The following is a 576,716-nucleotide window of genomic DNA, read 5'->3' as shown; positions in this document are numbered from 1 at the left end:
GGTCTTAGGGTTAAGCATTGGTAGAGGGAGGTCTTAGGGTTAGACAGTGGTAGAGGGAGGTCTTAGGTTTAGGCAACGGTAGAGGGAGGTCTTAGGGCTAGGCATTGGTAGAGGTCTGGTCTTAGTGTTAGGCAACGATAGCGGGAAACTTATAGTTAGGCATTGGTAGAGGGAGGTCTTAGTGTTAGGCATCGATAGAGGAAGAACTTGATCTTAGGCATTGGTAGAGGGAGGTCTTAGGGTTAGGCATCGGTAGAGGGAGGGTTTTGTGTGAGTAGGGTTAGGTTAAGACATAGTGAAATATCGGTAAACATTACCAATATATTACTCTTGGAACTAAGTAGTAGAATATTGGTAATATAACTGATATTTTAATAGCGGCAATCCCTGCAAGCTACAGTGAATAATGGCGCACAGCGCCTATGCATAAAAATGGCGCCGCATTAAAAAGATACGCTTATCGCTATTTACCGTTAGTACTGCATAATAATGGCGCACAGGGAAAAAAGAAGAAAAACGGCACACACTAACGTTATTTATCAATAGTGCCGTTCATTTGCCAAACAGCAGACGTTATTGCCCACAGTAACATTATTTATCAATAGCGCCCTACATAAGCCCAACTGCAGACGTTATTTAACTGCAAAACGGTGAATGGATTTAATGTAACACTGTCAAGGTTAGGGTTAGGCACCACCAGGGGAGATTTCGGGTTAGGCACCATCAGGGGGTGGTTAGGGTTAGGATCCATCAGGGGGGTCTTAGGGTTAGGCACCATCAGGGGGGTCTTAGGGTTAGGCACCACCAGGGGGGTGGTTAGGGTTAGGCACCACCAGGGGGGTGGTTAGGATTAGGCACCACCAGGGGGGTGGTTAGGATTAGGCACCACCAGGGGGGTGGTTAGGGTTAGGCACCACCAGGGGGGTGGTTAGGGTTAGGCACCACCAGGGGGGGTGGTTAGGGTTAGGCACCACCAGGGGGGTCTTAGGGTTAGACACCACCAGGGGGGTCTTAGGGTTAGGCACCACCAGGGGGATCTTAGGATTAGGCACCACCAGGGGGGTCTTAGGTTTAGGCTCCACCAGGTGGGGCTTTAGGGGTTAGGGATAGGTACAGAGATGGTTCTGTGTGTTAACGCTAAATAGCGATAAGGCTTTAACGCTAAATAACAATAAGGCTTTAACGTTAAATAACAATAAGGCTTTAAAGTTTAATAGCGATAAGCGGCAAACGGATTAGCGGCAACACCGTGCGCCATTATTTGCAGGCGCCATTTTCAGATGGATCCGTCGCGTACACACATGTACGCGACTCCCATGTGATCACCCCTAACTCTCCATTATTGATGACTCATGCTGTCTACATGGAAAGAAGACAGCATGAGTAGGGAGGGGTGAGGAGTGTTCGTGTGGGAGTTTCTAAGCAGGTTTGATTCACCTGCAGATATTTTCGTATCGCTGAATGAGACAGCAGGAATTATGTGTATGTTGCTTGTGTAATGTGCATTACTGTCTTACTGATGCTGACCAAGTCTAGACTGCCAGTAATGTATGTTATACAAGCAATATTCCACATAAAGGCAAGTTACATTATTTATGCAGCATGCGTTACGTAGCTTGTGTAACTTCAGATAACTTTACATGGGTTGTGTGAGTGTTACCAGTGTTCTGTGGTGGAAGTGCAGGCTAGTGCCACAATGCAGCCAGCAGCATCTGTTTTAAACAGAGGAGAGACACAGACATATGGCTCAGATGATGTCCAACTTTAAAGAGAATCAGAGATGAACATTTCACACAAAATAATTGATAGCTTGTAAAGAATAAATGCTCTACCTGATAATTTTGCCGCTCTGGTGTGCCTTTTTGAGTGTTTTTTATCCATTATTGCTCCAGGAAAAATCCAATATGGCCGCCGGCCATATTGACTCCAGTCAGGAAGTGAACTCTTTTAATCGGAAAAGAATAAATACAAATGTATTTATTCTTAAAAATGCTCACACAATCGATGCACAAAGCGATTTTGTGAGTGTTTGGCGTTTTCCTTTACCTTCCATTGAGGCGGAATCGTCTAAAAAATGGCCCATACAGCGCTTTTCTGAGCGGATCGGAAACTAACCGTTCAGATGTGAACTTTAGAGAATCAAGCGCTTTCAGGGCGATTTTGAAAATCACCAGCACTTACAAAATGTCAAAAACGCCCCTAGTTTGAATGAGCACTTATTGTGGATAGTGTGGAAGAATCTGACAGAAGAGAGATGAAGTTAGTGAATGTATAGGAGCAGCAAAATGGAAGGTTAGTAATAGGCAGAAGGGGGGGGGGAGGTTTAGGGTTTGCTGCAGGGCTTAGGCTAATGGTAGAGTCAGGCTAGATGAAGCGTCCGGGAGGAGAAGTGGTGGCACTACATGTCTGTGTACTATGAACCCCTTGTACCCAGTGAAAACATACATGTGCACACAAGACCAACAATTATCAGTATTCTGGAGAAAGTGAAAGGCTTGATACATGCAAACCAAGACATTAAGGTAAATGAAAGGATTGATTGTAGAGTAGTGCACCTTCCGTAGAAATAGCACCACCAGGGAAGACGAGGTGGCACAGAGCGGAAATACAAAGTGCTCTATAAAAACTCTGTGATGATGATGGACAGATTCGGCCTGTTAGCGGCCGGGATTAGGAGAAATTCACTAACAGAAGAGGAAGTGTTGGTGCAGGAAGAGGTCACCCATACGGCTCTATTTATACAGCTTTCAGGAGAAATCTAAAAATATTACTGAGATCCGAAGATAATAAATTCTACTGAACTCCAAGCAGAAAAGAAATAATTCACAAGAGTCAGCCTGGAAAATGTCCTCTCTCCCCTCACTATCCAGGTGGACCGAACACATTTTCCTCTTTAATATGCCCCGAGAGAGAGGGCAGAGGAGGGACTTTCTATTAAGAAGCTGAGATGTTAAGAGATACAGATGAAACCAGAAGTTTCCATACACTTATGTCTACACCCCTGACCCAGTTACATTGGTTCCGCCTGGAGGAATTAGCCACAATTCCAGCAACTTATTGTAAGAAGCTTGTCAGACGTTACCCAAAATGTTTAGCTCAAGTTATTCAATTTACAGGTAATGCCCAGGGCCAGACCTGATTGAGCAATCATCTCAATACACAGATAACACCAGAAAGTTGGAGGGTATGCATCTGCAATGTGTGGCAGAAGGCAGAGGAGCACCCCCACGGCCCACCATGTGTATTGTGTGTCAGAAGGCAGATGAGTGCCCCCCCCATGTGTATTGTGTGGCAGAAGGCAGAGGAGTGCCCCCCCATGTGTATTGTGTGGCAGAAGGCAGAGGAGTGCCCCCACCATGTGTATTGTGTGCTAGAAGGCAGAGGAGTGCCCCCACCATGTGTAATGTGTGCCAGGAGGAAGAGGAGTGCCCCCACCATGTGTAATGTGTGTTAGAAGGCAGAGGAGTGCCCCCACCATGTGTATTGTGTGGCAGAAGGCAGAGGAATGCCCCCACAATGCGTATTGTATGTCAGAATGCAGAGGAGTGCCCCCACAATGCGTATTGTATGTCAGAAGGCAGAGGAGTGCCCCACCATGTGTAATGTGCGTCAGAAGGCAGAGGAGTGCCCCCACCATGTGTATTGTGTGGCAGAAGGCAGAGGAGTTCCCCCACAATGCGTATTGTATGTCAGAAGGCAGAGGAGTGCCCCCACAATGCGTATTGTATGTCAGAAGGCCGAGGAGTGCCCCACCATGTGTAATGTGTGGCAGAAGGCAGAGGAGTAAACCACCATGTGTAATGTGTGTCAGAAGGCAGAGGAGTGCCCCCACCATGTGTATTGTGTGGCAGAAGGCAGAGGAGTACCCCACCATGTGTAATATGTGCCAGAAGGCAGAGGAGTGCCCCCACTATGCGTATTGTGTGCCAGAAGGCAGAGGAGTGCCCCCACTATGCGTATTGTGTGCCAGAAGGCAGAGGAGTGCCCCCACCATGCGTATTGTGTGTCAGAAGGCAGAGTGGCCCCACCATGTGTAATGTGTGCCAGAAGGCAGAGGAGTCCCCCCACCATGTGTAATGTGTGCCAGAAGGCAGATGAGTGCCCCCATCATGTGTAATGTGTGCCAGAAGGCAGAGGGGCATGCCCACCATGTGTAATGTGTGCCAGAAGGCGGAGGAGTTCCCCCACCATGTGTAAAGTGTGCTAGAAGGCAGAGGAGTGCCCCACCATGTGTAATATATGCCAGAAGGCAGAGGAGTCCCCCCACCATGTGTAAAGTGTGCCAGAAGGCAGAGGAGTGCCCCCACCATGTGTCATGTGTGCCAGAAGGCAGAGGAGTGCCCCCACCATGTGTAATGTGTGCAAGAAGAATAGGAGTTCCCCACTATGTGTAATGTGTACTAGAAGGCAGAGGAGTGCCCCCACCATGTGTAATGTGCACCAGAAGGCAGAGGAGTGCCCCCACCATGTGTAATGTGTGCCAGAAGGCAGAGGAGTCCCCACACCATGTGTAATGTGTGCCAGAAGGCAGAGGAGTGCCCCCACCATGTGTAGTGTGTGTCAGAAGGCAGAGGAGTCCCCCACCATGTGTAGTGTGTGTCAGAAGGCAGAGAAGTGCCCCCACCATGTGTATTGTGTGCTAGAAGGCAGAGGAGTGTCCCACCATGTGTAATGTGTGCCAGAAGACAGAGGAGTCCCCCCACCATGTGTATTGTGTGCCAGAAGGCAGATGAGTGCCCCCACCATGTGTATTGTGTGCTAGAAGGCAGAGGAGTGCCCCCACCATGTGTATTGTGTGCCAGAAGGCAGAGGAGTGCCCCCACCATGTGTATTGTGTGTGTGCTAGAAGGCAGAGGAGTGCCCCCACCATGCGTATTGTGTGTCAGAAGGCAGAGGAGTCCCCCCACCATGTGTAATGTGTGCCAGAAGGCAGAGGAGTGCCCCTACCATGTGTAATGTGTGCTAGAACAGTGTTTCTCAACATTTTATTGGTTAGTACCCCTTTTAAAACCCTGTACTCACCAAGTACCCCCTGGCATAGTAAACATTATCTCAAGTAGAGGAGTGCCCCACCATGTGTAATGTGTGCCAGAAGGCAGAGGAGTCCCCCCACCATGTGTAATGTGTGCCAGAAGAATAGGAGTGCCCCACTATGTGTAATGTGTACCAGAAGGCAGAGGAGTACCCCCACCATGTGTAATGTGTGCCAGAAGGCAGAGGAGTCCCCCCACCATATGTAAAGTGTGCCAGAAGGCAGAGGAGTCCCCCCACCATGTGTAAAGTGTGCTAGAAGGCAGAGAGGCACGCCCACCATGTGTAATGTGTGCCAGAAGAATAGGAAAGCCCCACTATGTGTAATGTGTACCAGAAGACAGAGGAGCATATTTCTGGCATACAATATACATGGTGGAGGTACTACTCTGCTGCCTTCTTGCACACATCACATTTTTACCACATCAACTTTTGGCTGCAGATGAATGGGTCCCCTGCTAATTCCATCCCCCCCCCATAGGTGATCTCGGCACACCACACTGTGTTTCCACTGCTAATGCTAGGTACACGCCATGGTTCAATAGATAATATCCAACATGTCCGATCTTATTTTCGATTTTCTTCTGATCGATTTCTCATAGAAATAAATGGAAATAAATAAGAAAAGATAACAGAACAGAATTGGAAATCGATCGGAAATTGATTGGACGGAAAATCGACCTAAAAAAACGCATAGTGTGTACCCAGCATAAGTCCCCCCATAGCTGATGCCCATCACACTGTGTCCAACTGCTAAGTCCCTTATAGCTGATTTCTTAGTCCTGTGTATTTCCTGCATGAGAGCTGCCATCTTGCTGGTGATGTCAGCACTATGTAGAGAACAAGGAGAATTCCAAAACATGTTTTATCCTGCTGAAGACAATCATTGTAGCCTATGGTCCTCAACAGTTGCATGGTTGCAATTCATCATTAGTTGTTTAATGTTGCACAGGAGCTTGCCTACTGTTAATTTGGACAACAAGGCATACCTCCCAACTTTTTAAGATAAGAAAGAGGGACATTTTAAGACATGCCCCTGCTACTCCTCTAACCACGCCCCTGCCACACCCCTCTCCATGCATATCACAAAAAAATTCAGAATCAAAAGACGTGGTTTTATTTATAAAGCCACACTAGTCCTTTCTATCATCATTCGTTTTTTTTTTTTTCATTTTAAAACATTTAAATATATATATATATATATTTCAACTTAAATGATAGAAATAATATTTAGAGTCTATTAAACACAATCTTCAGTAGAAAAACAGATACTGTATATACTCTAGTAAAAGCCTAATTTTTGGGCCAATAAAGTGGGGGCCTCGGTTAATACTTGAGTTACTACTCTTTGAGTAACTCCCACAGTGCCCCCACTATATGCACGGTGGTGCATCATCTGAGGGAGACCACACACTTGACATTTCCATGGGAGGTCCCAGCTAACCTCATCTCGAGTTGTAGCCTTGGAAGGCTACAGGGACAGTGTCTACTGAGTGGTCCTTGCATTCCTATATCAAGTTTCAGATACACAACTATGTGGCTATAAAGCATTCCTTGTTTTATCCTTATGCCAACTTAACCACTTATGTACCAGCGCTCTCTGCCCCCTTAAGGACCAGAGACCGCTGGTACAATAACAACAGAATTCTGATGAATCGCCACGCAAACCCATTGCAACCATCGTCACCGCCGCACGTTGGGATCCTCAGGACATAGACTCTGCCATCTCTATGACGGCAGAGACATGTGAACCAGTCAGGAGCCTCTTTCATTGGCTCCTGACCGTGTCTATCAATGTAAGCCAATGGGAGTTGCTTACATTGATAGACACGGCCAGGAGCCAATGAAATCGGCTCCAGACTGGCTCACCGGGCTCTGCCGTCATAGAGACAGGCAGAGCAAGTGAGCTGCAATGGGACATGGCGGGGATTCAAGGGCAAGATCGTCAGGAGCGACGAAAACGGCGGATGCGCGCTGCGGAGGTGATTGAAATCTAGGCCCTGCCAGCCAGGTAACCACCAAAACAGGGCGTAGATTTCAATCACCTCAGTCCTTAAAGGACTTACGAGGTGAAAATAAACTTCTGAGAAAAACAATTATATCTATCCCACTTCTCCTAAAAATTACTTTTTTAGATATCCCACAGTTTTATTTTATATCTAAATCTAGTTTTTAAGTTTTTACTGTTTCATTATCTTTGCTCAAAGACACCTTCATTGAGTATGCCAGAGCTCAAATCTATGAATTATTTACCCTTTTTATCTCTTTTCTGCACTTAAAAGCCATTTACTGACAGAAAAATGTTTTATGGCTGTAATTACTTATCAGTGAGGGTTATGCTATAGTCTGACCCAGTCCGACCCGGTCCCGACCCAGACAGAAATTGATACTTGCATACCTGATGTTTAACTTTTTCAGGCAGAGATAGAAAAAAAGGAACACAGCATAGTTATTTGTGTGCTAGGCACTGTACATACACATGTCTATCTCATCATGTCACATGTCACCTCGTAAGTCCTTTAAGTAGTTAAACTTTGCAACAGGAGTTCTTTGCATGTCCATCTCCATTGTAGGCCTATTATGTTCTGGCTTATTACTGCAATCTGCTGAATTTATGCTTGTTTTCTAACATATGGTTGTGGCCGACCATGGCTTTGAGTGGTGTTATGGTTGTGGCATTTGCCATCCCCGGCTTATACTTGGGTCAACATTTTTTCTAGTTTTTGGTTGTTGTTTTTTACAGTAAAAGTGGTGGTGGTGGGGGGGGGGGGGGGGGGGGGAGGGGGGGTCAGGTCATACTCGAGTATATATGGTATATTATCACAGGTCTGTACATCAGTCCTGAAAGAGGGACAAGTACGGAAGAAAGAGGGACAGAGGGACTTGGTTTCCAAATAGGGCCTGTCCCTCTAAAAGGGGGACAGTTGGGACAAGGTGACATGACAAGGTATTCAACCTGGTAATATTGTACCTAAAAACATATTTTCAGAAAAAATTTGCACTATAATATTTTAATTAATGACCCCATTGATATTAATATAGCCTCATCCAGCTCCCCTCCAGAAACCTTCAGATGTGTTTGTTATTCCAATGGAGTCGCCCGTTCCCTCTCTGTACTCACGTGGTTTATGCATTATTGTGATGTGCTGTTTCTACAGGAGCACTGTTTGGGAGTTTATTCTGTTTATTCACTTGTAACCAATCCAAATTGGATCCTATTCCCCATGTAGCAGGCTGGGAGAGAAGGCTGACAAACAGCGGCGCTGCTCTACCTGTGACTGTGCCGCTCTCCGTGCAGAAGAATAATCTGCGAATTAATGTGATTTCCAAGTCAAGCGAAACAGATCTGGAGCTTCCTAGTCCAAGTGAATTGCTTCAATAGACTGCCGTTTCAGCGCTGTGAAAAGTCACCATTTAACCTTCCTGGCGGTAAGCCCAAACTGAGTTCGGGCTATGCCGCCGGAAGGCACCGCTCAGGCCCCGCTGGGCCGATTTGCATAATTTTTTTTTTGCTGCACGCAGCTAGCACTTTGCTAGCTGCGTGCAGTGCCCGATCGCCGCCGCTACCCGCCGATCCGCCGCAATTCCTCTCGCCGCGGCCGCCCCCCCCCCCAGACCCCGTGCGCTGCCTGGCCAATCAGTGCCAGGCAGCGCTATGGGGCAGATCGGAGTCCCCTCTGACGTCACGACGTCGATGACGTCGGTGACGTCATCCCGCCCGTCGCCATGGCGACGGGGGAAGCCCTCCAGGAGATCCCGTTCTTTCAACGGGATCTCCGGATCTCCGATCGCCGGCGGCGATCGGAGGGGCTGGGGGGATGCCGCTGAGCAGCGGCTATCATGTAGCGAGACTTTGTCTCGCTACATGAAAAAAAAAAAAAAAATTTAAAAAAAAAGATTTGCTGCCCCCTGGCGATTTTTTTGCAAACCGCCAGGAGGGTTAAAGGGAGGAGGTGAAAACAAGTATATTATGCCTCTGAGTGCTGGCATTTAACTTGCTGTGGTTTGTTTTCCATTGCCACTAACCTCTCTAGCTAATGGACTTTTCTTCACCCACATTGTAGGGGGTTAAGTGCCTCTAGCAATGTAAACTGCTGACAGTAATGTTATCACTCCCAGCCCTGGGCAAAGCATGGCACAAGCATAGCTCTCAACTGTCCTTCTTTTGGAGAGACAGTCCCTATTTAGTAACCAAATCCCTCTGCCCCTCTTTCTTTCTCATTTGTCCCTCTTTCAGGACTTATGTACAGATCTGTGTAAATATATGCATTTTTCTACTGAAAAAAAGTGTCTTATTGAGTATAAACTTTATTCCTATCCTTTAAATTGTTGTATTTATTATTTTTAAATGTTAAAATGAAGAATATGAACCAGGATAAAAGGGACCAGTGGTTTGAATTAAAGAACAACATAATTTTCTTATGGAATCTTTATGGTATGTGCGACTAGGGGTGTGTCATGGGTGTGATTAGGGGTGTGGCTTAAAGAGAAACCATAACCAAGAATTGAACTTCATCCCAATCAGTAGCTGATACCCCCTTTCCTATGAGAAATCTTTACTTTTTCACAAACAGATCATCAGGGGGCGCTGTAAGGCCGATATTGTGGTGAAACCCCTCCCACAGTGTGATGTCAGGACCATGGTCCAGACAGTTTCCCGTCTGTGAACCTCATTGCATTGTGGAAAATAGTGGTTTACAGCTGTTTCCAACTGCCAAAAAAGCAAGCAGCATCTCCTTCCACTGACATCACCTACCAGCAGTAAAAATGTCACCATGTGATAAATGTCAGAATGTAAATCAGGAAAAGGAAAGATTTTGGGCAAACATTGACTAAATCATTTATACATAATTATTGTAAAAATGAAGCACGTTTTTATTACATTATTTTAACTGGAGTCCCTCTTTAAGTGTCCCTCTTTATTATGTTAAAAAGTTGGGTGGTATGCACAAGCTTAAGCCCTGCCACTCTGTTGAGCAATGAAGTTCTGTGGATAGTAAATAGTAGCAAAAAAAGTTTCTGTACCATGTTAGTCTAACAAATGATATACTGTAGGTAGAAAAAACAAAGTTTTGTAAAAGTAGTACCTTTTAATGGTTAGGGCTCTTTTACATTAGGGCAGATTTTCTGCGTTTCAACGCAAAGGGTAAAGTTTGCGTTACCCAAGGTGAAATGAAAGTCCATAGACTTTCATTTTAGCTTTCACATATAACGCAGCCTTTTTGTGCGTTGCGTTACACTGCACCCAGGCGCAGTTTTTCGGCCAACGCTAGCTTTATGCGTTACAATGTTAGTCAAAGTAAAACGCACACTATGCGCGTTTTTAATCCGTTAACGCAGACAATCAGTCCCAGAATGCAACAGAGGAACAATGTAGAAAGTTGAAAACTAAAAGTAAAAAAAAATTACCTGCGTTTTTCTATGTGCTGTAAAGCATTAAAAACGCACACTCACTGCAGTGCAACGCATATTAAAACGCATACAACAAAACGTATGCTTAGAGCGTTCTCCAACGCAAGCTCTGATGTGAAAGAGCCCTAACTGATAAAGTTAAATGATGCAAGCTTTCTGGGATCTAGTCCCCTTCTTCAGGCAGATTTCTAGATGAGCTAAAAGGAAACAGAGCTATTTTTAATGTGTTGCCGCTATTTGTAGCTGATATTTTCTATGTACAGCCTCTATAGCAGCTACAATTGTAGCCGCTATTTGTAGCTGCAGAGATTAAGGGTTAGGCACCGAGGAGAAGAAGTTAGTTCATAGTCAAATATTGGTAAATATTACAGCTATCTTACTATATTAATGTAGTAGAATATCGTTAACACTACCAATATCCTGCGCATTTTTAAACTTGTTGCTTTTTTCAATGTATGTTCCCCCCACACTCATGCACTATTCCCTCCAAATATGACCAAGGTGACCCCGGCACATGCCCTGCTCTGTGGATTATTATTATTTAGTATTTATATAGCGCTGACATCTTCTGCAGCGCTGTACAGAGTATATAGTCTTGTCACTTAACTGTCCCTCAGAGGGGCTCACAATGTAATCCCCACCATAGTCTTATGTCTATGTATGTATCGGGTAGTGTAGGTATCGTAGTCTAGGGCCAATTTAGGGGGAAACCAATTAACTTATCTGTATGTTTTTGGGATGTGGGTGGAAACCGGAGTGCCCGGAGGAAACCCACACAGACACGGGGAGAACATACAAACTGTTCACCTGGCTGTGATTTGAACCGGGGACTTGGCGTTGCAAGGCAAAAGCGCTAAACTCTACGCCACCGTGCTGCCCTGTGTATATCTGACTGGCAGGGTTAGGTATCACAATCTACCATGTGGAATATACTTTTATTGATAGCAGGGCCGGATTTAAGCCAAGGCAACATAGGCCATGGCCTAGGGCACCTCAGGATCAAGGGCGGGTGGGCAGCAGGCTATACTAGGAAAAGAGGAGAGGGTCACCTGGCTACCTATTTTAAAGGGAGGGAGGTTCATCAGGCTTTCTACATAGAAGGGGGGGGGGCATCTGGCTTCTTATACTAAAGGGAAGGGGGAGTCATCAATAGGTGGGGATCATCAGGCTATTTAAACTGGAGGAGGAGGGAAGGGTCACCTGGCTACTTATTACTGGAGGGGGTGGGGAGACATCTGGATACATATACTGAAGGGGGCGGCTGCTGACAGTGGCCTTGGGCGGTAAAGTGTACAAACCTGGCCCTGATTGATAGTAGATACCAGGAAATATTAGAGTGTTGATGATTTTGCATTGTTCTCATGGTTTTTCTATAAACAAGCAGAGCTGCTTCCTGTGTACAATATTCGCCCACATCACATATGAAAAATGTACAGCATAATGGTAATAAAAGCATCAAAGGCCAGAATATGGCGCGTATGTGGCCATAACAAACACCAGCTAAACGAAAATTCCTACAAGAGAAATGAAGACTCGTAGACAATGAGGGCGTATTCCTCTCTGCCAGCTCTGCAGGTGAAGACTGCAGCGCCATATGAAATGGAGGAGAGACACCTGCTGGCAGTCAGTGATAAAACACTTTGTGCTCTTCTTCAGTAGTAGGTACACATTGCAGGCAATCCTTCTTCCTGCCTGACAGGCAGCGTCCATAACCCCGGGCGTGTTTCTTTTTAAGTTTCAAACAAATTAGGTCTCTATTAGAGCGGAATACGGAGCCATTTACGCAGTATGCTGGCAATATTTCACTCCCAGCGAGCTGCTTATCATGCAACAACGAGCTGCAAGAGGTGAGAGAACGTTTAAGAATCTGTCACTCCCAAGTCAGCAAATAAGCAAATGCGGGAAATTCTTCATTTCTCCTCCCTCTTCTCTAGACAGATGACTTCCACATTATATGCATCTGTTGTCATCCGTTTCACTGTTTCCTCCCAATACTCTTCTTCTACGTAGCGGAAGAGTATTAGACAGCACCCAACCATCCAAGAGCGATGCGCTATGGTCGTTGTCCCTCTGTCCCAGAAATAGCAGTAAGGATACAAAGAGAAGGGACCCAGCACCATCTGGGTTAGTGGGTCCCTTCTCTTTGTACTCTTCAATCCCTTCACTGTCTCCTCTCCTCCCACCACTTCTCATCTACTGCTCCTCTCAACCAATCCCTTCACTGTCTCCTCCCAATACTCTTCTTCTGCTGCTCCTCTCTGCCAATCCCTTCACTGTCTCCTCCCACCACTTCTCATCTACTGCTCCTCTCAACCAATCCCTTCACTGTCTCATCCCATGACTCTTCTTCTGCTGCTCTTCTCTGCCAATCCCTTCAATGTCTCCTCCCACCACTTCTCATCTACTGCTCTTCTCAGCCATTACCTTCACCATCATCTCCCACCACTCCTCATCTACTGCTCCTCTCAACCAATCCCTTCACTGTCTCCTCTCCTCCCACCACTTCTCATCTACTGCTCCTCTCAACCAATCCCTTCACTGTCTCCTCTCCTCCCACCACTTCTCATCTACTGCTCCTCTCAACCAATCCCTTCACTGTCTCCTGAAAATACTCTTCTTCTGCTGCTCCTCTCTGCCAATCCCTTCACTGTCTCCTCCCACCACTTATCCTCTACTGCTCCTCTCAACCAATCCCTTCACTGTCTCCTCCCAATACTCTTCTTCTGCTGCTCCTCTCTGCCAATCCCTTCACTGTCTCCTCCCACCACTTCTCCTCTACTGCTCCTCTCAGCCATTACCTTCACCATCATCTCCCACCACTCCTCATCTACTGCACCTCTCTGCCAATCCCTTCACTATCTCCTCCCAATACTCTTCTTCTGCTGCTCCTCTCTGCCAATCCCTTCACTGTCTCCTCTCCTCCCACCACTTCTCATCTACTGCTCCTCTCAACCAATTCCTTCACTGTCTCCTCCCAATACTCTTCTTCTGCTGCTACTCTCTGCCAATCCCTTCACTGTCTCCTCTCCTCCCACCACTTCTCATCTACTGCTCCTCTCAACCAATCCCTTCACTGTCTCCTCCCAATACTCTTCTTCTACTGCTCCTCTCTGCCAATCCCTTCACTGTCTCCTCCCACCACTTATCCTCTACTGCTCCTCTCAACCAATCCCTTCACTGTCTCCTCCCAATACTCTTCTTCTGCTGCTCTTCTCTGCCAATCCCTTCACTGTCTCCTCCCATTAGTCCTCATCTACTGCGCCTCTCTGCCAATCCCTTCAATGTCTCCTCCAACCACTTCTCATCTACTGCTCTTCTCAGCCATTACCTTCACCATCATCTCTCACCACTCCTCATCTACTGCTCCTCTCTGCCAATCCCTTCACTGTCTCCTCCCATTACGCCTCATCTACTGCTCCTCTCTGCCAATCCCTTCACTATCTCCTCCTGCCACTCCTCATCTACTGCACCTCTCTGCCAATCCCTTCCCTGTCTCCTCCCAATACTCTTCTTCTGCTGCACCTCTCTGTCAATCCCTTCACTGTCTCCTCCCACCACTCCTCGTCTACTGCTCCAACCAATCCCTGCACTCTCTCCTCCTCCAATCCTAATCTACTGCACCTCTCTGCCAATACCTTCACTGTCTCCTCCCATCACTCCTAATCTACTGCACCTCTCTGCCAATCCCTTCACTGTCTCCTCCCATCACTCCTCATCTACTGCACCTCTCTGCCAATCCCTTCACTGTCTCCTCCCATCATTACTCATCTACTACTCCTCTCTGCCAATCCCTTCACTGTCTCCTCCCATCATTCCTCATCTACTGCTCCTCTCTGCTAATCCCTTCCCTGTCTCCTCCCACCACCCTCATCTACTGCACCTCTCTGCCAATCCCTTCACTGTCTCCTCCCACCACTCCTTATCTACTGCTCCTCTCTGCCAATCCCTTCACTGTCTCCTCCCATCACTCCTCATCTACTGCACCTCTCTGCCAATCCCTTCACTGTCTCCTCCCATCATTACTCATCTACTGCTCCTCTCTGCCAATCCCTTCACTGTCTCCTCCCATCATTACTCATCTACTGCTCCTCTCTGCTAATCCCTTCACAGTCTCCTCCCATCACTCCTCATCTACTGCTCCTCTCTGCCAATCCCTTCACAGTCTCCTCCCATCATTCTTCATCTACTGCTCCTCTCTGCCAATCCCTTCACTGTCTCCTCCCATCATTACTCATCTACTGCTCCTCTCTGCTAATCCCTTCACAGTCTCCTCCCATCATTACTTCCATCACTCCTCATCCACAGCTTCTTTCTTCCAATCCCTTCACTGTCTCCTCCCACCACCCTCATCTACTGCTCCTCTCTGCCAATCCCTTCACTGCCTCCTCCCATCACTCCTCATCCACAGCTTCTTTCTTCCAATCCCTTCACAGTCTCCTCCCATCACTCCTCATCCACAGCTTCTTTCTGCCAAACCCTTCACTGTCTCCTCCCATCACTCCTCATCCACAGCTTCTTTCTGACAATCCCTTCACTGTCTCCTCCCATCACTCCTCATCCACAGCTTCTTTCTGCCAAACCCTTCACTGTCTCCTCCCATCACTCCTCATCCACAGCTTCTTTCTGCCAAACCCTTCACTGACTATTCCCATCACTCCTCATCCACAGTTTCTTTCTGCCAAACCCTTCACTAACTCTTCCCACCACGCCTTCTCTGCTGCTCCTCTCTGCCAATCCTTACACTGTTTTCTCCAACAACTCCTCATATGCTGCTCCACTCTGCCGGTCCTTTTATTGTGTCCATTCACCACTCCTTGTCTACTCTCACCTCTCACCATTCCTCATCTACTCCTCTCTGCTAATCCCTTCAATGTCTCCTCCCACCACTCCTCATCTGCTGCTCCTCTTTGCAAATCCCTTCATTAGCTCCTCCCACCACTCCTCATCTGCTGCTCCTCTCTGCTAATCTCTTTCACAGTCTCCCCCTCATCACTTTTCATCTGCTGCTGCTCTCTGCTAATCCTGTCACTGTCTCCTCTTGCCACTCCTCATCTGCTGCTCCTCTCTGCTAATCCCTTTCACAGTTCCCTTTACCACTCCTCATGTGCTGCTCCTCTCTGCTAATCCCTTCACTGTTGCCTCTAACCACTATTCATCTGCTGCTTCTGTATACAAATCCCTTCACTGACTCCTCCCACCACTCCTCATTTGCTGCTCCTCTCTGACAATCCCTTCATTGTCTCCTCCCACCATTCATCTATTGCTCCTCTCTGCCAATCCCTACACTGTCTCCTCCCATCACGCTTCATCTACTGCTCCTTTTTGCCAATTCCTTCACTGTCTCATACCCCCCTCCTTATCTATTGACCCTTCCTGACAATTACACCTCTGACTACCCCCCCCCCCCCCCCCCATTTTGCAAACAGATCAAACATTCTCTGATCTAAATCTTTTTAGAAAAGGATTGAATTCCCCCCATACACTGCACATAGATTTTCAATAGATTTCACTCTGAAATATATTGAAAATATATTGAACAGCAGCATTGCACTGTTGGATACAATGCAATGCTATGGGCCATCAACCTGCCGCCCCCACTACATCCCATCGGGCAAAATTTTTGATCTTGTACAACCATAATTTCAATCGATTTTTGCTGTGAATTGACCAAAATTGCAATCATTGTGGTTCGTTGCATTACAGATTTCCATCAGAATCAAACAGAACCAGATAATGTAGTGGGTAAAATGGTAGGGTTTGAGCAAAATAAAAAAAGAAAACTCTTGTGCTGACTCTGTGTTGTAATGCAAGGTATCCAGGAAGATGTGGCCAAAATTGGGACAAAGTCCTCCAGCACCCAAGGCTGAGACACCAAAGTGCGCCCCTCCATCCCTCCCACCCCAGCCATCACACACTGATTGCTATTAGATTAAGAGGCGCCCCGGGACCCCTACAACCCCCCAACATCTTAATCTTGAGTTATCTGGCTTGCCATGTACCCCCTTTTCTTATTTCTCTCTGCTTCAAACACAATAGAGGAATGATAGTTGAATGAGCTGTGCGCCCCCTCCTACACTGCGCCCTGAGGCTGGAGCCTCTCTCGCCTTTGCCTCGGCCAGGCCCTGGACGTGGCTTATGGAATCATGTTGCTATGGAGAAGTCATCCTGCTCTTCTGCACTTGGGATTCTGAATGTAGGTGGGCAGATTCCAGCCAATGGAAATGAAGAGACTGCCTTAAAAGAACATTCTAGGAGATGGGTGCCAGTTTAAAGATCTTAGAGTAGAAAAAGCATCTTTTCCTCGTATTGCTACAGATTATACTGTATATTGGAGGGTTGGTTGTCCACCCAGATGCGTTGACTCAAGTATCAGAATTGTCAATTTTGATGTTTGAACTTATTATTTAATGAAGATGACTATGGTTAATTCATGATTATTTGGTTGGATTTATTCAATATTAATATGGTTTTGGATTCAATACAGTTATGGCTTGATACAAACTTTAAAAACTACAGTAAAGATGTGTATGGACTCAGAATAGCAATTTTACTTAAAATGCATCTTCTTGCTTTATCTTAGAGTTCGAGTGCTGGGGGTTGCAGGGGGCTGTGCAATATCATGAGTTTTTCCTTTAAACCACTCCTTGACACCTCTTAGCGATCTCCTTTCCATCATTTCCATATATACCCATAGCGACCGTCTACACTCTTCCAGTGATCTACTGATCTGAACAACTGCAGAAGCCTCACCAGCCTCAGGAGCAGGAAGATTTATCCAGTACACTGCTGCCCTCTGCTGGCCTTTATACTGGAGGAGGCTACCCTGCATTTGATATATGGGGTATATGATGCATCTGTTACTTGGGGGGAATTACAGCTGCACTGGTTATGTCGAGGATTAGCTGCACTTCTTATAAGAAGCACAAAAAATAGGGGCGCATGATAGTAGCACATGTACATAGGCAGGGATCCAGAGAGACTTACCTCCAAACATTTTAACTACTTTACAACCGCTCCACACCCATGGGTGTGGCTGCGGCTAACGCCAATTGGTGTCAAGTCCTGGGGCTCTGTTTTGCAGGAGATCGCGCGCATCTCCTGCTCGGGGGGGGGTGATTGCCGCTCGGGAGACTGTTAGACGGCGACACCGCTGTCTTTACATATAGTACAGTGCTGCGATCAGCAGCAGCGCTGTACTGGGGACAGCTGTGTGACACGGCTGTCCCCCTTGGGCACTAGAGAGCGGCAGAGTGGGGGGAGGGAGGGGTTTGTTAAAAAAAAGACACAAAAACACACAAATAAATATTTATTTAAAAAAAATAAACAACTGGGGGGCGATCAGACCCCACCAACAGAAAGCTCTGTTGGTGGGTGGAAAAGGGGGGGGGGGTCACTTGTGTGCTGTGTTGTGGGGCCCTGCCGCTTGACCTTAAAGCTGCAGTGGCCATTTTAGTAAAAAATGTGCCTGGTCTTTAGCAGGGTTTACCACTGTCGATCTCACGTGGTTAATGTGTAGTCTAAGTTGAATAGGTTGTGTCCAAGTTGAAGTGAAGCATGGCCTATAGGAATGGAGTATCGCAATAGGTCAGCCTATACATATCTTCCAAATAACAGTTAAGCAACTTATCCCCCAAAATGATGTAACCAGGCAACAGAATGTCCCACAGATGAAAACTAGAACCTGTATGGAGAACACCAAAGATGCTACGCAGCAGCGCCCCCCAGTAAGCAGCACCATTGGCACATGCCATTCCTGCACCCCTGTGGATACGCCTCAGCCTGAATTCAGTAAGAAGGGTGACAATGAGGTATGCTGTGTGAATGCAGTGACAACACCTCTGACACCATAAACCCGCTCAGTTGCTGTCTTGTTATGGGTGTATTTTTGGTGAGGGGGACGTTAAGTGCTCATCAGCCAAAGCATGGACATAACAGCCAGAGAGCTTGTATCGTGTACAAGGATGGCAGGTTCCCTTCTCTGCAGGTGTCCTTGTAGTACAGTGAGATAGCAGGACGCAGGACTGCGTGTTTGATGCGGCGGTCTCCTCTGGGACAGGTTTAAAGCTGTTATGTGTGCACCGTATCATTCTTTGTAGAAAACCTGATTTTTCTCTTGCTGTTAACTCCCTGGATGATCCTCAGCCATGCTGAATGCTCTCTGCTTTCCCAGCAAAGCTCAGGACATATATTTCCCATTTTATGAGTCGCTACGGCAGGTCTAACTGGATCCATTCCATAATATATATACGTATACAATTCAGGCGTGCAAGACTTCTTAATCCTATTTAAAAACCTAATTTTCCACAAGTAAGTAAGCGCAGTGAGTGAATACCTAATGAGCCATTTCATCTTCAGAGCTGGCTGCCTGGGGCACACACATAAAGATAGTGTAAAGGCTCGGAAGGGGGATAAAATGCTGCCATGCAGAAGTCTGTGCAGAAAAGTGCGGCACACACACAAGTGGACAAAGAGATAAACACTTCCTCCAGTTCCGGAAGATCTCCCATTCCCGACACGTATTTCTTTTTATCTACAGAAGAAGAAAAAAACTCCCCAATGGCCAACCTGGTGGAATATTAGATTACCAGCGCTATGTGATTTGCCTCTCAATCACCGCGTTTTAAGCGAGATCTGCTGGATTATGAAATATTAATATGGCACCTCTAGCCTAAAGAAATAGTCACAAAGTATCCGCCCAATGAGTTCCGCAATCATCTCAGGCTTCATTTCACAGTCGAATGTTCAGAATAAAATAATCGGTGCCGGGATCAGTTGATTGGTTGTTGTGTGGAAGGTGGGTTTTTGATTTCTCTTAAGCTCAACACACACCATACAATCTTGGTTGTACAGATTTACCAAATCTATGTAGTACAAGGGCCAACAGATTGAAAATACCTTGGATGATAGATTGTATAAGCTCATATACTACATGAAAGTGGTAAGATTGAACAACCTAGATTGTATGGTGTGTGTTGAGCCTAATGGTGCCCATACATGGTACAATTTTTTAAATCCAATCTTACCATTTCTATGTAATATAAGGGAACTGCTTACATTATCCTTTCAGGATATTCACTTAATTTACCCTTACACTCCATAGAAATGGTAAGATTGGATGAAAAAAACTTGTACCATGTGTGGGCACCATAACTTTTCCAACTCTGGGTGGAACAATTGAAGGCAAGAAGTGCAGATCTCAGAGGTGGAAACTGTCCTTTGCAAACATACAGTGTGATAAAACGACACCTATTGAGTTGATTAAAACAGCTGTTCCCAATTAATAAGGGTAATTAGGATGCTTTAGAACAGCTTGGACTATTTGGAATGGTATAGAACTTTGGATTTTCCCACATGCTGTGACAGTTTGTGAAGGGTATGAATCATTTTGGACTGGACACGTTTTACTCAAATGTAAATAAAAGCTGAGAAATGATTTTTTTCCCCCACAATAATGCCTCTTGTACATCGTCTTAATATCTTTTAGGAGACACCTATGTCATTTCCCGTCAAAAAATTATGCTGGTTGAATAAAAGTAACTTTAAAGAGACTCTGTAACAAAATTTTCAGCCTTATTTCTTCTATCCTATAAGTTCCTATACCTGTTCTAATGTGCTCTGGCTTACTGCAGCCTTTTCTAGTTGCACAGTGGCTGTGTTATCTCTGTTATATAATCTAATCTCCTTTCCTCTGTCGGCTCTGTCTGGCTCAGGCACTCAGGCTGGAATGTGCAGGACTGCTTGTGATAGGATAGAAGCTATACATACCCTCTCCAGGCCGACTCCAAGCTCTGTATGACTCACACACACTGAGCTACTCTCAGCCTATCACATGCTGTTAGCAGCCATGTCTTTTGTTTGTAAACACTGCCTAAACCTGGCAATTACAAGCCAGGATTGCAGCAGGGAGTGGCAGAAACAGCACAGAGGGGCCCAGGAGAACATAATGAATAGAATGGTATGCTTTTTATTGTAAGAATTTTAGAGTACAGATTCTCTTTAAGTTAAAATTTGCCAGGGGTATGAATACTTATGGGCAGCACTGTATAGAAAAGATCTAATCTAAAGTAAGACTTTCCTGATTCCAATAGCCTTAAAGGACCATTATCACGAAAGACTGGAACATTTAAACTACATGTAAACACATACAAATAAGAAGTATGTTACTTCCAAAGTAAAACGAGACATAAATTACTTTTCTCCTATGTTGCTGCCTGTCACTTATGACAGAATCAACAGGTTTTTGACTAGTCCATTTCTCCATCCTTTTGAAGGATCTATACAAAGATGCAGACCACCCTCCCTACCTGTACACTATTCTGGCAGGTGGACTGAGCAACTGCCATTCACTAAGTTCTTTTGAAAGTAAAGAAAACTCTGAGAATACCCCATGAGGAGATGGGCTAATCCAAAACCTGCCAGATATGTCAGATTTCTACTACCTACTGTAAGTGACAGTAACGTAGGAGAGAAGTAATTTATAGCAAATTTTACTCTGGGAGAAATGTACATTTTATTAATGAGTTTTCATGTATTTTAAATTTTAATTTTTTTTGTGATAGTGGTCTAGTAATGCATATGTAAAAGTTAGTAGTGATGAACTCAAGTTTCAGGTAGTAACATTTTACTGTGAAATGAAGTTTTATGATGCAAAATTGTAATGAAAAATTTCACACTACGGCAAAATAAGCTTTGCCTGTCATTATAATTATGAATCATAATTATGCATTGCGCAATGAAGGGTAATTTTGTGAAAATATAACTTTATTCGTTATGCACATAGGATTTAATGCAATTCTGCTAAAATGTGGTTTTCATATGCAAACCTGTGTTTCCTTATGCCCCATAGACTTCAATGCATTAATGCAAAAATCAGTTTTCTCGCAAGCGAAAATTTGTTTCCTTATGCCCCATAGACTTCAATGTATTTGTGCGAAAATGTGTTTTCTCGTTTGCTGAAAAAAGATTAAAGAAAAAGTTCTGTGTTCACAAATCCCAGACTATACAGGTGGCTTTTCAGTTTGGATTTAAACACCTCCAAGACTGGAGCTGTCTTCTTCTTCATTGAGTGTGGCAAGGAGACCCAAAAGCACACATTTATTTTTGGAGTAGAAAGTATTGCATCAGGTTTGAATTATACATAGCTGGGTGTCATCATCATAGCAGTGGTGCATCAGATTATATTTTAGGAATATTTTTCCAAGTGGGAGCATGTATAAGTTGAACAACAAAGGGTTAGGATTGAGCCCTGGGGCGCACTGTATTTTAGTGTTACAAGGTTTGTCAGGAAAGGTCATAAGGATACTCTTTGTGTTATGCCAACCAAGAAGGATTTGAGTCACTGGAGAACCAAGTTATTGATACCGTAGTACTCCTGAAACCTGCTAAGAAAAATGTAATGGCTCGTTGCATGAAAAGCCACTGAAATAGCCAATAGAGTCAGGATGGAAACACTCGCCTCAGTTTGTCATGCATGGATCATTGCAGATCTGGATGAGGGCTATTTCCCAGCTGTAATGTTTCTTGAAGCCAGATTGTAGAGGGTCGGAGATATTACTTCCAGAGCACAGGGCTTCAAGTTGGAGCTAGACAGCCTTTTCAGTAATTTTACCCAGAAGGAGGAAGTTGGAGACAGGCCTGTAACTGCTTGTAGCACTGGGGTTGACCTGATGATTGCTTCCTTCAAACAAGAGGTAAAGCTCCCTGTCTATAAGGAACAGCTAACCATTTTCATAAATGCTGGTCTTAAAAGGTCAGGGCAGTTTAACATGAACCGTATTGGACCAGGGACCAGGTTGCAGGTAGCAGGAAGATTTAGAGATATTTTCTTCAGTAATTGCCTTCAGGTCTGATCACGGTTAGTGTTGATCGAACACCCAGATATTCGGGTTCGGGTCGGCTGGGCCGAACATGGTCCAGATGTTTGGGATATTCGGCCGAACACTGAGCCTAATGGAAGTCAATGGGGACATGAGCATGCCTGCTTTGCAGGCCTGGAAAAACTTGCAAAATGAGGGAAACTTCTGCAAAATGGGTTGGAAATAGTGGGGGGGGACATTTACACATAGATCTTAGGCTCAGAATAAAAGCAGGGACTTATGTTTGCAGAGCAGTGCGCCAATTATACTTGACTGCCAATAAAACAAATAAAACTAAAAAAAAAGGCATACGTGACGTGTATGGGGAAAACTGCACACTTAACTGTTCCCAGCTGGCACTGAAAGTACTGCTTTTTTGGCAACAATAAGCAACAGTAAAATGCAATAAACTGTGTTTTTTATGGACACAACTGTTCCCAGCTGGCACTGAAAGTACTGTTTTTTTTTTCAACAATAAGCAACAGTAGAATTCAATAAACTGTGTTTTTATGGGCACAACTGTTCCCAGCTGGCACTGAAAGTACTGAAAGCACAGTGGCTGCTGGCAGTGGTGAGGCAGTGGCACTGTGGCTGCTGCCAGTGGTGAAGCTGGGGCACTGTGGCTGCTGCCAAATGCCAATGCCTGGCAGTGGTGAGGCAGGGGCTCTGTGGCGTCAGAGAGGTATAAGCAGGGGAGGAGCACAGCCAAGTACAGCTGCGGTGTCAGAGAGGTGTGAGCAGGGGAGGAGCACAGCCAAGTACAGCTGCGGTGTCAGAGAGGTGTGAGCAGGGGAGGAGCACAGCCAAGGACAGCTGCAGTGTCAGAGAGGTATGAGCAGGGGAGGAGCACAGCCAAGCACAGCCGCAGTGTCAGAGAGGTGTGAGCAGGGCAGGGAAACAGCCAAAGACAGCCGCAGTGTTAGAGAGGTGTAAGCAGGGGAGGAGCACAGCCAAGGACAGCCGCAGTGTCAGAGAAATGTAAGCAGGGAAGGAGCAGTGTCAGAGAGGTGTAAGCAGGGGAGGGGAACATCCAAGCACAGCTGCTGTGTCAGAGAGGAGTAAGCAGGGAAGGGGCACAGCCCAGGACAGCCGCAGGGTCAGAGAGGTGTCAGCAGGGGAAGGGATCAGCCAAGGACAGCTGCAGCGTCAGAGAGGTGTAAACTGGGGAAAAGAACAGCCCAGGATAGCCATGGTGTCAAAGAGGTATAAGTTGGGTTGGTTTGAAAAGTGGTGGGCATGGGGTTGTGGGTATGGTTGGATGTTGTTGGAGATGTGATGGGGGTGTGGAAAGGGTGTGGTTAGAGGTGCTATGGAGGCATGTCCTTTGACCACTTATGTTTGCTCTAAAAGGTGCCCCTCTTTTTTGACTTAGACAGTTGGGAGATATGGAGCTGTGGTAATGGGCAGGGCAACCCTGTCAGCTAACACAAGCCTTTTGCTCGATATAAGAGGGAGGAGTGGCCTGGGGAACAGATGCTGTGTTCAGGCTGCTAGAAATTAGTGAATCGATGGCTGGGTGGTGGGGGCCATCTCTCTCGTGTGTGTGTGTGTGTGTGTGTGTGTGTGTGTGTGTGTGTGTGTGTGTGTGTGTGTGTGTGTGTGTGTGTGTGTGTGTGTGTGTGTGTGTGTGTGTGGTGTGGTGTGTGTGTGTGTGTGTGTGTGTGTGTGTGTGTGTGTGTGTGTGTGTGTGTGTGTGTGTGTGTGTGTGTGTGTGTGTGTGTGTGTGTGTAAGAAGTAAATAAACAGATGCATTCAAACTGTAAGCTTTAAACTCTCTGCACTATATACAATGCTGAACAGAAAACAGGAGGGAGAGGCATTATTATGTTTCTCAATAGAGGTTTTTCATGTTCGCTAACCTGTGTCTTTTTTTCCGCAAGAAAATCGTTGCTAGGCTCTGGGTAAAGAGAAGGTATTGACCAGAGCGCACTTGGGCATTATTAATATAGATTTTAGAAGGTTGTGTGCTTCTGTCAGCTGTTAGAGTGTGTCAGGAATGTCTAGCAGCAGATATTGGATAATCCAGAGTGTCTTTATCACACTACAAGGTCTTTGTGTGTCACATGCATGAGTGGCAGCGGCAGGCCGGATCCCATGTCACCTCACGAATGACAAACATCTCTGCTCTATCCAACAAGTCTTACTTACAACTGCCCTTAGTGCCCTATTTCACTGCCAAACTCTTGCCTGACCAAAGTGCACCTGTCATTTCCTGACATGCCGGAATAAATACCCCTCAGTGGGGCTCACAATCTAATCCCTACCATAGTCATATGTCTATGTATGTATCCTGTAGTGTATGTATCATAGTCTAGGACCAATTTAGGGGAAAGCAAATTAATTTATCTGTATATTTTTGGGATGTGGGAGAAAACCAAAGTGCCCGGAGGAAACCCATGCCAACCACTACATCACCATTCTGCCACAGTATGACATTGCCCTGTTTTTTAAATGAGTTTTCTCATTTACATTTTAAAATTGATTTGCTAAGACTATAAGGTCTTTTCAAAAAAATGTTTTTACATATTCCCTAGGTCAGCCTTGATATACATACCAAAAGTGGTGTCAATATCAAGTATGGGGGCTTTGCAATCAACTGTGACAACACGCCCGGAGGACAAGCAGAGGCCGCGGACAGGAAATGTATAACTTGCACTGTGCACCGCCGCGACATTTCACATTATGGGGGACAGCTCCGGAGTTTTGTCACATTCGTTGACCGTCCCGAAATCGCACGCTGTTACTGCTGCGTACCCGATCAAGCAAGTCGGCCCAACATCTTGCAGCATGTGTGATCGACTTAGGCAACCAATTTCGCCCCAAAATTGGTTGCATTGTCGGTCGGGCATGCACTTGGCGGTACCGATTTTCACCCGATTCGATTACAATAATCGGATCGGATCAATCGGCCATCAAGTCGTGTTTATGGCTACCTTAACTTGTGTCCACAATTATGATTGGATGCCAGACTGCGGTAAGTACAGTGTGTATGCAGCGTGAGTGATATAAAGGTCGCGGTAATAACACGCTGTTCTCACACCATGCCGCCCCCCCCCTCCCTGTTACGCTCGCTCCCAATCATAGCCGGCGGCCGCATCATTTTTTCACTGAGTTAATTTAGCTTTGCTGCCTTTGTCAGAATAATTACAGTCTTTACAGAGCTGGTGAGAGCGTTTTCTCTGGGAAAATAGACAATTTTACTTATTAAATGAATAGAAGAGCTTTGCTTGATTGCCTGGGTGGTGGTGTTACCCAGGCTGGGAATATTCTGCATTACTGAAGTCAGGCGGAGGACGCTTCACAGTTTGCTGAGATCTGAAAGGTTGTAAAGCCCGACAGATGTTTTCCTTCAAAGCTTTGTTCAGTTTATAAGCAAGCATCTGATTGGACAACACCACTGTCACTAGTTTTGGTACTAATGCTATTGGTACAGTGCAGGGTAGTGTGATATCTACTAAAACTAGCAATTAATTTTAACCTCCCCCTCCTGCCTCCCATTCCTCCTGCATGATATACAGTAGCTGTGCCACCAACAATTATTACCCTAAATGTAATCTATCTACAACACCCAATTAGTAAAATGCTATTCCCTGGTCATATTATCTATAGCATTGGCATGACTGGTGTGGTATGGGAGTGACTTGAGGTGCGGTGAGGTAGTGACTGGGGGTGTGGTATGGGAGTGACTGAAGGTGTGGTGAGGGAGTGATTAGAGGTGTGGTATGGGAGTGATCGGAGGTGTAGTATGGGAGTGACTGGAGGTGTGGTATGGGTGTGACTGGAAGTATGGTGTGGGAGTGTCACGGTCAGTTACCTGGGCAAGTGCGGCGGCTGGAACGCACGGGTGTCCGTGGGCGTTTTAGAGCTTGCCATCGGGTTGCCAGTGATGGTGGTCCGGTGGTTGGTGTTCGTGGGTGATGTGCGTGCACGTCCAATCCATTTAGCGGGAAGGTGTAGTGGTGGACGTGTCGCACGCGCGCACGTGTACATCAAAAATTACTTGTTTGTACGCATGTGCGTGCGTATGCGGACGTCATTACGCATGATGTCAATTCTGCGCCAAACGGCCTATTTAAGCTTGCTGAGGGATTAGCTTGGTGCTGTAGTATTGCAGCTAGTTTCCTCCCGTGACCTGACTTTTGTCTGCCTGTTTCCTTGCTCTTGTCGATGCTGACCCTGGCCCGTCTGATTACCCGTTCCGGCTTTGACCTCTGCTATGTCCGACTACCCGCTCTGTTACCGACCTCTGCCTGTCCGAGAACCCGCTCTGTTACCGACCTCTGCTTGTCCGAGAACCCGCTCTGTTACCGACCTCTGCCTGTCCGAGAACTCGATCTGTTACCAACCTCTGCTTGTCCGAGAACCCGCTCTGTTACCGACCTCTGCCTGTCCGAGAACGCGCTCTGTTGCCGACCTTCTGTTATCCAAGTGCACCATGAGATCAACCAGTGATTCATCTGCTATCCTGCCTGGTTTACGGGTCATTGCAGTACCAGACCCGTCTCGTGGGAGTCTCCAGTTCCTACCGGCTCACACTGTTGGATCTGCGAGCACTCCTGCCCCTTGTTCAGCCGAGATCCCTGTTTCCAGTCCAGAGACTCTGGTTGATAAGCTGCAAGAGCTGCAGCCCTCACAAAACGGTATTCATACAGCCAGGTATGTTACAGGGAGTGACTGGAGCTGTTCCATGGGCATGACTGGAGGTGTATTGGAGGTGTGATTGGGGGTGTGGTAAGGGAGTAACTGGAGGTATGGTAGTGACTGGAGGTTACATAGTTATATAGTTAGTTTGGCTGAAAAAGACATTTGTCCCTCATCAGGTGCGGTGAGGGAGTGATTGGAGGTGTGGTAAAGTTGTAACTACGGGTGTGGTAAAGTTGTGACCGGAGGTGTGGTATGGGAGTGATTAGAGATGATTTATGGGTGTGACTGGAGGTATGATATAGGTGTGACTGGAGGTGTGGTATGGGAGTGATTAGAGATGTGGCATGGGTGTGACTGGAGGTATGATATAGGGCTGATTGGAGGTGTGGTATGGGTGTGACTGGAGGTGTGGTGAGGGAGTGACTGGAGGTGTGGTGAGGGAGTGACTGGAGATGTGGTATGGAAGTGACTGGAGGTGTGGTGAGGGAGTGACTGGAGGTGTGATGATGGATAACTAGAGGTGTGGCATGGGAGTGACTGGAGGTGAGGCATGGGAGTGACTGGAGGTGTGGCATGGGAGTGGCTGGAGGTGTGGCATGGGAGTGACTGGAGGTGTGGCATGGGAGTGACTGGAGGTGTGATGATGGATAACTAGAGGTGTGGCATGGGAGTGACTGGAGGTGTGGTGAGGAAGTGACTGGAGGTGAGGCATGGGAGTGACTGGAGGTGTGGCATGGGAGTGGCTGGAGGTGTGGCATGGGAGTGACTGGAGGTGTGGTATGGGACTGACTGGAGGTGTGTTTCTGAGATTGGAGGTGGCATAATGGTTATAGAATTGGAGGTATTATTGCTCTGTGATGGGGAATTAGATTCTTAGTGGTGGTGTGACTGGAGGTGTGTTGGAGAGATGACTGGAACTGTGGTGGGGTGTAGCTGGAGGTTTCATATCGAGCATGTGTTTTGCCTAAAAATTCCCATGCTTAAATATATTCCTCTTACCTATTTCAGGAAGTTGTGATAAGAGCAAACCTCTCCTGTGTCAGCTGTCACTGAAATGTGAACCACAGGTGAATTTGTTCCTGATCCCAGTGACAAATGCTACACATTTTTGGGATTTCTGGGGTAAATCACACCCCTGCACAGGAGAGGGCCTGTTTAGCCACAACTCTCAGTATGGCAACTGGGCAAGGGAAAGCAACATGCGCACCATCTCTCCGGCCCTCCCTCACTCAGAAGAGAGAAGACCTTGTGCCCCTGGCTAGTACTGCTCTACCAGGTCTGACTCATCAGCAGTGCAGCTGAACAAGAAAAAAACAAATAATCAACATTTCAAGTGGACATGATTCTGAACACTAATGAAGCCAATGGTGACAAAAAGTATCATGTGCCAGTGTAGCAAGAGATAATGCTTCCTATCTGATAGCTCTCCTGGTGCTTGATTCACGAAAGGGGCCCATACACTTAACATTTTCCCCGCCAATATACAGCAGATTTGATCACTGTGATCGAATATGCTATGAAATTGTTGCGCAAATGCTGACCGAACGATCGATTTCCGGCCCAAATCGATCGTTCCCGTTGATCTGTCCGCGCGGAAGATTTTGCTTGATCGCCGGTGGGTTGGGAGTGCGTCGATAGCGACGTTCGAATGTCCGACGACCGACGCTAGCAGTAATACATTACCTGTTCCGCCGGCGCGTGTCCCCGCTGTCCCTTCTCCGCGCCGGGCTTCGGCTGGCTTCACTTACTTCCTGTCCCGACAGGAAGTTTAAACAGTTGAGCGCCCTCTACAGTTTAAACTTCCTCCAACAGGAAGTACAGTGAAGCTGGAGCCCTGGAGCCCAGAGCAGAGCAGAGACAGCGGAGACAGGGGGACTCGCGCCGGCCGAATGTATGAAGGGGGGGCGTCAGCAGCGGCAGCTCCGCAGATTGTGAATCGGATTCATTGTGAAATCGATTCAAAATCTGTTTGCAGTGTAGGCAGCCAATAGATTCCTCTTTGATCAGATTCGATCACAGAGGGATCTATCTGCTGGTCGATCGACCAGTGTATAACAGCCTTAAGACAAATAGCATGTCTTATCCAAGTTAATATGCCTTATCAGAGATAAACTAAGATAACGAGCTCTAAAGTATTGATAACACATGGTTCTCCATTACAGGGATATAGCTAAACACTATATATCAAACAGAAAAGTATCCCCTATTCGTGGAGTCCAAAAGTGAAAAAATGATTCAATGATTCATATGCACATGTCAGTAAAATAAATGCTTTTATTATAGCTCCACAATCACAAACATTAAAATCCATAAAATACCCCCATATAAGTCCTACAAATATGTGGACCGCCAGTCCAAAATGAATATCCACAATAGATAAGTATTCACATCAAAAATCCACTATATAGTCACAGATCCACAGGTGCTGACCATTAACAAAAGTGCTAAGTGCAAAACATCAAGGTATATCTCAAATATACTAGTTATGGTCGTGGACTGTGAAACACACCTGAAATCAGGATATGCATCACAGACCACCACTCTAATAAGGTGCCAAAGTGGTTACATAAAAAATTCCTCTGTTTACTATGCAAACATACAAACATATACATACATATATTGTGCAATAAGTAAAGTGCTTCAAATAGTCAGAACTCTGGGTACTACCTGTGTGTAAAGGATACTGGCGTGGGGGATTGCTGCCTTACGCGCTCGCTGGACCTCCGTCCGCTTCAATCGCCTCGATTGAAGCGGACGGAGGTCCAGCGAGCGCGTAAGGCAGCAATCCCCCACGCCAGTATCCTTTACACACAGGTAGTACCCAGAGTTCTGACTATTTGAAGCACTTTACTTATTGCACAATATATGTATGTATATGTTTGTATGTTTGCATAGTAAACAGAGGAATTTTTTATGTAACCACTTTGGCACCTTATTAGAGTGGTGGTCTGTGATGCATATCCTGATTTCAGGTGTGTTTCACAGTCCACGACCATAACTAGTATATTTGAGATATACCTTGATGTTTTGCACTTAGCACTTTTGTTAATGGTCAGCACCTGTGGATCTGTGACTATATAGTGGATTTTTGATGTGAATACTTATCTATTGTGGATATTCATTTTGGACTGGCGGTCCACATATTTGTAGGACTTATATGGGGGTATTTTATGGATTTTAATGTTTGTGATTGTGGAGCTATAATAAAAGCATTTATTTTACTGACATGTGCATATGAATCATTGAATCATTTTTTCACTTTTGGACTCCACGAATAGGGGATACTTTTCTGTTTGATATATATTATCAGAGATAACTCGCCTTATCCGAGTTAACACGCCTTATCAGAGATAACACCCCTTATCAGAGTTAGCATGCCTTATCAGAGTAGCATAGCAAGCGCTACAAACTTATACCTGCTAATTGGCAATGACGAGAACTCAACTCGTCTTGCCCTGAGCCCATGCGGGTTCGTAGCACTCGCTATGCTACTCTGATCAGGCATGTTAATAACTTTGATTAGGTGTGTTAACTCGGATAAGGTGTGTCAACTCAGATAAGGCGTGTTATCTCTGGTATGGCGTGTTAATTCGGATAAAGCATGCTATTCGTCTTAGTGAATCAAGCCTCTGGGGTGCAATGTCCACTATCCAAGAGAACATAGAACCAGAGTAAAAATGTGCCTGAGTGTCAGAGCAGGCAACAGGACATTGATCCAACTTATGTCACTGGTGCGCAATTTCAGAGTTTAGAGTTAATTTAGAGCATTATTTGATATTACACCATGTTACATGCCACGTTTATGATAATTATCTCCACAAGTATTGTATGCCGTCATACGTGTCACATGTCTGACCATGCTACCTGCAGGTACTGTGTATATTTATTACATTAATATTATTATTATATTAAAATGTAAACACAGCAAGGAAAGATCACACACCTAACATGAAAATGTATGTGTAGATTCATTGGGGTGACAGGAAGAACAGAGATCACAGGAATGAGAAAGACCAGCCCAACATGCATGTATGAACACAAGAATAATGCACACTCTAGTGGCTATTTTGAGACATTACACTAAGTTCAGTTAAACCGGACATGACATATTGTTAACATCCTGTGTTTACAAATTAGCTGCTCTGCTGTGGCAGCCAGCTGACTCAGCTGAGATCAAATGTCAACTTGTGCTTAGTCACAGATGAGGGGGATTTAGGGATTTAAGCTAAACTCTCTTAATACATACAGGGTGCATTTCTCTATGATTTCCTTCTGTGCTGTGCAAGAGTTCAGGTCCACTTCAAAATCGCATACATACCTCTTTAGGTAAGTATTATTACTACTATTATTATTATTATTGATTTATAAAGCGCCATCATATTCTGTGGCGCTGTACAAAGTAGGAAAACAAACAAAGGGTACATAATGATACAGACAATGAAATACATCAAATATGGACACTGTACAAAATACTGAACTGGTGGTTACAATGACAGATGTAGCATGATGAATAAAATGTATAAGGCCTCATCCACACCTAAAAATGAAAATGCAAGCGTTCTGTGTTTTTGTGCGCTGTTTTTTCCCCCCTCCCGGCGCTCCACTGCGTGCTGCGTTTTTTGAAAAAGCACTTTTCTGAACGTTTTTTCAGAGCGGTTTTGTAATTCACTCCCTGACGCAGGTCAGGAAGTGAACTCTTTCAACCGGAAAAGAATACATACAATGCTGCACAAAGCGATTTTGTGAGCGTTTTGCATTAAGCCTATACGTTCCAATATAGCAAAAACGCCGCAAAAATGGTACAGGCAGCGTTTTGCTGAGCACAGGGTCGGACTTGGACACTAAGGGCCCACCAAGGAAGTTTCAGCCTGGGGCTCACCCCCTCTCCTCCTCCTCCCCCCCATTTTGGGCTCACATACACATGTACTCTACAAATTTTGCATGACTTTAGGGAATAGATTATGAGCACTTCTGAGGACAGTCTCCAATAGGAATATGTCCACAGCAAAAATAAATGGGTGTCACTACGCACTGGAACATCGGCGTGGTCATGATCAATCATGGGCAGACTTGGTGGCAGATACCCCCACAAAATGCAATCAGGTTGGCGGCAGATACCCTCACAAAATGCAATCAGATTGGTGGCAGATACCCCCACAAAATGCAATCAGGTTGGCGGCAGATACCCCCACAAAATGCAATCAGGTTGGCGGCAGATACCCCCACAAAATGCAATCAGGTTGGTGGCAGATACACCCACAAAATGCAATCAGGTTGATGGCAGATACCCCCACAAAATGCAATCAGATTGGTGGCAGATACCCCCACAAAATGCAATCAGGTTGGCGGCAGATACCCCCACAAAATGCAATCAGGTTGGCGGCAGATACCCTCACAAAATGCAAGTTCGCCCCAGCTTGGAAGGGGGGCAGCGGGCACAGATCGTTGGGGAAGCCCCCCCCCCTCACCTAGGGCCCCCCCCCAGTTAGGTAGGCAGCCGTAGGTCTCAGCCCCCCATGCTGGAAAGGGGGGGCAGTGGGCACAGAGCGGTGGGGAGGGGGGAAGCCTCCCCCCCTCCCTCACCTAGGGTCCCCCTTTTCCACGCTCCCCCCTGTCCAAAATAGCAGCCTGCAGCGGCAGCGTGCGCAGGAATCACTTACCATCCGAGAGTCAGATCAATAGCTCTGCGTACCGCTGCTGGTCTGGCCTCCTGCACTGCACTGTCCAATCACGCTCTCACAGGAAGTACTGTGAGAGCGTGATTGGACAGTCAGTGCAGAAGCCAAACCAGCCAGCGGCACGCAGAGCTATCGATCTGACTCTCGGTCGGTAAGCTATTCCCCGCTGCTGCCGCTGGCTGGCAGCAATTTTGGAGGGAGGGGGAGCACGGAAGGAGGGCCCCTAGGTGAGGGGGGGCAGGCTTCCCCCCCTCCCCGCCGCTCTGTTCCCACTTTCCCCCCTTGCGCTTAGCCCCCTCCTTTTAAGCATTGGGGCCCCCAGGAGGCGGGGCAGCCGGGGCCCACCGATGGGACCATCGGTACTTCGGCGGCTTAGTACGAGCCTGGCTGAGTGGATCGGAAATGAACCGCTCAGATGTGAACTCTCTCATAGCGAATCATTGCACAATTGTTTTTAGGGCGATTTTGAAAATCGCCTGCGCTTGAAAAAATGGGGAAAACACCCCTCATGAGAACGGGCCCTTACAGGGTGTGAGCTATGAAATGACCAACAAAATCCAAAACACATAAGGGTGAGAGAGCCTTGCCCTAGGGAGCTTACAATCTAAAGTATCTGATGTTGTGTAGCCGTGCTTCAGTACAGGTACTCTTTAAAGAATAAATGTTGCAGCATCTATTTCAGCGGCGGTACCCCGACCTTTTCCCAGCCTCCAGTGAGGTCGGCGGTGTCATTTAGTTTTCTGTTAGTTCCCGGGGGGCAGAGAGCATCCATGTGTAGTTATTGCTGTATACACACTTCTCTGTATCGCTGCTCAGTATCTGGATAATAATGTCAGTGTACGGTATGACGAGATCCGCGTCTGGCGTCTATCCGCACACAATTGTGTCTGAGAATAGTAAATCCCTTCGGCCGGTCAGGGGTTAATCATATTTCACATGCTGTGCTGTCCAGATAACAGAAGCTGCCATTTCATTTACTTTTATCTGTATCAAGTCTTTCCTCCTGTCACTCCTCGCTTAACTATTTCCTGATATTTAAAGAGGTAATCTGTTGTTTGTCGGCTGCCCCCGAAGACCTCTTTGAAAATGAGATTTTTCATGTTAAGGGTTCTCAGAGATCACGTCTCAACCTTTCCAGAAGATCTATAATATCAGCGGCGGGATGGTGTACGAGAGCAGGCGGAGCAGGAGAACGCTGTGCTTCACCCGTGTACAGATAACATAGCCCAGACATGAAGTGTCACAGAAGAGGTGTCATTTCCTGCTGACAACAGACTAGAGGAACCCTGTGTGACTCTCCTGTGATGCCAGAAGCTTGTGTATGGCCAGTATGAGGTAGCCACTGACGACTGCCGTACCACACAAACGGACTCTCAATGGAAGCGATGCCACACTACTGCTACAAATGTACACTAACTGTGGTTTTCCTTCTTAACTACATAACGACTGGGTCACGCCCATGGGCATGACCGCGGCGGCAGCCCCAGGACCGCCTAACGCCAATTGGTTTCAAGTCCTGGGGCTGCAGTTTGCAGGAGATTGCGCGCAGGCTGCATGCGCATCTCCTGCTCGGGGGGGGGGGGTGCTCAGCGATCGCCGCTCGGGAGACTGTTAGACGGCGAAACCGGCATCTTTTCTGTTAGTACAGTGCTGCAGACCAACTTGTGACACCTCCACGGCTTGCAGGCAGGTCTCCCGCCACCTCCTCTCCTCCTGCTACATCCTCTTCGATGTCGTCGTCCTCCTCCTCCTTGGCTGAGTGGCAGTTCAACTCTACTGGTGCTGCGATCTCCTCTCCAGCTACACGGACCCATCTCTCCAGGTCCCCTATATCAGAGGAAGAGAATTTTAGTAGTTCCCCCCCTGCAAGCATGCCCCCCTCTAGTTACTGCCCCCTGCCATAGACCCTGAACAAGTATGCCGGATAGATGCTTCAGACTGAAGTCTGACTGTATTAGCCCCATGCTTGTTTCAGGTGTGCGATCCAGATACTACTGCAACCAATGAGTTCAGCAGGACTGCCAGGCAACAGTTATTGCTTAAAAGGAAATAAACATGGCAGCCTCCATATGCCTCTCAGTTCAGATGTACTTCAAGGAGAATAATGGGTGCACCGGGGTAAAAAAATAAATAAATAAAAAATACCTTGGAGTTTTTGAGAAAATCGATTTTAATGTTGCGATAGAAAGAATGTTTCTAAATGCAGTATAATGACAGAAAATGTCTCTATCAGTATTAAAAATGTGCATATATCCATAGGACATTTTGAGAGGATATTGGCATGTGATCAATAATTAAAGGTAAGTATTTATGGTTAATTAAGAATATTAAAGGACTTTAGTACTTGTGGTTGTGTTTTTATTTCATTTTTAATCCTTTGTGGAAATGGGTAAGAGGTGCAATAGTATCCCTATACCCATTTCAATTGCAGGGACCCCCAGATTCCACCATGAACCGCCCATCAGGGCCCCCACCTCCCCCTGGGAACTGGGGCGGTGAAGAACCCAGTTTCCATGGATTGGACACAGGTTTTAAGGTAGGCTTTGCCATACCTCTCTTCTGGAGCCCCCCAAATCATGGACAATGTGTGCTGGCATAGCTCAGGGTGGGGAGCCTCATTCACTCTGTACTCCAATTTATGGCTATAACAGCCTGCATGGGTGGCAACCGGTAAAAAAGGCTTTGGAGGGGGGACCCCACATCATTTTTTTAATGCAAAAAATACCTATCGTATATACTCGAATACAAGTTGACCTCATATATAAGTCGACTTCAATGGTCAACCCTCTTAAGTTGGAATTTTTATTGACTCAAGTATAAGTCTACCCAGCAAATTTAATGGCTGCACTTGGGGACTAGGAGGGGTTAATAAATGAACTTCATACAGTATTGCAGCCATTAACAACTCCACTTAAGTGCAGCCAATACCTTCTCCAGGCCCCCAAGTGCTGCAATTATTCACTCCTATTTATACAGCCCAGTATTCCCCCTCCCTGCCCCTTTCTTTGTTAATTGTTGTGGCCAGGACTTTCAGACCTGTGTATTCTTGACATTTCCTTTCCTTAAAGTGTCACTTACCACAGGATACATTGCTGCAAATGGGAATGTCACTAATAGTACACACATTACTCAGTGTGCTCAGTGTTGCCAATGAGTCGTGTATAAGTCGACCCCTGAACTTTTATTAAGTGAGCCAGACCTAAATTTCTAGACTTATGCTGACCAGAAAGCGTTGCAGCTTTTCAAGTTTCCTACATGTTTCATACCACAGGAGCTTCATATGGGGAGACCGCAGTGAAAGTGCTGAGTGCAAAAATGCTGGTTGCAAGGTGCTGAAGTTTCAAGGTATGATATAGAATGTAATATGTTACAAATTAAATATAATGAATTTATGGACATAAATTATAGTAAGCTCATGATTGGTGATGAGTCGATATTTTGCATTTTTGTAACGAAATTAGCAAGCAAGTATGACATGAAAATTTAATTTGTAATTATCAGAAAATTTGTAATTTCAGAATATGTAATTTTGTGTTGTAATTTCGCGGTAAATTGTAATTTTGTGTTGCTCATAATTTGTTGTAAAACATGAAAATTACACGAAATTATGAAATTATGGGTAACACAAACTCTTATTTTTGTGTTTTACATGAGGATTCAATCAGAGAAACACTCATAATTTCGAACATTTTAGTACTAACAAAAATGTCAACACGAAAACGATAGGAATTACAAAAAAATTGTGTATGGTTGTAATTATGATTCTTCCATTGTGATCATAATCATAATAATGAAAATCACACGAAATTTAGCAAAATCGTAATTTGCTCATTACAATCCCTACTCATGATATTTTAGATATACTGTATTAGTATATCTGGACACCTCAAAATGCTAATAGTGATTTTGCAACTTAAAACAAGTGATTCCAGAGTGTTTAGAGGAAAATTATTTTGGACCATCACTTTTCCTCTATTTGATCACTCCAAAAATGCTACAGGAATAGTGCAGGACCTACAATTGTGATTTCAAGCACATTGCAATCGCTCCATTGGCTCCGCCCCATTCATTTTAATTAGCCTAGCACTTTTTGAATTGCCGGCGATTCCAAAGTGTGGCTAAAAGTGCTGTGGTGGGCAATAGCCCTTAGAGAGGACTGGACAGAATGAAATACAGATTTGTTTTTAGTTTGCAAAGAACATGAGAGTGTCTGGACAGTTTTGCAATGATTTAGTTTATAAATTAAACTGCCTGATGAAGTAGCATCAGTGGCGTAACAATAGGGGGTGCAGAGGTTGCGACCGCACCAGGGCCCTTGGGCCAGAGAGGCCCTCAGGGTCCACCCTCAACAGCAGTATTAACTCTTTATTGGCCCCAGTGGCGGCACCAGGGGGGTGCTGAAGCACCCCCTACATTTTTCCAAGCATCCTAATAGCACCCCCAGCATGAACTGACTTTCGGCGTCTAATAGACGCCGCGTCAGTTCACCGGCAGCAGCCCACAGCTCCGGCAGAGCAAGGCTATGGTAAAATGGCGTCCGAAGCCCTGCTCTGGAGACTTCGAATCTGCAGTGCAGGGCTTTGGGCGCCACTTTCCCGTAGCCCTGCTCTCAGCGCGGGAGTTTCAGTTGCTGGCTGGCAGAGGATCGTGGAAGCTGCGCGCCTGACGGAGGCCGGGACAGGAGGTCTGCTGCAGGTGAGTAAATGGTTTTTTTTTATTAGCAGGTGTATTTGCTGGGAAAGTCTGCCACATGATTGAAGTGTTTTCTGGGCAAGTCTGCCACATGACTGAAGGTGTTTTCTGGTCAGGTCTGCCACATGATTGAAGTGTTTTCTGGGCAAGTCTGCCACATGATTGAAGTGTTTTCTGATCAAGTCTGCCACATGATTGAAGTGTTTTCTGATCAAGTCTGCCACATGATTGAAGTGTTTTCTGGTCAAGTCTGCCACATGATTGAAGTGTTTTCTGATTAAGTCTGCCACATGATTGAAGTGTTTTCTGGTCAGGTCTGCCACATGATTGTGTTTTCTGGTCAAATCTGCCACATGACTGAACGTATTCTCTGGTCAAGTCTGCCACATGATTGCACGTATTTTGTGGTCAAATCTGCCGACATGATTGCATGTATTTTCTGGTCAAATCTGCCACATGATTGCACATATTTTCTGATCAAATCTGCCAACATGATTGCACGTATTTTCTGGTCAAATCTGCCAACATGATTGAAGTGTTTTCTGGTCAAATCTGCCACATGATTTAATGTATTTTCTGGTCAAGTCTGCCACATGATTGCACGTATTTTCTGGTCAAATCTGCCACATGATTGCACGTATTTTCAGGTCAAATCTGCCAACATGATTGAAGGGTTTTCTGGTCAAATCTGCTGCATGATTGAACGTATTTTCTGGTCAAGTCTGCCACATGATTGCATGTATTTTCTGGTCAAATCTGCTGACATGATTAAACGTATTTTCTGGTCAAATCTGCCACATGATGGAACGTGATTTTTGGTCAAATCTGCCGACATGATTGAACATATTTTCTGGGCAAATCTGCTCACATTACGTGTATTTTCTTGAGAAAACCTGCACAATTATGTGAATTTTCTTGGGAAAGGGTCACCAAAATTTGGGCCCACTGTCTTTGTGTTGCACTTTTAAAGGGAACCTGAGGTGAGAATAATATTGAGGCTGCCATATTTATCTCCTTTTAAGCAATACCAGTTGCATGGCTGCAGTGCTGGTCCTCTGCCTCTAATTCTTTCAACCATAGACCCTGAACAAGCATGCAGCAGGTCAGGGGTTTCTGACAATATTGTCAGAACTGACAAGATTAGCTGCATGCTTGTTTCTGGTGTAATTCAGTTCACTACTGCAACCAAATAGATCAGCAGGGCTGCCAGGCAACAAGTATTGTTTAAAAGGAAATCAATATGGCAGCCTTCATATAACTCTTACCTCGGGTTTACTTTAAATTACAGTTAGCTCCACCCTCATCCGGATTTTTCCCATGGGTAGTCAGCTACCCCAGAAGTTGGTCCAGCATCTGCATAGCACCCCCCCCCCCCCCATAAAAATCCTGGAGCCGCCACTGATTTGCCCTGTGCTTGTAATTATCACTTCTATAGATACTTTTAAAAAAACCTGAACTGAAAATTAAAAGTTAAAATAAACCTACACAAGTCATACTTACCTTCCATGTAGACTACTCCTCAGTGTCTTTCTCCTGTCCCGCGTCCTGTATGTCCACTGTGATCAATGGAATTCTCCGTCCTCCATTTTGAAAATAGCCATTACCCCATAACAGCTTTCTGGTCAGCACACTGTTAAACTGTAACATCGTCCACGTGAGCCATAGGGAAACATGGACACATCAGTTCTCCTCACAGCTGTAACTGACAGCAACTGATATATTTCAGTGGACTGGAAGGGATTATTGTCAGAAGAAAATGGTGAGCTTCTGAGAGGAACTGATGGCAAGGTAACTATGTAATGTTCATTTGAAGTTACCTCATGTGTTTATTTTAAATATTTTTACTCAGTACAGGTTCTCTTTAAATAATAGTAATCCTTAACAAGCTGTCCCCATCCCCTTCTTGCACCTCTGACCAAAGTCGTACGCAACTGTGCATGCACGGCCCATCCGAGCACCATCCGAGCATCACTGTAAGCCTCCTGCGCATGCGTAGTTCAGCCTTTCGAGAACAACGCATGCGTAGAAGGCTTACAGCGAATGAGTTCAAATGACTTCAGCCGAAGTTGCTGCTCTAACGGGGCTGCCAGCAGGACCACGAAAGGGACCCGGAGGATGATCAGGGACCTCTCGGGTGGGCTAAGGGGGGCTAGAGGAAGCCCTAGGTAAGTGTCAATTTTCATTTTAATGTTCTGCTCAGGGTAGCTTTAAATCTCAAAAAAATGTCAGCTTTGTTGCCTATTTACAGCAGATTTAGTACACAGTGGAATGTGACTTTAAGAGACAGTGGAAGCGAGTTGGCATGAGGTTTGTGAGATCCATACGTTTCCCAGCTCTGTAATGTCATGGACATGCATGAGCTGCCACTTCACGGCTTCTTCTGACAACTTCCTCCTGAGGCATTTTAATTTAAATTAATCTCCAGTCGTTTTTTCTCTTCCCGGGCAATCAGCATAACAACCCTGTCATCCGCAGAAGTCCCCCGAGAGGTGCAGCCGCCATACGCTGTACGGCTTGCTTTGTTTGTTATGGGGAGCTGCATCTGCAGAGATGTGTTGTCAGCAATCTCCATGTTCCCCTTCTTCTGAAGAGACGGCCTGCCCCGTGGCCACTTGTCACGGGTCCTGATGAGCGGTGGGGCACCGTAATCTGTGCCAGCACGACCTCCTGATTTCATTGTGGTCTCTCAGCCAGTCTTCCATTTGTAATAACCTGGGCAGAAACTAATTACCGTTCTTTTATATTAAGCAAAATGTAAATTAAAACCACAATTATTATAGGGGAGGTTGCTTGAGGCAGGAAAGAAAAACTGGAACTTTCCACAGGTGAACCTGACCTCCAGGAAACCATCGGAAATACTCCTGTGGGGAGAAAAGTGACATTCCCATCCTCAGCTAAGTGCTCAGCATTATAGTGAGATTGGGGGTGGATTTTATTGGCAGGACTTCTACCCACTTACCAGTAACATCATAGCTCCCAACTGTCCCTCTTTTGGAGCCCTGTCCCTCTGTCCCTCTTTTCTCCTCATTTGTCCCTCTTTCAGGACTTTGTCCCTCTTTCTATGTAAATATATATATTTCTCGACAAAAAATGTGTTTGATTGACTCTAAACTTTATTCCCATCCTTTAAATGTATATATTACAAATTGTTAATATGAAGGGAAAATGAACCAGGGTAGAAAGGACCGGTGTGGTTTGAATTATAAAACAACATTATTTTTTTTAATGAAATCTTTATGGTATGCGCGACTAGGGGTGTGATCCCCTGATGTGGCAGGGGTGTGGCAGGGGCGTGGCTTAAGTGTCCCTCTTTCTCATCTCAAAAAGTTGGGTATGGTAACATGGTTAGATGAAGCTGGAGAGAGGAACATAGTCGAATGGAGACACTGACCAATTATTTCACTACTCTTATGTTGAGAGGGATGCACTGTGTTACAGAAAACCTGAAGTGTTTTTGAAATTTAAAAAAAACACATACTTACCTAAGGAGAGAGAAGGTTCTGGGTCCTATAGAACCTTCCCTCTCCTCTCCCATTGCCCTCGTTCTGGCGATGTCTCCCCCGTTCAAATCCCCCACCACGGGAGGCTGCGGAAGTCTTCGGGAGCTAGATTGCTCCCAAAGATTGGCGGCTCCGTACTGCGCATGCGCGAGTGTGCGAGAAAACTATGGAGTCGCCCATCTTCAGGAGCAATATGGCTCCTGAAGACTTTCTAACCCTCCTGCACTGAAAGAAAGCAGTCTCCGACCCACCGGTCAGAGGCTGCTAACGGAGATGAGATCGCTGGAACAAGGGGACCAGGGAAGGCTCTATAGGCCTTCCCTCTCCATAGGTGAGATTCTGTTTTTGTTTTTATTTTAAATTTGCTTCAAGCTCAATTAAGCAGAATGACATGCAAAAAGTAGAGTAGAGCAGAACACAATACATTGCATGCAATACATTACGGTGTACTCAACGACTTCATGTACATTATTCTGCTTAATTCAGCTAACTTACGGTCTTCTGTGGTATCTGGCAGGCATTAGCAGAAGATCCTTAATGTTCTCTACCATCAGGAAATACTGCGCTACGAACAGTTATGGGTCCTGGTTATAGATGGGGCCCCCCAAGTACTCTATACATAACAATTAATACATAGTTATTTGGGTTGAAAAAAGACATACATCCATCGAGTTCAACGTGCTGCAAAACCTGTAATGGACAACCACAGTGTCAGAAGTGCAAGAAGGGGATGGGGACAGCTTGTTAATGATTACTACTATTTAAATAATCTATAAAAGTGAATATTACCAGCCCAGGGCCAATAGAGAGCTAATTCTCTGGCTGAGGGAGTGTCCTCTTGGGGCCCCGATGCGGTCGCAACCTTGGCACCCCCTATTGCTACGCCACTGGCTACGAACTGTTGTACAGCCCATGATCTGCAGGATTCTTGATGATACATCCCAAAATAATGTCCACATGCACTGAAATAAAGTGTGAATCTATGTTATCTATTGGGCCGGTATATATGCTGATTGACTGTGAAGAAGCGCGGAAGAGCCGCCGCCATGAGTCAACAGGAGGCGGCTCTTTCCGCGCACAGTATGCTGGACACGGAGAGGCAGCCGCCTCCTCTCAGTGTGAGGCGGCTGTCTCCGTGCAGGGCATGGCGGAGCGCGGAGAAACCGCCGCGTTAGCGCGCACTCTAGGTTTAGAGTAACGCGCGCGCACTCAGGCAGGGATTATATGACAGCCAGAAGTGAGTCAGCTGACCAGGCTGGTCAGCTGACTCTGGCTCCACTCCTCATTGGTCCAGCACTTAGGGAGGTGCTGGAGAGATCTCTGTGTATATATACTACTAGCTGCTCAGTTGCTGGTTGTCTGGCGATGCGATCACAAACATGGGAGCACTCAGACCTTTAGTCAGATCCTTAAGTGTGCCGGGACCAGCTGGAGCTGTAATCCTATACGCTAGATTCTGTTGATAGCTTAAAGTACTAGTTTGATTGTGATTATCTGTTATGACCCTTTGCCTGCCTGACTATCCTCCTGAACTCTGATCTTGTACCTTGCCATTCTGATACTCTGTTGCCGAACCCCGGCTCGTCCTTAGACTCTGCTTCTGCCTCCTGATCTTGTACCTCGATATTTCTGATACCCTGCTGCCGAACCCTGCCTGTACCTAGACTCCGCCTCTGCCTTCTGAATCTGTACTTTATCTGTCCGTGTGTTTACGACCTGGCTTGTCTGACCTCGAGAACCGTCCTCACTATTGGAGGCGGTTCCCCGTCCTGTTAGTGACACTTCCTCCTGAGTGTCACTTTCAGAGAATCCTTCCTACTCTCGACCTGACTCCTCCCGCCTTGGAGAGTTCAGGTCTTCGGAAGGAATCTGTGCACTGCACTGAGGCCTTGTCCTCTAAGTGTTACTGTTACACCGAACACTACACTCTACCCAGGTGAACTCGAGGTTAGCTGTTATATCGGATTATCGGTGATACTGCAGATCACTTATAATCTGATATATATCTGTATTCCCAGTGATACTGCAGATCACCGGTAATCAGATCCTCTCTGTGCTTCACCGATCATTACATTGACACAATGAAAGTTTACTTCTAGGAGCATTAGAGCTTTTATTTATTGGTAGTTTGGTGTATATGGAAATGGGCTATATCCATTTTTACTAGTGCTTCCAATGAGAATGGGACATGAAAAAATATCAAAAACCAACCCTAGGCCCCTCCCAATCAATCTCCCTTGCTGTCCTTTGTCAAAATGCAAGCTACAACGGACAACAAATACAATAACAGTATTATGTCGGGCACAGCAGACCTATTAAAAATGTATATCCGACCCACTGTGACCATAGATATTGCCAATCTGGCATAGTATGGACCTAGCCTTAAGGAGCGCAAATACAATTATTTTCACCCATAGAGTGGGACTCAATCCCTCAGGTGATAGTTTTGGGCTGAGTTTTATACAGACACGTCACTAGCAAAGTGATTTTTGCTATGGAGGCAGGAGGAGTGTGTGTGGAGTTAGAAGGAGAAAAAGAGGGTCAACCTGGTAATACGGCAATCCTGATCTCTTTCCAAGGCATCGAGGGCCGCCATACACATCTTGGATTCCCGGCAGAGGCAGCACCAACTGGCCACCTTTGCCAGGAACCATCTAGTACAAGGCTTCAGAGTCTAGGTAGTTTTTTTCTTGACATCATCTAAACTAAAGGCATCACATATATCAGTGAGGACATCTTGTAGAGGAAGTGGGAGGGGCCAAGCAGCAGAATAGGATTAAGCAGCCAAGGCAAATATGTATAGCAGGTAAGTATGAATTTTATCATGTAGACATTGTCACTTCCTGCAAAAATATCCAGTTCTGGAGCTGATTATCTACTGTAGACAATGTAAGTCCCATTCCATTTTTAGACGGCATTGTATGGCCCCCTTGTGTACAGCATGTAGTAGAAGAGCCATAAGCACTTGGCTCTTCTGCTCACCTTTTATGCTGCTGCTCCGTTTTATTGTTTGATGAAGCGGGATCAAACCACTACCTCCTCTTTTTAAACTGATTTTAGTCATTTTTATACTACTTTGGAGCCTATGTTAGACATCTCAGTCTATTCTCATACGCTCTGTGGCCATCTCAGCTGGAGAGGCCAGAGGCTGCTGGAGATTGCAGATAACTAGCCAGCAGAATGTGTAGATCTGTCTGTAAGGAGGACCAGAAACAAGCTCCTCTTTCCAGATCACAGCCCCCAGCATGATGACCTCAGAGGTGCCTGGCTCTTCTACTGACCACATATGCTATTGCTCCGTTGTTATTGCCTGATGAAGCGGGATCAAACCCGCGAAACGCGTTGCACATTTGGAGTTCATAAATAAAATATATTGACTGTCTTTACTACAATCGTTGTGTGTCTACTTGGAGGAGGTAAGTCCACCGCTACCCGCCTCTATTTACCAAGAATTTGGTTTTTAAGCTCATTTAGCGTCCTTTTATCCTTTTGGCGCCTCTGTTCTCCTGCATAATATCACTGCAATCCTATACCACTGAATAGCAGATGATAATCAATGACTCTAGTCCAGGGATCACCTGTATTGCCCTCACTGGGGCTATTTGGGGATCTCTGCAGATACTTCAGTACATTTGGATCACCACCTTTCATCTGTGCATTTAGCTGGTTACTTTCCATAAGATCTGTATTCCTCGGCAGCCCAGGCTTCGCCCCTCCATCTGTCCCACCTGTCAGCTGTGACTTGTTCTCGGTAATTGAGGTTGAGAAATTTCAGTGGATGGAGGACAATGAGCGAGTAAATAGCACAACTCTTTCATCTTTCCTCTTACAAAATAATAAAACAGATATCGTGTTTAGCAAGTGTGCCGCGCTCTCTAATGCAACTTCAAAAAGGCAATCCCCTTTCATATTTAACCTTGGCACAGCGTTTTCCCCATTATTTAATTATTCACGGAATCGTCTGTTATTTTAAGAGAGGTTATTAGCATGAAAGTCAAAGTTTGCTTTCATCTCACTAAATTGTCTGGTGTCAGCACATTAATGCTTGCCTATGGCTGGAGGGCTGCGGAGAGCGGACAAGAGAGGGGAGCCGGGGACTACACGCAGCCAGCACCACTAATTCAAGCAGCTGTGGCCTTTTCACAACTTCATTCTAACTTCCTCCACTGACACAGGATCCGTCTCCAGTCCATTACTGTCCGCAGGATTGATTCTGAGAGTCAGAAGAGACTCTGCTGGAGGCTGTGCACCATTATTTCATCAGGTAATGATGGAGATTCTCTGGGTCCTAATGCTGAATGTAATTTTACCTTCTTTAGACAGAAGGGGGTTGATTCACTATAACAAATAGCGTGCCTTATCAGAGTTAGCATGCCTTATCAGAGTAGCATAGCGAGCGCTACGAACTTATGCCTGCTAATTAGCAATGACGAGAGCTCCACTCGTCCTGCCCTGAGCCCGTGCGGGTCCAATCACTTTAAAGGACATTATCCGCGCACTTTGATTGGCCCAACAGGCTGCCTGTCACTTGACAGGAAACTTGACAGGCAGCCTATTGGGCCAATCAAAGTGCGGGGATAATCTCCTTTAAAGTGATTGGACCCGCAGGGGCTCAGGGCAGGACGAGTGGAGCTCTCGTCATTGCCAATTAGCAGGCATAAGTTTGTAGCGCTCGCTATGCTACTCTGATAAGGCATGTTAACTCTGATAAGGCATGTTACATTTGATATGGTGTGTTAACTCTGATAAGGCGTGTTAACTCTGATAAGGCACTCTATTTGTAGAGTGAATCAACCCCAAGGTAGTTGTGATAATTCAGCTTTAAAGTAAACCTTATAGAGACTCTGAAACAAAAAAAACACCTCTTGAGAGATACTTACCTTGGGAGGGGTAAGCCTCAGGATCCTAACAAGGTTTCCCCCCATCCGCCTAACCCTCAGGGATCCAGCGCTGGCTCCCCCAAAAACACAGCTGACAAGGATGTCGGCTGTGGTGTAGTAGCGCCTGCAATATTTATTTACCTCTATGTCCATCTGATCTCGCTCCCTGAGGAAACCGGATGCCGGCAAAACTGTGGTAGGGAGCCATTCTTCCACATGGAATGCCACACTAAAGCTGGCCACTAACGGTCCAATTTCTAGCGAAAAATCGTTCGAGCGATCAGAAATTCTGATCGGACGAAAAATCGTTCACTACACCATCAACTAACCAATCATTGCTTCCTATCTATCACGACCACCAAGAAAATCCAAATTTTCGTTTGACGAAAATTCATTCGGGCGACATTTTTTTCACTCGTTCATGATCGATTGTGTCCACCAATTGAGATTATTTACAACCAATCGGATCAGAATTTCTGATCGCTCGAATGATTTTTCGCTAGAAATTGGACCGTTAGTGGCCAGCTTAAGAGACCAGCATGGCACGGAGATGTAAAAGGGTCCTTTGCCATCTATACCTGGCATGCCGCTCAGGTGCACCTGAGCCGCCACTGCATATCTCTGTGTCCCCCCAGTTCCACACGCTGATGCAATACAGATTGTTACCATCTGGCACTGAGTTGAACAGTCCCAATACAGTGTCTGTCACACTGATCCTTTGATGACCTCAGACTGTTGCAGACATCCACTGATCGCTACCAGGAGTGGGTGAGACCGCTATTCCTGGTATCAGCAGACTATATCTTGATGCACCCTGCTTATATTGGAACTGCTTTGCATGGCATGATATACAGGGAGATCCTGTTTCTGCTTTGGCTTAATGGCTTGTGCTAATGTTTAAACATTGCTGGGGCTTTTGCTGCTTGCTACCCATAGTGATCATCAGCCTCTATGCACAGACGGAGGAACCAATATTTATCTATATCTGATTGCGAACTGCTTCCATCCTTGGGAATTATCTGTTTATACAGTTAACCCGACGTGTGCGTCAGTGTGGTGCACCTGCGTGTGGTGTGTTCACTGGGTGTATGGCGGGGTGGCCATCCCATGTGTTTTTAATTCATTTGTAAGATTTTGCTATGCTTAAAAAATTACACTTTTTGGAATCCGCAGTAACATCTGTTTTGTTCATGACACATATGCCAGCCTGTTTCTTTTTATCCACTTCATACCTGTTTTATATAGGTTACTGCAGGATTGCGGCAGATAAATATTTACCTCACCGGTGTTCGGGGGCTGCCAGCACTGGATCCCGGAGGGTGAAGAGGAGGGTGACAGCGCTGGAACGAGGGGACCGTGAGAGGAACAGAAAGGCACTATAGGACTCCTTCCCTCTCCTCAGGTAAGTATCTGTTTTGTTTTTCAAATGACATTAACTTTAAAGGAATACTGGTTGGGGGGGGGGGGGGGGGGGTGACGGGGAAAAAAAAGTTGAACTTACCTGGGGCTTCTAACGGTCCCCCGCAGACGTCCTGTGTCCGCTCAGCAACTCACCGATGCTCCTGTCTCTGCCCCCTGTTCACTTCCGGAATTTCCAGCTTTAAAGTCAGAAAAAAACTGCACCTGCGTGGTCGCGTCATGCTCCCCCTGACGTCACCGGGAGTGTATGGCGCAGGGTCAGCACGGTCTGCGCCTGCACAGTATGCTCCCGTTGATGTCAGGAGGAAAGAGGATGCGGCCGCACAGACGCAGTTGTTGTCCGACTTAAAGTCGTAAATTCCAGAAATGAACAGGAGGTGGGGACTGGAGCATCGGTGAGTAGCTGAGCGGCCACAGGACGTCTGCGGGGGGCCGTTGGAAGCCCCGGGTAAGTTCAACTCTTTTTCCCCCGACCCCCATACAGTACTCCTTTAAAATGGCAAAAATTACATTTAGAATTTATTTTTAAAAGGGGTTTTTTTTGTCTCTTGCAGCCCTTTATACTTTCCTAATGATTCTGGGTCACCATAAGCTATCTGGGTATTCCTTGGTCATATTGCTGAGAGAGGAAAAGGAAGTCAAGTGTGCCTCATGAGGTAGTTATAAAGTATATCCTCATACACAAACAATAAATGAGTAAAACAAATAAATAAAAAATGCAGCAGGTGAGCTGATGTGCTCTACTGAAGTAAGGTGGCCATACATCATGCGACTTGGCGGACGATCAACCATCCAATTCGATTATTATGATCGAATTGGAAGAAGATCGGTGCCGCCAAGTGCAACCATACCGACAAGGTGACCAATTTCAGGCCAGAAATTGGTTGCTTTGTCTATCGCGCATGCTGCAAGATGTCGGGTCAAAGTTGCTTGGTCATGTGCGCGGCGGTACGGCGGAGATTTCTAGAACAAGTGACGGGGCGATGAAACCCCCACCGCAATGTAAAGATGTCCCCACCATGTGCATTTATATGTTACCTGTCCTGTTGCATCCTCCGACGATATACGCTGACGTCAGACGCTATGCGGCAGTAGTGTGTACGGAGAGCCGCCCGGAGGTTACGGGACACCTTCGCGGAGCCTGCAACAGGACAGGTAACGTATAAATGCACACGGGGGGCACATTTATACATTAGGGGGAGAGCGGCAGTGCGGACGCGGAAGGCTCAGCCAATTCCCTGAAGATTTCATGCTAAAATCGGACGGGAATCGGCCTGAAGTATATGGGGAGAATCGACAAGAGACAAATATATCTCTAATCAGATTCGATTAGAGATGAATTCGTTTCTTTGTTAATTCTGCCTATAATCGTCAGGTGTATGGCTACCTTAATAGTTATCAGCAGTAACCAGAGGGGAGGCGAGCAGCCCCTGTGACTGCAGGGGGCCCAGAGGTGTGGAGGCCCCCCACCTACTAACCTTCTGTTCCTCCGATACAGGGGACTACACATCAGATCAGGTGTTTTGTGGCCACACTTGTTATGGGTGTGAAGATCCTGCGCCCACACTTGTTTTATGACCCTTGTAGATGGGCCTCCAGGTTTTGAGGGTCACCCAGAAGAGGCAAAGGAATGGTTGTGAACATTAAAGGGCCCAAGTTTTTTTTACGTTTTTCTGGGGGGCCCAATGATTTGTAGTTGCGCCCCTGGTTACCAGTAACCAGAAACGTTTCAGTGTAGTTATTGCTACACAAGGGAATTCCACCAAATACTGACAGTACCATCATTTACTTTTGACACACACAGCTATGTTGCTGGATGATTTTTACGTGACTAAATCTATCAATTTCTGTTTCATTTGTTTAACTCGATTTACTTCATCAACTTTTGGAATTTATTTAGAAATGACAAGATATTTTAAGTCGTATTCCTATAAAAGTACAGAACACTTTGAAGAGTTCACAAACTTTCATTCACTGCTGTACCCACTTAACCACTTAAGGACCACAAGCTTTACCCCCCTCCTCTCTCCCCCCCCCCCCCCCCCCCCCCCCAGTGACCAGGCTATTTTTTACAAATTAGGCCACTGCAGCTTTAAAGCAGTAGGATCAGCCATACTATGCCAGGGGGAAAAAACACATATATAAGTAGATAAATACTTGATCTACTTATATAACACATGTATTATACTGTCCACGTTTTGATTTCAGTGAATGTTATATAGTAAATGACGAGAATTCTGTTCCTGGTGGGGGCCTTGTCTTTTGCCCACAGTAAAGGCTAACTCGTGATTAGAGTTGGGCCGAACGGTTCGCCGGCGAACGTGGTTCGCGCGAACTTAGGTGGTTCGCGTGCGGGTGTCGCACGCGAACGTTTTGCGGCAAAAGTTCGCAAAAAATCGGTTCGCCCCATAATGCACCTGAGGGTCAACTTTGACCCTCTACATCACAGTCAGCAGGCCCAGTGTAGCCAATTAGGCTACACTAGCCCCTGGAGCCCCACCCCCCCTTATATAAGGCAGGCAGCGGCGGCCGTTATGGCCACTCGTGTGCCTGCATTAGTGAGAGTAGGGCGAGCTGCTGCAGTCTCTCATAGGGAAAGATTAGTTAGGCTTAACTTCTTCCTGGCTGCATACCTGTTCTGTTCAGTGAGCCCTCAGCCCACTGCATACCTGTACTGTAATCCTGCCACTGCATACCTGTTCATTGATCCTGCCACTGCATACCTGTTCAGTGATCCTGCCACTGCATACCTGTTCAGTGATCCTGCCAGTGCATACATGTTCATTGATCCTGCCACTGCATACCTGTTCATTGATCCTGCCACTGCATACCTGTTCAGTGATCCTGCCAGTGCATACCTGTTCATTGATCCTGCCACTGCATACCTGTTCATTGATCCTGCCACTGCATACCTGTTCATTGATCCTGCCACTGCATACCTGTTCAGTGATCCTGCCACTGCATACCTGTTCAGTGATCCTGCCACTGCATACCTGTTCAGTGATCCTGCCACTGCATACCTGTTCAGTGATCCTGCCACTGCGTACCTGTTCATTGATCCTGCCACTGCATACCTGTTCATTGATCCTGCCACTGCATACCTGTTCAGTGAACCCGCCACTGCATACCTGTTCTGTTCAGTGAACAGTTTGGTGTGTCAGTGTGAAGCAGTACCTTAATTACACTACCTGATTGATGTATACACATGCAAGATGTTTTAAAGCACTTTAGGCCTGTCATTTAGCATTCAATGTGATTTCTGCCCTTAAAACGCTGCTTTGCATCAAATCCAGATTTTTCCCGGGGACTTTTGGCATCTATCCCACTCCGCTATGCCCCCCTCCAGGTGTTAGACCCCTTGAAACATCTTTTCCATCACTTTTGTGGCCAGCATAATTTTTTTTTTTTCAAAGTTCGCATCCCCATTGAAGTCTATTGAGGTTCGCGAACTTTAACGCGAACCGAACCTTCCGCGAAAGTTCGCGAACCCGGTTCGCGAACCTAAAATCGGAGGTTCGGCCCAACTCTACTCGTGATGTCATTTCAGCCCTTTACTTTTTTTCTTGTCTCCTCCAATCACTGAGTCGCCTCAACCTTGCTTGTAAACACAAGTGAGTAGGGGATTAGGTTTCAGATAAGCAGCTAGCAGGGAAATAAAGGGAAGAGGATGAATAGATTATAGATAAAAAGAACCCCCAGCATGCAATTCTTTGGCACCGACTACTAAAGGGCCAGTGCTCCTTAAGTGTGTGATAACTCCAAATCATAACAGCTGAAAAAGTTTTGAAAGTTTTGAATGCAGGATTAGCATCTTTATCACTTAATACACTCAGACCAGTTGCTGTTGAAATTTGATTTTTATGGTGACGATACCGCTTTAAGGGCATGCTGCAGGGCCATACAACTCACCATGCAAGTGATTCCCCCCTCCCCCTTTTCTGTTGGTGGGCTCTGATCACTGCTGCCCGGTTTCTTTGTTTGTTTCTTATTTATTTGTATTTTTTATAGAAAATTTTGATATATATATATATATATATATATATATGTATATATATATATATTTTTTTTTTTTAAAGTAGTACAGAGCTGCCGTAGATCGCATCGCTGTACCATGTAAATAGACAGTGGTTTCTTCATCTAACAGTCTTCCAACAGCGATCTCCTGCAAAACCCCGCCCCAGGATTTCATGCCAATTGGCGTTGAGCAGTCCTGGGGCTACCGCCGCGTTCACGCCAATTGGCATGAATCGGTCAGCAAGAAGTTAATTTCATGTTCGAAAGGATTCTCTTATTTTAAGTGTATTGTCTCCAATACAATTCATCTTCTAAAACCTACTTAGCCCTTACATTCTTTTTTTCATTTCTGTTTTTCCTCATCTCTCATCATCTCTCGTCATGGCATCAGTCCCAGTTATGGATTGCATCCTCTGGAATAGAAGGTTATGTCTGTCATAAAAGTGTTAATATCTTCAGAGAGACCCAGAATGGATAAAATAAACTTGGTTTGTTCAGGAAATTCAGCTTACAACAAATCACTAATATTTTCGGATAGATACTTCTCTCCTGGTTATCACGCCACTTTCTCTTTGAACAAGACTTGCGAATGTTCATTCTCTTCCACCCCTCAATTATCTATTAGTAGAAAATTCACACCTCCACACCCGTGTGTCAGTCCAGGGCTCCTGAAGCTGAGTACCGGTGCTGGTCTCTCACAGGTACACCACTCCTGTGTTAAGCAATTGCAAGGAAACACACACACAGACCGCGCTCAGAAAGCTAATCAATCACTGTATTGAAAAAATCAGAGCGAACAGAGGAACACAATGTTTTGGGCGTAGCACCTGAGGAAGGGCTACGCCCGAAACGTTGTGTGCCTCTGTTCGCTCTGATTTTTTCAATACAGTGATTGATTAGCTTTCTGAGTGTGGTCTCTGTGTGTGTTTCCTCTCAATTATCTATTAGGCAGAATATCAGATTATAGCACAATTACAGCAGATGCCTGTTCCTGAGAGGGGTAATTGATACAAATATGGAGAAACTATACCCAATGTGTAATCCCGAACATGAAACTGAGGAGAGAAGAGAGATAGATGAGAGGAGCAACCTCTGAGGATAGAAGTTAATAATAATCCAAACATTTACATAGTGCTTTTCTCCTGTCAGACTCAAAGCGTTTAAGAGCTTCAGCCACTGGGACACACTTAAGAGGCCATCCTGCAGTGTTAGAAAGTCTTGCCTTGAACTCCCTACTGAATAGGTACTGACCCTAGCCAGGATTCGAACCCTGGTCTCCCATGTCAAAGGCAGAGCCCTTACCAGTACACTATCCAGGCACTACTAGAAGAGAAATTAATGAAAGAAAAACATCTGAAGGGAGAAGAGAGGTGGATGATAGGAGAAGCATCTGAGAAAAGAAGAGCAGTGGATGAGATGGGAAGCATCTGAGGAGTGAAGAGAGATGGACCAGAGGAGACGCATCTGAAGAGAGAATAGAGATGGAGGAGAGGAGCAGAATCTGAGGAAAAAGGAAAAGTAGAAGAGAGGAGCCACATCTGAGGAGAGACGTGGAAGAGAGGAGCAGCATCTGAGGAGAGAAGTGGAAGAGAAGAGCAGCATCTGAGGAGGGAAGAGAAGTGAATAAGAGGAGCAGTATCTGAGGAGAGAAGTGAGATGGATAAGAGGACCAGCGTCAGAGGCGAGACGAAAGAGAGATGGATGAAAGGACCAGCATCAAAGGAGAGAACAGAGATTGATAAGAGGAGCAGCATCAGAGGAGAGGAGAGAAGACCAGTGTCAGCAGAGAGAAGTGAGATGGATGAGAGAAAGAGCATCTGCGGAAAGAAAGACAGATGAGAGAAGCTGTGTCAGAGGTGAGAAGAGAGGTGGATGAGAGGGGCAGGATCTGAACAGAAAAGAGAGATGGATGAGAGGAGCAGCATCTGAGGAGAAAAGATAGGTGGATGGAAGGAGTAGCATCCGAGGAGAGAAAAGTGGTGGAGGAGAGGAATAGCATCTGAGGAAAAAAGAAAGTTGGATGGCAGGAGCAGCATCAGAGTAGAGAAGAGAGGTGGGTGAGAGGATAAGCATCTGAGGAGGGAAGAGAGATAGAGGAGCAACATCAGATGATAGAAGAGAGGTAGAGGAGATTCTTCTGAGGAAAGAAGAGGGGTGGATGAAAGGAGCAGCTTCAAATGAGAGAAAAAAGGTGAATGAGAGGAGCAGCATCAGAGGAGAGAAGAGAGGTGAAGTAGTATACTTTAAAGAGAACCAGAGACAAAGCACACTCATGTATTTTATTACATTTATCAGTGGGAACATGACAGTAAACACCTACCCTGCTTTTAGTTTCATTCTTATCTGCTTAATTAGTCTATTATCAGCTGTGATAAGAATCCCCGACTGGCTCAGTCTAGGTTTGACCTGGAATCATTATAGCTGAGTCACTCTTCTGTGGAGTCTTTTCAAGCCCAAGCCTGCCACCTCCTGGCTCAGATTTCCTGCTTTGCATACTAAGAGCTGTGATGACATGAGAGGGGCTGCTCCTGCTGAGAGAGAATCTCTGAAACAGACAAGTGTGGCTGCAATATGATCTATGTGCTCTGTGTGCATTCTGCATAGATAATGATGATGACTGCAGTTTCATTCTCATGAGAGACACTTCCTACAGGCAGCTGCACGTCATACCAAAATGAAATCACACAGATGAAAGGCTGCAGCAGCCTAGTCTCATATAGCCTAGATAGCACATCCAGAACAACTCATAACCCGGAAGCAGAAGGGATATGAGCCGGCGGCCATATTTGATTTTTCCTGGAGCAATAATGGATAAAAAACACTAAAAAAGGCACACCAGAGTGGCAAAATTATCAGGTAGAGCATTTATTCTTTACAAGCTATCGACTGATATGTTTATTTTGTGTGAAACGTTCATCTCTGGTTTCCTTTAAACAACAAGCCTTAAGGACATGAGTTCCAAAGGAGAGAACAGTGGTGGGGTAGCATACTTTAAAGAAAACCTAAACTGAAAATTTAAAGTCAAAATAAGCATACACAAGTCATACTTACCTCCCATGTAATCTACTCCTCAGTGTCTTTCTCCTGTCCCGCGTCCTGTTTGTTCACTGTGATCAATGGAATTTTCCATCCTCCATTTTGAAAAGGGCCATTACCCATAACAGCTTTCTGGTCAGCACACAGTTAAACTGTAACATCGCCCACTTGAGCCATAGGGAAACATGGACATTACCTGGTACATCAGTTTTCCTCTCAGCTATAACTGACAGCAACTGATATTTTACTGACAGCAACTGATATATTTCAGATCTGACAAAATATTGTCAGAACTGGAAGGGATGACTGTCAGAAGAAAATGGTGAGCTTCTGAGAGGAACTGATGGCAAGGTAGCTATGTAATGTTCATTTGAAGTTACCTCTTGTGTTTATTTTAAATATTTTTACTCAGTACAGGTTCTCTTTAAGCAACAGGCCTTAGGAACAGAAGTTACAAGAGATACAGACCCATGTATGGCCACTTTCAACAACGGCCTAAAGGACAGAAGTTACAGGAGATACAGACCAATGTATGGCAATTTTAAACAATGGGCCTAAGGGACTACAGTTATCAGTGTGTAGGCCACACACCAATAACTACAGTTTCTTAGGCCCATTGTTTAAAATTCCCATACATTGGTCTGTATCTCCTGTAACTTCTGTCCCTTACTCCCATTTCTTAACATGGCTATACAGTGGCTTGCAAAAGTATTCGGCCCCCTTGAAGTTTTTCACATTTTGTCACATTACTGCCACAAACATTAATCAATTTTATTGGAATTCCACATGAAAGATACAAAGTGGTGTACACGTGAGAAGTGGAACGAAAATCATACATGATGCCAAACATTTTTTTTACAAATAAATAACTGCAAAGTGGGGTGTGCGTAATTATTCGGCCCCCTGAGTCAATACTTTGTAGAACCACTTTTTGCTGCAATTACAGCTGCCAGTCTTTTAGGGTATGTCTCTACCAGCTTTGCACATCTCGAGACTGAAATCCTTGCCCATTATTCTTTGCAAAACAGCTCCAGCTCAGTCAGATTAGATGGACAGCGTTTGTGAACAGCAGTTTTCAGATCTTGCCACAGATTCTCGATTGGATTTAGATCTGGACTTTGACTGGGCCATTCTAACACATGGATATGTTTTGTTTTAAACCATTCCATTGTTGCCCTGGCTTTATGTTTAGGGTTGTTGTCCTGCTGGAAGGTGAACCTCCACCCCAGTCTCAAGGCTTTTGCAGACTCCAAGAGGTTTTCTTCCAAGATTGCCCTGTATTTGGCTCCATTCATCTTCCCATCAAATCTGACCAGCTTCCCTGTCCCTGCTGAAGAGAAGCACCCCCAGAGCATGATGCTGCCACCACCATATTTGACAGTGGGGATGGTGTGTTCAGAGTGATGTGCAGTGTTAGTTTTCAGCCACACATAGCGTTTTGCATTTTAGCCAAAAAGTTCCATTTTGGTCTCATCTGACCAGAGCACCTTCTTCCACATGTTTGCTGTGTCCCCCACATGGCTTGTGGCAAACTGCAAACGGGAGTTCTTATGCTTTTCTGTTAACAATGGCTTTCTTCTGGCCACTCTTCCATAAAGGCCAACTTTGTGCAGTGCATGACTAATAGTTGTCCTATGGACAGATTCCCCCACCTTAGCTGTAGATCTCTGCAGCTCGTCCAGAGTCACCATGGGCCTCTTGGCTGCATTTCTGATCAGCGCTCTCCTTGTTCGGCCTGTGAGTTTAGGTGGACGGCCTTGTCTTGGTAGGTTTACAGTTGTGCCATACTCCTTCCATTTCTGAATGATCGCTTCAACAGTGCTCCGTGGGATGTTCAAGGCTTTGGAAATCTTTTTGTAGCCTTAGCGTGCTTTACATTTCTCAATAACCTTATCCCTGACTTGTCTGGTGTGTTCTTTGGACTTCATGGTGTTGTTGCTCCCAATATTCTCTTAGACAACCTCTGAGGTCGTCACAGAGCAGCTGTATTTGTACTGACATTAGATTACACACAGGTGCACTCTATTTAGTCATTAGCACTCATCAGGCAAAGTCTATGGGCAACTGACTGCGCTCAGATCAAAGGGGGCTAAATAATTACGCACACCCCACTTTGCAGTTATTGATTTGTAAAAAATGTTTGGAATCATGTATGATTTTCGTTCCACTTCTCACGTGTACACCACTTTGTATTGGTCTTTCACATGGAATTCCAATAAAATGTATACATGTTTGTGGCAGTAATGTGACAAAATATGAAAAACTTCAAGGGGGCCGAATACTTTTGCAAGCCATTGTATATAGTCTGTTGGTCCAAAGTATCCATCTGCACAATCAATGCTCATCTATACTATAAATATAAAATATATATTTTGTGGGTTTAGTGGCTCATTATGTACATATGCTCTTAATTTTTTCACATTGGCTTCAATTCACTGAGCATGAAGCAGAAAACAGCTGATTTTTACATTATTAGATGCCAATTCACTAAATGTATTACCTCACTGAAATATTATAGACTAGTGAGGTAAATTACTGACTTGTGCAGTAAATACCTCAATAAATTGCAATTCACAAAGATTAAAGCATTCAGTAAATCAAATTAAAGTGTTTGATATCTATATTCAGCTCTGACCAGTCGGTAAGTTACAATTTCCATGCAGTGAAGCTGACAGATGTAGTAGACAGCCAATACTGAGAGCCACACAGCCCTGCTCCTCACTCCCATTTCATCCGATGCACTGGTGGGCGGGACTTCAGAACGGCAGTGTAGGAAAAGGAGACATTTATAACAGCGTTTCTGCATGTTTGTATACTGATACACAGGAATGGGCTCACGAGTAGTTATGAGTCCCTGAGGACTCAAATTCGTGATTTAAATGAAGCTTAATTGCCTCAGGTGTGCGGCTGGATCTGAAGGGGTTAGTCACCAATAAGTCCGTCATCCTCCCTGCGCTCCAAACAGCTTGCACTTCCTCCTTCAAGCTGGAAGGAGGAAGTGCGCAGTGGTGAGGCTTGCAACACGTCCAACAAGACACGTGCAAGCTGTTTGGAGCGCAGGGAGGATGACGGACTTATGGGTAACTAACCCCTTCAGATCCAGCTGCACACCTGAGGCAATTAAGCCTCATTTAAAGGGAAGGTTCAGGGACAGTTGGAAAAAAATAAAAATCCGAATCCACTTACCTGGGGCTTCCTCCAGCCCGTGGCAGGCAGGAGGTGCCCTCGGCGCCGCTCCGCAGGCTCCCGGTGGTCTCCGGTGGCCGACCCGACCTGGCCAGGCCGGCGGCCAGGTCGGGCCTCTTCTGCGCTCCATTGTGCGTTCCACGCCGGCGCGCTGACGTCATCGGACGTCCTCTGGGCTGTACTGCGCAGGCTCAGAACTACTGAGCCTGCGCAGTACAGCCCGGAGGACGTCCGATGACGTCAGCGCGCCGGCGTGGAACGCACAATGGAGCGCAGAAGAGGCCCGACCTGGCCACCGGCCTGGCCAGGTCGGGTCGGCCACCGGAGACCACCGGGAGCCTGCGGAGCGGCGCCGAGGGCACCTCCTGCCTGCCACGGGCTGGAGGAAGCCCCAGGTAAGTGGATTCGGATTTTTATTTTTTTCTAACTGTCCCTGAACCTTCCCTTTAAATCACGAATTCGAGTCCTTAGGGACTCGTAAATACTCGTGAGCCCATGCCTGCTGATACACAGAAGAGCTCCCTCTATGGGCTGCAGCACATCTTAAGGGATGCCAGAAATGCACAGGACTGAAAAACCCAGACTCATTCACACCACTTGTGGGAAGACTCACAACTTCCTGCCTGACCTGCTCTACAGCTGGTGAGACTTAAGGTGGCCACACACGATACAATCAAATGATCCGATTTTACAAGCTTTGAAAGCTTTTTTTCATTCAACTGAAAAATCTGATCGGATTTCCCGTTTTCTTCGATTTTTATCGATCCTGAATGCCAGATATTTTTCTTCAATCTTTCTAAGGATTGTATGGTGTGTGTTAGATTGTCAACTTATTAATATACACACCCTAGCAATTTTGTCAGAGTTTTCAATCATTTTTATCATAATTGGGGAAAAATTTAACATACGTGTGTGGTACATTGGTTGTATTTTTGAAATGTTACTATCAGTCAGAAAAATGTATTGCAATTCTTAAATTGAACAGATATTTAAAAAAATGTATGGTGTGTGGCCACCTTTACAGAGCAAGGCTGAGGGCCCGTTTCCACTATCGCGAATCCGCATGCGTTGCCCGCATGCGGATTCGCACAGTCAGTACAAGTGGATGGGACTGTTTCCACTTGTGCGTTTCCCCGCACGTTTTTCTGTGCAGAAAAAATCTGCATGGTAGGGCCCTCAGAATTCGCCTGCGTGTGGAATGCAGGCGAATCGCACGCAATGTATTTAATAGGGAAAGCGCATGCGTTTTCCCCATGCGTTTTTTGCCGCGAATTCGCATGCGATTTCGCATAGGTATTAATGTTAATTTACACAGGCAGTGACATGGTTAAATTCGCATACAGCCTTACCTATGCGAAATCACATGCGAAATCGCGGCAAAAAACGCATGCGGAATCTCACCCGCATGCGATTTGCCTGCGGTGATTCGCCGGCAATTCCGCAACGCTATAGTGGAAACGGGCCCTAAGTGAATTCAAGCATGTTTTTTTTTCAGTATATTACCGAACTTCTACTGCATGTGTGGAAGTCTTAAGGGGCCCATACACCTAACGATTTTCCCGCCGATATACGGCCGATTCGATCACAGTGATCGGCTGTGAAATCGCTGCGCACACCACTGACAGAACGATCGATTTCCGTCCGAAATCGATCGTTCCCGTCGATTCCCATCGATCCGTCCGTGCGGAAGATTTTTCTCGATCGCCGGCGGGTCGGGAGTGCGTCGATAGCGGCGTTCGAATGCCGACGACCGACACAGTACAGCGGGTATACATTACCTGTTCCGCCCGGCGCGAGTCCCCTGGTCCCCGCTGTCTTCTTTCCGCGCTGGGTTCCGGACCGGCTGCAACTACACAGAACTTCTTGTCCCGGCAGGAAGTTTAAACAGTAGAGTACCCTCTACTGTTTAAACTTCCCCTGGAAAGGAAGTTCAGTAGCTGCAGGAACGGTCTGGAGCCCGGAGCGGAGAAGAAGACAGCGGTCACAGCGGGGACTCCCGCCAGCCGGATCAGGTAATGTATGCAGAGGGAGGGAAGCAGCAGCGGCAGATCCATAGATTGTGATCGGTTTCAGGCTGAAATCGATTTACAATCTGTTTGCAGTAAAGGTGGCCATACGATTCCTCTCTGATCAGATTCGATCAGAGAGGGATCTATCTGTTGGTCGAATCTGATGGCAAATCGACCAGTGTATGGCTACCTTTAGTGAATTTGGAAAAATTATTGTAAAATAACAAGGGCTTGATTCACGAAGACAAATAGCATGCCTTATCAGAGTTAACACACCTTATCGGCCCAATAGGCTACCTGTCAAGTTTCCTGTCAAGTGACAGGTAGCCCACTGGGCCAATCAAAGTGCAGGGAAAATGTCTTTTAAAGTGATTGGACCCGCAGGGGCTCAGGGCAGGATGAGGGGAGCTCTCGTCATTGCCAATTTGCAGGCATAAGTTTGTAGCGCTCGTTGTGCTACTCTGATAAGGCATGTTAACTCTGATAAGGCATGTTAAGTCTGACAAGGCGTGTTAACTCTGATAAGGCAGGCGATTTGTCTTAGTGAATCAAGCCCAAAATGTATTTTACTGACCTAAATTTTTTTTACCAAAGTGCCCTAAATGAATTGAAGCTATTATCTGATGTTGACTCTGGAGCAGCTGTGCATATTGCAGTTTAGTGGTGCTGATTTGAAAAAGTATTTCAGCTTTCCAGCAGATCCTTATGTAATCTCCTCTTACAAGCTCCCTATAACTGCTGTCAGCAGATAATACCGCTCCCTGTGTGTCACTGCCATGGCACTGACATCCATCATAGAGATTTGCTCTCTGCAGAACACTCCCTCCTACACTTCTGTTCAGAGCAAGCCCTCATGTTATCTGAACTAAAACATCACTGTGAAAAGTGGGAGACGGAAGATTATATACAGTATAAGGTGTATATAACAAAAGGAGGCAAAACATCAATTGTCATTGGATAAGTTCCTTGTTAAAGCCACATAAAAAGAAAAAGATTGGGGTGGTGAGCCAACAGCAATAGTTATAGTGACAGTCTTCCTACACAAAAGTAAAACCTTGAATTGCAAGTAACTTGGATTTCAAGCGCTTATTTGCCGGCGTCACATCATCAAAACTGAGCCCATGGCATTGCTCCTTGACACTGCAGGGTTGTATTTAATCTGAGTGTAGTGACTGTACAATGTCACAAAGGAGCCAAAAGAAACTTCATTGCACTCAAAACTCACTTCTTCAAGGAGGCCTACCTTACCTTGACGCTGCCCTAACTCTCTCTGCCGAGAACTTCTTGATGCACCCAGAGCCGGCGCTACCATAGAGGCAAAGGGGACAATTTCCCCAGGGCCCCAGAGTGTTCCTGGGCCACGGGGTCTCCCCCCAACTTGTGCTCCCTGGGGAAGCCCTGCACTATTTTTGCAGCATAGAAACTTGCCTGTCCTGGCGCGTCCTGTCCATGCTACCCCTCTTCATTCCTACTGGCTGCCTCTTGTCTATGAACTGTCACATGTCATAATGGATAACATGCGGAAAAGACCCCCCCTCCTGTGAGTTTGGAGATGAGAGCACAAACTAATGGAGAAGCGAGATGGGACAGGTGAGTTGCTATCCTGCTAAAAAATGTGGGAGGAGTTTGGGAGGTTGGGCAGCTGGCTTGGGGGCTCTGGGGGGAGAATTTGCTGCAGGTGGAGTTGTGTTCAGGGGGGGCCCAGATTACTTTTGCCCCAGGGCCCCTTTGTGGCTTGAACCGGCCCTGGATACACCCCCCTCCTTTTGTGTCACCACCCCCTCCCTCTAGATTGTAAGTCTTTGGCAGGGTCCTCTCCCCTTATTTATCATACTTGATTGTACACCCTACCCAGAATATGTAAGCCTGTATTATTACCACTACCACTCCAGTGTATGATCTGGCATTATACTACCTGTATTGTATTGTGTATCTTATTGCTTTGTATTACCTGTATTGTTGTACCTATTGCCTATTACCTGTATTGTGCCGCACCCCTGTTATCATTGTCTGTAATCTTATGTATTGTACAACGCTGCGTAATATGTTGGCGCTATATAAATCCAATAATAATAATAATTGGATAAGTTCCTTTTTAAAGTGATTCTGAAGCGAAAAAACAAAAACACAAACAGATACTCACCTAAGAAGAGGGAAGGCTCAGGGTCCTATGGTGCCTTCCTGTTTCTCCTACGGTCCCTTAGTTCTAACGTTGTGTCCCTCGTTAGTAGTCTCAGATCGATGGGTCAGAGACTGCTCTCTGCCGCTGCTTTGGAAGTCTTTGGTAGCCCGTGCCACTACATACTGCACGCGCACGAGCACGCATTTTTTGCACACGCCGAGAGATTTGAACAGTTGTGCCAGCTCTGGAACGAGCGTACCATGAGAAGAACGGGTAGGCTCCATAGGACCTAGAGCCTTCCCTCTCCTTAGATAAGTATCTTTAAGTGTAACTGTCAGGAATAAAATCAAAAATCAATGTTTTATTTTTATTTGGTTAACAAGTAATAGGGATGCTAACTAGGCAATCCAAAAGTTAAAAATCAATCTGATTTTTCTTCTCCATAAAACATAATTCCCAAGTTTCCCTGGCGTTTGCGTTCCCTCTGACGTCTGCACCTAATGACATGTAAATATTGCACCCAGCCAGCAGCTGACATTCAGAAGGACACTTGTCTGAAAAAACCTGGCCATGGGCATTGTTAAAGAGACACTGAAGCGAAAAAAAAATGATGATATTATGATTTGTATGTGTAGTACAGCTAAGAAAAAAAACATTAAGATCAGATCCATCAGTCTAATTGTTTCCAGTACAGGAAGAGTTGAGAAACTCCAGTTGTTATCTCTATGCAAAAAAGCTATTAAGCTCTCCGACTAACTTAGTCGTGGAGAGGGCTGTTATCTGACTTTTATTATCTCAACTGTTCCTGGACTATTTACTTTTCCTCTGCTAGAGGAGAGTTCATCACTTCACAGACTACTCTGAAAGACTCATTTTGAATGCTGAGTGTTGTGTAATCTGCACATATTATAGAATGATGCAATGTTAGAAAAAACACTATATACCTGAAAATAAAAATATGAGAATATTTTCTTTGCTGCTAATCTTCTAGTAATTATTCATAGTACACAACCAATTCATTATATCATATATTTTTTTTCGCTTCAGTGTCTCTTTAAGCTAAGGTCAATGCAAAGACTTAATTGTCACATGTAAATACCTTGACTGTTTTTGGTATCTCAGAGGCTACAAAGAGAGGATGCAGGAAGGAAACTGTGATATTTGCATGTGAAAGCAAGCTTGGATGTACCAGAGATCCTGGCACCAGTGTTTATAATTTTGGCTTAGAAGTGGGTAGCCCAAGGTTACACGTTCCCCTATAAAAAACAGCTATCAGAGCCAGTAAGTGTCTTCTCCTGAAGGTAGCGCTGAGCTAGAGAGGTCCCTGATTCTTGATGAGAACCCCCCGTGACTTCCACGACAAAGTTGGCCCTTGGCTCTGGTAAAAGTTTAGTTTCTGTTTTCATTCCCTTTTTGTTTGATAAGCAACTTGTCTTGTTGTGTGTCTTTGTACTTTTTACTATGTTTTTTGTAAATATCTTTATATATATTTCTTTCTGCACGGTTCCACTTTTGGAATATTAAATCTTTATTTCATAAGCGAGTCTTCTGAGTACTAACCAGAGCTTTACATCTCCTAGAGAGAGAGTGCAGTGTAATTGTGTGACAAGCAGTGGTGCTCATCAGGATTCCAGATATCCGTGTAACCCGGATATCCAAACATTTTTACGCTAGCTGATTCGGGTTCGGATTCCGGATTTTTTTTTAAAATCCGGCTAGCTATCTGCGGATATCCGCGGATATTGTGGATATCCGGATCCGAAATACTGTAACTAAGGAGATGACGTCCTGGAGCCAATCAGAGGGCTCCCAGCAGAAGCCCTAGCAACCAATCACAGAGGGGAACCCCGGCCAGCCCCAGCTGACCTCATTGAGCCAATCAGAGGGCTCCCAGCCTAAACCCTGGCACCCAATCACAGAAAGGAACACGGGCCAGCCCCCCTGTATAATAAGGAGGGCTGCCATGATGAGACATATCCTCTTAGCTTGCTGAATGCTCACTGAGAGACATGCTCCATTGCTGATGGCCTAGCAAGGGCTGTACACAGTTATAAACCTAAAGCTGTTCAGTGATTAACCCCTTCACTACTATCACTACACTATTGTTAAATCGTTAATTAGCTTGATTGATGTCACAGTGTGACAGTCAGAGTGTGTGCTCCAGTGTTGCTGGCCTAGCAGTGATAAACTGAAAGCTGTTCAGTGATTAACCCCTTCACTATCACTACACTATTGTTAAATCATTAATTAGCTTGATGCCATTTATGTGACAGTCAGAGTGTGTGCTGCAGGCAGCTGCTATGTGTCTGTGTGTGCTGTTCACAGACCAAGCCAGCTGCTGCCTGCTGGCCAGCTATTAGCCTTAGGTATAGGTTAGGTTATGGATTAGGCGATAGAATTACTGTGTTATTGTGTAGTTAGTACTGTAGTACTGCAGTCAGTGCTAGTAGTTGTTAGAGTAGTAGTACTACAGTGTTAGCTTTCTACAGAACTGCTGCGCTGTGAGCAGTGGCAGTGTGACAGTTAGTGTGCACTAGTGTCTTCTCTTCTGCTGTTTGACTGTCACTCGGCACGTGTCACGTGTCACGTGCCAAGTGCCACGTGACATGTGCCAATGTGATGTCGATTTCCCACGGATCTGCTGTAAGGCCTTGTTCATATCATGAATCACAATCGCTGATGGCAGCTTTTTGCGATTTTGTGTGAAGTGCTTTTCTAAGCGCTTTTGCAGAGCAATTCATTTTTTCACTTCCTGATGTCAGTCAGGGAGTGAGCTCTCTAACCCGGAAATGAATAAATACAATGTATTTATTCATGAAAGCGCTGGGGAAATCGCTATACAAAGCGCTTTTTCAAGCACTGTGCGATTTCCCTATACCTTCCATTGAGGCAAATCACCCTGAAAATGGTACAGGCATCGCTTTTGGTAAGCGGATCGGAATTGAGCCGCTCATATGTGAATACTCTCATAGGGAATCATTGCACAAGCGCTTTTAGGGCGCGATTTGCAAAATTGGCGGTGCCTAAAAAAACCCGAAATGCCCTTAGTGTAAACATCAAGTGCTAAAGAAGTAGATAAAAAAACACACGGACACCGGGAGCCCCTTCTGGTGTAATTTCATCTGGTAATTGCCAAACAGTATATGGTGCTAGTTATACTTGAAAAGGGTTGGTTGCTAAAAGAAGCAACCACTCGTCTTGGCAAGTGGGGAAGTACCGTCCCCACTCATCCTTTTTCAGAAGATGTGATAGGTCGCTGCTCCTTAAAAAATTGTCCCTTCTACCGATAGTGTGTAGTGGGCACACCCCACTCGGTGGGGTTATAAACGATTAGAAGCTGTTTAGGAGGCGCCCCAGGGTATCGTTGGTGTTAGTATCACACAGAAAAGGTAAACGTTTCTCGCCTACCTTGAGTAAGGAGACTTGCGTGGGTATATGGTTTAAAGATGAGTTTATTAGCACTGTAAGTACTTCAGACAACGCGTTTCGTGGCTTAAACCGCTCCCTCAAGTCAAATACAATGGGTGCCCAGGAAAACTACTTGCATCTGAAAGCATTGTATTTGACCTGAGGAAGTGGTTTAAGCCACGAAACGCGTTGTCTGAAGTGCTTACAGTCCTAATAAACTCATTTTTAAACCATATACCCACGCAAGTCTCCTTACTCAAGGTAGGCGAGAAACTTTTACCTTTTCTGTGTGATACTAGCACCAACGATACCCTGGGGCGCCTCCTAAACAGTTTGTAATCTTAGTGTGAACAAACCCTTAAAGTGAGCAGATCAGCCAGTGTGACCTCTGTTGGACATGGAGACTGGATAGGGGCTGCTGGTTTTTCGCCTGTGCAGCATATTGGTTGTGACTTCATCATTACACAGCAATTCAGCTGTTCAGCTCTGCAGATGGTTTCCCACAACAAGCTCCATCTACAGCTGGGAGACGCTCACATCCCTTTCATCTGCAGGCAAAAAAAGCTAATTAATCAAGGAAATTTCACGATAAAACTGGGACACACATAATGGGGAACATTAAACGTGTGAACGTCCATTCTCTTTCTTACTGTTCCAGCCAGGCTTGTTAGCTTCAGTAGTTCATGTTGCTACAAAATAAGAAATAAAACAGTGTTTTTTCTTCTTCCTTTGCCTTTTTGTCTGGGCTCTCTTTTTCTAATGCTAATTCACACAAATAGAGCACATCTAAGGCAATTTCAGACTTGCAAAGTAGACAGTTTTGCAGAGAATCCAATAAATTAGCTACTGATCTTAGTTTTAACTTTATTTAAAAGAGCTTCTGGCACTGGAGAGAAGTCAATGCGGGTGCTGGGAGGAGTCCGAGTATTCCGGTGCTGAGAGGAGTCCGAGTATTCCGGTGCTGAGAGGAGTCCGAGTATTCCGGCGCTGAGAGGAGTCAGAGTATTCCGGTGCTGAGAGGAGTCAGAGTATTCCGGTGCTGAGAGGAGTCAGAGTATTCCGGTGCTGAGAGGAGTCTGAGTATTCCGGTGCTGAGAGGAGTCCGAGTATTCCGGTGCTGAGAGGAGTCCGAGTATTCCGGTGCTGAGAGGAGTCAGAGTATTCCGGTGCTGAGAGGAGTCCGAGTATTCCGGTGCTGAGAGGAGTCCGAGTATTCCGGTGCTGAGAGGAGACAGAGTATTCCGGTGCTGAGAGGAGTCCGAGTATTCCGGTGCTGAGAGGAGTCCGAGTATTCCGGTGCTGAGAGGAGTCCGAGTATTCCGGTGCTGAGAGGAGTCCAAGTATTCCGGTGCTGAGAGGAGTCCGAGTATTCCGGTGCTGAGAGGAGTCCAAGTATTCCGGTGCTGAGAGGAGTCAGAGTATTCCGGTGCTGAGAGGAGTCCGAGTATTCCGGCGCTGAGAGGAGTCCGAGTATTCCGGCGCTGAGAGGAGTCAGAGTATTCCGGTGCTGAGAGGAGTCCGAGTATTCCGGTGCTGAGAGGAGTCAGAGTATTCCGGTACTGAGAGGAGTCAGAGTATTCCGGTACTGAGAGGAGTCCGAGTATTCCGGCGCTGAGAGGAGTCAGAGTATTCCGGTGCTGAGAGGAGTCCGAGTATTCCGGTGGGGAGAGGAGTCCGAGTATTCCGGTGCTGAGAGGAGTCCGAGTATTCCGGTGCTGAGAGGAGTCCGAGTATTCCGGTGCTGAGAGGAGTCCGAGTATTCCGGTGCTGAGAGGAGTCCGAGTATTCCGGTGCTGAGAGGAGTCCGAGTATTCCGGTGCTGAGAGGAGTCCGAGTATTCCGGTGCTGAGAGGAGTCCGAGTATTCCGGTGCTGAGAGGAGTCCGAGTATTCCGGTGCTGAGAGGAGTCCGAGTATTCCGGCGCTGAGAGGAGTCAGAGTATTCCGGTGCTGAGAGGAGTCAGAGTATTCCGGTGCTGAGAGGAGTCCGAGTATTCCGGTGCTGAGAGGAGTCTGAGTATTCCGGTGCTGAGAGGAGTCCGAGTATTCCGGTGCTGAGAGGAGTCCGAGTATTCCGGTGCTGAGAGGAGTCAGAGTATTCCGGTGCTGAGAGGAGTCCGAGTATTCCGGTGCTGAGAGGAGTCCGAGTATTCCGGTGCTGAGAGGAGACAGAGTATTCCGGTGCTGAGAGGAGTCCGAGTATTCCGGTGCTGAGAGGAGTCCGAGTATTCCGGTGCTGAGAGGAGTCCGAGTATTCCGGTGCTGAGAGGAGTCCAAGTATTCCGGTGCTGAGAGGAGTCCGAGTATTCCGGTGCTGAGAGGAGTCCAAGTATTCCGGTGCTGAGAGGAGTCAGAGTATTCCGGTGCTGAGAGGAGTCCGAGTATTCCGGCGCTGAGAGGAGTCCGAGTATTCCGGCGCTGAGAGGAGTCAGAGTATTCCGGTGCTGAGAGGAGTCCGAGTATTCCGGTGCTGAGAGGAGTCAGAGTATTCCGGTACTGAGAGGAGTCAGAGTATTCCGGTACTGAGAGGAGTCCGAGTATTCCGGCGCTGAGAGGAGTCAGAGTATTCCGGTGCTGAGAGGAGTCCGAGTATTCCGGTGGGGAGAGGAGTCCGAGTATTCCGGTGCTGAGAGGAGTCCGAGTATTCCGGTGCTGAGAGGAGTCCGAGTATTCCGGTGCTGAGAGGAGTCCGAGTATTCCGGTGCTGAGAGGAGTCCGAGTATTCCGGTGCTGAGAGGAGTCCGAGTATTCCGGTGCTGAGAGGAGTCCGAGTATTCCGGTGCTGAGAGGAGTCCGAGTATTCCGGTGCTGAGAGGAGTCCGAGTATTCCGGTGCTGAGAGGAGTCCGAGTATTCCGGTGCTGAGAAGAGTCAGAGTATTCCGGTGCTGAGAGGAGACAGAGTATTCCGGTGCTGAGAGGAGTCCGAGTATTCCGGTGCTGAGAGGAGTCCGAGTATTCCGGTGCTGAGAGGAGACAGAGTACTCCGGTGCTGAGAGGAGTCCGAGTATTCCGGTGCTGAGAGGAGTCAGAGTATTCCGGTGCTGAGAAGAGTCAGAGTATTCCGGTGCTGAGAGGAGACAGAGTATTCCGGTGCTGAGAGGAGTCCGAGTATTCCGGTGCTGAAAGGAGTCCGAGTATTCCGGTGCTGAGAGGAGTCCGAGTATTCCGGTGCTGAGAAGAGTCAGAGTATTCCGGTGCTGAGAGAAGACAGAGTATTCCGGTGCTGAGAGGAGTCCGAGTATTCCGGTGCTGAGAGGAGTCAGAGTATTCCGGTGCTGAGAGGAGACAGAGTATTCCGGTGCTGAGAGGAGTCAGAGTATTCCGGTGCTGAGAAGAGTCAGAGTATTCCGGTGCTGAGAGGAGTCAGAGTATTCCGGTGCCGAGAGGAGACAGAGTATTCCGGTGCCGAGAGGAGTCCGAGTATTCCGGTGCTGAGAGGAGTCAGAGTATTCCGGTGCTGAGAGGAGTCAGAGTATTCCGGTGCTGAGAGGAGTCAGAGTATTCCGGTGCTGAGAGGAGTCAGAGTATTCCGGTACTGAGAGGAGTCCGAGTATTCCGGTGCTGAGAGGAGTCCGAGTATTCCGGTGCTGAGAGGAGTCAGAGTATTCCGGTGCTGAGAGGAGTCAGAGTATTCCGGTGCTGAGAGGAGTCAGAGTATTCCGGTGCTGAGAGGAGTCCGAGTATTCCGGTGCTGAGAGGAGTCCGAGTATTCCGGTGCTGAGAGAAGTCCGAGTATTCCAGTGCTGAGAGGAGTCCGAGTATTCCGGTGCTGAGAGGAGTCAGAGTATTCCGGTGCTGAGAAGAGTCAGAGTATTCCGGTGCTGAGAGGAGTCAGAGTATTCCGGTGCTGAGAAGAGTCAGAGTATTCCGGTGCTGAGAAGAGTCAGAGTATTCCGGTGCTGAGAGGAGACAGAGTATTCCGGTGCTGAGAGGACTCCGAGTATTCCGGTGCTGAGAGGAGTCCGAGTATTCCGGTGCTGAGAGGAGACAGAGTATTCCGGTGCTGAGAGGAGTCCGAGTATTCCGGTGCTGAGAGGAGTCCGAGTATTCCGGTGCTGAGAAGAGTCAGAGTATTCCGGTGCTGAGAGGAGACAGAGTATTCCGGTGCTGAGAGGAGTCCGAGTATTCCGGTGCTGAGAGGAGTCAGAGTATTCCGGTGCTGAGAGGAGACAGAGTATTCCGGTGCTGAGAGGAGTCAGAGTATTCCGGTACTGAGAAGAGTCAGAGTATTCCGGTGCTGAGAGGAGTCAGAGTATTCCGGTGCTGAGAGGAGTCCGAGTATTCCGGTGCTGAGAGGAGTCCGAGTATTCCGGTGCTGAGAGGAGTCAGAGTATTCCGGTGCTGAGAGGAGTCCGAGTATTCCGGTGCTGAGAGGAGTCCGAGTATTCCGGCGCTGAGAGGAGTCAGAGTATTCCGGTGCTGAGAGGAGTCCGAGTATTCCGGTGCTGAGAGGAGTCAGAGTATTCCGGTACTGAGAGGAGTCAGAGTATTCCGGTACTGAGAGGAGTCAGAGTATTCCGGCGCTGAGAGGAGTCAGAGTATTCCGGTGCTGAGAGGAGTCCGAGTATTCCGGTGGGGAGAGGAGTCTGAGTATTCCGGTGCTGAGAGGAGTCCGAGTATTCCGGTGCTGAGAGGAGTCAGAGTATTCCGGTGCTGAGAGGAGTCCGAGTATTCCGGTGCTGAGAGGAGTCCGAGTATTCCGGTGCTGAGAGGAGTCCGAGTATTCCGGTGCTGAGAGGAGTCCGAGTATTCCGGTGCTGAGAGGAGTCCGAGTATTCCGGTGCTGAGAGGAGTCCGAGTATTCCGGTGCTGAGAGGAGTCCGAGTATTCCGGTGCTGAGAGGAGTCCGAGTATTCCGGTGCTGAGAGGAGTCCGAGTATTCCGGTGCTGAGAAGAGTCAGAGTATTCCGGTGCTGAGAGGAGACAGAGTATTCCGGTGCTGAGAGGAGTCCGAGTATTCCGGTGCTGAGAGGAGTCCGAGTATTCCGGTGCTGAGAGGAGTCAGAGTATTCCGGTGCTGAGAGGAGTCAGAGTATTCCGGTGCTGAGAGGAGTCCGAGTATTCCGGTGCTGAGAGGAGTCAGAGTATTCCGGTGCTGAGAAGAGTCAGAGTATTCCGGTGCTGAGAGGAGACAGAGTATTCCGGTGCTGAGAGGAGTCCGAGTATTCCGGTGCTGAAAGGAGTCCGAGTATTCCGGTGCTGAGAGGAGTCCGAGTATTCCGGTGCTGAGAAGAGTCAGAGTATTCCGGTGCTGAGAGGAGACAGAGTATTCCGGTGCTGAGAGGAGTCCGAGTATTCCGGTGCTGAGAGGAGTCAGAGTATTCCGGTGCTGAGAGGAGACAGAGTATTCCGGTGCTGAGAGGAGTCAGAGTATTCCGGTGCTGAGAAGAGTCAGAGTATTCCGGTGCTGAGAGGAGTCAGAGTATTCCGGTGCCGAGAGGAGACAGAGTATTCCGGTGCTGAGAGGAGTCCGAGTATTCCGGTGCTGAGAGGAGTCAGAGTATTCCGGTGCTGAGAGGAGTCAGAGTATTCCGGTGCTGAGAGGAGTCAGAGTATTCCGGTGCTGAGAGGAGTCAGAGTATTCCGGTACTGAGAGGAGTCAGAGTATTCCGGTGCTGAGAGGAGTCCGAGTATTCCGGTGCTGAGAGGAGTCAGAGTATTCCGGTGCTGAGAGGAGTCAGAGTATTCCGGTGCTGAGAGGAGTCAGAGTATTCCGGTGCTGAGAGGAGTCCGAGTATTCCGGTGCTGAGAGGAGTCCGAGTATTCCGGTGCTGAGAGGAGTCCGAGTATTCCGGTGCTGAGAGGAGTCCGAGTATTCCGGTGCTGAGAGGAGTCCGAGTATTCCGGTGCTGAGAGAAGTCCGAGTATTCCAGTGCTGAGAGGAGTCCGAGTATTCCGGTGCTGAGAGGAGTCAGAGTATTCCGGTGCTGAGAAGAGTCAGAGTATTCCGGTGCTGAGAAGAGTCAGAGTATTCCGGTGCTGAGAGGAGACAGAGTATTCCGGTGCTGAGAGGACTCCGAGTATTCCGGTGCTGAGAGGAGTCCGAGTATTCCGGTGCTGAGAGGAGACAGAGTATTCCGGTGCTGAGAGGAGTCCGAGTATTCCGGTGCTGAGAGGAGTCCGAGTATTCCGGTGCTGAGAAGAGTCAGAGTATTCCGGTGCTGAGAGGAGACAGAGTATTCCGGTGCTGAGAGGAGTCCGAGTATTCCGGTGCTGAGAGGAGTCAGAGTATTCCGGTGCTGAGAGGAGACAGAGTATTCCGGTGCTGAGAGGAGTCAGAGTATTCCGGTGCTGAGAAGAGTCAGAGTATTCCGGTGCTGAGAGGAGTCAGAGTATTCCGGTGCTGAGAGGAGACAGAGTATTCCGGTGCTGAGAGGAGTCCGAGTATTCCGGTGCTGAGAGGAGTCCGAGTACTCCGGTGCTGAGAGGAGTCCGAGTATTCCGGTGCTGAGAGGAGTCAGAGTATTCCGGTGCTGAGAGGAGTCAGAGTATTCCGGTGCTGAGAAGAGTCAGAGTATTCCGGTGCTGAGAAGAGTCAGAGTATTCCGGTGCTGAGAGGAGACAGAGTATTCCGGTGCTGAGAGTAGTCCGAGTATTCCGGTGCTGAGAGGAGTTAGAGTATTCCGGTGCTGAGAAGAGTCCGAGTATTCCGGTGCTGAGAAGAGTCAGAGTATTCCGGTGCTGAGAAGAGTCCGAGTATTCCGGTGCTGAGAGGAGTCCGAGTATTCCGGTGCTGAGAGGAGTCCGAGTATTCCGGTGCTGAGAGGAGTCCGAGTATTCCGGTGCTGAGAGGAGTCAGAGTATTCCGGTGCTGAGAGGAGTCCGAGTATTTCGGTGCTGAGAGGAGTCCGAGTATTCCGGTGCTGAGAAGAGTCAGAGTATTCCGGTGCTGAGAGGAGACAGAGTATTCCGGTGCTGAGAGGAGTCAGAGTATTCCGGTGCTGAGAAGAGTCAGAGTATTCCGGTGCTGAGAGGAGACAGAGTATTCCGGTGCTGAGAGGAGTCCGAGTATTCCGGTGCTGAAAGGAGTCCGAGTATTCCGGTGCTGAGAGGAGTCCGAGTATTCCGGTGCTGAGAAGAGTCAGAGTATTCCGGTGCTGAGAGGAGACAGAGTATTCCGGTGCTGAGAGGAGTCCGAGTATTCCGGTGCTGAGAGGAGTCAGAGTATTCCGGTGCTGAGAGGAGACAGAGTATTCCGGTGCTGAGAGGAGTCAGAGTATTCCGGTGCTGAGAAGAGTCAGAGTATTCCGGTGCTGAGAGGAGTCAGAGTATTCCGGTGCCGAGAGGAGACAGAGTATTCCGGTGCTGAGAGGAGTCCGAGTATTCCGGTGCTGAGAGGAGTCAGAGTATTCCGGTGCTGAGAGGAGTCAGAGTATTCCGGTGCTGAGAGGAGTCAGAGTATTCCGGTGCTGAGAGGAGTCAGAGTATTCCGGTACTGAGAGGAGTCAGAGTATTCCGGTGCTGAGAGGAGTCCGAGTATTCCGGTGCTGAGAGGAGTCAGAGTATTCCGGTGCTGAGAGGAGTCAGAGTATTCCGGTGCTGAGAGGAGTCAGAGTATTCCGGTGCTGAGAGGAGTCCGAGTATTCCGGTGCTGAGAGGAGTCCGAGTATTCCGGTGCTGAGAGGAGTCCGAGTATTCCGGTGCTGAGAGGAGTCCGAGTATTCCGGTGCTGAGAGGAGTCCGAGTATTCCGGTGCTGAGAGAAGTCCGAGTATTCCAGTGCTGAGAGGAGTCCGAGTATTCCGGTGCTGAGAGGAGTCAGAGTATTCCGGTGCTGAGAAGAGTCAGAGTATTCCGGTGCTGAGAAGAGTCAGAGTATTCCGGTGCTGAGAGGAGACAGAGTATTCCGGTGCTGAGAGGACTCCGAGTATTCCGGTGCTGAGAGGAGTCCGAGTATTCCGGTGCTGAGAGGAGACAGAGTATTCCGGTGCTGAGAGGAGTCCGAGTATTCCGGTGCTGAGAGGAGTCCGAGTATTCCGGTGCTGAGAAGAGTCAGAGTATTCCGGTGCTGAGAGGAGACAGAGTATTCCGGTGCTGAGAGGAGTCCGAGTATTCCGGTGCTGAGAGGAGTCAGAGTATTCCGGTGCTGAGAGGAGACAGAGTATTCCGGTGCTGAGAGGAGTCAGAGTATTCCGGTGCTGAGAAGAGTCAGAGTATTCCGGTGCTGAGAGGAGTCAGAGTATTCCGGTGCTGAGAGGAGACAGAGTATTCCGGTGCTGAGAGGAGTCCGAGTATTCCGGTGCTGAGAGGAGTCCGAGTACTCCGGTGCTGAGAGGAGTCCGAGTATTCCGGTGCTGAGAGGAGTCAGAGTATTCCGGTGCTGAGAGGAGTCAGAGTATTCCGGTGCTGAGAAGAGTCAGAGTATTCCGGTGCTGAGAAGAGTCAGAGTATTCCGGTGCTGAGAGGAGACAGAGTATTCCGGTGCTGAGAGTAGTCCGAGTATTCCGGTGCTGAGAGGAGTTAGAGTATTCCGGTGCTGAGAAGAGTCCGAGTATTCCGGTGCTGAGAAGAGTCAGAGTATTCCGGTGCTGAGAAGAGTCCGAGTATTCCGGTGCTGAGAGGAGTCCGAGTATTCCAGTGCTGAGAAGAGTCAGAGTATTCGGCAGCAGAAGGACAGTCCCGGTACAGCGGTGATATTACATGACCACACTCATCTGGAGATCAATGGCTTAATCTCTAATAACCATTTGCTGCTTTAAGATGACGATATGGTACCGGCAAAGTAATAGGGTATAATTTCCCCAATGACCCTGCTGTCACCACAATCTGAGTAACACAACTACCGGTATCTGCTAATTGCGTACCTGCTAGTCAATGAAATGCTGATATTTTCATGTTGATGCTATTTTTTTTATGTAGGTCAGAAAACACCTAGAGCTGTTTAAAGAGGAGCTGTTAGGTAGTGTTGGGCGAACAGTGTTCGCCACTGTTCGGGTTCTGCAGAACATCACCCTGTTCGGGTGATGTTCGAGTTCGGCCGAACACCTGACGGTGCTCGGCCAAACCGTTCGGCCATATGGCCGAACTAAGAGCGCATGGCCGAACGTTCCCCGAACGTTCGGCTAGCGCTGTGATTGGCCGAACGGGTCACGTGGTTCGGACCCGAACGCGCTCTGATTGGCCGAACTGTCACGTGGTTCGGGTAAATAAATACCCGAACCACGTCATATCTCCGCCATTTGTCTGTGGGTTTAGCTTTGGGTAGGCAGGCAGGGTAGTTCGCGCTCCAGCCACGCTAGCCAGGGTCCCCCCCAGTCATTGTGTGTCGCTGCTGGGAATAGTAGTACACCGCTCGCTCAGCATTCTGTTTACTGCCACTCTGTGTACCTCGCTCAGCCACACTATATAGCATTCTGTTTACTGCCACTCTGTGTCTGCTGGGAATAGTAGTACACCGCTTGCACAGCCACACTATATAGCATTCTGTTTACTGCCACTCTGTGTACCTCGCTCAGCCACACTATATAGCATTCTGTTTACTGCCACTCTGTGTCTGCTGGGAATAGTGGTACACCGCTCGCTCAGCCACACTATATAGCATTCTGTTCACTGTTCTGTGTCTGCTTGGAATAGTGGTACACCGCTCGTTCAGCCACACTATATAGCATTCTGTGTACTGTTCTGTGTCTGCTGGGAACAGTAGTACACCGCTCGTTCAGCCACACTATATAGCATTCTGTGTACTGTTCTGTGTCTGCTGGGAACAGTAGTACACCGCTCGCTCAGCCACACTATATAGCATTCTGTTCACTGTTCTGTGTCTGCTGGGAATAGTGGTACACCGCTCGCTCAGCCACACTATATAGCATTCTGTTCACTGTTCTGTGTCTGCTGGGAATAGTGGTACACCGCTCGCTCAGCCACACTATATAGCATTCTGTTTACTGTTCTGTGTCTGCTGGGAATAGTGGTACACCGCTCGCTCATCCACACTATATAGCATTCTGTTCACTGTTCTGTGTCTGCTGGGAATAGTGGTACACCGCTCGCTCAGCCACACTATATAGCATTCTGTTCACTGTTCTGTGTCTGCTGGGAATAGTGGTACACCGCTCGCTCAGCCACACTATATAGCATTCTGTTTACTGCCACTCTGTGTACCTCGCTCAGCCACACTATATAGCATTCTGTTTACTGCCACTCTGTGTCTGCTGGGAATAGTGGTACACCGCTCGCTCAGCCACACTATATAGCATTCTGTTCACTGTTCTGTGTCTGCTTGGAATAGTGGTACACCGCTCGCTCAGCCACACTATATAGCATTCTGTTTACTGTTCTGTGTCTGCTGGGAATAGTGGTACACCGCTCGCTCAGCCACACTATATAGCATTCTGTTCACTGTTCTGTGTCTGCTGGGAATAGTGGTACACCGCTCGCTCAGCCACACTATATAGCATTCTGTTTACTGTTCTGTGTCTGCTGGGAACAGTAGTACACCGCTCGCTCAGCCAGAGTATATAGCATTGTGTTTACTGCCACTCTGTGTACACCGCTCAGCCAGACTATATACCATTGTTTACTGACACTCTGTGTACACCACTCAGCCACACTATATACCATTGTTTACTGACACTCTGTGTACACCGCTCAGCCAGACTATATACCATTGTTTACTGCCACTCTGATTCTGCTGGGAACAGTAGTACACCGCTCGCTCAGCCAGACTATATACCATTGTTTACTGACACTCTATGTACACCGCTCAGCCAGACTATATACCATTGTTTACTGCCACTCTGATTCTGCTGGGAACAGTAGTACACCGCTCGCTCAGCCAGACTATATAGCATTGTGTTTACTGCCACTCTGTGTACACCGCTCAGCCACACTATATAGCATTGCGTACTCTGCCAGTCAGTGTGTATATTGCTGGGATCAGTAATACTCCACTCACCGTCAACCACTATATGAGCTCAACATGAGTTCCCCAGAGACCTCCGCTGTGAGCAGCACTCCCAACAACAGCAACAGCCAACGCCCCACGCAAGCTATAACATCCACCCCAGCAGCCAGTGGTCAGCAGCAGCCCTCCCCGGAGGAGAACGTTGTGTCCATCAGTCCGTCGCCAGAGCGATTAATGAGGGCTGCCATTGAGGAGATGATGGGGCCTGATGTGGAGGAGGAGGTCTGGCTCAGGCCAGCATCCCAAGTTAATGTTGAGGACGATGAGGGGTCTGTGTCTGGGGATGTTGGGGTGGCAGAGGTGGTGGGTGGGTCAGACTCAGGAGAAGAGTTGTATGATGAGGATGATGATCGGGACCATCTGTATGTGCCTCAGAGTCCGACCCCGGAAAACATGTTGTATCGTGTGTTTAGGTACTAAAATCTGCGTTCCCTCCCAGTAGTGTTGGGCGAACAGTGTTTGCCACTGTTCGGGTTCTGCAGAACATCACCCTGTTCGGGGTGACTATATAGCAGACTATATAGCATTGTGTTTAATGCCACTCTGTGTACACGGCTCAGCCACACTATATAGCATTGTGTTTACTTCCACTCTGTGTCTGCTGGGAACAGTAGTACACCGCTCACCCGCCACTGTATAGCATTGTGCTCTGTGTCACTGCTGACAATAGTGGTACACCGCTCACCCACCACTGTATAGCATTTCTGTACTGCCACTGTACTGCTGCCAGTCAGCGTGTACTTTAAGGATAAGTGAAATGAGGAAGAAATCCGGTGAAAGAGGGAGGGGCAAGGGAAGAGGTGTTTCCCCTGACGGTTCACGTACAGGCCACAGGGGAGCACCCAAGAAAACCCACTCAATACTGCCCATGTTGTCCAGGACAACAACCCTCACAGATCCAAAAGAACAGGACCAGATAATTACTTGGATGACCTCTCAAGCGTCCAGCAGTGGGTTAAGCAGCACCAGCACATCACGCACGAGGTCCGAGTCCTCAGCCAGTTAAAGTCTGGGCTTTCTTTGAAGACTGCACTGAGGATGTTACCATGGCGATTTGCAAGGTGTGCAAGACCCGCCTGAGCAGGGGGAAAAGTATTAACAACCTCTCCACCACCAGCATGAGCCGCCACATTCTATCCAAACATCCCACTCTGTGGGCAAACGCGGCAGGACAGGGTACCACCAGCAACACTGCCTCCCTTGGGTTCACCAGACTCACCACCAGACCCGCCTCAGCAGCAGCAGTAGCCCAGCCATTGCGTGGTTCACAACATTCACAAACATCAGACGATGCTGACACTGTCACTTTCCGGACTAGTGCTCTTGAGGTCTCCCAGTGTTCATCAAACACAACAACCAACAGCCCTTCGGTGTGCAGCGCTACGGTTGAGTTGTCTGTTTCTGAGATGTTTGAGCACAAGAGGAAATTGCCAGCAAATGACCCCCGGGCCGTGGCAGTAACAGCCAGCCAGCATAGCCAAGCTTCTGGCCTGCGAAATGCTGCCATATCGAGTGGTGGAGACAAACAGCTTCAAGGGCATGATGTCAGTGGCCATCCCACGTTACGTGGTTCCCAGCCGCTACCACTTTGCGCGCTCTGCAGTGCCTGAGTTGCATGAGCACGTGGTCAGCTAAATAACCCGAAGCTTGAAGAATGCCGTTGCCTGCAAGGTTCACCTCACCACTGACACCTGGACGAGTGCGTTCGGCCAGGGTCGATACATCTCCCTTACCGCGCACTGGGTGAACCTTGTGGAGCCTGGCAGCGATTCCTCACCTGCTACGGCGCGGGTGTTGCCCACGCCGCAAACAGCTGGATAACAACAGCAGCACCTACCTCTCTGACTCCTTCTCCTCCAACGCATCTCAAAGCTGTACCTCATCCGGAAATGCTAACCCAGCACCAGCAGCAGTAGGATCGTGGAAGCAGTGCAGCACAGCTGTTGGCATGCGTCAGCAAGCGTTGCTGAAGCTGATCTGCCTTGGGGATAAGCAGCACACAGGGGAGGAAATTTGGAGGGGAATAAAGGAACAGACGGATTTGTGGCTGGCACCGCTGGACCTGAAACCGGGCATGAAGCTAGACACCTGGCACGAACTGGCAATGTACGCAATAGAGGTGCTGGCTTGCCCGGCAGCCAGCGTTATGTCGGAACGCTGTTTCAGTGCTGCCGGAGGCATCATCACAGATCGGCGTATCCGCCTCTCCACAGAAAATGCAGACCGTCTGACTCAAATTAAAATGAATCAATCCTGGATTGGAAACGACTACGCAACACTCCTGGACCCCAACCAAGTAACATGACCGATGAACATCTGGGATGGTTTAGCGTTTCCGGTCCCTGTTTATTGAACCTCTCATCTGTATTACATTTATGACTGCATGGCGGCAAAAAGCATTGCTGCTATATCCGCACGCTTTTTGTCCTCATGCAAGGCCTGGGTTGTTGTGTCTCACAAAGCGTGGCCTTCTCCTCCTGCGCCTCCTCCTGTTCCATCACGTGTGCTGCTGCTGCTGCTGGGTTACCGTTGCCGCGTGGTCCCTGTTTATTGAACCTCTTATCTTTATTACATTTATGACTACATGGCGGTACAAAGCATGCTATCCGCACGCTTTTTGTCCTCATGCAAGGCCTGGGTTGTTGTGTCTCACAAAGCGTGGCCTTCTCCTCCTGCGCCTCCTCCTGTTCCATCACGTGTGCTGCTGCTGCTGCTGCTGCTGGGTTAGCGTTGCCGCGTGGTCCCTGTTTATTGAACCTCTTATCTTTATTACATTTATGACTACATGGCGGTACAAAGCATGCTATCCGCACGCTTTTTGTCCTCATGCAAGGCCTGGGTTGTTGTGTCTCACAAAGCGTGGCCTTCTCCTCCTGCGCCTCCTCCTGTTCCATCACGTGTGCTGCTGCTGGGTTAGCGTTGCCGCGTGGTCCCTGTTTATTGAACCACTTATCTTTATTACATTTATGACTGCATGGTGGTACAAAGCATGCTATCCGCACGCTTCTTGTCCTCATGCAAGGCCTGGGTTGTTGTGTCTCAAAGCGTGGCCTTCTCCTCCTGCGCCACCCTCCTCCTGTTCCATCACGTGTGCTGCTGCTGGGTTAGCATTACCGGTCCCTTTTCCTGGAACCTCTTATATGTATTACATTTATGACTGCATGCCGACAAAAAGCATGTTACCTGTGCAAAGAAAACAGACATTTCCCGCATTTAAAAGACAGTTTTCCCTTTGAAACTTTAAAATCGATTTTCTCAAAAACTATAAGCTCTTTTTGCTAAATTTTTTTTTCCTCTTGTACCCACTCCCAAGGTGCACATACCCTGTAAATTTGGGGTATGTAGCATATAAGGAGGCTTTACAAAGCACAAAAGTTCGGGTCCCCATTGACTTCCATTATGTTCGGAGTTCGGGTCGAACACCCGAACATCGCGGCCATGTTCGGCCTGTTCGGCCCGAACCCGAACATCTAGATGTTCGCCCAACACTACTGTTAGGTATAAAGTTTTAGAGAAAAAAAAACAGCACATATATCAGTAGCTAAATATTGGCTATACTTACATTACATATGCATTTCACTGTCCACGTTTGGATTTCACTGAATTTTTATATAGTATTTGCAGAGATTGATGCTCCTGACAGTTCATGGCAGGTCCCATCTTTGACTGTCTTGTTTGAAGCCAATTGTGATGTAATATTCTCCCTTATCCTGCTTCCTGATTGATTATTCTTTAGCCCTCCCAAGTCCCAGCCCCCAGACACTCCCACCAGTCTCTGGTCTAGCATGGGCATATTGTCTGGCACTCAGCGGGGTGGAGCGATCATGTCAGGGGTGGGGGGGGGGGGGGGGTTGCGTGCGATCTCGCTGTCATTTGGGGGGTGGGGGCTGGGGGCGCGGACGATCACGTTGTTAGTCTGCGGGGGGGGGGGGGTTTGAGGGTGATCGCGCTGTCAGTTTGGGTGGGGGTTGTGCGGGCGATCGTGATGTCATTCGCGGGGGGAAGGAATGGGTGCGGGCGATCATGATGTAATTCGCGGGGAGGGGGTTGGGTGCGGGCGATCGCTATGTCATTCGCGGTGGGGGGGTTGTGCGGGCGATCGCGATGTCATCCGCAGGGGGGGATGGGTTGCGAGCGATTGTGATGTAATTCACGGGGGGGGCATGCGGGCGATCATGATGTAATTCGCGGGGGGGGGGGGAGGGTGTGGTGGTGCAGGCGATCTTGATGTAATATGCGGGGGGTGGGGTATGGGGCGATCGCGATGTCATTTGCGGGGGGGGTGGTGGTTGGGGATGAACGCGATGTCATTAGGGGGGAGTGCGGGCGATCGTGATGTCATTCGCGGGGGGGGGGGGCCTCTGCGGGCGATCGCTATGTCATTCGTGGGGGGGGGGGATTTGTGCGACCGTGATCACATTCGCGGGGGGGGGGGCAGATAAAAACAATTGCGTGGATGGGGAAGGAGGGAGAGGGGAAGCAGTAAATAATTAGGGCGGGATAGGGAAATGAAGGGAAGGACCAGTGAGGGCAGTAGGGAGAAGAAGCAGCCTCAGCATGCTTTGCACCTTCTGTTATGTGGCCTGTCGGCCTCCTTAGCAGCCTGGGGATGAAGAGGATTGCTATTCAGCCAACAACAAAGTAAGAGAGATTTTTAACTTCAGTATTGCCTTTTTGGCTTCCTTCTAAACTGTTTAACACAGGAGAATAGAGGTTTAAATTAGCTTTTTTAGCCTAACAGTTACTCTTTAAAGAGACCACAGCACTGAAACTGCCCTCATCCAAATATGCAACCACCTGCTCATGGCAAGAGACAGAGGAGAGTGTTCCATCCTCATACTGCTAGACCTTTCTGCAGCCTTTGACACAGTTGACCATGACATCTTGATAAACAGGCTACAGGAATACTGCGGCATTGATGGCATAGTTCTTCAGTGGTTCAAATCCTTCTTGAGTGGCAGAACCCAAAACGTGTCTATGGGGCCCTTCCTGTCCACCCCTATACCACTTAAGTATGGGGTGCCCTAGGGCTCAATCCTCTCTCCCCTGCTTTTCACGATTTACATGTTACCGCTTGGAAAACGAATCCAAAAACATGGCCTGATATACCACTGCTATGCGGACGACACCCAACTATATCTTTCCTTCAAGCCTGGTGTGACAGACCCAACTCCAACTATAAACGCCTGCTTACGTGAACTACAGCAATGGATGAATGACAACTGGCTGAAACTAAATGCAGACAAAACTGAAGTCCTTCTGATCGGAGGGCAGTGCATGACAACAAAACAACTTAACTTGCAGTCTTCACCACTGGGAATAGGAGGCACGGATCTACGCAGCTCTAATCATGTGCGTAGCCTGGGAGTTCTAATTAATCGGGATTTAAACTTCAGAACTCACATCTCTGCTGTGGTGAAATCCTCCTATTTTCACCTTAAGAACATCGCAAAAATCAAGCACCTCATCCCCCCAGAAGATCTACCAACTTTAGTTCATGCCTTCATTACCTCCCGACTGGACTACTGCAATGCTCTCTACACTGGCCTTCCAAAAAAGGACTTGTACCGCCTACAGCTGATACAGAACACTGCTGCCAGACTGCTTACCAACCCCGTCACTGCCACATAACACCAGTCCTGCACTCCCTTCACTGGCTACCTATAGAATGGAGGGTTCTATTCAAGATCAGTCTACTGACATTTAAATCACTGAATAATCTGGGCCCTGGATACATGAAAGAAATGTTGCAGCTGCGTAGCAATCCCCGCATTCTCAGATCCACAGGTTCTAATAATCTAGTCATACCCAGAGTCCACTTGGAAACTGTTGGTCCCAGAGTCTTCTGTCATGCTGCCCCTACGTTTTGAAACTCCTTACCTCAACAGATCAGGACAGCTCCATCTCTAGAGGTGTTTAAATCTAGATTGAAAACCCACCTGTTCAGTTTGGCATTTGCAGAATTATAACTTTTGTTGTGTGAATACTTCATCCTACTACCAACTACTGAATCTGAGAGAGCCTAAGCGCTTTGAGTCCTATTGGAGAAAAGCGCTATAGAAATGTTATTGTATAATTGTAATTATGATATAATGAATTGGTTGTGTAGTACGGATAGATAATAGAACATTAGTAGCAAAGAAAACATTCTCATATTTTTATTTTCAGGTATATAGTGTTATTATAACATATAGTGTTAGTTATAACATTGCATCATTCTCTAATATTTGCAGTTTACACCCAGTCAGCATTCTAAATGATTTAACAGAGCAGGCTAGTAAACTTTTGATCTGTCCTCTGCAGAAAAAAAAAACAATACAGTGCCAGACACTTGAGATAACAAGCTTCAGAAGACAAAGCTCTCTGTGACTTTGAAAGTCGTGGAGCTCTTTTGCATAGATAACAACTGGAGTTTCTTTTTTTTTTAAATCTTTATTTGGTGTACAGTATTACAAAAATTACAATAATTTATTCATGAAGAGATCTATTATTAGATTTGGAAGAAGATATAGTTTGGATTAAGCGAATATAGAATGGAAAAATGTTTAGAGGAAAAAAATAAAAAAAAATAAAAAATGGTCTTGTTATAGATTAGAAAATAGCATGATTAAATAGGTGACGTTAATATATAAATAAGCCATGCTAAGCTATTGTATTAAGGAAAATCGTTTGTCTTTGTGAACTGGAGTTTCTTTACTCTTCCTGTACTGGAAACAATATTAGAATCATGTCTCTGCTACTAATGTTTTATTTCTTAGCTGTACTACACATACAAATCATTATATCATAATTTATTTTTTTTGCTTCAGTGTCTCTTTAAGGGCCGGGTCCCACTAGCAGCACATTCGGTGCGCATGCTTGGCAAAGAGCTAGGACAGTGAAACCCATTGGGGGTGATAACTCTACTGAATTGCGTTAAATCACACATTCTTTTAAGAAAGGGACAAATAGTGTCAGGAACTGGACCTGCGGCACACCAGCAGAGACAACCAAATTGAGAGGAGGAGCAATCTTATTTTGGATAAACAAGGCTGTCACCCTCAACGCCGAGTTGCAAGACTTAGCCACCCACTAGCAGTTGTCTATAAACGTATTTGCTACACCCCATGCACACACAGATTCCTGGACTGCAAGGAGTTCTGTCCTTGTCTATGGCAATTACAACAATTTCATACACTGCTGCCAAGCTGCATGCACTCAGGCTGGCATTCACATATCTTAGCTTAGCCACAGACTTTAGACCAACACAAAATACAATCTCACACGGGTAGCAATGAAATAACCGAGCAGGGGCGTAACAATAGACCCTGCAAGAGGTGCATGTGCAGGAGAGCCCGTGGGGGGTAAAGCCTGATAAGGGGCCCACCCAGGGACATTTTAAGGATCTCCCTCACCTCAGGCCCCCCTTTAGCGCTTCCAGCTCTCGCCTCCAGAAATGTTAGCAGCGGGTGGGGAATTTACCTCTTCCGAGTTTCAGGTGGCAAGGGGGGCCCCACCCACCCAAAGTTTCGCAGGAGGGCCCAGTGATTTCTAGTTATGCCCTGCAACCAAGTATACAATACCGGCACTGATATGTAACACAATACTCTGTAGTCTCTCTCTAGTAAATGTAATTTCTTTGCTGAGTACACAGAAGACTAAGGCCCGGTTCCCATTAGAAATATTGAGCCAAACGGATCCAGTGAGTGGATCGGGTCTCCGCTTCACCGGATCCGGATGGCTCTGTGCACACTGGCAAACGGATTGTGAAAACTGATCTGATCACCGATGGATCGGATCAGTTTTTTACTCCGTTTGCCAGCAAATACATACCTTACGGTAGCGGCAGAGGCTTCCTCTTCTAAGACGGAAGCCTCTACCGCTGCCCTTTAGGTATGTATTTCGGCCCTGTTCACCCTCACTCACCCACCCGCCCGGCTGCTGCACCCTCCCTCACCCTCCCGTCGCTCAGGTTCGCGTCCCCACATCCCCCATCCCCCGTGGAACGGTCCATTTTGTGAAGAAACATTCTGTTTTCCATTGCCCCAATGCAGCAGCATTTTTTGTCGGGTTCCGTTCCACTGGGCAGAACGGTCAGGAAAATTAGGGCCTGCTGCATTTTTTTGGTCCGGAGAACAGAACATATGGAACGTAGTTACGTATCCCTACCAACGAATGGTCCAATAGGTTAATATTGATACTTTCACATCCGTTCCGTTTGTACAGTATATGTTTCGGTTACGTTCCATAAAAAAACGCAGATGTGAGCCGGGCCTAACTTATTAAATCAATATTTAATATTTCAAAAAGGTGAAACAGTGCAGAAAGCATACATACATAATAATATTTACAAATACAAAAGTAAAAAATGACAATGACACACAAGACATTTACTTATCATAATAAAAGGGAATAAAACAGAAATAGAACTTTACCCTTGCGTAAGGTGTAATTCCTTCTGCCTGAGAACGCAATTCTGATTTAGATCAGGGTAACCCTTGCTGAGTAGCAATCTCCAGAGAATTACACTTACTGGATTTAGAGTGGACCATTTATAGCAGGGATCCCCAAATGTTTTGGGTCAAAGGCCGGGTCAACATACTTCAGACTGCTGGCGGTCCGGAACATACATAAAATTATGTAGAAGTCTTTGTGGGCCAGACAGTAAAGCATACCCAGGTGACACGCTGCAGTCCAATTTAACAGCAGTGCCATCTGATGATTGGAAACCAGTGAATTACTGCTTTCTGGCTTCCATGTGGATGGGTGGTGCCAGCACTACCATTCAATATGCGGACAACCAATATTTAAAGGTGTAGCTGACTGCATCTATAAGTAATGCATTTTGTGTGTGTGGGGGGGGGGGGGCGGTAAAAAAGCCTTAGGGGGCCACATTTGGCCCGTGGGCCTTAGCTTGAGGACCACTGATTTATAGGCTGAAATGTACCTCCAGGTTATGCAAGCAATTTCCTGAGGAAATTATTTTAATTTCCCGCTTTCTCTTAATGGGCTGACATCCCACCTTACGTGTAATCACACGTCAAGACATATAGGCTGCCCAAATACATAACTATTTATTTTCCTCAGACAGTTTCCTTTTTTGACAATAACTTGAATACACTTCACTATACACATTTTCAGTCTCTATACACATCAGCTGTCTGGTCTTCTCATTTATTTCATATATGGGGCTGCTGGCTAGGTGTTATTCAAATATCATTACAGCACTCTTCAAAGGAAATGAAATGCAAATGTATAAGATTTACATATAATGTTTTTTCGGACACAGCAGACAGAAGATGGATTCCACATAAGATCTAGTTAGCTAAGATGGCTACCATATCCTGTATATATCACAAATAGGGATGAGCACAGATATGCAAATTGTTCTGAGTTGATGCAAATTTATGCAAATGTTTATGCAAATGTATGCAGTTTGAAAATGGACCAATCAATTTAAACCCAGGTTTAAATTGATTGGTCCTTTTTCAAGCTGCATATATTTCCTTAAAAAATGCATAATTTTGGAACTATTTGCATTTCATTGATCATCTTTAATCACAAATAGCAATTGCAAACACTTAGGGTTTGTGATTAGCAATTGCTAGTGAAAGCTGGGCCTAAGTGGGGTCTTTACAAACTCAGCTTGGCCCCAACCTCGGTCATTAAGCTATGACCCGCATCAAACCCTGGAGGACATATATGAACTATTGACCTTTTTCTATCTCTCCCCTGCCCTCGGATGTTGTATTCTGTGAGGAGAACTTTTATGGCTTTAATTTGCTTATCAGTGATGTTTACTTTATCTGGACAAGGAACCAAGACAGGAGCTTTCACTTCCATGCCTGAAAATTACCTCTTTTATGCAGCAAAATAATTTTTTAAAAAAGCGTGGTTATTAACCATTTCACCTCCCCCGGGACGAGTAACTACGCCCCTGCAAAATGCCACAACTCTGTGCAGGGGCGTAGGTACTACATCCCTCCCGCCGCGCCCCCCGCGCTCGGTACCACCACTCATTACCGCCGATCGTCAGCTGCTAAATCAATGAATGGAAAAACAAATCCCATTCATTGATCTAAGTTCCCCTGTAATTGGCTGCAGCCATCTATTCAGAAGGCTTTGCCATTCATGAATCCCGTGTACGTAGTGCTTCCGTTTCTGTACTAATAGTACAGAGCTGAAGTCACCACTGAGGACATCTTGTGGCCAAACTGTAATATTACATCCCCTGTTTTTTTTTCCCAGTTAATCATCCCAAGTTACCTTTTTTTTTTTTTATTAACCCCTGACCTCCCACACTCCCCTAAAGTTACAATTTTTTATTTTTAATTAAAAAAAATTACAAATAAAAAAAATACATAAATAGTTACCATAGGGACTGAACTTTTTAATATGTGTTCAAAAACGGTATACTACAATTACTTTATAAATTATGGGCTTGTAATTAGGGATAGACGCAAAACTGAAAAATGCAGCTTTATTTCCAAATAAAATATTGGCGCCATACATGGCACTAGGGAAACATTTTAAACGTTGCAATAACCAATACAAATGGGCAAATAAAATGTGTGGGTTTTAATTACGGTAGCATGTATTATTTTGAAACTATAATGGTCGAAAACTGAGAAATAATGAATTTTTCCAATTTTTTTCTTATTATTCCCATTAAAACTGAGTTAGAATAAAATAATTCTTAACAAAAAGTACCCCCCAAAGAAAGCCTAATCAGTGGCGAAAAAAACAAGATATAGATTGTTTCGTTGTGATAAGTAGTAATAAAGTTATAGGTGAATGGATGGAAGGAGCGCTGACGGGTGAAAATTGCTCTGGTTTTTGAAGAGGAAAAACCCTTCGAGGTGAAGAGGTTAATATGTTTTGCACATCGCATACACAGTTTATCGCATCATATCACATGTCGCCTCAGGGACACTTTAAAGCAAGCTTGAAGTGAAAATAAATTAATGGGAAGTCTTATATTCTTATTTTCAATGGCAGAGTGGAAGTGTAAACAGCAGCCATGTGAGTGTGACCTAAAATCTGCTTCATTTAGCTCCCACACAGACAAATAATAGCCTATTGGACTTTTCATGACTATCCTGCTATTTTCATTGTTTTCACAGCCACACAGAGCTTCTATGGCTAGTCACTAATAGAGATGGCCCAGCCTTGGAGAACTCATGGAGAAGCATGTGAACAGTCTGATCAGCTGATAGATTTGTAAGCCTCTGATTTGCTGTGATGACTTCCTGGTTTAACACATGATCATGACCAGCAAATCAGAACCTTACAAATCTATCAGCTTCTCCATGAGTTCACCAAGGCTGGGCCATCCCTAGTCACTAACCCTTGCAATATAAAGAACAAAAAAGCAGTAGGAATCAGACTACATGTAGCCACATGCCATAAGAACTTCTATAAAGAAACAATTATTTTCAAAATAGTTACTGAAAAAATCAATAGACTGTTTCACTTTGCTCAGAAGATTATCAGTTTTGTGCTGCTGCAACACAGCTTTCCCCATTGTTTTTTTTTCTATGAATAATTTGCTAATAGTGAGCAAACACAGCAGAGAGTGAGGATACAGTATTTGGAGGATTAAGTGTGACTGCAAGGAGAGAAAAGAAAGTTTTTACAATGACAATTCCCAGCTGTGCTGTATTCTGTACTGGGTGGAATTGTTGTAATTTCTACACAAGTAAATCAGGGTAAGTGTACAGGGAGTAAAGAGTAGGGCAACAGATTTGTATTGAATGTTATGCCACACTATTATTACTAGCGATGAAATCGTAATTCATAATTTTTTGTCATAATTTCATGTTAATTCATTATGTTGTGTTTCGTTCATATTTCCATAATTTCGCGCAATTACAAAAAATTACGGGTAACATGAAATTGTAATTTCATGTTTTACGCAAAACTTTGTCCCGAAAAATACCTTTAATTACGACAATTTTTGTAATTAGGAGAATTTAATCATAAAAACTATTGTAATTACGATAACAATCGCAATGACAAAAATGTTGTGTATGGCCGTAATTACGCAAAATTTCGCTTCATTTTTTGTGATTATGATTTTTCTATTATGATCGTCATTACAAACAATTACATGAAATTACTCTAAATCGTAATTAGCACATAACGATCTTCCCTGATTATTACGCTTTGGGTTCAATGTGCTTGTTGGATAAGAAAGGAATGGATTGCAATAGCGCACACAGCAATCGGTGCAAGGTCAGTGTACAGTTGTTTAGGGTCAGTGTATGGTCAAGTGTAATGCCTGGTACACACCATGCAACTTCCAAACACATCAATGGGATTTGACCAATTGATAATTTTCGACAGGTCCGATCGATTATATATTTCTTGATTGTGCACAGAAGTGTATGTATCAGATTGTACCTGTTGTAAATTATCTATTCAACCTGGGAAAATTGCATTGACGGAAATTGCATGGTGTGTAACAGGCAGTGGTTGTATGTTTGGTGTACAATTTCCTCTTGACTAAAGTCCTTTTCATTGTACCCTCAATATCAATCACTTAGAGCTTGTTCACACTAAGAGCGCTTTCGGGTTTTTTAAGTGCCAGCGATTTTCAAAATCACCCTATCACCCAATCAAAGCGCTTGTGCAATGATTCCCTATGAGAGTGTTCATTGAAAAAGCGCTTTGTATAGTGATTTCTCCAGCCTTTTCATGAATAAATACATTGTATTTATTCATTTCCGGTTGAAACGAATTGCTCTGCAAAAGCGCTTAGAAAAGTGCTTAGAAAATCGCGTTTCTAAGTGTAAATCGCACAGAAAAGCGCTGAAATAAATCGCAATAAATCGCTCAACGCTTGCGATAGCGCTGGCGATTTATGATGTGAACAAGGCCTTATGGCTTCTTATCCAATTTAAAAATAAATAACTGATTTGCTGTTTATTCAATAAAAAAGATGATTTGCAATCGAATCAATGAACAAGGCCCCAGATTTATACTTTTTGTGCCCCTAAGCTGGTATGTTGTGGCTTAGCAGCGGCCCTCCCATTCCATGTGCAGCCACCTCTTCTATGTGTAACATCCATGCACAGCAGCTCCCTCCCTTTCCATGTGCAGCCCCCTCTTCTATGTGTACAATCCATGCACAACAGCCCCTCCCATTCCATGTGCAGCAGGGGAGGACTGGCCCAGGGGGATGGGGGGCAATTGCCCCCCGGGCCGCCCGAATCTTAAGTAATTAGGGCCAGCCACTGCTATACGCAGCGGCCGCAGACATACCACAGGTGACAGGTTCGCAGTGGGGATCGCAACCTCGCGCGATATTTCCCGGCAAGTTGAAGTATCCAATCAGAGAAGGGGCTGAGGCGGCCGGCCGTGGTGTGCCCTTGTGCGTGGCTGCGCCTACGGTGGATGTGAGCGGCACAAGGACACAAATAGCTTAGGTCCTCTCCGGCCCGGTGGGTTGACCCTGCTTGACTCCGCCCCCTGCCTGGAGCCATTGCCGCCCGCAACGTGCTGCTGTGCCTGCGGTGTCATCGGAGTGAGCTGTCTCACTCTTCAGCTTTCTGTGCTGGGGGGGGGGGGGGGGGCTGGGGGCCTGGAGCTGCGGCTACTAGTGGCTGGCTGGAGGAGTCGGACACAGTCCTCCCCTGTGCTGCTGTGCCTGCGGTGTCATCGGAGTGAGCTGTCTCACTCTTCAGCTTTCTGTGCTGGGGAGGCTGGGGGCCTGGAGCTGTGGCTACTAGTGGCTGGCTGGAGGAGTCGGACACAGTCCTCCCCTGTGCTGCTGTGCCTGAGGTGTCGTCGGAGTGAGCTGTCTCACTCTTCAGCTTTCTGTGCTGGGGGGGCTGGGGGCCTGGAGCTGCGGCTACGAGTGGCTGGCTGGCTGTCCTGGCTGGAGGAGTTGGACACTCTGGGGGCTGGGAGTCGTAGATGCCACCAATAGCTGCTTGCTGCTGTGGAGGAGGAGGAGGTGTAGGACTGAGGAGACAGGAGGATAGAGGAGGTCGGGTCCAGGTCGCCAGAGGAGAAGGTGGTTTTTATAAATTTTGTTTCTGTACTTCTTCTCCCTTCTTGTCACTGAGTTACTCACACTTTGCTGCCTGCCTGCTACTGCTGTCAAATTCAATTCTCTGCCCAGGCCAGTGCCCTCTGAGTTTGTTTTTGTGTGATAATCATCCCCATTCTGACCCTGGCCTGAGGGGGAACTTTTTTTCTTCTTGTGGTGTGATTGGCTGCAGGGGAGGGGGGAGGCAGGCAGTTAGGCACTGTCAAACAGGTAGTTGGAGGGGGGGGGGGGGGGGTAGGTGTCAGACAAGTAGTTTGTATGGTGGGTGGGCAGGAGTGGGGATAGGCATCACCAGGTAGGTAGGTTTGTGTGTGTGTGTGGGGGGGGGGGTTGTTTAAAGGAGTTATCAGGTATTTTTAATGAAATAAGTGCTACTTACCCGGGGCTTCCTCCAGCCCCATGCTCCCAGCATGTCCCTCGCCGCAGCTCTGCAGTCAGCCATTCGCTGCCGCTGCCTCCCAGTCCCCGGCAATGGCACCAGTCCGACCTGGATGTCAGCCTGTACTGCGCCTGTGCGAGCAGCACTGTCAATCACCGCCACGTGGACCGGAGTGTACTGCGCAGGCGCAGTAGTTCTGCGTCTGCACAGTACGCTCTGGTCCATGTGGCGGTGATTGACAGCGCCGCTGACGTCATCGCCGGGGGCTGGGAGGCAGCGGCAGCGAACAGCTGACTGCAGAGCTGCGGCAGGGGACATGCTGGGAGCTTGGGGCTGAACGAGCTATGGGTAAGTAGCACTTATTTTCATTAAAAAAAAAAAAAAAGCCTGATAACTCTTTTAAGGTTAGGCATCAGACACAGACAGGTAAGTTGTGCGGAGAAATGGGGTTAGGCATCAGGTACAGTGTGTGGTGTGTGGTGTGTGTGTGTGTGTGTGTGTGTGTGTGTGGTGTGTGGTGTGTGGTGTGTGGTGTGTGGTGTGTGGTGTGTGGTGTGTGTGTGTGTGTGTGTGTGTGTGTGTGTGTGTGTGGTGTGTGGTGTGTGGTGTGTGGTGTGTGGTGTGTGTGTGTGTGTGTGTGTGTAAGTCATCACATCACAATTTGAAGATTTGCACACAAGAAAGATATGGCTTTGGGCTGGGGATGCCGTGAAACGGGCCTCTAGTTTGTGTTGTCCCCCCAGGCCAAAAGGTCCCAGTCCTCCCCTGATGTGCAGCCCCCTCTTCTATGAGTGAAATCCTTGCACAACAGCGCCTCCCATTCCATGTGCAGCCCCCTCTTCTATATGTACAATCCATGCACAACAGCCCCTCCCATTCCATGTGCAGCCCTCTCTTCTATGTGTACAATCCATGCACAGCAGCCCCTCCCTTTCCATGTGCAGCCCCCTCTTCTATGTGTGCAATCCTTGCACAACAGACCCTCCCATTCCATGTGCAGCCCCCTCTTCTATGTGTACAATCCATGCACAACAGCCCCTCCCATTCCATGTGCAGCCCTCTCTTCTATGTGTACAATCCATGCACAGCAGCCCCTCCCTTTCCATGTGCAGCCCCCTCTTCTATGTGTACAATCCATGCACAGCAGCCCCTCCCATTCCACGTGTATCCCCCTCTTCTATGTGTATCATCCATGCACAACAGCCCCTCCCATTCCATGTGCAGCCCCCTCTTCTATGTGTACAATCCTTGCACAACAGCCCCTCCCATTCCATGTGCAGCCTCCTCTTCTATGTGTACAATCCTTGCACAGCAGCCCCTCTCATTCCATGTGTATCCCCTCTTCTATGTGTATCATCCATGCACAACAGCCCCTCCCATTCCATGTGCAGCCCCCTCTTCTATGTGTACAATCCTTGCACAACAGCCCCTCCCATTCCATGTGCAGCCTCCTCTTCTATGTGTACAATCCTTGCACAACAGCCCCTCCCATTCCATGTGCAGCCTCCTCTTCTATGTGTACAATCCTTGCACAACAGCCCCTCCCATTCCTTGTGCAGCCCCTTCTTCCATGTGTATCATCCATGCACAACAGCCCCTCCCATTTCATGTTCAGCCCCCTCTTCTATGTGTACAATCCATGCTCAACAGCCCTTTTCTTTCATGTACAGCTCCCTTGAGCATCAATTTCCCTTTATGTGTTGCTCCCCATTTTTAGCCTTGTCTTTCATGTGTCGCAGCCCCTATTTCACATCCAGGCGCCCCCGTCGGGCTGCAGCTGCTCAAGGCCTGGGACTTTGTGTTCTTTGCAGAAATCCCGCCCTATCAATGAAAGAACCATTTGTAAAAATGCTCTTGTGTACACCAGACTTTAGTTTCCCTCATATTTTTGCTGTATCCTCGATTCTTGATGCTGCACCAAAGGCAATGCTTTGCACTGAATACCTTACTTTCCAGCTTCTTATTTTCAAAGCTGGGAATTATCTATTCACGAGGAGCGACATAATGTTCAATTTTCGTTTTTATGCCAAACATAAACTTTTTTTTTTTGTTTTTCCGATACACGAGTTTGACATAAAAATTCACTGATTTACATTCCAGAGGGGGGAAAAATGTAAAAAGGGTCTATTTCAAAGTGACAAATGAAGAAGAAACGTTTCCACCTTCATCAGGAGATATTGCCAGAGGGAAAGTTACTCATTTAGATTTTGTATTTACACAGAACGCTGAGCGGAGGAGGGGAGGGGGAGGCAGTTTGAAGTTGCACAAGATCTCTGTATGGTGGTCCCCAGAGGGAGGATGAAACACATTAATACGCAGTATTAATCAGCAGACAGATCATATTTAGAGCCCATTAATCATTGTTCTATGAGGTGCCCTGTGACGGCTCATCCCCTGGAACTGGAAGAGAGTTGCTACCTCATTAGGCTCCCCCGGGGTCCTCTGAACATCCTCCAGCCTCCTTGCTACAGTAATAAACACTCTTATCTCCACCTCAAGCACAGTCCACTTCCATCCAGGAGAGATGGGATAATGGATGTATAACGCTGGGATAATCCAGGAATATTGTGTGCTCTGAGGCTGTGCAGATAATGTGGGCCGCTAAGTGGCTGCACTGACCGTTCCTAGGCAGGCAGAGATACTGGGAGTGGTTATTAGACTATGTACCTCCTACTGTATACTGAGGCATTACAACAGGCATGTCCAAAGTCTGGCCGGTCCGGCCCAAGTATGGCCCCCGAGCCTTTTCATGTAGGCCCCAAAGCTCTCTAGTTGTTAATTCTTTGCAGCACGCAGGCCGTAGCTGCAGTGCCACATGCAAAGGCCACCTTGTGTCGCTGCTATGTCTCCTTCTTTGCTCACCTGTGTAGGTTATCAGCCATCACTGTAACAGCCACTGATTAGCAGCCACCACTATGCCAGCAGCAGTAACAGCCACTGATTAGCAGCCACCACTGTGCCAGCAGCAGTAAGAGCCACTGATTAGCAGCCACCACTATGCCAGCAGCAGTAAGAGCCACTGATTAGCAGCCACCACTATGCCAGCAGCAGTAAGAGCCACTGATTAGCAGCCACCACTATGCCAGCAGCAGTAAGAGCCACTGATTAGCAGCCACCACTATGCCAGCAGCAGTAAGAGCCACTGATTAGCAGCCACCACTATGCCAGCAGCAGAGACAGCCACTAATTAGAAGCTGCCAATGTGCAAGCAGCAGTAACAGCCACTGATTAGCAGCTGTCACTACTGATTAGCAGCTGCCACTGTGCCAGGCCCAGCAGCAGTAACAGCCACTGATTAGCAGCTGCCACTATGCCAGCAGCAGTAACAGCCACTGATTAGCAGCCACCACTGTGCCAGCAGCAGTAACATCCACTGATTAGCAGCCACCACTATGCCAGCAGCAGAGACAGCCACTGATTAGAAGCTGCCAATGTGCAAGCAGCAGTAAAAGCCACTGATTAGCAGCTGTCACTACTGATTAGCAGCTGCCACTGTGCCAGGCCCAGCAGCAGTAACAGCCACTGATTAGCAGCTGCCACTGTGCCAGCAGCAGTAACAGCCACTGATTAGCAGCCACCACTGTGCCAGCAGCAGTAACAGCCACTGATTAGCAGCTGCCACTACTGATTAGCAGCTGCCACTGTGCCAGCAGCAGTAACAGCCACTGATTAGCAGATGTCACTGTGCCAGCAGCAGTAAAAGCCACTGATTAGCAGCTGCTCCTGTGCCAGAAGCAGCAACAGCCACTGATTACCAGATGCTACTGTGCCAACAGCAGTAAAAGCCACTGATTAGCAGCTTCCAATTTTCCAGCAGCAGTAACAGCCACTGATTAGCAGCTGCCACTACGTCAGCAGCAGTAACAGCCACTGATTAGCAGCAACCACTGTGCCGACAGCATTAACAGCCACTGATTAGCAGCCGCCACTGTGCCAACAGCAGTAACAGCCACTGATTAGCACCCGCCACTGTGCCAGCAGCAGTAACAGCCACTGACTAGCAGCCACCACTGTGCCAGCAGCAGTAACAGCCACTGATTAGCAGCTGCCACTGTGATGGCAGCAGTAACCCACAGCACCCACACTGACCTCTACTTCTCGCAACATCCACCAACACCCCTTCAACCAAAGCTGGCACCCAGAACTCACACTCACATGACACAAGTACCTGCTTCCAGGCCTGACATTGCACCCAGTACTCATACCTGCACACAGCCTCCACATGGCACTCACTATATGTTCCAAGCACCCACTTAACCAGTACCCACATCCAAAGTATTTAAAACCCGCATGACACCCAATTCCCACCCATATCCAGCACCCGATAAAGGCATGGGACCAAGTATTCGCACTGTCACACCCAGTACCTGCAGCCAGCACCCAGATGACATCCAGTACACGCGCCCAGTACCTCTCACATGGCACTAAGTACCTGCAATCAACACCCGCATGACACTCGATGCCCACCCATAGCCAGAACCCATTTGACACCCTGTACCTGCACCCAGAACCCACATGGCAGCCAGCATCTGCATTCAGCAACCATATGACAACCAGTACCCCCTAGCCAGAAACAAGGAGGGGGCACCGTGTGGTCACTGGTCCGACTGGTTCCCCACCATTGAATGCAGCCAGCGCTTCTGTAAATGAATGTACGTGACAAGTGGAGGGGCTCAGGGGGACGGTTTGGGGCAGCTGGAGAGCTGGCGGGGGGGGGGGGGGGGGGAGGGGTGAAGGTCACAAGTCATTGCAGGGCAAGGGGGCTGGAGGGAAGGCCCCCCCACTACTTGTAGGTACTACTGAGCATTTTGGGGGGGGGGGGGGGGGGCAAGACCGCTTTTTTAAATTTGAGCATCCCCCACTTAGGGACCCTCTTTACGGCCCTGCATTAGACTATGACTATGGAAGGGATTAGATTGTGAGCTCCGCTGGGTTCAGTGAGTGGCGTGACTTTTTACTCTGAAATGTGCTGCAGAAGATGTCAGTGCTACATAAATGCATAATAATAATAATAAGGTAGGACATTAGATTATGACTATGGTTGGATTAGATTATGAGCTCCTCTGAGGACAGTCAGTGACATGACTATGTACTCTGTAATGTGCTGCAGAAGATGTCAGTGCTATATAAATTATGAATAATAATAATAATAAGCTGCTTTGTCAGCTAATTACAGTGAGATTTGGATTATTTCACACTTGCACTTTAAATGTCATAAAATGAAAGCTTATGCCTTCTTGCAACTATCAGCATTGTATTTAGTGGCATCTCACTGACACAACACTTTTTTTTGTTCTTAAATTGAAATGCTGTAAATTGCTGGTAGCTGATTCCAGAAGCTGACTCTAGAGCATTCAGATCTCAGACATCAGCGGATATGTACAAGGAGCCTTCCTTGGTACAAAGTATTATCCCGCAATCAATACTGCTCTTTATAAGCAACTGATCAAAGGAACAGCATCTGCCTGAGATCCAAGCATAGACATCACTGACTAGATGAAGTTCTCAGTGATGAAAGATGGGGGTAATCTATTGTTGCTGCCTTGTGCATTAAAACTGACTCTCTGAATCTCCTTTCTATTCCAGCTTGTGTTTGTTCTCAGGCGGACTGTCCCGAGAATACTGAGTTGGGCCAGGTAGCATATATATAACTTCAGAATTGTCCTGATGTCATTGAGGCATCAGGAGCCCTGCTGTCATGGTGACCCAAGTAGCCTTGCTGTCCCGATGCCATGGTAACAAAAGGAGCCCTGCTGTCTTGATGCCATGGTGACATGAGCAGTGCTGTCCTGATGCCATGGTGACATGAGCACGGCTGTTCTGATGCCATGGTGACACAAGGAACAGGGATGATCACTGGATGAAATGCGAATAGATTTTATTCGGATTTCATGCTGCTAATTAAATCACCTGTGCAGGTTTGATGGTTCCCGAGCATGGACAGCTCTCTTTAACTCACACCACAGATTTTCAATTATATTCAGGTCTGGGGACTGAGATGTCCATTCCAGAACGTTGTACTTGTTCCTCTGCATGAATGCCTTAGTGGATTTTGAGCAGTGTTTAGGGTCGTTGTCTTATTGAAAAGTCCAGCCCCGGCACAGCTTCAGCTTTGTCACTGATTCCTGGACATTGGTCTCCAGAATCTGCTGATACTGAGTGGAATCCATGCGTCCCTCAACTTTGACAAGATTCCCAGTCCCTGCACTGGCCACACAGCCCCACAGCATGATGGAACCACCACCATATTTTACTGCAGGTAGCAGGTGCTTGCTTGGGGTTTAAAGCATTTTTCTTGAAATGCTGTGTTCTTTTTCCTCCATGCATAACGCCCCTTGTTATGCCCAAATATCCAATAATCTTCATTTCATTTATCAAATATCACTGTGTGTGTCTCCTATATGATATATTTAATTGACTTTATCGTAAAAACCATCAACTTATACAGGAAAATCATGACGATTAACAACGTTGCCCAAACTTTCGCATCCCATTGTAGTTCCTGATGGCTGTTCCTCAGTGTTCATTAGCACCATTTTCAAATTTGACACAGCCAATCCAAGGAATTGCCCTTTGAAATAGTCACATGACCCAGAGTTCTGAGCACAAAAGTACAGAGCTACCAGGAGGCTGGGAGTTTTTTCCTCTGCACAGCATTCTTATCTGACTCCACCCACTTTGGTTTCTGGCTGGCTATTGGCTGACTATTATCACACACCATCATTCCTCTGTATGTAGCATAATTATGGGCTGTGCTTAGCAGTCCTGTAGTAATCACTAGAGATGGGATGGATCAGATATTGAGTAATCCCTCCGATACATGACATCACCATGGTAAACCGGAATCCATATTTTAAAAAAAAAGTGTATCGTCGTTGGCAGGCCTTATAAATTATATTTATTAGAACAATCTACCAGTATTCCAACTTTTCGGGGACCACAAAGGGACACTGTCAATAACACAATATTGATATCACACTAGTGCAATGAAGCAGCCACCAGAAATATTTATAGCACTGACATCTTCTGCAGCACTTTACAGAGTACATAGTCATGTCACTGACAGTTCTCAGAGGAGCTCACACTCTAATCCTGCGATAGTCTAATGTACTACCATATTATTATTATTATTATGTATTTATACTGTATAGCACTGACATCTTCTGCAGTACTTTAAAGAGTACATAGTCATGTCACTGACTATCCTCAGAGGAGCTCACAATCTAATCCTACCATATTACTATTATGTATTTATATAGCACTGACATCTTCTGCAGCGCTGTACATGTTACTAACTGTGCAGAGGAGTTTACAGTCTAATCCAACCATAGTCATAGTCTTATGTCCTACCATATTATTATGTATTTGTATAGCACTGACTTCTGCTGAACTTCAAGAGTACACACAGTCATGTCACTGACAGTTCTCAGAGGGGCTCACAATCTAATCCTACTATAGTCTAATGTACTACCATATTATTATGTATTTATATAGCACTGACATCTTCTTTACAAAGTACATACTCATGTCACTGACTGCCCTCAAAGGGAGGGTTTTTTCATGGTTTTTGGTGTATAGATATCATCAAAATGAATGTTTTACCAAGATTGGTGTTTTGTATGTCCATGATTCCAGTTTGTGTGCCTGCAGCTTTTTTTTAGGTCCTTGAAATCAATTCTTATTAGATTTGTTTGGCAGAGAAGGTCCCCGAGGCTAGCGTATGGGACTTTGATTCACCCTAAAGAGAAAATGGGGCTGGGGCTTCCTGATCTACGAATACATTATGGAGCTTGTGTTTTGGTTAGACTTTTTGATTGGACATATGGGGGAGGTGAGAAAAGTTGGGAGAAAATTGAAAATGATTTGGTAGGAATTGATTTGGCAAAGGTTTTTTGGCTTCCAGGGATATTTAGAGACTTACCAAAATGGACTCAGTCTGGGTTTAGGATTCTGTTCAAGGTTTGAGATTTGATTAAAGGGGAACTTCAGCCTAAACAAACATACTGTCATCAAGTTACATTAGTTATGTTAATTAGAATGGATAGGTAATATAATCTCTTACCCACCCTGTTTTAAAAGAACAGGCAAATGTTTGTGATTCATGGGGGCTGCCATCTTTGTCATGGGGGCAGCCATCTTTTTGGTTGAAAGGAGGTGACAAGGAGCAGGAGACACAGTTCCAACTATCCTGTGTCCTGATTACCCCTTCCAGCTGCACACGCTAGGCTTCAAATGTCAAATTCAAAATGTAAAAAAAAAAAAATTGCACCAAAACAGCAGAACGAGAACAACAAAATCAGAAATCCCATCATGCTTTGCACAGCATCAGGGGAAAAAAGCCCGGGCAGTTTTCTTCTGTGCAGCTAAAAATGAGGCTTCTATAAGAGAAACAAAGTTCTGATGCTGTGAAACTGTTAAAGAAACACAAAGCCTTTTCAGTGCTGCTGAGTCGATTTTTAGTCCGGAGGTTCACTTTAACCTCCTTGCCGGTTATCCCGAGCTCAGCTCGGGGTAACCTGCGTAGGAGGATTTCTAAAGCCCCGCTGGGCCGATTTTCAATTTTTTTTTCTTCCTGCACGCAGCTAGCACTTTGCTAGCTGCGTTCAGTTTCCGATCGCCGCTGATTCGCCGCTACCCGCTGCGGCGCGCCGCACCACCCCCCCCCCTTCAGACCCCTTGCGCAGCCTGGCCAATCAGTGCCAGGCAGCGCTGATGGGTGGATCGGGATTCCCAGCAGAAAATCCCGTTCTGAACGGGATTTCCTGCTTACTCTGATCGCCGAACCCAGAGGTTTACCATATCAGAGTGTACTAGAATGAGATTCTACTGTATACGTAGCTTAAAGTGAACCTCCAGACTAAAAATCTACGCAGCAGCACTGAAAAGGCTTGGTGTTTCTATAACCACTGTAACCACCACTACAGTATATCTACGTCCTCTGTGACTTCATCTAAGCCTCGAGGATGTAGATATACGTCTTGTAGAAGAAGCAGTACTGTGCAGGATTGGGCTTGCTCCTGTGCACATTTCTGGCACTATCTGATGCAGCACTAATTGGTGAACGCGAATATATGTTCCCTGAGCTAATGAGATTGATTTTTACCTTTAAAAATACTTTTCTTTTCTCAGTTCATAGTGAAAAATACACTCTGTAGCATTATTCCAGAATCAAATATCTTCACCATAAATTGTGACAGGAACATAATCTAAGTTTTGAAACAAAATGAAAGAATAGCCAAACACAATTTGTGGTTTTTATCTACAGTACTACTTTTTATTTTTAAACTGGAATTGGTAAAACTGGAAATAATGTGTTTTTTTCTATTTTTTTCCCTTGTTTTCCCATTAAGATTCATAGAAAACAATAGTTTGAGGGCAAAAATTAGTTTGTCTTGAAAAAAATATATATATTTAATTTCTGTGTCATAAGTAGGGATTAAGTTATTGCTGATTAAATAAGGACATATCTAAACTGTCAAAACTGCTCTGGTCCATAAGTGGGAAACAAGGTCTGGATGCAAAGTGGTTAACAGTTTCACAGCATCAGAACTTTGTTTTTCTGCACCAAGCCTCATTTTTAGCGGCACAGAAGCTAAGCTCCGCCCCATCAAATAAATCTGCCTAGGCATTTTTCCCCTGATGCTGTGCAAAGCACGATGGGATTTCTGATGTTGTTGTTCTCGTTCTGCTGTTTTGGCGCAAAAGTAGTACAGAGGCGCCAGGCTATGTACCGGACCGCATTGGTGATATGCTCCTATTTATTGCCTGAGGAAGTGGGATATACCCGCAAAACGCGTTGCACCTTTTTCGGAGTATGTAAATAAACTGATTTTTGCTTAAAACAGCAATTTTTGTGTCTGTTTTGGAGGGGTAAGTCCACCGCTACCTACTTCATTTTATCCATTTTAAAGAAATATTATTTTTACCCTGTTGGCGCCTCTGTACTACTTTTGCAGTTGTTTCCACCCCTGGTGGAGGGGAATTCTTCTTTTTTCCCGATCTACAGAGAGCGACTTCTTAATCCTGAGTGGGGACAGGTCTAATCTCCTCACCTGCCTTCATAGTGGTTACCTGGACGGTAACCCTTGTTTGTGAGTATAATCTACCTATACTTACCTTCCATACCCAATTTACAGTACATACTACATTATACTGGGCTCTTGGCGTCTTCCCTTACAAACATTTGCCTGTTCTTTTAAAACAGGGTGGGTAAGAGATTATATTACCTACCTATTTTAGCTAACATAACTAATGTAACTTAATGACAGCATGTTTGTTTAGGCTGAAGTTCTTCTTTAAGACCAATTTTGAAATAAAACAAGTGAACTTCATGCAGGTAGTGCCCTGGCTGAGACTGGATCCTGGGACACCGCAGTTCTATCCATCGCATGTCTCTGTCAACATTTGTCACCATGCTTTCCCAGGATACAGCTGCTCCTGTTTCTATTGCCTGAGGAAGGGAGCTGTGACCTACGAAACGCATTGAAACTTTTTGGGATAATGAGTAAACATTTTTGAGGACAACATCTGTCTAACTCTTCAATGGGAAGGTAAGTGCTTCTTCCCCTTGTTCTTATAATTTCAAAGCTATACAAGTCTGGCCACTTCGGGTTCTGGCCGTCTCACTGCGGCCAATATCAGAAGTGAATGAAGATTTCCAGATTTGGCGGCAATGTGGGAGAAATGAAGCTGGGTCCTCGGCTCTAGCTCCTCCCGCTTCCCACCTCCTATTCAGGTCTGGCAGCCAGGGACGTGCGTGTCTCCTAGAGTCGTTTGTAGCGGCAGGGATTCCTGCTGTTCGTTCCTGCAGAACGGTGCAGGCAGAAGCATTTTCTGCAGCCTTCCCGCTCTGCTTCCCGGCCGCTACAAACGACTCTGGGGGAATGCGTGTGTCCCCGTCAGCCAGACCTGAATAGGAGGGGGGCAGCGGGTGGGGCCGGAGCCAGCTTCATTTCTCTCACATTCCCGCCGGGAATCCAGAAATCTTCATTCATTTCTGATATTGGCCGCAGTGAGACTCTTCTAGTTTTGACCGGCCAGACTTCAGGTTCTGGCCATACCTAACTAACACACGCACGCACTCACGCACACACACACCCCTTTTGGCGCCTCTGTTCCTGTGGTAGACTTTAGTTCACTGGCTTTTCCGTTTTCAGAGCCCAGACGTGATGAAATTCCTGCGTTAAGGCACTAAAGACCTATAAGGGTTTGCTTTAAAAACATTTACCCAAAAACAAAACTCAGACTCGAGTAAATATTTTTCACTGAATGCGTTTATTGCTGTATTCTCTTCTTTTTTGGCATTTCCACATAAATGAGAGCTGTCCCTTTGTGGAATACTCTTCTGTTCATAAATAATCGGTTTAATTCATATTTTACAAAACAAAGTACCAAAGTGCTATGATAAACAACTGTGAGAAAACTGGTATGGCACGCAGTATCAGGACTGTCTGCCCCTCACTCTTCCTGCATCTCTGTCACTCTGCTCCTTGGCACCCGGCAATTTGCTCCCTCTGCCCCTAGTTTCTTGCTTACCCAGCACCTCGCTCCCTCTGCTGCTCGACTTCCTTCCCACCTAGTTCACCATGCACCTCGCTCCCCCCGCATCTCAATCCCTCTGCATGTCATTCTTCCTTGCATCTCGCTCTTCTTGCGCTTCACTCCCCCTCCACCTTTCTCCCCCTCAATCTTGCACCCCCCATTTCTATTCCCCTGCACCTACTCCCCCTCAACATCACACCCCCCTGCATCTCAACCTTTCTGCATCCCACTCCCTCTCAATATCACACTCTCTGCACGTCAATCCCTCATCCCCTCCCTTCCCCTCAACCTCACACCCCTGCTTCTCAATCCCCCTCAACCTCACACTCCCTGCATCTCAATTCCCCTCAACCTCACACTCCCTGCATCTCAATCCCCCTCAACCTCACACTCCCTGCATCTCAATCCCCTCAACCTCACACTCCCTGCATCTCAATCCCCTCTCAACCTCACACTCCCTGCATCTCAATCCCCTCTCAACCTCACACTCCCTGCATCTCAATCCCCTCTCAACCTCACACTCCCTGCATCTCAATCCCCTCTCAACCTCACACTCCCTGCATCTCAATCCCCTCTCAACCTCACACTCCCTGCATCTCAATCCCCCTCAACCTCACACCCCCTGTATCTCAATCCCTCTACATCTCAATCCTCCTCAACCTGACACCCCCTGCATCTCAATCCCCCAGTCCCTCCCTTCCCCTCAACCTCACACTCCCTGCATCTCAATCCCCCTCAAAAGCATGTTGAAATGGCAGCCAATAGGAGTAGAGTAGGTGTATAGCTGCCAATAAGAGAGAGGAGGTGGGGAGTATGTTAGGATGCGGTGGTACGCTTGCGCGATGACGGTGCTAGAGGGCGTGGCCAGAATGGGGGGGTTAATGCGATGACGGCACTAGAGGGCGTGGCTAGAACGGAGGGTAACAGCGTGCGGTGACCAATTGGAAAGCCACGAAAGATAGTGACGTCAGGAAGAGAAAAAAAAATCCCTCTGCAAAAGCGCTTAAAAAAAGGGAAAGGCGATTTTAAAAATAAAAAAAAAAAATTGCTCAGCACTTGAAAAAGTGCTGGTGATTTATGATGCAAATATGGCCAAAGATCTGAAAGTGGGGTTGGAAACTTCTATCAAATTTTGTAAGCAATTTTATGTGGCTTAAAAAAAATGCACCAATCTAATTCCAAGGTGAAATCTGATTGGTCCAATTTTGCATAAATTTGGAAGCAAACGTGACCTCATCCTGCATTAACTCAGAATTATTTGCATCTCATTGAACATCCCTATTTAGAATTTCTCAGCCGCTATGAAGTTGGAGATCCAGGAAAGGAGAGGTGATGTAGGGTCTGTGTAATGCTGCACACAAGATGGCAGGCATCTGTGGCATCATACAGGAAGCAGGCATTGTAACGGCCGAACCGATCCACAGAAAGAGGAACTCCGACTGCGTCAGCCAGCAGCAGACGGTCTGTTAATTGGCAGCTGGAAGCTTTGATTGGCTCAGCTTAATTCCCTTCCAACAGGGGCATAACTACAGGGGGGCAGGCAGGATGGCCCCCAGCTGTACGGGGCCCCAAATAAGCTCACCTTCCTCCAATAAAGGGGCCAATCTTTCAGATCTGGTGTTTTTGTGGCTAAGCTTGTTCTGAGTGTGAAATTATGAGAGCCACACTTGTTTTTTGACCATCACAAGACGAGCCCCCAGGCTGTAAGAGTCACCAGGGGAGGCAAGGGAAAAGGTGTTAACACACATTGGGGAGCCCCATCAAAGTTTTGCTGGGGGCCCCTTGATTTGTAGTTATGTCCCTGCCTTCCAGCAAGGGAGGTCAAACAGATGCAGTGAGAGAGCGTCAAACACAGCTGCAGCGCAGGGGGCTTCTGGCCAATCCAGATCCACCTTGCTAAACCGCCACTGCTTACAATGTTACATGTCCTGTTCCTGTACACGCTCTGTATCATGATCAGCTGCATACAATCCTGCACACGATATAGGCACCGCCTCTTCCACTAAGAGAACATAAGGAACACCAGGGATGCTCATCGAGGTTAATCACGACAAATAAGGGTTAATTGCTGCAGGTGTGGAGCTGGATGCGGCGGGGTTAATTACCCTTAATGCCTCCGTCCGCCCGGTGCATCAACGAGATTGCAAACATCCTATTAGTCGCGTTGCAAGCCTCGCTATGGCGCACTTCCGGCTAGAAGGAGAAAGTGTGCCATAGCGAGGCGCCCCACACCCCTCCATCCCTCCCACCCCAGCCATCACACTGATTGCTATTAGACTAAGAGGTGCTCTAAAGCCCCCAACACCTCAATCTCTAGTTATCTGGCTTGCAGTCACTGCCATGTATCCCCTTTTCTGATTTCTCTCTGCTTCAAACACAATAGGGTAATGATAGCTGAGTGAGTTGTGCTCTCCCTCCTATACTGCGCCCTGAGGCTGGAGCCTCTCTCGCCTCTGCCCGACCCTGATCCCATACATAACTGTCATAACACCATCCAGCTGGACAGTGCATGGAGCCAAACCTCTACCAGGTGCTAGGCTCGGAGTGCTTTGTACTGACCCCCCTGATTATCCACCAGGCTGCATTCCTACAACTACTGTATTACAGATTTCTGTTTAGCAGACAGTGCTGTGCCTGTCATAGGACCTGATCTGAGCCTCCTCGCACTCTGCCACACCCACAGGCATCACAATGTCCCTCTACAGGGAATTTCCAGAAACTACGCTTCTCATTTACACATAATCATCTCCTTGTTGTCAGCAATAAGACCTGTGAATAGAGTTCAGATTCCATCTGTAGTCAGAAGTAAGGCTAAGCCCCTTTCACACTGAGACTTTGCATTGCGTTGCGTTACCCTTTTTTTTTTTTACAGAAGGGTAACGCTAAAGCAGTGAAAACCTATGGGGCATGTCCTACCTGCCGCAGTGCGATGCGTCGGAAGTATCCGTTTTGGTGCAGTGACAACGTGTCATCGGCGAACAACCACAGCGCCCGGAAGTCATGTAAGTCAATGGCACCACAGATATTTTAAACTGTTTCGAGTTTCAGTTGCACATGCGTATTTTGTCAGTACACTTCCGTGCTCTTTGTATTTCCGCCACAGGAGGTCTGCGCTCGAGAGCCTCACTTGCAGCTGGAAGTGAGATTACCGCGCATTGCCGCCATAATCTACAAAGTTTATTTTTAATGCTGCAGCACGATCCTCCAACCGCACCGCACCTACACTGCTAGTTTCAGCTTGGCTGACACATACAAAGAGACACCTAATACTTGGCTGACACATACAAAGAGAACAATGGACTCCGCCCAGGAGAATTTGCTTATGTATGATAGTCAGACAATTTACACTGAAGCCAAGACACAAACTTTTTAAGCAGATTATAAACAAGAAGGAAACTATGTTTGTACATAAACTGTAATAAGTGATAAAACTTGGGGGATAATTGTATTTCTCACTTTGCAGACTTCTATTCTAATATAATGTTAAGTATTTATAAATAACGTGTAAGTGATTGGATGTTTTATAGGCATGTTGCGATGTTGGCCAGCTTATTATATATTGTATAACTTATGTTACAATGCATCCATTTAGAAATACTGAAGTGGAAGATAGGCACACAGGTTGAGGCAGAGGCACAGGTTTGTACTCTGTAGAATGGATTAGTCTAGGACAGTAATATCCAAAGTCTGGCCCCATTTGTGCCCTCCGATGGTTTTTGAAGTATTTAATCGCAAGTGACCCCTCCCACTGCCTGAAATAGCTCCGCCGCCAATCCATGTGGCAGCATGTTGCCACTGGGGTTGATGGGTATATGGTTTCATACAACAAGTCAGAGAGATTCCAGTTTCACGTTTCTCCACTCTGAACACACATAAGGGTGCTCAGCATCACGTGACGGCTTCTGATCTTTCACACCCACCACAATTGTTCTCAGAAGTTCCAGGAAACAATCGGATGCTGCGAGCAACTTCCTTGGGGTGATCAATCAGGCAGGCTGGAGCTCTGTGATAGTTTGTGTTACATTTCGCTCGCAGTTGGGAGCCTCCTTCCCTCTCCTGGACAGGAGGTTGCCGAACATATCACCTGAAAAGTTGATACTGCATGTGATAATATCGGGTGACCAGGTCTGTTCAGCCCTTTAGCTTGCTAGCTGGACTGTGAATAGTAGCTGAATGAGCGTATTCTACTCCAGTAGGAATAGAAGAATTATGGACTTGCTTACTACACTGCTTGTCCCTCTCTGCCAAGTCTCAGGTGTTCCTGTGCTGGACATTACAGGAGGCAGATTCAACTATACACCACCTCTACATAACAATGCTATTGGACTTCATTTATTAACTAAAAATTAGATAAAAGGCAGCTTTTTTATATATATTATCATCTACCTGTAGGGGTCCAACAGTGACATTCTATGAAACTAGTAGACCTAAGCCCATTAATATAACAGGCTCTAGGTCTGTGTAACAACCCTACTCCCCTCCTGCCCCTGTGACCGCCACCACTGCCGCACAGTCAGCACGCATGCGCGCTCCCGTGCACGCGTCCGCCCGTGCACACACCCGCCTGGCCCCCTGCTACCCCTGTCCCAACAGCTGTCCGTGCTGCACATGTACAATAGCGCAAACGCATGGACACAGGGACAGGGGACGCAACAACACTTAAGTATTATTATACAGGATAGTGGATCATGGGAAGACATGGAGACCATGAAAAGAAAATTACATTACAAACATCCTGCAGTACATCAGATGTGATCTGGACAACCCAGGTCTGAGGAAGAAGGCATCATGCAGAAGTTATAGTAGACAAATGATTAGGTCAGGTTAAGCATTGTCTAACGAATATGACATCATACAGAAGCTGTGGTAGACAGATGATGAAATCTGTTCCGACCAGTCTAAAATAGATGACATCAAATAGCAGTAGTGGTAGATTGGTGATGAGATCTGACCAACTAGAGTCTGAGGAAGATGACATCACACAGAAGCTGCTGTAGACAAATGAAGGAGGTCTGGCTGACCAATATCTGAAGAACATGGCATCACATAGCTGCTACAGCAGACAAATGAGGAGGTCTGGCTGATACATGTCTGAGAAAAAGGACATCACACACAATTCATTGTAGAAAAATGTTTTCCGGGAGATTCCATCAGAACCAGACCACAGCAACCAGATATGGCCTAATGAGCCAATGTCTAGGGCAGAAGACATCACGTGCACTGTAGAGTGATCATATTTGGCTGACCAGTGTCCACTACAGTAAGAGAAGACCTAGTCCCCCATGCTGTGGCATCATACCACTCACCTAGTCTGCTACTGTACAGGGATGTTAAACATCGCTCCAAACAGATAAAATCTTGCAATGTACTAAACTATTGATGACATTCAACACTGTGGAAGGCGTACATTCAACACGGTGGAGGGTGAGGCCTGCCCAGCCTATGTCTGTGGATCACAGCAGCACAGATCAGATTGTGCAAACTCTTGCCTAAAATTTTCTGGTTCCATTTACAGTTTACTGTTCTTTTTGAACTGAGACACCAAGTTAAGCACTTGTTCAGAGGCCTCAATGTGTTTTGTCTGCAGATAGCTGGAGCTGTTTGCGCTGGTCTTGTCCAGGAAGTAGCGATAGTTGGCCATGATCCCACAGGAAGATGCTGCTCCCCGGGGACTCGTATCGGCCATCCAGTTCAGTCTCCAAAACACGGCCCCATTCTGGAGATGAAAGTTTGCTACGGGGTTCAAAGCAAACCCGCGGTGCTTTTCACCATACAAGTACCAGGCGCACAGCCTCATCAGAGGAGCCTCCAGAGACTTGACCAGTCTTTCCGACCTCATCCATTCATTGCTGGTGAAGAGTCGTTTTAAGGCCTCCGTTGCGGACGTTTCAGTGATGTCAGAGAGCTCTTTACATTCTGCTTCCAAGAGGAGATCAAGCTTGCCAGATTCCTTTGTTTGTGAATTCAGAGTCCCAAGAAGCCACTTAGTAAATCCGGGTATTGGTGATAAGCTGGAGAATTCCGAAATTTGTGGAAATTCAGCCTGAGAAGAAGAAAAAAAAAACACGTGATATAATTACTTTCCTGCAATTTTTGTTAGAAAAATGTAATTTAGAAGCTCCAGTTATTTTACTTAGGCTGCTTTAGCAGTCTGTTTTAATACTATAGACAAGTACAGGTAGTCCCTGGTTAACGACTGAGATAGGGACTGTTGGTTCGTTCTTAACCTGAATCTGTTCTTAAGTCGAAACACTGTCCCCTGTACCTCCTCTGTGCCCCCCCCCCCCCTCCCCTGTGACTCCAGTGTACCCCTCTGTGTCACCTTTGCTCTTTCTACCTGCTTATATAAGTTTAAAAGCCATTTTTTCTTTGAATTTTTTAAAATCAATTTTCTCAAAAACTACAAGTCCAACTTTTTCCAAAATGTTTGGCTTGTTCCCATGGAAACACAGAATCCATGCCGTTCGTATCAGCGGGACGTTCGTAAGTTGGGGACTACCTGTACTCATTACGAGGAACTATCGCAAAAATCTTAACATTTAAAACACATACAGATAAGAAGTACATTTTTTCCAGAGTAAAATGAGCCATAAATTTATTTTCTCCTCTGTTGATGTCACTTACAGCAGGTAGTAGAAATTTGACATTACCGACAGGTTTTTGGTTAGTTCATCTCTTCATGGGGGATTCTCAGCATGGCCTTTATGCTTTATAAAGACATTCCCTGAAAAACATTTATACAAAGATGCTGGCCAGCCTCCCTGCTCACTGCACACTTTTTTGGCAGTTGGACAGAGCAACTGCCATTCACAAAGTGCTTTTAAAAATAAAGAAAACCCTGAGAACCCCCCATGAGAAGATGGGCTAGTCCAAAATCTGTCGGTAATGTCAAATTTGTACGACTTACTGTAAGGGACAGCAACATAGGAGAAAAGTAATTTATGGCTCATTTTACTTTGGAAGAAACGTACTTCTTATTTTTATATATTTACATATTTTACATTTTAAGATTTTCGCGACAGAGGCCCTTTAGAAGATAGATTGAGGAATCTGGGACAACGACGTGGTGGACAATACTTCCCCAATCCATCTGTCAAGTCATGTAGCGCGGAAATGAGCGAAAGCACATGAACAATTGTGATAATTTGCGCAAAATATACAGGCCATCTGAATGATTGATCTTCAATACAAACGTCCTTCCTGGGTAGTCATACATTAAATATTGTTTAAGGAATTTTCGTTAAACAATGATATGCGATAGCGTGAAAACTATTATTCATCACGAAAACGTCACCTGAAAAATTGTGTCGTGGGTATGGACCTTAAGGGTGGAAAACACCCGAAAACAAAACCACCAGTTCCTTCCATTATCTGTGAAAACCCTAAAATCCTGTAGATGTTCAAGTATTTCTGGATAAACAATTGTCACGATTTTGTTGAATGCAGCTGGCAACCCTGTGACAGTTACACCCGCCAGGTTCAGGAAAGTCACTTGTACCGGGAGGGAGGAGGAGCGTAAAGCTCCGCCCAGGGAGGGAGGAGGAGCATAAAGCTCCACCAGCCTTCCGAAATAATAGTTTTGCCCACCAAAGGCTTTCTGTCTGAATCTATATCTGCTCCAGTTTCTGATACTGACACACTCCATGCCAACATATTAACCAAGTGACTACTAAAAGTGTGTCTGTGTTGGGGGGGGGGGGGGGGGAAGGGAGGGGGGGGGGGGGAGAGTCTACCTGCTGTAATCACATGCTTTCGACCAACTATTGTAAGAAGAAGCCAGGGCCGTGGAGTTAGTCTTGACTTAATTATTCGCTATCTGGAGTTGGAGTTACCAGAAGTGTACCAACTTAGGCTCCTTATACATGTACACTGTAATGGAAAGGTACATTTTCTGATATTGTTGGTTTGAGATCTGTCCTCTAATTTGTGTATGGAACAATGCTTCACATAATCTTAAACTGGGTACACACATCAGATAAAAGCCTTTTGCAGGCGAAGAATCAATCTGTCACATTAGTTTGTCACAGAAGTTCTAAAGATGCTGAACAGCTGCAAAAGATTATGGTAGTTCATGAAAAAGACCAGAGAAAAGCTTTTTGTAGTGTCTTTACTTTTTTCACACATGTACTTTGCACATAATAGTGCAATAGTGTAAACTATTAAAGATTGATAAGACAACAGTGCTGGGTCTTCTTTACACTGAGGACAAATATTGTCTCCTCTGGGCTAAGAGGTACTGAGCAGCAGCGCATAATTCACCTTTACTATTTGGGGTGATGGAAGGCTACAATTTATATATACAGACAACCCCCACCAACATATCCTGCAGGAGGTCCCGATCCACTTTTGTTACAACCTCTGTCTGGAGATCTCTCACCTTGTTTAACGAACAATTGTCTGCAGATCAAAGCCAAAGATATTTACCAGTGGTTCTGATCTTTGGAGGTCTCTTGTAATTTTTTTTTTTGTTTTTTTTTTTTTCACAAAAATTATCCGCCAACTGGTCTTTGATCTTTTGTTTTCCAAAGCCTCTTCTCACATGTGTACACAGCTTTAGTTTGAGATCTGTCCTCTAATTTGTGTATGGCATGATGCTTCAGAGGGTGGCTGGGTTCATCCGCCTGGCCTCCTCCCCGTGGTCTGAACGGTTTCCATTAAATCACTAATAACTGCGAGTAGCAGGGAAACATGTTTTTATTAGAGACTCCATTAATCAGACCCCGGGCGGAAACTAATAGGAATGGCAGATCACAGTTAACTTTTTATTTCCCTCTAACAGTTGCCATGGAAACAATCTACCTTTTAAATGCATCCTACCAGCTGAACGTGGATTTTTCAATTAAATAAACTCTCACAAAGAGGCTGCTGACATTTCTCATTGTGGAATTGCTAGGAAATTTACATCAACGGTTGGAGCTAATGGTGAAGAATGAAGCCTTCCTGGACTTGGTGAGAAGTTTATAATAGTTAGGAAAAAACTAAAGCCTTGTAACACACTTAATTATAATTGTCCAATCACTGACCAATTTCACCGTCTCCATGTAGTATGAGAGCGTACCTACACATTCTATTCATAGTATTCAAGATCTGTTGACTGTCATACTACATGGAGGTGGTAAAATTGGTCAGTGATTGGTCAATCCTAATTGAAAGTGCGTCCCATGCTTCCCCAGCCATCTTTGGAGAATGGGCTGTACTTCATCAATTCAAAAGGTGACCACCGATAACAGTGACTACTGGCCACAACTTCAGGAGAAAAAATGGCTGCTCTCTGGTCAAAAGTTGGCTTGCTCAATAGGAGGACCGAGGAACACAGACCATTTTTACATGATCCTACCTTCCATTTTGTCTTGAAGGCAACAGAGGACTTTGTCAACAAAGACATTGGCCAGGGACAGTAAAAATAGAGATTATGCGGTTTAAGAAAATGGGCTGACTTGCTTCATTATCCTCCCTTCCGTCATTTAGACAGTTTAATGCAAAAATGTACAGCTTTGTCCGCTTACATCACCCGTCGGACGACTTGTGAAAGCAAAATTTCACACATAGAGAGACATTGAAGTGGAGGTCACAAGATGGACTAGCGACGGCTGTTTCACGTCACACTGTCCGCTTGCATAGTTGGGCTCCTCCTATCTACCTACATTTGGAGCAAACGTTTGGTCAGCTACACTAAGGGAAGACTACAAGTATGCGGTGAGAGGTTTCTATTTTATAACTTTTTGGATGACAACTAACACGTGCATGAGAATGCCGCATCCGCCCTTTTTTTTACCCCATTTGTTGTTGCCATTATTATCCTACCTTCCTCTCCTCTTAACCACCAGTCGGTATCTGTCAAAATGTAAATGATGCAGCTATTTTTCTTGCCTTTACCTTGAAGTTACATTTGACTCAGCACTCTTCTGTCAGGCCACACCCAGAACATGTCATCTAGGCCCCCCTCATCTATCTTTACAGAGTCTCCAAAACACATCCATTCCTAGATCGAGAGAACACCAAACTTCTCACACAAGCTCTTACAGTGTTTTTTCTAAACCACTACAGTAGCTTCACATCTGTTGTTCCACATAAAAGAACATCTCTACTATCCATCAGGGATGCTACATTTATACTTGTCTTAATTTTCTCCGCAGATCTCCACATTTGTTGTTAGTTCACCTAAATCAAATTCAAACCTCTATGCTTTGCTTTCTAATCTCTTCACAGATCCCCCCCCCCCCAACCAATATTTATGGCCTCATTCAAAGGTAAACTCGTAACAGCCTCCTCAACGCCTTAAGTGTTCTGCTAATGTCCTCCTCACTCATAAATGCTTCTCATCAGTGATCCAAAAGCCCTCTAGGCCTTTCTTACTCTATAGTACTAGTTGCACAGCAAGAAAGATGTATGAGTGTAGAGTTGAAGACGTTGGGGTTGGGTCAGTTTAAAAAAAAAAAAGATCAAAAACACTGGGAGCTCAAATGGTGCAGAAATGGTAATGTTTTGAAATCAGGTATTGTAATTGAAAAGATAAAAAACTCTCAGGCCTCTTTTACAGTAGGACATTGCATTTTGATGCAACGTTAAAGTCGCAATGCAAATTACAAAGCAATGCCCCCAAAAAGTTGCAACGCAACTTCATGCCCCGTTATCATTGCATACAGTAGAGCATACAGGCAATGAAAAGTATGCTTCCAAGTCATTACTGAGCATGTGCAAACAGTCCAACGCAGCTAATAACGTGTATAACGCACAGCATGCAGCACTTTCTAATAATGCTACACGTTACACACAAACGCAACTAGTGCACTGTGAATGTCGCACAGTCTTAGTATTGCTGGGCGTTAGTCTGCGTTGAAACATTTTCTAACATGCGACTTCAACGTCGCACTGTGAAAGAGACCTCAATCACAAACAAGAGTTGCTGGGAACAGCAGCCACATTGTGTGGGTGTGATGGACACGTCTGAAGGGCGCTCAAAACCTATTAGATATCTCCAATGGCACTGTGTACTGAGGAAGTGAAACCAATACGGTGTGCCTTCATTGAGAGGTAGGTTGCATTTCCCTATTCCATTTTGATTATTTTTACTTATTTTATCACATCTGGGTGCCTCTTCCTTCCCCCATGGAGCTGAAGAGTTTAGTAGAAGCAGAGTGGAGAAGAGAAGGAGTAGCAGGAAGTAGCTGGTAAGAAATATGAAGGTAGAGACCCAACTCCAACTATAAACGCCTGCTTAGGCGATCTACAGTAATGGATGAGTAACAACTGGCTGAAACTAAATGCAGACAAAACTGAAGTCCTTCTGATCGGAGGGCAGCACATGACAACCAAAACACCTTAACTTGCAGTCTTCACCACTGAGAATAGGAGGCACGGCTCTACGCAGCTCTGATCATGTGCGTAGCCTGGGGAGTTATAATTGATGGGGATTTAAACTTCAGAACTCACATCTCTGTTGTGGTGAAATCATCCTATTTTCACCTGAAGAACATCTCAAAAATCAAGCACCTCATCCCCCCAGAAGATGTGCCAACCTTAGTCCATGCCTTCATCACATCCCGACTGGACTACTGTAATGCTCTCTACACTGGCCTTCCAAAAAAGGACTTGTACCACCTAGAGTTGATACAGAATACTGCAGCCAGACTGTTAACCAACCAACCCCGTCACTGCCACATAACGCCAGTCCTGCACTCCCTTCACTGGCTACCTATAAAATGGAGGGTCCTATTCAAGATCGGCCTACTGACCTTTAAATCACTAAATAATCTGGACCCTGGATACATGAAAGAAATGTTACAGCTGCGTAGTAATCCCTGCAATCTCAGATCCACAGGTTCTAATAATCTAGTCATACCCAGAGTCCACTTGGAAACCTTTGGTCCCAGAGCCTTCTGTCATGCTGTTCCTACGTTTTGGAACTCCTTACTTCAGCAGATCAGGACAGCTCCATCCCTGGACATGTTTAAATCCAGACTGAAAACCCACCTGTTCAGTTTGGCATTTGCAGAAATATAACTTTTATTGTGTGAGATTTGCCTCATCCTTCTACCAACTACTGAATCTGAGAGAGCCTAAGCGCTTTGAGTCCTATGGGAGAAAAGCGCTATAGAAATGTTATTGTATTGTATATAGAGTGTTTAGCAGGAGCAGAGTGGATCCGGACAGCAGCAGCAGAGCAGGAAGTGGCTGGGAAAACATAAGTGTGGAGTTGGGGTATCAGCTGGAGTAGAATGGAGCAGTGATAGAGCACAGAGTGGCTGGAAAGACATGAAGATAGAGTAGGTGTTTAGGAGGACCAGAGTGGAGCAGGACAGCAGCAGAGCAGGAAGGGGCTGGGAAGATATATGCAGTTGGAGTTGGGGTGTTTAGCAGGAGCACAGAGGAGCAGAGCAGCAGTAGCGGAAGTGACTGAAGAGCCATGTGAAGGTGGAACTGTAATTTTAAGCAGGACCAGAACAGCAACAGCAAAGCAGGAACTGGCTGTAAATATATATTAAGGTGGAGTTCGTGTATTTAGCAGGAGCAGTAGCAGAGCAGGAAGTGACTGGGATGACATATGGAGGTGGAGTTGAGGTGTTTAGCAGGAGCAGAGTGGAGCAGTGATAGCACAGCAGGCAGTGGCTGGGAAGACATATAAAAGGTGGAGTTGGTGTGTAGCAGGAGCAGAGTGGAGCAGGACAGTAGCAGAACAGAAAGTGGCTGGGAAGACACATAAAAATGGAGTTGGAGTGCTTAGCAGGAGCAGAGTGGAGCAGTAGTATAGCAGGCAGTGGTTGGGAAGACAGATAAAAGGTGGAGATGGAGTGTTTAGCAGTAGAATGGAGCAGTAGTATAGCAGGCAGTGGCTGGTAGACATATGAAGATGGAGTTGGAGAGCTTAGCATTTCCCTTGCTGTCATCAATGCAGTTGCACTTTAAAACTAAGTACATCATGTTTTGGACAGTAATGCAAATAGTGTACTTAAAGCTAAACATGGCCGTTCATGACATTTTACTCTCCTGCCCAATTATCAATTGTGCTCCAGGTTCTTGAAAGAAACACTACAGTGTGGAGTAACACCCCTACTTTATAGAGCCGTATTTCCCAGGAAGGCCAGCAGCGTGTCTGTTAAAAAAACAGCTGCCAAAACGACTTATACACATCGTTTTGGGTGACACATATTTAAAGTGTGCCCAGACCTTCAGGAGAAATAAACAAGCAGACAAAAATGTACAATATGAACAATAAGCATAGAAAACACATGACTTTTTAAGAACACGGCCCCGGTGGGCTTGTTTCGTCTTCTATACAAGTCCAGGCTCCGTAGCAATTAGTAATATCTAATGTTTAAACAATGTAGCCGCTGCTCTCCCTATCCGAGCTCAAGATGCAAATTAATTAGGCCTAACAACTTGGGAGCGGAGGTAATTACATAAACACGCAGCACGCTGCTGCATCTACGGGAAGAAAGCAAAGCTGTGTTCAGAGATGCTATTTCATCAGAAAGAAGGATACGCGTTACAGGAAACCAGCCCGACTCAGTGCCCCGTCCCCCGGACCCTCTGCCAAGGCCTTTACGAGCTTATGCTGCCGGAACAGGTGCTGCCATTAAACGGGACATTGAGAGGCTCGTCCTACATTACTGGCTACATAAATGTTTGCATTAAAAACGTACGAGGAGTGCTTATTTACGCAATGTCTGAACCGAGAGGCACAGATGCAATCGGTTCTATTCATGTAAATTCCGCTACAGTCAAGCAATCAAGCTCTTCCTCTGGGGAAGCGACTACAGGCAGCATCAGCTAATAATGAAAAGGAAAATTGATAAAAAATTTAGTTCAAAACAAAAAATGGCAAGAGGACAAAATGCTAATATAGTATGAATGGCAGCCTCGGCTCTTGGCTTTCAGGCATCATCTCCCCTCCTTCCAGAACCTGTATGAGCCAAAACCAATTCCGGGTACAACCCCCCGTTTGTACTTGTCAAAATAAATGATTCCGCTTCTAATAGGAAATTGTAAGAGGACAGAGAGGTTGACATATTGGCTTGTTCAAAAAGGCTGTGCTGGAATTTAGTATAGAAGGTTAAAGAAACCACAAAATAGAATTTATATATCCATTCATAATTGGTATTGCCTTCCTGGGACAACGGTTTGTTCTCTTATTTCATTGTGCCCACTTAGTAAAGGTGGAAATCAATCTCAGCTCTGGCAAAAATGTTGTCAATTCCACAACTGGAACCAAACATGGTGAATTCTCAAAGCAATGAAGTTTATAACGTACTTGTTATGGGGTCCCAGCAGTGATCAGGGCCAGGGAAGGCCTTTGGACAGTGGAAGGAAACATGCAATGACTATAAGGCGAATCCCTATCACCTGCCGCCACCCTTGGGAGAAGTGCCCTTAGACCTCCCAGCCCCTTCAATTAAAGACATAACTTTCAACGAAGTACACGCAGCCTTATCACTATCCAAGGGGAGGAACGTGGACGCAGAGGGGAAGGCGTTAGAAACAGCGCTCTACAGCCAACCCGGTGGCCAACGTTTGGGGTGGAGCCCACAAAAACTCTATACGAAAATACCCTGGATATGTCTGTAAGTGTGCAATCTTTTTATTAATAAAACTTTTATACAATTTTACGCTATGGGAGCTCTGGTATATGTCTTTTGAGGTGAAAGAGCCAGCAACTGATACAGAAAGTGGTGAGGAAGTGACCTTCTCTCCAAGCGGCAGGGGGCGGCCAGATGACCCCACAAGCGCTGTGGACCCATCTAACTGAGGGTCTTTTCTAACGGTGAGTGGCCACTGCTTGGGGTGTGGAGGTGGTGTCTCACTGAAGTGGACTAATCGGCCTGACCCTGATTAGGAGGAGTAACGCATACCACTTGGAGTGTGGAACGCAGTTTGCTAGTGTTTTTGTGCGCAGCCATTGTTTTGAGATTCATGCTATACGGAGTTGATGGTTCAACTGGTTCTTCTTCAGTTACCTGTTTACGATAGTTGACTAGTAGTTGCTATATAAATTGATCTTACCCTTCTCCTACTGTGGGGTGGTTACCTTACAAAGGTGCAGGGATTACCTGATGACGCTAGATTGCAAAACTGGTCTGAAAGAAGACAGGCAGCACTTTTAATGTCTTATTGGCTGTGAACCAGCTTACGTGCGCAAGTTTTTATTAGGGGTTCCCAGTTCCTGGGCCCCGTATGCAAGTTATTGTTTTCATCTTTTTTTTTGCGGTCTATACCAATTGTTTGTACAATAAACTGTTTATACTGAGAGTTGTCGTTTTTTGTTGCGTTTATATATTGGCCTTCCTGGATACCATACCATATATCGGAGTGAGGGAGTGGTGGAAGTTTGGATCCATATCTGCTTGAGATTCATTAGGATTACCACTGAATGCGAGACATACAACCTTATAAAGTGGGTTGTTGGCAGCTGGTAAGCCCCTCTTACTCTTTTCTGGTGATGGTTGGCCATGAGACCATGGCCCATATGCAATTCACTTTTTCACCTGTGTTTTCTCCTAGGTGATATTTTAAAACTTGTCAATAAAATGCCTTTTAAGCCCCCAGAAGGCAAGAAAATGATTAAAGTAATTTTGATAGTACTTTTTCACCAACTTTTTGGTACTTTTTTAGGTGAAAAGTGCTGGAAAGTTATTTAAAATCAAAGATGAAAAATTATCTCCTAGGTGAAAACTCAGGTGAAAAAGAGAATTGCATATGGCCCCATGTGAGGTTGGAATATCACCATAGTGAAGTTTTATTGACTGTATTTATTCCTCTTTGATCTGCGCTGGCTTCTTAATACTGTACAATGTTGTACTGCTGTTTACTACATTTGATATGACTTTCGTAGCTCACCACCTTTCATTTGCGTGAAAACTTCAATAAAAATATTTTCCGTAAGGCAATGTGTACATTTTTTGCCCCATTTACAGCACTACAACCAGAAGAGGGGACAACAAACAGTCTGTGGAGGGGTGGGGGCAGCAAGAAGTGTTCAGCAAGGCTGGCCTTGTCTACCCTTACTGCCAAAAAATGCTAAATAATTACCCTGCATGGTATTTAAACAAATTCATTGTTGCTCCATTTATAGTTTCCAAATAAAAGGGGGGAAAAAAATAAAAAAAGGAAAAAAATTGAAAACATCAATTTAAAAACAAATAAACCAAATACATTGTACAAATTTGAATTTAAGTTATAAAAGAAATGTATACAATACATTTCTGAATTTTTTATTTCTGTGGATAAAAATTATTGTTTTATACCGTAATTCTGCTCAAATCTGACGGAGAGTGACCAATGAGGGGAGGGGGAATTCCCTCACAGTGTATCTGTTAATCCTGTGTGTGTGAGAAAGCTCTCAGCAGCTAACTGTCTCTGACTGAATTGGCTGCAGAAAGCAGAGGAAATATAACTTGTTATAAACATTTGTAATTGTCTGTGACACCCCAGCTTTTCATACTTTTTTTTTTGCTTTCAGAGAAAAATACTCTGTAGTCTGATATGTAAAAAAAAAAACAACAACACTGGCTGTGCATTGAAGCAGACGCCCCTTTTGAGAATGATTTGTTCCAATAGATAAATCCTACACACAATGGATTAAAGCTTTTGGCTCTGATATTTAACATGAAAAGTAGGAATATATTGACATAGCTACTTAGACATTATTTGTACTAGGCCTGAACGATTTTAGGAAAAAATTGAATTGAGCGATTTCTGTCCGAAACCACGATTTCAATACTATTCACAATTTTCTTCCCCCCCTGTGCCTCTGTCCCACTCTCTTTGTGCCCCCTCTTGTCTCTCTCTCTCTCTGTCCCCTTTTTGTCTCTCTTTGTGCCCCCTTTGCCTGTGTCTCTATTTGCCTCCTCTGTGCCCCTCTCTGCCCGCTTTGTGTCTCTCTCTGTGCCCACTCTGTGTCTCTCTCTCTCCGCCCCTCTCCATCTTCTCTGTCTCTCTGCACCCCCTCTGTTCCTGTTCTGCGTCCTCTCTGTCCCCCAAGCTGCGGCAGTGCTGGACATACGTTCCAGCACAAGCCCAGCGATGCCCACCTATCCACTTCTCCTCCTACAGACTCCGATGCATGGCATTCTTCCTGTATGTCATGTGACATACAGGAACCAGGAAGTATGCCGTGCACAAGAGCGGATAGAGGATGGACAGCGTTGAACTCGTGCGGAAGGTATAGTATGTCCAACACTGCCGATGCAGCAAGCTGCACGCGACAGGACTTGGGGGAAGTTTGAAGCAGCTTCTCCAAATTTCCCCCATGGGGAAATTACTTAATTGCAGAAATCGCCACTTTGACTATTTTGAAATTGTGATCTTGGCGATTGCGATTTCGGTTTAAATTCAATTTATCTTTCAGGCCTGATTTGGACATTGTCATTTAAGAACACTTGGTTGGATTGTGTTCCTTTAAGGGGAATTGGCAATAGCGGTGTCAGTATTTGCTGCCAGTAAATGAAATGGTGCAGTTGATTTGTGTTTCCCTAAACTATATTTATGGCAGATATCGTCAGAACAATCGTATTTCTCTTTATCGAGGCGTTTCTCTACGGTTGAAAAAATTTCAAGAGAAATTCTGCCGTGAGGTCTGTCTGCGTCCATAGAAGCCATATTGTGCCATAATCTTCCTACCAAAAACCCAAATAAAGTAAAGATTGAAAAGGAAAACCGTTCTAATAATCGCCATGCCTTTGCAATAGATTGACCCTGAGATTGTGTAAACTCCCCCCCAGGGGAGGAGAAACGTTCACATCCTGATAATTGCTCCTTCTGACACCAGTGTGTAAAAATACAGCTATGTGAGTCTTACTGCCACTTGTAGGACTGTCAGCTCAGTGAAATGTCAATCATGCCCTGCTATTCCATTTATCACACCTGGACGCTCATCACATTATAAAGGCCTCGTCGAGCCTGTCACATCGCTTAATGTAACACAGCTGTTAGCCAGAGATAGACATTGTTCAACGGTATTTAAAGGCCTTTTCCCCAAGACCTGCTATGGTTTCATTCTTCTCTGGAAACCCTTTTCTGTCCTTCCTTATAAAAAAAAAAAAAAAAAAAAAAAAAAAAAAAAAAAAAAAAAGAGAAAAATCAGCACAAAAGCCTTCTGCAGATCCAAGACAGTTACAGGACCGAACAAAAGACCAGAACATCACACACTCACACTAAATAACTTATCCAGCCCACAAAGAAATGACAGTAGAAACAGCCTTTGATGTACAAGTGGTGCTGACAAGCGCAAATGTCAGAGCAAGATTACTTTTTACTACTGGCAAACTCTAAAGAAAAAGTGCTGTAACTCTTTCACTGACTGCCTGCTGTCTGCGGCGCTGACAATGCTCAGAGACAGGAGAGAATAACCAGATTCTACCGGAACACGGGATGCGTACAGTACATGCAAAAACTGCACCAGGAAATTTTGGTGCAGGTTGAAGCTGAAAAACGGCTCACCCTAGTATTGCAAAAGTCCCAGCGGTGTTAATTACTATTCCCCCTACAGGCTGCCATGGGTTTTTTAAAGTAATTTAGGCTCATTCTTTTGACGACGCCCAAATTACTGCCTGAGTACCGCTATAGCAGTAATTCACATTACGGCTTATGACGGCACAAGGTGCACCTAAATTTCCCGGCACGGCTTTGCTGTATCGGCACAGGACTTATGTGCTAGTAGTTCAACTCTTGCAGTTTACAGTATGGATTTATTATTCATTCAGCACTTTATGTCACTAGCAGCACCTTATATATCCCCTTTGAGGACCCCCTGTGACATATTATTGCATTGGTTGATATCTTTGGACCAATATACCCTACCCTTTGAACATTTGTTTTTATTTAATTTTTTTATATTTTTGGTTAATAAAGATTACTACCGGTATTTTGTCTACATCAGTTTGGCACGGTATTTTTAAGGTATACTTTGCTTTGTTGATCTTCTGTGTCCCACATACCGTACTGCACATACTGGTGATAGGTTAGGCATTTTGCTACATATATGATTTTTCAGCGTGCTTATTAGCATTGTTATGACGGTGCTGTCCCACCTTTTGTGTGATCATTGGATCTGGTATTATCTCACATTTGTGGTGAGTGCTCATGATCGGATTACCCATCTATACATGTTAAAGTTATTCACTTATAAAAAAAAAAAAAATCACAACAATGTAAATTGAAATGGAAACAAATATTAATAGTGTTCCATGTTTTGGGAAAATGTTATCATTCTCTTTTTATCGAAAGCAACACAGTATTTTAATTATAGGAGATGCATGAGGTCACAGACTTTGGAAAATAAAAATAAAAATGCAGTGACCGTGAATGTAACAAAATGAATTTCATAAAAGAAAAAAAAAATGTCATTGAAAATAGAGGAGTTCTTCATAGGTGATTTGGGAAGGCGCCTGTCCTGGATGGAGGAGATAAGCGTTTAAGGGAATAAAGAAAAGATTTCTATGTCCCGCTGAAAGCTTCTTATCAAGCAGAACATTTATGGTGAGAAACCCTCGGCGCTGATCGGATGACTGGCCACGGAGTAGGAGATCGCGCCGCCGCCACAATGTGCCCAGAAAGCCTCTTACAGGAGAGGAGCTGAATTCCCTCCAAGTCATATTTCTTTCTCTATAAATAAACCTCTTTGCAGGCTGTTCAGTAATTCCACATACTGTACAAATGACACAAAAGATGAAGACGGCCCGGTGACAGGTCTATACAAAAGCACAGAACATTAACCATGTGCATGCCACAATTATATCACAGGACCCACTCAACTCCATCAGTATAAACCAATGCCAGGAAAAATGTATGCATTTAGTATTAGAGTGGAGTGTACATCGGTTTTTATTTGTTTACTCCGTTGTATATATTTTGTTAATTCTCCTACACTGATGGCAATCTCAGGCTCTCCTGCTCTTCACTCAAAGTCAGTGCTATGTTTGCAGCCAACTGCCCAGGCCCTGCATCTGCTTCAGGCTGGGAGAGGGGCGGGCTTTACAGGTCTTCCCAGTCTGCCGCTACAGCTATACTCTTCAGAGCTCAATTATAAAAAAAAAAAAAAAATACCCTACTATCTTCCAAGTATTCAGCTCCTAGAATGTTCTGCAGTAAGCTTGACACAACTGTTGTAATGTCAGCAGCACTCATTTATGTGATTTGTGTTACAGCCATTGGCCTGTACATTTTCAAATGTAAGTAAACAAGTATGAGAAAAGATGGCAAATTTGGAAGATCGAAAAGGTAGCTTCAGTCTCAAATTGGTTTCCAGCCTTACTGGAGGATGAGGCTTCCCCTCCACCTTCTGGTCAAGATGCAGCTGATGAGGAGGAGAAAATAATGTTTCTTCCTTCATCCACATGAAAAGAGAGGAAGTGTTGGATTTGAGAATGAGGTCGTAAGCATACTCTACCTCAACAGTCCTCATGGCAGTTCCTCCCACATGGCCAGTATGTGTTCAGCTTGAAGTACAGCCATATATTTGTTGGGACAACTTGAGGTTGATATTTTATGGTTGGGAGAAGTCCGGCTTTGCAGCTGATATATCTGTACTGTTACACAAGAGTGGAAGTATAATCTATCTTTATGACCACTTGCAACTAAGCATTATGGTGAGGCGGCAATACTTTTTAACTTTGATATAGTGACCTTCTGGCAGACTGGTGAGGTGGAGATGGGGAGGTGCCTGGTCATGGAAGTCTTTGTGATAGGGCCGAACCTCAGGCTGATTATTACAGGGATCAGGGCTTTCCTTTTACATCCAAGTATGTAGTCTACAATAAGGACTTTTCTAAAGTTAAAGGGAATCTGAAGTGAAAATAAACTTCTTATCAATTATCTTTCTGAGCAAAAAAAAAAAAAAAAAAAAAAAAAAAAAAAAAAAGTTTCCCGTCCTCACTCTTGTTCCTGGAAGTGAGATCGATCGCTTCCAGGACTTTTTGACTGCGGCCATCTTGTGGCCAAATAGTAAAACTACACCCACATCCATTTTTTATTAAATAAATACATTATTTTACATTTAAAATTAACGGTTTACTTCCCACACCAAAAATTACCCAAATAAAAATTTTAATTAAAAAAATTACAAATTTAAAAAAAGAAACCATAAATAGTTACCTATGGGTCTGAATTTTTTAAATATGCATGTCAAAGGAGTATATGAATATAATTTTTTTTTAATTATAGGCTTGTAAATAGTGATGGATGCAAATTGAAAAAAATGCACCTTTATTTCCAAATAAAAGATCGGCGCCATACATTGTGATAGGGACATAATTTAAATGGTGTAATAAGAGGGACAAATGGGCAAATAAAATACATGGGATTTAATTACAGTAGCATGTATTAATTTCAAACTATAATGGCCAAAGAAATAATCAATTTTTTTCATTTCTTTCTTAATATTCCTGTTAAAATTGATTTAGAATAAAATAATTCTTAGCAAAATGTACCACCCAAAGAAAGCCTAATTGGTGGTGGTGGAAAAAAAAACAAGATATAGATCAATTCATTGTGATGAGTAGTAATAAAGGTATTGGCAAATGAATGGGAGGTGAAAGTTGCTCAGATGCAAAAAATGAACAACCCTGTTGGCTGAAGTGGTTAAAGAGGGGAAATTTACTCATATTCTATTGGATAAAACATGACCTGGATCATTTAGAACCTGCACAAACAAGTGACTGGTTATTATTGAGTAGGTCGTGTTTAAGCCGATTACCAAGTTAGCAGCAGTGTGGTGCTCTCCAAGGTCCTGAACACATTTCCAGGGATTCCAGAGAGGTCAGAAGCCAGAGCTACTGAGGAAAAGGGGAGAAGCACCATGTCCCCTTCCATACTACCCTGTGGCAGAGCACGCCAACAGCATTGTATGCATAGTGATGCCCCCCCCCCAGTGGCCTGCTTCCTGCTGGACAGGAAATACATCACTTGATTACTGTTCTGGGCATGTGCACCACCACTGCATTCACTTACCGTGTCGCCATGCTTCACAAGAGACTTGCCTTGCTGCAAAATCTGTGCGGTAGGCACGGATCATGTAACGCATTGCAGAGATTGCGGCAGGCTTGCAAAGATTTTGCTACTACCTTCACACCACATCACAATAGTGTGCAAGTCTCCAATGACTTACATTGTCCTCACAGCAAGCTGAGGCAGGGAGAGTACTGTGTCAGTAAGTGTGACAGTAGCCTCAAGCAAGTGGAGCTCTCTGTTCCAATTTGGGGGCCTAGTTCTATCCAGTATCAGCAGAACATGCAACCAAGCCTGGGTCTCTGTAGCTACAATTGTGGTTTTCCATGTAAGTTGTCTACATCACCACCTGGATTTAAAACAAACCTGAAGTGAGAAAAGCCACTTCAGTATTTAAAAAAAAAATGTTTTATTAATTTTCAAAAACATAATGCCGCACATTCCATATACTAGCAAGATATAGAATAATAATAGTGAAACAAGCACCAAATACAAGTAATGTGGTAAGCCTTGAACTCCCCCCCCCCCCCCCCCACACACACACACTGATCTATCTAGTCAAAATAGCCTAAATTGTCTTAGTCGAAGCTCTCGAACGAGGGGGTACTCAGATGTCTCATAGAACTCATACCCCAAAGTCTAGAGGGCCCAGTGTATTAGCAATATGCTCCTTGAGGTACCATGTAGTATATTTAAAAGGAGTAACCATGGCACTTAGCTCCGCCTCAGTCATAGTGTCCAACATGAACGGTTTGTCACTTCAGTTTTGATGCCTACGTAGCAGTGGGAAGGCTCTGAATAGTCCATTATTCCAGCGCCGTCCTCCTGTGTAGCTTTTTGGCCTAATAGCCCTTTGGAACCACTCACGTCTGAGGAATTCCTAGGTCCCATGCATCCCTACTTCGTTGGCATGGACCGGACTGCTCATGTGCAGTAGGTATGCGCTCATATGAAAACTAGTTGCCTGACAGTTGATTATAGTAAATAAGCAATGGGGAATCTCTGGAACATCCTCAGATAGTCTAGTCCTCCTGCACACTGTGAAGCCTGCAGAGACCCTGAGCTCAATATTGTAGGTCCATGCACACTGGACCCTTTTGCCAGTGTGCATGGACCCACAATGTGAGTTTGTGTTTTATTTTAATAATTTTGAGTTGTTGCAATAAAGTGTACCCACCTGTGTTTGAACTTAGCCCTGACTTCTGCATATATGTTTTTTTGGGTGACGGTCACTTTCTCCATTATTGTGCACAGGGTGTCTGTAGGCTTCACAGTGTGCGAGAGTGCAATGGAGAGCGCCGAGTAGGGCTGCACGGTTTTTCAGTTCAAAACCGAAACCGCGGTTCGTGCCCAGACGATCTGGTGATCGTCAGTATCCTCGGTTTTTACTGAGTGCCCGCCCGCTGCCTGCACGCTTGTCTGGCCCGCCTTCCGCTGTGCGCCGATTGGCCAGAGCCACCAGAAGCAGTGAATATGTATTGTGGTTAATGAGCGGGGGGCGGGTCCACTCGAGCGAGCGGCACACAGCTTTACCAATCGCTGGATAGCGATGCAATGACGGCAGCGGTAGGCGGAGCTGTACACTCTGTACAGCTCCGCCTACCACTGCTGTCATTCCATCGCTACCCAGCGATTGGTATAGCTGTGTGTGCCGCTCTCTCGAATGGAACCGCCCCCCGCTCATTAACCACAATACATATACACTGCTGGCCAATCGGCGCACAGCGGTGCAGCCAGTCAAGCGTGCGGGCAGCGGGCGGGCACTCTGAAAACTGCAGATAGTGACGATAACTATATCGTCTTCACGTGAACCGCCCCCCGCTGCCCTCACATGAACCGCCCCTGCTGCCCGGCTCTTAAAAAGGAACACCAGTGAACACTGCTGACAGTAGCTGCTGCATGGTTTTTGACAGTTGGTAACAGCTATTTCCCACAATGCAGCAAGGTTTACAGACAGCAAACTGCCAAGAGTACGTTCTTTTCTTGTTCTTGTGGGAGGGGTTTCACCACAATATCAGCCATATAGAGCCCCCTGATGATCCATTTGTGATGGGGTATCAGCTACTGATTGGGATAAAGTTCAAGAGTCGGAGTTTCTCTTAAAGCAATCATCCGCCCGCAGTATCTGGCTAAACTATACTGGGGGCATAGTGAATTTAGTGCCAAAGCTCGATTTGAAAAAAAATCGTGAAAAAAATTGAAATCGCAATTTTTGAGAGAAAAATCGCAATTTCAATTTTTACCTAAAATCGTGCAGCCCTAGCGCTGAGGATTATTGTTAATCTTTGACATACTATTCCATGGTGGATTGGAAAACCTCCGTCTGCTGATTGATTATATCAATATACTGCCCTTATATTACATCTACATACTCCTCGGTAGTCTACTCCTGACTGACAGAAATATCACTAGACCAGCCAGAAATGTCCAGCTTACTGCTGGCTGCAATGTGTGAACAATTATTAAAGAGGAGCTGTTAGGTATAAGGTCTCAGAGAAAATAAACACATATATCAGTAGCTAAATATAGGCTGTACTTACATTACATATGCATTTCACTGTCCACGTTTGGATTTCACAGGATTTTTATATAGTATTTGCAGAGAATGATGCTCCTGACAGCTCATGGCAGGTTCCATGTTTGTCTCCTATGAAGCCAAATGTGTCGTCATGTCCTGCCTGCTTCCCGATCACAGAAAAGCTTGTACTGAATAACACTAGTGTGCAGTGAATATTAATTAGCCATGTGGCTAGGAACAATAGCGGACTCCTGCAGTGTACTCTGCAGGGAGATTTATCAGTGCTGTGTGCTGGACTGAGTTACATGCTATTGTTACTTGACCCTGTAACTTCTCATTAGCAGCAGAGGGGAGAGCCCCAGAATGCTTTGCAGTATGGTATGCGGCTTGCGTCTTCTTAACAGCTTGGGAATAACAGCTTTGCTGATAAGCACACATCAAATGTAAGAGAGATTTTTATCTTCAGTAATGCCTTTTTGGCTTCCTTCTAAACTGTTTAACACAGGAGAATAGAGGTTTAAATTAGCTTTTGTAGCCTGACAGTTACTCTTTAAAAGGGTTTACAATGACTGACATTATTTCAGTATTCTCAGAAGCTATGCTAGGAGTCAGTACCCAGGCTTCACCATTGGTATCTGCATCAGTGTTTTTAGGTGGGTACCCAGGCTTCACCGCTGGTTTCCACAGAACTGTGTGGTCAGGACAGCCAAGTCCTGTATGCAGTCACTTGCAGCTCCCTGTTGGAGGAAGAATCGTTATCTCCCTTATGCAGACACTGACAGAAAATATGCACTTCTTTGTAGGAAGTGGGGTAGCACGATGGTTGGCTGGTGGGGCCCATTTATGTGTTTAAAAATTGATGTTTGTATGAAGAGCTTTAGATGTTTTTTCCTTAACTCAGGTGATAAAATTACGGCTTACTAGTTCAGCAATTATATGAACCAAATGCAAACATTGCAAACAGAACTCAGAGTCTTTTGAGCAGAGTAGATTGCCCTAATGGTGGCGTTATTACTGGAGAAAAGTTACCTCCAGATTTACTTGGCTAGTTTGCTTGCACGTTTTAACCCTTACTTGCTATACAAGCTGCTCTTGTGATTCTAAACTTCCTGACTGTAACACAAACTCTAGTTTGCCAGAAGGCCGCAATAGCAGCATAGGCGAGGGCACCGATCAGCTGCAGGGGGCTGAGGAAAGCCCCAGGTGAGTTAAAGGGATACTTAAAGGGAAGGTCCAAGCAAAAAAAAAAAAATGAGTTTCACTTACCTGGGGCTTCTACCAGCCCCATGTAGCCATCCTGTGCCCTCGTAGTCACTCACTGCTGCTCCAGTCCCCCGCTGGCAGCTTTCTGACCTCGGAGGTCAGGGCCGCATTGCGTACATTTTTACGCATTCCCGCTAGTGCAGGAACATTAACATATACATTTTTACGCGTTAGTGGTGCAACGCATACATTTTTGTTCCTGCACTAGCTGGAATGCGTAAAAATGTATGCAATGCGGCCCTGACCTCCGAGGTCAGAAAGCTGCCAGCGGGGGACTGGAGCAGCAGTGAGTGACTACGAGGGCACAGGATGGCTACATGGGGCTGGTAGAAGCCCCAGGTAAGTGAAACTCATTTTTTTTTTTTTGCTTGGACCTTCCCTTTAAGTCAAGGGGGGGAAATGAGTTTAACTCACCTGGGGCTTTCCTCAGCCCCCTGCAGCTGATCGGTGCCCTCGCCTATGCTGCTATTGCGGCCTTCTGGCAATAGCAGCATAGGGGGTGCTATTGTGGCTGGGAACGCGAAGAATCACTCGCGTTCCCATGCCTGTCGCCCGGTGACGGCGAAACCGGAAGTCGCCGCCGGCAGGTCCAGGAGCGTCGGAGCGGGGCTGCGAGGGCACCGATCAGCTGCAGGGGGCTGAGGAAAGCCCCATGTGAGTTAAACTCATTTTCCCCCCTTGACTTAAGTATCTCTTTAACGCCTGACATGGAGAGTATTTTACAGACCCTATCCTGTTCATTGTACATAGCTGGTGCCTGGAAACCGTTAACTGTATGTTACTGAGCAAGGGGGGCACATTGATTCCCGGGGGGCCAAGTGCCCAAGCGTGCCCCAGTTTAGCACCGCCCATGAGGAGAAATATACCTGTAATGGATTAAACCATGCTGCTATGCACAGTGCTGACATCAACAGCAAGATGGCCACTCCCACACAGGACAGGAACATAAGCTGCCCTGAGATTAGGGTCAGCATATCTGTTACTGCAACATGCAGTCTCGTTTCCTGGAACAGGTGTGAAGGAAAGAGAACATATGTGACTAACCTGGAGCTCCTTCACAACACGCTTGATAAGGTAATTGCCTAGCTCCACCCCCTGCAGGCCTTGCTGAGTGGAGCTGATGGAGTAGAAAATAGCAGATTTGATCTTGTTTCCATCCTCAGTTTCCAGTGGTGGGATCTCTTTCACTATTGCCTGGAAGCACAACATAAAAGGTTTAAAAATACAAATATATCAGTGTGAAATATGCTACCTACCAAAACTGCACAACTCCACCCTCCACCTAAAATGTATCTCACTTTAGGCTTGACAGCGACAAGTTTCTTATATCTGGTGTAGGGTGCAAGAATTGCTCTACTCCTTACACACGTGTATCAGCCATGTGCCTGCAACTTATATGAATAGCTCCCCTCTACTCCCACACACCTGCGTAGCTCTATTCTCATACATACATGTAGCTCTACTCCAACACATGTGTAGCTGTACTCCTACATACATGAAGCTCTACCCCCACACATGTAGCTCTACTCCCATACATGTAGCTCTACTCATAGACACACTCTATACATACACACACACACACACCTCTACTCCCACATACGTGTAGCTCTAATCCCACACACATACAGGGGTTAAGAAGCGCCCAATGGTAAATAAAACGGAGTAAAAAAAAATAAAAATAGGGAAAAGGTGCCTTACTTCAGTAACGACAATGTCAAGAAGTTCAAATAAATTTGAATTTTAATACGCACAGGAAACGTGTTTTGGGGGTATGCACCCACTTCCTCAGGCCAAATATAGTGCTAAAGGTGTATATTGAGCCAAGTACGGAGCACCTTTGAGAGAGGTAGCTACACACACACACACACACACACACACACACACACACACGTGCATAGCTCTACTCCCACACGTGTAACAATAATGGAAGGGCTAGAAAGGTCCGGGCACCACACCACAGGATATCCACAAATCCCCTTTATCCCAGCCTCATACAAGCAGACACTGTGTGAGGGCTATACCCGCTTCATCAGATGCCTGGTGCCCAAAATGTTCTAGTCTTTCTATTGTGGTTATTAATGAATGCTCTGTGCAATCCGGAGGCACAGTCCTTCACCTGATACCCTCATCCATTGGACCCAGTGCATTTAGTGCCGACCCCTTCTGTCTTCTATACTCTGCATATGTGTAGCGGTATTGTGGTCAAGCTTGGAGAATGACCTCTGTAGATCACTTCATTGTAACAGCTAGAAGAATTATCTGATGTGATTCAGCTACAGGAGTATCTTTTTCCAGCCCGCTTCTTTTCTCCAGAGATCAGAGTTCTTATTCTGATGAGCTGTGTGTGGCTCCTTCTGTCCTTTCCCCTCAGCGGGAGACACACGGCGTGCCAAAGTCTGACTCACTCCACCTTCCATGGACATCTGAATGCAAGACTTCAGCTCAGCGAACTAGCTGCCTTTTCTCCTCATAATAAAGCCAATGCTTTATTCTTACACAATTGCACCTAGCTGACACCAGCTGCATGGAGCTGCAATGCCTCCGTGCAGGTAGTGTCAGTCAGGTGCAGCTTGGTTTAGATGCGCGGCCATGTACGCTGTAAATGAACACCAAAGTTCAGAAGCATTCTAGGAGAGAGGCCCTTCAATAATGGAGGAACAGGACCACATCAACGATTGGCTGCGGCCCTTCAAGGACTGGTTCTATGGCTGCCTTGCATGACCAAGGAAGTCTGACACCATGTGTCTATATGTAGAGGCGGGACTTCAAGGGCAAGCGGATGTAAGGCCTCATTCTGCTAACAGGAAATTGGCCAAGTAGAACAGGTCTCAAAGCAAACATCAACAATTAACGAGGTGCCTCGAGCAAAAGACCAGGCAACAAAAGCAGTCGCTTGGGGCCCCATTCAGAGTCAAAGGGGCCCCATCAGCACATAAACCAGCCCTCGCCATCCTGTCAGCGGTGGCTGGATGGTATAATGGTGAAAGGGACTCTGAGCAATGCAGTAACTATGGAAAGATGCATATCATTTTAAAGCTCTCTTTCTCCTCTTTCCAATGATATATAAACCGCTGCCTTTTAGTTTTCGCTATTTTCGCGAACGAAATCGCGGCCGCGGCAATTTCGATTGCGAAAATTGTGAAAACTAAAAGGCGTAGGGTGACAGTTTATCTATCATTGGAAAGAGAGGAGAAAGAGAGCTTCAAAATGATATGCATCTTTCCATAGTTACATTGTATTACACAAAAAGACTTTTCTCCAAAGTCGGCAGCTCGATTCAGCACAATGCAATGAAATATAAGGAACCCAGGGGGATATAATTATAAACATCATGCTGGTAGGTGTGAGGATGTAATTAATTAGTTGTGGGTATGCTTAAAGGCATACTCACAGGCACTGCTCGGAGTCCCTTTAAGGCAGGGGTCTCGAACTCAATTTACCTGGGGGCCGCAGGAGGCAAAGTCAGGATGAGGCTGGGCCGCATAAGGGATTTCACAATCCGCAACTGACCCCCCCCCCCCCCCCCACGCAATGATTTTTATTTCAAAATCAAATTCACACTGAAGCGAACTATTTTGCCTATTTTACCTTATAGTTGGCTTCAATGCTCCCATTACAAGTAATCCGCCGTGTCCCCGCCGCAAAACGAGGGCTGCAAAGCCCCCAAATCACCCAAGGGGCAATCCGCCGGCATTTCCTGGAAGGGGCAGAGCTTTCAGCTTCAGCTCTGCCCCTCCTGACGTCAATCGTGGCGCATCGCCGCCTCTGCCCGCCCCTCTCACTCTTCCTTCACAGAGAGGGGTGGGGAGAGGCGGTGATCCGTGCGGCGATTGATGTTAGGAGGGGCAGAGCTGAAGCTGAAAGTTCTGCCCCTTCCATGAAATGCCGGCGGATTGCCCCCCGAGCGATTTGGGGGCTCTGCAGCCCTTGTTTAGCGGCGGGGATGCATCGGATTACTTGGGAGCACTGAAGCGAACTATAAGGCAGCTTTTGCCGGCGCGGGCCACAAAATATTGTATCGAGGGCCGCAAATGGCCCGCGGGCCGCGAGTTTGAGACCCCTGCTTTAAGGGCTCTGCCTCTGACACAGGAGACCAGGGTTCGAATCTCGTCTCTGCCTGTTCAGTAAGCCGGCACTTATTCAGTAGGAGACCTTAGGCAAATCTCTCTAACACTGCTACTGCCTATAGGGCGCGTCCTAGTGGCTGCAGCTCTGGCGCTTTGAGTCCGCCAGGAGAAAAGCGCGATATAAATGTTTGTATGTAGAACAGAGGCGCCAGCAGGATAAAATTTGATAAAAACTTTAAAAAAGCTTGGAGGAAGTGGTGGGCTTGCCTCCCAAAAGCAGACACGAAATCCTGTCTTCATATGAATCAATACATTTATTAAATGGTACCCCAAACAATAGTGCAACGCGTTTCGCAGGTCAAGCCCGCTTCATCAAGCAAACAAAATGGGGACAACAAAATTCCTGTAGTACAAGGTTTAGCGCCTCAGTATATAAATGTTATTTGTCTTGTCTTGTCAAATGATGCCATGTGCTGCTGATTGTCTTCAGAGCCAGGCTCTCCTCCTAGGTCCCCCTCCTGCTACTGTGCGCTCTACCGCTGCCCACTCCGCCCTCCCTTCCCACAGAGAACCACAGCTGCAGCAAGAATGATAGCAGCAGATGGCAAACGCTCACTCACCTATCCATGATCCAAGCGATAGAGATCCCATCATCTGAAACCCATTTGTCTCTTCTACAATGCAGCCACTCGCTCTGAACCTCCTGATTCTCAGATCAGACAGGAAGTAGGAAGTAGTAATAGTAGTAGTAACAGAGCGGCAGCACTCTAGAGGAGACAGATGGGCTCCGGATGACGGGACCTCTATTGCTTGGATCGCAATAGGTGAATGTGAGTCATCTGGTGCTGTCATTCTCCCCCGCTGCAGCTGCCTTCTCTGCTGGACTATCGTATTCACTGGGATGGAGGCTGCATGGTGGCTGTCTAGTTTGGGAGGAAAGCGGTTGTTTGGTGGTGGAGGTGGTTATGTAATTCTGTCTGGGGAACTGCTTCCGGTTTGGCGGTGTCCAGAGCTTTCTGCTATTGCCAGGCTGGAGATGCAGGGGGAAAGTGCTGCTGCTGTGATATCTGGCTCCCTCTTCGCAGGGGTATCCCAGCCCTGAGTGCAAATGTCCCCGCCATTCATCTATCACTCTGCATTTTGCCGCTGCTATTCCCTGCATTGTGCACCCACAGAGGAAAGCGGGCTGTTGCCCATAGCAACCAGTAGCTCGGCTGCCCCAGTGTGTGCAGCATGTTGCTGTGCAGCTACATCTTCTGATTCTATTACGACATGATGGGGGGGCCCAAATCTGTTACTTTGCTTAGGGCCCCATTTAGCCTTAATCCGGCTCTGGACGGAGGCGCCTGGCACACTCGCACCACAGTGGAGACAGTCGTATTTTTTGCCTTATGATCTTCCCATGAAATACGTCCTAACCTGTTTTGAGTATCACTTAGGCCACACTAAGGCTTGGTTCACACATAAGAGGTGTACATTTGCAGTCCAGTCAAGTCATGTCACTTTTATATGCGTTTCTGTAGCTGTGTTCACACATAAAAGGTGTACAGTTCCGATCCAGTCAGGTAAAACTGATAAAAAACTGACAGGACTGGAAATGTGCAGATTTGTGCATGAACTAAACCATACCTCCCATTTTAAACTGTTTTAAACCTTGTTGGTGCCTCCGTTCTACTGATCTTATTCAATAGCCACTCTTAGTGAGGGGATATTACTTCTTAATCAGAGTCAGGATGGGTTTCATTTCTTCATCTATTGGTGGTCACTTGTGGTTACTCCAACATTCACAAGATACTACACTGAACTGGCTCTGGTTTCATTGGCCTTAATTCACTAAGATCATGCTGGAGATAATAAGACAAGAGAAAATGTACCTCCACACAGTGAGAGAGTTATCTTATCTCTTCATTCCTTAAGTTACCTCCCCTGTAGTTAATTTACCTCCTCTGTAGTTATTTTCATACGCAGTTAATAAACAGCCTGTCTTTAACTGTGGAGTTATTTTAAGGATTGAAGAGTTAACTTAAAGACAGAAGTGTTAACTTTAGGTTTGCCTGAGGTAAAATGTTTCCTGAATACTACATGCCTTATCACCATGGTAACAACTCTAGAAGAGTTATTATAGACAGGAGATAAGCTTAGTGAATTGAGGCCATTGTGTTTGTTTTTCTGATGACTGAAAATACATTTATGAGATGATGGTTTGTGTAGTACTAATGGTAAATACAACATCAGTAGCAGTTTAACTTAAAGAACTCAATTGAAAATAATGTAATTAAAAAGTGCTTCATTTTTACAATAATTATGTACAAATGATTTAGTCAGTGTTTGCCCATTGTAAAAGCTTTCCTCTCCCTGATTTACATTCTGACATAAATCACATGGTGACATTTTTACTGCTGACAGGTGATGTCACTGGAAGGAGATGCTGCTTGCTTTTTTGGCAGCCGTAAACAGTTGTTATTTCCCACAATTCATCAAGGCTCCCACAGTGTGATGTCAGTACCTCAGGGCTGTAAGGCGCTGACATCACACTGTGGGAGGGGTTTCACCACAAAATCAGCCATGCAGCGCCCCCTGATGGTCTGTTTGTGAAAAGGAATACATTTCTCATGTAAAAAGGGGGTATCCGCTACTGAGTGGGATGAAGTTCAATTCTTGCTTATGGTTTCTCTTTAATTTTTAAGACTGCATTCTAAACAGCAGCCATAGTGTAAAGTCTGTTTTATTCAGCTGCAAATCAGACCGAAGTAACAACACTATAAACATTCCAGCAGTGTCTCCTCAGCCAAACAAGAGAGTGTTTTGCCTTTTAATTTTGATGAACATCAGGCTGAACATTGGTAGTACTATACACATTCCCTGCAGTATGGGGAGGGGAGGGTTAGCATTATTCCTGAAGGTTGGTACCAGAGATTTGATGTGATGTCTCAGTGAAGCAGAAGTGATTGCACTCTATGCAGAAGGATGGGAGGTGATGATGAGGGGAGTAGTATTACACCCGGATGTAAAGCAGAAGTGGTTGGATTATATGCAGCAAGATGCTGCAGCCTGCGTCTCCTATACACACATGTAGACATTACTCTATGCAGATATTGGGTGGTCTTGTCGCAAGGAAAGATGGGATTGCCCATTGTACAGAGCGGTCCCATGTAAACAGTCTCACCTGGATGCTTCCTGTAATATGTTGCATCAGAGCTACATGGAGAACAATCAGCGGCTCCCCAGGCATAGCGCTGTGGGTAAAAGTGAAGCATCTCCTGTAGGGTCCGACCCTCCGCTTCATGTCTGTCCAGTTCCTGACCGGATGCACGGCCTCGTACCTGCAAACACAGCCACGTTACTGCAGTGCTCAGGATACCTCTGTACCTTATGTGACAGCACAGGACTTTGGGGCGGAATTGTGGAGCATCTAGATGGCGCAGGACGACGGTGAGGGAGCGACCAGCCTGGAGGGGGCTGGAGGAAGCCACAGGTATGTATAATTTTTATTTGAATTCCCCTACCCCCCCCCCCCCCCCCCCCCCATCAGAGGTGTATTCTATCACCCATAAACCTGGTGCAGATTGTGCATGAAGAATGTGTGATAGAGGAAGAATCTCCTCATTCCCCCACAGAGTATCTGCACATCACTCTTGTGCCCACAAGTTAGATTGCCTATGGGCGAATCAACGTTCTTTGTTCCTGTCTGCACCCTCTACAAGTACTCTTCCCAAGGACTGGTTTTGATTTCTGTTTCACAGCTACTCTACAGCTACTGTATATCCTAAGTTTAGTTAAAAATACTTCTCTGGTGTACATAACCCCCCCCCCCCCCCCCCCCAAAAAAAAAAAAGACAGAGGTACGTTAATGCTTAAAAGTTAGAATGTCCCGACACATTGGCCTCAATTCACGGAGCATTATCAAACACTTTATCAAACGTTTGATAATTTACCTCATGGGTAAAATCTCATTTTGAATTCACTAAGGTGTTATATATTTGTTGAACGTTTTATCGGTAAAACATTTGACAAATATATAACACCTTAGTGAATTTAAAATGAGATTTTACCCATGAGGTAAATTATCAAACGTTTGGTAAAGTGTTTGATAATGCTCCGTGAATTGAGGCCACTGTCTGTTTACTAAGATTCACTGGAACCCAGAATCAGCTGGGTTCCGCTGCATAGATCATCATCTGCCCCCTTGCAGAAAACGGCCCTTGCCTTTTCTCTACCATATACAGAAAAGGTAAAGGCCTTTTTCTGCAAGGTTGCAGGGCTACACGCTGAAACACAGCTGATATGGGCCTCCAGTGAATCTTATTATACAGATTACATGCTGTGGAATTCATGTTGGCAGTGACAGGCCAGGGGAGGCTGGCAGGCTAAAGTGACAGCTTCCTGGCCAGGAGCTTTTTTTTGTTCCAAAAAGTAGATGCCATCTTAATAAAGCTTAAAAATTCCTAAGATTTGAGCACTGATGAAATGCCTCCTACGTTACATACTTTCAATTAACAAGATAGTTATATGCAGATTAGAGCAATTAATGGAATCAAACTGTGAAGTCGAGAAAATTTTGGTACCCACTCCACAGCCCTACACACTACAAATAGTTTACTATGAGTACAGGCACAGACAAACAGCTTATACTGCAACACCCACTATGCCAGCAGAATCCACTATCGGCACCACCCACTACGCCAGCAACACCAGAGCCCACTATGAGGCTGTATTATGATCAGGGCTGTAGTATAAATGAAGCACAAGTCCATCCGAGGTGAAAATAAATGGATGAGAAAAACAAATGCATCTATCTTCATTCTCCTAAAAATGACTTTTTTAGATATTTTTAATTTTATATTTAAATCTAGTTTTTACGTTTTTACTGTTTCATTGTCTCTGCTCAATGACAGCTTCATTGCAGTATGCCAGAGCTTAAATCTATGAATCATTGACCCTTTTTATCTCTTTCCTGCTCTCAGAAGCCATTTACTGACAGGAAAGCGTTTTATGGCTGTAACTAGTGACCTTAGCCCATTTAATAACGGGCTCTAGGTCTGTCATCACTGCACGCGCACACGGCCGGCCCCCTTGCCCGTCCTGCTCCTGTCCCAACGGCTGTCCGTGCGGCACATGCGCAGTAGCGCAAATGCACGGACACACACACAGGGACAGGACGCAGAGACGCTTAGGTTTTATTAGGTTGGATTACTCATCAGTGAGGGTTATGCTAAAGTCTGACCCGGTCCCGACCCGGACAGAAACTGTCACTTGCATACCTGATATTTAACTTTTTTCAGGCAGGGAAAGAAAGAAAGGAACACAGCCTAGTTATTTGTGTGCATCATATCACATGTCACCTCGGTTGTCCTTTAAATTGGTATCAGAGTAAGTTGGGAGGGGGGGGGGGGGGGGTCATGTGATTGGGTATTTGCGGAGAACTTACTCGCTGATCTTCTGCAGCACTTCGCAGGGGGACTGCCAGGTTATTCTCTCCAGATGGAGGAATCCGGTAGAGAACCACTCGGAGAGCATGCTTTTCAGCACCCCGCTCATCTCCTGCGGACGTACAAGAAGAGATATATAAACCTGCTTCACATCTACTAATGCAAACAGCACTTTACATGCAATAAACAATGTCATACAATATGTAAATATTCCCCATAGCTTCTAATAAGAGCAACTGCCTCTGGATCAGTTACAGCCATTGTCGGGAGTCTGAGACAACTAAAACTGTTCTGCAGATAACCGTGTTCTCCCCAGGCTCTTTTAGCCGGGTGCTCCCCCCGACTAGTTTTGGTGAGCTCCCGGCTGTTATCAGCTCACCTCCTGCTCCTATGATGTAAGCAGAGTTGCACACAGAAGCACCAGCCCTGCATTGTCTCATCTTGCCCCACCCGGCTAATTTTTCCTGCCATTCGGCTGGAAAAAAATTCTGGGGAGAACACTGGATAATCTAATAAATACAAAGGAGGCACTCCAATCTCTCATCAAACTTGCATTTTATAAAGAGATCAGCATATACACCAGGGCTGTGGAGTCGGTACAAAAATCTTCTGACTAACTACTACTACAGAACCTAAACTGAGAAGGATATGGATGTTTCCTGTTAAACAATACTAGTTGCTTGGCCTCCTGCTGATCTCTTTGGCTGCAGTAGTGGCTGAATCACACACCTGAAACAAGCATGCAGCTAATCCAGTCTGATTTCAGTCAGAGCACCTGATCCGCATGCTTGTTCAGGGGCTGTGGCAAAAAGTATTAGAGACACAGAATCAGCAGGAGAGTCAGGCAACTGGTATTATTTTAAAAGGAAAAATCCATATCCTTCTCAGTTTAGGTTCCCTTTAAGAAAACCTCAAAGCCAAATCTACGTTTATGCTTTTTCTGCTGTCCAAGTGATCTACTGCAGTATTTTTTGAATTGGTAAAAAGGGATTTGATCAGGTGGAGAAACTAACAACCTGAAAACCACACAAGAAGCCAGCCAATGGCATTGAGGAAGGAATGTGACAACATTCAACACATCATAATAAAAAATAAGTGACAAAAATGGGGGGGGGGGGGGGGGGGGGGGGGGCCTGGATGTGGTCTTAAAGTCAGTTGTGTAACAGCTTTAGAAGACAGAAAAAGAGGTGCGAGATACCAAGAGAATCAAGGGTAACAAGAAGAGGAGTAGTAAGTGCACTCAGCAGACCACAATCATGCAAAACAGTCAGCGTAGCTGTTTAAGCATGTTGGTTAATGGGTGGTAAGGCAATAACACTTTTGGGAATAAGAAGGTTCAATACATACAAATGTGTGCAGTTATGATCTATGTTCAAGTTGTTTATACCCGATAATACGTTGAAATAAGGTTGTTTACCTGATTGATCAGCAATATGCTTTGTGTAACAGAGGAGTGATCTGTGGCTAGACTCGTAATGTGTGGTATGGATATTATGGTGTGTATTGGATAACACAGGTTTGCTTTAGGCTAGTTTCACAGTGGGACGTTACAGGCGCACGTTAGAGCAGCCTATAACGCACCCCACCGCACAGCAATGAAAAATCAATGGGCTGTTCACAGTGCCCACGTTGCGTTACAGTGTAACGCTGCGCCATAATATAACGTACTGCATGCAGTACAGACTGCTTGCACATGCTCAGTAACGTTGGGGAGGAGCGGAGAGCGGCCAGGCACATGGCTAATTAATATTCACTGCACTCAGTGACGTGCAGTGTTTACTTCCTGGAGCGGCCGCTCTGTGCAGCGATTGGCCGGCGAGACCACGTGATGCTGCATGCGTCCAAGAGTGCGCATCAAGGCATCACGGACGCCAGAGTGAGCTGCACAACGCGGCTCCCTCTGACGTCCACATCAGAGAGCACCAGGCGTTGCATTAGGGGCACGTTGTGCGACCATAACGTCCCCTAAAACGCAACGTCCTGGTGTGAAACCAGCCTTAAAGTGAACCTCCGGACTAAAAATCTACTCCGCAGCACTGAAAAGGCTTGGTGTTTCTTTAACATGTTCACAGCATCAGAACTTTGTTTTTCTTACCAAAGCATCATTTTTAGCTGCATTTTTATTTAAGCTCCACCCATCAAAGAAAAAAAGCCCGGGCTTTTTTTCCCTGATGCTGTGCAGAGAATGATAGGATTTCCTATGTTGTTATTCACGTTGCCTAGCAACTGGGAGAGGTGCTCAGGACACAGGACAGTTGGAACTCATGCTCCCGTCACCTCCTTTCAACCAAAAAGATGGCTGCCATCATGAAATCAAACATTTGCCTGTTCTTTTAAAACAGTGTGGGTAAGAGATTATATTACCTATCTATTTTAATTAACATAACTAATGTAACTTAATGACAGTATGTTTGTTTTGGCTGGAGTTCCTCTTTAAAGAACAAGTGACACCCATGCTAATCTAGAAATAAAAAAACACATATACAAGTAGATAAATACTAGTTCTACTTACATAACAGATGTATTGCACTGTCCACATTATAATTCCTGTGAATTTTATAAAGAAAAAGCAGAGAATGCTATTCTGGGCAGTTTCCATCTTTGTTACCTTTGACCTCCTGACATCATTTCCTCCCTCACTCTTGCTAATTGTGTATTCGTTACCCGCCCTCCTCCCAGAGTCTTCAGATGCTCCCACTGAGGTCTATACTAGGAAGTGCCTTATGTCATTAGAAGGAGGGGGAACTAAAGGGAAGAGGAGAAATATATTATAGATAAAAAGACCCCCAGCATGCAACTGTTTGGCAATGGCTATTAACCTCTTGACGACCAGCTAACGCCGATTGGCGTAAACTGGTCGTCTGCGGGTTACCATGGAAACAACGGCCGCTCGATCGAGCGGCCTTTCCATGTCAGTTCACGGAGGGTGTCTCCGTGAACAGCCGGAGAGCGGCCGATCGCGGCTCGCCGGCAAAATGTAAACAGGCGGGGAAGAAATCCCCGCTGTTTACATCATACGCCGCTGCGCAGCAGCAGCGCCGTAAGGCAGATCGGCGATCCCCGGCCTCTGATTGGCCGGGGATCGCCGGCATATGATAGGCTGAAGCCTATCCTTCAATGCGCAGGACGGAAATCCGTCCTGCGCAGCTCACAGGGGAAGGGAGAGGGAGGGAGCGGGAGAGACGGCGGAGGACGCTGCGGAGGGGGGCTTTGAAGAGCCCCCCCCCCCCCCCGCTAAGCAACTGCAGCCGGCGGCGATCAGACCCCCCCAGCAGGACATCCCCCTAGTGGGGAAAAAAGGGGGGTAGTCTGATCACCCTGCTGCACTCCTGATCGGTGCTGCGGGCTGTAGAGCCCACGCAGCACCGATCAGTGCAGAAAGCCCTGGTTGGCAAGTGGTTAAAGGGCCAGTGCACCTAAGGTATGTGATAACTCCAAACCATAACAGTAGAAAATGTTTTGAAAGTTTTGAATGCAGCATTAGCATCTTTATCACTTAATACTTTTATGGTGAGGATCCCGCTTTAAGTCTGGCAACCTCCTGTGACGAGGTGTTTCTGTACTGCGTGTTCATATGAGGGATAATGGGGAGAATAATAGGTGGTATTGTTGTACCCGCTATAGAACCATCTCCATCCGGTGACACAGGAAGACAGTAATGTCACCCTCTGTATTCCTCTCACAGCAGAACAGGCTTCTGTTCACTGCTTTTTCCTGGGAAGATTAAACCTCTCTTTAAGGGAAACACACATTCTACTGCATTATGTACACCGAGGTGAATATTAAGGGGAGTCACACTGTGACCAGCCACTTAAAAATTGTCCCTTAATGGCGCATTTTTCCACAACCTCAACGCAATAACTGTTATAAATGTCCATAAAATATGAAACAGTGGGAGCACAACACACAAAACGGCTCTAATTGGGGTAATTAAAGACTTCTATATATACCACATATATCTCCTTTGAGCAGAAAATTTGTTTAACCGTTGCAGATGTCAGCAGCCATTCGCTAAAAGCCAATCCCTCCAGTGAGCAGCAGATGTACGGCTCATAAGATGCCCACACAGCCCACAAAGGGCACACTTCCAGCCAAGACGTGGTTAGTATTTATACAGCTATTGTCAGGTCCACATTAAAGAGCGAATTCAATCTAAATGTAACATTGTATGGATCATCTTCTTATATGGAGTTATAGTTACTTGACTGGTGTTTTCCTTCTGAAAAACTCCTGGAGCCCTTTCCCCCCACCAGGAAAGCGCCAAGTCACTTCTTCTTTCTACAGATAATTGTATCTATCCCCCTACTCCTTAAAGCGGATCCGAGATGAAAAACTAACTATAACAAGTAACTTGTCTATATATCTTATGTAAAGTTTAGATGGTTTACACAGCAAATCTAGCTGCAAACAGTTTTTAACCGCGTACGTTAAAAAGGGGCGCTGGGAAAAAAAGGGCGCCGGGTTTTTAACGATAAGCATGGATAACGTTTAAAAAAATATTGTACTGTTTTTCATTTAAAATTAATGGTTTTTAAAGTTATAAATCATTAAATAATGTGCATTAAATCGGCAATTGTAAAAACGTTAATCTTTCGTTTAAATAGTGAACCGTATAATAACGTTTAAAAAAAAAAATTACTAAGTAACCCTCCCTGTACCTACCCCTAACCCCTAGACCCCCCTGTTGATGCCTAAACCTAAGACCCCCCCTGTTGGTGCCTAAGTAACCCTCCCTGTACCTACCCCTACCCCTAACCCCTAGACCCCCCTGTTAGTGCCTAAACCTAAGACCCCCCTGTTGGTGCCTAAACCTAAGACCCCCCTGTTAGTGCCTAAACCTAAGACCCCCTGTTGGTGCCTAAACCTAAGACCCCCCTGTTGGTGCCTAAACTTAAGACCCCCCTGTTGGTTTTTTCGTTTAAAAATAATGTTATAAAAAAATGTACTGTTTTTCGTTTAAAAATAATATTTGAAAAAAATATTGTACTGTTTTTCGTTTAAAAATAAAATTTAAAAATGTATAAATCATTAAATAATGTGTAATCATGAGAAACAGTAATAAAACATTAAGTCTCCGGGCGCCGCTTTTAAAACGTTAATTTTCTCCGGCGCCCTTTTTTCCTATCGGGCGCCCATTAAACGATATTTATTATAGGAGTGAATGGCGGCGCCCGATTTGTCCACTAGCCTCAGGCGCCCGAATTTACTGTTTCCGTTTTGACCACCCTGGCGTTCTATTAAGATCGCCAGGGCGGCTGCGGGAGGGTTTTTTTTTAAATAAAAAAAAAACTATTTCATGCAGCCAACTGAAAGTTGGCTGCATGAAAGCCCACTAGATGGCGCTCCGGAGGCGTTCTTCCGATCGCCTCCGGCAGCCAGAAGTAACACGGAAGGCCGCAATGAGCAGCCTTCCGTGTTTGGCTTCTCCTGTCGCCATGGCGACGAGCGGAGTGACGTCATGGACGTCAGCCGACGTCCTGACGTCAGACGCCTCCGATCCAGCCCTTAGCGCTGGCCGGAACTATTTGTTCCGGCTGCGCAGGGCTCAGGCGGCTGGGGGGACCCTCTTTCGCCGCTGCTCGCGGCGGATCGCCGCAGAGCGGCGGCGATCGGGCAGCACACGCGGCTGGCAAAGTGCCGGCTGCGTGTGCTGCTCTTTATTTCAGCAAAATCGGCCCAGCAGGGCCTGAGCGGCAGCCATCGGCGGTGATGGACGAGCTGAGCTCGTCCATACCGCTAAGATGGTTAATAGAATATGATTATTTCTTCCTGTGATACAATGACAGCGGCCATGTTGTTTGTAAACATTACACAGAGGCAGGCTTATCTGCATCTTGAGCTATCAGCCTAATCTCCTCTCCTCCTCCCTCCTCCCCTCTGCCTCTGAAACCAATGGCTAGTAACACCTCCCCCTCCTCCTGCCCAGACTGAGCTCCCATGAGCCCTTGCTACTGCCTTGGCTCTCTGAAAACCTGTGGGCGTGGCTTTTTTAGTTTATAGGAAATTAAGAGTATTAAAAAAAAAAAAAAAAAGTATTTGGCTTGAGGAATGCCCTATAAACAATAGGAAAGGAACACAATTATGCAATGAGTAAAAGTTCACCTCGGATCCACTTTAATAAGATTTAGAAATGTACAGCACCTCTGCCTGTTTGATCTCAATCTTTCTCAATGCTCTCAAAATGAGGTTGAACAGGAAGAAAGTATATAGCAGCCCCTCTGGTCAAAAGACTGTCAGGGTGTCTAATCAGTCTGTTAAAGAGGAAGGATCCAGAGAACAAAAATCTTCCCCCTTGGTGTTTTCTAGGGTGGCGAACAGGTCGATTACTGGATTCCCCAACTTGGCTACAATTTCCTCTAAGACTTCCTGACTGGGCATCATTTGTTGGGATCTGGGTATTGAGTTTACTATATCAGAGTTAACTAGAACGAGATTCTACTGTAATGCTTCCCAATGCACAATCGCAGTACAGTGGGAGCATTGTGCGGTTTTCCGCAGAAGGGCAAAAAAAGCCAACAATGTTGCTCTTTATTGCACAATGCGGCAGCCGGCCAAGAATGAGTTTCAGCCACGGGAAAATGCTGCAAGTGTGAACCTTCCCCCTCAGGGCTCACGTGATGGAACAGGAGGAGGGTGGCGCAGGAGGAGAAGGCCACGCTTTGAGACACAACACAACAACCCAGGCCTTGCATGAGGACAAGAAGCGTGCGGATAGCAATTTGCATTTTGTCGCCATGCAGTCATAAATGTAATACAGATGAGAGGTTCAATAAACAGGGACCGGAAACGCTAACCCATCACAGATGTTCATTGTTCATGTTACTTGGTTGGGGTCCGGGAGTGTTGCGTAGTCGTTTCCAATCCAGGATTGATTCATTTTAATTTGAGTCAGACGGTCTGCATTTTCTGTGGAGAGGCGGATACGCCGCCGATCTGTGACGATGCCTCCGGCAGCACTGAAACAGCGTTCCGACATAACGCTGGCTGCCGGGCAAGCCAGCACCTCTATTGCGTACATTGCCAGTTTGTGCCAGGTGTCTAGCTTCGATACCCAATAGTTGAAGGGTGCAGATGGATTGTTCAACACAGCTACGCCATCTGACATGTAGTCCTTGACCATCTTCTCCAGGCGATCGGTGTTGGAGGTGGATCTGCACGCTTGCTGTTCTGTGTGCTGCTGCATGGGTGTCAGAAAATTTTCCCACTCCAAGGACACTGCCGATACCATTCCCTTTTGGGCACTAGCTGCGGCTTGTGTTGTTTGCTGCCCTCTTGGTCGTCCTGGGTTTGCGGAAGTCAGTCTGTCGGCGTACAACTGGCTAGAGGAGGGGGAGGATGTCAATCTCCTCTCTAAAGTCTCCACAAGGGCCTGCTGGTATTCTTCCATTTTGACCTGTCTGGCTCTTTCTTCAAGCAGTTTTGGAACATTGTGTTTGTACCGTGGATCCAGAAGGGTATAAACCCAGTAATTGGTGTTGTCCAGAATGCGCACAATGCGTGGGTCGCGTTCAATGCAGTCCTAGGCCGAAGAGGTCATAGCCTAGGGTCACAAAACCTGTTTATTTGGGCAATTTCAATGGTGGCGAGTCTGACGTACATAAATCGCAGCAATGGCCGTTAGCAACGTCTGAATCTCACGAAATGTCTCATGCAGGTAGAAGACATATTGTTAGACTTGGGCTCCAAAGATGGATTCCCTACATCTCTGCAAACCAGAGTTACAGGGCTCCAAATTTGGTAAAATCCCCCATAGGCTTTCATTGGGCCTCCTATTTACAGTTCCAAAATCTCACATCTTTTCAAAGGGCAATTACTCAGCAGTGGCAAATTTTCTAGCATTGTAGGGACCCTTAGGGGGAACATGACTGGTGAGTTTCGGGCCCCTAGGCCGAAGAGGTCATAGCCTAGGGTCACAAAAACCTGTTTATTTGGGCTATTTCAATGGTAGTGATGGTGACGTACATAAATCGCAGCAATGGCCGTTAGCAAAGTCTGAATCTCACGAAATGTCTCATGCAGGTAGAAGACATATTGTTAGACTTGGATTCCAAAGATGGGGTCCCTACATCTCTGCAAACCAGAGTTACAGGGGTCCAAAATTGGTAAAATCCCCCATAGGCTTTCATTGCCTCCCTATTTTACTTTCCAAAATCTCACATCTTTTCAAAGGGCAATGGCTCAGCAGTACCAGAAAATACTAGAAAATTTGGTACTGCTGAGCCATTGCCCTTTGAAAAGATGTGAGATTTTGGAACTGTAAATAGGAGGCCCAATGAAAGCCTATGGGGGATTTTACCAAATTTGGAGCCCTGTAACTCTGGTTTGCAGAGATGTAGGGAACCCATCTTTGGAGCCCAAGTCTAACAATATGTCTTCTACCTGCATGAGACATTTCGTGAGATTCAGACGTTGCTAACGGCCATTGCTGCGATTTATGTACGTCAGACTCGCCACCATTGAAATTGCCCAAATAAACAGGTTTTGTGACCCTAGGCTATGACCTCTTCGGCCTAGGACTGCATTGAACGCGACCCACGCATTGTGCGCATTCTGGACAACACCAATTACTGGGTTTATACCCTTCTGGATCCACGGTACAAACACAATGTTCCAAAACTGCTTGAAGAAAGAGCCAGACAGGTCAAAATGGAAGAATACCAGCAGGCCCTTGTGGAGACTTTAGAGAGGAGATTGACATCCTCCCCCTCCTCTAGCCAGTTGTACGCCGACAGACTGACTTCCGCAAACCCAGGACGACCAGGAGGGCAGCAAACAACACAAGCCGCAGCTAGTGCCCAAAAGGGAATGGTATCGGCAGTGTCCTTGGAGTGGGAAAATTTTCTGACACCCATGCAGCAGCACACAGAACAGCAAGCGTGCAGATCCACCTCCAACACCGATCGCCTGGAGAAGATGGTCAAGGACTACATGTCAGATGGCGTAGCTGTGTTGAACAATCCATCTGCACCCTTCAACTATTGGGTATCGAAGCTAGACACCTGGCACAAACTGGCAATGTACGCAATAGAGGTGCTGGCTTGCCCGGCAGCCAGCGTTATGTCGGAACGCTGTTTCAGTGCTGCCGGAGGCATCGTCACAGATCGGCGGCGTATCCGCCTCTCCACAGAAAATGCAGACCGTCTGACTCAAATTAAAATGAATCAATCCTGGATTGGAAACGACTACGCAACACTCCCGGACCCCAACCAAGTAACATGAACAATGAACATCTGTGATGGGTTAGCGTTTCCGGTCCCTGTTTATTGAACCTCTCATCTGTATTACATTTATGACTGCATGGCGACAAAATGCAAATTGCTATCCGCACGCTTCTTGTCCTCATGCAAGGCCTGGGTTGTTGTGTCTCAAAGCGTGGCCTTCTCCTCCTGCGCCACCCTCCTCCTGTTCCATCACGTGTGCTGCTGCTGGGTTAGCGTTACCGGTCCCTTTTCCTGGAACCTCTTATATGTATTACATTTATGACTGCATGCCGACAAAAAGCATGTTACCTGTGCAAAGAAAACAGACATTTCCCGCATTTAAAAGACAGTTTTCCCTTTAAAACTTTAAAATCGATTTTCTCAAAAACTATAAGCTCTTTTTGCTAAATTTTTTTTCCTTTTGTACCCACTCCCAAGGTGCACATACCCTGTAAATTTGGGGTATGTAGCATATAAGGAGGCTTTACAAAGCACGAAAGTTCGGGTCCCCATTGACTTCCATTATGTTCGGAGTTCGGCCATGTTCGGCCCGAACCCGAACATCTAGATGTTCGCCCAACACTACACGTGACCCGTTCGGCCAATCACAGCGCTAGCCGAACGTTCGGGTAACGTTCGGCCATGCGCTCTTAGTTCGGCCATATGGCCGAACCCGAACATCACCCGAACAGGGTGATGTTCTGCAGAACCCGAACAGTGGCGAACACTGTTCGCCCAACACTACTGCCAGACCACTATTTCTGTTGATGGCAGTTCAATAACGCCTGCCCTCCAGACTCGCTGCCTAGGTGTAATACTGGACTCTAGTATCTCATTCAAATCAATCATTGACAATCTATCCTCCTCTTGCCGCCTCCACCTAGAAAACATCTCCCGCGTCCACCAGTTTCTCACACAGGACACTACCAAACATCTGGTGCATGCTCCGATTATTTCACGACCAGACTATGGCAACTTTCTGCTCTGCGGCCTCCCTGCCAGCCTTTTAGCCCCGCTACAGTACATTATGAACTCTGCTGTTCGACTCATCCACCTCCCCTCTTGCTTCTCCAGCTCTATCCCCATCTGTCAGTCCCTTCACACCTCATCACCCTCTCCTCTGGCTTCTCCAGCCCTACCCCCCTCTGTCACTCCGTTCACTGGCTGACAATCCCACCTCATACACCTCTCCTTCCACTTCTCCAGCTCTATCCCCCTCTCACGCCCTTCACTGGCTGCCAATCGCACCTCATCCACCTCTCCTCCCACTTCTCCAGCCCTGTCCCCCTCTGTCACTCCCTTAGCTGACTGCCAATCACACCTCATCCACCTCTCCTCCCACTTCTCCAGCCCTGTCCCCCTCTGTCACTCCCTTAGCTGACTGCCAATCACACCTCATCCACCTCTCCTCCCACTTCTCTAGTCCTGTCCCCCTCTGTCACTCCCTTAGCTGACTGCCAATCACTCCTCATCCACCTCTCCTCCCACTTCTCTAGTCCTGTCCCCCTCTGTCACTCCCTTAGCTGACTGCCAATCACACCTCATCCACCTCTACTCCCGCATCTCCAGCCCTGTCTGGTAGATTTACCTGAAAGATCGATTATTTCCAACATGTCCTATCTGAATTTCGATCGATTTCTCAATTGCTTTTTTTAAATATTTTTTTTTTTTATTTTATTTTTTTTTATGGATTTTCAGAGAACTGAACGAAAATCAATTGAAAAAACAAACTATAAAAAAAAAAAAAAGAGCGGAAAATTGATCAAAATTCAAATCGGACATGTTGGAAATAATGGACCTGGCAGGTAAACCTGCCAGAAAATTGTATGGTGAGTACCTAGCATTACTCTCGCCTACAAAGTTCTTGAATCGGAAATCGATCGGACGGAAAATCAATGGATAAAAAAAAAAAAAAAGTATTGTGTGTACCCAGCATTAGGACTGTAAGGCCTCTTGGCCAGGCCCCTCGTCCCCTTTTGTCTCACAATGCTGTGTAATGTGTGCATACCTCCCACCCTATGTGAAAATCTGTCTTGGATGTTCACAGCATCAGCAGTAATCCACCATTGTCTTGTATTAAATGTTGTATTGCATATTTTGTTTTGTTATACCCTGTATGCTGTTGTACAGCGCCATGGAAAACGCTGGCACTATACAAATCACTAATAATATGCTTTACATGTTACCTTAGCCACATGGTACACAACATGCTCCTTGTAAAAAAGCATCATGCCAAGTTACTTCTGCGTTTTATACAAAATTAAAAAAAAAATAGATAAACCAAATGTTACAAAATATTGCAGGGTCTGCACTTCCGTTTCAATCGTATAAATAATGTTCAAATGATTATAAACGAAGTATAGAATAAAAAGTGCAGTGATTTTGGCTAGTGGACTGCAAATCACAAAGAGAGAGGTGTAAGCTTCACATTAGGCAACTGGCCTTCATAACTCATAGGGTGAGGTTAGGATTAGGAAAGTGGCCTCCATGACTCACAAGGCAAGGGGTGAGGTTAGGCTAGTGGCCTCCATAACTCAAAGGGTAAGGTTAGGGTTAGGCTAGTGGCCTCCATATCACACGGGTCGAGGGGTGAGGTAGGGTTAGTCTAGTGGCCTCCATAATTCACAAGGCGAAGGGTGAAGTTAGGGTTAGGCTAGTGGCCTCCATATCACACAGGGTGAGGGGAGAGGTTAGGGTTAGGCTAGTTGCCTCCATAACTCACAGGGCGAGGTTAGGGTTAGCCTAGTGGCCTCCATAACTCACAGGGCGAGGGGAGAGGTTAGGGTTAGGCTAGTAAACTCCATATCAGACAGGGCAAGAGGTTAGGCTAACTATTAGACAAGGCACCTGGCCCGGATGGCATGCATCCTCGGGTCCTAAGAGAATTAAGTTCAGTTATAGCTAAGCCCCTTTATCTTATCTTTTGTGACTCTCTTGCAACTAGCAGAGTCCCAGTGGATTGGCGTACAGCCCACGTTTTCCCATTATTTAAGAAGGGCAAAAAATCTGATCCAGGAAATTATAGACCTGTAAGCTTAACATCAGTTGTATGCAAACTATTTGAGGGGTTACTAAGAGATACTATACATGACTTCATAGTAGAAAATAATCTTATTTCTCAGCATCAACATGGGTTTACTAAAGACAGGTCCTGTTTGACTAACATGCTCAGCTTTTATGAGGTAGTGAATGCTAATATGGATATTGGGAATGCTGTAGATGTGATATACTTGGACTTTGCAAAGGCCTTCGACACTGTTCCGGTGGTGGTGGCTGGTGTAATGGTTAAGGGCTCTGCCTCTGACACGGGAGACCAGGGTTCGAATCTCGGCTCTGCCTGTTCAGTAAGCCAGCACCTAATTCAGTAGGAGACCTTTGGCAAGTCTCCCTAACACTGCTACTGCACTGCCTATAGAGCGCGCCCTAGTGGCTGCTGCTCTGGCACTTTGAGTCCACCAGGAGAAAAGCGCGATATCTATGTTATTTGTCTTGTCTTGTCTTGTTCCCCACAGAAGTCTGGTGCAAAAGTTGAGGATGCAAGGACTGGGGAAGAGTTTGTGTGCATGGATAGGGAACTGGCTAATGGACAGAAAACAAAGAGTTGTGGTCAATGGATCGTACTCAAAATGGGAGACTGTTAGCAGTGGGGTCCCACAGGGGTCTGTACTGGGTCCAGTGCTCTTCAATTTATTTATTAATGACCTAGTAGATGCAGTAGTGAGCAATGTTGCTATTTTTGCAGATGATACAAAATTGTGCAGAATCATCAACTCTCAGGAAGATAGTGTCATATTGCAACAGGATCTGAATAGGATGGCTATATGGGCACATACATGGCAGATGAAATTCAATGTTGACAAATGTAAAGTCATGCATTTTGGTCGTACCAATTGTCTAGCACCATACAAAATAAATGGGATACAGTTGGGAACATCAAACTTGGAGAAGGACTTAGGAGTACTCATCGACAACAAGTTAAATAATCATACTCAATGCCAAGCAGCTGCAGCTAAAGCGAACAAAATTTTGGGATGCATTAAAAGGGAAATAAAAACTCGAGATGCTAGCATAATATTGCCCCTGTTTAACTCTCTAGTAAGGCCACATCTGGAATATGGAATTCAGTTCTGGGCACCACATTACAAAAAAGATATTGCAGTTTTAGAGCAGGTGCAGAGACGAGCTACAAAATTGATACGTGGGATGGAAGGTCTCGCTTACCAAGAAAGGTTAGATAAACTGGGTTTATTTAGTCTAGAGAAAAGACGCCTTAGAGGAGATCTAATTAACATGTATAAATACATCAGAGGGCAATATAATAGCTTGGCGGATGAGCTTTTTGTCCCTAGGCCTTCTCAAAGGACTAGAGGACATGAGATGCGCATGGAGGAAAAACGTTTTAGCCATTTATTTAGGAAAGGGTTCTTTACAGTAAGAGTGATTAAGATGTGGAATGCATTGCCACAGGAAGTCGTTATGGCAAACTCTATACCTGCATTTAAAGGGGGCTTAGATGCTTTCCTTGCGTTGAAAGACATCCATGGCTACAATTACTAGGTTATGCCTAATGATGTTGATCCAGGGATTTTATCTGATTGCCATCTGGAGTCAGGAAGGAATTTTCCCTTTTGGGGCTAATTGGACCATGCCTTGTGGGGTTTTTTTTTGCCTTCCTCTGGATCAACAGGGGTATGTGGGGGACGGGCTGTAGTTGTACTTTGTACTGGTTGAACTCGATGGACGTATGTCTTTTTTCAACCAAATTAACTATGTAACTATATATTTCCATATTACACAAGATAAGGGGTGAGGTTAGAGTTATGCTGGGCATACACAGCACTTTCTTTCCTTATCAATCGAGCCGGTGATGGGCTCGATTGATAATATCCGACAGGTCCGATGACCTGCCAGATAGATTTCCCGCGGCTGATAAGGAGCGCCGGCGGGGACGGGCGGGAATCGATCTGCACGGCTTCGAGCCAGCGGCTCGATCCGGCGCATAATTGCATCCAGAAAGAGATGAGGTTATCCTTAAAAAAGAGTGATACCACACAGAACTGGCTTCATCATTAGTTCTATATGTACACCCAACGCACAAACACAAAAATCTGACACATTGTAACAAGTGAGGTTCTCAATTCTGACTTAGCAGTTTTTCTTGCTTTTCAATAAACATTTACTCTTCTGGGCTGATCCAGACCTTTGCACTGTAGCAACCAGACTTGGAAGGATAATGATTTAAGAATAGGTTTACACTAAGAACATATTTGCTTCAATGCATGCATTTTTAACCTATGAGCTTTAACATGTGTGTTTTCATACACAAAAAATGCATGCAGCGGGATGTTGTGAAAAAGCTTTCAGCTAAAACACACTTATGTAAACAAACCCATAGGGACATTCACTTCATGTGCCCTGCACATAGGTCCTGCATTGCACTATAGCTTGTGGCAACACTAAGAAGCTAATTTACGCCATTTCACGTTTGTGGGAATCTGTGGCCACCTCCCATTTCAACCAGGGAGGATGAGAACACTCAACTAATAGACAAATCCTGGCTAGAGGTCTCAGATTCTACATGTATGTAGCACTTCACCCGTGCTGGAAAATAGAGTTTCATAGCAGTTGAAGCAAGCAGCCACAGTGCATCATTACATCCATAGTCTGGGTCCAATTACTGCAGAAAATAAACCATGGAAGGTGAGAAGAAACTGGAAGACAAACGCAGAGAGAACATACAAACTTCGGCCTAGTGCACACCGATCGTTTTTTGGAGCGATCCGCCGGCCGCATCCGCCTGGAAAAACGCTTGGCTAATGTATTGCAATGGGATGGTGCACACCGGCGGTTTGAGGTTTTTGCCAAGCCGCAAACGCGCCTCCTGCTGCGCGTTTGCAGGTTTTGTCCTCAATGTAAAGTATAGGAAAAACGCAAACCGCTCTGAAAAACGCTACTTCAGAGCGGTTTGCCAGGCATTTTTGTTACAGAAGCTGTTCAGTAACAGCTTTTACTGTAACAATATGTGTAATCTGCTACACAAAAACGCACCCAAAACCGCTAGGTATGTTTAGAAAACCTCTCTAAACATACCTAGAATCGCTCTGAAATCAGCTCCCAAAACCGCTAGCGTATTGCGGATCTGCTAGCGGTTTTGGTGTGCACTGGGCCTTCATTAGATAGAATCCTGGCTTTCCACTAAACCCAAGACTTTATGGCTGCAAATCAAGAGTGCTGTCCACTACATCACCATGTCAACACATCAAGTTAATAGTTAACTAAACTGTCAGCTCCCAGATGTGATTAGCCCCAATTGTGGATATCAACTTGACCCATTGTCAGTCCTGTGTTCACTAATGATAACATGAGTAGGGAGGAGCTCTACATTGGAGAAAGCAGAGTTCCTGAGCAGCAGATAAACTTGGTTTCACCCTATGTGACAATTGACCCAGAGGACCAATGTTCTCAAATAAACTTGGGGTGGGTGAAGCTACAAAATTCCTGAGCAGAAGATGAGATGATTTCACCCTGAGGTAAGAGCTTTCCAAAATTGTTCTGGTTTAGCTTGGTTTAGAGTACTCTACTGATAGCATGGATAGAACAAATCTCTACATCGGAGATAGCACAGCTCCTGAGAAGCAGATGGATGAGCCTGGTCTGGAAGATAAGTGTGTAACCTAAACTAGGCCTAGAGTCTCTGCCTTCTTTAAAAATACCCTGGGTTGAGTGGAATAGAGCTCCTGAGCAGCCAACAACCTTATTCTAAGGTGGGGAACAGCTATTCATTGCCTGAGCTCTCGATAAGGTTTCCCCAGAATACCAGTGTACTCTATTGAGAACCTGGAATAGTTGGTGTTGAACTCCTGAGCAACAGATAACCTCACCCTGAGATGAGGGCTATTCCCTGGCTTGGCCCCTTGGCTTTGAATAAGTTCGACCTGGGGGTCCTGTGTTTGTTAATAATAGTCTGAGTTGAGCATAAAAGAGCTCCCGAGCAACAGATTAACTTATTCTGAAATGAGGGCATTCCCCTGGCGTAGCTGCATGGTTCTGGAACAGGCCAGCTCAGAGGTCTAGTGATAACCTGAGTTGAGTGAAGCAGAGTTCCTGAGCAGCGGATGCCTTACTCTGAGGTAAGGGCTGTACTCTGGCTTGGCCCCCTGACTCTGGATGAGATCAGTCCAAAGGACTAGTGTTCTCTTTTGGCAGCCTGGATTAGGTGGGGCAGTGGATGACTTTACACTGAGGTAAGGGTCATCCCCTGGCTTGGCCATCTGGTTTTAGTTGAGGTCTGCCTGGAGGACAAGTGTTTTGTAATGTTAACTTCTGTTGCGTGGGGGAGAACTAAGGAGCAGATGATCTTTCTCTGTGATGAGGGCCAAACCTCAGTTTGGATATATGGCTCTGGAAGAGTCTGTCCATGAAACCCTGTGTTCTACAATTATAACCTAGGTTGAGTGGAGCAGCAGATGACTTTAGCTTGAGGTAAGGTTGTCTCTCAGCTTGGCCGCTTGACTGTGGATGAGTTAAGACTGGAGGTCTAATGATAACCTGGACTGAGTGGACTAGTGAATGACCTTACCCCGAGCTGAGGCCGTCTCCCAGCTTGGCGGTCTGGCTCCGGATGAGGACAGCATAGATATGTAATAACCTGGACTGGGTGCAGCAGTGGAGGACCAAACCCTGAGGTGAGGGTCAACGCTCGGCTTGGCTACCTGGCTCTGGATGATGATAGCATGAAGGTGTAATGATAACCTAGACTGGGTGGAGCAGTGGATGACCTAACTCTGAGCTGAAGGCCATCTTCCGGCTTGGCTCTGGATGGTTATAGCACGGATCTATAACAGTAACTTGGGTTGAGTTGAGCATTAGAGGACCTTACACTGAGGCAAGGACCAGGGCTATGGATGGTGACATCATGGAGGGCTAATGATAACCTGGGTTTGGTGGAGCTTCTTACCCTGAGGTGAGGGCCATTTCCTGACTTGGCTGCCTGGCTCTGGATGAGGACAGTATAAAGGTGTAATCACAATTCACAACCTGGACTGGGCGCAGCGGCGGAGGACCTTACCCTGAGGTGAGGGCCATCTCCCGCCTTGGCCGTCTGGCCCTGGATGAGGTCAGCGCGGAGGTCCACCAGGAACTTCAGCCCCCCGTCCAATTTGCTGATGTGGGTGAAGAGACCCTTGTATTGGGGGGTGAGGTAGTAGCGCAGACGATCCTCCACCTGTAGCAGCGTGCCCGCTTCCCTGCGGTGCTGGTCCTGCAGTAACTTCCCACACAGCTCAGCCACCTGCCCGTGGTCCACCCCATGCTCAGTGGCCAGCCGCCCCAACACAGCCAACCTCTGCGCTGCCTCAAGCCTGCGATACTGCTGCATGAAGTGTAAGCTCTGGGGCTCAGGTGGAGGGGGGCTCTTGTCTTTAGTCTCATAGGGGGGCAGAGGTGGCACACACTGGCACAGCACAGCCTCCATGGAGCTCATCCGTTTGCAGGACAGCAGGGGGTTCCTCAGGCGAGAAGAGAGCGCTGCCAGCCGCTGCCACACACACACTGGCATCCTATCAGCTCACCCGAGCTCCTAGTACTACCCAGTAACCTGAGCCTCTTCCGCCTGTGACGTCACCGCGCACCGAGCGGCGTGCCCGGGCTGCCATATTGCGTGTGGCGGAGGAGAAATGCCCGCCTGTCCTCTGTGCTCGGAGATTACGCGTACGTTACAGAGTGCTGAATTGTTATCTCGGCTTTATACGCATGCGCATACAACTGACTGCCATAGCAACTCTCCGTAACTGGTTGCCAGGAGAAACTCTCTGCCATAGCAACTCTCCGTAACTGGTTGCCAGGCAGGTGCAACTCTCCGTAACTGACTGCCAAAGCAATTCTCTGTAACTGGTTGCCAGGAGCATTAAAACCGGCTAGCAACTCTGTAACTAGTTGCCAGGAGCAACGCTCTGTAACTGGCTGCCATAGCAACCCTCTGTAACTGGTTGGCTGGAACAACACCGTGCAAGTGACTGCCATAGCAGCTCTCTGATTGCAAGAGGTTGCTTGGTGAGTGCAACACTCTGTAACTGGTTGCTATGCAGTTACTGCAACTGGTTGCTATAGAAACACTAGCTGGTTGCCAGGAGCATCACTGTTACTGGTTAGCAGGAGACTCTCCAAACAATAGTACTGTATATTCTGTAATAGGTAAAGATTGACCATAAATTCCCACCACAGAGCAGGGAGCCACTGATATGTATTAACTGCACTAAGGGCCCTTTTCCATTAGCAATCGCAAAAGAAAATCACAAACACAAGTGATTGCGATTTTTCATCAATTTTGTTATGCGATTTTGCCTTTAACATTGAAGCTCAATCACAAAAAAAAGAGATTGCGATGTACAGAAAATCAAATCGCTAAAGTGGAGAATTCTTTACAGGATTCCTTTGTTAAAGTAGCAACCCTAGTAATCTTAAAATCACTACCATTTGGTGATTTTAAAGGGTACCAGAGTTGGAAATACTAGGAAAGGGGGGGGGGGGAATATAATGTCACCTGTACCAATGCCTACCGCTCCCCCGTTCTCCTCTCTGCCCTCGCAATTATCTTATCGCACCTTTTTGTAAGTTGTTGGAGTCGGGCTTCTGCGCAGGCGCTGGCCGGGCTGCCCATTGCCAGGAGCGCACTGGCCTTCCTGTTTTTAAAGCTTACCGTTCTGGAACAACATCCTACAGACAAATGAGACCAAGATCAACTTGTACCAGAGTGATGGGAACAGAAGAGTATGGAGAAGGAAAATAACTGCTCATGATCCTAAGCGATCGGCAGCACCAGAACGAGCGGGAGGGAGCACGGCGGCATCATCTGAGAATGATCACTGCTTTTGAACAAAAACGCATAATTCTGGCCGGACAAGCATGGATTGGCTCAGGGGACTTCTGTCCCCTGCCACTGATTTTAAATCCCACCCCCCCCCCCCCCCCGGGCGCCAGGACCATCGCGATTGAGGGCTTCCGCCCGCATGAACTCGTGCGCAGCCTCGCAAACTGCATGGACGTGAGTGTCACGTGCTTGCAGCTGTACAACTGAATTAGTTAAAGAAAACCTGTACCTTTAAAATCCTCCCCTGGGGTAGGGGGGTACTCACCTCGGGAGGGGGATGCCTCCGGATCCTATTGAGGCTGCCCCCGTCCTCCTTGTTCCCACGGCGGCGGGGATAAAGCTCCCCGAACAGCGAGATGTAAATACGCTCCAGCGCTGGCGCAGTATCGGCTCTCCGCCTCGGAGATAGGCAGAAATAGCCGATCGCTCTCGGGCCGCTGTACTGCGCAGGGGCAAGTCACCTGCGCAGTAGAGTGGACCCGAGGGAGATCGGCTATTTTTGCCTATCTCCATGCGGAGAGCTGCAACAGCGCCCCTGCTGGCGCCAGGAAAGGTACATAAATCAGCACTTATTATGCTTGTCGAGGGAGGATTCCAGGACACTTCAGGGGAACCAGCGCTGGACTGCCTGCAGCTACAGGGGTGGGGGAAGCCTCATTGGGACTCTGAGGCTTCCTCCTCCTGAGGTGAGTACCCCCCAGGGAAACTTTTTTTCGTTACAGAGTCTCTTTAAGTGGGAGGGTTGGGCACCGAGGAGCATGTAAAGAGTTCAAGAAACTCACTGGTGTGGGAAATAAAGTGTCTCTGTGCCTTTATGTTCTGGTGGGGATGGCCCGGAACCTCCGACCCGATGGGAGCCATTGGAAGAACCAATGGCCCAGGTGTGACGGATCATTGGCAATCCTTGTTGCTCTCTAACACATCCTGGCATCATGAATGAGCTCCAGCGGGGGAAGGGGTTTCCCATTTACTTTCTCCGCTGTTCTGATGACCCTCTGAATTTTGTATCTGTCGCTGGCAGTGGCGCCAGTATACCAGACAAGGTTGGAAGAGCAGAGGACAGACTTAACCACTTCACAAGTGAGGGGTTTTACCCCTTCAGCATCCAAGCAATTTTCACCTTTCAGCTCCTTCCATTCATTTGCCAATAACTTTATCTCTACTTATCAGAATGAAATGTGTTAAATGTGGTTTTTTTTATCACTAATTAGGCTTACTTTGGGTGGTACATTATGCCAAGAATTATTTTATTCTAAATGTTTTTTAATGGAAAAATAAGAAAAAAATTGGAAAAAAATCCTTATTTTTCAGTTTTCGGCCATTATAATTTTTAAATAATGCATGCTACCATAATTAAAATCCACGTAATTTATGTGCCCATTTGTACCGGTTATTACACCATTTAAATGATGTCCCTATCACAATGTCTGGCGCCAATATTTTATTAGGAAATAAAGATGCATTTTTTTCAGTTTTGCATCCATCATTAATAAAAAGCCCATAATTTATAAAGTAACAGTATTATACCGTCTTGACATACATATTAAAATCGTTCAGTCCCTAAGAAAACTATTTATGCATTTTTTATAATTGTAAATTTATTTCATTGTATTCTTTTACAAAAAAATAAATGTTGGTAACTATTTGGGAGTGTGGGAGGTAAGGGGTTAATTTAAAATGTAAAAACAGGTCTTTGCATTTAAAAAAAATACTTTTAGATGTAGTTTTACTATTTGGCCACAAGATGGCCTCAGTCTTTTTTTTTTTTATACGTCCTGTAAGCAAAATATGTATGCTTACAGGAAGTGTACTGAAGATGGGAAACTTTTATTTCTTAGAATGATCATGCAGCTTCTCATAAAAGGCGCCGACAATTGCTACGGGGACTTAGATCAATGATTAGGAATTGCTTTCCCATTCATTGATCTCCTGGTGGGCAGATGGCAACATGAACGAGTGCACAAATAAGCGGGAGCCCTTACAGCAGTGGTAGCAGCGGGAGTACGTATATTTACTCCCCTGGGCGGTTAGATGAAGTCTGCAGGGGAGTAGATATACTGTACTGGAGCTGTGAAATGGCGGAGTAAAAGGACTTTAGAAGTACAGGGTGGGCCATTTATATGGATACACCTTAATAAAATGGGAATGGTTGGTGATGTTAACTTCCTGTTTGTGGCACATTAGTATATGTGGGGGTGGGGGGGGGGCTTTTCAAGATGGGTGGTGACCATGGTGGCCATTTTGAATCCAACTTTTGTTTTTTCAATAGGAAGAGTTCCATGAGTTTTTCCAGCAAGATGGTGCACCACCACATTATTGGTGTCAGGTCCAAGCATTCCTAGATGAACAGTTTCCTGGAAAGTGGATTGGTCGTCGTGGGCCAGTTGAAAGGTCTTCTGATCTCACCCCCTTAGACTTTTATCTTTGGGGTCATCTGAAGGCAATTGTCTATGCTGTGAAGATACGAGATGTGCAGCACCTGAAACTACGGATACTGGAAGCCTGTGCTAGCATTTCTCCTGCGGTGTTGCAATCAGTGTGTGAAGGTTGGGAGAAGAGGGTTGCATTGACAATCCAACACAATGGGCAGCACATTGAAGACGTTTTATAATTTGTCAGAAACTTGTAAATAACTCATGAAAGGATAAGGTTACGTTAACCAAGCACGCCATTGTTTTTCTTGTGAAATTCCCAATAAGTTTGATGTCACATGACTCTCTTCCTATTGAAAAAACAAAAGTTGTATTCAAAATGGCTGACTTAGAAATGGCGCCATGGTCAACACCCATCTTGAAAAGTTTCCCCCCCTCACATATACTAATGTGCCACAAACAGGAAGTTAATGTCACCGACCATTCCCATTTTATTAAGGTGTATCCATATAAATGGCCCACCCTGTACTTGGGCCATGCCGAACTTCTTTAACCACCTCGGCGTTCTAATTCCCCAGGATTTCCGTGCAAAAAGTGGTACAATTAATTTTCAGAACCTTTTTTCCTGTAGCTTACCAAAATGAGCCAAGCAATAGTTTAGTATACTGTACATTATGAGTATAATAAAAGTGTCAAACACAAATTCTTGTTAAAAATAAAATGTATTAATGACAAACAGAAATAGCTTGCATTTTTAATCAATGCAGAAATATCAAGAAAATGCAGAAATGAATATTTAAGGCAGAAAAAAAAAATACAGTACAGAGGTTTGCTCCTAAAACACCTCCTTTGTATGGTACACTTTGAAACATGGTATTGCACAATGTGCCACATCGCAGTCCGGGCAATAGACACGGGTCTCCTTGTGCATCTTTTTGCCGTCTTTGCCCTTTTTTGCGCAGCAGACCACACACCTTGTAGGGTTTTGTTTCAGTGCGGTCGGTGGCAAGTGTTCTGCAAAGTGGCGTCCAGAAAGTTGTGCCGGGTTCACGACGTATGATGCCCTGCGCCCCAGTCTAGCTGCTGACTCTGGTGGGGGATGTTTCACACATATGGCTTCCGTAAGCTGCCAGACAAAGTCGTGGTGGGGTACAGGCCTTTCGCAGTTTTCTTTATACAGCACATAGGCATTCCACAAACACTGTTCCAGCAGGTGGCGGATTTTTTTTTTGTAATACTTCCGCTGCTTTTGCGGACAGCCAGATAAAGTCATTGCTCCATCAGCCCTGTCCACACCCCCCATCGTACGGTTATAGTCCAACACCACTTTGGGCTTGTCCAACTCCTGTCTACTTCTCGTAGTGGTGCGGACAGTCTCTGCATTGTGCACCGTGCTGAGGATGCACACGTCCCACTTGTCCCTCCACCTCAGAGCCATAATTTTGCCCTTCTGCCAGTCAACAACCTCTCCCTTCTTCAACTTCCTGGCAATAAAGGCCGGTGGCATATGGCGACGGTTAGCCCTCATCGTACCATATGTGTCTGTCTTTTGCTGGATCAGGTGGTCAAACAGTTCCGGGGAGCTATAAAAATTGTCTGTCGTAAGACAGTACCCCTGATCCAGCAATGGCTCAATAAGTGTGAGTACAGAGGAGGTAGCACACCCAAACTCTCTGTACTGAGGTGCAAATGTGGTGCCTTTGCCTGTATAAATAAGAGAGTTCCAGATGTACCCGGACTTGGCCTCACAGAGCATAAACGACTTCACCCCAAAGCGTGCCCTTTTGGATGCAATGAATTGCACCCAGCTGAGTCCCCCCTTGTATGCCATCAGGCTTTCGTCCACCGTGATGTCTCGCTCCGGAACGTAGACCCCCTTGAAATTGGCAACGATATGCTGTTAGATCTCCCAAATCTTCTTCAGCTTGGGAGTGGGATGGGTGGCCTCATCAAAGTCCTCATTGTTGCCGAAGTGCAGGTACTTCATGATGAGGATGAAGCGGGGCTCGGACATAACGGATCCAAATAAAGGCATACTGAGGATCCTGTTAATGGTCCATTACCACTTCTGCAGCGGCTTACCGACAACTCCCTGGAGGATGATGAGGCCCAGGAACACCCAGATGTCATTGCAGGCGACAGGTTCCCATTTCCTGCTCCGAGAGAACCTGGGTAGAGGAGCACCCTGCTGCTGCTGCACTGCATACCGATTGGTCTCCTCGACGATCTTCTGGATGACCTCATCAGTAAGAAATAGTTCCAAGTAGGACAGCGGGCTGTGGTCACATGCGATCTTCTGCCCAGGTGCCACTGTGAAAGGGAACCTGCGTGGCGGAGCTCGAGTGGGGCTCTCCAGCTCACACCAAGTGTGTGCGACACTCACTGGCTCCTTGGTTTCACCATCACTGCTCTCCGACTCAGAAGACAGGTCACTGTGAACCCCGCTGTCCGTAGAACCCTCAACAAGCTCCTCCTCACTGTCGCTTCCCTCCAGGACATCCAGCAGCTCCTGCTCACACAGACGCCTCCGGGAGGACGAGGCCATGACCCCAAACTGGATACGGGGTCAAAGGTCAGCTTCAGGGAAAAAAAATATCCAGCAAAAGCAAGCACACAGAGATCACAGCGTCTTTACAAAGACTAGCAAAACTGCAATATGTATGTAGCAAAGGCTGGAAAAGTCAGGAGATTACTCAAAGCACAGAAATCACAAAAGCAGAGCTGACAAGCAGACTAAGCTATTGGACACTGGGATTCTGAAGAGAGAGAATCTGTAACGGTTCTGCCCTTTTATAATGTGTACAGGTGTTTGCAAACAACTTTGATTTGCTACAGAATGATTGGATTACATTAGTTTTGTGTACTGATGTAATCCAATGATGCATTTGATGTGACAGCCAGCGGGGGACGCATGATCAGCGTCAGAGGAAGTGGCTGGGCAGCGCCATCTTCCCTGCACAGCCAATCAGCCCGGGGGAGAGGGAAGGGGAGACCGGGAGGGAGAAGCCTGTAGCTCGCAGAGCAGGCTGGAGGCGCCGCAGACGGCAGCGGTGAGTGGGGGAACTGCTGGACTAGCTGAGCTCGTCCAAAACATTTATAGGAAGTTTAGTCTGGACGAGTTCAGCTCGTCCGTAACGCTAGGCAGGTTAATTGACGCAGGAAGAAATGTCTCTGATGGGCCTTCTTTTGGGTTGAGATTGTGTTGGCTTTCCAGTTCAGGTCATTGGAGATGGTTGTGCCCTGTAGGCAGACGCTGGGAACTCTTTCAAATTTGCACCCATCCACATGGATTGGACAAGGGATGGTGCTTTGCCTTCTGAAGTCAATGACATCTCAACGATTTTGGGGGTATTGAGCACCAGCTTGTTCTCTGCACCAGTGGCAGATTATTTTCACCTCCTGGTGGTAGGCCTGTTCATCATTCTTACTTACAAGGCCAACAATGGTGGTATCGTCAGCGAATTTGATGACCCTAAGGGAGGTAACTTTGGATGTGCAGTTGTTTGTATAGCAGTTGGCTGATGGTGTAATGGTTAAAGGCTCTGCCTCTGACACAGGAGACAAGGGTTCGAATCTCGGCTCTGCCTGTTCAGTAAGCCAGCACTAATTCAGTAGGAGACCTTTGGCAAGTCTTCCTTACACTGCTACTGCCAATAGAGCGCGCCCTAGTGGCTGCTGCTCTGCTCTGGCGCTTTGAGTCCGCAAGGAGAAAAGCGCAATATAAATGTTATTTGTCTTATTTTGTCTATAGAACGAAAACAGGAAAGGTAACAAGACACATCCTGTTGGGTTCCAGTGTTGGTTATTCTTGGTCTGGAGTAGATGTCGCCCAGCTTCACAATTTTGGACCTGTCCGCAAGGAAGTCCGTGATCCAGCAGCGGAGGGTGGGGTGAACACCAAGTTCCACGAGATTGTCATGAGGTATACGTGGGCAGATAATGTTGAAGGCCGAATTGAAGTCCAAGAGGAGCATTCTGGCATATGAGTCTGGTCTGTCCAGGTGGTCTGTGATGTATTCCAAGCGGATATTGACAGCGTCGTCAGTGGACCTATTCACTCTGTATGTGAAGTGGAACAGATCCAGATGGTGCAGAGTGGAGTGCTTAAGAAAGGCTAGGACCACTTTTTCAAAGGTTTTCATGACAACAGAAGTGAGGACCACTGGTCTGAAGTTGTTAAGGTCTGAGACTCCTTGTTTTTTTTGGAACAGGGATAATGGTGGACTTTTTAAAGCATGTAGGGACCTTGCCTTCACTTAGGAACTTGGAGTATTTGGAAGTGAGGATGAGGGTCAGCTTCCGTGAGCAGGTTTTCAGCCAGGCTAAGGACACACCATCAGTGCCGAGGCTTTCCTAGCGTTCAGTGTGGACAGGTGATGCAAGACCTCAGCCTCGCTCAATGCTGGAGGGGGAGAGCTTGGGCTTGTGGAGAAGGGGGTGGAGGTTGCTGGGAGCCTCTGCGAGTCAGTCAGGTCCTTGAACCTGCAGTAAAAACTGCTGAGGTTCTCAGCTAGCTCAGCGCATGGTGAGGGGGAGGCTTGTAATTTGTGGCCGTCTTGAGCCCCTTCCAAATGACCCATGGATTGTTTGAGCTTAGGTTCTTTCTCATCTTTTTCACATACTTCCTTTTTGCGTCTCTCAGCTCCTTATTGAAGGCAGCTTCTTTTGCGCTTCCGCAGCTGTCATAGCTTGTTGGAAAACCACGGTTTGCAGTTTGGGTAGATTTTAAAGGACTTTGAGGGAATGCAGGATTCCTTGCAGAATCTTATGTAGGATGTGACAGTGTCCGCCCACACATCCAGGTTAGGTGATTCCAGAGCCTTCCAGTCCGTGCAGTTGAAACAGACCTGGAGTTGTTTTTTCGCCTTGTTTGACCAAACGTTTGCGGTCTTTAGGATGAGTTTTGCTGATTCCAGTTGTCTCCTGTAGGTGGGGACCTGGTGGATAAGGTTATTGTCAGATAAACCCAGTGCTGCCCATGGGGTGGCCTTGTAGGCGTCTTTCAGGACCGTGTAGCAGTGGTCCAGTCTGCCAGCATTCCTGGTGGGCAGTGTTGCTTTGATACCCCCGATCACAAATTTGAGTAAATCCGGCTACGGCAGTATCGAAATCCGGATACACCATGATCGTGATCCGGATTTGAAATGGAATTCCGAATTCGACTCGGATTTTAGCCTTGGTTGCATGTAGAATTTAGAACGGATTTGACTTTAATGTTAATAGCAAAGCCCCCATACATGCTGCAATCACCAAAATTGCATGGATTATAAAGGTGAGAAGTGGCTACAACATAAAAAAAAAATTCAAAAAGAACTTTTAGTTTTTGAGAAAATCGATTTTAAAGTTTTAAATAAAAAAAGTATTCATGATTCAAAACCCGCCAACTTTAGCGGTTAATAGCACAGCCCCCTTACATGCTAGTAACACCAAATTTGCCAGACATGTTAAGAAGAACAGTGGGAACAAGAAGGTAAACATTTTTCAAAAAGACTTTATAGTTTTTGAGAAAAACGATTTTAAAGTTTCAAAGGAGAAACGTATACTGTACATGTAAATGCGGTAAATACGTTAACTCTCATGTACCGCATTGAAATGTATATTTTTTTCCTTTAAAAGTGAAACTTTAAAATCGATTTTCTCCACAACTATAACTATTAACTATATTTTTTCCCCTTGTTCCCACTGTTCTACTTAACATATCCTGCAAATTTGGTGTTTCTAGCCTGTAAGGGGGCTTTGCTATTAACCGCTAAAGTCAGTGGGTTTTCAGGTAATAATCATGGCACGTGATCACAGCTAAATCCGTGACCACGAGTCGGATTTGAACCACGATCACAGGTGCCTTTGGAAATGATTCCGTGATCGAGAGGTGATCACGAATTTGAAATCCGACCTCGTGATCAGAAAAAACGGGTAACCCGTAATCACGAGCTCGGTGGGGCAGGTAACAACAACACTACTGGTGGGGCAGGTAACATGCTGATGGAAACATTGCAGCTCCCGGCGGAGGTTAGCGCTGTTGAAATTGCCCATAACGATGAACAAGGAATCTGGAAGGGTCCTCTCCCACTGTGTGATGATATCGCTAGGGTCACGTTCGGCGAGTTTGACGCCGGCATGAGGCGGGATGTATACGCCTACGAGGACGTAGGAGGAGAACTTTCTGGGTGAGTAGATCGGCCTACAGTTTAAGTAAGAGTTCAAGATCGGGGTACACTTTCTGGCTAATAGTGACATATTCAGACACCATGAGCAGCTGATGTAAAAGCAGACCCCACCACCTTTCCTTTTCCCTGAGAGAGTATGGTCGCGGTCCACCTGGAAGAGGTTGAAGCCCAGGAGCAGTAGTGCATTGTCAGTATTGTCCTCATGTAGCCAGGTCTCTGTGAAGCAGAGGACAGGGGTGTTGCTGCCGATCTCCCACATGCCGCTGAGGAGTCGAAGTTTGTCTAGCTTATTGGGGAGGGAGCAGACATTTGCCAGGATGGCTGAGGGTCAGTAATTTGCTGGATGTGACTTCAGACAGAGTTGAGTAGGAATCTGTCCTTTGGCTTGGGGGCCCTGCAATGTTCCCACCGGATGAGTTGTGTCCTGGTATATACAATGCGTAAAGCGTGGGGTGGCATGGTGGTTTCTGTGATTGCAGACATGGTGGGGTTCTTGGAGGGAGTAGGCATGGAAAATTGAACAGTCTGCAATACATCCTATCCATCAAGTTGGGCAGTCCGTGAGTTGGGCGGTCCGTGACGGTATAGCAAATCAAATTGAAGTGGGTCAAGTACAGTACCATAGTAAGCAGCAAAAACAAGTTGTTCGGACCCAGATGGTACAGTGTCAGTTTGTTCAGCGAATAGGCACATGAACCATGAACAGATTACGGTGAACATATCAGTTTGTTTGTGACACTGCAGGCAGAACAGCAAGTCGGTTTTTCAATCATAAACGGACCTTGTCAGGCATCAAGCATAGCAGCCTGGTCAGAGCGTAAGAGTTTGAATGGTACATGTCGCAATCAGAGAGCAGGTCAGCACTCAGGGAGACGGCAGGCGGACAGGCAGACTGTCAAATAACACCATTTGCCATTTCCAAAGCATGTGCAGGGGCAGCGGGCAAGTAACACAAAGCAGCGGGGCAAAGTGCAGGGTAGACATCGTTAGTAGCTGCGGGGCCCAGTGGCTGGACAAGGTACTGTGGTATGTGTAGTGTTGTCGTACCTCGGGGTCTTGCCTTGCCGCGGTTAAGGTGGGCATCAGTATCCTTGGACGGATTGAGCAGGTCCCGTCCAAGTGGGCAAAGGAGATAATCCTCTGGGTGCCTGGGCTGTCTAATGTTGAGAGCGGGCGGGCCGGATGGCAGGATGTGAGAGCATTGACAGATCCGCCGGAACACGTGCGGGGAAGATGGCAGCGGCACAGCTTAGGCCCGCCAAGGTCCAGGGCTGGAGCACCGTTTGGAGCCGCGCCAGCAGCAATGGAGGCAGGCGTACTGCAGGGGTAGTTGAGAAGAGAAGGAGGTGGGCATCCAGTGGTAGTGGCTAGCTATAGCAGGAGCGGTGGAGTCGGGCACCCTGGCTCTGGCAGTGAATTGCGGCGCTCGGATCCGGCAGGAGCAGTATATTTCAGCACTTCAGTTCCTCGTCTAATGCCGGCAGTTGGTGAGTCCACTGAATGTGACCTGAGAAGCAGCGTGCAGAAGCTGCTTCCCAGCGGAGGTGCTGCTTGGGGCTGCCAGCAAGTACAGCTGCATGAGCCTTCCAGGCCTCTCCATGTGGTGGCCACGCGGGTCGTAATCTGCTGGGGTGCTGGAGGTCTTTCTGCTGACACAACCTGTAGCGCTGCTTCAATCTCTCTTGCTAAAACTAAAATTTTAACTAAGAAACAAGAAAAAAAAAGTAACAGAAATGAAGAAAAAAAGTGCTTTTGGAGCCTATGTGCTGGGGCAGCTGACCTTGGCGCCATTTTGATACTTAGAGGTGACAGAATCATGCTGTGGTGATGTTTTTCAGCGACTGGAACTGGGAAACTAGTCAGGATAAAGGAAAAGATGACTGCAGTCATGTACAGAAGCATTCTGCATGAAAACCTGCTCCAGAACGCTCTTGAACTCAGATTAGGGCAATGGTTCATCTTTCAGCAGGACAACGACCCGAAGCACACAGCCAAGATTTCAAAGGAGTGGCTTGTGGACAACTCAGTGGATGTCCTTGAGTGGCCCAGCCAGAGTCCAGACTTGAATCCGATTGAACATCTCTAAAGAGATCTTAAAATGGCTGTACACTGACACTTCCTATCCAACCTCATGGAGCTTGAGAGTAGAGATGGCCCGAACCGTTCGCCGGGCAAATCTCTCTGTGCTATGTACTACTTCCGGGTCGCTACGACCCGGAGTAGTACGCCTGCGCTGGCCCAGCGGTGCCCGTCCTAGATCGCGCTCCTGTTGCTGGGCACTTTCTGCGCATGAGCGTGACGTTACCCGTCTCCGGTTCACTTCTAGAATTTCCGGCTTTAAAGTCGGAAAATCACTGCGCCTGCGTTGCCGTGTCCTCACTCCCACTGATGTCACCAGGAGCATACTGCGCAGGCACAGACCATACTGGGTCTGTGCAGTACACTCCTGGTGGCGCCAGCAGGAACGAGGGCGCGGCTGTGCAGGCGCAGAGGTTTTCCGACTTTAAAGACGGAAATTACAGAAGTGAACCGGAGGCGGGGCCGGAGCATCAGTGAGTGGCTGCGCGGACACAGGGCGTCTGCAGGGGACCATTAGAAGCTCCAGGTAAGTTCAACTCTTTTACCCCTACCTACAGTACTCCTTTAAGTCCCATACACAGGCTAGATGAAATTCAGACGAGGTGGCCAATAACGTCCACCTCTCCCGAGGATCCAGAGTGTGTACAGCAGCCTCTGATCTCCCTCTGTTAGGGTTCTGCCTAGTGGATGGGTTTGGCCGAGTGACAACCAATAGCATTGTTCTCCCCACTCACATGGCTCCTGCGCCGCTCTGTTTTCTCTCCACCACCGCATATCATCAACACATTGTTAGCCTGTAGTCTAGCAACACCTCTGTACAGACTTGGCCCTGCAATGTCATCCAAAGGATCGGTTTCCGATTCCCCCCACCCCCGTGACTTGTAGCCAGGTGTCAGGCTTTGTGCTGGGTACACACGATACGTTTTTCCACTCGATTTTCCACCCAATCGTTTTTTTCCGTTCGATTCTCTTCTGCTCATTTTTTTCTCATCTTTTTCCATTCACTTCTATGAGAAATCGAGTGTAGAATCGTTCGGAAGGAATATCGGACATGTCGGAAATTATCTATCGAATCCATCTATCGAGAGGAAAAACTTATGGTGTGTACCCAGCATGAGAGTCACCCAGAAAGACAATAAAAAGGTGGATAGAATATCTGATTTGCTCCAGGGGACAGAGGAACCTCCCAAAGAGAAAATTTGCTGGTTTGCTAATGTAACAAATAGTGATTTGTGGCAATGAAAAGGGGTGTTTCCATTTGTTTTCTTTTGTCAGATGCTGTAGTTTTTGTTTGTGTGCTGGTGGGTTATTGGGCTGCTGTGACAAGTCGTGTCTCTGTTACCTTTCCCCTACTTGGCAGTCTGTAGCAGTGGAGCAAAGGTGAAGCGTATGACTAGCGTGAACTAATGTTATTCCTAGACTGTTATTTATACCGGGAGAGCATCAGCAGATTTTGTCTTCTCACTTCCAAAGTGTCCCTAATTAGGAAAAATATGTAAAGCTGATATTGTAGGTGTCAAGATATGGCATGAGGGTAGTCCAGACATGGAATTCAATGTGTGGTGCTTTAAAGCATACCTGAACTGAAAATTAAAAATATGCACACGTCATACTTACCTCCTGCGTAGTCTTCTCCTTAATCTCTTTCTCCTCTCCCGCATCCTGTTTGTCCACTGTGATTGATGAAATTCTCAGTCCTCTATTTTAAAAATGGCAATGACCAGGGGCATAACTAGAAATCACCGGGCCCCCTGCAAAAGTTTGGATGCCGTTTTAGGGGCCAGAGGGGTCGCAGCATGAGGGGAGAGATTGGCCACACATCGGTGAGGAGGGGGGACAGTCCCCCTCTTGCCTCGGGCTCTCCCCTCCAGCATCTATCAGCGGCAGCAGAGCAGGCAGGAACACATACCTCCATCCACCGCGGAGGTCCAATCTCTAAGTGCCTCACGCTACTTCCTGTTTAAACAGGAAGTAGTGTCAGAAACTTAGAGAGAGGAACCCCCGGCGTGGAACGCATGATATGGCAGGTATGTGTTCCTGCCTGCTGCCGCTGATAGATGCTGGAGGGGAGCGCTGAGGTGAGAGCCCGACTTGAGGGAGGGGGGGTACTGCCCCCCCTCCCCGACGATGTGTGGTACGGGGACCATACGTCCCGCTTTACCCGGGACAGGTCCCGCCTTCGGGGGGCACTGTCCCAGGCTGCATGAGGTCCCGGGAAACGTCCCGCTTTTAGCAGCGGGACGTCTCGGGATTCTGGCCACCGTATCTGTATGAACTGGCTGCGGCGTCTATAGACGCCGTGCCAGTTAATTGCCCGCAGTCCCGCTCCAGCCTGCATAGTCTCCGGCAGGCAGAGCAGGGCTACGGCAAGATGGCTGCCAAAGCCCTGTACTGGAGACAATTTGTGTCTCCAGTACAGGGCTTCGGGCGCCATCTTGCCGTAGCCCTGCTCTGCCTGTCAGCGCGGGAGACTGAAGGAGGAGGAAGATGGTCCCGGGAGCAGCGCGCCAGAGGCCAGCCAGGAGCGAGTGGCGACTTCTGCCAAGTGAGTAAATGCTTATTTTCCCCAGGTGAAATGCTGCCCAATTTGTGTTTATTTTGTGCTGACATGTTTCTCACATTTGCTTATTTTGTGCTGACATGTTTCTCACATTGCGCGTATTTTGTGCTGACATGTTTCTCACATTGCGTTTATTTTGTGCTGACATGTTTCTCACATTGCGCTTATTTTGTGCTGACATGTTTCTCACATTGCGCTTATTTTGTGCTGACATGTTTCTCACATTGCGTTTATTTTGTGCTGACATGTTTCTCACATTGCGCTTATTTTGTGCTGACATGTTTCTCACATTGCGCGTATTTTGTGCTGACATGTTTCTCACATTGTGTTTATTTTGTGCTGACATGTTTATCACATTGCGCTTATTTTGTGCTGACATGTTTCTCACATTGCGCGTATTTTGTGCTGACATGTTTCTTACATTGCGTTTATTTTGTGCTGACATGTTTCTCATATTGCTTTTATTTTGTGCTGAAATGTTTCCAACATTGCGTTTATTTTGTGCTTAAATGTTGCTCACATTGCGTTTACTTTGTGCTGACATGTTTCTCACATTGCGTTTATTTTGTGCTGAAATGTTTCCAACATTGCGTTTATTTTGTGCTTAAATGTTGCTCACATTGCGTTTACTTTGTGCTGACATGTTTCTCACATTGCGTTTATTTTGTGCTGACATGTTTCTCACATTGCGTTTATTTTGTGCTGAAATGTTGCTCATATTGCGTTTATTTTGTGCTGACATGTTGTCCACAATGCATTTACTTTGTGCTGACATGTTGCCCACATTGCGTTTATTTTCTGGTGTCTTGGGTAACTGTTACTGCATTTATTATTCAATGGTCATAGTTGGCTGTTTGCTGCTTTGGGGTTACGGTATACTATTAAATAGCATCACACAATTTCTGCACACCCATGATGCGAATCCTCCATGGCGTAAACACTGCTTTCTTATGCCTCGCTGCTACATCATTATGCTAGCTCTGCCCATACAATGTAATGGCCACGCCCATTTTCCACCACCCCCATTTTTGGCTCACCCCCATTTTTTGTCGCCGCCCCGTAGATGGTCTAGTGACAGTAAAAAGTGGTTGCAGTGGCGGTAGTAACCAGCAGGGGTGATTCTTCCATGAAGCAACCCGAATCACTTGCTTCTGGGCGGCAACAATTAAAAGGCAGCAAGAGGCGGCTCCCCTCCCTAAATGTCCCCCTCCTCATCTCCCCCTCTCTAGATGCGCATTGCCGCTTTACTCACCTGCTCTCACTGTTCCAGAGTTGGGATCTCCATCTACCTATCCAGTATCCATGGCTAAAGCAGTACCTCATGTGACCTGTTACATGCTGCCAGGCCACATGAGTCGTCGCTGTAGTTGGAGAGGAAGCAGGACTTCATGTGTGGCTGAAGATCCCATCGCTAATCTGCTGAGAGTGGGTAAGTGATGCGGCGCTGGTGCAGCATATACCCGGCGTCCTGGGGTGCAGGCCAGCAGGGAGGAGATGCTGTCTTGGAGGAAGCAGAGGGAGGTGACCATAGTGCCAGTTGCTGTTATGCACAGCCTGATGTGTCTCTCCTCTCCGGTTCGGATTTGTACACACATCAGTAATAAAGGGGGGTGCAGGGCAGCCTCACAATGTATTGCTTTAGGTAGCAAAAAGTCTAGAACCGGCACTGGTAAGCAGTAGTTTGGTCTGGTGGTATGAGAGGTAGTTGGGTCGGGGGTAGTGAGAGCTGGCTTGTTAGGGCTGGTTCAGACGGGCGTCTGCAAAGCGTTTAGCGCCAGCGTTCGGGACTTGGGGTTAATCGCTCCCATTCAAGTGAATGGGAGCGTTTGTACCAGGCTTTAACCTGCGTTTACGGGAACGGTGCATTTGGGTCCCTTGGACCTTGGACGGTACATGTAGCGTCCTGGGGCAGTTAACCGCCACGGGTAATGTTCCCCTAGGGGAAAAAAACGCAGACCGCATCCGAAAGCTACGTGAAGGCTGCTTAATGCCCGAACGCGTCGCCGCCGCCGCAACGCCACCAAACGCGACGCCACAGAAAGCCGGGCAGATGTCCGTGTGAACCAGCCCTTAGCAGTAGTATGTCTGCATTAATATGAGAATCTGACACAGTGGTTAACATATAAAAATACTTTCAGCCTTTCCATAGGAATTGTCAGTCCTTTGTATTTTCTCCTCATGATGCTATGTTTGAAGGTTAGAATGTTTTTTTTTTCTTCCTAATATTCGTTCAGCCTAATTATGTGCTCTAATTCTTGCTGTAATTCCCAATGTAGAGAGCAGCGTGTCGTCGCTCACATTAGTCCTTATGTTTGTAGGAAGCGATAGTGTTAGCAGCATCCTGTAACACTGGCAATTCAGGCAAGCGTTGTCTCTCACTCAAACAACAGTCATTTTCCCAAATGAGTCTTATTACATGTATCTGTGAAATGTGGTACCTGCGCACCTCCGGAGCTGGTTACATCTTGTGTGCGATGCTTTTTCTCCTCTCCACGGTGACTTCTCTTGTCCCAGATGTACAATTGGATTCATGGCAAACAGAGAAATGAATCCACAGAGATCAGTTTGCATTCTATCAAAAGATAATTTGGCATTGTGTGAAAACAATGCCTTGTGTTTGGAGTAAATTGAGAGAGGTGCGAGGATTAGGAATGGGAGTGCAACAGAACACGACCAGTAATGACAGACGGCACCTCCGACTTTTTACAACTTCAAGTATAGGAAAATGATTTATTATCAGTGCCGGATTTACCATAAGGCACTGTAGGCAAGTGCCTACAGGCGCCTGATGATGGAAAGGCAGCTAGCTCCCCTCCCCTAGCGCCTCCCTCCCTCCTCCTATGCAGAGTCCCGCGCAGTGTGTAAATTAGAGGTTACTCACCTGGGTCTCGGCATTCCACTGACTATATCTCCCCTCAGTCGGGGGCACCTCTAGCTACTTAATACTGAAGGTTCCTCTGGATACCTAATGCAAAGGGACACCTGTAGGTATGATAGGCAAGGGAAGTAAGGGAGAAGTGACACCTGGGCCAGCCAGCACACCTGTGATACGATTCAGAGAGGGTTTGTAGGTACATAGAGGGCAAAGTCTAGGGTGCCTACACATCTGTGCCTATTGGCTCCTGTGATGTAAATCCAGGCCTGTTTATTATTATATTATTTTATACTACAGAACATAGTTTAGAACCTGTTTTAAATCTCCCTCACTTCTTATCCTACTAGGGCCAGCCTTTGCCCTGAGTGATCGCTCAGGGCACCATACTATTTATCCTTAAAAGGGGTGCTGGGACCTCCTTAAAACTCCACCCCCAGACCACCACAGAGCTCTTTCCCCAGACTGCGCTGAAGCTCCTCCCCTGATCTCCATAAAGCCAGTGGCTGGATTTGGGCACAGACCCCATAGGCCAGTGCCTAGGGTGCCTGGAAAACTGGGGCATTGCTGGTTTTCCAGCTCTTGGTGAGAAAAGGTGCATATAAATTGTCTGTGTGTGCTCACACATGGGTGTGGGATGGGGGGGGGGGGGGGGAGAAGAGGAATGCTATTGGGTAGCTGGTGATAGAGGGCCTTGGGCAGTAAAAATCCAGCCCTGAGTGTAGCCATTGATTCTCCCCCTGTCCCATCACATCATTGGCTACCAAAGCATATAGCAGGGGTTGAGGATCCAGATGAATGGATGGCTGCAGCAGCTTATGCCCCGCCACTGACAGACAAGCAGGGCAGGATATTTGAGAGGCAAGTTGCTCTCTCCTCACTGTGTCACTGTCCTCCATCAATCAGCCCAATCTGTACTCCCCTCTCACTGTCAATAGTATCTTCTTTCTACCCCCAAACCCTCAGTAAGCTCCTCTCTTTCCCCATCCACTACCCAGCATCCTTAATGGCCTACTCTCCCCCCCCTCCTTCCCCGACCCTCAGTAAACCCACCTCTCTACCCAACCACCCCCAGCTTCCATAACAAATATATTCCTCCTCCACCAGCCCAAACAGACACTTCTTGGGGTCAGAGGGGTCTGGTAGGACTTGTTACAGGTGGCCTCACACATGATATGACAGTAGTGTGACTGGATAGTGTACTGGTTAAGGGCTCTGCCTCTGACACGGGAGACCAGGGTTCAAATCTTGACTCTGCCTGATCAGTAAGCCAGCATCGATTCAGCAGGAGACCTTAGGCAAGTCTCCCTAACACTGCTACTGCCTATAGAGAGCGTCCTAGTGGCTGCAGCTCTGGCGCTTTGAGTCCGCCAGGAGAAAAGCACGATATAAGTGTTTGTCTTAGTGTAAAGCCTCAACCAGGCACCTGATCTAAAATGATGCCTCAGCTTCACCCCCCTCCCTGAGTCCCCCCAGCACACCATCCACATGTGGCTCCTTAGCCCATTCCCTCATCCATAAGGCTTGTCATCTGGGCCCACCATCCATGTGACTGCTCAGCTGGGTACCTCATCTATGTATCAGCCAGGCACCTAATATGAGTGTCTCCTCAGCCAGGTACCTCATTCAAGTGGTTTCTCAGCTGGGGATTTCATCTATGTGTCTCCTCATTTGGACACCTCATCCATGTGTGGCTCCCCAGCAATGCAACTTATCCATGTGACTCCTTAGCCAGGCCCCTCATCCGCAGAGCTATTCATTCAGGCCCCTGATTTATGCGAATCCCCAGCTGTCTAAATCAGAATCCCCACTCCTCAGAGGTGGGACCCTCATGTCTTTCCTACCCATTCAGATGGGGGTGGATGAGGTGACATGTGGTTCACCAAGTGATTATCCGTCACAAAATACCAGCATGGAGTCGGCCCTCCAGGCCAGGACTTTAACAACCCTGGTCTAGGTGCATTTGGTACAAAGATAGGGACACCAAGAGCCAAATATAGTGTAGTATGTACTGGTAATATGGGATGAAGTTGGTAGAGTAAATACAAATATACTCACAAAGCAGGGTTCCCTCAAAGGCAACCACTGTAATAGCAGGGGGGGACTTTAGACCTGACCCCACTCAGGATTACAAAGTCACTCTCCGTATATCAGGAAGGGGATGACACCCCTCCACCAAGGGTGGACTTAGAACAATGTAACAGGGATACAGAGGCAGTGGTGATCTTACCTCCTCCAAACAGACACAAGATATGCCAACAAAGTTTAGTAGATCAAATTTATTTACATATTCCAGGTGACAATGCAACGCGTTTCGCAGGTATGACTCCGTTTCTTCAGGCAATAGGTAGGAGTAGTTTTAAATATCATAGTTTTTATTAGGTCAGAATTAATTACATACACCATTAATATATAGAAAAGTAAAAAAACAAAACAAAAAACACTGTGCTTCCACCTTAGAACTAATACAAAGGAAAATCCTCAGCTAATCAGAAATCCCAGTAGGCCTGAAAGATAAATCGAATTTAAACCGAAATCGTGATCACCAAGATCACAATTTCAGAATCGTCAAAGCGGCACTTATCGCGATCATGTCATTTCCACATGGGGAAGTTTGAAGAAGTGGCTTCAAACTTGCCCAAAGTCCTGGCGTGTGCGGCCCGCAACGTTGGGCATACCTTCCACACGAGTCGAAACGCTGTCCGTCCTCTATCGTCGCCTGCCGGCTCTTGTGCTTGGCAAAACTCTGGGTTCCTGTATGTCACATGACATACAGGAAGTATGCCGTGCGTTAGAGCCTGCAGGAGGCGAAGTGGATAGACGGGCATCGCTGGACTCATGCTTGAAGCTATGTCCAGAACTGATGCCGCTTGGGGGACAAAGTGGGCACAGAGACACAAAGGGGGCAAGAGAGACCCAGGGGAGGCATAAAGAGGCAAAAGGGGCACAAAGAGACAGGGGGACAGAGGGGGGAACAAACGGGCAAAGAGGGGGAACAAAGCTTGATTTGAAGGAAATCGTGCATCGAATCGAAATTGCAATTTCAGACAGAAATCGCTCAATTCCATTTTTTCCTAAAATCGTTCAGGCCTAAATCCCAGGGCTATTTACATCCCTCTCCCCTCTGCCCCTCTGCCTCAGCCAGTTCTACTGCCCCCAAATTGGCATCCACCTTCCAATTTTTAGCTATCAAATACCTGACTGAGGACATCAGGTGACCCAGAATAGATCCTTTCACATGTTTCACTGAGCCCGGAAAAATGGAAAGTAATGCAATTTCCAGGGAATGGGCTATTTGGTATAGGCTCATTTTCTCAAACCACTCAAATGCGAGCCTCCATAAATGGGCAATACTGTCACATCCCCACCACATATTTAAATAATCCCTGGGCTCCTTCCCGCATCTCCAACGGGCCTCCGAAACACCCTCTCGCCATCCAGAGATCTGAGCTGGGGTCCGGAACCACTGGGTCAAAAGCCTGTAGTTCCTTACCTGCACTTTACTTGACCTTGAGGACCCATGCTTCAGGGCCAGAGCCTTTCTCCAGTCACTAGATGAAAACTGTTTACCTAAGTCCTTTTCCCATTGTAAACAGATATGATTAAGCTGGTTAGGGGAGACATCCACAAGAATCTTATAGATTTTCGATAAAACATGCTCAGGGCGATGTTTACTGACGCATAGCTTCACAAAGGCCGTGCAACACCTCATTATCTGAGACGAGGGTATAGTTAGGAGGGAATAGGTAGGAGTGCAGGTCTGTAGCTGGGCCTAGTGCCCTGTTACATAGATGCATTAAAGGGTCACTTAAGGCTAAAAAAAAATGAATTTTACTCACCTGGGGCTTCTACCAACCCCCTGCAGCTGTCTCTCTCGGATCCTCCTGTCCCCGCCGGTAGCTACTTCCGGTTTCGGCGACAGGCCTAACAGGCCTGGGAACGCGAGTGATTCTTCGTCTCTGATGAAGCAAGGTTAATCCTTGCGAAACAGCTGTCAGACAACTTTCCTCCCCCCACTGCTGTAACCTGTGTGTCGACCCGGTCACAATAAAGGGTATTTTTATGCAGCAGTGCCCTTCTCTCTTCCTTGATTGACTTGGACTTTGCACTGCTTGGGAGCACGCTGCAGGTAAGCCCAGTGTGACCTGGCATCCATCCCTGCCGCATTTAGTGCCAGTTTTTGTTCTTCTTTCATTTGAATTGTCTGTGTTGTCACACTGTGCACAAATGCAACAAGCTGAAGCAGAGGGCCCAGGAACTTCGGGCACTCAGGAAGCAACAGCCAACGTTTGCAACACCCGCTTGTTGGCAGGTAGATCGGATTGGGTCACTTTTTTCACTGACACAGCAAGCTCCTCTGATGCCAGCAAAGCAGTGGGGGTGAAGGTTTTGAAAGGTCTCTGATGAAGCAAGGTTAATCCTTGCGAAACAGCTGTCAGACAACTTTCCTCCCCCCACTGCTGTAACCTGTGTGTCGACCCGGTCACAATAAAGGGTATTTTTATGCAGCAGTGCCCTTCTCTCTTCCTTGATTGACTTTGATTCTTCGTGTTCCTGGCGCAATAGCGTCCTCTATACTGCTATTGCGGCCAGGAACGCGAAGAACCACTTGCGTTCCCAGGCCTGTCGCCGAAACCGGAAGTAGCTGCCGGCGGGGACAGGAGAATCCCAGCCCTCTGCTGGTAGAAGCCCCAGGGGAGTAAAACTCATTTTTTTGAAGTCTTAAATGTCCCTTTAAGTTCTTCAAGCAATGACTTTTCTTGAGTTGTTAAAGCTAATGGGATCCCATATTTAAATAAAAAAAAGTCAGATATTCACCTAAGGAGAGGGAAGGCTCGGTCCTAATGTGCCTTCCCTCTCCTCTCCCAGTGCCTCCGGTGCTGCGCTGGCTCCCCCGTTCACATCCCCCGCCGAAGGGGACTTCGGAAGTCTTCGGGAGCCGAGTCCTCCCGAAGACAGGCGGCTCCATAATGCGCACGTGCGAGTGTGTCATAGTGGGCGCTCGCGCGTGCGCAGTTTAGAGCGGCCCGTCTTCAGGAGCACTCAGGCTCCCGAAGACTTCCGAATTCCCCTCGGCGGGGAAACAGCGGTATTTGACTGAAATGGTCGAATACCGCTACGGGGGAGCCAGCGCAACAGCGGGGACCGGGAGAGGAGAGGAGATGCTCTATGGGACCTAGAGCCTCCCTCTCCTTAGGTGAGTATCTGACTTTTTTTATTTAAATATGGGTTCCCATTCACTTTAAAGAGACTAACGTCTCTAAAAAATCATCTTTTTATCGTAAAATCCTGTGTAATATGACAGCCCTACCTAAACCGCTGTATCCCTGCCGCTCTAATCTAACTAAATCCCCCCAAACTCCCCGGGGGGCAATCCGGGCAGCGCTTCCGTGAGAGGCAGAGCTATGAGCCGCAGCTCTGCCTCTCAGCGTGTCTGTCAGCACGGATCTCCGCCTCTCCCCCGCCCCTCTCAGTCTTCCTTCACTGAGAGGGGCGGGGGAGAGGCGGAGATCCGCCACTGGCAGACTTGTGTGAGGCAGGGCTGCAGCTCATAGCTTTGCCTCACACAGAAGAGTAGAGGGCAGCAAAATCCATGACCAAGAAAGTCGTGGATTGTGCGGGGGAGAGGGAGGGGGGATTTAGATTTCAGGTGGCGGTTTAGGTAGGGCTATCATATTACACAGGATTTTATAATAAAAAGATGATTTCTAAGAGACTTCAGTGTCTCTTTAAACATCTCACTGTATCCTGGTCATCAAGCAAATTTCCCTGAACACAGTCATTGCTTAATTACAAATTATAACTGTTATTAGAGAAGCAAAAATGATTAAAACAGCGATCCATTAGCAGAGCGCCATATCTTCATTTTATTAATCTGTTTAATTTGCAGAAGATTAGCTTCTCACTCGATTTACATTATAATGTGCACTGCAATCATCCTAAACCAGAAAGAAATGCAATTATATTTTACATTGCTCCCAAATATAGGAGGAGCGCAGCTCTGTGCTAATTCCTACCAACGGTTTGTGAAATAAAAGAATATATGAAGGTCTATAGACTTCTAGGGATGAGCGAGAGATACACTTGTAAGTTCGATCTCGTGGTTAATCTGACTTTTCTCACTTACCGAAGTATCCTGCGAGAAAGGCCCAGCTATGTGGTCAGTATGGCGCCAAAATTCTGCTGGGAAGCACGGAATGGGTATCTACTGAGCAAATTAACGTATACAAAACGCATATGGGTTTTGCATATGTTTTGCATGCTTTTTTAATGCGTTTTATGCAAATCACTGCAAATGCAAATTGCAAGTCAACAGGAAGCATACATCATCAAACTAGGTTTTTTTTTTTGTTTTTGTTTTTTAACCACTTCCGGATTCTCGGTGCGTATATATACGCCCCTGAATCCTGAAGTTTATTCCGGCCGTTCCATGTCAATTCACGGAGGGTGTCTCCGTGAACACCCTGCGAGCCGATCGGCGGCTCGCAGGGTAAATGTAAAACACACGGGGAAGATCTTCCCCGGTGTTTACATGTGTACGGCGCTGCTGCGCAGCAGCGCCGTAGAGGAGATCGGCGATCCCCGGCCTCTGATTGGCCGGGGATCATCGGCATCTGATAGGCTAAAGCCTATCCCATCAGGCGCAGGACGGAAATCCGTCCTGCGCCGCTCACAGGGGGAGGGAGAGGGAGGGAAGGGGAAGGAGGCCAGAAAGCGCAGCGGAGGGGGGCTTTGAAGAGCCCCCCCCGCAAGCGCAAGCAGCCGGCGGCGATCAGACCCCCCCAGCAGGACATCCCCCTAGTGGGGAAAAAAGGGGGGAAGTCTGATCGGCCTGGCTGCTAGCTGATCGGTGCTGCGGGCTGGAGAGCCCACGCAGCACCGATCAGCAGTGGCGTACCTAGGGCATTTGACACCCGGTGCTGGGTATTAAAAAGACACCCCCCCCCCCCCCATAAAAAAACCAAAAAACAGCAAATGTGGCATGCTAAACGTGACACGGCGGGTAATGCCAGGTGTAGGCTCGCTCCCCCCCCTAAAGTTGTCCTTAGTATAGTATAGTGGCACCAGTATAGCTAACAAAAAATGGGTGCGGCTATAACATGCGGCGCGCATTGCGCGCCGCGGCGAAAAATGGGCGTGGCCATGACCGGATGAGGGCAGAGCTAACTAATTTAAAGTGAACCCGGGATAAGAGTGATATGGAGGCTGCCATATTCATTTCCTTTTAAACAATAGGCAGCCCTGCTGATCTATTTGGCTGCAGTAGTGAACTGAATTACACCAGAAACAAGCCATGCAGCTAATCTTGTCAGTTCTGACAATATTGTCAGAAACCCCTGACCTGCTGCATGCTTATTCAGGGTCTATGGTTGAAAGAATTAGATGCAGAGGACCAGCACAGCAGCCAGGCAGCTGGTATTGCTTAAAAGGAGATAAATATTGCAGCCCAATATTATTCTCACCTCGGGTTCCCCTTAAAAGTGCAACACAAAGACAGTGGGCCTTTCCCCAGAAAATTCACATAATTGTTCAGGTTTTCTCAAGAAAATACACGTAATGTGAACAGATTTGACCAGAAAATAGTTCAATCATGTCGGCAGATTTGCCCAAAAAACACGTTCAATCATGTCGGCAGATTTGCCCAAAAAACACGTTCAATCATGTCGGCAGATTTGCCCAAAAAACACGTTCAATCATGTCGGCAGATTTGCCCAAAAAACACGTTCCATCATGTCGGCAGATTTGCCCAGAAAATACATGCAATCATGTCGGCAGATTTGCCCAGAAAATACATGCAATCATGTCGGCAGATTTGCCCAGAAAATACATGCAATCATGTCGGCAGATTTGCCCTGAAAATACATGCAATCATGTCGGCAGATTTGCCCAGAAAATACATGCAATCATGTCGGCAGATTTGCCCAGAAAATACATGCAATCATGTCGGCAGATTTGCCCAGAAAATACATGCAATCATGTCGGCAGATTTGCCCAGAAAATACATGCAATCATGTCGGCAGATTTGCCCAGAAAATACATGCAATCATGTTGGCAGATTTGCCCAGAAAATATATGCAATCATGTGGCCAACCTGGCCAGAAAACACTTCAATCATGTAGCAGACCTGGCCAGAACAGTCGATACACCTGCTAATATAAATTAAATAAAAGTTTACTCACCTGAAGCAGCAGCAGACCTCCTGTCCCGGCCTCCGTCCGGCGCGCAGCTCTCACGATCCTCTGCAGCCAGCCAGCAACTGAAACTCCCGCGCTGAGAGCAGGGCTACGGGAAAATGGCGCTCGAAGCCCTGCATTGCAGACTCCGTCTCCAGAGCAGGGCTTCGGACGCCATTTTACTGTAGCCCTGCTCTGCCGCTGTTGGAGCTGCGGGCTGCTGCTGTCAGTGAACTGACACAGCGTCTATTAGACGCCGAATAGCAGTTCACGCTGGGGGTGCTTCAGCACCCAAACCACCCCCCTGGCACCGCCACTGCCCCAGTATAGCTAGTATAGTTGCCCCAGTATAGCATAGTGGCCCCAGTATAGTTTAGTGTAGCATAGTGGCCCCAGTGTAGCATAGTGGCCCCAGTGTAGCATAGGTGCCCCCAGTGTAGCATAGGTGCCCCCAGTGTAGCATAGGTGCCCCCAGTGTAGCATAGGTGCCCCCAGTGTAGCATAGTGGCCCCCAGTGTAGCATAGTGGCCCCCAGTGTAGCATAGTGGCCCCCAGTGTAGCATAGGTGCCCCCAGTGTAGCATAGTGGCCCCCATTGTAGCATAGTGGCCCCCAGTGTAGCATAGTGGCCCCCAGTGTAGCATAGTGGCCCCCAGTGTAGCATAGTGGCCCCCAGTGTAGCATAGTGGCCCCCAGTGTAGCATAGTGGCCCCCAGTGTAGCATAGTGACCCCCAGTGGAGCATAGTGGCCCCCAGTGTAGCATAGTGGCCCCCAGTGTAGCATAGTGGCCCCCAGTGTAGCATAGTGGCCCCCAGTGTAGCATAGTGGCCCCCGGTGTAGCATAGTGGCCCCCGGTGTACACATAGTGGCCCCCGGTGTAGCATAGTGGCCCCCGGTGTAGCATAGGTGCCCCCGGTGTAGCATAGGTGCCCCCCGGTGTAGCATAGTGGCCCCCGGTGTAGCATAGTGGCCCCCGGTGTAGCCAAGGTGCCCCCGGTATGAGGGAAGCTTGGAAGGTGGGGTGGCGGGGTCCCCTCCTTCCGGCGCTTCCCCCTCCTAATTAGCAGCAGCCAGCAGCTTAGCGAAGCGGGCGGGGAGGACTTACTCACCTGCTCCAGGCGATGGCGCATAACGTTATCCTCACGTGACGCTGGTCTCTCTGTCGCTCACTGTGCTTCCGCAAATCAGGAAGCACAGTGGGCGGTGGAGAAGGTGGAGACCAGCGTCAGGTGACGATGACGCTATGCGCCATCGCCTGGAACGCAGGAAGTAGGTGAGTAAGGCCCGCTCCTGCCCGCTCATCAAGCTGCTGCTAATTAGGAGGGGGAAGCGCCAGAAGGAGGGGACCCAGGTGAGGGAGGTGGGGGGTCCGGCCCCCCTCCCCGCCGCTTTCCCCGCCACCCCTCCTTTCCGGGTTGCTTCCCCCTCCTGTCCTGCCTGCATAGTGCCCAGGCCTCTGTGGGAGGCCTTGGTGACACCCCCTGGGGCACCCGACACCCGGTGCGGGGCGCCCCATGCCGCCCTATGGTAGGAACGCCACTGCCGATCAGCACAAAATGTCTTGGTATAGAAGTGGTTAAAGCATAAAATATGCACTAAGGCCTGGGGCACACCAAAAAACGCTAGTAGATCCGCAAAATGCTAGCAGATTTTGAAACACTTTTTGTTATTTTTCTGTAGCGTTTCAGCTAGCATGTTGCGGTTTTGTGAAGCGTTTTTGGTGTAGTAGATTTCATGTATTGTTACAGTAAAGCTGTTACTGAACAGCTACTGTAACAAAAACCGCATGGCAAACCGCTCTGAAGTGCCGTTTTTCAGAGCAGTTTGCGTTTTTCCTATACTCAACATTGAGGCAGAAATGCCTCCGCAATCCAAAATCTGCAGCAGCCCGGGAGTATGCGTTTCTGCAAAACGCCTTCCGCTCTGGTGTGCACCAGCCCATTGAAATACATTACCCAAGCGGATCGCAAACCGCAGCAGAACCGCTCTGGTGTGCACTAGGCCTTAGGCCTGGTTTTCACATTTGCGTGTTTTGTCAGATTTTTCTCTCAGAAAACTGGCATTGATTTTGCAACTAATGGTAGTGAATGGGGCTGTTTCCATTCAATGCGAATTTTCGTACGCATTTGTAAGCGTGAAAAAAATATGAGGTCCTGTATAATGTCTTCGAACATCGCATTCGATGCACTTCGAATAGGCAATGCGCATTTTTGCATTATTTGCCAGAGAATTTGCATTAGATCCATCGTTACAGGAAGTTGTCAGCAGTCATGAATAAACTGTTACTAGGCAGACTATGTTATAATTAATGAATGCGTAAAAATTTACATGCACATTTTCACCAATCAGAAAAATCTTATACGATTTTTTTGCAGGCGATAAATGTCACGCTACAGTGGAAACGTAGCCTAAAATGCAATACCTCTGCGTCACCAGTGACTTTCATTATGTGCGTTTTAAATGCTTTTTTAGAAAACTATGCAGCAAGACCAGTGTTTTTAAAAACGTGTATTGCATTTTTTCATGCGGCCCATCGTCTTGCATTATACGTGTTCATGCATTTTACGCAACGCTAGCGTTTCTGCCTAGTGTGTTCCTACCCTGAAACTGGTGCAATCAAATTCCACCTCGGCAGGATCTGATTTGTCAATTTTCAAGCTGCATATGTTTGCATAATTCAGCATCAGATCAGACTTAAGGCTCATACACACATCAGACCATAGTCTTTGGAAAATGAAAGATCACAGACCAATTTTACACTCTTCCATGTAGTACGAGAGCCATTCCTACACAGTCTATTCTATGGAGCTGAACTCCCCATCAGATAGAAATCTTTGCAAGATGTTGCACACAAAGATGCTGTACACATGCAACAGGTCAGTATCTGCAAAATATCTGTTCCTGCAAAATGCATTCATAGTCTATGATATCTGCAGATCCTCATACACACCTTGTTTAACTGACATTCATCTGCATATCAGATCCACCAGGATGGATCTTCAGATCTGCAGATGATTGTCTGATCTGCAGATGAATGTCTGTTAAACAAGGTGTGTGGCCTGGTGCACACCAAAAGCCGCTAGCAGATCCGCAAAATGCTAGCAGATTTTGAAACGCTTTTTCTTCTTTTTCTGCAGCGTTTCAGCTAGCGTTTTGCGGTTTTGTAAAGCGTTTTTGGTGTAGTAGATTTCATGTATTGTTACAGTAAAGCTGTTACTGAACAGCTACTGTAACAAAAACGCCTGCCAAACCGCTCTGAAGTGCCGTTTTTCAGAGCGGTTTGCGTTTTTCCTATACTTAACATTGAGGCAGAAACGCCTCCGCAATCCAAAATCTGCAGCAGCCCGGGAGTATGCGTTTCTGCAAAACGCCTCCCGCTCTGGTGTGCACCAGCCCATTGAAATACATTACCCAAGCGGATCGCAAACCGCAGCAGAACCGCTCTGGTGTGCACTAGGCCTGTATGATGATCTGCAGATCTCATAGACTATGAATGCAATTTGCAGGAATGGATTTTTTGCAGGAACTGATCTTTTGCAGATACTAATCTGTGGCATGTGTACAGCATCTGTGTGTGCAGCATCTTTGTGTGCAGCATCTTTGTGTGCAGCATCTTGCAAAGATTTTTATCTAATGGGGAGTTCAGATCCATAGAATAGACTGTGAAGGTATGGCTCTCATACTAAATGAAGGGGGTAAGATTGGTCTGTAATCTTTCATTTTCAAAAGACTATAGTCTGATGTGTGTATGTGGCCTTATCTGCATGTGATTGACCCTCTGTGGTGTATAGGAGTAGGGGTGATCAATGTGATGTAAATATTTCCAAGTTTATATAAAGGCCACATACACACATCAGACTATAGTCTTTTGAAAATGAAAGATCACAGACCAATTTTACCCCCTTCCATGTAGTATGAGAGCCATACCTACACAGTCTATTCTATGGAGCTGAACTCCCCATCAGAAAAAACATCTTTACAAGATGCTGCACACACAGATGCTGTACAGACACAAAAGATCAGTATCTGCAAAAGATCTGTTCCTGCCAAAGATCCGTTCCTGCAAATTGCATTCATAGTTTATGAGATCTGCAGATCATCATACACACCTTGTTTAACCATCTGAGCGATACAATTACATCGCCCAGGAGGGGGCGCAGCACTTTTAAAAAAAAAATAATTATTTTTTAAATCATGTAGCGAGCCCTGGGCTCGCTACATGATAGCTGCTGCGCAGCGGCATCCCCCCACCCACTCCAATCGCCTTCGGCGATCAGAGTAGGCAGGAAATCCCGTTCAGAACGGGATTTCCTGCTGGGCTTCCCCGGTCGCCATGGCGACGGGGCGGGACGACGTCACCGACGTCATGACATCAGAGGGAGTCCCGATCCACCCCTCAGCGCTGCCTGGCACTGATTGGCCAAGCTGCGCAAGGGGTCGGGGAGGGGGGGGCTGCGCGGCACGGCGGGTAGCGGCGGCGAGGGGCGGCGATCAGAAGTTACACGCAGCTAGCAAAGTGCTAGCTGCGTGGAACGAAAAAAAAATTATGCAAATCGGCCCACCAGGGCCTGAGAACTCCACCTGCCCGATATACCCCGAGCTCAGCTCGGGATTATCGCCCAGGAGGTTAACTGACATTCATCTGCAGATCAGAAAATCCATCCTGGTGGATCTGATCTGCAGATGAATGTCAGTAAAGCCTCATCTACACGCGTAGATGAGGCTGCGATCCGGCGGCTCAATTAGCCGCCGGATCACATCTTACGTGTACCCGCTGCGTCCCCGCTCGCCGCGCGTGCGCCGCATTCGATTCGTCCCCACCGCGTCCCCGCTCGTCCCCGCCGGCGCCGCTTATCTTCCACTCGATTCCCTGCCATTGTCCCCTCGCGGGGAGCGAGCAGGGAATCGGCGGAAGCAAGATACGTCCTGTTGGATCTTATCAATCGAGCCGCATCAGCGGCTCGATTGATAAGGAGCATCACGGCCGCATCTACGTGTGTAGATGCGGCTTTAAACAAGGTGTGTATGAGGATCTGCAGATCTCATAGACAATGAATGCAATTTGCAGGAACGGATCTTTTGCATATACTGATCTTTTGTGTCTGTACAGCATCTTTGTGTGCAGCATCTTGCAAAGATTTCTGTCTGATGGGGAGTGCAGCTCCATAGAATAGACTGTGAAGGTATGGCTCTCATACTACATGGAAGGGGGTAAAACTGGTCTATGATCTTTCATTTTCATGTGTGTATGAGCCTTAACTTTATGTCAACCTTTATGCAAATATATGCAGCTTGAAAACAGACCAATCAAGTCCCACCCGGGTTTAAATTGATTGGTCCATTTTCAAGCTGCATATATTTACACAAAAATGTACATGCATTTGCATAAACTCTGAAATATTTGCATCTCATTGATCGGCATCACTAGTAGGAGGTGATAATAGGATCCCTCCCCCACCTGCCGTCCAGCTAGAGACATTAGCAGGTCCAGGCGTGGCAGGTCAGTACAAGCGCCTGCTGTGGAATGGTTACACTGCATCACCCACTAATGCTGGTACACAAATCCAATTTCACCACCTCCATGAAGTATGAGAGCGCGCCTGTCCATTCTGTTTATAGTATTCAACATTTGTTGGCCCTCATACTATATGGTGGTTGTAAAATTGCACAATCAAAATTGCATGTGTGTATGCACGCTAATGTTGGCCATACACACGCACCCATCTCATTTGGATCTGATAAGCAATGAATCATGTAGTAGTAGTAGTAATTGGTTTTATCCCCTCAGCCACTGCACATGGATCAGATTCCTGCAGAAGCATTTGTGTTTTTCTTCTCTGTATATGTAAAAGCGCTATGGCAATGCAAATCAATGGTAGTGTTCACACTGTAGCGATCGCCAGCAATTAGTTGCAGTTACAAACCTGGTGCATGCAGCATATTTAGCATTCTTAGAGCGACTGCATTTCAGTGTTAAAGATTCACAAAATGCAATCACTCCAAAATCGCTTTCCTGTACAGTGAAGGGAAAATCGCTTTGCAAAACACTAGTGATTATGCTAGTGTTTTGCGATTCCCAGTGTGAATGGGGCCTATGATTGGGAGTCTCTGAGCAGTCTGTACACCCCACACCTTTGGTCACATCTAAAATCGAAATCGTTGATGGCCGCTTTTTGTGAGATTTTAAATGACTTCCACACCGTCCCCCCCCCCCCCCTCGCTTACCTGCGTACTACGAATTTGTGTAAAGCGCTTTTCAAAGCGAAGTCAGGAAGTGAACTCTTTGACCCGGAAAAGAACAAATACAATGGGCTCTATTCTCAATCACACATGCGGTAAGATATTTTTTACCGTTATATTACCGCATGTGATAAATTCCGCATTTTTTCCACATTCACTAAAAATGTTCCGCATGTTTCCCACATGCGGGAACAGGGGCGTTACTAGGCCCCACCGGGCCCCCCTGCAGAATTTCAGAGCGGGCCCCCTCCTCTCTCCCTGGGGCCCGCTGGGGGCCTTTTTGTGGGGGCTGGAGGGGTGGCAGCATGAGGGGAAAGCCTTGGCCACAGTCGGCGGGGAGGGGGGAAGTCCCCCCCCCCCTCTCCCTCACCTTGGGGCTCTCCCCTCTGTGCTCCCCTCCAGCTTAAGTTAGTGTGTGGGCAGCGGCGGGCACATGCATACCTTCCGTGCGTGTCACCGCATACTCCTCGCTCTAGCGGCTGACGTCACTTCCGGAAGTGACAACAGACAATACAGCGAGGAGTATTCGGTGGAACGCACGGAAGGTATGTATCTTGCCGCCGCTGCCCACACAGTAACTTAAGCTGGAGGGGAGCACACAGGGGAGAGCCCCGAGGTGAGGGAGAGGGGGGGAGAACTTCCTCTCTCCCTGCTGACTGTGGCCAAGGCTTTCCCCTCATGCTGCCACCCCTCCAGCCCCCACAAAACTGCCCCCAACGGGTCCCAGGGGGGGGGCCGGGCAGGGGCTGCAGGCCCTACTGTTACGTTAGTGTGCGGGAACAATGCGTAAAAAAAATTGGGAAACATGCGCAATTACATAGTAAACATGCGGAAACCATGCGGAAAAAAAGTTGCATGAAGAAACTTGTCCAAAAAAAAAAAAAATTAAAGTCCAGCAAATACAGCGCTCAAGGCTCCAGACTCCATTTAAGTCAATGGGAAGCGAAATATATCACCAAGTACTAGTAGGTGATAAAAATTCGGTAGTTAAGTCAGAAATAAGGTGCCTCTTTTTTTTTGTGAATTTAGATTTTTTGCGGAAACTACCGACTTTTGCTGACTTTTACCGCATTTTTTACGCATGCGGGTAATTAATGCGTAAAATTTTACGCATGTGGTAAATTTTATGCATAAACATTTGTGAATGTCAAAATGGTTTTTTTTCAGTCGGGAATTTACCGCAAGTGCATTTCCGCATGCGGAAAATCATTGAGAATAGAGCCCAATGTATTTATTCTTAAAAGCGCAAATGCAATCCCCGCACAAAACAAGTTTGTGAGCGTTTTGCGTTTTTCCTATACCTTCCATTGAGGCAAAATCGCCCTAAAAATGGTACAGGCAGCGCTTTGCTGAGTGGATCGGAAACGAACCGCAAGTCAGATGGGAACTCTCTCATAGGGAATCATTGCACAAGCGCTTTAAGGGCGATTTTGAAAGTCGCCGGCGCTTAAAAAAAAAAAAAAAAAAAAAAAGCAAAACGCCGTAGGTGTGAACAAGCCCTAACAGTTTAATGTTAGTGATTTTTGGGAATAAATGGCCGTCTACGGCTTGAAACGGAAAGAGACGTTTTAGTCGCATTAGATTGCAGAGAGTTTTGTGTTGCTCAGAGAAGTGTTTATAGTCATTCTGCAGGAGCGGAATATAGCGGCGGTGGATTTCCTGTTTATAGACTTTCTGCATTATGCTGCACAGGAGGTTTTAGGCTAATTTCACACCAGGACGTTGCGTTAGAGGGGGCGTTAAGGTCGCATAACGTCCCCCTAACGGAACGCCTGGTGGTACTAGATCTGGACGTCAGAGTGAGCCGCGTTGTGCAGCTCACTCTGGCGTCAGTGATGCCGTGATGCGCACTCTTGTGCGCATGCGGCATCACGTGGTCCCGCCGGCCAATCGCCGCACAGAGCGGCTGCTCCAGGAAGTAAACACTGCACGTCATAACGTGCAGTGCATATTAATTAGCCATGTGCCTGGCCGCTCTCCGCTCCTCCCCAACATTTCTGAGCATGTGCAAGCAGTCTAACGCGGCTCAGCCGCGTCCAAAGTACTGCATGCAGTACGTTGTCTTGTGACGCAGCGTTACAATGTAACGCAACGTCCGCACTGTGAACAGCCCCATTGATTTTTCATTACTGTGCGGTGGGCTGCGTTACAGGCTGCTCTAACGTGCGCCTGTAACGTCCCACTGTGAAACCAGCCTTAATGCTGTGGTGACTGTGAGAAAAACCCAGTGCTGTGGAGTCGGAGTCGTGGAGTCGGAGTCGGGCAATTTTGGGTGCCTGGAGTCGGGAAAAAATGCACCGACTCCTAATGAATTTGTGACTGTAATTAAAATAGAAAATATGATAAAATGTTCTATTTCTCAGATAATAGTCATTAAAAATAATGTATATATACAGTAATAGCTGTGCTTAGTCCACAAAAATGAAATAAACCAATCAAAATTAGTTACTTGTGCTGCTTCAATAAAGCAGTCCCCGTATTTTTAAGGTAAGATATACATATCTGATTGTGACTGTATATATGATGTGTACACAGGAATCTCTTATATATACTAAATAACATCTATGCTGTAAGAATAAAGCCTGATGTGTAGCCGTGTCACTAATAGAGATGGTCAATGAGATAGAAATAATTCTGCACTGATGCTGATTTATGCAAATGTATGCACTCCCTTTGCTCATGAAATCAAATAATTTGATATGTTGTTAAAATTTGGTTTGGTGACTACAAATTAAAGGGTACCTGAGACGGATGAAAAGTAAAGTTTTATACATACCTGGAGCTTCCTCCAGCCCCCTTCAGGCTAATCAGTCCCTCGCTGTCCTCCACCACCCGGATCTTCTGCTATGAGTCCTGGTAATTCAGCCAGTCAGCGCTGTCCGGCCGCATGCCGCTCCCACAGCCAGGAACATTCTGCACCTGCGCAATAGTGCTGCACAGGTGTAGTACGCTCCTGGCGGCGGAGTATGTGCATGCGCACTACGCCCGACTGGCTCAAGTACCTGGACTCATAGCAGAAGATCCAGGTGGTGGAGGAGGACAACGAGGGACTGATTATCCTGAAGGCGGCTGGAGGAAGCCCCAGGTCTGTATAAAACTTTAATTTCATCTGTCTCAGGTTTACTTTGTTACACAGTAGTACTATACTCTACATATGCACTCCCCACAGAGCTGCAGGGAATCCACTGAGAATGCTGTGCACATTGAACACAGAGGTGTTGTCTGTCACCCATAAACCTTGTTCAGATTGTGCATGAAGAATGTGTAATAGAGGAAGAATCTACTCATTCCCCTGCAGAGTACCTGCACATCATTCTTACATGTACCCACACTTACATTGCCTAGGGCCTGATAGATGTTCTTTGTTCCGGTTTGTACCTTTTACAAGTACTCTTACCAAGGACTAGTTTTAGTCTATGACTAAAGGGAATAAATATAGTAGTCTACATATCCTTCTCACTTCAGTTGTCTTGTAAAATTCCTAAGCGTTGGCAGTTAAGAGACGAATTTCACGTTACATACAGTTAATCAACAAGATTGTAATATGCAAATTAGAGGAGGAGGAGGAGGAGTCGGTGGAATCCTAAACTGAGGAGTCGGTGGATTTTTGGACCGACTCCACAGCCCTGGAAAAACCTGCTCACCTTTTCAACCAAGGACAGATTTAATGGGTAAATAGAGTTTCTGGATATTCCGAGTAATGAGGCAGCAGGAAGTGTGCGCTTTAGAAGATTGCTGCAGAGTAATATGGCCTCCTCACAATGCTATCTGTGTTATGGCTCAGATATCCAGGATCATTCCACGGAAAAGCTCTCTGTGATTGGTGCCACTTACTGACATAAACACCAATTCTACAGAGCAGTCCCATTTTCTGTAAACTTCTGTACTAGCGGTGTGCGTCTATTAACGTCTTATCTGCGGAGGACAGCGAGGCACTCTGACGTCTTTGGGGCTTATGATACAATGACTTGTGTACTTCGGGTATTTCTATCGGGGGGGGGGGGGGGGGTGTAACTGTTCTAAGAGACTATGGACTCTATTCACAAAGCATTCGGTAATGCTCAAAACAGCTGATTTTACCGATCACCTTCCCATATTACAATTCACTAAACCTATCACCGCACAGAAAAATTACAGTTCCCGACTAGCGAGGTAAATTACCGACTTGTGCGGTAATTACCTTAGGAAATGTCAATTCACAAAGATTTCCACATGTCATTGACCGGCCAAAAGTGTTCTGTAACTTTCTCCAGCTCACAGCAGCCGATAACTGGCTCTCCCCCTGCTGTCTCTGTGCAGTAGATTTGACAGCCTTTGGGGAGAGCCAGGAAGCCAATAGGGAGAGCCACACAGCCTGCTTCTCAGTCATCGGATGCAACAGGGATGCCGGTAGGTTTTTCAGTGTATCAAAGCAGAAAAAACTCACAATCTGTGGGCATCCCTGCATCCCTTTAGATGTGCATATTCCTATTGTAGCACACAGAAGAGCTCCCCCTGGTGGTTGCAGCACATCTAAGGGCCCATTTCCACGATCGCGAATTCGCATGCGGTTTTTGCATGCAAATTCGCATAGCAATACAAGTGAATGGGACTGTTTCCACTTGTCAGGATTCCTGTGCAGAAAAAATTCGCATGGCAGAGCCATCAGAATTCGCATACCGCATACCGCTATGCGAATCACATACAATGTATTTAATAGGAAATTCGCATGAGGTTTGGGTATGCGAATTTTCATGCGAATTCGCATAGAAACAATGGAAAAGCACGCCAGCACTGCCATGGTTAAATTCGCATACATCGTTATCCATGCGCATCCGCATGCGAATTTTTACCGCGGCGATTCGCACCGCATAAGTGGGAATGCAGCCTAAAGGCATGACCGTATGCACAGTCCAGAAAACCTCTGAGTCACACACACAGCTCCCTGCCTTCTGCCCTGCTAGAAGGCTGCTAAGTGACCCTTACCGACCAGGGCTCAGTGAATTGAGTCATGTTTTGTTTGGAAAATTACCGAACTTCTGCCTCATGGGGGAAAACTTTTGTGAATTTGGTAAAAAAAAGTATAAGATACCGCATGAGGTATTTTACATCCAAAGTGATTTTACCAAACTGCTTATTGTGAATAGAGCCCTATGAGCTATATTCACAAAGCATTACTGCATTCAGTAATGCAGAAAACAGCTGATTTTACTGATCACCTTCCCAAATTACAATTCACTAAACCTATTACTGCACAGAAAATCAGAGTTCCCGACTAGTGAGATAAATTACCGACTTATGCCGTAATTACGCCAGGAAATGGCAAGAAATGTCAATTCACAAAGATTTGCGCACTTCATTTACCGGCCAAAAGAATTTAATTTTCTCCAGCCCACAGCAGCAGATACATCACAATGGTTGTGGGCAGAGGCGTGTCTGGGTAATATGGCGCCTATGCCAAACACTATAATTGGACCCCCCACCCCCTTCATACGTACATTTGTTATTGCTTTCTGTTGGTTTTTTGTCACTAAATACTGCTGGTTACTTTTTTGGATATACCTATAGTATATTATAATAATGGCAGTATTTGTATAGCGCCTTTCTCCTGTCGGACTCAAAGCGCTTGCGAGGCAGCCACTAGAGGGCACTCAGTAGGCAGTAGCAGTGTTAGGGAGTCTTGCCCAATGAACTCCTTACTGAATTACTGGCTTACTGAACAGGCAGAGCCGAGATTCGAACCCAGGTCTCCCATGTCAGAGGCAGAGCCCTTAACCAGTACACCATCCAGCCACAATTAAGTATCAATGCCCCTCAAAATTAAAGACATAAATAGTCACTTGCTTCCAGATAACATGATAAAATAGTTTCATGCCTCCACATAAAAGAATCAAGTAGTCACTCACATGCCACACAACAAAAATATAAAATACTAAATGTAATAAGCATCCAGACCAGATAAAATAATTACGTTACAGATAATTATTACAGATTAAATTACCCCCATAAGTATAACGTACACAGGCCCACCAATTCCAATAGGTAGCCAGGTGTGAACCCCCCCAGTATTATGTAGCCAGAGGTGTCCCCAGTATAGGTACCCCCTCAGTTTAGGTAGAGGCACTGACAGGTGCCTCCCCGGTCAGGTAATGACAGGGCGTAGTGGGAAAAATTGCATAGTGGGCAGGGGCATTGCTAGCCTCAATGATCAGTGGCACGTGCCCCAGATCTATTCTGGGGCACCCCTGATGTCCCCCAGGCAGAGTCAGGCAGTACTCATCTCTGCATGCTTGGTCTCCAGATTCTGCAGACATCTCTTCTGGGCTTCTCCCCCCTAGTGTCTGAGAAGGAATCAAAAGCTAGAGCTCCTAGTGTCTGATTCTCTGATGCTAGGGGGAGATTTTCCAGCTAGAGGATCTCTCTCCAGACTTGGAGAGCGGATGGAGGAGATGAGTAGTTCCTCCCCGCTGTGCTACTCTGCTGGGAAGGGCAGAGGGGAGGAACAGTGAGGACACACAACGATGCATGCTCTCTATGAAGGCACCACAGCTTTCAGCATGTCACAACAACACAGGGCACCCCAGCACCCAGTATGCCCCATAGAGACACCACAGTACCCAACATAGCACCACACACACCCAGCATGCAATTTTTTTTGTATTAGTGGGGAGGGGAGCTTCATGTAACATTTTGCTGGGCAGTCCTACTTAGACCTACTAAGACCACTATTAAGTTCATGTAGATTTGGCTCCACCCACATTCTGTTGTGTGGCCACACCCAATTTTTTTTTTGGGCTGGAGTGCCAAAAAGTGCCCCGGATCTCCTAGGATCCTAGCAACGCCCCTGCCACCGGGCACGGGCATTGAGCTCTAGATCTATTGAAAAATATACTTGATAATGGGCAAGGCCTAGTACGCTTCCAGGACAACTTCAAAATTACCCATATTGACAATACTCTTTTACCCTACAATAAAAAACACGGACTTCTTAGCTTAGTTTGATAAATGGGCCAAAGCAGCCCTTTTATTAAAAATAACCAAATGTAACAATTTTGGTAAAAAAACAATAACATTGAGGTGAGGGATCCGGAGGCCTACCATTTAACACCATAATGCAGTTATTTTCTTGGCATGCAGCCTATCCGGCCCCCAGCCGTGGTCACTGGCTCAGGGACAGCTGCATGCCCCGACACCTTCTGCAACCGCAGACCATTTCTTTAAAACCCTGGGTGATTTGCCCCGCGGCAAAACCCTCACCAAAGACCACCAATAACCTGACCTCCGGAGACCTCACCCCACTGAGCTGCAATGACAATACAACTGTCAACTAACCTAACGTTTAATGTCCTCCATTATGACATACTAGACATTAACTTAAATAAAAGGGGAGGGAGGGTGGGGCTTTCTCACTCACTACACGCTGGCTGCCCGAGTGAACACTCCCCCCCCCCCCCCCGTCGAGTTACCACAATGCCTCACTCCTACTCCCTGGCCAATCCCCTTTCCCCTTGGCTACACAAACCCCAGCCCCGTCACTTTCGCCCACCCAGAGGCTTAACCCCGTGCTTCCCGGCTAGCCTGCTCCCATCATGCAGGGATTCCCTATGCCTGCCCCGTCCATCCCTCACTTTACATGCATAAAACCTGAGCATGTCACGGTCAGGATTCATCTAATGCTTGAGAACCCAGTGCAGAGGTCCAGCCAGGGTTAAGCTCCACACACATCTGGGGTCTGCTAACTCCCTTCATCTTCTACAACCAGAGGAGGTTTTACCTCCATCATTTTACTACATAAAATAGAGAGTGATTTAGAGCGAATATTAGCTTGGGGGAATCTGTTGTTTTTCGTTCTACATACATTTTGAACTTGGAGTTTCTCAGAAAAGTGGAGCTTCAGAATGAAGGCTGATTCGCACTGCAAGAGCTTTTTAAATGCCAGTGATTGGAAAAGCTCTTGCTAATGCAATGCTATGGGGAATTTTTACAAAATCACATCCCTCCAGTGCACACAACACACACATAGCATTACATAAGCAAGAGCTTCTAAAATCACAAAGCGCTCAGAAAAAGCTCTTGCAGTGTGAACCACAGCCCTAAGATGGAAGGTCAGGTTGGAATGGTGAGTTCTGATATCTGCTCAGCGCTTCCCATCGCCGCCACCCACAGATTACCTCCACCATCTGGACAATAAAAAACCTTCGACACACTTTTTTTGTTGTTAAAGGATACTGTAGCTGAACCATACAGTAAAAATGGTGGGAGCAGACATGTATCAGAATCAGAAGAGATTTATTCACCAAGTGCACGATGTTGTATAAGGAATTGTTTTTGGCACATTATTATTTTTTATTTATATAGCACCAACATCTTCCGTAGCGCTGTACATTGTACAAAACAAATAGGGAACAAATATACATAGAAAATACAAGACACTGTACAGTCATGACATTGAATAGTAGAAATACAAATACTGTACATACATAGTTGATGTGTAGTTGGTATATGTGCATACTGTATGTTAAAATTACAGCAGTATGAGAAACACTAGGAGGAGGTCACTGCCCTTGCGAGCTTACAATCTAGAGGGTGGTGGGGAGGAAACAAAAGGGAAGGAAACGCAAGGGTTAGTAGGTAAGGCAGTGTGCCTTCAGTGCTGCCTATAGCAAATCATAGGCTTGTCTGAACAGGTGTTTTCAGAGTATGTTTGAAGGTTTCCAGACTCGTGGCATGATGAATCGGCTGAGGGAGAGAGCTCCAAAGGAAAGGGACAGCCCGTGAGAAGTCCTGTATGCGAGAGTGAAAGGCAGTGACTAGGCATTTACAGCACAGAGGGAGTACATGGGCAGGTAAAGAAAACAAGCAAGCATACAGCAGTACGCGTAACACAGTGTAGTAGTCCTCATGCCCACTGCTCCCATTCTCCTCCATCAGCCTCCTTTTTGTCTGCAAATGCCCCCCGCAGCAGTTTGATTGGCTGGGTTGGGAATTAGTGCGCTGGCCTTGCTTTCCTTGATCCCGCGTGCAGGAGCACTCTGCGCATGACATGACAACTATGTTGTGCGCATGCGCTGAGTGCAGATGGCTGGCACGCTAATGCCTGACCCAGCCGACCAGGAAGTGTCTGTGGGGGGCATTTGCAGGTGAAAGGAGGCTGACAGGCGTTTTTACTGTATGGTTCAGCTCTGGTAACCTTAGAGGAACTCCAGTGAAAAAAATTAATAAAGTGCTCAATTTTTACAATAATTATGTATAAATGATTTAGTCAGTGTTTGCCCATTGCAAAATCTTACCTCTCCCTGATTTACATTCTGACATTTATCACATGGTGACATTTTTACTGCTGGCAGGGGATGTCACTGGAAGGAGATGCTGCTTGCTTTTTTTGGCAGTTGGAAACAGCTGTTATTTTCCACAATGCAACAAGGCTCCCACAGTGTGATGTCAGTACAAAATCAGCCATACAGAGCCCCCTGATGATCCGTTTGAGAAAAGGAATAGATTTCTCATGGGAAAGGGGGCATCAGCTACTGATTGGGATGAAGTTCAATTCTTGGTTACGGTTTCTCTGTAAGGAAGGGGGCACACTTAGCAGAATCGCATGCGTTTTTCGCTAGTGTGTTCCCTGCCTTAAATGATAGTCATTTAGAGGAGTTAAAAAAGAAAAATCCATTACACAGAAAATGTATAAATCTCTTTTTTTCCCAATAGCTCTGTTCTACGTTGGTATTTTATCCTGGATCTCACAATCAAGCAGTGTGTGGATTTTATATGGAATATGCTATTTCTGTAGTTTCTAACTTGTAATTAGCTGAAATTGGTGCGGTTGTTCTCGCTTGTGCAAGTTGAAGTAAAAGCGGTGCTTTGTTATCTCAGGCTGGGAAATGACTCCTGTGTATTCTCAACACCAATCCTGCCAGGACTCAAAAGCTGTTAATGGAATGTTGATCTGTGAATATAGAAAATGGATTTCCTTTTAACATTCATTTATGTAACTGAAAGGGAGCAAAAGACACTGGAGAGATTATAGTCAGGCCCGTACGTCATTCTGCAGCCATTTCTCTTATAGCTTTTATATGCAGAACAAAGATCTGATTGTCAGGAGAACAAATGGATCCTCACATCCGGAGATTCAAGTTGTAGTTCTGTGATTTGTAATTAGAGATTGCCCGAACGGTTTGCCGGCGAACGTTTCCCGGCGAACTTTAGTCATTCGCGGAGAACTGCAAACTTTTCAGGAAGTTCAGTTCGCCCCCATAGTGCATCATGAGGGTCAACTTTGACCCTCTACATCACAGTCAGAAGGCACATTGTAGCCAATCAGGCTACACTCCCTCCTGGAGCCCCCCCCCCCCCCCCGTTTATAAAAGGCAGGCAGCGTCAGGCTTTTCACTCACTCCTGTGCCTGCAGTAATTAGAGAAGGGAGAGCTGCTGTGCAGAGAGAGCTATAGGGAAAGCTCAGTTAGGCTCTTGTAGGCTTCTTAGCTTGCTCCTTGCTGATTCTTATTGCTAAAAAAAACCACCCCTCAACAGCTCTTTTGAGAGCTAATCTTGTTCTTGTGTTCTATTTTTTTTTTTTTTTTTTTGTGTGTGGCCCACTTGCATTTTATACAGCCCTGTCAGTCGCAGCTGGCCTTTGCCCCCTTGATGGTATAATTACTATTGTGCCAGGTGCACATTGTAATACCCATCACTGCATATACCTACCTGTTGTTCACAGTGCACCCACCTACCCACGTGAGCGCACGCAGTGTTACTGTGCCTGTCCGGTACCTGTCTGTGTGTGACAGGTGCACATTATAATACCCATCACTGCATATATCTACCTTTTTGTGTTCAGTGCACCCACCTACCTACGTAAGTGCACGCAGTGTGATATTTAATACCACCAGTCACTGTACCTGTTCACGGTACGTGTGTGTGACAGGTGCACATTTGTAATACCCATCACTACATATACCTACCTGTTGTGCTCAGTGCACCCACCTACCTACGTGAGTGCACGCAGTGTCATATACCACTCCGTGCATACCTGTTAACTGCACCTGTGTGACTGCACATTGTATTAGTCAAGTCAGTGCATACCTTTCACTTCCTCCCCCCCCCCCCCCCCCCAATATGGACAAAACAAAAGGCAGAGGCAGGCCACCTGGCAGGTCTGTTCGTGGTCGCGCTGTCGTGATTTCGTGCGGCCCTCATCCAAAGTACAGTGTTCAGAAGAAGGCACGTGCCATCAACCCCCAATATTGTCAGGACGTAGTTGACTATTTAACACAGAACACCTCGCACGGAAGCGTGACATATCTTCCTCCTCCTGCTCTGATTCTGGCACCCCACTTAACACTCAGTCGGCCGCCGCCACCAAAGTGCCATCACCCCAGGGCTCAGCGGTGTGGAAATTTCTTTTGTGTGTCTGCCTCAGATGAGAGCAATGCCATCTGTACTCTCTGCCACCGAAAATTGAGCCGTGGAAAGACCAAGACCCGCGTAGGGACAACTACCTTATGAAGGCACATGATTACAAAGCACAAACTGCAATGGGATGACCACCTGAGGTAAAGCAGCACACAAAAGCAAAGCCACACACCGCAGTGGAAGATGCTAGGCCGCAATTTTTTCTCAAAGGCGATACCTAAACTGTACTGTGATGTTGACTGGCAAGTGGTGACATCTCTGGCACACAGCGTTGGGTCAAGGGTCCATCTGACCACGGATGCCTGGTCTGCAAAGCACGCTCAGTCCTGCCCGAAGACTAAGTCAGTCCCCACACACAGGATCTCTGCCTGCACGCCTTGTGACTGCCTGCCCCAAGACTAAGTCGCTCCCCACACAGCATCTCTCCCCGTAGGCCGGTTGACTGCCTTCTCCGCCACCACCAACAGGGTCCAGGACTCCAGGTGGATTCCTGAATTTTTAAGGCCGCTGCAATAATTTTTCTGGTGCGTGTACATGCCTGCCTAATTTTTCTGGCTGCAACAACAAAACAAAAGGCATGTACATGTGTCAATTCCCCTTCGTGATCGTTACCTTCCCGCAGTGAAGGGGCTTGCGTATCACAATGAAGCAATGACCGCCGGCTATATGAGTTTCTCAGGGGGGGGGGGGGCGCACACCCACGATAATAAGGTCGTTGCTTCATTGTGGACAGATCAAATTTGATCAGCTGGACAGCCACTGTTCTGTCATTACGCTACCTCAGCCCGGCGACCATATGGGCTGGAAAGCCGCCAGCACCTGCACTCTCGTCATGATGCGCACCAGTCCAGCACTACACAAATGGCTGTTTGCAGTCACTGCATACCTTTCACTGCATCTGTGACTGCACATTGCATTATACCTGGCAGTCAGTGCATACCTTTCACTTGAATGGATGGCAGACTTGCCCTCCATAACAGATTATCGTTAAAGGTATTAAAGTTGATTAATCTCATATACAGCAGGGCAGGGGCGCCGCGAGGCATAAAGCAGACCACGCGGCCGCTTGGGGCCTCTGCGGCTCCGTGACGTCGGCGTGACGTCACTGTTTTCCCGCAGCCCCGCGGGGCTGGCAGAGCAGAGCAGGGCTACAGGAAGATGGCCGCCGCCAAAGCCCTGCTCTGGAGACTATTTATGTCTCCAGTACAGGTCTTCGGGTGGCCATCTTCCCGTAGCCCTGCAGTGCATTCAATCAGCGCGGGAGATTGGAGGAGGGAGGGAGCTCCGTGGGAACTGCGCGACTGAGGAGCCGGCCGGGAGACAGGGAGAGAAGACTTCTGCCAGTGCCAGCCTGCCAGGTGAGTAAATTATTTTCTTTTTGCAGCCCTAATTGCGTTTATCTGCTGAAAATGTGCCCTAATTGCGTTTGATATCTGCTGAAAATGTGCCCTAATTGTGTTTGATTTCTGCTGAAAATGTGGCCCTAATTGCATTTGATTTCTGCTGAAAATGTGGCCCTAATTGCGTTTGATTTCTGCTGAAAATGTGCCCTAATTGCGTTTGATTTCTGCTGAACTGTGCCCTAATTGCGTTTGATTCCTGCTGAAAATGTGGCACTAATTGTGTTTGATTTCTGCTGAACTGTGCCCTAATTGCGTTTGATTTCTGCTGAAAATGTGCCCTAATTGCGTTTGATTTCTGCTGAAAATGTGCCCTAATTGCGTTTGATTTCTGCTGAACTCTGCCCTAATTGCGTTTGATTTCTGCTGAAAATGTGGCCCTAATTATGTTTGATTTCTGCTGAACTGTGCCCTAATTGCGTTTGATTTCTGCTGAAAATGTGCCCTAATTGCGTTTGATTTCTGCTGAAATGTGGCCCTAATTATGTTTGATTTCTGCTGAACTGTGCCCTAATTGCGTTTGATTTCTGCTGAAAATGTGCCCTAATTGCGTTTGATTTCTGCTGAAAATGTGGCCCTAATTATGTTTGATTTCTGCTGAACTGTGCCCTAATTGCGTTTGATTTCTGCTGAAAATGTGCCCTAATTGCGTTTGATTTCTGCTGAAATGTGGCCCTAATTATGTTTGATTTCTGCTGAACTGTGCCCTAATTGCGTTTGATTTCTGCTGAAAATGTGCCCTAATTGCGTTTGATTTCTGCTGAAATGTGGCCCAAATTGCGTTTGATTTCTGCTGAAATGTGGCCCAAATTGCGTTTGATTTCTGCTGAAATGTGGCCCAAATTGCGTTTGATTTCTGCTGAAATGTGGCCCAAATTGCGTTTGATTTCTGCTGAAATGTGGCCCAAATTGCGTTTGATTTCTGCTGAAATGTGGCCCAAATTGCGTTTGATTTCTGCTGAAATGTGGCCCAAATTGCGTTTGATTTCTGCTGAAATGTGGCCCAAATTGCGTTTGATTTCTGCTGAAATGTGGCCCAAATTGCGTTTGATTTCTGCTGAAATGTGGCCCAAATTGCGTTTGATTTCTGCTGAAATGTTGCACAAATTGCGTTTTTATTTTCTGGTGTCTGGGGTAACTGTTGATGCATTTATTATTTAATGGTCATAGTTGGCTATATTTGCTGTGCTACGGTTAAGCTCCGCCCATACAATGTCATGGTTATGCCCATCATTCGGCGCGGCGCGCTGTGCGCGCCTCAATCACCCCCACATCCATTTTTCCCCGCAAACAGCCCCGCCCCAATCCGCCCTCCCGCTCCACCCACGTCATGGCCACGCCCACTTATGTAGGACAGCCACACCCATTTTTCGCCGCTTAGGGCCACTTACTACAGTCCGCTTGGGGCCACAAAAACCTTAGCTGCACCCCTGCAGCAGGGCCTCGAAAATCCTCCTGTATTGTTGTTTTTTGTCACTACCTCGGGACTTGCATGCCGTGCCATGCCTGCTGCCTTCCTTGGATGTGTGGTGGTGGTAGCCGTTTCTTAGGCTCCCACTCCGGACCAGAATCGAACCAGGATTACCCGTGGGCACCATGCTACTGAGAAGGTACCATCGAAAGTTTCACACAGTTGAATGAACGGCAGACTTGCCCTCTATAACAGATTCTCGTTGAAGGCAAGTGGTGTCATCTCTGGCACACAGTGTTGGGTCAAGGGTCCATCTGACCACATGATTTTGTGCGCAATTTTTTTTTGTACCTTCCAGCACTTACCTGCACTCTGCACTTTTTTTGTAAAGCGCTTTTCTAACCGCTTTTGCAGAGTGATTTGTTCATTCACTTCCTATGCCGAACACTCACCTCACCAACTTATGTGTAAGGTGTAGCTGAGACAACATTGCAGCATTTATGCTTACTTGGGGCTTCGTCCAGCCCCATGCATGCCGTTGCCTTTCTCGCTGTCCTAGGCTGCTCTGTTTGTCCTCCAAGAAGGTGCGGTAATAACTGACTGCACCTGCCCCTGTTGCACTGCCATGCTCATGAGGAGGGGCTGTGGCCGTTTTGGTTGATGTTTGTGTATGTTTATAGTTTGGTAATAGTTTAGTGATTGATTTATCAGTTTCAGGAATGGACTGGCAAATGGCCTCCTTTGTTCCTTTATGCAAATGCTGCCATATTTGTATTTTGTGTTTTTCACTTTTCTATAAAACTGTTGTAAAACTTTATTTATTTGTATCTCCTTTAGGGCCCATTCACACTTGCTAAACGCAAAACGCTAGCGCTTTTTTGCATTGAACGTGAAAAAATCCCCATTCACACTTGGTGATTTTTTTTTTTTTTAGCGATCGCGTTTAGCGCTGCTATAGCACTGAAACCCGATCGCCAGGAAATCGCCTGAAAATGGTGCAGGCTACACCTTTGCGTTTGCCGATTTGCGTTAATCGCCGGCAATTAACGCAAATCGCCTAAATGAGAATGGGCCCATAGGGTATTATTGTACTAGCGCTTTAAAAAGCGCTAGCGCTTGAGCGTTTTGCCGAAATTGCCGGCAAAACGCTCTAGAGGGAATGGGCCCTTAAGTTGCAGCCTCTTGGACAACACTTTTATTTGGCTTAAAGAGACTCTGTAACAAAATTTTAAGCCTTATTTCTTCTATCCTATAAGTTCCTATTACTGTTCTAATGTGGCCTGTCTTACTGCAGCCTTTCCTACTTGCACTGTCTCTGTAATAAATCTTATCTCCTTTCCTCTGTCCTGTCTGTCGGGCAGAGGCTGGAATGTGTGGAATGTGCAGCACTGCTTGTCATTGGCAGAAGCTTTACACACCCCCTCCAAGCTCTGCATGAGTCACACAGTAAGCTAGTTCTCAGCCTATGATACTGTGGTTAGAAGCCAGTCTTTTGTTTGTAAACACTGCCTAAAACTGTTCATTACAAACCAGGATTGCAGCAGGGAGTGGCAGAAACAGCACAGAGGGGCACAGGAGAGAATAAGGAATAGAATGGTATGTGTTTTATTGTAAGAATATTAGAGTACATATTCTCTTTAAGTCCAGAACATAGGAGTGAGTTACGTAGATTTCCTCTTATAGCGCTGGATCGCCAGTTCCAATTTGAGCTAGGTCAATATCTGCATGCATGGAGTTTGTTTGATCTCCCTGTGTTTGCATGGGTTTCCTCAGTCTCACAACCCATAATCCCATAAACCTACATGGATAGGTTTATTGTTCAGGTTCGTTATAAAATCTGTTGGCCTTCATAGCATGTGAAAGTGGTAAAATTGGGTGTGCCGATGCACTCTAGACTGCAATAAGAATGTAAGACAATGATCGACTATGGTAGGGATTACATTAAAGGTGGCCACTGACGGTTCAATTTCTAGCAAAAAATCGCTTGAGCGATCAGAAATTCTGATCGGAAGTGAAATATTGTAATACATCGTTCACTACACCATCAACGAACCAATCTTTGCTTCCCATCTATCACAACCAATGAGAAAATCCAAATTTTGGTTCGAACGAAAATTCATTCGGGCGACATTTTTTTTCACTCGTTCATAATAGATTGTGTCCACCAATGGAGATTATTTACAACCAATTCGATCAGAATTTCTGATTGCTCAAATGATTTTTTGATAGAAATTGGACCGTTAATGGCCACCTTAAGAGCAGTTCTGGACAAGGGTCCAAAATGTCAGGCCCCAGCCGCTTCGTTCATACACCTACTCTGGAAGTGCCCCCTATTCATGAATACCGGCGACAAGTTGTAAGGTTTCTCCCCGATAAAATGGGATTCCCTGTGTCAGTGAACCTGCTTCAGTGTATTTTGGGAGTCTTTACTGATGAGTATCCCAGTCAATACTAAAAAAACTAATGACTGAAACGCTGTTTGCTGCTCGACAGGAAGTGGCACTGAAATGGTTTAACCCCAGTGCTCCTTCCAGGGCAGAATGGATTAAACGAGTAGACAGAAGCTTACCTTACAAAAAATTGGTATAGAAGCGCTTTAGCTAAATGTGGTAAGATTTGGGATAAGTGGCGAGACCATTAATATAAGACAAGATTAGGGACCTACCCAGCACTTCAGATATAATGACTTTTTAGGTGTTCGTATCGTCCCATTGCCTTCAGCCTGGTTCAGCCACTATAACTTCACATTCCTAGCATTGCCTGTGGAAACTCGATTTGCACAATGACACTGGAACTTCTGTACTTTTACTGCCATAATACTTTACTACGCTGCTCTGTTCTTATGACATATGACTACTCATAATAATACTCTACTGTATTTTGAAGTACTTATGATAATGTTCTATTATTACTCTTCATTGGGTAAGCCATTGTTTTTCTACATGTAATTTGTACATGTAGATTTGATACATGTAATTTGTACGAATTTGTTGGTATAAATGTGTGAAGTACTTCAATAAACTCCTTTTTGTTTAAAAAAAAAAAAAAAAAAAAAAGAGCTCCTCTGAGGACAGTCAGTGACATGACTATATGGACTATGAAAAGTGCTGCAGATGTCAGCACTATATAAATACATAATAATAATAATAATATGGTAGGACATTAGACTGACTAGGGTAGGATTGTGAGTACCTCTGAGGGCGGTCAGTGACATGGCTATATACTCTGTAAAGTGCTGCAGAAGATGTTAGTGCTATATAATTCCTTTTTTTGTATAGCGCTTTTCTCCTGTTGGACTCAAAGCGCTTGCGAGGCAGCCACTAGAGCGCACTCAGTAGGCAGTAGCAGTGTTAGGGAGTCTTGCCCAAAGAGCTCCTTACTGAATTACTGGCTTACTGAACAGGAAGAGCCGAGATTTGAACCCTGGTCTCCTGTGTCAGAGCCCTTAACCATTACACCATCCAGCCAGATACATAATAATAATAATAATATGGTAGGAGATTAGACTATGACTATGGTAGGATTAGATTGTGAGCTCCTCTGAGGACAGTCAGTGACATGACTATGTACTCCGTAAAGTGCTGCAGAAGATGTTAGTGAATAATAATTCTCCTGTCTGTTACATCCTTACAGTGATGACACACGAGGTTTCCACTGCAGAGGAAGAGGTCTTCCAGGCGATGTCGGCGAACATCACAGAGAAGAAACATCAATCTGTAAGGAAGTCAGAAGGGAAGGCAGCCAAAGAGAAGCCAAAGGAGAGAAAATCTTCAGACAATCATGAGAAACAAAAAGGCAAGAGAGGGAATAAAGAGGAAGAAAGACCAGGAAAGAAAGAAAAGGCCCAAAAATTGACAAAAAAAAACAAGGTATACCCTCCTGCCCCCCCCCCCCCCCCCCCCCACCCCCCCTTTCCAGCAGTAACAGTATCCTTGCTTGCTCTCTCTGTGTTCTGTGGTGATGCATTTGGTATCTGGCTTTCTGAAAGTGAAACATGCTATTTTTTTCCACTCCGATGACAACAGAGGATTGCAGAAAAGGGAAAATCCTGGGAGTTTTGTTTCCATATAACTTAATAATCATTTTCTAGTCCTTGATTACAACTGGTCATTAATGGGGATTAGCAAAATTGTCGCTGCCAGGTTTGCAAGGAATTTTATCGAACTTCTGATTGGTTCGCACAAATCTTGCAAGTTCGTTTTGCAAAACTGGTATCATAAATTGTCCTGATGTGTTTTCAGTGTGATCACACTGTACTACGTGTGTTCAATACTGTTATACCCATGACTGTGTATTCACATATCGCTGATATCTTGCACAGTACTTTAACACAGTATATACAATAATTTGTCACTGTGTTACGAGGAGCTCCCAATCTAATCTATACCATAGTCAGTCTAATGTCCAGTCATATTTTTATGTGTGTGCATAGCACTATCATCTTCTGCAGCACTTTACACAGTACATAGTCATGTCACTGACTATCCTCAGAGGAGCTCACAATCTAATCCTGTCATATTCTAATGTCCTACATTATTATTATTATTATTATTATTATTATTATTATTATGTATTTATGTAGCACTGACATATTCTGCAGCATTTTACAGAGTACATAGTTATGTCCCTGACTGTCCTCAGAGGAGATTAATACTACCAAAGTCCTAGTCTATTGTACTACCATATTATGCACAGAGTTTGTCTCCCCTTGTCTGTGATGGTTTCCTCCAGGCACTCCAGTTTCCTCCCACATCCCAAAAATATACAGATAGGTTAATTGTCTTCCCCCTAACTTGGCCCTAGATTACAAATGACATATGATTATGTTAAGGATTACATTGTGACTTCCTCTAAGGGACAGTTAGAACCTCTCTGTAAAGTGCTGTACAGAGTACATAGTCATGTCACTGACTGTCCTCAGAGGAGCTCACAATCTAATCCTACCATAGTCAGTCTAATGTCCTACTATATTGTTGTTGTTGTTGTTATTATGAATTTATATAGCACTGACATCTTCTGCAGCACTTTACAGAGTACATAGTCATGTCTTACAATATCACAATATAATCCTACTATGGTCTGTTATTGTTCTGTATTCCTATTGTAGTGTAAAGCCATTTGTTCGGAGTTGGGGTGTGAACCAGCTCACCTATTGGTATATGTTTATGGGATTTGGGACTAAACTAGAGTACTTGGAGGCAACCCATGCAAACAGAAAGAATATGTAAAGTCTGCATATAGTGTAAGGGAAGCACAACTCACTTTTTCCCTCACCCCTTCAAAAATTGGATGTTGCATTATAGGCACATGCATGTTATTACTAGTTTGCCCCACTGTGACATAAATGCCAGCAAACATTTTTTTAAACAAACTAGCAGATTGATAGGATTCATGCAGCATCTGGAGGTGTGCTGGGTGTGGCATCAAATGCCTGGGTTAAAATTAACCAGAAGCAAATTAAAAGTGCAAAAAAGGGTTACTTACTTTGGTAGTAGGAAGTCTTTGCATGGTCCAGATCTGGTTTTTGTCTTTTTTTTTTTTTTTTTACTCCGGACATGCCCAATATGGATGCACTCGTACACGGATGGGAGCCCTGCCACATGAAGAAAGCAGGTCCAGGACAGCAGTGGTGGGATCAAACAGGATCTGGGAATTCTCTGGACCTTTAAAAGGCTTTCCACTACTTGGAGAGGTATTTAAATTTGAACCCCATCCTGGTCACAGGTTTGCTTTAAGTGTACCTGAGACAAACTGTCACAGGTTTTATACTTGCCTGGGGCATCCTCCAGCCCCCTTGAGGCAACTTGGTCCCTCGCTTCCCCCACTCTTGGGCCGCTCCTGTCCCCCGCAGGACGACCTAGTATATTCTGCTCGAGTCTGCTCAATGGTGCATGTTGGGTTGATGTGGGTCTGTAAATTTTATACGCTGTGGGCTTGCTGATTTATCGCAAATTCCTTCTGTTTTAAGAAGATAAATTACGCTGAGCCATGCATTTTAGTAGGAGGGTTTTTCGGTCTCTTTTAGTTCCCTATACTTTTCTTGTGGTTTTGGGTCACCCCGAGCTGCTTGGGTGTTCTGTTGATTCTTTGTTAAATTATTTGCCTCTTTAATGCAAAACAGTTTTTTTGTTTTTGTTTTTTTGCAAAATGTACTTACAATACCCTAAAACTATAGCAGATACATACAGTAATGGGTACAGTTGGTGATGAAAAGACAGTCACTGTGACGTCAGTCATGTTTGGGCCCATAACAGCCGCACAATTCGGGTCCACCTCTGAGTGACGGCTTCACCATTGCCATGGCAATGTGTCACTACAAGGGAAGAGAAGGGGGGGGAGTAAGCGTATAACCAAAAGATAGCTTCCTTCCAATCGACTCCAATCAAGAGCTTATGAAGGCACTGCAGGGACACACAGGTAATTCTATACATTTATATATATGTATTGAAAAAAAGGAGTCTAGGGAACTATGTTAAACTAATACTCTTAAACACAAGAGTTTTCAAACTTCAGTTTCACCCCACATTAACCTCCTTGGCGGTAATGACGAGCTTAGCTCGTCCATTACCACCGGAGGGCGCCGCTCAGGCCGATTTTCATAATTTTTTTTAGCACTTTGCTAGCTGCTTGTCTAACCTGATTGCCGCCGATGCGCCGCTACCCGCCGCGTTAGAGGCCCCCCCGAGACCCCGTGCGCAGCCTGGCCAATTAGTGCCAGGCAGTGCTGAGGGGTGGATCGGGACTCGATGTCGTCATCACGGCTAGCTACATGACAGGAAAAAAATTTTTTAAAAAATAGTGCTGCGCATCCAACCTGGCGCATTTAATAGAATGCCAGCGTGGTTAAGCAATGTAGGCAGTGGCATAACAATAGGGGCTGCAGCCCCTGCACCCTGGGGCCCGCCCAAGGCCATTTTGGGGGACAGGAGGGGTCCCAGCATGAGGGGAGAGCACTGGTCACCTACATCGGTGGGGAGGGTCCCCTCAGCGCGCCCTCCAGCATCAATGGCAGCAGCGGTGGGCTGGAACACATACCTCCATGCGTCAGCTATGTAGCAGACGATGCACTGTGTAGCTATGCAGGGGGATGATGGAGGGGCGACAAGCGGCTCTTGCGTGGAGGCGGCGTGAACAATGGAATCAACGTCGGTGAGGGCGAGTAGAGCAGCCTAGTGGATTGCTTGCGGGTTGGGGGTCGCCGGCTGCCGTACACATGCCTGATTATCAGTTGAGGTGGTTGTTATCGGCTGACAAGTCAGGCGTGTGCTCGGACTTTTAGGATTGGTTGCTGGGTCACATCTTTTCAAGGATACCTGGGCATTTCCCAAGTTTCCTTCCTGACCACCATTCTCGTCTAAGGTGTCTACAAGTCAAGCTTTTATGGCAAGTTCAAGAGAATCTGGCTAAGCGATACTGGGGCAGAATCATTGTAAGATAAAGTTCAGCATTCTTGAGCGCTCATTTCTAGTCACTAATCACAGCAGCTGGCTGCCACCTTCTATCTATACACAGCTGCAATCTCCGGTCTCTCCATCCTCAGACTCTGCCTGATCTCTCAAAGTTCTGAGCCCACCTGTGAAATACATTTCAGGGACTGAACATTTAACGCTCACATTGAACATTGAACACTCACTGCACTGGCTACCAGTAAAATGGAGAATACTCTTCAAGATTGGAGTGCTGACATTCAAATCGCTGCACAAATTGGACCCTGGATACATAAAGGACTTGCTGAAGCTGCACCACACCTCTCACAAGCAGGCTCCATCAACTTGGTCACTCCCAGAGTGCACCTCAAAACCCTTGGAGACAGAGCTTTCTGTCATGCTGCCCCTAATCTTTGGAACTCCCTACCATACCCAGTAAAGACAGCCCCCTCCCTGGAGTTATGCAAATCTGAACTGAAAAGCCACCTGTTTAGCCTGACATTTCTGGACTTATAGAATTCTTCCTCTGTACCACGATTTACCAATCAACCAATTATTGGTCTGAGCCATGCTTATGCGCTTTGAGTCCTATGGGAGAAAAGCGCTTTACTGTTATTTGTTGTTGTTTTGCAAGAGCTATGGAGTTTTCTGCAAAGCCTTTTATACAATATTGGGTGAAAATCTTTATAGTGTAAATAACTGCCTGGAGAGAGGCTGGGAATAATGGTGATGAATGTATCTGTCCTGGTGAGAAGTGTGAATTTATGGTTATTATATATATTTTGTGTTTACTCTGTACAGCGCCATGGAATCTGTTGGTGCTTTATAAATCAATAATGTTGTTTCAGGGAGCTCATTGCTATACAGAACTCACACATTGCATAGCATGAGGAAGTTCTGCCTGCTGTCTCCATAAACTCTCATAACACTATTTCCTGGATGTTTCTGCTTAATTCTCCAGGTAAAGAAGAAGCTGAAATCTCCAACCCAATCCCTGGAAGATCTCCCGAGGTAAACTCAATGCGCTGACTGCGTATTGTGCACACTGTCCGCTGCCACCACCATAAAGGGAAAGGGGCTAATTACACTCTCCCCTGGTGAATGCACTCGCCGGCACGTTACTTGTTTCACAGCATGTAAAAATCTTTGCAAGCAGAAATCACTCCTCCAGGCTTGACTCCATTAAGATTTATTAAAGGACAACCGAGGTGACATGATGATGAGATAGACATGTGTATGTACAGTGCCAAGCACACAAATATAACTAGGCTGTGTTCCTTTTTTTTTCTTTCTCTGCCTGAAAGAGTTAAACATCAGGTATACAAGTGACAGGTTCGGTCTGGGCCGGACTGGGTCAGAAAATAGCATTACCCACGATAAGTAATTAAAGCCATGAAACATTTTCCTGTCAGTAAATGGCTTCTGAGAGCAGGAAAGAGATAAAAAGGGTCTATAATTCGTAGACTTGAGCTCTGGCATACTTCAATGAATGCGTCATTGAGCAGAGACAATACAACAGGAAAAATCTCATCAGTTTATTTTTACCTCGGATGTCCTTTAAACACAGGCAACCCCCATAACAGACTAGCGGCCAGGACAGCCCATCTCGGCAGGTTCACCATCTTCCGTACATGGCATGCGCTTACCTCCAGGCTCCTCCCTACTTGGGAGGCAGGGCTTGGCTTAGCACAGCTTCAGTGTTTTAAGCACGTGTCACTTTAGCGAACCTCCAGCCCTTGAATGGGTCAAGTTGCGATGAAACACGTGAGGAGGAGCCTGGCGGTACGCTGATGCCGTGCAAGGAACAGGGTGAACCAGTCACATCGGGTGCACTTTTAATGACCCCATGCTAATATCCTCTGGACCTTGATTAACGTTTTCCACACACCAGCCTCACATGTCGCTCCCCACCTGCTGGCACATGCTATGCTAAACTACAGCTGCCCGTCGCTTACCTGTGGGAACCCCGGCAAATGCATCTTTGTATTTGTTGCCGGGTTCTTCAATTGGTTATTACCCTAATGGGATCCCTCCAATGGGACTCCCCCTGTGTTCTGCACGTCCCCCGACATCTGCCAGCTATAGTCATCCTCTGGTTGCTCTGTGGATCTGCATATCCGCCTGCTTCAGTCAGTTTTTCATGTGAAGCAAGAACGCAACTCCTCTGGTGATGCTCACATTCTGGGCGCAGAACTACACTTCCCATGATTACTAGCGGTGACTGCTAGTTGCTCATACCCAGTTAATCACACTGAATCTGATGGCCAATGTCAGTGTGTAATTCTGCCACCTGTTCTGTGACAATGTGAGGCCTACCTTCACTACAGCCAACTTCTTCCTGTTGTCATCTCAATACAGCATAGCTCCCAACTGTACCTCTGTCCCCCTTTCCTTCTCATGTGTCCCTCTTTCAGGACTTTGTCCCTCTTTCTATGTAAATATATATTTCTCTACTAGAAAATGTTTGACTCTAAACTTTATTCCCATCCTTTAAATTGATATATTGCTAATTTAAAAATGTTAACATGAAGGAAAATGAACCAGGATAGAAAGGACCAGTGTGGTTTGAATTATAAAACCTATTTTTCTTATGAAATCTCTTTGGTATGCGTGACTAGGGGTGTGGCGGGCGTGATCAGGGGTGTGGCAGGGGCATGGCTTAAGTGTCCCTCTTTCTCATCTCAAAAAGTTGGAAGGTATGATGCAGTGAGTGCCGCCATAATGATTTTTTTTCCCCCACTTCATCTGAGGGAAACCTTGGCTAAGTAAAGATGTCACAGTATGCTTCTTTATCTGCCTTGTATGTGGGTAGCTCGTCTTTTCAACTGATGGTTCCTATATACCTTTTTTTTTATTTTAGTAGCCTTGGTATAAAAGAGGAGGTTGAAGATGCAGACTTTGTGACTCTGGAGAGAACTGATAAACGAGGGAAGAAGAGAGACAGACAGGATGACGATGATCACGATGCATTCAAGTAGGTGATTTCCTGTCGAGTGACATTCCCTCTCCAGGGAAAAGCAGTGCTGGGAACACACGTTTCATTTTCCAGCTCAATAGATGCGTTCGATTGATTCCATCATGTCCGATATGCCTCTCGATTTACTGCTCGAGTGGAAGATAAGAGAATCGAGCAGAGAATCGAACGTGGAAAACGTATTGTGTGTTCCCAGCATAAGGCTCCCACTCTGGTTTTGTGTAACTGGATCCAGAGTTGTTCCCATATTTCTAATATTTCAAAAGTGCCGTCCCTCCTATTGGCTGTGTCCCACCACTTTTAACTAAGTTGAAACAAAACAAATCCCAATGTAAACCACCTAAAATAATATAAAAATATCAAGCATCGCAAACATAAACAATTCAGGGGAAAATGAAGGGAGGGCCTCCAAAGGTCACCAATACTAAAGAAGCACGGTCCGGAAACGGCCCTCAGCTGCAATGTGCATTGTTATTTAAACAGTCCTATATTCAGTCCTATTGAATCTATTGAAAATCGATTTAAAGGCATTACTGCACCATTAGATCCAATGCAACTCTATGGGCCATCGATCTGCTGCCAGCAGCAGATCAACCTACAGGGTGGGCCATTTATATGGATACACCTTAATAAAATGGGAATGGTTAGTTATATTAACTTCCTGTTTGTGGCACATTGGTATATGTGACAGGGGAACCTTTTCAAGATGGGTGGTGACCATGGTGGCCATTTTCAAGTCGGCCATTTTGAATACAATTTTTGTTTTTTCAATAGGAAGAGGGTCATGTGACACATCAAACTTATTGGGAATTTCACAAGAATTACAACGGTGTGCTTGGTTTTAACGTAACTTTATTCTTTCATGAGTATTTACAAGTTTCTGACCACATATAAAATGTGTTCAATGTGCTGCCCATTGTGTTGGATTGTCAATGCAACCCTCTTCTCCCACTCTTCACACACTGATAGCAACACCACAGGAGAAATGCTAGCACAGGCTTCCAGTATCCGTAGTTTCAGGAGTTCTGTAAGCTTTAACAAGAATGTGTTTTACAAGTTATTATACTGTTGCTTATATTTTAGAGCAGAGAGAAAGTTCAGGTCCTCTTTAAGTTTAGTTTTGCTCTTTGAAGCATTTAGATTCACGTCTGCCTGTTGAGTTCCCCTATGTTTCTGTCGAGAATACAAAGCTTTGCTGCAAGTGAGTTCAATAACTCAAAGCAAAAACAACCACCCAAACAAGACTGCCTCCCAATGGCAAAATCTAATCACATCAGACAGATAGAGAAAGGAGACGCGTATCGCTGTACAATACACAGTCAATCGTTTGTAATTTAACTTGGGAGATGTGTATATTGGGGAGATTCTGTTGTCAGACATGAGGAGACTGTGATTGCCAATCATTCAATACATTCATCATATTACTGTGTTTATCCATTCCTCTCACTCTGCTGAGGTCTTACCCGGCAGAAGGGAATATTTCTGGCTGAGGAATTTCACATATTACATTTCTATCCTCAGATCGAAGAAGAAGAAAATAAAGACTGAAGAGGATAAAGAAGAGGCAGCAAAAGAAGGGAAAAGGAAGGAGGACGGGAAAAGGGAGGAGGACAAAAGGAAGGAGAAGGTGAGAGTTGCGCTCATAATTACAATGCATCACATGGGATATAATAATGCTGGCACTCAGTGGCAGAACCCGATGTTGGCTCTATGTGCAGAAGGCAAGGCCGAGGCAGAGGCGAGAGAGGCTCCAGCCTCAGGGCGCAGTGTTGGAGGGAGGGGGCGCACAACTCACTCAGCTATCATTCCCCTATTGTGTTTGAAGCAGAGAGAAATAAGAAAAGGGCAGTAACTGCATGCCATATTAACTAGAGATTAAGGTGTTAGGGGCCCTGGGGCCCCTCTTAGTCTAATAGCAATCAGTGTGTGATGGCTGCGGTTGGAAGGATGGAGGGGCAGACTTTGGTGTCTCAGCCTTCGGTGCTGGAGGACTTTGTCCCGGCTCTGGCAGAAGGCCCATGATTTCCTATAGGTCCGTTTTCTAGTCTCTGGTCAGGAAGCCCTTTACCAGTCACTTCCTGTAAGAGACAGACTCTCGTTGCTGTGGTCTGCTGTTTTTTCATAGATCAGTCTGTGTAATCTGTACCTCAGTGTGGACAGCGTAGTGACGCAAAGCAAGCACCAGCCGCAAAGCCGGCTTTTAACACATTCGAAGCTGCTGCTTCAGGCATTAACATTTTCAGGTATGACTTTATGTGCATAATTCTCTTATCATACACACAGGGCAGCCTCTGAGCCCCACACTTACCAGCAGTGGCATAAAATGCCTTCCAGGCCCCCAAGCAACATTATCATAGGGGGGCGGGGCCATCTGGGGCTCCCCTTGTTAAGTCTTTTATTTGAAAAATGTATGACTTGTTTCCACTATTCCTTAACGCACCCAGCATGCTTGGTGGTGATACCATGTATGGGGGCTCTTGTGTTAACCACCAAAGTCGCAATATTGATTTCAATGTAAATGGTTAAATTCAGCTTGGTAATTACGAATGGATTACACAAAATCAATTCAATTTCAAAATCATAATTTACATGGAATTGTTACATTTAATGCAGAATTTTGCTTAAGCAGGGGCATATTTTATTTATTTAAGTATTTATATAGTGCTGAAATATTACGCAGCGCTGTACAGAGTATATTGTCTTATCACTAACGGTCCTCAGCGGGGCTCCCAATTTAGTCTTTACCATTGTCATGTGTCTAGGTATGTATCGTGTAGTGTATGTATCATAGTCTAGGCAGTGGCGTAGCTAAGGAGCTGTGGGCCCTGGTGCAGGTTTTACATGGGGCCCCCCCAAGAACTTTATACATAGCAATTGATACAACGCACCAAAACTTGCCAAGGACAACCACAGTGTCAGAGGTGCAAGAAGGGGATTGGGAACAGTGTGTTAAGGATTACTACTATTCAAAGCATCTATAGAAGTGATTATTACCAGCACAGGACCAATAAAGAGCTAATACTGTGATAGAGGGTGGACCCTTCGGGGCCCCTCTGGCCCAAGGGCCCCGGTGCGGTCGCTACCTCTGCACCCCCTATTGCTACGCCCCTGAGTCTAGGGCCAATTTAGGGGGAAACCAATTAACTTATCTATGTTTTTGGGATGTGGGAGGAAACCAGAGTGACAGGAGGAAACCCACGCAGACACGGAGAGAACATACAAACTCCTTGCAGATGTTGACCTGGCTGGGATTCGAACCAGGGACCCAGCGTTGCAATGCAAGACCGCTGCTAACCACTGCGGCATTGGTAAATATCATAGGGCCCCATGGCAAAAATTTTGGTGGGAACCCTCCAAACATTAAGGCACCGCTGTGGCACCTCACCCTGCACACCAGTTTTAGGTAGCCATGGGTACCCCCCAGTATTAGGTAGTATCCCAGTATTGGTAACCAGAGGTATCCACCAGTGTTGGATACCCCCAGAAGTGTCCCCCCCCCCCCCCCGTATAGTCAGGAGTGGCCTCCAGTATCCGCATCCAGAGGTAACCCCCCTCCCTCTATAAGGCTTTGGGCAATCAGAGGGGCCCCAGAATTGGGTACATAGATAGCAGCCCCCTTTAAAACATTTCTTTGGCTTTGGTTTTTGTACAGAAATGGGTTTCATTTCATTTACAGCTACCCAATGAGACTTTAGATGTGTATGTTGGAAGAAAATGGAACAAGCAGGTTGCAGGTGGGATTTGAGTCCGGAGGCGCTTGTGGGTCGGGTGCAGGTATCAGATAAACCAGAAAGCGGGTTGCTGGTCAGGTTCGGGTATCAGATACACTGGAAAGCGTGTCGCAGGTCGTGTGCAAGTATAAGATTCACTGAAAAGCGGGTTGCAGGCAGTGCTGGTCGTAATGGAGAAAGCTACGCTTACGGATCATTACGCGTAATTTTACGCTATTACGCATTACGAAATTACACTTACGGCATAGACATTCAATTTCGGTACAGGTCTGTAATTACGCATAGCACTTACGCAATTACGCGTAAGTATACCGTAATTCAGGTTATTACATTATAGGCTTACGCGTAAAATCCTACTAGCAATTAATGCGTAAGGTCATGCTGCCAAGCGGAAAAGTTGACGCATGCATCAATGTTAGGTAGCCGCCGACTTTAAGGGTTAATAGCAAAGCCCCCTTAAGTGCTAAGAGCCTCAAATTTGGAGAATATATTAAGGAGATCAGAAGGAATAAGAGGAAAAAAAAATTTTCAAAAAGACCTTATAGTTTTTGAGAAAATCGATGTTAAAGTTTCAAAGGAAAAATATATACATTTAAAAACCCGCCGACTTTAACGGTTAATAGCAAAGCCTGCTTAAAATTTAGGAACACCAAATTCACAGGGTATATTAAGGGGATCAGTGGGAATAAGAGGAAAAATTTTTTTTTCAAAAAGACCTTATAGTTTTTGAGAAAATCGATTTTTAAGTTGCAAGGGCGAAAATGTCTTTTAAATGCGGAAAATGTCAGTTTTTTTTTGCACAGGTAACAATAGTGTTTTCATAGATTCCCCCAAGTGGGAAGTGTTTTACTTACTTCGTTCTGAGTGTGGGAAATATAAAAAAAAAACGACGTGGGGTCCCCCCTCCCAGACCTCTTTAACCCCTTGTCCCCCATGCAGACTGGGATAGCCAGAATGCGGAGCACCGGCCGCGTGGGGCTCCGCACCCTGACTATACCAGCCCGCATGGTCCATGGATTGGGGGGTCTCGGAAGGGGAGGGGCAGCCAAGCTTTCCCCTCCCCCTCCGAGCCCTTGTCCAATCCAAGGACAAGGGGCTCTTCTCCACCTCCGATGGGCGGTGGAGGTGGAGGCCGCGATTTCCTGGGGAGGGGTTCATGGTGGCATCTGGGAGTCCCCTTTAAAAAGGGGTCCCCCAGATGCCCACCCCCCTCCCAGGAGAAATGAGTATAGAGGTACTTGTAGTACCCCTTACCCATTTCCTTTAAGAGTTAAAAGTAAATAAACACACAAACACATAGAAAAAGTATTTTAATTGAACAAAAAACATAACCACGAAAAAAGTCCTTTTATATTCTTAATTAACCATTAATACTTACCTGTCCCTTTAAAAGCCAGTTCCCACGCAATATCCTCGGAAATATACTAATCAGTTACAATGTAACAAAGTTATTACAATGTAACAACTTTGTTACTTTGTAACACCACCGCACCCGACGTCACTCGCCGCTCACCCGCCGGCCGCTGCATACACGCTAGTCCCCGCCGGCTCCCGCCGTCCACTCCGCCCACACCTGTCACCCATATACATGCTGGCACCCATGGGTGCCAGCATGTATATAGGTGACATGTGGGAGAGGCGGGGAGGGCAGCGGAGCCGGCGGGGACTTAGCGTCCCTTCACCCGACAGAGCTCTGAGCTATATTAGCTCAGAGCTCTCGAAAGCATCTTTGTATTTGGGCTCCAAGGAGCCCCATTGGGCCTTAGCAGACCAATGGGGTTCCTTCTGATTTTGAAGGAACCCCATTGGTCTGCTAAGGACCAATGGGGCTCCTTGGAGCCCAAATACAAAGATGCTTTCGAGAGCTCTGAGCTAATATAGCTCAGAGCTCTGTCGGGTGAAGGGACGCTAAGTCCCCGCCGGCTCCGCTGCCCTCCCCGCCTCTCCCACATGTCACCTATATACATGCTGGCACCCATGGGTGCCAGCATGTATATGGGTGACAGGTGTGGGCGGAGTGGACGGCGGGAGCCGGCGGGGACTAGCGTGTATGCGGCGGCCGGCGGGTGAGCGGCGAGTGACGTCGGGTGCGGTGGTGTTACAAAGTAACAAAGTTGTTACATTGTAATAACTTTGTTACATTGTAACTGATTAGTATATTTCCGAGGATATTGCGTGGGAACTGGCTTTTAAAGGGACAGGTAAGTATTAATGGTTAATTAAGAATATAAAAGGACTTTTTTCGTGGTTATGTTTTTTGTTCAATTAAAATACTTTTTCTATGTGTTTGTGTGTTTATTTACTTTTAACTCTTAAAGGAAATGGGTAAGGGGTACAAGTACCTCTATACTCATTTCTCCTGGGAGGGGGGTGGGCATCTGGGGGACCCCTTTTTAAAGGGGACTCCCAGATGCCACCATGAACCCCTCCCCAGGAAATCGCGGCCTCCACCGCCCATCGGAGGTGGAAAAGAGCCCCTTGTCCTTGGATTGGACAAGGGCTCGGAGGGGGAGGGGAAAGCTTGGCTGCCCCTCCCCTTCCGAGACCCCCCAATCCATGGACCATGCGGGCTGGTATAGTCAGGGTGCGGAGCCCCACGCGGCCGGTGCTCCACATTCTGGCTATCCCAGTCTGCATGGGGGACAAGGGGTTAAAGAGGTCTGGGAGGGGGGACCCCACGTCGTTTTTTTTTTTTTATATTTCCCACATTAAGAACGAAGTAAGTAAAACTCTTCCCACTTGGGGGAATCTATGAAAATAAAACACTATTGTTACCTGTGCAAAAAAAACTGACATTTTCCGCATTTAAAAGACATTTTCGCCCTTGAAACTTAAAAATCGATTTTCTCAAAAACTATAAGGTTTTTTTGAAAAAAAAAATTTCCTCTTATTCCCACTGATCCCCTTAATATACCCTGTGAATTTGGTGTTCCTAAATTTTAAGCAGGCTTTGCTATTAACCGTTAAAGTCGGCGGGTTTTTAAATGTATATATTTTTCCTTTGAAACTTTAACATCGATTTTCTCAAAAACTATAAGGTCTTTTTGAAAAAAAAAATTTTCCTCTTATTCCTTCTGATCTCCTTAATATATTCTCCAAATTTGAGGCTCTTAGCACTTAAGGGGGCTTTGCTATTAACCCTTAAAGTCGGCGGCTTTTTTATATTATACGGGAGCGTAATATTACGCGATTACGGCAGACTGTGTAATTTCAATGGGAGTTTACTGTCTTACGCGTAATTTGTTACGCGTAAAACGTAACCTTACGGTCTACGCGTAATTACGCGTAATACCGTAACCTTACACGTAACGCTTACGGTGCATTTTTAGTGAATTACGATGCGTAATTACGCTAATGCGTAATTTCGGCCCAGCACTGGTTGCAGGTCAGGTGCGGATATCAGATACACCTGAAAGCAGGTTGTTGGTCCTGTGTGGGAATCGGATACACCAAAAAGTGGGTTGTGGGTCGGGTGCAGGTATAAGATTCATTAGAAAGTGGGTTGGGTGTGGGTATCGGATACACCGGAAAGTGGGTTGTGGATCAGGTGCAGGTCCCAGATACACCAGAAACCGGGTTGAAACATAGCAGTGGCTGAGATATGTAATCACATGGTCACTTGTGGTGGATTTCATTGTAAATGGGACTTTCTCCTATATTGGCAGGATTACTGCTCATTACAGGTTTAGTAAGTCTAAAGCCCCGGCATATGTAAAATACCACACAGGCTCAGAGAAGTTTGTTTTTGTTTTTCCTGAGGGAGAGGTGCCGTTACTCATCAGTTGTTGCCGGTGTAAAAGCACTTCATGTAAAAGCGTAATTGCCAAGTTGTGGAGCAGAAAGTGTTCCAGAATATTAGGTGAAATTGCTCAGCCTAAATAGCACATAAGCAGCCATTGTGTACAGAAGAGGCAAGCATTGAAAGCTGCCGCTTAATGAAGCTGAACAAGAGGGAAAACAGCCTCAGTTCGGATACAATTGCTGGACACAGCCATGCAGAACAAAGGAACACCGAGATCTCCGACACCGTCATCACTTTTCCAATTTCATTGCTAGTTTATAAGCGGCACAGAAGAGGGGACTTCATGTTTTCCCATTCATGGGGAAGAAGAGTGAATTTACTTGCCGAGCCGTCAGCGGCTCAGCCCTCCGTGTAATGGCAGCCGGCCTGCCACCACAAAGGCGTTAATGTCTTACCATCAGCCTAAAGAGCGTAAATGGATGCCAGTTAATGTTCAACACCCAAAAGGTCACAAGTAATGAGTTTTGAAAGCTTGCTCACAATGCTGTAATTGGTCCTCATTTTAAATTCACTGCAAATATGTCTTCTACTCGCGTTCCCTTCGAACCAAATTGTTTTTCACTTTTTTTTTTTTTTTAAACAATCGTGCTCGCCTATGGTTGCAGAGGTCAATGGTTGGACGTAATGTCCGCGGCGAGCGGCTTTCCGATATTAAGGGGGAGGGAGGCGGGCTCGGCTGGCCGCTGTGTACTCTATATACAGGGACAAATATTGCCGCAATAATAAAAAACCAACAAACTGTTTATACAACTTAATGGAAAGAAAAGTCTGTGTTTTGGGACTGGAAGCTTCTTCTAATGGCTTTTAATACAATGACTTCAGCTAACTTGTTTACAAGGAGCAGCTGTGCAATAAAGCAGAACTTTTTTCATTAGAACTTTGTGCTTTTGCGTTATCTGGTTTTGATTTGTGTATATTTTTATTTATTTTTTTGTCTTTTAGATATTAAACGATAAGAGGGCTTTCAACGGCAAAATCAATTCCACGTTGCCCCAGCAAAATAATAAAATCATCCACCACTTAGGCGAAGATTACATTTATTCACAGAACGAAAATTCACATGAAAAAACAAACATGCTAATGATGGCCATTGGGCTAGTTTTCCATGCAATGCAATTTTCAGTCCATGATTGTAGCGTGACCAAATCGCACAGTTTGCTGCATTTTTTCGCATTTTCTTCTTAATTGTGAAAAGTCACGCGTTTTAAATAGAAAGCAATGGAGGAGATATTGGCCTCAATTCACTAAGATCATGCTGGAGATAAGGCAAGAGATAACTTGCCACCACACAGTGAGAGAGTTATCTTATCTCCTCATTCCTTATGGTGCCTACTACCATCGGACACTCCCACTGGGCGGACGTTCAGCCGACAGTAGTGCGTGTGAACGCGCTGTCGGCGGTCGTTCAGAAACAGCCTTATCAGTCCACCGACTGTCGGCTAAACTTCCGCCCAGCGGGAGGGTCCGGCGTCGTTGCCGCCGGTAGTGCGTGTGTACGCACCTTTAAGTTACCTCCTCTGTAGTTATTTTCACACGCAGTTAACAGCCTGTCTTTAACTTTAGAATTCTGGAGTTATTTTAAGGATTGAAGATTTAAGAGATCTCACCTTAAAGGAGAGGTCCAAGGTGAAATTAAAATCAAAATCCATTTACCTGGGGCTTCCTCCAGCCCCTGGCAGCTGTCCTGTGCCCTCGCCGCAGCTCCTCTCACTGTTTCCTCCGCTTAGGAAGCCGACCTCGCCAGGTCGGCTTCATGTGCGCTCCACGGGGCGCGTCACTTGGTGTAGCCGATGTCATCAGGTCTCTACTGCGCTGGCGCAGTAGACACAGGACAGCTGCCAGGGGCTGGAGGAAGCCCCAGGTAAGTGGATTTTGATTTTTATTTCACCTTGGATGCATCCGTTAACTTAGACAGAAGAGTTAACTTTAAGCCCAATCTACATGATATGATTCTTTATACGATTCGATTACGATTCTAATTACGATACGATTAAATCCAACATGTCCAATCGGGATTCGATTCGATTTGCCATTGCAAAACAATGGCAAATTGAATTGAATTGAATCCCGATTGGACATGCTGGATTTAATCGTATCGTAATTAGAATCGTAATCGATTCGTATAAAGAATCGTATCGTGTAGATTGGGCTTTAGGTGTGTCTGAGGTAAAATGTTTCCTGAATACTACATGCCTTATCACCATGGTGATAACTCTAGAAACGTTATTAAAGACATGAGATAAGGTTAGTGAATTGAGGCCATTGTCCCATATGCTACAGCTTGCACATTAAATTTACACCAAAAAAATTGCAATTTGTTTTCTTCTGTGTGAGAATTGTCATGTAAAATCTCACACATGTAACACAAGTATGTAGTGGAAATTCAGCTCAACAATTGCTGTGACGTCTGTTATCTCAGTTTTGATGGATGATCTCCATTTCCAATTACAGGACAGCTTGTGTGGGCTTTTATATATGTTAATTGTTTTCTTGATGGGAAGTGGGTTTTCTTAGCGGTGCTTGAGTTTTGCTATGGCTTCTGCTTTCCCTGCAATACTGCAGTCTTTCTGCAATACGCGGCTGTCGGTCTCCCTTGCATGTGTCAAAGCCTCTCTTCTCTGAGGAGGAAGATTGACGCCTCTGCAGTAGCAGAGATCCCTCGTTCTTACCGTCACCTTCAATTTTCCACTTGTCTGAGATAAGGCCAGTGCTGTCTTCTCCTATATTCCCCCCATGAACAATTCATATGCAGGGAAAGCAGAAAAATGAGCCATTAGCCTTCATCAGATCACTTTACTGGGGCTTCTTCTCCAGGAAGCAGATCTGGGGATAGAGCTATTGAACAATAAAAAGAGTAAGCTAACAATCCAGCCGATATAAGGTGTGTGTGTAGGCTGTCATAATCCCCCGCTGTCTAGAACCATAACATAACTAAAGCAGCTTTCAGAATAAGTTTATGGGGGCTAAAAGCAAGCAAGGAAGGTTGCATTAGGTGAATGTGGTGTCCTACTAGATTTGGGCCTACCAGAAGAATCCGCCGGGCGGATCGTTCAGGAACAGCCTTATCAGTCCGCCGACGGTGCGTACACACGCACTACAGTCTGCTGAAAGTCCGCCCAGCAGGAGGGTCCAACGGACCCGTCGTTTGCTTCTGTAGTGCGTGTGTACGTACCTTAACAATGCCAATCAATATGCAGCTTCTAAAGCTGGGAAGAATCCGTCCCGCAGTAAGACTGACACCCCCCCCCCTCCTTACAGAGATGGTTCCAGGAGATATTTACTTTTTTTTACTGGATGTTACTGTACTGTAGGTTGTCAATAGTAAAATGAAGAGCTTTGCATGCTCCTGCTTTGCATGCTCCTGGCACGGACTTGCTGCTTGATGCTGCTGCACCACTCTAGTGTAAACTCACTTCTCTAAGGGAAGCTTATTCCACTAATAGTGATCCAGGGATTTTATCTGCTGATGGGAGTTTGGAGGGGATTTCTTTTCTGCCTTTTTAAGTAAAACTGAACCATCTTTTCAGTAATTTTACGTCTGCACTGGGGAGATCTTCTGACCTACATGGACCTGAAGAGTTTGGACATGAACCCTGGAAGTTCCATGTGCAGGAAATGAACGGCATTAAGAACTTGGAGGGTCTAATTCTCCCCGTTTTACAGTATCTACAAATCTAATTTCCTGATTGTCACTGGTAGAGAGATTTACTTCCTCCCTGTCAGGGCAGGAAGCTAAACTCCAATATGAGGATGCAGATTGGGACGAAAACCCAAATTCTGTAACTTTGTTTTCTTTCTGAAATTGGGTTTTAAATTTAACTTTCAGGCTTCTAATCTCACTTTTTGTGGTATTTATTCATATTTTCTGGATTGGTTTGTAGAAAAGGGAAAAGAAGGAAATAAAAGAAGAGCAAGTGGATAAACCAAAGAAGAAGCTGAAAGAGGAGAAGGATGCAGCCGCAGCTATAAAGGCGAAAAAGAAAGAAGAGGAGGAGGCAGCTCGATGGAGATGGTGAGGACTTCTATTGGTACAAAACTATTACTGGCCAATCAGGGACTGAGGACCGAGTTTACTGTATCCAGAGGTTTACTATATCAGAGCTTCCTATAACGAGATTCTACTGTACTTTTAAGCCCCATCTACATGATACAATTTTTTGTGCGATTCGATTTGACTGAAATGATTGATCGATTAAATCCGGCATGTCCGATCGGCATTCGATCGATCGTGTGATCAATTTGCCATTGTTTTGCAATGACATCCGACCACACAATCGAATCCCAATCGGACATGTCGGATTTGATCGATCAATCAAATTCGATCGAATCGCACAAAAAATTGTTTTGTGTAGATGGGGCTTTAGCCATAGCCCCTGAACAAGCATGCAGCATATCAGGTGTTTCTGACATTGTCAGATCTGACAAGATTAGCTGCATGCTTGTTTCTGGTGTGATTCAAGCACTACTGCAGCCAAATAGATCAGCAGGGCTGCCAGGCCTGGTATTGTTTAACAGGAAATAAATATGGCAGCCTTCATATACCTCTGAATTCAGTTGTCCTTTAAAACTCTGTACAGTACATAGTAGAATATTGTTCTTGTCCTCCTTTTAGATTAGCTGATGTGATATCACATGTAAATGACCTGGTCAGGAGCCCATAAACAAGATTGTGCTGTTTGCTGCAGCCATCTTAAGGTGACCACTAATCATCCAATTTCTACTGAAAAATCGTTCGAGCGATCAGATAATTCTGATCGGAAGTGAAACATTGTAAAACATTGTTCACTTCACCAGCAACTAACCAATCTTTGCTTCCTAGCTCTCACAACCGACAAGAAAATCCAAATCTTGGTTAGACGAAAATCCAATCGGACGACTGTTTTTATAATCGTTTGTGATCGATGGCGCCCATCAATGGAAATTATTTACAACCAACCTGATCAGAATTATCTGATCGTTCAAGCGAATTTTTGCTAGAAATTAGACCATTAGGGGCCACCTTTAGTCAATCTGTGCCCCCAGCAGGATGATGCAATCCAGGCAACAGTTGAAGTCACGACCATGAAACCTGTAACAAAGCATTTCTAATTCCCTGCTTTTGGTCACGTGACTATTTCATAAGTCAAGTTTCCCTTCCATCCGATGCCTCCAATGTAGCTGGGTGGGGTTTTGCTGTTCAGGTTCTGTGGGAGGCGGAGCTTAGTCATGTTGCCATTTTAGGGATTTATGGGTGTGGAAGTTAGCACATGTGCACACCAGACAGTCTTACTTCATGAGCTGCACTCCTGTCAGAAGACCCTCGCTATCCTAGGGGGGCAGGAAAGCGATTTTTGTCCAGCCAGGCTCTCTGTGACGTGAAATGCGGCCAGGAAGGTCCTCTGGCCTGTGAAGAGTTAATCCATCCCAGAGACGAGCAGCGAATAATTCTCCTGACAGAAGCTGCTGCACTTTGCCTCATATCTTTGAAGCATCCCTCCATTGTTTCTGGCACACAAAGCAGAGGTATTATCTCTCCACTGCTTTATGGCCGGGCTGAGCCAAAGATAAAAGACTTTTCCTCACATCCAATATCAAACCTGACAGGGTGGAATCAGGTGGACATCACACAGATTGAGGAGGATGTTTCAACTTTAAATGGATTTTCTAATAGGTACAAAGACTGATCCGTCAGTTCGGTGGTGGTGGTGTGTGTGTGTGTGTGTGTGGGGGGGGGGGGGGGGGAAGGGTGATAGGAAAGCAGTGGCCAGACATTTATTTATTCTAACAGGCTTGTAGTGAAGTTCTAGAATAGCTGAGACCAGGGCTGTTTCTAGGCTTAATTGCACCCAGGGCGAGGGTGTAAAAATTGCACCCGCTTTCCCTCCCCCCCCCACCCCACCCCCATGGCCTCATGGGCCCTTACTCTTTAGGGACAGTCACACAGCCACAGGTCACAAGTAGATCTGCCTACTTACTAGTGGCCAGCCGCTCATGCAGGAGAAAGCAGGGACCAGGAAAACACACAGGTGAGGAGAGCATGGAAAGCCGACTCCTCCATGGGCGCCACGCACTGACAGCTTGCAGTACCGCTACTGGACTTCAGGGGTCATCATGCAGTGGTGACGTGATGACTTGATGTCTGACGCAGGCAGCCCAGGAGGAGTCAAGGAAGGTGATCGCGCTGGTAATCTTCTTTCTTCTTCCATTTGGCTGCACCACGCGTCACCAGCTCCCTAGCGGTCATGTCCTTCATGTGGAGCAAATGGTTGGAGCCTTCAATCATTAAACAAAGCATTGCCCACCTCAGATTATCACACACAGCCGGTACATAAAAATAAAGGTGCCCAGACATCTTTTGATCTATGGGCGGTGTCACAGACCGCATGGCCGGGTCAATCAATCAGCGTCAGAAATTCTCTCACACGGTCATGTTGCTTATCACGAAGGGTAACCAGACTTCGCAATTTGATGAACTGACTCGCGGAGGGAGGGTTCGGATGCCAACGGATTCACCACACACATACAATTCAAAGATCTGCCACCAAACGGGTTACACAGCCCGCTACTGTAATTATACTAGGACTTCGAGAACGCTCTATTAACCCTTAGCAGTATGCAGGAACCTGGGTCAGATCGTTCTATCTGGGCCGGGTTCTCGCATACGGGTTATAAAGGCACAAAGGAGAATAGGTACGATTGTGTATATTGAGAACAGATTGTAACCATAACGATTTTTAAACGTTTTTATAACAAAGTTGCATTACATACATTTACACAGATTAACACATAGACGAAGCTTAAAAATAAAGGGATAAAATTAGAAAGTTCTTACTTAGTATGCTGAGCAGTCCATTTGAAGAATGAAGAAACGGAGTCAAGTTTAAAAGTAGGCATTAATGTTAATAGTCCTGGAACACAGCATGCGTCGGTTCTTTTTGAACGCATGCCTGGACTTTCCTGGTCGATGGAATTTGGAGAACTGGGTGGGTTTGATCCCGCCCCACTTCTATAGGACCTGAGTTTTGGGCTGTCACTACCTGGAAAGTAGGTGTGTTTAAGGCGGGGTTACCTCCTAATCAGCAGGTTGCCTCAGACTCAGAGCAAAAAATGTAACATTTATGAATTCTCTGTGTGACTCCGCCCCAGATTGGCGCATCGCAAATCCGAGGCTATATTCATAAGCGGCCTGCGACCCTGTATCAAACGAGGCTATACATGCCTATTCTATCGCATTTGCTCTACGCAGGCCGGATAAAGCCGTTTCTCTACTGATTCCTGATAGTTAGAAAATTGTAATTCAGGTGAATGTTCAAACTGATTTCTAGGTATCAGAAAATGTGTTTTTTGTCTTTCTACGACAAGGCTATTTTGAATGACAAATACATAAAAGTTCTTTGTTTGTTTGTATGATTTTGGAGGGAATCTCTTATCTCTGCCAGTTCGAGCTGGTTTCTTGGGAGAGAGCTGAAGCTACTTCATGGTCACCATTTGGTCCTAGCGTGTAACACCTATGTGTCACCAGCTACGTGTGAAAAGCTGGAGGAGGTGTAGGGGGTGAGGGGCTCTTTTTTTAAGAGAAGAGAGGGAAAAATACATCTATTGTACATTTACACAGGACTGACAGTAATTGTGCAGGACCATACGAAAATCGTTGGCGATTGCGCACGACTTTCCGTAATGTTCGCCACAGGCGAATCGACTCAGAGACATATCTCTCTCTCTTATTGAGTCTGATCAGAGAGTGATCTGTTGGCTGCCTATACACCACAAGCCGATTCTTGATCGAGTTTAGCATGAAATCTTTCGGGAATTGGCTATGTGTCGCCATCCCCGGCATTTTTAGTTGTCTACCCCCCGATGCCTGTGCATGAAAATACTTATCTGTCCGCTGCCGCCGAGTGTCCGCTGTGATTCTGCATTTGTTCCCCATTCTTCATATTTTCATGAACAGGCACCGAGGGGCACATATAACATTTGGGGGGGGCGGCGGCCTCGGGGTTCTGTCAAGTTTGTTGGTCATGATATCACACATTGTTGCCACCATGCACCCGATCAACTATGTCTGCCCAAGATTTTCCAGCTAAACTGTCTATAAAAATTTATTAGGCTGTTTTGTTTTATTTTGCTGCCTGAAAGAGTTAATATTTCTAGACATGGAAGTGACAGCTTCTGTCTTGTTGGTACCTTGTCAGGAATATTAGTAAACATCACTGATGAGCAAATTACAGCCATGAAAGTCTGAGGGCAGAGGGAGGTGAGATACATGAATAACTGGCCTTTTTCTAACTCCGGGACGGGTGCATGAAAAAAGGGCGCGGCTGGATAATGTAATCTCAATAGCGACAAACATTAATAAAATTCGTTAACGATAAATACCGTTTTAAAAGAGATGGGAGATGAAAACAAAAAATATTACCAGTATTAAAAATTGTTACGTAATTAAACGATACTGCTTAACCTACCCCTACACTCACACAGAACCCTCCCCCAGTGGTGCCTAACCCTAATCACTCCTCCAGTGGTCTCTAACCCTAACCACACCCCCTCCCCCTGGTGTTGCCTAACCCTAAAGGCCCCGTGGGTGGTGCCTAAGCCTAACCACTCCCCCTGCACAAGCACCCTTACACACACAGAAACAATAATATATTTTGTAACATAAAATCTGTACATACAAACAAAATAAGAAAAACTATAATGTTGCAAGCTTCTACATATTTAAAAAATGTTAATGTTGTAATCTTAACTATATTTATCGGGCGCCCTTTTTTCTGCTTTGGGACCGTATTAATGATAAATGCATTAGTCTATGGCGGTGCCCTTTTTGTCCACTAGCAGCTGGCGCCATTTTTTTCCTGCTTCCTCCGGGACACTTAATAGGCTGCCACTGATTAGAGACAGTAAAACGTTCAACCTACTTTGTAAATGTTTAAATATAAAAGAAAACCATGGGATACTTAGTCATTTTTAGGAGGAGGATAAATATAATTGTTTCTCATCAGTTTATTTTCACCTTCGGTTCACTTTAAAGTGAAGTAGTTGCAACTAAATAACACAAGAAATACATAAATATAACCACATAAAGGTTAGTGTATAAATTACATAATATGTAGGTTATTTGGTGATGTAGAAATATAGCCAATTCCCATCCTGATGATTTATGCAAGTCTATTAAACAAGCAGACTGCTGAATAGATCTGCATTATTACCCTGATAAACCCATTAACCACTTGCCGACCGCTCACTACCTATGGGCATTGGCAAAGGGGCACCCCCAGGACCGCGTAACGCCGATCGGCAGCGGTACCTGGGGGACTGAATAGCCGGGGATCACGTACATAGATGCGCGCGCACATGCCGGCATTAGGCTCCGCCCACCCGCGACGTCAATCCGCCGGCCAATTAGCCACACCGGCGGGTTGTTAACCCCCAATCTGCCGCGTTCAAAGCATATAATACGCTTTGTAATGTATACAAAGCGTATTATACAGGCTGCCTCCTACGCTGGTGGTCCCAGTGATCAAGGGACCACCAGGGGAGGTTGCAGCTGTGACTGTAATGACAAACAGACTGATCCTGCCCCCCCTAATCGCCCACAGCACCCAATCACCCGTCCACACCCTCAGATCACCCTCAGACCCCCCCGATCACCTCGCCAGTGCATTGCTTGCATTCTCCCCTCTAATCACACCCTGATCACCTATCAATCACTCCGTCACCCCCTGTCACCACCTGTCACTGCTACCCATCAGATCAGACCCTAATCTGCCCCTTGCGGGCACCCAATTACTCGCCCACACCCTCAGATTGCCCTCAGACACCCCCTTCCCCCATCACCTACCCAGTGCATAATTTACATCTGTTCTCCCCTCTAATCACACCCTGAGACACCCATCAATCACCTCCTGTCACCACCTATCACCCCCTAGCACACCTACCCATCAGATCAGGCCCTAATTTTCCCCCGTGTGGGCTCCTGATCACTCGGCCAAACCCTCAGATCCCCCTCAAATCCCCTTCCGATCACCTCCCCAGTGCATTGATTGCATCTATTCTCCCCTCTAATCACCCCCTGAGACACCCATAAATCACCTCCTGTCACCCACTAGCACTACTCTCCATCAGATCAGGCCCTAATCTGCCCCCTGCGGGTTTCTGATCACCCGGCCAAACCCTCACCCGCCCCACTGCAGTGACAGAATTTTTTTTCTGATCACTGCTGGTCTCTACGACTTAGGCTGAGACCAACCGTTATGCCACACAATACGCAACCGCCAATCCAAGAAGCTACCATGCCCTGCCTTTTCGGTTGAAAGCACTCCAAGTTTCCGAACGTAACATTGTTTGGGGCCTTCTCCTTAACATTGGTCTAGTCAAAAAGAATGTATTGTGGTCTTCTTGGTCTACGCACCCAATACATCACATGCCCATGTTCATGGGCGTCCGCAGAAAATTTTCCAGGGGGGGGGGGCAAAAAGTGGGGAGCAAAAAGCGGGGCGGCGCTGGTGTTGTGTGGCGCGCTAAGAATGGAGCTACGTCATGCCGAAAAATGGGTGTGGTCATGAACCAGAATGTGGGTGTGGTCGTGGGTGGAGACAAGTTTACATGAACTAAGCAATGGTGGGACATTAGATTAGGACAGTGGTGGCGAACCTTTTGGAGGTCGAGTGTCCAAACTGCAAAGTCACTTTACTATCACAAAGTGCCAACAGCAATTTAAACTAAATACAAACGTTTTAACTCATACATGAACATTATGGAAAATTAAGTTGAAAATAAACTGTGAAGATAAACAATTTCATCCATCGTACTCCTGAAAAAAATTATTCTTTTTTTTTTAGAACCTCCTAGTTTCATTTTCTGTTTTAAAAAGCGGAAAAAGTAGGTTTAATGCTATTGTCTCATATGATGATGATTCAGCTTTTTCCATAGTCTCGCAGTTAGCAATCATGTGACCCCCAACAAGACAAATTCAGCAATCATGAGGCCCCCCCCCATCAAGACAAATTCAGCAATCATGAGGCCCCCAACATGACCAACTCAGCAATCATGAGGCCCCCAACAAGACAAATTCAGCAATCTTGAGGCCCCCAACAAATCATGAGGCCCCCAACAAGACAAAGTCAGTAACCATGAGGCCTGCAACAAGACAAATTCAGCAGTCATGAGGCACATAGACAGCTTTTCACATAAATAGGCAGAATGCCCCCTTAATATGTAGACACCTCTCACCTGGCAGCAGTTCCCCAAAATACACTCAATCTGACAGCAGTGGTTCCCCAAAAATAGGTAGCCCCAGGTCTATAGGTGTCCCCAGAATAGGTGGCCAGCGGTATAGATGACCCCAGAACTGGTAGCCAGGGGTAGAGATGTCCCCAGAACAGGTAGCCAGGGGTATATGTGCCCAGTATATGTAGGCAGGGGTATATGTCCCAGTATATGTAGGCAGGGGGTATATGTCCCAGTATATGTAGCCAGGGGTATATGTCCCAGTATATGTAGGCAGGGGTATATGTCCCAGTATATGTAGGCAGGGGGATATGTCCCAGTATATGTAGGCAGGGGGTATATGTCCCAGTATATGTAGGCAGGTGTATATGTCCCAGTATATGTAGGCAGGGGTATATGTCCCAGTATATGTAGGCAGGTGTATATGTCCCAGTATATGTAGGCAGGGGTATATGTCCCAGTATATGTAGGCAGGGGTATATGTCCCAGTATATGTAGGCAGGGGTATATGTCCCAGTATATGTAGGCAGGGGTATATGTCCCAGTATATGTAGGCAGGGGGTATATGTCCCAGTATATGTAGGCAGGGGTATATGTCCCAGTATATGTAGGCAGGGGTATATGTCCCAGTATATGTAGGCAGGGGTATATGTCCCAGTATATGTAGGCAGGTGTATATGTCCCAGTATATGTAGGCAGGGGTATATGTCCCAGTATATGTAGGCAGGGGTATATGTCCCAGTATATGTAGGCAGGGGTATATGTCCCAGTATATGTAGGCAGGGGTTTATGTCCCAGTATATGTAGGCAGGGGTTTATGTCCCAGTATATGTAGGCAGGGGTTTATGTCCCAGTATATGTAGGCAGGGGTTTATGTCCCAGTATATGTAGGCAGGGGTTTATGTCCCAGTATATGTAGGCAGGGGTATATGTCCCAGTATATGTAGCCAGGGGTATATGTCCCCAGAAAAAATGGCCATGTGTGCAGGAGGAGGGGAGCAGCGGAGAGAAGAGGGAGAGCTATGGGCACTCACCTTAGGGGGCTCTCCCTCCCTCTCTCGCTCTTAGAGCCCCCTAAGGTGAGGGAAGGGGGGGGAGACGTCCGCCCTTCCCCACTGTGCCCATAGCTCTCTCTCTTCTCTGCTCTGTTCCCTCCTGCTGGCTGCACGGGCACGTGGCCAGGGGGGGGCAGCGGGCGGCCAGGCTCGGGCAGATGCCCGGTTTTGCCATATGTGCGGACGCCCATGCCCATGTTCTCTGCTGCCATTTCCAGGTCACAATTTGAGAACATCATGCGCTTCCTGCACTTCAGTGCCAATACAAACTGTCACCTAAGAGGCCACCCTGCTTATAACCGGTTACACAAAATTCGGCCCCTCATAGACCACCTGTCATCAAAATTTGCAGATGCTTATACCCCTTATACCCCTTAACAGTCATTTTGAGGCATTTGGTTTCCAGTTTACTCCTCACAGTTTAGGGCCCCTAAAATGCCAGGGCAGTATGGGAACCCCACAAGTGACCACATTTTAGAAAGAAGACACCCCAAGGTATTCCGTTAGGTGTATGGTGAGTTCATAGAAGATTTTATTTTTTGTCACAAGTTAGTGGAAAATGACACTTTGTGGAAAAAAAACAATAAAAATCAATTTCCGCTAACTTGTGACAAAAAATAAAATCTTCTATGAACTCACCATGCCTCTAAGTGAATACTTTGGGATGTCTTCTTTCCAAAATAGGGTCATTTGGGGGGTATTTATACTATCCTGGATTTCTAGCCCCTCATGAAACATGACAGGTGCTCAGAAAAGTCAGAGATGCTTCAAAATGGGAAAATTCACTTTTTGCACCATAGTTTGTAAACGCTATAACTTTTACCCAAACCATTAAATATACTCTTATTGGATTTTTTTATCAGACATGTAGCACAATAAATTTGGAGAAATGTTTATATAGAATTTTTACTTTATTTGAAAAATGTCAGCACAGAAAGTTAAAAAATCATTTTTTTTGACAAAATTCATGTCTTTTTTGATGAATATAATAAAAACTAAAAATCACAGCAGCAATCAAATAGCACCAAAAGAAAGCTTTATTATTGACAAGAAAAATTCATTTAGATAGTAGGTTGTATGACCGAGCAATACACCGTGAAAGCTGCAGTGGTCTGAATGGAAAAAAAGTGTCTAGTCCTTAAAGCGTAATATAACCCTGCAATTCAACGTTGCTCTAAAACATTATTTACAGTATATTATATGCAACCAGCATTTTTTTTTTTTACTAGACCAGCATTGGAAGGGTTACACACAGCTTTAAAGTTCCTTTAGATTTCTGCAGACGCATCCGAAGCTGACATAGATACATTTAGTTTACATAAATGTATGTAAGTGTGGAATGTGACTCACTCTCTGACTGAGGAGCTGGAGTGTGTAACATTTATAACTTGTTACATTATATTTAGTTAAAATGTATCTATCTGAACTTCTGCATATCTCTCCACGGAACTTTAAACCTCTGTGTTTAACCCTTCCAATGCTGGTCTAGTAAAAAAAAAAATGCTGGTTGCATATAATATGCTGTAAATAATGGTTTAGAGCGAAGTTGAAATGCAGGGTTATATTCCGCTTTAAGGGGGTTTTAACCACTTTACCACCATGGTACGTGTATCTACGCTATGAGAAGCAGCGCAATCATTGTGCAAAAAAAAAGTTTCCCAGCCTCGTTGTACTTCCTACGCTTACAGGACGCATTTACAAAAAATTACTGTGGCCGTCTTGTGGCCAAATAGTAAAACTACACCCAAAAACATTTTTCATATACAAATACATAGTTTTACATTATAAATTAACTCATTACCTCCCACACTACCCAATTATTATTTATTTATTTTTTGTAATAAGAAAAAAAATTACAATAAAAAAAATACATAGTTACCTTAGGGACTGAACTCTTTAAAGAGACTCTGAAGCGAGAATAAATCTCGCTTCAGAGCTCAAAGTTAGCAGGGGCATGTGTGCCCCTGCTAAACCGCCGCTATCGCCCCACTAAACGGGGGTCCCTTCACCCCCAAATCCCCCCCGCACTACTTGGTCGTACATTTGGTCGCTCCTGGAGGCAGGGCTAACCGCTGCAGCCCTGCCTCCAGTCGCGTCTATCAGCGGCGCATTGCCGCCTCTCCCCCGCCCCTCTCAGTGAAGGAAGACTGAGAGGGGCGGGGGAGAGGCAGAGATACGCGCTGACAGACGCGCGTGGGGCAGGACTGCGGCGGTTAGCCCTGCCTCAACCAGCAAGCGCTCCCCTGCTGCACCGAGGGGATTTGTGGGATCAGGGACCCCCGTTAAGCAGCGGGATAGCGGCATTTTAGCAGGGGCACGCATGCCCCTGCTATTTATGAGGTCTGAAGCGAAATTTATTCTCGCTTCAGACTCTCTTTAAATATTTATGTCAAGAGGGTATAACACTGTTACTTTATAAACTATGGGCTTGTAATTAGGGATGGACGCAAAACTGGAAAAAATGCACCTTTTTTTCCAAATAAAATATTGGCGCCAAACATTGTGATAGGGACATAATTTTAATGGTGTAATAACCGGGACAAATTGGTAAATTTCATGGATTTTAATTACAGTAGCATGCATTATTTAAAAACTATAATGGCCGAAAACTGAAAAATGATTTTTTTCACCACATTTTGTCCTATTTTCCCATTAAAACACATTTAGGCTCCCTGCACACTGCAAATCCGTTTTCCGATTCCGATTCCGATTCCGTTTCCGATTCCGATTCCGATTCCGTTTCCGATTTTCCTTGAATACATTCAACAGAAAAACGGATCAAAAAACGCAGCATGCAGTTAAGATTAAAAATCTGAATCGGAATCGGATGTAAAAACAGATTAAAAAGCGGAATCGGAATCTGAAATGCATGCAGTGTGCAAGAGGCCTAAGAATAAAATAATTATTGGCATAATGTCCCACCTAAAAAAAGCCTAATTGGTGGTAAAAAAAAAAACAAGATTTAGTTCATTTCATTGTGATAAGTAATGATAAAGTTATAGACGAATGAATGGAAGGAGCGCTGAAAGGTGAAAATTGCTCTGGTGCTCCAGGGGTAAAACCCCTCAGTTGGGAAGTGGTTAAGACGGCAGTCCTGAAGTCGTTAAACCGGCAGATAGGAATAGTGAGACACAATAAGTTATGGCTAAGAAATTACTCCTTATATTCTAAAATGTAAATGTGAAATAAGAGCTTATTTGTATGTCTGCAGGGAGCTCTTCCTGGGTGTTTTCAGTATTAAAGAAAAATTTAACTAACGCTTTCCTGCTGAGAGTTTGGGCCTTATTGAATATGGTGTCGCTATAGTGAATTTTCCCATTAGGATTCATATTCACTGCATTTTGACAGGAAAATAAACTTTAGTACACTGGATTGATACCCAGGGCAAGAGAGCAGTGGCGTGTGCCCTCACTGCTCAGGCCAAGCAGCACCTTTGTTTTTGGGACTGGGAAAATAATCTTCTCCATGGGCTTCAACTACCACCTGTATGCCAATGACACCCAGACATACCTCCACACCCGGATCTCTCCTCCTCCATCATGGACAAGGTCTCCTTCTGCCTAGCATTCATTTCCTCCTGGGTGGCCCCCAGGTTCCTGAAGCTTAGTCTAGACAAGACTGAGCTTTTGATATTTCCTCCCTGCACAGCTGCACTCCTCCCAGATATGCATACCAGGAACAACATCACTACCATCCACTACCAGTTTATACTCTCAAGATTAGGTTGCCGTCCTGCAACCACTATATGCGCATGCAAGAATAAACAGTCTCCGCTCGGTATCCCAGATCCTTCTGGAACTGGGCATTCTGTAAACCACCTAAATAGATTGACATCTAGTGCAGTCGTGGTAGTGGAGGTGGGTGGCGGGCACTGCAGGGGAGCATGCTGCTTAATTTAAAGAGGAACTGCAGTGAAAATAATGTAATAAAAAAAGTGCTTCATTTTTACAATAATTATGTACAAATGATTTAGTCAGTGTTTGCCCATTGTAAAATATTTTAAATCCCTGATTTATATTCTGATATTTTTCACATGGTGACATTTTTACTGCTGGCAGGTGATGTAGCTGCTGCTTGCTGTTTTGGCAGTTGGAAACAGCTGTAAACAGCTATTTCCCACAATGCAACAGGGTTCACAGACTGGAAACTGCCAAGAGTATGTACTCAGAATTTTTGTGGGCGGGGTTTCACCACAATATCAGCCATACTGATGGTCTGTTTGTGAAAAGGAATAGATTTCTCATGTAAAAGGGGGTATCAGCTACTGATTGGGATAAAGTTCAATTCTTGGTCGGAGTTTCTCTTTAAGGGAGTGCAGTACCAACTATTTCCTTGGCTGTTTTAACTCTAACTTCAGGTAGTAAGTGTCTGGGATTTTGGCACATGACTGACAAGTTTTTGTTTACTTTTCTTTTTAGAGAGTAGGTATGTTTGGTGCTGTTCTGTCCTTCCCTACCCTACCCATCTGTGTCCCGTCCTTCCTCTGCCCATCTGTGTCCCGTCCTTCCTCTGCCCATCTGTGTCCCGTCCTTCCTCTGCCCATCTGTGTCCCGTCCTTCCTCTGCCCATCTGTATTCTGTCCTTCCTCTGCCCATCTGTATTCTGTCCTTCCTCTGCCCATCTGTATTCTGTCCTTCCTCTGCCCATCTGTGTCCCGTCCTTCCTCTGCCCATCTGTGTCCCGTCCTTCCTCTGCCCATCTGTGTCCCGTCCTTCCTCTGCCCATCTGTGTCCCGTCCTTCCTCTGCCCATCTGTGTCCCGTCCTTCCTCTGCCCATCTGTATTCTGTCCTTCCTCTGCCCATCTGTATTCTGTCCTTCCTCTGCCCATCTGTATTCTGTCCTTCCTCTGCCCATCTGTGTCCCGTCCTTCCTCTGCCCATCTGTGTCCCGTCCTTCCTCTGCCCATCTGTGTCCCGTCCTTCCTCTGCCCATCTTTGTCCTGTCCTTCCTCTGCCCATCTGTATTCTGTCCTTCCTCTGCCCATCTGTATTCTGTCCTTCCTCTGCCCATCTGTGTCCCGTCCTTCCTCTGCCCATCTGTGTCCCGTCCTTCCTCTGCCCATCTGTGTCCCGTCCTTCCTCTGCCCATCTGTGTCCCGTCCTTCCTCTGCCCATCTGTGTCCCGTCCTTCCTCTGCCCATCTGTGCCCCGTCCTTCCTCTGCCCATCTGTGCCCCGTCCTTCCTCTGCCCATCTGTGCCCTGTCCTTCCTCTGCCCATCTGTGCCCTGTCCTTCCTCTGCCCATCTGTGCCCTGTCCTTCCTCTGCCCATCTGTGCCCTGTCCTTCCTCTGCCCATCTGTGCCCTGTCCTTTCTCTGCCCATCTGTGCCCTGTCCTTCCTCTGCCCATCTGTGCCCTGTCCTTCCTCTGCCCATCTGTGCCCTGTCCTTCCTCTGCCCATCTGTGCCCTGTCCTTCCTCTGCCCATCTGTGCCCTGTCCTTCCTCTGCCCATCTGTGCCCTGTCCTTTCTCTGCCCATCTGTGCCCTGTCCTTCCTCTGGATGAGGTCCCTTTTGCACAAATTTGCACTTTCTCTCAACCTAATGTTTTGTTTTGTTGTTTAGGTGGGAAGAAGAGAAATATGAAGATGGCATTAAATGGAAATTTCTGGAACACAAGGGCCCAGTGTTTGCTCCACCCTACGATCCTCTGCCACTAGATGTAAAGTTTTATTATGATGGTAAGATTAATTTGTCTGTTTTACTGTGCATTTACTTTGACGGCAGCTGTAGGGAGGTATTGTGCTGTGACAGCGGCTGCCGGGAGGTATTGTATTGTGACAGCGGCTGCCGGGAAGTGTTGTACTGTGACAGCGGCTGCCGGGAGGTGTTATACTGTGACAGCGGCTGCCCGGAGGTGTTGTACTGTGACAGCAGCTGCCCGGAGGTGTTGTACTGTGACAGCGGCTGCCCGGAGGTGTTGTACTGTGACAGCGGCTGCCCGGAGGTGTTGTTCTGTGACAGCGACTGCCGGGAAGTGTTGTTCTGTGACAGCGACTGCCGGGAAGTGTTGTTCTGTGACAGCCGCTGCCCAGAGGTGTTGTTCTGTGACAGCGGCTGCCCAGAGGTGTTGTTCTGTGACAGCGGCTGCCCAGAGGTGTTGTTCTGTGACAGCGGCTGCCCAGAGGTGTTGCTCTGTGACAGCTGCTGCCGGGAGGTGTTGTGTTGTACTGTGATGGCGGCTGGCGGGAGGTTTTGTACTGTAATGGTGGTTGCCGGAAGTTTTTGTACTGTGACGGCCGCTGCCAGGAGGTGTTGTACTGTGATGGCCGCTGCTGGAGGTGGTGTTCGATGGTGTACTGTGACGGCGGCTGCCGGGAGGTTTTGTACTGTGATGGTGGTTGCCGGGAGTTGTTGTACTGTGACAGCCGCTGCCAGGAAGTGTTGTACTGTGACAGCCGCTGCCAGGAAGTGTTGTACTGTGACAGCCGCTGCCGGGAGTTGTTGTACTGTGACTGCGGCTGCCGGGAGGTATTGTACTGTGATGGCCGCTGCCGGGAGGTGGTGTTCGGTGATGTATGGTGATGGGCTGCCGGGAGGTGTTGTACTGTGATGGCCGCTGCTGGGAGGTGGTGTATGGTGATGGGCTGCCGGGAGGTGTTGTACTTTGATGGCCGCTGCCGGGAGGTGGTTTTCGGTGGTGTATGGTGATGGGCTGCTGGGAGGTGTTGTACTGTGACTGCCCGGGAGGTGTAGTACTGTGACTGCGGCTGCCGGGAGGTGTAGTACTGTGACTGTGGCTGCCGGGAGGTGTTGTACTGTGACAGCAGCTGCCAGGGGGATGTAGTACTGTGACAGTGGCTGCCAGAAGGCGGTGTACTGTGACGGCCACTGGCAGAAAGTGTTGTACTGTGACAGTGGCTGCCGGGAGGTGGTGTACCGTGACAGCGGCTGCCGGGAGGTGGTGTACTGAGACAGCGACTGCCGGGAGGTGGTGTACTGTGACAGCGGCTGCCGTGAGGTGTTGCACTGTGACAGTGGCTGCCAAGAGGTGTTGTACTGTGACAGCGGCTGTCGGGAGGTGTTGTACTGTGACGCCCGCTGCCGGGAGGTGGTGTTCGGTGGTGGACTGTGACGGCTGCTGCCGGGAGGTGTTTTGTTGTACTGTGATGGTGGCTGCCGGGAGGTTTTGTACTGTAATGGTGGTTGCTGGAAGTTTTTGTACTGTGATGGCCGCTGCTGGAGGTGGTGTTCGATGGTGTACTGTGACAGCGGCTGCTGGGAGGTTTTGTACTGTGATGGTGGTTGCCGGGAGTTGTTGTACTGTGACAGCCGCTGCCAGGAGGTGTTGTACTGTGACTGCAGCTGCCGGGAGGTGTTGTACTGTGATGGCCGCTGCCGGGAGGTGGTGCCGGTGGTGTATGGTGATGGGCTCCCGGGAGGTGTTGTACTGTGATGGCCGCTGCCGGGAGGTGGTGTATGGTAATGGACTGCCGGGAGGTGTTGTACTGTGATGGCCGCTGCCGGGAGGTGGTGTTCGGTGGTGTATGGTGATGGGCTGCTGGGAGGTGTTGTACTGTGATGGCCGCTGCCAGCAGGTGGTGTATAGTGATGGGCTGCCGGGAGGTGTTGTACTGTGACAGCAGCTGCCAGGGGGGTGTAGTACTGCAACAGTGGCTGCCAGAAGGCGGTGTACTGTGATGGCCACTGGCAGAAAGTGTTGCACTGTGACAGCAGCTGCCGAGAGGTGTTGTACTGTGACAGCGGCTGCCGGAGGTGTTGTACTGTGACAGTAAAGAGATAAAAACAGGGAACACCAAGAGCCCCAATAGTGTAATTCGTACTGGACAAGGTGGCAATACGTTTGTATTGCTAAATACTCACAAGTCAGGGTCACCAGCAGGCAACCACTGTAAAGGCAGGTGGGGAGATTGTCCTGACCCCACTCAGGATTAAGAAGTCGCTCTCTGTAGACCGGAAGAAAGGGTAGCAACCCTCCACCAAGGGTGGACTCAAAATTGTATACTATGAACAGAGGCACCAATAGTATAAGATTAGATTAAATGAGCTTAAAAACCAACTTAAATGGCAAAATTGAAGGAGGAAGTGGTGGTCTTACCTCCCTCAAGCAGACACGACAACGACTGCGATTCAGACAGTCAAACACATTTATTAGGAACTCCAAAAAGAAATGCAACGCGTTTCGCAGGTTCAACCCCGCTTCATCAGGCAATATAGGGAGGAGTATCAAACAATCTGCACAAGGATTCAAATTAAGCGCCTCTGTGAATTTGAATCCTTGAGCAGCCGCTGTCACAGTACACCACCTCCCGGCAGCCGCTGTCACAGTACACCACCTCCCGGCAGCCGCTGTCACAGTACACCACCTCCCGGCTGTCGCTGTCACAGTACAGTTGTAGTGTGACAGTGGCTGCCGGGAGGTGGTGTAGTGTGACAGCGGCTGCCGGGAGGTGGTGTAGTGTGACAGCGGCTGCCGGGAGGTGGTGTAGTGTGACAGCGGCTGCCGGGAGGTGGTGTAGTGTGACAGCGGCTGCCGGGAGGTGGTGTAGTGTGACAGCGGCTGCCGGGAGGTGGTGTAGTGTGACAGCGGCTGCCGGGAGGTGGTGTAGTGTGACAGCGGCTGCCGGGAGGTGGTGTAGTGTGACAGCGGCTGCCGGGAGGTGGTGTAGTGTGACAGCGGCTGCCGGGAGGTGGTGTAGTGTGACAGCGGCTGCCGGGAGGTGGTGTACTGTGACAGCGGCTGCCGGGAGGTGGTGTACTGTGACAGCGGCTGCCGGGAGGTGGTGTACTGTCGCAGTGGTTGCCTGGAGTTGTTGTACTGTGACTGCAGCTGCCGGGAGGTGTTGTACTGTGACAGCGGCTGCCGGGAGGTGGTGTACTGTGACAGCGACAGCCGGGAGGTGGTGTACTGTCGCAGTGGTTGCCGGGAGTTGTTGTACTGTGACTGCAGCTGCCGGGAGGTGTTGTACTGTGACTGCAGCTGCCGGGAGGTGTTGTACTGTGACTGCAGCTGCCGGGAGGTGTTGTACTGTGACAGCGGCTGCCGGGAGGTGGTGTACTGTGACAGCGACAGCCGGGAGGTGGTGTACTGTGACAGCGGCTGCCGGGAGGTGGTGTACTGTGACAGCGGCTGCCGGGAGGTGGTGTACTGTGACAGCGGCTGCTCAAGGATTCAAATTCACAGAGGCGCTTAATTTGAATCCTTGTGCAGATTGTTTGATACTCCTCCCTATATTGCCTGATGAAGCGGGGTTGAACCTGCGAAACGCGTTGCATTTCTTTTTGGAGTTCCTAATAAATGTGTTTGACTGTCTGAATCGCAGTCGTTGTCGTGTCTGCTTGAGGGAGGTAAGACCACCACTTCCTCCTTCAATTTTGCCATTTAAGTTGGTTTTTAAGCTCATTTAATCTAATCTTATACTTTTGGCGCCTCTGTTCATTGTGTACTGTGACAGTGGCTGCCGGGAGGTGTTGTACTGCGACAGTGGCTGCCGGGAGGTGTTGTAGTGTGACAGCGGCTGCCGGGAGGTGGTGTAGTGTGACAGCGGCTGCCGGGAGGTGGTGTAGTGTGACAGCGGCTGCCGGGAGGTGGTGTAGTGTGACAGCGGCTGCCGGGAGGTGGTGTAGTGTGACAGCGGCTGCCGGGAGGTGGTGTAGTGTGACAGCGGCTGCCGGGAGGTGGTGTAGTGTGACAGCGGCTGCCGGGAGGTGGTGTAGTGTGACAGCGGCTGCCGGGAGGTGGTGTAGTGTGACAGCGGCTGCCGGGAGGTGGTGTAGTGTGACAGCGGCTGCCGGGAGGTGGTGTAGTGTGACAGCGGCTGCCGGGAGGTGGTGTAGTGTGACAGCGGCTGCCGGGAGGTGGTGTACTGTGACAGCGGCTGCCGGGAGGTGGTGTACTGTGACAGCGGCTGCCGGGAGGTGGTGTACTGTGACAGCGGCTGCCGGGAGGTGGTGTACTGTGACAGCGGCTGCCGGGAGGTGGTGTACTGTCGCAGTGGTTGCCTGGAGTTGTTGTACTGTGACTGCAGCTGCCGGGAGGTGTTGTACTGTGACAGCGGCAGCCGGGAGGTGGTGTACTGTCGCAGTGGTTGCCGGGAGTTGTTGTACTGTGACTGCAGCTGCCGGGAGGTGTTGTACTGTGACTGCAGCTGCCGGGAGGTGTTGTACTGTGACAGCGGCTGCCGGGAGGTGGTGTACTGTGACAGCGACAGCCGGGAGGTGGTGTACTGTGACAGCGACAGCCGGGAGGTGGTGTACTGTGACAGCGGCTGCCGGGAGGGGGTGTACTGTGACAGCGGCTGCCGGGAGGTGGTGTACTGTGACAGCGGCTGCCGGGAGGTGGTGTACTGTGACAGCGGCTGCCGGGAGGTGGTGTACTGTGACAGCGGCTGCCGGGAGGTGGTGTACTGTGACAGCGGCTGCCGGGAGGTGGTGTACTGTGACAGCGGCTGCCGGGAGGTATTGTACTGTGACAGCGGCTGCCGGGAAGTGTTGTACTGTGACAGCGGCTGCCGGGAGGTGGTGTACTGTGACAGCGACAGCCGGGAGGTGGTGTACTGTCGCAGTGGTTGCCGGGAGTTGTTGTACTGTGAGTGCAGCTGCCGGGAGGTGTTGTACTGTGACTGCAGCTGCCGGGAGGTGTTGTACTGTGACAGCGGCTGCCGGGAGGTGGTGTACTGTGACAGCGACAGCCGGGAGGTGGTGTACTGTGACAGCGGCTGCCGGGAGGTGGTGTACTGTGACAGCGGCTGCCGGGAGGTGGTGTACTGTGACAGCGGCTGCCGGGAGGTGGTGTACTGTGACAGCGGCTGCCGGGAGGTGGTGTACTGTGACAGCGGCTGCCGGGAGGTGGTGTACTGTGACAGCGGCTGCCGGGAGGTGGTGTACTGTGACAGCGGCTGCCGGGAGGTATTGTACTGTGACAGCGGCTGCCGGGAAGTGTTGTACTGTGACAGCGGCTGCCGGGAGGTGGTGTACTGTGACAGCGGCTGCCGGGAGGTATTGTACTGTGACAGCGGCTGCCGGGAAGTGTTGTACTGTGACAGCGGCTGCCGGGAGCTGGTGTACTGTGACAGCGGCTGCCGGGAGGTGGTGTACTGTGACAGCGGCTGCCAGGAGGGGTTGTACTGTGACAGCGGCTGCCGGGAGGTGGTGTACTGTGACAGCGACAGCCGGGAGGTGGTGTACTGTCGCAGTGGCTGCCGGAAGGTGTTGGACTGTGACAGCGGCTGCCAGGAGGGGTTGTACTGTCGCAGTGGCTGCCGGGAGGTGGTGTACTGTGACAGCGGCTGCCGGGAGGTGGTGTACTGTGACAGCGGCTGACAGGAGGGGTTGTACTGTCGCAGTGGCCACCGGGAGGTGTTGGACTGTGACAGCGGCTGCCAGGAGGTGGTGTACTGTGACAGTATGACTTTAAAGTAAGTCCTGGTTGTCCCTAAAGTGGGAAATAAGGTTGCACAATAACATTTCAATGGATGCTTTAAGTCTTCCCCAGTGTACACAAAAGGGTTTGTTTTCTCCCTGTCACAGTTTATCCCTGCCACTTCCTGTCAGGACTTCCAGGGAATTCCAGGTTTAGGTTTGTTTCTTATATACAGGTAGTCCCAGGTTAATGTATAATCAGGCACAGGTGCCAAAAGGATAAAATATTCTCTCGTTTAAAATGAGGAGGCAGAGGTGGACTTACCTCCTCCAAGCAGACACACACGAGAGTTGTGTATATTCAAAACGACAAACATTTTTTTTATATACTCCAAAAAGTGCAAGTGCAACACATCTGGTGCAAAGCTCAGCGCCTCTGTGCTAGTTAATGACCGAGATAGGGACTGTAGGTTCGTTCTTAACCTCAATTTGTTCTTAAGTCGGACCACTGCGCCATCTCTGTCCCCTGTACCGGCTCTATGCCCACCTGTACCTCCAGTGTTCCCCTCTGTGTCACCTCTGACTCCTGTACCTACTCATATAAATTTAAAAGCCTTTTTTTCTTTGAATTTTTTTAAAATCTATTTTCTCAAGATCTAAAAAGATTTCTCAGAATCTAAAAGTCTAATTTGAAAAATTTTCGATGGGTCTTCAGTAAGTCAGGGACTACCCGTACTAGGCTGCACTTATGTTTTACACGCCACTTGGCTAATTGTCAGCTTGTGAGGATAATGAGGTCATGGAGAAATGCAAGGCGAGAGACGGAGGCCAGGGAAGTGCCCTTATATTTCCTGCCACTGTAGGACACTGCCTGCGCAGCCTAATTTACACCCTATTCATACACATCCCTGAGGCTGCAGTGGATGCTGGGACATGTAGTTTGTGTGATTAAAATGATTCTTTTTCTCAGACTAGTATCCTGGGATTGGCCGTGTTACAGCCTAATGGATCTTAATTGAGTTCTTTAAAAGGATGAATTGAGTTTGTAACTGCGCGTAATAAAAAACAAATTAATGGCTCACTGTTGGGTTCAATTGGCCGGATTTTATAATTGCAAGTCGCTGTTTTTCTTCAATGCCCTGAAGTGAAAGTCGAGAAGAAGCCGTTAATTCAGTAATGGTGGGAAAATGCTGAAGATTTGTTGTTTTTCATTCTGCATAATTACAAGCCAGTGATCAGCGCAATTTAGGACCTCATTAAACAGATTAATACAAATTGACGTCTTGCAGGGGGAAGGCAGAGTCTCCATCATTACAATCCTGATTTATGTATCCCGGCATTGGCTATTACACCACGGCCGGCTTCCATGGCTATTACACCACAACCAGCTTCCACGGTTATTACACCGCGACCGGCTTCCAAGGCTTGCTGCTGGGGAGGCACGAACTCCTGACATTAAGTTTATGGGAAGGAAAGCAGAAATTTAGCTGTGAAAATAAGTTATACAATAAGATCTGAAATCATTAAATGCCAACAACCAAACTCAAATATTAAACTTTGTTTTTGCAGTCCTATGTACTTATGTGTGCAAAGACTGGTGTAACGGGGAGATCCCTGAATAACTGCATAGCCCAATGTTACAGGGTAACTTTGCAGGTCAGGACTCCACGGTGTTCCTATAGGAGGGGTAACACTGCAGGTCAGGACTCTGCAGTCTTCCTATAGGAGGGGTAACTCTGCAGGTCAGGACTCTGTGGTGTTCCTATAGGAGGGGTAACTTTGCAGGTCAGGACTCTGCAGTCTTCCTATAGGAGGGGTAACTCTGCAGGGCAGGACTCTGCAGTCTTCCTATAGGAGGGGTAACTCTGAAGGTCAGGACTCTGCAGTCTTCCTATCGGAGGGGTAACTCTGCAGGTCAGGACTGCAGTCTTCCTATAGGAGGGGTAACTCTGCAGGTCAGGACTCTGTGGTCTTCCTATAGGAGGGGTAACTCTGCACGTCCTTCCTATAGGAGGGGTAACTCTGTAGATCAGGACTCTGCACTCTTCTTATAGGAGGGGTAACTCTGCAGGTCAGAACTCTGCACTCTTCTTATAGGAGGGGTAACTCTGTAGATCAGAACTCTGCACTCTTCTTATAGGAGGGGTAACTCTGCAGGTCAGGACTCTGCGGTCTTCTTATAGGAGGGGTAACTCTGCAGGTCAGGACGCTGCGGTCTTCCTATAGGAGGGGTAACTCTGCAGGTCAGAACTCTGCACTCTTCTTATAGGAGGGGTAACTCTGCAGGTCAGGACTCTGCAGTCTTCCTATAGGAGGGGTAACTCTGCAGGTCAGAACTCTGCACTCTTCTTATAGGAGGGGTAACTCTGCAGGTCAGGACTCTGCGGTCTTCCTATAGGAAGGGTAACTCTGTAGTCTTCCTATAGGAGGTGTAACTCTTCAGGTCAGGACTCTGCGGTCTTCCTGTAGGAGGGGTAACTCTGCAGGTCAGGACTCTGCGATCTTCCTATAGAAGGGGTAACTCTGCAGGTCAGTAATCTGCAGAACTTGATTTCACAGTGAATTTGGCTGGTTTCCCCTTTTTCAAACTAGTGCAGTGTCCTATTGAAGTAGATTTAAAGAGAAACTCCGACTAAGAATTGAACTTTAACCCAATCAGTAGATTGATATTTAATAAAAGAGCTTGTTTTACTAAGGACGGTGCTGACTCATTGGAACGCCCAATATTCTCTTAGACAACCTCTGAGGCCGTCACAGAGCAGGTGTATTTGTACTGACATTAGATTACACGCAGGTGCACTCTATTTAGTCATTGGCACTCATCAGGCAATGTCTATGCACAACCGACTGCACTCAGGCCAAAGGGAGCTGAATAATTAAGCACACCCCACTTTGCAGTTGTTTATTTGTAAAAAATGTTTGGAATCATGTATGATTTTCGTTCCACTTCTCATGTGTATACCACTTTGTATTGGTCTTTCATGTGGAATTCCAATAAAATTGATTCATGTTTGTGGCAGTAATTCAATTACCTTCACCCTGTTATTCTTCAGAAATGCAACAGTAGCTTTAGATGTGTGTTTTGGATCATTGTCGTGTTGGAAAAGTGCACGACGACCAAGTGCACGGAGTGATGGCAGCATCTTCTCCTTCAGTATAGAGCAGTATAATGTTGAGTTCATGATACCATCAATGAAATGCAGCTCCCCAACACCAGCAGCATGCATGCAGCCCCATATAAGGGCACTGCCACCATCATGTTTCACTGTAGGCACCATGCATTTTTCTTTGAAATCTTGACCTTTACAAAACCATACAGTTTTGAAACCATTAGTTCTAAAAACAGTGATCTTTGCCTCATCACTCCAGAGTATAAAGTCTCAGTGGTCTTCATCTTTTTCAGCATGGACCCTAGCAAATTCTAGGCGTGCTTTTTTTTTGTGCATGGCCTTTATGAGAGACTTCCTTCGTGGGCGATACCAATGCATGCCCATTCCTCTGTAGTGTGTGCCGTATGGTGTCACGGGAAACGGTCACTCCAGTTTGGCTTTCTGCTGCTTTAGCTAACTGCAGTGAACTTGCATGGCGATTTTCTTCAACCCTTCTTATCAGAAGATGCTCTTATTGAGATGTTAACTGGCCTGTATGTCTTTGTAAGATGGTTGCACTTCCATCTTTCTTAAATTTTTGGACCACTTTTGCCACAGTATTTTGACTGATATGTAAAGCATTGCTGGTCTTGTAGCCCTCACCTTTTTTTGTGTAAAGTTATGATTTCCTTTCTCAGATTTTTTTGACATTTCTCGGCCATGTGGAGCCATTGCTGAAAGCATGAAATAGGAAGGACTTTTTTTTAAGTAATGCCCTTTTATAGTCACTTGTCTGCTGGACATTGAACACCTCTTAAATGAATCAGACTCCCCTGTGGTTGCCTCTTTTCTCCTAAGACTATAATTGGGGTGCATTTATTTTTGCAACATGGGCTTGAATGAATATGTTAGGAAAATCACTTTTTCATGTGTGCAAATTAACAAACCTTGTTTAGAGGGGGCGCAGCCAACACGCAGTACACAGTTGTATATGTTACGGCCAGAACCCGAAGTCTGTCCACTTCGGGTTCTGGCCATTCACAACGCGAAGTGGCCGGCTGATCCGGCCAATATACAAAACCGATGTGAATTTCGGACTTTGGCCGAAGTTTCCTGCACCGCTCACCACTCCTCACCCGCTGCCGTTATAGACCTCAGATCAGGGCGACCGGAACGGGGAAGCAGAGAGAGACAGAGCAGCTCACACGCGACCTGCAGGACGCAAATACTTAAATGCAGAAGTGACATAATTGATCACTTCCGCATATGAAGTGTATGGGTCCGGGTGGGTAGCGTGTGCGCTGCTCTGCCTCTCTCTGCCTCTCTGGTCGCCCTGATCGGAGGTCTGAGTAGCGCTCGTAGCCTCCAGCAAAGCCCTCCCCCCCCCCCCCCAGCCCAGCAAAGCACCCCCAGCCTAAAAGGCACTCAGCAAAGCCCACCCCCAGCCATGCAAAGTGCACAGCAAAGCCGCTCCGGCCATGCAAAGCCGCCCCCACCCACCCACCAAGCAAAGCACCCAGCAAAGGCTGCCTCCCCACCATGCAAATCACCCAGCAAAGGCCCCCCAGCCATGCAAAGCCGCCCCCCCCCCACCCACCATGCAAAGTGCATAGCAAAGCACCCAGCACAACCCCCCCCCCCAGCCATGCAAAGCCCCCCCCCCCCCCCCCGAACATGCAAGGTGCACAGCAAAGCAACCCCCACCATGCAAAGCGCCCAGCAAAGCACCTCCAGCAATGCAAAGCCCCCAGCAAAGCACCCCCAGCCATGCATCCCCCTCATCTGTGACTAATCATCACTGTAATTTGATCTCTCTTTGTGTCACCTGACTGCCACAGCAGAGCAGCTAATTTAAAAGCACAGGATGTTAACAATATGTCTGCTCCCAAGAAAGCAGGATGTAGACACACTGCAGATTTATTGCAGCTGTACCTAAGAAATGCTTTTCTTTAAAATATTATTATGCTGTTGTGTGTATTTCAGAGCAGAGAGGATTCAGTTCCGAGTGCCATTCATGGTGCTGGAAAGGACCCAGGATGTTCTGGGATTCTAGAACTGGCCGGACAATGTCAGAAATTCCCAGCATTTTGGACTTTGACCGACGTCAAATCAGCCAGTTCTAGAAACGGCCAGCCAATTCTAGAATTGGCCGATTTCTGGTTTTCGCCGTAACAAACAACAAAAGTCATTTTATTTGCAGCAGTAACATAAACCGCTTTACATCAGCATAACTTGGAAAGTAAATGGAAGTTTACTTCAGCTTTGTAGTCAATAGAAGTAGTAAAAGTCCAGCTTATTCAATTACAGTTCATTTACTTAAAGTGAACGCGAGGTGGGGTTCTGACAATGAAATCCGCATACAGAGGCTGGGTCTGCCTATACAGCCCAGCCTCTGTTGCTATCCAGATCCCCCCTAAGCCCCCCCCCCCCCCACGCGCGCTCCGCGATCACCCATAAATCACAGCCGCGCTGTCGACACGCAGCATGCCACAGCGGGCTGTTTTTACCTCTGTACTGTCAGTCTGCTGCTCCCCCCGCCTCATGCATAGCTCCGGTCCCCTCCTGCGTCCCTTCCCTCCCCGCTGATTGGAGGGAAGGGACGTGGGCGGGGACCAGAGCTATGCAGGAGGCGGGGGAGAGCCGAGACTGACAATACAGAGGTAAACACAGCCCGCACAGCGCAGCTGTAATTTATGGGTGATTGCAGAACGCAGGGGGGATCGGGATAGCAACAGAGGCTGGGCTGTATAGGCAGAGCCAGCCTCTGTATGCGGATTTCATTGTCAGAACCCCACCTCGGGTTCTCTTTAAGCCAAAGCCATACAAACAGCAGTCCAAAATATAGTTTGGCTTCCAGCAATGTCTCCAAACAGACTTGTCAGGAGCTCAGCACAGCAGCACACATGCTCCTCCACATCAACTCCACCCAGACTGCATGTGAGCTGCTTCCTGATATGCGAATAATGGTAGAGCTCCCTTCTGCTCCACAGAAAACCAGGTGTGTACCTTGGTGGAATGGGAAGGCCCACCCCTTCCTTTCCTTCCATTCCAGGAGTCCGGCCCTGAAAAAAAAACCAAAAGCAGCAACTGGCTTGCTGCCAAACATACCCGGACTCCTTCCCAGGTACAGGTTTTTAAAGGGTCCACAGCCCAAATAATGGGGATACATACCTCCCATCCAGCACCCAGCCCCGTTGCATGCATATATATATATATATATATATATATATATATATATATATATATATATATATATATATATATATATATATATTCATCAGTCGTGCTGTAAATATGTAAAGTACCGTATATGCGAAGGCAGGAGCAGAAGTACAACAATGCAAATCTTTGAGGGTGCAAATAGGGTTTTCAGATCATGCAAATGTACAATGCTAGAATCATGCAGAAACGTTCAAAAGTATTGTGCAGCAAATTTCAAAAATATGCAAATCTCTAAGGTTTTTGTTTTTTGGATAAGTGTTAGTCTTCTTGTTTAACAGATTTGCAATGTCAGACTTGATGTACTTATTTGGTGTTGATATCCGGTACGGGATCTATACAATCAACTGTAAAATTCAGCCCCATAGACCTCAATGCAAATTCATAAAAATGGTTGAAAATGTTGTAAAACTAGTTTTGGCAAATGGCTTCATCCTTGGCTGTAAGCAACGTGTAATCTCTCAGTTATAAACCTCGCAGAATATTCACATTACTCCTCTCTCCTCCCTGAGGACGGCTGAAAGAATGTTAATATTTCATTAAGAACCTTTTGATATTTACATTTGAATGTTCAAAGCACTCTTCTGTAAATCTGAAGATGCTCTTGATATTGGCAATTAGTTACCACCATTTTCTGCTTCATTTTCAATTTGGCTGCTGGTGGCTTTTTCCCTCAACAGTTTATCTGTCAGTTTTCTCTAATTATAGGTCAGTCCTTGCATGTAAAATCACAAACATTTTCACTGTGGAAATACAAAAAGCGATATTTTTACAGCAACAATTTTTCCACAAAAACTAGACTTTACCGTGAACATTCATGGAAAATTCTAAAAAATATTAAACTTATTTAGATGGAATTTTTGCTCAATAATCAAATTTTACAATATTTTTGCGAAAATGAATGCGAAAAGAATATTAGCATTTTAGCTCATCACTGGGCACTCCCATATTAGGGCCGGTTCACACTTGTTTGAAAAACATATCCTGGACCAAAACTGGAGCCACGGATACTAATGTTAAAAATAGTGACCGTCTTCACACACTTCAAAAACGAATCCGTGGGATCCGGATTGAAAAACTGAATGGAGTCCGGATTTGTCGGGACTTCACGGACCCCGGTCCCCAGATACACGGAGGGGTAGTGAAAGGCAATGCAAAAACGGATCTCCCTCCACACAGAGAACTTGCACACAGAAACAGAGGGAGATCCACATTGCCTACTGCCTGCTCCTCCCCTCTACGTCACCCCCCATAGGTGTTCCCAGGTAGCCTGAGGGGGTAGCAGGCAGAAGGGGGGGGCAGCGGGTACAGCAGTGGGGAGGGGGTCGGACCCTCCCCTCCACCTGAGTCCCCCTGTCCCTGCCCTGTCCCTGATCACCCTCCAGCTATGTCCGCTATATTATGGCAAAAGTAATGAGCGAGCGGGGAAGCAATTACTTTATACTTCCTCTGCTCGCCGCGTGACTTCCTGCAATGCTGCCCACTAGAGGGCAGCATTGCAGGAAGTCACACGGCGAGCAGATGAGAAGGTAATTGCTTTCCCGCTTGCTCATTACTTTTGCTGAACTATAACGCACATAGCTGGAGGGGCAGCAGGGACTGAGGTACCCAGGTGAAGGAGGGGGGAGTCCGACCCCCCCCCCCCCTCCCAACCACTGTGCCCACTGCCCCCCTTCCTGCCTGCTACCCACTCCAGCTCAGCGGCCTGACCCACCCCCGGACAGAGCTGGAGGCATTTTTTATTTTATTTTTATTTTTTTGAAAACCGGAGCCCGGACCACGGATTGCGTTCTGCACCCGTACGTAGTGTGGACCGAGCCTTAAAAGGACACTTAAGAAAAGGGGGACGCACTAGTCTGTTTCAGATCTAATGGTTCTTTATCAAGCATATTGCTTAACAATCAGATTAAAGGGTCACTTAAGGCAAAAAAGAAAATTAGTTTTTACTCACTTGGGGCTACCACCAGCCCCTTGCAGCTGTCCTGTTCCCACGCAGTCTTGCCCGAATCCTCCTGTCCCTGCCGGCAGCTACTTCCGGTTTCCGCGACCGGCCTGGGAATGCGAGTGATTCTTCGCGTTCCTGACCACAATAGCAGTATAGAGGGCGCTATTGCGGCCAGAAACGTGAAGAATCACTCGTGTTCCCAGGCCTGTCGCTGAAACCGGAAGTAGCTTCCGGCGGGGACAGGAGGATCCGAGCGAGACTGCATGGGCACGGGATGGCTGCAGGGGGCTGGTAGAAGCCCCAGGTGAGTAAAACTTTTTTTTTTTTGCCTTAAGTGACCCTTTATTCTGATTGTTACGAAATATGCTTGATAAAGGACCTTTAGATCTGAAACAGACTTGTGCGTCCCCCTTTTCTGGCATCATACATGATCTTGTAATGCTGCTGTCTGGTGATGAAGCTTAGCTGAGTGTCATTACTGACCTTATGATTTTAATATTGATTACCTGGGTCCCTGTGTTAATATCTCATGTAACCTATTGGCACCATGGTACGCCAAATACATTGTGTACTTCCGTTGCTGCGGCATGCTATACTCCCTTTTTACTGCTTTTGGACGTGTTCCATTGTTTTTATCTGCGGTTTTCAATTCCATGGAGTTTTTATTGCATCTAATAAAAAAATCATTGCATTTTATGTATTTGTAATTGTTGGGGAATTTGTCAAGGATTACCACATAAGAATCTCATTTCTCTCTGCAATTTATAAATGAAAAAACTTTAGTTAAACCACAACATTAATAAGTAGCACTGGGACAATGGGCTCTGTGGTAATTGTGCAAGGGAGGAGAGGGCCTCTGGATGTCTTGCGAGCTTCTTGGACCTCAGGCGGTTCCGCAAATTTTTGCTAAAACACTTTTGCAAACTGCATTTTGCTTGTCTATTAACCACCCTGGCGTTCTGATTAAATCGCCAGGGTGGCTGCGGGAGGGTTTTTTTTAAATAAAAAAAAAACTATTTCATGCAGCCAACTGAAAGTTGGCTGCATGAAAGCCCACTAGAGGGCGCTCCGGAGGCGATCTTCCGATCGCCTCTGGCGGCAAGAAATAACACGGAAGGCCGCAATGAGCGGCCCTCCGTGTTTCGCTTCCCTCGTCGCCATGGCGACGAGCGGAGTGACGTCATGGACGTCAGCCGACGTCCTGACGTCAGCCGCCTCCGATCCAGCCCTTAGCGCTGGCCGGAACTGTTTGTTCCGGCTACGCTGGGCTCGGACGGCTGGGGGGACCCTCTTTCGCCGCTGCACGCGGCGGATCGCCGCGCTGCAGCGGCGATCAGGCAGCACACGCGGCTGGCAAAGTGCCGGCTGCGTGTGCTGCTTTTTATTTGGTGGAAATCGGCCCAGCAGGGCCTGAGCGGCAGCCTCTGGCGGTGTTGGACGAGCTGAGCTCGTCCAGACCGCTCAGCAGGTTAAAGGAAATAGCCAAGCAAACCAGTCACAGGGGCAATCAGCCCTGGAGATTGGTTCAGTCACATCAGTCGGGGTCTTCTGTGCATGCATAAAAGACCTTGACTGACGTGACTGAGCCTGTTACCGGGGCTGATTGTGGCTGAATGGAAGACAGCGGGAGGATGGCGAGGAACTCAGACGTGCTTGTGGGGCTGGAGGAAGCCCCAGGTAAGTATCCAGTCTTTCGTTATGCCCTCTGGTTTCCTTTAATAGCCAAGCCTCCCTATGCATGCTATAAGCTCTAAATTTGCTAGGTATGTTAAGAAGAACAGTGGGAACAAGGGGGGGGGGACAACCTTTAAAAAAAAAAACCCTGAAGTTTCTGAGAAAATAGATTTTAAAGTTTTATAACAGGAAAAAATGCTTTTTAACTATTTGCCGACTGCTCCACGGCAATTGGTGTGAACGCGGCGGCAGCTCAACGCCAATTGACAGGGTTTTGCAGGAGATTGTGCGCCACGATGGGCACGCATCTCTGCTTGAAGGTCCTCCACCATCACTACATACAGTATATGTACAGCTTCCTTCTTATATCACCCTCAGGTCACTTCCGGGCAGAAGGTCCTCCACCATCACTATATACAGTATATGTACAGCTTCTCTCTTCGATCACCCTCAGGTCACTTCCAGACTGAAGGTCCTTTACCATCACTATATACAGTGTATGTACAGCTCCTCTCTTCTAGCACCCTTAGGTGACCTCCAAGCAGAAGGTCCCCCACCATCACTACATACAGTATATGTACAGCTTCTCTCTTATCTCAACCTGAGGTCACCTCCAGGCAGAAGGTCCTCCACCATCACTACATACAGTATATGTACAGCTTCTTAGTCCCCCACCATCACTGCATACAGTATATGTACAGCTTCTTAGTCCCCCACCATCGCTATATACAGTATATGTACAGCTTCCCTTAGTCCCCCACCATCACTACATACAGTATATGTACAGCTTCTCTCTTATATCACCCTCAGGCTTCCTCCAGGTAGAAGGGACCCCACCATCACTTGTACATACAATATATGTACAGCTTCTCTCTTCTGTCAGGCGTAGCTCACCAAAATCAGTACAGAGGCCATTCCGAAGTGTAATTAAAACTCTGAAACAAGCTTGTTTAGTATTATCTTGTGGAATTTATTCTCCAGCAGGCACAGGTTTGGAATTGAGGTCCCTCTTCCCTGCTTACACCTGTATGACATTGCGGCTGTCCTTGGCTGTTCGCGTACATATTGTGCCATGGCCCGGTCAGTTGGGCGCAGGGTGAGCCGAATGGCTTTAAATGCTGTTCCCCCTCCAAGCCGTAGCAACTGAGAGGGGCACGTAATTTGGCATCTGGCTATTGCTAGTACCCAAATTACATTGAAAATCTTGCTGCACCGCTGCAGCTGTAATAACATTACATCTATGGCGGCAGTCAATGCAGATGTTATGCGCGTGCCTAAACCACCTGTCTGGGACCATTTCTCCCAACACCTCTTCGATACTGCAGCTGTCCTGGGCCGGTTTTGGCATTTCATTTCGATTGGTATGTATAAAGTAAAACCTGCACTGGAGACCATAGATCCTCAGCTATGACACTGTCTGTGAATAAAGGGTAACCAGTTAAATTATGAAATCCCATGAGGAGTTTAATACTGCTACAGTATTTTTTTTAGACATGTGGACTTGAAATCTTGAGTTGTTACTTCACTTATTTGAAGTTTTTTTTTATAATTGTCTTTTGTAGGAAAACCCTTCCAGTTGAGTCCCCAGGCTGAAGAAGTGGCCAGTTTCTTTGCCAAGATGTTGGACCATGAATACACCACAAAGGAGGTCTTCCGAAATAACTTCTTCACTGACTGGAGAAAGGTACCATAAGTGTTTGTGAAACAATTACCATTACATTACCATGTAGCACTATTAGTGCTTCGAAAGGAACACTCATAGACTAAAACCCTTTGCTATATGTCCCTGTAAACAAGAGAGTTTACAATGCACTATGCAGAGATGTAGGGCTGATGGGTAATGAGGATCCTTAACTTTATGGTTGAGGCTTCAATTTGTGGCTACTAATTGCCATCTGCAATTACCCTGCAGTTCATATCAGCCTTCCCTTTCATAAAAGCTTTCCTGTGTCCCTTCCGATTTGCCTGTGATAGCGTTACATAGTTACATAGTTACATAGTTATTTTGGTTGAAAAAAGACATACGTCCATCGAGTTCAACCAGTACCAGCGTTAGCTTGGCTAATTGCTTGGTGCCCCTTTTTTGATATCAGATCTAGTTCTGTCATTGATTACCTTGATTTTGATCCTTAGCCTTTTCCTGAACTAGTCTTGTTTGCCGCCTGGATTGATCCTTTTCCTGAATTCGACTACGAGATTGGATTGCCCTGTTATGTGCATTGTCTCCTGTGTATGATCCCTACCTTTGTCCTCTCTTGTGGGTACTGCTGGCAGAGCCGGGACAAGGACCTCCAGCACCCAAGGCTGAGACACCAAAGTGCGCCCCTCCAGCCCTCCCACCCCAGCTGTCACACACTGATTGCTATTAGACTAAGAGGCACCCCAGGGCCCACAACCTCCCCAACACCTTAATATCTAGTTATCTGGCTTGCAGTCACTGCTATGTATCCCCTTTTCTTATTTTTTTCTGCTTCATACACAATTAGGAATGACAGCTGAATGAATTGTGCGCCCCCTCCTACAGTGCGCCCTGAGGCTGGAGCCTCTCCAGCCTATGCCTCGGCCCGGCCCTGACTGCTGGTATCGCTGCCTTTCCCTCTCATCAGTCTCTATACCTTGCGCATTAAGGCCTGGGTGTGACCGAAGTCAGGTAGACGCTACTGTCTTCTGTTCAAGCGGGATGCGCCACACAAGATGAAGATTGCGGTGGTAGATTGGGGCATGGGGCTGATACAAAGGCAGAGAGTCCGACAGGCCTTACTCCTTTTTTAGCTTTGTAAAATAAAATGTAATCTTGGTAATTCAAACACAAGACCTTACATGTTAAGGTAGTCCAGGGCTTGGACATTGGCTTCATTGAAAATTAATTGTATAGTAGTAGAAGTCTGTTGCAACTCTCAAGTCATACCACATTGCAGGAAGGGATGTTGAAGATCATTGATGTAGGTGTGTGGCTACGGTTGCATGTTCCCTCAACAAGCACACTTTGAAAATGATATAATCATCATATGTCCCCGAGTAATTATCATGCGAAGAACACTTTATATAAAAGCCATCTAGGGGGATAATTGATACTTAACCATTTCAGCCCGCGGGGATTTTTCACCTTATGCATCAGAGCAATTTTCACCTCCCATTCATTTGCTAATAACTTTATCACTTCTTAACACAATTTATTGATCTGTATCTTGTTTTTTCCGCCACTAATTAGGCTTTCTTTGGGTGGCACATTTTGCTAAGAATTATTTTTTTATAAATCCATTTTACAGGATTAATAAGAAAAAAATGGAAAAAAATAATTTTCTCAGTTTTGTCCATTATAGCTTTAAAATAATCCACGCTACCATAATTAAAACCTATGTATTTTATTTGCCCGTTTGTCTCGGTTATGACACCATTTCAATTTTGCCTCTGTCACAATGTATGGCGCCAATATTTTATTTGGAAATAAAGGTGCATTTTTCCATTTTGCGTCCATCACTATTTCCAGGCTTATAATTTAAAAAAATGTCCGTAGTATACCCCCTTCAAATGCATATTTAAAAAGTTCAGACCCTTAGGTAACTGTTTTGTTTTTTTGTTTTTTTTTTTTTATTTTTATTGTAATTTTTTTTCCCCCATTAAAAATTTTATTTGGGTAATATTTTGGTGTGGGAAATAAACGGTTAATTTTTAATGTTATTATATGTGTAAATCGTAATGTAAAAAATATGTAGATGTAGTTTTACTATTTTGCCACAAAATGGCCACCTTGAATTTTTTTTCTTCTTGTGCTTCTCGCTAACTGGAAGCACAAGGAGTACGCGGAAAATTTTATTGGCAGAAAGACTGAAGCCTCTAGTAAGAGCGCTTTGGTTTTTCTGCTGGGGACACGGATCGGTGATCGGGAACCATGTTGCAAAATCTGAGGTCTGTTTTTACACTTCCATTGAGAACTGAGAAGACCTGATTGGCATCTAAAATTTGGAAGGAAGCCACTTCCTACAAAGTTCCTCTGAGGGACAGTTAGTGACAAGACCATATACTCTGTACAGTGCTGTGTAATATGTCGGCGGCGGCTCTTTATAAATAAATATATAGTATTTCGATTCAGCAAATTGTTTGCATTCCACCTGTTCAGTGTTATTGTATGCATATAGTTGCCACTACTGTTTCACTGCAGCTTACTTATGCTGTGAAGCATGCTATAGAAACACAACGCAGACAGAAGTGGTATTGACTGAAACTACTGATCCTGAAACTATTCTGAAATTCTCTGTTTGAAATGTTGCAATATTGACATATTGCCAATATTATTGTGTGTAGAGCGATTTGTTTACACTATGTGCCTAGAGTCATACTGCGGATAATAAATCTAACCTTTTTTACATCATAAGCTGTGTTTATCAACTTGGGAAGCAGAAAAGGTTGTTGTCACCAGAGCTAAAGGGGAACTGAACTTGAAGGGACCCTGAACACAACTTAAAAATGGAATATGAACTTACCTGGGGCTTCCTCCAGCCCCCCGGGGTCCATGAGGTCCCTCCACGTCCTCTGGGCTGCCTCCGTTCTTCCGCTGGTTGCCCTGTTAGCCACTCAACTTTGTCTGGAGTCGTGGGCATGCGTGGCCCTTCCGTGCTCCTGTCTCACTCAGCGCCCGTTGCCGTGAGCTTTCTGAGCATGCACGGTTCTTTCTTTTAAGTACAGCCTGCTCTTTCTTTCAAGAACCGTATGTGCGCAGAAAGCTCATGACATCGGGTATGCCAGTGAGACGGGCGCGCAAAAGGGTTGCGCAACTAACGGAGCGGCCAGAGGAAGAATGGAGGTGGCCCAGAGGATGCTGAGGGACTAAACGGACTACGAGGGGCTGGAAGAAGCCCCAGGTAAGTTCATATTACATATTTAAAGGAACACTATCGATTAACATGTTTTTTTACATTTTTTTTTAAAAGACAGTACTTGTGCTGCCAAGTACTGGTGTATACATTTCTATTCTTATCTCTTACTGTTATCTAATTCCTTTCACACTTTTCTGATGGCAGTCTGCTCTAATCGGATGCCAGAGTGAGCCATGAGGGGAGGGGGGGAATCCCCTCACAGTGCATCTGTTAGCCCTGTGTGTGCAGAAAGCTCAGTCAGAGACAGGCAGAGCTTTCTCTCACAGAGAGCAGAGGAAATGTATCTTATGTGCTTAAACATTTGTAATTGTGTGTGTGAAACCGGACAGGCTTTTGTTTTCATATAACTCTCCTTCAATATTACACTGTTCTTAGCATGTCAGACTGCAGAGATTCTTACCTCTGCAAAGGAGACATTCCAAACGTAGCTAAAATCTACACACAATGAATTACAGATGTTGCCTCTGATATTTAACATGAAAAGTAGGAAAATGTTTACACAGCTACTTAGACATTATTTGTACATTGTCATTTTAGAACACTTGGGTATTGATGGCGTTCCTTTAAGTTGTGTTTATGATCCCTTTAACCAGCCGGGCGGTATGGACGAGCTCAGCTCGTCCATCACCGCCGGAGGCTGCCGCTCAGGCCCTGCTGGGCCGATTTTCTTCAAATAAAGAGCAGCACACGCAGCCGGCACTTTGCCAGCCGCGTGTGCTGCCTGATCGCCGCCGCTCTGCGGCGATCCGCCGCGAGCAGCGGCGAAAGAGGGTCCCCCCAGCCGCCTGAGCCCAGCGTAGCCGGAACAAAAAGTTCCGGCCAGCGCTAAGGGCTGGATCGGAGGCGGCCGACGTCAGGACGTCGGCTGACGTCCATGACGTCACTCCGCTCGTCGCTATGGCGACGATGTAAGCAAAACAAGGAAGGCCGCTCATTGCGGCCTTCCTTGTTTATTCTGGGCGCCGGAGGCGATCGGAAGAACGCCTCCGGAGCGCCCTCTAGTGGGCTTTCATGCAGCCAACTTTCAGTTGGCTGCATAAAATATTTTTTTTTTATTTACAAAAAACCCTCCCGCAGCCGCCCTGGCGATCTTAATAGAACGCCAGGGTGGTTACCCCACTTCTAATCCACTCCCACAGGAAGGTTACACCGCCAGTAAAGTGTCAGTTTGTCAGGATAATTTATCAGAGGTTAACCCTCTTTTCTGATATTACTTGCAAACTGAAAGAGGAATTGTCGCGAAAATCTTAAAATTTAAAACACATACAAATAAGAAGTACATTTCTCCCAGAGTAAAATGAGCCATACATTACTTTTCTCCTATGTTGCTGTCACTTACAGTAGGTAGTAGAAATGTGACATTACTGACAGATTTTGGACTAGCCCATCTCCTCATAGGGGGGTTCTCAGGGTTTTCTTTATTTTTAAAAGCATTTTTCTCTGTACAACTGCCAAAATAGTGTGCAATGAGCAGGGAGGCTTGCCAGCATCTTTGTATTAATCCTTTTCAGAGAATGTCTTTATAAAGAATAATGGCCGTGCTGAGAAATCCCCCATGAAGAGATGGACTACCTCAAAACTTGTCGGTAATGTCAGATTTCTACTACCTACTGTAAGTGACAGCAACATGGTAGAGTAATTTATGGCTCATTTTACTCTGGAAGTAACATATTTCTTATTTGTATGTGTTTTAAATGTTAAGATTTTCGCGACAGTTCCTCTTGAATCCTGACAGTGTGAAAATATCAAATTGTCCTAAATATGCGAATGTATATGAGTCTGATATAAATTATCACCATAGTGAGAAGCCATGCGATGATTTTAAATTCTATACATTGGGAAGTAATTTTGATGAGTGTAGATACTGGGTTTTAAAAAGTCAATACTAGTCCTACAAATAAATGGTCCATATTGGTGACAGGTGAAGAGTTGGGTAATTCTATTGACCAAGAGCAAGAGGCAGCAGAGGTGGTGGTGAAAGTTCGATAGGTGCCCTCAGTATAGGTTAGCTAGGTAGGTGCCTTCAATATAGGTAGCCAGTATAGTTGCCACCAGTATAGGTTAGATAGGTAGGCACCCCAATATAGGTTAGCCCCCTTGGCGTTATGATTCTTTCTGGATTTTAGGGTCTAAAAGCGGTACAATTTTTTTGCACCCTTTCAGACCCTAAAACCTGGAAAAAATCATGCTGCCAGGGAGACCTGCACAGCCCCAACAATCACTCATTTCCCTGGGCTCCCGCGCTGCAGTTATGCTTCCATCCTCCAGGAGGCGCTGCAATTCTAAAGTGAGATTGCCGGCTGACTTCATGTCGTCACCTCCTCCTGGTGATCTCAGCAGGAGGAAGCAGAGCCCCGGAGGAGAGGAAGTAGAATGGCTTCCGACTTTGGAATCCCTGGGAGGTATGTAAAAACGCTCCCGCTGCGCGCATTGCTCTGTATAGAGCCACCGGCAGCTACCCTGAGCAGAGGTCCGGATTCCCGACCCTAGCTCGGGGCTACCGCCAAGGAGGTTAGCTAGGTAGGTGCCCGGCGCCTGCCCGCAGTATAGGTTAGATAGGTAGGAGCCCCCAGTATAGGTTAGATAGGTACATGCCCCCCCCATTTCATAGGTGATTGAGGGGGAAGCCGCGGCCTCGCGGGGAGGGCGGTCCGACTTTTCTCCCTTCCTCTCCCCGGGGCCGCCTTCAGTTCTCCCCCTTCAGCTGCAGAGGAAGCGCAGGGAAGCTTCTCCTATTGAGCAACTCACATCCCTGCCGTTCCGATTGCCACCTCACTTGCCGCTGGTCTCCTCTGCATAGCCGCATATACACGCTTTACTTCCTGCGTCTGCTGATACACGCTCTACTTCCTGCAGGAGAACCGCACGTCCTGCAGGAAGTAGAGCGTGTATGCGGGGCTATGCAGAGGAGGCCAGCAGCAAGTGAGGCGGCGATTAGAATGGCAGGGAGGTGCATTGCTCAATAGGAGAGGCTTCCCTGCGCTTACTCTGCAGCGGAGGGGGGAGCACTGAGGGCGGCCCGGGGAGAAGGTAGGGAGAAGTTGGGCCACCCTCCCCTGTGGCTGAGTCCCAGTGAGGCCAAGGCTCCTCCCTCCATTACGCCCCCCCCCCCCCCCACACACACATCGCTCAGGGCAGTCGCACGCCCCTAGAAACAGGGCTGCAAGTAACAGGAGTTAAAGTGAATAACATTCTTAGATGAATAAAACTGGAAATATGTGTATAAATCACTTGTGAGGCAACACTAAGTATGAGAAACAGTTTTGGGAACCACAATATAGGAAGGACATTTGACATAAAAAAAAATAGGTCCAAACACAGGCAAGTAATCAGAAGGATGGAAGATCTCGCTTACCAAGAAAGGTTGGACAAACTGTTCATTTAGCTTGGAAAAAAATGATTGAGAGATGCCCTGATTATCATGTATAAATACATCGGAGGACAATACAAAGCTTGTCAGAAAAGCTACTTTTCCCCTGGCTTGTACAAAGGATAAGGGGACATGATCTAGGCATGGAAAAAAGGAGATTTTACCACTTGTGTGATTCTCTACAGTAAGAGTGGTAGAAATATTGAAAAGCTCACCATAGGAAGTAGCAGTGGCGGCTTCAGGATTTTTTTTTGGGGGGGGGGGTGCTATACAGGTGCTGGACCAACTTCTGGGGTAGTTGATGACCCGCTGTGGCAAAAAAAGGGCGTGGTCATGACTGTATGAGGGCGGGGCTAACTAATTTAAAGTGAACCAGAGGTGAGCGTGATATGGAGGCTGCCAGCCCTGCTGATCTATTTGGTTGCAGTAGTGAACTGAATTACACCAGAAACAAGCATGCAGCTAATCTTGTCAGTTCTGACAATATTGTCAGAAACCCCTGACCTGCTACATGCTTGTTCAGGGTCTACGGTTGAAAGAATTAGAGGCAGAGGACCAGCACAGCAGCCAGGCAACTGGTATTGCTTAAAAGGAGATAAATATGGCAGCCTCAATATTATTCTCACCTAGAATTCCCTTTAAAAGTGCAACACAGACAGTGGGCCCTTTCCCCAGAAAATTCACATAATTGTGCAGGTTTTCTCAAGAAAATACACGCAATGTGAGCATATTTGCCCAGAAAATACGTTCAATCATGTCGGCAGATTTGACCAGAAAATACGTTCAATCACGTCGGCAGATTTGACCAGAAAATACGTTCAACCATGTCGGCAGATTGAACCAGAAAATGCGTTCAATCACGTCGGCAGACTTGATCAGAAAACACTTCAATCATGTGGCAGATTTAACCAGAAAACACTTCAATCATGTGGCAGATTTAACCAGAAAACACTTTAATCATGTGGCAGATTTAACCAGAAAACACTTTCAATCGTGGCAGACTTGACCAGAAAAGTCCCCCCCCCCCCCCCCCCCCGGCCTCATAGAAGTTACCCTTCACCTGTTACTGATTCTGAACTGTGCTTGTAAAAGTTCCAAACCACATATGGGCAGATGAATAAAGCGCTCCTGTTGCTGTGCACCTCAATGGAGAGAGACAGAAGGAGAGGACTGGGAATGAGGAATGGGAGTGACCCCAAAGACAATGAGCAGCATTCGGCTCCCCCCCCAAAAAAATTAAACTTCTAAACTCAATTGTAGCTGCAGGGTCTAGATTCCCACTTGAACATGCAGAACCAATGAGGCTGTTTTGCACTTGTAAGTGTGAATGGGGCCTAAAAGCTGCAGTGGCCCAATTAGAAAAAAATGGCCTGGTCACTAGGGGGGTGTAACACCATGGTTCTCAAGTGGTTAAAGGGAGCCGCCGTAGGCGCCACAGAATAGTGGCATTTATGCACCTGCAATGCCCGATCTATAACTGGCGCTGTATCGGCTATATATGGGGCACACAAATTACTGCTCTGGTGCCCAAAGACCGCTATTTTGTATTGGCGCCTATGGCAGTGCCCATTTAGTCCACTTGCTACTTGTCCACTTATTAGGCTTCTTTTTTCCTGCCTGTCTGGAGAGGCTGATGGGCTCGGATATAAGCAGAAAGGTCATGTGACGTTACAAGCTATCATTACCTTCCTGATGGTATAGACCGCTGGGGTCTGTATCTGGTCACTCTCATAAGATCGCCTCCAATTGCTGCTGGCGTCAGGGTGTTGATTTCACAGCACGCCGCTGCTTTAAGTGTGTCATGAAAAATGCACGCCTGGCTCTTCTCTGCTCTCTGCACTTCTGCACTCATGTATTTTTCACAGCACTTCTTCCATCTTAAAGGACGTCCTGCTCGCCAATTAGCGGCCCGTCAGCCCGCTGGAGAGGCCATGTAATATTCACAGCTTCTGAAGTTCTTGGGAAGACCGGCTAAAAAGGAGAATTTGTAGTAACTGTGAAATGGATTTATATGCAGACAGAGGAAGACTGTCTACAGCAGATTTTGAGCATTGATCACTCGGGGCCTGGGGGATTTTCCTGTTTAACCACTTCACATTCAGTCGATTTCACTTTATGCATCCGAGCAATGTTCACCTCCCATTCATTAGCCTATAACTTTATCACTACTTACATAGTTACATAGTTACATAGTTATTTTGGTTGAAAAAAGACATACGTCCATCGAGTTCAACCAGTACAAAGTACAACTCCAGCCCGTCCCCCCACATATCCCTGTTGATCCAGAGGAAGGCGAAAAAACTCCCACAAGGCATGGTCCAATTAGCCCCATAAGGGAAAAATTCCTTCCTGACTCCAGATGGCAATCAGATAAAATCCCTGGATCAACATTATTAGCCATTACCTAGTAATTGTAGCCATGGATGTCTTTCAACGCAAGGAAAGCATCTAAGCCCCCTTTAAATGCAGGTATAGAGTTTGCCATAACGACTTCCTGTGGCAATGCATTCCACATCTTAATCACTCTTACTGTAAAGAACCCTTTCCTAAATAAATGGCTAAAACGTTTTTCCTCCATGCGCATCTCATGTCCTCTAGTCCTTTGAGAAGGCCTAGGGACAAAAAGCTCATCCGCCAAGCTATTATATTGCCCTCTGATGTATTTATACATGTTAATTAGATCTCCTCTAAGGCGTCTTTTCTCTAGACTAAATAAACCCAGTTTATCTAACCTTTTTTGGTAAGCGAGACCTTCCATCCCACGTATCAATTTTGTAGCTCGTCTCTGCACCTGCTCTAAAACTGCAATATCTTTTTTGTAATGTGGTGCCCAGAACGGAATTCCATATTCCAGATGTGGCCTTACTAGAGAGTTAAACAGGGGCAATATTATGCTAGCATCTCGAGTTTTTGTTTCCCTTTTAATGCATCCCAAAATTTTGTTCGCTTTAGCTGCAGCGGCTTGGCATTGAGTATGATTATTTAACTTGTTGTCGATGAGTACTCCTAAGTCCTTCTCCAAGTTTGATGTTCCCAACTGTATCCCATTTATTTTGTATGGTGCTAGACCATTGGTACGACCAAAATGCATGACTTTACATTTGTCAACATTGAATTTCATCTGCCATGTATGTGCCCATATAGCCATCCTATCCAGATCCTGTTGCAATATGACACTATCTTCCTGAGAGTTGATGATTCTGCACAATTTTGTATCATCTGCAAAAATAGCAACATTGCTCACTACTGCATCTACTAGGTCATTAATAAATAAATTGAAGAGCACTGGACCCAGTACAGACCCCTGTGGGACCCCACTGCTAACAGTCTCCCATTTTGAGTACGATCCATTGACCACCACTCTTTGTTTTCTGTCCATTAGCCAGTTCCCTATCCATGCACACAAACTCTTCCCCAGTCCTTGCATCCTCAACTTTTGCACCAGACTTCTGTGGGGAACAGTGTCGAAGGCCTTTGCATCCAAGTCCAAGTATATCACATCTACAGCATTCCCAATATCCATATTAGCATTCACTACCTCATAAAAGCTGAGCATGTTAGTCAAACAGGACCTGTCTTTAGTAAACCCATGTTGATGCTGAGAAATAAGATTATTTTCTACTATGAAGTCATGTATAGTATCTCTTAGTAACCCCTCAAATAGTTTGCATACAACTGATGTTAAGCTTACAGGTCTATAATTTCCTGGATCAGATTTTTTGCCCTTCTTAAATAATGGGAAAACGTGGGCTGTACGCCAATCCACTGGGACTCTGCTAGTTGCAAGAGAGTCACAAAAGATAAGATAAAGGGGTTTAGCTATAACTGAACTTAATTCTCTTAGGACCCGAGGATGCATGCCATCCGGGCCAGGTGCCTTGTCTATTTTTTATTTATTTAGTCTTGCCTTTACTTCTTCCTGCGTTAAGTATTTAATATTACAGTTAGAAGATTGAGACTCTTCTGCCTCTGTAATTTGCAACAGTGCTGTTTTATTTGTGAAGACAGAAGCAAAGAAAGCATTTAATAACTCTGCCTTACCTTGGTCATCCACCATTGAGTTCCCACCCTCATCCTTTAGGATTCCTATACAGTCAACCTTTCTTTTTTTAGAGTTGATGTACTTGTAAAACTTTTTTGGGATAGATTTGATATCCCTAGCGATTTGATTTTCAGCTTCGATCTTTGCCAGCCTAATTTCTTTTTTACAATTTTTATTGCACTCCTTATAATTGCTTAGTGCAGCCTCAGTCCCCTCCTGTTTTAGGACCTTATAGGCATTCTTTTTCCTCTTCATTTTATCCCTAACCTTTCTATTCATCCATAGAGGCCTTTTTTTATTCCTAGACATTTTGTTTCCATATGGGATATACATACTACAATATTGATTGAGAATACGTTTAAAAGCTTGCCATTTCCCTTCAGTGTCCTTCCCTTGTAGTACATTATCCCAGTTCACCAAACTTAGTGCCTGCCTAATTTGATTGAACTTTGCTTTTCTAAAATTCATAGTTTTAGTGGTCCCGCTGCCCCGTGGCCTATCAGTCACCAGATCAAACGTTATCATGTTGTGATCACTATTTCCCAAATGTTCTTGAACCTGCACATTTGATACATTATCTGGTCTATTAGAAATGATCAGATCCAGTAACGCATTCCCCCTAGTTGATTCCGTTACCATTTGAGTCAAGTAATTGTCCTGTAGTGCTGCTAGAAATCTGCTGCTTTTACCAGAATGGGTAGCCTCAATACCCCAGTCAATGTCTGGAAAGTTGAAGTCGCCCATAATTATGACCTCATTTTTACTTGCAGCTTTTTCAATCTGCTGTAGTAATCGCAGTTCTGCAGCTTCATTAATAAGAGGTGGTCTGTAGCATACCCCAATAAGCAATTGGCAACTTTTATTTCCACCATGAATATTTACCCAAACGGACTCCACATCTTCGCAATCTTCCTCCATCTCATCGTTGAGGACAGCTGTAAAAGAATTCTTAACAAAGAGACAAACCCCTCCACCTTTTTCCCCTGTTCTATCCCTCCTAAACACATTGGCGTCAATTCACCAGAGAGGATTTACTAAGAGAAAAAAGGTAGGTAGTTTATCTCATGAGGTATTTTAACACTCTGGAGTCAATTCACCAGTGTGAGAGGACAGAGAGAAAAGTGTTCGATAGCAGGGGATAATGGAGAGATATGAATGAGGAAAGTGTGAGAAAGCAGAGAGTTAGGTAATCGGTATTAATGATTTACTTGGGATACTTTTCCTCTCTGTAAGCTTGAAAGTGAAGCATTGTGGGTAAGAGGCGGAGTTTTACCACTACCTGACCAGAGTATTCCCGCCTTTTACTGCCGGATCATATCATAAATCATATCACGAGTGAGTCTGAACTTCTTCATCACCTCTGTCTCAGTAAAATTATCAAGAACTGTTCTCTCACGAAAAATACGAGGGGCGATTAAACAGACCCTCCTCCTGCGCCTTCGTCTCCTCATAATAGAAGCAAGCTCTAAGGCCTAGTGCACACCAGAGCGGTTCGGCTGCGTTTTGCGATCCGCTTGCGGCTGCGGATACGCTTGGGTAATGTATTTCAATGGGCTGGTGCACACCAGAGCGGGAGGCGTTTTGCAGAAACGCATACTCCCGGGCTGCTGCAGATTTTGGATTGCGGAGGCGTTTCTGCCTCAATGTTAAGTATAGGAAAAACGCAAACCGCTCTGAAAAAGGCACTTCAGAGCGGTTTGCCAGGCGGTTTTTGTTACAGTAGCTGTTCAGTAACAGCTTTACTGTAACAATACATGAAATCTACTACACCAAAAACGCTTCACAAAACCGCAAAATGCTAGCTGAAACGCTACAGAAAAATAAGAAAAAGCGTTTCAAAATCTGCTAGCATTTTGCGGATCTGCTCGTGGTTTTTTGGTATGCACCAGTCCTAACAGAGTAAGCTCAAAAGGCTTCATCTTCCACAGCAGCAGCTGCTGTGTGAAAACCACGATATCTCCAGGTTCATTCAGGGGATAAAGAGATGAAAAAATAACGAATGGCCACACCCCCTTTCTTCCCTGGTGAATTGTGATTTGGAGAAAAACTAACTACTAACTATCACTTATTTATCTCATACTTATCTCACATTTATCTCTTGCATTTCTCTCTGTCGATATTTTCCCCTATACTTCTGGAGAATTGCTATTTGGAGATATCACAGGAGGTAAATTACCTCCCAAGAGATAAATAGGTTGGTAACCTCTGGTGAATTGACACCATTGTATCCTTTTAAATTAGATATCCAGTCATGGCTTTCATCCATCCATGTCTCGGTTATTCCCACAATGTCATAGCCTTTGTCATTCAGAATGAACTCTAGTTCGTCTATTTTATTTGCAAGGCTCCGAGCATTGGTTACCATGCACTTTATATTTTTACCAACACATTTACCAATTTTGTTTACACGAAATGGGCTACTTGAAGTTTTACCAACCTCCTTAATCTTGTCACTGTCCCCACCCCCCTCTCCACCCCCCATAATGTTAGGCTCCCACTGTCTTTTTACCTTATCTTGTCTACATATTGAGACTTTATCCTCCCGCCTCCCCAGATCCTAGTTTAAAATCTCCTCCAACCGTTTAGCCATCTTCTCCCCCAATGCAGCTGCACCCTCCCCATTAAGGTGCAGCCCATCCCTGCTGTAGAACCTGTAGCCGACTGCAAAGTCTGCCCAGTTCTCCAGGAACCCAAACCCTTCCTTCCTACACCAATTTCTCAGCCACTTATTTAACTCCCTAAGCTCCCTCTGTCTCTCAGATGTAGCGCGTGGCACTGGCAGTATTTCAGAGAACACCACCTTGGAGGTCCTTGCTTTAAGTTTATCTCCAACTACCTGAAAATCATTTTTGAGGACCTTCCATCTCCCACTAACTTTGTCATTGGTGCCAATGTGTACCATGACAGCTGGGTCTTCCCCAGCCCCACCCAATAATCTGTCAATTCTTTCCGCTACATGCCGAACCCGAGCACCCGGGAGGCAACAGACTGTACGGCATTCACGGTTTCTTCGACAGATTACCCTATCTGTGCGCCTAATAATTGAATCCCCTACCACCAGTACCTGTCTAGCCTTAGCTGCACTCCTATTCCCTTTCTCGTTACAGCAGTCTGCCCCTTGGTTGCTAAGGAGCACATCCTGCTGCAGCATTGCTACTCCTGAATCATCCTCCCCAATATTACGCAAACAAGCATACTTATTAGTGAGGGACAACTCGGGACTAGCCTCCCTGCCACTTTTTCCCCTACCCCTTCTAACTGTGACCCAACTAGCGGCTACCTCTGCTTCTTGCTCCAGCTTTACTCCACCCACCTCATCTTCACCGATTCCATCCAGTGTCTGGATCGTGAGATCCAAGCTCATCTCCATGTTGTGTATGCGTCTCAGTGTTGCGAGATGCTTATTTAGCTCTGCGACTTCCGCCTCTAACTGAGCAACATGCACACACCCAGGGCAACAGTAAACACCCTCAATCCGCTGATCAAGGCATGCATACATGTCACAGGATGTACACTGTACAGCATAGTCCAACATGATGACTATTGTGTGGGGAAATTTTATTTAAAGTAAACTGTGGCGGTAAAAGTTGAAACGGGAGAGGGAGTGAAGTTCGGGAGTGAGTGCAGCTGGGGTAGAAGAGGGGGAGTGGAGGAGGGGGAGTGAGTGAAGTTGGAGTGGAGGAGGGGGAGTGAGTAAGGTTGGGGTGGAGGAGGGGGAGTGAGTAAAGTTGGGGTGGAGGAGGGGGAGTGGAGGAGGGGGAGTGAGTGAAGTTGGAGTGGAGGAGGGGGAGTGAGTAAGGTTGGGGTGGAGGAGGGGGAGTGAGTGAAGCTGGGGTGGAGTCCTCAAAACTTAAAGGAGAACTGTAGTGAGAGGGATATGGAGGCTGCCATATTTATTTCCTTTTAAGCAATACCAGTTGCCTGGCAGCCCTGATGGTCTATTTGCCTAAAGAAGTGTCTGAATCACACCAGAAACCAGCATGCAGCTAATCTTTTCATATCTGTCTAAATTTGTCAGAAACACCTGATCTGCTGCATGCTTGTTCAGGGCCTATGGCTGAAAGTATTAGAGGCAGAGGATGAGCTGAATAGCCAGGCAACTGGTATTGCTTAAAAGGAAATAAATATGGCAGCCTCCATATACCTCTCACTACAGTTCTCCTTTAAAGACTACACCACAACGTGTTAGCACATCCTAACCAATGCAAAGAACCGCAATATTGTTTAAAAAAAAATGTTATTTAATTTTTTTTTATTTTTTTTTTACCTGCTTCCTCTCACCTCTCTCTTTGCGCCTGTGTTGTAACGCCTGTTTTTAACGCCTATGCCACTTGTGTCGAAGCCACTTAGTGAGCAAGCCACAGACTGAGCAAGCTCAGTACTGAGTCCTGAAGCTGACCAAATACCTCCTGTTACAGCTAGTCCCTCCCCCTAGCTAATTACCTGCCTGTTGCAAGCACACTAGAGGAAAAAAAAATGTACTTTTAAAAACTTTTAAAACGTACACTTGCGGCTAGATATCTGATGAACTGCAATGCACAAGCCTACCAGATATCAAAGCAGCAAAACAATGAACTGATCTATATCTTTTTTCCGCCACCAATTAGGCTTTCTTTGGGAGGTACATTTTGCTAAGAGCCACTTTACTGTAAATGCATTTTAACAGGAAGAATAAGAAAAAAAACTTTAAAAATGCATTATTTCTCAGTTTTCGGCCATTATAGTTTTAATATAATACATGCCTCCATAAATTAAAACCCACGTATTGTATTTGCCCATTTGTCCCGGTTATTACACAGTTTAAATTATGTCCCTATCACAATGTATGGCGACAATATTTTATTTGGAAATAAAAGTGCATTTTTTCCGTTTTGCATCCATCACTATTTACAAGCTTATAATTAAAAAAAATAGAAATATTTAATCTTTACATTGATATTTAAAAAGTTTAAACCCTTAGGCAAATATTTACGTGTTTTTTTTAATTGTAATTTTTTTTTTATTAAACATTTTATGTGGGTATTTTTGGGAGGGTGGGATAAAAATAGTATTTTTTATATAAATATATGTGTATTTTTATACTTTTTTACGTTTAGATGTAGTGTTACTTTTTGGCCACAAGATGGCAGCCATGAGTTTGTTTACATGACGTCACTCTAAGCGTAACATGTACGACGTAGGGGGATGCAAGAGGCAGAAAAAGCGAGGCTTCCGAGAGAAGCCGTTGCTTTTTCTGCAGGGGAGAGGAATCAATCATCAGGCACCATGTCCTGATTGATTCCTGTGCTAACGATCCGCGGCTGGAAGCGCGCGTGATCGGCCTCGGGAGCGTGCGGGAGCGCACATGGCCTCCTGGACGTAACTTTTACGTCCAGGAAGCTTAAATGGTTAAGGGGACTTGGTACCCCAAAAGTGCTATTTCAGATTATAGGGATGAGTCACCTGTTGACATCTTGTAAAAAAAAATCTTCCATGGAGTCTCACTCCCCCTGCTGCAATATTCATACTTCTCCATCTGCTTCAGCGATGCAGCAACAGCCCTGGAGTATGGATGGGGTCGGTGTTAGTGTTGTCACTATCCATATGATACTATTTCTTCACCCATGGTTTTATGTGTTCATGTTTTACATACGTGGCTGTCAGGGCCGGCCCGCTCATGAGGCGGGGTGAAACTTTTGCCTCAGGCGGCACATTTCTAGGGGCGGCATCCGCCCGTTGGTGGGTGCGGGGAGCTGGCCGCTGAGCTGGAGGGGTAGCGGGCAGGACGGGGGTATTGGGCCTAGCGGCGGGGAGAGAGCCCCTCCCTCGCCTGGGTCCCCCGATCTGCGCTCCCCTCCAGCCTTAAATAGATCGTCACTTCCTGGAACGCCGCCCACTGTATTGTAAGTGGACGGCGTTGCAGGAAGTGACGTCAGTGGAGCGCACGCTGGATCGAGCGAGGAAGAGGTGAGTCCTCCCCGCCCGTGCCTCTTACGAGTAGCGGCTGCTTCTGATCTATATAAGGCTGGAGGGGAGCGCAGATCGGGGGACCCAGGCGAGGGAGGGGCTTGCCGCTAGGCCCAATACCCCCGTCCTGCCCGCTACCCCTCCAGCTTGGCGCTCCCCCCCCAGTGGCTGCAGATTACAATCATCTCTAATAACTATACACATTTATCATGATAGGAAGTAGTCGGGCCATACAAGAGTTGGCTCTTACATTGAACTTTTATTCTGTTCCTCAACTGTCTAGAAATAGACTTTAAACTGAAAGAAAGAGAGAAATTAAAAGAATGAAAGGAAGAAAACCGGATGAAAGCACTAGGGAAGGGGGGGGGAGCTGGGCAGAGACATAGATTTAACAACTGATACCATAGTCAGACCAACAAGAGCAAGCCTATGTATTTTCCTATTAAATCTTGGGCCCTGTGTATTAATTCCTCCAATTTTTATTTTCTTTTTAACTCAATAAAACTGTAACTCTGTAGGTACAGAGAGGGTGGTTCCCACAGAGCAGGTATAAGCGCTGTTGCAGTATTAAAGGACAACTGAAGTATGAGGGATATGGAGGCTGCCATATTTATTTGCTTCTAAGTAATACCAGTTGCCTGGCTGTCCTGCTGATCATCTGCCTCTATACTTCTAGCCACAGACCCTGAACAAGCATGCAGCAGATCAGGTGTTTCTGGCATTGTCGCATTTGACAAGTTTAACTGCATGATTGTTTCAGGTGTGATTCAGACACTGCTGCAGCCAAATAGATCAAGAGAGGCGCTTGGCCATTATATAGACCCGGTTCGTTTTCGTTTTCTAAGCAACCGTTAGAACAGAGTATGGAAGAACTGACTGGTTCAGAATTGGCAAAGAAAATTGTGACAAGGTTGCACATTGTCTCCTTATTTATTTAAGCTGGTTTTGATGAGTCACGTGCTGGAGTTGCAGGAATATTAACAATCTGAGATATGCTGATGGCTGAAACTGAGAAAGTTGAAGAGCCTAATTATGAATGTCAAACAAGAAAGTGCCAAAGCTGTCTACTGCTTTAACATGAAGAAAACTGAAGTATGTAATCTGCTCCAATGAGCAATCTACAAATAGAGAATAAGTAGAAGTTGTAACAGATTTCATCTTCCTGGGATCGATAGTTCCTTTATAAACCATCTTCCTGGGATAGAAGATCACTGCAGATGGTAACAGCAGCCATGAGATTAGAGACTCTTTTTAGAAAGCTATGGCAAATTTGGACAAGATGCTAAAAGCTATAAATGTCACTTTACTAACAAAGATCATGATGGTTAACATCCTTGCCGGTTATCCCGAGTGCAGCTCGGGGTAACCCGCCGAGGAGGATTCCTCACTTTGCTAGCTGCGTGTTACTTACGATCACCGCCGCTCTGCGCCGATTCGCCGCTACCCGCCACATCAGAGGGTGCCCCCGCCCGAGACCCGTGCACTGCCTGGCCAATCAGTGCCAGGCAGCGCTGAGGGGTGGATCGGGACTCCCTCTGACGTCACAACGTCATCGCGTCCGTCGCCATGGTGACGGGGGAAGCCCTCATGGAAGTCCCGTTCAGAACGGGATTTCCGTATGGGCATATGCGCTGGCGGCGATCGGCGCGTACGGGGGGACGCCGCAGGGAGGGGGGGAAGCATGTAGCTAGCGCTAGGCTAGCTACATGCTAAAAAGAAAAAAAAAGAAAAAAAACACCCTCCCTGCCATGCGCAGCACATTTTTAGAACAGCAGGGAGGTTAAAGCTATGGTCCAAGTCCTATATTATATAAGGTGGCTTTAATGCAGTTCCATGATGGTTATAGTGCATATGTCTTTTAGATGCATAGTGAAGGTGCTAACAAAACTGGCCTTAAAGGACACCTGAAGCAAAAATAAACGAATAAAATAAACAATTGTATCTATCTTCCTTCTCCTAAAAATGACTTTTTAAGATATTCCACAGTTTTATTTAAGTTTTTACATTTTAACTGTTTTATTGTTTTTGCTCAATGACACATTCATTGAAGTATGCCAGAGCTAAAATTTATGAACTATTGACCTTTTTTTTCTTTCCTGCTCTTAGAAGCCATTTTCTGCTAGGGAAGGGTTTTATAGTTGGGATTTCTTATCGGTGAGTATCAAACTGTACTCCCAGTCTGAGTCAGGACTGAGTCAGCCACTTACATATCTGATATTTAACTCTTTCAGGCAAAGAAAGAAAAAAAGGAACACAGCCTAGTTATTAGTGTGCTAGGCACTGTACATACCCATGTCTATCTCATCAGGTCACATGTCACTTCGGGTATCCTTTACTTTAATATGGGAATAAAACAGCCACAATGCAATTTGTAACTCGACACACCACTTTCTCACAGTAGGAGTAAAGAGAGATATTAATGCTGAGTGGTGGTGTACAGCTAAATTAAAGATCAAGTCCGAACCCACATTGTCCTGGCTGGATACCAGCTAGCACCGATGTTCTTGGGGTTTCTCCATCTTTACCTCAGTAAGATTGTGAACTGAAAGAAAAGCTGGAAACACACTGCAATGTTTCTCAAAGTTAAAGAGGAACTTCAGCCTAAACAAACATACTGTCATTAAGTTACATGAGTTATGTTAATTAAAATAGATGGGTAATATAATCTCTTACCCACCTTGTTTTAAAAGAACAGGCAAATGTTTGATTTCATGAGGGCAGCCATCTTTTTGGTTGAAAGGGGGTGACAGGGCGCATGAGACACAGTTCCAACTGTCTTGTGTGCTGATCACCCCTCCCAGTTGCTAGGCAACGTGAATAATAACAAAGGAAATCCCATCATGCTTTGCACAGCATCAAGGAAAAAAAGCCCGGGCAGTTTTCTTTGATAGGGTGGAGCTTAAGCTTTTGTGCAGCTAAAAATAAGGCTTATGTAAGAAAAACTAAGTTCTGATGCTGTGAAACTGGTTAAAGAAACACCAAGCCTTTTCAGTTCTGCTGAGTAGATTTTTAGTCTGGAGGTTCACTTTAAATATAGGCAAGCATGAGAGATTTGCTAGAAAGTTGGTGGGATCTGGTTGGGTGGCTTTGTACCCTCTCCAGTACATCCTTTTTATTGATTTCAGGTCTTGTAGGACTCCCTCTTAGAATGCTAAATAATGAGCGTCTTGATCGTGTTTCAGGAAATGACGTTAGAGGAGAAAATCGTGATTACTGATCTGGCCAAGTGCGACTTCACTGAAATGTTCAACTACTACAAAATAAAGATGGAGGAAAAAAAGAACCGCAGCAAAGAAGAGAAGTTGGTAATGTAGAACTTTAAAGGGACTCAAATTCTTTTCATTTTCTTATTTCATGTTTGCCTGTACTATTTACCTTATTTTTTATTTTTTTTTAAAGCTTTCCCATAGAAAAGAGAAGGAGGTCCGCACATAACAGACAGAGCATGTCTCCATGTATCTCCAGCTTCCTTTAGCTGAGCCCATACCATGTGACCTTGGCTAGATAGTTGTGAGCAGTGGCTGAATAGAGTACTGCTTAAGGGCTCTGCCTTTGACATGGGAGACCAGGGTTCGAATCCTGGCTAGGGTCAGTACCTATTCAGTAAGGAGTTTAAGGCAAAACTCCCTAACACTGCATGGTGCTCTCATTGAGCGCATCACATTGGCTGCAGCTCTTGAGCGATTTGAGTCCGACAGGAGAAAAGCGCTATATAAATGTTCGGATTATTATTAACATTTACAATGAGGGGGAAAAAAGGCGTGCCGTCGTGGTTCTTTGATAGAAATGGTGATGATAGTAATCAGCAAATTACGATTACGCAAAATTTCATGTACATTTTCAGGGCTGTGGAGTCTGAGTCGGAGTCGTGGAGTCGGAGTCGTGGAGTCGGGAAATTTTTGGTGCCTGGAGTCGGAGTCGGGAAAAAATGCTCCGACTCCTAATGAATTTGTAACTGTAATTAAAATAGAAAATATGATAAAATGTTCTATTTCTCAGATAAAAGTCATTAAAAATAATGTATATATACACTATATATACAGTAATAGCTGTGCTCAGTCCACAAAAATGAAATAAACCAATCAAAATTAGTTACTTGTGCTGCTTCAATAAAGCAGTCCCCGTATTTTTAAGGTCAGATATACATATCTGATTGTGACTGTATATATGATGTGTACACCGGAATCTCATATATACTAAATAACATCTATGCTGTAAGTATAAAGCCTGATGTGTAGCCATGTCACTAATAGAGATGGTCAATGAGATGGAAATAATTCTGCATTGATGCTGATTTATTCAAATGTATGCACTCCCTTTGCTGATGAAATCAAATAATTTGATATGTTATTAAAATTTGGTTTGGTGACTACAAATTAAAGGGAAACTGAGACGGATGAAAAGTAAAGTTTTATACATACCTGGGGCTTCCTCCAGCCCCCTTCAGGCTAATCAGTCCCTCGCTGTCCTCCACCACCCGGATCTTCTGCTATGAGTCCTGGTAATTCAGCCAGTCAGCGCTGTCCGGCCGCATGCCGCTCCCACAGCCAGGAACATTCTGCACCTGCGCAATAGTGCTGCACAGGTGTAGTACGCTCCCGGCAGCGGAGTGTGTGCATGCGCACTACGCCTGACTGGCTCAAGTACCTGGACTCATAGCAGAAGATCCAGGTGGTGGAGGAGGACAACGAGGGACTGATTATCCTGAAGGCGGCTGGAGGAAGCCCCAGGTATGTCTAAAACTTTAATTTCATCTGTCTCAGGTTTACTTTGTTACACAGTAGTACTATACTCTACATATGCACTCCCCACAGAGCTGCAGGGAATCCACTGAGAATGTTGTGCACATTGAACACAGAGGTGTTGTCTGTTTACAATCTCCTCTCCATTCCCCTGCAGAGTACCTGCACACCACTCTTACATGTACCCACACTTACATTGCCTAGGGCCTGATCCATGTACAGATTGTGCATGAAGAATGTGTAATAGAGGAAGAATCTCCTCATTCCCCTGCAGAGTACCTGCACATCATTCTTACATGTACCCACACTTACATTGCCTAGGGCCTGATAGATGTTCTTTGTTCCGGTTTGTACCTTTTACAAGTACTCTTACCAAGGACTAGTTTTAGTCTAAAGGGAATAAATATAGTAGTCTACATATCCTTCTCACTTCAGTTGTCTTGTAAAATTCCTAAGCGTTGGCAGTTAAGAGACGAATTTCATGTTACATACTTTTAATCAACAAAATTGTAATATGCAAATTAGAGGAGTCGGAGTCGTGGAGTCGGAGTCGGTGGAATCCTAAACTGAGGAGTCTGAGTCGGTGGATTTTTGGACCGACTCCACAGCCCTGTACATTTTCACAATTACACCTATACGTAATTACGATTTCTAAATGCAATTGATTTCGCATAATCATTCGTACTTTCGTGTAAAAGTTCGTGTAATCTTGTGCCGACTTTAGTAATGAATAGCAATACCCATTTAATGCTATTGATACCAAAATACTATGCTACATATGTCGAGGAGAATAGTGAGTACAAGTCAAAAAAAATAATTTTCCAAAAACACCTTGTCAGTCAATTTTAAAAATGCAAAGAAAAAATTGTTTTTATAACTGTGAAAACTGTTTAAGTACCATTTTTCTTTGCATTTTATAAATTAATTTTCTCAGCAACTACAAGGTCTACAAGCAATTTTGGCGGCAATAGCATGTATTGGGCTTTTCTATTAACCGCCAAAGTTGGCATAAAAATTCGCAAAATTATGAAATATTACTATTACATACGAAAATAATTGCGATTTTTCTCTGAAATTTCGCATTACGATTATGTGTAATTGCGAATTTTGATGCAAAATTTCGGCCCACCACTGCATAGATCAGGCCGCATACAGCGCTCGTATTAGTTTCCATTCTGCAGCGTACAGTTCTGGGGAATAGTGTTTGTCATTACAGATACTGCTACGTCTCTTTATTTTCACCATAAATGAGTCTTAGACGCAGGTGTGGAACTCCAGTCCTGGAGGACCAGATCCATGGCAGTGTTTAGGATGGACTGAGAAAAAGAGGAATGTGATCTACCTGATGGACCACACCTTTCCTACTTCAGTCCCATCCATTAATTTGAGCTGTGTCAAAAATGTGTGACCTCGGTCCTCGAAGGACCGGTTTGACATCCCTGGTGTAAGAGATCTCTACGTGTGGCCTAGGTGTAACCACACCATGCAGGACCATGTAAAATAGTGTTCAATGTAGGCCTGAAGGAAGACTTCTAAGTGGGGCCTAGCTGTGACCTCAACATGTAGGACCATATTCGATTTGGTAGTATTTAGGTCTGGGGAGAGACGACTTGTTGAATATTTGTGTGATCTAATTTGTCAGAAACTGAAGGAGGAGAATGAGAAGTTGCTGCAGGAATATGGCTATTGCATCATGGACCATCACAAAGAGCGCATCGGGAACTTCAAGATTGAGCCTCCCGCACTGTTCCGAGGCCGAGGAGAACATCCCAAGCAAGGCATGCTGAAGAAGAGAATCCTCCCCGAGGACATCATCATCAACTGCAGCAAGTAGGTCACTGAGGGATAGACCTGGTCAAGAAATGCTAATATGTCTGGCTTGCATGGAAGTGTTTTGAAAATTGTTAGCAGTTTGGATTTGGGACAATTAATTGCATTGCCTGATGACCTTGAATGGCCCTGTCCCCGGCTGCATACACTGTCCATTACATTTCCATGCAAGTCATAGTTTTCAGCATCTCATTGCCCATCTCTAAATTATGAGCAGTCTAATACTGTGCCTAGCAACAGTAGCCCCACCCACAGAGGCTGCTGTTGATTCTTTCACCTAGGCTTCTGCCTTTAGATTGTGTAAACACATTTATAAAACCTGTCTTTTAGCTGCAAATCTTTCTTCCACAACAAAGGTCAATGTCACTGCACTGCTGTTCAGGGTGATCACAGCTGTCCCTGCTGAGGGTACTTGAGACAAACTAATGATTGGTTTAAATCAAACTGGAACATATTCCATCCCCACTTATACAAAATTAATGTACTAAAGGTGTAAGTTCTGGGGCTGACAAACAAATCCTTTGCAATCTGAAGCCTTGCACACACTGAGGACTGTGGCCTGGGAGTGATCAGGACTACCTTGGGGGATAGAGCAGGGCTGAGGCTGTACAGACACATCCTCCAGGCAAGCCATGTGTTCCATTGCTACACAGGGGAGGGCTGACCGAGTGCAGAATGATGGGGTGGCACAGAGTGAGTAGGGAGAATAATGCCCTTGGCCAGTGCTTGGTAAAGTCAAAGTAAAGTCGTTGTTGGATGAAAGGCTGCCATACACACACTAGATCCTTGCCCGAGGCGGTCTTGATCAGGCGCCTTTCACAGGAGCAAATCTTTGGTATGGTCTATGTAACAGTAGTGCCATGTTTTCTACCAATGCGTTATGTCTCATACATGACTGGGCCACCAGCAGCTATCACTACTCCTCATGTAGCCGTGTCATACATGTTCGTAAGAAAAAGATGAAAACTTCAAAAATGTAAATACTCAGAAAAATAAAAATAAAAAACTAAGGATTGAAGGGACTGTCGAGTTCAGTAAAAAGGCAGGACCAGTCCTGATGAATTCTGAGGATTTTAGGGACGACCTAGTTAAGCATTAAGGACATTGATGAATACTATGGATTGGAGGGATTATCTATTCAGCACAAATGACAGCGTCCGTCCTGATGAATACTGAGGATTGGAAGGAGTACAGTGGGTTGCAAAAGTATTCGGGCCCCTTAAAGTTTTCCACATTTTGTCACATTACTGCCACAAACATGAATCAATTTTATTGGAATTCCACATGAAAGACCAATACAAAGTGGTGTACACATGAGAAGTGGAACGAAAATCATACATGATTCCAAACATTTTTTACAAATAAATAACTGCAAAGCGGGGTGTGCATAATTATTCGGCCCCCTTTGATCTGAGTGCAGTCAGTTGCCTATAGACATTGCCTGATAAGTGCTAATGACTAAATAGAGTGCACCTGTGTGTAATCTAATGTCAGTACAAATACAGCTACTCAGTGACGGCCTCAGAGGTTGTCTAAGAGAATATTGGGAGCAATAACACCATAAAGTCCAAAGAACACACAAAACAGGTCAGGGATCAAGTTATTGAGAAATTTAAAGCAGGCTTAGGCTACAAAAAGATTTCCAAAGCCTTGAACATCCCACGGAGCACTGTTCAAGCGATCATTCAGAAATGGAAGGAGTATGGCACAACTCTAAACCTACCAAGACAAGGCCGTCCACCTAAACTCACAGGCCGAACAAGGAGAGCGCTGATCAGAAATGCAGTCAAGAGGCCCATGGTGACTCTGGACGAGCTGCAGAGATCTACAGCTCAGGTGGGGGAATCTGTCCATAGGACAAGTATTAGTCATGCACTGTACAAAGTTGGTCTTTATGGAAGAGTGGCAAGAAGAAATGCTTTGTTAACAGAAAGCATAAGAAGTTCAGTTTGCAGTTTGCCACTATAGTTGGGCTGAACGGTTCGCCTGCGAACGGTTCCATGCGAACTTCCGTGGTTCGCGTTCGCGTCCCGCAGGCGAACCTTTGCGGAAGTTCGGTTCGCCCCATAATGCACCATGGAGGGTCAACTTTGACCCTCTACATCAGTCAGCAGGCACAGTGTAGCCAATTAGGCTACACTAGCCCCTGGAGCCACTCCCCCCTACTAAAAGGCAGGCAGCGGCGACCATTACGGTCACTCGTGTGCCACTGCCTGCCTGCATTAGTGAGAGTAGGGCGAGCTGCTGCACACTCTCTCTCATAGGGAAAGATTAGTTAGGCTTAGCTTGTTCCTGGCTGCATACCTGTTCTGTGAACCCACCACTGCATACCTGTTCTGTGAACCCACCACTGCATACCTGTTCTGTGAACCCACCACTGCATACCTGTTCAGTGAACCCGCCACTGCATACCTGTTCAGTGAACCCGCCACTGCATACCTGTTCAGTGAACCCGCCACTGCATACCTGTTCAGTGAACCCACCACTGCATACCTGTTCTGTGAACCCACCACTGCATACCTGTTCAGTGAACCCGCCACTGCATACCTGTTCAGTGAACCCGCCACTGCATACCTGTTCAGTGAACCCGCCACTGCATACCTGTTCTGTGAACCCACCACTGCATACCTGTTCTGTGAACCCACCACTGCATACCTGTTCTGTGAACCCACCACTGCATACCTGTTCTGTGAACCCACCACTGCATACCTGTTCTGTGAACCCACCACTGCATACCTGTTCAGTGAACCTGCCACTGCATACCTGTTCTGTTCAGTGAACCCGCCACTGCATACCTGTTCTGTTCAGTGAACCCGCCACTGCATACCTGTTCTGTTCAGTGAACCCGGCACTGCATACCTGTTCTGTTCAGTGAACCCGCCACTGCATACCTGTTCTGTTCAGTGAACAGTTTGGTGTGTCAGTGTGAAGCAGTACCTTAATTACACTACCTGATTGATGTATACACATGCAAGATGTTTTAAAGCACTTTAGGCCTGTCATTTAGCATTCAATATGATTTCTGCCCTTAAAACGCTGCTTTGCGTCAAATCCAGATTTTTCCCGGGGACTTTTGGCGTGTATCCCACTCCGCCATGTCCCCCTCCAGGTGTTAGACCCCTTGAAACATCTTTTCCATCACTTTTGTGGCCAGCATAATTTTTTTTTTCAAAGTTCGCATCCCCATTGAAGTCCTTTGCGGTTCGCGAACTTTAACGCGAACCGAACCTTCCGCGGAAGTTCGCGAACCCGGTTCGCGAACCTAAAATCGGAGGTTCGGCCCAACTCTATTTGCCACAAGCCATGTGGGGGACACAGCAACCATGTGGAAGAAGGTGCTCTGGTCAGATGAGACCAAAATGGAACTTTTTGGCCAAAATGCAAAACGCTATGTGTGGCGGAAAACAAACACTGCACACCACTCTGAACACACCATCCCCACTGTCAAATATGGTGGTGGCAGCATTCTGCTCGGGGGGTGCATATCTTCAGCAGGGACAAGGAAACTAGTCAGAGTTGATGGAAAGATGAATGGAGCCAAATACATGGCAAACTTGGAAGAAAACCTCTTGGAGACTGCAAAAGACTTGAGACTGGGGCGGAGGTTCACCTTCCAGCAGGACAATGACCCTAAACCTAAAGCCAGGGCAACAATGGAATGGTTTAAAACAAAACATATCTATGTGTTAGAATGGCCCAGTCAAAGTCCAGATCTAAATCCAATCGAGAATCTGTGGCAAGATCTGAAAACTGCTGTTCACAAACGCCTTCCATCTAATCTGACTGAGCTGGAGCTGTTTTGCAAGGAAGAATGGGCAAGGATTTCAGTCTCTAGATGTGCAAAGCTGGTAGAGACATACCCTAAAAGACTGGCAGCTGTAATTGCAGCAAAAGGTGGTTCTACAAAGTATTGACTCAGGGGGCCGAATAATTACGCACACCCCACTTTGCAGTTATTTATTTGTAAAAAATGTTTGGAATGATGTATGATTTTCGATCCACTTCTCACATGTACACCACTTTGTATTGGTCGTTCACCTGGAATTCCAATAAAATTGATGCATGTTTGTGGCAGTAATGTGACAAAATGTGGAAAACGTCAAGGGGGCCGAATACTTTTGCAACCCACTGTATCTAGTTCAGCACTAAGGACAGCACCAGTCCTGATGAATACTGAGGATTGGAAGGAGTATCTAGTTCAGCACTAAGGACATCACCAGTCCTGATTGATACTGAGGATTGGAGGTATTATCTAGTTCAGCACTAAGAACAGCGCCAGTCCTGATGAATCCTGAGAATTGGAAGGAGTATCTAGTTCAGCACGAAGGACAGCACTGGTCCTAAAGAATACTGCGGATTGGAAGGAGTATCTAGTTCAGCACGAAGGACAGCACTGGTCCTGATGAATACTGAGGATTGGAAGGAGTATCTAGTTCAGTACGAAGGACAGCGTCAGTCCTGAATAATACTGAGGATTGGAAGGAGTATCTAGTTCAGCACTAAGGACAGCACCAATCCTGATTGATACTGAGGATTGGAGGGATTACCTAGTCCAGCACTAAGGACAGCACCAGTTCTGATTAATACTGATACTGGTTGGGGCACTATCTAGATCAGCACTGAGGCAGTTTTTCTGTTTGGAGACATGCAACTTTCCATGCGAGTTGGATGACTCAAGAACGGGAAGTTCTAATGTTAAAACACACATCGGAACCCCCAACATGAGCCTGACTGTGCATGGGCTTCCGATTGGCGATGCCAGTGCAGCTCACCTTGCTTTTAAGGTCTTGCTGAGTATTATGGGTAATGCTTTTGCTGCTGGTGAACACCATACAAAGATCATGCACTTAAAAGGAACATTAAGTGATTTGAGATAATGAGATAGATATGTATGTACAGTGGGAAGCACACAAATATGCTGTGATGTTGTTTCTCTGCCTGAATGAGTTAATAATCAGCTATGCAACGGACAGTTTTTCTTCAGTCGGGATTAAGTCGGACTACTGATAAGGAATAACAACCTTAAAATACTTTGCTCTAGCAATCCCAGTTCTCTACCAGGAGAGGTCAATAGTTAATATCTTTAAAATAATTTCAAAGCGCAATAGCAAAGAGTGCGCTGTCACCAGACCAGGCAAGTCTTTCCAAAATCACTACAATTATGTTAAGCGCACATCCATCAGTTTTTATGACTTTCTAGTCTTCTAAAACCACAGTATCTAACTCCTGTCTTGCAGCTTTACAAAGTGACCATCACCATTAGCACCCACTAGAAACAGACTTACCGGACGTGTTGGCCACTATTAGACTGTGTGTGTGACTCAGAGGAAAAACCTCTGAGTCACATACACAGCTCCCTGCCTGCCGCCCTGCTAGAAGGCTGGTCTTGCAGCGTACGTTAAAAAAGGGCGCCGGGAAAAAAGGGCGCAGGGTTTTAAACGATAAGCATGAATAACGTTTCAAAAAAATGGTGCTATATTTCGTTTAAAAATGTTTTATAAATTTATAAATCATTAAATAATGTGTATGAAATCGGGAATTGTAAAAACATTAATCTTCCCTGTTTAAAAAGTGAAATGTGTAATAACGTTTTATAAATGATTAATAAGAATGTTACTAAAACTACACCTAACCCTACTCTCACACAGAACCCTCCCTGTACCTACCCCTAACCCCTAGACCCTCCTGGTGGTGCCTAACCCTAAGACCCCCCCTGGTGGTGCCTAACCCTAAGACCCCCCCTGGTGGTGCCTAACCCTAAGACCCCCCCTGGTGGTGCCTAACCCTAAGACCCCCCCCCCTGGTGGTGCCTAACCCTAAGACCCCCCCTGGTGGTGCCTAACCCTAAGACCCCCCCTGGTGGTGCCTAACCCTAAGACCCCCCCTGGTGGTGCCTAACCCTAAGACCCCCCCTGGTGGTGCCTAACCCTAAGACCCCCCCCTGGTGGTGCCTAACCCTAAGACCCCCCCTGGTGGTGCCTAAACCTAAGACCCCCCCTGTGATAAGCATTAATAATTGTTTTTAAAAAATATTGTGCTGTTTTTCGTTTAAAAATAATGTTAAAAAAATTATAAATCATTAAATAATGTGTAATCATGAGAAGCAGTTATAAAACATTAAAAGTCTCTGGGCGCCGCTTGTTTTTCTTTCTTTCGTTATTTTTCTTCGGCGCCCTTTTTTCCTGTTGGGCGCCCATTAAACGATATTTATTGTGGGAGTGAATGGCAGCGCCCTTTTTGTCCATCTGCCTCATGCGCCCAAATTTCCTGCTTCCGGTCTTGCACAAAGGAAATGGAAGCGGAGAGTGACACTTTGGCAAAGTTGATACCAGGATCCTGAGGTTCCTAGGCGTCCTACCCTTGTGCATGGTTGGCCAGTCTAATAGTGGCCAACACCTATGGTGAGTCTGTTTCAATAGTTAATATATTTGAGCACCATGAGACACAGAGAGTGACTGTTTTATTCAGCTGAGACAAAACAATAAATCTGCTTTTTTAAGTTTCCTAACCTAACATAAAACTGTGAGATATCTAAAAGTCCTATTTAGGAGTAGGATGATAGATACAATTGTTTATCTCATCACTGTTTTCACTTAAGATTCACTTTAATGCTTGGTACACATGATGCAGTTTTCTGACAGATTTACTGTCCGATCGATTGTTTCCAGCATGTCCGATTGGATTTCAGGTTGATCGCTCTTCCGTAGACGTGAATGGAAAATCAATTGGAAAGCAGATCGGACATGTTAGAAAAATTTGATTTGACAGAAAATCTGTCGGAAAATTGCATCGTGTGTACTTGTTGGCACGAGACACCTGAACTAAGAGAAATATTGAGGTGGCCATGTTGGTTTCCTTTTAAACAATACCAGTTGCCTGACAGTCCTGCTGATCTTTGGCTACAGTAGTATTTGGATCACACACCGGAAACAAGCATGCAGCTATAATCCAGTCAGATTTCAGTCAGAAACCTCGGATCTGAGTGTGATTGATAAATGTAGCTTTAATATTAAAAAAACTCTTTGAAATATTAAAGCAATCATTTATATCACTCTTGCGTGTTTTATCTTAGAGTGGGTAAGTTCATGTCTAACTACACTTTTTTAAAACGTAACTATTTTATTTCATTTTGGTGCCGCTGAAACGTAGAGAGTCTGAAGCCTTATAAATTACCTCTTTTAATTTCATACTGTTCTTTAGCCTAAAGCGCAAAGATGATTCGCCCCATCCCTGCGGCCACCAAATTCCGGGGGGGGGGGAAATCCTATGACTTTCAAAGTTGCAGATTTTCCTGCCCGGAGGAGGCAGAGCTTTGTGCTGTAGATCTGCCTCCAGTCCATTGAATCACCGCCGATCGCTGCCTCTCCCCGCCACTCTGTCTTCTTTCAAAGAGAGGGGTGGGGAGAGGCAGCGATCGGCGGTGATTGAATGGACTGGAGGCAGAGCTACAGCACTACCTCCTCCAGGAAGTAGCGGGGGGGATAGAGACTTCGTACGGCCGCGGGGATGTGGCGATTCATCTTTGCTCTTAAGGCTAAGAAGCATTCTGAATTAAAAAGAGGTAATTTCTAATACTTCAGACTCACTTTAAGTGTCCTTTTTTTACGGCCCGGAGTGGAGGATTTTTCCCCCTGGATTTTGTCCTACAGAGAGCAACTTTTTTACCCGAGCGAGGTTGGGTTTATTCCCCCCACCTGCCTACCATTTGGCCACTTCTGGGGAATACATATAATTGTACTCATCTATCTCCCCCCTGTGGTTAAATAACATACTGCACTATATTTTCTCTCAATCTCTTCCCACATTACCCTCCCTTTTCTCATTTTTTTCTTTCTTTGAGACCTAAAGATATTTTTCATTAGTGGATTTTTCAATTGTGTGCGTGGGCCACCAATACTTCCATAGCCTCATAATCATCCCTACCACTGCAGAGCTGAGAATATGTGAGAACACTGAATACATGTGTATGGGCTAGTGACAATTTGATGATGCACCTGTTAACATGTCCATATCATGTACAATATATTGTACATCAAGCACAGGATATTAGTCTACTGTTACAAGAGGCCACAGCAGCATTGCAGATGGCAGATGTTCTTGAACCCCCCCCCCCTCCCCCCAGCTAAATGGCACAGGTGTAGGGGGTGGTAATCTGTGTCATGGCCGCACACAATACATCTGGAGGGTGTACAGTTTCTATCTACATTAGAGTTATTCAGATGCCCTTCATGCAGCAATGAGCAGCAGTGTACCTTATAGCAGAGTTGTGACATTATGGTCTCAGTAGGTGACAAGGACGGGGCATGCTGCCTCCCGGCTGTGCTCGGCCTGCTGTGTGTAAGATTAGTACACGTGGTGTGCCTGTGTGACCTGTGATGTCACTTGTCACAGCCAGGCAGAGCCACACACAAATTAGATAGATCTGCAGGATAGCTGAGGATTGTTTGAGATGCGGATTAGAGGAACAGTGCTGTGAAATGTCCCCTTACTGTGACTCTAATCCAATACAACAATCGTCGCTAACACTTTCTATGATGTTTTTTTTTTTTTCTATTTCCCACCTCGGCAGAGGACAATTGAGGACAGCAATCAGGGAAATAGGCGTGCCAATATTATTTACTTCAGTGTACATTGTGAATGTGCTTAGGTGGAGAGGAATGCAAATATGCAGAATGCTCAAAATGTAAAGCTCTGTACCCCAGTGTTTACTTTACATCCCGCACCACCCGCAGATCAGAAATTCCCAACATTGACGAAAATAGTGTTTAGGAGGTCTTGTGACCTGTGTACCTGTTTCCAAAACTCCTTCACATCATCTCACTGGTAGTGTCCTACATGACCGTTCCCAGGATTGGGTTTGTGGCGTTTCTTTTTACTCCAGATAGGGCCAGTGCACACCAAAACGCTCTAGCAGATCTGCTAACGCTAGAGGTTTTTGAAGCAGATTTTCAGAGCCGTTCTAGGCATGTTTAGAGAGGTTTTCTAAACATGCCTAGTGTTTTTTGGAGCGTTTTTGTGCAGCAGATTACAAATATTGTTACAGTAAAGCTGCTACTGAACAGCTTCTGTAACAAACGCCTGGAAAACCGCTCTGATCTAGCATTTTACAGAGCGGTTTTCCACTTTCCTATACTTTAACATTGAGGCAGAAACGCCTCAGAAATCTAAAAAATGCTGCAGCCCCCGAGTTTGCGTTTGTGGAAAAGCCGCTCTGGTGTGCACCAGCCCATTCACTTTCATTAGCCAAGCGGTATTCCCCCTGCAAGCATTTTTAAAAAATGCTCCAGAACCGCTCTGGTGTGCACCAGCCCATATTTTGGTGGTCCAGGGCAGGTTGGGGAGGGTGAGACTGCTGGATCCTCCCCTCTCATGGAGAGATATATGTAGGCACAGGAAAAGGTTTTCTGACCTTTTCTCTCAGCAGCTCTGCAACTTACTCTGATGTCAGAGGCATAGCATAAGAGTAGCAATGGGCTCTGAGGGTAATTACATGTAATAGTGTATTGGTCTCTGATGGGTTATTCTAAAATACGTAAAGCCTTATTTCAGTGAATGGAAATACAACTTAGTGTACTTTTTACGTGACATTGGGCCTGGTGCACTATGCAACTGTGCTTTTTTTACCATTACTAATGCTGGGGACAGGGAGCAATGCCCATTAACCCATTCATTTGTGCAGTGCATTTTACTGGGCTAATGTACACATTCTCTCTCCTCCCTTTGCCCTGCCATCTGCTTCCAGCACACCTGTAACAATCTCCTCTCCTTCTCCTCTCCCGATGCCCCGCCCTCTGCTTCCAGCACACCTGTAACCTTGTCTTCTCTCTCCTCCTCTCTTCCTGCCCCTCCCTTTGCTTCCAGCATGCCTGTAACACTCTCCTCTCCTCCTGCCCCTCCCTCTGCTTCCAGCCCACCTGTAACCTTGTCTTCTCTCTCCTCCTCTCCCCCTGCCCCTCCCTCTGCTTCCAGCACACCTGTAACCTTGTCTTCTCTCTCCTCCTCTCCCCCTGCCCCTCCCTCTGCTTCCAGCACACCTGTAATCTTGTCTTCTCTCTCCTCCTCTCCCCCTGCCCCTCCCTCTGCTTCCAGCACACCTGTAACAATCTCCTCTCCCCTTGCCCCGCCCTCTGCTTCCAGCACACCTGTAACAATATCTTCTCTCTCCTCCCCTCCCCCTGCCCCGCCCTCTGCTTCCAGCACACCTGTAACAATATCTTCTCTCTCCTCCTCTCCCCCTGCCCCTCCCTCTGCTTCCAGCATGCCTGTAACAATCTCTTCTCTCAAATCTATTGAAAATCTGTATGCTGTGTGTGAGGGGGATTAATTCCTCTCTAACCAGATTCAGATTAGAGTGGGATTGATCTGTTTGCCACACTGGGCAATAATCTATGCATGTATGGCTACCTTTACTCTGTGTGCAATTCTCTCCTTCACATTATAGCACTCCGGTAACCCTCGCCTTCCTCTCACAGTCTCTCTCTCTCTTGGCTACTGATTCCAGCAGACCTCAGGAGATAATTACTAGTCTGATGTATAATACTGTACTTGAGATTCTGGAGCTGGATGACTGCAGAGGTACATTAACGATACAGATAAACTGAATGGATACATCTGGAAGGTTTAATCTCTCTACAGGTTGTCTGCTAATCCATCAAACCTTTAATTTTACCTGGATTATTTCCAAAAACATTACAGGTCTTGATTGAGATCTTGCTGAAGCAGTTCTGCAGCTTGTTAAATAGTGGCCGGTCTTGTGAGGATTAAAATCTTGCATGATGATCATCCTGGATGTCTTATTCTGCTTTTGTCATACAGGTGGGATGTGCCTGCTGCTTCATTTTTGTCCAGACTGCGAGGGGGTGGAGCAGAGACTGTACATTGTGAGAATATTGTAGGCTGGAACTACAGACGTCAGTGACGCAGGGAGTGGCCAGTGTCTGAGCCATCCTATAGATTTTAAGCCCAGGGCCGGTTTAAGCAACAATGGGGCCCCAGGGCAAAATAAACCTGGGGGGGCCCCCGAATAGATACCCCGAAACAAAAATTGGCATTAAGGGGCCTTTTTTTTGCAGCTGGTATAGTCAGGGTGTGAAGCCCCAATCGGTCGGAGCTCCACATTCTCACTACCCCAGCCTGCATAGGGGACAAGGGGTTAAAAAGTTTCAGGAGGGGGGACCCCACATAATTAAAAAAAAAAAAAAAAATTCCCACACTCTAAACATAAAAAAAAATTGGGAAAATAGGAAAAAATGCCAGGGATCTTCATACAGCCATATTGCGGCTGTATAGCGACCCCTTGCCAAAGCGCAGCGGCTGCGTATGGACCCCCTGGAAACCCCGTCAGGAAATGTATTGCTCTTTCTTTTGATACATGTAAAATTACACTACTGTTAGGTTTGCTGCTAAAAGTGACATTTACCGCATTTAAAAGTATACTTTTTTCCTTCTAAAATTTAAAATCGATTTTCTCAAAAACTATAAGGTCTTTTTGAAAAATAGTTTTTTCCTCTTATTCCCAATGATCTCCTTAACATATCCTGCAAATTTAGAGTTTATAGCATTTAAGGTGGATTTGCTATTAACCATTAATTTTTTTTCCTTTGAAACTTTAACCACTTGAGGACCCACCCTTTACCCCCCCCCTTAAGGACCAGCGTTAAATTCTGTGATCTGTGCTGGGTGGGCTCTACAGCCCCCAGCACAGATCAAACACCAGGCAGAGAGATCAGATCACCCCCCCCTTTTTTCCCCACTAGGGGGATGATGTGCTGGGGGGGTCCGATCTCTCCTGCCTGCGTGTGGCTGGTGGGGGGGGGCACCTCAAAGCCCCCCTCCGCGGCGAAATTCCGCTTCCCCCTCTCCTACCTGGCCCCCTGGTGATCGGGGCTGCACAGGACGCTATCCGTCCTGTGCAGCCTGTGACAGGATGTCCCCTGTCACATGGCGGCGATCCCTGGCCGCTGATTGGCTAGGGATCGCCGATCTGCCTTACGGCGCTGCTGCGCAGCAGCGCCGTACAATGTAAACAAAGCGGATTATTTCCGCTTGTGTTTACATTTAGCCTGCGAGCCGCGATCGGCGGCCCGGAGGCTATTCACGGAGCCCCCCGCCGTGAATTGACAGGAAGCAGCCGCTCGCGCGAGCAACTGCTTCCTGATTAATTAGCCTGCAGCCGGCGACGCAGAACTGGTCCTGGTCGCTGGTCCTGCAGCTGCCACTTTGCCGACGCGCGGTATGAGTGCGCGGTTGGCAAGTGGTTAAAATCGATTTTCTCAAAAACGATAAGGTCTTTTTGGAAAAAAATTTTTCCTCCTGTAGCCAATGGGGGCCTCTACAGGCTCTGGGGCCCTGGGGCAATTGCCCCCTTTGCCTCTATGGTAGCGCCGGCCCTGTTTAAGCCCCATACACACGCTCAACAGCGGTCTTTAATGCAGCACAATTATCAAACAACTTTTTGTTGTGAAACAAGTTGAAACAACCAAAAAACAGTTGTTTGCTATTGTTCAAACAACTGATAAGACTGATAAGACGTCAATCCAACTGTTGTGTGTATGGGTCTTTAGGTGGGCATGAGAAAATGCCATAAAGTAAGGATGCTTTCACAAATATGAATTCTAATTGTTCTCATCCATTTACAAACTATAACATAAACGAACAAACTTCCTTCAAAACCACATTGATTCTTATAGGTACACCTGCATAAAGTGAGCAATTTTATTGGATTATAATCAGGTGAACGATTAACCAGTTATGCCAAGCAGGTGCTAATGATCGTCGTTTTCATATGTAGCTTAAGACGCAGTCATTACCTATAATAAAGGCAGTCACGGGTCAGTTACTGTGGCAAAACGGAGCTCAACAGCAAGACACAAGGCTGCATCAGCAACATCTCTCCCTGATAAAGATTTCACAGCATGTTCTGATCCAGCTATTTTGAAAACGCACAGAGAAACCGGAAATAATGATCATAGACGCAGTGGCCAGCCATGGGAACTTGGAGCAGCAGAGGAAAGGCAAAACATCTGTGCTTCTCTTTAGAGTGAGACTATATCCAGCAGAGCAAACTGGTCTCAAGTGGCAGATGCCTGTGGGACCTGGGTAGACCCATCTACTGTTTAGAAAAGTCAGACAAGGTCTTCATGGAAGAATTGCAGCCAAACGCAAATCCCCCCCCCCCCCCCCTCCCTTCTGGAAATGAGGACAAGTGACTCATTTGTGCATGAACACCTCAATTAGGTGTAGATGTTCTAGACTTCAGTCAAAATCTGAGCTATCTGACTTCAGCAGAAGGTAATTTGTTCACTTAGGCTGGTTTCACACCAGGACGTTGCGTTTTAGGGGACGTTATGGTCGCATAACGTGCCCCTAACGCAACGCCTGGTGCTCCCTGCTTTGGACGTCAGAGTGAGCCGCGTTGTGCAGCTCACTCTGGCGTCCGTGATGCGCACTCTTGGACGCATGCGGCATCACGTGGTCCCGCCCGGCCAATCGCCGCACAGAGCGGCCACTCCAGGAAGTAAACACTACACGTCACTGAGTGCAGTGAATATTAATTAGCCATGTGCTTGGCCGCTCTCTGCTCCTCCCCAACGTTACTGAGCATGTGCAAGCAGTCCAACGCGGCTCTGCTGCTTATAAAGTACTGCATGCAGTACGTTATATTATGGCGCAGCGTTACACTGTAATGCAACGTGGGTACTGTGAACAGCCCATTGATTTTTCATTGCTGTGCGGTGGGGTGCGTTACAGTCTGCTCTAACGTGCGCCTGTAACGTCCCACTGTGAAACCAACCTAAAAGTCTGCTGAGCTGTACTATGATGGTCTGCAAATAACTGAAGCATGGTAAAGGTTTTTTTGCCAGTTTGGGACTGCATTTCTAAAAATGATGGGATTTGGACAGGATAAATGGTGTCCTCAATGAGGAGAAATGGTTATCCAGCAAGACAATGACCCCAAACATACAGCCAATGTTGTTCAAGTATACCTGAGGTGACATGAGACGTGTATGTACAGTGCAAAACAAATTACCAGGCTGTTTTTCTTATTTTATTTTCCTGCCTGAAAGCATGGCCTGCAACTTCCTTTTTACGGCAACATACCAAATAAGAGTCAGGTAAACTGGGAAATGATCATTTATAAACAAGAAAATTAATAGAGATTTTAACTTTTGGATTGCCTGGTTAGCATCCGTATTACTTGTTTACCAGATAAAAATAAAGAATTGATTTTTGATGCGCTTTGAGTCCTATGGGAGAAAAGCACTTTACAAATGTTATTGTATTGTATTATTATTGTATATTGTATTTTATGCTCGACAGTTACACTTTAAGGAAGCATACTTGGCTTCAGCATTCACACCTGCCTAGAACGTTGGCCCTGTATTTTATATGTAGGTATTCTATGCATTCACACACATTTACAGAGCGGCTTCCCTGGATTCGTTTCTCTGTTTTCCGTGCTGCATCTGCCAAACTCGGTTTCTGTAAAAAGAAACATTTATAATCCTCAAAAACTCTCCCCTGATTTAATGTACTGTCTGCAGTGCAACAGCGCCCTCTGCAGGCGGTTTTATTTTCCAGGCCTTGGCACCGCAGTATGATCCGGGATAAACAGGTAATAACACAAAACTATTTGGGTGAAGCTGGCAGAAATGAGACCAAGTGGGGAAAGTTTCCTTTTAGGTCAGCTTTTTGGACGTCAAATAAATGTGATTGTTTGAATCTCGTAGCTGGCTGTAGTGGGAGACATGCAGGCCTGGATTGTGAGGTGCCAGCCCTACAGCATGGGGGAGGGGGGGGAGGGGGGGGGGTAGTGCTGGCTCCACAGTGTGAGACGCCATGGCCCCTTTGATGTGCTGCCCTCAGTTAGAGATGCCATGGTGCTGCAGTGTGAGATACCATACCATGCCCCGCACCGTGAGACGCCCTGCACGGAGATGCCCCGCACTGTGAGACTGCCCCTGCACTGTGAGACTGCCCCTGCACTGTGAGACTGCCCCTGCACTGTGAGACTGCCCCTGCATTGTGAGACTGCCCCTGCACTGTGAGACTGCCCGCACTGAGACCCCGCCCACTGTGAGACGCCCCTGCACTGTGAGACGCCCCTGCACTGTGACGCCCCATGACATTGCACTGTGAGACGCCCCGCACTGTGAGACGCCCCGCACTGAGGTGCCCCGCACTGTGAGACGCCCTGCACTGTGACAGCGCCCCTGCACTGTGACAGCGTCCCTGCACTGTGAGACTGCCCCTGCACTGTGAGACTGCCCCTGCACTGTGAGACTGCCCCTGCACTGTGAGACTGCCCCTGCATTGTGAGACTGCCCCTGCACTGTGAGACTGCCCGCACTGAGACCCCGCCCACTGTGAGACGCCCCTGCACTGTGAGACGCCCCTGCACTGTGACGCCCCGCACTGTGAGACTGCCCCTGCACTGTGAGACTGCCCCTGCACTGTGAGACTGCCCCTGCACTGTGAGACTGCCCCTGCACTGTGAGACTGCCCCTGCACTGTGAGACTGCCCCTGCACTGTGAGACTGCCCCTGCACTGTGAGACTGCCCCTGCACTGTGAGACTGCCCCTGCACTGTGAGACTGCCCCGCACTGAGACGCCCCGCACTGTGAGACGCCCCGCACTGTGAGACGCCCCGCACTGAGACGCCCCGCACTGTGAGACGCCCCGCACTGTGAGACGCCCCGCACTGTGAGACGCCCCGCACTGTGAGACGCCCCGCACTGTGAGACGCCCCGCACTGTGAGACGCCCTGCACTGTGAGACGCCCCGCACTGTGAGTCGCCCCATGACATTGCACTGTGAGACGCCCCGCACTGTGAGACGCCCCATGACATTGCACTGTGAGACGCCCCGCACTGTGAGACGCCCCATGACATTGCACTGTGAGGCGCCCCGCACTGTGAGACGCCCCATGACATTGCACTGTGAGACGCCCCGCACTGTGAGACGCCCCGCACTGTGAGACGCCCCATGACATTGCACTGTGAGACGCCCCGCACTGTGAGACGCCCCATGACATTGCACTGTGAGACACCATGCACTTTGAGACTCCCTGCACTGAGACGCCATGGCTTTGCACTGTGAGCTGCCGTGCCCTGCCTTGCACTGTGAGCTGCCGTGCCCTGCCTTGCACTGTGAGCTGCCGTGCCCTGCCTTGCACTGTGAGCTGCCGTGCCCTGCCTTGCACTGTGAGTTGCCGTGCCCTGCCTTGCACTGTGAGCTGCCGTGCCCTGCCTTGCACTGTGAGTGAGCTGCCGTGCCCTGCCTTGCACTGTGAGTGAGATGCCGTGCCCTGCCTTGCACTGTGAGTGAGATGCCGTGCCCTGCCTTGCACTGTGAGTGAGATGCCGTGCCCTGCCTTGCACTGTGAGTGAGATGCCGTGCCCTGCCTTGCACTGTGAGTGAGATGCCGTGCCCTGCCTTGCACTGTGAGTGAGATGCCGTGCCCTGCCTTGCACTGTGAGTGAGATGCCGTGCCCTGCCTTGCACTGTGAGTGAGATGCCGTGCCCTGCCTTGCACTGTGAGTGAGATGCCGTGCCCTGCCTTGCACTGTGAGTGAGATGCCGTGCCCTGCCTTGCACTGTGAGTGAGATGCCGTGCCCTGCCTTGCACTGTGAGTGAGATGCCGTGCCCTGCCTTGCACTGTGAGTGAGATGCCGTGCCCTGCCTTGCACTGTGAGTGAGATGCCGTGCCCTGCCTTGCACTGTGAGTGAGATGCCGTGCCCTGCCTTGCACTGTGAGTGAGATGCCGTGCCCTGCCTTGCACTGTGAGTGAGATGCCGTGGCCTGCCTTGCACTGTGAGTGAGATGCCGTGGCCTGCCTTGCACTGTGAGTGAGATGCCGTGCCCTGCCTTGCACTGTGAGTGAGATGCCGTGCCCTGCCTTGCACTGTGAGTGAGATGCCGTGCCCTGCCTTGCACTGTGAGTGAGATGCCGTGCCCTGCCTTGCACTGTGAGTGAGATGCCGTGCCCTGCCTTGCACTGTGAGTGAGATGCCGTGCCCTGCCTTGCACTGTGAGTGAGATGCCGTGCCCTGCCTTGCACTGTGAGTGAGATGCCGTGCCCTGCCTTGCACTGTGAGTGAGATGCCGTGGCCTGCACTGTGAGTGAGATGCCGTGGCCTGCACTGTGAGTGAGATGCCGTGGCCTGCACTGTGAGTGAGATGCCGTGGCCTGCACTGTGAGTGAGATGCCGTGGCCTGCACTGTGAGTGAGATGCCGTGGCCTGCACTGTGAGTGAGATGCCGTGGCCTGCACTGTGAGTGAGATGCCGTGGCCTGCACTGTGAGTGAGATGCCGTGGCCTGCACTGTGAGTGAGAAGTGCCGTGGCCTGCACTGTGAGTGAGAAGTGCCGTGGCCTGCACTGTGAGTGAGAAGTGCCGTGGCCTGCACTGTGAGTGAGAAGTGCCGTGGCCTGCACTGTGAGTGAGAAGTGCCGTGGCCTGCACTGTGAAAGGCATGTTCCCCAAAGTGGTTGGATAATTTTTTCTCTCATTTTTATTGTAGAGACTCAAAAATTCCTGAGCCCCCTGCTGGACACAAGTGGAAGGAGGTGCGTCACGACAATACCGTCAGCTGGCTGGTGTCCTGGACAGAGAACGTGCAGGGATCGGTGAAGTACATCATGCTGAACGCAAACTCCAAGCTAAAGGTACAGGCTGGGCAAAACCATGTTCACCCTCCAAATGAAAATAAATGATTTTATTCTAAGGCTCAGTTCACACCGGCTGATTTTGCCAAATCAAAGCAGAGCGGGAAAAATGACAGTAGTTGTTTTTGTGGCTAGGTTTACAATTATTGCCAGCATTGGGCAAACAGTGATGTTTGAATATTGATGTTCTTCATACTTTAAAAAATGAAACCTTAGTCAAAAGTCAAACTTATGATTCATTTTAGCCTCATTTTATGCTACTGCGCATCACCTCTAGCATGTACGATAAATGCTAACACTCTGTCTATACTGATAGTAAACTAGCTGCAGTGTGTGCTGATACTACCCTTCATATTTACAGTATAAGCTGTTACTCTTTGCTTGTACTGATAGTAAACTAGCTGCAGTACATGCTGATCTCTGCTGCCTCCATTATGTACAGTATAAGCTGTTACTCTGTGCTTATACTGATAGTAAACTAGCTGCAGAGTGTGCTGATCTCTGCTGCCTCCAGTATGTACAGTGTAAGCTGTTACTCTGTGCCTGTACTGATAGTAAACTAGCTGTAGTGTGTGCAGATCTCTGCTACCTCCAGTATGCATAGCTTCCAACTGTCCCTCTTTCGGAGGGACAGTCCCTCTTTGGGAGGTCTGTCCTCCTGTCCCTCTGTCCCTCTTTCCTCCTCATTTGTCCCTCTTTCAGGACTATGTCCCTCTTTCTATGTAAATATATATAGTTCTCTACGAAAAATGTGTTTGACTCTAAACTTTATTCCCATCCTTTAAATTGATATATTACTAATTTTAATATGTTAATATGAAGGGAAATGAACCAGGATAGAGAGGACCAGTGTTTGAATTATAAAACATATTTTTCTAATGAAATCTTTATGGTATGCGTGACCAGGTGTGTGTCAGGGGCATGATTAGGGGTGTGGCAGGGGTGTGGCTTAAGTGTCCCTGTTTCTCATCTCAAAAAGTTAGGAGGTATGGGTATGTACAGTATAAGCTGTTACTCTGTGCTTATACTGATAGTAAACTAGCTGCAGTGTGTGCTAATCTCTGCTATATCCAGTAAGTACAGTGAAAGCTGTTACTCTGTGCCTGTACTGACAGTAAACTAGCTGCAGTGCATGCTGAAGCTACCTCCAGTATGTGCAGTATAAGCGGTTACTCTGTGCCTGTACTGATAGTAAACTAGCTGCAGTGTGTGCAGATCTCTGCTACCTCCAGTATGTACAGTATAAGCTGTTACTCTGTGCCTGTATTGATAGTAAACTAGCTGCAGTGTGTGCAGATATCTGCTACCTCCAGTATGTACAGTATAAGCTGTTACTGTGTCTGTGCTGATAAACTAGCTGCAGTGTGTACTGATCTTTTCTGTACAAATATTGTTTTAACATGTTCCTTCCCTGTCAGTGTTTGTCTTTCCGCATTCTGCATCCTCTCAGTGCATTTCATTCTCATATCTTCAGCAGAATGTATGAGGATGGGGTGAGGGACACCCAATAGTCTTATTTCTCTGTGAACATTGGAAGTGATATGCATGTGTCATGACGTCTTCTGCATGAGCCGAGCCCCCTGTAGGACATTTGTGTGGCTGGGCTGGGGATGGGCGCTGCAGAGAAGGGTCACAACCTCCATTTTCCCTGTCAGAGCAGTGCGGTCCTCTTAGTACAGATGACTGCTGAATAACTGATGGATGGTGCAGGTGTCCGCTATGTGAGTGTGAGCACAGCAGTTGTTCCAGGAGTCACTGAGAGTCAGGAAATCGTTTATTGGCCCGGGGGAAATCTGTGAGCAGACCTGGATTTACTTCACAGGAGCCCATAGGCACAGATGTCCGGGCACCCTACACTTTGCCCTCTTCGAACTTACAAACACCCGCCAAACTGCACCACAAGTGTGCTGGCTGGCCCAGCTGTCACTTCTTTCTTAGTTCCCTTGCTCATCATAGGTAGCTACAGGTGCCCCTTACTATTAGGTATCTAGAGCTATCCTTCTACTACAGGTGCCCACGACTGAAGGGAGATCTGGTCTGTGGAATGCTGAGACCCAGGTGAGTAACCTCTTTTACTCTCCACTCAGGACTCTGAATAGGTGAGAGAGGCACTTGGGGAGGGGAGTGAGCCGCCTTTCCATTATCATGCGCCTGTAGGCACGTGCCTACAGTCCTTATTGTAAATCCAGCCCTGTCTGGGCGGATAGAGGCTGGGAGATAAATGGCACTGGATCCTATAGCAAGCTTTGCTCATGTATTGTCACAGGTAATTAATATATCTATATACTTCCTGTGCTGTCATCTCCTCCCACCCCTCGCTCTTTAATAATAGTTAAGCTGCTGGCAAATAGATAAGTTTTGCGGATTATGGTGAGCCCGGCAGGGGATACAGATTACATACATAGTGGTCGTCTCCCTGAATAGTCATTTCAGTGCATTAAACTTTGTTTTGCAGTCAATAAGGTTTTGCAAACATTCCCTCTTAATACAAAGTATTCTGGGATCCAGACATGTGGCATCTTATTTAACTCATTCTTGACCTTCGTATAATGTGTAACTAGCAAACTTGTAATAATTTGGGCAAGGCATAGATTATAGTGGGAAGTGACAAAGTGGCACTATATGAACTGCAGTGGGCTGTGCAGGCAGAGCAGTGGGTAAGCACTGGGCTGTGCAGGCCATGGGCATTTCTAGAGACAAAACAACCATTATATTGCGCTTTTCTCCTGGCGGACTCAAAGCACCAGAGCTGCAGCCACTAGGGAGCACTCTATAGGTAGTAGCAGTGTTAGGGAGTCTTGCCCAAGGATTCCTTACTGAATAGGTGCTGGCTTACTGAACAGGAAGAGCCGAGTTTTGAACCCAGGTCTCCTGCGTCAGAGTCCTTAACCAGTACACTATCCAGCCACTTACTAGGGACAGGCAGTCACTATTGGGGTGCAGTATGGGGTGCAAAGGGAGGAGAGGGTGGGTATATGCAGGTAGCGCGCACCAAGCGATAGGGAAATAACTCACCATACAGGCCGGAGGAGAGACACAATCTGGCTTCCTCTTTGGTGTCCTGGACTTCATGACTGCGGGACATTGGTCATCACATGACCTGCCACAATGGCGATTTATGTGAGGACTGACGCCACTGCAGCTATTGGAGTACAGGAGACTTAAGAGGAAGATGAATCGCATGCGTCTCTCCCGTCCTGGATGGTGAGGTACTTACCTCTCGCACTGCATGATACAGGGCTCTGGCTGCCTGCAGATAAGCAATGGACTGTGCAAATAGATGAAGGCGTGTTCACTGGGCTGTGTAGGCGGAAGAGCCAGGTAAGCACTGAGCAGATGTGCAGGCAGAGAAGTGGGTAAGCAGTGGGCTGTGCAGGCCTAGCCAGGTAAGCACGGAGCAGATGGGAGCCAAGTAAGCAGGCACAGTAGCTCGGTAAGCAGTGAGCTGCGCAGGCACATTAGCTGGGTAAGCAGTGGGCTGCGCAGGCACATTAGCTGGGTAAGCAGTGGGCTGCTCAGGCACAGTAGCTGGGTAAGCAGTGGGCTGCTCAGGCACAGTAGCTGGGTAAGCAGTGGGCTGCGCAGGCACAGTAGCTGGGTAAGCAGTGGGCTGCGCAGGCACAGTAGCTGGGTAAGCAGTGGGCTGCGCAGGCACAGTAGCTGGGTAAGCAGTGGGCTGCGCAGGCACAGTAGCTGGGTAAGCAGTGGGCTGCGCAGGCACAGTAGCTGGGTAAGCAGTGGGCTGCGCAGGCACAGTAGCTGGGTAAGCAGTGGGCTGCGCAGGCACAGTAGCTGGGTAAGCAGTGGGCTGCGCAGGCACAGTAGCTGGGTAAGCAGTGGGCTGCGCAGGCACAGTAGCTGGGTAAGCAGTGGGCTGCGCAGGCACAGTAGCTGGGTAAGCAGTGGGCTGCGCAGGCACAGTAGCTGGGTAAGCAGTGGGCTGCGCAGGCACAGTAGCTGGGTAAGCAGTGGGCTGCGCAGGCACAGTAGCTGGGTAAGCAGTGGGCTGCGCAGGCACAGTAGCTGGGTAAGCAGTGGGCTGCGCAGGCACAGTAGCTGGGTAAGCAGTGGGCTGCGCAGGCACAGTAGCTGGGTAAGCAGTGGGCTGCGCAGGCACAGTAGCTGGGTAAGCAGTGGGCTGCGCAGGCACAGTAGCTGGGTAAGCAGTGGGCTGCGCAGGCACAGTAGCTGGGTAAGCAGTGGGCTGCGCAGGCACAGTAGCTGGGTAAGCAGTGGGCTGCGCAGGCACAGTAGCTGGGTAAGCAGTGGGCTGCGCAGGCACAGTAGCTGGGTAAGCAGTGGGCTGGCAGGCACAGTAGCTGGGTAAGCCGTGGGCTGTGCAGGCACAGTAGCTGGGTAAGCAGTGGGCTGTGCCTGCACAGTAGCTGGGTTAATCAGTGGGCTGTGCCGGCACAGTAGCTGGGTAAGCCGTGGGCTGGCAGGCACAGTAGCTGGGTAAGCTGTGGGCTGTGCAGGCACGGTAGCTGGGTAAGCAGTGGGCTGCGCAGGCACAGTAGCTGGGTAAGCAGTGGGCTGCGCAGGCACAGTAGCTGGGTAAGCAGTGGGCTGCGCAGGCACAGTAGCTGGGTTAATCAGTGGGCTGTGCCTGCACAGTAGCTGGGTTAATCAGTGGGCTGTGCCGGCACAGTAGCTGGGTAAGCCGTGGGCTGGCAGGCACAGTAGCTGGGTAAGCTGTGGGCTGGCAGGCACAGTAGCTGGGTAAGCCGTGGGCTGTGCAGGCACAGTAGCTGGGTAAGCCGTGGGCTGTGCAGGCACAGTAGCTGGGTAAGCCGTGGGCTGTGCAGGCACAGTGGCTGGGTAAGCCGTGGACTGTGCAGGCACGGTAGCTGGGTAAGCCGTGGGCTGTGCAGGCACAGTGGCTGGGTAAGCAGTGGGCTGTGCAGGTTACGGTAGCTGGGTAAGCAGTGGGCTGCGCAGACACGGTAGCTGGGTATGCAGTGGGCTGTGCAGGTTACGGTAGCTGGGTAAGCAGTGGGCTGCGCAGACACGGTAGCTGGGTATGCAGTGGGCTGCGCAGGCACGGTAGCTGGGTAAGCAATGGGCTGTGCAGGCACGGTAGCTGGGTAAGCAGTGGGCTGCGCAGGCACGGTAGCTGGGTAAGCAGTGGGCTGCGCAGGCACGGTAGCTGGGTAAGCAGTGGGCTGCGCAGGCACGGTAGCTGGGGTAGCAGTGGGCTGTGCAGGCACAGTGGCTGGGTAAGCAGTGGGCTGCGCAAGGCAGAGAGCTGGTAATCAGTTTTTAAGTTACTGTCGGGTTATGTCGCCATACACACAGTGGTAAGTGGCAGTTTTGAATTTCTGGTGTCACAACAAGATGACAAACAGCTGTCACGTTTGTAAGCTTTAATGCAGTTCATACGAATGTAAGCAAATGCTGGTCCACCACGTCATTGCCCTTATTCAATTCTCGTTTTCTCCAAGGTGATACTTTCACACCCTAACAATAACATTTATTTTTTACGCCACTAACAAGTAGGAAATACTCAGAATAATTTTGACAGCACTGTCCTCTACATTTTGGTGCTTTTTCAAAGGAAGACTGGTGGAAAATTGTAAACAGAAGATGCGCCCCCCCCCCCTCACAGCTACAAATCCTGCACACCACATAGCTACACTTACCATAGACTGCTCCAGCCGGGGAAAGGGAGACATGCCCCATACCTTTCTGGGTGGAGGGACACAGCCATCATGGCTAAGCTCCACTCAAGTTATTGACTCGACTATAAGCCCAGCTTTTTTGGTCCCAAAACCTCGGCTTATACACTCATGTATGGTGTGTGTGTATAGATGTGTGTGTATCTATCTATCTATCTATCTATATATATACAGTATATATATATATATATATATATATATATATATATATATATATATATATATATATATATATATATATATATATATACAGGATCTTCTCAAAAAATTAGCATATTGTAATAAAGTTCATTATTTTCTGTAATGTACTGAAAAACATTAGACTTTCATATATTTTAGATTCAAATACACACAACTGAAGTAGTTCAAGCCTTTTATTGTTTTAATATTGATGATTTTGGCATACAGCTCATGAAAACCCAAAATTCCTATCTCAAAAAATTAGCATATTTCATCAGACCAATAAAAGAACAGTGTTCTTAAAAAAAAAAAAAGTCAACCTTCAAATAAATAGATATATTACTAATTTTAATATGTTAATATCCAGCTACTGTGCCTGCGCAGCCCACTGGGTAAGCAGTGGGCTGCGCAGGCACAGTAGCTGGGTAAGCAGTGGGCTGCGCAGGCACAGTAGCTGGGTAAGCAGTGGGCTGCGCAGGCACAGTAGCTGGGTAAGCAGTGGGCTGCGCAGGCACAGTAGCTGGGTAAGCAGTGGGCTGCGCAGGCACAGTAGCTGGGTAAGCAGTGGGCTGCGCAGGCACAGTAGCTGGGTAAGCAGTGGGCTGGCAGGCACAGTAGCTGGGTAAGCCGTGGGCTGTGCAGGCACAGTAGCTGGGTAAGCAGTGGGCTGTGCCTGCACAGTAGCTGGGTTAATCAGTGGGCTGTGCCGGCACAGTAGCTGGGTAAGCCGTGGGCTGGCAGGCACAGTAGCTGGGTAAGCTGTGGGCTGTGCAGGCACGGTAGCTGGGTAAGCAGTGGGCTGCGCAGGCACAGTAGCTGGGTAAGCAGTGGGCTGCGCAGGCACAGTAGCTGGGTAAGCAGTGGGCTGCGCAGGCACAGTAGCTGGGTTAATCAGTGGGCTGTGCCTGCACAGTAGCTGGGTTAATCAGTGGGCTGTGCCGGCACAGTAGCTGGGTAAGCCGTGGGCTGGCAGGCACAGTAGCTGGGTAAGCTGTGGGCTGGCAGGCACAGTAGCTGGGTAAGCCGTGGGCTGTGCAGGCACAGTAGCTGGGTAAGCCGTGGGCTGTGCAGGCACAGTAGCTGGGTAAGCCGTGGGCTGTGCAGGCACAGTGGCTGGGTAAGCCGTGGACTGTGCAGGCACGGTAGCTGGGTAAGCCGTGGGCTGTGCAGGCACAGTGGCTGGGTAAGCAGTGGGCTGTGCAGGTTACGGTAGCTGGGTAAGCAGTGGGCTGCGCAGACACGGTAGCTGGGTATGCAGTGGGCTGTGCAGGTTACGGTAGCTGGGTAAGCAGTGGGCTGCGCAGACACGGTAGCTGGGTATGCAGTGGGCTGCGCAGGCACGGTAGCTGGGTAAGCAATGGGCTGTGCAGGCACGGTAGCTGGGTAAGCAGTGGGCTGCGCAGGCACGGTAGCTGGGTAAGCAGTGGGCTGCGCAGGCACGGTAGCTGGGTAAGCAGTGGGCTGCGCAGGCACGGTAGCTGGGGTAGCAGTGGGCTGTGCAGGCACAGTGGCTGGGTAAGCAGTGGGCTGCGCAAGGCAGAGAGCTGGTAATCAGTTTTTAAGTTACTGTCGGGTTATGTCGCCATACACACAGTGGTAAGTGGCAGTTTTGAATTTCTGGTGTCACAACAAGATGACAAACAGCTGTCACGTTTGTAAGCTTTAATGCAGTTCATACGAATGTAAGCAAATGCTGGTCCACCACGTCATTGCCCTTATTCAATTCTCGTTTTCTCCAAGGTGATACTTTCACACCCTAACAATAACATTTATTTTTTACGCCACTAACAAGTAGGAAATACTCAGAATAATTTTGACAGCACTGTCCTCTACATTTTGGTGCTTTTTCAAAGGAAGACTGGTGGAAAATTGTAAACAGAAGATGCGCCCCCCCCCCCTCACAGCTACAAATCCTGCACACCACATAGCTACACTTACCATAGACTGCTCCAGCCGGGGAAAGGGAGACATGCCCCATACCTTTCTGGGTGGAGGGACACAGCCATCATGGCTAAGCTCCACTCAAGTTATTGACTCGACTATAAGCCCAGCTTTTTTGGTCCCAAAACCTCGGCTTATACACTCATGTATGGTGTGTGTGTATAGATGTGTGTGTATCTATCTATCTATCTATCTATATATATACAGTATATATATATATATATATATATATATATATATATATATATATATATATATATATATATATATATATATATATATATATATATATATATACAGGATCTTCTCAAAAAATTAGCATATTGTAATAAAGTTCATTATTTTCTGTAATGTACTGAAAAACATTAGACTTTCATATATTTTAGATTCAAATACACACAACTGAAGTAGTTCAAGCCTTTTATTGTTTTAATATTGATGATTTTGGCATACAGCTCATGAAAACCCAAAATTCCTATCTCAAAAAATTAGCATATTTCATCAGACCAATAAAAGAACAGTGTTCTTAAAAAAAAAAAAAGTCAACCTTCAAATAATTATGTTCAGTTATGCACTCAATACTTGGTCGGGAATCCTTTTGCAGAAATGACTGCTTCAAAGCGGCGTGGTATGGAGGCAATCAGCCTTTGGCACTGCTCAGGTGTTATGGAGGCCCAGGATGCTTCGATAGCGGCCTTAAGCTCATCCAGAGTGTTGGGTCTTGCGTCTCTCAACTTTCTCTTCACAATATCCCACAGATTCTCTATGGGGTTCAGGTCAGGAGAGTTGGCAGGCCAATTAAGCACAGTAATACCATGGTTAGTAAACCATTTACCAGTGGTTTTGGCAATGTGAGCAGGTGCCAGGTCGTGCTGAAAAATGAAATCTTCATCTCCATAAAGCTTTTCAGCAGATGGAAGCATGAAGTGCTCCAAAATCTCCTGATAGCTAGCTGCATTGACCCTGCCCTTGATAAAACACAGTGGACCAACACCAGCAGCTTACATGGCAACCCAGACCATCACTGACTGTGGGTACTTGACACTGGACTTCAGGCATTTTGGCATTTCCCTCTCCCCAGTCTTCCTCCAGACTCTGGCACCTTGATTTCCGAATGACATGTAAAAGTTGCTTTCATCCGAAAAAAGCACTTTGGACCACTGAGCAACAGTCCAGTGCTGCTTCTCTGTAGCCCAGGTCAGGCGCTTCTGCCGCTGTTTCTGGTTCAAAAGTGGGTTCATACTTCCATCTGCTGAAAAGCTTTATGGAGATGAAGATTTCATTTTTCAGCACGACCTGGTCCCTGCTCACAGTGCCAAAACCACTGGTAAATGGTTTACTGACCATGGTATTACTGTGCTCAATTGGCCTGCCAACTCTCCTGACCTGAACCCCATAGAGAATCTGTGGGATATTGTAAAGAGAAAGTTGAGACGCAAGACCCAACACTCTGGATGAGCTTAAGGCCGCTATCCAAGCATCCTGAGCCTCCATAACACCTGAGCAGTGCCACAGGCTGATTGCCTCCATGCCACGCCGCATTGAAGCAGTCATTTCTGCAAAAGGATTCCCGACCAAATATTGAGTGCATAACTGAACATAATTATTTGAAGGTTGACTTTTTTTGTTTTAAAAACACTGTTCTTTTATTGGTCGGATGAAATATGCTAATTTTTTGAGATAGGAATTTTGGGTTTTCATGAGCTGTATGCCAAAATCATCAATATTAAAACAATAAAAGGCTTGAACTACTTCAGTTGTGTGTATTTGAATCTAAAATATATGAAAGTCTAATGTTTATCAGTACATTACAGAAAATAATGAACTTTATCACAATATGCTAATTTTTTTAGAAGATCCTGTGTGTATATATATATATATATATATATATATATATATATATATATATATATATATATATATATATATATATATATATATATATATATATATATATATATCTACCCATAGGAGTGATCTGGTGTGACTTGTTAGGCACCTCTCCATATCTCTGCATAGAGTTGCCTGTGAAGTGGACTGATCGCCGAGTGTTTGCAGCTCATCTTCCATGTTTGTCTGGAAACCGGTTAATTACTGGAATGGTGAAGGGCTTGCCGGTAAATCACAGATGGGATCTCTGCAGACAACTGTTTGAAGCACAATCTGTTGGCAGTTCTTGGCTGCGCGAGGTAACAGACGTGAAAAGTAGCTGAATTATAATCAATTACCGTTTCTTTTTTCTGAAGGGAGAGAAAGATTGGGAAAAGTATGAAGTTGCCAGAAAACTGAAAGCTCATGTTGACAAAATACGGAGAACTTATCAAGAGGACCTTAAATCGAAAGAGATGAAAATCCGACAAAGGGCTGTGGCCCTATACTTCATTGACAAGGTACCCAAGGAGAGTGTGTGTATGTGCAGACAGTGTGTGGCCTGCTCCTCCTCCTACCCACCTTGCAGAGCTTACCTGTCTCCGCTGCCTCGTGTCTCCTCTTCCTCCTGGCAGCCACTCACTCTGGGTTGCATACACGGCTCCTGGTCATTAGAGATGTCGCAAACGGTTCGCCTGCGAACGGTTCCAGGCGAACTTTGGGGGTTCGCATCCGCTTGCACCAGGCGAACTTTTGCGGAAGTTCGATTCGCCCCATAAAGCTCTATTGAGCAAAACTTTGACCCTCTACATCACAGTCAGCAGGCACATTATTGCCAAAAACACTGCTCTCACTGCTGGAGGCCCGCCCCCTCCCTCCTCCAAGCAAGGTCCTTATACCATTTGACTCGTCTGCCTACACTAATTAGTTAAGGGACAGCTGCTACCCTCCTCCTCCTCCCTCCTCCCACATCCCTCCTCCCACATCCCCTTCTACCTATTCCCTCCTCCCTCCTACCGGAGGGAGGAGGGTCTCATCTGCCAGGGAATTCCAGTATTTCGAAAGCCAGCTTATATACCGTGGCTGGGGATTGAACCCAGGTATCAGTGTATGGTAGGTAACTAACATATCCATTATACCACCAACACTTCTAGCTGAAGCTAGCCTAGCATGTACAATTTATGCTCAGTCCAAAAGACAAATAACATTTATATCACACTTTTCTCCTGGTGAACTCAAAGCGCCAGAGCTGCAGCCACTAGGGCACGCTCTATAGGCAGTAGCAGTGTTAGGAAGACTTGCCTAAGGTCTGCTACTGAATAGGTGCTGGCTTACTCAACAGACAGAGCCGAGATTCGAACCCTGGTCTCCTGTGTCAGAGGCAGAGCCCTTAACCATTACACCATCCAGCCACTGCTTAAGGATATGTAGCCAGGCATGGCCTTGCCACCACCACTACATGCTGAAGCCAGCCTAGCAGCGTATAGTGCCGCAATCTGTTTACTGCAAAAGACAAGCAATCAGACTATTCCATGCGTGCTGAGCGCAATAATGGACTGCAAAGGACCATAGTGCAGTCCATAGTTGCGCTCAGCGCGCATGGACTCGCTTGTCTTTTGCAGTGACCAGATTGTGGGACTATACGCTCTTTTGAGTCGACAGTTGATGTGTGTGTGTGTGTGTATACTGTATGCCTCTGAGGAAGCGGCCTTTGACTGAAACGTGTGTCAGGCAGTGTCTCTCTGTGATTTATAATTCCGAACCTGTGTCTAAATGTTTGTCCGCAACCTTGAAGATGATCTAGTGCGCTAATGCTTTGGGGGGGGTAGGGGGGGGGGGTGGCTGTCATCTGCATCAGTAGCCACTCCTGGTGGAGGCAGCATTTGCAGAGGGGGGGGATAGTTTTCTTCTCTGGACGGCCTGGGTGTCCCTTATTACGCCCCTGATCAGATTACCCACTTAATTTGTCATCCAGTGGGTCCCTCTCCAAGTTTGTCTCCATCCGTATCCATTTATTTTGTATGGTTCGTGTGTGTGTGTGTAGCTCCCAAATTTTTTAGATGAGGAAGAGGGGTACTTAAGCCACACCCCTGTCAAACCTTTGATTCCCCCCCCAATCACACCCCTAGTCACACCCCTAGTCACGCATAGCATACAGATTTCATAAGAAAAATGTTGTTTTATAATTCAAACCACACCGGTCCTTTCTATCCTGGTTCATTTTCCTTCATGTTAACATTTTAAAATGAGTAATATATCAATTTAGAGGATGGGAATAAAGTTTAAAGTCACTCAAACACATTTTTTTTTTGGTAGAGAAATATATATATATTTACATAAAAAGAGGGACAAAGTCCTGAAAGAGGGACAAATGAGGAGGAAAGAGGGACAGGGCTCCCAAAGAGGGACTGTCCCTCCTAAAGAGGAGCTATTGTGTGGGTACAGTGTGGGATCTACAATGCAAGTATAAAGTTGTGTATAGAGATGCAGCTTTGTTTAATGTGGGTAATTGTTGCCATCTAGTGGAACAAGTTACAATTTCAAGGTGTAGTATGATTACATGTGGTAAAAATTATTTTATGTATGTGTACTATATCACTAAATCCAATTGAAACAAGTAGTTGTTGCTGCATAGGTGGTAGTCCCATGCCTGTTAAATAATACCAATGTACATGAATGAGCTACTTACTGCAGGAAACACCATTATCCTGCTCCTGAGCCTTGTTTGAAACCGAGCAAAATGTCCTAGTATGTACTAGTTTAGGATCAAACTCTTTCCTTCCCTTTACTCATTCCCTTCCCCCTACACTTCTACTTCCACTCCAGTACAGATTCTCTACCACTCCAGTACAGATTCTCTACCACTCCAGTACAGATTCTCTACCACTCCAGTACAGATTCTCTACCACTCCAGTACAGATTCTCTACCACTCCAGTACAGTTCTGCCACCACTCCAGTACAGTTCTGCCACCACTCCAGTACAGTTCTGCCACCACTCCAGTACAGTTCTGCCACCACTCCAGTACAGTTCTGCCACCACTCCAGTACAGTTCCCGCCACCACTCCAATATAGCTCCACCACTCCAGTACAGTTCCCACCACCACTACAGTACAGTTCCCACCACCACTACAGTATATCTCCACCACTCCAATATAGCTCCACCACTCCAGTACAGCTCCCACCACCACTCCAGCACAGCTACGCTACCACTACAGTATAGCGCCACCACTCCAGCACAGCTACACTACTAATCCAATATAGCTCCACCACTCCAGTACAGCTCCCACCACCACTCCAGCACAGCTACACTACCACTCCAGTATAGCTCCAACACTCCAGTACAGCTCCCACCACCACTCCAGCACAGCTACTCTACCACTACAGTATAGCTCCACCACTCCAGCACAGCTCCAACACCCTAGTACAGCTCCCACCACCACTCCAGCAGAGCTACACTACCACTCCAATATAGCTCCACCACTCCAGCACAGCTACACTACTACTCCAAAAGCTCCACCACTCCAGCACAGCTACCACCACCACTCCAGCACAGCTACTCTACCAATCCAGTATAGCTCCAACACTCCAGTACAGCTCCCACCACCACTCCAGCACAGCTACACTACCACTACAGTATAGCTCCACCACTCCAGTACAGCTCCCACCACCACTCCAGCACAGCTACACTACCACTACAGTATAGCTCCACCACTCCAGTACAGCTCCCACCACCACTCCAGCACAGCTACACTACCACTACAGTATAGCTCTACCACTACAGTATAGCTCTACCACTACAGTATAGCTCCACCACTCCAGTACAGCTCCCACCACCACTCCAGCACAGCTACACTACCACTACAGTATAGCTCCACCACTCCAGTACAGCTCCCACCACCACTCCAGCACAGCTACACTACCACTACAGTATAGCTCTACCACTACAGTATAGCTCCACCGCTCCAGTACAGCTTCACCACTCCTATATAGCTCTGCCACCACTATGGTACAGCTCTGCCACCACTCTGGTACAGCTCCTGCCACCGCTCCAGCACAACTACTCTACCACTCCAGTACACCTACTCTACCACTCCAGTACAGCTCCCACCACCACTCCAGCACAGCTACTCTACCACTCCAGTACAGCTCCACCACTCCTATATAGCTCTGCCACCACTCTGGTACAGCTCTGCCACCACTCTGGTACAGCTCTGCCACCACTCTGGTACAGCTCTGCCACCACTCTGGTACAGCTCTGCCACCACTCTGGTACAGCTCTGCCACCACTCTGGTACAGCTCTGCCACCACTCTGGTACAGCTCCGCCACCACTCTGGTACAGCTCTGCCACCACTCTGGTACAGCTCCGCCACCACTCTGGTACAGCTCCGCCACCACTCTGGTACAGCTCCACCACCACTCTGGTACAGCTCCGCCACCACTCTGGTAAAGATACTCCACCACTCCTATATAGCTCTGCCACCACTCTGGTACAGCTCCGCCACCACTCCAGCACAGCTCCCACCACCACTCTGGTAAAGATACTCCACCACTCCTATATAGCTCCGCCACCACTCTTTTTACAGCTCCGCCACCACTCTGGTACAGCTCCGCCACCACTCTGGTAAAGATACTCCACCACTCCTATATAGCTCTGCCACCACTCTGGTACAGCTACTCTACCATTCCACTCCGTCACAGCACCCGCCACCAATCTGGCATATTTATGCCAATGCTCCGGTACAGCTCCACCACCACTCCAATAAAACTCCACCAAAGCTTTATTATAGCTCCATCACAACTTCCTCCTTGGCCTCCTATCCTCTTTCAACTATCTTATGTGTGTTGGCTTTTCTCCCCACAGTTGGCTCTGAGAGCGGGTAATGAAAAGGAAGAAGGGGAGACGGCGGATACAGTCGGTTGTTGCTCATTGAGAGTGGAGCACATAAAACTTCACCCAGAGCTTGATGGAGAGAAGTTTGTGGTGGAGTTTGACTTCCTAGGTAAAGACTCTATCCGATACTACAACAAGGTTCCTGTGAAGAAAAAGGTAACGCAACAAACCTCTACCGTTTAGTACATACAGTATTGATAAACCAACTTTTGCATAACATACATTTAAAGAGAAACCGTGACCAAGAATTGAACTTCATCCCAATCAGTAGCTGATACCCCCCTTTTACAGGAGAAATCTATTCCTTTTCCCAAACTGATCATCAGGGGGTTCTGTATGGCTGTTGTGGTGAACCCCCCCCCACACACACACACGCACGCACACACGCACGCGCACACACACACGCGCGCACACGCACGCACACACGCGCGCACACGCACGCACACACGCGCACACGCACGCACGCACACACGCGCACACGCACGCACGCGCACACACACGCACGCACACGCACGCACACGCGCACACACGTACGCGCACACACGCACGCACACACGCACACACACGCACACACACACGCACACACGCACACACACGCGCACACACAGTGTTATGTCAGGACCATGGTGCTGACAGTTTCCTATCTGTGAACCTCATTGCACTGTGGGAGATAACACCTGTTTGCAGCTGGGGCCAACTACCAAGAAAGCAAGCAGCATCTCCTTCCACTGACATCACCTGCCAGCAGTAAAAATGTCTCCATGTGGTAAATGTCAGAATGTAAATCAAGGAGAGGAAAGATTTTACAATGGGAAATCACTGACTAAATCATTTATACATAATTATTGTATAAAGCACTTTATTACATTTTCACTGGATTTCCGCTTTAAGGTTTTTTTGGAGAGTTTTCAAGCATTCTACCAGGTCAGCTCTCCCGTCATCTGCACAGGGTACATGCTTCACAATGGCGAAGTAAATGATGTGACGTTTCTACAGAAATAAATGCTGATTGCATGAATGTGTGCCTGTTTCCAAAACTCCTACACATCACCTGACTGTCGGAGTCCATGAGCTCCTCCCCCACCCATGGGGGCGCCTCTCTTACTTTGCCTATATATGGCTGGTCAAGCAGGGAGAGGGGAGGCAAAGCCATCTCAAGCTCCTCCTATCACTGCAAGACAGTGAGTAAATAAAACTGCATGGAGTAGGTGGAGTGGAGGGATATAGGACGTGTTCTATCAGCAGATATGGAAGCTGCAGTCTGAGGGCTCACAGCATGCCATAGGAGAGGTAGTTTTTAAAATCCAGGGCAAAAAACGAATCGGAAACTTAGAGTGATGAATATGGGAGCAGCCGCAACCTTTTATCAGAATGCTTCTTTCCCAGCTGTTTTGCTGATGTTTTGGCTTCTGTAGTGCCTGAGTAATACCTGGAACAAGCATGCGGCCAGGGGAGTCAACCCTCCAATAAGCAGGCAGTCAGTGGCGCCACGCCTGGAACAAGCATGAATCAAGTGGTGTCACGCCTTGAACAAACATGCAGTCTCTGTAGCCGCACCTGGAACATGCATGCAGTGGAAGACACATGTGGCCAGTCGTCACACCTGGAAAAAGTGTGCAGCAAGTGGGATCACACATGGAACAAGCATGTAACCAGTGGAACAAGCATGAAGTCAGTGGAGTCCCATCTGGAACAAACATGCAGCCTCTAGAGCAGGCATGGGCAAACTTGGCCCTTCAGCTGTTAAGGAACTACAAGTCCCACAATGCATTGCAGGAGTCTGACAGCCACAGTCATGACTCATAAAGGCAAATGCATTGTGGGACTTGTAGTTCCGTAACAGCTGGAGGGACGAGTTTGCCCATGCTTGCTCTAGGGCCATACCTGAAACAAGCATGCAACCAGTGGAGTCACACCTGGAGCGTGATGCATGCAGCCGGTTTATGGTCTTAAAGGGAACCTGAACCGAGTAAATGATTTAAAATAAACACATGATGCACCTGCAAATAAATATTACTTACCTCACAGTCAGTTCCTCTCAGAAACTCACGATTTTCTCTTAATAATTCCCTTCTAGTTCTGACAAGATTATCTTGGAACTGAAATAAATCAGTTGCTGTCAGTTATAACTGGTAGGAAAACTGATGTGCAAGGTAATGTCCATGTTTCCCTATAGCTGGCCGATATTACAGTGTGCTGACCAGGAAGCTGTTATGTTGTAATTGCCATTTTCAAAATGAGAGGACTGAGAATTCCATTGAGCCTTTATATTGATGTTACCTGCAGAGTGTGTGACCTGATACTGTCTCTTCACATCAATCTCATCTGCAGTGTGTATGATCTCATCTCGTCTATCTTTAGGACAATCTCATCTGCAGTGTGTATGATCTCATCTCGTCTATCTTTAGGACAATCTCATCTGCAGTGTGTATTATCTCATCTCGTCTATCTTTAGGACAATCTCATCTGCAGTGTGTATGATCTCATCTCGTCTATCTTTAGGACAATCTCATCTGCAGTGTGTATGATCTCATCTCGTCTATCTTTAGGACAATCTCATCTGCAGTGTGTATGATCTCATCTCGTCTATCTTTAGGACAATCTCATCTGCAGTGTGTATGATCTCATCTCGTCTATCTTTAGGACAATCTCCTCTGCAGAATGTGTGATCTGACCCTGTCTCTCTCTTGCAAGCTATTGAAAATCTGTGCGCTGTATGGGGGGGATTCGATCCCCCTCTGATCTGCGGAGTAGCAACTTTATACTGCGGAGTCTGTGATTGGGCCTAAATGTATTATTGCATATGCAGTGTTCTGGTTTGAATAGGAGTGCACTCCAAACAGGACTCTTTCAGTTCCCAGATGAGCTCCACTTTGTTTTTAGGGGTGGGTGTGTTTGTCTGCTAGTGGCCATCAGGGGCGCCGCCGGTGGAGCGGCACGAGGGTGTGCGCAGCGTCAGGGGGAGCGGGCAAAGTTTCAACTCGCCTGCCTCGATCCTGCACTCAGTCTCTATCTTCATCCTGTCCCGGCGTGCAGCGTCTGTTGCTATGGTAACAGCGCCCCCTGTGATGACATAACCGCATGTCATCACAGGGGGAGCTCTTACCGATGCGACAGACGCCACACGCCGGGACAGGAAGAAGATAGAGGCTGCATAGATAGGCAGGTGAGTTGAAACTTCGCTCTGCCTATCTATCTAACCTATACTTAGCGTTAGGGGTACCTACCTATCTAACCTATACTAGGGGTACCTACCTATCTAACCTATACTAGGGGTACCTACCTAGCTAACCTATACTGGGGGCATCTACCTATCTAACCTATACTGGGGGCATCTACCTATCTAACCTATACTGGGGGCACCTACCTATCTAACCTATACTGGGGGCAACTACACGGGCTACCTTTACTGGGGACACCTATACCTGTCTCCACGTGGGCGGGGCGCATTTTACGCCCTCGCCCTGGGTGCAATTTAGCCTAGAAACTGCTAGAATTTGGCTCCTCCTAAATCATGTTTTGACCACGCCCATTTTTGTGTTGGGTCTGCCCATTTTTTCACTTCGCGCCCCGCTTTTTTCATGGATGGGGGCCTCAAGTTATGGACTGCTTGGAGCCACCAAAACCTTAGCTGCGCCCCTAGTGGCCATATAGAGACACCTGTTTTGTACATGCATATAATTAACATCTGTGTATTTTGCTAGCTCTGTGCTCCCTGTATTTTTTGGTTTGCTAGATTAAATAACACCCACACACTGCACACAGATTTTCAATAGATTTCGGCATGAAATCTATTGAAAATATATATAATAATCTGCAGCTATGCCACTCCCCTGCTGCCTATGATCGACTGAAAATTCCATCCAGCCTGATCATAGTTTTGATTCTTGTTGCAAATCAAGTTACAATCAATGCACTGCAGTGTTAACGATTTCTGGCAAATTTGAGCAAATCTGGGGAAAATTGATGCGAATGTGGCCTGCTTTTACATGTGCTGCTGATAGATCAGTAGATCTGTGCAGAGGTGAAAATAAGTAACAATGGATCTTGCTCTTTTCAACAAACTACATAAGCAGGAAGTAGGGGATTTCTGGGTAGTCTGTAGTCCAACTAGAATTCTGTTACTTTTGGATCTTACTTCAGTTTAGTAAATTTATAGGTGGTTGTAAACATAAATTTCTAATAACGTTAAGTGTACATAGATGGGTATTTTTATAATTTTATATTAAGTTATGTCACGAACTGTCACAGCTGAGGGACAATTTGGCAAAAACTTTTACAGAGAACCCGAGGTGGGGAAAAAAGTATATTCATCACTTTAAAATGTAGGAGAAAAAAAGATTGGTTTTAACCTACCTTCTAGTCATTGCCCAGCGTTACCCCTCCCCAAGTATATCTGGTCCCCTTGAGTCCTCATGGTCCCCTCTGTTGTGCCGCTGCCCTATGAAAGATCGCAGACTGGGCATGCACAGCCTCAATAGCGCTCCTGTTTCTGAGCATGCGCAGTTTACATCTTTACAAACTGCGCTTGTGCAGGACGCTACCACCTACAGGAGCGCAATTGAGGAGGGGCATGGCCAAGACTGCGCCTGTGCAGAACGCTACCACCTACAGGAGTGCAATCGAGGAGGGGCATGGCTAAGACTGCGCATGTGCAAAATGCTTCCTGCCTATAGGAACGCAACTGGGGAGGCACATGGCCAAGACTGCGCCTGTGCAGAACGCTCATACCTACGTGAGCGCAATTGAGGGGCATGGCCAAGACCTGTAGGCGGGAGAGTTCCGCACATGAGTGGAGTGCAATTGGCGAGGCAAATGGCCAAGACTGCGTCTGTGCAGAACGCTCCTGCCTATGTAAGTGCATTCAAGGAGGGGCTTGGCCAAGACTGCGCATGTGCAGAATGCTCCCACCTACAGGAGTGCAATCGAGGAGGGGTATGGCCAAGACTGCGCATGTGCAGAATGCTCCCACCTATGTGAGTGCAATCAAGGAGGGGTATGGTCAAGATCACGCATGTGCAGAATGCTCCCACCTACAGGAGTGCAATCTTGGAGGGGTATGGTCAAGATCACGCATGTGCAGAATGCTCCCACCTACAGGAGCGAAATTGGGGAGGCACATAGCCAAGGCTGCGTCTGTGCAGAATGCTCCCACCTACATGAGTGCAATCGAGGAGGGGCATGGGCAAGACCGCATATGTGCAACTATATTCGCTAGCAAACTTTTGGAGAAAGACAGCGGCGCAACACAGGGAACCGGGGGGAAACCAAAGGAACTTGATAGATTTGGGGGGGGGGGGGGGGGCCTGGAAGAAGCCCCAGGTAAGTAAAACAACTTTTTAACACTTTTTCCCCTGCCTGGGGTATGCTTTAAAGCCATGAGTATTGCTGATAGGATGTGGGAGAAAACACAGACCAACCGAGGGAGAAAATACAGGCTGTGTGAGGATAGTCAAATACAAAAAGTGCTGAACAGTCTTGTTGGATTTGTGTGAGGATAGAGACCCCCTCCGACATCTTTGACTGAAGCTGCCCCCCCCCCATATATAGTCTCTGTGTAGCGATGTGTACTTCCAGAGCCTTGTTCACTGATGTTATTATTTTGTTTCCAGGTGTTTAAGAACCTCCAGCTGTTTATGGAGAATAAGCAGGAAGGAGACGATCTGTTTGACAGACTGAATGTGAGTATGTTATTTCCCTGGTGGGAGCTGTCCACAGTTCTGATTAACACAAATGGATTGGAGACGGCAGGTCTTGGCTAGACATTTTGTGCAGCTGGTGGAAAGGGTCCGGAGAGACATGGCGGAGGAGAAATGGAGCTCATATGTGGGAGAGAATGCAGCAGAGATGCACTGCTGTATCTGTGCTGTCCCCTGAGCAAAATATATACAGGAATAATCTCCTGACAGTTCTGTTATGTCGTCAGGTCACCATATTCCCCAGGCATCGCTATGGTGAACCCTGAGGAGCAATCCCCACCTTCACACCAGAGATATACTGCGGAGTTTGTGATGTCTCCTGAGCAGCATCTATATACAGGAATAATATCCTGACTGTTCTATGTCATCAGGTCACATATCCTCCAGGCATCGCTAATATGAACAGTGAGGAGCAATACCCACCTTCACACCAGAGATATATTGTGGAATCTGTGATGTCTCCTGAGCCGCCTACATACAGGAATAATCTCCTGACACTTCTGTGTCCTGTCCTCAGGTCACCATAACCTCCAGGCATTGCTATGGTGAACCCTGTGGAGCAATTCCCACCTTGACACCAGAGATATACTGTGGAGGCTGTGATGACTCCCGAGCAGCATAAGTACAGTAAAAATCAAAGAGGGTGCAGGAACATTTATGTTGGCATCTGGAAAAGGGTCTTTCAGGTTCATTGAGCACATGAGATGGACGGCACAATGGAGACCATACTAAGTTGACCTCTGGTCGGCTTCATGTAGCCTCCTGAGAAGAGGACGTGACGGGTTGAGGCAGCTACTTAGGGAAGAGTCTCTGATTATCAGAAGTGAGGCGACAGGTCCTTTTGGGATTCAATGATCCTAATGATGTTTCTTGGAACCCTAGAAGGAATGCTTCTGGGGTTCAGAGTATAATGCTGTTTGAACTCAGGCCTTCACACTATGCCCACTGCCTCTCTTTTGTCTTAGTTTACCTTTTTATGCCTCTCTATTTCCTTATTATTCTTCTCTCAGTCTGGCCATCCTCTCCATCTAACTTGGCTCCATTGTTGTCTGTTTTGTTTTGCTTTTTAATCCAAATCCCCCCTCCCCCTTCTTTGCTATCTTTGTTTGCAATATCTACTGTAACTGTATGTAAACAGTGAGCCTTGAATACTGTATTATAGCTCTGTGTAACTACTATTACTATTTGGTGTAACATTAGGCTGTAAATTTCCCTTTTAAAGTGGACCTGAACTCAGAACCTCTCTCTGCCTTAAAAGATACACAACATAATAACCTTTAAACAAAAAAAAAACTTTGTTACAACTGATACAAATCCTAAAATAGATCTGCACAATTTCTACTTCCTCATTGTTTACAGCCAGTGCTTTCATATGAGCTTATCTGCCCATCTGTCATGTGACACAGGGGAGGATCAAATTACAACTTGTGATTAGACACAAACAAGGGGGGGTTAAACAGGCTAAACACTCTAAAAACATACAGGGTGCATTTCTCTACCTTTTCCTTCTGTCCTGTGCAAGAGTTCAGGTCCACTAAATCAGTTTTTTCACGCTCTATTCCACTTTTGTCTTTATTAGGCTATACTCAGTGGATTTTCTACTACTATTTTTCTAAACCTGGTCACTGTTATGTTTTATTCACACATTTGACTTCACTGAAATTCGCTATTTTCTCCATTATTCCTATTTCAAAATTGGGTGTGGCTTGATAAGGGGTTAAGGCTAGTACACACTAGCAATTTTGATTGGCCAATGATTGGTCAATTTTACCACCTCCATGTAGTATGAGGGCCAAACAGATTTTCAATTCTATGGAGATTATATAGGTAAATGGTCATACTACATGGAGGTGGTAAAATTGACCAATGATTGGCCTATCAAAATTGCTAGTGTGTACTAGGCTTAAGTCTCCTGCTGTTGAATGGTTAGTACAACCCTTGCATCCATGAATACATGGGCACAAATGTATAACTCCAGCTGGAACCACTTTTTCCAGCTTGGACAGCTGGCGGGACGTGTCACCATGACTGCAAGCCATCACGTGGAGAGGGGTGTGGAGTTTGGGGACAGAAGTCGCCGCCTCATAGGTAAGACATCCCATATTCATGCCGCAATGTAATACCTGCCTTGGAAGATGCTCTAATGAGCAAAGCAGATGTCGGACAACCAAGTCATCCGCTGCCCCACGTCCATCAGTTTTTGCACCTTTGACATCTGTATACAGCTGAGGTGATTTGCATTTAACCAATAAATGGCCCAGCAGTACCCGGACACCTTTCTTCATTTTCCATTTACATGGACTGTGGCGGTGATTTACCTTTTCTTTAGTGTAACCAGGGGCGTAACAATAGACCCTGCAAGGGATGCAACCGCAGGGGGGGCCAGAAGCTACAGGGAGCCCCGTCCTGAGACTGACAACGAAGGGCAAGTAGAGAAAAAACGTTCTGCTCTCTGCACAATTGTTCTAATGACTGCATCTGCTCAGCCACATCCATATAAAGTTTTGTAGACAAAGATTTGTAGACAGTCCCTATTCAGTGTGCAGGGGGAGGGGCCCCATCCAAAGTTTTGCAGGAGGGCCCAGTGATTTCTAGTTACGCCACTGAGTGTAACATTACCTGAGCTGTAGTGGTGGTTATCTCTCGGGCTATCTCTGGGTTTGGATGCAACCATTGGATATCATAGTATGGTCAGAGAGTGATGGAAGAGGTGAGTATAGCCTCAGAGGGTTTAGGAGCTGTGTGTATGTTCTGCACCTAAAGGATATAATGAAGTATTACAGCTCAGATGTGTTGTGCCACGTGTAAGGCTCTACAATGAGCAGTGTGTCTGTGTTTCAGACCCCCATGCTGAACAAACACCTCCAGTCTTTGATGGAAGGACTGACCGCCAAAGTTTTCAGGACATTTAACGCTTCGATCACGCTGCAACAACAGCTGCAGGAACTCACCGAACGTAAGAATCCAGCGCTCTGTCTGTACAAAATCCCTGTGTCTCCATCTGTAACTTTTCTCAATCCAAATAACCCAAGATATGTGTCCTGCCTTTACTGGCGTCACACTTCCCCATACATGTGATATTATCTACTCATCTCATAATGTATATCCTCTTATCTCTCACCTTATTTATAAACTCACTTTCCAGTACTTTAAAAACAAAACTATCTCATAAATAAATGATGCTAGTTGTTCCTAATTATCCTGATTTTACTTTTCTCTGCTTGAGGTTCATGAACACATTACATAGCTCCCAACTGTCCCTCTTTTGGAAGGACAGTTCCTCTTTGGGAGCCCTGTCCCTCTTTCTTCCTCATGTGTCCCTCTTTCAGGACTTTGTCCCTCTTTCTATGTAAATATATGTATTTCTCTACTGAAAAGGTGTTTAATTATCTCTAAGCTTTATTCCTGTCTTTTAAATTGATATATTTCTTATTTTTAAATGTTAATATGAAGGAAAATGCACCAGGATAGAAAGGACCAGTGTGGCTTGAATTTTAAAACATTTTAAAACATATTTTTCTTATGAAATCTTTATGGTATGCGTGACTAGGGGTGTGACAGGGGCGTGGTCAGGGGTGTGGCAGGGGGTGGTTTAGGTGTCCTCCTTTCTCATCTCAAAAAGTTGTGAGGTATGCATATTATACACATTACAATTCTGTCACCGGCAGGGATTAGTACTTGATCCCTCAGGTGATAGTTCTGGCCTCAGTGCTGTACAGGCATGTTGCTAACCTCTAGGCTAGCAACATGTTCTGTCACTTAGGAGAGGAGGGAGGCGTGGCATAGAGTGGGGTGGGGTAAGTAGCATAAAATCACCAGGTCTATCACTCACCAGCGCATCCAGGGGGATGGGGGACTAAAGTACAAATGCTAGACTTTTGAGTCGGCATTGATAGAGAACCACCTAGCATATGCGTACAAAGCTTTACTCTTCAGACGTGTTTTCTTGTTGAGAGGTCTTTTCACATTACTGCGCTGCGGTAGCGTTGCAATGTGGAACAATCACACCGCACTAAAGCTAAAAAGTTGCACCGTGCCTTACAGCCATGGTGCGACCAATTTTGTGGTGCACTAGCGTTGCACCACAGTGTAGCATGTCTTATACCCTTCAATGTCCACATCCACGAGCAGTGGCAGGGGAGAGTACGGCGATGTGGTAAGTGCAAAAGGGACCTTAAGGGCCCTTTCACACCAGGGCAGTGCGGTATTTTTACTGCACCCCACCACCAGGCAATGAAAGTCCATGGAGTCCTTCATACTTATGCGGTACGTTGTGATCGCAAAAGCACATCACTTTCTGCTTGGCCCAGTGCCAGATGGGGAATACCGCGTAGTAGTAACATGGTATTCCCTGAAACTGCCTGCAGGCCTTTTTTTATGCGGTGCGGCTGTCGCACCACACTGCTAGTTTGCAGTGTGAAATCGGCCTAAAGGTTTTATAAAGATTAAAAGGAACCCGAGGTGAGAATAATATGGAGGCTGCCATATTTACAGTGGCTTGCAAAAGTATTCGGCCCCTTGAAGTTTTCCTTGTCTCATTACTGCCACAAACATGAATCCATTTTATTGGAATTCCACGTGAAAGACCAATACAAAGTGGTGTACATGTGAGAAGTGGAACGAAAATCATGCAGGATTCCAATCATTTTTTGACAAATCAATAACTGCAAAGTGAGATGTGCGTAATTATTCAGCCCCCTGAGTCAATACTTTGTAGAACCACCTTTTGCTGCAATTACAGCTGCCAGTCTTTTAGGGTATGTCTCTACCAGCTTTGCACATCTAGAGACTGAAATCCTTGCCAATTCTTCTTTGCAAAACAGCTCCAGCTCAGTCAGATTAGATGGGCAGCGTTTGTGAACAGCAGTTTTCAGATCTTGCCACAGATTCTCGATTGGATTTAGATCTGGACTTTGACTGGGCCATTCTAACACATGGATATGTTTTGTTTTAAACCATTCCATTGTTGCCCTGGCTTTATGTTTAGGGTCATGGTCCTGCTGGAAGGTGAACTTCTGCCCCAGTCTCAAGTCTTTTGCAGACTCCAAAGAGATTTCCTTCCAAGATTGCCCTGTATCTGGCTCCATCCATCTTTCCATCAACTCTGGCCAGCTTCCCTTTCCCTGCTGAAGAGAAGCACCCCCAGAGCATGATGCTGCCACCACCATATTTGATAGTGGGGATGGCGTGTTCAGAGTGATGTGCAGTGTTCGTTTTCTGCCACACATAGCGTTTTGCATTTTGGCCAAAACGTTCCATTTTGGTCTCATCTGACCAAAGCACCTTCTTCCACATGTTTGCTGTGTCCCCCACATGGCTTGTGGCAAACTGCAAACGTGACTTCTTATGCTTTTCTGTTAACAATGGCTATCTTCTTGCCACTCTTCCATAAAAGCCAACTTTGTGCAGTGCACGACTAATAGTTGTCCTATGGACAGATTCCCCCACCTGAGCTGTAGATCTCTGCAGCTCGTCCAGAGTCACCATGGACCTCTTGACTGCATTTCTGATCAGCGCTCTCCTTGTTCGGCCTGTGAGTTTAGATGGACGGCCTTGTCTTGGTAGGTTTACAGTTGTGCCATACTCCCATTTCTGAATGATAGCTTGAACAGTGCTCTGTGGGATGTTCAAAGCTTTGGAAATGTTTTTGTAGCCTAAGCCTGCTTTAAATTTCTCAATAACTTTATCCCTAACCTGTCTGGTGTGTTGTTTGAACTTCATGGTGTTGTTGCTCCCAATATTCTCTTAGACAACCTCTGAGGCCGTCACAGAGTAGCTGTATTTGTACTGACATTAGATTACACACAGGTGCACTCTATTTAGTCATTAGCACTCATCAGGCAATGTCTATGGGCAACTGACTGCACTCGACCAAAGGGGGCTGAATAATTACGCACACACCATTTTGCAGTTATTTATTTGTAAAAAAAAAAAATGTTTGGCATCATGTATGATTTTCGTTCCACTTTTCACGTGTACACCACTTTGTATTGGTCTTTCATGTGGAATTCCAATAACATTGATTCATGTTTGTGGCAGTAATGTGACTGAATACTTTTGCAAGCCACTGTATTTCCTTTTAAGCAATACCAGTTTCCTGGCTGCCCTGCTGGTCCTCTGCCTCTAATACTTTCAACCATAGACCCTGAACAAGCATGGAGCAGCTCGGGGGTTTCTGACAATATTGTTAGAACCAACAAGATTAGCTGCATGATTGTTTCTGGTGAAATTCAGTCCACTACTGCAGCCAAATAAATCAGCAGGACTGCCAGGCAACTAAATATGGCAGCCTTCATATCTCTCACCTCGAGTTCACTTTAAGTTAAAAACAGAGATGGCGACAAAATCTGTGAGAAAAGGGAATCCACTCCAAAGTTTCCACTATTACCACTTCTTGCCCACAGCTGCTTTCTGATGCTTCTTTACTCTTGTTATCTGAATGGGAGCTGCCACAGTGAGGATATATCATTCTCTTCCTCTGTTGCTCTCTTCATTTTCCTTAGTGGCTCTATTCCTGGATATTTTCTTCATTGGTGGCTGCCTTCCTCCTCCTTGGTTGCTCTCTTCCTCCATCTTGGTTGCGCTCGTCATCCTCCTCTGTTGCTCACTTCCTCCTCCTTGGGGGCGCTATTCTTCCACCTCTATGTCTCTGTTCTTTCTCGCCAGCTGTCTTCCTCTTCCATGGTGGCTTTCTTCTGCTGTGTTCCTCTGTAATGTCTGATTGCGCTACCCGGAAGCTCCCTTCCACACTGAGTAGCACGCATGCTCAGTGTGAAGTTAATGATGCTGCTGGAGGTAAAATACTAAATATCTCCGTTCCCACACGTCTTACACTCCCCAAATTTTCAGGGTAGGGAGGGGACCCCCAGAACTACCTCTATGCCAAATTGCAGCCCCCTAGCCCCGCTGGTTCAGGAGATAGATTAGAGAAATCTATCTCGGGAACCAGCGGGTCTCGGGGGCTGCAATTTGGCATAGAGGTCGTTCGGGGGGTCCCCTCCCTACCCTGAAAATTTGGGGAGTGTAAGAGGTGTGGGAGCAGAGATATTTAGTATTTTACTTCCAGCAGCATCATTCTATAGGAAATGTGGCCGCACAGTCTCCTACTGTGCATGCGGGGCAGCCCAAATCCACAGGCAGCGTAATCAGACACAACGCCTCCTTAGTTGGGGCTCTTCTTCCTCCTCCTTGGCGGCTCTAGTCCTTTTCCTCCTGTCTTTCTGTTCCTCTGCAGTTCTTTCTCTTCCTCCCCATCTGCATCTCTTACTCCAGCTGTGGCTTTCTTCTTCATCCAGCTCTCTTACTGCAACTCCTGAGCAGTCAGCCACCGCCCTCAATATGAGTGAATCTAGGGGTCATCTGAGCATCACTTTGTCATGAGTGGAGTAGTTAGGCTAATGCTTAAAATTGTATAATATACAAGAACCTATTGCAGATATAATATTGTTTGTGACACATGAGCATCAGAAGTTTAAGAGTTTGTCTCATAATAGATCACGCTGTTGCAGACTAGGATATCCTTTTATGTATGCTGTGTAAGATATGTTCCTGATTTGAGAAAAATTCAACATTTGTGGTTTCAGCTACAGCAGCGGTACCAGAGAAGATCCTGTCTTATAACAGAGCCAACAGAGCGGTTGCAATACTTTGCAATCATCAACGGGCAGCACCCAAAACCTTTGACCAGTCCATGGCCAACCTGAAGACCAAGGTGAGGAAACTGCTTCATATAGTTCACAGGTGATGTGACCCAAAGAAACTCATCAGATTTTATATATCTGCAGATGGTCATTAAAGCAAAGCTAATTAAATTGGGAGCAGAAGAAAAGTGCGAGAATCTAGGTAGAATAAAGAGTTGTCCTCTAAGGTTCAGCAGTTACAGCATGAACTCAAGCAGACCTGTCTCCAATTAACAACTGCAAAATACCAGGGAGGAGCTGCTCACTGCCCTGCAAAGTGCATCACGATGGAAAATCATACGACAGAACAAAAGATTTTATGAAATTGGGAATAAGGCTGGCGAGCTCCCTATTAGCAAGAATTATACCCTAGAAGCAAGTAGGGCAGACAAATCATATAAGAGATCTTAACCGGTTCCGGACCGACGCAGTTGAAATCTACATCCTGCCTGTGGCTGCGTGGATCTGACAGGACGTAGAGTTCAACACTCGTTGCCATGTGGTTCCGCCGGCGCTCACGCTGATAGCGCCGCTTTCTTCCCTCTGCAGATCACTTGCCCTGCTGCCTATAAGACAGGAGAGCTGTGTGAGCCGGTCAGGAACCAATGAAAGCGGCTCCTGACCTGCTCACGTAGCTCTGCCGTCATAGGGACGGCGGGGACAGAGTGGCATGACCGGCGGGGTGGCGGTTGATTGTGGCGATTTGTCGGTAAGCACCGTTTTACCGTGCCAGCAATCTCTGGTCCTTAAGGGGGCAGAGACTGCTGGTACGGAAGTCGTTAATAAGGAACTGTGGTAAAAATAACATAATGGATAAAATTCCTTAGTGTTAACAATATTCATTTATAGATTATTTAGTCAGTGTTTGCCCATTGTAAAATCTTCCCTCTCTCTGATTTACATTCTGAAATGTATCACAGGTGGTGACCTTTTTAGTTCTGCCTGGTCATCTGTACAGAATGTTTGTTACTGAGAGATCTATGCACAGAGGGAGATATGGCTAGCTTGGCAAAAGCCATCATTCCAATGATGCAATGAGGATCATAGAAAGCAAACGGTCAGGACCATGGTCATGACATCACATTGTGGGAGGGGTTTCATCACAATATCAGCCATACAGACCCTCCCTTGATGATCTATTCTAGAAAAGATAAACATTTCTAATGGTAAAGGGAGTATCAGCTACTGATTTGAATGAAGTTCAATCCTTCCTCTGTAAGGCTAGTTTTACAGCTTGCCTGTGCGTTTGCAGTGCGATGCCCTGCCGCATCATACCTCAATGTACAAAATGTCAATCGTATGACCCTAAGACAGTGTGCCACACCCGCCGTCCGTAACCCACACACACACACACAAGCCCCTTTGCACAACGTACTATCTGCTGGACAGGAAGTACATCACTGGGTTTTCTCGTCCTATTCCTGTCGTACCTCACATGCGTGTCGCACTGCTGCTACCAACAAGTTTAAAATTCCTGCATTGGCTTACATTACCTCCATCGACGCAAAAGTCCAACAGTAACGCGCTATTAGCTTTTCGGCAGCTCAGTGGCAGATCGGCACTTCTGGCCCGATGTGATGCCATAAGTGCGCTAGGCCCCATTGCCTTGCATTGCCGTTGCGTTACCCTGCGGTAAAACAGGGCAATTGCAGGTTTGCAAGGCATGTGTTAAAGGGGCCTAAAGGACAGCACTGCTACACGCATAAATATATATCGCAGGATCATTTAGGCAGTTTTAGGCCTTTTTATACAAGCTTAAGGCATCTTCCCTTTACAATCCAATCAGGAGCTGAGAAAGGTAGATTTAAAACGGTTTTGCTTACCTAGGGCTTCTGCAAGCCCCCTGCAGCTGTCCTGTCCCGAGCTGGTTCTCCATGAGCCTCTGTTCTCCCGTCGCCAGCTACTGTCGGTTTTGCCGCCGGGCCATGCGTATCCGTCTTCATGTTCCAGTCCGTAATAGCGCTATTGGAGACGGGAACTCGTAAAAAGGATATGCTTTGCTGGGCTGCACTGGCCTCGACTTACAAGTCGAAGAACGGAGCGGCGGCGGGAGAGCAGAGGCTCGTGAAAGATCGGCGCCGGACAAGACTGCTGCTGGGGGCTTACAGAAGCCCTAGGTAAGTGAAACCGTTTGTTTTAAATCTATCTTCAGTTCTGCTTTAAAAAGACTCTGTAATATATAAAACGTCCCCTGGGGGGTACTTACCTTGGGAGGTGGAAGCCTCAGGGTCCCAATGAGACTTCCCCCTCCCCTGTAGCTGCAGGCAATCCAGCGCTGGCTCCCCTGAAGCATCCCACAATCCTCCACCGATTTATTTACCTCTCCGGGATCTGGCGCAGTAGCGGCTCTTCCTTCGGGTAAGGCGGAAATAGTCGATCCGCGCAGCAGAGCGGTTACGATCGGGTTCGTCTATTTCCGCCTTACCTGTACAAAAAGCCGGTAGTGCGCCTGCGCTGAATCCCGGAGAGGTAAATATTTACATCGTTGCACTTCGGTGGACCCAGGCAGGCTAACAGAGGCACGGAGGATGACGGGGAAGCCTCCTTGGAATCCAGAGGCTTCCCCCTCCCGAGGGAAGTTATTCCACAGAGGGATTAAATAAACCTGGACTCAGAACCTGAACTCAGAACGTCCTCTCTGCTCTAAAAGATATGCAACAGCATAATAACCTTAACCACTTCCGGATTCCGGGTGGTTTGGCTGATCTGTGCTGCGGGGGCTCTTCAGCCCGCAGCACAGATCAGAAATCAGGCAGGGCGATCAGACTTCCCACCTTTTTTCCCCACTGGGGGGATCGCCACCGCGCTGCTGTGCCTAGCGGGGGGCTCCTCAAAGCCCCCCTCCGCAGCACTAGTCCTCCCTCTGCCTCCTTCCCTCCCTCTCCCGTCCCCTGTGTGCGGCGCAGGACGGAAAGCCGTCCTGCGCCGGATATGATAGGCTTAAGCCTATCAGATGCCGGCGATCCCCGGCCAATCAGAGGCCGGGGATCGCCGATCTCCGTCACGGCGCTGCTGTGCAGCAGCGCCGTATGTATGTAAACAGCGGGGAAGATCTTCCCCGCCTGTTTACATTTACCCTGTGAGCCGCGATCGGAGGCTCGCAGGGTGTTCACGTAGACACCCTCCGTGAACTGACATGGAACCCATGGAAACCGCTTCAGGATTCAGGGGCGTACTTATTCGAACGCAGAATCCTGAAGTGGTTAAAACGAAAAAGCATTTTTATTACAGCTGTTACAAATCCTAAAATAAATATGCACTGTTCCTGATTCATCGCAAAAACAGGAGTGGAGGAGCACCCATGCAAAAGGATATGGGGTGTGCCGTAGCTTTAAGACCACTGTACCAATGATCCAAAGATGCAGATCCAGACGAAGCAGGCACCACCTTCAGTAAATAATTAGCTCTTTATTGAAAAAGTCATAAAAAATGACAAGTCATCGATAAAAAATGGCTTTAGCGGCTGACAGCCCGCTGTTTTAAGCTCAGTAGCTCTTTTTCAAAGCCAGAAGCCATACAAACAAGTAGAGGAACAACTCCTCCTTAAATAGGAACTATACAAGTAATTAGCCAATCAATTTAAAATCTGGCTGGCCAATGAGAGCACTCAGGAGGGCTGTGGACCTGATGGGGAACTAAAAAGAATGACATCACCAAAAACACACCTCCCAGTCTTGCCAACGCCTAGCGCATGCGTATACAACCGTCCGCATGCGGAAAAACGTACGCGTTATACGCGGAAAATCATCCAGACGGCATCCAGTACGTATGATTTTGCCGTCTGGATGATTTATCTCTGTTTTCCTTCTGTCCAGTGAAAGAGTTCAGATCACTTTAATCTTTTTGGGACTGCCTCGTATGCCTCACTTGTGGCTGTTCTAGCCTGATCTGGTGTGCGATCTACTCCGTCTGCCGTTACCGCTCCCGACACCCGAGAGGGGAGATAAAGCTGTCATATGACATCTCACCTCCGTGATTAGAAGCCATCGCGTTTGGCTTCTGATCACATGATCACTACGATCGCCGGCGGATCATAGTGATCACTAACAGAGCTGCGGTGGTGGTGGTGGTGGTGGTGGGGGGGGGGGGAAGAAGAGGATCCACTCACCTCCCTTTCGTTCCCCCGGCATCCCCGCTCTCTCTGATGTTGGTGCTGGGTCCTGGCTTGCTGACGTCATCAAGCCGCGACCCGGAACTGAGCGGCAGTACGAGTGGAGATGCTGGCTGGAGCGGAGGGGTCCACAACGGCTCATCGCTGGAGCCTGGGAGGTGAGTAAAGGCTGTGGGCTACAGGGAGGTGGACACCTGGCTACTAAAGGGACACCATGCCAAGCTAGCCCTAAAGGGATCCGACTGCCTGACCACCCCCCCCAAACGCGCCAACCAAAGGGGTTAAGGAAGAGAAGACATACTCTAGATAGGTAGAGTTGAAGCAGGAACTGTGTGTAGCAGGGGTAGGAAAGCAGAGCAGAAATGCCTAGGAAGACAGACAAACAGAGGTGGGACAAGGTCCTCCAGCACCCGAGGCTGAGACAGCAAAGTGCGCCCCCCCATCCCTCCCACCCCAGCCATCACACACTGATTGCTATTACACTAAGAGGGCCACAGGGCCCCCAACCTCCCCAACACCTTAATCTCTAGTTATCTGGCTTACAGTCACTGTCATGTATCCCCTTTTCTTATTTCTTTCTGCTTCAAACACAATTGGGAATGACAGCTGAATGAATTGTGCGCCCCCTCCTACGCTGCGCCCTGAGGCTGGAGCCTCTCCAGCCTATGCCTCGGCCCGGCCCTGCAGACAAAGGTGGAATTTGAGAGTTTAGCAGAGTAGGTTAGGATAGAGGACAGCAGTAGGAGAACAGAAAATGGATGGCAAGACATGTAATGGAGGAGTGTGGGCCAGTGCACACCAAAAATCGCTAGCAAACACTAAGCATTTTTGATCGATTTTTCTTTTTCAGAGCGATTTCAGGCAAGTATTTTTTTTGTACAGTAGAGCTGGAAGTGAAAAGCTTTTGTAAAAAAAAAAAAAAAAAAGAACGCTTGGAAAATTGCTCTGTTCTAGCGGTTTTTAGAGCGATTTTCCACTTTCCTATACTTAATATTGAGGCTGAATCGCCTCCAAATGCTGCAGGATCTGCGTTTTGCGTTTCTCTAAAAATCACATTGCTCTGGTGTGATCCATCCCATACAAATACATTAGCCCAGTGCTTTTCAAGTTGCTAACATTTAAAAAAAACGCTCAGAAGCGCTCTTGGTGTGCACCAGCCCTATGAGTGTTTAGCAGAATAGAGTAGAGCAGGGCAGAAGAAGCAGAGCAGGAAGTATATGAGACATATAAAAGTGGTGGTGGTGTGTTTAGTAGGAGCGGAGTGGAACAAGGTAGAAGTAGCAGAGCAGGAAGTGTTTAGCAGGGAAGCAGAGCAGGAAGGGACTGGAAATACCTACGATAGTGTAGTTGGAGCATTAAGCAGGAGTAGAGTGGAACAGAATACAGCAGAGGACCAGGAAGTGGTTGGGAAGACATGTAAGGGTAGAATTTGTGTATTTAGTTAGTGGAGTAGGTTAGAGTAGGACAGCAGTAGCAGAGCAGGAAGGTAACAGTAAAAAAGGGCGCAGGAGGCTAGTGGACAAATCGGGCGCCGCCATTCACTCCCATAATAAATATCGTTTAATGGGCGCCCGATAGGAAAAAAGGGCGCCGGAGAAAAATAACGTTTTAAAAGCGGCGCCCGGAGACTTAATGTTTTATTACTGCTTCTCATGATTACACATTATTTAATGATTTATACATTTTTTAATATTATTTTTAAACGAAAAACAGTACAATATTTTATTCAAACATTATTTTTAAACGAAAAAACAGTACAATTTTTTTTAACATTATTTTTAAACGAAAAAACCGCACAATATGTTTTTGAAACTTTATTAATGCTTATCACAGGGGGGTCTTAGGTTTAGGCACCAACAGGGGGGTCTTAGGTTTAGGCACCAACAGGGGGGTCTTAGGTTTAGGCACCAACAGGGAGGGGTCTTAGGTTTAGGCACCACCAGGGGGGTCTTAGGTTTAGGCACCACCAGGGGGGTCTTAGGTTTAGGCACCAACAGGGGGTCTTAGGTTTAGGCACCAACAGGGGGGGTCTTAGGTTTAGGCACCAACAGGGGGGGTCTTAGGTTTAGGCACCAACAGGGGGGGGTCTTAGGTTTAAGCACCAACAGGGGGGTCTTAGGTTTAGGCACTAACAGGGGGGTCTAGGGGTTAGGGGTAGGTACAGGGGGGGTTACTTAGGCACCAACAGGGGGGGTCTTAGGTTTAGGCATCAACAGGGGGGTCTAGGGGTTAGGGGTAGGTACAGGGAGGGTTACTTAGTAATTTTTTTTTAAAACGTTATTATACGTTTCACTATTTGAACGAAAGATTAACGTTTTTACAATTGCCGATTTAATGCACATTATTTCATGATTTATAACTTTATAAAACATTAATTTTAAACGAAATACAGTACAATACATTTTTAAACGTTATCCATGCTTATCGTTTAAAACCCTGTGCCCTTTTTTCCCAGCGCCCCTTTTTAACGTACGCGAGCAGGAAGGTGTTTAGCAGAGTAAGGTGGAGTGGCTGGGAGGACAGATGAAAGGGGAGTATTTAGGTGCAGTGCAGTGGAGCTGGACCGCATTAGAAAATTTGGAAGGGGCTTGAAAGACATGTGAAGGTGGAGTCCGTGTTTTTAGCAGGAGCAGAGTAGAGCAGGGAGGCAGAGCAGGAAGTGGCTGGGAAGATATCTGAAGGTGAAGTTGGAGTGTGTGTTATGAGCAGAGTGGAGCAGAGCAGGAAGTGGCTGAGGAGACATATAAGGGTGGAGTTGGCAGTGTTGCCACCTCATCACTTTAAATACCGACACACCTACGTTATACAGGTTCTGGGGCTACTCACACATAATCCGTGCCTAAACCTAATCGTATACTGTATCTAACTAGCCACAAGGCATGTATAATTCATATATGTCGGTATTTAAAGGGATGAGGAGGCAACCCTGGTAGTTGGGGTGTTTTCCGGTGGATTTCCAGTGGAATTCTTTAACTGCTTTATGGAAGAACTGTTATCTTCCTTTTGTGCGATGACAAATGGAAAGATAGAGGGAGAAACCTTCTCAAATCTATCTAATGAAGCTTTTATTAGTGTAATACCCAAGGAAGCGAAATCACTTAATCAGTGCTCAGATTTTCGGCCGATTTCCTATCATAAATCTTGATATTAAAATATATACAAAGATATTAGCAGATCGGCTGGATACTATCTCTGAATTAGTTCTTGGGGAACAGATTGGCTTCAGAAAGAATAGACACATATAATATATATGCGGCCATCAACTTTATCCATAGTTGCAGATCCACAGGGCAAGAGGGTATGGTAGTCCCGATCGATGCTGAGAAAGCCTTTGACCGTGTATATAGACCATTTGTGTTCCTAGTATTAAAGTACGGTAAATAGGAATCGACGACACTTTTATTAAGAGAATTGTTAGTCTTTACCGTAATCAATCTGCATGAGTGAGAATAAATGGTTGCACATCAAATACATTTAAGATTACTAATGGGGATAGACAGGGGTGTCCCTTATCCCCCTATACTATTCAATATATATCTCGAACCCCTAATTCAAGCGATTCAAAGTGACCCTACGATTAAAAGGCTTAAAGAGACTCTGTAACAACAAAAACCTCCCCTGGGGGGTACTCACCTCGGGTGGGGGAAGCCTCCGGATCCTAATGAGGCTTCCCACGCCGTCCTCTGTCCCACGGGGGTCTCGCCGCAGCCCTCCGAACAGCCGGCGACTGTGCCGACTGTCAGTTCAATATTTACCTTTGCTGGCTCCAGCGGGGGCGCTGTGGCGACTTTCGGCACGGAAATAGACGGAAATACCCGATCTCCGTCGGGTCCGCTCTACTGCGCAGGCGCCGGAAACTTGCGCCTGCGCAGTAGAGCAGACCCAACGGCAATCGGGTATTTCCGCCTACTTCGGCGCCGAGAGGCATCAGAGCGCCTGCGCAGGAGCCAGGAAGGTAAATATTGCGTCACGGCTGTACGGAGGGCTACAGCGAGACCCCCGAGGGACGCAGGACGGCGTGGGAAGCCTCATTAGGATCCTGAGGCTTCCCCCACCCGAGGTGAGTACCCCCCAGGGGCCGTTTTGTCGTTACAGTTCCTCTTTAAGAACGAGGGAGAAGAACTAAAAGTCTTAGCCTTTGCAGACGATATTCTCTTTACAGATCCAGTCGTCTCACTGAAGTCTTGCCTATCTTGGATGAACCTGTATGTAACAATGACAAATTATAAAATTAATGAAACAAAATCAATAGTGCTGGATATAGGCTGCTCTCCTCAGACTATCTCGTCAATAAAATAATTTTCCACCTTTCAGTGGTGCCAATCAGCAATAAAATATTTAGGGGTTAACATTTCCTCAAAGGTAGAACTATGATATATGTATAACTATAAATATACATTAGCCGAGTGTAGAAAGGCCCTACAAGAATGGGACAAAATGATGGTGCTGCCCAAAATCTTGTTTTTGCTACAGTGTTTGCCATTGGCCCTTCCCAGCAGCTGGTTTGCAGATTGCAACAGGCCAGGGCTTTATATGGGCAAGAACAAAAAGGAGATTGGCATACAGGGTCCTTTCTAGGAGCAAAAAGCTACCGTAGGTGGATTAGCGGCACCTGATATATTGAGATATTATAAAAGTATCCATCTGACCAGGATTTTAGATTAGAGGATGAATGAAAAAGAAAGGCCTTGGATTAGATTGGAAAAAGCGCAGTGTAATAGTGAAGGCCTTTTTTCATGGATTCCAACTAGTATGGAGGCCGTTCTATCGTCTGTGTGCCATCCACTAATCGACCCCTCTATACGCATATTTGTGCAACTAGTAAAAGATTGGCATAAGGAAGGTGGTCTGTCTATGCTGACCACGGTGGGTCACAATCCTGACTTCCCTCCAGCACAAGCTAAATCATGGTTAAAAAATAATAATTTTGAGACTGATATACGAATTATACACTTGGTTGGAAATACTGACGTAAATATTAACAGTATATTGAACGTTACAAAAACCTTAGCTTTGTTATTGTAAAGTCGCAATCTAAATAGGTTAGTTAATAAGGAGGAGAAGTTGAGAGAAACTATTAAAGCGGACCCAAACTAAACATTTTTTTTTATTAAAAATATTTAGTTGCAGCACTCTGACACATACAAAGATAAATAAACACTCCTTCAAGCCTATGATCATTTCAGTGCATGCTTTTCACCCTTCTCTTTTCATAGCTAGGGTTATACTGGGGGCAGCCATTAGCAATTCCTCCATTGCCAGACACCATCTACTCCACCAGTTTGCCGGAAAAATCCCGGCAATTTGAAAGGAAGGGAGGGGTTCCTCCAATAAATGTAAAATATTTTGTACTTGTCATCATGCAGCTGAAAAAAGGCTGCTATTTATTATTATAATTTAGAAAATAGATTTTATTTCTGAAATCTTGTATTTTTAATTTGGGTCCACTTTAATAAGTTTGAAAAGTCAATACTTTTCCGACAGAGACCTAAAAAACCCCTCTCCTATTCTACAAGATCATCTAAAAAAATTAGCAAATTGTGATAAAGTTCATTATTTTCTGTAATGTACTGATAAACATTAGACTTTCATATATTTTAGATACATTACACACAACTGAAGTAGTTTAAGCCTTTTATTGTTTTAATATTGATGATTTTGGCATACAGCTCATGAAAACCCAAAATTCCTATCTCAAAAAATTAGCATATTTCATCCGACCGATAAAAGAAAAGTGTTTTTAAAACAAAAAAAGTCAACCTTCAAATAATTATGTTCAGTTATGCACTCAATACTTGGTCGGGAATCCTTTTGCAGAAATGACTGCTTCAATGCGGTGTGGCATGGAGGCAATCAGCCTGTGGCACTGCTCAGGTGTTATGGAGGCCCAGGATGCTTCGATAGAGGCCTTAAGCTCATCCAGAGTGTTGGGTCTTGCGTCTCTCAACTTTCTCTTTACAATATCCCACAGATTCTCTATGGGGTTTAGGCCAGGAGAGTTGGCAGGCCAATTGAGCACAGTAATACCATGGTCAGTAAACCATTTACCAGTGGTTTTGGCACTGTGAGCAGGTGCCAGGTTGTGCTGAAAAATGAAATCTTTATCTCCATAAAGCTTTTCAGTAGATGGAAGCATGAAGTGCTCCAAAATCTCCTGATAGCTAGCTGCATTTACCCTGCCCTTGATAAAACACAGTGCACCAACACCAGCAGCTGACATGGCACCCCAGACCGTCACTGACTGTGGGTACTTGACACTGGACTTCATGCATTTTGGCATTTCACTCTCCCCAGTCTTCCTCCAGACTCTGGCACCTTGATTTCCGAATGACATGCAAAAGTTGCTTTCATCCAAAAAAGTACTTTGGACCAGTCCAGTGCTGCTTCGCTGTAGCCCAGGTCAGGTGCTTCTGCCGCTGTTTCTGGTTCAAAAGTGGCTTGACCTGGGGAATGCGGCACCTGTAGCCAGGCCCGGCCCTAGACTTTTTGCCGCCTGAGGCAATTTTGAAAGAAATCGCCGCCCCCCCCCCCCCCCCCCAAGCTGTGGGTGTGGGGGGGGGCCGCCCGAGCTGGAGGGGATAGCGGGCAAGAAGGGGGTATTGTGCCTAGCGGCGGGGAGGGGGGTTAACCCCCCTCTCCCTCACCTGGGTCCCCCGTCCTCCGCTCGCCTCCTGCTTTAAAGAGTTACGTCGCTGGCTGCATTGTAAAAGGCAACGGGCGGGATCACTCACCTCTTCCTCGTTAAGCGTGCGCTCCACTGACACTTCCTGCGGCGTAGCAGGAAGTGACGTCAGTGGAGCACACGCTGGAATGAGAAAGAGGTGAGTGATCCCCGCCCGTTGCCTCTTATAATGCAGACAGCGACGTAACTCTTTAAAGCAGGAGGGGAGCGGAGGACGGGGGACCCAGGGGAGGGGGGGGTCCAACCCCCCTCCCCGCCGCTAGGCACAATACCCCCTTCCTGCCCGCTATCCCCTCCAGCTCGGGCGGCCCCCCCACACCCACGGGGCGGGTGCTGCTCCCAAAAAGTGCCGCCTGAGGCAAAGGTTTCACCCCGCCTCATGGGCGGGCCGGCCCTGCCTGTAGCCCATTTCCTGCACACGTCTGTACACGGTGACTCTGAATGTTTCTACTCCAGACTCAGTCCACTGCTTCCGCAGGTCCCCCAAGGTCTGGAACCGCTCCTTCTCCACAATCTTCCTCAGGGTCCGGTCACCTCCTCTTGTTGTGCAGCGTTTTCTGACACACTTTTTCCTTCCCACATACTTCCCACTGAGGTGCCTTGATACAGCACTCTGGGAACGGTGCCAGTAAAAAAGGGCGCACAGGGATAGTGGACAAAAAGGGCGCCTCCATACACTGCAATGCAAAATATCGGCTATTCGGCGCCCGACAGGAAAAAAGGGCGCCCGAGAAATAACGGTTACAGGGATCGTGTTAACAAACTGTTTCGTTTACAAAATAAGGTTTATAACAAATATCGTTTACAAGTTCGTTTTGAGTTTGTGTTATACTTATTTTTTCGTTTTTAAATTTCGCTTATATCAGTTTTTACTTATTTTTTAGTCTGAAAATTTCCCTTACAAAAGTATAACAACTAAATTTTCGTTTACACTTCTTTAAACATTTAAAAATTTGTTTTCATATGTATAATGCTTAAATACCGTTTTCAACCTTGTTGTATTAGAAATGCATCGCTTTTGGTATTAACTTTGTTTTTACACTTATAATGCGTTGATTATAGTTACTAAAATATCGCTTTTAATATTACTGTTATTTTAAGATTTCTAATGCGTACATGATTGTAAGGCTATCTATTGTATTGTATATATTTATATATACTTTTCTCTATTTATAATATTAAAGTATACGTGATTTTAAGGGCATTTTAAGGCTATTTATTCTATTACAAATATATAAATTATTTTATTCATGTTATTTGTAGAGCAGTATTTTAAGGATTAAATATATTATTGTTTATATGTGTTTAGGGTGTTTGTACGGTGGGGATGGTTAGGTTTAGGCATTACCAGGGGGGTCTAGGGGTTAGGGATAGGTACAGGGAGGGTTAGGTATAGTTACAGTATAATATACGCAACCAGGGGGTGGTTAGGTTTAGGCACCACCAGGGGGGTCTTAGGGTTAGGCACCACCAGGGGGGTCTTAGGGTTAGGCACCACCAGGGAGGTCTTAGGGTTAGGCACCACCAGGAGGGGTCTTAGGGTTAGGCACCACCAGGGGGGTGGTTAGGGTTCGGTCCAGTAAAAAAGGGCGCACAGGGATAGTGGACAAAAAGGGCGCCGCCATAGACTGCAATGCAAAATATCGGCTATTCGGCACCCGACAGGAAAAAAGGGCGCCCGAGAAATAGCGGTTACAGGGATCGTGTTAACAAAAGTTTTCGTTTACAGAATAAGGTTTATAACAAATATTGTTTACAAGTTCATTTTGAGTTTGTGTTATACTTATTTTTTCGTTTTTAAATTTCGCTTATATCCGTTTTTACTTATTTTTTTCGTTTAAAATTTCGCTTACAAAAGTATAACAACTAAATTTTCGTTTACACTTCTTTGATCATTTAAAAATTTGTTTTCATATGTATAATGCGTAAATACCGGTTTCAACCTTATTGTATTATAAATACATCATTTTTGGTATTAACTTTGTTTTTACACTTATAATGCGTTGATTATAGTTACTAAAATATCGCTTTTAATATTACTGTTATTTAAAGGTTGTTTTTACACTTATAATGCGTTGATTATAGTTACTAAAATATCGCTTTTAATGTTACTGTTATTTTAAGACTTCTAATGCTTGTAAGGCTATCTATTGTATTATATATATTTATATATACTTTTCTCTATTTATAATATTAATGTATACGTGATTTTAAGGCTATTTATTCTAATACAAATATATAAATTATTTTATTCATGTTATTTGTAGAGAAGTATTTTAAGGATTAAATATATTATTGTTTATATGTGTTTAGGGTGTTTGTGCGGTGGGGATGGTTAGGTTTAGGCATTACCAGGGGGGTCTAGGGGTTAGGGATAGGTACAGGGAGGGTTAGGTATAGTTACAGTATAATATACGCAATCAGGGGGTGGTTAGGGTTAGGCACCACCAGGGGGGGTCTTAGGGTTAGGCACCACCAGGGGGGGTCTTAGGGTTAGGCACCACCAGGGCGGTCTTAGGGTTAGGCACCAACCGGGGGGTTTTAGGGTTAGGCACCACCAGGGGGGGTCATAGGGTTAGGCACCACCAGGGGAGTCTAGGGGTTAGGGATAGGTACAGGGAGGGCTCTGTGTGAGAGTAAGGTTAGGTATAGTTACAGCACAATATATGTAATATATACAATTTATTAAATTATATATATTTAAACAAAGAGGGGTCTATGGGTTAGGGATAGGGATAGGGAGAGATCTGTGTGAGCCTACAGTTTGGTATAATTACAGTAAAATATCTGTAAAACATACCATTGCATTGCTATGCTTAATACAAGTGTAAATATCGTTTTTCTTATAGACTATATTTGACGTTTCTTTTCAGAATTCGTTTGTTGTTATAGATGGTATTTTGCCATTTCATTTCCGTTTATTTAACCTATTTAGCACTAAATTTTCGTTTACAACCCCTTAAAAGAAAAATATGGTTTTGCATTAAAACTTAAAATTTCGGCTATACCCCGCGCCCTTTTTTCCAGGCACCCTTTTTTGATACACGCGGTTAGGGTTAGGCACCACCAGGGGGGTGGTTAGGGTTAGGCACCACCAGGGGGGGCCTTAGGGTTAGGCACCACCAGGGGGGGCCTTAGGGTTAGGCACCACCAGGGGGGGCCTTAGGGTTAGGCACCACCAGGGGGGGCCTTAGGGTTAGGCACCACCAGGGGGGGCCTTAGGGTTAGGCACCACCAGGGGGGCCTTAGGGTTAGGCACCACCAGGGGGGCCTTAGGGTTAGGCACCACCAGGGGGGCCTTAGGGTTAGGCACCACCAGGGGGGCGTTAGGATTAGGCACCACCAGGGGGGTGGTTAGGGTTAGGCACCACCAGAAGGGCCTTAGGGTTAGGCACCACCAGAAGGGCCTTAGGGTTAGGCACCACCAGAAGGGCCTTAGGGTTAGGCACCACCAGAAGGGCCTTAGGGTTAGGCACCACCAGAAGGGCCTTAGGGTTAGGCACCACCAGGGGGGCCTTAGGGTTAGGCACCACCAGGGGGGCCTTAGGGTTAGGCACCACCAGGGGGGCCTTAGGGTTAGGCACCACGAGGGGGGCTTTAGGGTTAGGCACCACCAGGAGGGTCTTAGGTTTAGGCACCACCAGAGGGGGTCTTAGGGTTAGGCACCACCAGGGGGGTCTTAGGGTTAGGCACCACCAGGGGGGGTCTTAGGGTTAGGCACCACCAGGGGGGTCTTAGGGTTAGGCACCACCAGGGGGGTCTAGGGGTTAGGGATAGGTACAGGGAGGGCTCTGTGTGAGAGTAAGGTTAGGTATAGTTACAGCACAATATGTGTAATATATACAATTTATTAAATTATGTATATTTAAACAAAGAGGGGGTCTAGGGGTTAGGGATAGGGAGAGATCTGTGTGAGCCTACAGTTAGGTATAATTACAGTAAAATATCTGTAAAACCTACCATTGCATTGCTATGCTTAATACAAGTGTAAATATCATTTTTGTTATAGACGCTATTTGACGTTTCTTTTCAGAATTCGTTTGTTGTTGTAGACGGTATTTTGCCATTTCATTTCCGTTTATTTAACCTATTTAGCACTAAATTTTCGTTTACAACCTCTTAAACGAAAAATATGGTTTTGCATTAAAACTTACAATTTTGGCTATACCCCGCGCCCTTTTTTCCAGGCGCCCTTTTTTGATACATGCCTCTGGGAACAGCCTATTCGTTCAGAAATTTCTATCTGTGTCTTACCCTCTTGCTTGAGGGTGTCAATGATGGCCTTCTGGACAGCAGTCAGGTCGGCAGTCTTGTTGCATGTGGTGTTGGGCTGCCCCGGGCCCCCGAGATACATACATTTTGGTTAAAAATACAATCTTTTGGGAGTACTAATTGTATGCAATTTAAGGATCTAGATGCAAAATTTGTAATACTGGATCTGAAATCGGGCAGTATTACAAGTTCTTTGACTAATATTGGGGTTCTTACTAAAATGACGCGAGCCTACTATTCCATCTATAGAGGAATGGATGACAGCCATGTCATATACTATTGAGGAGTGGGGTGAGAATAGAGAGGATGAGCTTTCAGGGATGAAAATAAGCATAAGAGCTTCCTGGGAGAAATTGCTAACAAAATAGAGTTTGTGAGCTGTCATTTGTGAGCTGTCTAGCTTTGTGGTGGTCTTTTTCTTACCTCCCTTTCTCTCTCTCTCTCTCTCCTCTTCTGTTTTTCCTTATCTTATTTCTTTCTTATTTCTTTGTTTTGCTTTTCCTTTGCATGAGAGTTATTGGAGTTATGAATAAAGCTAAGATAATCATTTTGGGTTGATAAACCAACAATGATGCAGAAAGGGAAAAGGGAAGACATTGAAGGCGGAAATGGTGGAGCAGGAGGTGGTTAGTAAGGGGAGGAGTTGGAGTGTTTAGCAGTGTAGAGTGGAAAAGAAAGCCGTAGTAGAGCATGCACAAGATTGAGGGTGCTGCAAAGTCATACCTGAGTTGAGAGGCAAAGTGGATAAATCCAAGTTGTTATGAGTGTATTTTTAGCATTCCAAGTTGTTAGTGTATTTTTTTGTCATTGTTAAGGAGTGAATGCACTTGTTATATTGGTCTTGGACGGCTTCTCTGTACTGTCATTTTTGGGTCTATGTTTGGAGTCACATGGAAATCGTTTCCCGTTGCAACACATTGGATGCGTCTCTCCTCTGTCCGCTCTCCTTATGGCTAATTACTATCCTACTTTTCTCCTTTTCCAGATCGATTCCAGAAAAGATCAGATTTCTTTAGCCAAGAAGGAGCTGAAGGAAGCCAAGAAACAAGCTAAGGAAAAAGACAGCGAGAAAGTATTAAAGTATGTGACCTGTTATGTGGGTATAATTGCTTCAACCACAGAATGCAAGCATTTGTAATTATAGCTGGTTTATATCTTCATGTTTCCCCAGCTACTTCCTGCTCTGCTGCTACTTCCCTGCTCCTCTCCACTCCTGCTACCATGTAATCCAACTCCACCTTCATATGTCTTCCCAGCCCCTTCCTGCTCTGCTGCTGCTTCCCTGCTCCACTCTGCTCCTGCTAAACATTCCAACTCCACCTTCATATATCTTCCCAGGCACTGTCTGCTCTACTACAGCTTCCCATCTCTACTCTGCTCCTGCTACGTAATCCAACACCACCTTCATATGTCTTCCCAGCCGCTTCCTGCTCTTCCTCCCTACTCCACTCCTTTCCTGCTGAACAATCCAACTCCACCTTCAAATGGCTTCTCAGACACTTACTGCTCGTATTGTGCACTACAAAAATGTATTTGTATTCACATAAAAAATCCCAAGATTTCACATTCCCCCAACTTCTCCCCTCTCCCCAACCAAACTTTCAATTTATTTAATTTTCAAGGCCTTGTTAGAGACACCATTGAACATGCAATCTCTGCATACTAGTTCTGAATTATCCAGGGGGAAATGGAGCATGTAATCTGCATACTGGTTCTGAATCATTCTTGAGAGGCGGAACACAGGATCTGCATACTGGTTCTGGGTTGTCCAGGGTAGGCAGGGCACAGGATCTGCATTCTGGTTCTGGGTTGTCCAGAGGAGGCAAGGCACGGGATCTGCATACTGGTTCTGGGTCATCCCAAGGAGCCAGGGCCCAGGATCTGCATACTTTTTCTGGGTCATCCAGGGGAGGCAGGGCACGGGATCTGCATACTGGTTCTGGGTCATCCAGGGAAGGCAGGGCACGGGATCTGCATACTGGTTCTGGGTCATCCAGGGGAGGCAGGGCACGGGATCTGCATACTGGTTCTGGGTCATCCAGGGGAGGCAGAGCACAGGATCTGCATACTTTTTCTGGGTCATCCAGGGGAGGCAGGGCACGGGATCTGCATACTGGTTCTGGGTCATCCAGGGAAGGCAGGGCACGGGATCTGCATACTGGTTCTGGGTCATCCAGGGGAGGCAGGGCACGGGATCTGCATACTGGTTCTGGGTCATCCAGGGGAGGCAGAGCACAGGATCTGCATACTGGTTCTGGGTCATCCAGGGGAGGCAGGGAACGGGATCTGCATACTGGTTCTGGATCATCTAGGGGAGGCAGGGCACAGGATCTGCATACTGGTTCTGGGTCATCCAGGGGAGGCAGGGCACAGGATCTGCATACTTTTTCTGTGTCATCCAGGGGAGGCAGGGCATGGGATCTGCATACTGACTGGTTCTGGGTCATCCAGGGGAGGCAGGGCACAGGATCTGCATACTGACTGGTTCTGGGTCATCCAGGGGGAAGCAAACAAGTGTGCAGATCAAGTGCTCTGACTGAAATCAGACTGGATTAGCTGCATGCTTGTTTCAGGTGTGTGATTCAGCCACCACTGCAGTCAAAGAGATCAGCAGGACAGCCAGACAACTAGTATTGTTTAAAAGGAAACATCCATATCAATCTCAGTTTAGGTTCCCTTTAAGAGTTTTAACTCTTCCTGTACTGAAAAACCTTAGAACATTAGAAGCAAAGAAAAAATCTATTATCTGTACTACAATTCATTAACGCATACTTTTATTTTGACTTCAGATTTGCTTTAAAGCAAGTAAGTGTTCACCTTTGGGTCCATAATTATTACTGCTGGATGATCTTTTGCATGGGGGATTCGGAAGTGCTGGCCACTGTTACTCATTATGTTAATCGCACATTAATTAGTTAACCACTAAGCGTTTTTACCCTTGAAGGAAGCATCAGGCAATATAGAGAAAATTAGATCTACTTACCCGGGGCTTCTTCCAGCCCCTGGCAGCCGATATGTCCCTCACCACAGCTCCGGTGTCCCTGGGCCCATCCGTTGGAGATGCTGACCTCGCCAGATTGGCATCTTCTGCACCTGCTCGAGCGCCGCTCGCATGGCCTGGAGTGTTCTGTGCAGACACAGAACTACTGCGGCTGCACAGTACACTCTGAACCACGGCAGTGCGAGCGGCTCTCGGGCAGGCGCACTAAATACCGACCTGGTGAGGTTGGCATCTCCAATGGAGGGGACACCGGAGCTGCGGCGAAGGACATATCGGCTGCCAGGGACTGGGGGAAGCACTGGGTAAGTAGATCTAATTTTCTCTATATTGCCTGATGCTCCCTTTAAGGACCAGAACAATTTTCACCTTTTAGCGCTCCTTCCTTTCTTTTGTCTATAACTTTATCACTACTTATCACAACAAAATGATCTATATTATTTTTTTTGCCACCAATTTGGCTTTCTTTGGATTTTACCTTTTGCTAAGAATTATTTTAATTGGATTTTAACAGGAATAATACGAAAAATTGAAAAAATTATTTCTCGATTTTTAGTAATTATAGTTTTTTTTAATAATACATGCTACGATAATTAAAACCCACATTTTATTTTCCCATTTGTCCAGGTTATTACACCATTTAAATGATGTCCCTATCGCAATGTATAGTGACAATATTTTATTTGGAAATAAAGGTGTTTTCAGTTTTGCGTCCGTCACTAATTACAAGCCCTCATTCGCAAAAATAACACTACTATACTCTCTTGACATACCTATTAAAAAAAGTTTAGTCCCTAAGGTAACTTTTTTTTTCAATGTCACTTTTTTTTTTTTTTTTTTTAAATTAAATTGTTTTATTCTGGTAACTGTGGGTGGGGAAGTAAGCGGTTAATGAGGTATTATATGTAATTTTATTTAATGGGAAGTATGAAGTTGTAATTCTACTATTCGACCACTACATGTCTTCCCCACTTTAACACATGTATGCAGTAAAAAAGACACAATCCGAATATAGGGGAACTTCAGCCTAAACAAACATACTGTCATTAAGTTACATTAGTTATGTTAAATAAAATAGATGGGTAATAAAATTTCTTACCCACCTGTTTTAAAATAACAAGCAAATGTTTGTGATTTCATGGGGGCAGGCATCTTTTTCATGGGGGCAGCCATCTTTTTGGTTGAAAGGAGGTGACAGGGAGCATGAGACACAGTTCCAACTGTCCTGTGTCCTGATCACCCCTCCCAGCTGCACACACTAGGCTTCAAATCTCAAATTAAAAATAAAAAAAAAAACTTGCGCCAAAACAGCAGAAGAAGAACATCAGAAATCCCATCATGCTTTTCACAGCATCAGGGGAAAAATGCCCTGGCAGTTTCTTTTCTGTGCAGCTAAAAATGAGGCTTGAGTAAGAAAAACAAAGTTCTAATGCTGTGAAACTGTTAAAAGTGCTGCTAAGTAGAATTTTTAGTCTGGAGGTTGACTTTAAAGGAAGTAACGCGTGTGTTTTACTTTCACGTTTGTCAATGGACACGGGCATCTCATTGATGCACAGGCACTTAGATCAGTGAATGGGAAGTGCCTTCCACACACATCAGCTGCTGATATATTATTTATCCTCAATTAAATGTATACGGTAAGTTTGCACCACTTGTGACTGGTTTGTACATTGTGGTTCCATATCTCCCATACTATTATAGGGAATTACATACACAGGTGTTGATGGTATTGTACGGTATATTATGTTGATTGCTCATATCTGTATTTGAGTGTGGATTGTGGGCTGAATGCACATGGTGGCTGCTGCATAAATGCACTTCATTAGAAAAAAAGTTCTTTGCTGCAAATAACGTGCAAAAATCAGGGCCCATTATGTAGATAGATAGATCGATCGATCTGTGTTGGTTTGCTTTTCAGATTGCTACAACCTATTTTAGCCACAAGATGGTGCCAAAAGACAATAAATAGGTTGTAGTACTGTAGTCTGAAAATCAATCAGTGGCATAGTTTGACAAGATTTTTTGTAAAAGCTTGTAAATAAACATTTTAAAAAATTTTGTCCACAAGATGGTGAAAGTGTATTTATGCAAATGTATGAGTAGTGAATTCTCACATTTATGGTCATATGTAAATAATACAGCCATAAATAAAAAAAAAATATGTAATTATGGTTTGGAAATTCAATTGATTTAGTGCAGTCCATCCGTAATTTTGTGTAATTTCATGCCAACTTCTAGCAGTTAAAGGGACGCTTAAGCCCCCTGCAGCAGTCCTGCACATCGCCGCCACTGGAATAGTGAGGAAGGTGAGCCTCTCTGCCGCTAACTATTCTTTCGTAGGGGTAGCGCTGACATGCTTGAGGCGGAGGACCACACAGCGCTGGAATCAATAGGGAGGTAAGTCACTCTGTCGCTATTGTTACTCAGGGGGAGCGGAGACATGCGGGGGTGGCATGAGGACCACACAGGGGGACAAGGCAGGGAGTCCCCGACGTTGAGGCAGGTCGGCGGTTCGTATCGGCAGGCATTCTTAAGTCGGGGATGCTCTGTCTTTGGAATATAAGTCGCAGGGACATTCTCTCCCCATTTTTGGGGGGAGAAAAAGTGTCTTCTATTCTGGAAAATACGGTAGTGGCATCGTTTGTAGTTCTGTGTAAAGATAAAAAGAGGTTGAGGAGGAAATAGATTCTAATCATTAAGAACTAGATAGGGTTAATGAGAGGCTAATAATTTAATTCAGAGTGAAGCTAGGAACTGTGCCAGTCAAATGCACTTCCTGCCAGTCCTGATTGGCCCAATCACAAGCTACATACAATCTGAATTTATAAAGATGATATAGACTAGGTCCCCCTCATAGTTTTCCCTTGTAATCTAGCAGCTCCCCCTCCCTTTTATCATTTTCCCTGGAGGTGGTGGGTCTTATGGTTTTCCTCCCCTTATAGTTCTCCCAAATTGTCCATCACCTTAGTATAGTCTCACTTGGGAAGTCCAGTGTCCCCCCCCCCCCCCCCTTCATATAGAGTTCCCTGGTAGTCTCCTGTTCCCCCAATATTGTCCTCCCTGGTGGTCTAGTAGTAGACCTGGTCTGACGCGACTGAGCCAGTTACCGGGGCTGATTGCAGCTGAACAGCAGACCGTGGGAGGATGTTGCGTGTTTATGGGGTGGAAGGAAAACGCGGGTAAGTATCAAACCTTTTGTTATTAAGATCTCTGGTTTCCTTTAAGACTTTACGCCTTTCTGTCAAAACAGAGGATGTAGTGGTATAAACTACTATATGGTATATGAGTATACACTACTAACTCATTATAGTAATGTGTCTTTTGACTGATATACGATGGATAGGTAGATTACCATTTATATTGCTACCAACACTGTTACTTTCGGTATTTACCGTACTTTATTTTGAATTATTTATCTATAATTATTTGATTCAGTTTCTTAGTTTCGTTCTTTTATAATGTGTTGTATATATTTTCTTATGTTTACTAATCAAAAAAGCCAAAATCAGAAGCACAACTCATGAAAATATAAAAAATATTAATATTAAATATTAATATAAAATATATTAAAACATGCAGTTAAAATCACATGTCAAAAAATGGGCTTAGATGCAGCTGCGTTGCATGTAAGCCCAATTTTTGACGTGATTTTAATTGCATGTTTCAATAAAGAGCTATCTTTTTTCATGAGCTGTGCTGCCGATTTTGTCTTTTTTCATTTGTGACCCTGGAGGGCATCAGGGACTTATCAGCTATAGCACGCTTCATCTTCATTGGAGTGCTTGGTCTAACGTCTTGTGATCTTATGTTTACTAATGACAGATTGGTATTCAGGGGCGTAGCTAGAAATGACTGGGCCCCATAGCAAAAAAAAATTATGGGCCCCCCTCCCCCACGACCTTCCAACCCCACGGACCTCGGACCTCCCACCCAAACATTTTGTGGGGAAATCTGATTTCCCCACGAAATGCAACCAGATTGTCGGCAGATTTCCCAACAAAATGCAACCAGATTGTCGGCAGATTTCCACACAAAATGCAACCAGATTGTCGGCAGATTTCCACACAAAATGCAACCAGATTGTCGGCAGATTTCCACACAAAATGCAACCAGATTGTCGGCAGATTTCCCCACAAAATGCAACCAGATTTTTGGCAGATTTCCCTACAATATGCAAACAGATTGTTGGCAGATTCCCCTACAATATGCAACCAGATTGTCAGCAGATTTCCCAACAAAATGCAACCAGATTGTCGCCAAATTTCCCCACAAAATGCAGTCGGATTGTCGCCAGATTTCCCCACAAAATACAGTATATGTAGTTAGGTCTATAGTGGGCTAACATTAATTACCTGGAGGGAGGGTGGTTGGGCAGGCTGGTACACTATTTGCGGTGCAGGCGGCACTGCACTGGGTAGGCAGTTAGGTAGCTGGGTGGGAGGGTAGGCAGTTAGGTAGCCGGGTGGGCAGTTAAGTAGCCGGGTGGGCAGTTAGGTAGAAGGGTGGGCAGTTAGGTAGCCGGGTGGGGAGTTAGGTAGCCGGGTAGCCGGGTGGCTGGGTGGGCAGTTAGGTAGCTGGGTGGGCAGGTAGGTAGCTGGGTGGGCAGTTAGGTAGCCAGGTGGGAGGGTGGGCAGTTAGGTAGTGGGCAGCTAGGTAGCCGGGTGGGAGAGTGGGCAGTTAGGTAGCCGGGTGGGAGGGTGGGCAAGGGTGGGCAATTAGGTAAACGGGTGGGAGGGTGGCCAATTAGGTAGCCGGGTGGGAGGGTGGCCAGTTAGGTACTGGGCAGTTAGGTTGCCGGGTGGGAGAGTGGGCAGTTAGGTAGCCGGGTGGGAGGGTGGGCAGTTAGGTAGGGTGGCCAGTTAGGTAGTGGGCAGTTAGGTAGCCGGGTGGGAGGGTGGACAGTTAGGTAGCTGGATGGGCAGTTAGGTAGTGGGCAGCTAGGTAGCCGGGTGGGAGAGTGGGCAGTTAGGTAGCCGGGTGGGCAATTAGGTAAATGGGTGGGAGGGTGGCCAGTTAGGTAGTGGGCAGTTATGTTACCGGGTGGGGTGGGCAGTTAGGTTGCCGGGTGGGAGGGTGGGCAGTTAGGTAGTGGGCAGTTAGGTAGCCGGGTGGGAGGGTGGCCAGTTAGGTAGCCGGGTGGGAGGGTGGCCAGTTAGGTGGTGGGCAGTTAGGTAGCCGGGTGGGAGGGTGGCCAGTTAGGTAGCCGGGTGGGAGGGTGGCCAGTTAGGTAGCCGGGTGGGAGGGGAGGTAGCCGTGTAGTTAGTGGGGTAGGGGCCCGGCTCCTATCCCTCCTGCCTCACCTGGGATCCCCCCTCCTTCCATCAGCGGCGAGAGAGGCATATACAGGAAGCTCCGGCGGGGTAATCAGCCGCTAGAGGTTCAGCTGCCTCCCGAGCTACGGTGTCTCCTCTCTGTATTGCTGCTCGCAATAAACCAGGAAGTGGTGCGAGCAGCAATACAGAGGGAGACAGCGTAGCCCGGAGGCAGCTGGACCTCTAGCGGCTGATTACCCCCGCTGGAGCTTTCTGTATATGCCTCTCTCGCCGCTGATTAAAGGAGGGGGGACCCCAGGTGAGGCGGGGCGGTGAGGGAGGGGGCCCCGCCCGACCGGACGGACGGCGAAAAAAAAAAAAAGAAAAAAAGAAAAAAAAAAAGTCCTCAGGCAGCTGCGGGCCCCCTGTGACGTAGCGCTGCCGCGGGGCCCCGTAGCAACGATATGGCTGCTATCCCCAATGCTACGCCACTGTTGGTATTGTAACATGTTATGTCTCGCTTGGCTGTATTGCTCGATTATGTCAAGTGCTTTACATGTTTTGTACGCAATACGTATTTTCAGTTATCAAAATACCTCTGCTATTTGAATAAGCAGTGGCTGGATGGTGTAATGGTTAAGGGCTCTGCCTCTGACACAGGAGACCAGAGTTCAAATCTCAGCTCTGTCTGTTCAGTAAGCCAGCACCTATTCAGTAGGAGACCTTAGGCAAGTCTTCCTAACACTGCTACTGCCTATAGAGCGTGCCCTAGTGGCTGCAGCTCTGGTGCTTTGAGTCCGCCAGGAGAAAAGTATGATATAAATGTTATTTGTCTTGTCTATTTTTTCTCTTGGATTGAGCATAAATGGTACATGCTAGGCTAGTTTCAGCTAGTAGTGTTGGTATAATGGATATGTTAGTTACCTACCATACACCGAGACCTGGGTTCAATTCCCAGCCATGGTATGTAAGCTGTTTTTTGAAATACTGGAATTCCCTGGCAGATGAGACCCTCCTACCGGAGGGAGGAGGGAAAAGGTAGAAGGGTAGAGGGTGGAGGGAGGGAGGTATTAGAACCCTTGAAACATGTTTTCTATCATTATTCCAGCCAGTAAAAAGCTTTCTAAATTTTAAAGTTCGCCTCCCCATTGAAGTGTATTGCGGTTCGCAAACTTTTTCGCGGACCGAACTTTCCGCGAAGGTTCGCAAACCGAAAATCGGAGGTTCGCGACATCTCTAGTTAGGAGGTCTTTCAGCTTGTTGACAAGTTTCTCATAGTTCCAGTATTTGTATTGCCCCTGTTATGTGACCAGTTCTGACTTAGTTGCCTCTCTTGCTCCATAGGCTTGTTGAGAGTAAGAAGAAAGCTCTGCTGAGGGCAGAGGAACAGCTGATGAGGCTGGAGGTGCAGGCAACAGACAAAGAGGAGAATAAGCAGATTGCCTTGAGCACCTCCAAGCTAAACTATCTGGATCCACGGATCTCGGTGGCCTGGTGAGTAGAACCTTCACTATCTCATCAAATGTCTGAAATTAGCGCTCACATTGCAAATGGTATTGTCACCCAAAAACAAAATCCTCTTATGGTAGCCATAGATCTAGTAATGATGGGCAGATTCAACCAAGAGACAAATCTCTGATCAAATCTAATTAGAGAGAGATCTATCAGCTGCCCATACACCGCAGGCCGATTCCCTATCGATTTCATGCTTAAATCCATCCGGAATCAGCCTTGTGATGCCACATCCGTCGCCTCGTCGACTCGATGCTGCTCCCTTTAATGTTCAATGTGCCCCCCCACCCCATGCCCAGTGCACTATACATTACCTGCCCGCATCTGCCGCTAGCTCCGGGTGCCGTAATCAGTCCATACCCGCACCCCACATGGCTGCCAGAGTAATGTGGGCGTGTGTGACATACACACGTGCTCACGTGTATGCCGGAAACCTTGTGGGGCACGTGTATGGATGGAGGACGGCGCCTGGAGCCACCGGCAGATGCAGACAGGTAATATATAGTGCGCTGGCCATGGGGGCACATTGAACATTAGGGGGGGCAGCGATGGGGGTTTTGTTATGTTCGTCGCTCGTCCCAATATTGCTCGCCATTACTTCCGGCCCCCCACCGACCACAACCACTTGTAGCATGTCCAAATGACATGCTCAGCCCGAAATTGGTTGGATCGTCGATCAGGCATGCACTTGGTGGCACCAGATTTTAATCTGATTTGTTAATAATGCAGAGTCAGAAGTAGAAGAGGACAAAGCCAGGAGGGGCGGATGTGTGTGCGTGGCAGCTGATATGAGCAGTGACAGACCTAGCCCGTTTTAACTACTTTGGCCTTTTGGACCTATAGTATACGTCCAAAAGGCCGCATGTGCGCTCCCGTGCCCGATCGTGTGCTCCCTTCTCTTGGAAGCCTCACTCTTTTTGCCTCCTAGGTCCCTCAAAGCGAACATGTTACGCTTAGAGTGACGTAATGTAAACACTCATCATTGCCTTTTTGTGGCCAAATAGTAAAACTACATTTAAATAAATAAATAAATATTTACATTAAAAAATTACTATTTACATACCACCCTCCCAAAAATACCCAAATAAAATGTTTAAAAAAAAACAAAAAAATTACAATAAAAAAAAGTAAATATTTACCTAAGGGTCTAAACTTTTTAAATATTTAAATATCCATGTAAAAAATAAATATTTCTATTTTTTTTTTATTATAAGCTTGTAAATAGTGATGGATGCAAAACGGAAAAAATGCACCTTTATTTCCAAATAAAGTATTGTCGCCATACATTGTGATAGGGACAAGATTTAAATGGTGTAATACCCGGGACTATTAGGCAAATACAATACGTGGGTTTTAATTATGGAGGCATGCATTATTTTAAAACTATAATGGCCAAAAACTGAGAAATAATGAATTTTTTCAGTTTTTTTCTTCTTTTTCCTGTTAAAATGCATTTACAGTAAAGTAGCTCTTAGCAAAATGTACCACCCAAAGAAAGCCTAATTGGTGGGGAAAAAAACAAGATCTAAATCAGTTCATTGTGCTAAGTAGTGATAAAGTTATAGGCAAATGAATGGGAGGTGAAAATTGCTTGGATGCATAAAGTGAAACACAACTGAGGGCTGAAGTGGTTAAAAGGGCTAAGGTCACTAGTTTCTCTCATAAAGTGGGACAGAGATATTACTTCAAGAAGCAGACTGTGCTATGCATTTCAAAGGCAGTCTGAAATTTAGGAAGGCTCTTGAAGCGATCCTATCCTGGTCAACAGATAAGGGAAAGAAGTCCCCAGATAATCAGAAGAAATTTCCCCCCAAAAAATTCAATCCAAATAAAAATATTTTACTATCGGGATTACTGTGCGCCCAATTTTCCAAGCGCCATTTTTTGATGTATGCGTATTGTCAGTAAGTGACCCCTCCTGGACTTGTATCTCCATAGGTGTAAGAAGTGGGGCGTGAGCCTGGAGAAAATCTACAACAAGTCCTATCGGGACAAGTTTGCCTGGGCTATCGACATGGCAGAGAGCAACTTCTACTTCTGACTGCAGTATCTGCATGAGCTTCATGCTACTTTTTTAATGAATTGTTTTAAAATTAATTTATAGATCATGCTTTTTAAATCTATTCCACATTTTTAAAAATATTCATCGATATTAAACATTTATTAAACATTCTATGTATAAATGTTTTCCTATTAATTGTCTGGTGTCCATAGGTGTTCAGTGGTGTCATTATAATATTATTTTTATAGCGCTTTTCTCCCTGGAGACTCAAAGTGCTATGACCTGTGTTCTGCACTCTCAAAGGCTCAGGAAACGAGGTGAGGTTTTTGCCTTTTCTTAAGGCCGTTGAGAGCAGGAGCCTTTCATACTGATTGTGGAAGTGAGTTCCATAGAGTAGGGGCTGCATAAGAAAAGGCCCGAGCACCAAGTGCTTTTAAGTGAATCCTGGGAATAACCAAATACATCTTATTTGCAGAGCGGAGGGTGCGTGGCGGGGCATATAGTTCCAATAGATCCACTATGTACTTGGGTCATGTGGTGTAGAGCCTTGAATATCAGCAGGCAGATCTTAAAATGGATTCTCCAATTTACTGGCAACCAGTGAAGAGTTTGCAGTACTGGGGAGATGTGTGAGCTGCGGGGGGCATTGGTTAGGAGTCTGGCTGCTGCATTTTGTACTAGCTGTAAGGGGTTCCGAACCTTATCCGGGGATCCAACGGACGGGCATTGCAATAGTCCATGCTGGAGGATACAAATGCATGTGAACCAGGGGTGTAACTAGAAATCACTGGGCCCCCCTGCAAAACTTTGGATGGGGCCCCCCCAGCTGTCATAGCTGGAGGGGGGAGCGCTAATGGTAGCCCGAGGTGAGGGAGGGGGGAGTCGGGCCCCCTTCCCTGCTGCAGTTTGTGCCTGCTGCTCCCCGTTCCTGCACTGCGCCCCCTCCTGCCCTTAAAAATGGCCCTGGAGATCCCCAGAGCCAGGGGCCCCCCTCAGGCATCTCCCCTAAGGGCCCCCTGCAGCTGCATAACTTGCAGGGGCTATTGTTACGCCGCTAGCATGAACCAGGGCAGGTAGGTCTTCAGCTGCGATAAGGTGTTTGATTCTCGCTATATTTCTCAGATGGAAGAATGTTGATTTGACAACAGCCGATATTTGCATTCTGAGTGTTAGCTTTGCATCCAGGATCACCCCAGGTTTCGCACAGAGTCTTTATACTGCACGTCATATACCCCAATTGCTAGTTTGAAGTGGAGAGAGTTTGGACTTAATCCATCATGTGTGGCCCGCCTACCACCAACACCTCTGTTTTGTCAGTTCAGCCTCAACCAGCTGGTGTTCATCCAATTGTGTAATTCTTCAAGACAGGCATTGATGGATGCTGATGGGTGTTGGGTGCCAGGCTTGAAGGACAGATATAGTTGTGTGTCATCTGCATAACAATGATATCCTAGGCCATGGGTCTGAACTATTTTGCCCAGTGGGAGCATTTAGACTGCAAAGAGTAATGGTGATAGCACAGAACCCTGTGGGACTCCATAGGCAAGTGACACTAGATTGGAGTAGTGGGTGTCCAGACACACTTGCTGTGTCCTGCCAGATGGGAAGGACTGAAACCAGCTGAGAACAGCACCCCTTAGGCCACAGTAATTCTTCAATCACTGGATTAATATTTCTTGATCCATGGTATCAAATGCTCAATTCTGATTCTTCTTGACTTGTTTGCAGCTCTCACCCTTGTCTCTTGCTGTAAGTAGATCATTCATTACTCGCACTAGTGCCGTTTCAGTGCTGTGCCTTTTTCGTGAATCCTGACTGAAAGGTATCAAATATGTTCAGGGCCGGATTTCTACTTTTTGCCGCCCAAGGCCCACTATCACCAGGTGCCCGCGTTCACAGCCCCCCCCCCCCCAACAATTTATACAGACCTTTATCCCAGCAAAAGCAGCTGGGTTCCCCAGATTACAGGGTTCCATGGCCTCTAAACAAAACCCATGAAGGGGGTTGCCTGTACATCAAACAATGCCAGTAGTTTCCTGGCTTTTGTTCTAACAGAGAGTGAAGATGGCAGCGTCCCTACTCCTAACATTTCAGGTTCCCTTAAAGATTTGCTATGAATCCCCAGGACTTGTGATAAGACCCCTATTCCAGAAGAATTTTAAACAAGGTTGGAACTTCATCCCAATCAGTTAGTGACAAGACAATATACTCTGTACAGCGCTACGGAAGATGTCACTGCTATATAAATACTAATTGATAATAAAAGTAGTTACATGCCCCCAGATAAAAGAATTCACAAACTAGGTGCCAAAGAAAAAAAAAAGTAGTTACATGCCTCCAGATAAAAATATTAAGTAGCCACAAGTATCCAGATAAAATAATTAAACAGGCACATGCCTACAGACAAAATAAATTTAGTCAGGTTCCTCAAAATAAAATAATCAAATAGCCATGTGCTTTATATTACAGTATTATGTAGCCAGATGCCCCCCCCCCCCTCCTTTCAGCAGCCAGATGGCTCCTCCAGTACAGGTACTCAGGTGCACCCCCCTTCCCCGAGTACAGTATGGCAAGCTAGATGCCCTCGCCATCCCCCAATACAATATTGCTTCCCAGATGTCCCCCCAGCACAGTATGGCAAGCTAGATGCCCTCGCCATGCCCCAATACAGTATTGCTACCCAGATGTCCTCCCCAGTACGGTATGGCAAGCTAGATATCCTCCCTGTCCCCCCCAATACAGTAGAGCTACCCAGATGACCCCCTCTGCACAGTATAGCAAGTTATATGCCCTCTCTGCCCCCCCATACACTATAGCTACCAGGATGCCCCCCATACAGTATAGCTACCCAGATGCCCCCTTCCACAGTACAATACAGAAAGGTAGATGTCCCCCCACCCCCAGTGCAGTTTAACTTTCCAGATGCCTCCCCCCCCCTCCCTTCCCCAGTACAGCAAGCTAGATGACCCCCCATCCCCCAATACAGTATAACTACCCAGATGCCCCCTCACCAGTACAACAAGCTAGATGCCCCCCTTACAGTATAGTTACCCAGATGCCCCCCTTCCCCAGTACAATACAGAAAGCTAGATGCCCCCACCCCCCAGTGCAGTATAGCTTTCCAGATGCCCCTCCCCTTCCCCAGGACAGCAAGCTAGACCCCCCCCCCCCAATCCCCCAACACAGTATAGGTTTCCAGATGCCCCCCCTCCCCAGTACAGCAAGCTAGATGACCCCCCTTCCCCAATAAAGAATAACTATAGTGCCCAGATGCCCCCCTCACCAGTACAGCAAGCTAGATGCATCTCCCTTCCTTACAGTATAGTTACCCAGATGCCCCCCTCCCCAGTACAGTAAGCTGGATGCCCTCTCCATCCCCCCCAATACAACAGCTACCCACATGTCCCTCCCACAGTACAGTTTTACAAGTTAGATTTCCTCCCCCATTCCAGTACAGTTATCCAGATGTGTCCCCACTCTAAGTGTGATGTGGTATTGCAAATGCCCTCCCTGTCCCACCAATACAGAATAGGCAGCATCCACCCCGGAGAGCAGTGGCTTACCTGCAATACTCTCCTTCTGTTAGCCACCTTCGCTTGATGTCTGCCCAGTGACATGATGTAATCCACCCTCCAATCACCGCTGGCTGCACCTCAGTGTCTTGACAGAGCAAATTGCCATGCACGGAGCGGCGCACGCCGTACACTTCAAATACAGGAAGTGACCGGAAGTAACCCGTGACATCACTTCCTGTTTACGGCGCTGCCCCATGCATGGCAATTTCATCTGTCAACACTGTGAGCCACAGCCAGCCCTGATTGGAGGGCGCATTACATCATGTCACCTGGCCGACATCAAGCAAGGGTGGCTGACAGAAGGAGGAGGCGGCGGCAGTCTAAATACCGGTATTAGTTCGGCGGGCGGCGGTAAACATACAGCGAGGTGAGCCAACACAAATAGGAATCACTCTGCAGGACTGCCGCCCTAACCTACCAGTCGCCCTAGGAACCGGCCTTGGAGGCCTGCCCACAAATCCGGCCCTGAATATGTTATCTTTAAGCCTGGCTTCTAGCTGGTTGGCGACCGCTTTCTCAATAACTTTTGATAGGAATGGTAAGTTCGCCACAGGTCTGTAGTTGGCCACATAATCATATGGCCACATGTGTTCAGTGGTGTCATCACGTGGCCACACGTGCTCGGTAGTGTCATCACGTGGCCGCACGTGCTCGGTGGTGTCATCACCTGGCTGTAACGATCGGTGTAACACAGAGAGGGTCTGATTACCGGTGATCTGCAGTATCACCGAGAATGCAGAATATACCCGATTATTGATGATCTGCAGTATCACCGATAATCAGATATATCTACTAACCTCTGGACACCTGAGAGGGAAGTGAGTGATTGGGTGTAACAGTAACACAGTGGACTGTACCTAAGTGGTAGGCACAGAGGCAGTAAGGAATACTGCACAGAAGTATGCTCCTTCCGTAAGCCTAGACTCTTCCGGGGGAGGAGCTAAGCAGAATGTGGGAAGGACAGAGCGTGAGTGACACCAATGAGCGGGTGTCACTAACAGATCTGGGAACTGCCTCTAACAGTAAGGCTAGTTCTCGAGGTCGGCCAAGCCAGGTCGTCAACACACAGACAGATAAAGTACAGAATCAGAAGGCAGATACAGAATCCAATAACAGGCAGGGTCAGGCAACGGAGAATCAGAATAACGAGGTACAGAATCAGGAGGCAGGTACAGAGTCCAGGAACGAGCAGAGATTGGCAACAGGATATCAGAAATAGCAAGGTACATGATCAGAGTTCAGAGGAATAGTCGGGCAGGCAGAAGGTCATAACAAATACAATACAATATTCCTAATGCTAAGGTGTGAACTCCTTGATGTCGACACCTTTGGAAACTATGCTAGAACACAGAAACAGACAAGGCCTGAGTGCTACCACGTAGTGATCGCAACGACAGACAACCAGAGAATGACCAGCACCCAGTATATATACTATAGCGCTCTCCAGCGTCACCCTAAGTGCTGGACCAATGAAAAGTGGTGGAGATGTCAGCTGACCAGCTTGGTCAGCTGACCTTCTGGCTGTCATATAAACTCTGCCTCTCAGCGCGCGCGTCATTTTGAACCTGTGTGGACTATCAGTCCCAGCCACACCAGTCACGCCCTGCAATGTCTCTGCTGGCCTGCACGCGGGGTGAGACGCACCGCTATCTGCACATGCGGTGGCCTCCCTGCGCCTGGTCAGACCGTCAGTAGCAGGCCTGTGCGCGCAAACCGCCGCGTCGGACGCTGCGTTTTTCCGTGTTCCGCTATGCCAGCCGCGGAAACAGCCGCCTCATCCTGCGTCAGCTTTTCCGCGTTTCTTCACAGTACCCCCCCCCCCCCCCCCCCCTGAGGAGTGGACTCCAGACAGCTCCTTTCAGGCTTCTCAGGATGTAAAGCGTGGAATTCCCTTCCAGCATGCATGCGACATTCAGGTACCCATGATCTCTCCTCAATACCATACCCTTTCCAATGAATCAGATATTGTACCGAGTTCTGAACTATGCGTGAGTTTAAAATCTTCTCTACCTCGTACTCAGGTTGGTCATCTATCATCACAGCAGGAGGAGGAGGAGTGGGACCCACATGGACTGCTGGTTTAAGCAGAGACACATGAAAGGATCTTACGCCACGCATACTGGCAGGAAGATCAATGGCATAAGTAACATTGTTGATCTTTCTAGTTACTGGAAATGGACCCACAAACCTGGGCCCCAACTTGGCTGAAGGCTGTTTCAAGGTCAAGTGACGCGTGGACACCCAGACTAAGTCTCCTGGTTGAAACCTCCACTCTAAGGAACATCTTTTGTCAGCTTGACCTTTCTGACTTTGAAACGCCTTCTCTAGATTATTTTTCACGATCCACCACACGTTCTTAAATGACTTTTGCCAGGCCTCCAGAGCTGGAAACGGAGTGGAAGCGATTGGCAATGGGGAAAATTTGGGCAGCTTCCCAGTAACTATCTGAAATGGACAGAATCCCGTGGAAGAACTTTTCAAATTATTGTGCGCAAATTCTGCGAAGGGCAAAAACTTGACCCAATCATTTTGCGCTTCTGCAACATAACACCTCAAGAATTGTTCCAATGATTGGTTGACTCTCTGTCTGACCATCGGTCTGTGGGTGGTAGCCCGATGAAAATGACAGTTCCATGCCCATTTGGTGACAAAATGCCCTCCAAAATCTCGAAACAAATTGGACTCCCCGATCTGACACAATGTTTTCCGGAATGCCATGCAATCGGAAAACGTGGATGATGAACAAATCGGCTAACTCCTGGGCCGAGGGGAGTCCTTTCAAGGGCACAAAATGGGCCATTTTACTAAAGCGGTCGACTACCATCCAAATGACCGACATGCCCTCAGACCTGGGAAGCTCACCCACAAAATCCATGGACAGGTGGGTCCATGGCTCACTCAGGGTGGGCAAGGGCTGCAACGTTCCCACAGGTGCCAGCCGGGAGGGCTTACTTTTTGCACACACCGCACACTCTCTATCGTACTCCTTGCAATCCGTTGCCAGAGAAGGCCACCAAGCGCACCTGGCAACAAGATCCTGTGTTCTGGAGGCCCCAGGATGTCCCGCATTTCTGTGTGAATGGAACATCTGTAAGATCTGAAGACGGAACGGCAGTGGTATAAACATAACCCCTTCAGGCTTCCCCTCCGGGATGTCCTGCTGAAAGGGCCCTAACGTCTCCGTCCAGTCTTTCCATGTCTCAGTTGTTGCTAGAACCAGTCTTTGTGGGACAATGGTCTCTGGTGTAGAGGGCTGTGCTGTCTCTGGCTCAAAGCATCTGGACAGGGCATCTGCCTTAATGTTCTTGCTACCTGGAGTGTACGTAATTATAAATCTGAACCTCGAGAAGAACAAAGACCATCGAGCCTGACGGGGGCTTAATCTCTTAGCTCCCTCGATGTATTCCAAATTTTTGTGATCAGTGTAAACTGTGATCGTGTATTCTGCTCCTTCCAACCAATGACGCCATTCTTCAAAGGCCAACTTGATGGCCAGGAGATCACTGTTGCCTATGTCGTAGTTCTCTCTGCCGGAGAGAACCTACGAGAAAAATAGGCACATGGGTGTAATCTACCCTGCAACCCTGATCGCTGAGACAGCACAGCCCCTACCCCGACCTCCGAGGCGTCCACCTCCACAATAAAGGGATAGGAAGTGTCAACGTGTCTTAGGATGGGTGCAGAGCAAAACAAGTCTTTTAAAGTGGAGAATGCTTGCAGAGCTTCTGGAGACCAGTGGGTAGAATCTGCCCCTTTTTTAGTGAGACTGGTGAGGGGTGCAATGACGGTGGAATACCCCTTTATGAACCTTCTATAGTAATTGGCAAAGCCTAAGAATCTCTGAAGAGACTTTAACCCCACAGGTTGAGGCCATTCCAGCACAGCAGAGACCTTGGCAGGGTCCATAGACAGGCCCGAGGTGGAAATTATGTACCCCAAAAAGGTGACAGATGTCACCTCGAAGATGCATTTCTCCAATTTAGCATAAAGCATGTTTTGTCTGAGTTTGCCCAATACAAATTTGACATGTGACCTGTGCTCAGAGAGGTTGTTTGAAAAAATAAGTATGTCATCCAGGTATACTAACACAAATTTGCCCAACACCTCTCTGAATACCTCATTGATTAATTCCTGGAAGACGGCCGGGGCGTTACACAGCCCGAAGGGTATCACCAAGTACTCGTAATGCCCGTCGGGCGTGTTAAAGGTCGTCTTCCATTCATCGCCCTTTCTAAGAGCACCAGGTTGTATGCACCCCGTAAATCTAATTTCGAAAAGATCTTAGCGTTGGTAACTTGTGTGAACAGGTCATCTATCAGGGGCAAAGGGTAGCGATTCTTCACTGTGATTTTATTCAGGCCCCGGTAATTTATGCATGGCCGCAGGCCTCCGTCTTTTTTCTTAACAAAAAAGAACCCTGCGCCAGCGGGCGACCGAGAAGGGCGAATAAACCCCTTGGCTAAATTCTCACGAATGTACTCCTGCATGGCCTCTTTCTCTGGTCCAGATAAATTGTAGAGATGACCCCTTGGGGGCATACAACCAGATCGGAGATCGATGGGGCAATCAAACGGGCAATGTGGAGGTAACATATCAGCAGCCTTGGGACAGAACACATCTGAATACTCGGAATATTGTACTGGTACCCCCTCCACCTGAATCCTGGTCTGGCCCAATGTCACCTTCCCTAAACATTGCTGGAAACAATAGGTTGACCAGCTAGTTAACTGCCCAGTGGTCCAATCGATCTGTGGGGAGTGAAGGTGCAACCATGGCATGCCAAGGATGATTGTGGAGGTGGTCATGTGCAATACAAAAAACTGTAATTTTTCGGTGTGTAGTACCCCTATAGTGACTTCCACCTCTGGTGTCTGAGACAGCGGATGATTACTTTGCGGGGGGAATCATCTACTGCCGTAACCTGAATGGGTGCTTTTACCGGGGTGAGCGGAATACCTAATTTCTTTGCAACTTCGAAAACCATAAAATTTGCTGCAGAGCCTGAATCAACAAAGGCCTTGGAATCCTCGGTTTTATCTTCCCATGTAACAGTACAAGGAAGAAGTAACCGTTTATCTTCTAGGGGTAAGAGACGCGCGCCTAGGGTGTTACCCCCTACAACTCCTAGCTTTTTCCGGCTTGTTAGGACAATTACGTACTCTATGACCCCCCTCTGCGCAGTAAAGACACAGCTGCTCAGACATCCTACGTCTTCGCTCCACTTGGGATAGCTTTGACCGACCAATCTGCATTGGTTCGGGTGTAGGCGAGACGGGAGGAGGAGGAGTTACTGGGGGCGCAGCGTAGGACACCATCTTTACATGACTACTACCCCGGGTCTGTTTCTGACAACGTAGCCTGCGGTCGACTCGAATGGCCGATGAAATGGCCTCAACCGACTGTTTTAGGTTCAGGCAGACTCAACATAAGATTTGAGACCTCATCTGACAGTCCCGATAAGAAACAATCTAAGAGGGCATAAGTGTCCCACCTGGCTGAAACTGACCACCTCCTAAATTCCGCTGCGTAATCCTCGACCGCACCCTTGCCTTGATGCAAAAGCTTGAGCTTCCGCTCAGAAGTCGCGGCAATGTCTGGGTCGTCGTAAATTACCGCCATAGCCTTAAAAAATTCATCCACTGAAGTGAGGGCTAAGTCTTCGGTGGGCAAACTGTACGCCCACGTCTGAGAATCGCCTGATAACAAAGTCTTAATAAATGTGACCCTTTGGGCCACAGTTCCAGAAGATCGGGGTCTCAACTCAAAATAAGATACACTCTACTTCTAAAATTTCGGAAGTCAGATCTGTGACTAGAAAATTTCTCAGGTACAGGCAAACGTATGTCAGAGCTAGGAGGGGATCGCACCTCATCCACTGCTGTCTGGAGGGTTTGTAAAGAACCAGACACAGCTTTAATCATAGTCTTGTGGCTGCCCAGCACTTGGTTGATGTTTTCCACCGAAGTGGCAAGTGCACCCAGACGGTCAGTGTGTGCGTCCATTTGCATTTTTGGGTCTGTCGTTCTGTAACGATCGGTGTAACACAGAGAGGGTCTGATTACCGGTGATCTGCAGTATCACCGAGAATGCAGAATATACCCGATTATTGATGATCTGCAGTATCACCGATAATCAGATATATCTACTAACCTCTTGACACCTGAGAGGGAAGTGAGTGATTGGGTGTAACAGTAACACAGTGGACTGTACCTAAGTGGTAGGCACAGAGGCAGTAAGGAATACTGCACAGAAGTATGCTCCTTCCGTAAGCCTAGACTCTTCCGGGGGAGGAGCTAAGCAGAATGTGGGAAGGACAGAGCGTGAGTGACACCAATGAGCGGGTGTCACTAACAGATCTAGGAACTGCCTCTAACAGTAAGGCTAGTTCTCGAGGTCGGCCAAGCCAGGTCGTCAACACACAGACAGATAAAGTACAGAATCAGAAGGCAGATACGGAATCCAATAACAGGCTGGGTCAGGCAACGGAGAATCAGAATAACGAGGTACAGAATCAGGAGGCAGGTACAGAGTCCAGGAACGAGCAGAGATTGGCAACAGGATATCAGAAATAGCAAGGTACAAGATCAGAGTTCAGAGGAATAGTCGGGCAGGCAGAAGGTCATAACAAATAATACAATACAATATTCCTAATGCTAAGGTGTGAACTCCTTGATGTCAACACCTTTGGAAACTATGCTAGAACACAGAAACAGACAAGGCCTGAGTGCTACCACGTAGTGATCGCAACGACAGACAACCAGAGAATGACCAGCAGGGCCGGGCCAAGGCAGAGGCTGGAGAGGCTCCAGCCTCGGGGTGCAGTGTAGGAGGGGGCGCACAATTCATTCAGCTGTCATTCCCAATTGTGTTTGAAGCAGAAAGAAATAACAAAAGGGGATACATGACAGTGACTGCAAGCCAGATAACTAGAGATTAAGGTGTTGGGGGGCCTTGGGGCACCTCTTAGTCTAATAGCAATCAGTGTGTGAGGGATGGGGGGGCGCACTTTGGTGTCTCAGCCTTGGGTGCTTAAGGACCTTGTACCGCCTCTGATGACCAGCACCCAGTATATATACTATAGCGCTCTCCAGCGCCACCCTAAGTGCTGGACCAATGAAAAGTGGTGGAGATGTCAGCTGACCAGCTTGGTCAGCTGACCTTCTTCTGGCTGTCATATAAACTCTGCCTCTCAGCACGCGCGCGTCATTCTGAACCTGTGTGGACTATCAGTCCCAGCCACACCAGTCACGCCCTGCAATGTCTCTGCTGGCCTGCACGCGGGGTGAGACGCACCGCTATCTGCACATGCAGTGGCCTCCCCGCGTCTGGTCAGACCATCAGTAGCAGGCCTGTGCGCGCAAATCGCCGCGTCGGACGCGGCGGTTTTTCCGCGTTCCGCTATGCCAGCCGCGGAAACGGCTTCATCCTGCGTCCATGCGGCGGCTTTTCCGCGTTTCTTCACAGTGGCCACACGTGCTCGGTGGTGTCATCACATGGCCACACGTGTTCAGTGGTGTCATCACACGCCACACGCAGGCGTGTTGGTAGCACTATATATCCATGGCCCTTGCCACAGATATGACCTTAGGGTGCCCCTTATGGTGCCCCTGGGTTGCCCAACATGGGTGCCCCAAACATAAGGCTAAGCGTGGCTGCCGTTCGCTAAACATGACGGCCGCCATGTTGGTGGCGCTCGCTGCAAATATGCTTCACCCATTATGATCAGCTTTTACCCCCCTGCCCATTCAGGAGTGTAGCACCTGGTAGGGGGCGTTCGATTTGATTGTAAACTAAAGGCAGGGGGATGGAGTGAGAGTGTGAGTAGCTCCGCCCCCTGCAGGCATAGCCGCAGATGGAGGGCTGCTTCTAGGCGCACAGTCTGTCTTTACACCAGCCGCTGACCACCACACGCCCCCTGGCCCCATCTTGCCGTCCTGACCGTCTGCCCACCCCCCAGATCTCCAGGACTAGGAGCCAAACATGAAGCGCCAGTGTCACCCACCACCATTAAGTGCCTGCTGCCAGCCATAAAGTAAGTGTGTGTTTTGTATGGGGTGTATGTGATGTGGTGGTGCAGCACCTGTGCTGTAGAGGCACGTGTGGTGGCAGGAAGGAGGGTAATTGTTCAAGTTGTGGCTGGGGAGTGTTTAAAGCAGTTGTGTAGGATGGGGTGGGGGAGAAGTAGCAGTTTTTTGTTAAAGGGAACCTAAACTGAGAAGCATATGGATTTTTCCTTTTAAAATACCAGTTCCCTGACTCTCCTGCTGATCCTGTGTCTAATACTTTAAAGGGGAACTGAAGTAAGAGGTATATGGAGGCTGCCATATTTATTTCCTTTTAATCAATACCAGTTGCCTGGCAGCCCTGCTGATCCTCTGCCTCTAATACTATTAGCCATAGCCCCTGAACAAGCATGCAGCAGATCAGGTGTTTCAGACTTTAACCGTTTCTGCCGCCCGGACGTGAAGCTCACGTCCGGGCAGCTGCTGTGCCGCGCTTCGGCGTGCTCCCGCGCCCCGTGGTGTCCCCCAATAGCCCTGAGATCAGTGAACGGGAACACGGATCGTGTCCTCCGCAGAAAAACCGAAGCGCTCTCACAAGAGGCTTCAGTTTTTCTGCCCGGAAAAATATCCGCATCCCCCTTGTACTTCCGCTTAGTGAGAAGCACAAGGAGGGAAAACAAAAATGAAGGTGGCCATCTTGTGGCTAAATAGTAAAACTACATCTACATATTTTTTATTACAATTTACACATATAACAGCATTAAAAATTAACTGTTTATGTCCCACACCAAAATATTACCCAAATAAAATTTTTAATGGAAAAAAAATTACAATTTAAAAAAAAAAGAAAAAAAAAAGACAAATAGTTACCTAAGGGTCTGAACTTTTTAAATATGCATTTGATGCTACAAATATTTTTTTTTAATTATAAGCTTGTAAATAGTGATGGACGCAAAATGGAAACCATGCACCTTTATTTCCAAATAAAATATTAGCGCCATACATTGTGATAGGGACAAAATGTAAATGGTATAATAATGGAGACAAACAGGCAAATAAAATACATAGGTTTTAATTATGGTAGCGTGGATTATTTTAAAGCTATAATGGCCGAAAACTGAGAAATGATTTTTTTTTCATTTTTTTTTTATTAATCCTGTTTAAATGCATTTATAATAAAATAATTCTTAGCAAAATGTACCACCCAAAGAAAACCTAATTAGTGGCGGAAAAAACAAGATGTAGATCAATAAATTGTGATAAGTAGTGATAAAGTAATTAGCGAATGAATGGGAGGTGAAAATTGCTCTGATGCATAAGGTGAAAAATCCCCGTGGGCTGAAATGGTTAAAGTCAGATCTGACAAGACTAGCTGCATGCTTGTTTCTGGTGTTATTCAGATACTACTGCAGAGAAATAGACCAGCAGGGCTGCCAGGCAACTGGTATTGATTAAAAGGAAATAAATATGGCAGTCTTAGTCAGTATACCTCTTGCTTCAGTTCCCCTTTAAGCCACAGCCCCTCAACAAGCATGCAGATCAGGTGCTCTGACTGAAGTCACACTGGATTAGCTGCATGCTTGTTTCAGGTTTCTGATTCAGTCACCACAGCAGCCAAAGAGATCAGCAGGACATCCATATCCCTCTGTTTAGGTTCCCTTTAATCGTTTCTGCAATCCAAACCTGTGGCGTACTATTTTATGCAATCAAAATCTGTGGCGTACCGTTTTATGCATTCCAAACCTGTGGTGTACTGTTTTATGCATTCCAAACCTGTGGTGTACTGTTTTATGCATTCCAAATCTGTGGCGTTACGTTTTATGCAATCCAAACCTTTGTCATTTTGTTTGATGCAATCCAAACTTGTGGTGTACTGTCTTATGCAATCCAAATCTGTGGCGTACCGTTTTATGCAATCCAAATCTGTGGTGTACCGTTTTATACATTTCCAGTATGTTGGAAAACACCTCTTTGGTATGTGTATTTTCTTTTGCAGGAGGAGATGCTGCCTTATTCAGTATGTGTGCTTTTGGAGGGAAAAAAATGTTGTCTAATCGCCTTTAGGGTCACTTTGGATAACTTTTTGAGAAAAAACTCTGTGCCCTTTTGAGTTTCTGTTATATCACAGTTGGCTATGCTCATGTCATAGCCACGCCCATTTTACCTGGCATGGCCTTGCTCATTTTTCCCAGGCATGGCCACGCCCAGCGCCAGGGCCGAATTTGTACTTTCCAGCGCCCTAGGCCGGCTGTCACCAACCGCCCCCCCCCCCATTCTGTCCAACTCTGACTAGTTTGAACGGGCCCCCCTCTGTTTTGCTGATTTGCCCCGTTCAACAAAGAAGCAGTGCATGCTCTGTCCACTCCATGTAATTTTGCACTCCTGTCTGCATGCACAGCAGGCGATAGTGTTCTGGGCTTGCATACTTCACAAATGATGCTCATGTATGAGCACTCAGCAGCACTTGTCAGTACACATACCCATAACACTCCCTCGGCTCCTGTGCACATGCATACAGGAGTGCAAAATCACAAGGAGCCCCAGTGGACAGCGCTGCTTCATTGTCCTCTGTGCTACTTGCTGCCATCAGAGCCACAAATAGGGGACAGAGCAGCACAATGCAGAGAAGCCCATCCAAAACAGAGAACAGGTAAGTAGAAGGATCCGACACTACACACACTGGCATAGATGTAGTGTAATGCTAGGTACACATGATGCAATTTCCTGACAGATTTACTGTCAGGTCGATTGATTCCATCATGTCTGATCTAATTTCAATTTTTCGATCAATTTGCTGTTCACATCTATGAAAAATCATTCAGAAAATTGATTGGAAAGCAGATCGGACATGTTGGAAATAGTCGATCTGACAGTAAAGCTGTCAGAAAATTGCATTGTGTGTACCCAGCATAAGCTCAGGTGTACTTTACACAGTGACAATTTAGCACTTAAGACAGATTTTAAAATCAGTCAGCAGGAAGTTTTGTAACAGAATAACACTTTTTATTGGCTAACCAAAAGAAAAACAGTGAGCCTTTGGTTAATGAGCCGTCTTCAGACTGTGTTACTGTATACAAGATGTTAGGCACACAGCTAAATATACAGTCAGCAGGAGATGCATTGATTGTTTTGTAAATATAAATAAATGTAACACAGTTGTCATTCTGTTTCAAAACATCCTGCTTTCACTGATGGTCAACACAGTACTTTGCTGGCAAAAAAAGCCAGGAAAGAGTTAAACTGTACAAAGAATGTTGTTGGCATTCTCTAGGAGGAAAAAAAAGCCATAAATTCAACAGATCTGAGGTCTTTAACAGCACTGACCTAGTAGTAATAAACTATCATCAGTCAGGGAGGGGGAGAGCTGCTAATTCCTGCCCGTGAATGCGTGCTGCATGAGAAAAACTAATCAGAACTCAAGAGTTCTGCTACTTGAGCCCATATATTTTTCTTCTCACAGCAGATTGTTTGTCCCCTCTCATCATACAGGTGACAGCAGATGCTGACTGCCATAACACACACTTTGCACAAGTAAGAGAGATGCAGGGATCTCTGGAATTCAGGCAGACCAGAGCAAAGCAGGAGTGGTGATTTACTTTGACATGCGACCTCTTATCTCTCCAAGTCCTGCGCCCTGCTAATTTTTATCGCCCTAGGCCATGGCCTCTGTGACCTTGCCAGAAATCCGGGCCTGCCCAGCGCGCCGCATTCTCTCTAACCTTGGTGCCCCGGATCTTTGAGGATTGTAGCAACACCTCTAGTAAGTAAAGCAGATTTTTTTTTTTTATTTTGGCTGATGATTCCTTTTGGAACAAATCTACAATCCCTAACTTGTTTAGAACGTGGGGACTGCCTCTACATACACTCATATCCATGCGTCATTTGTTAAAATTGGGGTTTACAAATTATTTTGCAGTCATCCAGTTTTGCCGGAAGGCACAGGGAAGGCATCGGGACTCGTACTAAATTACTGTATTTTTGGTGACCTCAAAATGTCAACAGACTTCAAATTCACATGAAGGAACTATAAATAAAGATTAATAGGTGATTTTCAAGAACAAATGAATATATCACAATAGAATTGTCAAACCTTTTGCGTATATACTTAAATAAGAAGGAAATATCCATAGAGATAATGAAAATAAATTTTAATAACCCAAGTACTGCTATTTTTTCACAAAAGGGATTTCAGAAACGGATGGTAAACCGTCAGCGAGATGCTAAAAATTCCAGCTTGCATGCAAATGTAAAGCAAATTGTATGCAACCTGGAATAGGGCCAATCAAAATTGGCAGGAAGTGGATCGGACTGTGCCAATCTCAAACCGCATACAATTTGTATTCAGTTTGTGTTCCTGCTAGATATATTAGCATCTTATTGACCATCCCTCATTATAATGGCATAATTACCAGGTAAAGTGGACCAGAACTCAGACCTCCTCTCTGCTCTAAAAGATACTCAACAGCATAATAAGCTTTACAGAAATCATTTCTTTGTTGCATCTGATACAAATCCTGAAATAAATCCGCAATGTGTCTACTTCCTGCCTTCATGGAAGCAGACATGGGGTTAACATCCTGTGTTTACAAATTCGCTCTCTGCTGAGGCAGCCAGCTGACATAGCTGAGAGATCAAATTACACTTGTGATTAGTCACAGATGAGGGGGAATTAGACAGGCTGAACTCTCTAAAAATATACAGGGTACATTTCTCTCGGTTTTCCTTCTGTCCTGTGCAAGAGTTCAGTCCACTTTAAAAAATACTTTTATGTTAAACAATTATTCCAGACTACAGAGATGAGTGAGGAAAGAGCTTCTGCACTCTATGCATGCAGTAAAGCTAGAGTAGTTTGCTGGTGATGTTTGCTGTGTCTGAATATTGTAACACTGCAGGGTGGCCAATACCGAGCGCCCCTAGTGGCTGCAGCTCTCAAGTGCTTTGAGTCAGACAGGAAAAAAGTGCTACACAAATGTTAGTAATATTTTTATTGCCTGGGTCATATCAGACAATAGCAGGTGACCGCCTGCTATGCAGGACAGCAGCTCATCATCCGGCATCACTGCTTCAGTAAGCCCCTTCCCTCTGTGTCTATGTTACTCCCCTTCCCTCTGTGTCTGTTACTCCCCTTCCCACTGTGTCCTCATTGCTCCCCTTCCTTCTGTGTCCACGTTGTACAACTTCCCTCTGTGTCCATGTTACTCCCCTTCCCTCTGTGTCCTCGTTGCACCCCTTCCCTCTGTGTCCATGTTCTCCCTTTTCCTCTGTGTCCATGTTACTCCCCTTCCCTCTGTGTCCACGTTGCTCCCCTTCCCTCTGTGTCCTCGTTGCACCCCTTCCCTCTGTGTCCATGTTGCTCCCCTTCCCTCTGTGTCCACGTTGCTCCCCTTCCCTCTGTGTCCACGTTGCACAACTTCCCTCTGTGTCCATGTTGCTCCCCTTCCCTCTGTGTCCACGTTGCTCCCCTTCCCTCTGTGTCCACATTGCACAACTTCCCTGTGTCCATGTTGCTCCCCTTCCCTCTCTGTCCTCGTTGCTCCCCTTCCTTCTGTGCCCACATTGCACAACTTCCCTGTGTCCTCGTTGCTCCCCTTCCCTCTCTGTCCTCGTTGCACCCCTTTCCTCTGTGTCCATGTTGCTCCCCTTCCCTCTCTGTCCTCGTTGCTCCCCTTCCCTTTGTGTCTGTGTTGCACCCCTTCCCTCTCTGTCCTCGTTTCTCCCTTTTCCTCTGTGTCTACTGTATGTTCTCCCTTTTCCTCTGTGTCCATGTTGCTCCCCTTCCCTCTGTGTCCATGTTACTCCCCTTTCCTCTCTGTCCATGTTACTCCCCTTTCCTCTGTGTCCATCTTGCTGAGATTCTTCCACTTCCTGTCCTGTCTGTGGGGCCTACAAAGACTTCTATAACTTCTGGTGGTCCTGGAGACAGGAGGTAAGCAGCAATACAAACCTGATGGGAAGGTCTAAAGGTAGTCACATCTAGTGGCCTGATCGACCATTCGATTTGATTATTGGATCAGATTAAAATCCGTTCTGCAACAAGCATGCCCGGATGACAGTTTGACTGATTTCGGGCCGAATTTGGTGGACTGTATTGATCACCACGATGACCTGATATTTCCCAGGATGTTCAGATTGGGTCCGAGGTGGTAACAGCATGTGATATCGGGACAAGCAACAGAACCCCGACCCCTGTCCCCCAAATGTTAATGAGCTCTCCCGGTGCCCATGCATTAAAATCTCACCAGTTCCACCTGCCAAGAGTATCCAGCTGCTCCTGCTTCCCCATTCGCATCCCATGTGGCATGTGTGACGTCACACCCGCCACATGCTATACGAGCAGCCACGTGAGACTTGAATGGGGAAGCAGGAGCATTAGCGGCAGCTGAAACAGGTGGGATTTTAATGCATGGACACCGGAGGGCAGCAGTCGATGCGGTGTCACAGGGCCGTTCCCGAAGTACTTCATGACGATATTGATAGGGAATCGGCTGCCTCCGGCGTAACCAACAGGTCTCTTGGTCGATCTAACAATGGTATACTATGTTGTGGTAAACCTCCACCAATTGCCTTAATACAATCACACACTGGTCCCGGGAGATCCCTCCTTTTCATAGTGTTGGGACATCTTCTGTGGGTCCTAACTCCTTTAGGACCCACAGAAGAGTTCCTATTTATCTTTTGACTTTCTGCATGACTCTGGTGAGAGTGGAATCCTGGTAACAGCACTATGAAAATGAGGGATCTCCCGGAACCAGTGTGTGATTGTATCAAGGCAATTGGTGGAGTTCTAGCGCAGCAGAGTATACTATTGTTGGCTTGGAAAAGACCACATCTGGGATTTGTTCTATCTGTGTGCACCACCAAGGGCTGGTGCCAAGGCTTTTGTGGTGGTGCCAAGGCTACAGAGCGTACAGCTCTGCCTATCGCTACCGTCATTCCATCGCTATCCAGTGATTGGTAAAGCTGTGTGCCGCTCGCTCGAGTGGACCCCCCCCCCCCCGCTCATTAACAATAATACATATTCACTGCTTCTGCCGGCTCTGGCCAATCGGCGCACAGCGGAAGGCGGGCTAGACAGGCGTGCAGGCAGCGGGCGGGCACTCAGAAAAACCGATGATACTGACGATCACCAGATCGTCTTGACACGAACCGCGGTTTCGGTTTTAAACCGAAAAACCGTGCAGCCCTACTTCATAGATTTCCTCTAAGGCATCTTTTCTCCAGACTAAATAAACCCAGTTTATCTAACCTTCCTTGGTGAGGCCTTCTATCCTTCTAATCCATTTTGTTGCTAGTCTCTGCACCTGCTCTAAAACTGCAATGTTCTAGAACAATGAAAACCCAATAAAAGGTTTTAACCTCTTTCCCCACTTCTCAGAAATGTGAATATTAATCTCCTGGACTTGTTCTTTACGTTTGGATTTCCGTAAACATTTTCTTTTCACAGTTCACAGACGTGAAAATAATAAATAACAATAGAAACTAAATATTAAAGCCTATAAAAAGTGCAAAGGTCATGTGTTTCGTTGAAGTCATAACCATCCAAATTGGTACTGTCTTCTGGGCAACACAGCTTCTATGGACAAGTCTTTCTGTTCCGATTCTGAGTCTACGAGAACGTAGCCAAGCAAGTCCATAGCCCCTTTACATACTGCCTGGATTCTCTTGACTTTGTCATGCGGTAGGACATTCCTCCAAGCCTGAGACACATTTAGTGCATTACGAGAGGTAGTTAGAAAAGCGTCTTTCTTGTTTCCAGAGCTCTGACCATGTGTGACATTATAAATCCAACTCTGGAGCTTGTCGGTGAGTTTCAGGCCAGCAAATTTGTACATTTCTTTGATCTCCCTTAAGGGATCCTGGACCACATCTTCATACCTGACCAACATGTATCTATTTTTTAGGAAGCTGGGAGATTTCAGCGTTGCTGTTTCATAGATCTGCACGTGGCTTCGACAGATTTGCTGGATAACCTGATACTTGCTGTCGTCTACTTTGGTTCCATTGGTGTTGAGGACGATTCCATTATCTCTAGCTAGGGCTTTCTTGGCCTGCTCACGAGACTTGGCCACAGCTCTAGGGTCCCGGACCAGGTGGATTATTTTTAAGTTCAAAGAAGGATCAGTGAGAAGAGGATAGAGAGATTTCAAGTCAAAAAAGCGAACCTCCTTAATCACGATATGGCTGTGGGTGTGACAAGATTGCTCAACACTATCAAAGGGAGACTTTCCACAAAGGGTCTTACAGACCGTCTCATTGGTGATGTGATCTCTGGCAAAGAGTTTGCACACTGGCGCCGTGCACAGGGCTCTGCTAACCGCCCACTGGAACAAGGAGGACACATTGCGCCCCCTAGGCAAATATGAGTCAAATACAGACATGTCACAGAGGAACACAGAGCGGACCAGGTCCCTGACTGCCATCTGAAGGGCCTCGGCACTGTTGTGAAACATGGTCACCCACACGTGCCAGGCTGGTTCCATCAAGTAGAAGACATCAGGATGTTGACTGAAGACTTGGCCAATAAAGGAGGAGCCCGATCTCCAGGAGGAGAGGATAAGAAGGTGGACTCTCTCCTTGCTATCAGTACCAGAATGGTTGAAACTTTGCCTGGAGTAAAGGATGAGAAGAAATACGGTCTGAACTAGGAGGAGTCCAGTAGCCAATGAGCCATTCAATTTTATCCTCACCATGATTGCCACGTGGCCAATCTCTGTTCAGAAAAATAAAATAGTAAAGTTAAAATCATTACATCTTGTGGGAATAAACAAACCTTTAATAGTTACAGTATACAAAGTTATAAACACACTTTCTGGACAAGTAAGCCAAGGCCCATCTTAGGGCCCAAATGTAAGATGAATTTCAAAGCTTCTACATTCCTAACCTCAACTAATGGTGGCTCTCTGTCGAGCTTAAAATTAGAAGGAAGTACAGAGGATCACTGGAGGACATTTATCAAGAGTGTCTAAGACCGTTCTGCACGGATTTCTAAAAACCTACCAATATTTTGTCTCAGACATCTTAAGAAATCACTAAATAGTACTGTTTCCTTCTAAAACTGTTGTAAAATAAGGAGGAGTTAGGAAGGTTTATCAGACAGTGCAGTATGTGAGGGAAAGTGCTGTTGCAAAAGTAACCAAATACATCTGCTGTGTTGATACCAGCAGGCTCTGAGTGAAAAGTTCAGCAAGGGGAGGAGCACATCACAAATCATGCCTAGCCTGCACTGCTGCACTATCTGTAGAACTGCTATTAAGCACTGCTTAACCTGGGACAGTTTAGGGATGGATTTACACTTTTCTTAACTGCAGTGCAGCTCTAGAAAGTCACAATAACCACTTTGCCCACAATCCCCCCCCCCCCCCCCCCAAGGCACAAGTACCTACATCCCTGCTTTATCTTGCAGGGATATGGATAGTCCTCCCTTACCGCCGCTCACTCCCACTGTAAGCAATTAAAAATGTAAAGGATAAATGTTATAAATGTTTTTTTAACCAGTTCAACCCCAAGGGTTTTTACCCTAACGAACCAGAGCAATTTTCACCTGTCAGCGTTCCTCCCTTTTTTTCCCTAATAACTTTATTACTACTTATCACAACAAAATGATCTATACCTCGTTTTTTCCGCCACCAATTAGGCTTACTGTGGGTAGTATTTGCTAGTAATTATTTCTCAGTTTTCGGCTATTATAGTTTTAAAATTAAACGTTCTGTTGATAAAACCGACACATTTTATTTGCCCAGTTGTCCCGATTATTAAACTGTTTAACTTATGTCCCTATCACAATGTATGGCGACAATATATTTTTTGGAAATATGGGTGTTATTTTTGTTTTTTTGGGGTTTTTTTCCGGTCCATAATTACAAGCCTCTATGTAGTAAAGTAAAAGTAATTTTCCCTCTTAAAATATAGATTAAAAAAGCTGAGTCCCTAAGGCAACTATTTATGTATTTTTTTTAAACTGATTTTTTTTTTTACAAGTGTTTTTTTTTGGGGGGGTGGGGGGGGGGAGATCTTTGGAAGTGTAAGTTATTAATTTTATTAATATTGTGTATGCATGTATGTGCATGTATGTGTAATTTTACTTTTTGGCCACAAGATGGCGCTAGTGAACACTTTCCCAGTTTATAGAAAGTGTTCACTTTTTTTTTTTTTTACATTTAACTAGCTGTGACTGTGTCCTGTTTTATGAATGGACGTGGCCGCTGAACACGGTCACGTCCATTCATTCCAGGCATTGCGATTGGATAGAGGACTGCTCGGTCCTCTTCCCCAATCGCTGAACACGGAATCCCGACGGAAACGGCAGCAGGAAGTGGCGCGTACACGTGCGAAGCGGCAGCGAGAACGCGTGACTTATTAAAACATCCTGTTGCCATTAACAGGCTCAAACAGGACGTTTTAATAAGTCAGGATGCCGGTAAATGGTTAAACTTTCATTTTTCTGAGTTTAAAAAACATTTTTCCTTTGCATTTTTAAAATCGATTTTTCTCAAAAACTACAGTCTTTTTGAAATATATATTATTATTATTTTTTTTTACTTATACTCACTATCCTCCTTAGCAATTTGGTGTCATTAGCATGTATGGGGGTTTTGCTATTCACTGCTAAATTTGGCACAAAATTACTTCACATTACGAATCGTAATTACCTATGGGCGTAATCAAAATTAGCTGATTACGATTATCACTAGTCGTTCATCGACAGCGAGGACAATAGTTTTGATTTTAATTTCAGCTGCTGTGAGTACAAGCTGAGCACTGACACCCTTCCTCCTGATAACATTTAACACTGTCACAAATGATATGTCCTGTATGATACGCCCACCTTCTGTACTGCTACTTTACACCGCTGTGTCACCTGATGTCAGTCCGCCAGTTTACACAGAATTCTAGAAGTGTGTAATTATCATGCCTATAGCTCATCTCCTCAAAGGATAAAAATATCTCACACTCAACAGCTACATGCTTGACATTCTTGGGAAAAAAATGTCCATGCTACCTCTATTTCACCACTAGATGGCACCATGCAACCACTAAGAGCAGGAAGACAAGATGGCTAGGCAGATTGGACTGTAAGTACCACAGGTCTCCAGTAGGGTGTGGTAAAGTCACTTACTGTGGAATTCAGCTGTTTGCTAAACTATTAGGTGCATTTTCATTCGCCCTTCAGCTGTTTGCTTGTTTTGACAAAATTCATTCTTCATTTCGCTACTTACAGTTTCCTGAAGCAGTTTACAGAGTACTCTGAGCAATCCAAGGAATGTGATGGTGGCGCTGAATGAAAAGGGATAGCCGGTTGGTCGGAAACGCTGATTTCCGATTCTGGTAAAATTCCGATTTCCGCCAATGTCATTTACCGATTCTGTGGATTTTCAAGTAACAAATGGGCAAGCTCCATCTAACAAAATCTATATAACAAATATGCAGCAATAACTATCTGAGCTGTGCAGAATGGCTAATAGGGACAATAATCTCACTAACACAGAATAGCCTCAAAAAATACCGCACCAGACCTGAATATATAATAACAAATGCCTTTGAGTACCATGATTTAAAACACCTAATAGAACCATAGGGCCGGGGTATAGGTGAATACAATAAATAAAATGTGCAACAGTTGTACTATACTATAGCAAAAAGAACAAAAAATTGAATTTAGTGCGTAGTGCAAGAAAAAATGAATGCGGTAGATAAGTGAGGCTGAAAACCCCATAAAACAAAACAAAACGCAGTATTGTGGACGGTGAAGAATGAGGTAATGGAGACGGGAATTGCCAGAGCTGAGGGATGAAAACAGTGTAGTAGGATGCCTACCAGGATGTTAGTGTGGCAGGATGTTAGTGTGGGCTCAGCAGACCCTCCCCCCCCCCCCCCCCCCAATCTATCACGATTCGCCACCGAAGTTGGCTCTTTCTCAGAGATGGTCTTAAAGGAAACCGGTGACAATATTAAATAAGTTGTATACATACCTGGAGCTTCCTCCAGCCCCATGCACATGGATTGCTCCCATGCTGCCAGTTGTGGACAATCTGCGCAAGAAAAGTGCGGTGGCTGCTGGAGAAATATGTAAAGAGCGCACTTCTCTTACGCCAGACTGGCTGCGTTCTTTTGTCACCCTCTGTTCTCCCTCTGCCTCTTTTGTCCCCCTCTGTGTCACCTCAGTTTGCGCCTCTTTTGTCCTCGGTGTCCCTCAGGTCCCATATCTGTTCTCCCTGTTCCTCTTTTGTCTCCCTCTGTGTCACCTCTGTTTCCCCTGTGCCTCTTTTGTCAACCTCTATGCCCCCCTGTGTCACCTCTTGTCCCCCTGCCCAGTCCTAGCCAGGCATAAGTGCCCCCAGTATAGATACCCAGGCATAGGTGCCCCCAGTATAGATAGCCATCTATAGGTGGTGTCCCGGTATAGGTAGCCGGCTATAGTTGCCCTCGGTATAGGTAGCCAGGTATAGGTGGTGCCCCAGTATAGGTAGCCAGGTACAGGTGCCCCCAGTATAGGTAGCCAGGTATAGGTGCCCCCAGTATAGGTAGCCAGGTATAGGTGCCCCCAGTATAGGTAACCAGGTATAGGTGCCCCCAGTATAGATAGCCAGGTATAGGTGCCCCAGTATAGGTAGCCAGGTATAGGTGGTGTCCCAGTATAGGTAGCCAGGTATAGGTGGTGCCCCCAGTATAGGTAGCCAGGTATAGGTGCCCCCAGTATAGGTAGCCAGGTACAGGTGCCCCCAGTATAGGTAGCCAGGTAGGTGCCCCCAGTATAGGTAGCGAGCTATAGGTGTCCCCAGTATAAGAAGCCAGGTACAGGTGGTCCCCTCAATATGTTAGCCATGTACAGGTGCTACAGTATAGGTTAGGCAGGTATCAGCTTACATAACCACCTTCCACTCTCTCTTGCTCTCGCCGCACTCTTCTCCTCTGGCCACCTCCATGTCCTACCACCATAGTTACTTTCGGGGCGTGACCTGGCTAGGCAGCAAAAGGAGGGGAGAGAGGTGAGAAGAAGAGAGAGTGGTCAGAGGCCTCTCCGCTGGAACAGTGTATCATAAGTTACTGTGGGCCGTCACTAGCAAGACAGCAAGGCCCCCCTCAAGTAAGGGGCGTGCCTCGCTTGTAGCTGGTGGCGGCCCTGCCTCCTCATGGGGGGGGGGGGGAGCTCAGGAATTATTAAAAGCACTCCTTGGATGGCAGTGACAGTTCAACTACCAGAATTGTGTCCTTTGAGTAGGGAGGCCGGCCAGGATCTTTGTATGGATAGTTTGAAGGCAGGGCCTTTGTAATGAATAAATGAAACTCTGCGAATCCCTCATGAGGAGATAGATTAGTTCAAAACCTGTCAGATCAAGTATGGTGCATGACTACATAGTAAAAATATAACTTTCAGTGCATTTTATTCTGGTATCTATATATATAATAGAGTAAGTGCCTCAACCTTCAAGCAAGAAGAAGAAGTAGCGCCCTGCCCCCAGGGCCGGTCCAAGCAAGAAGAAGGGGCTGGTCCAAGCAAGAAGAAGAAGTAGTGTCATATCAAACCAAGGGCAAAGAGGGATAATTTGCATATTCAGTAGCAGTGCATTGTGGGTAACCACAAATGTTCACTTATAGCGGAATTATTGCAGATTTGCTTCTGTTTTAAGAAGGAAAATTACACCAAGCTTTGCTTTTTTTAGTAGGAGGGCTTTTTGGTCTCTTTTATCCCCCTATACATTCTTAGTAGTTTGGGTCACCCTGAGCTGCTTGGTTAGTCTGTTGTACTGGTCCAAGCCCTATCTCATACAGCCTTATCAATCCCTGCTATGTACTGATGAGGACCAAAAGTCAAACAGGCTGTCTACATGTGGGTTTGATATGTCTGTGTAAAATTTAAAGCGATAGGCTTGCTATACACCAGTGGTTCTGGATGCTTGCTTGGCTTACTAAGGGTGAAAAGGAATTATTTGCATATTTAGTAGCAGTGCATTGTGGGTAACCAAAAATGTTCACTTATAGCTGAATTATTGCAGATTTGCTTCTGTTTTAACCACTTGAGGACCCACCCTTTACCCCCCCTTAAGGACCAGCGCTGTTTTAGGTGATCTGTGCTGGGTGGGCTGTGCAGCCCCCAGCACAGATCAAAGGGCACACAGAGCGATCAGATCGCCCCCCTTTTTTCCCCACTAGGGGGATGATGTGCAGGGGGGGTCTGATCGCTCCTCCTGGCTGGCATTTTGCGGGGGGGGCACCTCAAAGCCCCCCTCCGCGGCGAAATCCTCCCCCTCCCTCTCCTACCTGCTCCCCCGGGAGATCTGGGCTGCACAGGACGCTATCCGTCCTGTGCAGCCAGTGACAGGACGTCCCCTGTCACATGGAGGCGATTCCCGGCCGCTGATTGGCCGGGGATCGCCGATCTGCCTTACGGCGCTGCTGCGCAGCAGCGCCGTACAAATGTAAACAAAGCGGATTATTTCCGCTTGTGTTTACATCTAGCCTGCGAGCCGCCATCGGCGGCCCGCAGGCTATTCACGGAGCCCCCCGCCGTGAATTGACAGGAAGCAGCCGCTCGTACGAGCGGCTGCTTCCTGATTAATTAGGCTGCAGCTGGCGACGCAGTACTGCGTCGCTGGTCCTGCAGCTGCCACTTTGCCGACGCACGTTATGAGTGTGCGGTCGGCAAGTGGTTAAGAAGGAAAATTACCCCAAGCTTTGCATGTTTTTACTAGGAGGGCTTTTTGGTCTTTTATCCCTCTATACATTCTTAGTAGTTTGGGTCACCCTGAGCTGCTTGGTTATTCTGTTGTACTGGTCCAAGCCCCATCTCATACAGCCATATCAATCCCTGCTATGTACTGTTGAGGATCAAATGTCTGAAATAGGCTGTCACATGTGGGTTTGATATGACTGTGTAAAACTTAATAGGCTTGTAGGCTTGCTTGACTTACTTATAGGCTTGCTTGACTTACCAAGGGTGAAAAGGAATAATTTGCATATTTAGTAGTGGTGAATTGTGGGTAATCACAAATGTTCACTTATAGCTGAATTATTGCATATTTCCTTCTGTTTTAGGAAGGCAAATTACACCAAGCCTTGATTTTTTTTAGTAGAAGGTCTTTTTGGTCCCTTTTATCCCCCTATACATTCCGAGTGGTTTGGGTCACCCTGAGCTGCTTGGTTACTCTGTTGTACTGGTCCAAGCCCTATCTCATACAGTCGTGTCAATCCCTGGCATGTACTGATGAGGACCAAAAGTCTGAAACAGGCTGTCTACATGTGGGTTTGATATAACGGTGTAAAATTTAAAGCTATAGGCTTGCTATACACCAGCGGCTCTGGATGCTTGCTTGGCTTACCAAGGGGGAAAAGGGGTAATTTGCATATTTAGTAGCAGTGCATTGTGGGTAACCACAAATATTCACTTATAGCTGAATTATTGCAGATTTCCTTCTGTTTTAAAAAGGCAAATTACACCAATACAGTGTGCGGCATTGCAGGAAGTGACGACAGCGGAACGCACGATGGAACACGGAAGAGGTGAGTCATCCCCGCCCGCTGCCTCTTACTAATAGTGGCGGCTGCTACTGTGCTTAAGCAGGAGGGGGAGTGCACATGGGGGACCCAGGTGAGGGGGGTTCCTGCTGAGCTTAAGCTGCAGGGGGAGTGCACATGGGGGACCCAGGTGAGGGGGGGGGGGTCCTGCTGAGCTTAAGCTGGAGGGGAAGTGCACATGGGGGACCCAGGTGTGGGGGGGGGGGGGGTTCCTGCTGAGCTTAAGCTGGAGGGGGAGTGCACATGGGGGACCCAGGTGAGGGGGGATTCCTGCTGAGCTTAAGCTGGAGGGGGAGTGCACATGGGGGACCCAGGTGAGGGGGGGTTCCTGCTGAGCTTAAGCTGGAGGGGGAGCACACATGGGGGACCCAGGTGAGGGGGGTTCCAACCCCCCTCCCTGCCGCTGTGCCCAATACCCCCTTCCTGCCCTCTACCCTCCTATGCGGTGTATGCTACGCCACGGGTTGGCTAGTAAATGTATATTTTAAATGATCGATAGATTGATGAATAGATATAGATAGAACAAAAATAAACTGTATTTTAATATTAATAAATAATCACAAATGAATAATAACAGAAATGATAACGCTCGCTCTAAACACTCCCTTGAATTTTGTGATGGGAACTCAGTCTGGGAAGTCAGACTTATCTGGGACGGGCGCATATTTCTGTACAATAGATGATTTGTATTGCTCGTTATGCGTTGAGTCACCCTGTGCGCGTGCCAGCAATCCCCCAGCGAGGTGCGCGACTTGTGTTACCTCCTTTTTACGATGCTGTTGTCACTTCAGCCCCCGTATGGTAAGCAACACCACCCTGTACGTCATTCCTTCTAGAACAAGCTGTGCATTCTTCAGGCAGAATGAGAACACAGAACTGAGAAGCCCTGTATCCCCCTCTCAGCCTCTGCCGCTGTGTAACCGTATCAGACCCCCCCCCACACACACACACACACACACACACACAGTGGCGTAGCTAAGGAGCTATGGGCCCTGGTGCAAGTTTTACATGGGGCCCCTCAAGCACTCTATATAGAACAATTGATACGGTGCACCAAAACCTGCCAAGGGCAACTACAGTGTCAGAGGTGCAAGAAGGGGATGGGAAACCGTTTGTTAATGATTACTACTATTTAAAGCATCTACAGAAGTGATTATTAGCAGCACAGGGCCAATAGAGAGCTAATATTGTGCTTGAGGGAGGGCCCCTCTGACCCAAGGGCAACCCCTATTGCTACGCCACTACACACACACACACACACACACACACACACACACACACACACACACACACACACACACACACACACACACACACACACACACACACACACACACACACACACCACAGCCCTGTGTCCCCCTCTCAGCCTCCGCTGCTGTATAACCGTATCATACACCCCCCCCCCCCCCCCACACACACACACACACACACACACACACATCACTGCCCTGTGTCCCCCTCTCAGCCTCCGCTGCTGTATAACCGTATCATACACCCACCCCCCCCACACACACACACATCACTGCCCTGTGTCCCCCTCTCAGCCTCTGCTGCTGTATAACCGTATCATACCCCCCCACACACACACACACACACACACACACACACACACACACACACATCACTGCCCTGTGTCCCCCTCTCAGTCTCCGCCGCTGTGTAACCGTATCTGACCCTCTCCACATCACAGCCCTGAAAGGACTTTTTTTCCAGCCGTTCTAGAGTTTCCTCTGACAATAAGGTCGTCATTAGGGATGGCACCACTTTGTACCTTTCTCATACAGGCCTATTCAACCGCTCAGCACAAGGGTAGCGTTGCATGTGCAGGGTGCCATGGCAACCAGACCAAAGCCAAATTTCTCTGCCCAGAGTACAATAGCCGATGTCTGTCTGACTGATGTACAATTATAATACGGGAGGAGAGGTGGGTGAGATGGGAGGAGAGGGTGATGACACGAGCAGCACAGTTAAGTAGGGATTAGAAGAGAGGGAGATGTACAAGGCATTACTGCAGGAGACTATTATCATCTCAGTAATTCTGAGGAATGAATGTGCAAGCTGAGTGGGCTTGAATATTCCTGTAACAGCTGGAATTCTCACGCACAACAGTCTCTGGAGTTTATTCACAAATAGACCTTTGGCTCATTACGGGCACTAGCCCTTGGCTGCTACACCCCTCACAAGCCCCTCCCCCGTTGCCACCACCGCAGCAACATCGCCCAGCCTACTCGTACATGGCCGCTACACATACACACCCACACAACACAGTGGCAGAAATGCGCACACATGCTGCACCCGTCCTCTTGTGCTGTCTAAAGTCCACCCACGTGTCACGCATGCGTGCTGGCCTAAACGCACAGACATAGGGACACAGGCATATTAATATATAGGATTGTGCAAAAAACACATTTTCTACTCTTATTCTAAGTATAGTCTAAGCCAGTGTTTCTCAGCATTAGTATTGCATGTTACCCATTGACTATGACAAGTTTAGGTACCTCCTCCCCCAGGACCTACCATAGGACCCCATGCAATGTGTTGAGAGCCTAGGGGTCTAAGTTTATAGTTTAACAGGCTCAAGTAATGATACATTTCATGAAGACTGGAAGTGCAGCTGTGTCTCCTGCCCCCAGTGGTGATAATTGGGAGCGTGGCTGTCTCCTGCCCCCAGTGGTGATAATTGGGAGTGCGACTGTGTCTCTGCCCCCAGTGGTTGAAAATTGGGAGTGTGACTGTGTCTCTGCCCCCAGTGGTGATAATTGGGAGTGTGACTGTGTCTCTGCCCCCAGTGGTGATAATTGGGAGTGCGACTATGTTCTCTGCCCCCAGTGGTGATACTTGTGATGTGACTGGGTCTCCTGCCCCCAGTGGTAATAATTGGGAGTGTAGCTGTGTCTCCTGCCCACAGTGGTGATAATTGGGAGTGAGGCTGTGTCCCCTGCCCCCGGTGGTGATAATTGTGAGTGCGGCTGGGTCTCCTGCCGCCAGTGGTGATAATTGGAAGTGTGGCTTTGCCTCCTGCCCCCAGTGGTGATAATTGGGAGTGTGGCTGTGTCTCCTGCCCCCAGTGGTGATAATTGGGAGTGTGGCTGTGTTCCCTGCCCCCAGTGGTGATAATTGTGAGTGTGGCTGTGCCTCCTGCCCCCAGTGGTGATAATTGGGAGTGTGGCTGTGTCTCCTGCCCCCAGTGGTAATAATTGGGAGTGTGACTGTGTCTCCTGCCCCCAGTGGTGATAATTGGGAGTGTGGCTGTGTTTCCTGCCCCCAGTGGTGATAATTGGGAGTGTGGCTGTGCCTCCTGCCCCCAGTGGTGATAATTGGGAGTGTGGCTGTGTCTCCTGCCCCCAGTGGTGATAATTGGGAGTGTGGTTGTGTCTCCTGCCCCCAGTGGTGATAATTGGGAGTGTGGCTGTGCCCCCTGCCCCCAGTGGTGATAATTGGGAGTGTGGCTGTGCCCCCTGCCCCCAGTGGTGATAATTGGAAGTGTGGCTTTGCCTCCTGCCCCCAGTGGTAATAATTGGGAGTGTGGCTGTGTCTCCTGCCCCCAGTGGTGGGTAGTAATTGGGAGTGTGGCTGTGTCTCCTGCCCCCAGTGATGATAATTGGGATTGTGGCTGTGTTGGGAGTGTGGCTGTGTCTCCTGCCCACAGTGGTGATAATTAGGAGTGTGGCTGTGTCTCCTGCCCCCAGTGGTGATAATTAGGAGTGTGACTGTTCCCCTCTTGCCCCCAGTGGTGATAATTAGGAGTGTGGCTGTGTCTCCTGCCCCCAGTGGGGATAATTGAGAGTGTGGCTGTCTCCTGCCCCCAGTGGTGATAATTGGGAGTGTGGCTGTGCCCCCTGCCCCCAGTGGTGATAATTGGGAGTGTGGCTGTGTCTCCTGCCCCCAGTGGTGATAATTGGGAGTGTGGCTGTGCCCCCTGCCCCCAGTGGTGATAATTGGGAGTGTGGCTGTGTCTCCTGCCCCCAGTGGTAATAATTGGGAGTGTGGCTGGGTCTCCTGCCCCCAGTGGTGGGTAATAATTGGGAGTGTGGTTGTGTCTCCTGGCCCCAGTGGTGATAATTGGGAGTGTGGCTGTGTCTCCTGCCCCCAGTGGTAATAATTGGGAGTGTGGCTGTGCCCCCTGCCCCCAGTGGTAATAATTGGGAGTGCGGCTGGGTCTCCTGCCCCCAGTGGTGATAATTGGGAGTGTGGCTGTGCCCCCTGCCCCCAGTGGTGATAATTGGGAGTGTGGCTGTGCCCCCTGCCTTTAGAGGTGATAACAGGGGGTGCAGCTGTTTTATTGCCCCCAGTGGCAATAACAGGAAGTGTTAATGTGCCCCCCAGTGGTCAGTGCAGCTGTGCTGCTGCCCCAATGATGAGCACTAGAAGTGAAACTATTTTCCTGCCAGGCTCTGACTAAAAACTGCAGTTTTATCAGCATTCGTTTCTGCCTTTTGTCATTCATACACTCCCTCTTGTAGTGTGGCCAAGCAGGCGTTTCTAGTTGGAAACATTTAAGTCTCTGGGCCAGTTGAGTATTGGAATTTCTCGATTGGTAATCCAATCACTGTAATTTTAATACTGTGATCAAATGCATCTGAGGCTAAATAGACCAATATGGGAGGTGGCAGGAGAGGCAGCTCTCTGCAAACACTGCACGAGTCTGTGCCTGACTGTTATATATGGTGTGTATATATATATATATATATATATATATATATATATATATATATATATATATATATATATATATATATATATATATATATATGTAGCTGCTGATGGTGCAGTTAGTGGGCCTCCAGAAGGGGTTTCAGTGTCTCCTGCTGTGCCAACAAAAGTAAACAAGTTCTGACAGGCAGAACCCATCCATCCATTTGTCTCTTAACCTCCCTGGCGGTTAATATTTTTTTTCCAAATGGGCAAAAATCTTTTTTTTTTTTAATTTTTTTTGTTTTGTTTCATGTAAAGCTACCAGAGTGGTAGCTACATGAAACACCACTAGAGGGCACTAGAGGGCGCATGTGTCCCTCTAGTGCGATCGTCGCCGGCACTAATAGCAAACAGGGGAGCGCGTATATAACGCGTTCCCCTGTTTAGCTTCTCCTGTCGCCATGGCGACGATCGGAATGACGTCATGGATGTCAGCCGACGTCCTGACGTCAGGCGCACCCGATCCAGCCCATAGCGCTGCCCGGAAATCATTGGTCCGGGCAGCGCAGGCCTCTGGCGGGGGGGGGGGCCCTCTTTCGCCGCTGCGTGCAGGCGATTGCCGCAGAGCGGCGGCGATCAAGCTGTGCGCGCGGCTAGCAAAGTGCTGGCTGCGCGCACAGCACTTTGAATGGGGCGAATCGCCCCAATAGAGCCGGAGAAATCAGCTCAGCTCGGGCTTACCGCCAGGGAGGTTAAATTGTCAGGCATAAAATCAAAAATCAATTCTTTATTTGTATCTGGTAAACAAGTAATAAGGATGCTAACCAGGCACTCCAAAAGTTAAAAATCACTCTTTGTTTTCTTATCCATAAAACAACATTCCCCAGTTTCCGTGGCTCTTATTTGCTACATCTGCCGCACAAAGGAAGTTGCAGGGCATGCTGGGTTGTCTTTTTTTGTTTCTTTACTTTCCCCTCAGACTTAACTAATGCAGCCTGATTGGCTGAAGCCTCTTTCCCTCCTGTTTTCCCCTCCCACACCTCTGTTCCTCTCTGATTGGCCAGTATTTGTCATGCTGAGACAATGCACTTTCTGTTGCAGAGCTAGATGGGAGTGCCTGAAGACTGGTAGGAGGGCGGGCAATGCATACACAATAAGGCAGCGGAGAGTAAGGGAGGAAATGACATCAGGATTGGCTTCAAAATAGACAGTTAAGATGGAGACTACTAAGAAGGATTTCCTATTTTTTTTACTATAGAAAAATCTAGAAAAATCACTAAAATCAAAACGTGGACATTGCAATACATATGTAAGTAGAGCAAGTATTTATCTACTTATATATATGTGTTTTTCTGAGATAGTATGGCTGATAGCTGCTCTTTAAGGGGACATTATCTTTGGGTCTGCCAGCCAAGCAATCTGTCCCTCTTGTTGTTTTTTTTTTTTTTTTTTCTCAATTAAAGCTTTATTGAAATAGTATTGATTAACAACAGTATAAACATCAAAAAACCTTAAAGTAAGATATGAACATGCATCTTGCATTGTATACATTACACTTCAGTTTTACACAGTATTTATATACAGAGGTATGGGATGTACACATAAAATATAAAGCATTCCAATTAGTCAAAATATTAGTAGAATACAATTCACAACATCATTTTAAATCATGGGAAAGTATCCCAGATGTATCCATGCGACACAGAGGAAGAGTATAAGAGAAGAGAAAGGAAAAGAAAAAGAAGGATGAGTAGATATGAGAAGAGGAGTTTACTCCCATATCAAGATATCACTATATTTTTGTACATATCAGAACATTGAAAGTCGAACCACAGTAGCCAAGTCATAGAGTGTTTCTCAGATTGGTCATTTGCGATATGAATCAAATTCTCCATAGCTTCAGTTGCCTCTATTTTCTTAAACCAATCCTTTATTGTAGGGGGTGCGATGGATTTCCATTTGATAGGAATCATAGCTCTAGCCGCGTTAATCATATGTAGGACCAAAGATCTTTTATATAATTTAATGGGTTCCATCGTATTATGTAGCAAATAAGAGCCTGGGGAGAATTCAATTCTCTCGCATGATACTTTTTCTACAATTTGATGGACCTGTGACCAAAATGAGTTCAGCACTGGACATGACCAAAAAATATGAATAATATTTCCCTTTGCAGAACCGCATCTCCAACAAACCTCTGATGTGGACGGGTATATTTTATGTAGGATGTCAGGTGTCTTATACCATCGGGAGAGGATCTTGTATCCCAGTTCTTGCATATTAACATTTAGTGTACCTTTGTGGTTAATGGTGAGTATCTTACCCCATTGATCTTCATCCAGTGGGAATCCCAAGTCCTCTTCCCATTGCCTCTGATATTTTGGTTTATCGTTTTTGGGGGCCAGTAATAGCATTTTATACAGTAGTGAAATCAAATGCCTAGGAGTGTCTGTAGCAAGAACTAGGTCTTCGAATGGAGTAAGTGGTTTCTTCCAGTCAAATTTGTGCTTCAAAGAGTTTAAGTAGTGCCTAATCTGGAAGAATTGCCAAAAATTGAGTGGGACGTCTTCCCTTAAAGAATTTATGTCAGAAAGGGTTTTTACTGAGCCGTTTATAATGAAATCTTTTACTCTTGGGATTTGATTGTTCGGCCAGTTGTGGAGAAAAGGAATATCAGAGGAGGGAGTAAAGGAGGGACCCCCACATAACGGAGTCATTTTACCTGGAAAGGAGGATAATCCCAGAGAAGGAAGAGTGCGTCTCATTGTTTTAAATGTTGCTATTAGAAGGGGCTTAGCCCAAGATTTCTGTTCAGCACCTGACATATCTGTCCACCCCAAAATTTGTAATTTTCTGCCAACCGTTTCCTGTTCAACTAATACCCATTTTTTGGGATTTTTGCTGTTTGCCCACTCTACAACCCTGCATAATTGTGAAGCTACGTGATATGTATATAAATCTGGCAGGGCTGTGCCACCGTTTTCTTTTGGTAGTGAGAGTAGGGATCTTCTAATCCTAGGAGGTTTGTTTCCCCATATGAATTTATTTATACATTGTTGGAGATTACGTGTATAAGATGAGGGTAGAGTAATTGGAAGGCATTGGCTAATATATAAAAACCTTGGCAGCAAGTTCATTTTGACGGCGGCCATTCGGCCAAACCAGGATAGGCTTTTCATTTGGCCCCATTGGAGTAGGTCGGCCCTCAACACAGTACCCACCTCCCCAAAATTTTTTTTGAACAGGTCGTTTAAATTTTGTGTTATATTTATCCCCAGATAGCGTAACTGTTCAGACGCCCACGTAAAGGCAAATCTCGTTTTGCATAATTTCACAATGGAGGGATCCAAAGATAGATTGAGTGCTTGTGATTTGTGAAGATTTATCTTTAGGTTGGAGATATATCCAAATTCATCGAATCTTCTGATTAAGGTTGGGAGAGACGTTATGGGATCCTGCAGATAAAATAAGAGATCATCCGCGAAAGCCGCGACAACGTGATATGAAGAGCCTATCTGAATTCCCTTAATTGCTCTATCTTTCCTTATTGCATTCAGGAAGGGTTCCAGCGTAAGGATATAGATGATTGGAGACAAAGGGCAACCCTGTCTCGTACCGTTCGTAATATGCAAGGATTTGGAAAGACAACCATTGGCTCTCACCTGTGCAGAAGGATTTGAATAGAGCAATTCAATTTGTTGTCTCATGAAGGGTCCTAGACCAAGATTTAACAGGGTGGCGCGTATGTAGTCCCACGCCACCCTGTCAAAAGCCTTTTCCGCATCTGTGGATACGACAAAAGCTTTGATATTATGTTTTTTAGTATATGCCATTACCCCGATCGTTCTCATTACATTATCTTTCGCCTCCCTACCTGGGACAAATCCGGCCTGATCATTGTCAATAAGATCTGGGATGAAGGGGAGTATTCTGTTTGCTAAAATCTTCGCCAATATTTTAGCGTCTAAGTTTAGCAATGAAATTGGGCGATAATTGGAGCATTGTTGTGTATCTTTCCCTGGTTTGGGGATTACTGCTATGTGTGCAGCTAGAAATTGTTGGGATACCGTAGAGGTAGGAGAAACTGTGTTGAAGGCCGAGATGAAGGGGGTTGCTAAGGTTTGTTTGAAAGTTTTATAATATTGGGCAGTGAACCCATCAGGGCCAGGAGCTTTGCCAGTTTTTAATGCTTTTATTGCTAGGTGGAACTCATCTTCAGTGAAAGGGGTTTCCATATCTTCTTTTTCAGACTGCGTCATTGGGAGAGGTTTCCCATGTTTTTGGAGAAATTCCGTTACTTTAATTTGTCTGCTCTCTGTATCTAAGGGAAGTGAGGAGGGGGGTGGCGTAGGTGTTAAGTTGTATAACGTATTATAGTAATTTCTAAATTCCTCCACAATTTCCTCTGACAAGACCCGTTTTCTTTGGCTGCTGTCGACAATGGAGGAGATTTGTGAGCCTAGTACTTGTTTCTTGAGAGCCTTAGCCAAGTATTTCCCACTTTTGTTGCCCATCTCGTAGAAGATTTTTTTCCCTGACATAATTTTCCGTTTAGCATCTGTGAATAATAGGGAATGCAGTTTTGCTCTGCTTAAAGACAACTCCTCCAGTGTTTTGGCAGCCAAAGATTGTTTATGCAGGTTTTCAAGCTTAGTGATTTCAGCAGTTAGATTGCAGATACCTTCTTCTCTCTCTCTTTTAAGTTTTGCACCCATCTGGATGAGTTGTCCCCTAATTACTACCTTGTGAGCCTCCCATGTTGTCAGGCCCGTCACGTCAGATGTAGTGTTTGCATCAAAATAGGTTTGAAGTGTCTGTGTAATTTTCTGGGTCCTAAGTTTGTCAGCCAGCAAATTAGGATTCAGTCTCCAACACCATGTTTTGGTGTGTCTTTCTGGGAAGTGCAGGGTTAGAGATATGGGAGCATGATCAGAAATCGAGATGTTCCCCACCTTGGATTCCCAGACCAACGGCAGATCTCTCTGCGCCACAAAAAAAATAATCTATGCGTGAGTATTTGTTGTGAAGGGAGGAGAAATAGGTGTAGTCCTTATCTCTGGGGTGTGCTATGCGCCAGGGATCCATTAATGTTAGATCTTGTAGACTAGTTTTGATATTTCTCAGTGCTCTATATGTTAAGGCCGAGGAGCCGTTGGAGCAGTCTAGTAAAGGATGGATGGGGACATTAAAGTCACCTCCCACAATCAGGATCCCCTGAGAGAAACTCAGCAATTTCTGCATAGTAGAAGCGATGAATGCAACTTGATGTTTGTTTGGTGCATATAATGTGGCCATTGTGATCTGTCGCCCACTTAGTCTTCCTTTAATGAATAGGAATCGACCGTTGGGATCTTTATCAGTGTCCTCTAGCACAAAGGAAAGGTTTTTGTGAATAAATATGGACACCCCTTTTGTCTTAGATGTGTCTGAAGTGGCGTGAAAGGCTAGTGGAAATCTAGAGTCAAATTTGGAAGGCATGTGTGCTGATCTCAAATGTGTTTCTTGTAGGAAAGCTATTTGAGAGCGTTCTTTACATAGGAAGTCAAAAACTGTGGACCTTTTTTCAGGCACATTTAGGCCATTTACATTGAACGATACAATCTTTAAAGATAATGGGCCTGTCCTTGTATGTATGTTCCCTTGTTTTAGTAGATGGTTGAGTTGTCATCATATGAGATTCAGTGTGGAAATATTTAGACAAGTTTCTAACTGAAAGAGTATAGAATGGGGTACAGAAATGAGGAGTGAAGAGAGAGGAGAAGAATGTTAGTATGTAAAGAAAGATTAGAAAGATTAGGGAGAGTGGATTATATGTGTGTCGCATGGATATCACCATGCACTTCCGAGATATCTGTGAGTCTAATCGTCACACAGAAAACGCTCCCACGTAGACACAATGTGGCTTTTTGTGCCTACCCACAATGTGGGATATGGGGTCAGTGTATATATTAATACACTGAGTGAGGAACGTAGGGCGCTGGCAACAAAATTAAGTATATATAGCTATATCTAATATGCAAATAAGAGTAACAGTAAGGTGCGAGATAGCCACTTTGTCCGCCCTTATTTAAAACCTTTTATCTATTTCTCCCGCCACACATCCTAATGGACTTGCATTGAGAACTATTAAGAGTGTCTATTCCCCCCCGGTTTTTGCAGGATAATGAGTCAGGCGATCATAGAGTTCTGTAAGACTAAAGCTTAATTAGGTAATATGTCGTAATATAAAACTAAACATAAACAGAAAAGAAGAAAAGATAACCTCCGGGATCTCATTTACTTTACTATGGTTTTTCCCATTTAGCCGATTAGATGAAAAATAAAACATAAACAATTTATTTCTGCATTTGCTGTTAGAACCCAGCAATCCCGGTTACTTCTTCCCCCTACTTCTAGAGTTCCCAGTAATCCCATGCTTAGTTTTTAGCCTCCCAAGTGATAGGATTAGTACTCTCTGTTTTATGTAAGCTTGAAACTTGGTCAAAAACATCTTAATAATATCCTAGTCAGTCTACGTAACATTAGAGTATTGGGACAATCAGCTTTATGATTAAAGTCAGAGTATTCGATCGTTATGTCCAACAATAGAGAGCCATAAGGGAGTCAGGGATCTCTGGTAGAGCCAAAGGAAAAAAAAAACAAAAAACCATTTTTGTTACACTACCTTAGAGCAGACACTTCTGGTTATAGATTGTTCGAGTCCGGGCTGTAAAAACCGCTTTGCAGTCTGTTATTTACTAGCAGGTCTGTTGGGATCATAGCGGTTTGCCAGCATGTCGGAGTTCCGATAATCGAGATCTTGGGTTATTCAGTCTTCTTCAGAAGAATCCTGTGTAGGGCTCCTTGCCTGTGGGCCTTTTCTGTTTCCGAGCCCCGAACTTGTATCTTCACTTTCAACTCCTTCCTCCACTTCTGGCTGGGTACGAGTCTTGGTGTTTGTATTCAAGGTTGCGTTGAGATTACTTAGGTCATCGTCCCAGTCTGGCAAGTTAATCGCTGATATGCCCAAATCCCTGCAGAAGTCTGTCAAACCCGATCTGGAGCGTAAAGTTACCAATTTCCCTCCTGCTTGGACCGTTAGGGCAAATGGGAATCGCCATCTATATTGATAACCTTTGTCTATCAAAGCTGATAAGAGAGGCTTCATCACTCTTCTCTTGGCGAGGGTGATCGGGGACAGGTCCTGATAGATCTGTATAGGAACCTCATTGAAAAGGATTGCGTCTTGGCTCCTCGCTGCTTTTGTTATTTCCTCTTTCAAAGTAAATGATTCCAAGCAGCATATTACGTCTCTTGCTTTTTCTCCATCGTTAGCCCTGGGTCTTAGGGCCCTATGTGCTCTTACATATCCAATATGTGAATCATGAGGACGTTCTAGGAGATCATTAAAGATGGCGGATAGGGCCTTTGTCAGTCCATCCTGCGTCACTGCCTCCGGTAAACCCTTCACCCGCAGATTACATCTTCTACCCCGATTATCAAGATCTTCTAGCTTTCTTGCGTGCTCATCTAATCTCCCCTTATGCTTCACGGAGGTATGCTGTAATGTTTTTATGTGTGTGTCTCTTCTCTCTCCCGCTGCCTCTATGGCTTGCATTTTGAGGCCTATGTTTGCGACATCCTGTCTTACCTCCGCTATAGCGTTGTGGAAGGAGGCTTTAATGTCCTCGGCCATAGCATACATGTCAGCTAGGGTCGGTGCCTTTAGTTGCTTGTCAGAAGCTTTCACGGGTGGGGAGGATTCCGGGGAAGATCGGGTGGATGTAGTGTCCTTTGCGGGCGCCATTTTGGGTGTTTGGGAGCGGAGCGTGTGAGATCGGAACAGCTCAGGGACGGATTTCCCTACCGCAGTTTGAGTGGTTTTGATGCCTGCCCGTGTCGATTTTTGACGTCGGGGGGTTTGTTTGTCCATGGATGGGTGGCGAGAGAAGGCTGGAAAGTAGCTCTGAGCGGACGGTGTAGCAGGAGCTCGGAGTTAAGCGGCCATCACGTTGTCTCTTGTTATTTTTTCATGTGAAGCAAGCCATCAAACCATGGGGACCCTCTGCAAATATGTGTCCTCCATTACCTTCCCTCTGTGGTGACCAACCCCTTTCCCCCAATCACATATAACATGCTGAACTATCACAATGCTCAAACAACAAGAGTGGCCACCTTAAAGGATACCTGAGGTGACGTGACCTGATGAGAAAGGCATGGGTATGTACAGTGCCTAGCACACAAATAACTATGCTGTGTTCCTTTTCTTCTTTCTCTGCCTGAAAGAGATAAATATCAGGTATGTAAGTGGCTGACTCAGTCCTGACTCAGACAGGAAGTGACTACAGTGTGACCCTCACTGATAAGAAATTTCAACTATAAAACACTTTCCTAGCAGAAAATGGCCTTTGAGAGCAGGAAAGAGATAAAAAGGGTCAATAGTTCATAGATTTTAGCCCTGGCATACTTCAATGAATGTGTCATTGTGCAAAAACAATAAAACAGTTAAAACTTAAAAAGTAGATTTAAACCTAAAATAAAACTGTGGAATATCTTACAGAGAACTCGAGGTGTGTTTAAAGAATATTATCTGCATAGAGGCTGGATCTGCCTATTCAGCCCAGCCTCTGTTGCTATCCCAAACCCCACTAAGGTCCCCCTGCACTCTGCAATCCCTCATAAATCACAGCCGTGCTGTGAGGCTGTGTTTACATCTGTAGTGTCAGTCTCAGCTGCTCCCCCGCCTCCTGCATAGCTCCGGTCCCTGCCCCCGTCCCTTCCCTCCAATCAGCAGGGAGGGAAAGGATGCAGGCGGGGACTGGAGTTCTGCAGGAGGCGGGGAGAGCAGCAGACTGACACTAAGAGATAAACACAGCCAGCTCTGACAAGCTGTTTGTCAGCAGCGTGGCTGCGATTTATGAGGGATTGCAGAGTGCAGGGGGACCTTAGGGGGGTTTGGGATAGCAACAGAGGCTGGGCTGTATAGGCAGATCCAGCCTCTGTATGCAGATAATATTCTTCAAACCCACCTCGGGTTCTCTTTAAAAAGTCATTTTTAGGAGAAGGAAGATAGATATAATTGTTTATTTCATTCGTTTATTTTTGCCTTGGGTGTCCTTTAACCCCTTCCTTCCCCTTCCCCCAACAAGAAGCAAGAGTGGCTACTGTTCCCCTCCCCCATAACTAGTATTTTATTCCACTACCCAGTCCACAAGTGTTATACCCCCCACACACACCCACCCCCATAACAAGTGCACAATAAGAAGCGGAGCAGGTGGATATATCCCCCACCATTACCTAACAAGAGCAGCCCCAACTGACCTCAGCTGGGTGCTGGGGTGGTCATTTATCAGAGGGAGAGGAGGAGAAGCAGTCTTTTCAGCTGTGTTGTTTGGCTGTACGCAGGGCTGGTTCGCCCATGAGGCGGGTACCTCAGGCGGCAAAGTCCGGAGGGGCCGTGGGTGCGGGGGACCGCCGAGCTGGAGGGGGTAGCGAGCAGGAAGGGGGTATTGGGCACAGTGTGCGTTCCACTCTCATAACTTCCTGCAATGCCGCCCACTGTACTGTAAGTGGACGGCATTGCAGGAAGTGACGAGAGTGGAACGCGGAAGAGGCGAGTCATCCCCACCCGCTGCCTGGTATTAATACGCTGCTGCTGCACTCGGAAGCTAGAGGGGAAGCGCAGATCAGGGGACCCAGGTGAGGGGGGAGAGTCCGACCCCCCCCCCCTCCTCACCACTGTGCCCGTTCCTGCCCGCTACCCCCTCTAGCTCGGCGACCCCCCCACACCCACGGCTGGGGGGGTGGCAGTTTCTCACAAGTTTGTCTCAGGCGGCAAAAAGTGTACAACCGGCTCTGGCTGTACATTTGATCCCCTTAACCACTTAAGGGCCATAGGCACACAAATGGACCCCCCCCCTTTTCTGCCCACCAACAGAGCTTTCTGTTGGTGTGCTCTGATCGCTGCTGCCGTGTTTCTTTTTTTTTTTTTTTTTTATTATTATTAATTTATTTGTTTTTTTCTAAATAAAAATATGTATTATTTTAAAGTATTCCCTCCCCCAACAGCCAATCATAGGCCTATGAGAGGGGATCACTTTCGGAGCCTCCCCAGGGGACAGCCGAGTGACAGGGATGTCCCCAGTACAGAGCTGCATTAGATCGCAGCGCTGTACAAACAGTAGAATCGGACATTTTTTAAAACATTTTTTTTAGTAAAGTTGCTGAAGCCCAGCGGCCAAAAGGCAGCAGCCGAGAGTCCTGGGACTTTGATTCCAATATATTTGCATCATTTAGTGACACCAAGTTAACTGCATTGTATGTCTGATCTCTTTGCAATAATTATATTATTTTTCAAATACCTGACTGCTGGATTCTAACTTGTTCCTCTAGCTACTTGTACCATCCCCCACCCACCTCCCCCTTTCGACCCACCAAGGCAGAGCCGCCAGCCTCATTTGGTGCCCATACACGAATCAATAAAAATGTTCGATTTTCCCATTTATTCGATCTAAATGATCGAATCAAATAAAAAATGATTTTTTTTTTTCGATCACGAAATTCTAACGATTATTCAGTTTTTTTTCAAGAAAAATCTGATTGGACATCCTGGAATATTCTTTATATTCAATCTAACGTAATAATCAAACTAAATTATCTAATCGAAAAAAAAATGAAAAATTGTACCTTGTATTAGCCTCCGCCACTGCAGCTACTCTACCTCCTGTGCTCCCCAGAACCCCCACGAAGAGGCAGCACTACTCACCTCCTCCGGCCAATCAGAGACATCTTCAGTACCAGGCTTCTCCCCCTAGTGTCTATAAATGAATCAGACTCTGAGAATTAGATGCTAGAGCTCTAGACACTAGGGGGAGAAGCCTGGAACATAAGATGTCTCTGATCAGCTGGGTGAAGTCCCAACTCTTCCGCGGGAGTCTGGAGAAGCACAGGAAGAAGGGAACCAGCAGCTGCAAGCTGCTGCAGCTTCAGGACTTGGCGGTGTTGTGTCTGATTGTGCTGCCTGTAAATTTGTGCTGCCCTGCATGTGCAGTGCGATCCTGTGCTGCTACATTTCATGTTCAATTCAATTGTGCTGCCGCGCTATGCCCCCCCGAATGTCTCCACTTCCACAAATCCTACACTCCCCAAATTTTCAGGGTAAAGTGGGGGATATCCTGATTTACCTCCGTGCCAAATTTCAGCCCCCGAGCCCCGCTGGTTCACAAGGTAGCTTTATGTAATCTATCTTGAGAACCAGCAGGGCTCGGTTGCTGCAATTCGCCATAGTTTTAACCTCCCTGGCGGTAAGCCCGAGCTACGGTCGGGCTAGCCGCCGCAGGGGATCGCATGGCCCCGGGAGGATTTTTCTGAAAGGAACTCCAGTGAACATTTTTACTGTTGGCAAGTGATGTAGCTGCTGCATGGTTTTTGGCAGTTGGAAACACAATGCAGCAAGGTTCACAGACAGGAAACTGCAGAGAGTACGTACTTTTCTTGTTTCTTGTGGGAGGGGTTTCACCACAATATCAGCCATACAGCGCCCCCTGATGGTCTGTTTGTGAAAAGGAATACATTTCTCATGTAAATGGGGGTATCAGCTACTGATTGGGATGAAGTTCAATTCTTGGTCATGGTTTCTCTTTAAAGACACTTTCCTCAGGAAGGGGAAGCCTCAGCGTCCAAATGAGGCTTCCTAACCTCTGAAGATAGCAGGAATCCAGCGCCGGCTCCCCAAGTCCTCCCCCGACAAGCTTGACATAGGAGGCTTTCTCTACCATGCTGTGATGGGCTGCCCTTGGTCAGCTGACTGGGAGGTATGTTCTGATGACATCACACACTGCCTGTTCCCCATCAGGTCCATCCACACACCCTTGAACTCTGATTGGTGTTTCTGATTTTGAAATGATTGGCTAATTGATGTATAGACCAGTATATACGTGTGTGGTCATTGTTGTTAACATTTTATGGGCTGTTCGGCTTGAGAAAGAGCTATATCAGCTCGAAACAGCGGGCTGTCGCCGCCTAAGCCTTTTTTTTGACATTGCTGTCATTTTATGACTGATCAATAAAGAGCTAATTTTTTATTTTTCTACTTGGTGGTGCCAGCCTCCTTTCTACGCTTGACAAGAGAGGATTTATTTACCTCTCAGGGATCCAGCGCAGGCACAGTAGCGGCTCTTCGTTCGAATAAGGCGGAAACAGCCAAACCCGATTGTATCCGCTCTACTGCACAGGAGCAAAGTACTTGCGCCTGCGCAGTAGAGCGGATCCGATCGGGCTCGACTATTTTCGCCTTAACCCGAACGAAGATCCGCTAGTGCGCCTGCACAGGATCCCGGTAGGTCAGGGGTCTCAAACTCGCGGCCCGCGGGCCATTTGCGGCCCTCGATACAATCTTTTATGGCCCGCGCCGGCAAAAGCTTCCTTCTAGTTCGCTTCAGTGCTCCCAAGTAATCCGCCACATCTCCCACCACTAAACGAGGGCTGCAGAGCCCCCAAATCGCCCAGTGGGCAATCCCCCGGCATTTCCTGGAAGTGGCAGAGCTTTCAGCTTCAGCTCTGCCCCTCCTGACATCAATCGCAGCGCATCGCCGCCTCTGTGAAGGAAGAGTGAGAGGGGCGGGCAGAGGCGGCGATGCGCCGCGATTGACATCAGGAGGGGCAGAGCTGAAGCTGAAAGCTCTGCCCCTTCCAGGAAATGCCGGCTGATTGCCCCCGAGGCGATTTGGAGGCTCTACTACAGCCCTCGTTTTGCGGCGGGGACACGGCGGATTACTTGTAATGGGTGCACTGAAGCGAACTAAAAGGTAAAATAGGCAAAATAGTTTGCTTCAGTGTGAATTTGTTTGATTTTGGCATAAAAATCAATTTCAAGGGATGGGGGGGGGGGGAGGGGGTGTATTCGGGAGCTGCTGATTGTGAAATCCCTTATGCGGCCCAGCCTCATCCTGACTTTGCCTCCTGCGGCCCCCAGGTAAATTGAGTTTGAGACCCCTGCGGTAGGTAAATATTTACGGTACCTCGCTGCACTTCAGGGGGGGGGACAGCGCTGGATTGCCAGGCCACCAGAGGACGGGGGAAGCCTCGTTAGGATCCAGAGGCTTCTCCCTCCCGAGGTAAGTATCCCCCAGAGGGTTTTCTTCATTACAGATCTTTAAGGTACAGCATATTGCACCACATGATTCAGCCCCTGTACAGCCCAGCACATGTGACCTGTGGTCTGGAGGTGCCGCCTAGGGGTTCTGCTGTCCCCCTTATAATAGCCCCCTTGTGTAGAGTCACCACAAAGCGAGCCAGTCATTAGTTCAGCCCCTCCCGTCATCACAACCTCCTAATCTGCTGTTCCCTAGACAGAAATATAACATGTAATACAGACACTATTTACGCCCACTGACTGCAGGAATCATCTGAACCGCCAGTAATGACAGGCTTCCTACAGAGTATATATACATCATGCTAAAGGGGAGCTCTAGGCAGCAGCAGGAGATATCACTCAGGAGTCTAGGATTCTGTTTTTGCTTCCAGCTCCTGTTGCTGGCAATAGGCAGGTAACAGTGTCACAGACATAAATAACATCCGCAGAGGGTCAGTTTGAATGAGAAGTGCACTCTCATAGGTTTATGGGGTTATTCTGGGCCACATTGTCACTGGTTTCTGATGTTAAACAAACCTTTATGTAACCACTTGAGGACTGCAGTGTTAAACCCCCTAAAGACCAGGCCATCTTTCATTGAATTGGCCATTGCAGCTTTAAGGCCAAGCTGCAGGGCCGCACAACACAGCACAAAAGTGATTCTCCCTAACCCCCCCCCCCCCTCTGTTGGTGGGGTCTGATTGACCCCCAGATGTTTGTTTGTTTGTGTATTTTTTTTTATAAAAAATGTGTTTTGTTTTTTTTAAACTATTGCACGCCCCTCTCCCTCCCTCCCCCTGCCAGCCAATCCCCGTGATCAGCTGTCATAGGCTTCAACCTATGACAGCCGATCACCTCTGTGCCTCGGGAGGGGACAGCCGTGTCGCACGGCTGTCCCCAGTACAGCGCTGCTGTAGATCGCAGCGCTGTACACCCTAATTAGACAGTGGTTTCGCTGTTGAACAGACTCCGAGCGGCGATAGGCTCCGCTCACTAAGCAGGAGATGTGCGCACAGCCTGCGTGATCTCCTGCAAACTGAAGGCCGAGAACTTTACGCCGATCAGTGTTAGGCGGTCCTGGGGTCGTCGCGGCCACACCCATCGTCGTGACGCAGTCGGGAAGTAGGACATTTAAACCCAAAATTAAAATACTAATAGCAATCAGGGTGCTAATAAGTGAATATAACCTGTATAGAGCAGGGATGTCAAACTCAAAAGCAAACCAGGGCCAAAATTTAATATTGGGACCAATAGGGGGCAACCTCAATGTCTAGTGGCCACCTCGCTCCCTAAGGGCTTGTTCACACCTAGGGCATTTGGTGAGTTTTTTTAGGCGCTGATTTCAGAAATCGCCCTAAAAGCGCTTGTGCAATGATTCCCTATGAGAGAGTTCACATCTGAGCGGTTCGATTCCGATCCGCTCACCAAAGCATTGCCTGTACGATTTTCTGGGTGATTTGCCTATAATGGAAGGTATAGGTAAATCGCAAGGTGCTTGAAAAAGCGCTTTGTATAGCGATTTTCCCAGCGCTTCTATGAATAAATACATTGTATTTATTAATTTCCGGGTACAAGAGTTCACTTCCTGACTGACGTCAGGAAGTGAAAAAAAAAGTCCCTCTGCAAAAGCGCTTAAAAAAGCACTTTATCCAGCGCAAGGAAAGGCGATTTTAAAAATCGGAAAAAATTGCTCAGCACTTGAAAAAGCGCTGGCGATTTATGTGAATAAGGCCTTATAAAGTTCCCTGGTGTCTACTGGCCCACACCCTCCCCTATACAATTCCCTGGTGTCTAGTGCTACCCCTCTCATATTGCTTCCCTGGTGAGCTAGAGCTTTACCTCCAATGTAGCTTTGCTGATGGTCGAGAGTGGGCCAAACATAATGCAAATTGGGGAAACCACTTGGGGGACAAATTTGATATTTCTGCTGGCCAGAGTTTGACATGTACGGAACAGGCAATATGCTTGTCAGAATTCCTAATTCACAGGCCAAATGTGATTCCCACTGCAGTACAGATTGCTTCCTCTCTTTCCTGGATTCAGCTGTAGGACCTCAACCTGCTCACAGGAACCTATTCAAAATCGTATGATCTTAAGCCTGTAGGGATAGGTGCGCAGATCAGCACTGATCAACAAGATTGCTTTCTGGAAGTCTTGCCACACTATTACATTTTGACCACTCCCCAATGGGAGCTGCCATCTTCCTGGTGTGGTCAGCCGTGGTGTATATGTAATAAAGGCGCCTACAAAAAAGGGCACCAGATATTGACATTAGTAGATATTGACATTAGTAGAATACCAGTAAAATTAACGATATTTTACTACTTAATTCCGGTTGGTTGGTTTATCTTTACCAATATTTTACTTTGACCTTACCTAACCCTACTCTTATACAGAACCATCCCTCTACTGATGCCTAACCGACCTTCCTCTACCGCTGTCTAACCCTTAAAGCCTTGTTTCCATCTATGCGCTTCTGTCCACTTTTCAGCAACATGTATCAATCTGTTAAATTTATGTGCTGAAAAGAAGCGCACTGAGTGGAAACAAGCCCTAAGACCTCCCTCTACCTATGCCTAGCCCTAAAACCCTTCTCTATCGATAAATATGTAAATAAGTGATTTTGCGCCCACTGGATCTAAAATCAATATGATTGGCTGCAACAAGTGATAAGTGGGGTTACTCACACCCCCACCGTTCAAATAAAAAATATCTCAGAAAACACTTATGCGCCTATATGTACCATCACATATACATTCTTTTATTCAAAATCATAAATACAAAGGCATGAATCCCCTATAAAACCAGATAAAATTACCTATATTCTCTATCGCTGCCTAACTCCAAGATCTCCCTCTACCGCTGCCTAACCCTTAACCCTCTCCCTACCCATACCTAACCCTTAACCCTCCCTCTATTGATACCTAACTCTTAACCATCCCTCTACCAATACCTTACCCTTAACCCTCTCTCTATTGATACCTAACCCTTATGGGGAGGATGAGCAGGCAGTATTGCACAGCAGGAATCTCAGATGTATCTCCAGCAGGAACAATAGCTTCCGCCTGAGAAAGATCTATCCCACCGGTTCACCTAAAGAGGAAGCCAGTGAGGCTGGAGGACAGCTGCAAACTCCGAATACTCAAGCCAATGTCTGTTTTAGCTTAAGAAAATCTAACGTTTGCACGGTTTTATCCCGGACCTCTGTGTATTCAGTCTGTTGTCGGGTTTGAAAACGTCTTTCTTCTGCAGTGAAGCGACCTTTCCTCTCTCCCTTCCCTGGAATAAAACAATTCACTGGAAACAGCAGCCTGAATAGACAAGAATCCCATTACTGATAGTATGCTAGGACAATCAACAAGTTCCTGATTACACTATCTGTCATCAGAGCACATATCTAGTGATAAGTCCCTTCTGCAAACACTCACAAGAAACCAGAAAGGAAGTTACTGAATAATACTGGCAGTAGAGTACTGTAAAGGCGCGTACACACGCCATACTTCCGCACACGACGGGTCCACCAGACCCTCCCGCTGGGCGGACGTTCTGCCAACAGTAGCACGTGTGTACGCACTGTCGGCAGACTGATAAGGCTTTTCGGTCTGCCTGACAGACTGTACACACGTGCTACTGTCGGCAAAACGTCCGCCCAGCGGTAAGGTCTGGCGGACACGTCGTGTGCAGAAGTATGGTGTGTGTACGCCCCTTAAAGCAAGAAGTTTTGAATCAGGATGATACCATTTATTGGCTAAAGCACCATACGCACGCTCAACCAAGGACGCTCAGTACAAACGAGAAAACAAATTTAAGCGATAAAAAGATACGCCTTGACGTACACACGATAATACACACCGCGCGACAAAACGAGCGACTTCCTTAAAAGACGTGTTTACCATGTCGTTAAAGCTCCACAGCGACGTCTCTTTACCATAGTCGATAATAGTACATAATAGCATAACCGTCTAGATTTGTGTACACATTCACAGTTTGCAGACGTCTTCTCACCGTCTTTTCCAAAATCAATCCAGCAGCCAGAACAATTCAACCTCTTTTGCCGTTTCTTATATGTTGTTCTCGCTCAGACGTCCACACGTCTACACGTGAAGACTATCGTTCAATTTGCTTTTCGCTCACTGTAAACGTTTGCTTTTCGCTCACTGTAAAAGATGATGGTTGAGCGTGTGTCTGGGGTTTAACTTAAAAAAATGTAAGCGTAAAGGCTGCCATACACTCGTCGATTGTCACCAGATCGACCAACAGATAGATTCCTCTCTGATCAAATGTGATCCGAGAGGGATCTAGTGGCTGCCCATACACTGCACACAGATTTTGAATTGATGTCAGCATGAAATCGATTCACAACCTGTGGCGCTGCTGCTGCCTCTGCCTGCCTCGCCGCCCCTGCTCCCCCGGCCAGCAGCAATACATCACCTGTCCTCTGGCGCGAGTCCCCAGGTCCGTGCTTTCCCTTTCTCCGGCTGACCTTTTTCTCTTTTTACTCTTCACTTCCTGTCCTGAGCGGAAGTTCAAACAGTAGAGGGCGCTCTACTGTTTGAACTTTCCCTTCTCACAGGACGGGACAGGAAGTGAAGAGGAGAAAGGGACAGCACGGACCTGGGGACTCGCGCCGGAGCACAGGTGATGTATTGCTGCATCGGTCGTCGTTGAATCTAACGCCGCTAACAGCGCGCTCCCGACCCACCAGTGATTGAGCAAAATTTTCCGCCTGGACAGATCGACTGAATCGATTGATTTCGATGGAAATCGGTCAATCGGACGACATTTGCGTTAACGATTTCACAGCAGATTCGATCACAGTGACCGAATCTGCTGTATATCGGCAAGAAAGCTACGTAGTGTATGGGTACCTTAAGCTTTCAGCTAATAAGCCTTCATCAGACTCTAATCCTGTTTGCTTACAAGCTGTTGGAACAGACAGCTATATACATGCAACATCAAAAGGGGATACATAGATTTTTTTTTAGGAAACAAAAACGCATCATGATGATGCCTTAATCGAAATAATCCGGAACACTGAACACTCACACTGTCAAAACTGATTCTTTCTTTTTTAAAAGGAAAGGGGGGAGGGGTCCTTTTAAAATTGATTAGGCACTGCATAATAACCTTTAGAAGAAAAAAAAATAGTCATTACAATTTATGGAAATCCTAAAAAAAAAAACCTGAAGTTTTAACTTTCAGGGAACACAGAAAGGGTTAAGCCTCAGTCTTTTCCTGCGCAGGCAGAGCGGCAGACTGTGAGTCACAGCTACTAATAAGGCTAATTATACTTTGATGTAGCTAAACAGACACAGCTCAGTGCAGTGGATTTTTACAGCATTTAGGGCTGGTGCACACCGAGCGGCTTTTTGGGCGTTTTCAGATCCGCTTGCGGCTGCGGATCTGCTTTGTCAATGTATCTCAATGGGGTGGTGCACACCAGAGCAGGAGGCGTTTTGCAGAAACGAAAAATGCCTGGGTGAGGCATTTTTTGGATTTCGGATGCGTTTCTGCCTCAATGTTAAGTATAGGAAAAACGCAAACCGCTCTGAAAAACGCCTGTTCAGAGCGGTTTTCCAGGCGTTTTTGTTACAGAAGCTGTTCAGTAAACAGCTTTACTGTAACAATATATGAAATCTACTATACTGAAATCCGCTGCAGCAATCCGCAAAACGCTAGCAAAACGCCATAGAAAAATAAAAAAAGCGTTTAAAAATCTGCTAGCATTTTGCGGATCTGCTAGCGGGTTTTGGTGTGCACCAGCCCTTATATGTGGCATGACTTTTCATTGTCTGTTATGCAGGGAATACACGATGCGTTTTTTCGGTCGATTTTCCATCTGATCCATTTTTGATTTGTATTTCTGGTCGATTTCCCGCTCGATTCTCTTATCTTTTCTTATTTATTTCCATTAATTTCTATGAGAAATCGATCAGAAAAACGATCGAAAATAAGATCGGACATGTCGGAAATTATCTATCGAACCATCTATCTGATGAAAAACCGTATGGTGTATTCCCAGCATTATGCAAGATTTTGGGCAGTCGGATATTTGTGTTCCGCCAGCAGCAGTGGCGGACAAAGCAAACGGTGGGCCCTTGTGCAGAATAAATGTAGGGGGCCCCACGCGAGTGGACATGGTCATAACAGATTCAAAAATTGTCAATAACATAAAAGTATATGAAATCTTACAACAGTATCTGGCCTGCGCTAATGGGGTTAGATCTCACTATAAATATTAAAAACGCAATACTGCGTAATGCTTGCAATAATAATCTTGATCAACAGGGTGCAATAAGTCAGTTCAATAACTGGCTGTAGTAAACCTCAATAATGGTATTATTACATTGACGAAACATGTATAATGCAAAGTTAATACTCAAATATGATGGTGCAGCGTCATATCACACCCAGCACTCATCCGGTCACACCTACAGAGCACAAGATTGTGGAGGGGCAAGCCTTATGATTACAATATACTATTTGGGTGCAGATATCTTTATTACTTCCTAACTTTATAAAGTATATGAACCTAGGCTGCATTCTGTAGCCACTGTATTAATGTAGCACATACTGTATTTTCTACCTGTTCATTATGTCTCATGCATAAGTCAGGCATGTGCCTAAGAAAATGATAAAAATTTGTCAATTTTAAATGGTTAAATAAAAAAACAGGGCTGAGGAGTCAGAGTTGGAGCAATTTTTGGGTACTTGGAGTGGGTGGTTTCATAAACTAAGGAGTCGGATCATTTCTGTAGGGTCTCCACAGCCAAGGTAAGTATTAGGTAAGGAGTCAGAGTTGATGAGCCAAAGTCGGAGTTATTTTGGGTACCTGGAGTCGGAGATTTCATAAACTGAGGAGTCAGAGTTGGATGATTTTTGTACCGGCTCCACAGCCCTGAAAAAAAACCCTACCATACCATTATTATTAGTATGCTTCTGTATCTATACAGCACTGATATCTTCCACAGTGCTTTTTTGCAGAATACAGTCATGTCACTTTGGACTGTGCTCACAGGAACATACAATCTAAAACCTACCATAATTATAGTCTAATGTCTCTCTAGCATATCATTATTGTGTATTTATATCGGAGCAGATAATAATGGCGCACAGCCAGTACAATAATGGCGCCACATTCAGTTACATTATAAAACGCTATTTAGCGTTTTAACTGTTAAAAATTGGCGCAGGTTATTTAAACCCCTATTTACCGTTTTAATCAAACTGCAGCTTACCCCTCCTGCCTCTTTTGAAGCCCCGTCATAGCACCGGCAGACTTTTCTGGATGATCGGCTCAGGCAAGTGCCTGCACCCGCTCCTCTGCCTGACCAGCTTGCAGGAGCGGTAACAGCTCCAGAACTGTGGGGCTATCAGGGCACGCGTACGTTAAAAAGGGGCGCTGGGAAAAAAGGGCGCGGGGTTTTAAACGATAAACATGGATAACGTTTAAAAATATAATGTACTATATTTCGTTTAAAAATAATGTTTTATAAAGTTATAAATCATTAAATAATGTGCATGAAATTGGCAATTGTGAAAACGTTAATCTTCCGTTTAAAAAGTGAAACGTATAATAACGTTTAAAAAAAAATAGTAAGTAACCCTCCCTGTACCTACCCCTAACCCCTAGACCCACGTGTTGGTGCCTAAACCTAAGACTCCCCTGGTGGTGCCTAAACCTAAGACTCCCCTGATGGTGCCTAAACCTAAGACTCCCCTGATGGTGCCTAAACCTAAGACTCCCCTGGTGGTGCCTAAACCTAAGACTCCCCTGATGGTGCCTAAACCTAAGACTCCCCTGATGGTGCCTAAACCTAAGACCCCCCTGTGATAAGCATTAATAACGTGTGAAAAAAATATTGTACTGTTTTTCGTTTAAAAATAATGTTTAAAAAATTATAAATCATAAAATAACGTGTAATCATGAGAAGCAGTTATAAAACAGTAAAAGTCTCCGGGCGCCGCTTATAAAAAGTTATTTTTCTCCGGCGCCCTTTTTTCCTGTCGGGCGCCCATTAAACGATATTTATTATGGGAGTGAATGGCGGCGCCCGATTGGTCCACTTGCCTCAGGCGCCCGAATTTACTGTTACCGGTTCAGTCCTGCCTCTGCAATCATGGCGGCTGCAGGTACTTGCCTGAGCCGATCATCCAGAAAAGTCTGCCGGTGCTATGACGGGGCTTCACTACAAGCAGGAGGGGTAAGCTGCAGCGCAGTTTGATTAAAGTGGTAAATAGCGTTTTAAATAACTTTATTGGCGTCTCCGTGCGCCCTTATTTATCCCACGCCATTTTTCACTGCACGCCTTATATAGTGTTGCCATTGTCTGGAGCATGTCACAAAGTAATAGTTATGAGAGACAGCCACATTGGAATAAATGACATGGAGGGAAAGATAACAACATGACACAGGGACGGAGAGACAGCTTCTGAACGGCTGCTGACACATTTATGAATTTAGAGAATCTGGCCCTGACTGTAGTAAAGCTGCATGAGCCACAAAGGACATGGGGCCCCTGTGCAGCTGCATGGCCAGCCCCAGCCTATGTCTGCCCCTGGCCAGCAGGATGTAGGGTTCTGCCAGTGATTGGGTCAGTATATTGCACATCTGTTGGAAGCAGCCATTGTGGACCCGCACATAGATATTAGTGCCTGGGTGTTGCTGCTGGTCCCACATCCAGGTCACAGAGCTGGAACTAGTATGCAGAGAAATCAGGGATCAGCATCACAGCTCAGCATTGATAAACCTCTGATCAATTTCAGCCAGTATGAGTGCAGTGCTAGTGTGCATGCCCAGTGCCCACCCAGCAGAATGCAGCCACGTGTGCACAGAGGAAAAAGCCATGCACAAGCAGTTACCTTCTACTGGGCGTGCTCGGACCGCACTCTCACATGCCCAGCAGAATGCAGCCACGTGTGCACAGAGGAAAAAGCCATGCACAAGCAGTTACCTTCTACTGGGCGTGCTCGGACCGCACTCTCGCATGCCCAGCAGAATGCAGCCACGTGTGCACAGAGGAAAAAGCCATGCGCAAGCAGTTACCTCCTACTGGGCATGCTCGGACCGCACTCTCACATGCCCAGCAAAGTGCAGGCTTGTGTGCACAGAGGAAAAAGCCATGCACAAGCAGTTACCTCCTACTGGGCATGCTCAGACCGCACTCTCACATGCCCAGCAGAATGCAGCCATGTGTGCACAGAGGAAAAAGCCATGCACAAGCAGTTACCTTCTACTGTGCATGCTCGGACCGCACTCTCACATGCCCAGCAAAGTGCAGGCTTGTGTGCACAGAGGAAAAAGCCATGCACAAGCAGTTACCTCCTACTGGGCATGCTCAGACCGCACTCTCGCATGCCCAGCAGAATGCAGCCATGTGTGCACAGAGGAAAAAGCCATGCACAAGCAGTTACCTTCTACTGTGCATGCTCGGAACGCACTCTCGCATGCCCAGCAGAATGCAGCCACGTGTGCACAGAGGAAAAAGCCATGCGCAAGCAGTTACCTTCTACTGTGCGTGCTCGGACCGCACTCTCGCATGCCCAGCAGAATGCAGCCTTGTGTGCACAGAGGAAAAAGCCATGCACAAGCAGTTACCTGCTACTGGCCATGCTCGGACCACACAATTGCATGCCCAGCAGAATGCAGCCATGTGTGCACAGAGGAAAAAGCCATGCACAAGCAGTTACCTTCTACTGGGCGTGCTCAGACCGCACTATCACATGCCCAGCATAGAAGCGCTTGTACATGGACAGGAGTGCAGCACAACAGCATATTCCACAAGCACTGTGCTAGAAGAATGGGCTGCGGGAGGAACCCGGAAGCCTTGGACTACCCACTACTGAGGTAAGTATCTAACTTTACATTTTTGCTTCAGGTAGGCTTCAGATCCGAGGTGACTAAAAAACAAAAATCTACTTAATCAGGGCTTCCTCCAGCCTCTGGCAGCCGTCCTGTGCCCTTGCCGCAGCTCCATTCCCAGACGGTGGTCCGCGGGTCCCCTCCGGTGCAGATGCCGGCGGGCATCTACTGCGCCTACCAGAGAGCAGCTCGCGGTCACGCTGACATCCTTTGGAGTGTTCTGCGCAGTAGTACACTCCAGACGACATCAGCATGATTGACAGCGGCGCTTGTGCAGGCACAGTAAAGGCAGACCTGGCAAGGTCGGCATTTACACCAGAGGGGACCCCGAGCCACCGGCGGGGAGCGCAGCTGCGGCGAGGGCACAGGGTGGCTACCAGAGGCTGGAGGAAGCCCCAGGTAAGTAGATTTTTGTTTTTTTAATCACCTTGGACTTTCCCTTTAACAACCAACTATCTTTAGCTGCAATAAGATAAAGACATTTCTGATTTTCCTGTTAAAGGATACCCGAACTGACATGTGACATGGTGAGAGAGACATGTGTATGTACAGTGCCTAGCACACAAATAACTATGCTGTGTTCCTTTTTTTCTTTCTCTGCCTGAAAGAGATAAACATCAGGTATGCAAGTGGCTGACTCAGTCCTGACTCAGACAGGAAGTGACTACAGTGTGACCCTCACTGATAAGAAATTCCCCTTTTTTACCTCTTTCTTGCTCTCAGAAGCCATTTTCTGCTAGGAAAGTGTTTTATAGTTGGAATTTCTTATCAGTGAGGCTCACACTGTAGTCCCTTCCTTTCTGAGTCAGGACAGAGTCAGCCACTTGCATACCTGATATTTAACTCTTTCAGGCAGAGAAAGAAAAAAAGGAACACAGCATAGTAATTCGTGTGCTAGGTACTGTACATACACACGTCTATCTCATTATGTCACATGTCACTTCGGGTAGCCTTTAAATAAATATTATGTGATTATTTTTTTTTTTTTTTTCCTAAATGGAACATTTTAAGCTGTGAATTTTAGCGCTGCGTTTTTAGCAGTTGTGACCGTTTCAGTGAATGAATTGCCAAGTCCGTGGCCGAAATCGGCTTTCCGCAGCAGAAATTGGTATTTGAAAATCGGGATTCTGTGTTACTCAGAGACTCGAAATTTTTAGGCCAATCACAAGAAGTATCGGGTCAATCAGAGAATCCGGAAGTGTACAGCAATTGCCAATCGGAAATGCGGATGATGCATGATCTGCAAAATATCTGCAAAATATAGTGGATTCCGCAAAAAACAAAACAAAAAAAAAACCCATTCCATGGAAATCAGAAATGACTAGCCAGGTTAGCAGCATTGGGCTAATAATTCTCTCAGAGTCCAGAGGGTCACAGAATATGAGTCACAAGCTTAACTGAAGACACAGAAACTTATCTCAGCATTTCTAGGCAGACAAGACAGCACTGGAGTCCCAGGCGCAAACCCCATCCAGGACACACTGTGCAAATGATTGTACGGACACGCTATTCGAATGCCCTGTCTACGGTGTATTTCTGGATAACTTGTGAGATAACGAACAAGCTGCATAACAATTCTCCATGCTACAAGACCAGAGCAGTTTCTAAGGCCAGGGACAAGGGGGGTGCTGCCGCCATGCAGTAGCCAGAGGTAACCTCCAGTATTAGTTAGCCAGAGGTAACCTCCAGTATTAGTTAGCCAGAGGTAACCTCCAGTATTAGTTAGCCAGAGGTAACCTCCAGTATTAGTTAGCCAGAGGTAACCTCCAGTATTAGTTAGCCAGAGGTAACCTCCAGTATTAGTTAGCCAGAGGTAACCTTTAGTATTAGTTAGCCAGAGGTAACCTCCAGTATTAGTTAGCCAGAGGTACCCTCCAGTATTAGTTAGCCAGAGGTAGCCTCCAATATAAGTTAACCAGAGGTAGCCTCCAGTATTAGTTAGCCAGAGGTAGCCTCCAGTATTAGTTAGCCAGAGGTAGCCTCCAGTATTAGTTAGCCAGAGGTAGCCTCCAGTATTAGTTAGCCAGATGTAGCCTCCAGTATTAGTTAGCCAGAGGTAGCCTCCAATATTAGTTAGCCAGAGGTAGCCTCCAGTATTAGTTAGCCAGAAGTAGCTTCCAGGATTAATTAGCCAGAGGTAGCCTCCAGTATTAGTTAACCAGAGGTAGCATTGAGTATTCGTAAGCCAGAGGTAGCATCCAGTATAAGTAAGCCAGAGTTACCCTCCAGTATTAGTTTCCAAAGGTAGCCTCCAGTATTAGTTAACCAGAGGTAGCCTCCAGTATTAGTTAACCAGAGGTAGCCTCCAGTATTCGTAAGCCAGAGGTACCCGCCACTATTAGTTACCAGGGGTAACCTCCAGTATTTGTTAGCCAGAGGTACCCTCCAGTATTCGTTAACAGAGGTAGCCTCCCATATTAGTTAGTCAGAGGTAGTCTCCAGTATTAGTTAGCCATAGGTAGCCTCCAGTATTAGTTAGCCAGAGGTAGCCTCCAGTATTAGTTAGTCAGAGGTAGCCTCCAGTGTTAGTTAACCAGAGTTGGCCTCCAGTATTCGTAAGCCAGAGGTACCTGCCACTATTAGTTACCAGAGGTAACCTCCAGTATTTGTTAACTAGAGGTACCCTCCAGTATTCGTTAGCCAGAGGTAGCATCCAGTATTAGTTAGCCAGAGGTAGCCTCCCATATTAGTTAGTCAGAGGTAGCCTCCAGTATTAGTTAGCCATAGGTAGCCTCCAGTATTAGTTAGCCAGAGGTAGCCTCCCATATTAGTTAGTCAGAGGTAGTCTCCAGTATTAGTTAGCCATAGGTAGCCTACAGTATTAGTTAGCCAGAGGTAGCCTCCAGTATTAGTTAGTCAGAGGTAGCCTCCAGTGTTAGTTAACCAGAGTTGGCCTCCAGTATTCGTAAGCCAGAGGTACCTGCTACTATTAGTTACCAGAGGTAACCTCCAGTATTTGTTAACTAGAGGTATACTCCAGTATTCGTTAGCCAGAGGTAGCATCCAGTATTAGTTAGCCAGAGGTAGCCTCCCATATTAGTTAGTCAGAGGTAGCCTCCAGTATTAGTTAGCCATAGGTAGCCTCCAGTATTAGTTAGCCAGAGGTAGCCTCCCATATTAGTTAGTCAGAGGTAGTCTCCAGTATTAGTTAGCCAGAGGTACCCTCCAGGATTAGATAGCCAAAGGTAGCCTCCAATATTAGTTCGTCAGTAGTAGCCTCCAGGATTAGTTAACCAGAAGTAGTCTCCAGGATTAGTTAGCCAGAGGTACCCTCCAGGATTAATTAGCCAGAGGTACCCTCCATGATTAGTTAGCCAGAGGTAGCATCCAGTATTAGTTAGCCAGAGGTACCCTCCAGGATTAGATAGCCAGAGGTACCCTCCAGGATTAGTTAGCCAGAGGTACCCTCCAGGATTAGTTAGCCAGAGGTAGCATCCAGTATTAGTTACCAGCTGTAGCCTTCAGTATTAGTTAGCCAGAGGTACCCTCCAGTAGTAGTTACCAGAGGTAACCTCTGTTATTAGGCAGCAAAAAGAGTCCCCAGTTCGAGTATCCAGATGTAACACCCTGTATAGGTAGCCAGACCAGAGGAGTACCTAATAATTTTAAGCGAATATGAAAAAAGGGAATCTGAGAGCCGATAGTTTAGTAGAATATCTGTAAATGTACAATTTACCAAAATTCTACCGTTACAGTACAAATGACCACAGTAAAATATCGGAATTTTACTACAGCTAAAGTAACCCTCACACAATCTTCACACTAAGCACTCCCACCACTGTACTTAAAACTCTGCGTGATTCATAAACCAAAGAGTACAGGGCATCCACTGCAGTGCAACAGACAATATAATCCCATCGCAACACAATGATACTGCAATGTTACGTTCACAGCTGCGCATTAGTGGCGCAGTTCGGTGGATTTCATCTGAATGATATGCAGTGTGCTGTGCGTTTACCAGACGATGTGCGCGATTAGTGATAGTGAAGCATTCTTCTGTGTACTGCATGCTTCACTGAATGAGCCACATCACACTCGTAACACACCATGCGCCTTTTCACCACTGCCTTGCGTACCTATTTTTCAGGATGCGCAACGAAACGTGCATGGTGTGAAAGTAGCCCATAAACATGGAGAGTCATGTCAATAAACAAAAACCGTTTCACAAGAATAAAGTACAGGAGGCTATAAGAGGGAGAAGCGAAATCACATGCGACAGTTTCGGGGGGGAGAAGGAAGAGAGTCTGATGGGAGCGATGCAGCTCACACACAGCAAAATAACAGCACAGGAAAGACATGAATAACAATTCAATATAGAAACTGATTATACAGTACAAAGTAAAGACTGCATCACTCCGACTCAGAATAAGGTGCTCAGTGTTGTTTGATCAGTGCTGGGAGTTGGGTGCTCAGTGCTGGATGCTCAGTGGTCAGTGTTGGCTGCTCAGTGATCAGTAATCAGTGTTGGGTGATCAGTGCTGGGTGTTTGGTAATTAGTGCTGGGTGCTCAGTGGTCAGTGTTGGCTGCTCAGTGATCAGTAATCAGTTTTGGGTGATCAGTGCTAGGTGTTTGGTAATTAGTGTTGGGTGCTCAGTGGTCAGTCCCCGATGCTCAGTGTAAAGTGATCATTAGTCAATGTTGGGTGCTCAGTGATCAGTATCAGGTACTTGGTAGTCAGTGCTGGATGATCAGTGATGGGTGCTCAGTGGTCAGGGCTGGGTGGTCAGTGCTGGATGCTCAGTGTAAGGTGATCAGTAGTAAATGTTGGGTACTCAGTGATCAGTTTTGGGTGCTTAGTAATCAGTGCTGGGTGTTCAGTGCTGGGTGCTCAGTGGTCAGTGCTGGAACATCACTGCTGGATGGCTCACTTAGTGGCTCAGTATTGGGTGCTCAGTGCTGGGTGATCAGTGGTCAGTATAGGATTATCAATGGTCAGTGTTGGATGCTCAGTGATCAGTGCTGGGAGCTCAGTGCTGGCTGCTCTTTAGTCAGTGCTGGCGGCTCAATGGTTAGTGCTGCTCAGTTTTCAGTGCTGGATGCTCAGATGGAAGTAAGGAGATATCAGTGCAGTGCAGCCTCCCCCTCCCAGCCTCACCTCTCCTCTCTGCTGCTCTCCCGCACAATGAGCCTCATTCAGACGTGGCCTCGGGTCTTTGGGCTGGGCGGGGGCTTCGGACTGTGCCGCCCCCTCTAGGGGTCCCGGGCAGAGGAGGGAAGGTGCAGCCCTCTGCATAATATATACTGGTGAGGATGCTGCTGTCACCTGCGCTGATCCCGGCAGACGCCGCATAGCAGAGCACAGAGGAGGACACAGCCATACATATGGGCTGCTGATGATACCTCTCACATGGGGAGGGTGACAAATACTGCAGGGGACAGTGACAGATCAGTGACCCTGTGGGGGAGGGTTGCAGAGAGACACAGAACTACAGAAGGCATAAACATTACCAGATAGAGCCTCGTGGTAATAAGGAAAGGAGGTGACAGGAGGTCACAGTGACAGGTATCTACAGCGAAAAACTGTAATTACTATGTGCAAACATACAAATAAGAAGTATATTTTTTCCAGAGTAAAATGAGCTATAAATTACTTTTCTCCTATGTTGCTGTCACTTACAGTCGGTATTAGAAATCTGACAGAAGTGACCGGTTTTGGACTAGTCCATCTCTTCATAGGGGATTCTCAGGGATATATTTATTTTCAAAAGCACTTAGTGAATGTCAGTTGCTCTGTCCAACTGCCACACTGTGTAGGGAGCAGGGAAGCCGGCCAGCATCATTGTTTAAATCCTTTTTCGGGAATATATAAATAATAAAAAGCCTTGCTGAAAATCCCCTATGGAGAGATGGACTAGTCAAAATCCTGTCACTTCTGTGATTTAGATCAGATTTATACTGCCTACTGTAAGTGACAGCATTACGGGAGAAAATATGTTTGCACATATTTTAAATTTTACAGTTTTTCGCCGTAGTGCCCCTTTAACTGGCCACACACTATACAATAAAATGATCCGATTTTACGGCAATTCGATAAAAACGATCTGTTGTACCAAAAAATCAAAAGCTTTTTTTTTTTTATTCGAGCAAGAAATTCGATTAGATTTCCCATTTTTCTTCTATATAAGTTGATTGGGAGTGGTGGATTTTTCTGATCAAATTTTCTAAAAATTGAATGGTGTAGGGTAGGTTGTCAATTTTTATATATATATATATATATATATATATATATATATATATATATATATATATATATATATATATATATATATATATATACACCCAAGAAATTGTCTTATGTAAATGGTATACACCCAAGGAAGTTCTTAATTTCCAGCATCAGTTATTTGATGATGAGTTTCAGTGGAACAATTTATAATCGTAAAGTAATCATCAGGCAGAATAATGAAAATCCGATTTACTTTGTCCGCGGCGTACTGCTCAGGTGCCGTCGCGCACAACGTTGGTTTGATTGACAGCGGCGCTTCATGCAGGCGCAGTAAGGACGACCTCGGGCCGGCGGCTGCGAACTGAGCTGTCGGCGTGGGACAGACAGTGGCGAGGGACTGGAGAAAGCCCCAGGTAAGTAAATCAGATTTACATTATTTTGCCTGATGATTCCTTTAAAGGATCCCAGAGCTGAATAAACCTAGAGAAACGGAGGGGGGGGGGGGGGGGGGGGATAGCAATAAACCGTGACCTGTCCTGATGCCTACCGCTCCCTCCAATACTTCCCCCATTCTACCTAAATGCCCATCCGGCAGCCTCTTCCGGGTTGTCAGAGTGCTGTACAGGCGCTGGCTGGGCTATGCGCGTCCTACAGCTGGTGGCCGGGAGCCCTCTGCACATACCTGGGGTTTCTATCAGCCCCCTGTAGCTTTAATGTCCTGCGCCGTCCTCCCCCGATCCGCCGTTCCCCGCTGCCAGCATCGGGCAATTATTTGTCTAACAAGACGAATATTGCGTGCTCCTGCTCGCCTCATCGGGAGCTTACTACGCAGGCGCAGTGCTACGTTTTCTTGTACTGCCCCTGCGCAGTAAGTTTCCTATGGCGCGCAGTTGGATGGGATGCCACGCTAGACCGGGGCCCGGCGGCGGGGAATGGCGGATCAGAGGAGGACAGTGCGGGACATTACAGCTACAGGGGGCTGATAGAAACCCCAGGTAAGTGTCTGTTTTTATTTTCAAACCCGCCTGGAGAACACCTTTAAGGAAAAAAAAATACAAAATTTCTCCAATTCCATCCCCTATAGGTTTAAAATACTTAATGCTACTATAAAGAAAACCCTCACATTGTGTTTACCCATTAGACCCGGCTATCACACCATGTAAATTATGTTCTTAGTTCAATGTATGGCAATAATATATTATTTGGAAATAAAGGTGTCTTCTTTTTTTTTTGTCTTGTGTTCTTTTTATCCAGTCAATAGTTGCAAGACCTTATTTACTAACATAACAGTAATAAACCTTCATGACATATGTATTAAAAAAGCTGAGTCCCTAAGGCAACTATTGATGTAGGTTTTTTTTAACATTTTTTTTCTATTGTGTTTGTTTTTTAACTGGGGGGTAGGAAGGATTAAAGCAGAAATGAAGTATTCCCCCCCAAAAAAAGTTTCACTTACCTGGGGCTTCTGCCAGCATCTTGCAGCCAATTTGTGCCCAAGCTGTTTCAAAACAATTCTCCGTTCCCCCGCCGCGGCTTTTCTTCACGCAGTGGAAGCCAACTTCTAAGCCGACGTCCACTGCGGCCTGGCCACGCGGATCCTCGTACCTGCTCCCGGGGCCAGGAGCAGGATGCTGTGCCTGCACGGTACGCTCCCAGCGACGGGAGAGTGAACGAGGACACGCGAGGCCAGGGCCGTGCAGGCTCAGTGGACACTCACTGCATGAAGTGAAAGTGAGCCACGGAAGATCGTTTTGAAAGAGGGCTGGCAGAATCCCCAGGTAAGTGAAATGTTCACATGACTGTCATTATTATGAATGGACATGGCCCCTGATCGGGGTCATGTCCACTCATTCCAGGCACTGCAAATGTATGCAATTGGGGAACATTACTTCCCCTTCCCCAATCGCCGCCGCGTACATGCCGACAGGAACGTGCTGCGGGTGCACACACCAGCTGTAGAAACATTGGGCGCATAAACACGTCCTGATAGACCAGAGCATCTCCTGTCTGGGCGACTATAGTCCAGATAGGATTAAGTGGTTAAAGCACACCTGAAATGAGAGGGATTTGGAGGCTGGCATATTGATTCATTTTAAATCGATGCAAGTTGCCTGGCTGTCCTGCTGATCCTCTGCCTCTAATACTTTTAGCCATAGACCCTGAACAAGCATGCTGCAGATCAGGTGCTTTTACTGAGGTCTGACTGGATTAGTTGAATTCTTGTTTCAGGCATGTGATTCAGACACTACTGCAGCCAAATAGTTCAGCAGGACTGTCAGGTAACTGGTATTGTTTAAGGGGAAATAAATATGGCAGCCTCCACATCCCTCTCACTTCAGGTGTCCTTTAAATACTGGCACAGTTTTAATATGAACAATTAAAGTGAACCTGAGCCAGGTGGGATATATAAAAAAATCGACTGAAGGGCTCTAGGGCTAAATAGCGGAGGATCCAGGCTGCACAGGAGGACAGCGAGGGAGCAATCAGCCCGGAGGGGTTCACTTTAAAGGAGTACTGTAGGGGGAAAAAGAGTTGAACTTCCCCGGGGCTTCTAACTGTCCCCTGCAGACCTCCTGTGCCCGCGCAGCCACTCACCAATGCTCCGGCCCCGCCTCCGGGTCACTTCTGAAATTTGCCACTTTAAAGTCTGAAAACCACTGCACCTATACGGCTGCTTCCTTGCTTTCGCTAACGTCACCGGCGGGAGTGTACAGCGCAGTACACTCCCGGTGATGTCAAGGGGAGCGAGGACGCGATCAACTTTAAAGTCACAAATTCCGGAAGTGAACCGGAGGCGGGGACTGGAGCTTAGGTGACTGGCTGCGTGGGCACAGGAGGCCTGCGGGGGACCGTTAGAAGCCCCAGGTAAGTTCAACTCTCTTTCCCCCTACCCCCATACAGTACTCCTTTAAAGAGTAACTGTCGGGCATAAAATAAAAAATTCTTTATTTTTATCTGGTAAACAAGCAATAAGGATGCTAATAAGGCAATCCAAAAGTTAAAATCACTATTACTTTTTTTTGATGATAAATGATCATTCCCCAGTTTACATAACTCTTATTTGGTACACAGAAAATTTGGTACACAAAAAAGAAGTTGCAGGGCATGTTGGGTTGTCTTTTTTTGCTTCTCTACTTCCCCTCAGACTTAACTAATGCAGCCTGATTGGCTGAAGCCTCTTTCCCTCCTGCTTTCCCCCGCCCACACCTCTGTTCCTCCCTGATTGGCCAACATTTCTCAGGCTGAAACAATGCACTTTCTATAGTAAAGGGCGAGCAAATCAGGCAGAGGAGACTAAGGGCGGATATTACATCACCACTGGCTTCAAAATAGCCACAGTAAATATGGAAACTGTCTAGAATAGGATTCTCTACTTTTCCTTTATAAAATTCACAGGAGTCATAAGTGGACAGTACAATACATATGCTACGTACAGGTCCTTCTCAAAAAATGTGCATATTGTGATAAAGTTCATTATTTTCTGTAATGTACTGATAAACATTAGACTTTCATATATTTTAGATTCATTACACACAACTGAAGTAGTTCAAGACTGTTATTGTTTTAATATTGATGATTTTGGCATACAGCTCATGAAAACCCAAAATTCCTATCTCAAAAGATTAGCATATCATGAAAAAGTTCTCTAAACAAGCTATTAAACTAATCATCTGAATCAACTAATTAACTCTAAACACCTGCAAAAGATTCCTGAGGCTTTTAAAAACTACCAGCCTGGTTCATTACTCAAAACCGCAATCATGGGTAAGACTGCCGACCTGACTGCTGTCCAGTAGGCCATCATTGACACCCTCAAGCAAGAGGGTAAGACACAGAAAGAAATTTCTGAACGAATAGGCTGTTCCAAGGGTGCTGTATCAAGGCACCTCAGTGGGAAGTCTGTGGGAAGGAAAAAGTGTGGCAGAAAACCCTGAGGAAGATTGTGGAGAAGGACCGATTTCAGACTTTAGGGGACCTGCGGAAGCAGTGGACTGAGTCTGGAGTAGAAACATCCAGAGCCGTGTACAGGCGTGTGCAGGAAATGGACAACAGGTGCCGCATTCCCCAGGTCAAGCCACTTTTAAACCAGAAACAGCGGCAGAAGCGCCTGACATGAGCTACAGAGAAGCAGCACTGAACTGTTGCTCAGTGGTCCAAAGAACTTTCTTCGGATGAAAGCAACTTTTGAATGTCATTCGGAAATCAAGATGCCAGAGTCTGGAGGAAGACTGGGGAGAGGGAAATGCCAAAATGCCTGTAGTCCAGTGTCAAGTACCCACAGTCAGTGATGGTCTGGGGTGCCATGTCAGCTGCTGGTGTTGGTCCACTGTGTTTTATCAAGGGCAGGGTCAATGCAGCTAGCTATCAGGAGATTTTGGAGCACTTTATGCTTCCATCTGCTGAAAAGCTTTATGGAGATGAAGATTTCATTTTTCAGCATGACCTGGCACCTGCTCGCAGTGCCAAAACCACTGGTAAATTGTTTACTGACCATGGTATTACTGTGCTCAATTGGCCTGCCAACTCTCCTGACCTGAACCCCATAGAGAATCTGTGGGATATTGTGAAGAGAAAGTTGAGAGACGCAAGACCCAACACTCTGGATGAGCTTAAAGAGAACCCGAGGCGGGGTTCTTACATCGCAATCTGCATACAGAGGCTGGATCTGTCTATAGAGCCCAGCCTCTGTTGCTAGTTAGTTTCCTCCAAAGCCCCCCCCCCCCCCCCCCCCCCCGCGCGCTGTCAGACCCCATAAAACACAGCCACGCTGGCGACACGCAGCCGGCTGTGTTTATCTCACTAATGCCAGTCTCGCCGCTCCCCCGCCTCCTGAATCGCTCCGGTCCCCGCCCACATCCCTTCCCTCCCCGCTGATTTAAGGGAAGGTACGCGGGTGGGGACCGGAGCGATTCAGGAGGCGGGGGAGCAGCCGAGACTGACATTCGTGAGGTAAACACAGAGGCACAGGGCGGCTGTGATTTATGGAGTCTGACGGCGCGCAGGGGGGTCTTTGAAGGAAACTAACTAGCAACAGAGGCTGGGCTCTATAGACAGACCCAGCCTCTGTATGCAGATTGCGATGTAAGAACCCCGCCTCGGGTTCTCTTTAAGGCCGCTATTGAAGCATCCTGGGCCTCCTGAGCAGTGCCACAGGCTGATTGCCTCCATGCCATGCCGCATTGAAGCAGTCATTTCTGCAAAAGGATTCCCGACCAAGTATTGAGTGCATAACTGAACATAATTATTTGAAGGTTGACTTTTTTTGTTTTAAAAACACTTTTCTTTTATTGGTCGGATGAAATATGCTAAATTTGCAGTGCAGTGCATAATAATTAGCCATGTGCCTGGCCGCTCTCCGCTCCTCCCCCACATTACTGAGCATGTGCAAGCAGTCTAACGCGGCTCAACCGCGTCCAAAGTACTGCATGCAGTACGTTGTCTTGTGACGCAGCGTTACAATGTAACGCAACGTCCGCACTGTGAACAGCCTCATTGATTTTTCATTGCTGTGCGGTGGGCTGCGTTACAGGCTGCTCTAACGTGCGCCTGTAACGTCCCACTTTGAAACCAGCCTAAAACAATAAAAGGCTTGAACTACTTCAGTTGTGTGTATTTGAATCTAAAATATATGAAAGTCTAATGTTTATCAGTACATTACAGAAAATAATGAACTTTATCACAATATCACAATATGCAAATTTTTTTAGAAGATCCTGTAAGTAGAGCAAGTATTTATCTACTTATATATTTGTTTTTTTTCCCCTGAGATAGTATGGTTGACAGCTCCTCTTTAACCACTTTACCCCCGCGCGTACGTATTTCTCCGCCCCTTTTTCCATCCTTTAAAAACCAGGGACGGAGAAACACGTACTTTCCGCGTTCCCGACGCTGCCCGCGCTCCCGCTCGTAAACACGCCGCCCGCCGCTAGTAAAACCGCCGCCGCCCGCTCGCCCAGAGATCAATGAACGGGAAAATCCATTCCCGTTCGTTGATCTAAGCCCCGCAATGATCAGCTGCTCTCCTATGGGCAGCGCGATCATTGTGAGAAAAAACTCACGTGTCCAGCCTCCTTATTCTTCCTCCAAGCTTCCGGAAGGAAGCTTGGAGGTCGCATTAAAACAAAAAGTTACTGTGGCCATCTTGTGGCCAAATAGTAAACTACACCCTACACATTTTTCACATACAAATAAATGACTTTTACACATAAAATTAACTCATTACCTCCCACACTCCCCATTTTTTTTTTTTTTTGTAATTAAAAAAAAATTGAAAAATTTACAATTAAAAAAAATACATAAATAGTTACCTTAGGGACTGAACTTTTTAAATATTTATGTCAAGAGGGTATAACACTGTTACTTTATAAACTATGGGCTTGTAATTAGGGATGGACGCAAAACTGAAAAAAATGCACCTTTATTTCCAAATAAAATATTGGCGCCAAACATTGTGATAGGGACATAATTTAAATGGTTTTATAACCGGGACAAAAGGGCAAATACGTTTCATGGGTTTTAATTACAGTAGCATGCATTATTTAAAAACTATAATGGCCGAAAACTGAAAAATAATTATTTTTTTCCCCACATTTTTCCTATTTTCCCATTAAAACACATTTAGAAAAAAATAATTCTTGGCATAATGTCCTACCTAAAGAAAGCCTAATTGGTGGCGAAAAAAACAAGATATAGTTCATTTCATTGCGATAAGTAATAATAAAGTTATAGACGAATGAATGGAAGGAGCGCTGAAAGGTGAAAATTGCTCTGGTGGTCAGGGGGTAAAACCCCTCAGTGGCGAAGTGGTTAAGATTACTTTTTCCATGACCACCAATCACCACACCCACCAATCACCACACCTTGACTGTCAGAACTCTCCTACTATGACATTTCTGAACACAAGTGCACAGTCTGCAGCTTTTTGTGCAGTGATGAATACACCTGACCCTGCAGTGAATTCTGCCCTTATCACTGTGCTCAGAGGAGCTGTCATATTATGAGTGATCACCAGTAACACCTGTAAAAATAATTATAACGTTGTCCCCAAATGTGACATCTCACTGCTGATCCTATTTTGTTTTCAAAATATTTTATTGTGACATTGATCATATCATTCTCTCTTTGGGAGCCAAATCCCTCCGTCCCTCTTTCTTCCTCTTGTGTCCCTCTTTCAGGACCGATGTACAGATCTATGTAAATATGTGTATTTTTCTACAGAAAAATGTGTTTAACTGACTCCAAGCTGTCCCATCAATTCAATAAGAAAAACTAATGAAGATAGAGAGGATCAGTTTGGCTTGAATGATAAAACTACATCTTTTGATTTTGAAGTCTTTGTGATATGCATGACGAGGGGTGTGGTGGGGACGTGGTTAGAGGTGCGACATGGGCGTGTCTTAAAGTGACCCTCTTTCTTATCTCAAAAAGTTGGGACGCATGTGATTGTGATGTGATGTGCAGAATTTCCACTTCTGAGGAAGTCTACCGCTACAGATATTACATTTTGGATTGCACGCAATTTGCACCGCAGTCAGAGCCGGATTTAAGCCAAGGCCGCCTAGGCCGCCTAGGCCATGGCCTAGGGTACCACAGGAGGAAGGGCACCAAAGCAGCAGGGTAAACTGGTGCAGCATTTGCAAGCTTGCAAAAACTGCAATACAGGGAGATCAGGTGAGTGCTTGACCTCAGTACTCTGCTGCAAGCTGTCTGTGCAGCCGCCACCTTGCTCTCTGTGCATGTTTGCATTGTGGCCAGCGGCTATAGACAGCGGCAGGTTTGGAGACAGAAAGGAAGAGGAAGAGACGAATGTAGAAATGACTGACACTGATGGCTGCTGCGGTGTGAAGGCGAGCTGGCTACCTATACTGAAAGGGTGGTGGGGGGGGGGATTAAGGGTGTCATCTGGCTACCTGTACTGGAGGGAAAGGGAGGGAGGAGTCATCTGACTACCTATACTAGAGGGAAAGGGGGTTGGAGTCATCTGGTTACCTATACTGGAAGGAAAGGGGGGAGGGGTCATCTGGCTCGAACACGCTAAATCCAGCGCAGGAGACTTGGGCGGAGCCGGCGCCACCATAGGCCGTAATAGGAACTACGGCTATCGCAGGCACAGGGAGTAACTTCAGCGCCGTCAGAAGACGGAGCTGAAGTTGCTTTTAAAACAATAATTCGGCTTCCAGCAATTGCTGGAAGCCGAATTATTTCATTCCCCACCATCCATGGCGGCCTGGAGGGGGAATAGTAATTAACACGGCCCGGACTTGTGCGGCAGCAGGATCAGCCATATACTGGCTGTGTCCTGCACCCAAGTCTCCAGCACCGTTCTCTCTCGTACGCCATCTGGCTACCTATACTAGAGGGAAGGGGGGAGGGGTCATCTTACTACCTATACTGAAGGGGGGCGGCTGGTGACAGCGGCCTAGGGCGGTAAAGAGTACAAATCCGTCCCTGACCGCAGTTAGTAATAATTCCAACATTGTTATAGCGCTTTTCTCCCATTCATTCCCCAATGAATTTATCCCTACTTATAACACCAAAATGAGCTATATATTGTTTTTCTTTGCCACATATTAGGCTTCCTTTAGGTGGTACTTTTTGCTACTAATGATTTTATTTTGTATGCATTTTAAAGGGAAAAATAAGATTTTTTTTTTTAAATGCATTATTTCTTAGTTTTAAAATAAAATGTGCTACACATTGTATTTGCCCATTTGACCCAGTTATCACAACATTTAAATTATGTTCCTAGTAAAATTTATGGGGACAATATTTTATTTGGAAATAAGTGTATTTTTTCTGTCTTGTGTTTCTTTATACTATATCAATAATTACAATCCCTTATTTACAAAAATAACAGTAATATACCCTCATGACATACATATTAAAAAAGCTGAGTCTCTAAGGTAACTATTTAACTACTGTACCACTAGATGTCCCCACACTTAATCTTGTGTACTGTAAACAGTACACAGGGAGTTACAGTATATGTATGTGTGTTTTACTTTCACTTTGTGAATGACCACAGCCATCTCACTGCTGCCGGTGATCATGCATTACAGGCAATTTGATTGGCTATAGGAACACATGTTCCCATTCACCGATCACAGACTGGCGGGGTGGCTACGGGAACGCAGGTAAGTGCGCATGGCAGCGAACACGCATAAATATATATATATATATATATATATATATATATATATATATATATATATGTATATATACACAGTACAGACCGAAAGTTTGGACACACCTTCTCATTCAAAGAGTTTTCTTTATTTTCAAGACTATGAACATTGTAGATTCACACTGAAGGCATCCAAACTATGAATTAACACACGTGGAAGTATAGTACGTAACCAAAACGTGTGAAACAACTGAAAATATGTCATATTCTAGGTTCTTCAAAGTAGCCACCTTTTGCTTTGATTACTGCTTTGCACACTCTTGGCATTCTCTTGTTGAGCCTCAAGAGGTAGTCACCTGAAATGGTCTTCCAACAGTCTTGAAGGAGTTCCCAGAGATGCTTAGCACTTGTTGGCCCTTTTGCCTTCACTCTGCGGTCCAGCTCACCCCAAACCATCTCGATTGGGTTCAGGTCTGGTGACTGTGGAGGCCAGGTCATCTGGCGCAGCACCCTATCACTCTCCTTCCTGGTCAAATAGCCCTTACACATAGAGATGAGCATAATGGAGTAATTACGATTTCGCGAAATTTCGCGTAATTAGTGTAATTACGTTTATGGCCGTAAGTACATAATCGTAATGAAGAAGGATTTCGCGAAATTTCGTGTAATTTTCGCGTAATTTTCGCATTGCAACGGCTATTACGAAATTAATGCGTATGGTCATGCTCCCGAAGCGGAAAAGTTGACGCATGTATCAATGTTAGGTAGCCGCCAACTTTAAGGGTTAATAGCAAAGCCCCCTTAAATGCTAAGAGCCTCAAATTTGGAGAATATATTAAGGAGATCAGGAGGAATAAGAGGAAAAAAATTTTTTTCAAAAAGACCTTATAGTTTTTGAGAAAATCGATGTTAGTTTCAAAGGAAAAATGTAAACATTTAAAAACCCGCCGACTTTAACGGTTAATAGCAAAGCCTGCTTAAAGTTTAGGAACACCAAATTCCCAGGGTATATTAAGGGGAACAGTGGGAATAAGAGGAAAATTTTTTTTTTCAAAAAGACCTTATAGTTTTTGAGAAAATCGATTTTTAAGTTTCAAGGGCGAAAATGTCTTTTAAATGCAGAAAATGTCAGTTTTTTTTGCACAGGTAACAATAGTGTATTATTTTCATAGATTCCCCCAAGTGGGAAGAGTTTTACTTACTTCGTTCTGAGTGTGGGAAATATTTAAAAAAAAAACGACGTGGGGTCCCCCCTCCCAGACCTCTTTAACCCCTTGTCCCCCATGCAGGCTGGGATAGCCAGAATGCGGAGCACCGGCCGCGTGGGGCTCCGCACCCTGACTATACCAGCCCGCATGGTCCATGGATTGGGGGGTCTCGGAAGGGGAGGGGCAGCCAAGCTTTCCCCTCCCCCTCCGAGCCCTTGTCCAATCCAAGGACAAGGGGCTCTTCTCCACCTCCGATGGGCGGTGGAGGTGGAGGCCGCGATTTCCTGGGGGGGAGGTTCATGGTGGAATCTGGGAGTCCCCTTTAAAAAGGGGTCCCCCAGATGCCCACCCCCCCCTCCCAGGAGAAATGAGTATAGAGGTACTTGTACCCCTTACCCATTTCCTTTAAGAGTTAAAAGTAAATGAACACACAAACACTTAGAAAAAGTATTTTAATTGAACAAAAAACATAACCACTAAAAAAGTCCTTTAATATTCTTAATTAACCATTAATACTTACCTGTCCCTTTAAATAAATGATCCCTCGAAATAGCCTCGGAAATGTTCTATCAGTTACAATGTAACAAAGTTATTACAATGTAACAACTTTGTTACATTGTAACTACGCCGCACCCGACGTCACTCGCCGCCGCCGCATACGCGTCTGCGCTGCACACATTCCCGACAGAGCTCTGAGCTATATAGCTCAGAGCTCTGAGAAGCATCTTTGTATTTTGGCTCCAAGGAGCCCCATTGGTCCTTAGTAGACCAATGGGGTTCCTTCAAATCAAAAGGAACCCCATTGGTCTGCTAAGGACCAATGGGGCTCCTTGGAGCCCAAATACAAAGATGCTTCTCAGAGCTCTGAGCTATATAGCTCAGAGCTCTGTCGGGTCCGTGCAGGACGCTAAGTCCCCGCCGGCTCCCGCCGTCCACCCCGCCCACATCTGTCACCCACATGTCACCCACATGTGGGTGACATGTGGGTGACATGTGGGAGAGGCGGGGAGGGCAGCGGGAGCTGCGGGGACTTAGCGTCCTGCACGGACCCGACAGAGCTCTGAGCTATATAGCTCAGAGCTCTGAGAAGCATCTTTGTATTTGGGCTCCAAGGAGCCCCATTGGTCCTTAGCAGACCAATGGGGTTCCTTTTGATTTGAAGGAACCCCATTGGTCTACTAAGGACCAATGGGGCTCCTTGGAGCCAAAATACAAAGATGCTTCTCAGAGCTCTGAGCTATATAGCTCAGAGCTCTGTTGGGAATGTGTGCAGCGCAGACGCGTATGCGGCGGCGGCGAGTGACGTCGGGTGCGGCGTAGTTACAATGTAACAAAGTTGTTACATTGTAATAACTTTGTTACATTGTAACTGATAGAACATTTCCGAGGCTATTTCGAGGGATCATTTATTTAAAGGGACAGGTAAGTATTAATGGTTAATTAAGAATATTAAAGGACTTTTTTCGTGGTTATGTTTTTTGTTCAATTAAAATACTTTTTCTAAGTGTTTGTGTGTTTATTTACTTTTAACTCTTAAAGGAAATGGGTAAGGGGTACAAGTACCTCTATACTCATTTCTCCTGGGAGGGGGGTGGGCATCTGGGGGACCCCTTTTTAAAGGGGACTCCCAGATTCCACCATGAACCTCCCCCCCAGGAAATCGCGGCCTCCACCTCCACCGCCCATCGGAGGTGGAGAAGAGCCCCTTGTCCTTGGATTGGACAAGGGCTCGGAGGGGGAGGGGAAAGCTTGGCTGCCCCTCCCCTTCCGAGACCCCCCAATCCATGGACCATGCGGGCTGGTATAGTCAGGGTGCGGAGCCCCACGCGGCCGGTGCTCCGCATTCTGGCTATCCCAGCCTGCATGGGGGACAAGGGGTTAAAGAGGTCTGGGAGGGGGACCCCACGTCGTTTTTATTTAATATTTCCCACACTCAGAACGAAGTAAGTAAAACTCTTCCCACTTGGGGGAATCTATGAAAATAATACACTATTGTTACCTGTGCAAAAAAAACTGACATTTTCTGCATTTAAAAGACATTTTCGCCCTTGAAACTTAAAAATCGATTTTCTCAAAAACTATAAGGTCTTTTTGAAAAAAAAAATTTTCCTCTTATTCCCACTGATACCCTTAATATACCCTGGGAATTTGGTGTTCCTAAACTTTAAGCAGGCTTTGCTATTAACAGTTAAAGTCGGCGGGTTTTTAAATGTTTACATTTTTCCTTTGAAACTTTAACATCGATTTTCTCAAAAACTATAAGGTCTTTTTGAAAAAAAAATTTTTCCTCTTATTCCTCCTGATCTCCTTAATATATTCTCCAAATTTGAGGCTCTTAGCATTTAAGGGGGCTTTGCTATTAACCCTTAAAGTCGGCGGCTTTTTTATATTATACAGAGCGTTACGGTTTAACGCGAAATTACGGTAGCGTTTAATGCGAAATTACGGCATGAACGAAGCGCGAAATTACGCGTTGAAAATTACGCTTATGGTATTTTCAATTACGATTTTAATGTCAATTACGCTACTGTAATTTCGCATCGTAATCGCAAATTTCGCATGCGTAATTTTAGTAATGCGAAATTACGAAAATTTCAGCTCAACTCTACTTACACAGCCTGGAGGTGTGTTTCGGGTAATTGTCCTGTTGAAAAATAAATGATGGTCCAACTAAACGCAAAGTCGCAAACCGGATGGAATAGCATGCCGCTGCAAGATGCTGTGGGAGCCATGCTGGTTCAGTATGCCTTCAATTTTGAATAAATCCCCAACAGTGTCACCAGCAAAGCACCCCCACACCATCACACCTCCTCCTCCATGCTTCCCGGTGGGAACCAGGCATGTAGAGACCATCCGTTCACCTTTTCTGCGTCGCACAAAGACACGGTGGTTGGAACCAAAAACCTCAAATTTGGACTCATCAGACCAAAGCACAGATTTCCACTGGCCTAATGTCCATTCCTTGTGTTCTTTAACCCAAACAGGTCTATTCTGCTTGTTGTCTGTCCTTAGCAGTGGTTTTAAGCAGATATTCTACCATGAAGGCCTGATTCACACAGTCTCCTCTTAACAGTTGTTCTAGAGATGTGTCTGCTGCTAGAACTTTGTGTGGCATTGACCTGGTCTCTAATCTGAGCTGCTGTTAACCCTCCTGGCGGTCAATTAAAACCGCCAGGGGGCAGCACAGCACTATTTTTTTTAAAAAAAATCATGCAACTAACCATAGCGCTAGCTACATGACAGCCGCTGTGCAGCGGCATCCCCCCACCCTCTTCGATCGCCTCCGGCGATCAAGCCTGTCCGGAAATCCCGTTCTGAACGGGATTTCCGTTAGGGCTTCCCCGACGCTATGGCGACGGGCGGGATGACGTCACCGAAGGGAGTCCCGATCCAACCCTCGGCACTGCCTGGTACTGATTGGCCAGGCAGCGCATGGGGTCTGGGGGGCGGCGGGACAGCGGCGAATCGGCGGCGATCGGGCAGTACACACAGCTAGCAAAGTGCTAGCTGCGTGTACCAAAAAAAATTATGCAAATCGGCCCAGCGGGGCCTGAGAAATTCTCCTGCGCGGCATAGCCCGAGCTCAGCTTGGGCTTACCGCCAGAAAGGTTAACCTGCGATTTCTGAGGCTGGTGACTCGGATGAACTTATCCTCCGCAGCAGAGGTGACTCTTGGTCTTCCTTTCCTGGGGAGGTCCGCATGTGAGCCAGTTTCTTCGTAGCATTTGATGGTTTTTGAGACTGCACTTGGGGACACTTTCAAAGTTTTCCCAATTTTTCGGACTGACTGACCTTCATTTCTTAAAGTAATGAAGACCACTCGTTTTTCTTTACTTAGCTGCCCTTTTCTTGCCATAATATAAATTCTAACAGTCTATTCTCTCAGCTGTGTATCCACCTGACTTCTCCACAACGCAACCGATGGTCCCAACCCCATTTATAAGGCAAGAAATCCCACTTATTAAACCTGACAGGGCACACCTGTGAAGTAGAAACCATTTCAGGGGACTTCCTCTTGAAGCTCATCAAGAGAATTGCAAGAGTGTGCAAAGCAGTAATCAAAGCAAAAGGCGGCTACTTTGAAGAACCTCAAATATGACATATTTTCAGTTGTTTCACACTTTTTGGTTATGTACTATACTTCCACATGTGTTAATTCATAGTTTGGATGCCTTCAATGTGAATCTACAATGTTCATAGTCATGAAAATAAAGAAAACTCTTTGAATGAGAAGGTGTGCCCAAACTTTTGGTCTGTACTGTATATATATATATATATATACAGTGCTTTGCGAAAGTATTCGGGCCCCCTTGAAGTTTTCCACATTTTGTCACATTACTACCACAAACATGAATCAATTTTATTGGAATTCCCTGTGAAAGACCAATACAAAGTGGTGTACACGTGAGAAGTGGAATGAAAATCATACATCATTCCAAACATTTTTTACAAATCAATAACTGCAAAGTGGAGTGTGCGTAATTATTCAGCCCCCTGAGTCAATACTTTGTAGAACCACCTTTTGCTGCAATTACAGCTGCCAGTCTTTTAGGCTATGTCTCTACCAGCTTTGTAAATCTAGAGACTAAAATCCTTGCCCATTTTTCTTTGCAAAACAGCTCCAGCTCAGTCAGATTAGATGGACAGCCTTTGTGAACAGCAGTCTTCAGATCTTGCCACAGATTCTCGATTGGATTTAGATCTGGACTTTGACTGGTCCATTCTAACACATGGATATGTTTTGTTTTAAACCATTCCATTGTTGCCCTGGCTTTATGTTTAGTGTCATTGTCCTGCTGGAAGGTGAACCTCCGCCCCAGTCTCAAGTCTTTTGCAGACTCCAAGAGGTTTTCTTCCAAGATTGTCCTGTATTTGGCTCCATCCATCTTCCCATCAACTCTGACCAGCTTCCCTGCCGCTGCTGAAGAGAAGCACCCCCAGAGCATGATGCTGCCACCACCATATTTGACAGTGGGGATGGTGTGTTGTGAGTGATGTACAGTGTTAGTTTTCCGCCACACATAGATAGTCCCTGATGAAACTTTGACAGTGAAACCGGTCGGACGAGGCGGACGTGTGGCTGGACGGCGTCCTATGTTTTAAGTGCTGTTTTTCCTTGTGGGTCCCTGTCATAAGGGCCCAGATGTGAGTGACTTTTAAAAAACTTTTATGTTTTTTTAAATGAGATATTAAAATCGCTGTAGATACGCTTAGATGTGCGTTTGTCTCTTTGCATGCCTCATTTTTGGTGAAATACTGCAATTGAGGATTAGATTGCTCGGCTTGTCTGGAGAGGAGGCCGGCTGCGAAGATACCTGCTGCTGACCTCATTAAGCCATATTGCAGACTCTGTAGTTAAGGTCTGTGATAATCTGGTAAGCGTATTATTTTTATGGTGTTTTCGGTGGTGGACACAAGTGAATTCGCGCTGAAGTGTACTATTTATGTTAATTGAAGACGTTTTGCTGAGACGTTGGACTTTGGCTGCGATATATGTAGTGTTCCACATGTTAAGATTTGCTTGGCTGCGCTGATATTGTTTTTTTGATTACAACTTTGTGCAGTGCATGACTAATAGTTGTCCTATGGACAGATTCCCCCACCTGAGCTGTAGATCTCTGCAGCTCGTTCAGAGTCACCATGGGCCTCTTGACTGCATTTCTGATTGGCCTGTGAGTTTAGGTGGACGGCCTTGTCTTGGTAGGTTTACAGTTGTGCCATACTTCTTCCATTTCTGAATGATCGCAGTGCTCCGTGGGATGTTCAAGGCTTTGGAAGTCTTTTTGTAGCCTAAGCCTGCTTTAAATTTCTCAATAACTTTATCCCTGACCTGTCTGGTGTGTTCTTTGGACTTCATGGTGTTGTTGCTCCAAAGATTCTCTTAGACAACCTCTGAGGCCGTCACAGAGCAGCTGTATTTGTACTGACATTAGATTACACACAGGTGCACTCTATTTAGTCATTAGCACTCTTCAGGAAATGTCTCTGGACAACTGACTGCACTCAGACCAATGGGGGCTGAATAATTACGCACACCCCACTTTGCAGTTATTGATTTGTAAAAAATGTTTGGAATCCTCTATGATTTTCATTCCACTTCTCACGTGTACACCACTTTGTATTGGTCTTTCATGTGGAATTCCAATAAAATTGATTCATGTTTGTGGCAGTAATGCGACAAAATGTGCAAAACTTCAAGGGGGCTGCATACTTTTGCAAAGCACTGTGTATGTATATATATATATATATATACGTCTCAAATCTAGTAGCAGAGTTTTCAGAGGTGTGTATATATACGTACCAGAGATCCAGAACTGGTTAATGTACTGACAAGTTAGCTAGTTTTTCTAGTGGACCATATAGCGCATGGTCTGAGCACCACAGAGTGGGCGCCAGAGATGTACAGGGTCCCCACAGCAGGTCTGTCTATGTGAACCTTTATTCTATTACGCACATTGCATATAAAGTTGTGCTGAATACCAAACATTATCAATCACTCACGCTGGAAGCGAGGGCCAGTTACACGTGTGTCAGATGTGTGGAAGGACTTCCTTGCCGTGTTTGGTAGCACATTGGCTGGCTATGAGTCTGTAACAAACAAACTGCTCACCCTCACTCCATTCCCCCATGGTCAGTACAGCAGTGCCACCTCCTCCCTTCTGCTGTGCAAGTCAAATGAAACACTGCTGCTCTCCTGCCTCCCCCTCCCCACTCACTGTCAGACTCCTCACACAGCACAACAAGCTGATTTTCCCCAATGATGCTCTCCTGCCTTCCCCCTCCTCACTCACTGTCAGACTCCTCACACAGCACAACAAGCTGATTTTCCCCAATGATGCTCTCCTGCCTCCCCCTCCTCACTTACTGTCAGACTCCTCACACAGCACAACAAGCTGATTTTCCCCAATGATGCTCTCCTGCCTCCCCCCTCCTCACTCACTGTCAGACTCCTCACACAGCACAACAAGCTGCTTTTCCCCAATGATGCTCTCCTGCCTCCCCCTCCTCACTCACTGTCAGACTCCTCACACAGCACAACAAGCTGATTTTCCCCAATGATGCTCTCCTGCCTCCCCCTCCTCACTCACTGTCAGACACCTCACACAGCACAACAAGCTGCTTTTCCCCAATGATGCTCTCCTGCCTCCCCCCTCCTCACTCACTGTCAGACTCTTCACACAGCAAAACAAGCTGCTTTTCCCCAATGCTGCACTCCTGCCTCTCCCCTCCCCACTCACTGTCAGACTTCTCACACAGCACAACAAGCTGATTTTCCCCAATGATGCTCTCCTGCCTCCCCCTCCTCACTCACTGTCAGACACCTCACACAGCACAACAAGCTGCTTTTCCCCAATGATGCTCTCCTGCCTCCCCCCTCCTCACTCACTGTCAGACACCTCACACAGCACAACAAGCTGCTTTTCCCAATGATGCTCTCCTGCTTCCCCCCTTCTCACTCACTGTCAGACTCCTCACACAGCACAACAAGCTGATTTTCCCCAATGATGCTCTCCTGCCTCCCCCTCCTCACTCACTGTCAGACCCCTCACACAGCACAACAAGCTGCTTTTCCCCAATGATGCTCTCCTGCCTCCCCCCTCCTCACTCACTGTCAGACTCCTCACAGAGCACAGCGAGCTGCTTTTCCCCAATAATGACCTCTTCACCTCACTCTCCTCTTGCTTCTCCTCCTATTCTGACTGCATGCTGTTAGTGTAAACACACAGTACAAACATGCTGCCCCTGTAATCTCTGCGCCTGATGCAAGTGTTTCACCTTGCTTCATGAGAGAACCAGCCCTGGATGGTCCCCTCCCAAGTACAGGTAGTGGAAAAAGTAATCTTAAAGGATTACTGTATGGTGGTAAGGGGAAAAAAATTGAACTTACCCGGGGCTTCTAACTGTCCCCTGCAGACCTCCTGTGCCCGCGCAGCCACACACCGATGCTTCGGACTCCACCTCCAGTTCGCTTCTGAAATTTGCGACTTTAAAGTCGGAAAACCACTGCACCTATATGGCTGCTTCCTTGCTCCCGCTAACGTCACTGGCGGGAGTGTACAGCGCAACCCAGTACGGTCTATGCCTGTGCAGTACACTCCAGGTGATGTTAGCGGGAGCGAGGATGCGACCAATTTTAAAGTAGCAAATTCCGAAAGTGAATCGGAGGCGGGAACTGAAGCTTAGGTGACTGGCTGCGTGGGCACAGGACGTCTGCGGGGGGCCGTTAGAAGCCCCAGGAATGGTCAACTCTTTTTCCCCCTACCCCCATACAGTACTCCTTTAAGATTGCTTTTTCCATGTCCACCAGTTACCACACCCACCAATCACCACACCTTGGCTGTCAGAACTCTCCTACTATGACATTTCACAACTCAAGTGCACACAGCTTAAGGTCTGTAGCGTTTTATGCTGTGATGAATACACCCTGCAGTGAATTCTGCCCTTATCACTGTGCTCAGAGGAGCTGTCATATTATGAGTGATCACCAGTAACACCTGTAAAAATAATTGTAAAGTTGTCCGCAAATGTGACATCTCACTGCTGATCCTATTTTGGAGGGACAGTCTCTCTTTGGGAGCCAAATCCCTCCGTCCCTCTTTCTTCCTCATTTGTCCCTCTCTCAGGACTGATGTACAGATCTATGTAAATATATGTCTTTTTCTACAGAAAAAATGTGTTTAACTGACTCCAAGCTGTATTCCCATCAATTCAATAAGAAAAACGAATGAAGATAATGAAGATAGAGAGGATCAGTTTGGCTTGAATGATAAAACTACATCGTTTGATTCTGAAGTCTTTGTAATATGCATGACGAGGGGTGTGGCGGGGTGTGGCTAGATGTGTGGCATGGGCGTGTCTTGAAGTGACCCTCTTTCTTATCTCCACAAAAACATCAGATGCCCAGGGAAGAATTTCTGGAAAGGCCACAAGGGTTTGGGCCTAGGGCGGCTTAAGCCAAAGGGGCACCTGGACATGAGCTACATATGAAATGGGGGCTGAAAATGGGGAGCCCCACACAGTGCAGTTTCTAGGCTAAAATTCACCCAGGGCGAGGGTGTAAAAATTGCCCCCCCCCCCCTGGTATAGGTAGCCAGCTATAGGTCCCCCCAAGTATAGGTGGCCAGGCATAGGTGAGCCAGTAAAGTTGCCCCCCCGTATAGGTTAGCCAGGTAGTTGCCTCCAGTATAGGTAGCCAGTATAGTTGCCCCCAGTATATGCAGGGCCGGATTTCTGCAAAGGCCACAAAGGCCACGGCCTAGGGCGGAAAAAAATCAGAAGGATAAAAGGGTGGCAGGACCTGAGAGAGATAAGAGGCTGCATGTCAAAATATATCATTTCTCCTGCTCCGAAGCCGCCCCGGCTTTGCTGCACACACAGTCAGAATTCCAGAGCTCTGTGTATTTTACTTACTTTGTGGTGTGCGATGAGACAGTGCTATCTCCTGAACATACAAGCTTCAGTTTATTGCCAGGGGTGAGAGAAACATGGATCACAATGTTGTAGACACAATTTCTGATCCAGTAAAAGTAAACATTTTAACAGAATTTATTCCACTTTACAACTCAAGCTGGGCTAAACAATGTATTGCTGGTCAGACTCTGTTAATGACTTGAGCCATTCCTTCTCCTCTCTCCCCAGGATTGTAAATCTTAAACAGAAAGATAAGGTTTTTTTTTTCCTTAGAGAGATTTATGACAGCCCCTTCTAAGCTAAATCTTAACCCCTTGCTGGCTCATTTTAAAGGCAGCAGTAGTCTAGTATGAGATAGACAACTTCTCTATAATTATAATTGCAAATGTACTGTTGTATACTTTTGTATTGTTACATTCTGTTTTGTATACCAAAAGTAATAACATACACTAAAAATTAAAAAAAAATATATGTTTGTACTGTGTTGGCAAACAGTAAAAAAAACAACTGTGAAAGAATCAGTACAATAAATACTTTAAAATAAATGCAACAGATCTGTGATTACAGAAGAGCAGAGAGGGAGATGAACGCCGCTCTGCTACTTCATGCCTGGTACACATCATGCAATTTGCCATCAGATAGATGGGTTCGAATTGATTATTTCTGACAGGTCTAATCTGATTTCTGATCATTTTTCTAATCGACTTTGTATAAGTGATCGGAAAATCGATTCAACCCATCTATCTGGTGCGTACCAGGCATTAGGGACTCACTGCTCTAACAGGAAAAACAATCATTCATCATTTTTCAGAGAGAAAACATTCATAGGTATACACGAGTCACTAAAACAGGCATTTCCTCCTGCAAACAAGTGATCCTTAAGGCTCATACACACATCAGACTATAGTCTTTGGAAAATGAAAGATCACAGACCAATCTTACCACCCTTCATGTAGTATGAGAGCCATACTCTACACAGTCTATTCTATGGAGCTGAACTCCCCATCAGAAAGAAATCTTTGCAAGATGCTGCATACACAGATGCTGTACAGACACAAAAGATCAGTATCTGCAAAAGATCTGTTCCTGCCAAAAATCCATTCCTGCAAATTGCATTCATAGTCTATGAGATCTGCAGATCCTCATACACACCTTGTTTAACTGACATTCATCTGCAGATCAGACAATCATCTGCAGCTCTGAAAATCCATTCTGGTGGATCTGATCTGCAGACGAATGTCTGTTAAACAAGGTGTGTATGATGATCTGCAGATATCATAGACTATGAATGCATTTTGCAGGAACGGATCTTTTGCAGGAACAGATCTTTTGCAGATACTGATCTTTTGAATGTGTACAGCATCTTTGTGTGCAGCATCTTGCAAAGATTTCTGTCTGATGGGGAGTTCAGCTCCATAGAATAGACTGTGTAGAGCAGTGGTCCTCAAACTAAGGCCCGTGGGCCGAATGTGGCCCCCTGATGCTTTTTTACTGGCCCCCCACACACAACATGTATTATAGATGTGGTCAGCTACATCTTTAAATATTGGTGGTCCGCAAATCGAATGAAGCCAAAAAGCAGTAATTCACTGGTTTCCAATCAAATTCCACATCAGGTGACACTGTTGTCCAATTGGACTGCAGGTTGTCACCTGGGTATGCTTCACTGTCTGGCCCGAAAAGATTTCTACATCATTTTATGTATACTCCGGCCCCCCAGCAGTCAGAAGTATGTTGACCCGGCCCTCGACCCAAAACGTTTGGGGACCCCTGGTGTAGAGTATGGCTCTCATACTACATGGAAGGGGGTAAAATTGGTCTGCGATCTTTCATTTTCCAAAGACTATGGTCTGATGTGTGTATGCACCCTGAGTGTGTGTGTGTGTGTGTGTGTGGGGGGGGGGGGCGCTTGGTGGTACCGGGCCGAGGGCACTGGGAAGTCCAAATCCGGCCCTGAGTATATGTTAGATAGGCAGGCACCCCCCCCCCTCGGTATAAGTTAGATAAGTAGGTGCCCCCAGTACAGGTTAGCTAGGTAGGTGCCTCCAATATAGGTAGCCAGTATAGTTGCCCCCAGCATAGGTTAGGCATACCTCCCAACATTTTAAACTATGAAACCGGGACACTGGCCACACCCCTAACCACACCCCCTACCACACCCCCTACACACGCCCACCATCGTTTTTTGAAATGTTTTTTTAAATAATATTTATGCCCTTATTTTGTTTTAATTAATATACCCTCACCCTGCCCGTGGGGGGGAGGAGGGTAAGGATGCCCGTGGGTGGGGAAGAGGGTAAGGGTGCCCGTGGGTGGGGAGGATGGGTGCCACTGCACAAAAAAAAATGATCGAGGCGCCAGCCGCGCGTGGTATGCGGGATGCGGCCATATCATTACTACCTCCCTCCCTCCTTCCCTTGAGATCTGCCCCCCCCTGTGTCCCCGTTAGCAGAGTGCGCAGCGAGCGGAGCGGGCTGTCATTACCTGTGTCCATGCACGGGTACCGATGTCTTCATCCAGCTTCCTGCTTCCTGTGACGTCACAGGAAGCAGAGTGAAGCCGGACATCGGTACCCGTGCATGGACACAGGTAATGACAGCCCGCTCCGCTCGCTGCGCACTCTGCTAACGGGGACACAGGGGGGGGGCAGATCTCAAGGGAGGGAGGGAGGGAGGTAGTAATGATATGGCCGCATCCCGCATACCACGCGCGGCTGGCGCCTCGATCATTTTTTTTTTTACTGCTGCCCACTGCCGCCGGGACTTGGGGGGCTCATACCGTGACAGCGGGAGAGCCCCCCCAAATCGTGACAGTCCCGACGAGATCGGGACGGTTGGGCCCTCTGGGTTAGGTAGGTAGGTACCTGCAGTATAGGTTAGTTAGGTAGGTGCCCCCGGTATAGTTAGCCAGTATAGTTGCCACCTGTATAGGCTAGCTAGGTAGGTAGGTGCCCCCAGTATAGGTTAGATAGGTAGCTGCCCCCCAGTATAGGTTAGATTAGGTAGCTGCCCCTCAGTATAGGTTAGATTAGGTATGTGCCCCCAGTATAGATTAGATAGGTAGCTGCCCCCAGCATAGGTTAGATAGGTAGCTGCCCCCCAGTATAGGTTAGATAGGTAGCTGCCCCCCAGTACAGGTTAGATTAGGTAGGTGCCCCCCAGTATAGGATAGATAGGTAGCTGCCCCCAGTACAGGTTAGATTAGGTAGGTGCCCCCCCAGTATAGGATAGATAGGTAGCTGCCCCCAGTATAGGTTAGATAGGTAGCTGCCCCCCAGTATAGGTTAGATAGGTAGCTGTCCCCGAGTACAGGTTAGATTAGGTAGGTGCCCCCCAGTATAGGATAGATAGGTAGCTTGCCCAGTATAGGTTACGTAGGTAGGTGCCCCCTCATAATGGCGGGGGGAGCCAGAGCCGCTGGGAGGGCAGCCCGACCTCTTACTCTCTCTCCTCTCCCGGCCACCCTCCGTGCTCCCCCCCGGACTGCAGCAGAGTTAGCGCGCAGGGAAGCGCTGCTATACACAGTTACTCACCTCCCTGGATCCGATCGCTGCTCACGCCCTGCTGGTCTCCTCTCTGCAATGTAGCCGCTGATACACATGTCATGCTGCTTCCTATGTAAACAGGAAGCAGCGTGTGTATCATCAGCGGCTACATTGCAGAGAGGAGACCAGCAGGGCGTGAGCGGCGATCGGATCCAGGGAGGTGAGTAACTGTGTATAGCAGCGCTTCCCTGCGCGCTAACTCTGCTGCAGTCCGAGGGGGAAGCACGGAGGGCGGCCGGAGGAGGAGAGGGAGGAAGAGGTCGGGCTGCCCTCCCAGCGGCTCCGGCTCCCCCCGCTATCACAGCGCCCCCCCCTTCCTCTGCGCCCAGGGCAGCGGCACGGGCTGCACGGCCGTAGAAACGGCCCTGGCCCCACATGAAAAAGGGAAACTAATGCTCAAGGGAGGTGTTCATGGAAGAAACGATGATGCACAAGGAAGAGGGGGCTCCACATGGAATGGGCAGGGTGCTGCTGCACAAGGAAGGGGAGCCACAACATACTTGGCCTAGGGGCACAAAAAGCATAAATCCCGCCTTGCAGATGCTGGTGCAAGCACAGGCACACCGTACCACGTTGTAACTCCCAGTTTGCTGTGAGCATCTATACTGCACAGGTTTGTGCTCTCTATGCCCTCCTTTCTTTTACCGGTTACAGCTCTCGGCGTTAAATGGTGAGGAGGGCCTTATTTGCCCCGCTAGCCTTGAGTTTGACACCTGGGCTTTAGCTGTATCCTTCTTGACCCCTCCCCTGAGAGAAAGAGGGACACTTAAGCCACACCCCTGCCACACCCTGATCACGCCCCCATCACACCCCTAGTCACGCATACCATAAAAATTTCATAAGAAAAATATGTTGTTTTATAATTCAAACCACACTGGTCCTTTCTATCCTGGTTCATTTTCCTTCATATTAAAATTTTAAAATTATGAATATAACAATTTAAAGGATGGGAATATAGTTTAGAGTCAAACACATTTTTAGTAGAGAAATATATAAGTCCTGAAAGAGGGACGAATGAGGAGGAAAGAGGGACAGATGGACAGGGCTCCCAAAGAGGGACTGTCCCTCCAAAAGAGGGACAGTTGGGAACTATGCCTTCTGCCTGGGACCATATTCCTCTTCACAGCTGCACCCCCCTGTTAACTGAGGAAAAGGCCATGCCTGACGTCTTTGTGCTGCTGCGCAGGCGTGGACTGTACTTGTGCATGCACTTACGGGGATGTCACAGGAGCGAATTCAAAGCTATAGGCATGCTATACACCAGCGGTTCTTGATCTTAACCACTTGCCGACCGCCCACAGCCCATGGGCGGCGGCAAAGTGGATGCCTTAAGGACCGCAATACGCCTTAGGGCGTTGCGTCCTTTTCCTATGCCGGGGGAGCGATCGCGTCATTGATGACGCGCGCTTCCCCCGGCAACTGGCTCCGCCCACCCGCCGTAACATCCCGCCGGCCATACGGAAGCGCCGGCGGGATGTTAACCCCGCGATCGCCGCTACAAAGTGTATAATACACTTTGTAATGTATACAAAGTGTATTATACAGGCTGCCTCCTGCCCTGGTGGTCCCAGTGTCGGAGGGACCACCAGGGCAGGCTGCAGCCACCCTAGTCTGCACCCAAACACACTGAACTGCCCCCCCCCCCTGCGCCCTGATCGCCCACAGCACCCCTCAGACCCCCCCTGCCCACCCCCCAGATCCCTGTTTGCACCCAATCACCCCCCTAATAACCCATCAATCACTCCCTGTCACTATCTATCAACGCTATTTTTTTTTTATCTCCCCCCCTGCCCCCTCCTGATCAACCCCCCCCCACCCCTCAGATTCATCAATCACCCCCTATCACCACCTGTCACTGTTACCTATCAGATCAGACCCTAATCTGCCCCTTGCGGGCACCCAATCATCTGCCCACACGCTCAGATTGCCCTCAGACCCCCCCTCCCCCCCTTATCAATTCGCCAGTGCATTAATTACATCTGGTCTTCCCTGTAATAATCCACTGATCACCTGTCAATCACCTGCCAATCACCTATCACCCATCAATCACCCCCTGTCACCCCCTGTCACTGCCACCCATCAATCAGCCCCTAACCTGCCCCTTGCGGGCAATTTGATCACCCACCCACACCAACAGATCGCCCGCAGATCCGACATCAGATCACCTCCCAAATCCATTGTTTACATCTATTCTCTCCTCTAAACACCCACTAATTACCCATCAATCACCCCCTATCACCACCTGTCACTTTTACCTATCAGATCAGACCCTAATCTGCCCCTTGCGGGCACCCAATCACCCGCCAACACGCTCAGATTGCCCTCTGACCCCCCTTATCAATTTGCCAGTGCATTAATTACATCTGTTCTTCCCTGTAATAACCCACTGATCACCTGTCAATCACCTGCCAATCACCTATCACCCATCAATCACCCCCTGTCACTGCCACCCATCAATCAGCCCCTAACCTGCCCCTTGCGGGCAATTTGATCACCCACCCACACCAATAGATCGCCCGCAGATCCGACATCAGATCACCTCCCAAATCCATTGTTTACATCTATTCTCTCCTCTAAACACCCACTAATTACCCATCAATCACCCCCTTTCACCACCTGTCACTTTTACCTATCAGATCAGACCCTAATCTGCCCCTTGCGGGCACCCAATCACCCGCCAACACGCTCAGATTGCCCTCTGACCCCCCCTTATCAATTCGCCAGTGCATTAATTACATCTGTTCTTCCCTGTAATAACCCACTGATCACCTGTCAATCACCTGCCAATCACCTATCACCCATCAATCACCCCCTGTCACCCCCTGTCACTGCCACCCATCAATCAGCCCCTAACCTGCCCCTTGCGGGCAATCTGATCACCCACCCACACCATCCGATCGCCTGCAGACCCGCAGTCAGATCACCTCCCAAGTGCATTGCATCTGTTCTCTCCTCTAAACACCCACTAATTACCCATCAATCACCCCCTGTCACTGCTACCCATCAGATTAGACCCCCATCTGCCCCTAGGGCACCCAATCACCCGCCCACACCCTCAGACCCCAGCCCTGATCACCTCGCCATTGCATTACTTGCATCTATTCCCCCCACTAATCACACCTTGAGACACCCATCAATCACCTCCTGTCACTACCTGTCACCCCCTAGCACACCTACCCATCAGATCAGGCCCTAATTTGCCCCGTGTGGGCTCCTGATCACTCGGCCAAACCCTCAGATCCCCCTCAGACCCCCTTCCGATCACCTCCCCAGTGCATTGAGTGCATCTATTTTCCCCTCTAATCACCCCCTGAGACACCCATCAATCACCTCCTGTCACCCCCCTAGCACTCCTATCCATCAGATCAGGCCCAATACAACCTGTCATCTAAAAGGCCACCCTGCTTATGACCGGTTCCACAAAATTCGGCCCCTCATAGACCACCTGTCATCAAAATTTGCAGATGCTTATACCCCTGAACAGTCATTTTGAGACATTTGGTTTCCAGACTACTCACGGTTTTGGGCCCGTAAAATGCCAGGGCGGTATAGGAACCCCACAAGTGACCCCATTTTAGAAAAAAGACACCCCAAGGTATTCTGTTAGGTGTATGACGAGTTCATAGAAGATTTTATTTTTTGTCAAAAGTTAGCGGAAATTGATTTTTATTGTTTTTTTTTCACAAAGTGTCATTTTTCACTAACTTGTGACTAAAAATAAAATCTTCGATGACCTTGCCATACACCTAATGGAATACCTTGGGGTGTCTTCTTTCTAAAATGGGGTCACTTGTGGGGTTCCTATACTGCCCTGGCATTTTAGGGGCCCTAAACCGTGAGGAGTAGTCTAGAAAACAAATGCCTCAAAATGACCTGTGAATAGGACGTTGGGCCCCTTAGCGCACCTAGGCTGCAAAAAAAGTGTCACACATGTGGTATCGCCGTACTCAGGAGAAGTAGTATAATGTGTTTTGGGGTGTATTTTTACACATACCCATGCTGGGTGGGAGAAATCTCTCTGTAAATGGACAATTGTGTGTAAAAAAAATCAAACAATTGTCATGTACAGAGATATTTCTACCACCCAGCATGGGTATGTGTAAAAATACACCACAAAACACATTATACTACTTCTCCTGAGTACGGCGGTACCACATGTGTGGCACTTTTTTACACCCTAAGTGCGCTAAGGGGCCCAAAGTCCAATGAGTACCTTTAGGATTTCACAGGTCATTTTGCGACATTTAGTTTCAAGACTACTCCTCGCGGTTTAGGGCCCCTAAAATGCCAGGGCAGTATAGGAACCCCACAAATGACCCCATTCTAGAAAGGAGACACCCAAAGGTATTCCGTTAGGAGTATGGTGAGTTCATAGAAGATTTTATTTTTTGTCACAAGTTAGCGGAATATGACACTTTGTGAAGAAAAACAATTCAAATCAATTTCCGCTAACTTGTGGCAAAAAATAAAATCTTCTATGAACTCACCATACTCCTAACGGAATACCTTGGGGTGTCTTCTTTGTAAAATGGGGTCATTAGTGGGGTTCCTATACTGCCCTGGCATTTTAGGGGCCCTAAACCGTGAGGAGTAGTCTTGAAACAAAAATGACCTGTGAAATCCTAAAGGTACTCATTGGACTTTGGGCCCTTTAGCGCAGTTAGGGTGCAAAAAAGTGCCACACATGTGGTATAGCCGTACTCGGGAGAAGTAGTATAATGTGTTTTGGGGTGTATTTTTACACATACCCATGCTGGGTGGGAGAAATACCTCTGTAAATGACAATCTTTTGATTTTTTTACACACAATTGTCCATTTACAGAGTTATTTCTCCCACCCAGCATGGGTATGTGTAAAAATACACCCCAAAACACATTGTACTACTTCTCCCGAGTACGGCGATACCACATGTGTGGCACTTTTTTGCACCCTAACTGCGCTAAAGGGCCCAAAGTCCAATGAGTACCTTTAGGATTTCACAGGTCATTTTGAGAAATTTCGTTTCAAGACTACTCCTCACGGTTTAGGGCCCCTTACATGCCAGGGCAGTATAGGAACCCCACAAATGACCCCATTTTAGAAAGAAGACACCCCAAGGTATTCCGTTAGTAGTATGGCGAGTTCATAGAAGATTTTATTTTTTGTCACAAGTTAGCGGAAATTGATTTTAATTGTGTTTTTTCACAAAGTGTCATTTTCCGCTAACTTTTGACAAAAAATAAAATCTTCTATGAACTCACCATACTCCTAACGGAATACCTTGGGGTGTCTTCTTTCTAAAATGGGGTCATTTGTGGGGTTCCTATACTGCCCTGGCATTTTAGGGGCCCTAAACCGTGAGGAGTAGTCTTGAAACGAAATTTCTCAAAATGACCTGTGAAATCCTAAAGGTACTCATTGGACTTTGGGCCCTTTAGCGCAGTTAGGGTGCAAAAAAGTGCCACACATGTGGTATCGCCGTACTCAGGAGAAGTAGTATAATGTGTTTTGTGGTGTATTTTTACACATACCCATGCTGAGTGGGAGAAAGATCTCTGTAAATGGACAATTGTGTGTAAAAAAAATTAACAAATTGTCATTTACAGAGATATTTCTCCCACCCAGCATGGGTATGTGTAAAAATACACCCCAAAACACATTATACTACTTCTCCTGAGTACGGCAATACCACATGTGTGGCACTTTTTTGCAGCCTAACTGCGCTAAGGGGTCCAAAGTCCAATGAGCACCTTTAGGCTTTACAGGGGTGCTTACAATTTAGCACCCCCCAAAATGTCAGGACAGTAAACACACCCCACAAATGACCCCATTTTGGAAAGTAGACCCTTCAAGGTATTCAGAGAGGGGCATGGTGAGTCAGTGGCAGATTTCATTTTTTTTTTGTCGCAAGTTAGAAGAAATGGAAACTTTTTTTTTTTTTTTTTTTTTTCTCACAAAGTGTCATTTTCCGCTTACTTGTGACAAAAAAGAATATCTTCTATGAACTCACTATGCCTCTCAGTGAATACTTTGGGATGTCTTCTTTCCAAAATGGGGTCATTTGGGGGTATTTATACTATCCTGGAATTCTAGCCCCTCATGAAACATGACAGGGGGTCAGAAAAGTCAGAGATGCTTGAAAATGGGAAAATTCACTTTTTGCACCATAGTTTGTAAACGCTATAACTTTTACCCAAACCAATAAATATACACTGAATGGTTTTTTTTTTTTAATCAAAAACATGTTTGTCCACATTTTTCGCGCTGCATGTATACAGAAATTTTACTTTATTTGAAAAATGTCAGCACAGAAAGTTAAAAAAATCATTTTTTTGCCAAAATTCATGTCTTTTTTGATGAATATAATAAAAAGTAAAAATCGCAGGTGCAATCAAATAGCACCAAAAGAAAGCTTTATTAGTGACAAGAAAAGGAGCCAAAATTCATTTAGGTGGTAGGTTGTATGAGCGAGCAATAAACCGTGAAAGCTGCAGTGGTCTGAATGGAAAAAAAGTGGCCGGTCCTTAAGGGGTAGAAAGCCCTAGGTCCTCAAGTGGTTAAAGTGAACCTCCGGACTAAAAATCGACTCAGCAGCACTGAAAAGGTTTGGTGTTTCTTTAACAGTTTCACAGCATCAGAACTTTGTTTCTCTTATACAAGCCTCATTTTTAGCTGCACAGAAGAAAACTGCCCGGGCATTGTTCCCCTAATGCTGTGCAAAGCATGATGGGATTTCTGATGTTGTTGTTCTCGTTCTGCTTTTTTGGTGCAATTTTTTTTTTTTACATTTTGAATTTGACATTTGAAGCCTAGCGTGTGCAGCTGGGAGGGGTAATCAGGACGCAGGACAGTTGGAAGTGTCTCCTGCTCCCTGTCACCTCCTTTCAACCAAAAAGATGGCTGCCCCCATGACAAAGATGGCAGCCCCATGAATCACAAACATTTGTCCGTTCTTTTAAAACAGGGTGGGTAAGATATTATATTACCTATCTATTCTAATTAACATAACTTAAGCCTAAACAAACATACTGTCATTAAGTTACATAAGTTCCCCTTTAACTACTAGCCGACTGCGTCACAGCGATGGATGTGGCTGCGGCGGTAGCCACCGGACCGCCTAACGCTGATCAGCTTAAAGTCCTAGGGCTCTGTTTTGCTGCGCCACTCAGGAGACTGTTAGAAGGCGAAAATGCCGTCTAATTACCCGTACAGAGCTGCGATCTGCACACAGCTGTCCCCTCCAGGGGATCAGAGGTGATCGGCTGTCATAGGCTGAAGCCTATGACAGCTGATCACAGTGATTAGCTGGCGGGGGAGGGAGGGCGAGCTCTCGGGGGTTGGGGGAATAGTAAAATGTATTATAAAACAAATAACAAGAATATTTATTAGAAAAAAATAGACACAAGGGGAGCGATCAGACCCCACCAACAGAGAGCTCTGTTAGTGGGGAGAAAAGGGGGGGAGGAAATCACTTGTGTGCTGTGTTTTGCGGCCCTGCAGCTTGGCCTTAAAGCTGCAGTGGCCTATTTTACAAAAAAAAAGGCCTGGTCTTTAGGGGGGTTTAACACTGTGGTCCTCAAGTGGTTAAGGTGGCCACACCATGCAATTTTTTAAATATCTGTTCAATTCAAGAATTGCAAACAATTTTTCTGACTGATTGTAACCTTTCAAAAATATGACCAATGAACCACACACCTATGTTCAATTTTTCCCCAATTATGATAAGAATGATTGAAAACTCTGAGAAAATTGCTAGGGTATATATACTAATAAACTGACAATCTAACACACACCATACAATGTTTAGAAAAATTGAAGAAACATTTCCAGCATTCCGGATCAATAAAAATTTAAAAAAAAAAGGAAAAATCCGATCGGATTTTTCAGTGGAATGAAAAAAAAGCTTTGATTGTTTCGGGAGATCCGATCATATTTATCGAATTGCTGTAAAATTGGATCATTTTATTGTATCGTGGGAGACATGGCAGGGCTTTCAAACAAAACTTATACCTGAATGATTTGTTTGCATTGATGTGCAGAGCTCCAATAACTACTGCACTAAATTACACACCTAGCACTCACTACAGGCAAAAGGGGGTGTTAGCTTCAGTGATAATATGTGCACAGATTATTACCTACTAGACTTGCCCGCGGCGGTGACTTACCCCCTCGGGGAAGACCTAACGCTAATATAGCGATAAAAACACAATATTCCTCATGCTGCTAATCATAAAAATGGTATACACATTTCATAAAACAAATAGACAGACAAGTGACAGCGCTCAAGGATGCATCTGAATTGTAAGCCAACAGAGGCAATGCAGAGCCCCCCTGGGACTAAATACATGCCTTGAATGCAAAACAGATGCAAATTGTGTGCTAATCTAAAGCCCCGTCTACACGAGGCGATCCGGCGGCTCGATTAGCCGTCGGATCGCCTCTTCCGCATCCCCGCGCGTCCCCGCTCGCCCGCGCGTGCGTCGGATTCGATCCAACCTTGTCCCCGCGCCTCGCCGCTTATCTTCCGCTCGATTCCCTGCCATTGTCCCCTCGTGGGGAACGAGCAGGGAATCGGCGGCGGCAAAATCGGACCTGACGGATCTTATCAATCGAGCCGCATAAGCGGCTCGATTGATAAGGAACATCGCTCTGTGTAGATGGAGCTTTAGACTTTTTGAAAGTGAGTTTTAAACAGTGAATGCAGCTGGCCACTTGTATACTTACATTCAATTTACACAGCGGGAGACATGGCAGCGCTTTCAAACAAAACTCATACCTGAATGATTTGTTTGCATTGATGTGCAGAGCTCCAATAACTTCAGTGATAATATGTGTACAGATTGTGCAAATTCTGTGCAAATTGAATGTAAGTATAATAGTGGCCAGCTGCATTCACTGTTTCAAATTAACTTTCAAAAAGATTATAATTATCACACAATTTGCATCTGTTTTGCATTCAAGGCATGCATTTAGTTCCAGAGGGGCTCTGCATTGCCTCTGTTGTCTTACAATTCAGATGCAACCTTGAGCACTCTCACTTGTTTTATGAAATGTGTGTACCATTTTTATCATTAGCAGCATGAAGAATATTGTGTTTTTATCGCTAGATTAGCATTAGGTCTTCCCCGAGGGGGTAAGTCACCACCGTGGGGAAGTTTATTAGGTAATAATCTGTGCACATATTATCACTGAAGCTAACACCCCCCTTTGCCCGTAGTGAGTGCTAGGTGTATAATTTAGTCCAGTAGTTATTGGAGCTCTGCACATCAATGTAGATAAATCATACAGGTATACGTTCATCCTTCACTGAAGCTACGCAACCCCCCCCCCCTACCCCTTTTGCCTGTAATGAGTGCTAGGTGTGTAATTTAGTCCAGTAGTTATTGGAGCTCTGCACATCAGTGCAAACAAATCATTCAGGTATAAGTTTTGTTTGAAAGCGCTGCCATGTCTCCCGCTGTGCAAATTGAATGTAAGTATACAAGTGGCCAGCTGCATTCACTGTTTAAAATTCACTTTCAAAAAGTCTTAGATTAGAATTATCATACAATTTGCATCTGTTTTGCATTCAAGGCATGGATTTAGTTCCAGAGGGGCTCTGCATTGCCTCTGTTGGCTTACAATTCAGATGCATCCTTGAGCGCTGTCACTTGTCTGTCTATTCATTTTATTGTATCGTGTGTGGCGTCGCTTCAGCATACAGTGATAATTTGCATATTCAGCAGTGTGGATTGTTGGTAACCACGGTTGTTCACTTAAAGCTGAATTATCGCAAATACTTTCTGTTTTAATAAGGCAAACTACACAAGAAGATCGGGGAACCTTTTGGACTATCCAGAGCATTTCCTCTGATTTAAACAAGATAGTAGAAGATTCTGAAGAAATGTTTTAATTGCCTTACATTACTGTTTTAATTGCTGTTCAGCCTCAGAAAAGTAAGTTTATTACGTGTGATATTATTTAGTGCCGGTTATTATCACACGCTGGACTGAAGCCATGCTGATAATCCCGGAGTTTGTATATTATTAACTAAACTATGTGATTTTTTTCTGTATGTCAGCAGATAACAGAGATTCCTGAGGGATTATGTGTCCGTTTCTCATGAAACTAATAAAGAGTCAAAGTAACTTCTGTTTCCTGAATAATTTTGTTCTCGTTGTCGCCCTGGTCCCACAGCCCCGTCCCGCCCATCATGTCAAGTGACGCTTTTGCGTCAGGCGGCATGGGCGCTTGAGCATCATCTTGCAGGGCCTCCCGACCCCACCTGCAGCTGCTGCTCGTGTTACCTTCTGAACTGATGGCCACTTCCTCTATGATAGTCTCCGGCCTGTTTGCATGTCGCCACTTGCCGCTACACAGACCTCACATCAGAGTGACCCCCTGAGCTGCTGAGACAGGAGAGCCGCCTGCCTCCTATCAGTGTGTATACAGGAAGTAATTACAGGCAGGCGGCTATGCTGTCACAGTGGGTCGTTCTGATGTGAGGTCTGTGTAGCGGAGACCGACGGCATGCAAGGGGCAGGAGATTATCGTAGAGGAAGCATCCGCCAGCTCAGAAGGTAATGTGAGTCGCGGCCCAGGGGGGTGGGGGGGGTTGGGGAGGAGCAACTGGGGCAACTATACTACCTATACTGGGGCAACTATATTATCTATACTGGGGCAACTATGCTACCTATACTGGGGGCATCTATACTACCTCTTCTGCGGGCAACTATACTACCTATACTGGGGCAACTATATTATCTATACTGGGGCAACTATGCTACCTATACTGGGGGCATCTATACTACCTCTTCTGCGGGCAACTTTACTACCTATACTGGGGGCAACTATGCTACTTATACTGGGGGCAGCTATACTACCTCTTCTGGGGGCAATTATACTACCTATACAGTCGCAGCTATACTACCTATACTGGGGCAACCATACTACCTACCTACCTATACTGGGGCAACTATACTACCTACCTATACTGGGGTACCTATACTACCTACCTACCTATACTGGGGCAACTATACGAACTATACTAGCTACCGATCTATAGTGTAGTAGCTATACGGAGGGTGAACATTTTCAGATACTGCGCAATCATTTCAAATTTTCGGTGGGTGGATCACATTCTCACAAGTTTGCCTTAGGCAGCAAAAAGTCTAAAACCGGCGATAGGTTTATAACTGCTTATTAGGAAATGATAAAATAATAAACTGAATTGAGAGAGCGCTATTGCAATAAATTAGAACAAGCATGATGTGATTTTATGGAACCAATAAAGTAAAAGGGTGTGATTTAACAGAGATTATAGTGAGTTAGAGAGGCAGAGGACATGAGGCAGCTACTCATGTACTGCGGCAGCTACAGGGATTTGTGTCACAGATTTATCTCTTCTGCTCTGGAATTTTAACCAGCTCCAGGATTTTATGCTCTTCCTGAGAGGAGTTATCAGGTGGGAAATAAAAGGTTAATTAGCTCAGCCTTATCTGGGAAACAGGTGGGCTTGATTCACTAAACTGCGCTGCAACAGCAACGCAGCTTAAAGTGACTCCGAGCTCATAAAAAAAATGAAAGTTGTACTCACCTGGGGCTTTCTCCAGCCCAGTGCTGGTCGGGAGGTCCCACGACGGCGTCCTGGCTCTTCTCCTTCTCCCCGCTCCGGAATGGCTGACAGGCAACAGCCCGGGCGACACTCGGCTGAGTGTCGGGCTGCTCCTTCCGTGTATGACACGGATTACGTCACACGCCGGCCGCCTCGCGTCATTACGGCGGCCGGCGTGAAAGTACTGCGCATGCGCGATTAAAGCGCGCATGCGCCGTACTGCCACGCCGGCCGCCGTGGTGACGCGAGGCGGCCGGCGTGTGACGTAATCCGCGTCATACGCGGAAGGAGCAGCCCGACACTCAGGAGAGTGTCGCCCGGGCTGCGGCCTGTCAGCCATTCCGGAGCGGGGAGAAGAAGAAGAGCCAGGATGCCGTCGTGGGACCTCCCGACCAGCACTGGGCTGGAGAAAGCCCCAGGTGAGTACAACTTTCATTTTTTTTATGAGCTCGGAGTCCCTTTAATGACAGGAGAGAGTGTTATAATCCCCTGCGCACGCTATGCAGCCATATAGCGTGCGTAGTTGAATTACGCTGGCCTTAATTTAAAGAGTGCTTCATTGCACTTAAGGAGAGCTCCAGTTAACCAGCCTGGAGCCTGGTTGGTCCAGTAGCTTCAAAATACGATATTTCTGCACTTTGATTGGCCCTGTAGGCTGCCTGTCACTTGACAGTCACGCTATGGGGCCAATCAAAGTGCAGGAATATCGTACTTTTAAGCTACTGGACCCGCTGGGCTCCAGTCGGGTTCATTGGAGCGCTCGTCAAGTGTAACGAATCGCTCTTCATACTATCTGAGCCCAGCGTAATTTAACTGCACACTCTATGGCTGCATAGCATGCATATACAGAATTATAACACTCCCTGCTGTCATTAAGCTGCGCTGCTGTAGCACGGTAGCACCCCAGCTTTAGTGAATCAATCCCATGGTGTGCTGGCCTGACAAACACATGCAATTTGCTAGTTTGTGTTGACGAAGTCGGTACGTTGTCTTGTTTGGGACAAACATTAGGTTTGCACCTTCTAGACAGGATTTCTTGTGTTCATGTTATAGTCAGAACCTGGTGGAAAGATTTTTGTTACCTGTTTTTCTGTAGTCATTGTTAGGAGTCTGTATAGCACACAATAACCATTGGTTTTGGTGGATCCAGCCTTGCTTGCTCTGCAGTCTGCACTGCAAAGATCTCCTCTCCTGGTCCAAACTGCAGTCTGTTGGAAACGAACGCTAGAAGTCCAGGGCAGGAGATTTGGGCGCAGCCGGCGCCACCATAGACTGTAATAGGAATTACGGCTATAACAGGGAGTTACTTCGGCACCGTCAGGAGACGGAGCTGAAGTTACTTTTTAAAACACTGTAATACGGCCGCCAGCAATCGCTTGAAGCCGAAATTGCATCATCCCCCACCATCCACGTGGACCTGGAGGGGGAATAGTAATTAACGCCTTCGGGAGTTGTGTATATACCGGCTATACCAGGACTAGCCAAATACCGGCTATATCCTGCGCCCAAGTCTCCCAGCGGCTTTTTCATAGGTACTGGTTGGAAAGCGGAGCAGAGATGATTGGAGTACATGGCATCTCAGCGCCGCTCAGTTCAGCGCAGGGAGAGCTGATTGACGGCTCTTCCTTCTGCCGCTAAACTCCGAGGTGGTGTTAAATACTGTTCCCCCTCCCAAGTTGTCACAACTCAGAGGGAGATGTAATTCAGGGTAAGGCAGCCCCCAGAGCCCCGAATTACCGTTACGCTGGGAGCGCAGCATAGCATTGCTGCTGTGACGGCGCCCAGCTTCAGTGCATGGCGCTCAGCGCTGAAATAACCTGCTTCAGAGATCATCCAGCTGGAGCCAGCCCAGCTTCATGCTGCTGCACCATTGCTGCTATCCTGGCGAGTGATCATCATCATCAACTTGGTAGCATGGTTGCTCCTGTAAACTTTCCAGCCTGCTGGCTCTGCTGCTTTGCGGTACACTACAATGGAGAGAAGGGCATATCTCCATTTTGGATTTGGATAATGGCTATTGCCAGTGCCATACCCCTGTGCACAGACATCGCCTACTACAACCAAAAGTGTCTCTGCTGGTGTTCGCTTCCTTCTCAAAACTCCCGCGTCTACTCAGCACTCTGCTCCTCCCCTTGACCATGCTGCAGAGAGGAGGGGCGGAGCAGAGCAGATGATGCAATAAGGAAGAGAGCAGCGATGGGGACACTTAGCTTCCATAGTATACAGTGCTAGTAAAAAAGGGCGCACAGGGATAGTGGACAAAAAGGGCGCCGCCATAGACTGCTATGCAAAATATCAGTTATTCGGCACCCGACAGAAAAAAAGGGCGCCCGACAAATAGCGGTTACAGGGATCGTGTTAGCAAAAGTTTTCATTTACAGAATAAGGTTTATAACAAATATCATTTACAAGTTCGTTTTGAGTTTGTGTTATACTTATTTTTTCATTTTTAAATTTCGCTTATATCAGTTTTACTTATGTTTTCGTTTAAAAATTTCGCTTACAAAAGTATAACAACTAAATTTTCGTTTACACTTCTTTGATCATTTAAAAATTTGTTTTCATATGTATAATGCATAAATACCGTTTTCAACCTTATTGTATTAGAAATACATCGCTTTTGGTATTAACTTTGTTTTTACACTTATAATGCGTTGATTATATAGTTACTAAAATATCGCTTTTAATGTTACTGTTATCTTAAGATTTCTAATGCTTGTAAGGCTATCTATTGTATTGTATATATTTATATATACTTTTCTTTATTTATAATATTAATGTATACATGGTTTTAAGGCTATTTTAAAGCTATTTATTCTATTACAAATATATAAATTATTTTATTCATGTTATTTGTAGAGAAGCATTTTAAGGATTAAATATATTATTGTTTATATGTGTTTAGGGTGTTTGTGCGGTGGGGATGGTCAGGTTTAGGCATTACCAGGGGGGTCTAGGGGTTAGGGATAGATACAGGGAGGGTTAGGTATAGTTACAGTATAATATACGCAATCATGGGGTGGTTAGGGTTAGGCATCACCAGGGGGGTCTTAGGGTTAGGCACCACCAGGAGGGTCTTAGGGTTAGGCACCACCAGGGGGATCTTAGGGTTAGGCACCACCAGGGGGTGTTAGGGTTAGGCACCACCAGGGGGGTCTTAGGGTTAGGCACCACCTGGGGGGGTCTTAGGGTTAGGCACCACCAGGGGGGTCTAGGGGTTAGGGATAGGTACAGGGAGGGCTCTGTGTGAGAGTAAGGTTAGGTATAGTTACAGCACAATATATGTAATATATACAATTTATTAAATTATATATATTTAAACAAAGAGGGGTCTAGGGGTTAGGGATAGAGATAGGGATAGATCTGTGTGAGCCTACAGTTTGGTATAATTACAGTAAAATATCTGTAAAACTTACCATTGCATTGCTATGTTTAATACAAGTGTAAATATCGTTTTTGGTATAGACGATATTTGACGTTTCTTTTCAGAAGTCGTTTGTTGTTATAGACGGTATTTTGCCATTTCATTTCTGTTTATTTAACCTATTTAGCACTAAATTTTCGTTTACAACCCCTTAAAAGAAAAATATGGTTTTGCATTAAAACGTAAAATTTCGGCTTTACCCCGCGCCCTTTTTTCCAGGCACCCTTATTTGATACACGCATAGTATACAGCCACACAGCAGGATAGCATTGTACTTTGGCGGGGCCCTTGTATGCAACGTGCCATCATTCCAGCAGCGTTGAGGGGAAAGGAAAATAAATGTGCAGGCTGGGGCTTAAATGGGCCCCCTCAAAACCAGGGGCCCGGTCCCAATTGTGGCTGTGGGCCCTTTGCAAGTGCCCACTGTGTAATTTAGGAGCCAGCCCAATAAGTTACCTTTACAGGCGGCGTGGGTATTGGTGAAGGGGGTGTTTAGCGGTGAAGGTGATATTGGTGGATTTTGCAGCGGAGGGGTGCAGTAAGGGTTAGGCATCGTATCATCTGCAAAAATAACAACACTACTCTTCATTAATAAATGAATTGAAGTCCGGGTACAGCAAAGTCCTCGGTATCCGGCATTGGCGGGGATCGCCTGATGTGCTTACCAGTGGCTTGAGCAACCGGACGAAGGTGGCGTCTTGTAGCCTTCCTGTAGCTCCTAGGTGCTTTCCAGAATCCTGTGTACGGTTCCCGGCGTGTCACCTGGCCTGCATTGGGTCACATGAGACGCTGGAAGCTGTGCAAGGACGCTGCAAAGCTGCTAGGAGCTACAGGAGGGCTTGAAGACACCGCCTGGAGGCTTGGTAAGTATTGTATGCCCTGCAACCCCCCCCCCCCCACACACACACACACACACACACACAAAAGAAAAAACTGATGTCCCAGTTATCCCCTGAGGCATGCCGCTTTGGTTAATTGAGACGTCTGGACGCCTGAATTCTGGGTAACAGGGACTATGCTGTATATCACACCTACAGCTTTCCAAATATTCACATTAGCATTTACCACCTCATAAAAGAACATGTTAGTCAAACAAGACCTATCCCTAGTAAACCCATGTTATCTCTGAGTCACTAGATTTTTCTACACCATGAAGTCTGCTCTACCTTCGGCAAACCTACTTAAAGTGAACCTAACTTGAACAAAAGAAAAAGAGTTTCACTTACCTGGGGCTTCGACCAGCCCCTTGCAGCTGTTCTGTCCCTACAGCGTTCCAAACCGGTCTTCTGGTCCCCCCGCCGCAGCTAAGTTTTGGTTCTGCCAACTGATAAGTCAGTGGGCCACTGCGCCTGCATGGCCCTGGCCGTTTGCGCCCTCATAAACGCTCACATTGGCAAGAACATACTGCGCAGGTGCAGTGAAGCTGTAGGTGCCAAGTATAGGTTAGCCAGGTACAGGTGCCAGCAGGATAGTTAGCAAGCTATAGGTTCTCCAGTATAGGTTAGCCAGGTACAGGTGCCAGCAGGATAAGTAGCGAGCTATAGGTGCCTCAGTATAGGTAGCCAGGTACAGGTGCCAGCAGGATAGTTAGCAAGCTATAGGTGGCCCAGTATATATTAGCCAGGTACAGGTGCCAGCAGGATAGTTAGCAAGCTATAGGTGCCTCAGTATAGGTAGCCAGGTACAAGTGCCAGCAGGATAGTTAGCAAGCTATAGGTGCCCCAGTATAGGTTAGCCAGGTACAGGTGCCAGCAGGATAAGTAGCGAGCTATAGGTGCCTCAGTATAGGTAGCCAGGTACGAGTGGTGCCCCAGTATAGGTAGCCAGGTACCGGTGGTGCCCCAGTATAGTTAAGCTAGGTACAGGTGCCAGCAGGATAGGTAGTCAGTTATAGGTGCCCCAGTATAGGTAGGCAGGTACAAGTGCAGCCAAGACTTACATAACCTCGTTCCAGCGTTCTCCTACTCTCCCCGCCACTATGTCCTAATGCCATATTCTGGCAGCACCTCTGATGCCATGAGAGGAGTCTGCCAGACTGCCAGGTAACCATGGAGAAATGAAGCGATCCCACCAAGGCGGCAAGAGGAGGAGGGAGTGGCAAGAGGAGTCTGCGCTAGAGCAGGTTATGTAAGTTATGACACCCCTTGCCACAGACACTGCCTGCCACTTCTCCTCTCCTAGGGGGCAAGATCTACCATTTTGTCTGCGGCCCCTTGTGGACCCCTGATGTGCTGATGTACCCCCAGGGGTCCATGGACCCCAGGTTGAGAACCACTGGCTTAAAAATGAAATAAATATGGCAGCCACCACATACAGTGGCTTGCAAAAGTATTCGGCCCCCTTGAAGTTTTCCACATTTTGTCACATTACTGCCACAAACATGAATCAATGTTATTGGAATTCCATGTGAAAGACCATTAAAGTGGTATACACATGAGAAGTGGAACGAAAATCATACATGATTCCAAACATTTTCTACAAAAAAATAGCTGCAAAGTGGGGTGTGCGTAATTATTCAGCCCCCTGAGTAAATATTTTGTAGAACCACCTTTTGCTGCAATTACAGCTGCCAGTCTTTTACGGTATGTCTCTACCAGCTTTGCACATCTAGAGACTGAAATCCTTGCCCTTTCTTCTTTGCAAAACAGCTCCAGCTCAGTCAGATTAGATGGACAGCCTTTGTGAACAGCAGTTTTCAGATCTTGCCACAGATTCTCGATTGGATTTAGATCTGGACTTTGACTGGGCCATTCTAACACATGGATATGTTTTGTTTTAAACCATTCCATTGTTGCCCTGGATTTATGTTTAGGGTCGTTGTCTTGCTGGAAGGTGAACCGCCACCCCAGTCTCAAGTCTTTTGCAGACTCCAAGAGGTTTTCTTCCAAGATAGCCCTGTATATGGCTTCATCCATCTTCCTATCAACTCTGACCAGCTTCCCTGTCCCTTCTGAAGAGAAGCACCCCCAGAGCATGATGCTGCCACCACCATATTTCACAGTGGGGATGATGTGTTCAGAGAGATGTGCAGTGTTCGTTTTCCGCCACACATAGCGTTTTGCATTTTGGCCAAAACGTTCCATTTTGGTCTCATCTGACCAGAGCACCTTCTTTCACATGTTTGCTGTGTCCCCCACATGGCTTGTGGCAAACTGCAAACTGGACTTCTTATGCTTTTCTGTTAACAATGGCTTTCTTCTTGCCACTCTTCCATAAAGGCCAACTTTGTGCAGTGCACGACTAATAGTTGTCCTATGGACAGATTCCCCCACCTGAGCTGTAGATCTCTGCAGCTCATCCAGAGTCACCATGGGCCTCTTGACTGCAATTCTGATCAGCGCTCTCCTTGTTCGCCTCGTAAATTTAGGTGGACGGCCTTGTCTTGGTAGGTGTACAGTTGTGCCATACCCCTTCCATTTCTGAATGATCGCTTGAACAGTGCTCCGTGGGATGTTCAAGGCTTTGGAAACCTTTTTGTAGCCTAAGCCTGCTTTAAATTTCTCAATAACTTTATCCCTGACCTGTCTGGTGTGTTCTTTGGACTTCACGGTGTTGTTGCTCCCAGTATTCTCTTAGACAACCTCTGAGGCCATCACAGAGCAGCTGTATTTGTACTGACATTAGATTACACACAGGTGCACTCTATTTAGTCATTAGCACTCATCAGACAATGTCTATGGGCAACTGACTGCAATCAGACCAAAGGGGGCTGAATAATTATGCACACCCCACTTTGCAGTTATTTGTAAAAAAAATGTTTGGAATCATGTATGATTTTCGTTCCACTTTTCATGTGTACACTACTTTGTATTGGTCTTTCATGGGAAATTCCAATAAAATTGATTCATGTTTGTGGCAGTTATGTGACAAAATGTGGAAAATTTCAAGGGGGCCGAATACTTTTGCAAGCTACTGTACCTCTCGCTACAGTTGTTCTTTAACCACTTTCACCTCCTGGACGTACTAGCTACGTCCAGGAGGCCATGTGCGCTCCCGCAGCCGATCGCGCGCGCATGCGCACTCCTGGCTGCGGATCGTTAGCTCAGGAATGAATAGGGCTATGGTGCCCGATCCCCGATTCCTCTCCCCCGCAGAAAATGCGTCAGCTTCTCTCGGAAGCTTCACCTTTTCTGACTCCAACGTTCCCCTACCTTGCTCTAAGCGTACGTTACGCTTAGAGTGATGCCATGTAAACAAACTCATGGCTGCCATCTTGTTGCCAAAAAGTAAAACTACAACTAAATGTAAAAAAAAAATTAAAAAATCAAGACATATTCACAAAAACAAATTACTGTTTACATCCCCCCCCCCCCAAAAAAAAATACCCAAATAAAATGTTTAATAAAAAAAAACAAAAAAAATTACAATAAAAAAACAAAAAAAAACATTGACCTAAGGGTCTAAACTTTTATCAATATCAATGTAAAGATTAAATATTTCTTTTTTAATTATAAGCTTGTAAATAGTGATGGATGCAAAACAGAAAAAATGCACTTTTATTTCAAAACAAAATATTGTCGCCATACATTGTGATAGGGAAATAATTTAAACGGTGTAATAACAGGACAAATGGGAAAATACAATACGTGAGTTTTAATTATGGAGGCATGTATTATTTTAAAACTATAATGGACGAAAACTGACAAATAATGATTTTTTTTCAGTTTTTTTCTTATTCTCTATGTTAAAATGCATTACAGTAAAGTGGCTCTTAGCAAAATGTACCACCCAAAGAAAGCCTAATTGGTGGCGGAAAAAACAAGATATAGATCAGTTCATTGTGATAAGTAGTGATAAAGTTATAGGCTAATGAATGGGAGGTGAACATTGCTCGGATGCATAAAGTGAAAACGACTGAAGGCTGAAGTTGTTAAGAAAGGCAGTAAGGCTAGGTCCACACTAGGCACGGATGCAGGACGGACGCTGCAGTCCGGGATCAGGGAAAGTACCACCAGACCGTAAACTGATCCGTTTTAAAAAAAAGTGCATCAGTTTTGCATCAGTTTCCGTTCAGTTTCTTACCTCAAAAAACGGACAGAAAACGTCTCTATCATTAGGAAGGTAGTGGCAGGATTTTTTGGGCCAATAATAAAGTTCAGGCTATCCGTTTTTGGTGCTATTTTGCCTGTGGAGATAGAGTTGCGTTTTCCCATTGCTTTTCACTACCCATCCATGTATTCGTGGTCCGTAAAAATGCAGCAATTCCGGACCTTCCGTTCAGGTTTTGAAAACGGGTCCCTGCAAACGCAGACGGATCAGTTTTTTTCTTGGGTGAGGACGGCTGCTATTTTTAACATTAGTATCCGGGTCTCTGTTTTTCATCAGGGCTGAAAAACGCAGCCACGGTTACGTTTCCGGAACTAGTGTGGACTAGGCCTAATAGTGGAAGACTGGCGGGAAGTGTTGATTAGGACTTATATCTCTATTAAAGAGGAACTCCAGCGAAAATAATGTAATGAAAAAACTGCTTCGTTTTTACAATAATTATGTATACATGATTTAGTCAGTGGTTGCCCATTGTTAAATCTTTCCTCTCCCTGATTTACATTCTGATGTTTACCACATGGTGACATTTTTACTGGTGGCAGGTGATGTCAGTGGAAGGAGATGCTCCTTGCTTTTTTGGCAGTTCGACCCAGCTGTAAACAGCTGTTATTTCCCACAATGCAATGAGGTTCACAGACAGGAAACTGTCAGGACCATGGTCCTGACACACAGTGGGAGGGGTTTCAGCACAATATCAGGCATACAGAGCCCCCTGATGATCAGTTTGTAAAAAGGAATAGATTTCTCATGGGAAAGGGGGTATCAGCTACTGATTGGGATGAAGTTCAAGTCTTGGTCACGGTTTCTCTTTATTAAGGGGCCCATACAAACATACCGACAAGCCAGATTTGATCCTTTCTCCTAAATGCCAGGACCCAACACCCAATTTGACTCATATGTTATGGACCTGCTCTTCAATTCATATATTCTGTCAGGAAGCGCTGTCACTTCTAGATTAAATTTCTCAGGTTAAACAGCAGATTGACCTGTCCCAGGTTTACAATATAAAAGATAAGGGAACCGAGAATACAGTAGGAGGGAAGAGGACCTGTCCCATCAAGCTTACATTCTAAGATATGAGGAAACACAGGCTACAGCAAGAGGACCTGTCCCATCAGGCTTACATTCTAAGAGGTGAGGGAACACAGGATACAGCAAGAGGACCTGTCCCATCAGGCATATAATCTAAGAGGTTAGGGAACACAGGATACAGTAGGAGGGAAGAGGACCTGTCCTATCAAGCTTACATTCTAAGATATGAGGGAACACAAGATACAGTAGGAAGGAAGAGGACCTGTCCCATCAGGCTTACAATCTATAAAGTGAAGGAACACAGGATGCAGTAGGAGGAAAGAGGACCTGTCCCACTGGAGGCAATTAGTTGTATGAGTTACCACTTACCGTATTTTTGTGGACTATGAACGCTTGGGACCATTAGATGCACCCAGGTTTAGGGAACAAAAACCAGGGGAAAAAATATACTAAACCTGGTTATGGTTCAGGGGCATTTTGTGGATCTTCTCTTCCCCAATTATTATGCCCCCTTGTATCTCCTTTGCACCTCTTGTGTGCCCCCTTGTACCTTTAGTGTCCTCCTCTTTCCCCTTGTCCTCCTGGTGTCCTCTGTGTTCTCCTCTGTCACTGTGTCTTCCGCCGTCCCCGTGTCCTCATCTGTCTCCCAGCTCCATGCTGCGCTGTATCCCTGAACGCAGCTTTAGCCTATGGGGAAGAAGTATGTTAACTTGAATTACTGTGTATTAACTGGAGGTGAAGGTATCGTGGGCGGGACCATGGCTCTGTCATTGGGGCCAATTACTGCTACTCAGCAAATGCAGTGATTGGTCCCAATAATGGAGCCATGGTCCTGCCCACGAGACCATCGGCTCCAGTAAAAACATCAACATAGTAATTCAAGTTACCGCGCTTCTTTGCCATAGGCTGAAGCAGTGCTTAGGAACACAGTGCTGCATGGAGCTAGGAGACAGAGGATGCAGAAAAACAGTGCAGAGGACAGAGAAGGACACAGGGATAAAGAAGGACCGCTGCAAATTTGCACGATACGCACTGTACTTGTGGGGGGATGCTGGGTGCCAGTCCGAATCGTATTATTTGGACTTTAAGATGCAGCCACTTTTTCCCTCCCCATTTGGGGGAGAAAAAAATGTGTTTTACAGTCCGAAAAATACGATACTCTGTAAAGTGCTATGGAAACCTGTAAAATAACAACAGACAGGATGGAATCACTTCAAAAAATGATCTGTATTTATTTTACCAAAATCAGTACAAAAGCAATAGAAAATATTTCACACAAACATCTTAAACAAAATATACATTCTGAGAGAGAGATTATCTTTAAAAAAAACTGAACAGAGATTTACAGACGTGAAGTATTGCATCAATGAGTTTGTAAAACACGTTCAACAGACACACGATGTATCGCCCTGTGATGAGCAGTGTCTGTACAGGGACGGCCTTCGGGTGAGTTTATCGATGGTAGTGTGAGCGGGTGGCTCAGCGCTTGGGCAAATTTCTATTAATAGACTGCAAAATGGAGTCTTTACAATGCCTGCCTGGTATACACCTTACTGCATGTGCTTAAAGTCAACCCGAGGTGAGAGTGATATGGAGGCTGCCATATTTATTTCCTTCTAAACAATACTAGTTGCCTGGCAACCCTGCTGATCTATTTGGCTGCAGTAGTGAACAGAATTACAACAGAAACAAGCATGCAGCTAATCTTGTCAGTTCTGACAATATTGTCAGAAACCGCCAACCTGCTGCATGCTTGTTCAGGGTCTATGGCTGAAAGTATTAGAGGCAGAGGATCAGCAGGGCAGCCAGGCAACTGGTATTGCTTAAAAGGAAATATAGCAGCCTCCATATTATTCTCACCTCGGGTTCCCTTTAAACAACAACTGAAGTGAGAAGAATATGAAGGCTGCCATATTTATTTCCATTTGAAGGACTTCCGATGCGACAAAATTTAAACAGATTTTACTATTTTGAGGCTTATTCCAGCCCATAGCAGCTGTTTCGTGCCCTTGCCGATCCTCCACATTGTCCCGCTGGCCGCCCGTGAAGAGAAGATCACGACTTGGCCCGGCAGGTCAGGTCTTCTGTGTCCACGTCATCTGGAGAGTACTGCGCCTGCGCAGTAGTTGAATGCAGGCGCAGTAGGCGCCAGTTGACATGGATGGGAGGGGAAGGAATGCCCACACAGGCGCATTAGACTCGATCTGCCGCCATCTGTAATTTACAGGGGAGAGAGGAAGCAACTGCATTGCATGGGCTGTCAGTTAATATGAAGGTGTGGCTTCAGTGGGAAGGGCAGCTGACCCTAAACCCTTCCTCCTGCTTACATCACTGCAGGGGGCAAGGATAAGAAAGCGGGAGAGCAGGAGGAGGAAATTAGTAACAACATTTGCAGCAAGGAGAGCAGCAACAATCAGATACTGCCCAAGGTACATTTACATGTATTGACAATATAAAAAAAACAACACTGCTCAGAAATGTATTCCGTCACTTGTCTGAGTCATGGCATTTGATCTACAAATTGATGTCACGGTTACCATTCTTGGATCCAGCAAACAATGGACCACTTTTGATTGGATATTGGGGGAGAAATTATAATTTTAACGCATACATGTACAGTGTTCTCCCCAGAATTTTTTTCCAGCCGGGTGGCATGAAATAGTAGCCGGGTGGCAGGAAAAAGCAGCCGGGTGGGGCGAGATGAAAATGCAGGGCAACTCTGCTTACAGCATAGGAGGTGGTGAGTAGGTTAGCCGATGACAGCCGGGTGGTCACCAAATCACTGCATGTAGAAGCTTTCCAGAGGCGCCAATAGAATAAAAGTCACTTAAACGAGCTTAAAACCGATGGGGCAGTGGTGGGCCTATCCCATCCATGCAGACAAAGCAAACAAAGGAAGGACTGTGGCATCAACAGTCAAACAACAATTTATTTATACTCCACAGTAAAAATAGGCAACGCGTTTCACGGGCTCAATCCCGCTTCATCAGGCCAATCAAAAAGGAGCATACAGCTTATCAGCATCAAAACCACACTGAGCGCCTCTGTGTGGTTTTGATGCTGTTAAGCTGTATGCTCCTTTTTGATTGGCCTGATGAAGCGGGATTGAGCCCGTGAAACGCGTTGCCTATTTTTACTGTGGAGTATAAATAAATTGTTGTTTGACTGTTGATGCCACAGTCCTTCCTTTGTTTGCTTTGTCTGCATGGATGGGATAGGCCCACCACTGCCCCATCGGTTTTAAGCTCGTTTAAGTGACTTTTATTCTATTGGCGCCTCTGGAAAGCTTCTACATATTGCTAAGTCCACCCTTGGTGGAGGGTTGTACCCATCTTCTTCCCATCTACAGAGAGCGACTTTTAATCCTGAGTGGGGTCAGGTTAATCTCCCCACCTGCCTTCACAGTGGTTGCCTAATGGTAACCCTGGTTTGTGAGTATTAAATTGTTATATTACTCATTATTATTGATCATCTATACAATATCACAGTATTGGGCTCTTGGTGTCCTCCCTCCCTTTAACGCATACATGTAAAAACGGCGCCGGAAAATTTGGATGCAGGGTGAAACCGAAAATCATCTCACCCTGTTCCTGCACAAGTCCCAGCGGCCAGCGGTGTTTATTACTATTCCCCCTCCAGGCAGCAGTGGGGAAAGACAATACGGCTGCCAGCTGTTGCTGGCGGCTGAATTACATTGCTTTTAAAGTAATTTGGGCTCCATCTTTTGTTGGCGCCCAAATTACCTTCTAAGCACCACTATAGCCATGATTCGCACTATGGCGGCGCATGGTGCGCCCAAATTTCCCATTGCCCATTTTTGGTCTTCTTCACATTTTAACATCCTGCATTAGTCAGATATTGAAATAAATCTGATCACGAATCACCTCAAATGCCTCCATACCACCCCTCCCCCCCCCCCCCTCCAATTCTACATCTAAATGATATGGCCATCGATTCCTATCCACCACCGAATCACAGGTCCTGCTCCACCATCTGTTCTGGGGAAAATAGCACAGCAGAAAAACTTCCTTCTCCATTTTTATGTATTTCAATTTTGTGCTGCTTTCTCCCAAGACAGTTACAGTAACATGAGAGTGGCTGACCACTGGGAGAAATGGCTTGTTAGCACAGGAGGCGTTATCTCTCCTTCTGAAAGTCTTGACAAGCACCTTCTATGTTACAAGTGCATTTACAGGAACACGAAGGGTGGTTTTCTTTGCAGTTATTCTAAACTGATTACTAGCAAAAGGAAAACCGTTTTTCGTAATGGATGGCAAGGATGGATAAAATGAGGGAGATGTTTATGTAGCCTCTGCTTTCATTAAGTGCTGATGGAATTATGTCATTACACAGGTACTCTAGGCGCGCCTTGTTGTGGTATTTTATTGCACATCACACATACCTTCTGCATATTACCCGAGGAAATTATGTGAACCACGCAGATAAACAAGCCCATTAACCTCCCGCTTGCCTGAACCCAGGGCAGATACAGATTTGTTCTCGCATTTTAAATTTATTTATCTACTTTTGTCTTTAGATATCGTTCTACATAAAGGAAACCTGAGATCTGTAAGGGCCCTTTTCCATGGATTAGTGATGCGAATGCGGCTACCTCGCCACATCACATCACTACCTCTGCTGGCCGGGGGGGGAATGCGGCTCTGCGAGTATCTGTAGCATGCTGTAGATTCTCGGATCGCTCCGCACGCAATGGAAACTGTTTAATAGCCGAGCATTGGGGTTTAAAACACCCGCAGTTCTGTGTAGCCGCCGCATCGCACCGCATCTAATGGAAGAAGAGCCCTTGTAAGAAAGATTTGATGCTTACCCAGGGCTTCCTCCAGCCCCATGAGCACCGCTGCATCCCTCGCCGTCCTCCCAGATGCCTACGTTCGGCCGCAATCAGCCACGGTATTCTGGTTCGGTGGCATCAGTCGTGCTCTTGAGACCGTCTGGCACATCTGAGCCAATTACCGGGACAGATGCAAGGAGAACAGAGGACTGTGGGAGGACGGCAGGGGCGCAGCGGTGCTGGAGGAAGGCCCAGGTAAGTATCAAATCTTTCTTATTACTGATCTCTGGTACACTTTAAAAAAAAAACAAAAAAAGCTGTTGGCGTTATGGATAAGATTTACATCTTGGGACGAGTTTTGTTTTGCAACTATGTAGTTAAAGAACTGTATATGATGGGATACTGTGTATAACTTAATAAGGTAAATGGAATATCTACGAGATCTGATCTAATATCTGGTGGGGCACTGTGGCAGGGAGGCCTGATCTGTGGCCTGATCGATATCAGGGAGAGATCAGTTCTTCACCACGTGTTGCCAGATGGCTGAGTGCAATCATGTGATCAGATCTCACCTCTCCTTCCTGTGTAGGCACAGTGAGGCATGATCATATGATAGCAACCAGCCAATCAGAGATGCCTCGATCACATGGGCCTCCATGAACTGATCATTTTTTTGAAGCCCAGCAACTTGGATTTTTTTTAACCTTAGTAGCTTGTTTTCCATAAACGTGAGAGGCATTTTTACTCGCAAAACTGGCCAGTCTAACAAGCTAGTGGAGCCCTGAAAAAAAAAACATGAAATGCTTATTTGTAACATTTTACAGAGCCCTAAATAACAATATAGTGGTACATAAAATACAATTACAAAAAACATACAAAAACACAAGTGTATAAAAGCAAACTTGAACAGGATTTAAAACAATAAGGTGGCCAATGGAGATAGTCAATGGTTGGGGACTATAAACACATCCATATAACTACAGATTGCATGACAAGCTCATGGTGAACCAGAACTCCTAGGAGTGTGTAAGGGGCTGAAAGACATAAAAAAAAAACCCTCCTTACTAAAAGGCTATGCAAAACAGAAGTTTGCCTTCTCAAAGCGGATCCAAGATGAAAAACTAACTATAACAAGTAACTTGTCTATATATCTTATCTGAAGTTTAGATAGTTTACACAGTAAATCTAGCTGCAAACAGCTTCAACATTTTATGATTATTGATTCCTGTGATACAATGAGAGCAGCCATATTCTGCTTGTCACAATTTACACAAGCAAGCTAATCTGCATCTCCAGCCCTCAGCCTGTGAAAACATCACTCCCCTCTGCCTCTGAAATCTCTGGCTAGTAACCTCCTCCTCCTACCCAGACTGAGCTCCCATAAGCCCTTGCTACTAAGGTTTAGAGTGCCAAGGCACACTGGAGAAGCTGTGGGCGAGGCTTGTTTAGTTTATAGGGAATTAGAGTATTAAAACAGAAAAAAGTATTTGGCTTGAGGAATGCCCTATAAACTATATGAAAGGAACACAATTATGCAATGAGTAAAAGTTTATCTCGGATCCACTTTAAAACAGAAGGTATTTGAGATTATTCAGGTTGGAATGAGCTCTGAGGTGTCCCACAATGCATCACTGCTGAATATGCAATTCCATCTCTTTGTTATCCCCGATAGCTAAACACACCTCCAGAACGGCTGGAATGCAACTTAATTGTACAGAATCACAATAATCCAACATGCGTACAGACTGATTGGGATTGGTTGATCCTCATCTGGACCTGGGACTCTGATCTACATAAGAGACAGTGGTGGATGACCTGGGACTCTGATCTACTGTACATAAGAGACAGTGGTGGATGACCTGGGACTCTGATCTACATAAGAGACAGTGGTGGATGACCTGGGACTCTGATCTACATAAGAGACAGTGGTGGATGACCTGGGACTCTGATCTACATAAGAGACAGTGGGGGACCTGGGACACTGATCTACATAAGTGACAGTAGGGGACAGTGGACACTCAGCTACACAAGTGACAATGGTGGGGAACTGGAGAAAACCTTCTACATAAGTGACAGCAGTTAGGGACAAGAGGGTGAAACCATCAGCACAAGATTATAAACATATTGATAAGGGCTTCTTTTTAAGAAAATATATATGTACCGTATATCAAGACTTAAAGCATAGGAAATTCTCAAAACAAACCTCGGAATCTATAATTAGTGATCCCCCCACCTTCTCGCTACACAGATCAGAAGCTACCTTACTGTGTGCTGTTCACAACCACCTCCCCATTAACAGCAGTCTGTACACAGACCTCGCTGTACTCCAGCTCTGCTCTGTTTCTTGGTTGGTCACATGTTACCCTGTCGGCCCGCCCACAACCACGGCTGTGGATAACTGTAGTATTTATCCAATATCTGCATATCAGGTCTGATCTGGACCCAGGTGGAGAGGGAAAGGGTTGCAGATAGCTGGCTAATTGCAGAGTCAGGCCACAGAGGCCGTACTATGGTGAATACATAGTGCTGTTTCTGGAGAAGTGTGTAAATCAATCAGGTGGTCATTAGTGATGGATGGCATTGGCATTATTGAATAAAGGCCCATTTGGTGCTGATCTGGCCCGTTTATGATATAGATGCACTTATCCTATAGCCACAGTCCTCTACCATGTGGACACTTGTAGCCAGGAGCCCCTCTGACACTCCGGAGACGTGAGGTTAGCTCTGGTGCTCTTTATATAAGGCTGCTGGAGGAGAATGGACCGTAGTGAGGACCTGGTTCTGGAAGACAAACACCTTCACCCTCTCGAAGACCCAGAGGAAGATGAGCAGGACGCTGACATACTGAATCCAGCCGAATTTGATCATCTCCCAGAATCCCGGCTGATATGTGCCCCTTATTAAGGACACAACTGGCATCAATTCTCAGCAGGAAATAAGAGAAATAAAGGAAGGAGGAGAGGAAATGAAATGTAACATTTGGTGACCATTCGGCGGAGATGGAAGAGACAGGCATGTGTCGGAAGGTCGTCCAGGGTACAGAGGATCCAAACATAGAATAAGCTTCAACCAGACATCTCTACAACATATTGTGTCACCAATCTGAGCAACTTCTTCAGATATCAATAAATAGACATAGTTAACTTACGCCAGGCAGAAAAGAGTCTAGCCTAATTGACACTCGCAATGCAGATGTGTATTGATCATGCTACCTGTGTGTTGTTTCTAAAATGCTATAGATACAGATGATAAAATTCACTGTATGTTGATGAAAAATCTCTCCTCCCCTATGTAGGGTAGAAAGGCAGTAATAATCAAGACTGAGTGAATTTGATGGGTAAATGCAGTATAACTGAGGTGCCAGAACAATATAATGGATCAGTGGATAGGATTGAGGCCATGTATGTCTGAAGGTGCGGAGTTTACCCTTTCTAATCCTATTTCAGACTATGTCCAACATTGGCCTTTTCCAGCACAAGTCCAATGTCGGATGTAGTTCAACATAACAAAATGTCTGCCGCTAGGAGGCGGTGTTGACAGATAAAATCTGGCACAGTGTCAGCCCCTTTAAAGTGTAACTGTCGGGCATAAAATCAATTCTTTATTTTTATCTGGTAAGCAAGTAATAAGGGAGCTAATCAGGCAATCCAAAAGTTAAAATCCCTATTACTTTTCTTGTTGATAAATGATCATTCCCCAGTTTACCTGACTCTTATTTGGTACGTTGCCGCACAAAGGAAGTTGCAGGGCATGCTGGGTTGTCCTTTTTTGCTTCTCTGCTTTCCATTCAGACTTAACTAATGCGGCCTGATTGGCTAAAGCCTCTTTCCCTCCTGTTTTCCCCTCCCACACCTCTGTTTCTCTCTGATTGGCCAATATTTCTCATGCTGAGACAATGCACTTTTTATAGTGGAGGGCGGGCAATGCATACAAAGTCTGGAAGAGGAGAGTAGGGGAGGAAATGACATCAGGATTGGCTTTAACCACATAACGACCGCCCCCAGCCGATGGGCGGCGGCAAAGTCTGGGCCCAAACGACCGCAATACGCCCATCGGCGGGGGCGGCTGCGGGAGTGGCTATGCGGCGATCGCGTCATTCGTGACGCGATCAGCCGCCGGGGACTGGCTCCGCCCCCCGTTCGCCGTAACCCGCCGGCCGTTCGGAAGCGCCGGCGGGTTACTGGCATCCGGATCGCCGCTGCAACAGTGTATAATAGGCTTTGTAATGTATACAAAGCCTATTATACTGGCTGCCTCCTGCCCTGGTGGTCCCAGTGTCCGAGGGACCACCAGGGCAGGCTGCAGCCACCCTAGTCTGCACCAAACACACTGATTTCCCCCCCCCCTGCCCCCTGATCGCCCACAGCACCCCTCAGACCCCCCCCTGCCCACCCCCCAGACCACTGTTTGCACCCAGTCACCCTCCTAATCACCCATCAATCACTCCCTGTCACTATCTGTCAACGCTATTTTTTTTTTAAGTCCCTAATCTGCCCCCTACTCCCTCCTGATCACCCCCCCACCCCTCAGATTCTCCCCAGACCCCCCCCAGACCCCCCCCCCCGTGTACTGTATGCATCTATCCCCCCTGATCACCTGTCAATCACCTGTCAATCACCTGTCAATCACCTGTCAATCACCCGTCAATCACCCCCTGTCACTGCCACCCATCAATCAGCCCCTGATCTGCCCCTTGCGGGCAATCTGATCACCCCCCCACACCAATAGATCGCCCGCAGATCCGACATCAGATCACCTCCCAAATCCATTGTTTACATCTATTCTCTCCTCTAAACACCCACTAATTACCCATCAATCACCCCCTATCACCACCTGTCACTGTTACCCATCAGATTAGACCCTAATCTGCCCCTTGCGGGCACCCAATCACCTGCCCACACGCTCAGATTGCCCTCAGACCCCCCCCTTATCAATTCGCCCGTGCAATATTTACATCTGTTCTCCCCTGTAATAACCCACTGATTACCTGTCAATCACCCATCAATCACCCCCTGTCACTGCCACCCATCAATCACCCCCTGTCACTGCCACCCATCAATCAGCCCCTAACCTGCCCCTTGCGGGCAATCTGATCACCCACCCACACCAATAGATCGCCCGCAGATCCGACATCAGATCACCTCCCAAATCCATTGTTTACATCTATTCTCTCCTCTAAACACCCACTAATTACCCATCAATCACCCCCTATCACCACCTGTCACTGTTACCCATCAGATTAGACCCTAATCTGCCCCTTGCGGGCACCCAATCACCTGCCCACACGCTCAGATTGCCCTCAGACCCCCCCCTTATCAATTCGCCCGTGCAATATTTACATCTGTTCTCCCCTGTAATAACCCACTGATTACCTGTCAATCACCCATCAATCACCCCCTGTCACTGCCACCCATCAATCACCCCCTGTCACTGCCACCCATCAATCAGCCCCTAACCTGCCCCTTGCGGGCAATCTGATCACCCACCCACACCAATAGATCGCCCGCAGATCCGACATCAGATCACCTCCCAAATCCATTGTTTACATCTATTCTCTCCTCTAAACACCCACTAATTACCCATCAATCACCCCCTATCACCACCTGTCACTGTTACCCATCAGATTAGACCCTAATCTGCCCCTTGCGGGCACCCAATCACCCGCCCACACCTCAGAACGCCCTCAGACCCCAGCCCTGATCACCTCGCCAGTGCATTGCTTGCATCTATTTCCCCCCTCTAATCACACCTTGAGACACCCATCAATCACCTCCTGTCACCCCCTAGCACACCTACCCATCAGATCAGGCCCTAATTTGCCCCGTGTGGGCTCCTGATCACTCGGCCAAACCCTCAGATCCCCCTCAGACCCCCTTCCGATCACCTCCCCAGTGCATTGATTGCATCTATTTTCCCCTCTAACCGCCCCCTGAGACACCCATCAATCACCTCCTGTCACCCCCCTAGCACTCCTATCCATCAGATCAGGCCCAATACATCCTGTCATCTAAGAGGCCACCCTGCTTATGACCGATTCCACAAAATTTGCCCCCTCATAGACCACCTGTCATCAAAATTTGCAGATGCTTATACCCCTGAACAGTCATTTTGAGAAATTTGGTTTCCAGACTACTCACAGTTTTGGGCCCGTAAAATGCCAGGGCAGTATAGGAACCCCACAAGTGACCCCATTTTAGAAAGAAGACACCCCAAGGTATTCTGTTAGGTGTATGATGAGTTCATAGAATATTTTATTTTTTGTCAAAAGTTAGCGGAAATTGGATTGTTATTGTTTTTTTCACAAAGTGTCATTTTTCACTAACTTGTGAGAAAAAATAAAATCTTCTATGAACTCACCATACCCCTAACGGAATACCTTGGGGTGTCTTCTTTCTAAAATGGGGTCACTTGTGGGGTTCCTATACTGCCCTGGCATTTTAGGGGCCCTAAACCGTGAGGAGTAGTCTAGAAAACAAATGCCTCAAAATGACCTGTGAATAGGACGTTGGGCCCCTTAGCGCACCTAGGCTGCAAAAAAGTGTCACACATGTGGTATCGCCATACTCAGGAGAAGTAGTATAATGTGTTTTGTGGTGTATTTTTACACATACCCATGCTGGGTGGGAGAAATCTCTCTGTAAATGGACAATTGTGTGTAAAAAAAATCAAAAATGTGTCATTTACAGAGATATTTCTCCCACCCAGCATGGTTATATGTAAAAATACACCACAAAACACATTATACTACTTCTTCTGAGTACGGCGATACCACATGTGTGACACTTTTTTGCAGCCTAACTGTGCTAAGGGGCCCAAAGTCCAATGAGTACCTTTAGGATTTCACAGGTCATTTTGAGACATTTGGGTTCAAGACTACTCCTCACGGTTTAGGGCCCCTAAAATGCCAGGGCAGTATAGGAACCCCACAAGTGACCCCATTTTAGAAAGAAGACACCCCAAGGTATTCTTTTAGGTGTATGATGAGTTCATAGAAGATTTTATTTTTTGTCACAAGTTAGCGGAAATTGATATGTATTGTTTTTTTTTTCACAAAGTGTCATTTTCCGCTAACTTGTGACAAAAAAAAAATCTTCTATGAACTCACCATACTCCTAACAGAATACCTTGGGGTGTCTTCTTTCTAAAATGGGGTCACTTGTGGGGTTCCTATACTGCCCTGGTATTTTAGGGGCCCTAAACCGTGAGGAGTAGTCTAGAATCCAAATGCCTCAAAATGACCTGTGAATAGGACGTTAGGCCCCTTAGCGCACCTAGGTTGCAAAAAAGTGTCACACATGTGGTATCGCCGTACTCAGAAGAAGTAGTATAATGTGTTTTGGGGTGTATTTTTATACATACCCATGCTGGGTGGGAGAAATCTCTCTGTAAATGGACAATTGTGTGTAAAAAAAATCAAATAATTGTCATTTACAGAGATATTTCTCCCACCCAGCATGGGTATGTGTAAAAATACACCCCAAAACACATTATACTACTTCTCCTGAGTACGGCGGTACCACATGTGTGGCACTTTTTTGCACCCTAAGTGCGCTAAGGGGCCCAAAGTCCAATGAGTACCTTTAGGATTTCACAGGTCATTTTGCCACATTTGGTTTCAAGACTACTCCTCACGGTTTAGGGCCCCTAAAATGCCAGGGCAGTATAGGAACCCCACAAATGACTCCATTTTAGAAAGAAGACACCCCAAGGTATTCCGTTAGGAGAATGGCGAGTTCATAGAAGATTTTATTTTTTGTCACAAGTTAGCGGAAAATGACACTTTGTGAAAAAAAACAATTACAATCAATTTCCGCTAACTTGTGACAAAAAAAAAAAATCTTCTATGAACTCACCATACATCTAACGGAATACCTTGGGGTGTCTTCTTTCTAAAATGGGGTAATTTGTGGGGTTCCTATACTGTCCTGGCATTTTAGGGGCCCTAAACCGTGAGGAGTAGTCTTGAAACGAAATTTCTCAAAATGACCTGTGAAATCCTAAAGGTACTCATTGGACTTTGGGCCCCTTAGCGCAGTTAGGGTGCAAAAAAGTGCCACACATGTGGTATCGCCGTACTCAGGAGAAGTAGTATAATGTGTTTTGGGGTGTATTTTTCCACATACCCATGCTGAGTGGGAGAAATATCTCTATAAATAGACAATTGTGTGTAAAAAAAATAAAAAAATTGTCATTTACGGAGATATTTCTCCCACCCAGCATGTGTATGTGTAAAAATACACCCCAAAACACATTATACTACTTTTCCTGAGTACGGCAATACCACATGTGTGGCACTTTTTTGCGGCCTAACTGCGCTAAGGGGCCCAAAGTCCAATGAGCATCTTTAGGCTTTACAGGGGTGCTTACAATTAGGCACCCCCCAAATGCCAGGACAGTAAACACACCCCACAAATGACCCCATTCTGGAAAGTAGACACTTCAAGGTATTCAGAGAGGAGCATAGTGAGTCCGTGGCAGATTTCATTTTTTTTTGTCGCAAGTTAGAAGAAATGGAAACTTTTTTTTTTTTTTTTTTTTGTCACAAACTGTCATTTTCCGCTAACTTGTGACAAAAAATAAAATCTTCTATGAACTCACCATGCCTCTCACTGAATACTTTGGGATGTCTTCTTTCCAAAATGGGGTCATTTGGGGGGTATTTGTACTATCCTGGAATTTTAGCCCCTCATGAAACCTGACAGGTGCGCAGAAAAGTCAGAGATGCTTGAAAATGGGAAAATTCACTTTTGGCACCATAGTTTGTAAACGCTATAACTTTTACCCAATCCAATAAATATACACTGAATGTTTTTTTTTTTATCAAAGACATGTAGCAGAATAACTTTCGCGCTCAAATGTATAGGAAATTTTACTTTATTTGAAAAATGTCAGCACAGAAAGTTAAAAAAGTCATTTTTTTGACAAAATTCATGTCTTTTTTGATGAATATAATAAAAAGTAAAACTCGCAGCAGCAATCAAATAGCATCAAAAGAAAGCTGTATTAGTGACAAGAAAAGGAGGTAAAATTCATTTAGGTGGTAGGTTTTATGACCGAGCAATAAACCGTGAAAGCTGCAGTGGTCTGAATGGAGAAAAAGGCTCTGGTCCTTAAGGGGCGAAAAGACTGTGGTCCCGAAGTGGTTAAAATAGCCACAGTTAAAGAAGGAAATGCTAAGAAGGATTTTCTCTTTTTTTACTGTACAAAAATCACTAAAATGAAAATGTGGACAGTGCAATACATGTGTTATGTAAGTAGAGCAAGTATTTATCAACTTATATATGTGCTTTTTTCTGAGATAGTATGGCTGACAGCTCCTCTTTAAATCACAGTGTTGAACTAAGACTGACACTGATCGCTGCCAGCTACACCCTCCACCCCGCGGTACGTAATTTAAATATTACATGGTCGCATTTGGGCTGATCCCTAGGGGTGCGGTTGCTGGATCTAGTCCGGCATGGCGTCACCTTATGTGGATTGAAGTCCGATACTCCACGTATTCCACAAAGTCCATACTCCAGCACCACATAGTTATGAAAATTATGGTGGCGCATGTGCAACGGGGACAGAGCTGGTGTCACCCTCCCCTCCATGCCAGGTTGCCTCACCGCTCTAGTGCGAGGAGGTAGAGACCGCAGCTACAACCCCTCCCATAAGGCAATGCAGGAAGGAGGAAGGGTTGCAGCCCATGACACGTCCACCACTATAGGCCACAATTGTGGAAGGATAAGTGACAGGCTGGTCACACCCCCTTCCAGAAGACCAATTATAGAGCAGACTACCTGAAGAATAGACAGGAGGACAGAAGAGTGACTTGGCCACATGAAAACTAGCCAATACAGTGTTTACCCAACTCTACACAGCCTTGGTGCAGCACAGCACTGTTCTACCAGAATTCTTGGTCCATTCTCTGTTTTAAAAAAAAAGGCTAAACAAGACAGAAGGAACCTGTATCCCTGGTTACCAGCTGCTGATCATCATCATCATCATCATCATCAATCCACCCTGCTGCTTATAGCTTCTTAACTAAACCGGAGGAGACTCTGGCAGGAATGGGTGTCACCTGTGGTAGATAGTCAGGAGATGTATCCCGGAGTCTGTTACACAAGCATGGTGATAAAAAGGATATGAGATGACCTCTGCTGGGTATCGGATAACGGCATTCACCACAAACGGATCTGACGGACCTCTTCCAACCAGCCATACGGGACTGGGACTGTTCAGCACCGTGGTCACTGTAATGACACAGAATACAACACACATGACAATCACTCCGTTATACAAAACTTCAGGCAAATGAAACACTGAAGGGCCAGTATGTCCGGACCTTTGTATTCAATTTTGTTGGTGTATTTTCAGTTTGTGTCCAAGCTGTAAGGATGTACTGGAAAACTATCATGAGCTGAAGACCAAGGCCTGACAATAAAGGATACCCGAGGTGACATGTGACATGATGAGATAGACATGTGTATGTACAGTGCCAAGCACACAAATAACTATGCTGTGTTCCTTTTTTTCCTTTCTCTGCCTGAAAGAGTTAAACATCAGGTATGTAAGTGGCAGTTCCTGTCTGAGTCAGGACTGGGTCAGACTACAGCGTGACCCTCACTGATAGTGATAAGTAATTCTAACTATAAAAAAAAAAACTTTCCTAGCAGAAAATGGCTTCTGAGAGTAGGAAAGAGATAAAAGGGTCAATAGTTCATAGCTTTTAGCTCTGGCATACTTGATAGATAGATACATACATACTGATAGATACAATTGTTTATTTCATTACTTTATTTTCACCTCGGGTCTCCTTTAACCATTTCAGCCGCCCAGACATGAAGCTCATGTCCGGGCGGCTGCGCTGATGCGCTCCCGCACTTCGGCGCGATCACGGGTGCGCACCCGTGTCCCCGCGGTGTCCACCGGTAGCCCTGGGATCAGTGAAAGGGAACATGGGTCCCGATCACCGATCCCTGTTCCCCGCAGGAAGACCGAAGCGCTCACCCGTGAGGCTTCAGTTCTTCTGCCCAGAAGAATTTCCGTATCCCCCTTGTACTTCCACTTAGCGATAAGTACAAGGAGGGAAAACAAAAATGAAGGTGGCCATCTTCTGGCCAAATAGTAAAACTACATCTACACTTTTTTTTACATTACAATTTACATATATAGCAACATTAAACATTGACTGTTTATGTCCCACACCAAAATATTCCCCAAATAAAATTTTTAATGGAAAAAAAAAAAAAAAAAATACAAATAGCTGCCTAAGGGTCTGAACTTTTTAAATATGCATTTGAAGGGGGTATACTACAAACATTTTTTTAAATTATAAGCTTGTAAATAGTGATGGGCGCAAAACGGAATCAATGCACCTTTATTTCCAAATAAAATATGGCGCCATACATTGAGATAGGGACAAAATTTAAATGGTATAATAACCGAGACATACGGGCAAATAAAATACATAGGTTTTAATTATGGTAGCATGGATTATTTTAAAGCTATAATAGACGAAAACTGAGAAATAATGAATTTTTTCAATTTTTTTCTTATTGATCCTGTAAAAACGCATTTACAGTAAAGTGGCTCTTAGCAAAATGTACCACCCACAGAAAGCCTAATTAGTGGCGGAAAAAACAAGATATAGATCAATAAATTGTGATAAGTAGTGATAACGTTATTAGCGAATGAATGGGAGGTGAAAATTGCTTCGATGCATCAGGTGAAAAATCCCCGCGGGCTGAAATGGTTAAACTGCAAACACATGCCAAACTAATGTCAAAAAGAACACAGAGGACAGTTTATGATAGGCCTAAGGGCTAGTGTATAGGGATGATCACAGATATGCAAACTGTCCCGAGTTGATGCAAATGTATGCAGTTTGAAAATGGACCAGTCAATTTAAACCCAGGTTTAAATTAATTGAACCTTTTTCAAGCTGCATATATTTCCATAAAAATGTACATAATTTTGGAAGTATTTGCATCTCATTGATCATCCCTACTAGTGTACACAAACATTAGGTTGACTGTAAATCGCACCTGGAATTCAAGCTGCTCTCAGGATGGCTCCAACTTGCCATTCACTACTATAGAAGAACATGAAGAGACGTCAAACTGTACGTAAACTTAAAGTGAACCTCCGGACTAAAAATCTACTCAGCAGAAAAACAGTTTCACAGCATCAGAACTTTGTTTTTCTTGCCAAAGCATCATTTTCAGCTGAATCTTTATCTAAGCTCCACCCATCAAAAAAAAAGCCTGGGCTTTTTTTCCCTGATGCTGTGCAGAGCATGATGGGATTGCCTATGTTATTCACGTTGCCTAGCAACTGGGAGAGGTGCTCAGGACGCAGGACAGTTGGAATGGTGTCTCATGCTCCCTGTCACCTCCTTTCAACCAAAAAGATGGCTGCCCTCATGAAATCAAACATTTGCCTGTTCTTTTAAAACAGTGTGGGTAAGAGATTATATTACCTATCTATTTTAATTAACATAACTAATGTAACTTAATGACAGTATGTTTGTTTAGGCTGGAGTTTCTCTTTAAGTAAAAGCTTCAAGTACATTAGTGTAAAAGTCACTTGGAATGCTACATGTTATACATAACATCTCCTCACCCCAAACAAACATGTGATGGTGTGGTCACATAACAGTGGCTGGACTCCAGGATCTTCAGGATTGGTACACCGACTGAGTTTCCTTCTGGGAGATGACATGGACCCGATTACCACTGAACTGCCCTCCTCCTGTTCTCAGAAGAGGAGGGGCTTAACACAGGCTGTCACTCCCCCTCCCACCCCAAAGGATTCCATGAGGAGTGAACAGGCTGTCAACCCCCCTCTCTCCACTATAGGCCTACAGAGGGTGTGTGGCCTCAGAAAGTGGGCAGTGTCTGGGCAGCCAGGTTCCCAGACACAGTGTGGATATGGGATGGTCCAGATTTTAGGCCATTTTATATGCATCTTCCTAATGTGCTCTGTAATATATCTATTGTACAAAGGACATGGGATGTGTTTTGTAGATCACTCTTTGCAGAAATCTATATAACGTATATACTCGAATACAAGCCGACCTCATGTACAAGTCGACTCCAATATTCAACCCTCTTAAAGAGACACTGAAGCGAAAAAAAAATGAGGATATTGTGATTTGTATTTGTAGCACAGCTAAAGCAGCCCATACACTCAGCCGATTTTCTGGCCGACCGATCGATCCCGATCGATCGATCGATTGCAAATCGTTTGGCCAATCGACCGATCGACGGCCGATTTCGATGGATTTCCATCGAACTTGCAGGGTGGAAAATTTAGGTCGATCTGATGAGATTGCTTATCAGTTTGCATTGGCCTTAATGGAAATCTGATGGCAAAAAAATGCCATCAGATCGAATTTCAATAGATTTCAAACTGAAATCTATTGGAATTCTATCCTGGTAAAAAATGTTCTAAAAACGCATCAGATAGATCATCAGATGCATTTCTTATCTATCTGCTGCCAATCTGACGAGTGTATGGGCACCTTTAGAAATAAAACATTAAGATCAGATACATCAGTGTAATTGTTTCCAGTACAGGAAGGGTTGAGAAACTCCAGTTGTTATCTCTATGCAAACAAGCCATTAAGCTCTCCGACTAAGTTAGTCGTGGAGAGGGCTGTTATCTGACTTTTATTATCTCAACTGTTCCTGGACTATTTACTTTTCCTCTGCTAGAGGAGAGGTCATTACTTCACAGACTGCTCTGAAAGACTCATTTTGAATGCTGAGTGTTGTGTAATCTGCACATATTATAGAATGATGCAATGTTAGAAAAAACACTATATACCTGAAAATAAAAGTATGAGAATATTTTCTTTGCTGCTAATCTTCTAGTAATTATTCATAGTACACAACCAATTCACTATATCATATTTTTTTTTTCGCTTCAGTGTCTCTTTAAGTTGGAATTTTTGACTCAAGTATAAGTCTACCCAGCAAAGTTAATGACTGCTCAGGAGGGGTTAATGACTGCACTGTATACAGTATTGCAGCGAGTTATGTGACCAGATGGTGGTGTTTGGTCATGTGGCTCAGCAGATGAATATTCAGGCACATTGGCCACTCTGGCCAAGTTCTGCATCATTGATGAAAAGGTCATCTGGATTTAACAGATCTATAAAGAAGAGAAGCTTCCGTTCTGACTTCTCTATCTGCTGATATTCATCGGTTATGCCAAAACCTCCCTCCATGGATCATTCTATCAGAGCAGCGGCACTTTCACATCACACACCAAAAACATCAGCGATGAGTCTTACTTACCGTTCCTATCCTGATACGCTGATATGATGTTTGTGAAGTCATATGAACTGGCGAAGGGACTGGACCCATTAATAACAGAAACCTGTGAAGAGAGAGACGTGTAACCAGTACTGAAAATTACAAGGGTAACACACAAAACAGCCATCTCTGTCTTCATAAACATACATCCAAGTGTGGTCACTGATCTACAGGGCACAAAGTTCATCCCAGGAGTGCAAATCCCGAGTATGTAACTGTGGGAGCCGCCTTGCCTGTAAAGAGGAGAGCCTGTAAAGGCCGGTTCACACTTGAACGGATGCAGAACGGAAACGGTTAGCGCATCCGCAAGGTGGTACCATCCATTCTGCATCTGAATGCAACAAATGCACCCGACCGTTCCGCGTCTTCACCCCGCCCGGCCCGCGTTTACCCATCCGCCCGTCCATTCCTGTGTTGATCACGTCTACATCGTTGCTCACCTGTCCTGCTGCCGCCGCCCCTTCAACGGCCCGGAGGCCAGCAGAAGCATGGAGCTCTAACATGAACCAATGAGAATTCTCCCTGTTGCTGAGGATTCTTATTGGTATTTTGCATCCCAATGTAGATCTAAAGGCTAATACTGACCACCGGGCTGTTTAGAAGGGACCAAGCGGTGGCGATGGGTGGCGTGACACGCGAGTATGACATCAGGGTGGCGACACAAATGCGGGTGAAACAGGCGACGCGGATGTGGCGACTAGCCTAGTGAGAAGGGACAGTGTACGTTCTCATAGGTTTTCAATGGACACATTTTCCCACCCGATCTGTAAATATGCCAAGTTTGGACTCTGCTTTCCGCCTCGCGTTCCATGGCACACAGATGCATGTTTTGTAAGTGGAAGTGGATCCTATTTTTAATCACAGGATCCGCTTCCTGCGTTTAAGCGGAGCTTAAAAAAAGTCCCGAACGGGTATGTTTTTTAAGCAAGTGTAAACCGCCCCTAATACCTTAATTATAATATTGCAGGTTAGCCGTCTCCTCTACTCAAAACGGACATTCAACCTTCAGAGGGCAAACGTGAAGTGTATTTCTCTTACACCATTTACCCTGCAATAGTTTGTGTCTCCTCCCTTCCACAATAGTGGTGCAGTAGTTTGTGTCTCCTCCCCTCCAATAATGCTAATATTTCCCTGCAGTAGTTTGCGTCTCCTCTCCTTCCACATTGGTGAGATCTCCCTGCAGTGGTTTGTGTCTCCTCCCTCCAATAATGGTGAGATCTCCCTGAAGTGGTTTGTGTCTCCTCCCCTCCAATAATGGTGAGATCTCCCTGCAGTGGTTTGTGTCTCCTCCCATCCAATAATGGTGGGATCTCCCTGCAGTGGTTTATCTCCTCCCCTCCAATAATGGTGAGATCTCCCTGCAGTGGTTTGTGTCTCCTCCCCTCCAATAATGGTGAGATCTCCCTGCAGTGGTTTGTGTCTCCTCCCCTCCAATAATGGTGAGATCTCCCTGCAGTGGTTTGTGTCTCCTCCCCTCCAATAATGGTGAGATCTCCCTGCAGTGGTTTGTGTCTCCTCTCCTCCAATAATGGTGGGATCTCCCTGCAGTGGTTTGTGTCTCCTCCCCTCCAATAATGGTGAGATCTCCCTGCAGTAGTTTGTGCCTCATCCCTCCCACAAGTGTGAGATTTCCCTACAGTAGTGTGTGTCTCCTCCCCTCCCACAAGTGTGAGATTCCCCTACAGTAGTTTGTGTCTCCTCCCCCTCCCATGATGGTGAGATTTCCCTGCAGTAGTTGGTCACAAGGTATAGGCACCAGGAGACGACAAAAGCAGAGAGGAGGAAGACCGCTGGCTGTAGAGGCGAGTGTTAAGGTGCCCATACACGGTACAACCAAATAGTTCAATTTTCCTATTTATTCAACCAGAACAATCAAATAGAGTATTGATAGAATACTTGTTTTTCGATTGATAAACGATTGATTATTACATTTTTATTTTTTTTTATCGTATGTGTTTGAAATATTAGATTGATTGTTTTTAAAACTGAATGGTGTATGGTAGGTTTGATAAATAATCTAAACAAAACCTTATACATTTTTTTATTTACAAAATTGAATCGTGTATGAGTTTGATGCGCTGTGTATACTCTGTGTGGGGGCCCAGGGAGCAGCAATGGCAGGGGGAATACCTGGGGGCTGTCACAGTGGCCGTAGCTGTGGGTTTTATTAGATTTTAGGATGAAATCGATGGGCAGTGTGTGTCAATGATAGATTCCTCTCTGATCAGATGTCGATCAGAGAGGAATCGATCTTTTGGACATATCGGAAGAAAGTCTGCCAGTGTATGGATAGCTTTATATGTCACATGGTTGACCACCCGGGCCAGTAATGGTTTGCTAGTTAGGAGAATTTTCTGCTCAGCAAAACTTGTGGTGTGTTTCAACAAGTGGAACCCCAAGAGATAAGAGAAGAAGGAGTGCCAGCAGTGTGCCCGTTTTGTATCACATAGACGAGTTGAGCTTACGTTGTAGGTGGTGTCCAGTCCTTGGTGTCTCAGCAGCTGCCTCTGCTGCAGTCTGAGGTCTCCATTGACATAGAGCTGGGCTCCGGGGATGGGAGACGAGTGTTGGATGAACACCATGCTCTGCATTACAAATGTAGACATCCGCTGCAAGAAGCACAACAGACAACAGAAATTAGAGATAATGAGCCAATATTACCTTTGCCATCTGCACTTTTTACTGCAAGTATGCTAGTAGCTAAACCTGTGATACTCAACTAGCGCGACCATTGCTATGGTAACGCGCATTACCGCAAGGAGCGAACACTACTGTAGCAAGGGTCACGTTAATAGCGTAATTTGCGGTATACAGTGCGGAAAGAAAGGGTAATATTGCCATGTGCTGTGTGCACAGCTATATATTTCATTCAACAGGCCGCCCTATATGTGGGGAAGAGTCTCCAGCCAAAGCTCCGCAACTCCCTGCTCTGCTATCCAATTCTGCATCTGACAATACATAGCATGTAGAGACCCGCCCTGCTCTGCTACCCAACTCTGCATCTGACAATACATAGCATGTAGAGACCCGCCCTGCTCTGCTACCCAAATCTGCATCTGACAATACATAGCATGTAGAGACCCGCCCTGCTCTGCTACCCAAATCTGCATCTGACAATACATAGCATGTAGAGACCCGCCCTGGTCTGCTACCCAAATCTGCATCTGACAATACATAGCATGTAGAGACCTGCCCTGCTCTTCTACCCAACTCTGCATCTGACAATACATAGCATGTAGAGACCCGCCCTGCTCTGCTACCCAAATCTGCATCTGACAATACATAGCATGTAGAGACCCGCCCTGCTCTGCTATCAAACTCTGCATCTGACAATACATAGCAGATTCCCATTCCCTGCACTTCCTGTAGAGACCCGCCCTGCTCTGCTACCCAACTCTGCATCTGACAATACATAACATGTAGAGACCCGCCCTGCTCTGCTACCCAAAACTCTGCATCTGACAATACATAGCATGTAGAGACCCACCCTGCTCTGCTACCCAACTCTGCATCTGACAATACATAGCATGTAGAGACCCGCCCTGCTCTGCTACCCAAATGTGCATCTGACAATACATAGCATGTAGAGACCCACCCTGCTCTGCTACCCAAATCTGCATCTGACAATACATAGCATGTAGAGACCCGCCCTGCTCTGCTACCCAAATCTGCATCTGACAATACATCGCAGATTCCCATTCCCTGCACTTCCTGTAGAGACCCGCCCTGCTCTGCTACCCAACTCTGCATCTGACAATACATAGCATGTAGAGACCCACCCTGCTCTGCTACCCAACTCTGCATCTGACAGTACATAGCATGTAGAGACCCACCCTGCTCTGCTACCCAACTCTGCATCTGACAATACATAGCATGTAGAGACCCGCCCTGCTCTGCTACCCAAATGTGCATCTGACAATACATAGCATGTAGAGACCCACCCTGCTCTGCTACCCAAATCTGCATCTGACAATACATAGCATGTAGAGACCCGCCCTGCTCTGCTACCCAAATCTGCATCTGACAATACATAGCATGTAGAGACCCGCCCTGCTCTGCTACCCAAATCTGCATCTGACAATACATAGCATGTAGAGACCCGCCCTGCTCTGCTACCCAAATCTGCATCTGACAATACATAGCATGTAGAGACCCGCCCTGCTCTGCTACCCAACTCTGCATCTGACAATACATAGATTCCCATTCCCTGCACTTCCTGTAGAGACCCACCCCGCTCTGCTACCCAACTCTGCATCTGACATTACATAACATGTAGAGACCCGCCGTGCTTTGCTACCCAACTCTATATCTGACAATACATGGCAGATCCCCTGCACTTCTTGTAGAGGCCCGCCTTGCTCTGCTACCCAACTCTGCATCTAAAGGGGGTGGGATAAGTACCGCTGGTAGGAGAAGGAGGTGGGTTGGAGATACGTACATATATTTGGTAGAAGGGGTTGGGTATGTACATACTACTGGTAGAAGGGGGTGGGGTACATACATTCAACTGGTAGAAGGGGGTGGCATATGGGAATAAGTACGTACAACTGGTAGAAGGGGGGGGGTACATACATACAGCTGGTAGGAGAAGGAAGTGGGTTGAGGATAGTTATATATATTTGGTAGAAGGGGGCGGGTACGCACTTACAACTGGTTGAAGGGGGTGGGGGTATGTAAGTACAACTGGTAGAAGGGGGTGGGGTACGTACAACTGGTAGAAGGGGGTGGGGTATGTACATACAACTAATAGAAGGGGGTGAGGTATGTACATACAGCTGGTAGAAGGGGGTGGGGTATGTACATACAGCTGGTAGAAGGGGGTGGGGTATGTACATAAAACTGGTAAAAGGGGTGGGGTATGTACATACAACTGGTAAAAGGGGTGGGGTACGTATGTACAACTGGTAGAAGGGGGTGGGGTACGTAAATACAGCTGGTAGAAGGGGTGGAGTATGTATGTACAACTGGTAGTAGGGGTTGGGGTACGTACATACAGCTGGTAAAAGGGGGTGGGGAACGTACGTACAACTGGTAGAAGGGGGTGGGGTATGTACATACAACTGGTAGAAGGGGGAGGGTACGTACATACAGCTGGTAGGAGAAGGTCAGGATAAGTTGCACTCCGTACACCTCTTCTGTAGACAGCAGGGGAAGCTCCAGCCTAAAATACAGCTGGTCCATTTTCCCATCCTGGTTTTTATCTTCTTCACGAGCCTGGAACACAGGAGCTACGTGTCAGCAGCATACTGCATGGAACATGCTGGTTAGTACTCCACAGTTACTGATTATATGTTATGCATAAGGCAGTAAATAACTGGCGCTGCCATTAGCGCGTGTAGCATGCATGGAGATGTCAGGAAGTTGCGCTGCTTTATTAGCGCAAGTAACAACAGTTTGCTTGCACAGTTTGTCTGCATTAAAGGTAATGAAACAACCCCATTATCAGTTATCATGTTATGAGTTCTGCAGGTGAAGAAGCAACACATATGATGCATCATTTCAGGGCAGTCAGCAAAGCCATACAAACCACTCCCTTCTAGCCCCCATCCAGAGCTGCAGGTTTATCATGACCACAGCCTTAAAGTGTAACTGTCGGGCATAAAATCAAAAATCAATTCTTTATTTCTATCTGGTAAACAAGTAATAAGGATGCTAGCCAGGCAATCCAAAAGGTAAAATCACTATTACTTTTCTTGTTGATAAATTCCCCAGTTTACCTGACTCTTATTTGGTACACACAAAACTTGGTACACAAAAAGGAAGTTGCAGGGCATGCTGGGTTGTCCTTTTTTGGTTTTATACTTCCCCTCAGACTTAACTAATGCAGCCTGATTGTCCAAAGCCTTTTTCTCTCCTGTTTTCCCCTCCCACACCTCTGTTCCTCTCTGATTGGCCAATATTTCTCATGCTGATACAATGCACTTTCTATAGTGAAGGGCGGGCAAATCAGGCAGAGGAGAGTAAGGGAGGAAATTACATCAGGATTGGCTTCAAAATAGCCACAGTTAAAGAAGGAAATGTTAAGAAGGATTTTCTCTTTTTTTACTGTAGAAAAGTCACTAAAATCAAAATGTGGACAGTGCAATACATCTGTTATGTAAGTAGAGCAAGTATTTATCTACTTATATATGTTTGTTTTTTGTGAGATAGTATGGCTGACAGCTCCTCTTTAAAGGTAAGCCCGGCTCAAGGTACATACTTACCGTTTCTCTGCTTTGTCATCCAGGACCACCAGAACAGCTTGGAGGAGAGCGATCATCAATGTCAGTGGAGACACAGGGACAGGCAGAGCAGCTAGAGAGAATGTCAGCCAGCATTATCCCGGCGGACAGAGAGTGACACCAGAGCATCAGACATACCCTCCAGGAATCAGGAGTCGGCGGGGAGGCAGGACTAGCAGCAGCTGGAACAGCACAGGCATCCTTGAATCTGAGTGCACAGAGTGAGGCTCACTGACCACGCGTGCTGCTTTCCAGCTACTGCTGCAGTATACTGAGGTCATGTGAGATTGCTGGTGGTGGCAGTAAATTAATTTTCCATTTTGTGTTTTTTGGGAATTTAATTGGCGCTCCCCCCAACTCTCCTAGCACAGACCTGGGAAGGGGGGGGGGGGGGGGGGGGGGAAGAAAAGTTAAATATCTCAGTAGAAGGGAGGTACCTGGATTATTTAGGCTTCTACGATCCCCCTTCACAGTTGCTCACCGGAACCCTCCTCTTCACGCTCCTGTCTTTGTACTACTGTGCAGGTGCGAGCTGTACCAGTGCAGTAGCAAGAAGCCGCTTGTGCATGGCATTTTCCTCTGTGCACGAGCGCATCTGTACTACTGTGTGGGTCATACTTGAACCTGCGCAGTTGTACTTGTGTGCAGACAGAAGCTATGCCATAAGAACATATTCTGCAAGGCTTGTTGAATATGCCCAGAGAGTCCAAGCACTAGAATGGGAGGAGCTCCTTTTTTTGATCACATGCACATTCTAACCCCTTTTTTGCCATTGTGTATAATATGGGGTCCTGATGCTTACAGGTTCCCCTTTTTGGATGGGTTCCCTTCTGCTGCTGTGGTCCGAGTTTGTGGCTTCCGCTGGAGGCAGCTGAGAGAGCATGGTATTCTCTGTCCACTCCACACTTCCTGTACGTCAGCGCTCACGCCCAGCTGTGTACAGCAGCCACAGCTGGGAGAGTTCTGACCATGCATACTTCAGAAGCGGCACAGAACACTCCCGTAAGTCCCTATCCTGCACAGCCAGGTGCCTGCATGCTCTCCTTGCCTCCACTCAGATACTAAGTCAAGTAAGGAACTGCTGCGTATCAGTACAATGGATCATTTTGTGGCAGATGATCCTCAGTCACTCATATACACTCTGTGTGTGTGGGGCGATCTATAATAAAAGAGGCCTGGTTCACACTCGAATCGCAAATGTTCAGCATTTTCGCTTTACTATTCTCATTCAAGAGAATAAAAAAAAAAAATCGCAATTGCGGCCAAAATGCTGCATGCAAATCGCAAAAAGCTATTCGCTCCAGGCTGTGAATTCCACCGCCTGTTGCGCAATGCAGATCAGCTGAGTAAACCTGGAAACTCCAGTGTAGGTTATCAAATACGGTTCAGTGAGGATGGGATTTCCCCGCTCAGCCTGTAGCAAATAGCTTCAGATAAGGCCTTGACTTCTGACTATTCAGCTGGGAGGTGAGGAGAGGCACCTGAGGAAGCACTGACGTTTTCAACAGGTAGTGTGCAGTCAAACTCTGATAGAATTTGAAATAAAAGTTTCTGCCTCTTTCTTTTAGAGACATATTTCACAGGAGTGGTGAACCGGGGTGAAGGAAAGCAACAGCTTTTAGCTCTTTGCAAGGAGCTACATGAGGGGAACTGTGTTATATTTTGCTTTAGAGAAGATATTTGAAGAGAGGGGCAGCAGAGGGGCCATTGTAGAGATTAGTAGATGGGGTGGTGGGAGGAGCCAGTGTACAGATTTGCAGAAAGGAGCAGCAGATGAGAAGTGGTGGGAGGAGCCAGGGAAGGGATTTGCAGAGAGGAGCAGCAGATGAGAAGAGGTAAGAGGAGGAGCCAGTGTGGAGATTTGCAGAGAGAAGCTGCAGTTCAAGAGTGGTGGGAGGAGCCATTGTAGAGATTAGTAGATGGAGTGGTGGGAGGAGCCAGTGTACAGATTTGCAGAAAGGAGCAGCAGATGAGAAGTGGTGGGAGGAGCCAGGGAAGAGATTTGAAGTGAGGAGCAGCAGATGAGAAGTGATGGGAGGAGCCAGTGTAGTTTTGCAGAGAGGAGCAGCAGATGAGGAGTGGTGGGAGGAGCCAGTGTAGATGTTTGCAGAGAGTAGCTCAAGGGTTAAAAAGTAGTCTTATACGCAGGAATATACAGTACTAAAATCTCCACTTTGATTAGGAAACCCCAATTAAAAAGTCTTGCAGCGATGTCCTGCAGTGTCCTCTGGCCAGGGCATCATGTTTGTTGGATGTGGGGTGCTCCATCATCACAGCCGTCTGCTGCTGCTCACCCCCCCCCCCCTTTTACTCCATGGTATGGAGTATGGCTACCATTACATGTCACTATTCCTTTTACTGCTCCTCCATAACAGGAGGTGTGGCTATGCCTGACACTCCCTCACCCCTATTTTTGGAAATTGAAATGGGGATTGTGGGAGTGGGTGTGTCCCCCGTGCCCTTCATCTTCCTTCCAGTGCAAGTGTGTGAAGGAGGGACTTGACAGCCCGCCTCCTAAAGTAGGAAGCCAGGTACACTGCTAGATAGACGTACCGACACAGAGGGAATGCGCAGCCTGTCCCCCACCAGGTTATTGAAGTTCTGAAATGTGCTCCAGGCTATGTAACTCCCGCTGGTGCTGTTCACAGCCGTCAGCAGCACTTCATAGCGGAAACGCACACTGGGCTGCTCCTCATAGCTGCTCCTCTTCATCCAGAATCCTGCAACAGGTACAAGAGGATATACGGTCATTTCCTGATCACACATCAAGAGTTACAGCTGGAAAATTCTGCAACGCTCCAGTTATTTTGTGCTACTTTTAGAGAGGATGGGGTATGATTTCTGTCAGGTTGTTCCTGTTGTCGGTGTCCCCATTGGTCAGACTTTCTCTCACTTCCTGTCCCTGGTACTTCCATGATTCTGATGGGATATCTGGTAGTCACACAGACAGAATATGAGGGCACTCACCTGTCATCCTCTGCAGGCTAGTAACAGCCTTTCATATAATATTGAGAAAAAACTACTGGGGTGCTGCAACACTGGGGAAACGCAAAGTGGTGCACTCACAGATGGAGTTATTACAACACACTGGGAAGCTGGGACACACTATTGAGGACACAGTGAAGTCTGGGCTTCCCATGAGGGAAGACACTGGGAAGCTGGGACACGCTATGGGGATACTGGGAAGCTGGAATGCCCTATGGATGCACTGGGAAGCTAGGACACACTATGGAGGCACTGGGAAGCTGGGGCACACTATGGAGGCACTGGGGAGCTGGGACACCCTATGGATGCACTGGGAAGCTGGGGCACACTATGGATGCACTGGGAAGCTGGGACACCCTATGGATGCACTGGGAAGCTGGGACACACTATGGAGGCACTGGGAAGCTGGGACACCCTATGGAGGCACTGGGAAGCTGGGACACCCTATGGAGGCACTGGGAAGCTGGGACACCCTATGGAGGCACTGGGAAGCTGGGACACCCTATGGAGGCACTGGGAAGCTGGGGCACACTATGGAGGCACTGGGAAGCTGGGACACCCTATGGATGCACTGGGAAGCTGGGACACCCTATGGATGCACTGGGAAGCTGGGACACCCTATGGAGGCACTGGGAAGCTGGGGCACACTATGGAGGCACTGGGAAGCTGGGACACCCTATGGATGCACTGGGAAGCTGGGACACCCTATGGAGGCACTGGGAAGCTGGGGCACACTATGGAGGCACTGGGAAGCTGGGACACACTATGGAGGCACTGGGAAGCTGGGACACCCTATGGATGCACTGGGAAGCTGGGACACCCTATGGATGCACTGGGAAGCTGGGACACCCTATGGATGCACTGGGAAGCTGGGACACCCTATGGATGCACTGGGAAGCTGGGACACCCTATGGATGCACTGGGAAGCTGGGACACCCTATGGATGCACTGGGAAGCTGGGACACCCTATGGATGCACTGGGAAGCTGGGGCACACTATGGATGCACTGGGAAGCTGGGACACCCTATGGATGCAATACTAATCAAACTTGGCAGTGATGATCTCTAAGAGGTAGGACATACACTCCCAGTGAGCCAACACAAATGAAAATTCAATGAAGGTATCAAATATATTTATTAAATCCGCAATTCAAGTTAAAAATATAGTAAAAAACACATGGGATGGCCACCCCGTCACGACTCATCCACTCAAACCACAAACATCACACCAGCAGACACACGCCGGCATCTAACGCTAATAGCAAATCTGCAAATGAATATCAAGCCTAGTGCTGTGTCCCAGGTATAAAATATCCCTATAAAAAGGAAAAACGAGGGTAAAAAATAGAGCAACAAAACAGCACGGCTGGGGTCAGACGCAGTCCAGCATCAGAAATGACAGGCCTTGGTGTTAGTATAGCACAGATACATGCAGTAAGCGGTTCATCCAGCAGCAGCAGCACAACAGGTAGCAATGGTGATAAGTCAGATTAGCCAGGTTAATTCGTCAGGCAGGCGTATCCATAGACATTGTAACAAGATTCCATAACATCAAGAAATCAATTATAGTGAATGGTCATCTCACCATGGATGCACTGGGCAGCTGGGACTCACTATGGGCTTGATTTACTAAGAGGTGCTAACCTACTTAGCACGTCTAAAGTCTTAAGGCGCGCTAACCAGGGTGCTAAGTAGGTTAGCACCAGTTTTCTCAATCAGATCGTGCGCAAAGTCCTATGCGCGTGCTAAGTACCATAGGCTTTAGTGGGCACTTCGCGCGGAGCGCCCTGCGCTCTGTGCAGTGCGCGCGTAAAACTTTGCGCGCGGTACTTTGCGCACGATCACTACTTCTCACATTTCAACTGAGTTTAGACGTGCTAAGGGCCAGTGCTAAAGTTAGCACCGTTTTGTAAATCAAGCCCTATGGAGGCAATGGGAAGCTGGGACACCCTATGGAGGCACTGGGAAGCTGGGACACCCTATGGAGGCACTGGGAAGCTGGGACACCCTATGGAGGCACTGGGAAGCTGGGACACCCTATGGAGGCACTGGGAAGCTGGGACACCCTATGGAGGCACTGGGAAGCTGGGATACCCTATGGAGGCACTGGGAAACTGGGGCACACTATGGAGGCACTGGGAAGCTGGGACACCCTATGGAGGCAATGGGAAGCTGGGACACCCTATGGAGGCAATGGGAAGCTGGGACACACTATGGAGGCACTGGGAAGCTGGGGCACACTATGGAGGCACTGGGAAGCTGGGGCACACTATGGATGCACTGGGAAGCTGGGGCACACTATGGATGCACTGGGAAGCTGGGGCACACTATGGATGCACTGGGAAGCTGGGGCACACTATGGATGCACTGGGAAGCTGGGGCACACTATGGATGCACTGGGAAGCTGGGGCACACTATGGATGCACTGGGAAGCTGGGGCACACTATGGATGCACTGGGAAGCTGGGGCACACTATGGATGCACTGGGAAGCTGGGGCACACTATGGATGCACTGGGAAGCTGGGGCACACTATGGATGCACTGGGAAGCTGGGGCACACTATGGATGCACTGGGAAGCTGGGACACACTATGGATGCACTGGGAAGCTGGGACACCCTATGGAGGCACTGGGAAGCTGGGACACCCTATGGAGGCACTGGGAAGCTGGGACACCCTATGGAGGCACTGGGAAGCTGGCACACCCTATGGAGGCACTGGGAAGCTGGCACACCCTATGGAGGCACTGGGAATCTGGGACACCCTATGGAGGCACTGCGAAGCTGGGACACCCTATGGAGGCACTGGGAAGCTGGGGCACACTATGGAGGCACTGGGAAGCTGGGACACACTATGGAGGCACTGGGAAGCTGGGACACCCTATGGATGCACTGGGAAGCTGGGACACCCTATGGATGCACTGGGAAGCTGGGACACCCTATGGATGCACTGGGAAGCTGGGACACCCTATGGATGCACTGGGAAGCTGGGACACCCTATGGATGCACTGGGAAGCTGGGACACCCTATGGATGCACTGGGAAGCTGGGACACCCTATGGATGCACTGGGAAGCTGGGGCACACTATGGATGCACTGGGAAGCTGGGACACCCTATGGATGCAATACTAATCAAACTTGGCAGTGATGATCTCTAAGAGGTAGGACATACACTCCCAGTGAGCCAACACAAATGAAAATTCAATGAAGGTATCAAATATATTTATTAAATCCGCAATTCAAGTTAAAAATATAGTAAAAAACACATGGGATGGCCACCCCGTCACGACTCATCCACTCAAACCACAAACATCACACCAGCAGACACACGCCGGCATCTAACGCTAATAGCAAATCTGCAAATGAATATCAAGCCTAGTGCTGTGTCCCAGGTATAAAATATCCCTATAAAAAGGAAAAACGAGGGTAAAAAATAGAGCAACAAAACAGCACGGCTGGGGTCAGACGCAGTCCAGCATCAGAAATGACAGGCCTTGGTGTTAGTATAGCACAGATACATGCAGTAAGCGGTTCATCCAGCAGCAGCAGCACAACAGGTAGCAATGGTGATAAGTCAGATTAGCCAGGTTAATTCGTCAGGCAGGCGTATCCATAGACATTGTAACAAGATTCCATAACATCAAGAAATCAATTATAGTGAATGGTCATCTCACCATGGATGCACTGGGCAGCTGGGACTCACTATGGGCTTGATTTACTAAGAGGTGCTAACCTACTTAGCACGTCTAAAGTCTTAAGGCGCGCTAACCAGGGTGCTAAGTAGGTTAGCACCAGTTTTCTCAATCAGATCGTGCGCAAAGTCCTATGCGCGTGCTAAGTACCATAGGCTTTAGTGGGCACTTCGCGCGGAGCGCCCTGCGCTCTGTGCAGTGCGCGCGTAAAACTTTGCGCGCGGTACTTTGCGCACGATCACTACTTCTCACATTTCAACTGAGTTTAGACGTGCTAAGGGCCAGTGCTAAAGTTAGCACCGTTTTGTAAATCAAGCCCTATGGAGGCAATGGGAAGCTGGGACACCCTATGGAGGCACTGGGAAGCTGGGACACCCTATGGAGGCACTGGGAAGCTGGGACACCCTATGGAGGCACTGGGAAGCTGGGACACCCTATGGAGGCACTGGGAAGCTGGGACACCCTATGGAGGCACTGGGAAGCTGGGATACCCTATGGAGGCACTGGGAAACTGGGGCACACTATGGAGGCACTGGGAAGCTGGGACACCCTATGGAGGCAATGGGAAGCTGGGACACACTATGGAGGCACTGGGAAGCTGGGGCACACTATGGAGGCACTGGGAAGCTGGGGCACACTATGGATGCACTGGGAAGCTGGGGCACACTATGGATGCACTGGGAAGCTGGGGCACACTATGGATGCACTGGGAAGCTGGGGCACACTATGGATGCACTGGGAAGCTGGGGCACACTATGGATGCACTGGGAAGCTGGGGCACACTATGGATGCACTGGGAAGCTGGGGCACACTATGGATGCACTGGGAAGCTGGGGCACACTATGGATGCACTGGGAAGCTGGGGCACACTATGGATGCACTGGGAAGCTGGGGCACACTATGGATGCACTGGGAAGCTGGGACACACTATGGATGCACTGGGAAGCTGGGACACCCTATGGAGGCACTGGGAAGCTGGGACACCCTATGGAGGCACTGGGAAGCTGGGACACCCTATGGAGGCACTGGGAAGCTGGCACACCCTATGGAGGCACTGGGAAGCTGGCACACCCTATGGAGGCACTGGGAATCTGGGACACCCTATGGAGGCACTGCGAAGCTGGGACACCCTATGGAGGCACTGGGAAGCTGGGGCACACTATGGATGCACTGGGGAGCTGGGACACACTATGGAGGCACTGGGGAGCTGGGACACACTATGGAGGCACTGGGAAGCTGGGACACACTATGGAGGCACTGGGAAGCTGGGACACCCTATGGAGGCACTGGGAAGCTGGGACACCCTATGGAGGCACTGGGAAGCTGGGATACCCTATGGAGGCACTGGGAAACTGGGGCACACTATGGAGGCACTGGGAAGCTGGGACACCCTATGGAGGCAATGGGAAGCTGGGACACCCTATGGAGGCAATGGGAAGCTGGGACACACTATGGAGGCACTGGGAAGCTGGGGCACACTATGGAGGCACTGGGAAGCTGGGGCACACTATGGATGCACTGGGAAGCTGGGGCACACTATGGATGCACTGGGAAGCTGGGGCACACTATGGATGCACTGGGAAGCTGGGGCACACTATGGATGCACTGGGAAGCTGGGGCACACTATGGATGCACTGGGAAGCTGGGGCACACTATGGATGCACTGGGAAGCTGGGGCACACTATGGATGCACTGGGAAGCTGGGGCACACTATGGATGCACTGGGAAGCTGGGGCACACTATGGATGCACTGGGAAGCTGGGACACACTATGGATGCACTGGGAAGCTGGGACACCCTATGGAGGCACTGGGAAGCTGGGACACCCTATGGAGGCACTGGGAAGCTGGGACACCCTATGGAGGCACTGGGAAGCTGGCACACCCTATGGAGGCACTGGGAAGCTGGCACACCCTATGGAGGCACTGGGAATCTGGGACACCCTATGGAGGCACTGCGAAGCTGGGACACCCTATGGAGGCACTGGGAAGCTGGGGCACACTATGGATGCACTGGGGAGCTGGGACACACTATGGAGGCACTGGGGAGCTGGGACACACTATGGAGGCACTGGGAAGCTGGGACACACTATGGAGGCACTGGGAAGCTGGGACACACTATGGAGGCACTGGGAAGCTGGGACACACTATGGAGGCACTGGGAAGCTGGGACACACTATGGAGGCACTGGGAAGCTGGGACACACTATGGAGGCACTGGGAAGCTGGGACACACTATGGAGGCACTGGGAAGCTGGGACACACTATGCATGCACTGGGAAGCTGGGACACACTATGCATGCACTGGGAAGCTGGGACACACTATGGAGGCACTGGGAAGCTGGGACTTTCTATTAGGACACTGTGAAGCTCTGGTTCCCTATGAGGACACAGGGGAGCTCTATGGTGGAGCCCTATAGAGCTTGTAACCTGGAACACAGTATAGAGATGGGCCACTGCAAGGCTAGAACACACGGTGTTCAATGGTTGGGAAACATTGTAGGGAGCTCTAGAAGGCTTGAACACAGTGTGGGAATGGCGCACAAGAAGCCTAGAACTAAACTAATTAAAGCAGGAGAAGAACACTATGCAAAACAGCAGTTTTTAAAATCATTGTTCAAATACAACTGCCACCATGTATATCAATAATTACAAGTTACACATAGGCACAATATAAACAATGACACGTGCAGTTCTGTATAGGCTGATCTCACATAGACAATAGAGAGAATGACTGAATCCCCCATAACCAGCAGATGCTGCCTTCCCTCCTCTCCAGCAGAGAACAGGGCCTCACCTTGGCTGCGATAGGCCACCAATAATGGAGGGATATAAGTCAGGATCAGGACTACGATGAGGAAGACGGTGGCTTTGGAGCAGATGCTGGTTCTGTACCTCACAAGGTATGGGTGGGAATAGACTTCGTAGATTGCCATGGTGAGGCTGCCAGAAAAGCAATAAAGGTATTATTAGCACGAATTCAATCATTTCATTGGGTAAAACATTTGTATTATATCATACCTCCCAACATTTTAAAGGGAACCTAAACTGAGAAGGATGTGGATTTTTCCTTTTAAAATACCAGTTGCCCGACTCTCCTGCTGATCCAATGTCTGTAATACTTTCAGCCACAGCCCCTGAACAAGCATGCAGATCAAGTCTGTGATTCAGCCACCACTACAGCGAGAAACCCCAGGACTGCCAGGCAACTGGTATTGTTGAAAAGGAAAACATCCATATCCCCCTCAGTTTAGGTTCCCTTTAAGATGCCCCTGACAGACCCCCAATCAAAGTTTTCAAAAGAAAAATATGTTGTTTTATAATTTAAACCACACTGGTCCTTTCTATCCTGGTTCATTTTCCTTCATATTAACACATGAAATTAATAAATATATAAATTTAAAGGGTGGAAATAAAGTGTAGAGTCAGTTAAACACATTTTTCCGCAGAGAAAATACAGTTACACAGATCTGCACATCAGTCCTGATAGAGGGACAAATGAGGGAGAAAGAGGTACAGAGGGACAGGCTCCCAAAGAGGGACAGCTGGGAGGTAGGATTATATACACACCTAGAACTCAACCTACTTGTACTGTATTATTAACAGACATCCAGTTCACTACATACATCTCACCTGACAATTATACTTTATAATATCCTACTACATAGCTTTGTAATTAATATATGTATCTCCCAAGTAAGTCTGACTGCACCCAGTAAAAACATTGCGCTTCTCTATGGCAAAGCAGCTTTATATACTCATTTGTCTTACCCCAAAATATGTATATGTAGTAATGTCTCTGATTTACCCCAATGTACCTCCATGTAATCTCTGCTTACTCTCCTCTATATACCCCCATCTGTGCCCACACAGCACTGCAGGTTCCCCGGTTCTCCTATTCCTTACACAGCTCCCTCTGCTGCACACACCGGCAGCTCAGGCAGCAGCAGCAGCACCCCGCTACTGGCCGCGCGCTCTCCGTTCCTCCGTCTCCATAGCAACGGACGCCATTCCCTGGTACCACTTCCGGCGTCTGTCAACTCGCTGCCCCGGAAGTACTTTTCTGCAAGTGACACCAGCCTGCCAGAGCCTGAGCCTAAACTGTGTGTTTCATTGCGAATTTTTGCTTGGTATTGGCAGGCTACGCTGGGACTTGTAGTTTATTGGCACACGAAGCTTCAGTTGTGTGGGGGAAACTGCCGCGTGTCCTGACTGCGCCCTTCTCTGCATACATGTCTTACATATCCTGCCTGCAATGTATATGATGCTCCTTCATCAACTACCTATGTGCCTGCCTTTCAATCCCTCACGCTGTTGTCTATGCTGCGCCCCCTCCTTCCCTGTCTGTCATACTCCTCTTGTGCCTGTACCCCTCTCTCCTACAATATGCCTTCCCACTCAGTTCTTGTGTAGAATAACAACCCTTTAACCCCCATTGTTCAAGACACCCCCTTCCCTCCTGGTCACTGTACACATCCCATTATCCCCTGGTAACTGTACAAAAAAGCATACTCTTCCCTCCTGGTAACTGTACACAACCCATTACCCCCTGGTAACTGTACAATAAGACATACTCTTCCCTCCTGGTAACTGTACACAACCCATTACCCCCTGGTAACTGTACAATAAGACATACTCTTCCCTCCTGGTAACTGTACACAACCCATTACCCCCTGGTTACTGTACAATAAGACATCCTCTTCCCTCCTGGTAACTGTACACAACCCATTACCCCCTGGTTACTGTACAATAAGACATCCTCTTCCCTCCTGGTAACTGTACAATAAGACATCCCTTACCCTCCTGGTAACTGTACACAACCCAATACCCCCTGATTACTGTACAATAAGACATCCTCTTCCCTCCTGGTAACTGTACACAACCCATTACCCCCTGGTTACTGTACAATAAGACATCCTCGTCCCTCCTGGTAACTGTACACAACCCATTACCTCCTGGTTACTGTACAATAAGACATCCTCTTCCTTCCTGGTAACTGTACACAACCCATTACCCCCTGGTTACTGTACAATAAGACATCCTAGTCCCTCCTGGTAACTGTACACATCCCATTACCCCCTGGTTACTCTACAATAAGACATCCCCTTCCCTCCTGCAACTGTACACATCCCATGATCCCCTGGTTACAATACAATAGGATATCCCCCAGCTATTGAGCTTTGGGCCCTGGTGTGAGTTTTAAATTGAGCCCCCCCCCCAAGCACTCTCTATGTAACACTTGATATGGTGCAACAAAACCTGCCAAGGTCATCCATAGTATTAAGCCGGGTCTACACGGATCGACTCTGCCGCATCCCCGCACGTACCCGCCGTGTCCCTGCTCGTCCGCGCGTGCATTGGATTTGATCCCACCTCGTCCCCGCCGGCGGTGCTTATCTTCTGCTCGATTCCCCGCTATTGTTTGCTCTCGGGGAATCGGCTGCGGCAAGATCGGACCTGTCGGATCTTATCAATCGAGCCGCAACAGCTTTAAGCCGGGTCTACACGGCACGATGTGTCTTTTCAATCTCGATTGATAAGATCCGACCTCGCCATGGCCGATTCCCCGCTCATTCCACACAAGCGAACAATAGCGGGGAATCAAGCGGAAGATAAGCGGCGCTGGCAGGGACGAGGAGGGAACGAATCCAACACACGCGCGGACAAGTGGGGATGCGGCAGAGTCGATGGGATCACTCCATGTAGACCCGGCTTTAGAGGTGCAAGAAGGGGATGGGGAACAGTGTGTTAATGATTACTACTATTCAAGGCATCTATAGAAGTGATTATTAGCAGCATAGGACCTATAAACAGCTTATAAATTATTTGAGGAAGGGCCCTATGGGGCCCCTCTGGCCCAAGGGCTCCGATGCGGTCTCTACCTCTGCAACCCCTATTGCTACTCCACTGACATCCCCTTCCCTCCTGGTACACATCCCATTACCCCCTCGCTACTGTACAATAAGACATCCCCTTCCCTCCTGGTAATTGTACACGCTACATTACCCCCTGGTTACTGTACAATAAGACACTCCTTTTTCTCCTGGTAACTGTGCACATCCCATTATCCCCTGGTTACTGTACAATAAGACATCCCCTTCCCTCCTGGTAATTGTACACATCCCATTACCCCCTGGTTACTGTACAATAAGACATCCCCTTCCCTCCTGGTAACTGTACACATCCCATTACCCCCTGGTTACTGTACAACAAGACACCGCTTTCCCTCCTGGTAACTGTACACATCCCATTACCCCCTGGTTACTCTACAATAGGACATCCCCTTCCCTCCTGTAACTGTACAACAAGATATCCTCTTTCCTCCTGCTAACTGTACACATCCTATTACTCCCTGGTTACTGTACAACAAGACACCGCTTTCCCTCCTGGTAACTGTACACATCCCATTACCCCCTGGTTACTTACTGTACAATAAAACATCCCCTTCCCTCCTGGTTACTGTACAATAAGATATCCTTTTCCCTTTTGGTAAGTGTACAATAAGACATCCCCTTCCCTCTTGGTAACTGTCCACATCTTATTGTCCCCTGGTTACTGTACAATAAGACATCCCTTACCCTCCTGGTAACTACTCATCCCATTACCCCCTGGTTACTGTACAATACGATATCCCTTTCCCTCCTGGTAACTGTACACAACCCATTACCCCCTGGTTACTGTACAATAAGACATCCTCTTCCCTCCTGGTTACTGTACAATAAGACATCCCTTACCCTCCTGGTAACTGTACTCATCCCATTACCCCCTGGTTACTGTACAATAAGATATCCCTTTCCTTCTTGGTAACTGTACACAACCCATTACCCCTTTCATACTGTACAATAAGACATTCGCTTTCCCTTCTGGTAACTGTACACAACCCATTACCCCCTGCGTACTGTACAATAAGACATTCACTTTCCCTCCTGGTAACTGTACACAACCCATTACCCCCTGCGTACTGTACAATAAGACATTCACTTTCCCTCCTGGTAACTGTACTCATCCCATTACCCCCTGGTTACTGTACAATAAGATATCCCTTTCCTTCTTGGTAACTGTACACAACCCATTACCCCTTTCGTACTGTACAATAAGACATTCGCTTTCCCTCCTGGTAACTGTACACAACCCATTACCCCCTGCGTACTGTACAATAAGACATTCACTTTCCCTCCTGGTAACTGTACACAACCCATTACCCCCTGGTTACTGTACAATAAGATATCCCTTTCCTTCCTGGCAACTGTACACAACCCATTACACCCTAGTTACTGTACAATAAAACAAGGTAGAGGGTGAACAGTCACCCTGGAATGAAAAAACACAGAGACACCAGGAGCCTAAATGGTGCAGTTTGTCACAAATGATAGAAGAAGCAAAACAATAAAAATAGGGTATTCACAAAGAGAGGTTGCAAAGGGGCAACCAGCCACTGCAGGCAGGTGGAGATCAATAAACCAGACTCCACTTGGGGGTCCAGGTTAGTTGGAGATGGTCACACTTTTTGAGAAAAAGGCCCATAGATGGGGTCCAAAGGTATTCCCTATCCTAGGCGGGGGGGGGGGGGGGGTATACAATGCACAAACAGGATGAAAAGGCACACAGAAAATGATAAAATGAACTAAAAACAATAAAATAAATAAAGTTCCAGGTGGCTTACCTCAATGAAGACAGATTCATATAAAAATAAGCTGGCAGCGCAATTTGTGAGTCCCTGTCCACTCCCTCAGGCCAAATCAAGTGCCTCACTGTGTTAAAAGACAACTGTAGTGAGAGGGATATGGAGGCTGCCATATTTATTTCCTTTTAAACAATACCAGTTGCCTGGCAGCCCTGCTGGTCTATTTGGCTGCAGTGGTGTCTGAATGACACCAGAAACAAGCAAGCAGCTAATCTTGTCAGATCTGACAATAATGTCAGAAATGTCTGATCTGCTGCATGCTTGTTCAGGGGCTGTGGCTATAACTATTAGAGGCAGAGGATCAGCATTACAGCCAGGCAATTAGTATTGTTTAGAAGGAAATAAATATGGCAGCCTCCATATACCTCTCGCTACAGTTGTCCTTAACCTCCTTGCTCAGCTCGGGGTAACCTGCGCAGGAGGATTTCTCAGGCCCCGCTGGGCCGATTTGCATAATTTTTTTTTTGTTACAAGCAGCTAGCACTTTGCTAGCTGCTTGTAACACCCGATCGCCGCCGCTCGCCGCCGATCCGCCGCTATCCGCAACGTCACGCCGCGCCCCCCCCCCCCTCCAGACCCCTTGCACAGCCTGGCCAATCAGGGCCAGGCAGCGCTGAGGGGTGGCCCGGGATTCTTTGTGACGTCCATGACGTCGGTGAAGTCATCCCGCCCCGTCGCCATGGCGACCGGGGAAGCCCTGCAGAAAATCCCGTTCTCAACGGGATTTCCTGCATACTCTGATCGCCGAAGGCGATCGGAGCGGCTCGGGGGATGCCGCCGCTCAGCGGCTATCATGTAGCGAGCCCTGGGTTCGCTACATGATTTAAAAAAAAAAAAATTAAAAAAAAGTTCCACGCTGCCTCCTTGCCGGATTTTGTAGACCGGCAAGGAGGTTAAAGAGCCAAGGTTTAAGCGCCTTAGAAAGGGCTCAAACCCACTAGCAGCCTTTTCTAAACGCTAGTGATTTGAAAAAGCTCTTGCTAATGCAATGCTATGGGGGATTTTTATAAAATTGTATCGCTCAACTGGGATCACACCCATAGCATTACATTAGCAAGAGCTTTTCAAATCACAAAGCGCTCAGAAAAACTCTCCTATTGGGTTCCAGGTCAAAATGTACCTTACAGTAACCAATCTGTTCCTCATTTATTTTAAACAACACTACATTTATTACAGTGAATACATACTGTACATTGTATCTAATGTGTCACTTTGACAAATAAAGTTTCTTTATTCTTGAATGTAAACTTACATTCAATTAGGTTGAATGACTTTCATACAACCCACCACACACCATTCAATATTTTACAAAATTGATCTGATTTTTCCAACCTTTCCAATTGATTTTAATAAAAGAAATGACAGTTTCGATCAAATTTACTGATCAGGAAAAAAGATTTTCTATTTTTAATTAAGGATGGTCGGAAATGCCAATTACCGATTTCCAAATTTCGATGCGGAAATGCAATTTCTGATAGGAAATTCAGAAATTTCATTTCCGCAGAATACGCATGAGCATCTCTTATTTTAATTGAATTGGGGTAAAATCGAACAGAAAAATTGCATGGTTGGGTGACACAGATTTTTGTCCAATCCGATAATAATTATCGAATCAGATGGTCGGTCGGCCACCAAATCTATATCCTTAAAGGACCACTATCACAAAAAAAAGTAGGCAGTTAAAATCTGACAGAACTGGTTTTGGGCCCGTCCATCTCTTTATGGGGGATTCTCAGGGCCTGTTTCCACTACTGCGGAAACTGGGCCGAATTCGGAGTTTCCCCGCAGGCGAACCGCACGGGGTAACTCTGCCATAGGAAACTATGGCCCTGCCAGCCGAATCGCTTACCTTAGGGATTCAGCCGACATTGCCGTCAGTTTCCGTGCGGGAGGCTGCGAATCCCATAGCTGTTCATGGCACGGCTTCTGGGATTCGTCAGCAAGTGCCACCCCGCGGCTGCCAGTGGAAACGGGCCCTCAGGGTTTTCTTTGTTTTTAACAGCATTTCCATTTTCAACAGCCCAAAATCAGGCATGCCTGTGATGGCACCAATTTTCATCCGATTCAATATTAATGATCGAAAAGAATGGTCAATCGTCTGCCAAGCCAACAGATATATGGCCATCTTTACAGGGTGCTAACCATAAAGGTACGAATAGACCTGACGATTATGGGCAGATTAAAAGAGACAAATCGAAGCTGCCCATATACTACAGGCAGATTCCCGTCTGATTTCAGCATGAAAGCTTCAGGGAATCGGCTGAGCCCGACGCGTCCGCACCGCCACCCTAATGTATAAATGTGCCTCCCCCCCATGTGTGCATTTACACATTACCTGTCCTGTAGCAGCCTCCGCACATTGTCCATCTATCTCGCCAGGTTCTAAGAGCCGCGTACACGCTAGTGGCTGACGTCAGACGATATGTGCTGCTAGTGTGTATGCGGAACCCGGCGAGATGGATGGAAACTGCGTGGAGGCTGACACCCGACAGGTAATGTATAAATGCACACGGGGGGGGGGGGGGGGTGTAACATTTATACATTGCGGCGGGGGGGTTCGTCGTTCGTTTCAAAAATTGTCCGCCGTAGTTCACCTGACCAACCAACTTCGCCCGGACATTTTGCAGCATGCATGATTAACCATGCGACCAATTTCCTTCCCGAAATTGGTCGCTTTGTTGGTCGGGCATGCACTTGGCGGTACCAATTTTCATCCTATTCGATTATAATAATCGAATCGGATGGTCGGCTGCCAAGTCGCCTGATATATGGCCACCTTAAAGCGGTATCGTCACCATAAAAATCAAATTTCAACAGCAACTGGTCTGAGTGTATTAAGTGATAAAGATGCTAATCCTGCATTCAAAACTTGTAAAACTGCTGTTATGATTTGGAGTTATCACATACTTAAGGAGCACTGGCCCTTTAGTAGTCTGTGCCAAAGAATTGCATGCTGGGGGTTCTTTTTATCTATAATGTATTCCTCCTCTTTCCTTTATTTCCCTGCCAGCTGCTTATCTGAAACCTAATCCCCTATTCACTTGTGTTTACAAGCAAGGCTGAGGCGACTCAGCGATTGGAGGAGACAAGAAAAAAAGTAAAGGGCAGAAATGACATCACGAGTTAGCCTTAACTGTGGGCAAAAGACAAGGCCCCCACCAGGAACAGAATTCTCGTCATTTACTATATAACATTCACTGAAATCAAAACGTGGACAGTATAATACATGTGTTATGTAAGTAGATCAAGTATTTATCTACTTGTATATGTATTTTTTTCCCTGGCATAGTATGGCTGATCCTTCTATCCAATTTCTGACAAACATCTGTCAACCCATTCTGGTATGTAAAATACATCAAACATGTGAGGGGGAGAGTAGAGGTTGGACAAGAGGGTAAGGCTAATAAGGCCTGAGTCCCTAGTCATCAATCATCCCCTCAACTACTGACTGAGTGAGCAACAGTCTACCACATCTCCCAGCAGGCACCGCCCCCTCCTGACTACACATCCGTGACGTCACCCTCACTCGCCCAGCTGCCCCGCCCCCTGCCGCGCCGATGTAGCTCTGGAAGGAGGGCGGGGCTAAATACATCCGTCCGGGAAGTGACGACAGACGGAGGCCCCGCCCTGTTGTTATTGTCGCAGCTGCCGCCGATCGGTAACATGAAGTGGATGTTCAAGGAAGACCACGCGCTGGGTGAGCAGGGGAGGGGCGTCTCCTAGCAACGGTTGTGTGTGTTGTATAGTATGTGACTTCTTCTTGTCCTCTCTGACCCCTCCCGACCACCCCCACCTGTGTCTGTCCCCAACCCTCCTCCCCATCCCCCTCCAGCTCCTGACCCCTCCCAACCAGGGGCGTAGCAATAGGGGTTGCAGAGGTAGCGACCGCATCGGGGCCCTTGGGCCAGAGGGGCCCCGAAGGGCCCTCCCTCAACTACAGTATTAGCTCTCTATTGGTCCTGTGCTCATAATAATTACTTCTATAGATACTTTGAATAGTGGTAATCCTTAACAAACTGTTTCCCATCCTTTTCTTGCACCTCTGAAACTGTAGATGCCCTTGGCAGGTTTTGGTGCGCCGTATCAATTGTTACGTATAGAGTGCTTGGGGGGGCCCCATTGTAAAACTTGCATCGGGGCCCACTGCTCCTTAGCTACGCCACTGCTCCCAACACCTGTGCCTGACCCCCAACCCTCCTCCCCTGACCCTCCTCTAACACCTGTGCCTGACCCCCCAACCCTCCTCATCCCCCACCAGCTCCTGACCCTCCCCCAAAACCTGTGCCTGACCCCCAACCCTCTTCCCCATCCCCCACCAGTCCCTGACCCACCCCTAACACCTGTGCCTGACCCCCAACCCTCCTCCCCATCCCCCACCAGCTCCTGTCCCTCCCCAACATCTGTGTTTGTCCCCCAACCCTCCTCCCCATCCCCCTCCAGCTCCTGACCCTTCCCAACACCTGTGCCTGACTCTTTCCCAACACCTGTACCTGGCCTCCTCTACCCTGCCTGAACCTCCTTGACCCCTCCCCACCACCTGTGCTGACCCTTCCGACACCTGTATCTGGCGTCCTCTACCCTTCCTGACCATCCTATACCTGACACTCAGTCCTCCTTACTGTTCTCTATCTGTCCCTCAGCCCTCCTTGCCATCCTCTATCTGATCCATGCCCCTTTTTACCACTTTGTACCTCACACTAACCGTTCTTGATAATTCCCCACCTTTACCTTACCTTGCTACTTTTGTACTTACCTTTCCCTACTCCTATCCATCCTGTGCCTGACTTCCACTATTCCTGACCATCATGAGCCCCATCCTCCCACTTCTCTTGTCAAACCCCACCTGTACCTTACCTTGATCTTTCTGCCCCATCTCGTTTCTCCTCCTGATTATCCTGTACCTCGACCTTAGCTACTTTAATCTGCACCTGACCCTTCTCTTCTCCTAGCTATCCAACACCTCTATCTTTCCCTCCTCTACCCCACCTCCTCACTACCCTACTTCTGAAGTATCCATCCTGACCCCGACCCGCCTGAACATCCGGTACTTGACCTTCTCTCTGCCATTCTCCACCTGCACCCTTCCTTGTGCCTCTCCCCCCACATGCATGTAACAGATCTGGTGCTAGTCTCCATTAGGTGACCCAGCAGGAAACCTCATAGAGAAATTTAGATAATGTGATGTGCTTGGGTGGACAGCACCCCATCGTGCTCCTAGGTTTTCCATTTGTTGTAGTTGACTACACCCACAGTAATTGGCCAATCACAATGCTTTTGCTGTAAGGGTGCTGTGATTGGAGAACTTTTCCATATGAGGTTTCCTGCTGGGTCCACTAAAGTAGACTAGCACATGTGAAATATCCTCCCTCCTCTACTACCCTGTGTTTGATCCTCCCCCATTTGTACTCAATTTCAATGCCCCTCTTAAAGGATACCCAAAGTGACATGTGACATGATCAGATAAACATGGGTATGTACAGTGCCTAGCACACAAATAACTATGCTGTGTTCTTTTTTTTCTTTCTCTGCCTGAAATAATTAAATATCAGGTATGTAAATGGCTGACTCAGTCCTGACTCAGACAGGAAGTGACTACAGTGTGATACTCACTGGTAAGAATTTCCAACTATAAAACCCTTTCCTAGCAGAAAATGGCTTCTGAGAGCAAGAAAAAGATAAAAAAAGGGAATTTCTTATCAGTGAGAGTCACACTAGTCTCTTCCTGTCTGAGTCAGCCACTTACATACCTGATATTTAACTCTTTCAGGCAGAGAAAGAAAAAAAGGAAAACAGCATAGTTATTTGTGCGCTGGGCACTGTACATATACACATGTCTATCTCGTGTCACATGTCACTTCGGGTATCCTTTAACCATCTTATTACCTGTAGTTGACCAACTTTCACCTGTACCTGACCATTCTCACCTTTCCTGACCACACCAACACCTGTACTTTTTCCACTTTTACCTGTCCCTAAGGCCTCTTTTTCACCACGGACTGTTGAACTGTGTGCTCAGCAAGTAGTTGCCAGGCTGCAGCAAGCAGCTACCCGACAGCAGCAAGCAGTTGTGAGAGTTTGAGAGGCATTTCACTGCCTATCAACAGTCCGTGGAAGAGGCCTAAACCTACTCAATCCTGCTGTAGTAATACTGCCCCACACCTGTACCTGACATCCACCTACTCAAACCATCCTCCCGCCTTGACATCCATCTGCCCTTAACCTGACCTCCTGTATCATTCCTGACTATGTTCCACCAGTACCTGACCCTACCCTCACCATTCCTGTGCATTACACCTGACCCTCCTCTCCTAATCCTCTACCCACACCCGGATCCCTCACACTCTTGACCATCCCAAGTCTGCTCCCCTCCTCTCAACTGTACCCCAATCACTTTTGTCCATCATTGACCCTTCCCCAACACCTGTTCCTGGTTTTCTTCACTTCTCCTGGCTCCAGGGGCCTCCATTCCTCCCCACCTGTCCCAACATGACCCCACATGTGCCTGGCCATCCTCCACCCTTTCTTACTATGCCCCACCTGTGCCTGACCCACATTGTTCTGGACCTGACTCCCCACCCACACATGCATCACCCAACCATCCCCAGACCTGTACCTTATCCATCATCAGTTGAGACCTGACTCATAATCCTTTACTAGCATTTATGATAATTTTCATTCCTGACTTCTTCATCCTCTCTTGCATTTATCTATAGACATCACATAACTGTAGGGTAACAACTGCAGTAATGATAACCTTGCCATGAAGGTGCATGATTCACACCATAGGTGTATACTGAGTCACAGTACCTGGCAGCCGGTGCATGACCTACACCACATGTGTGTACTGTCACCATATTAGGCAGCCGGTGCATGACCTACACTACACGCGTGTACTGCGTCACCATACCAGGCAGCCGGTGCATGACCTACACCAGATGTGTACTGTGTCACCATACCAGGCAGCCGGTGCATGGGCTACACCACATGTGTGTACTGTGTCACCATACCAGGCAGCCGGTGCATGACCTACACCAGATGTGTACTGTGTCACCATACCAGGCAGCCGGTGCATGGGCTACACCACATGTGTGTACTGTGTCACCATACCAGGCAGCCAGTGCATGACCTACACCACATGTGTGTACTGTCACCATACCTGGTAGCCGGTGCATGACCTACACCACATGTATACTGTCACCATACCAGGCAGCCGGTGCATGACCTACACCACAAGTGTGTACTGTGTCACCATACCAGGCAGCCGGTGCATGACCTACACCACATGTGTACTGTCACCATACCAGGCAGCCGGTGCATGACCTACACCACAAGTGTGTACTGCGTCACCATACCAGGCAGCCGGTGCATGACCTACACCAGATGTGTACTGTGTCACTATACCAGGCAGCCAGTGCATGACCTACACCACATGTGTGTACTGTCACCATACCTGGTAGCCGGTGCATGACCTACACCACATGTGTACTGTCACCATACCAGGCAGCCGGTGCATGACCTACACCACAAGTGTGTACTGTGTCACCATACCTGGCAGCCGGTGCATGACCTACACCACATGTGTACTGTCACCATACCTGGCAGCCGGTGCATGACCTACACCACATGTGTGTACTGTCACCATACCAGGCAGCCGGTGCATGACCTACACCACATGTGTACTGTCACCATACCAGGCAGCCGGTGCATGACCTACACCACAAGTGTGTACTGTGTCACCATACCAGGCAGCCGGTGCATGACCTACACCACATGTGTACTGTCACCATACCAGGCAGCCGGTGCATGACCTACACCACATGTGTGTACTGTCACCATACCAGGCAGCCGGTGCATGACCTACACCACATGTGTACTGTCACCATACCAGGCAGCCGGTGCATGACCTACACCACAAGTGTGTACTGTGTCACCATACCAGGCAGCCGGTGCATGACCTACACCACATGTGTACTGTCACCATACCAGGCAGCCGGTGCATGACCTACACCACATGTGTGTACTGTCACCATACCTGGCAGCCGGTGCATGACCTACACCACATGTGTACTGTCACCATACCAGGCAGCCGGTGCATGACCTACACCACAAGTGTGTACTGTGTCACCATACCAGGCAGCCGGTGCATGACCTACACCACATGTGTGTACTGTCACCATACCTGGCAGCCGGTGCATGACCTACACCACGTGTGTACTGTCACCATACCTGGCAGCCGGTGCATGACCTACACCACATGTGTACTGTCCCCATACCAGGCAGCCGGTGCATGACCTACACCACAAGTGTGTACTGTGTCACCATACCAGGAAGCCGGTGCATGACCTACACCACATGTGTACTGTCACCATACCAGGCAGCCGGTGCATGCCCTACACCACAAGTGTGTACTGTGTCACCATACCAGGCAGCCGGTGCATGACCTACACCACGTGTACTGTCACCATACCAGGCAGCCGGTGCATGACCTACACCACATGTGTGTACTGTGTCACCATACCAGGCAGCCGGTGCATGACCTACACCACATGTGTGTACTGTGTCACCATACCAGGCAGCCAGTGCATGACCTACACCACATGTGTGTACTGTCACCATACCAGGCAGCCGGTGCATGACCTACACCACACGTGTGTACAGTCACCATACCAGGCAGCCAGTGCATGACCTACACCACGTGTGTACTGTCACCATACTAGGCAGCCAGTGCATGACCTACACCACGTGTGTACTGCGTCACCATACCAGGCAGCCGGTGCATGACCTACACCACATGTGTGTACTGTCACCATAGCAGGCAGCCGGTGCATGACCTACACCACATGTGTGTACCGTCACTACCTGGCAGCCAGTGCATGACCTACACCACGTGTGTACCGTGTCACCATACCAGGCAGCCGGTGCATGACCTACACCACACGTGTGTACTTTGTCACCATACCAGGCAGCCGGTGCATGACCTACACCACGTGTGTGTACTGTTCACCATACCAGGCATCCGGTGCATGACCTACACCACAGGCGTACTGTGTCACCATACCAGGCAGCCGGTGTGTGACCTACACCACATGTGTACTGTGGCACCATACCAGGCAGCCGGTGCGTGACCTACACCACATGTGTACTGTGTCACCATACCAGGCAGCCGGTGCATGACCTACACCACATGTGTACTGTGTCACCATACCAGGCAGCCGGTGCATGACCTACACCACATGTGTACTGTGTCACCAGGGGGAGTTACAGTGGTTTACAAAAGTATTCGGCCCCCTTGAAGTTTTCCACATTTTGTCATATTACTGCCACAAACATGAATCAATTTTATTGGAATTCCACGTGAAAGACCAATACAAAGTGGTGTACATGTGAGAAGTGGAATGAATATCATACATGATTCCAAACATTTTTTACAAATAAATAACTGCAAAGTGGGGTGTGCGTAATTATTGGTCTGAGTGCAGTCAGTTGCCCATAGACATTTGCCTGATGAGTGCTAATGACTAAATAGAGTGCGCCTGTGCGTAATCTGTCAGTACAAATACAGCTGCTCTGCGACGGCCTCAGAGGTTTTCTAAGAGAATATTGGGAGCAACAACACCATGAAGTCCAAAGAACACACCAGACAGGTCAGAGATAAAGTTAGTGAGAAATTTAAAGCAGGCTTAGGCTACAAAAAGATTTCCAAAGCCTTGAACATCCCAAGGAGCACTGTTTAAGCGATCATTCAGAAATGGAAGGAGTATGGCACAACTGTAAACCTACCAAGACAAGGCCTTCTACCTAAACTCACAGGCCAAATGTTCCACTTCTCACGTGTACACCACTTTGTATTGGTCTTTCACGTGGAATTCCAATAAAATTGATTCATGTTTGTGGCAGTAATGTGACAAAATGTGGAAAACTTCAAGGGGGCCAAATACTTTTGCAAACCACTGTACGGGGTTAAATACTTCCCTTTAGGTAGGTGATAGCTCTGCCACCAGTCCTGTCAATTTTTTTCAAAATCACTGCCTAGCACTAGCCACGCACACCAGCGTGGCCGCAGCCTGCCCCCAGCTCAGCTGCCGAGCTAGGGGTGGGCTGCAGCCATGCAGGCAGAGGTTTCCCGAAAACCTTTGGCAGTCTTCTGAAATATGGGTGCCGCACTACCAAGGTTGCCCATTCAAGCTGATTTCTGATCGATTTCAGAATGAATTCTCTCGGGAATCTGTTTTGTGACCTGCTCCCTCTGTTACTGCTCCCCTAATGTAAATGTGCCCCCCATTCATGAAAATACGTTACCTGTCTGCTGTCCCCCACCACGATGCCTATACATCTTCAGAATCAGAATCATTTATTTCGCCAAGTACAACGGGGGTTGTACCTGGAATTATTTTTGGCACATATAGGGTCGGTGGAGGTACAGTACAGTGGACACTTGGTAATATACAGAGTGGTACACATAGTAACATACAGCATAGAGTAATAAAAACATACATTAAGTTGCACAGAGCAGACATGGAGCGTAGTAGAGAAGTACTAATGTGGTCATCCGAGTGCTATGTGAGTGGAGCTACCACACTTACTTGCGGCGCTCGCTGTTCTGCAGTATTTCGAATGCCCGCATTAAGCCAAAGGAAGAAATAGTGCAGAGAGAGAAAGTGAGACCTGGTGCTGTGGCAGAGAAAAGGGAGTCCTGGTGCTGCAGCAGTGGCCTGGTGGCATGGCTGGAGGCACCTCTGTGGCTGCGTACGGAAATCCAGCCTCAGGCTTGCGGCCTAGTCCGGCAAGGTGGGTCAGAGGGTGGGGGGGGGGGGGGGGGAAGCGACACTCAGTTTCCTGACAGCCTCCTGGCTGTGTTTATCTGCCCTCGGCACTGTGAGGTCTTGCTGGCCTGGAAAGGGTCCCGCTGGAGATGCTGCAATGGAACCTCTGCAGCAGCCCTGATGGTGTGGCTGTGAGGCCTGTTTAGGCCTGTTGTGTGGGTGAACTGCAGTTGGACGCAGTGAAACCGCAGGAGAGCAGGCCATCCATGGTCCGTGGGCATCACTTGAGCAGCGGGAGTCCGACTTCCCCTGGCCGCGGCTGAGGAGCAGCCCATGTGCGTCCTCCTGTTAGCGTCTGGTTTCCCTGGCATCGGTGGTAGCGTCATGGCTCACATGCTGGGGGATCCGGCAGTGTGCCTCTTAGGTCAGGCCAGGTCCCGGGCGGGTTGCGGCAGTGAAGTGGCAGCATTCCTGTTGGTCAGGCAAGCGGTGTGGGTCCTGGATTGCGGCGGTAAAGTGGCTCATGTGCAGCACGTGTCAGCTTCGGGGTCTAATCGGGCCAGCAGCTCCTGAATCGTGGTAGGCAGAGGAATGGCCTATGTGCAGCCCATGTGCTGCTGGGTGATCGGCAAAGTGGCCCCGGACCAGAGAGAGCACATCATTATTCCCCTGCCCAGGTAGAGGTAAGAATTTAAAGAAATTTAAAAGGAAAGGCCAGAGCCCTGTACGGCCATGGCTACCCGTCCGGCGCCATCTTGAATTCAGGATTGCCGCCTTACGTGGGTACCAGAATATAGCACGTGGGGCTCTTGCGAGAGGTCACACATGGAAATGGAACATGTTTGGATACCCCAGTGGGCATCAGCAGACAGGTAAAGTCTTTTAATGCGAGGGGACATTTACAATGGGGGCGTCGGCCGGGGGTTCAGTGGCATTCGCGTATACTGAATGAACCATGTCAGCCCAAGATTTCCCAGCATGTCGGATCGATTACATTCAACCAGTTTTGGCCCGAAATCAGTCGAATCGTTGATTGGGCATGCTTGTGACATCACCGATTTTCATCCAATTCGGTAATATCAAATTGGATGGTCGATCGGCCACCAAGTCGCTTGATGTATGGCCACTTTAAAGGAATATGGCCGCTGTCATCTGATTGGTTGCCTGGCAGACAGTTTGCTGTATGTGTGTATCTTTTATGTCATTCTGCAGTAACAGGACTTTTTATGTTTTATCTCAGAACACCGGTGCGTGGAGTCGGCAAAAATCCGGGCCAAGTATCCAGACCGCGTTCCGGTAAAATGATTTTCTATCTCCTTCATTGTGTTTCATCTAATGGCTTATGAATTATTCAGGATAATTTTACTGGGTTTATCTGCTACAGGATAACAGCAGAGGATAAGTAAATGAATTACATAAATGTATTACATGAAGACCCAAATTACAAACATCATTATTCTAACTGCTGGTTTATCCCCCTGAAAAGATAGGAGAACCCCCTCCCAACCACTAGTTGTTTCCAGACACAGTCTTCTGTATTCTGTAGTGTACACCATCTCGCCAACCTCTGGCCCTGCCAGCTTCCCTGGGCGTGTCCAAGCAGGTCTCTCACTGCTGCTTGTATCTGTGTGGAAGCTGAACTCCTACATCTGTAGTCTGGTCTGACGTTGTTCCACTCTGTGTACAGGAGCAGGAGAGGAATTCAAAGAAGAAACCTGAACAGCCATAACCTACAGATCACAGATATGTGGAAAAAAGCTGTCACACGGGGATTTAGGGATACCCATATCCATTCACTAGAGACCAGTGACATCACTGAGAATGCAGCTTATCCATTCACTAGAGACCAGTGACATCAGAGAGAATGCAGCTTATCCATTCACTAGAGACCAGTGACATCACTGAGAATGCAGCCTATCCATTCACTAGAGACCAGTGACATGACTGAGAATGCAGTCTATCCATTCACTAGAGACCAAGGGGTCCCCTTTATCAAGGTAAACACACAGGTGTTAGTATTCTGTGTGTTTACCTTGACAAAGGGGACCACTCGGGACCCGAAACTAATCGTTGGTTATGGAATGGAATTGTGTCACGTTTTTTGTATAAAACAGCAGACTTGGTCTACATATGAGTGTGCGGACCTTCTGGATTTATCATTGACTGTTACTCAGGTCCAGCACCTCCACAGTGGTGTGCGGTTCCTCCTCGGATTCCTCACTGAGAATGCAGTCTGTCCATTCACTAGAGACCAATGACATCACTGAGAATGCAGCCTATCCATTCACTAGAGACCAGTGACATCACTGAGAATGCAGCCTATCCATTCACTAGAGACCAGTGACATCACTGAGAATACAGCCTATCCATTCACTAGAGACCAGTGACATAACTGAGAATGCAGCCTATCCATTGACTAGAGACCAGTGACATCACTGAGAATACAGCCTATCCATTCACTAGAGACTAGCGACATCACTGAGAATGCAGCCTATCCATTCACTAGAGACCAGTGACATCACTGAGAATGTAGCCTATCCATTCACTAGAGACTAGCGACATCACTGAGAATGCAGCCTATCCATTCACTAGAGACCAGTGACAACACTGAGAGTGCAGCCTATCCATTCACTAGAGACCAGTGACATCACTGAAAATGTAGCCTATCCAATCACTATGGACCAGTGACATCACTGAGAATGCAGCCTATCCATTCACTAGAGACCAGTGACATCACTGAGAATACAGCCTATCCATTCACTAGAGACCAGTGACATAACTGAGAATGCAGCCTATCCATTCACTAGAGACCAGTGACATCACTGAGAATACAGCCTATCCATTCACTAGAGACCAGTGACAACACTGAGAGTGCAGCCTATCCATTCACTAGAGACTAGCGACATCACTGAGAATGCAGCCTATCCATTCACTAGAGACCAGTGACATCACTGAGAATGTAGCCTATCCATTCACTAGAGACTAGCGACATCACTGAAAATGTAGCCTATCCAATCACTAGGGACCAGTGACATCACTGAGAATTTAGTCGGTTGGTATGCAGGGCTGTGGAGTTGGAGTCAGAGTCGAGGAGTCGGAGCAATTTTGGGTACCTGGAGTCGGTTTCATAAACTGGGTAGTCGGAGTCGGATGATTTTTGTGCCAAATCCACAGCCCTGGTAAGTATTAGACTAAGGAGTCGGAGTCTGAGCCATTTTGGGTATCTGGAGTCAGTGGTTTCATAAACTGAGGAGTTGAAGTTGGATGATTTTTGTATCGACTCCACAGCCCTGTGTATGGGAAGCAGTGACCTCAAAGTTTAGAACCAGCTATTTCTGTAGGTCACGGTGGTACATGCGCTTGTGGTAACGCAGGGAGGCAGCTTAGTGTTGGTGATGATTTCTAGCGATGGGACAGCCTGCACCTCCTCGCATTCCCTTAGATGGTAAATGCTCTCCCTGTATGTGGTGTAGATATTCTTGTACACATGAATAATTAATCCTGTTTGATTTAATGCTGCTGAGTGTGTCCCAGTGGGCAAGTCTGTAGAGAAGCTCTGTGTATAGCAAGATGTCCTCATTCCTCAGATACAGGAGACAGCAGTGACACAATTACTAAGCATTGTCTGGAAGTAATCTGTGCAGGTATTGCAGGAACAAATGCTGCCTTATAGGGAAGTCTGTTTAGCAGTTACTCAGGGAACTGAACACCTGATTCATGCTTCTTATGGATTACTGATTCTGCCATATTTCATTGTCTTTTTGTTCCTGATGTCACCTTTCCCAGGCTGATGAGTTATTATTATTTAATGTAGTTATAAAGCGCCAACATATTACACAGCGCTAGACGATAAATACATATGATACAAAGGTACCAAGGTTATCCACTTGACGACCAGCCAACACTCGTTCGAGTGGCTGTTCCATTTCAGTACAATCGCGGCTTGCAGGCGAAATGTAAACACCCGGGGAAGAAAGCGCCGTAAAGGAGATTGGCGATCCTCTGCCTCTGGCCGGGGATCGCCGCCGTCTGATAGGCTGAAGCCTATCAGAGGCGGTACAGGACAGATCGCCGTCCTGTACCGCCCATGGAGAGGAGAGGGAGGGAAAGAGAGGGAGGCGGAATAGCTCTGCGGAGGGGGGCTTTGAGGAGCCCCCCCGCTACACACAGATAGCCGGCGGCGATCAGACCCCCCCAGCAGGACATCCCCCTAGTGGGGAAAAAAGGGGGGGGGAAGTCTGATCGCCCTGCCTGCCACACGATCTGTGCTGGGGGCTGAAGAGCCCACCCAGCACAGATCATAGAAAACTCATGCGGTCCTTAAGTGGTTAAATAACATCAGGCAAAGCTATACAAGGCAAACAAGGTACAAGATTATGGAATTTTGGGCTGGTTAGGCAGGCCCAGTAATACAAGTACGAGGCAGTCATAAGAAAGGAGCATGTAAAATACACTCAGAAAGGGAGGACCCTGCCAAAGGCTTACAACTGGGAAGGGGGGGGGGGGAGTGGACAAACTAGGTAGGGCTGTGGAATAAATATTCAGTAGAGTTAATGTGTGGTTGGTGGTAGGTGGCTATCCTAAAGAGGTGGGTTTTGAGGGCTTGCTTGAATGTGTTGTAGGAGGGAGCAAGTCTGATAGGCGGTGGAAGGGAGTTGCAGAGGGTAGGGGCGGCTCTTGAGAAATCCTGCAGGCAGTTTCACACTAAGGCTGCTGTTCTGCACACTTGTTACTATTCATCTCAACCATGTCTCAGACTGATCACCTGTGTTTAGGATTATTTCCTCGTCCCTTCTGTACAATCTGCCCAAGCTCAGCTTCCAACCCATGTTATGCATTTACCTGCTGGGGGTCACACAGTAATGGTCATGTACACGCCCACTATTCTGCTCTGAAAGGAGTGTGCAAGGTGACATCACTGTCTGCTGCCTGACTGTAGGCGGGGTTTGCCTGAAGATGTCATCACTGAAATAAAATGGCTACTAGCTGGCCACGCACTTTGCCTTTCCTGGTAGATAGGAGAGACAGTCGTACCTTCCTGATATTGTTCATTTCCCTTGTCTAACACGAAGGATCGTCAATGAGATGCAAAATACTCTTAAGTTGATGCAGAGTTATGCAAATGTATGCATCTTGTAAATGGACCATATGAAGCCAAAGTAGTATTTGACTGGTCTAGCACATATTAACATTCAAATTTGCATAATTCTGCATCAACTTGGATCTGGTTGCATCTCATTGACCATCACTATCCAGGAATCAGATCTAATATTGATAATATTGGGGCAGCAATTCATAGCTCTCGTGCCTGTGCATGGAGAGCAGCCAATCCTGATCAGTGTTCCAACAATACAACAAACCGCCATTGATCACAAAGGCCTTCTTTACAGTGTACCTGAGGTGACATGAGATAAATCTGTGTCTGTACAGTACAAAACACATTAATAACCAGGCTGTTTTACTTGCTTTATTTTGCTGCCTGAAAGAGCTAATTTCTAGGCATGGAAGTGACGGCTTCTGTCTTGTCCATAATTTAATACATATCGTTAATAAGTAAATTACAGCCATAAATGTTTTCATGGCAGAATTCACCTTCTGAAGGCAGGAAGAAATAAAATACATGAACTATTGACCTTTTTCTAACTCCGGGACACTTAATAGGCTGCCACTGATTAGAGACAGTACAACATTCTACCTACTTTGTAAATGTTTAAATATAAAAAACGACAACCCTGGGATACTTAAAAAAAAAAAACATTTTTTAGGAGTAGGAGGAAAAATATAATTGTTTATCTGTTTATTTTCACCTCGGATTCACTTTAGTCTAATGTCAAATCTATTCAAATGTATTGGTACCTTTAGATAGAGCCCATAGAGGAGGGGGCAGACAGACCTGTCAAAAAGCTGAAGAAGAGAACAGCAGATCTCTGCTAAAAATTATTCACTATGTTAGGGCTTATTAATTTATTGCTGCTGGCAAAAATGAGAAAAAAACACCCGAAACAGCCTCCTTACCCCCTCAATTATCCTCCTACAGTAAACAATACATAGATTTTTAGGACACACCCAGCCTCACTCTGATCCAACCCATTGCACTGATGCAATTGCATGAAGATAGGCCAGATATGTGACGTCAGAGACACACAGAGGGAGAGCATTCAAGCTATTAGAGAGCATACATCATGTGACCTTGTGGGATGTCCGGTGGGTAGAAATTCAATCTTTGAATCGCAGAGACAGGGAAGACCAAGAGCGCCAATCTGGTGTAGTATTTCAGGAATAGGGAGAGTAACCAAAGCAAATACTTCTACTTACAAACGTGGGTTGCTTTTAGGCCACCACTTTTACACGCAGGTGGAGAAAACCATCTCCACTTGGATGGAGAGTCCTCTTCTAGACCCGGGTCGCACTGCAAGGAAAAGGTCGACTGTATCCAGTGTGGGTTACATGGATTACTCCTGAATAGGGGAATTAGACTATAGTATGATGGTAGTAAACTGTGGTATGACAGTCTTACCTCAATATGATGGTTAAGAAATAGTTTATTGGCCATCAATATAACAACGCGTTTCTTGGGATACACTGCTTCTTCAGGTTAATGAACAGTGTCTATGGCCTCAATTCACTAAACATATCTCCTGTCTTTAATACCTCTTTTAGAGTTGTTACCATGGTGATAAGGCATGTAGTATTCAGGAAACATTTTACCTCAGGCAAACCTAAAGTTAACTCTTCTGTCTTTAAGTTAACTCTTTAATCCTTAAAATAACTCCAGAGTTAAAGACATGCTGTTCATTAACTGCGTGTGAAAATAACTACAGAGGAGGTAAATTAACTACAGAGGAGGTAAATTAACTACAGAGGTGGTAAGATAACTCTCTTACTGTGTGGAGGTAAGTTTTCTCTTGCCTTATTATCTCCAGCATGATCTTAGTGAATTAAGGCCTTTGTAGATCGCAGCACTGATTCATTAACCAGAAGAAGCATTGGGGTGCCTCCTCCCACCTTATATAGGTCATGTGACCACCATTTTCAACATGACATTCAGGTCTTTTGCAAGGAGACCTAACTAAAGCAGATCTGCTGTCAGTGGAATATGTAGACTATTCTTCATTCTGGACACCCCAGGTTAAGTTGTGGAGACCAAGGAAAGGGTTAGCGCAAACATAAGAAAAGTGCCGATGTTCTTGTTTTACTTGATAAAGGTTTCCTGTTTCTGCTCAGGTGATTGTGGAGAAGGTGTCCGGCTCACAGATCGTGGACATCGATAAGCGGAAATATCTGGTTCCATCTGACATCACCGTGGCCCAGTTCATGTGGATCATCAGGAAACGCATACAGCTGCCTTCAGAAAAAGCCATTTTCTTGTTTGTAGACAAGACTGTGCCACAGTCCAGGTGAGATTCCCGCGCTGCGTGGCATCTCATTCTGTCACTCTGGATAGGATCATACTGTAACTGACATTACTGTGTAAGGAAAGTACATGCAGATAATATGTAAATATGGCTTTACAACTCCTCCCTCATCAGTGATGCTACTAATGTGTGTTCTTAGCTTTGTTTCTGATGTTGCATGTAACACTGCAGCACCTTTTATTGTTTACATGCATAGTCTGCTCAGAAGCCCGAATTCTATACACCAGCCACTTACTGCTCTGCTACTGTCTCCCTGCTCCACTGTCCACCAGCCAATTCCTGCTACATCTGCTCTGCTTCTGCTACACACCTAACTCCACTGTCTCCTTAGCCACTTCCTGCTCTTCTGCTGCCATGCCCCACTCTTCTACTAAACACTGCAATTCCACCTTCATATGTCTTCCCAGCCACTTCCTGCTCTGCTACTGCTGCCTGCTCCTGCTACACACTCCAACTCCACCTCCATAGGTCTTCCCAGCCACTGCCTGCTCTGCTGCTATGTACTTTTGCTAAAAATCCAACTCTGCCTTAATATGTCTCCTCAGCCACTGCCTGCTCTACTCTGTCCCTGCTAAACACTCCAACTTCAGGTCTCCTCAGCCACTTCCTGCTCTGCTACTGCTGTCCTGCTTCTGTTACACCCCCAACTCCACCTTCATATGTCTCTGTAGCCACTTCCGTCTCTGCTGCTGCTGCCCTGCTCCACTCTTCTCCTAAACACTCCAACTCCACCTTCATCTGTCTTCCCAGCCACTTTCTGCTCTGCTCCACTGTACTTCTGTAAATAATCCAACTCCAACAACACCCTCATGCGTCTTCCCAGCCGCGTTTTGCTCTGCTACTGCTGCCCTGCGCCATTCTGCTACACACTCCACCTCCATATGTCTTCCCAGCCCCTTCCTGCTCTGCTGCTGCATCCCTGCTTCTCTCTGCTCCTGCTACACAATCCAACTCCTCCTTCATATGTCTTCCCAACCACTGCCTGCTCTACTAATGCTGCCTGACTCCACTCTGCTCCTGCTACACATTCCAACTCCACCTCCATATGTCTTCCCAGCCACTCCCTGCTCTGCTACTGCTACCCTGATCCTGCTAAACATTCTAACTCTACATTCCAGACTTATGTCTTCTCAGTAACTTCCTGTTGTGCCTCCCTGCTTCAGCTGAACACTCCAACTCCACCTTCATAGGTCTTTCCCAACCACTTTATGTTCTGCTTCTGCCTCCCTACTAAACTCTACTCATGCTAAACACTCCAACTCCACCTCAATACAATGGGCAGCCTCTGTACTGCTTGCTTAAAATTGTACGGAGGTACAAAGCTTCACAGCATTAGTCTGCAGTAAAGAGAGAGGAGGAGCATGGGCCCGGCCACTGGAGAAAGTGATGTGCTTCTCAGCAGTAACACAGGACAGCATATCAGGGGGTCCCTGGAATGGGGAGGAGAGGAGTCCCCAGACACTCTCCTCCCTCCCCGATGACTATTATCATGCCCTGTTTCACAATCTAATCCCTACCACAGTCTTGTTTTAGGGGGAATCTGTTAACTCATTAGTAGGTTTGTGGGAAGTAGGAGGACACTGTAGTTAAACACACATCGTCTTGTAAGCATACAGGATTGAAGTCTGAAGAAGGCGGCACAACCGGAAGCTTACTCTTATTCTTTTAATGATTCAAAACGTATAGCTTTTACTGATGACTGACAGGGTACAACACTCTACTGCTACTACATCTGCTGATGGTGTGTTGCTGTACTCCTGTATTCCTCCTCAGCTGACGGAACCTTCTGTGCTTCTTTTTCAGCCTAACCATGGGACAGCTGTATGAGAAAGAGAAGGACGAAGATGGCTTCCTGTATGTGGCCTACAGCGGCGAGAACACGTTTGGCCTTTAGTCGCCTGCACAGCTTGTGAATCTTGTAAATAATGGTGGTTTTAACACTCAGCATAACTGCCTTCCTGTAGTGTAGCATCTCAGTAACTGGATGTATTTTTGTTAACTGTCTCATTCTCCATGTCTGTCGCTGTCTATAGATATTTAATTTAATTTATTCTTATGCGCTTTTTATTTTGTTTTTCCTCTGCAGCCCCTCTTCTGCCAGTTGCCTGGGTAACATGTATAGAACAAGCCTAACTGGCAGCAGAGGCGGCTCATGCGGTTATGTTGCTCATATTAAAGAGGTTCGGAGTGCGAGTGCCGTCTGTAGGTGGCTGGTGCTCGTTAGTGTTGCCAGGTAAAATGATGCGAGGAAGATCAATTCTGTGTATAAGCGGCAGCCACGCCCTTCTCTTCAGCAGCCATCTTATTGGTTGGCCTCAACCATTAGGAGGCATCCAATGTTGAGACAGATCTCTATATATAACTGCTGTGCAGCTATATAGTTTGAAAGCCAAGACATATTCATTAAATTGAAATAAAAATCTTTCATAGTCACAAACCATATTGGAACCAGAGGAAGCCATCTTCTAGAGCAGTGATAGCTAACCTTGGCATTCCAGCTGTGGAGGAACTACAAGTCCCATGAGGCATTGCAATACTCTGACAGCTCTAAGCATAACTCGGGTAAGCAGAGGCATGATGGGATTTGTAGTTTTATAACAGCTGAAGTGCCAAGGTTAGCCATCACTGTTCTAGAGAGAGTTCCCAGAGAGCTGCCATATTGTTGTGCAGCAGCTTATCATCCCTTTAGAACTTCCATATCATTTGTTAGGAGACATGCTTTGTCTTGCTAAGCTTTGGATCGTTAGTACATTCCAAAGAGGAACCGGTCTCCTTGATTGGTTGTCAAGACAGTTGGGTCTCCATCAATGGACCAGTTTCAAAAACCACCATTGTGCGTGTAAATTCCACACGTAAGGAGATAATATATACATCGAGGGTAAACCATGAACTCTACCCGCATAGACTTTTTTTTTTTTTGTACACACATGGCTATATTTGTATTCTAATAAAAATAGAGATAGATGCACAAATACCTGCATGCCCCGCCTTCTACCAGCTGCACAGCAGACAGCTGTAGAAATGTGGGCGGTGCTCCCTGACATCTTTTGCTGGAAGTGGGATTTGGACTACCGGACACACAGATAACCACAAGCCCAGCCTCCCACAAGCTGCACTGCAGTTGTAGAAATGTGGGCGGAGCTCCCTGACATCTGTCTTGGTGGGAGTGGGAATATGACAGCTGGGCATACAGATATCTGCATGCTCAGCCTCCCACAAGCTGCACTGCAGTTGTAGAAATGTGGGCGGAGCTCCCTGACATCTGTCTTGGTGGGAGTGGGAATAGAACAGCTGGGCATACACAGATATCTGCATGCTCCACCTCCTACAAGCTGCACTGCAGACAGCTGTGGAAATGTGGGTGGAGCTCCCTGACATCTGTCTTGCTGGGAGTGGTTACAGGACAGCTGGACACACACAGACAGGTGCGACGCACAGAGACCTTTCCTGATCTACAGATTTTAAGGTCCTGGAGATCTATTAAATTATTTTATTTGGAGAATCTCTTTTTAAAACTTGCGTTTGGCCTTAATCAGCCAGTCAGTAACATGCATCATATTCAGTTTGTCGGTTTGTTTTTTAAGCTGGATCTCATTGGCTGACTTTAGTCGTAGAACTTTTAGTGATTGCATTCATTAATCAATGATTACCGGTATGTAATGATACACACACCGTCAAGTAATAAACAAAAATCAGTCCATCATTCGGGGGTGTCTGTCTTCAATTCTCTGCTTGAGTGTTTCTGTGTCTAAAGAGTCATCCTGAAGGTCTGTACATATGCTAGATTAAAATCCGCGCACACAAACTAGTGACATCGCTCAAATGACATTACCTGGGAAAAAGAAACTACGTAGTTTAACTGTTTCTTGACTGTGCTTATTGAAATCTATGCCCTGTTTTGGGAGCTGTTATCCCTACCAGGATGTAGATTTCAATTAGCCCGCCAGGCACTACCGCCCATCATGCCGCTACAGCTGACTCGTCCTGCTGTCTGTATGACAGCAGAGCTCAGTGAGCCAGCCAGGAGCCGATTTCATTGGCTCCTGACCCTGTGATCACTGTGACCCAATCTCATTGGCTCACAGAGCGAGTGTGCTTCAGCAATGGGAGAGCAGTCATTGGCAGTGGCAGAGATTCCGTGTGGCGTGACATCGGTAGGCCCCAGAGGCTGCTGGTACCGAATAGGTGTGCTGCAGTATACTGCAGTTTGATTGTGCGTGGTAATCATACCATGCACAATCATGTTTTACCGGTTTTCGATGGGGGATGGAGCGGCGGGCGCATGAAGAGCAGCAGGGGTAAACGTACTCACATCGCCGGGATTCATGTACTACCACTAACCATTCATGAGTCATGTAACTTGTTGCTGCATCCTCCCCTTCACCTGGCTACCTATACTGGTTGCACCTGTTCCTGGCTACCTACACTGCAGGCATCTATTTCTGGCTACTTATACTGCAGGCATCTATTACTGGCTACCTATACGGAGGGCACCTATTCCTGGCTACTTATACTGGGGGTACCTACCTGGCTAACCTATAATGGGGCACCTATTCTTGGCTACCTATACTGGGGCAACTATCCCTACGCTACTTATACTGGAGGCACCTATACCTGGCTACCATGGGGGGGGGGGGGGTGAGGAAGTGTAGGCTCTGTAAAAACAACACCGGAGATCTAGGCATATCCGGTGCCGCCTTAGGCATTACGGCTACAGCAGCACTCTGTGTGTAAGTTGGATGCCGTCCCCATCCATGGTGACCTGGAGGAGAATAGTAATTAACGCCGCCAGGACTTTTACAGTAGCAGCGTGAGCCGTTTTACAGCTTTACCCTGCGCCCAAATCTCCCGGTGGCTTAACCGTGTGTATGCAGAGGTAGTGGGGCAAGTCCAAATAAATGTGTAATACTGTATACTGTGGTATTTTTTGAGACGGTTATCAGGCAGCACTTGTGATCCCATTCATTATAATGAATGGGAATCACAGGCCCAATCGCCTCAAAATGTGTGCAACCATGTGCTGCAATTCAGAGGGGAATTGCAGGGCATGTATGGAACCTTTAGAGAGTGCAGCCTATGCTCTGTCTGCTGTCCCTGCGATCGCTTTTCCATTAGCGCAGCTAAAAGCGCACATATGGAAACAAGCCTTAACTCACTTGGGTCATAGCAAGTTAGTGAGTTAAAGGGGAACTGAAGTAAGAGGTATACGGAGGCTGCCATATTTATTTCTCATGTCCATCAGCTGGGATACCCTCTGAGTGATGGCTCCGCCCATCCTCTGGGGAAACACAAAAAAGAAAGTATAAAAAGCTCCCGCCCCCCTCCAACCTCAGTTCATTTGTGTTTCCGTCCGGAAACACACGGAAGAAAGCAGCTCCCATTTTATTATTTTTTATGGCCTCGCCGGAGGGTGAGAGGGTCATGGAGCGGGGTACCTGGTGGCTGGAGGTGGTGCAGGACGGGGACATCGGATAGCTGCCGCTGGTACCGCCATTACGCCTAGACGCCCACGGGTGGGATTGGGCTGTCCGGCTGCCGCCTTCCTCCTGCGCAAGACAATTTCGGGAGTTATGACGACATCCGGCGGTGATGTCAGTTCCGGAGGTCGTCATAGGAGGCGGGCCGGAAGTGCATTGCGGACGGCGTGGTTTTAAGAGAAACGCCTGGCGTGTGGAGGTGCAGCATTATGGAGGAATCTTCTGTCCCGGCTGCTGCTTCCACAGCCCTGAATGCATCCACGGCATCTTCCTCATCCAGCGGAGCCGCAAGTCACGCACACGCTGAGGGTGGGGTGAGTGGGGGTCGTTGATCCCTGGTTTCTTCTGAGGGATGCATGATTTTGTTAATCCTAATCAGTCCTCTATCCTGTGTTATGTTTTTCAGGCTAGAGTGGAGTCTGGACCTAGTACAGGTTCAGCAGGGCGACAGAGGTCTAAAAAATGTTGCCAATGTTTCACTAAACTGTCTTCTAGCTATGCAAAAACTTTGTCAGGCATGTATAGATGCAGTGGTTGCTTCTGAGTCATCCTCTATTTTTAAGAACATTATGAAATCAGTTAAAAAAGATATGAATGATACTTTAGAAAAATTTAAAGAGTCTATCTTACCCTCTACTTCGACCACTGTAGCTGTTCAAGGGCCTTCTTCTGCGGCAGACACTGCTTCCCCTGCCCCTATTCCTACAAACCCCCCAGTTCCAGTTGCGCCTGCTCCTGGCCTACCGCCAGTACCTTTTCCGTTAATTCCTGGGCTAGGGGAAGAGGCGGAGGAGGAGGAAGAGTTGGAGGGCAGGGAATATGTTTCGGAGATAGAGGAGGGTGAAAATGTTTTTTCAGAAGAAGACTCTGAGGATGACACAAAAAGGGCGTCTAGATTTTTGTGTAGTACAGACGATATTAATGAATTATTAAAGGCGGTTTACGCCACGGAGCAGATTCCTGAGACACCAAAGGAGTTGTCAGCTCAGGATCTAGTTTATTCGGGTCTTGCCCAACAGTCAGGTCGGGTTTTTCCGTTCCATCAGTCAATCAAAGAAATTATTGGATCACAATGGAAAGAACCAGAGAGGAAACTTTTTATTCCAAAAGCAGCAAAAAGGAAGTTTCCCTTTTCGGAGTATGATATCAATGAATTTATTAAGTGTCCGAAATTGGATGCAGCCTTATCAAAGTACTCCAAGGGTTCGGATCTATCTTTTGAAGATGCGGGGGTCCTGAAGGACGCCATGGATAAAAAGATAGATCTCTTACTTAAAAAAGCTTGGGAATCGGCGTCCTTCGCCTTTTTATCAGGTGTTTCGGCTACATGTATTTCTCGCAATTTAAGGGTATGGATGGATAATTTACTAACCCATATTAAATCAGGTTCAGACTTAAATGATTATGTGAAGTCCCTGCCAGTAGTCCTTAAATCGGTAGCTTTTCTGGCGGATGCATTAGTGGAAATAGTTCGTATTTCAGCGCGAACTACGGCACTTATTAACGCAGCCAGAAGAGCCTTATGGCTAAAAACTTGGGAGGGTGATTTAACCTCCAAAAACAAGTTATGTGCCATTCCCTTTTCAGGTGAACTTTTATTTGGGAAAGAATTAGATGAGGTCCTTTCTAGATCTGCGGAGGAAGGCAAACAATTTCCGACCAAGCGGAAAAGTTTTAAAAGTAGGCCTCAGGGTCTTTTCAAAAAACCGATAGTGGAACAGCCAAAAAATCAGCCTCAGCAAAGGAAATGGTCCTTTCCGGGGGGTAAAGGCAGGGGAGGGTTTCCGCTTGCAAAACCAAATCCCCCCAAAGACAACAAATGACTTTTTGCCCGTGGGAGGAAGGCTTCTTTATTTTCAGTCAGAGTGGGAAGCAATCGAACCAGATCCGTTCATTTTGAAAATTATAAGAGAAGGATATCGTCCCCAATTTTCTGTTCGTCCTCCTCCCAGGGTATTCATAAACAAACTTCCTCAAGATCAGATCAAAGCCAGAGGTCTGATAAGGGAGATAGACAAGTTAATTGCAAAAAGAGTAATTGTTTCAGTTCCTCGAATTCAGGAGCTAAAAGGATATTACTCTCATGTGTTTCTAGTTCCCAAAGCAAACGGAGAATTCAGGTTTATACTGAATCTAAAGTCCCTGAATCCGTTTCTGGTATACAAAAGATTCAGGATGGAAAACATATACTCTGTAAGGTCTCTTCTACAAGGAGGGGAATTCTTTGTGTCGATAGACCTACAGGACGCTTATCTGCACATTCCGATTGCAGATTCCCACCAAAAATTCCTCAGATTTGCGGTACGAATAGAGAGGCAAACCTACCATTTTCAATTCCAGGCCCTACCGTTCGGGATTGCCTCGGCCCCCCGAATATTCACGAAAGTGTTATCGGAGGTCATGAAGGTGATAAGACAACAGGGGATAATGATTGTTCCTTACCTAGACGACCTTCTCATCTTTGCCAATTCAGAGGAGAGGGTCAGAATACACAGAGACTTGGTGATTCAGATTTTATCGCGTTTGGGGTGGATTCTGAATTATCAAAAATCGAATCTAAATCCAACCCAGTCCATTGTTTTTCTAGGGTATGTGATAGACTCAGTGGGAGAAAGGATTTGTCTCACTACAGGGAAGATAGAGAAATTTCAGGAGGCAATAAGAGAGCTGTTATTGCTTCAAGAGATGGAAATCAGACAGATAATGAAGGTGTTGGGTCTGTTGACGGCTTCCATTCCAGCGGTTCCTTGGGCACAGGCACACAGTCGTGCTATTCAAAATTGGTTGTTGCAGACGTGGGACAAGTCGCAACTAACGTTAGATCAGTCAGTACAAGTTCCAGCATATGTGAAACAAAGTCTTCACTGGTGGTTGCAAACCACACATTTAATGCAAGGGAGGATCTGGAGACAATCAGATCCGGTAAGAATTCATACAGATGCCAGTGCCTGGGGATGGGGGGCCACAGCAATGGGACATCATGCGCAAGGGAGATGGTCCAGACCAATAGCCAAGAAAGCATCAAATTTCAGAGAACTGCAGGCAGTAAAGGAGGCGATTTTAGCCTTCCAGAACATGATCCTTTACAGACATGTTCTCATTTTTTCGGACAATGTATCAGTAATAGCGTATATCAACAAGCAAGGGGGAACCAGATCGATGATACTGGGGCAACTGACGGCAGAAATTCTGGCTTGGGCAGAGGAAAATCTCTTGTCATTAGAAGCGGTCCATGTCAAAGGCATTTTGAACCTGGAGGCGGACTATTTAAGTCGCCACGAAGTGGATCATGCAGAATGGGAATTGAATCCAGAAATGTTTCTCTGGGTCACGGAAAGGTTAGGGAAGCCGGAGATAGACCTCTTTGCCTCCCCAAAAAACGCAAAGCTTCCGCAATTCTTCTCGATCCACGATTGTCCAAATTCTCTGGGGCTGGATGCCCTATCAATCCCTTGGACATTCAGCCTAGCCTATGCTTTTCCTCCTCTCAGGTTGCTTCCACAAGTGTTGGAGAAATTGCAGAAAGAGAAGGCAAATCTAATTTTGATAGCCCCAGCCTGGCCCAAGCGAGTATGGTTCTCCACTCTTCTCAGTCTTTCGGTTCAACCACCCCTGAGACTACCAGTCACACCAGATCTATTGAAGCAGGGTCCATTGTGGCATCCCAGACCGGAGCTATTCAAGCTCTCAGCCTGGACCCTGAGAGGGTGATGTTAAAAAATAAGGGTGTATCGGAGAAAGTGATTGAAACACTTCTCAAATGCAGGAAGCCAGTTACCCATAAGATTTATAGGAAGACTTGGAAGGTTTATCTGTCTTGGTGTTCCTCCAATAACAGAAATCAGAATGAGATTGCAGTAATTCTAGATTTTTTACAAGAGGGTCTAGAAAAAGGGTTGGCCTTAAACACTTTAAAAGTTCAGTGCTCAGCTTTGTCAATATTACTGGACAGACCTTTGGCACAGGAAAGATTGTTGAAGGATTTTTTTCGCGCAGTCCAAAAATCCACCCCGGTAAGGCAAAAAGTTTTGCCGCAGTGGGATTTATCCTTAGTTTTGAATGTTTTAACCAGGACTCCTTTAGAACCTATGGAAGAAATTGAACTTAAATTTCTTACCTTGAAAGTCGCCTTCTTGGTGGTGATTACGTCGGCCAGACGCCTGGGGGATCTTCAGGCTCTCTCAATTAAAGACCCTTTTCTTACCATTTTTCCAGACAAGGTTGTTTTACGTTTAGATCCCAATTACTTACCTAAGGTGTCTTCGGATTTTCATCGTACCCAGAATATTGTTTTACCTTCTTTTTGCAGCAATCCTTCCTGTGCGAAAGAAGCTGAATTTCATTCCTTAGATGTTAGGAGAGCAATCCTGGCATATTTAGAGAGGACAAGAGAATTTAGGAAGTCTTCTCATTTATTTATTCTTTTTTCGGTGAAAAATAAGGGCCAGCAGGCATCTAGACAGACTTTAGCGAGATGGGTTTGTGAAAGTATTTCTCTAGCATATAAGGTCTCAGACTCCACTCCACCATCAAGGCTCATTCTACACGATCATTGTCAACATCTTGGGCAGAGAGAGCTGGGGCCTCGATTCAACAGATATGTCAAGCGGCTACCTGGGCGAGTCCTTCCACTTTTATCAAGCACTACAGAGTGGATGTATTATCGCAACAGGATTTGGCATTTGGCAGAAAGGTGCTACAGGCAGTAGTCCCTCCCTAGGTGGGTGTGTTACTTGTTTATCACTCAGAGGGTATCCCAGCTGATGGACATGAGAAAGCACCTGTTAGTCTTACCGGTAACGGTGTTTCTGTACAGCAGCTGGGATACCGTCTACTACCCTCCCTTTGCCTGTCGCACTTCCTTATACCTGTCTTCTGTCTTGAGTGGGTCACTAGGAGGTGCTTCGCTCCTCTTCTCCCGGTGTTTCGGTCTTTTACTTTTTATACACTGAGGTTGGAGGGGGGCGGGAGCTTTTTATACTTTCTTTTTTGTGTTTCCCCAGAGGATGGGCGGAGCCATCACTCAGAGGGTATCCCAGCTGCTGTACAGAAACACCGTTACCGGTAAGACTAACAGGTGCTTTCCTTTTAATCAATACCAGTTGCCTGGCAGCCCTGCTGATCTATTTCTCTGCAGTAGTATCTGAATAACACCAGAAACAAGCATGCAGCTAGTCTTGTTAGATCAGACTTTAAAGTCTGAAACACCTGATCTGCTGCATGCTTGTTCAGGGGCTATGGCTAATAGTATTAGAGGCAGAGGATCAGCAGGGCTGCCAGGCAACTGGTATTGCTTAAAAGGAAATAAACATGTCAGCCTCCATATACCTCTCTCTTCAATTTCCCTTTACATTTAGGAAAGTGGGTGGAGCCTACAACTGCCATTCAAAAATAACTTATTTTTGAAAGGGAATTTGACTGATTTCAACATATCCTTTACTACTTTTGTTATTATGTTCTGGGGGTCTGGTGTGTCGTGGTCCCCCTTACACCTGGGCAAAACCACAAACAGCCAATAAAATTTCACTTATTCACATCAATGGAAAAAATGTAAAAGGCTGCCATTCTCACAGCAATAAAACCAGAGTCCCCAAACTTGGCACAGTTGGTCACAGGGAAAGTGGGCAGAGCATAAAAACAGCCAATCAAATTTCAGTACTTCATTTTCAATGGGAAAATGTAAACTGCAGTCATTCTTAGACTGTTAATCGCAGGGTTTTCAAACATGGCACAGTTGATCACTGGGTGACTGGGATTATATTCAGAAAAGTGGGTGGAGCCTACAACAGCCTATCAAAATTCACCTATTCATTTTCAAGGGAATTATTTAAAGGGACTCCAAGGAGTAACAAAAATCTAAATCTGAACTTACCTGGGGCTTTCTCCAGCCCACCATAGGTCAGGAGGTCCCCCGGCGTCCATCTGGCTCTTCTCCCAGGCCCTGGTCAGAAATGGCTCCCGGCGACACTGGGCTCGAGTGTCGGGCTCCTTCTTGAAAGGTGACCTCAGTCGTCATCACGGCAGCCGGTGTGAAAGTATTGCGCATGCGCGATTAAACCGTGCATGCGCAGTACTGTCACACCGGCCGCTGTGATGACGCGAGGCGGCCAGCGTGGTGACGACTGATGTCACCTTTCAGGAAGGAGCCCAGTGTCGCCGGGAGCCATTTCTGACCAGGGCCTGGGAGAAGAGCCAGATGGACGCCAATGGACCTCCCGACCTGCGGTGGGCTGCAGAAAGCCCCAGGTAAGTTCAGATTTTGATTTTTGTTACTGCTCGGAGTCCCTTTAAACTGCTACCATTGCTACACTGTTAATGCCAGAGGCCTCAAACCTGCTACAGTCGATCAATGGGTAATGGGGATTCAAATTTACTAAAGGGGCGGTGCCACAAACAGCCAATCAGGTTTCTTTGCTGGATAAACTGCTTCTATTCACACATTTTTGATGCTAGGAGCCCGAAAGCTTACAAAAAGAGGGCGAAGCCAAAACAATCTATCTATCTATGTATGTAACGGCCAGAACCCGAAGTGTGGCCACTTCGGGTTCTGGCCGGCCAATGTGCGAACTGGCCGATGCGCTGCGGCCAATGTTATAAATGGAATGTTTCCCTGTGAAGATTAATGTGTTTTCTGGCTGTCTTTGGCCAAATGTAGCAAAAATTACTTAATTTAATGAAATGAAGCTAGGGGCAATGTAACGGATGAAGCCTACCTTCAGCTATCTCTCCTCCCCCTGCCTCTCTCTCTCTCTCTCTCCTATGGGCACACGTGTCCCCCCCAGAGTCGTTCGTGGTTGCAGGGAAGCAGAGCAGGGAGGCTGCAGACATCGCTTCTGCCAGCACCCGCTCTGCAGGAACGGCAGGATTGCCTGCCGCGACAAACGACTCTGGGGGACACATGTCTCCCCCCTCCCCACCCGGCAGCTAGTATTGGGGTGGAGAGGAGAGAGAACGGAAGCCGCTGGCTTCATTTTGTTCAATTAAGTAACTTTTGCTACATTTGGCCAGAGACGGCCAGAAAACACATTAATCTTCACAGGGAAACATTCCATTTCTAACATTGGCTGCAGCGCAGCGGCCAGTTCGCACATTGACCAGCCAGAACCCGAAGTGGCCACACTTCGTGGTGCTGGCCGTAATATATATAAAAACGGATGTATGTATGTGCCGAGATCACTTGAAAATGGCTCATTCGATTTGAACGAAACTTGGTATACAGATCCCATACTACCTGGGATGATATGTTCTGGGGGTCTCACTTCCCCCCTGCACACCTGGGCGGAGCTACAAACAGAAAATCAGCTTTCACCCATTCATGTTAATGGGAAAGGCTGCCATTCTCACAGTAATCAATCCTGAGTCCCCACACTTGGTCCTTTGGTGACCGAAGTTACAAATGCAGGAAAAGTGGGCAGAGCATAACACAGCCAATCAAATTTCAGCCTTTCATTTTTAAAGGGAAAATTTAAATGGCTGCCATTCTTAGACTGTTGATCGCAGGGTTCTCAAACTTGGCACACACAGTCACTGGGTGAATGAGATTAAGATTCAGGAAAGTGGGTGGAGCCTACAACAGCCAATTAAAATTCACCTATTGGTTTTTAAGGGGAATATATAAACTGCTGCCATTCTTACACTGTTGATGGCAGAGGCTTTAACCTTGCTACAGTTGGTCATTGGGTGACTGGGGTCCAAATTCACTAAAGGGGCAGGGCCACAAACAGCCAATCAGATTTCCTTGGTGGATAAACTGCTTCCATTCACACATTTTCGATGCCTGGAACCTGAAAGCTCACAAACTTGGTCATTGAGGCCTAGTGCACACCGAGCGGTTTTTGGAGCGATCCGCCGGCCGCATCTGCCTGTAAAAACGCTTGGCTAATGTATTGCAATGGGATGGTGCACACCGGCGGTTTGAGGTTTTTGCCCAGCCGCAAACGTGCCTCCTGCTGCACGTATGTGGTTTTCTGAAGCGTTTCGTCCTCAATGTAAAGTATAGGAAAAACGCAAACCGCTCTGAAAAACGCTACTTCAGAGCAGTTTGCCAGGCGTTTTTGTTACAGAAGCAGTTCAGTAACAGCTTTTACTGTAACAATGTGTAATCTGCTACACAGAGCCAAAAACTATATTTTGCTAGTCAAATTAAACTGCAGCCATTCTTACACTGTTAATGGCAGGGTTGTCAAACTTTTCACAGTTGGTCACTGGGTGACTGGAATTAAAATTCAGGAAAATGGGTGGAGCCTACAACAGCCAATCAAATTCACCTGTTGATTTTCAAGGGGAATATTTAAATTGCTACCATTCTTACACTGTTAATAGCAGGTGCCTCAAACTCAAATTTAGAAAGGCGGTGGAGCCACAAACAGCCAATCAGATTTGTTTAATCTCAATGGGAATATACAAATTATTGATACCAAGAACCCCAAAGCTCATAAACTTGGTAATTGAGTTATTGAATGTCAAGGTTAAAAAAAAGTGGGCAGCGCCAACAACTACTTTTTTACATGGGAAAATATAAACACACACGCGCACACACACTTAATGGCAGAGGTCTCAAATCTGGTACAGCCAGTCACTGGGAGACTGGCTTTTTGTGGCCTGCCCCCTTTTCAGAATTTAAACCCCAGTCTCCCAGTGACTGGCTGTACCAGATTTAAGGCCTCTGCCATTAAGCGTGTAAGAAGGGCAGCAATGTAAATATCCCCCTTGAAAATCAATGGGTGAGTTTTGATTGGCTGTTGGCTTCACCCACTTTCCTGAGTATAAATCCCATTCATCCAGTGACCAACTGTGTCAAGTTTTAGAACCCTGCCAATAACGGAATGGCTGAAATCAATCTAACAAATCTGATTGGCTGTTTATGGCTCCACCCCCTTTAGTGAATTCGGACCCCAGTCTCCCAATGACTTTTAGGTTTGAGGCCTCTGCCATTAACAGTGTAAGAATGGTAGCAATGTAAATATAATCCACTTGAAAATCAATCAATCCCAGTCACCCAGTGACCAACTGTGCCAAGTTTGAGAACACTGCCATTAACCCTCCTGGCGGTCTATTAAAAACCGCCAGGGGGCAGCGCTGCTGTTTTTTTGATTTTTTTTTTTTTTTTTTAAATCATGTAGCGAGCCTAGGGCTCGCTACCGTACATGATAGCCGCTGCTCAGCGGCATCCCCCCAGCCCCTCCAATCGCCTCCGACGATAAGAACGGAATTTCCTGGAGGGCTTCCCCCGTCGCCATGGCGACGGGGCGGGATGACGTCACTGACGTCTAAGGGAGACCCGATCCACCCCTTAGCGCTGCCTGGCGCTGATAAGCCAGGCAGCGCAGGGGTCTGGGGGGGGGGGCTCTGCAGCGGCGCAGTGCTAGCTGCGTTCAGCAAAAGAAAAAAAAAAAAATTCCGCAGATCGGCCCAGCAGGGCCTGAGAAAACCTCCTGCGCGGCTTACCCCGAACTGAGTTCGGGGTTACCGCCAGGAAGGTTAACAGTGTAAGAATAGTTGCAGTTTATATTTTCCCATGTAAAAAAGTAGTTGTTGGCGCTGCCCACTTTTTTTTTAACTTTGATATACAATAACTCAATTACCAAGTTTATGAGCTTTGGGGTTCTTGGTATCAATAATTTGTATATTCCCATTGAGATTAAACAAATCTGATTGGCTGTTTGTGGCTCCGCCCCCTTTCTAAATTTGAGTTTGAGGCACCTGCTATTAACAGTGTAAGAATGGCAACAATTTAAATATTCCCCTTGAAATCCAATAGGCGAGTTTTGATTGGCTGTTGTAGGCTCCACCCACTTTCCTGAATATAAATCCCAGTGACCAACTGTGCAAAGTTTAAGAACCCTGCCATTAAAAAGTGTAAGAATGGCTGCAGTTTATAGTGAACTAGCTGATGATTTTGCCTCCGCCCACTTTTTTGTAACCTGGACACACAGTTACTCAATATCCAATTTTGTGAGCTTTGAGGTCCTTGACACCAATAATTTTTCCCAGTGAAATGAAACAAATCTGATTGGCTGTGACTCCGCCCCCTTTTCTGATTTTGTACCCAAGTGACCCAATGACCAACTGTACCAGGTTTGAGGCTCGTGCCATTAACCTCCTTAGCGGTATGGACGAGCTCAGCTCGTCCATTACCGCCGGAGGGTGCCGCTCAGGCCCTGCTGGGCCGATTTGCTTCAAATAAAAAAGGTGCACACGCAGCCGGCACTTTGCCAGCCGCGTGTGCTACCCGATCGCCGCTCTGCGGCGATCCGCCGCGAGCAGCGCGAAAGAGGGTCCCCCCAGCTGCCCGAGCCCTGCGCAGCCGGATCAGACAGTTCTGGCCAGCGCTAAGGGCTGGATCGGAGGCGGCTGACGTCCATGACGTCACTCCGGTCGTCGCCATGGCGACGAGAAAAGCAAAACAAGGAGGGCCGCTCATCGTGGCCCTTCTTGTTACTTCTGATCGCAGGAGCCGATCAGAAGTACGCGGCAGGAGCGCCCTCTAGTGGGCTTTCATGCAGCCAACTTTCAGTTGGCTGCATGTAATAGATTTTTTTTTTTTTATAAAAACGAAACAAAAAAAACCTCCGGCAGCCGCCCTGGCGATCTTAATAGAACGCCAGGGTGGTTAACAGTGCAAGAATGGCAGCAATTTTAATATTCCCCTTAAAAACAGGTGAATTTTGATTAGCTTTTTAGGCTCAACCCACTTTTCTGAATATCAGAAGGGCTGCAGTTTACATTTTCCCAGGGAAATCTGTTTTTGACTCAACCCACTTTTTGTAATCTTGACACACAATTACCAAGTTTTGAGCTTTCGGGTTCCTGGCATCAAAATGGTGTGAATGGAAGCATTTTATCCAGCAAAGAAATCTGATTGGCTGTTTGTGACTACGCCCCTTTAGTGAATTTGAACCCCAGTCACTCAATGACCAAGTTTATGAGCTTTGGGGTCTTTGGCATGAGTAAGTTGCAATTTCCCATTGAAATTAAACAAATGTGATTGGCTTTTTGTGGCCTGCCCCCTTTTCAGAATTTAAACCCCAATCACATTTGTTTTATTTCAATGGGAAATTGCAAGTTACTAATGCCAAAGACCCCAAAGCTCATAAACTTGGTCATTGAGTGACTGGGGTTCAAATTCACTAAAGGGGCGTAGTCACAAACAGCCAATCAGATTTCTTTGCTGGATAAAATGCTTCCATTCACACCATTTTGATGCCAGGAACCCGAAAGCTCAAAACTTGGTAATTGTGTGTGTCAAGATTACAAAAAGTGGGTGGAGTCAAAAACAGATTTCCCTGGGAAAATGTAAACTGCAGCCCTTCTGATATTCAGAAAAGTGGGTTGAGCCTAAAAAGCTAATCAAAATTCACCTGTTTTTAAGGTGAATATTAAAATTGCTGCCATTCTTGCACTGTTAATGGCACGAGCCTCAAACCTGGTACAGTTGGTCAGTGGGTCACTGGGGTACAAAATCAGAAAAGGGGGCGGAGTCACAGCCAATCAGATTTGTTTCATGTCACTGGGAAAATACAAATTATTGGTGTCAAGGACCTCAAAGCTCACAAAATTGGATATTGAGTGACTGTGTCCAGGTTACAAAAAAAGTGGGCGGAGGCAAAAACATCATCAGCTAGTTCACTATAAACTGCAGCCATTCTTACACTTTTAATGGCAGGGTTCTTAAACTTTGCACAGTTGGTCACTGGGATTTATATTCAGTAAAGTGGGTGGAGCCTACAACAGCCAATCAAAACTCACCTATTGGATTTCAAGGGGAATATTTAAATTGTTGCCATTCTTGCACTGTTAATAGCAGAGGCCTCAAACCTGGTACAGTCAGAAAAGGGGGCAGAGCCACAAACAGCCAATCAGATTTGTTTCATTTCTATGGAAAAATTTTAATTATGGATGCCGAGAAACTCGAAAGCTCACAAACTTGGTCATTGAGTAGTAACTCAATGTGTTAAGGTTAGAAAACGTGGGCAAAGCCACCAAACAAATACATCCAGCCGGGTCATCAGCTAGTTACACATAACACAAAGAAAGACAAAATGTTCATGGGCCAGAGATCATATATTTATATATCATACATTAGAAAAACAACAACAAAAAACAACAGGATCAGAAATGGACTTATAGCAAGAGAAGAGTTTGTACAGTATTCTCTGAAATATTTGGTTGTATCTGAAGACAGAGGACACTAAGATCCCTGTTATCTGGGGTCCACAAGTACGGTCTATACTCAAGGTATAGGTATTGTGCACAGCCATTATCTGGAGTCTGGGCACAGCACAGATGGTATTTTCCGAGGGTATGGTGATCGCGCACAGTCATTATCTGGAGTCTGGGCACAGCACAGATGGTATTTGCTGAGGGTATGGCGATTGCGCACAGCCTTTATCTGAAGTCCAGGTACGGTACGGACTGTAGTTGCCGAGGGTATGGTGATTGCGCACAGTCATTATCTGGAGTCTGGGCACAGCACAGATGGTATTTGCTGAGGGAATGGTGATTGCGCACAGCCATTATCTGGAGTCTGGGCACAGCACAGATGGTATTTGCTGAGGGTATGGCGATTGCGCACAGCCTTTATCTGAAGTCCGGGCATGGCATGAATGGTATTTGCCGAGGGTATGGTGATTGTGCACAGCCATTATCTGGAGTCTGGGCACAGCACAGATTGTATTTGCTGAGGGAATGGTGATTGCACACAGCCTTTATCTGGAGTCTGGGCACGGCATAGACAGTATTTGCAGAGGGTATGGCGATTGCACACAGCCATCATCTGTAGTCCGGGCATGGCATGAACGGTATTTGCCGAGGGTATGGGGATTGTGCACAGCCATTATCTGGAGTCCAGGCACGGCACGGACTGTATTTACCAAAGGCACAACCGGCCTCAGGTGAAATTGAGGAAATCTCGAGGAGTCTGGACCCAGGAGGTGAATGCTTGTTCTCGCAGTTGTCTCCATGCTGTCTGGTATAACACAGCAGCTTCCTTATATTCCCTGTATGTATTCAGCTCCCGATCCCTGTGGACAGATGAAGCCATGCATGGATTATAGGATACCTCCCCACAAAACAACAAAAATACTCCAGAATAGAGAAAAGCACACATTCCTCTGCAGGGCTTACACTAACTACAGTCACTGGTGTGCTGCACAACTGCAGAGTCATGGAATGAGTCAGGCGATAATTGTAAGGCTCTGATCCATCAGAGCACAGCAAGTGTTCATATTATTTATATTATAGGATAACGGCTCTGTCAGTCAAAGCTTCTCTCCTTACCTTCCCATAGTGCCCATTAGTAGCAGATGTGGCAGCCATCTTGGAAAATGTCACTTGAGGTGCACTTTGTTTCCCTAAAAGTGTAACTGTGTTTAAAAATGGGGTCCTGATCAGTAAAATAATGGTCTTACATTAATTAATGTCTTTTTCAGTACAATATAAGTGTTAGTTTTTGCCTATTCCGATAGCTTAACTATCAGTATAGGCGAAGAGTAAAAAAAAAAAAAAAAAAAACTCCCTGCGGTGTGCGCCGATTTCTGCTACCTCCTGTATGTACGATAAAAGCCGTTAGGCCTCATTCACACCTAAAAACAAAAACGCAGATGCAAGTGTTTTGCGTTTGTGCGCTGTTTTTTTTCCACCCCTCCCGGCGCTCCACTGCGCGCTGCATTTTTTTTAAAAAGCACTTTTCTAAGTACTTTTCCTGAGGGTTTTTTTTCATTCACTCCCTGACGCATGTCAGGAAGTGAACTCTTTGACCCAGAAAAGAATAAATACAATGTATTTATTCTTTAAAACGTGAACGCAATCGTCCCACATAGCGATTTTGTGAGCGTTTAGCACTCTTCCTATACTTTCCATTGAGGCAAAATCGGCTGAAAAATGGTACAGGCACCAGTTTGCCGACCGCAAAGCGGGTGCAACGTGCCGATATGAACCTTCTCATAGAAGCTTTATTGCACAAGCGTTTTGTGGGCGATTTCGAAAATCGCCTGCGCTTGAAAAAACGGCAAAAATGCCCTTGGTGTGAACAAGCCCTTACTCTGTGTCTGTACTGATGGTAAACAAGCTGCAGTGTGTTCTGATCTCTGCTACCTCCAGTATGTACAATAAGCTGCTACTCTGTGCCTGTACTGATAGTAAACAAGTTGCAGTGTGTGCTGATCTCTGCTGCCCCAGTATATACAGTATAAACTGTTACTCTGAGCCTTTACTTTACCAATAGTAAACTAGCTGCAGTATATGCTTATGCGAGCTTAAAGAATGTGCTTCCAGAATATACACTATAGTGTTCCTTCCCTTTTCTCTTGCTTATCCTGTTAGCGCAGATGTTTTCAGCACTTCAGTGCACAGTAGCACAGAATATTGACTAGTGGTTAGTCATTTCTTAGTGGCATGTGATTTCACATTTTTTACATTATGTTCTCTAATGTATTACACTTTTGTTACTTAGCTGAGTCCCACCACAATTAAAGTAATGCTGAACACAAACATCAGAACTGTCAAAGTTGAACTTCAGGAAAATAGGAACAAATAGTTTGCCTTTCCTCCATACACACACATGAACATGCATTTGTAATGGCTGGGCAGGTGACCAACAGCTCAGCTTGTCTGGAAGGGGGAGGGAATTATAGTTGAACAATAAAGAGTGAGAAGGGGAGGGGGGGAGGTTCTGGAACAAAGTGAGGAGAAGCTTTGTGGTGACTGGTCCCTAAGAATATTCTTTAGCCGGTCACATTATACTACTGCCTACATATGGGCATCACACAAACACACATGTAACATACTCTTCATTCATTTATAAGATTGCAGCGCTAAAATGAACACCGACAGTTCAATTTGGCATCCCCGTCTAGAGCCCCACTTTAACTCTTAGAAAACATCTGCTTAGAAGGGCTGGCCAAGACCAGATGACCGGATCTACCTTCGGGGCTTCCACACGAACAATGCCAAAAGCTATCACCATCATGTAAAAAAATGCTTCCATTCATTTGAATGGAGCGGCAGACGATCGTGCTTTTGTTGCCTGCGGAAGAAGCCACATTTACCACCAGTGTAAACCGGCCCTAATAGTCACACTTATTATATGTCACCCCATTAGTGATTGTTGCAGGTGATCACTTAGGACTACTACCTGTACAGAAGTTGATCGGCCAAGTGGTGGGGAGGGGAAGAGAGAGACCAGCGTTGCCGGGGCGACAATAGAATAACAGCAGCAGACCAGTAATAAGGTCAGTGATATCGGGGACACTTGTATCACCCAAAGCCATCAGGAACATTTGTCTCTGCTACTGAATGGGAAGGTTTAAGCAGGTAGAGTGTAGCGATAAGTCAGGCCTCGGGCATCCATCATATTGCTGTGTTGTAAAATGTGTGGTGTATTTTGTAGAGAGGGAACAAAGTCCTCAGGGTGGGCCAGTGATCTTGTAATGTATACAGATAACCGCACAGCACATCATTACACAGGAGGCCATAAACAGATATCAGCCTTTATTGCCATCAGCTGCACTGCAGCAATGTGTACCGACTCTGCCCATATCCCAAATGTGACCCTAATAACAGCTGCATTCCCAGAGATGTAGGCCCATATCCTGTGTCAACAGCTGCCTTCCCAGGGACAGACACCCCCACTTCCTGCGTCACCAGCTGCCTTCCCAGGGAAGGACGCCCTACATCCTGGCTGTGTACAGAACCTGCCATCTGCTGCCAGGCCAGGTAGATAACCCGGATCGATACGCAGATTAGCGGCTCTGTGTCACAGAGAGTGCTGGTGACTGCCAGCATACCTATGAAACTGCCGCTGGGAGATATGGGCACAGGGTAAAGCCGTTGAAAGGTGGCGCTAAATACTATTCCCCTTCCAGGCTGCCATGGATAGCGGGGAAAGACGTAATTCGGCTTCCAGCTATTGTTGGTGGCCGAAGTACAGTGTTTTTAGAGTAATTTGTGCTCCATCTTCTGACGGCGCCCAAATTAATCACTGATCGCCGCTATAGCCGTATTTCCTATTACGGCCTATGGCGGCACCGGCTGCGCCCAAATCTCCTGCGCTGTGTTTACAGAGCTCGGACTGCCATGAGGGACAGATACTCTCAGGCCCTCACAACATACGCCAAACCCTCTTCTGCACAATGTGACCTTCACTCCGCCCTAAGCACATTATTAATGTTCAAGAGAGAAAAATCAACCCAAAGGAGATGGAATACCTGGTGCTGAATGAGCGAATCAGTCACCACAGGTACAAATCTCCTCATCACAACCATAGAGATGTAAAGGACCACTCCAGCGGGGAAAAAAAAAGTAAGGAGTTGAAACTTGACAGAACCTACAGGTTTTGGACTAGTCCATCTCCTCATGGGGGATTCTCAGGGTTTTTGTTTTCAAAAGCATTTCCTGAACAGCAGTTAAGTCTAAATGCCAAATAGTATGCAATTGAGTAGAGAGGCTGGCTACTAGTTTGGCAGTTAACCACTTACTGCACCTTGTATATCTACGCCCTGGCTCAATCCCGTGTGTGTACACCTACATAATTTTTTTTTTGCAGAAGACAAAAAACAAAAACTAACAGTTACCTTAGGAAATTTTTAATATTTGTCAAGAGGGTAAATTAATGTTATTTTTTTAAGTTATGGGCTTGTAATTAGTGATGGTTGCAAAACTGAAAAAAGAAAAAAAAATGCACCCTTATTTCCAAATTCCCCCCCCCCTCCCCCCCCACATACACACACACACACACACACACACCAATCCACGCAGTCTTCCTCTGCCTCCCGTTAGCTTGGCCAGTCAGAGGGCAGTACTACTAAGTAGGCGCAGAAAGCTCCCAGCCGCGGGTGGGAGACGGGGGTGCGATCGTAGGCGAACTGCGTCTGTGCTGACTGGGCAAGCCGCCAGGGCTTCTACCAGGAGAACAAGGGAGTGGAGGAAGACGTCGTGAAAGCGATCAGTATGTGGTGGTGGTGGGGGGGGGGGGGGGTACACTTTAAACTGCCATTCAGGAAATGCTGTTGAAAACAAAGAAAACACTGAGACTCCCCCATGAGGAAGTGGACTAATCCAAAACCTGTCAGTTCTGTCAGATTTAACTGCTATTTTTTTTTTGCTGGAGTGGTCCTTTAAGTCTCAACACACGTACAAGGTCCGTCACCCAGCATGGATCAGGAGTCGTTCCTGAGGAGAACATTGTAGGGCTGACATTGTACAGATGCATCGCTTTCCGCTGCTATGTAGGGGATGGAGTGGAACAGGAGTTACACCACACAGGTGTGTGGTAAGTGGGGGGGGGGGGGGGGGGGGGACATTTCTCCCGGCTGTCGACTGGCCAAGTAGATCTGCCAGGCTGATTGCTGGCTGAGGCATTGGAGGGCACACATTGTCATCGTAAGCTGCCTCAGGCGAGTTTCTGTCAGCCTGTGTAAACAGCTTGAGGCCTGGAACCCACTATAAAACGCTATCGCTAATCGCAAACGTTTTGTATGAGCAGTTTGTAAGCGATTTCATGAGCGTTTTAGGGAGCGATTTTAGAAAGTGTAAACAATTTGCCAGCGGTTGTGTAGCGATTAGCGTTTTAAACTCTGATTGGTCCTTTCATTTTTAATTTTGTTACAGTGTACATTAACTTTAAAACGCTAGCAAAATCGCTCCGTGCAAGTTTTGAAGAGCGATTACGCCAGTGATTATAGACTTTACATTGAAGCGCTAACGCTAAAAAAATGCTGCATGTCCTGCGCTTACGATTTTGGGAATCGCAAACGCTCCAGTGGAAGTTGGCACATCCGTTACCATTAGCTGAGCGTTTTTGGAAATTGCTAGCGTTTTCAAGCGCTCCCTAAATGCTCTGAAAAGCGCTCAAAGTGTACCTTTACTTTCATAAATAGCTACACGCATTATTCAGAGCTCCACAAGACTAAAAAGATCATGCAAGAAAAAAAAGGCACCAATTTTAGGAGCGTTATTGATCTGACGAATCGGCTTATGGCCACGAAACACGTAGTCCACACCCATATACATTTCAAAAATGTACTTCTGGAAGAAAGATGTGCAAAAAAGGATTGCACCAAACGAATAAGTTGTGCTATCCCTTTTTGTCCATTTTTATTCTGGGAGTACATTTTAATAGTACAAATAAGAATTGAAAATGATAGGATCCTTCGCCTAATATTTAGCTGCACGACCTTAGTGGAAACATCCAAGGAAAAAATAAAATAAATTAAAATCTACTTACCCGGAGCTTCATCCAGCATCTGGCAGCCGATATGTCACTCGCCGCAGCTCCGGTGTCCCGAGGTCCCCTCCGTTGCAGATGCCGACCTTGCGAGGTCTGCATCTTCTGCAGCTGCACGAGCATACAGCCCCACCGCTGGCGATAGTGCTTACGTGGCCGGGAGAATTCTGCGCAGAATGCTCTCGGCTACTGAAGCGCTATTGTACATGGTGGAGCTGAGCGCTCGTGCAGCTGCAGACGATGCTGACCTGGCGAGGTGGCCATCTGCAACGGAGGGGGACCTCGGGACACCGGAGCTGCGGTGAGGGACAAATCGGCTGCCAGGGGCTGGAGGGAACCCCGGATAAGTAGTTCCAACCACCGGACCTGTCCATTAAAGAAGTAATCACTGGAGGCAAGCGATTCCTGTAGTTCACAGTGAGACTTCTGCACCTCCCATTTTGTTTGAGGGTCCATGACCTGCGAGTAAAACAGAACTTTCTGGCATTGGGCAGTATGCTTCTATCCAGAATGTCTTCATATAGTCTTAAAACTTAATTTTTTCCTGCCCAGACTCAGAGCACCCTTAACCAGATGCTAGCAGAGCAGCCACAAAACATAATAGAGCTTCCACCATGTCCTACAGTAGGCACTGCGTTACTGTCTTTGAAAACTTAATTTTTCATCTCTGGACACAGAGCTGATGTGACATCCCAAAAAACTCCAGTTTTGTCACATTTGTTCAAATTACTTTCTTGCCAAATTATTTTGCCATAGGCATCCTCTCTTCTCCTGTCAAGAGAGCCACTGCTCCCCTTGTTCTGATGGAAAGGGAGAGGGGTAAGTGTACACTCCCACAGAGGGGTTTGTAGCCTCTGATGAGATGACACAATTGTGATTGTTCTGGTCAGAGTCTGTCTTACAGCTGTAGGATGATGGACAATCAAGCCCCAGGTGGTCAGCGTCTCCCGGCTCTGGGATGATCAGCGTCTCCCGGCTCTGGGATGATCAGCGTCTCCCGGCTCTGGGATGATCAGCGTCTCCCGGCTCTGGGATGATCAGCGTCTCCCGGCTCTGGGATGATCAGCGTCTCCCGGCTCTGGGATGATCAGCGTTTCTCCCGGCTCTGGGATGATCAGCGTTTCTCCCGGCTCTGGGATGATCAGCGTTTCTCCCGGCTCTGGGATGATCAGCGTTTCTCCCGGCTCTGGGATGATCAGCGTTTCTCCCGGCTCTGGGATGATCAGCGTTTCTCCCGGCTCTGGGATGATCAGCGTTTCTCCCGGCTCTGGGATGATCAGCGTTTCTCCCGGCTCTGGGATGATCAGCGTTTCTCCCGGCTCTGGGATGATCAGCGTTTCTCCCGGCTCTGGGATGATCAGCGTTTCTCCCGGCTCTGGGATGATCAGCGTTTCTCCCGGCTCTGGGATGATCAGCGTTTCTCCCGGCTCTGGGATGATCAGCGTTTCTCCCGGCTCTGGGATGATCAGGGTCTCCCGGCTCTGGGATGATCAGCGTCTCCCGGCTCTGGGATGATGGATGATCAGCGTTTCTCCCAGCTCTGGGATGATGGACAGTGAACAGCTGGTGGAGAGTGAGGGAAGTTGGCAGCTCACAGGCTGTAGAACACAGCTGACTTCTGCTGGCAGAGGGAAGCCAGTCACAGGAGGCCTCTGGGTAGTGGAGCCACACCAGGCCAGACATTACTCAGCTTTTCCAGCCCTCACTCCAGACAAGTAAGCATTTTTCTAATGACATGCTAACAACTTGGGAGGGGCTTTAATAAATACTCAGCGCTCCAAATGACTGACTGCGTCCAACAGAAACATCAGCGTCGTTTTCCACAGGATAATCCCACGACACACAGCACTGTGGGTGTTCCAGAGCCACAACAAAAACGTACAATTCATAGCAGATGACCAATCATCAGGCCTGGTTATAATACTTTCACATAGGGACACCGGGTCCGGCAATACACAGGAATAAGGTAGCCATACATTTAGTGATGACAGGCAGATTCCACAAAGACAAATCTCTGATCAAATCTGATTAAAGGGGCCCATACACCAAACGATTTTCCCGCCGTTATACAGCAGATTCGATCACGGTGATCGAATCTGCTGTGAAATCGTTGCACGCTGACCAAACGATCGATTTCTGTCCGAAATCGATCGTTCCCGTCGATCCGTCCGTGTGGAAGATTTTGCTCGATCGCCGGCGGGTCGGGAGTGCGTCGATAGCGGCGTTCAAATGTGCGTTCAAATGTGCGACGACCGACGCTAGCGGCAATACATTACCTGCTCCGCCGGCGCATGTCCCCGCTGCTATTTCTCGCTGGGTTCCGGTAGGTTTCACTTCTTCCTGTCCCGACAGGAAGTTTAAACAGTAGAGCGCCCTCTACTGTTTAAACTTCCCCGGACAGGAAGAAATGAAGCCCGACGGAACCCAGCGGAGAAGGAGCAGCGGAGACCGGGGGACATGCGCCGGCAGAGCAGGTAATGTATGCAGGCAGGCAATCGGGCGGGCGGGTGGTGGCGGCAGCTCCACAGATTGTGAATCGATTTCAGCATGAAACCGATCACAATCTGTTTGCAGTAAAGGCAGCCATACGATCCCTCTCTGATCAGATTCGATCAGAGAGGGATCTGTTTGTCAATCTGATGGCAAATCGACCAGTGTATGGCCACCTTAAGAGAGAGATCTGTAGGCTGCCCATACACTGCACGCCGACTCCCAATCGATTTCAGCATGAATTCTCTCTGGAATTGGCCAAGTCCAAAGAAAGCGGGGGATTTTCGAAGGCAGATGGGCACTGCGCGGTGGGCGACACTGGACAGGTAATGCACATTTATACACTAGGGGAACATTGCCGAGGGTGTCTTCGCGTTCGTTGCTTGTCCCGATATAGCTCACCGCTGCGCACCCAATCGACCACGACAGCCCGACATCTTGCAGCATGTCCGATTGATACATGCAACTAATTTTCATCTGAGCCGTTAATTATAAAACCAGATGGTCGGTCGGCCCACGAAGTCGAGGGATGAATGGGCACCTTGAGGGCTGGAACCCACTACAGCGATTTTTTGATCGTTTAGGGAGCGATTTCCCTAAATGCTCAGCTAATGTTAATGGATGGGCCAAATTCCACTGGAGCGATTGCGATTAGCAAAATCGCAAACGCTGGACATGTAGCATTTTTCAGCGGTAGCGTTTCTGCAATGTAAAGTATATAAATATATACTCATGTATTCCCCACGTTCTCGCTCTGGAAGCCTTAGAATACCATATGGCCAGATATTCTGCCTTTTCTTCGGATCTCCAATTCTTCGTCGCATGTGCTGTCCATTATCTGCTTACCCACAACTATTTTCTTTTTGATTCTGATTTTTATTTACAATTGTGTGGAGCTTCGATGGGAGCGAAATTTTCTCCCTCACTAGCTAACCTATATATGGGCTGGTGGGAGGAGCTCCACATGTTCAGTGACTCTAACATTTTTTCGAGCCACGTTGTGTGGTATGGCAGATATATTGACGACCTGTTGGTCGTCTGGGACGGCACGTGTGACGAAGCTCAGCAGTTCGTTGATTTTCTTAATGTTAACAACTTGAACCTTGTGTTCACTTTCCAGTGGTCACCCCTAGAGGTCAATTATCTTGACCTTACTCTTAGGGGAGATCCTTCCTCGGCCTCTGTTGTCTCCAGCACGTACCGCAAGCCCTGCGGCGGCAACTCCACCCTGAGGGCCAATAGTTGTCACCCGTCCCACACTATCCGTGCCGTCCCGGTGGGGGGAGGCTATTCGGGCGCGCCGGAACTGTTCTGACGCCGCGGCCCTTGGGGTGGAGTTGAGCGCTGTGGGTGCTCGTCTTGCGGAGCGTGGATATCCAAAATGGATGATAGAGAGGGGAAGGAAGCAGGCCCTTCTGAGAACAAGAGAAGACCTTTTGGCATCTAGTTCTCGAAGGATGGTATCACAGACGAAAAGAGACACAGTGTTTGTGACTGCTTATAGCCAGGAATATACACAGATTACACAGATTATAAGAAAATGTTTACCTGTGTTGCAGGCTGATGACACCCTTAATCAGAGGCGTAGCTAGGGCTTTCAACGCCCGGGGACAAAGACAGGTTATGTGCCCCCCCATGGTGGCAAAGAGAAAAATAGGGGCGCGGCCCCGCATCAGGATAGGAGCGTGATCATCGGTGCTGCTATACAAATACATAATAATATGGGAGGACATTAGACTATGGCTATGGTAGGATTAGATTGTGAGCTCCTCTGAGAACAGTCAGTGACATGACTATGTACTCTGTAATGTGCTGCAGAAGATGTCAGTGCTGTATAAATACATAATAATAATATGGTAGGGCATTAGACTATGACTATGGTAGGATTATATTGTGAGCTCCTCTGAGGACAGTCAGTGACATGACTATGTACTCTGTAATGTGCTGCAGGAGATGTCAATGCTATATAAGTACATAATAATAATATGGTAGGGCATTATACTATGACTATGGTAAGATTAGATTGTGAGCTCCTCTGAGGACAGCCAGTGAGATGACTATGTACTCTGTACAGTGCTGCAGAAGATGTCAGTGCTATATAAATACATAATAATAATATGGTAGGACATTAGACTATGACTATGGTAGGATTAGAGTGTGAGCTTCTCTGAGAACAGTCAGTGACATGACCATGTACTCTATAAAGAGCTGCAGACGATGTCAGTGCTATATAAATACATAATAATAATATGGTAGGACATTAGACTATGATAGGGATTAGAGTGTGAGCTCCTCTGAGGACAGTCAGTGACATGACTATGTACTCTGTAATGTGCTGCAGAAGATGTCAGTGCTATATAAATACATAATAATAATATGGTAGGACATTAGACTATGATAGGGATTAGAGTGTGAGCTCCTCTGAGGACAGTCAGTGACATGACTATGTACTCTGTAATGTGCTGCAGAAGATGTCAGTGCTATATAAATACATAATAATAATATGGTAGGACATTAGACTATGATAGGGATTAGAGTGTGAGCTCCTCTGAGGACAGTCAGTGACATGACTATGTACTCTGTACAGTGCTGCAGAAGATGTCAGTGCTATATACAGACATAATAATAATATGGTAGGACATTAGACTATGACTATGGTAGGATTAGATTGTGAGATCCTCTGAGGACAATCAGTGACATGACTATGTACTCTGTAAAGTGCTGCAGGAGATGTCAGTGCTATATAAATACATAATAATAATAATATGGAAGGACATTAGACTATGACTATGGTAGGATTAGATTGTGAGATCCTCTGAGGACAGTCAATGACATGATTATGTACTCTGTAATGTGCTGCAGAAGATGTCAGTGCTATAGATACAGAGACATGACAGAGAACATTTATATGGCGCTTTTCTCCTGTTGGACTCACAGCGACAGAGCTGCGACCCCTGGGACGCGTTCTATAGGTCTCCTACTGAATAGGTGCTGGCTTACTGAATAGGGGGAGGAAAGATTTATTTGAACCAAAGTCTCCTAGTAGCAGTGGGGTTAAGGGAATAGGAAGGTGCTTTGTGCTATTGAGATTGAATGATATGAATCCCCAGAGGGATACAAGTACTGCGCATGAGTCTACAGGGCATAAATATGTGCTAGGCATTATGCAATTGCAATAAAACAGTAAAATACACACTAAAAAAGTGCTAGTGCAAACTACTAAGTAACAAGATGACCAGTAGTGAAAGGGTTTCTGGTGAACGCTGCCCACATTACGATTTTCTGTCCCACATTACGATATTCTGTCCCACATTACGATATTCTGGTGAACGCTGCGTAATATGTTGGCGCTTTATAAATACAATTAATAATAATAATAAAAAAGGGTTAGTGCCAAAGAATTAGGGACGCTGAACTAAGTCTTAATAGAAGAAGCAGGCCTGGCCTGGCATACCATAGCAGAGAAGAGGAATGAAGGAAGGAGTTAACATCAGGAATGCTATAGAAGCAGGGAGAGTAAGGAGAGCCATCCTTCCGTGGCTGAAAGGGAAAGCAAGCAAGTGACAGGTAGAGGCAGCAAGCGGACAGCTTACTCTGGGAGGCAGCTGAAGTCAGTAAGAATATCCCAGGCTGTCCCGGTCTTGCTCTACAGTTTGCGGTGCTTGTATAAGCCAATCATAAGAGATGCCATTACACTTCCCGGGTCTCCACTCTCCAGCTGCAGCATCCAGCATGTGCACAACACTTCCCCAGCTCACATGCAAAAGCGCAGCTCCTCTCCCTCCCTCTTCACTTGTGTCTCCACACGCGGCTCCCTCTGACAGCTCCCGGGGCTCCCTCCAATCCATTCCACCACACAGCATACTCAGCTCCATCTGGATAGCATGCACACGGCTCCCTCTGCTCTATGTGGATTCCGCACACAGTCCGATCAGCACTCCAGTGACAGTCCACACTGATAAGTCCCTGCGCGATCCAGCCAGGCCTCCACTACTGACTCAAACTTCCCGGGGCTCCAGTGACAGCATCCTGCACGTGGAAGCTGCGTGCACAGCACGTAATGACGTGCGCTGGCACCGCAGCTACTCTCTGCATAGTCTGCAGACTCGGGCAGAGAGGAGATTGAAAAAAAACAAAAGGCAGATGGGCGCCCTTAGGGAGTCGGCGCCCGGGGGCACTTGTCCTACCCCGCCCACCCCTAGCTACGCCTCTGCCCTTAATGTGATCCTTAAACAGGGTGTCAAATTCGCTAGTAGAAAGGCCCCCACACTAGGGAGTATTTTATCTCCCAGTTTGTTTTCCAGCAGTTCCTCACGTCCATGCTGGTTAACCACTTGTGGCTCATATAAATGTAATTTTTCTACTTGTAATTATTGTGTTGTACATCAACCTGCCCGGTCTGTCACTTCGTACTCGAATGGAAACATTTTCCCTATGAAACAGTACATTAATTGCCACACAAAGTTCGTGGTCTATTTGATTTCATGCTCCTCATGTCATGTTCAATATGTGGGTTGTACTACACGTCATCTCAGACAGCGTATAGGGGAGCATTATAGGGGAGCAGGATGGTTGACTACGGAGGTATCCAATGTGGCCAAGCATTTTAGAGAGGTCCATTCTGGTGACATGGCTTCATTTTCATTTCAAGGTATTGAGCGTGTCCAGAGGCCCCCCAGGGGGGGGGGGGAGACGTTTACAAGCGTCTCCTCACTCGGGAGGCCTATTGGATTTTCCAACTAGGGACGCGTTCGCCAAGAGGCCTTAACGCCAGATGGGACCTCAATACAGTTACGTAATTTGGGTGTACTGTCCCTGGTGTGCATATCTATGTATGTAACTGCTTGTCAGATTCATATATATTTTATTTTTTGTACTTTTATTGCTGCGTGAAACTGTAATGTGTCCAATCATGTGTACTTACATTTTATCCTTGTGTTATATGTTTTTATGTATTGATTACACTGTTGAGGATGTTCCTCAAGTTTTATGTATACACCTCTTTGTGGGTGGGGCCTGAACATGTGGTACCGGGTGTGGTCCTATCCCTTATATAGGTCACCTCTGTTCACATGCACCTATGCTATGATTAAGGGCGTGTAACGCCCGAAACATGTCAGCGTGTGGTGATGGATTTTAGCCTGTCATGTGTTTGATCCAATAAAAGTATTTCGACTCTACCTACATCGTGCGGAACTCCCTTCCTACAAATCTGTACTTGGGGTCCAAGCAACCCAGTTTCCTGCACTGTCGGTGGACGGAGGTTTGTGAGCGGATTTCCACCCACTTCTGTATATAAACGCTGGCGTAATCGCTCATGAATCGCTATTCAGAGCGATTTTGCTAGAGTTTGTAAATTACTGCACACTGTAAACAGTTTTTTAAATAATTGAAAAGGACCAATCAGAATTAAAACCGCTAATGGCAAATCGCTACACAATCGCTGACAAAAACACTTACACTTTTTAAAATCTCTACCAAAATCGCCAGAAAACGCTCACGAAACTGCTTACAAAATGCTCGTTAAAAACACTAGCGAATGCAATTAGCGATAGTGCTTTGTAGTGGGTTCCAGGGCCTAAACATGTTAAGCTACGTACACACGTCTGACTGAAACAACCGGTCACCAGTCCCGCCCGCGGGGCGGTAGTTCTGGCGACAGTTTTCCGATGTGTGCAGTCTGTCGTAAGGCTGATAAGGCTGGTTTTGACTGATCTGCTCGGTGGATTGGTCAAAAAACAGCCTCATCAGCCTGCTGACATGGGGAACCTGTCATCAGAACGGCCGCCCCGCGGGCGGGACTGACGACCGGCAGTTTGTTATAGTCAGACGTGTGTACAAACCTTTAGATTTTGTCTTTCAAATTTTATCAACAGCTAGACTTCTGGAATCAGAATCAGATTGCTTGAATGACAGATCCAAAGACAAGAAGGGCAATATAGTGACTGGGTTCTTTCTGAGAGAACCCTCTTCACATTCAGCATTCATGTACAGATGGCATATGATATAGTGATAATCTCCTGCAGCTGCATGTGGCAATCTGGTGAGCTGGAAAATCCTCAGCTGATTGCTAGTGTACTGCCAACAGATGCTGCATGCAGTACATCTCCTGCTTCTCCTTTACCTCCACTCTCCACAGAACAGACCAACACGTCTGTAAACTCATCTAAAATTAATTGCAAGATAATTCTGGATGACAGAATGCCTACATGAGTGATGGCTAACCTTGGCACCCCAGCTGTGGTGGAACTACAAGTCCCACGAGGCATTGCAATACTTGACAGCTCTAAGAGTGGCTGAATAGAGTACTGGTTAAGGGCTCTGCCTTTGACATGGGAGACCAGGGTTCGAATCCTGGCTAGGGTCAGTACCTATTCAGTAAGGAGTTCAAGGCAAGACTCCCTAACACTGCAGGGTGGCCTCCTGAGCGCGTCCCAGTGGCTGCAGCTCTTGAGCGCTTTGAGTCCGACAGGAGAAAAGCGCTATATAAATGTTTGGATTGGATTATTAAGAATAACTCGGGAGGCAGAGGCATGATGGGATTTGTAGTTTTGTCACAGCTGAAGTGTCAAGGTCAGCCATCACTGGCCTACATGAATTGAAGACGTCTGAGATGAGGAAATTTTATGAAGAGCATTGCAGTTATTGCAAAATGGGGAGAAAAAAAAAAAAAAAAAAAAAAAAAAAAAAAAAAAACGAACAATACCTCCTAGTCATGGACCTCTTGCCCTCCACAGCAGCCACACGCTGCCGGCTCATTCCCTCCGGTCAGTCTGAAGCCACACCTCCCTACTAAAGATCAACAGCTGACGGGGCAGGAAATTCTAGAACTTTCTGCCACCATAAGGTGACACAGCCACATCACCCTGCCGAGTCATAAATATGGGCTGGGACAGGGCCGGTTCTAGACAGGCACATATGAGGAGGCAGTCAGAAATATAAAGGGGGCATCATGTGTACACATGTTCAAACAGCCGGGTGAATTGGGGCGAACACTGTAAATCCAGTGCTGGACACTTGGGCGCAGCCGGCGCCACCATAGGCCGTAATAGGAACTACGGCTATCGCAGGCACAGGGAGTAACTTCAGCGCCGTCAGAAGACGGACCTGAAGTTGCTTTTAAAACAATAATTCGGCTTCCAGCAATCGCTGGAAGCCGAATTATTTCATTCCCCCACTATCCATGTCGGCCTGGAGGGGGAATAGTAATTAACACGCCCCGGACTTGTGCGGCAGCAGGATCAGCCATATACTGGCTGTGTCCTGCACCCAAGTCTCCGCCACCGTTCTCTCTCGTACGCAATTGGGGTACAGCAGAGACTACTGGTCTTTCTTCTATCAGGCAAACAGGCAGCAGAGTGGTGGCACTGGCAAGACTTTTCGGGACCAGGTAAGGATAGACAGGACAGGTCCACTTCAAATCATTCAGCGGCTGAGAGGCAGCCAGGGTAATTGGGGAATAGACTACTGGTCTGGTGGTCTGTCTTATATCAATATCAGGCAATATCTCTCCCCCCCCCCCCCCCTCGAGCCAGCCCTGGGCGGGGACAGCAGCAGGCTTTGATGGAGTGGAAGAGCTAGAAGAAGACAAAGGCTTGTCACAGCATCTCTTCGGAAGACTACAAGCGACATGGAGCACCTGCCTAATTTTATTTAAACAATTATTGCACACTTTCTGTAAATGCAATAAACTTAATTTCACTTCTCAAATATCACTGTGTGTGTCTCAAATTTGATATATTTACCTGACATTTTTTATCGTAACAACCAACGATTTGTACAGGACAATCATGAGTGTGTATGGTGTGGTGTGTGGACTACTTTATAGTCCAAAAATTGTGTAAATAGAACGGGTCAATTAATCTTACAGCCTGACAAACAAGAATGTCTTGACAGGACGCCACACCAAACACAGCATTCAGTACAACTTTATATGCAAAGCGTGAAATAGGATAAAGGTTCACATAGACAGACCTACTGTGGGGACCCCTGTATATCCCACTCTGCAGTGCTCAGACCATGCGCTGTATGATCCACTAGAAAAACTAGCTGTTGGTGGGGAGAAAGGGGGGGGGGGGGGGGAATCACTAGTGCGCTCTGACGTGCGGCCCTGAAGCTTGGCCTTAAAGCTGCAGTGGCCCTTCTAGTTCCGTTTTTGCCGACAGGCTTGAGAATGCGAGTGAATCTTTGCGTTCCCGCCCGCAATAGCAGTATACAGGATCTTCTAAAAAAATTAGCATATTGTGATAAAGTTCATTATTTTCTGTAATGTACTGATAAACATTAGACTTTCATATATTTTAGATTCAAATACACACAACTGAAGTAGTTCAAGCCTTTTATTGTTTTAATATTGAGGATTTTGGCATACAGCTCATGAAAACCCAAATTTCCTATCTCAAAAAATTAGCATATTTCATCCGACCAATAAAAGAAAAGTGTTTTTAAAACAAAAAAAGTCAACCTTCAAATAATTATGTTCAGTTATGCACTCAATACTTGGTCAGGAATCCTTTTGCAGAAATGACTGCTTCAATGCGGCGTGGCATGGAGGCAATCAGCCTGTGGCACTGCTCAGGTGTTATGGAAGCCCAGGATGCTTCAATAGCGGCCTTAAGCTCATCCAGAGTGTTGGGTCTTGTGTCTCTTAACCAGTTAAGCCCAACTGGACGAGAATATTTGTCCAGAAGGCGGCGCTGAAAAGCAAAGTGGACGAGAATGCTCGTCCAGCTGATTAGCGGCGGTTGCGTGCACGCGGATGCAAATACGCGTGCACGCGTGAATGACGAGCAGACAGACTACATGGAGGGAAGATTGGTTATGGGATGGAACATCCCTCTAGCCAATCAGAGCCCTTTGATTAAGAATGCACAAAGTTACAACCAGTAACAATGTGCATTCTTAGTAATGTTTATAAACACTATCTCTCTCTCACAGCTCATATCAGATCACTGATTTGTGCTGACAGGAGCTTAGAGAGACTGACAGAGGAAAGTGGTAGGCTTTTTTAATACTTTTTAAATAAAGTTTGCCCCCCATACTTGTATATTTAATCCCATACCAGCCCATTAACCCTGATCCTCCCTCTCCGTAACCATTTAGCTTTCCTGATCCCCCCTTCCACTACCTTTCGGTACCTTACGGTACTTTTCCCCCTCTCTACCATATCTACCTATCCTTATCTCTGTTTTTTCTATCTATATTCTTCTATTCTTTTCATTCTTCCCTGAAAAAAAAAAAATAACCCCATCTTTCTTCTTATCTTTTTCCTCTTTGTGAAATATGGCAAGGAGGCTGCATTCTGTTGAGGAGGCAGCCGTCATCCTCCAGCAGAGCAGCAGCGAGAATTCAGGGAGCGAGTGGCTCCCTCCGTCAGACTCTGGATCAGGATCTGACAGCTCAGAGTCCGAAGGGCTGCCATCTCGACGCTTGCGAAGGGCTCCTGGGTCAGGTGATGAGGGACCATCACAACCATCAGAGGCCATAGCAGGGGGCTCAGTGCGCAACACCACAGCAGCCAGCAGCAGTAGTGAGCAGAGGGGAGCCAGGCCCAGACAGGGTGGCCGGCCTCGCAGGCAGGAGGTACCGGACCATATTATACGTGGCACCTGGTCATCCCCTAATCTCATTGCGCCCAATATCCCTGCATTTACAGCTACTCCTGGTGTGTCAGTGCCTACTGACAATCTGTCACCAGTTTAGTTTTACCAGTTATTCCTCACAGAGGAATTGTTGCAGCATATAGTCGAGCAGACTAACTTGTTTGCGCAACAGTTTTTTGATTTACACCCCACCCACTATATGGTGGAAAAATGGCAGCCCACCACCGTCCCGGAAATAAAAACATTTATTGGCCTGACAATGAGCATGGGCATAAATCAAAAGCCACAGCTCAGGTTGTATTGGTCAAGAGACATATTTCACAGTGCAGCCATGTATCCATGTATAATGCGTAGGGAGAGGTATGAAGTGCTGTCAAGATGCATGCATTTTAATGACAATAGCAAGTGTCTTTCCCGAACCGACCCTGCCTATGACAGGCTTTTTAAGCTGAGGCCCCTGTTGACCCACCTCACCACAGCATTTAAGGACATCTACACTCCACAGCATGACATCGCTGTAGATGAATCACTGGTACCCTACCATGGGAGACTTGCAATAAAGCAGTATATCCCAAGCAAACGGGCAAGGTATGGGGTAAAAATTTACAAGTTATGTGAGTGCGGCACTGCCTACACATACACCTTCAACATTTATGAAGGCAAAGACAGCTTATTACAGCCAGCTGGGTGCCCACAATACATCAGCACCAGTGGGAAAATTGTTGTGGAACTTATCAAGCCACTTCTACACCAAGGCTACCATCTTTATGTGGACAATTTTTACTCAAGCATACCCCTGTTTAAATTCCTGTATTCAGCAGACACTGGCGCTTGTGGGACAGTGAGGTCCAACCGTTTAGGCCTCCCACAACAGGTTGTAAATAAAAAATTGCAGCCTGGAGAGACTTTTAGCCTCAGAAGGGACGAGCTTCTTGCCTTAAAGTTTCGAGACAAAAGGGACGTGATGATACTGCCAACTATCCACACAGAGGCCATGGATCCGGTCACGTCAAGAGAGCGGTCTGAAAAGCCAGAGGCACTTGCTGCGTACAACAAAAGGATGGGAGCAGTAGACTTGGCCGACCAAATGCTGGCTCCCTATTTCCTGAAGAGAAAATGGAGGTCCTGGTATAAAAAGGTGGTGTTTTATTTATTCCAGGTGGCAATGCATAACGCATTTGTCATTTACAGTAAAACAGGCAAACAAGACTCCTATCTTGAATTCAAGGTGAAAGTCCTCAAGTCTCTCATGTACCACCCTGGCCAAATCCCACAACTACAAGATACAATTCATTTGGAAAATACAATACGGCTAAGAGAACGACATTTTCCTGAATCAATCCCCCCAAATTTAGTTACATAGTTATTTTGGTTGAAAAAAGACATACGTCCATCGAGTTCAACCAGTATAAAAGTACAACACCAGCCTGCTCCCTCACATATCCCTGTTGATCCAGAGGAAGGCGAAAAAACCCTTACAAGGCATGGTCCAATTAGCCCCTAAAGGGAAAAATTCCTTCCCGACTCCAGATGGCAATCAGATAAAATCCCTGGATCAACACCATTAGGCATTACCTAGTAATTGTAGCCATGGATGTCTTTCAACGCAAGGAAAGCATCTAAGCCCCCTTTAAATGCAGGTATAGAGTTTGCCATAACGACTTCCTGTGGCAATGCATTCCACATCTTAATCACTCTTACTGTAAAGAACCCTTTCCTAAATAAATGGTTAAAACGTTTTTCCTCCATGCGTTTGAGAAGGCCTAAGGACAAAAAGCTCATCCGCCAAGGTATTATATTGCCCTCTGATGTATTTATACATGTTAATTAGATCCCCTCTAAGGCGTCTTTTCTCTAGACTAAATAAACCCAGTTTATCTAACCTCTCTCGATAAGTGAGACCTTCCATCCCACGCATCAATTTTGTTGCTCGTCTCTGCACCTGCTCTAAAACTGCAATATCTTTTTTGTAATGTGGTGCCCAGAACTGAATTCCATATTCCAGATGTGGCCTTACTAGAGAGTTAAACAGGGGCAATATTATGCTAGCATCTCGAGTTTTTATTTCCCTTTTAATGCATCCCAAAATTTTGTTAGCTTTAGCTGCAGCTGCTTGGCATTGAGTACGATTATTTAACTTGTTGTCAATGAGTACTCCTAAGTCCTTCTCCAAGTTTGATGTCCCCAACTGTATCCCATTTATTTTGTATGGTGCTAGACCATTAGTACGTCCAAAATGCATGACCTTACATTTGTCAACATTGAATTTCATCTGCCATGTATGTGCCCATATAGCCATCCTATCCAGATCCTGTTGCAATATGACACTATCTTCCTGAGAGTTGATGGTTCTGCACAATTTTGTATCATCTGCAAAAATAGCAACATTGCTCACTACTGCATCTACTAGGTCATTAATAAATAAATTAAGAGCACTGGACCCAGAACAGACCCCTGTGGGACCCCACTGCTAACAGTCTCCCATTTTGAGTACGATCCATTGACCACAACTCTTTGTTTTCTGTCCATTAGCCAGTTCCCTATCCATGAACACAGACTCTTCCCCAGTCCTTGCATCCTCAACTTTTGCACCAGACTTTTGTGGGGAACAGTGTCGAAGGCCTTTGCAAAGTCCAAGTATATCACATCTACAGCATTCCCAATATCCATATTAGCATTCACTACCTCATAAAAGCTGAGCATGTTAGTCAAACAGGACCTGTCTTTAGTAAACCCATGTTGATGCTGAGAAATAAGATTATTTTCTACTATGAAGTCATGTATAGTATCTCTTAGTAACCCCTCAAATAGTTTGCATACAACTGATGTTAAACTTACAGGTCTATAATTTCCTGGATCAGATTTTTTGCCCTTCTGAAATGAAATGAAAAAGAAACCCACAAGAAGATGCAGAGTATGTGTCAAACACCGGAGAAGGAGGGAGTCCAGGTTTTTTTGCCCAGACTGCCCCTCAGCCCCAGCACTGTGTTGCTGAGTGCTTTAAGGCATATCACACAGAGATCGATTATTAGACTTCCTTCTTTTTTTTTTGGGGGGGGGGGGGTCTGTTATTTTCCACCTGGACATATTTTACTGGCATTTCCCCCTTTATATATTTCCCCTATATATTCATGTCACTTACTATCCCTCAAAGGATCTTACATTTGGCCTACCACCATGTTTCTGGGGTGTCAGAGGGAACTTGATGCTTGGACGAACACACCCAAGCTTCAAAATTGAACGTTGAACCCTGCTGCAAAGAGAGCTAGCCACATTACTCTGCAAACCATCTCCTGTCGTCTGACCCCTGGCTTCTGACATCTGGCTTTTCACCAATCCTGCTGGACCTCCAATGGTAAGTTCCAATGCATTTGTCATCACTATTGAGAGAAGTAATATATTCAAAGTAGCCATATTTGGCTTTGTTTTTACCATGGAAAATGTGGCAATACATTTTCGTATGTTTTTAAGCTTGTGTCATGTCACATAAAAAAATAGGTAGATACAAACTTAGTCCAACTTACAACAAAAAAAAAAAAGTCATTTTAAATTATAATGACACTTGGGAAAGTTTCACCACCACTACACGAGCAGGCAGTTCATAAAACACCCACTTTTAAATAGCCCTGGTTGTTAGCTTTCCATAATGGTGACATTTGTGGTATTTTTATGATGTTCAATCTCTTCTGGGGCTATGCAAACAAACAATTAGAGATGGGAAGTTCGGATCTTTTCAATGATCCGGATGATTCGAATCGGATCATTGAAGAGATCCGGATCTTTGATCCGAATCTCGGATCATTTTACTACCGGAAGCATTCGGGGGTGAAATGAACAGCAGGACAGGTCTGTGGACAGGAGAAGGAGAGGGGGGTGGACACACAGAGAAGGGGAGAAGATGGACAGAGGGCAGGGAGTGGACAGAGAAGGGAGGAGGGACGAGCAGAGAGCAGAAATGTTTGCACGTAATACCCACATGCTGAAGTCATATGCTTTACATATATTTCACCTATATGTTCATCTGTACACTTTGAAAGAAAAGGTCGCACAGTGAAAGAAAGCATTCCCAGAAGATAAGTGCAGCTGTTTAGTGCCGAGTGCAGGAGAATTATATTGCCTTTCAATCACACTGTCTGCAAAGTTACTGAGCTGTGCTGAGCCAAAAGCTTCCAATGTGTTCACTGTGCAGCACTACGGAACAGCCAGCCTATAATGGGCAGCAGATTATAGCCAGTGTGTGCTCTACACATATCTGGCAGTGGCACCCATGTCCCCTCTCTCTCATCTACCTGTCTCCCTGCAAGTCTGCCTCCCATCCAACAGGGCGATCCCTGCTTCCAGGACCCCGCTGCCCGCTGAGAGGGGGCGTGTCGCTCCTGGCCCTGCCCCTTTTGCGATCCGAATCGTTCATTTTGATGATTCGGATGATTGACTCATAAAATAGATTCGGATCAAAGATCCGAATCGTTCATGATCCGGACAACACTACAAACAATGCCGCTGTACCAATTAGTGCAAAAAAAATAGTGCACCAGGGGTATAATGGTTTGCTGCACTAACAGTTTGTTACTAAGTGAGATATAGGTTATATCATTTTTATCATGACCAGCTGTACAATACATTGTGGTAGGTTTTAAAGCTTGGACTCATGTCACATAAAACATAAGTAGGGACAAACTCAATTCAAAATAATAAAAAAAATCTTTTTCAGAGTTATGGTCAGGTATCAGCAAAACCGCACAAGTCCAAATGTTACAAAATACCAATATCTAAGTAGCCCTGGGTCTCTAGTTTTCAGAATGGTGACATTTATGGTGTTTCTTGATTGTTCAGATGCTCCAGAACTTTGCTAAGAAAACATGACACTATTACTTTTGGTGCAAAAATGGCCTTGAAAAAGCCATTGGTGCTACTTGTAATTAACAGTCTGCTGTGTGCCTAAAAAGCTATCTGATTATTTACATGGTGTATCATTTTTGCAGTGACAAGTGAGAGAATATAATTTGGGGTGTTTGAAATCTGAGGCCTGTGTCATGTGGATTTTCTTTTGTGACAAAATGAAAAAAAATTGTTAAAAATACACTTTTCAATGTTATGCTCAGAATTCAGCAAAACCGATAAAGTCCGCATGTTACAAAATTGCAATATCTGAGTAGCCCCGAGTCTCTAGTTTTCAGAATGGTGACATTTATGGTATTTCTTGATTGTTCAGATGCTCCAGAAGCTTTGCTAAGAAAACAAGACACTTACTTTTGGTGAAAAAATGGCCTTGAAAAAGCCGTTGGTGCTACTTGCGATTAACAGTCTGCTGTGTGCCCAAAAAGCTATCGGATTATGTTTATGGTGTATCATTTTAACTGTGACATGCAATAGAATAGAATTTGGGATGTATTAGGCTGAGGCCTACGTCATGTGATTTTTTTATTTTTGTGTCAAACTGAATCAAAAGCAGTAAAATTGTTATTTTCATATACTTTGTACCAAGATCAAACACTTGTAAAAAAAAAAAAAAAGTGATAGAATAAAAAAAAATACATAAATAGTTACCTAAAGGACACAGCTTTCTAAATATGTATGCCACAAGAGTGTATTACTGTTATATTTGCAAAAAAGGGATTGCAATTATTACTAGGGTACAACAAGAAAACAAAAATCCCAATATAGAAAAAATGCACCTTTATTTCCAAATAATATATTGTCGCCATACATTGTACTAGGAACATCATTTATAGTTTGTGATAGCCGAGACAAATGGGCAAAAAAAATGTGTGGGTTTGATTTATAGTAGCATTGATTATTTTAAAATTATAGGGGGTGTATTTGGAGAAATGGTGTCTTTTTTTCATTTTTTCCCTGTTTTTTCCTATAAAATGCATATAAAATAAAGTAATTACTGAAAACCAGCATTACCACCAAAAAGCGTAATTTGTGGCGAAAAAAACAAGATATAGATCATTTAGTGCTGACAGGGGAAAATTGCCTTTGTCCTGAAGGTGAAAACACCTGCGGGCTGAAGTGGTTAATCTCCTCTTCACAATATCCCACATATTCGCTATGGGGTTCAGGTCAGGAGAGTTGGCAGGCCAATTGAGCACAGTAATACCATGGTCAGTAAACCATTTACCAGTGGTTTTGACACTGTGAGCAGGTGCCAGGCTGTGCTGAAAAATGAAATCTTCATCTCCATAAAGCTTTTCAGCAGATGGAAGCATGAACCCACTTTTGAACCAGAAACAGCGGCAGAAGCGCCTGACCTGGGCTACAGAGAAGCAGCACTGGACTGTTGCTCAGTGGTCCAAAGTACTTTTTTCGGATGAAAGCAACTTTTACATGTCATTCGGAAATCAAGGTGCCAGAGTCTGGAGGAAGACTGGGGAGAGGGAAATGCCAAAATGCCTGAAGTCCAGTGTCAAGTACCCACAGTCAGTGATGGTCTGGGGTGCCATGCCAGCTGCAGGTGTTGGTCCACTGTGTTCAAGGGCAGGGTCAATGCAGCTAGCTATCAGGAGATTTTGAAACACTTCATGCTTCCATCTGCTGAAAAGCTTTATGGAGATGAAGATTTCATTTTTCAGCACAGCCTGGCACCTGCTCACAGTGTCAAAACCACTGGTAAATGGTTTACTGACCATGGTATTACTGTGCTCAATTGGCCTGCCAACTCTCCTGACCTGAACCCCATAGCGAATATGTGGGATATTGTGAAGAGAAAGTTGAAAGATGCAAGACCCAACACTCTGGATGAGCTTATAACCGCTATCGAAGCCTCCTGGGCCTCCATAACACCTGAGCAGTGCCACAGGCTGATTGCCTCCATGCCACGCCGCATTGAAGCAGTCATTTCTGCAAAAAGATTCCCGACCAAGTATTGAGTGCATAACTGAACATAATTATTTGAAGGTTGACTTTTTTTGTTTTAAAAACACTTTTCTTTTATTGGATGAAATATGCTAATTTTTTGAGATAGGAAATTTGGGTTTTCATGAGCTGTATGCCAAAATCATCAATATTAAAACAATAAAAGGCTTGAACTACTTCAGTTGTGTGTAATGAATCTAAAATATATGAAAGTCTAAAGTTTATCAGTACATTACAGAAAATAATGAACTTTATTACAATATGCAAATTTTTTGAGAAGATCCTGTAGAGGGCTATATTGCGGCCAGGAACACGAAGAATCACTCGCATTCCCAGCCTGTCGGCACCTGTCGCCGAAACCGGAAGTAGCCACCGGCGGAGCCAGGAGGATCGGAGCGAGACTGTGTGGGCACCTGACATCTAGGGGGCTGGTGGAAGCCCCAGGTGAGTAAAACTCTTTTTTTAGCCAACTTTTAAAGAGAATCTGTACTCTGAAATTCTTACAATAAAAAGCATACCATTCTATTCATTATGTGCTCCTGGTCCCCTCTGTGCTGTTTCTGCCATTCTCTGCTGCAAACCTGGCTTGTAATTGCCAGTTTTAGGCAGTGTTTACAAACAAACTAACCAGCTTCTAATAGGCTCAGCTAAGCAGAGTGTGTTAGTCACACAGAGCCTGCAGGGGGTGTGTACAGCTTCTAGCTAATCACAAGCAGCCCTGCACATTCCAGTCTGACTGCCTCAGCCTGACTGTGCCGACTATAGAGAGAAGATTAGATCATATAACAGAGATAACACAGCTACTGTGCAATTAGGAAAAGCTGCAGTAAGCCAGACCACATTAGAAAAGGCATAGGAACTTATAGCATAGAAGAAATAAAGATAAACAATTTGTTACAGAGTCTCTTTAAGCATTTTACAATTGAAAAAAAGTACCTAAAAGTTGGTAAAAAAGTACTATCAACATTATTTTGAGTATTTGCTCGCTTGCTAGTGGTTTAAAAGGCTATTTTATGAAAAGGTGTGAAATATCACCTGGGAGAAAACTCAAGAGAAAAAGTGAACTGCATATGGACCCAGGAAACGAACCCTAGACCTAGAGGTGGGATCTTGAGGACCTTCCCTCCCAGATTGGGTCGGAATCACACAAAACCGCTCACCTGAGTGACTGTGGACGCTGCTCCTCGGACAGACCCTCCACCAGACTCCGGAACATGTGAAATAATTCTACTTTACAGATCCGAGACCTGCGCACAAAATGAGATCTGTCAGATACACCCAACCATCTCCACTGAAACTCACACAACGTGACACAGATGGGAATCTGTACGAATCTCCTATCTTCTTACACATCAGGTAAATCGGGAATGCATGGCCTGGGAAATCCCCTATACTTGCTACCTGAGGTGTGGATAGCTTATCTGACCAATACAATAGCAACAAAAACCCTTAACTAAGTATTACTGGACACGGCACCAGGGAAAAACCGTGTTCTAAGACCTTCCATGTCTAGCAGCTGTGGGTACAGGGCCTTGGGAAAAAGAAGGGAGGAAGCTTTTGCTCATCCACCCACTCCTGAAGGGCATAGTGAACTGTGCCCACTATGATCGAAAGTTCTCTTCAACAGGGACAAGCACAGCAATGGATAGCAAGCCATTTTAAAGCCGGGGAAGAGATGGGACCTGTCAGTTTCTCACTACTGTTCCTCATTTGCTGTCCTGGTAGAGTCCTAGCTACACCTTGCAGCCTCTTTGTCTGGCATTGAGCTATGAGGGACTCTGATAAAAGTTAACATTTTATCTCTGAGATAAGAAAAAACGCCTTCAGGAAACAAGTCTCTTACCGTGACTGCGGAGTACCGATGGCCTTCTTGGTGGTGCCTTGTCTGTAGCCATTAGCAGTGACATCTAGTGGCTGATCCGGTACTGCGCTCCAGCTAATGGCTGTGGGAGAAGTTTACATATATTGTTAGTTTGTGTTCTTACCATGTGATCGCACTCGGAGGACATGCAGCCAGGCAGTAGTGATCACTCAACACAACACAAACTAAGACGCTCCCACCACTAGGGATGGTCAGTGAGACATCATTCCAAACTGATGCCAATTGTATGGCAATAAGGACAATAAAAGCTGGATAATACAAGTGCTTTGCTATTACACAGGTGGATCCCTAAAGTCAAACGCTGCCAGAGGCTCCTGTTCCACAAAGGTGTATATAGATACCAGACAAGACCTCACCGCTGTGGCAATAACCTTAGTCTGAGACTCTTCATTCAGATCATCCTGCAGCCACTCAGTGCACAACAAGACTTACAGGTGGCCACCACTACATAGAAATAAGGTGGTTTCAGAATACCCCTGATGACTGCACAAGGCCAAAACCGGTCGGATTGGAGAGTGGGCAGGTTTTTACACTATATTGTACTATGCACTTTATGTGCACTGGATTGATGCAATAGTTGTCCTGTGTACATGGACCCACAACATGAGTTTGCTGTGTTCCTGTTTTCAATAAATGCTTTAAACGTGGCATAAAGTGTCTAACTTTCCATATGGTTATGGCTACCTGTAAGTTGTTGTGCACTGGGTGGCTGCAGGTAAGTCGTCACTCTTGTGCATTGAGTGGCTGCAGGATGATTTGATTGAGGAACAGTGATGCTCCTTTCTGCCAGTTTCTGTTAGTCACTCTGTGGATAAAATGCATATACTGTATTTTTTGGACTATAGGACTTCCTTTTTCTCCCCCAAAAGTGGGGGGAAAAGTCACTGCGTCATATAGTCCAAATGCGGGGAGTTCCTGACTTGTGAGTGCCTACCAATACGAACCTTCAACTGTGTACTGTGCCCATGCAGAGAAGGACACAGTAGGACAAACGGAGGATACAGGGTCACAAAGAGGCATAGAGGAAGAAACAAGGGGGGGGCAGAGAGACACATGGAGGGCAGAGGACGACACAGGGAGGTACAAAGGGGGCATAATCCACAAGATGCCCCTTCACCATGGTTGCACCGGATTACATATTTTTTTCCCCTGGTTTTGTCCTCTATTCCTCGGTGCGTCTTATAGTCCAAAAATACTGTAACATCAATGCCAGCAAACTGAAGTAATGTTTGCTTGTAATCCCTGCAGTAGAAGATATGGACAAAGTACGGTGTGTTTCATTTTTTGCAACAGAAGGGTTTGTTCTCTTTAATTTAGACCATGGTACATGCGTGTGCGCATGATGGCTTCTGCTCTGTGCAGCTAGTTACTTGTGACAAGGTTGGAGTTACTGGACATTATGTACTCCAAACAGTGTACTGTTGCTATGGAAGCTAAGAACAGCAATATCAGCTTCCTGTCAGTTATGGATATTCAGCTATAATAAAAGTGGAAGACTGGCGCCTCACCTGCTCCGCATGGAACCAGCTTTCTTGCAGCCTCTGCGTCCCTCAGCGCCTCCCTCCCGTGATGGAACTGCAAAAGTGACTGTCTGATCTCCACTTTATGGACGCTATACCCCTCTGGCAGATCCGTCACCTTGTCACACCTGCAGATGAAAATCACCCGTCACCCAGTGCCAAGCCTCCTCTCCTCAGCCAATCACAGAGCCCCCCTCATACAATACCTACTGTGCAGGGCTCTCTCCATAGCCTGGAGGCTGAAGGGGCATTTTCCCAGCACAAGTGCGGACAGGTAAATGGGCTTCTGCAGGAAGTGCGTGAGCAGCGCCCCCTGGCAGCCAAGCACGTTCCAGCGAGCCATCTTGTCACTACAGGACATGGATAGCGTCCGGTCTCCGCGGCCTGGCTTGACTCTTAGAACCCCCACGGTGTGATAGTCCACCCCAGGGCTAAGACTGTCCTGTGCCTCTCCGGGAACACACTTGGCTCCGGTCCTGTGGAGATCAGTCACTTCCTGTGTGGAATCAGTACCTGCGCAGTGGCCATCTTCCTGGTCACCTGACTCTTCTCTGCTCTCTCCTCCATCTTTTTTCAGCTTCTTGGCACCAAAGGGACAATCACAATCCATCCGCTTCCTTTTACACCCAGAGTCCACAGAGCAGCTTTGTGAGGAGGTCTCCTCCTTCACCACAGACATGGGACAAAGATAGTCTTGGAAGCAGGTCATTGGGATGATAGAAGCATCACCACCTGGTAAGAAAAAGATTATGTCAAGCCTGTTCCTGTCCAATCAGATGTCAGCTTTCCATTCTAATCTACACTTACAGTAAATCCAGATAAATTATGCGGAGCAACAAAAATGAAGCCAATGGGTCAAAAGGGGCTTACAAGCCTTTACTGAAAGCCTCCCAGAATGGCCTTTAGTTGCAGGTCATGACTACCTGCAGGTACCCAAAAAACAAGACCATAATGCATTGCTTCAGGAAAAAAATCGGCAAAGCCATGCAAATCATTCCATCCAGGTGCTTAGAGCAGGAGGCTTTAATGTTTCTTTCATCCATGACTACACAAAATCTTGGTGGTGCTGGGACTCCATACCTCCTTTCAAGTGCTCCTGTCTAATTCCATACATTGCACTGACGAAGGCCAAAATGCACAAAAATAGCTGTAGATCATCTAGACTGAAGGGCTGTAAATATAAGGTAGACCCAACTCTTGCACAGCAGGCAAGAAAGTATAGTTGCTCAGAAATTCACTGTGTGTGTGTTTAGTGTGACACACTAAATTAGCCTGTCTAATTACTTAGTGTAAATCAGGGCTGTCAGCTGTGCCATAGTGTACCTTTGTGCTAATATGAAGGTTAACTCTTTCTCTGCTCCCAGGAATTTCCAAGAAATAAACACTGCCGGTTTATTGTAGGAGTTCTGTAAATTGTAATGAATACATTTTTTCTTTAATGGTCATTATGCTATTGCTTATCTTTTAGAGCAGAGAGGAAGCTTAGGTCCGCATTAAAGAGAACCAGAGGTGTGTTTGAAGAATGTTATCTACATACAGAGGCTGGATCTGCCTATACAGCCCAGCCTCTGTTGCAGATAATATTCTTCAAACCCACCTCGGGTTCTCTTTAAGGCTATAGGTATGCTATAAAGCAGTGGATCTGGATGTACACCTACCCTACACAAGTATAAAGAAACAATTTGCTCCCACGACTGTCCCAGCATGAGGCATTATGGTCCCTGCTTTTTGGACACTCAGAATGACCTGCAATTACCGTTTCCCATTTAGAAGTCTTTAACTAGTGTGCTGCATTAAAGAGGAACTCTAAGCATGACGTACCAAAAAGACAATCTGCAAGCATTGCTGTGTAAAGGTGAATGTTGCATCATCGTTGTACTTTCCTGAAGACGAAAATGGGGCTCTTTCTGTGTTGGCTCTTCTATAGAAATTAGTTACCGTATATACTCGCATATAAGCCGACCCCCCAACTTTTCCCTGAAAAACCAGGGAAAAATGATTGACCCCCATATAAGCCGGGGGTAGGAAATGCTGGCCGCCTTATTCCCAGAGTGTGTCCCAGTATAGCTAGTAAAGTGTCCAGTATGGGTAGGTAGTGCCCCAGTATAGCTAGTATAGTGCCCAGTATAGCTAGTAAAGTGCCCCAGTTTAGCTAGTATAGTGCCCAGTACAGCTAGTATAGTGCCCAGTACAGCTAGTAAAGTGCCCCAGTTTAGCTAGTATAGTGCTCAGTATAGCTAGTAAAGTGCCCCAGTTTAGCTAGTATAGTGCCCCAGTATAGCTAGTATAGTGCCCCAGTATAGCTAGTATAGTGCCCCAGTATAGCTAGTATAGTGCCCCAGTATAGCTAGTATAGTGCCCCAGTATAGCTAGTATAGTGCCCCAGTATAGCTAGTATAGTGCCCCAGTATAGCTAGTATAGTGCCCCAGTATAGCTAGTATAGTGCCCCAGTATAGCTAGTATAGTGCCCCAGTATAGCTAGTATAGTGCCCCAGTATAGCTAGTATAGTGCCCCAGTATAGCTAGTATAGTGCCCCAGTATAGCTAGTATAGTGCCCCAGTATAGCTAGTATAGTGCCCCAGTATAGCTAGTATAGTGCCCCAGTATAGCTAGTATAGTGCCCCAGTATAGCTAGTATAGTGCCCCAGTATAGCTAGTATAGTGCCCCAGTATAGCTAGTATAGTGCTCAGTATAGTGCCCCAGTTTAGCTAGTATAGTGCTCAGTATAGCTAGGATAGAGCCCCAGTTTAGCTAGTATAGTGCTCAGTATAGCTAGTATAGTGCTCAGTATAGCTAGTATAGTGCTCAGTATAGCTAGTATAGTGCCCCAGTTTAGCTAGTATAGTGCCCCAGTTTAGCTAGTATAGTGCTCAGTATAGCGCTCAGTATAGCGCCCCAGTTTAGCTAGTATAGCGCTCAGTAAAGCTAGTAAAGTGCCCCAGTTTAGCCAGTACAGTCCCCGCTCCCCCCATGGCCGCCGCTATTACCTGGCTGCATCTTCTATTTCAGTCTCCGTGCTTGTAAACATTCACAGCAGCGCGCCCGGCGCTGCTACTGTGACGAGCGGCGAGCCAGGAAAGAGCGGTTCCCATAGTAACAGGAAGCCGCGCTCTTTCCTGTCTCCTGCCTCGTCACAGTAGCAGCGCCGGGCGCGCTGCTGTGAATGTTTACAAGCACGGAGACTGAAAAGATGCGGACAGGTAATAGCAGCAGCGGCGGCCATGGGGGGACCCGCGGACCAGCGGAGGGGGGGACCCACGGACCACCATGACTCGCATACAAGCCGAACTCCTAACTTTTGGCCCCCTTTTTGGGGGTCAAAAATTCGGCTTGTATGCGAGTAATTTATACTTTCTGTTGTCAACCTAATGGCAAACTAACATCAGGAAACAGCATTGTCTGCTGGGTACTGGCAACTACCAGTGACCGCTAGGGATCATGGGAAGTGTAGTCTTGTGTCCAGAAGACCTGCTTTTAGGGGAGAGGCGCAGGACTAAACTGAGGATTTCACGGGCATAAAAACTATATAAAACGTATCTGCAGGCTTTGCTTTGTAAAGGTTGTAAAGTCATCCTAAACCACACATGTCAAACTCCGGCCCGCGGGCCAAATCTGGCCCTCAAGTGGTTTCCCCACTTTGCTGCATTATGTTTGGCCCACTCTAGACCATCAGGGAAGTTTTTTTCTTTTTTTTTTTTTTTTTAAATTGGAGGTGTAGCCCTAGCACACCTCGGAACCATATGAGGAGGGAGGAGGACTAAACACCAGGGAACTGTATAGGGGTGAGAGGGGGGGGCCACCTGGGAACTTTATATGGTAGGAAGGTGGCCAGTGCACATTGCAGTTGACCCACGACTAGGTACCAGTGTACAATTTTGGCCCACTTTGTATTTGAGTTTGACACCCCTGTCCTATACAAAGGAGGATCTGGAATGTGTATGGGGGATTTTCACGGAATTCCTATTCAGTCTATTAATGGGGGTTCACGGTTCAGAGTGAACAGAAGTCCGTTGATTATTGTTCACATGGGTAATGCATGTGGAACCCAAGAAACCGTTTCGTGGCAACAAAGGATCCCTTCATCAAGCACAGACACTGCAAGATCTGCGGTCACCTGTACATTGTACCTACCCTTCCATGACTAATGTACACCTATTAGCAGCACCAACTAACACCCCAATTCAGATACCTGTGGACTGACCTAGCAAAAAAGTGCAGCTACTCTTTACCACCTGATGTGATTGGTGGAAACACACACCAATCATCATAGCTCTATGAGTTTGTGTTTACAAGTGCTTGTACGAATAAAAATTCTAACCTCTAAAGCTATCTTTTCTCAGCAATCATTCTCAAATGGTCAACAACAAAAAAAAACAAAAAAAACACTTATCCAAGGGGTGTGAGGCAAGAAGCAAGGGAACATCTAACAACAGGGCCACAGACAGCAGAAAACCTTCACGTCTAATCAAAAAAAGTAGCTTTTGCCCCAACTTCCACTAGAGCAGAGGTGTTAAACTAATACTCAAAGTGGGCAGAGATTGAACAATGGGGCCAATCTAAATGTCTAGTAGCCACCTCCCTCCTTTTGTAAAGGTCACTGGTGTAAAATGTCCCCCCTCCCTCCCTTTTACAGATCCCTGGTGTCTAGTGGTCCTCCTGCCCTCCGATATACAGTTCCCTGGTGTCTAGTACCTTCCCCTCCCTCCCCCATATAGCATCCCTGGTGATCTAGGGATTTATCCCCAATATAGCTTACCTGGTGGTCTAGAGTGGGGCAAACATACTGCAAAGTGTGTAAACCACTTGCGGGCTAAATTTGATGGTTTTGCAGGCCAGAGTTTGACACGTATGCACTGTTTAGGGATGAGGAGAAGAGTACTTCCTGTGTGGTGGCCATATCGTGCTCCTCCAGGACACTTACAGGGCGTATGGCTGGAGAAGAACACAAAAGAGACTCCCGCTTTCACAGTCCACTTTCCTTTGTCACTTCCTGGAAGGAGGATGCAGTCTGGTGATCCGGCCAGAGCCAGGGACAGCTGGGAGAGGAGATACCTGGCCAAGACAGAGGAGAAAATTCCACTTAATGCTTTCTGCTGGCATAAAATAACACGTAGAAGCTGCCAAGTGAGGGGACAGTATTCTCAGCCAACTATCCCGTCTGCAGGCTGATGGAGCAGCAGAGGATTCTGGGAGATCCCATGGCTGGCTGGTAATATATGCTACACTGCGCCAAATACTTCAGAGTTCAGCCTTAAAGAGCATCTCTGGTCACAGGAACGTGGCTACACAGCTGTCCGTGTGGCGGTAACTAGTAATAAACACATTACACAGACCGTACACACAGGTCATCCCTAGTGCTGCTCACATTTCTTCCGTTTTCTATTAAAGTGGAGCTGAACTCTTGCACAGGACAGAAGGAAAACAGAGAAATGCACCCTGCATGTACTTTGAGAGTTAACCTGTCCAATTCCCCCTCATCTCTGACTAATCTCCAGTGTAATTTGATTTCTCAGCTGGCTGCCTTGGCAGAGCAGCTAGTTTGTAAGCCCAGAATGTTAACCCTATGTCTGCTTCCATGAAAGCAGGGAGTAGGCACTACAGATTTATTGCAGGATTTGTACGAGCTGTAACAAAAATGTTTTTCTTTAAAGGGAACCTGAAGCAAGTAAAATTATTTAAAATAAACACATGATGTAGCTGCAAATGAATATTACATACTAACCTCGCCATCAGTTCCTCTCAAAAGCTCACCATTTTCTTCTTATAGTGATCCCTTCCAGTTCTGACAATATTTTTATCAGTACTGAAATATACCAGTTGCTGTCAGTTATATATAAGCTGCTGTCAGAACTGAATGTGCAAGGTAATGTCCATGTTTCCCTATGGCTCAAGTGGGTGATATTACAGTTCAACAGTGTGCTGACCAGGAAGCGGTTATGGGGTAATGGCCATTTTTAAAATGGAGAACGGAAAATTACATTGATCACAGTGGTGAAATGGGACGCAGGAGAGGAAAAAGATTAATGAGTAGATTACACAGGAGGTAAGTATGAACTGTGTGGGTTCTCTTTAAGGGCCCTTTCACAACGGCGGCGGTGCAGTATTTTTAGAGACTTTCATACTGTGAAGTCACAGAAGTGACGCTTTTGCCGCATCTCCGTTGCAGGTCCAGAACTATGTTACCACGCGCAGCTTTTGCTTCAAGTTGCGGCGATCTGTGTCGGCCTGGAAGTCATGTTAGTCCATGGAGACATGGGGATTTTTTTTTTTTTTAAATGACCAACAGCAGCTGAAGCGCATTTTTACAATATGTTTCCATGCATGGTGGCTTAGTGGTTAGCGCTCTCGCCTTGCAGCACTGGGTCCCTGGTTCGAATCCCAGCCAGGTCAACATCTGCAAGGAGTTTGTATGTTTTCCCCGTGTCTGTGTGGGTTTCCTCTGGGCACTCTGGTCTCCTCCCACATCCCAAAAACATACAGATAAGTTAATTGGCTTCCCCTAAAAAATAAAAAAAATTGGCCCTAGACTACAATATATACACTACACGATACATACATAGACATATGACTATGGTAGGGACTAGATTGTGAGCCCCTCTGAGGGACAGTTAGTGACTAGACTATATACTCTGTACAGCGCTATATAAATACTAAATAATAATAATGCACTTCCGCATACCCAGAACCAGGAAGTGACAGCAAGGGCGTGTCACTTCCTGCTTGGCCCAATGCCAGATGGAGAATACCAGGTACTAACGCGCTGATCCCTAAAGGCTGTTTCTGGCAGAGCAATGCACCGCATCGCTAACACTGGTTTACTGTCTGAAACCGGCCTACAAGCGCTTCAAGCGGTACAATCAGATAGCCAATTCCTGCTGAAATCTAATGGAGGTCCAATGGATACGTTTATTTAAATATTTATATAGCGCCGACATATTACGCAAAGGTGTACAGAGTAAAGTGTCTTGTCACATAACTGTCCCTCAGAGGGGCTCACAATCTAGTCCCTACCATAGTCATATGTCTATGTATGTATCATGTAGTGCATGTACCACTATAGCCTAGGGCCAATTTAGGGGGAAGCCAATTCACTTATCTGTATGTTTTTGGGATGTGGGAGGAAATTGGAGTGCCCAGAGAAACTCACAGACACAGGGAGAACATACAAACTCCTTGCAGATGCTGACCTGGCTGGGATTTGAACCGGTGAACCCAGCACTGCAAGGCGAGAGCGCTAACCACTACCCCACCATGCCGCCCATAATGTGGAACATCAATCACCACAACCTGATCGATTTGCACTTGGAAGAGATGAATGACTCCTTGCAACATTGGGTCATTGCTGACCTCTGTATGGCTGAATTAAGTGCAATTGATGGTGGCCATACATGGTACAATTTTTTCATACAATCTTACCATTTCTATGTAATATAAGGGAACTGCATAAATTATCGTTTCAGTATATTCACTTAATTTACCCTTATACTACATAGAAATGGTAAGATTGTAGGAAAAAAAAAATTGTACCATGTGGGCCACCATAACAAATACGACCATTTCACCGCCCCACCCGCTCAGATTTCTCTGAAGAGCCCAGGAACATTCCGTCTGACATAAGCGCTGCAGGCCAAGACAACGATGTCCTAAACGTATCTGCTTGTTGAGGGACCCACAGGCTGGAATGTGATGGCAACGATGTCACCAGGAATGTGACAATGTCACCAGGAATGTGACAACAGACAGAGAGCAAACACCAGGCCTGCCCTCCCCTCTGCCACACATTCCTGCACAAGGGTGTGAACTGATCCCTGAAATAAATGCCACATACCACTCTCACATGTCCCTTTCATGACTGGGGCCGCAATATAGCAGGTCACTCTGTGACTGTGTACCGAGCTGCAGGATAACAGCCAGCCACTAGAGGGCGGTCAAACATTCATATTGGAGCAGTCTACACAAAGCAAAGTTCAAGCGCAATGAAAGAGCAATACAAGGACTACCTATACAGAACTGCCCATCACCTAACAGATCAGCAGTTCTCACTTAACAGCAGATCACAAACATGATTTTTTTACAAGGCATTAACGTTGATAATTTCTAGTGATCGTAACCTTTATAAAAATGGAAAGCTGAAAATACATTTTCCTTTAGACCCCTTTTACACCTGCAGGTGAAACCTGGAGTGTGTTACCTTATTTTACTGCAAGGGGCCATGAAAGCAATGAGCATTTTGTACACAGCATAGGAATTGGGTTGAACATTACCAAGTGGACGAAATCGACAGTGTCGCCATTTCATGCAGAAATCCATCAAGAATTGGCTTGCAGTGTATGGGCAGTTAACAGATCTCCCTCATCAGATTAATTCAGGGAGAGATTTGGTTCTTGGATGGTTTGCCCGTATACTGCTAGTTGTATGGGCACCTTAAAGCGGTTTAACACCCAGCATTACAACTTTGCTTTAAAAGATTGCTTACAGCTTACAAACTATTATGCCAGATTTTTTTTAAGCAGAAATTTACTGAATGCAACATGACATTTTAGTGTTGGATTTAACTAGGAATCCGAATCGGTTCTTATCTTTAGTTACAAATGTATCTTTATTTGGAATACAAATAGACCTTTGAAAAGCCTGCCAGGGAAGCCCTCTTTGTTCTCTCAGAGCAGTGTTTGTTTATTACATTGTAAATAGATACATTTGTAACTAAACAAGCAAGCACGGAGGAGGATTTCTAGCTAAATGCAGCACTAAAATGTCATGTTTAATCCATTCAGTGAATTTCTGCTAAAAAAAAAAATCTGGCATAATAGTTTATAAGCTGTAAGCAATTTTTTAAAGCAAAGTTGAAATGCTGGGTGTTAGACCACTTTAAGCTAGGCTAGGGGCCAGCAATCTGAAAAAGATGGCCACACATGAGACAACCAAATGCTCCAATCTTTAGGCTCATATAATAAAATGAACTGCACAGAAAAACGGATTAAAACCGTTCCTTCCTTCTCTGAGGGCCCTTTTCCCCTTGCAGCGCTTGCGATGCTGAATCGCAAATCGCTAGCAATTTTTGAATTGCTAGGGTTGCCACTTTAAACACAGGAATCACGGTAGGTATTTTCCACTACCACGCTTTGACAAGCATAATTGCATTCGGGAGGAAATCGCGATCATGTGTAAAAATTTGTGACAAGGTGCAAATCGCTAGCGTTTAGCAATTGCTAGTGGAAAAGGGGTCTTAACCTCCCTGGCAATACGCAGTTCTAGAGGCTGCGTCCGCGGGAGGATTTTTTTAAAAATAAAAGTTTACCTATATACCTAAGCTAGCACTTCGCTAGCTAATTATGTTCCCCAAGTCCCCCGGCAACCAACTAAACCCCCCGATCGCCACGGGTAATATTTACCCCTCCGCGATCCCGCGAGAGCCACAGCTTCCCGATCCAGCTTCACCGTCGCTATGGCGACAATCGGACATGACATCATCGACGTCATGCGCAGTTTCGATCCTCCCCACATCGAAGCCTGGAGCTGATTGGGAGGCTGTGCCATCGCGGGATCCCTGGGGGGGGGGGGGGGGGGGGTACGTATACCGGCGGTGATCGGGGGCAATCGGAGGGACTTGGGAGACATCAGTAGCTAGCGAAATGCTAGCTGAAAAATATGGCACAAGTTTTATTTTTAAAAATCCTCCCGGGGCCATGCGATCCCCTGCGGCAGCTTGCCCGACACGGTGTCGGGCATACCGTCAGGGAGGTTAAAGTGCTGAAAAGAAAATTATAGTAGATCAAAACTCCATCAGAAATAGATACAACACAAATTATTTTGAAAGAAGGTAAAAAGTAAAAAAAAATAAACATGAAAAAGTTGGACTGTGTGCGGCAAAGTCTGTGTAAAACTTGAGTTGAGCAGCCCTTTCTGGTCTAACTCCAGTGTCTATATGTAGCAACACTGTCACCTGCTGGTAATAGAAAAGTTTAAAAATAAGAGTCCCTACCTAGTATATTAGTATAAAACTTTCCTAATAAAGGGAGAACCTACCCAGTATTAGTGTAGTGTTCTTAATAAAGGGAGGCCTTGCCCAGTATTAGAAGTGTTCCTAATAAAGGGAGGCCCTACCCAGCATTAGTATAGTGTTCCCAATAAAGGGAGGCCGTACCCAATATTAGTATAGTGTTCCTAATAAAGGAAAGCCCTGCCCAGTATTAGTATGATGTTCCTAATAAAGGAAGACTCTGCCCAGTATTAATATAGTGTTCCTAATAAAGGGAGACCCTGCCCACTATTAGTATAGTGTTCCTAATAAAGGAAAGCCCTGCCCAGTATGAGTACAGTATTTCTAATAAAGGGAGGCACTACCCAGTATTAGTATAGTGTTCCTAATAAAGGGAGCCTATATTCAGTATTAGTATAGTGTTCTTAATAAAAGGAGACCATATCCAGCATCAGTGTAGTGTGCCTATTAAAGGGAGGCCCTACCCAGGATTAGTATAGTGTTCCTAAAAAAGGGAGGCCCTACCCAGTATTAGTATAGGGTCCCTAATAAACGGAGGCCCTGCCCAGTATTAGTATATTGTCCCTAATAAACGGAGGCCCTGCCCATTATTAGTATAGTGTTCCTAATAAAGTGAGGCCCTACCCAATATAAATACAGTATTTCTTATAAAGTGAGGCCCTACCCAGTATTAGTATAATGTTCCTAATAAAGGAAGGCCCTACCCAGTATTAGTATAGTGTTCCTAATAAAGGAAGACCCCACCCAGTATTAGTATAGTGTTCCTAATAAAGGGAGACTCTACCCAGTAGTAGTATAGTGTTCCTAATAAAGGGAGGTCCTACCCAGTATTAGTATAGTGTTCCTAATAAAGGGAGGCCCTGCCCAGTATTAGTATAGTGTCCCTAATAAATGGAGGCCCTACCCAGTATTAGTATAGTGTTCCTAATAAAGGGAGGCCCTGCCCAGTACTAGTATAGTGTTCCTAATAAAAGGGAGGCCCTATACAGTATTAGTATAGTGTTCCTAATAAAGGGAGGTCCTACCCAGTATTAGTATAGTGTTCCTAATAAAGGGAGGTCCTACCCAGTATTAGTATAGTGTTCCTAATAAAGGGAGACTCTACCCAGTATTAGTATAGTGTTCCTAATAAAGGAAGGCCCTGCCCAGTATTAGTATAGTGTTCATAATAAAATTATAGTTCAGTGTAAAGATAACCTGATACTACCTTTTACTACAAAAATAATACTTAAAGGCACCTGTACTCAGGAAAAAAAAAATACTTACCTCAGTAGTGTAAAAGACTCCGGATGGTTGGGGAGGCTTCCCAGATCCACCCAACAACCCACCGTTCAAGCGCAGGGTCCTGCCATACCTATTTGACAAAAGCTTATTAAATTGTTTTCTTCTGGCTGCACTCTTGGCCGTAGATTAGTACATCCAAACTGAGCATGTACAAGTACGGTCCGCACATGCCCAGTAGACAAAATGTGCTCATGAATAGCGTAAAAAGTGTCTTTGTTCTACTGGGCATGTACTTGTGCGTACCTAGTCCAGATACGTTCACCCTAGGCCAGGAGCACAGCCAGCCAATGAAGAGGGTCCCTGCGCTGGAACATCCATGAGGATTCTGGGAAGCGTCTGGACCACCCAGAGCCTCGCCACCACTAGGTCTGAATGATAAATTGAATTTAAACCGAAATCGCAATCACCAAGATCACAATAACGGTATTTCTGCGATGATGTCATTACCGAATGAGGGAGGGGCTACATTTGAAGAAGCGGCTTCAAACTTCCCCCAAGTCCCGAGGTGTGCGTCCCGCAGCATCGTCAGTGTTGGACATACCTTCCACACGAGTCCAGCGCTGTCCGCCCTCTATCGGCTCTTGTGCACGGCATACTTCCTGGTTCCTGTAGGTCACATGACATACAGGAAGTATGCCGTGCATTAGAGCCTGCAGGAGTTGAAGCTGTTAGACTGGTATCGCTGGACTCGTGCTGGAAGGTATGTCCATCACTGCCGAAGCTTGGATGACATAGGGGGCACAGAGACGCAGAGCAGGCACATAGAGAGACACAGACGAGAGAGCGGGCACAGAGGAGACACAGAGGGCACAAAGAGGGAAGGGGACAGAGAGATACAGAGGAGGAACAAAGCTTGATTTGAAGGAAATCTTAAACCAAAATCACGACTTCGGACAGAGGGCAACAGAGGTGCCCCGAATGTGGCTGTTAGACTGCAGTGGCACTTTATTTGACCTGAGGAAGTGGGCTAGATCCCACGAAACGCATTGCCTGTGCTTATTCATAAACATGTCTACTCAAAGTGAGTGGTTGTCTGAGGTAAGCCACCTCAACCTTTTAGTTTTTAGTGATTTTAACTCTTTTATACTCCATTGGGTGCCTCTGTACCCCCTTCTGTGTCATACTCCCCTCCACGTTCCAGTGAGGGGAGTCCCATACACCAAACTTGAGGTGGAACCCACACCACCTCACGGTTTTAGAGTGCATGAGGTTCTTTACCAAGAGAGCGACCGCCTCCAGGATTACTGGCATACCTGAGTGGAGTCAGGTTTAAGACACTCCACCTGCTTGAAGTGGTTGTTGCCCTGTGTGCAACCAACCTTTGTGAGTATTCCCTTTTCGAACACTTTATTTATCCATCTACCTGTGAGATACTGCACAATTTGGGGCCCCGTTGTCTTTGTGTTTTTTCCCAGTACCCTATATTTTCTTAAAATTGTTCAGACCTATCCACAACTGATGTAAGTAACTCTCCCCCCCCCCCCCCCCAATAGGTTTGCTTTAATATAAATGTGTCTTTCTTCAGCAGTGAGGCATCATGGGAGCTGAATGACTGGAGATACATTTGTTTTAGGAAAGCAAATTCATATTCTACATTTCCTACAACTGTTAAACCACTGATATAAGGGCTGTCTGCATGCGAGATGGGATTGCTGAGGTAAGAGGCTGAACACTCAGGAATGTGCACCGTTCAGTCTGATGTCCAGAATGTTTAATAATGATGAGGGGGATCGGGAACCGCCTCACAATACTTCTGGCTTCACTGATCAAAAGTAACTTCCTATAATGGGAGAGATCACCTTCCCGTCACTGGAGGATAAATTACAGGGGGAACAAAACAACCTATACCTCTGAAAACTCCGCTTGACAATTATCTCTGCATGACTGTCCTGGAGAATATCACCTGCAAGACAGGAAGAATGGGTCAGCCCAGGACAGAGAACTGATTATCATTACTACTGTTACACAACATACAGCATACACAGAGTACATAGTCATGTCACTGACTGTCCTCAGAGGAGCTCACAATCTAATCCTACCATAGTCATAGTCTAATATCCTACCATATTATTATTATTATTATTATGTATTTATATTGCACTGACATCTTCTGCAGCACTTTACAGAGTACATAGTCATGTCACTGACTGTCCTCAGACAAGCTCACAATATAATCCCTACCATAGTCATAGTCTAATGTCCTACCATATTATTATTATTATTATTATTATTATTATTATGTACTTATATCCCACTGACATCTTCTGAAGCACTTTACAGTATACATAGTCCTGCCACTGACTGTCCTCAGAGGAACTCACAATCTAATGTCCTACCATATTAATTATTATTATTATTAATAATATTATTATTATTATTATTATTATTATGTATTTATATAGCAATGACATCTTCTGCGGCATTTTATAGAGTACATAGTAATGTCACTGACTGTCCTCAGAGGAGCTCACAATCTAATCCTACCATAGTCATAGTCTAATATCCTACCATATTATTACATATTTATTTAGCCCTGACATCTTCCCCTTTAAAAATGCTGAAGCAGCCCATACAAGCAATGATATCTACTGGCAGATTTGATCAGATGTAAAACTATAGAGCAATGAGCCACAATGAGCATCATTTTGATCAATTTGCAGCAAATTCAACAGTAAATTTAAGTCAAACAGACACTGCAGGCGAGAGGAGGTAGATTGATGGCTTACAGCATTGCAGTGTATCATACAGCGCAACGGCTGCAGTGTGAGACATTTTCAATAGATTTCATGGTGAAATCTCTAGAAAAAGGGGGGGGGGGTGGAGAGGAGGAGGATTCTGATCAAATTCAGTTTAGAATCAGAGTTTTCTGTTTGCAACATTGGGTGGCAAGCTAAAGGTAGCCATACACTGGTCGATTTGCCATCAGATTCGACCAACAGATAGAGCCCTCTCTGATCGAATCTGATCAGAGAGGGATCGTATGGCTGCCTTTACTGCAAACAGATTGTGAACCGATTTCAGCCTGAAATCGATTCACAATCTGTGGTGGTGGTGCTGCCGCCGCTCCCCCCGCCCGCCCGCATACATTACCTGCTCCGCCAGCGCATCTGCCCCCAGTCACCGCTGCTCCGTCTCCGCTCTGGTCTGGTCTCCGGGTCCGGCATGCTTCACTTCTTCATGCCCGGCAGGAAGTTTAAACAGTAGAGCGCCCTCTACTGTTTAAACTTCCTGCCGGGCAGGAGGAAGTGAAGCATGCCGGACCCGGAGACCAGACCAGCGCGGAGACGGAGCAGCGGTGACCGGGGGCAGATGCGCTGGCGGAGCAGGTAATGTATGCGGGCTCTATTGCGTCGGTCGTTGGGCACTCGAACGCCGCTAGCCACGCGCTCCCTACCCGCGGGCGATCAACGGTAATTTTCCGCACAGAGCGATCGACGAAATAGATCGAAATTTAGCGTGTAGCGGGAACGATGTGACAGCAGATTCGATCCCAGTGATCGAATCTGCTGTCGATCGGCGGGGAATCGGCCTAGTGTATGGCCACCTTAAATGTGTAAGGCCACCTTAAAGGGGAACTTCAGCCTAAACAAACATACTGTTATTAAGTTACATTAGATATGTTAATTAGGATAGGTAATATAATCTTTTACCCACCCAGTTTTAAAAGAACAGGCAAATGTTTGTGATTCATGGGGGCTGCCATCTTTGTCATGGGGGCAGCCATCTTTTTGGTTGAAAGAAGGTGACAGGGAGCATGAGACACAGTTCTAACTGTCCTGTGTCCTGATAACCCCTCCCAGCTGCATGCGCTAGGCTTCAAATCTCAAATTCAAAATGTAAAAAAAAAAAAAAAAATTGCACCAAAACAGCAGAACAAGAACAACATCAGAAATCCCATCATGCTTTGCACAGCATAAGGGGAAAACTGCCCAGGCAGTTTTCTTCTGTGCAGCTAAAAATGAGGCTTGTATAAGAGAAACAAAGTTCTAATGCTGTGAAACTGTTAAAGAAACACCAGGCCTTTTCCATGCTGCTTAGTAAATTTTTAGTCTGGAGGTTCACTTTAACTAGAAAAGTAGGCTTCACAAGCTGTCTGGGGGTGATGGATTACCTGACTTGCTCAGTTTTGACTGTCCAACGCATTTTGTCCCAGTTCCCATCGCAACAACTGTTGATGAAAGATGAAAAGTTTACTTTTACAGGAGATGAAGAGACAATGACTGGATTACTTTACAACGTGGCGCCCCCTGCTGATCAACAAATGCTAGAACCAAGATGGATCAACTGCCCAGAACTCCCTACTTACACGAAACCCATTAGGCTGATCCGATTTGGCCTTAGTTTTAGTTTGTTGCATAGACAGAACCATAAATGGCAGCATAAGTCACCTTTCTTGGTTGAGTCCCTCCCCTCGGCTCCTTCCACCTGCACCACTGCAGCCAGCAGCGTCCACTCTCTCCTCGGGTCTGGCTGGCCTTGCTTAGGTAATCTTCTCCGGTAATGGTCATAGCACAAAGCTGCAATCTCGTCTGCCGTCCACAACCTTCCAGCAGAAAACAGATCAATATAATTAAGGAAAAGTGAACAGTACTTGGCCCCAATACGCAGCAGGGCGGACAAACTGGAACAGGATCCAGAATTGTGCTCATCAAACAGGACAATTTGCAGCCAAGAAAAAAGTTGCAGCGAGGCACTGCTCCTTAAAAACCCAATATTACCAGTTGGGTAAACACAGTGGTACAAAGGCAGTGGGGGAGACAAGTGACTGACAGCTGTTTCGCAGGCTAGATCTGCTTCTTCAGAGGCAAAATTCAAGCTTGATTTTTGCCTCTAAAGAAGCAGGTCTAGCCTGCAAAACAGCTGTCAGGCACTTGTCTCCTCCCACTGCCTTTGTACCATTGTGTTTACCCAACTGGTAATATTGGGTTTTTAAAGAGAACCCGAGGTGGGTTTGAAGAATATTATCTGCATACAGAGGCTGGATCTGCCTATACAGCCCAGCCTCTGTTGCTATCCCAAACCCCCCTAAGGTCCCCCTGCACTCTGCAATCCCTCATAAATCACAGCCATGCTGCTGACAAACAGCTTGTCAAAGCTGGCTGTGTTTATCTCTATAGTGTCAGTCTGCTGCTCTCCCCGCCTCCTGCAGAACTCCTGTCCCCGCCTGCCTCCCTTCCCTCCCTGCTGATTGGAGGGAAGGGACAGGGGCAGGGACCGGAGCTATGCAGGAGGCGGGGGAGCAGCTGAGACTGACACTACAGATGTAAACACAGCCTCACAGCACGGCTGTGATTTATGAGGGATTGCAGAGTGCAGGGGGACCTTAGTGGGGTTTGGGATAGCAACAGAGGCTGGGCTGTATAGGCAGATCCAGCCTCTGTATGCAGATAACATTCTTTAAACCCACCTCGGGTTCTCTTCAAAAAGCAGTGCCGCACTGCAATAAAACAGATCACATCATCAGTGCCCAATAACGGTGCAATTTTAAGCGAATGATAATACTCAAGCAGATTGAAAGAAAAGATTGTATTTAATAGATCCACACTACTAAGGAATCCAACTTGCGATCATATCAAAACCAGTAAAGATTTTAATATCTGTGACAATTAAGCTACATAGAACGATAATTTCTTAAACAATCAACAATGTGATCGTCCAGGATCAAAATGGACCAATTAGCTTCTCGGTTTGCATACAATAAAATCAGAATTATCTGATAATTCTATCATTCCCTAATTGTGAAGCTAAAGCAAATCTGAAGCGAATATAAACTTTTATACAAATACTATGAGATAATTAATTGTACGTGTAGTACAGCTAGGGAATAGAACATTAGTAGCAAAGACAAGATTCTCTTGTTTTCCAGTACAGGAAGAGTGAGGAAACTTCAGTTATCTATGCAAAAGTGCTTCTCTGAGAATTCCAACCCACTGGATCAGCTACAGGGCTGTTTCCTGAACCACTTAAACAGCCAAGGACCAGCGAGAGACAGCTTGAGATAAGGATTTACTGCATGAAAGTTCAAAGTGTGGCTAACTAATAAAGTGAATTGTTGGCTTGTGAAACTGATAAGCCCCATGCAAAGATCCAGTTCTGCATCTGCTAATTCAAGTTCTTGTAAAACTAAAATCTACAGGAAAGCTGAATTATTTGCTCATTAAAAATGTTGCCAGGTTGGTGCAAATTCGGTTGCATTTTATGTGCAGTGTGGAATCGTGCCAATCAAAATCAGCACCGATTCATTGCATCTGCTTCATCCAATCTCCAGCTGTATCCAAACTGCAACAAAAAACAGCAGCAGACTTCAGAAAAATCAGCATCTCTATTGATTACTTGTTGCGTTTTCACATCAACTCTAACCACTCTATAAACTGTCTTTTACTGCAAAGTATCACTCCTCCTATATGTGGCAAAAACGATTGGTGTAACAGCTGGTATTGCCTCATGTATGGTCTCTGCAGTCCCTATATGACCCTAGCGTCCTGTGCTCTGACATACAAGGTGCGGCACGCTGGGCCTTGTAGTACCACCTAACAAGCTTCATCATTCTGAGCTGTGCAGTTTAGCTGGAACTACAATCCCCAGCATGCCCTGACTGAAGCAGCTACACTCTATCAATACCTGGCCATGCTGTTCAGTCTTCCTGTGACGTCAAAACGCCGCGGCTACCAGTAGGTTGTTCTGTTTATAAATAAATAGCCGCTGCCGTACGGAGCTCTGCATCCTGGGAGGTGTAGTCTACAGCTTGGTCATCACAGCTGGGTCCACTGTCAGCTGGACTACAACTCCCATGATGCACTGCGCCGGGGAAGCGTTGCATGGTTTCCTGGCAGATGCCAGCTGTAGCTGCGTTTGCATACGTTGTACACAAGAGGGCGCCAGAGAGCTAAAAAATAACGGTTCCACCTGTTAAGTCTGAGGAA

The 576,716-nt window shown here is 46.4% G+C and overlaps 6 protein-coding genes across 20 annotated transcripts; 2 read left to right on the top strand and 4 right to left on the bottom strand.

The window, feature by feature from the left end:
* Nucleotides 1-102,030: 102,030 nt before the first annotated feature.
* Nucleotides 102,031-154,967, bottom strand: MLYCD (malonyl-CoA decarboxylase). Its single transcript, XM_068260789.1, has 5 exons — nucleotides 154,225-154,967; nucleotides 136,956-137,068; nucleotides 134,694-134,850; nucleotides 128,505-128,654; nucleotides 102,031-107,783 (listed from the first exon to the last, which is right to left on the bottom strand). Exons 1-5 carry the CDS (start codon nucleotides 154,711-154,713, stop codon nucleotides 107,250-107,252), a joined length of 1,443 nt encoding a protein of 480 aa, XP_068116890.1. The 5' UTR covers nucleotides 154,714-154,967; the 3' UTR covers nucleotides 102,031-107,249.
* Nucleotides 152,508-349,558, top strand: LOC137538547 (DNA topoisomerase I, mitochondrial-like). 3 transcript variants are annotated; one of them, XM_068260787.1, is made up of 19 exons: nucleotides 152,508-152,686; nucleotides 204,325-204,560; nucleotides 209,080-209,129; nucleotides 210,979-211,092; nucleotides 212,614-212,719; nucleotides 222,507-222,637; nucleotides 236,450-236,565; nucleotides 253,696-253,817; nucleotides 273,551-273,673; nucleotides 276,753-276,940; nucleotides 294,466-294,610; nucleotides 304,653-304,796; nucleotides 309,141-309,326; nucleotides 314,783-314,851; nucleotides 317,711-317,825; nucleotides 322,453-322,580; nucleotides 338,599-338,693; nucleotides 347,208-347,357; nucleotides 349,314-349,558. In XM_068260787.1, the coding sequence occupies exons 2-19, from the start codon at nucleotides 204,327-204,329 to the stop codon at nucleotides 349,414-349,416; spliced, it is 2,319 nt and encodes a 772-aa protein (XP_068116888.1). In that variant the 5' UTR covers nucleotides 152,508-152,686; nucleotides 204,325-204,326; the 3' UTR covers nucleotides 349,417-349,558. The 3 variants fall into 3 exon arrangements, with proteins under 3 accessions (XP_068116888.1, XP_068116889.1, XP_068116887.1); XM_068260788.1 differs by lacking the exon at nucleotides 152,508-152,686 and adding an exon at nucleotides 153,588-153,638; XM_068260786.1 differs by lacking the exon at nucleotides 152,508-152,686 and adding an exon at nucleotides 154,773-154,865.
* Nucleotides 349,559-368,355: 18,797 nt separating this feature from the next.
* Nucleotides 368,356-409,768, bottom strand: LOC137539264 (carbohydrate sulfotransferase 5-like). 3 transcript variants are annotated; one of them, XM_068261818.1, is made up of 3 exons: nucleotides 378,243-378,264; nucleotides 373,828-373,915; nucleotides 368,356-369,665 (listed from the first exon to the last, which is right to left on the bottom strand). In XM_068261818.1, the coding sequence occupies exons 1-3, from the start codon at nucleotides 378,249-378,251 to the stop codon at nucleotides 368,485-368,487; spliced, it is 1,278 nt and encodes a 425-aa protein (XP_068117919.1). In that variant the 5' UTR covers nucleotides 378,252-378,264; the 3' UTR covers nucleotides 368,356-368,484. The 3 variants fall into 3 exon arrangements, with proteins under 3 accessions (XP_068117919.1, XP_068117921.1, XP_068117920.1); XM_068261820.1 differs by lacking the exons at nucleotides 373,828-373,915; nucleotides 378,243-378,264 and adding an exon at nucleotides 409,698-409,768; XM_068261819.1 differs by lacking the exons at nucleotides 373,828-373,915; nucleotides 378,243-378,264 and adding an exon at nucleotides 409,176-409,228.
* Nucleotides 409,769-457,881: 48,113 nt separating this feature from the next.
* On the bottom strand, nucleotides 457,882-497,765 carry TMEM231 (transmembrane protein 231). 9 transcript variants are annotated; one of them, XM_068260795.1, is made up of 8 exons: nucleotides 497,745-497,765; nucleotides 489,390-489,535; nucleotides 482,477-482,643; nucleotides 478,788-478,916; nucleotides 476,168-476,311; nucleotides 473,685-473,766; nucleotides 469,530-469,634; nucleotides 457,882-462,290 (listed from the first exon to the last, which is right to left on the bottom strand). In XM_068260795.1, the coding sequence occupies exons 1-8, from the start codon at nucleotides 497,747-497,749 to the stop codon at nucleotides 462,118-462,120; spliced, it is 951 nt and encodes a 316-aa protein (XP_068116896.1). In that variant the 5' UTR covers nucleotides 497,750-497,765; the 3' UTR covers nucleotides 457,882-462,117. The 9 variants fall into 9 exon arrangements, with proteins under 9 accessions (XP_068116896.1, XP_068116894.1, XP_068116893.1 ...); XM_068260793.1 differs by having other exon boundaries at nucleotides 497,726-497,746; XM_068260792.1 differs by lacking the exon at nucleotides 497,745-497,765 and adding an exon at nucleotides 497,537-497,660.
* A 97-nt stretch (nucleotides 497,766-497,862) lies between these two features.
* GABARAPL2 (GABA type A receptor associated protein like 2) lies at nucleotides 497,863-516,157 on the top strand. Its single transcript, XM_068260801.1, has 4 exons — nucleotides 497,863-497,973; nucleotides 506,280-506,335; nucleotides 512,264-512,436; nucleotides 514,258-516,157. Exons 1-4 carry the CDS (start codon nucleotides 497,940-497,942, stop codon nucleotides 514,346-514,348), a joined length of 354 nt encoding a protein of 117 aa, XP_068116902.1. The 5' UTR covers nucleotides 497,863-497,939; the 3' UTR covers nucleotides 514,349-516,157.
* Nucleotides 516,158-529,975: 13,818 nt separating this feature from the next.
* On the bottom strand, nucleotides 529,976-576,502 carry ADAT1 (adenosine deaminase tRNA specific 1). Of its 3 annotated transcripts, none has more exons than XM_068259921.1 (10): nucleotides 576,415-576,502; nucleotides 574,182-574,336; nucleotides 573,905-573,961; nucleotides 571,642-571,696; nucleotides 563,431-563,561; nucleotides 558,713-559,238; nucleotides 558,495-558,634; nucleotides 556,948-557,047; nucleotides 556,265-556,351; nucleotides 529,976-530,953 (listed from the first exon to the last, which is right to left on the bottom strand). In XM_068259921.1, exons 1-10 carry the CDS (start codon nucleotides 576,420-576,422, stop codon nucleotides 530,821-530,823), a joined length of 1,392 nt encoding a protein of 463 aa, XP_068116022.1. In that variant the 5' UTR covers nucleotides 576,423-576,502; the 3' UTR covers nucleotides 529,976-530,820. The 3 variants fall into 3 exon arrangements, with proteins under 3 accessions (XP_068116022.1, XP_068116023.1, XP_068116024.1); XM_068259922.1 differs by lacking the exon at nucleotides 576,415-576,502 and adding an exon at nucleotides 576,029-576,325; XM_068259923.1 differs by lacking the exons at nucleotides 571,642-571,696; nucleotides 576,415-576,502 and having other exon boundaries at nucleotides 574,182-574,263.
* Between the last annotated feature and the right edge of the window lie 214 nt (nucleotides 576,503-576,716).

This window comes from Hyperolius riggenbachi, chromosome 11 (genome assembly GCF_040937935.1).
Source record: "Hyperolius riggenbachi isolate aHypRig1 chromosome 11, aHypRig1.pri, whole genome shotgun sequence".
NCBI lineage: Eukaryota > Metazoa > Chordata > Amphibia > Anura > Hyperoliidae > Hyperolius > Hyperolius riggenbachi.
Note: the sequence above shows the minus strand (reverse complement) of the source record. Positions and strands in the feature narration are given on the sequence as shown.

Bases quoted from the DNA above. Each gene is read 5' to 3' on its own strand.
- MLYCD (XM_068260789.1), bottom strand. From the start codon at position 154,713: ATGCCAGTGTGTGTGTGGCAGCGGCTGGCAGCGCTCTCTTCTCGCCTG. The intron at 134,851-136,955 runs GTAAGTTCTCCG...CTGTGTTTGCAG, and splicing joins GTGCTGCAGAAGATCAGCGA to GTACGAGGCCGTGCATCCGG. The intron at 128,655-134,693 runs GTGAGACTGTTT...TTGTGCTTCCAG, and splicing joins ATATTACAGGAAGCATCCAG to GCAATAGTGAAAGAGATCCC.
- LOC137538547 (XM_068260786.1), top strand. From the start codon at position 154,832: ATGCCCGCCTGTCCTCTGTGCTCGGAGATTACGC. The intron at 273,674-276,752 runs GTAATGTAGAAC...CTAATTTGTCAG, and splicing joins GCAGCAAAGAAGAGAAGTTG to AAACTGAAGGAGGAGAATGA. The intron at 347,358-349,313 runs GTGAGTAGAACC...GTATCTCCATAG, and splicing joins CCACGGATCTCGGTGGCCTG to GTGTAAGAAGTGGGGCGTGA.
- LOC137539264 (XM_068261818.1), bottom strand. The intron at 369,666-373,827 runs GTGGTTATGTAA...TTTTCTGAACAG, and splicing joins AGAGCAAGAGAGAGTGGAAG to AGATTGGCCACGTGGCAATC.
- TMEM231 (XM_068260792.1), bottom strand. From the start codon at position 497,601: ATGTTTGTCAGAAATTGGATAGAAGGATCAGCCATACTATGCCAGGGA. The intron at 473,767-476,167 runs GTAAGCTCAACT...CTCTCTTCACAG, and splicing joins GACTGGACACCACCTACAAC to GTTTCTGTTATTAATGGGTC. The intron at 462,291-469,529 runs CATATCCTTTTT...TAATAAGGGGCA, and splicing joins ATACCCAGCAGAGGTCATCT to CATATCAGCCGGGATTCTGG.
- GABARAPL2 (XM_068260801.1), top strand. From the start codon at position 497,940: ATGAAGTGGATGTTCAAGGAAGACCACGCGCTGG. The intron at 506,336-512,263 runs GTAAAATGATTT...GTTTCTGCTCAG, and splicing joins AGTATCCAGACCGCGTTCCG to GTGATTGTGGAGAAGGTGTC. The intron at 512,437-514,257 runs GTGAGATTCCCG...CTTCTTTTTCAG, and splicing joins AAGACTGTGCCACAGTCCAG to CCTAACCATGGGACAGCTGT.
- ADAT1 (XM_068259921.1), bottom strand. The intron at 573,962-574,181 runs GTGACTTATGCT...TTTCATCAACAG, and splicing joins GAGGGACTCAACCAAGAAAG to TTGTTGCGATGGGAACTGGG. The intron at 530,954-556,264 runs GTGAGCGGTTTT...ATCTGTCCACAG, and splicing joins CAGCGTCCACAGTCACTCAG to GGATCGGGAGCTGAATACAT.